The following is a 508,438-nucleotide window of genomic DNA, read 5'->3' as shown; positions in this document are numbered from 1 at the left end:
CCATTTTGACTCATGACAATAATCCCAAAGAGAAAGCAAGAGAACCTCTTGAATATCATTAATGACTGTTTTATATCTGGCCTTATAGACCTTAGATAAGAAAATTACTGAATTCAAATTAATTATCACTTGCATAACTTTGTATTATTGGCTAGTCCTTCTCAAACTGCATGTCATAAACCATGAAAGGAATAGGTGGGCGTTTTACTCAAAAACCTCATGAAAACATCCTCATAAAACTTCATTATAGCTAAAAATTCTTTTTAAAAATAATAAAAACATTTTTCTATTCTATTCCTAAGAAGTTTCAGCTTATTTAAATCTTATTTACATCAACCTTATGTTAAAGTCCAATAAAAGCACAACATCTTACATTCTATGCCAGAATTTATTTTAAGACTATGTTTTGCTCATTTCTATAACTTTGCGTCATCTAAGTACCACCCCAAGTTTCAACACTACCCGCAGTTCTTAAGATTACTCACAGTAGGGTGATGGCGTTTTATTAGCTTTAGGACCACAAAATTGGCATATCAAATTACCCCATCTGTCCAACACTGAAATAATGCCCAATTCTGAGAATTAAATTTAAGCCTTTTTCCTAGGGGCTATTGGATTTTTAAAGTGTTGATTAACTTCATACTTGTGTGTTCTATAAATGGTTAATCCTTATAATCCACATGAAATATTTGTTATGGGCTGAATTTTGTCCCCCCAAAATCCATATGTTGAAGCCCTAACTCCCAATTTGGAGATAGCATATACACATAAAGAAAAGGACCAGGTGAAGACAGGGAGAAGGATGTCATCTGCAACAAATCCTATTGGCACCCTCACCTTGGATTTCCAGCCTCTAGAACTGTGAAAAAATACATTTCTGTGTTTAAGTCACCCAGCCTGTGGTATTTTGTTATGGTGGCCCTAGAAGACCAATACCTAATATTGTATATACAATACATAATATTGTATATTATGTTCCATAAATTTTATATTTATTATTTTTTATTATTTTTATTTTTTAATTTTAATTTTTTAAAAATTTTATATTTATTATAATTACAGAGTAGTAGAGTATAATAAATGTAAGCATAATATAGTGGGTTTTTTTTAAAGATTTTATTTATTTATTTGACAGACAGAGATCACAAGTAGGCAGAGAGGCAGGCAGAGAGGGAAGAAGAAGCAGGCTCCCTTCTGAGCAGAGAGCCTGATGTGGGGCTCGATCCCAGAACTCTGGGATCATGATCTGAGCCAAAGGCAGAGGCTTTAACCCACTGAGCCACCCAGGCATCCCATAATATAGTGTTTTAGATAGGATGTATTATGTGTCATATTCTATTGTTATTTAATGTGTTCTACATCATAATATAAATGTAGAATGCTAAAATAAATGTAAATATCATATAAATATAGGTATAACAAGTATAAATATATGCATATATTTGGTGTTTATTATGCTAAAATAAATATAAGTAATATGAATACACTCTTTCTGGTTGATGTTTGTATTTCTATATCAAAACTAGTGGAATATCTATAGTACAGTTCACAACAGGTGATAGAATCCCCCACAGCTTTACAACCTTATTCTTCACCTTGATGCAAGTGAACTTCTGGAATTCATGAGCTAGAGCAAAGAAATGGATAGCATTCTGTTGCCGGCAGCCCTCAGTGTTAGGTCATGAAGAAGTAATGACTGTCACCCTCATCTTTCTAATACTACAGGGGAGAGTTTCCTCACCAGAATGCCCCTAGGAGGGCAAGTTCTTGTTAGATGAACCACTGTATGAAGTGAGATAAGATGGAGAATGGTTTCCCTCTTCTTTCCCCAGCTTCTCATTCTACTATCTGGTTAGGTTTAACAATCAGACCTATGGATTACATGTCACATTTGGAGAAGGGGCCACCAGTAACTTGACAAGGTAAGCCTATACCTACCCTTGGGCATCTCTCCAACAACACAGACTGCTTCTTTGTTTATTTTATGCCCAGTGGTGGACAGTTTATTTTTTTTTTTATAATTTTATTTTTTATTCCTAGAAATCTCTGAATCAGTCATAATACGATGTTAATTAATTCCAAAACATTTCATAGCCGAGGTCAAAATTTCATCCCATTTATTATTTTAATCTCAAACTATGCCCCCCAAAACACACATTATATTGGATAGACAATTTAGAAATCCATATGATGTGGAAGCCACATTAGAATGTGTGAACCCACTGCTACTTCTAGGAGAAATTAAAGCAAAAAGAAATGCCCTTCGGAATAAGGCCAGAGTTCACAATTTGTTCTGTCTAGTTTCTTATTCCATTCAGTCTATGTAATGGGATGTCACTGCCCTCTGAGCGGAGTAGGGGTCACTTACGTTTGGACTGTCTGGCCCTGAAGGGATGCTGGTACATTCTTTGGCATCCCTCAGATTCAATCCCAGTATCTCATGTGTCCCTTTGAAAAAACAAGCAAGAGAACACATAAGAAGACAGGCAAACCTCATTCCATTGTACTTCACTTTACTTACTGTGCTTCACAGATATTGTATTTTTTTTTTTTAATGGAAGGATCGTGATAACCCTGCATCAAGCAAGTCTATTGGTGCCATTTTCCCAACAGCATAAGCTCACTGTGTGTCTCTGTGTCACATTTTGGTAATTCTTGCAAATTTCAAATTTTTTCATTATTATTGTATTTGCTATGGTGATTCTTCTTTAATTTCCCAGTTAAGGGGCACCTAGGTGGCTCAGTGGGTTAAGCCTCTGCCTTTGGCTCAGGTCGTGATCTCAGGGTCTTGGGATCAAACCCCATGTAGGGCTCTCTGCTCAGCAGGGAGCCTGCTTCCTCCTCTCTCTCCTCCTGCCTCTCTGCCTACTCTGATCTCTCCGTCATATAAATAAATAAAATCTTAAAAAAATAATAATCCATCCTAGCTATAACTCTGTTTAAAAAAAAAAGAAAAAAAATAATTTCCCAGTTAAACCATTCATTCTTTAGTAGCATGCTCTTTGGCCTTCATATATTTCAGTTCATTCCAACTTTCCTCTTCTGTTTGAGTTCATTTCAAAGTACTGTGGTCTGAAAATATGCAGGGAATGATCCCAATCTTTTGGTACTGGTTGAGACCTGATTTGTGACCCTATGTGGTCTATTCTGGAGAATGTTCCATGTGCACTCGAGAAGAATGTGTGTTCTGTAGCTTTGGGATAGAATGCTCTGATTCTATCTGCGAAGTCCATCTGGTCCACTGTGTCATTTAAAACACTTCTCTTCTTTTTGATCTTTTACTTAGATGATCTGTCCATTTTAGTGAGGGTGGTGTTAAAGTTCCTTACTATTATTTTATTAATTTCGGTGTGTTTCTTTGATTTTGTTATTAATTGGCTTATATAACTGGCTGCTCCCATGTTAGGTGTATAAATATTCACAATTGTTAGATCTTGTTGGACAGACCCTTTAAGTACGATATAGCGTCCTTCCTCATCTCTTATTACAGTCTTTGGATTAAAATCTAATTTGTGTGATATCAGAATTGCCACCCAGCTTCCTTTTGATGTCCATTAGCATGGTAAATGGTTTTCCACCCCCTCATTTTCAATCTGGAGGTGTCTTTGGGTCTAAAATGAGTCTCTTGCAGACAGCATATCGATGGGTCTTGTGTTTTTATGCAATCTGATACCTGGTGTCCTTTGATTGGGGCATTTATCCCATTTATACTCAGGGTAACTATTGAAAGTTATGAATTTAGTGTCATTGTATTATCTGTAAGGTGTCTGTTACTGTATATTGTCTCTGCTCCTTTCTGGTCTATGTTACTTTTAGGCTCTCTCTTTGCTTAGAGGACCCCTTTCAGCATTTTTTGTAGGGTGGTTTGGTGATTGCAAATTTTTTTAGTGTCTGTTTTTCCTGGAAGCTTTTTAGCTCTCCTTCTATTTTCAAAGGCAACCTAGTTGGATATAGTATTCTTGGCTGAATATTTTTCTCATTAATGCCCTGAATATATCATGCCAGTCCTTTCTGGCCTGCCAGGTCTCTGTGCATAGGTCTGCTGCCAATCTAATGGTTCTACCATTGTAGGTTACAAACCTCTTATCCTGAACCTCTTTCAGGATTCTCTCTGTCTCTGAGATTTGTAAGTTTTACTATTGGATGTTAGGGTGTTGACTTATTTTTATTGATTTTGAGGGGGGTTCTCTGTGCCTCCTGGATTTTGATGCCTGTTTCCTTTCCCATATTAGGTAAGTTCTCTACTCTAATTTTGAACCAATATACCTTCTCCCTCCCTCCCCCACCCTTTCTTCTTCTGGGATACCAATTATTCTAATACTGTTTCACTTTATGGTATCACTTATCTCTTGAATTCTCCCCTCGTGATCCAGTAGTTGTTTATCTCTCTTTTTCTCCGCTTCTTTATTCTTTATAATCTGGTCTTCGATGTCACTAATTCTCTCTTCTGCCTCATTTATCCTAGAAGTTAGAGTCCTAATTTTTTATTGCACCTCATTAATCTTTATATCACCTCTTTATATTGACTTGGTTAGATTTTTTTTTTTCCAGAAAGGGATTCTCTTGTGTCTTTTATGCTTTTTTTTTTCATCCCAGCTAGTATCTTTATAATTGTTATTCTGAACTCTAGTTCTGACATCTTACTAATGTCCATATTGATTAGGTCCCTGATAGTACTGCCTCTTATTCTATTGAGGTGAGGTTTTCCATTTTGTCATTTTGTTGAGAGAAGAATAGATAAATGAGAGAACAAAATGCTAAAAGGGTAAAAATGACCCAAGAAAAATAACACTAACAAATCAATAAATCAGAAAAGACCTGAAACCAAGGGGAAAAGAAAAAAGAAAAAAAAAAAAAAAAGAAAAGAAAAAGAACATGATCAGGCCAGTGAATAGAACAGAGTCATACACTAGATTTTGGGTGTATTTTGGCCTGTTAGAAGAAATTGCATCCAAAATTTTAAAGAAAGAAAAACATATGTATACAAAAATAAGGTTAGATACAAATGAAGAAATGGAATATGACTATAAAAATAAAAAAATTTTAAAAAGATTTTAAAAGAGGAATTGACAAGAAGTTGGTTGAATATAGAAAGAAGAATATTAAAAAAATAAAAATGAAAGAGAATGTGATCAGATGGGTGAATAGATTAGAGCCATACACTAGATTTTGGGTATATTTTGGTTTGTTAGAAGAAACTGCATACCAAAATATTAAAGAAAGAAAAACTTATGTATATATTCAAAAAATAAGGGTCAGTATAATGAAGGGATAGAATATGACTGTAACAATGAAAATTTAAAAATATTTTTAAAAAAGGAATTGATAAGAAGTTGGTTGCAAAAGGAAAGAAGAATAATTCAAAAAAAAGGAAAAGGAAAAAATAAAGACAATTTAAAAAATTAATGTTGAAAGACTAAAGAATAATGGGGAAAAAAGCCATGAATTTTATGTGCTGTATTCTGCTAACATTGGAGTGTTATAATTCTCATTGATCAGTAAACTTGGTCTTGGCTGGATGTTCTCACTGATCTCCTGGGGGAAAGGCCTGTTGCAGTAATTCTCAAATGTCTTTGCCTGAGGGGGAATTGCACAGCCCCTGCCAGGGGCCAGGCTAAGTAATCTGCTCGAGTTCGCTCTCAGGAACTTTTGTTCCCTGAACGCTTTCCGTAGAGCTCTGGAGGACGGGAATGAAAATGGCGGCCTCCTGGTCTCTGGCCCATAGGAGCCGAGAGCTCAGGGCCGGCCTTCCTCAGTGCACCCTCAGAGAAAAGCAGTCAGTCCCTCCTATCTCCCTGTCCTCCAGCTGCGTTCCCTGCTTACCCGGCCTGCGACTGAGCGTTTCTATCTCTGGTGCAGGGTCCCATTTGGTGTCTCCAAACCCAGCAGATTCCAGTGGCACTTTCCTGCACTGCTCCTCCCAGGGAGGAAAGGAAGTCTTTCCAGATCTGCTGCTTGTTGGGCCCGTGCTCGAAGAGCAGTGGCCCGACTGTGTCTTGGATCCTGGTTTATGGCCACCCTGAGCTGAGAGCCCCTTCCTCGGTTCCATCTCTGCAGCCGGCTTCCCCACTCTGATACCGGGGAGCTCTGCTGCACTCAGGCACCCCCGGTCTTCCTGTGACCCCACGGGACCCAAGACCACACTGTCCTAGTAAGGGCTCCATCCCCGCCTTATCCTCCAGAGCAACATCCCTCACCGGAGCAGACTTCTAAAAGTTCCGCTTTTGTGCTCCTCTGCTGGCTCCTCTCACTTTCCGGTAAGTGGCTAACGGAGGTTCCCTCTCCAGCCGTCCCTGCCGTCTATCTTCCCATACGTGGCCTCAGATTCACTTCTCCGTACCTCCTACCTTCCTGAAAGTGGTCGCTTTTCTGTTCATAGAGTTGGTGCTGTTCCTTTCTTTGTGTTCTAGTTGAGTTTGTAGGTATTCAGAATGGTTTGATAGCTGTCTAGCTGAATTCCTGGGATCAGACGCAATTTAGGTCTCTTACTCCTCCTCCGCCATTTTAGCAATATGGAGTTTTTACATTGAGGTATGTACCTTGTACATTTTTTTTAGTCATAATGTTATTACATACTTAACAGACTATAGTATAATATAAACATAACTTTTATATGCGATGGGGAACCGAAACATTATTTGACTTGCTTTATTGTAGTGGTCTGGAGATACATAGTATGTCCAAGGTACGCCTGTATTACAGTTAGACACATACACACACTATGCTCCACACTCCTTAAATTTTAACCAAGCAAAATGATGTTCTTAAGCCTAAATGTGTGGTATGCATCAGTCAGTATTAGTTTTAGCTGCAGATAAAAGAAAACTCCAAAGTAACAGTAGCTAAAGCAAGAAAGAGGTTATTTCTCTCTCAAATAAAAGATCAAAAAGAAAGAGTCCAGGGGTTTGAGGCCCCTGGGCAGTGCAGTTGGTTACCCATACAACTCTTGGACAGTTTCGGCTCAGGTCATGATCTCAGGGTCCTGAGATGGAGTCGGGCTCTGAGCTCAGCAAGAAGTCTGCTAAAAAGCTCTCTCCCTCTCCCCTCCTCTTCTTCCCTATCTCTCAAATAAATAATACAAGAAAGAAAGGGGGTAGGGAGAGAGAAAGAAGGAAGGGAAGGAAGGAAATGAAGGGAAGGAAGATAAAGGAAGAAAAAGGAAGAAAGAAAGAACCTAGGGTTGCTGAAGTGTCTCTATAGTATCAGTAGAGACATAGACTTCAGCTGTTGCTCCACTGTCTCCCAGTCTTAGGTAGCTACTGGCTAGAAGAAGTGGAAAGGCAGAAGAACAGAAGGGGCCCTTCCCTCTGCTGAGTCAGCTCCCTTTAAGCTATAAATCACACACACTTTTACTAATACTTCATTGGTTAGAACTTAGTTATGTGTTGGGGTGGAAGTGTAGAAAGATAGAAAAGTAAAACTTCATTTCCTATGTTTCACACCCAGCTAAAACTCAGGGATCTCCTTCTAAGGAGAAATAAAATAACAGATGAAGTTAGAGTAGACAATTCAGGTCCTGACACATAGTATAGTCCAGATCCACAGTGTTTCTGATCTTCATGTATTAAGAATAGAAAGATGAAGAAAGAGAATCATGAACAAAAAGAGAGAGAGAAAAAAAACAGTTTGGTTTGACCTCTGCCTGTATGGCAGTAGTTAATTCAAAACCAGATCTTCTGAGTCCCAAATCTTTCAAATTCACCTCAATTACAAGTAATCCTCTATTAAAATGTTAATTCTGTGGCAAAGATTAATAAGACATGAAACAACACATGTTGGAGAGGATGTAGAGAAAGGGAAACCCTCTTACGCTGTTGGTGGGAATGTAAGTTGGTGCAGCCACTTTGGAAAACAGTGTGGAGATTCCTCAAAAAATTAAAAATAGAACTACCCTATGACCCTGCAATTGCACAACTGGGTATTTAGCCCAAAGATACAGACGTAGTGAAAAGAAGGGCCATATGTCCCTCAATGTTCATAGCAGCAATGACCACAATCGCCAAACTGTAGAAAGAGTCAAGATGCCCTTCAGCAGACAAATGGATAAAGAAGATATGGTCCATATATACAATGGAGTATTATGCCTCTATCAGAAAGGATGAATACCTAACTTTTGTATCAACATGCACAGGACTGGAGGAGATTATGCTGAGTGAAATAAGTCAGGCAGAGAAAGTCAATTATCATATGGTTTCACTTATTTGTGGAGCATAAGGAATAACATGGAGGACATTAGAAGAAGGAAAGGAAAAGTGAATTGGGGGAAATCAGAGGGGAAGATGAACTATGAGAGACTGTGGACTCTGAGAAACAAACTGAGGGTTTAGAGGGGAGAGGTGTGGGGGGTTGGGTGAGCCTGGTGGTGGTTATTAAGGAGGGCACGTATTGCGTGAAGCACTGGGTGTGGTGCATAAACAATGAATTGTGGAACACTGAAAAAATAAAATTAAATAAAAAAAAATGATGTTAATTCTGCTGCCACGTTTTCAACATATTTAGGGAATAATACCTAACTTTGTACATAGTTTTATCATGCAGAAATTTCATTTGACTCATTCTTGTTTTTGAAAAATTCAAAAATTTGTAGTGTGGGGACGCCTGGGTGGCTCAGTCGGTTAAGCTGCCGCGTCGGCTCAGGTCATGATCCCGGGGTCCTAGGATTGAGCCCCGCATCGGACTCCTTGCTCGGCAGGGAGCCTGCTTCTCTCTCTGCCTCTGCCTGCTTGTGCTCACTCGCTCTTTCTCGCGCGTGCTCTCTCTCTCTCTGACAAATAAATAAATAATGAATAAAATCTTGAAAAAAAAATTTGTAGTATGATCTGTTCATGTGGTCTATCATGCATCGTTAAAACACTTACGTTTTTCCCCCTTCTGTACATTCTACTGTTTGTACCCAGGACTGAACTGAGAATGGGCTTTAAATCAGAGCAATGCTCCATACCTTGTTTTGAACATATTCCTCCACATTTGTATCAAGGAATTATTTAAGTACAATTCATTTCATTGCTTTCTCCTTTCTCCAAATCTCCTACTGTCAGTACTTCTTCATTTCCTACAAAGTTCCCAAAGCATTTTTCATTCTTTTCTTATTGCCCTGGAAATTCTTGGGTCTTTGAATCTGATCTTCTGGTACAGTTTCTTACTTGCCTCACCCTATAGTCAACCATAGAATCCAACTCAGTAGAATTGAGAGCTGCAGCTGCTGGTGATAGCTCCAAAGCCTATCCTCAGTGATCTAACAAGGACCAATCTGATCTGGCCTCCTCTATGCACTCTTCTGACACTTAACTTTCCAGGTCTAGAGTCACTATTGCTTCTTTGATCGCATCAAAGATATTCCCTTTTAACACCCCTTTGCAGCAGCAAGTGGGGTAAACCTTCAATGGTTCATTTGGTTTTCCCTGTCATTAACTCTTTCTTTTTGACTTCCCCAGTTGAGTTTTTACATTATACATTTTTTACATAGCTGAGTGTTTACATTTTATATTTTACATTTTACATTTACCTGCTTTTAAGGTTGCTCCATTTTCTTTTCTATCAAGAGGAAACCTAACACTTATGGGGAAAGTTTGACATTTCTCTTCTAGCATATTTAGGTTTTCTTGGTGGAGGGCCATAGCAGCAGACCCCTAGTGGAAGACATGAAGTCAAAAATGTCTTCAGAAAGCATCTATTGCTCAAATAAATTTTGTCTACCCTCATCAACTCAAGCTGAATAACTTCGCAAAGGAAATATCTTCCCAACGTTCCAACACATAGCTCAGGATTAAACTCAAACTATTGTGACTGGGCTTGCTTGTGATGTTCCTTATCTTCCCTGTGTTAAGAGTCCTGATGACTCTTACATGTCATTCATGCCCTGCACTTACAATAATTCTGTCACCTTAAAACTCACATGGTCTTAACCATAACACTTTGAAGTGTATTTTTATGCTGGTATTTTCTTAAATATGTCCAAATCTTACATAACCACTTGGTTTTTCAAAGTATGAATAGCAGAATACCACTTGTTCATTGCCAGTAAAAAGAACGCTATTACCTTTTGTACATTAACCTTGTATCTTAAAACCTTGCTATAATTACTTGTTAGTGGCAAGGGTCCTTTTGTCAGTTCTTTCTAATTTTCCATATATATGACCATGGCATTTGCTAACAAGAACAATTTTATTTCTTCCTTATAAATCCATATATATATTGTGTTTCCTTTTCATGTCTATTGCATTAACCAGGAGTTCCAGTACAGTGCTAAAAAAGTTCTAAGAGGGGACATCCTCACCTTGTGCCTGATCTTAATAGAAAAGTTTCAAGTTTATCACCATTAAGCACAATGTTAACTGTAGGATTTTTGTAGGTATTCTTTATCAAGTTGAGAAAGCACCCTTCTAACCCCAGCTTGCTGAAAGTTTTTGTCATGAATGCATGTGGATTTTATGAAACACTTTTCCTGCATTGATTGATATGATCATCATGTGACTTTTCTTTCTTGAACTGTTGACATAATAGATTGCACTAATTGATATTTTTAAAGATTTTATTTATTTTAGAGAAAGAAGTGGGGGAGAGCAAACAGGAAGAGGGGCAGAGGGAGAGGAAGAAAGAGAATCTCAACCAGACTCCGCATGGAGCATGGAGCTCAACTCGGGGCTTGTTCTCATAACCCTGAGATTATGACCTGAGCTGAAATCAAAAGTTGGATGCTTAACCAACTGAGCTACCCAGGGACCCCACATAAATTGATTTTTGAATGTTAAACCAGCCTTGCATACTTGGGATAAATCTCACTTGGTCATGGTGTATAATTCTTTTTATAGATTTTGTTGAATTTTTTTTGCACCTATGTCCATGAGAGAAATTCATCTGTAGTTTCTTTACTTGTAATGTCTTTGTCTGGTTTTGATGTTAGAGTAATGCTAACATAAAATGATAATTATTCTCTCTACTTCTATCCTCTGAAAGCGAATGTAGAGAATTGGTATGATTTCTTTTTAAATGTTTGGTATAATTCACCACTGGACCCATCTGGGCCTGGTGCATTCTATTTTGGATGCTAAGTTATTAATTGTTCATTAAATTTCTCTAATAGATATAAATATTATTTGTTCTTGTGTAAGTTTTGGCAAATTGTGTCTTCTAAGGAATTGGTCCATTTCATCTGAACTATCAAATTTGTGGGCATGGAGTTGTTCATAGTATTCCTTAATTATCTTTTTAATGTCCATAGGATCTGTAATAATGACCCCTCTTTTATTTATTTTTTTAAATTAATATATAATGTATTATTTGTTTCAAGTGTATAGGTCTGTGATTCATCAGTCTTACATAACACTCAGTGCTCAGGGGCGCCTGGGTGCTCAGTGGGGTAAGCCTCTGCCTTCAGCTCAGGTCATGATCTCAGGGTCCTGGGATCACGTCCCACATCGGGATCTCTGCTTGGTGGGGAGCCTGCTTCCTCCTCTCTCTCTCTCTCTGCCTACCTCTCTACCTCTATGTCTGTCAAATAAATAAATAATAAAAAAACAAACAAAACACTCAGCGCTCATTATAACACATACCCTACCCAATGTCTATCACCCAGTTACCCCATCCCCCTGCCCCCCTGATGACCCCTCTTTCATATCTGATGTTAATAATTTGTGTCTTCTCATTCTTCTTGGTTAGCCTGGCCACAGCGTTATTGATTTTACTAATCATTTTTTAAATCACATCTTTCAGTTTTGCTAATTTTTCCTACTGTTTTCCTCTTTTCAATATCATTAATTTCTGCTTCAATTTTTATTATTCCTTTTCTTCTTCTAGTTTTAGGTATAAATTGCTCTCCTTTCTCTGGTTTCCTAAGCTGAATTATTGATTTTAGAATTTTCTCTTTTCTAATATAGAAAACTTTGCTGCTAAGCATTGTTTTTCCTGCATTCCACAAATTTCGATAAGTTGAATTTCCACTTTCCTTTAGTTTAAAATTTTAATATTCTTTTGAGACTTCTTTAGTGACCCATGTATCATATTTGGGACTTTTTCAGATCTAGAATTTTACTGATCTATTTTAATTCCATTGTGACCTAAGACCATACTTTGCATGATTTTTATTCTTTTAAATTTTTTTAAAAGATTTTATTTATTTATTTGACAGATATTTATTTGACAGATATCACAAGTAGGCAGAGAAGCAGGCGGGGCGGGGTGGGGGAAGCAGGCTCCCTGCTGAGCAGAGAGCCCGATGCAGGGCTCCATCCCAGGACCCTGAGATCATGACCTAAGCCCAAGGCAGAAGCTTAACCCACTGAGCCACTCAGGCGCCCCTATTCTTTTAAATTTTTAAAGGTGGCTTTTATGTCCGAGAATGTAGTCTACCTTCGTGAATGCTTCAGGTGGGCTTGAGAAGAATGTGTATTCAGCTAGCTCCTATTATATAAAGTATTCTACAAATGTCAATTAAATCAAGTTGATTGATAATACTGTTCTGGTCAATTATATTCTAATTGATTTTCTGCCTGCTTTATCTATGCATTACCAACAGACAGGTGTTGAGGTTTCCACATGTAATAGTGGATTTAGGTATTTCTCCTAATGGTCCTATCAGTTTTGCCTCATGTATTTTGAAAGCTTGTTGTTAGGTACACGTACATCAAGTGTTAGGTTTTCTTGGAAAATTGATATCTTTATCATTATGTAATATGTGTCTTTATCTCTAATAATTTTCTTTTCTGGATTGTGCTTTTTTCTGCAATTAATATAACCACTCTAGTTTTCTTTTTTATTAATGTTATAGAGTATATCTCTCTCCTTTCCTTTACTTTTAATCTATATCTTTATATTTAAAGTGGCTTATTTGAATTTTTTACCCACTCTGAAATCTTTGTCTTTTAACTGGTGTATTTAGGCTATTCACATTTAAAGTGATTATTGATATAGTTTGATGAATATTTACTTTGTTTATAACTGTTTTCTATTCATGAACTTTTTTATTCCCTTTTCCTCCATTTTTTCCCTGTTTTCTTTCAGAGCATTTTGTGATTCCACTTATCTTTTAGCATATTAATTATGCTTCTTAAAAAAAATAATTTAGTAGGGGTTGCCCTGGAGTTTGCAATATTTATTTTTAACTCATCAAATTTTACCTTCAAACAAAGGAGAGTGAGAAAGAAAGTGGCTTCTATCCTGGTGATGTTCATAAGGAGGGAAATTCCTCCAATATTGGAAAGATGTTCAGAATTGCTGAGTAGCTAGAAGGAATGACAAATATCACTACATATTTTCTTAACTATTTTTTCTCATATTTTCCATGTCTTTGCTTAACGCCTAAAAGGTGAATTTCTTCCTACTTTATCTTTCAGTCATTAGGTTTTTCTACAAATATTTTATTACCCTTCAGTCCTACAGTGGAGTTTTCTTTCCTTCTTCTACTTCTTCCTCTTTTTCTTCCTCTTCTCCTCCTCCTCCTTCTCCTCCTCCTCCTCCTTCTTCTCCTCCTCCTATATCATAGTGCCATGCTTTTAATTTCAAAAAATCCTCTTATTCTGATAACTTCATTTTTGGGGTACAATCACCTTTCAAATCTATTTGCAGATATGAATTATAAATTTTTAGAAGATCATCTTTTTTCTCCATATTTGTGTATTGACTTTCGTATCTCTCTTGCTATTCATTTTCTTCAAAATGACTTATAACTCATTGTTTTGTATTTATATTTCTAAATGTAAATTTCATTTCTAAAATGAAGTATTTAGATCCTTCTAAATGAAGGATTTGGTTAATTTTCAAGCTTTGGCCATTTCAAACTTTCTATCCTGTTGAGAACTGCCTCCCTCCCCTGAAAGAAGAAGTGACTTTAGGTTCCATAAGTGTTATAGGAGAAAGCTTAAGGAATGCTTTTTGCCAGGGGATAAAAGGCAATTTTTCTGAAGGGCCCATAGATAAACAGACAACCTACTGAGCTACCTGAGATGGTGAGATAAAGAAAGGATCACTGTGGTCCAACTCATTTTAACCTAAAGCTACCTGTTCTTGGGGTTTTCTTCATGTTCATTCATGCCCATTTGAAGGTCAGGTTTATTTTTACCTTATTTTAGCCCAGAGGCTCACAGTGGATCTTCATTTCCCCTAAGTCAGAATTTCCACCTTATTTACCTCTTCTAATGGGAGTTAGCCAGTGAGTTAAATATGGTTGAAGTTGGGTTTGTCCCAACCATTGCACAATTCTTTAATGAACTGGCCTGGGGCCAGCTCACATTACCAACCCTGCTGGCTCAGTGCTTTGCATTCCTCTGAGGTTTCTAGCACTCATCCCACTATCTACTGTATATTTTCAAGAAATTCTTTGGATTTTCTGTATGACAATAACACCCTGCTCTGTCTCCCATGCTGTTAGATTTGTTTCTTTTCTTGTATAACTCCTATTTTTTAAGGCGATTTTACTGTCATCTCAGTGTGGTGGTGGCATTTTTTCCCCACTTCACATGGGTAAATATATGAATGGATAAAATCAGAATGAAGAGGTTAGCTGAAACTAACTATGAATTGGTCTGATTGAAAATTCAACCTTTTCGGGACGCCTGGGTGGCTCAGTTGGTTAAGCAGCTGCCTTCGGCCCAGGTCATGATCCCAGTGTCCTGGGATTGAGTCCCACATCGGGCTCCTAGCTTGGCGGGAAGCCTGCTTCTCCCTCTGCCTCTGCCTGCCACTCTGTCTGCCTGTGCTCGCCCGCCCTGTCTCTCTCTCTCTCTCTCTGACAAATAAATAAAATCTTTAAAAAAAAAGAAAATTCAACCTTTTCATGGGTATATTTGGAATTCGTACTTCTGTCAAGGTTCTTGGACATAGGCATCTTTACTATACTACTGTAAAAATGCAAGGTATTAATAGGCATTTGCAAAATTCATTTCAATACTTCAGAGAAGTTTTTTGTAGCTCTTTTCTGAACTACATATATGTCCATTCATGTAAATATATTTTTCATATAACGATGAAAATATTTATTGTTGTTATTCTGGAAGGTGGAATTTTGAGTAATCCTTTTTTTGCTTTTAAATTGTATCTCTCAAATTTTCTACAACAAATGTACATAATTAAAAGGGGACATTTAGAAATAAATATATTTCTTTTGTTTTCCTTCAGTTTGCTAGACAAATGTTATACCATGCCTGTGGCTACATAGAGAAGTATCACATTTTTGAGCAGTAAATTTAAGGTATGGAAAAATCTAAAAGCATAAATTGCCTTATATGTACCAGTTGCATAGAGATTTCCGGGTGTACTATGAAGTTTAAAACTTCATGCATTATTTCTTTTCTGCTTTTTCCTGCCAGCTGCTGACCTTCAAAACAACATATTATTGAGATGACTCATGAGAATCAGTGTGAAATAGAATGTGTTACCGCTAGAAGTTTCTTCCTCCTTAGACTGCTTAGAACTGTTTCAGAGTATTATTGTATAAAAGAAGAAGAAAGTTCTAAATACTGAGATTGGAAATTAGTCCTGTCAGCACACCTAGAAAGAACTATAATTTCGTTAGGAATGTGTAACAAAAGAATCAATGTTAACTATTCATTTAACAATAACATTTATTATGCAGAAGAAATAATACATTACCAGCATTATAACATGAGATCTCATCTAAGGTCTACCATGGCGAATACAGAGCTTTGGTTGGCTCCATTATAATTTAGCTAACAACCCACATCTCTCAGATTTTCCCATAAATTATATGAGATTATATGTACAAAGATTATTTTATTTAAATATTATAACATTAGCATTTCACCTTATTTAATTTTTGGGACTCACCCCATTAAAAACACCTGAGGAGTAAGAGACAGAAGGTGACCTGAAATGTGGAAGTGACATTGGGACGCATTTTCAAGACCTCAGAAAAATAGAGTACAAAGTATTAACATTTTTATTTGCTATGAAAAAAATAGGCGAAATTTGAAAGCGAGGTGAAAAGTTGGGTACAATGTCCATGTCCCTTCACTGTCATACTGAGGTGACAACCACCAAAGAATTATCTAGTGAAAAGGTTCCCAGACTTCAATGTATGTCAAAATCATCTGAAGGAGTTTGTAAAATTATACTTTAGTACATATAAATGAATCAGTTGTGACTGAATTTTGGTGGTCTACTGCACTTTGTTACATAATTTTAATCAAGCATTATACACGGGCCATCAGGGTAACATCTTTTAAATTGAAAATTACACATTTGTGAAAGATTAAATGACTCCAAAATTTGTGTTATTTTGACAGACTTCCTTTTGTTGGCTCAGATTTATGTGCTTTTACATTTTCTTAAAGCTGTATCAAAAAGTTGTGTTTTCTGATGCTTATTATTAATCAAAAATCATTTTTTCTTCATTTTCCTTTAAGCAACTTATTGTAAAGACTCCTTTTTGTGTGAACATGTGGAAAAATACATGGCTTTATGTATGTTCTTTGTAAAAATTTGGTGACAACAATATCCATGTAAGATAAATACATATTTTAGCATAGAGAAATTATAACAGAACATGGAAGCCAGAAGTTTATGTATACTTTCAGGACTTAAGTAAATAATTGGGGGATTCATAGCTTCAGATTCAACTTTAAAATTATCCACCAATTTCTTGTGGGTATGGGGAGACCACTAAACTTTAAATCCCTGCATATCACTATTTGCCAAGTATTGCCATATTTGCAGATTTGTATTACATTTCAGTGAAGTTATAGGCTACATTTATAAATTAGAAAAAAGTAGTATCAAAAATATAAACCTTCAAAACCACCGTGAGATATTATTATTTCACACTTACTGGGATGGCTACTATTAAAAAAAAAAAACAGAAGATAATAAGCGTTGGCAGGAATGTTGGGACCCTTGTGCACTATTGGTGGAAATGCAAAATGTTGCGTTTGCTATAGAAAACAGTATGGAGGTGCCTTGGAATATTAAAAATACAGTTAACATATGACCCAGCAATCCCACTTGGGGCACATATCTAAAAGAACTGAAAGTGGGATCTTGCAGAGGTATTTGTCCACATTCATAGTAGCATTATTCATGATAGCCAAGAGGGGGTAAAAACATGACAGTGGAATGTGTTTCAGCCCTAAAAAGGAAGGAAATCATGTCACATGCTACAACATGGATGAAACTTGAAGAGATTATGCTGAATGAAACTAGCCAGTCACAAAAAGATGAATACTGTATGCTTCCACTCATATGAAATACGTAAAGTAATCAAATTCATAAAACACTAGAATAGTGGTTGCCAAGGGGTAGGGCAGGGAGAAATGGGGAGTTGTTTTGTAATGGGTACAGAATCTGTTTTGTAACATAAAAAAGTTCTGATGATGCGTTGCACGACAGTGTGAATATACTTAACCCTACTGCACTGTACCCTTAAAAAAAGTTAAGATGATACATTTTATGTGTTTTTTACTGCAGTTAAAAATAGAAGAAATGTGAAAAATCTTTCTGGATAGACCTAAATTTTTATGGCTTTATAAGAAGGCAAGTACAGGAGTATAATTTAGGGTCCACAAAAGGATTCTTTTCTCTCTAACCTGTCTTTATGTCATAACTACCATCCTTAGAGCATCATTAGTTGAAGTTACACACATATTCCCTATTGTGAGTAAATATCTAACATAATGACCTATGATGAAGTATTCACGTTTTGAGGACATGTATCCAGATTGTTAAGAGTAAGCTTTGATAGGATAAGGGGAAAAAAAGCAAGCCAGTGTACGGTCCTTGGTGACAGAGTTGGAGCCTGGTGAAGTCTGATTGTTTACCAAAAAATTCACCTATTTAACTCCACCTTGGATCTGCTGAAACTTTTCCCCTTCCTGCTTCCTGTTGCCCTGGGGAAAGTTGCTACTGCCATAGAAAAAGGGATTTTCTGCGTTTAACCCATGCATTCCATTCTAGGGGCGGGCAGAAGAAACAGAGAATCACTTTCCCAGCCTTGCACCTCCAGGCCACTAGCATGCTGTGGTAAGCAATATTTTTCCTGTTTTTGAAGTTAAATCCCTTATCGATTGTTTCTTCTCATTTCCACATTTTCTTTCAGTTTGACTGAGGAACATTATATTATGATCCCTACAAAGGGACCAGAAGTGCTGATCTATTTTAAGGCCCATTCAAACACAGACCACCCACCTCTCAGTCTTGTGCTCTGTAACTTCTGGAAAAAATTCCATTCTTAATTTTGTGATTCTTACGCATATACCATACACCCCCCCCTCAAAAAAAAAAAGTCATTACCATGGAAACTGGGGGAGTAAGTAACTTGGTAACTTTAATAGAAGTGCTCACTTGCTTTTGCTAAAGCTGGAATAACAACTGTGCATTTACCAGGGGAATACAGAACTTTCTATCATAAAGTTGGCTACTTTTCTTTGCCAGGTGCTCCATTACTCTTCAAGAGTATTCCCTATACAGGAGCGGTATTTTCTGTATTAACAATTTAGGGAAATGTTTGTTATTGACATAGCAGTATGGTGGTTAGCGAAAAAAATTATACAATTAAGACAATTTATATTACCTTATGTGTCTATATTTCTCCCTTTTCTTCTATCTGAGGCTTCAAAAGGGCATCCTGGAGGGGTTTGCGGGATTTGGTTTCCTTTATTTTTAATTAGTCATTGAAGTGATTCATTATATGAAATTCAGAGAAAGGGTAAAATATAGAAAAGATGAAAAAAAGCCATCAACTCATAATCCTGGCTCAATTTTGGTTAATTTGATGTATATTCTCCCACTATTTTTTCTTAAATGTTTTTTGTTAACATAGCTGCAATTATTGAAGGTTTCACTGCAGTTGTAAAAGGATGTGCAGGGACACCTCAGTGGTTTAGGCAATTAAGCATCTGCCTCGGGCTCAGGTCAGGATCCCAGGTCCTGTGATACAGCCCCATGTCAGGCTCCCTGTTTAGCGGGGAGTCTCCTTCCCCCTCTGCCTGCCGCTCCCCCTGTTTGTGCTCTTTCTGCCTCTCCCTCTGACAAATAAATAAAAAAAAAAAAAAAAAAGGAATTGCAGATTCCTTGTTTAAGTGGGTGGGGTACATGGATAAAACTGCTTTGTTCAGCGCTCCTTTATCTTTAGTTTTTTAGCAATACGATTTATCCAAGCTGTCATTCAGCATTTCCTATTAATATATCTTACTTTTGTTTTACAATGTTTTTTCCCTGGTTGACATGTAGGGTTTATGTAATTTTGGAAATTTTTACCTGATTAAAACTAACTTATTTGATTGATAAATCTTGCTGTGAGGAAGATACCAAGCAATCTTGTTAGCACCACAGTGTCAGAGTTTGGATTTATCTGGAACATACTCACTGCTGACAGAGTGCCATGGGATGTAAGATGCCAGGAGGGCATAAGTGACAATGGGATGAGACTTCTGTGGAGGCAGTGGGGCAGTGGTTGTTCCTTCCAGCTCTCGTGATAATGCTCTTAACTGCAACTTATGGGGTTGGCTCTGAAAGTGCTAGGCTGAGGATATGTGCAAATGGAAATTTCAGGGAACTGGAACATGCTGTAATCAGGGAAAGGCTTGTGAATTTATTTGAGCTTCCATCCAAGTGTACTCTTATTTTTTTATTTTATTTTATTTTATTAGATTTTATTTATTTATTTGACAGACAGAGATCACAAGTAGGCAGAGAGGCAGGCAGAGAGAGAGAAAGGGGGAAGGAGGCTCCCTGTTGAGCATAGAGCCCGATGCGGGCTCTATCCCAGGACTCTGGGATCATGACGTGAGCCGAAGGCAGAGGCTTTAACCCACTGAGCCACCCAGGTGCCCCCAAATGTACTCTTTATAAGAAGACTAGCGATGTAAGTAGCCATTCTCTCAGGACACTTACTCATAGATAGCATTTACTGAGTGTTTACCATATGTTGGGTACAAGACATTTACTATCTAATGAAATCCTCTCAACAGTCCTATAAATTAAGTCTTGTTATTCTCACTTTAGCAATGAAGAAACTGAGTTACAGAGAAAGCAAATAACTTGCCCAAAGTCAATAGCTACTCAGTAATGAAGTCAGAATGTGAACTTTGACAGTCTAACTTGAGAGCCCATTTTCTTAACAATGTTTTACTTTGCTCCTTCTGGTAGATTCAGATCAATAAAACTTCTCAAGACTCTATGAGTCTTGTTATCACTCTTCCCTGAAAAAGTAACACCAATTACCAAATGCCAAATATAGAGAGCACTTGTCTTTAAGTCTGAAAAAAAAAAAAAAACAACGAACAAACAAACATAAACTCGAACATTTTTGTAAAAATTAAACTCCGTATCTTTTGTCTTTTGAAATGGACAAAAAGGATTACTGGACATCTTCAATGGAAAATTGAATAGTTGTCTAAGCACACCGTTACTGGTATCTGATTCTATAGGTTCTCTGTACTTCTCGTTGCCTTTGAGCTCTTTGATAATTCTTATAAGGTATAGATAACTGATAGCTATGCAAATGATTGCTGACCAAGGTCATGCAGGTGGATTTTATATGGGGTTAATGCAACGGACTTCTCTCTACCTCCCACACATAATTCCCATGGAATAAGCCAGTTTTGCAACTACTTGCAAATTAATTTTAGCATACTTAATCTGTATATATGTGTGATTCTTTACATCTCATTTGAATCAATTGTAACATTGATGACTTCCTCATTAATGAATGAATGAATGAAAATATTTGGCAGGTGTCCAATTTACTCTTGTCTGAGAATCATGATTATGTCCTCTTTGAAAATCTCAAACTTCCTTTTCTTGTTTTATTCCAATCAGTTTCCATACTCTATACATTCTACTCAAATATATTTTAAACCTGTCTTTTCTGTTCCTTTTGCCTGATCTGCACCCTCATAATCTCATCAGTGCACTCTTGCAGCAGTCTAACTGTTACGTAAATGTTTGCTGAATAAATGCATGGACACATAGGTTTGGGATCAGGATTATAATAGTTATTGTCAATGAAGGGAACAGCTGGGTTGGAAATAGCAGGAGATACCAGCACTATAGAAAGGTTGATTTCAAAAATGTTTCTGAAATATGGTTTCATTGATAATTCTTTTTTTGATAAAATGTTTTAGTACAATATGCATAATAATATAATTGCTCTTGCATTTAAAATTGAACTGGCTTTGTAGTGGCTTGATGCCTGGTTTTATTTCTTCCTCCTTCTCTTCCATTTCCTTAAGCATGGCTGGATAACACCAAGTAGTTCATCACCTAGAGCTTATACTGTTGGGATATTTAAATTAACAGTAATCCATTCAGTTGTTTCTTATATCTTGGGCGCAATAACAGGTTGGGTTTGACTGGTGGTAGTAGGAGATGGAGAAGGGGACATCATCAATATGCAAGATGTTCTTTGCTCTTCAGAGTATGAAATAGGTGATGGGGATGAAGGAGTGCCCTTGTGTGTGATGAACGCTGGGTAATGTAAGGAAGTGTTGAATCACTACACTGGGCACCTGAAACTAAAACTACACTGCATGTTAACGAACTGGAATTTAAAGAAAAACTTAAAAAAATGCTTTACATTCCTCTTCCTCAAAGAATACTTCTCAAAAATGTCCTTTGTCCAAAGTTGTTTTGTTGTTGTTATTGTTGTGGATGTGGTTGTTATTTTTAAGTGTTTCCTCTGGCAGGTGCCCACTTCAGTGTCCACTCTTGTATACTCTTGTGGCAACATAAACAGGACAAACCGTAGCCCAGAAATCCCACACACAATCTGAATATACAAATTCAAGAGTGGAAAAAAAAAATGCCCCATGTAAATCCATGAATTTCAGGATGATACCTTGAACTTCTGTTTGGAATCCAGAAGGCACATGCAGGAATCTTGTATGATATAAAATAAAAAGTCATAAAGAGGTGTCCACAAAGAAGTTCTAAAGGTGGAGGGATACCCAACAATGCTAAGATGATACTGAAAGTATTCTCAAACGTACCTGTTTCCTGAAGTTTGACTGCACACATAAAATGATTAAAAATAATACTCTTTTGAAGGCTCAGAAGCCTTCCCAGTACTTGTGTAAGTGTCATAAATAATAGAAGGCTTTAACGTTTTTGAAAGCCTCAGGCATATTAAGTATGCCACTAGCAAAATATTTTAATTTACCAGGACCACAGACTAGAGAAAAAGAAAGAGGGTTTATTCTGTCCCTATTGAAGTTGAAACTACAAAGGTTGTATATGTTTCCATTTTTAGCTGCTAAATTGTTACTATGTAAACATTGTTAAGAATGTCCATTTTTATCTAGCTGCCTTATAAAACAGATAAAATGTCAAAATACTCTTTTAAAACAATTTTAAAAGTCAGTAAAAATTTTAAGTTGAGCAACTTCAATATTTCTAAATGGTAGTTTAACACAGATATGATTCTTATGACTGCCTAATCACAATTAGAATTTATGTAAATATCTACTAAAAATTTTTCCCTTTTTATCAAGTTATTATAAAATTATGTTTTAACTAATGTAGACCTATTAGCTTTCATTAAGAAAATTATCTATAAACTAGTACATAATTACCCAGCCCAACATTTTCTAATCTTTTACATATAAACTCTCTATGCTGTAAAAAATTATTTTGTCCATTTTTGTGTGTACAAAATAAGAGTGAACTTAAGTGAAAATTTTTAAATTAGCATATCAACAAAGAATAAAATCTAATATTTACTTTCAATAATAATTTTAATGTTAAAATATTTAAAATTATAATATCTCATAATTTTTAAAACATATAGGGTAAGTTTAGACACCTTATTCAGTAAGAAAAAAAATGCTTAATTTCCTTTGAATTATGTAAGACAAAACCTACTTTGTCAAGAATAATATTTAAAATGAGGGGCACTTGGGTGACTCAGTGGGTTAAAGCCTCTGCCTTCGGCTCGGGTCATGATACCAGGGTCCTGGGATCGAGCCCACATGGGGCTCTCTGCTCAAGGGGAGCCCACTTCTTCCTCTCTCTCTCTGCCTGCCTCTCTGCCTACTTGTCTGTAAAAGAAATAAATAAAATCTTTTAAAAATAATAATAATATTTAAAATGAAATATGTTTTATTTTGGAACTGAATATAAGTTAAAGATACATATTAATGTGTAACTACATGTTATACATCAAAAAGAGCAAAAACATCTTTCATGGCTTTTCAATTTTAGCATAATCTTCAAAAACTGTGCTGGTTTGTTTAAAAATTTTTTTTCCATTGATGAGGCAAAAACAGTGTTTTCAGGCTTATTTTTGAAATTTTTTCCACCAATAAAATAGTTTCTTTGGGGTATAGTAATTACATCAGAATACATGGATTACAAATTGTTTTCCCATTTCTCATTACATGGATTACAAACTAAGTTTTTGAAGTCTTTCTCTTGAAGAACTATTTAAGAATATATATTCTGGATCTGGTGAAGAATAGTTTTTATATTATAACCATCAAAGAAGCAGGCTGTTCTGCTTCTTGGTATGGCTAAGTGATAAGACTGATTTATCACAGTAATGAACAATATCAAAATTGAGGAGAATAAATTTTTCCATTGCACTGTAATATATAACTCTTTCATAAGAATTTTATCAAAATTTTTCCACAGATAAGATCATATCACAAACAATGAAAGCATTAACAAATCTATTGAAACTGTCAATTTCTTTTATACGATATACAATCTTAGAAAATTTATATGAATAACATTTTATCTGTACAAACTTATCCTTTCATTTGACAATTTTTCCCATAAATTTCTTATATAGTAACAAGCTAATTCAGATATATAGATTATATCAGGGCAACCTAAAGTATTTCTGGCATCTCTCTTTTTATAAGGTAAATGTATAAATCATTGTGATTTTACAGGGACTCTTTGAAAATTTCAAAGATAATTTTAATTTTAATTTAAAAAGACATCTAGTGCTTGTTTCGGCAGCACATATACCAAAATTGGAATGATGTAGAGAAGATAGCATAGCTTCTGCACTAGTATGACATGCAAGTTTGTAAAGCATTCATGTTTTTTCAGCTAATATTCTCATACAAAGAATGAAGTTGAATTCTAATATTATACCATATACAAGAGATTAACTTAATCAAAACTGTTAGAAGAAAAATAAGGAAAAAGCTTCATGACATTGGATTTGGCACAATGGTAGCTTGGATATGACACCAAAAGCTTAGATAACAAAAGAAAAAATAAATTGGACTATATCAAACTTTAAAAACTTTTGTGCAAAAAAACACACGTCAACAAAGTGAAAAGGAAACCCATGAAATGGGAGGAAATATTTGCAGATCATATATCTTAATTAGGGCTTAATACACTGAAATACATAAAGAACTCCTACTATTCAACAACAACCAAAAAAAATCAGATTTAAAAATGGACAACAAAATTGAATTGACAGTTCTCTAAGGAAAATACACCAATGGCCAATAAGCACTGACAAATGTTCAAATCATTAATCATTGAAGAAAAATGTAAATTAAAAGTACAATGAGATATAATTTCCCAACCATTAGGATAGCTGTTTTCAGGAAACAGAAAGTAACAAGTGTGAGCAAGGATTGGAGAAAGTGGAACACCTGATGTTCCTGGTGCAAATATGTAATGGTACAGCCACTACGAAGATTGGTATGGTGGTTCCTTTAAAAAAAAAAGAAAAAGAAAAGAAACAGAATTACCATATAATCCAGCACACCCACTTCTCAATATACACCCCAAGGATTTCAAAGCAAGGTCTTGAAAAGATATCTGTACACTCATATTCATAGCAGCATTGGTGAAAACAATCCACGTGTCCATTGAAGGAGGAGGGGCATAAACAAAACATGGAATACATAAGATGGAATATTATTCAGGGTTAAAAAGCAAGAAAATTCTGACACGTGCTCCATGTGGATGAATGAACCTTGAAGGCATTGTAAGTGAGATAAATGAGTCACAATATGACAACTGTTACGTGATTCTACTTACATGAGCTATTTAGAGCGGTCAAATTCATAAAGACAGAGAACAGCATTGTGGTTGCCAGGAGCTACAAAGGATGGAGATATTGTTTAATGGGTATAAAGTTTCAGATGGCCAAGATAAAAAAGTTCTGGAAATGGATGGTGGCAATGGTTGCACAATGTCAAAGTACTTAGAGTACACTTAAAAATGGTTACGATGGTACCTTTTATGTTATGCATATTTTATCACAATAAAAAAAATGAAAAAGACACCCTAAAATTTTATTTTCCTGAATTTAGGATTTGATCTCAAGGAAGTAAAGTAAAGAATTATATGAAAAGATTTGGTCATTTGATTGAGATAAAAACACAATTACCTGTGAGCAATGACAAGTTATAGACTAACTACACATAAATCTAAGTGACAACAATATACAATAAAAAGAGAAGAAGTTTACAAAATTTTCAGGAACTTTTGCTGTTCTGAAGAGAGGTACTTTTTTTGAAGTTATCCAGAATATAATAAAGGTAGTATAAATTACAGGAAATTATTTTGGTGATATACAGAATTTCTGCTAAATTTTCAGATTATACAGAAGGTAAAAAATAATCTTTTATTAGTCTTGTTAAAAGTGACTAAATATTTCAAGATCAATTTATATTTTCACAGGGAGAAAATAAAATTCTAGTATTACATAAATTTAGTCTTTGGCAGTAAAGGGTATTAACATATATTAATAAATAAACATCAAAATTCAGGAAAATTTGCTAAAATCTTAACATATTTTATCTGTTTTCTTTCAGACTCAGATATTGTAAAGAATGGCAAATAAAATTCACTTTCATCAAACCTTCTATAACTTGCTATACACACTCAAGTTTTATCTTTCACTGTGTTTTTTAATATTCTGGAACAAACTGAACTTTACAACAAATCTATTTTGTTTTTCCTCAGGAAACATGCCAGGCTATCTCTCCTGATTGTCAGGGATTGTATTTCTCTTTTTCATTTTGTAAGATTTCATTTTTTCTTGATTTTCTGAGATTTCTTATATAACCCATAGTATGTCTATTAGGAGAATGTTCCATGTTTATTTGGATGATCATCATTTATCTTTCTTTATCCTGGGTAATATTTCTTTTTTTGAGGTCTACATTATATATTAATATACCACAATAGGGTTTTTTAAATTATTATCTACATAGTAGGCCTTTTAAATAATTTTAACCTATCCACTGCAGGGAGGTAATAAATTACAAAGGAGCATGAGGAAATTTGGGGGTTGATGGAAAAGTTCAGCATCTTTATTGTCAGTGATATCATGAGAGTTGCATATCTGTTAAAGTCATCAAATTGTATACTTGAATCAAGTGCAGTTTTTGGTACAAAAATTATACTCCAACAAGGTTGACTAAAAGCAGAATATACTAACAAAAAATACCTAGGAACTCTTCAAGTATTTGGAAATTACACTTCTAAATAAACCATGGGGCAAAGAGGAAATTACAATAAAAACCTAAAATATTTTGAGCTAAATAATAATGAAAAGACTCCTTATTAAACTATGCAAGATGTGTGGGGCACATGGAGGGCTCAGTCAGTTAAGCATCCCACTCTTGATCTTAGCTCAGGTCTTGATCTCAGGGTTGTAAGTTCAAGCCCTGTGTTGGGTCCATGCTGGGCATGGAGCCTACTTAAAAAAAAGAAGAAGAAGAAGAAGAAAAAAAGAAAATAACAAAATGTGCAAGATACAACTAGAGCAATGTTTAGAGGGACAACTATCATTCTTTTTTTTTTTTTTTGGCAACTATCATTCTTGATGTTTGTGTTGGACATGCAAAAACATTTAACAATATTGATCTAAGTTTCTACCTGAGAAACCTTAAAACAAAAATTAAATCCAAAGTAAATCAAAGAAACAAGAAAGATGAGAGCAGAAATCAATGAAATTGAAAATGACCAAAATAAAGAAAATTTACAAAGCAAAAGTTTGTTCTTTGAAAATATTCATATAGTTAATAAAGTTAATAAAGAGGCTGTTTGTCTTCCTCTGGGATATGAACAAATTTATCAAAGAAAATTAGATATCTCGGTATTCTAGATAATATTATATTTTACTCTAAATATTACCATGCCAACTATGGACATTAGTCTTTGCTAACAGTTTCAGGTAAGATTTTGGAGAATGTGAGGATGTTTACTGTGTGAACAGTGAAGGTAAATATATTCTCAGTCTCCATGCAAAGATATCAAATTATGTTATGTTCACAGTATATGAAGAATTATCCAAAACTTGGAAATAAAACCAAGAGAGTACAGATATATTTTCAATGTCATATTGGATCATTATTTAATTTTAAAATGAGGTTTATTTAATTCTTTAAGAAAATTAAACTGGCACTTTCACCTGTGTTTTATTATTCTTCTTACTGTTTGATTAGAGCTCAGACACTGAAATTCATATTATCTTATAGATTCTGTGTGATAGAAAAGTTAACTTCCAAAATGTGTTGTATTTTTTTTGTTTCTCACTGTGAAGTAACCAGTTTTATATCTAAACCAGCAATTTTATTCTAACATTACTTTACTCAAGTACCTATAAATAGATCATTTCTCAGAATGTTTTTTGAATTAGCTTTAACATTTTAATTGCTAATGTTAGGAGACAATTCTCCAGGGGTCTCTCACAAATCTGTGTGTCTTATGAGTAGAGGTACTAACTGCCTTTGTTCTGAATTATCTTTCCAAGAATGTTTATACAGTAAACAGCCTTGGATGATACATTTATTTGCTTCCAGAACAAATCACAGTTTTGCCTATAGCCTTGGAAGGTAGAGTCTCCCTCCGGAGCTGAGGGTCAGGGACGCTCAGTGTGTATTATCTAAGCTCCGAGTTCCTCTCCTAGAATGCAACCCACTACATGTGCAGGTGTCACCTGTCCTTCTTTGTATTGCCATGTAGAAAATTGTGGTTTGAAGAACTGGCATCAAATATGCTTATGCTTATGCTGCTTGCTATGCTGTAAATAATAAATTTCTCTTTGCCTCTGACCCAGGCCTTTTGCATTCCCTTCTGGCATCCATGAAGCCACTGCAGGCAGGTAATGTTTTTGCTTGCAAATAGGATAAAATCTCAGACCCCTCACAGTTCTTGACAGGTTCTTTATTATTTAAAAAATTGGACAAAAGGGGTGCATGGCTGGCTCAGTGGGTAAAGCATGTGACTCTTGATCTCCGGGTCATGAGTTGGAGCCCCAGGTTGGGTGTAGGGATTTATTTTTTAAAAAAGAAAAAGAAATAAAATAAACAATTAGACAAAACATTTGACTTGTGTTCATTCCATGTGTGTATGAGAACTGTGTTTCAATTATTTGAACATTGTACTTTAACATGTTGCTTGGTTATCCACTGAGATACCCAAGTGGACTTATCTGCTAAATTCAATAGAATCCCATCGTCCAAGAAGTGAACTCAAGGAGTGTTTAGCCAAGGCAGGTTTTTTCCTTGGCTCCTGTAGGGTTTCCCAATTAACTGTGGAAACTTATCTTTGCTGACTCACAGTTTCTACAGCCTTTCTCTTTTCTTTCTTCCTTCCTTTCTTTCTTTCTCCCTCCTGAATTTTTTGTATTTCTGGTGCTTGGTCAAACTTGTTGGTTACTTTCTACAGCCAAGAGCAGGGAGGAGTGGTGTTGTAGGCTGTCTTGACTGTGCAGTCAGTTGAGCACCTTGTGTGTACATGAATTTAATTTGTGTGTAGCCAATAAATGTTTCTTACTTGATTGCAGGAATGACTGCTAGTCTGTTTGTATGGTCTTGCCATTCAGTAATCTTAAAGGGATGATGGAGATCTGTTCTTTGTCAGGTAAGAGACAACTGAGAATCTGGCTTTTCTGTTTGACTATTGTGAACTCATACCAATTAAGAAAATATTTTTCTGTTCATTGGAGAGGAGAATAACCCTTTGATATCTGAACTGTGGAGTTTTTATGTTCTGTGTTTACTTTTACTTGAGGTTGTAGACCTAAGGCTGCAAGCTCTCTCTGTTTTTGTGACTGAGGGAAGTTTTTAGCTTTTGGGGGGTGATTCCAAATATTTTCCTATCTCTAGAGGTATTAGTAAATTAGGTTGTAAAGTCTTATGAAAGGAAAGGGCTCTGTTCTGATTGGTTTATACAAGTTAATAAGTTATAATAATATATTCTATCTAATGGTCCCAGAATTTCTAGAAATAAAGAAACTAAATTTTAATATTTTATAAATGTTAGTCTTTTTAAAAAACCATTTCTAGAGGAATTTAGTTCAGAAGCACTTTTATATAAGAATCCAAATCCACATTATCAAGGTTAAATCTTGGACAAATCAGACTAGATCTATAATTTTGGGTTTCTCTACTTTGGCACTATTGACATTTTGGTCCAGAAAATAACAATTTAAAAGATTAAACTCTTTCAAAAGACATGTCTCATTATATATTCATTTAAACACAGTTTTATTTATTTTTTAACCCTAAAAAATTTGTATAAACAAAGATTATTTATTGGATTCATAGAAATAATTCAGGAAATCTTAAATATTTAAATGATGAAAAATTAAACTCCTCTTCTAAAATATTTTGCTAAAGATTTTTACATGTTAATAAAATTAGTAAGAAGACAATTAGTAAGAAGACAATGTTGACTTTAAACTATAATTACTCTAATTTGTCCAAAGAATTATCTATTTAAGAAGAATATCTTTTCTTAATTTTTCAAATATAAATAAATCTCTGATTAAAATATCAGAAGATTTAAAGACTGGAGTTTTGCCAAAAGTTCCCAGTGTTGAATTTTTCTTTCTGGCTCGGAACTATGTCTATTACTAGAATTCACAGTTAACTTTTTTTCTGAATTTCACTCTTGGCAAGGGAAAACATACAAAAGAAGCACAGAAAATTTAATGCTTTCCCTGCCTTCCCCCCTTTTTTGGAAAGTCTTCACTTTGTATCTGCACCAGATATTCCCAGAATTTATACATAATAACAGAGCATGTGCATGAGCAGATTCATTTCCAAATTTTCAAAGGTTAAAAAAAGAAAAAGGAAAGGGGAAAGAAGCAGGAGGAAGCCAACTTAAAACAGTTATTCTATAAACAGTTATATTATAAATCTCACTGTAAAAGGCTAATTACCTAAACTCTACAAGGAAAGAAAAAGGATTAGATGAAAGAAACCCTATTTTTACACATATACACACCAAAGAAAAAGCATTACTGCTTATGAAGCAATAACTAGGGTCTTTAATGATTCAATCAAACCATATGATTAAAGAGTTGGTACTTACTAGTCACCAAAGTAGGAAAGTCTGAGACGGTGATCTCTTAAAATAAAAAAGTGACCTCTTGTGCAGACAAACAAGTCAGAGAATCTCCTCCACAAGTTTTCTTCCTATTTAATTGTTTTCTTAAATGATTCATCTAGTCCATATCAAAAATATCGCAGAGTGGCCACAGTATTTCTAAATCCTCCTTGGTGAAATTAGGCCAGTTAGAGAAATATGCACCTGAATGAAAGTGTGAAGGCAGCACAGGAATGGCCCAGGGTGTGAAAGAAGGAAGACCCGAGATGCCTACAACACTTGTAAACATCTGACTGATCAGCCACTCTCACAGTTTTGAGACTTCTGGCTCTAGGCAAAAGAAACTAAATTAGTAATTATCAAAGAAACAAAGGCACGACTGAGGAAAGATCTTACTAGGTTTGAATAGGTGGTCCATGCAAAATGGATCCAGTAAGGATGCTGGCTGATGGGCCCTTCTGAACCTGTCGGCCCTCTGGGATAGATTGAGAGACAGACTACTGAAGCTACCACATGCATCATTTCCCCTCCAAACTTTGTCTTATGGACTCACAATAGAAAGTGACAAGGACAAAAAAAAGAACCAAGATACTATGTTATTGATAACAAATGAGTTCTTCTTCCAGATATAAGAGTTTTCAAATCTGACCAGATCACCAAAGGATTCCTGAGAGGAATCCTCATTCCCAGGACACAAAATAAACTGTTTCTCAGAAAGGACTTCCCATAAATCTGTTGGACTTGAGCACCAATGCAGGACCTACCTGACCGCTATAGTGGGAGAGACCCCTGAACAGGAAGTTCAAGCCTCAAGGGTATATGTGGTTTCAGAGCTGAGGGCCTTGGGCCATGTTGGCAAAGGGCTCTCCACCAGATCTTCTCATGGTCTCCAAGAATGTCAATGTCAATTCTCCAAAAGAACATCAGAAAAGCATATTGATCACACAAAGCTTAGTTTATTAGACTTACTGTAATAAGGGTACTTTCAAGGTCTTAGCAGTGTCTCAGAAGGGAGATTTCAAGAAACAGTATTTATAGGGTTTAAGTGGCTGGGTTTATGAGATTTCAAGCAAGTCTTTCATGGCAGGTAACTGATGACTATGATACTTTTGACACAATAATTTCATATTGGTGAACACGGTGAAGTGTTTTAATGAGTAAACTGTTAAAGGAGAAGCAAGGTGTTGGCCCAAGCCAGCTACCTACTATCCTAATAGTAGAGTTATTTATCCCAAAAAGCCAAGTATTTGCCTGGACAAAATTAGTTTGCAGAAATGCCCTGAACAAATAGTAAAATGTACTGATTTATAGTCTTATCTTCCTGGACCAGAGTTCTCTGGAACAAACAGTTGTGTCATGATGGGGCAGGGGGTCGGAGTTCCCCTAACCTTTCTATTCTGTGACCTCTGCTACGGCTTGTCCAGGGATCTACTACAAAGCATCATTGCCTTAAAATGATTTCCCACATAAAAATCAGTTAATATTTTTCAGAGGGATAATTTTCTTCTGTTCCTTAGAACATACACTTTATTTAGAATGGTATATTATCTTTTATGAATCTGGTAATATTTCTGGCAAAGGGGATACTAATTGTTAATCCATTAAAGTTAAATAAGTTTCACCAGGGTTTGGATCTCGGATTCTTTCAGGCTTCCTGAGTATACAGGCCTGTCCTTCCTTAATCAACTCCCATTTAAACTAGCAAAAATTCATCAATCTTCTAAGGCTAGTAACCATTCCTTCAGACTTTAATATCTTGCAGTTATTTACATAAAAATTTAGGTTAAGAAAAATTAGCAGTTTGCTCTTTTGACCTTTTGTAAAACTAACAATTTGGACATTTTCTTTCTAACATGACAGGTAAATAAAAAAAAAAAAAAGATTACAGATGACAAAATCAGTCCAGTTACTTTGTAATAAGAACTATTTCACTGTTTTGGACTAAAGCAAAAATGTCTTTGTCAATTATAATTCAATGGAGCTGTCTGAATTGGAAGCCTAATATACATATTTCATTGCTTACATTTATTAAAACAGAGAAATTAAAACATGATTTGACTTAGTAAATATTAACACATTTCTATAACCCATCCAAAAAGGGCCTTTTAGTTTGATAAGTCAGATTAAGAGGCAAACATAGATAGGCAATACAGATCCATACAGAAAATGATCCTGCCTGTGTGTCAGTAGAAGGATCTTAATAGTCAAGAGTACATCCATGGGGATGCCTGGCATTTAAAGTTTATTTTATAAATATCCTCTAATATTTATGAAAACTATAGTCCCAGAAAATAGAACATGAGAAGAATGCAAAATACAGTCAGGTCAAAGATTTTTTTTTTTTTTAAGATTTTATTTATTTATTTGACAGACAGAGATCACAAGTAGGCAGAGAAGCAGGCAGAGAGAGAGGAGGAAGCAGGCTCCCTGCTGAGCAGAGAGCCCGATGTGGGGCTCGATGTGGGGCTCGATCCCAGGACCCTGAGATCATGACCTGAGCCGAAGACAGAGGCTTTAACCCACTGAGCCACCCAGGCACCCCCCCAGGTCAAAGATTTTTGAAGGTGAACAGGAAGATACTTAAATATCTTAGAAGACAAAGAAGTGAAAATCTGACCGAGATGATGAAGCAAGGGACAACAATCTTACTGAGACTGCGTACTTTGGGAAGACAGGCTCAGGCACGTCCTGAGCCATGTCAGTAAGCTGTTCCTGACAATCAGCACTCACCCACACAATTGTTAACAGAAACCTATGGCTCATTATTTTAAATGGAAAATCTTTAATATATTAACCATCAACTCCATGCCTCCAACCGATTTCTTAAAGTACAGGAAACCAAAGCATATGAGTAACAGACTCTATTATTAGGATACAAAATCATTATAACTAAATGTTGTATCATATGCAGTAATGCCTCAATGCCTCTCTTTACACCATGAACATCCCAAAAGTGACATCTCTTTTTTTGGCTTTATGTTACTTTTGTCAAGGCTTCTACATGGATCCTGTCATTCTGTCAATTGTATTTGGATCTCAACCCAAGGCTTTTTCCTCTCGTCATTTTAATAAAAAATATTGCATTGAGCTTTGGGGACATAAATATACATTTTCTCCCACATAAACACCAGCCTAGAATATTGTTTTGAGAGAGAAAGTTCAGGGTATTAAAATCCAAGAGGCATCCTAGTGGAAAGATCTTAACCGAGGAGAGAATAGGCAGCTTATGTCTATATTAGGAAATCTGTGACTTACTTGTGACTTAATGGACATGAACCCTGTGAAACTCTTCTCCGTCCTTCTTTAAAGATATAGTGGTTATAACTAAGACTAAGTTTGTCACTATTGTCATTAAGAATTATTCTAGAATAACTCTGCCTGAAAAAAGAAGGAAATGCTGACACGCACTACAATATGGATGAACCTTGAGGACATTATGCTAAGTGAAATAAGCCAGCCACACAAAGACAAAGACTCTGTACTATGCTGCCCATATGAGGTATCTAAAGCAGTCAAATGCATTGCAAGAGAAAGTAAAATTGTGGTTGCTAGTGGTTGGAGAAGGGGAGAAATGGGAACTTTTTAAATAGATACAGAGTTTTAACTTTTTCTAAACGAAAAGGTTGTGGAGATTGGTTGCATGACAATGTGAATATGCTTAACACTTCTATAATGTACACTTAGAAATGGTGAAGATGGTAAATTTTATATTATGCATTTTTTACGGCAGTAAAAAGGAACAAAAGAGGGGGAGAAAGAATCATTCCAGAACTTCAGCTTACTCAGAAGGCATCTCCAAAAAAAAGTTTTTCTTTTTTTTTTGTATAACATAAGTATCCCTCTAGAAGCATCTTTTCACCCAGGAAAAATAAGGAGTCTGTATAAAAATCTTAAGAAAATAAAATCCATGGTGTTAATATTTTATATTAAGGAATCCTGCATATTTGCTATGTTTTGTCATAATGTTTGCTTATTAGCCTTGTAATTCCATTTTCTAAACTGTATCTGTGTAGTTGATTTATGTTTGTGATATTAAATTCAATTCTTACTAAATTTATGTACATTCTTGAAAAACTTAAGATAACGTATTTATAAGTTTAGGTTATGAAACCATCAAAGTTAAGTAGTCAGAAAGACTCTTTAAGTTAGACGATTATATTGCTGAAAAGAAAATTGAACATTTTAATGTGAAATGTTAAACATAAAAGGAAATTTAATAAGTCGAGATATTTAAGGGAATTTAATATGGTTGTAAAACCTCCCTTACAAGCAATTGTAAAAATTTGCTAAACTTTTTTTTTTTTTCCTAATTTGCTAAACCTTTAAAAAGAATTCATGGTATAGGGTAAATTAAAAGCTTAGGAAAGAGTCAAGTGAATAAAATAGTCATTTAAAAAGAAACCTAAGGAAACGAGCTTTTCCACACAGAAAAACTGTTCTTGAGGGCATAGAAAACTCACTTTCAAGAAAAGAAAAAAAGAAACAGCTCACGTTCATGCTGATAATAATATTTACAGTAAAGAAGTGAGCTGGGTTGCAGCAAGCTAACAACTGGTCATTAACCACCACTGACAAAGTGTGCACAAGTCAGGTATCCTACAGAATAGAAATAGAACTACATTCAACGATTGCAGAGAACCAGGCTAAAAATGTAGATGTGGAGTATTTGTCTTCCTATTTGAACTATATCGAACCCTTCTTGGTAATTTTTAACCTCAGAGCTTTTACTCAGTTCTTTATTCATTAACTACCTCACCAGCAGGCAATTTGTGAGTTGCAGGGTCAGCCTGAACCTGTGAGGCCAAGACTACCAGGAGCCTTGATAATGAGCGAGCTAATTCTCTCTTCCTCCCCGGGACAGGGTAACTTAGAATTCTGCTCAGGTGCAAAAGCAGTTTGAAACTGACTATGTCTCCGGTTCTCAAAGATTTTCTCACAATCAAAAATAGATTTTCTTTGCTTTTTAAGTAATCTGCAAAGCACCCTGCTCAGTAACATGTACATTTAATAATTTGGGGGGAAGATAATAAGGATGACCTGGTGTGATACCATTTTAATGAGCCAGCTTCTCTCTGAGCTCCGGGCTTTGGTGAATCGGAGGCACATTTTTAAATGACTCAGAATCACTTATTGATCACCCTCTGTGTGTAGATGACTGTGTTCGTATTATTGACAATTTAAAAGAATAACAAAAGGAAAAGCCTTGGACTTCAAAGAGTTTCTAACAGCCATTTTGGAATATGGAACACTTCTGGGCGGGCAAAGCCAAGGCAACATGCTGTAGCCATATGTCAGCTTCAGGGCACTGGGTCACACAGTGGGATAAGAGGAAAGGAAATGAGAACCAGAAATAGCCTATAAAAATGAAAGTGCCTCCAAAGAAATCCCCAGACCAATGGTCCAATGGAACATGTTGAGCAGGAACTAGAGAAATCCATCTGAAATTATACCTCTTACTAAGCACAAGACTTGCTCCAGCTGTAAGTTCAATGAAGATTTTTCAGATTAACAAAATAATAATAATAATAATAAATCACTGGTCTCCTTGAGAGAATGAAAATACAAATGGACAATGTCAGACCATATACCACAATTCAGCTCTGCCCACAACCTTGGCAGCAATCAGCCCCAGATGATCAGGACTTTAACTTTTTCTAAACGAAAAGGTTGTGGAGATTGGTTGCATGACAATGTGAATATGCTTAACACTTCTATAATGTACACTTAGAAATGGTCAGTGACTGCCAGTTCCCTCTAATGATTACCCAGCGTCCAACTCAGGACCAACCAGAGAAAGCCAGATGCATTTCCCAAATCAGTCATGTCAGATGCCCCACTTCTAGCTAGCCCCTCTCACTTTCCCATGCCAACAACCTCTAATCAGAGCTGAGGCCTACCCCATCTACACCCCCACCCATGCCCTATTATTAAGCTTCCTTGCCTTGGAGTCTCTGCCAAAGGCAAGCGATGGTGGCTGACCCCCACCTCCCATCCCCGTCCATAGCAATCTCTGAAGATAGTCTTTCAAAATTCTTATTTGGGTGGTACTCATTTATTTCCACAGTTTTACTGGGAGCCCCACCTAGATATGATCTGCATTGGCTGTTGCCAGGCACCCCAGCCTTGGACCAGTTGCATTACCCATGGACACCCCTGGTGCCCTGCAGCTCTTGGCCTGTGGAGACCAGGCCTAAGTGGTAAGTCAACACCGAGTCTGAACTCTGCTGTCTTTGCATTGAGTCCCCTGGCTATTTATTCTCCATTTGATAGACAGACATTGTTATTGATTCCCATTTGTTTGGTACTCATTGGAATCAGATCACTTTTTTTCATCTGTTTTGCTGTGTTTTGTGCTTCTGCTCTGGGGTATACTGCCTGGAACTGTTTGTTAGAAGAAGAGAAGAAGGAGAATGACCAGTGAAAACAGGCCCAGGCGCTATAAGCCCATGGCTCCCGCTGACCTCACAGAGTCGTGAATTTCCCACTTACTCAACAAGTGTCCATTTGGACAAACTCTGCAGAGCATCACCAAAACCCAGAAACTTCCCCTCTGTCTTGACTTCTGGTCTTGAAAGCCTGCCTTTGATTCAGAGAGAGTGTTTCCTCTGGTTTTATTCTGCGGGGCTGGGCGGGTGTTAGGGGTGCAGATTAGTGGCTCTACCATTGAAGGCCAGGCTTCCGGTTAGAGACCTGAAATCTTGAGTGCAGGAACATCACATCTCTATTGACCACTGCCAGCTCTCATGGAGTCCTCTAAGCCAAAAGCTTCTCCTTTCGGGAACAATGTCTTCCTACGCGTTCTCTCAACGCAATCCTAACATATCTTTCAAAACGGCATAATGGGGCCGCCAATGGCTATGCTGGGGAACCTCTGATGTGAATAATACCATTTGAAAGGCACCTGAGGAAAGAGAGGGAATATGGTTTCTCAGGTCTAATGAGCAGCACATTTTGATTGGTAGGCAGAGACCTAAGTGAAATTCTGAATAAAAAATTTACTGAAAGAGTCTTTGGCCAAAAACAAGGAGCAATTTAACAAATTTAAGCAGGAACAAGTGGGGCTTCTTTCTGTGGTGAATCCTCTCCCTCCGTGTCCTCCAGCTGCCTCCTTATAGCCAGTTCTCCCTTTTCCTCTTATCCTCTGATCTCTCTCCTTCTGCACCTCCCTGGACTTCTTTCTCTTCTTTCCATGGTCCAGATTTCTCTAAACCCAGAGAAGACTGATAGTTATTCATAGATGAATTATTTCAGGTACATATAACCTGGGGTTACCTGGCTTATATGTACACCTACATGTTGATCAGAACCTCAGATATTAAATTCTGGATGGCAAATGTTGGTTGGATCAACTCAGAAAGAAACCTACAAAAATTCCTCTATCGACAGTAAATCTGAGAGTCAGAAAAAGGCTTAAAAATGAGATTAAGTTCTCCTAAAACCATGCCTGAAGTATTTCCAATAAAAATTGCATGGACACCACCATTGCCTGCCCAACCATTCCAGCCAAAGCAGGGAGCTCTGACATGTCCCACAAGACCTCTCTGACCAAGGGCATCCGAGTTAGCCCTGTGATGAGGGTTTGTAGCTTTGTCCCAAACAATGCTCTAGAGAGATGGGCAGGATGCCGAGACTGCCTTGCATTTCAATCCCCACATGAACAGTCCACAGTGATGTTCAACACCCTGGAGCCGGGCCCCTTGGGCCCTGAGGAGCATGGCTCAGGCATCTCCTTCCAGCACGGCAGCACTTCGAAGTGTTCCTTGTCACTGAAGAAAGATTCAAGGCAGTGGACGGTGACTCCAAGTACCACCACTTCTGTTACCAGTTCCTGCCAGTGTGCAGTTGCCTCTTGGAGGTGGTCAGGGACCTACAGCTGGAGGCCACGAAGATCTTCTGAGCCATCTCAGGAGGGTAGGTGGGATGGGGTCTCCAGTGTTGAATGGCAAGTAAAGTTTCAGCCCACATAAAAAAGAAAAAAAGTGTGTGTGTATACACATATATATTATGTGTGTATGCAATGTGTGTATGTGTATGCACATATATATTATGTGTGTGTGCAATATGTGTGTATACATATGTGTGTGTGTGTGTGTGTGTGTGTATACACACACATATATAGCCATAATTGAATTTTGGAAACAGAAAAAAACCTGAAACTATGGGAACAGGTCCTCGATCAAGATTTATAAGATCTAAATTTCCCTCGTGATTTAGTTCTCCTACAATATGTAGATGATGTCATACTTTATCGAGAGAACAAGGAAGCCTGTGGAACAGATCACTTGCTCCCAGCCGTAGCAAAAGAGACATAAAGTTTCAAAAGATGTTAAAATTTTACCAAAATCCCCTCTTTAAAGTATGCTCTAATTAAAAAGGGAAAAACACTCTCTTCTAATAGATTAAAGATAATCCAAACATATCCTACACCCATTGTCAAAAGACCATTGAGGGGATTTCTAAGTTTCACTGGATATTGCAGACATTTGGTGCCAAATCTTCATGAACTGAAGGTCTTTCAGTACATTTGACTATAGAGGTGACTGAGCAAGCCCCAGTTGGTGAAGATCTAGATCTCTTAGCCATCCCTGAATTGGTCAACGTCTCACAAGTGAGAAAATTACAAAGGTTGGCAGGGAGGGGGACTGGGAGTCCAGAAGTCAAACTGATAATGGCCAGACCATAAGTGTAATCCTACTCTGACCCACGACGTCTGCTGCAATCAGCCCAGAACGATCAGAACTTGGTCAGTGACTGCCAGCTTCCCTAATTTTTGTCCTCCGTTCTAAGTCAGGATGAACTAGAGAAAGTTAAGTAATCTCCCCTAAACCAAGCACATGAGATGCCCCATATCTAGTTCGCCCTTTTCCCCACCATTTATACTCTCCTGTCTGCTAAATGCAAGTGACAGAGACTGACTGCCTTGATGTAGCAAAGTGAGTGAAAAACCCTGTCTAGTTGCACTTGGATTGTCTTTGTTCATGCCCCATCCTCTATTCAGAGTTTTCCCGTTTGAAAAATTTGGGTTTCTAGCTGTGAAAAAGTTCACGAGCACCATCAATCATACCTGAGGCCACTCTAAACATTATGCTACTTGATCTCGAACACCAGAGACAACACATAGGAGTAAAAATGCCATTTTGTCTTACTCTAAAATATATACGTCTATACACCTTTACATCTATACGTATATAAAGACTCATAATCATTTATATGTGCCCAAAGCTGTGGGTTTATCCAAAAATCATGGAGATCTCAAACTTGGTGGTTTTTGGAGTCAAGCTAATTTATCCATGCTTGTCTCTCTTTAATAAAACCAGAATACGGTCATCCCACTTTCTGGGATCACCTCTGACAGCTAACCCTATAACCATAGTATGGATCCTGACTAGTAAATTACCAGTGACTTCCCAGTCATTCCCACCAGCTGGTCTATTAAAAGGGTTGCTGGTAAGAAAAGAAGCTTGGGGAACACATTTTCCAGTCACCTGGTATTACAGACATGTCAAAATTACACACAGTTAAACACCAGCCAGCCCTGCAGGAAATTTAACATATCTCCACGTGTGATAGAAAATTATCTGAGAACCAGAAATAAGCATAAGGGAGTAGAGTGTATTCTTTAAGCACAATGCTGGCTTGCAGTTCTGATTAACTTCTGATTGCCTGCAGTATTTTACAACTCTGTAGGGACAGAAATTAACATGCAGACTTTTGTCCAAGGGAGATATAAATAACTTCTACCTTATATCATATATTGTCCTATAAAATATAAACCAGGAATTTAATACTAATATTCTTTCATTAAATTACCTCTAGATTCCTGACTCTTTAAATGCTCTCTGAACTTCTTTCAGCATCTTACTGATTCCCTCATTAACTGATGAGTTGAATAAAATCTCTGACATACATTCATTAGATATTTTCATGAGACATGATTTCACCTTTTTGAAAATTATCCTTGAACCATTAAAAATTTAAGCTCTTAGAGGAAAGTTATATGATTTTTCTTTTTAAATATTATAATATGATAATATATAATAATAGTTATCCTAATATTGAATCAACCTTGCATTCCTGAGATACCATACATATGATATTGTGATACCAAATTTTATTTGCAAATGTTTGTATTTAGAATATTTACATTTATAATTATTAACATAATTTTCAGCAAAAGGGAAAATCATGACACTTGAACAAATATAAAAATATGCACATGTTAAAGAATTTTTTAAATTACTTCCATATGAGAGAACCAAACAGATGGTATAATTAGTTAATCAGTTCACAGAAAAAGTCAAATAATAGGAAAAATTATATGGAGTAAAGGAATGTTGAGAGGAATTGCAAATGGAGGCAGAACTATTTTTTTCAGAGAGGGGAGAAAATCAATTAAGATCACTAGCAAACAAAATACTATTTATACATTTATCAGTTACCTAAACATAGATGCAAAATAGCTCAAAGGCAGTGAACAAAACTAGAATCTAATAACATGGAAGTATATGATATAAATGAAACAGTTTCTATTGAAACAGTCAAATATTTTTGACATAATTGTTGATAAAATGGGTCTGTAATTTCAATTTTTTAAGAGTTTATTTATTTATTTATTTATTTATTTCACAAGTAGGCAGAGAGGCAAGCATAGGCAGAGGGAGAAGCAGGCCCCCTGCTGAGTAGGGAGCCCGATGTAGGGCTCAATCCTAGGACCCTGGAATCGTGACCTGAGCTGAAGGCAGACACTTAAGCAACTGAGCCACCAGGAGCCCCTGTAATTTCAACTTTTTATGTAACTGGCACTGCATTTTGGTATTGTAAAGGGGGAAACTATTTCTTCAAACTTTCTATTAAAGAAGAAATTTAAGACACATGGATGTCAGTGAAAATGGTGAACCATAAACCTCTAGGAGCCTGTATCTCCCAGAGAACAACAAAAGTCTGGCAAGAACTGTCAGAATCAACCTCATAGGAACTCTGGAAGACCATCAAAAGTTTGCAGCAACCAGGAGAAAGGCCACAGATACAGGATGAGAAAATTTTGTGACATTCCCTTAGCCTTGCCCTGCCCCTCCCCCAGCACAAGAGCTGTACAGATGTGAGAACATGGTTCCAGAGCGAGCCAAGCAGATCTTGTTCCTAGGTATTGTATTTTTCTCTTTCGGCCTGTCGGTGGGTTTCCTGAAGGACCCATGTAAGGAGCCTGCCTTTGTTTCTCCTGACTTGGAATCCTGTAGGTGGAGAAGCAGCTACATGGAGAATGTTTCTTTATAAGACAGAAAGTCAAAAGAATGAGCCTCTGTCAACTGGACCAAAAAAGAAAAATTGGGACAAAGGAGGGACACACAGAAAGAAGGAATAACAACTTGGAGAGTGAGAATCTTTGAGGGCTTTGCAAATCTTCTGCCTATAATGAGGAACCTAGAAAACCACACACATGCCTGGGGTGGGATGGCTGCTCAGAAAAGAACGAAAAAGACCATAACCTTTCACCTCTGGCAGATCTTTAAGTTCAATGAAAGCAGGAAGCGAAGGTAAGTGAGTAAATGGACAGGCTAAGCAACAAAGATGTGCCTCCACACCGTGCCACTCTCCAAAGACCTGGAGAGAATTATTTTCTTCTTTGTCTTTCCTCTTTTCTTTCTTTTCTTTTGTTTTTGGGTCCAGAAGTTTGGTGGAAATCCCTGTCAAGCCATTAATGAACAACTAAACTAAAGGAACAGAAACTTCAGAGTCAGACATAACAAAGAGTACAGTCTTTACAAAAATAGTTTAGAAAAATCACGAAAACAAGAACTAGAACCCAATGCAAATGAAAACAGCAAAACTGGAGAGAGGGGAGAATGTAATTTCCAGAGTTACCACATCATAATATTCAAAATGTCCAGTTTTCGATTAAAGAGCATGAGTCATACAAAGAAAGAAAAGACTATGGCTCTTTCCCAGGAAGAAAACCCAAAATGGACAAAAACTGTTCCCAAGGAAGCACAAGCACTGTACTTGAGTTGACAGAGACCTCGACAGATGGTCTTATGTGTGCTCAAAGAGCTAAAGGAAACCATGGACAAAGAAGTAACGGAAACCAGGAAAATGATATTTCAGTAAGTTGAGAATGCCAACAAAGAGACAGAAATTATAAAAAGGGGCCAAGGGGAATATTTGAGGCTGAAAAATACAATAACTGAAATGAAAAATTCACTGGAGGGATCGAATAGCAGATTTGAGTAGAGAAAAGGAAGAAGAAGACAATTTAAAGATAAGTCAAATGAAATTTTGTCATCTGAGGAACAGAAAGAAAAAAAGGATGAAGAACAAGAAACAGAGTCTAAGAATTGCAGGACACCATCAAGCATATCCAGAAAAACATAATGAATATCTCAGAAGACAAGGAGGGGGAAAGACAAGAAAAATACCTGAAAAATACTCAATATTTCAAGAAATAATGGCTGATATTTTCCCAATTTAAGGAAGACCCAAATCTATACATCCAAGAGACTCAAGAAACTCTGCGTAACTTCTTATATTCTTAGTAGTCACTTTTGTTTTCTCTTCTGACTGCCTAGAAATTTTTGCTCATTATCTTATCTTTCTAATATTTGTGTATATATACATGTCTATGTCATCCATGCATTTAGCCAGTTGCACTGACTGGTTAAATGCATGGATTATTGATATAATTATTGATTATTAATTATCTATTATTGATGCATGGATTATTGATTATTAATTATTGAATAATATTTTCTTTCTCCCACTAACTTTTCAATTTTTTTTAAAAGATTTTATTTATTTATTTGACAGAGATCACAAGTAAGCAGAGAGGCAGGCAGAGAGAGAGAGGAGGAAGCAGGCTCCCTGCTGAGCAGAGAGCCTGACGTGGGACTCCATCCTAGGATCCTGAGACCATGACCTGAACTGAAGGCAGAGGCTTTAACCTACTGAGCCACCCAGTCTCCCACTAACTTTTAATGCTATCTCTCTCTCTCCCCTCTCCACAATCTCTCTCTTTCAGATTCAATATATATATAGATGAGTTTGTAGACTCTCTTGATCTCTGTTTATGTCTATACCAGCATCCTACTATTTTAATCAAGCAGCTTCAAGAAAGTTTTCATATCTAGTAGCACAACTTCTCCAACACTACTCTTTTTCACAAACTTCTTGGCAAGTTTCATGTGTTTATTCTTTTACAGTAACTTGAGAATGATTTTATTGAGTGCCAAAGTTAAATATCTTTGGGATTCCAATGGGCATTGCATTCAATGTAGATATTATTCTGGGAAGACTGGACATGAAGTCTTCTCATCCTGGAAAATGTCTTTCTACTTAATCAGATTTACTTATGGTACTTAACATTTTCTCAAAAGTTTTTGTTCACAAAATATTATTTTTCTTGTTTAATATAATCCTACATATCATATAACTTTTCACTATTATGAATACAGGACATTTTTCTATTTTAATTTCTAGATGTGATTTTTAATATAAAAATTCTTGATTTTTGCATATTTATTGTTAGCCATTTATTGAGTTCTTAAACTAGCTATACTAGTTTTCAAAGTTGAGTTTCTTGAATTTTCTAGACACAGATTCATAACTATAAATCATAATCTCTTTTTTCAGTAGTGGTCCTTATGCCTTGTACTTCTTGCATTAGCTAAAATCTTCAGAAAAAAAATTGAATAGTGGTGATGGCAGATACTCCTGTCTTTCTTCTGGTTTCAATGGCAATGCCTTCAGTGTTTTTCTATTTTGCATGATTTGTATTGTTCGTTTCTGAGAAAGCCTGTCTTTCTTGTTTCTTTTGGTTGGAGTTGTAATCAAGAAAGGCTGATGAACTTTACCATATTAAAAAAAATTATCAATTAATATCACTACATGTTTTTGCTTTTTGTATTTATATTATATTGATAGGTCACCTAACTATAATTGTCTTTCTATTGTAAATTCTACTGCTGAGTAAAATCCCTTCTTCTTCCCCTGCTCTGTAGGACCTAGTTCCATCCCCATAGCCTACCTTCTACTTCTGAGATCATTTGCCTTTCTTACATATTGTTATCTTTGCCAGGAATGCTCTCTCCCTAGTTCTTCACTAGTTGAACATAGTCTCATCCTACAGACCTCTGTATCTCCTCAGACTAACTTTCCCTGACCAATCTATCTAAAGATGATTCTACTGGGTTTTGTCCATTTCATTGATTGATTGACTTGCTTTACATCAGTCTTTTTTAGACTGTAATTATCTTGCTATTTCTTTATGGTCTATTTTAGGATCAACAGATTTTTTCCATTAAGGGCTAGGTAGTGGATATTTTAGATTTTGTGATCCTTGTGGCCTCTGTTTCAACTACTCAGTTCTGGCACTGTTGTGTAAAGCAATCAGAGGGAATGCATAAAGAAATAAATGTGGCTATGTTCCAACGAAACTATTTACGAAACAGGCAGAAAGCCAGATTTTGTCCATAGGCTGGAGTTTGCGGACTCTTTTTTGTTACTTTAGTTACTCTTCTTGTTCTTTTTTCAGTTATTAAAATGAATATCAAGAATTTGAAGCATTTATTCAAGTAGAATTTTAGCTATGTTCTTTTAGGTTTTTCTCTATTATGTTTTCCATTAATCTCTTAATGATTTTACACTTCATTGTAAAATTTATATTTCTTTTCGAAATCATATTAGAATGTTTCCAGTCACAAAGCAACTAAGTTTATGTTGTTTCTTTGTTAATGATTTTAGGTTTTTCACAGTGAAAGATCATTACTTTCTTCATTTAAAAATTTTCAAGCTTTTTATCTGCTCAATTTCAGATGATTTCTTACAATTGTTCTATGAATGTGAGGAAATAAGATATATGTATAGTGATACAGATAGCTAGATACAAAATATCATATACATATACATATGTTGGTGATTGTTCTGTTCAAAACCTCTATATACTTAGTTATTTGGTAAATACAGTATTAGTGATATCATATCAATTTCTATTGTATTGTTTATCATAAACATCATTTTTGTTGAATACTTTTCATTTTATTACATCTGATATTAACATCATCAACTAATTTTTAAAATAATTTAATTTAATTTAATTTATTTTAAGTAGGCTCCACACCCAAGGTGGGGCTCAAACTCATCACCCTGAGATCAAGAGTTACATGCTTGGGGTGCCTGGGTGGCTCAGTGGGTTAAGCCTCTGCCTTTGGCTCAGGTCATGATCTCAGGGTACTGGGATAGAGTCCCGCATCGGGCTCTCTGCTCAGCAGGGAGCCTGCTTCCCCCTCCCCTGCCTGCTGCTCTGCTTTCTTGTGATCTCTTTCTCTCTCTCTGTGTCAAATAAATAAATAAAATCTTAAAAAAAAAAAAAAAAAAAAAGAGTTACATGCTGCACTGACTGAGCCAGCCTGGCGCCCCCTATCATCTGATGTTTTAATTCATCTTTGCCTAACATATCTTTCTCCATTTCTTTATTTTCATCATCCATTTGTTTCTTTTTTTTTTTTTTTAAGATTTTATTTATTTATTTGTCAGAGAGAGAGAGAGAGAGAGAGAGAGAGCACAGGCAGACAGAGTGGTAGAGGCAGAAGCAGGCTCCCCGCGGAGCAAGAAGCCCGACGCGGGACTCGATCCCAGGACTCTGGGATCATGACCCCAGCCGAAGGCAGCCGCCCAACCAACTGAGCCATCCATGCGTCCCCCATTTCTTTCTTATAGTCAGTATATAGCTAGATTTTATTTCTTAAACAGTCTAAACATCTTTTTATGGGGGAATTTAATCAAGTCAATTATTCAATCTGATTTTGTTTTATTCAACTTATTTTACATTTACTCCTTAATTATGTTATAGACTTGTTTTCCCTTCCCATGTATTTCTTACACCAAACTTTTTGAAAAGTTATTTTTCCTTAGTAAATTATTCTATCATATAGCTCATTTTAATGTTTTAATCAATCACATTTAAACCTCTAAGTTTCTCTGTTGATCTGCCAGAATGCAATAATGATTATTGTATTGTTCTGCTTCACCTCTCTATTCTATCATTCTCTGCATTGTTTTTGGCTTTTGACTTATTTCTCTAACTTGAATTTCTTTTCCAGTTTTATTGAAAAATAATTGACATACATCACTGTGTAAGTTTAAGGTGTATGCAGCATGATGGTTTGATTCACATTTATTGTGAAATTATTACCACTATAGATTCAACTAACATCCATCTTCTCATATAGACATAATAAAATGAAAAGTTGGGGGGACAGGGTAACTGGGTGATAGACATTAAGGAAGCACGCGATGTAATGAGCAATGGGTATTATTTAAGACTGATGAGGGGCACCTGGGTGGCTCAGTGGATTAAAGCCTCTGCCTTCAGCTCAGGTCATGATCCCAGAGTTCTGGGAGCAGGGAGCCTGCTTCCTCTGATCTCTCTCTGCCTGCTTCTCTGCCTACGTGTGATCTCTGTCTGTCAAATAAGTAAATAAAATCTTTTAAAAAAAAAAGTATTAAAAAAAAAAGACTGATGAATCACTGACCTCTACCTCTGAAACCAATAATACATTATATGTTAATTAATTGAATTTAATGTAAACAATTCTCAAAGTAAAATGAAAAGGAAAAATATTTTCTCCTTGTGATGAGAATTCTTAAGATTTACTCTCTTAAGAACTTTCCTATATATTACACAGCAGTGTTAGCAATAGTCATCATGTTGTACATTCTATCCCTAGTATTTTTTTTTTTTATCTTATCACCAGAAGTTTGTCCCTTTTGACAACCTTCCATTGGTTGTTCAAAAAAATGTTTGATTTCTATGTGTTTGTGAATTTTCCAGTTTTTCTCTTGTTATCAATTTATGGTTTTATGCCATCATGGACAGAGAAGATACTTGATATGATATCAGTCTTCTTGAATTTTCTTAGACTTGTTTTGTGGCCTAACATATGATCCAGCCTAGAAAATCTTTCATGTATGCTTGAGAAGAAGGGGTATACTGCTTTCGTTGGATAGAATGTTCTATATATGTCTTTGCCCATTTGGTCCATAGTGTTATTCAAACCTCCTATTTCCTTATTGATTTTCTATATAGATGATCTAGCCATTGTTGAGGGTGAGGTATTAAAGTCCCTAACTCTTATTGTGTTACTTGTATTGTTTTTTCCTTGTTTTAGCTCTGTTCTTGTTTAGCTCTGTTTTACTTCTGTAAGTTCTTCTTTATATATTTAAGTGCTCCAATATTGGGCACATAAATATTTATAATATATCCTCTTGATGTATTGACCCCTTTATCGTTATATAATTCCTTCTTTTTCTCTCTTTACCATTTCTTTTTAACTTGCAAACTATAGTTGTCAGTGAATTATACTCTATTATTACCATATTACGGAATTTAACTATAACTATATATTTACCATTATTCGTGAAGTTTATGCTACTTTTTTATGCTTTTAAAATGTCAGTTAGTGTTCTTTTACTACAACTCAAAGAACTTCCTTTGGCACTTTTTATAAGGCAGGGTTGGTGGTAATAAACTCCCTTAGCTTTTGTTTGTCGGAGAAAGTCTTTATCCCTACTTCATTTCTGGAGAATGGGTTCTCCAGCTGTAAAAATATTGGTTGACATTATTTTCTTTCAGTATTTTGAATATGTAGTCCCATTTTTTCCTGGACTGAAAGGTTTCTGTTAAGAAATCTGCTGATGGTCTTATGGAGAGTCCCTTGTATGTAACTTTTCTCTTGCTACTATTAAAATTCTTTTTTGTTGTTGTTTGTTTTTAACTTTTGACAATTATAATGTGTCTCAGTGTAGCCCTATTCATGTTCAATATATTTGGGATTCCTTGGGCCTTGTTGATCTGGATGTCCATTTCTCCTCCTAGGTTTGGGAAGTTTTCAGCTGTAATTGCTTTAAATATACTTTCTATTTATTTCTTTCTCTCCTCCACTGGGAATTCCCCTAATGTGCATATTGCTTTTTAACTTGTGTTCCATTATTCCCATAGGCTTATTTCACTCCTTTTCATTATTTATTCGTTTGTTTGTTTTGCTCCTCTGACTGGATAATTTCCAGTGTCTTATCTTCCCAGGTCACTTATGCTTTTTTCTGCATGGTTGAGTCTGCTTTTGAAACTCTATTGAATTCTGCAGTTCAGTGGCATTTTTCAACTCTAGGATTTGTTTGTTTGTGACGGTTGCTCTTTCCTTGTTGAACTTCTCAGTTTGTTCATACATTGTTTTCCTAATTTTGTTTAGCTATTTGTCTGTGGCTTGTGGGGTTTTTTTTTTTTTTTTTTTTTTTTTTTTTTGGTTATTTGTTGGAGTTCTTGTAGTTCATTAAACTTCCATAAGAGGATTATTCTCAATTCTTTGTCTGACAGTTCATAGGTCTTCCTTTCTTTAGGGCCAGTAATTGGTGCTTTATTAGTTTACATTGGTTGTATCTTATTTACTTGATTTTTTTGTGATCATTGATTCCTTATATTTGTCTATGCTCATTTGGAAAATCAGGCTCTTCTTCCAGACTTCACAGATTTGCTTTGACAGAGACAGTTCTTCACCTTTCAGCTCAGTTGGGATTTCTGGGTGTATCTACTGATAATGCCCCTAAGTAGGTGGGCCCTTCTATTATGGTCTGTTTTGGAGTGAGGCAGCTGTTCAAACTCTGAGGATGGGATGCGTGTCTGCCACTGGCTGAGAACAGTTGGACTGGACTTACAGCTTGGTTCTCTACCCAGGTGAGGCTGTATGATGGGCTTCACAATTGCCTTGATTCTCTGGCCAGGCTTACTAAATGGTTGGAATTGGGTACTATATACAATAGTAGAAGAGGTTATGAATTAGCTTCCCTGACTTGGTAAGGACAGGACCCAGAGATTATTGTTTGGGGACCCAAAGAGGCCAAGTGTGCACTGAATTCCCTGGTAAGGAAAGGCCAATAGTTTTGCCCAACAGACCAGGGGGAAGCCACGAGTAGTGCTCTCTGCTGAAGTGCAGCCATACGTAGGACTGTTAAATGGGCTATGTGGCTTTCCCTGTGCTCTGGTTAGGTTCCCTGGTCAGGCTGAAGGCTCTGTTCCGTAATGAGTGAGGCTGTGAATTAGATTCTCCACCTGGGAACAGTGGGAGAAGCAGCTCTAAAACCAATAAAGCTCTTTGTTTGCTGTCTTAACTGGAGCCAATCTGCTGTCCAAGTTCCCTGACCAAACAGGGCCACTGGCTTTGTTCTGCAAACTATTGGCTCTGCCACCCACTTCTTGGCTTGTGTGCCCCTGGGCTGCACAGCTTCCAGGAGTTACTGTCAGCCCTCCTTGTCAGATGGGGCTGCAAGATACTCTGAACAGTGGCTGTGATTCAGCTCCTTGCCTGGGTAAGAGGAAAAGGAGTGGCTCTAGGCTACTCTCAAACTGGCTGTCTGCTTGGGAGGGGCTGGGAGCTATCTTCAGTCTTCAGCAAGGAATTAATGCCAAGCCTTTGCATAGCAGAGGAATATTCCATGCCTGGTACTAGGAGCTTTACTCTGGGACCAATCAGTTCTGCTCACTCACCTATGGGCTTGAGCACCCTTGGGCTGAACAACTTCCAGAGCTGTCCCCAGCCCTTCTGATCAGATGGGGCCAGAAGACACTCTCTACAGAGGGTGGGGCTATGATTTAGTTTCCTACCTGGGTGTGTCCAAACTGGATTTTAGGGCCTGTGAAACTTTTTTGAGGATCTGAATCAGGCAGATCTGCACCTAGCCAAGTTCCCTGGTCAGAGTGTGCTCCTGACTCGGCTCTATGAATACCAAGCTGCTGGCTGAGATTACTGCTTGGGCGCTGCAGGTATGAAATCAGCCAAGATACATGTGCTGGTTGTTGCAAGCCCTTCGCCTCCTTCTTTGTCAGTTAGATTCACTGTGGTTGAACCCTGCTGATTCCCCTGGAATCCTGTGGTGCAAGAGCAGAGTGGGGGCTCCCACAAAATATCCTACCATGCTGGGAGTCTGGTTTATCACCTGGGTTCTCTTTTCCCACTGGAGGAACTGAAGGCTCAGAGGAGATCTCTCCACAGAGTGCAGCTTTGGTTTCAGGGGAAGGGCGATGTGGTCAATGTTGTTCCTTTTCTTATACTTCTAGGGCAGACTGTCTTGGTCTCTGAATCTCTGAGGGTGCTTCAGCCTCACCCCCATACCCTAGGATTCTGTCACTGGTGTCTTATTCTTGAGTAGTTGTTAGTTGTTCTTGTGCAAATTCAGGAGCAACCTATGTCCCTGTCTTGATGTCACTCTCTCTTTTTCTGATAATGGGATTGCTAGTCTTCGACAGAGCGTGTTACAAAGCAGAGCAGTGGAGGCAAAATATCCAGTCTGATAATTCTCAGCGTCTCTTAGATATTCTAAATGACTATAGAAAGAATGAGCTAATGAGGGGGGTGGGTAAGGGAGAAGAATTTCCTCCCTCAGAAAATATCTGCAATGAGAAGATGGTGTCCAGCCAATTTCCGTGTTGTTGACCCTCTTCCTGTCAGAGGACTGAGTCCATTCCCTATTGCATTGTTCCAGGGCAAAAGGTCAAGCATTCATTGGCTATGATTAGACTTGTTTAAGCCTTAACATCTGCTTGTAATTAGTATGAATCCTTCCAAGATTCTGATATATGATAAGTTCTGTTCCTTAGTTTCCAGAGCCAGTGCACATGTTTTTATAATGTGTGTTTTCATAGATATTTCATACAATTTTAGAGCAGTTTTTGGTAATTTTTGAAAAAGTAGCACACAATATTGCCTAACATTTGGGAAATGCAAAAGGGCCCCCCAAAAGAAGATACCCATAATCAATCCATATAATCTCTATTATCAGATTGTTTTTAATGTATTATTCTAATTCTAATTTTATATCTATTTTTTAATGCTAAAGTCAATCTGTTTGCAAATTGCTCTATATTCTTAAATGTATATATCACAAGTATTGCTCATTCCAGTTAATATTCTTCAATAGTATAATTTTTGTTGCTACTTAGTATTTCATCTATAATTTCCAGAGAATTATTTTCAAATTTATCAGTAGAGTTGACTAGTATTTTCTTTTTGCCTTTTAGTATCCCCTGGATTATGTCTATATCTACTTTCTCATTCTTAAACTTGTTTATTTATGTTTACCTTCTATTATTTTTTATTAGAGTATGCAGAAGTTATCATATTTATCTCTCTTTTCTTTAAGCAGCATTTTTAAAAACTTCCTTGGTAAAATTTTAACATATTTAACTAAAATAAAACATTTAACTTCAAACTTGTATAAAAGTTGATGAGTAAGGACAAGAAACTCCCATTTACCCATGACTTAAATTCACCAATTGTTTACATTTTTCCCATTTTCTGTATTATTTTATATAAGTATGTTATATGTAAAATGTATATCAAATGTTTTTCTACTGCTATTCTAAGTTATACTAATTTTTTCTGAAGTATTTTGGGAATAAGTTGAAGAGATGCCTATTTTCTCTAAGTGTTAAAGAATATTAAATGTATGTCTTTCCTAAGAATGAGGATATTTTCTTGTAACCACAGTGTAGTTGTTAAAATGAGGAAGTCAGACATGGATACACTATTGTTGAACCATAGTCTGTATTCATATTTATCTATGCTTCAGTAATGTTCTTTATTGCATTGCTTTGGTTATCATATCTCTTCAGTTTTTCTTTAGTCTGGAAGAGTTCCTCAGTCTTTCTTCATCTTTCTTGACTTGAAAATTTGAAGGGATCTGAGCAGTTATTTTGCAAAATGTCTCTCAATGTGACTTTGTCTGATATTTCCTCGTGATGAGATGTGGGCTATACATTTTGGAGGAAATATCACAGAAGACATATTGTGTTCTTGTCAGAGCATGATAGAAGGAGTGGCATGACGTTAATTTGGATCAGTTGGTTAAGGTGGTGTCTATAGGTTTCTATACTTCAGAGTAATTGTGTATCCCGTTGTCATTAATATGTAACTTATGAAGAGACAATCTGAAGCTATGAAAATATCCTGATCCTTTTCATTCACTGATTTTAACATCTCTTGATGACTTTTAACTCTATCATTCCTTCTGCATTTACAGATTCTACTGTAAGAAAGACTTTGCATGGATTCTTATATTACTAAATTAGTTGAAATCCATTACTATATTTATTTTGATCTATGGTTGTTCCAGAATGACCCAGTGTGAGTCCCTTGAAGTTGTCCTTTTTCTTCTTTATTTTTTAACCTTCAAATTATGTTGTTTTTCATTAGCGCTAACAACTGTTTCCTGTAGTTAAATTTGTTTCTATGAGTACTCAAGAGTATATTGAATTGTTGATGTATAGGAGGTGCCTCATTAAATTTCAACCTTTTACTCAAAGGCCTCCAAACAGAATAATCTGGATGCGTTAAGAAATCTCAGAACATCCTGTTAGGTGTCAAACACACTGACCTTCTCTCTTGTCCTTCTTACCCTTTTAGTTTTTAGCACAGTGGCTTATGGAAAAGCATCTGTTGGTTTTTATCTTTGTGATGACTTTTTTTTTTCATGATGTGGGAGGAGGCCCTCATCAGGTCTATAAATGTTCTAATACTGCCAATGTGTCATGTGTCAGCCATAAACCCATATCAGCCACCAAAATTTTGATTTTTTTAGGGGCTCCTGGGTTCTCAGTGGGTTAAGCCTCTGCCTTTGTCTCAGGTCATCATCTCAGGGTTCTGGGATCGAGCCCCGCATCAGGCTCTCTGCTCGGCAGGAAGCCTGCTTTCCCCTCTCCCTCTGCCTGCCTCTCTACCTGCCTCTCTGTCTGCTTGTGATCTCTGTCTGTCAAATAAATAAATAAAATCTTAAAAAAATTTTTTTTGTTATTTAGAAACCATTTTGCTCTCTCTGTTTGTAAGCTTGTAGATCTTTACATACTCCATGCTTTCATTTTTTAATGTTGATAGGATTATTTTTGAGTTCACCCATGTAAACACACGGATGTATGTACACACAGGTGACACAGTTTCTTCCTAGATTTCTGTGTCAGGTGTACAAGAAGAAATAAAGAAGAGTCCAGACCTGCTTTTATACATTAGTAAAGAGAAAGTCTCTGTCGATTATCATTCTCTTTGTCTGGAATTTTTCTAACCCTCTTTGCATGTATACTGGGATATATTCTGTGGTGTCTGGTTCTTGACTTGGATTTTTTTAATCTGTGACTTAATTGTTCTGAATGAGCCTATTGAGAATGCCAAAGAGCCAGTATTTGTTGAGGATTATGCTTCCTATGGAGTCATTTCCAACCAATGCCCTGCCTATGCTTTTTGCTGCTCAGTAGTGGAGGTCAGGAATTGCAGTCCATGCTTCCGCTGAGGCTCTCCTTCACGCTTCCAACATATTTCCATGTTTCTTTGAACAGTTTCTTACTTCCATTTTCCCAAGGTAACTTGGTTGTTTTTAGTCAAGAATGACATTCAGATACTAAGATCTGCATAGTAGGGCTGATCATTAGTACTGATGCTTATTGCCTATAGTCCCTTTTAGCAGAGAGCTGGGAAATATCTTCATCTATTTATATCTACATCCTATGTCTGTATTTATTTCTAGCTCTATGTTTTAATTTCTATGTCTAAATAACTGGAGTTTCATTTTGAATTCAATACCACAGATCACATAGGGTTCTCCTCTTTCTATATTTTTATCCCCCTGTCACTGTTTCCTGAACAGTGAGAAATCTGGATTCCATTAGCCTCAATACTTTTACCCATTTGCACAAATTTCAGAGTACACAGAAATTAATTTCAGAATTGTTAACTCATACCACTGAGAAAAGTAAGCCTACTAACAGGAACCTTGTTCATAGATCTGTTTTAGATGAATTGCATATATACAGTTAGCTGCACAAAACTAAGTCTACAACTGATGAATTTGTACAAGTACATACATACATAAAATCCACATTCAGAGCTCCTTAGAGAAATGTCTGATTTTAGGGCTGGGACAGGAAATAGACAAGATGAGCCTGGAGCATCTTATAATGCCAAAAGTTTGGAAGTCCTTAGAAAAGGAAAAGAAAAGAAAAGAATCATAAGGGCATATGATATGGACGCATAAGCAAACTGAAAGATTTTCCAGTGATCAAAGCTACAGGTATTTGAAAAAAAATAATATTCATTATAAAATAAAGTATAAAGTAAGAATTCAAGGGGCACCTGGGTGGCTCAGTGGGTTAAGCCTCTGCCTTTGGCTCAGGTCGTGATCTCAGGGTCCTGGGATTGAGCCCCGCATCGGGCTCCCTGCTCAGCGGGGAGTCTGCTTCCCCCCTCTCTCTCTGCCTGCCTCTCTGCCTACTTGTGATCTCTGTCTATCAAATAAATAAATAAAATCTTAAAAAAAAAGAATTCAAGAGTCCATACTGATAGAACTAAACGACTGAATAAATAAATAGAGCTAAAGAGACAAATTTCCTATGCAGAGTTCTAAATAATTTGTATAGATACTCTGCTGTCAAGAAATGGGGCCATCACCCCCACTTTACTGCGGATGTGCGTAGTAACTTGCTCCCAAAAGGTGTAGTATCAAAAGGAGGGGGTAAGGTAACTTTACAGTGGGGAAACCTGGCAAACACTACCTCAGCCCACTGATCAAGTTTAATGTCAACAGCACTAAGTTATACTAATAGTGTGTATGCTTGGTTGAGAGTAATGGAAATGGCACTTTATCTTTGCAGTCTTCCTTCCAAAGATCCATAGCTCCAGTCTAATGATGAGAAAAATACCAGACAAATTCCAATAGAAGAGACTTACAAAATACCTAACCAGAACTCCTCAAAACTGTCCAGGTCCTCAAAAATGAGGGAAGTCTGGACAATTGCCACAGTCAAGAAGAATGTAAGGAGACAAGACTAACTGTAATATGGTGTCCTGGATAAAATCCTAAAGCTGAATTTGGGTTAAAACCAGGAGAATCTAAATAATATATAGACTTTACATAAAAATAATATATCAATATTAGTTTATTGTGACAAATACACTGATGTAAGATGCCAGTAAGGGGAATGGTGTGAGATATAAGGGAACTCTGTGGTAACATCTCAGTTTTTCCGTAAGTCTAAAACTGTTCTGTGAAATGAGGCCCATATTTTTTAAAGTATGTGTTGAAGTATAAAAAGCCCACATGGCTTGGGATTGTATGTATAAACTCTTAGCAGTCTAAAGGTCAATTGTATTGAGTTATGATTTATTATTCTTTCCTTGGTTTGCGATGTTAGCTGCATTCTTTTGATAAAATGATTCGGAGTTATTTACTTTCACTCCCTCAGGTGAAAACTTCCACGTCTGTTCTTCAATATGCTATTCGGTAACCTCTTATTGCAATATTTTTTAATAAAAATTCTTTTCAGAAACAATACATTATGGAGTTGGATTTTCAACTTTATTAAGTGAAGGACATTCATTCTTCCCGTGATAGCTTCAAATAAATCTTGCATTCAAAATGCAGAGCTCACATATATTACTTTTGTGCTCCAAAAAGGAAGATGTGCCTTGTGAGAGAAACAAAATACAGTGCAATATGTGACAGTTGTGGATCTTGAGGGCTGAACGTGACCCTGAAACAAGGACCAAATGCAGCATCCTACAAGCTATTCCAACAATGGCTAAACTGTAGCAGCCGCTCATGAAGTAAAATAAGCAAGACAGAATAAAAGACTCAAAGTACATCACTAACTGGAAACATTTAGAAATGGGAACAACGTTTATGTAATAAAGGTTTTCACTTTTTTCAGAATTTCTCAACATGGCGTAAGGGGCATTTTCACCCATATCTATATAAATGTACAGCCAATCCCGTTCCTCTGTTTGGGGAATATTTATTAAGATCAAAGTCTTATGGACATTGGGGAAGGTATGTGCTATGGTGAGTACAGTCAAATGTGTAAACCTGGTGATTCACAGACCTGTACCCCTCGGGATAAAAATACATTATATGTTTACTTAAAAAAAACCAAAAAAACCAAAAAACAAACAAAAAAGATCAAAGACTTTTCCCTGATATTAAAATTCTGTGCAACCCCAGAAAATTCTGGAAAGAAAATTGGTTTTCTGTTTGGACAGAAATTTGTATTCCGTGTTGCTGTTAAAGGGGGGTAATTTAGTTCAGAATAGGGGGCTTTCACTAAAGCGTGACGCTGTTAGAGCTTCAGAAAGCAGCCTTTAGATATTCGGGGAAGAAACTGCTATCCCTGAAGAAAATTATACCAATTCAAAATAGGACAAAAGCATAACTATATGCCCTTTCAATATCCTATCAGAACATTGTCTAACATGACCACCCGAGGGTTATCTAATTCTCTAGGGGATGTACCTTTGTTTGACTTACTAGTTATGTTTGATTAGGCCCAGGTTCTGTGAATTGTGTGTCAATGATATGGATTTTTTTTTTTTTTCCAGTAGAGGTTCAAATGATTTCTCTTTGGCAGGAAAGAAAACCCAAAAGGTTGTAGGTTTTATTGCCCAGTAGGATACTAATCAGTTCTGTCTCTCACTGAGTATACTGATTTCAGCAAGTCTTTTTTCCTCACTGACTTAATATAAATCAATCTCAATCAAACTCTCTCTTTCTGTATAGATGTACACCTGCACAGATTGATATGCACATATAGATACATAGTATGTATGTATAACATATATTATGGGTATATGTGTATCACAGATATTCTTTGAGTTAGTTATGACCCCATTTCTTTTTTTTTATTAATAACACTCTATTATTTGTCTCAGGCATACAGGTCTGTGATTCATCAGTCTTACACAATTCTATGCCCCCATTTCTTGACACCAGAGTACCTACACAAATTATTTGGAACTCTGCATGGGAAATGTGTCTGTTCAGCTTCTATTTATTTATTCAGTCATTTAGCTTTATTAGTATGGACTCTTGGATACTTATTTTATACTTTGTTTTAAATCCAATATTTTTTTTCCAAAGAGCTGCAGCTTTGACCATGGGAAATCTTTCAGTTTGCTTATATGTCCATTTTATATTCCCCTATGATTCTTTTTTTCCTTTTTTTGCACTTCCAAACTTTTGGCATTATAAGATGCACCAGGCTCATCTTGTCTATTTCCCGCTCCAGCTCTAAAATCAGATATTTCTCTGACTGTGCTATGGGCAACCTTATTAATAAGTCAAATACATGTCTGATGCACATTTATTCAACAGTTGTATGAGAGTCATGCTATAATAAAATGATTCAAAGTTATTTACTTTTGCTTCCCCAGGTGAGACCTTCCACCTCTATTTTTCAAGCCACTAAAACAGGTCACTGAGAAAAAGTTTATGCATAGATTCATTGGTGAGCTACATTACTGCCACCAGAGTTCACCTTTTCCCTGTGGCCCCACATGCCCTCATGTACTTATGATTATGAAGTGGCTCAGGACAGTGTTTGTGAGCTACCATACCTGCTGATGGAATAGAAGGGACTTAACATTTGCAAAGCTGACCAGTTTGACTTTGTGATGGGTGAGCAAGTTGAATGTTCCATAAGCTTTCAGAGCTTTTAAGCAGATAGAGAAAATGCTTTTGTTTAACATTTTGCAATTTTTAAAAAAATATATTTTTATTTACTTATTTGTCAGCTAGAGAGAGAGAGCGCACAAGCAGGAGAGTGGCAGACAAAGCAGGCAGAGGGAAAAGCAGACTCTTGCTGAGCGAGGAGCCCGATGCAGGACTCGATCCCAGGATTCTGGGATCATGGAGGCAGCTGAAGGTAGCTGAAGGCAGACACTTAACACAGGACGCCACCTGGGTGTCCCAACATTCTTCACTTTAAAAGAAATCCACTTCTTAATGAAAATCAATATTTACTTAATTCTCATCAAATATTATCTTTCAGGGGATGAAATAGATTTTTATCTGTCGATTCTATGGGGGGGAAATAAATAACTAATTAACATGATTATTTATCAAGTAGTCAATTTTATAAATTGTCCTTGTGATACAATCGCCACAGGATCAAAGTACATTGAATAACTAAAATACATAAAACAGGAATGGAATAACTACTGTGTTAAATTTTATTATCTAGACAAATTAATGAACAACAAATATTTGGCCTAGGAATAAAATTCCAAAAGATGATGGTCATCCTTGAGATCCTCCTATATGAAGCTTCTGGGATGAAACAAAGAAATGTCATCAAAATATCTGGGCTGGGGTAGCCAGTGTTGATGATGAGAAGGCCTTAATTGTTAGACCTTTACATTACACAGTCAGCATTTTACAAATAAATAGTCATGGAAATACAAATCCTGTCCCAGGGAAAATCTCTTGCTTTCCTTGCTTCTGTAGATTTGTCAGGTTCTTACTGAATCTGTAATTTATGAGTAAGTGACATGGTTAAAATTAGAATTGAAAACTTTAATTCTACATTTAGTGTTTTCTCCAAGAGATGATAGTATCCATATTCTGATTTTGATTATTTTATATCAGCATTTATTAAAACCTCATTTCATCTTTCAGCAGAGGAAATAATATTTTCAAGGTTTAATTCCATAGGAACAGGATATATGCATATATAGTAAATTCTGAAATAGCTATGCCAACAAGAGCATTAGCATGAGAAGTGAAAACATCATACTTGGTGTACCATTTGAAATGGAGATGGGTCCCACCAACAAAGAAGTGAATATGTGTTTCCTTGTTTATTCACATTTGTGTTTCATGACAAACATCAACTTCTAATTGTTCCCACATAGTTTCTGTCAAAAATATTTAGTGCCACCCACAGAGGGGTTTCCCAAAGCACACATATTCAGAAAACTTGGGGGGTTATAATTCTTTCTTTTTTTTTTTAAAGATTTTATTTTTATTTATTTGACAGACAGAGATCACAAGTAGGCAGAAAGGCAGGCAGAGAGAGAGAGGAGGAAGCAGGCTCCCTGCCAAGCAGAGAGCCCGATGTGGGGCTGAGCCTGAGCTGAAGGCAGAGGCTTTAACTCACTGAGCCACCCAGGCACCCCAAGGGGGGTTATAATTCTTTAATGAACTATTATCTTAATTACAGAGACAAATTTCACTTTTGACCAAAGGCAAAAAAAAATCTAGTAAACCTTTGGGTTTTTCAATTACTTTAATAGACACACATAACACTACCATTTAGACAGTCTTCAGATAAAAAGGTGAGGTAAGGGCACCTGGTAGCTCAGTTGGTCAAGCATCTGACTCTTGATTTTGGCTCAGGTCATGATCTCAGGATTGTGAGATCAAGTCCCACATTGGTTTCTGAGCTGGGTGTGGAGCCTGGTTGAGATTCTCCATTGTCCTCTCCCTCTGCCATTCCTTCTCCACTAAAAAAAAAAAAAAAAAAAAGGAAAAGTTATTTATAAAATAAGTCACATGGAAAAGCCAGCCACCCTGGATTGGGGATTAAGAACCTCAGGTTCCAAAAGAGTTCACACTACAAGTGTGATAGGACAAAATTAGGAAACCACCTGGGAGTGTTTTCTTCAAATGGAAAATCAGAGGGCTAGGTTAACTTCTAGAAATGTCTATGTTCCATCCTTTCCATTTCACAATTCATTGACTTCTCTAAATTTGCCCATCATGAAAAATAAATTCCAAATAAAAGGTGTATGTTTATGAAAACATAAACAAGCATCTAAAGTTCAAGTATTTCTACTCGGGGAAAAAGAAAATTGTTGTCATAATTATACCTAGTTTTTCATTACTCAAAAAAGCTAAAATAACCTTATAATACAACTATGAATTTCTGTTACTGGAGAAGTGTTCAATTTATTGTAACATTACCCGTAAGTATATCAAGTAAAACAAAATTGTAAATATCTCTTAAAGTTGGACATTCTGTAATATTTTTTATATACTGACTAAAAGTGTAACTATATTATATGACAAAGATTACAAAATAACTTCTGAAAATAAGCATTTCACAAATTGTCACTATTTATCTGAGAATATATAAATACAAACTAATATGAATCATAACATTCACTTTTGAGTAAGACTGATGAAATCAATAGTAAAATCCATATAGCTGAAATGCCCAACTTTGAAAACTAAATAATATGTTCATCAGTGTGAATTCTGACAGCTTTTCTTTTCCAATCCTCTCATTCTTCTTTCTCTATCAAAAAAATATATCCACTGAAGTATATCTTCAGAATCATTAATAGCCAAGTCATTGTGGTCTGACTAAATAATTTGGCACCCTAGCTGAGCCTACCCCCCAACCTCCCACAAAAAAGGCAAATAATTTCCTGAAGAATTAAAACATGGCTCTTTCTATTAGTGTTGGCATTTCAGTTCTGTTCAAAGACCCTCTCACATTTAGCTGGAGATAGTTTCCATGGTAACTGAAGAATGTGCTCTGATGAGTCTTGAAACAGACAAATAAGAATCTTTGCTTCTTACAAGTGGGCAACAATTTAATGCTTAATGCCATCTAATGCTTAATGGAAGACATTTGAATCTATTTCGGTTTCAGACAAAAGCTGAAAAAAAAGCCAGTTCTGTCAATTACACAAGTCTAAAAGGTAGATATTAGTAAAGTTGAGGTGAATACAAGCTGTTTTATCCTTTTCAAGATATAAGAAGATATAGCAATATATTATTATCTGACATTAAATATTTTACACTACCATGAAGAACTTTAAAAACTAATTTTCTTAATCCAAGTAAATATGTCACTTTCCATTGTCATTGTCAATTTTTTACTTAATTACCTCCTAAGTAATGTACAGTTTATAAACATTGCAAAAATTCAAAATGGTGTTTCATTTTTCATGTGGGACTTGTTTGCTTTTGGTACAGAAAATTGGGGATGGGTTAATGGTAATGTACAAGTCAATATGTGAAGGAAAGAAACATGGTCAAACTATTGAGTTGAAAAATAGGTATAGCTTTTCAAAGTCTAAAAAAATAATCCAGGAACATAAAAAAGAAAATTAGTATTACTCAAGAACAAATCGTGGCCCTACTTGAAAGTATCTCTGCATAAACTTGTGTAACAAAGATAATGAAAACAGATGAATCTACCCTAACCCAAAAAACAAAATCAACAAAAAGATTCTTTTTGTTCTTTAATCTTTTTCTCTTTTTCTTTAATTTAAATTTTAAATTTAAATTTTCTTTAATTTAATTATTTCTCTCTTTTTCTTTAATTCTTTAACTCCCTAGGGAGGAATCTATGTCTTTCTTGATTGTGACGTTGGTTACCAAGGTAATGACTATATCTGAGAGGCCCCTGGCTACAAATCCAATCTCTTGAAGACCTTCAGTAGAATCTAAATCAAACAGACCCTTATAATGGACTAACTTGTATTCCCTAGTGCTCAAACACATGAACCTTAGCAAATGAAACTTATTGCAAAACAAGGCAAAAATCAAGGTCATTGTTGAAGAATTTGCTTTAAAATTGCTTTCACCTCGACTCTCCACAAGTTGGAATATGTCGACCTCGAATCATTTAGAACACTGTGACCCAGGCATTGTAACTGACAGGATAGCCACTAGCCCATATGATGTATTTGTGGTGTTAGGGCTCACAGCAAGTAAAGCACACGCTGGACTGAAGCTACCCTCCACTTCTTCATCCAGACATACCTGTGCAGTATATAAACGGCACAAGGCAGCCCTCGCACTAGGTCTTGAGTATGTAGTGATGAGTAGAACAGGCCAATGAATACCAACAGAAAAGGAAAAAAAAGTGACTGGGATCTGGTTGTTTTATAGGACTATTAGTATTTAAATAAATTTGATCAACATTCCTTAAGAACCTACTATGTGCCAGGAATATTGTGTAAGGGTTATAAGGATGGGATTCAGGAAGTACAAAAGAACTCTCAGGACATAACTACTTCTTCAAGTTCCTATACCAAGAGACTTTTTCAAACCAGTCAGGACATCTGGCAGCCTAAGGCCAAATCATTGCTGGGACTACCCACTCTTTCTGAGTTCCTGCCTGAAAAAGCTTCAGGCTGTCAAAAGAATTTGCTGTTTGTTTTATTCAGTACCTGACAACAGGCCCCTGCCCCCACCTTTTTAGAACATTTCCGAATAAATAAATACATAAATAAATACATCTTATCATTGTAAATCCATCCCTGTCCCTTTGAGATACATACTTCTCTCCCACAATTTAAGAGTGTCTTTCTCAAGAACCTGAAGCCATCCCTTTGAAATATAAATTTAGGGAGGGATAGGACCTCTGTCTCCCAGTCTCTGTGGGAGTATGTAATCCTAACTTCAATAATTGCTAGCTAGGAGACACAGCTGGCCTAACTGCATTTACACTGACCGACCCTCTCACCTACTTTTTGTCATTTTTCACTCCCCCGACACTGCTTGAAGCCTCCCTTTCCCTACTCCCTCTTTCTCCCTTTAAAACATTCAGTCACCTCTGCACCAATTGGAATGGAACTCAGTTCTTTCCCCTACTGTCAGTAGTTCCTGAATAAAATCTGTTTTCTCCACTTTAACTAATGTTTGACTATGTTTACCTTTGATAGATCTAAAGGAAATATTGTAGTGTGAAAAAAAATGTTAAAAAATAACCACCTGAAGATAATATTACATTTTATGTTAACTACCTGGAATTTAAATAAAAACTTAAAAAGACCATAAATACAGAATGAAAATGCTAGGATAGTACATTTAATTAATTAAATTGAGAGTGTGTGATATATGGTCTGCACATCAATACAAGTGATAATATAATAATATGTGAGAAGAAGGGAGACATCTATTGGGCAGAGGAGGAAGACAGTGTGGTTGGAGTGGAAATTTAACTCGGCTTTATGCATTTGTATTTGGACAAGGGAAATAGAATTTAACTTAGTATTGACATAGGTTCATTTTATTCCAGAAGACATAAGCATTGCCATAACCATATTAATAAATTCCAAGATCCGTAAGGGGAGAGTTCTTACCTGATTGTTTTTTCATACCTGTGTCATCAATGTATAACATACAATGATCTCAATAAAAATTCATTGAATTAACAAATGAGGTATTATTTAAATAAAAAGAGACTAAAATATGTGAACTAAAAGACAGCTAATGGAAACAATCAGAAACGAAAGAAGAGACATTAGAACTGATGTCACAGAAATAAAAAGAATCATGAGACCTGCATGAACAATACACTAAGAAATAGGATTACCTAGAAGAAATGGATCAAGTCCTAGAAATACAGAATCTACTAAGAATGAATCACAAAAAATAGAAAGTCTGAACAGACTTATAACTAGTATGGAGATGGAATCAATAATCCAAAACCTCCCAACAAAGAAAAGCCTAGCACCAGATTGCTTCATTGGGAAATTCCACCAAACATTTAAAGAAGACTTAACACAAATCTTTATCAAACTCTTCTAAAAAAATGGAGGGGAACAAGTATCTCCAAATTCATTTTATGAGGCCAGCATTACTTTGAAACCAAAGCCAGACAAAGACACCATGAGAAAAGAATATAGATGCTGAAATCCTCTGGAAAATACTAGCAAACCAAATTCATCAGCACATTAAAAGTATCATATATCTTGATTTATCCCTGGGACACAAGGATGGTTCAATGTAGGAAAATCAATTAATGTTATATATCCCATTAAGAAAATAAAGTGTAAAATCATGATTATCTCAAGAAATAAGGAAAAAGCATTGGCAAAATTCTATACCCTTTCATGAAAAAACTCTCACAAAACTACCAAAGTACCTCAATAATAAAGGCATATATGAAAAGCCCACAGCTGACATAATCAATGCTGAAAACGTTAAAGCTTTTCCCGTCTAAGACTGAGCATGAGGCAAGGATGCACACTCTTGCCATTTCTGTTTAACATAGGGTCAGAAATCTAGTCAGAGAAATAAGCTAAATAAATAAATAAATAAATGGCATTATTGTCAGACAGAAGTAAAATTGTCCCTGTTTTCAGATGACATTATCTTACATATAGAAACTCCTAAAGCCCCCACCCAAAAACTGTTAGAATAAATGGATTCATTAAAGTTGTAGAATTTTAAAAAATCAACATATAAAAATCAGTTGAAATTCTATACACTAACAATGAACTATCTGAAAAGGAAATTAGGAAAACAATATTAAAATAACCAATTTACAATTACCAAAAGAAAATACTTGGGAATAAACCTAACTAAGGAGGTGAAAGACTTGTATATTGAAAACTACAAAGCATTGATGAGATAAATTAAAGAAGACACAAACAAAGGGAAAGACATCTCATGTCATGGGTTGGAAGATTTAATATTGTTAAAATGTCCATATAATCCAAAGCAATCTATAGATTCAATGCAATCCCTATCAAAATCCCAATGGCAGGTTGTTGGTTTTTTTGTTTGTTTGTTTGTTTTAGAGTAAGCTCTACACCCAACATGGGGGCTTGAATTCTTGACCTCAAGATCAAGAGTCACATGCTGTACTAACTGAAGCAGAAAATGGCATTTAAAAAAAATAAAAATAGTAAAAACAATTACATAACTTGGAAACACAAATAGCCAAATCAAATGTAAGAAAGAACAAAGCTATAGGTATCACACTTTCGATTACAAAACTATAGTAATCAAAATAGTATGGTATTGGGGAAAAGATAGGTATATAGGCCAATGGAATATAATAAAGATCCCAGAAATAAATCCATGCATATATGGTTAATTGATTTTCGACAAAGGTGACAAGAATACATAATGGAGAAAAGACAGTGTCTTCAGCGGTCTTAGGGAAATTGAATATCCACATGCAAAAGAATGAATTGGACCCTTAGAGAATTAAAAAAAAAAACACCTCAAAATAGATTAAAGATTTAAATGTAAGGCCTGAAACTGTAAACATCCTAAAATTATAAAAAAAAAAAAATAGGGGAACACTTCATGACATTGGTCTTGGCAATGATTTCATGGATAGACCAAAAGTAAAGGCAACCAAAACTATAATAAACAATAGACTACATCAAATGAAAATGCTTCTGTTCATCAAAGGAAACAATCAACAGAGCAAACAAGCAACTTACAGAATGGAAGAAAATGTTTGCAAACCATATATCTGACAAGGGATTGATTTCCAAAATATATAAAGAATTCCTACAATTCAATAGCAAAAAAAAAAAACAAAACAAAAAAAAAAAACAAAAACAAAAACAAACCAACCTAAAAAACTGATTTCAAAAACGAACAAAGAGCTTGAATAGCTGATTTTCCCAAAGAAAACATACACATGGCCAGCAGGTACATGAAAAAATGCCCAACATCATTGGTTATCAAGGGAATGAAAATCAAAACCACACTGAGGTATCACCTCCCACCTGTCAAAAATACAGAAAGTGTCAGCAAGTAAGTGGAGAAACTGGAAGCCTTTGACACTGTCAGTGGGAATGCACAATGGTGCTGCTGCTATGGAAAACAGTATGGAGATTTATTAAAAAATTAAAAATAGAACTACCATATGATCTATTAATTTCACTTCTGGGTATGATCCAGAAAAAATGATGTCAGGATCTCAAAGAGATATTAGCATTCCCATGTTCATTGACACAGTATCCACGTAACCAAAAATGTAGGAACAACTTAAATGTTCATCAACAGATGAATGGATAAAGAAATGGTGGTATATACATACAGTGGAATACTATTCAGGTTTTAGGGGAAAAAAAAGGAAATTTTGCAATATGCAACAACACGGATGAACCTTGAGGACATTGTGCTAAGTAAAATAAGCAAGTCACAAAAAGATGAACTATATAATTTCACTTACATGAAGTATCTAAAATAGTCAAATTCATAAAATCAAGGAATAGAATGGTAGTTGCCAGGAAGGAAGGGGAAGTGGGGAGTTACTAATCAATGTGCTTAAGTTTCAGTTAAGCAAGATGAATAAGCTGTAGAGACCTGCTTTACAATATTGCACCTAAGGTCAACAATGTGTTGTACACTTCAAAATGAATTTAGAGGGTAGATCTCATGTTAAGTGTTCTTACCACAATAAAACCAAATTCAAAAAAGATCTGAGGGCATATCTTGAGGTGCAGATAAATTCCTTGAATTCAGTTTGATCTTTTTTCAGGTTTGATTTTTAATCTTCATTAATTAACATCATTGTCCTTTAGTCAAAGGCTGTTTGGCTCTACTGCAGAGATAATCCAAGTCTGAGAACTCTGATGCCTTATTCATTAGGAGGATATTTGACTTCAGGCTGTTAGAACACAATGTGTTCCCACCTCCCTGTGAGCTCCAGGAGTTGTGTCCAGTTTGGTTTGGTGGTTCTTCGTCAGAGTCTATACTTTCTTCTTGTGCCTTCACAGATCAGTATCTACTCAAAGACAGGAAGATTCAGGGGTGCCTGGGTGGCTCAGTGGGTTAAGCCTTTGCCTTCAGCTCAGGTCATGATCTCGGGGTCCTGGGTCTCTGGTCTGGGTGGGGGGGGGTCTCTGCTCAGTGGGGAGCCTGCTTCCCCCTCTCTCTCTCTGCCTTCCTCTCTGCCTACTTGTAATCTCTCTCTCTCTCTCTGTCAAATAAATAAATAAATAAATAAAATCTTAAAAAAAAAAAAAGACAGAAAGATTCTTCTGCAGAGCAACAGAACTCTTCCCTAATAGCTCCATCCTCTTCAGTATTATGTCCTGAAAACTGTAGCTCCCTTGACCTCTGCAAACTTTAAACTGTATCCTTGCCTCACCAACAATACTAGGCTATATGCAGCTTTCACCTCAGTGTGCTGCTGAGTGAACACTATCTCCAGCCAGTGAGCTCTAGGGCTTACCTTCTTTGTTTATCTGCTCTCAAGGATATGAAATAAGAATGAGCGCAAACTCCTGGTCATAAAGTAGGTCGGAAAACAATGAAATGACATTTTTTAAAAAGATTTTATTTATTTGACAGAGATCACAAATAGGCAGAGAGGTGGGCAGAGAGAGAGGAAGGGAAGCAGGCTCCCTGCTGAACAGAGAGCCCGATGTGGGGCTCGATCCTAGGACCCTGAGATCATGACCTGAGCTGAAGGCAGAAGCTTAACCCACTGAGCCACCCAGGAGCCCCAAAAGGACATGTTTTAAATATTGAAAGAAAAATGCTGTCAACCTGGAATTTGACACCCAGCAAAATTTTCTTCCAAAATGAAAACAAACCAAAGACTTTATTTTAGACAAACAAAAGTTGAGAGAATTAGTTACCAGAAAACTTGGATTATAAGAAATATTTTTAGAAGTTTGTAGAACAGAAGAAATACAATTCCAGATGGAAACTTGGGTATGCACAAAGAAATGAAGACTGCCAAAAATGGTAAATCCAAGTACATGAAACACAAACATGACAGAACTATAAAGAAAAATAAACAAATCCACAGTAAGAGTTAAGAGATTTTGACATGACTTCCTTAGTAATTGTAGAACAAACTGATAGAACAATTGATAGTAGTTTAAAGAGCAAATAAAGACAAAGCAGTAAAGTATAAAAGATATGCACATGATAAACCTACTTGACCTAATTGATATTTATAGGACACTCCTTGCCATAACCACAGAATACATGTTTCTTTCAAGCATAAATGGAATTCACCAAGATAGAGAATTTACTGTCCACAAAAGAGGTCCCTATAAATGATATATCATGTTCTCTATCTACAACAGATTCAAATTAGAAGTCAATAATGGAAAAATACCTAGAATGTGTTCCAAATACTTCCAAATTTAATAACACAGATCTAAATAAATATGGGCCCCCAAAAAATTGCAATGAAAAATAGAAAATGTGACCTAAAAAAATATGAAAATAAAACATAATGAAATTTATCGGCTGCAACTAAAGCAATTATTTATAGGAAGATTTATTGCTTTAAATCCTTATATTAGAAAAAAAGAACATTCTAAAATCTATTATCAAAGATTCCCCATTATGAAACCTTAAAAAGAAGAGCAATATTAAGCCTAATGTTAGTAAAAATGATCATAATAAGAGCAGAAATCAATAAAACAAAAACCACAAAAAATTGAGAAAATTAATGAAACAAAAACCTGTTCTTTGAAGAGTAAGAACATTGTTAAGGCTATAGCTGAATTGAATAGTAACAAAACAAAAAGATAACTCAGATTACCATATCAGGAATAAAAGAAGAGAAATGGCTAAAGATATAACAGGCATTAAAAAATAAGAGATTCGACCTGGATGGAACTAGAGGGTATCATGCTTAGCAAAGTAAGTCAATCGGAGAAAGACAATTATCATATGATCTCCCTCATATGAGGGAGAGGAGATGCAACATGGGGGGTTAAGGGGGTAGGAGAAGAGTAAATGAAACAAGTTGGGATTGGGAAGGAGACAAACCATAAGTGACTCTTAATCTCACAAAACAAACTGAGGGTTGATGGGGGGAGGGGGGTTGGGAGAGGGGGGGTGGGGTTATGGACATTGGGGAGGGTATGTGCTATGGCGAGTGCTGTAAAATGTGTAAACCTGGCGATTCACAGACCTGTACCCCTGGGGATAAAAATATATGTTTAAAAAAAATAAAATTTATTAAAAAAAAAAAAAGAATGTATGCCTATAGTCTGAATAACCTAGATGAAGTGAACAAGTTCCCTGAAAAGCACAAATTACAAAACAGACTCAAGAAGAAATGGAAAAGCCAAATTAGTTTAAGACTTTTCTAAGAAAAACACAAATTTAAAAAACACACCTGAAGCCAAATAGACAGAAAGTCCTATATTTATTAACGAAATTAAATTTTCTAATCAATATCCTTCCACAAAGAAAGCTTTGCAGTGCAAAAAAGCAAGAAAAGGAAATAAAGGGGGCATAGAGGTCAGTAATGGAGAAGTAAATCTTTCTTTATTCACAGATATCATCTACATAAAACTACCAGAGCTAATAAGTGAAATCAGCAATATAGTACTACCCAAGTTAAGATACAACAACCAGGGGTGCCTGGGTGGCTCAGTGGGTTAAAGCCTCTGCCTTAGGCTCAGGTCATGATCCCAGGGTCCTGGGATGGAGCCCTGCATTGAACTCTCTGCTCTGCAGGGAGCCTGCTTCCTCCCTCTCTCTCTGCCTGCCTCCCTGCCTGCTTGTGATCTCTGTCTGTGAAATAAATAAATAAAATCTTAAAAAAAAAAATCACTTTCTCTTTAAAAAAAAAAAAGATACAACAACTAATCTTACTTCTCTATGCTATAAATAAATAATAAAGTAAATTGTATAAAGTGATACCGTTTTCAATAGCATCCCAAAGCATGAAATACTTAGGAATAAATTTAGCAAAATAACTGAAAGAAGTGTGACTGAAAGTTACCAAACATTGGTGAGAAAAATCCAGAAGACTGAAATAAATAGATGTTTGTTAATGGACTGGAAAACTAAATATTTAGTTTTCCACTAATTGATAGATTTGATGCAATCCCAAAGAGACCACAGAAGACTTCTGTAGAAATTGCTAAGATGATTTTAAAATGTATATGAAAGAGAAAAGACCTAGAAGAGCCAAATTATTCTTCTTAATTATGATGTTGGAGGAAATAAACTGCCTGATATCAAGACATGTTATGAAGCTGTAGTACATAAGTAGATAGATATAGATAGACCAATGGAACTGCAGAGAATCCAAAAATAAACCCATGCATCCATGGTCCTTTGATTATTACAGAGCTGCTGAGATAATTCAGAGGAAAAGAATCATTTTTACAAAAATGGTGCTAGAACAATTAGGTTTCCATTTTTTAAACGAAACAACCCACACTTTATAACATACATGAAAATTGACTTGTAAAAGATCACAGACCTAAACATAAAAATGAAACTATAAAACTTTAGCAGAAAATCTTAGTGATCTTGGGATATGTTTCTTTGACAGAACAAACAAACAAAAAGCATGAGTGAGAAAAGAAAAAATGACAAAATATGCTTCACAAAGTTAAAAAGGTCTTTTGCCAAGAACTGTGAAAGAACTGAGATTTCATCCAACTTGCAAACTAATGAGTTAGCCTCCCTTAGTTCCACGGATGTTGTCACACAAGAATCCTGAGTCAGAGCCTGATGACTCATGCCACAGCGAGTAGTGTCACCATTAGCCTATTTCTACCAATTCTCTTTGTCCCCAGAATCCTGCCAGGGTGCGGCTGATGGGCCCAGATGGATGCCTGAACAGTGAGTTGTACTGTAGAGGAAGTACCCAGAGCTTAAGGAATTCAAATCTTTTATGATGAGCAATAGGCATGACTGCCTTTGCACCTGAAGGAAACATTATCTTTATTACGTTGGACAGTCAGCATCCCTGCCCTCTGCACTGAAGGGAGACACTGTCTCCTTCCTTCAAGGCTGAGTGCTATATAAACACCCATTAAAACACAGTCCAGAGAAAAGTTCTGTTAGCAACTTGCTCACAATAAATGAAGAAACATGAGAAACCTGCAAAGAATTGTCTCCCAAACTTGTTCTGTTCCAAAGATACAGTTAAGTACATGAACAAGAAAGGCACACACAAGAAAAATTTTACAGTGCACACGTGTGACATGTTGTGCGATTCAAGATGTACGGAACTTCCACTAACTGATAAAAATACAAACAACACTACTTTAAAAATAGGCAAAAGATTTAAATAGATATTTCGCACAAGATATCTGAATGGCTACTCGGTATATGGAAAGGTTTTGAACATCTACTTGACAATTTTAAAAATGACGGTACTACCAATACACACAACAACATGGTTGAATTGCAGAAATATTATGTTGAGCAAAAGAAACCAGATACAAAAGAGCAAACTGCATGATTCTAATTTTACTAAATTCTAGAAGAGACAGAATTAATCTATTGTGACAAGAGGGAGATCAACATATGCTTTGGGGTTCAGGGTAGAGTTTGACTTCACAGAGCTAAAAGGATCCTTGTAGAATAATTGAAACATTCTGTATCTTGATTATAGTGGTGGTTACCCAGTTGTATACACGTGTCAAAACTCATTAAGCTGTACACTTAAAATATGTTTCTTTTATTGCATATAAATTATTCCTGCATAGAGTTTATTGAGGATATAGTCCAGTTACACAAAAGATGACTCAAAATAATAAATTCACAGGTAAACATTGTGCATGAAAAATATGGTGTTGGAGTTGCATATAGTGAAACATAGATTTAAGTATAATCATCTAGTATCTATACAAAACAGAATGAAGTTTTTTATAACTAATATTGAAAAGGTATTAGTAGTTACAAGAAAATCCAGTAAGGTAGCTGGACACAAAACTAACATTCAAATCTTTTTTTTTTAAAGACTTTATTTGTTTATTTGACAGACAGAGATCACAAGTAGGCGGAGAGGCTCGCAGAGGAGGAAGCAGGCTCCCCGCTGATCAGAGAGCCCAATGTGGGGCTCCATTCCAGGACTCTGGGATCATGACCTGAGCCGAAGGCAGAGGCTCAATCCACTGAGCCACCCAGGCACCCCTAATATTCAAATCTTAATTGTTGGTGTACCTGGGGGACTCAGTCAGTTAAGCATCTGTCTTCAGCTCAGGTCATGATCTCAGGGTCTTGGAATCAAGTCCAGCATCAGGCTCCCTGCTCAGTGGGGACCCTGCTTCTCCCTCTCCTGTGCCCCCAAATTGTGCTCTCTCTCTCTGTGTCAAATAAGTAAATAAAATCTAAAACAAAACAAAACAAAGCAAAAAACCTTAATTGCTTTGCTATTTACAGTTTAAAATATAATAATGAGGGGTACCTGCATGACTCAGTAGGTTAAGTGTTGGACTCTTGGTCTCAGCTCAGGTCTTGATTTCAGGGTCATGTGTTCAAGCTCTATGTGGAGCTGGGCTCCACACTGGGTGTGAAGCCTACTTAAAATTTAAAAAAAATTTTTTTTAAAGAGAAATACAATGGTGAGTATTTCATTCAAAGTAACAATGTATAAGCAAAAACTTGGGAATATACTTGGAAGGAAATACATAAAGGACATATATGAAGAAAATATTTTGCAATTCCATGACAGAACACAAGATATATTTTAATAACATAAGACTGTTTTGGCTGACCATTGCTGCATTAAAAAAAAAAAACCCACCCCAAAACTAAGTGACTTAAAATATTAACTTAGTAGATTTGCTGGGGTGTAGCTGGCCTGTGAGGAGCTTGGCTGGGCAGCTCTGCTTCTCCCTGGAATTCTGCAGACTAGTTGGGGTCCTTCTTCTTCAGATTGAGGCAACTGGGATAGATCTGCTTGACCCAAGTCTCATCTTCCTCCTGGGACTCTAGTAAACATGGGTAATATTTTCCAAATGCCAGTGGCAGAGGCTCAAAGAGGCAGGCCCATGACTCAAGCGCATTTCAAATTCTGCTTCTGTGATTTCTGCTAATGTATCATTGACCAATGCAAGTCTGCATGTTTAAGGACAAAGTCAATGGACAGGAAAAAATTACTCCTCCTAGGGAGGAGGAGAAGGGACTGCAAAGTCGCACGGAAGGGTTGTGTTGTGGACTGAATGTTTTTGTCCCCATAAAAATTCATACGTTGAAGCCCTAACTCCCAATGTAATAGTATTAAGATGTTGGGCCTTTGGGTAATAATTAGCTTAATAATTAGCACTCACAGTGAGATTTGTGCTTTTGTATGAAGAGGAAGAGACACCAAAGCATCATCTCTCTGCCATGTGGGTATAGTAAAAAGGCAGCTTGCTGCAAGCCAGAAAGGGAAGCTTCAAATAACCAAATCTGTTAGGACCTTCAACTCCAAGCTTCACAACTGTGAGAAATAAATGTCTACTGTTTTTCTTTTTAATTAGTTTCAGAGGTAGAATTTAGTGATTCATCAGTTGCATGTAACACCCAGTGCTCATTACAGCAAGTGCCCTCCTTAATGCCCATCACCCAGTTACGCCATCCCCCACCCATCTTCCCTCCAGCAACACTCAGTTTGTTCTCTATCTTTAAGAGTCTCTTATGGTTTGCCTCCCTCTCTGTTTTTATCTTATTTTTCCTTTCCTTCCCTGATGTCCATCGGTTTCGTTTCTTAAATTCCACATATGAGTGAAAGCATACAGTATTTGTCTTTCTCTGACTGACTTATTTTGCTTAGCATAATATCTTCTAGTTCCATCTATGTCATTGCAAATGGCAAGATTTCATTTTTGATGGCTGCATAATATTCCCACACACGCACACGTGTGTGTGTGTGTGTGTGTGTGTGTGTGTGTGTTTGCGTGCATGCGCATGTGTGCGCTCCACATCTTCTTTTATCCATCCATCCATTGATGGACATCTGGACTCTTTCCATAATTTGGCTATTGTGGACTTTGCTGCTATAAATACTGGGGTGCACATGATTCTTTGGATCACTATGTTTGTAGCTTTTGAATAAATACCTAGCAGTGCAATTGCTGGGTTGTAGGGCAGCTCTATTTTTAACTTTTTGAGAAACCTCCATACTGTCTTCTAGAGTGGCTGCACCAGCTTGCATTCCCACCAACAGTATGAGGGGGTTCCCCTTTCTCTGCATCCTCACCATCATCTGTTGTTTCCTGACTTGTTAATTTTAGCCATTGTGACTGCTGTGAACGGGTAGTATCTCATTGTGGTTTTGAAAATGTCTGCTATTTAAGCCATACAGTCTCTAGTATTTTGTTATATCAGATGGAGCTGACTAAGACAGGTTGTCATTAAAGGGATCGGGGAAGAACAGGGCCAATAATGCAATCTACAAAAAAAAAAGACACAAAAAAACCCCTGGATTTTGGACAGAAAGAGTCTGCAGTTGTGGTGATTATTAAACATTTATACAAATTCCTTGACATAAACTAATTCTTTGACTTCTCCCATGAAGAAGCGTCCATGATCCTTCCATATGAAACTGGGAAAGGCTTTGTTTATTAGTAGAATGTGCCAGGAAAGATGCTACCTGACTTCTGGGGCTTTGTTAGCAAATGTTGTTCAGAAAACAAAACAAAAGACCTCAAGGGGCACATGGGTGATGCAGTGGATTAAGCATCCAACTCTTGTTTTTGGCTTGGGTCATGATCTTAGGGTCACAAGATGGATCCCCATGTCTGGCTCTGCACTCAGCAGGGAGTCTGCTCAAGATTCTCTCTCCCTCTCCCTCTGGCCCTCCACCCCAACTCTCTCTCTCAAATAAATAAATCCTTTTAAAAAATGCCTTCATACTTCAAAATGATGATTATTGTACTAACTGAATTTGTAGATTTGCACAATGTGTTAGGACACGTTTTGGCTGGAATGACTAAAAGGTACCCAATAATTAACACCTACAACGGTGCTTACCTTTACATTTAAAAAAAAAAAAAACATTTTATATAAAACCCATCAACAAATGCAAAAATAGACTTACAACTTTGCTTGTAGCACTCAGCTCTCAAACCACATGAATCACAGTAGTTAAGAATAAAAATAAAACAACTGTATAAAACCCATTTTTCCTGAATATTCTACAGAGCAGTTGGGAGGCCACCGGCCTGGGGCCACACTGTCGGTGTAAGACAAAGCTGGAGGCAGATAAAGTTAAGAAGGCCACGTCCAGGCCAACAGAGTAAGGTACACAGAGCTGAGGTCATGAAACCACCGAGAGAGCTGACGGGAGTCAGTGTGGTACCATATGGAACCAAAGTAGCCCGTCCTCGACTGAAGTCCTCCCAAAGCTCTTCATCTTCACTGCCTTCAGAAAGAGCAATGCTGACTCCTGCAATGCAGCCAGTCTGCTCGCCCTGAGAAGCTGAATTCCCCACGCCACAAGTCAGCTGGCCGGGGCACGTGTGGGGACAAATGAGAGAAAGATGGCTGAATGGTGCCTGGAAGTTGTACAAAATTAGGGCAGCAGCGAGCAGAGCATCCAAACAAAATCGGTAGAACCCAGACACAGAGTTTGAAGTAAAACTGAGTAAGTGAAAGAATGTGAGGGAGATGGGTAGAAGTGGACAACAGCAACTACATTTGCAGGAATTGGAGTAAATGTATTCTCTTATTTTGTTTTGTTTTTAGCAGGACAAAGACACGCTGTCCCTGAGATGAAGATCAGCAATACGTAAGTATTGTTTGTAGAGATGATAGCTTCCCAGGCGAACAGCTCAACCTTTCTATGTCCGCTAGTTCCTCTAAAACAAAATATAAAATCTATCTGCCTCCTATTCTCTCTCGCTCTCTGTTCAAGTGCTTCTTCCAATTGAAAATAACTTCTTCATTCTTGCTACCACTACAAGGTTTTCCTCTACTTCAACACCTGGTCCAAATCTCCTTGACAGAGCTCTGCTCAATTTAGTCAATCGTTGGCCTGCTTTAGCATTTTTCACCAATTAGCACCTTTTTTTGATGTTGCTTTGTAAGTATGCCTGAGGGTTACTAATGTGTGGGTTCTATCATTTTGACTAGACTGTAAACTCTGGAGGTGAGCCTCCACATTTTTTTCCAGCTTTATTGAGGTATAATTGACCTTGTATAAGTTTAAGGTGTACAATGTGATGTACACGGTGACACGATTATATATTACAATATTATTACTACTGTAGCATTAGCTAACACGTCCGTCATGTCACATAATTACAATTTATTTTTGGGAAATATAAAATGGATAGAAACAATTTAAGAGAACATTTAAGGTCAACTCTCTTTGGCAATTTGTAAGTATGCGGCACAGCATCTCCTAACTAGAAGTTTGTACTGTTTGACCAACATCTCCCTAATTCCTCCACCCCTAGCAATCACCATTCTGCTCTCTGTTTCTATGAGTTCAGGTTTTTTAGATTTCACAGATAAGTGGTATCGTACAGTGTTTGTCTTTCAATGGCTGACTTACTTCATTTAGCATAATGCCTTCAGATTTCATCCATGTTATCACAAATGGCAGAAAGAAAGAATTTCTTTCTTTATCATGGCTGTGTGTGTGTGTGTGTGTGTGTGTGTGTGTATTTATAGTGTATATCTGCATCTTCTTACCTACTCATCCATTGACAAACACAGGTTGTTTTCATATCTTGGCTACTGTGAATAACGCTGCAGTAAACATGGGAGTGCAGGTATCTTTTCAATATCCTGTTTTGCTTTTGTTTTTTTAGAAACTTTTTTTTAAGATTTTATTTATTTATTTGACAGACAGAGATCACAAGTAGGCAGAGAAGCAGGCAGAGAAAGAAGAGGAAGCAGGCTCCCTGCTGAGCGGAGAGCCCGATGCGGGGCTCGATCCCAAGACCCTGGGTCCATGACCTGAGCTGAAGGCAGAGGCTTTAACCCACTGAGCCACCCGGGTGCCCCCAATATCCTGTTTTTATTCCTTTGGATATATACCCACAAGTAGGATTCCTGGATCATATGGTAGATCTACTTTTAATTTTTTAAAGGAAACTTTGTACCGTTTTCCATAGTGGCTGTACCAATTTGCATTCTCACCAAAAGTGCCCAAGGGTTCCCTTCTCCCCACATCTTTGTCAACACTTGTTATCTTTTGTCTTTTTGATGATAGCCATTGTATCAAATGTGAGGTGATATCTCATTGTGGTTTTGATTTACATTTATCTGATGATTAATAATGTTTTTATGTACATAAACATCTTTTTATGTACCTGCTGGCCACTTATATGCCTTCTTTGGCAAAAAAAAAAAAAAAAAGGCAAATTGAATTCAATAGCACATTAAAAGGATCATGATCAATGGTGTTTATCCTTGGGATGAAAGAATAGTTCAAAATATGCAAACCAATGAATGCGATACCCCACATTAATTAAATGAAAGATAAAAATCATATGACCATTTCGATAGATGCAGAAAAAGCATTTGACAAAATACAACATCCTTTCATAATAAAACCCTGAACAAATTGGGTATAGAAGGAACAAACTTCAACATAATAAAGGCCATATATGACAAGCCACAACTAATGTCATACACAATGGCAAAGCTTGAAAGGTTTTCCCTGAATATCAGGAATAAGGCAAGGTGCTTGCTCTTACCACTCTTACTCCACAAAGTACTGGAAATCTTAGCTAGATCAACCAGGTAAGATTAAAAAAAAAAAATTAAAATCATCCAAATTGGAATGGAAGAAGTGAATCTGTCTTTATTTGCAGATGATATGATCTTACCATATCGTATCATATCTATCTATCTAGAAAATTCTAAACACTCAACCCAAAAACTGTTAGAACTAATCAACGAATTCAGAAAACTTGCAGGATACAAAATCAACACACATAAGTCAGTTGCATTTCTATACATTAACAACAAAATGCCTCGAAAAGAAATAAAAAAAGTAAATGAAAAAGGACTCAAACAGTTTATTATAAGTATAATCAGGGACTCAGATGGAATAGAGAAGGAGAAGGGAAATGAGACAAAACAATATTGGAAATGATATCCAGGAATTTCCCTAAACTAGTGAAATATATAAACACAGAGATTCAAGAACTTCAAGGAACTCCAAGCAGGATAAATAAAGGAAACCACACATCAGACACATTATAGTGAACTACTAAAAATAAAAATGAAGGAAATCTCATAAAAACAGCCAGAGAAAAAGACCCATTACATTACAGTAATAGAAATAAAGCTGGGGTCCCTGGGAGGTTCAGTCTGTTAGGGCTCTGACTCCATTTTGGCTCAGGTCATGAACTCAGGGTCCTAGGACTGAGCCCCAAGTCAGACGTTGCACTGAATGGGGAGTCTGCTTGAGGATTATCTCCATATCCTTCTGCCCTTTCCCCCAACTCATGCTCTCTCTAAAATAAATAGATCTTTAAAAGAAAGAAAAAGAAAGGAAAGAAGGAAGGAAGGAAGGGAGGGAGGGAGGGAGGAAAGAAAGGAAGGAAGGAAGGAAAAAAGAAAGAAAAAGAAAAAAGGAAGGAAAGAAGCTCACAATTTTTCAAAAGAAACACTGGACGCAGAAGACAACTGCGTCTTATGACAAATGACATCTTAATGCACCGAAAGGAAAAAAAAAAAACACACAAAACTAACAGATGATAATTTTATACTCAGCAAAAACGTCATTTAAAATGAAAGTGAACTGAAAATGCTCATAGGCACACAGAAGCTGAAACAATTGTCAGCACACTCACAGGACAAGAAAGATTGAAAGAAATTATTCAGGCTGAAATAAACGGATACCAGATGGAGGCATGTAACATGGTGGAAAGGAACAAAAAGTATCTGAAAGGTAAACATGTAGGTGAACACAAAAGAATTATTTGTTAAAATCAGGAATAATCGATGTCTTCTAGACTTATACCAAATGTAGAAATGAAATCTACATTAGTAGCAGCAGGAGGTGATAGCAGCACCTGATCCAGCCTGAAGGACCTGACTCTAAGAGGGAAATGGAAGACATCCTTGAGACCTGAATATTTCCCCTTGGCAGGGGACCCGAGGGGCTTGGCATGTGGCATAAAGACAAGAAGTCACCTAAAAGATGCCAGTGTTCTCTCCCTCTGCGTGGCTTGCATTTTCCAAAGTCCCACTTTGCAGGGCAGCATTTCTAGTGAATATGTATAATGGGGAAACCATTCTGGTGTGGGCCCCTTCCCCACACCACCTTGGTTGGTCGTTTTCCACTGATCAGAGCCCAGGCTATGGGATCTCAGAAGAACATAGAAGAAGGGCAAGGAGAACTCCTGTGGGGTTTTGGCATAATTTTGCTGGAATTTGGAAATCTTTTCTGTCTGAACACAAAGCATATTGTAGTTCTAGCTGGACACTCCGGGTAGTGGGTAGGGGTGGGGGGTAAAGGGTAAGGGAAGATGCTATAATGAAACTGGTTAGTCAACGTTGTCTTAATATTGTTGACAATTCTGTAAAGTTTCTTTTTATGAATGTTTCTGTTTAAGCTCTTTCACCTTTGTTTAGAAATCCTTCCCTTTTGGGAGAAAATGTGACACTTGTGGAAAAGCTTAAAGGAAAGCCCCTCTTGCCACCCCCCCCTTTTTTTTTTTTGCCTTTAAGCCTTCTTTAAGTGACACATCTTCTAGGTAATTAAGGTTGTGAATTTTTACTTTCGCTTTGTTGTTAATGAACATTTGTCTTTCAGATGGGATTGTGTGACAATGTTTAAATGGCAAAAACAAAACATGATTTTGTGCAATTAACGAAAAGCTACTGCAAGCAAAATAAAACGTTTCTTGGCAAAACAAAACAAAACAAATTCACAACTCCGAGATCAAGAGTTGTGTGCTCCTACTGGGTATTTACCCCAAAGATACAGATGTAGTGAAAAGAAGGGCCATCTGTACCCCAATGTTTATAGCAGCAATGGCCACGGTCGCCAAACTGTGGAAAGAACCAAGATGCCCTTCGACGGACGAATGAATAAGGAAGATGTGGTCCATATACACTATGGAGTATTATGCCTCCATCAGAAAGGATGAATACCCAACTTTCGTAGCAACATGGATGGGACTGGAAGAGATTATGCTGAGTGAAATAAGTCAAGCAGAGAGAGTCAATTATCATATGGTTTCACTTATTTGCAGAGCATAACAAATAGCATGGAGGACAAGGGGAGATGGGGAGGAGAAGGGATTTGAGGGAAATTGGAAGGGGAGGTGAACCATGAGAGACTATGGACTCTGAAAAACAATCTGAGGGTTTTGAAGAGGCAGGGGGGTGGGAGTTTGGGGGAACCAGGTGGTGGGTCTTAGAGAGGGCACAGATTGCATGGAGCACGGGTGTGGTGCAAAAACAATGAATACTCTTACGCTGAAAAGAAATAAAAAATTAGAAAAAAAAAAAAAAACTCTATAGAGTTGTGTGCTCTACCTACTGAGCCAGCCAGGTGCCCCGTTTTTGTTATTGTTTTTGTTTTTTTTAAGCTGCTTTAATTTATTGAGACGAACACTGTCATAAATGGAGCCTGTTTGCTACAGTGTGCACAGGGCCTCATCCTTCCAGCCCTGGCAGGTTTCGAGTCCGGCCTGGGCTCCCCTCCTCACACCCCATCGCAGCTGCCCTTCCTACATTAACAAGGGAATACTGAGATAGCTTTGCCCACAGGGCATAAAGTGACCCTTCACTGTCTACACCACAGTTAGGAACCTGCTAGTAGAGGACAAATAAAAGGAGATTTTTAAAGTGAGAGTACTGAGGCTGTTTTATAAGAGTACAATAGTTAGGGGAGGCGTCTGGGGGGCTCAGTCAGTTAAGTGTCTGCCTTTGGTTCCGGTCAGGATCCCAGAGTCCCAGGAACGAGCCCAGCATCTGGGTCCCTGCCTTTTCCCTCTATGGCTGCGCTCTCCCTCTCTCTCTCTCAATAAATAAATAAAAAACCTTAAAAAAAAAAAAAGAGTACAATAGTTTGGGGCAGAAATTCATTAACACTATTTAAAGTAGATAGATGGTGCCACAGATGAGATTTATGCACTTAATTTTAGAGATGTTCTGCTTATCTTGAGTTAGAAGACACTGGCACCACATGAGATTTGGAAGTCTTATGTTCTAGACCGAAATGGGATAGGCCGATTTCCTGTCATCCACGCAACTGAATAGTAAAAGCCTTAAGGCTTAAAGAAAAAAAAAAAAAAAAAAGCTTTTCTTGTTCTTTTCCCCTGTAAAACATGAACGGGCAGTACAATACTAGAACTGTACTTTAAAATTGTTTTGTATATACCTGCTCCAAACAGCCACAAATATGGTATTCTTTAAACCTTTGCCTATCCATGCTTGGAACAGAGTCTTCCAAAACTTGGGGTATCAGTGGCTTCACTCCTTGGCCTGGGGTGATGTGACAGTGGCTTCATTTCCTGGCTTGGGCAGCTGTTTATCCCTCAGCTGAGTCCCCTGCTCTCCAGTCACTGCAGGGCCTGCAAATTGTGGTGAACGGCCCTCAGCATTTCGACAATCCGGTCCGTGGTGACTGATGAGGGAATTCAGTTAAATCTTCTCGTTGGTGCCAACACAAAGTCTGTACTCACTGTGTGCCATTTTGGTCAATAAATGTCCTCGAATTCAAGAAGGAAAGGCAGCTCTGCACAAACAAGCCTTTATCTCTATCAGGATATCACGTAACACCAACCCTTTCAGCATTTTCAACTCCATAATATTTCTGTAGGCTGTGGTAAAGTCTTGATTCAACACCCAGTCCAGAATGTTGGCAATGTCTGACCGCAGTCGTGCCCAGTGCAGGTGTAGACAGTCTCCTCTGTCATCTTCACAAGGGTAGGAGTGTAGGAGATTGGAAAATGTAGTTAAACTGTCAAAAGATTTCCTAATTATCCATAAAATGGTAAAATTACTAATACGATATAGTCTGAAATAAGCTCAAGGATAATTCATAAAGGGCAACATAACCACGTAAAGATTAATACAAAGGCTATAGCTAAAAAGTTAGAAGAGAAAAAATAGAACAACTTTTATTTATTTATTTTTATGTTTAAAGATTTTATTTATTTGAGAGAGACAGACAGACAGACAGCATGAGCGAGGGAAGGGGCAGAGGGAGAAACAGACTCTCTGCTGAGCAGGTGTCCTAGGCAGGGCTGGATTCCAGGACCCTGAGATCATGACCTGAACTGAAGGCAGACGCCCAACCAAGCCACCGAGGTGCCCCATAAATAAATCTTTTTTAAAAATCAGAAGATATTGAAAATTTAAAGATTGGATAAAGCTTTAAAAATTCTTGGAAACTCCAGGCAAGGATGACTTCCAATATTTTTCAAACATTTATGGAAGAAATAATTTTATACAAACTCTTTAACACAATAGAGAAAAATGAAAGACTTCCCTATCAATTCCATGAATCTGGCATAACTCTGATACCAAAACTACCAAATTCTTCTAAGGACATTATAAGAAGGCAATATTAGAGGTAATAACTCGAGTGAATATAAATTTTAAAATCCTCAACAAAATATTACCAAGTAAATCTTACCATGAATATACATATGAATGTTATACATAACCATTATATGCACAATATTTTATGTACATACTGCTGTTTTACATTAGAAACTATTTTTGTTTCAGAAATGAAGGATTAGTTTGTTATTTGAAAAGCAAACAATGTTAATTTGCCACATTAGGAAGACAAAATTCAATAGATGGAAAAATAGCATTTTAAAAAAGATTAAAATTCTGTTCATGTTATGAAAATTTATTCTTCTCAGGAAGCTAGGAATAGAACGTCCTTAATCTGAAAAAGAGTATCTGGTAAGATCTATTTCTATCATCATATTTAATGGGCATATATTGAATACTTTCTCTTTTAAAATCCAGAACAAGACTAACTGGATATAAGCAGAATTCTATCAGTATTGTGTTGAAGCTCTTTGTGAATACATCAGGACAAAAAAAAAAAAACAAAAACAAAAACAAAACCAAACAAATCAAAAACCATAAAATAAAAAGAAAAAGGAAAAGGAAAAGATGGAAAAGAAAAGGAAAAAAAAAAGAGACTGAGCCATATAATTCTATACATGAAAAGCCCCCAAATAATCTACAAAGAAACCAGTAGATTAATAAGTGACCTTAGCAAGATTGGTACAGGTTAAATACACAAAAGAATCGATTGAATTTCTACATACCAGCAACAAATTATGGGAAAAAGAAATTTACAGCTATCATTCATATTAGAATTTTAAAAACATTAAATGGGGTGCCTGGGTGGCTCAGTTGGTTAAGCGACTGCCTTCAGCTCAGGTCACGATCCTGGAGTCCCGAGATAGAGTCCCACATCGGGCTCCCAGCTCCATGGGGAGTCTGCTTCTCCCTCTGACCTTCTCCTCACTCATGCTTTCTCTCACTGTCTCTCTCTCAAATAAATAAATTAAATATTTTAAAATAAAAATAAAAACATTAAATGCTCAGATATAATCTTTTGAAGATGTGAAAAGCTTCTTCACTAAAATGTATAAAATACTGATAAGTTTATGGTATCTATATTTATTTGTATAGTCTGAAAGTTAGTGTGAGCCTTCTAGTGCAGAAACAGATTACATCCTGATAGCAATGACCGTATTAATTCTTATCTGCCCGCATTCTTTTCTCTTCTGAGAAGATAGGAAAAGATTCAGATTAGATGTTACCTTACCAGTACTGGGGTTTGTACTATGGGCCAGGAACCATATTAAAGTGAACAGAAGTTTAAATAGGATTAGGAAAGCTGTTTGACTTTCCCTTCTGAGAAAACTCCCTAATGTAAACATTCCTTGAGAAGAGAAAGGGAATGAACCTGAACTCCTACCTTTTATGATGTAAATAAATGTCTTTAGGGGAAGAGAAGAGACCCTTTGAGTTTACCAGCAAGGTTTTAGCTCCATGGCTTCAGGACCCATCCCCTTGAAATATGAAAACTTATAGCTCTGTGAAAGTAAACCTCCTTCGTTCTATTTGGTTATTATTTAACTTCCAAGTCTTGTGTTTTACCCCAGGGTTAGTTTTCTTTCCTTCAGAAAGCCCTACCCATGCAAAAACATTTTAAAAATGTTCTCTATAGCTCCATCAATACTACTCAAGTAAAATTTTAAAATCTTTTTAAAAAATATTTTATTTATTTATTTGACAGAGAGAGAGAGAGGGAGAGAGCATAGGCAGGGGGAGAAGCAAGCAAGAGAGGGAGAAGCAGGGTCCCAGCTGGGGAGGGAGCCCGATGCCAATGTGGGATCATGACCTGAGCTGAAGGCAGATGCCCAACCAACTCAGCCATCCAGGAGCCCCTAAATTTTAAAATATCTTAATAAATGTCCATAGACAATGGATCTTAGTCATTAGCAACATTACCTATATATTCAATACAATTCCAGTTCAAATCTCAGAAGGTTATTTCCAGAGGAAATTGAAAGGTTGATTTAGAAATGTATAGGACATGGGAATACAATGTACAGCATAAAGAATATAATTAACAATATGTAACAACTTTGTATGGTGATGGATGGTGACTAGATTTATCATAGTGATCACTTTGTAATGTATATAAATGTTGACTAACTATGTTGTAGACCTGAATCTAATATAATATTGTATGACAACTACAGCAACAACAAAAATGTGTGGGAAACTGCAAAGATATAGAATACTCCAGAAAACTTTGGAAAAGACAGTGATGTAGGGCATATGGCACTAGATTTTAAGACTTACTATAAAACTATAAAAATTAAGGCACTATGATAATTAGTGCAAGGAACAGACAAAAAACCCAGCATAATAGAAAAGTGTATGGAAATAGACCATACATATATGACCACTTGATTTAAGACAGATTCATTTTATTTACATTTTAGGAGGTGAGGCGTCTGGGTGGCTCAGTGGGTTAAGCCTCTGCCTTTGGCTCAGGTCATGATCTCAGGGTCCTGGGGTCAAGCCCTGCATGGGCTCTCCATGCGGCAGGGAGCCTGCCTCCCCCTCTCCCTCTGCTTGCCTCTCTGCCTACTTGTGATCTCTCTCTGTCAAATAAATGAATAAAATCTTTTAAATAAATAAATAAATAAATTTATTTTAAAAGCTAACAGTTTTTTTAATGGATCGTTTTTAAAAAGATAGTGCTGGAACAACTGGATATCCATATTTATACCAAAAGCCCTAAATTTAAGAGATAAAATTTTAAAACTTCTGGAATATAGCATAGAATATTTTCATGGCATTGGAATGAACAGTATTTCTTAAACAGAACACAAAAGAACAGCAAGCTTATTAATTTAATTAATACATATCATTAAATGACCAATATTGTTAGTCACCAGGGAAATACAAATTAAAACCACAATGACACAGAATTTCACACTCCTGGAATGACTGAAATATAAAACAAACAAATAAAAAGTTGTATAGCAAATGTTGGTAAGTACTGATCAACTGGAACTCTCATACATTTTTAATCGGGGTTGGGGGGAGAAAGACATTAAGCAATTTAGGAAAATTGACCACGTCTAGTAAAGATAAACCTACATCTATCCTACAATGTAGGAACATCCATCAGTTCCAATCCTAGCTGTACATTCACAAAAATTGTCTACATGTCCACCAAAATACACACACAGTATGTTCAAAGCAATTTTATTCATCATAACCTAAAAATAGAAATAATCTAAATGTCTACCAACCAGGGACAGATCTATTGGATAGATACATTTTGGTTAATTCATATAATGGAATACTACACAGTAATATATGATGAACACACTACTGATGAACGCAACTGTTACACAAACATTATGTCAAACAAAAGGTGATGGACACCAAAGGGTGCATACAGACGGGGTGATTCTATTTACATGCAGTCAAAAACCAGACAAAATTGGTAGTGATAGATGTCAGAAGAATGCTTACCTCAGGCTGGGGATATTGGCTGTGAAAGGAAATGAAGGAACTTTATTGGAATGTTCTATATCTTGATTTAGTTGGTAGTGTCACAAGTGTATGTGTATATTAAAAAATCATTTAACTCTTCATTTAAGATTAGTGTGCTTTATGAACATTACTGAGTATATATTACTATGTTACAAGTCAAATGTTAAAAAAATGAGGGGTCTTTTATCTGTTAAGTGTGTGAACTTTCTTCCAAGCATGTTTTCTGTGAGATACAAGAAGATTCTCAGAAGGAAACAGAGTTGTTTCTTATTATTCACAGTAGTTATACTTGATAAACTCCCCATAATATTGCATTAGCAAATACGGAACCATTGCTCCTAGGATAAAGACAAGGTTAGGTTCCTGCTACCAACTGGTCACAGCATTTTTGTCAACAGATGAATCTATAACCTTGTTTATGTACAACTCGTTAAATATATATTGCTAATTTTTTAACATTGAACTCACAGCTGTTAAAAAAATTAATTTGAAGATTAAATTGGCTTTATTTTTTTAAAGTTTTTTTATTTATTCATCTGAGAGAGAGAGCATACGAGGGAGAGCACGAGCTGGTGAGGGCATCAGAGGAAGAGGGAGCAATAGACTCCCCACTGAGCAGGGAGCCCAGCTTAGGGCTTGATCCCAGGCCCCTGGGGTCATGACCTGAGCCAAAGCCAGATGCTTAACCAACTGGGCCACTGAGGAACCCCTGAATTGGGTTTATTAAACACTTCATGAATTAGGCAGCATCCCATCTAGCAAATAGTGGGGAGTTTGGAGGAGTTGTACAAAATGGAAGCCTTTTATGAAAGGAAATTGGGTCAAAAAGTTATTAGCAAAAGTAAAGAAAGAATTGTTCCAGGCAAAATCACCTTCCCTTAAGGGGAAGTTCAGGTGTCTTGTTGGCAGATTACCTGTTCTTCTGGGGGAAGGAGAGGGCCCATGTGACATCCTCCTCCCTGAAATTGAACAGAAGATTCCTGACTCATCAATTAAGACTACATTTCTGAGGGAAGTTACAACTGCAGTTAGGTTACGTATTAAGTCCAGATTTGGTGACCTGGCTTAAGTAACAACATTTTGGGCCTGTGATTTTCTTTTTGACACAGACAACAGCACTATAACTCCTCCTGACACAAAGCTTGTCTAAAACGTATTTGTGCTGCATAAACCGCATCACAGCCTTCTTGTTCTTAGGAATGCTGGACAGCGCTTCAACACTGTGCTTAGGGGCCGTTTCGAACAGCAAGATCACCAACAAAAATCACAAAAGAGGAAAAACCATGGCACTAAACAGACCACAAAAATGACAGTATGGGAGCCGAAATAAGACAGCACTTGCTTGTTCAGTCTCCGCTGGGACCATGCATGTCAGACAGCTCAAATTTTTTTTTTTTAGCATTCTATGCATGTCCACAAATGACCACAAATATGACACAGGTATTGATTTGGGAGGTCACAAATGAATTTTGGTGAGTAGACAAATATGCAAATACAGAATCTGTGAATAATGAATAACAGTTTGAGTACAACTAGATGCTATAAGGCACACAAATCTCTCATCAGTTCTCAGAAATAGTGCCCCTTATAGGGAAGTTGATTTGGAAGACATCTAGGTAGATATGTGAGGAAGTGTGTAGAAATTGATAAAATATCAAGGCAGTAATGACAGTGAGAATTTTAAAGCAAAATTGGAACTTTGGGCAATAGTTACACAGAGCAGTCAGGAAGAACAAGAGGAATCACTAAAAGAAATGTGAAGGAGGTAATGGGCTTGCGTCATCTCCTAGAATAAACTAAAAACCCAAACCCATCTCTTTTGCTCCCTTCTGAGCCTTTTTACTCACATCTCTGCAGGTCCTGATCCATAATGACCTCATGTTTTACTAAGTGTGTAAAAGCTTATTAATCCCACGATGACACACCAGAATAACATTAATATACGTATTACAAAATGGGTATTTAGAATGGACATACCTGCAGATCTCATAGCTTATACCATCAGGATAGCATAGGTTATGCTGCTTTAACAAAAATATCCAAAATCTCTTTGGCTTTACACAATAAAGCTGTTTTTGCCTGTTTTTGTTTTTCTCTCATACAAGAAGTCCTTGCAGGTCACCAGGAGGTCCTGCTTTACTACAACCTCATTCCAAGGAACAGCTACTATCTCAAAAATTGTCTCTGGTGTATAGCAGTGGGAAAGCAAGAGTTTTGGAGAGTTTTTTATTTTTTTAAAGATTTTATTTTTATTTATTGGACAGAGAGAGAGATCACAAGTAGGCAGAGAAGAGGCAGGCAGAGAGAGAGGAGGAAGCAGGCTCCCCGCTGAGCAGAGAGCCCGATGCGGGGCTCGATCCCAGCACCCTGGGATCATGACCTGAGCCGAAGGCAGAGGCTTTACCCACTGAGCCACCCAGGCGCCCCGATGAGAGTTTTGGAGAGTTTTATATCAGCAAGAAACACTTCAGCAGAGAATTAACACATGTAGATTCTACCCATAATCATTGACCAAACATAGTTAAATAACCTCACCTAACCCAAAGAGGCCTTAATATTTTGTTTAGGATATTTGTGACTATGTTCATGAAGAATATCAATCTGTTGCTTCCTTTTCTTGGAATATTTTCATCTGGTTTCCACATAAGGGTACTGTTAACCTTGTAAAATGAGTTGACAAGCGTTTCTTCCTTCTCTACTTTTTGAAAGAGATGTCTAGAATTGGGGTTCTCTCACTCTAAAATGTTTATTGAATTTACCATTGAACTTTGAAAGGGATAAGATCAACCAGATTTTCTAATTTTTCTCAATTCAGATTTGTCATGTTATGTCTTTCAAATTAAATGGAACTTGTCCATTTAATTTGCAGGTATTGGCATAAAACTGTTCATCATATGCCTTTATCACCCTCTATGTCTGCAGGATGTATAGGTAATGCCCCCTTTTTCATTCCTGATAGAGATCATTTTTATCTTCTCTCTCTCTCTCTCTTTTTTAGATCACTGTGAATAGAATTTTATAAATTTTATGGTTCTTTTCAAAAGAGTTTTTGATTTTACTTTATTATTTGTCTATTACTGTAAAATTTAGAATGAGTGTGAGCTAAATGACGTTTAGAGTCACAGTAACCCCTGTCCTGAGTCCAGTGTTTGTGGCTGGGGTTGAACTGCAAAATAAAGGGTTAGTCCAAGAAATAGTTTCCCATAGCTCTGGCACCCACGTGCTAGAACTGCAGTGTAAAATGGAACTGCTGAGAACATCAGCCAAATTAAAAGAATTCCTAAAAGTTTCTCTTGCAAATATCTAAGATGGTTAGTGGCCTGGTAAATGCTGATGTTTATGAGATGTTTGTTCCATAAATCCCCAAATTCTAGGGATGACTTGGTTGTCTAAGAGAAGCTATGGCCTGGAAATGTTGGGTTGCACCAGCAGAGGACAGTCTAGCCTCCAGGGACCCTACATGACTGTTATCAGGGTGACCATGCAGATGGTGGAGATGGGATATAGCCATCACATCACCTCAAAGGGACCTGGGCAGCCTAGGTAATGCAGCTAGTGAAGTGAGACATGCTCTGGAACATGCTGAAGGTTCCTCATTCTGTAATCAGAACATTGCAACAATAGACCATGGTTTTATCTTCTGAATCTTTCTAACTTTTCATAAAACTTTACTCAGATTTTGTGGGCATGTGCTTGCAAGGGACGTCATTGATAACAGAATATTGAAATCAATGCAAATACATCAGCAGAGATTTTTCTAGGATTCTTGGTGGAATTCAAATTGAGTGATTGAATCAAGTACTTGATAATTGTTCCTATTTGTATCTTATCTCCCTAACCAGAGTCCAGAATATTACCCTCATTTGTATCCCCTATGATGTCTCATATCTATATCTCCTGGCTCACCATGCTCTGGGCAAGTGTAATATTAATACATATCAATACTCAGACACACAAGATGTGTCATCCTCCTACCTTCCAGCCAAAATCACAAATTATCTCTTTCATCTCACTATTTTCTCGGATTATTTCCCCTATATGGTGCTATAAGGAAAACCAGAAGAGCATGAGGTTGGATAAAGATGCATGTTATGTGTACGCTTGAGGTTGAAATGTAACGGTATGATAGTAAATGATACTCTTAGTTGCTCCCGAGTCCTCTTTTGTTTCAAGATACCAGTGTCTTTCTCTTAAGCATTAGTGTAGATAATGTGAATGGACTACATGTGTGAACTAAAAGAGGAACTAAGCAAACGCTGCAGAGGAGATATTTAACAAATTCACAAAAATCAACATTGTAATAAAACTGTGCAAATATTTAGCTAAATTGCAAAACTATTATGAGTGTTCCCAGCACGTAATTTGGCATTATAACAAATCAGAACAAAAACCGTGTCTTTGTGAAATAAGCAAACATGAAATGAGTAAAGCTATACAAAGTTGTTTGTTTGCTCTAAAACAATTGTTTATTTGAATGTTTCATAAAGGCTGTTTAATTAAATATGCTTGATATCTTGAGTTCATGTCATCTTCTATTTCTTAGTGCTGTGAATGTTTCGTATTTGAGAACTAAGTTCAGCTTATTCTGAAAATAAATCTTCAAAGATCATTTTGACTGTTTAGGAATGATTAATTTTATTGCCAATACTATCTGGTCAATTACCAGATGTCCTTCTGTCCAGTCACCTCTACCTTCTAAACTATTTTTGAGGGAAAAATGGGGCCGCCACAAATTTCTGGACTGCAGATGAGAAAAACCTTGGTAATTTAATGATTTATCTTGAATGTATAATGCTGTTTAGACTGATACAGGGCTTAGAAGGATGGGGAGAAAAAAAGGTCAAATAGAATGTTGATGTTCTAATAGCAACATGATGATACTGCAAGTAAAGAACTAATTAATTCTGCTTAAAAAAAAAAAGTTTTTCCTTGTCATTACTGTACATAGCCAGAGTAAACCTAGAAATTCTCTTACCCTCACAGTGATCAGTTTTTAATTTGAAACCCTGGTTGTATCTGTCAGTATCTGTCATTCAGAGCCAATTTTTCCCAGCCTTAATTAAAATTCCCACTTTCTTTGTTCTTTCACCTGACTCTTAATTAATATATGCTACATTGCTATAGGTGCTTGTAAGTTTTTTGTTGTTGTTGTCTATGAAATCTAAATTACTCTTCAAACTAGTCACGTAGACATATATAGACTTGTAGCTATATGAAACCTGTAAATCTTACCATTTCTCTCTTCCAGTTCCCTAACAGCCAGTTCTATTTTGTTAGAAAAATCACTCTGTAGAAACCAATTTGGACACACTTGCTTTGTCCACATTAATGTATTACATAGTTCGCTCAGTTCATTTACAACATAAATATTGAGACTCTACCCTGCTTACTCATATCGTACCCTGAAGAATGCAAACAAGGAGTGATATTCTAAAATCTGCACAGAGTGAGAGATTATTCACAAAGTTATCATTCCAGGGGCACCTGGGTGGCTCAGTCAGTTAAGCATCTGCCTTCGGCTCAGGTCATGATCCCTGGGTCCTGAGATCAGAGCCCCACATTAGGCTCCCTGCTGGGTGGGAAGCCTGCTTCTTCCTCTCCTCCCCGCTGTGCTCTCTCTCTCGCTATCCCTGTCTCTCTCAAATAAACAAATAAAATCTTTTTTTTTTTTATAAAAAAAGCAAAGTTATCATTCTATATTAAGTATACAATAAGGGACACGGATAATGCGATAAGACTATTTTATCATGCTTGTTGAATTAGTCAGAAAACACTTGGTTTGAAATTCAGAGTAATAATGTTATTTTTAATTGTAATAATTACAGAATTCAATCAATTTCTGAGTCATTAGCAGGGTATCAAATAATAATTGTTGAAAATCTTAAAAGTGAGTCTCATACAAATATAGAAAAAATACTTGACATAGATATATTAAGTCATTAATGAAGAAGCCAGTCAAGATGGATAAAGCTTGTCCAAAAATAATTTTGAGACACTGGTTACTTACTGGCATTTTGGGAGTGATAGGGGAAGAATGTTAAATACAAACTAGTTAATGTCCTGCAGGACAATTAAACCATAACCTTTGTAGCTACTGTTTCCACCAAATAGAAATCTGTAAGCTAACATGTCATTTATAGTAGCTATGTTCTAATCAAGCAACAAAATAGCAAAGTCAAGCACTGGTACAATTTCTCAGAGAATTAAATAGTCCTTGGGTGGGCCTTTAACATACTGCAAGGTCATACTGTATATGCGCCCTCCCCCCATTTCCAAGTTTTGGGTAAATTCTTTTTAACAGTATTTTGATTGCCATACATAAATCACATAGTTTCTTGGCCTCATTTTTCTTACTAATAAAAGGAATTCAAGATTTGTTTTTCTCACAGCGAGGTTAATAAGCTAATGTGCAAAGGGTCTTGAAAAGACAATGTCCTTCATAGTTGCTAATTATTAGTACCATCCCACTTTTGATATTATTGAAGAAATAGTTACATATTTATGTGGGCTTCTACTTTGTCTTTTTTCTGGCATGGCTTTAGGGTTTAGGAACCTGTCTCTTTCCTATCTGAATTTCAAGTGCTCTTGTACATTCTGACTCACAGCAGACATCAAACAAATATTCACTGAATGAATACCTAGTTTTTGTGAATACTGCTCTTTATTAAAAAGGAATACGTGGTGTTCAAATCCACCTACAATTGAATTTTTTTGTTATGACCATTAATGCTATGGTTTTCCTCCTTAAGTGAGAATCCATGTTCTTTATTCCAACGGAGCTAGGTCTTTGTAAAAACATTAAATTGGCCTTGAGAAGTATTTTTGATTTTGCTGTCACACTTATCTTTGACAGTAGAGTGCGGATGTTGTTCTTTTTTTATTAATAGTTTTTTTATATATTTTATTAGCCAAAAATAAATAAAAGTCCACCCACACTTCTTTTCATTAGCCTTTTATGGCAACACTTTTCATGACTAAGCATCAGATTATTAATCTTTTCTTTTCCTCATCTGTAAAGTTGGATGATCATATTTTATTATTTTTAAGAATATTTTTAGTCTGTAATACCCTAAACATTGAAGCAAATCTTTCTTGTAATTTACTCACTTAAAAAACAACAGCAACAACAGTTTAATGAAACTTTACAGTTATAGACAGTTATAGTAGTTCTTTTTTTTTTTTTAAGATTTTATTTATTTATTTCACAGAGAGAATGAAAGGGCAAAAGCTGGGGGAACAGTAGAGGGAGAGGGTGAGAGAGAGGGAGAAGCAGGTTTCCCCTGACCAGGGAGCCTAATGAGAGGCTCAATCCCAGGACCCTGGGATCATGACCTGAGCCAAAGGGAGGTGCTTAACATCTGAGCCACCCAGGCGCTCCAAGTTGTAGTGGTTCTTAATTCAATACCATAACACCAAGTTTATATGGCATAAATTGTTAGAGATGCATCATATACTGAAAAAAAAAAGTAACAAGTCAGGATTGAGTTTAAATTCTGACTGTGCCCCTTGTCAAGTTTAAAAGATCACACATGATTAATTTTCAGGAGTGTGTATAAACTTCATAAAACTTAAAATCCAACAGGCACCGGGTCTTACAAATCCCAAATGCCGATTATTCCTACAAAAATCTGAACATTCTCCCCACTGGCAAAAATAGAAGTATTGTGCAACAAGAAATACATTTTATGGACACTTGATAGAAGAAGAAAGGCAAAAACATGTCCTAGTTAAAAAAAAATGACACAGAATACAGGTTTGGGATGAACGTCTCGGGGGGGCTTCTATCACAACAGCACAGACTGGGGTGGCTTAAACAACAGACATTTATTTCTTGGAGTTCTGAAGCCTGGGAAGTCTGAGACCAACACGCTTGCAGATTTAGTTCTCCCAGGGTTGCTGATCCTTCACATGGCAGAGAAAGGAAGTTATGGTTTCTATTTTCTTCTTTTAAGGTCATAAATCCCATCTTGGTGACTGTGGCCAACCTCATGACCTCATCTAAACCTCTTTCTAAACCCAATTACATCCCAATGCCTCACTTCCTAATATCATTGCATGGAGTGTGTTTGTGTCTATGTGTGTGTGTGAGGCAGGGAGGTTTCAATATTTGTATTTTGGAGGGACACAAACATTCAGTCCATAACAATGGGTATTCAAACCAAATCCTCTGAACTTGGGGGAAATGTGGGAGAATGAGAGGCATGGGTATTCCTCTATAAGTCTCTCATATGTCTATGAATAAAGAAAGTATTGTGTACTAGCAAGTTTCTCTGACTCCTATCGATGAGAGATTTTGATTAAGTGTTTGGTGTGATTTCTTAGAACATGCATTTTTTTAATCATTCAAATTGATTTTGATTCAGGTAGTGTCTGGACTACACTACTATTAAGCATTGAATTAGATTATCTGTGAGATCATTTAAATATTAAAATGCTGATTATAAAAGCCTAGGAATACATTAGAATTCCATCTAAGAAATCTAAGCTAAAAGAAATAACTAAGATCTTTTTTTGTCCTCTGCTAGGCCCAAGACATTTATTTTGCCTTGGGAAGAAGAGATATTCAATATTAATAGGTCTTCCTCTTCATACTTAGTCCTTTTTCTTCTTTTTCTTATTCATATTTTCTCTGCATCACTAAAAATGCAACTTTGCATAATTCCTGCATAATCAGTATCACTGATAAGTACTCGTGTGCCCCTATACATGACAGTCACTATTTTCCCTTTTATTTTTTAATTCAATTTTACGAAGCAGTCTAGGCCTCAGTGTACATTCTGTAGTTCAGATTATTTCTAGTCAGAGTTATCACTTTGCTTTTTTATAATGCCCATGAGCTGTCAATTCCATTAGTGTTAAAGGGCAGGTGAGGGGGGAGCAATACAGAAAAAGAAGTCACAGCATCTAACTTCTATAAACTTGTACAGTCTGTAAAGTTACTTCCCTCTTCAAAGAAGGACTTTTTTTGTTTGTGTTGTTTTCTACTTATATGGTAATACAATGGGAATATGTGGTAATACGTGCCTACCATTGATAATTTACAAGACATATAAGTTGGACCAATAGAGCAATATGTAATCAGTGATAGTCTTCTTTTTGCTCTAGTTCTTAATAGTACAAGAGATAAGTTTTCTTGGTGTAGTGGCCAGCAACATTGTCAAGAGCTTTTGGCCAATTTCCAGGTCAGGGCCTATTAAATGAAGCTTCTGAGAAGCCAAAGAATTTAAATACCCAGGAGTTAAATTAAGGCATTCTATTCATGCAGGCATCAGCAAAGGTGATAGAACTTTCACAATTCCATTAACAATTCATGAATTCTCAGCAAATGTTGACGAGTTAATTCAATCACCCTGGTTAAAACAAATGGAGCTTAGATTCTGGTTTTTCTTCTTCATCCACAAAACTTTAATTTGCTTTTTTATTTGTAATGGAAGATACTAAGGAGGAAAGAGGGCTCTTGAATTGTTCCAGTCTGGTTCATATTCTAGTCCTACTCCATATTAATAGCTTTCAGAAGATTATGCAAACTCTGAATTTTAGAAGTTTTTTTCCCCTTAACAAATTTGGAAAATACAACCCACCTTGTAGAGGTATTGTAAGAATTAATATAAGCATCAGTGTAATATGCTTAGTAGAGTACCTAGCATACACAGGGCCCTAGTAAATGGTAGTTATTACTTAGCATAAGGCCAAATATTGACGTAGGTGAAGGCTTTCTTCACTTACTCTTTCCTAAACCTTTTTATGGTTTTCATCCAAACTACAGCAGATGACTATTTTTCTGCTCATTCTCTTATTCCCGTGACTTCCACATCTATTCCTGCCTCCAGATGTCTGATGGAGCCCAGTATTTTCCACCCTGGCCTTGCTCTTCCTGTTGGTGTGTTATTTTTTAGAACATCTTGACTCTACTATTATCAAAACATAAATTACCTTTTTTTGGGTTCCGTTGCTTTAGTTCCATATTTTGTGTATTTTATAGGAGGTGCACCAACCAAAACTGATGGAGAATAGTGACAATGACTTACTTTCAGGTGACATGTTGGCATTTTTACCTGTATTTGGGGAAAAGATCCCTTATCTTAGGAGTGAGTCCAGCGTGGAAACTATCATCACCATAACAAGTCCAGTAAATGAGGTCATGGTGGACAGAACCTCACATGTGAACCTTGTCAGGGAGGAAAGTTTTCCTCCACCCTTATAGGTTCAGTACTGGAGGCCTGTGAATTAAACAAACAAAAGACAGATAAACAGGAAAAAAAGACACGCAGTTTTTATTGATATTTATTTGCATGGGAATTCACAGAAAAGAAGTGAAACTCAAAGAAGTGGTTAGACTTGGAGGCTTTTATACCATTTTAATAAAGAAAAGGGGGTTTGGGCTTTGAGGGATGATAAACTATAGGGAAGTGACTAGGAAATGTATTAGGTAACTAATGGATGATAAGAGTTATTTTAGAAACATTCATTTATGCAGACTCATCTAGATGGGTATAAACTCTCCATCTCTGGTAAAAGTAAGTTGTTCTTCCTGGCAGGGGGAAGGCAAGGGGAAGAAACATCTTCACAAAGGAAAATTTATGCCTGCTTTCAAGGAGATAGCAGAGGGCAGAGAACTTTTTCTGCATGTCGATTGTCAATTGCATTTAGCATAATATAATCCTCCTGTCAAAGTGGCACACTGTGAGGTAGCATATCCTGATCTTCAGCCTCACACAACGCCATATAGACAGATGGCTACCCAAGCACTTACTTACTCAGTCAGCTCTATTTTCATTGGTGTGCTTACCATAATCTCACAAAGACTGTCAGTGTCTCCTTAAAAATGCAGACTGCTTTTCATTTTTCCAACCTATCTCTGGAGATTCTGATCTGCATTGTCAACAACCATCCCAGGTGATTGTTAATGCAGTTTAAAATTGGAGAGCTCCACTAGGGTAGCCTTAGATGTACACATATTCTACAATAAGCTGTGATGTTCTTAACAATAACATTTACCAGATTTTCAGTAAGGCCTGAAAAATGAGTCATAAATTATGCCTTGGAAGTAAATGGAATCCTTTTCCCTAATGTAAAAGAGATTGCTAGGCATCCTGCTGATTTACTTTGATCAATCCTGGAAACTGGGGTTATAAATGGAACCAAGCTGAGTTCGATTCTGAGATATATTAGCATCCCCTGCAGAGCTCTTAAAAATCCTGATGCTCAGGCCACACTCCAGAACAATGAAGACCTTTTGGAGTGGGACCCAAACTTTTTTTAAAAGCTTCTCAAATAGGGACACCTGGGTAGCTCAGTAAGTGAAGCGTCTGCCTTCAGCTCAGGTCATGATTCTGGGGTCCTGGGATCAAATTCTGTGTCAGGCTCCCTGCTCAGTGGGAAGACTGCTTCTCCCTCTCCTCCCCACTCGTGCTCTCCGTTGCTATCTCTCAGTCTCTCTCTCTCTCTCTCAAATAAATAAATAAAATCTTTTAAAAAATAAAAACAAAAAACTAAAAGCTCCTCAAGGGATTACAATATGTAGACACGTTTAAGAATCAGTGCACTAGTGTCAGGATTCTCAACGCTGGAGGCAAATTAGAATTACAGGGACAGTTCACAAAGACAGCTACCTGGAGATCATCCCTAGAGACTCCCGCCCAATTGTTCTGAGGTTACCCAGCTCCTACAACAGACGGCCAGGGTTGAGAGCAAAGGCATTAGAACAATAATTCAAAGTGGGAATGAGGAAGGGTAGCGAAGAGGAAAACTTAACTTTCAGATTTGAAACAGAGAAGAAGAGGAAAGGGAAAAGGGGAGGATTACATTTAGAGTGTCAGAGCAGGAAAGAGTCTAGTTTACATCAAATGACCCAGCATAAGCACTGTAATAGAGAAGTAAGCGAACATTTCAAGCACCCCAGTCCTGAATGGGCAGCCCAGGGGTAGACTGTTTCTATCTGAAAGGCTAAGCAATTCTATACTCTAGGCTTGAGAGGCAGCTATTCTAACTACTATAAACACAGATATGTTTTAAAATGTCCTTAGAAGTATTAGAAAATTTTCACTGGTGTCCAAGATATGTGGTTGGCCAAGAAGACTATCTAGGTCCTCCTGTCTCTGTGTGAACAGGGTATTAGAATTTACCAAGATCAGTAGTTTCTTTACCCTTAGTACCCAAAGTGTGGTCTAGACTAGCAGCATCAGCAAAAAGGTTATTTTGTTGTTGTTAGAAATGCAGGATCTCAGGCCGCATTCCAGACCTAACGACACAGATTTAAGTTCTTTTTTTTTTTTTTTTAAGATTTTATTTATTTATTTATTTAACAGACAGAGATCACAAGTAAGCAGAGAGGCAGGCAGAGAGAGAGGAGGAAGCAGGCTCCCTTGTTGAGCAGAGCGCCCGATGTGGGGCTCGATTCCAGGACCCTGGGATCATGACCTGAGCCGAAGGCAGAGGCTTAACCCACTGAGCCACCCAGGTGCCCCTTAATTCTTTATTTAAATTCAATTCAGTTAACATATACTGTATTCTTAGTTTTAGGGGTAGAATTTAGTGATTCATCAGTTGCATGTAATACCCAGTGCTCATTGTATCATGTGTCCTCCTTAATACCCATCACCCAGTTATCTCCATCCCCCCAAAACCTCCCCTCCAGCAACCCTGAGTTTGTTTCTAGAGTTCAGTGTCTCTTATGGTTTGCCTCACTCTCTATTGGAATATTACTCAGCCATCAAAAAGAATGAAATCTTGCCATTTGCAATGGCAAAGACCTAGAGGGTATTATGCTAAGCGAAGTAAGTCAGTCAGAGAAAGACAAACGTCATATGGTTTCACTCATAAGTGAAATTTAAGAAACAAAACGGATGAACATAGTGGAAAGGAAGGAAAAATAAAAATAAAAAAAATAAAATAAGATTTGTATGCACTTTAAAGTTTGAAATGCAAAGTTTGAAATGAATGGCATCCTAGATTTAATATTTTGAACCAGTTCTACATGCAACTATGTAACCTAAAATTTTGTCCTCTGCCTCCTAAATGGTTAGTTGAATTCTGCTGCTATGATGTTGTACACTATCCTCAAATGAAACTTCCATACAAGGGGCTTGTTGGAGTGCCTAAAAGAAAAAAACAGAGAACTGGGACTACTGTGAGCTTACAGAATAGCTTGTGTCTGCTTGCTAGTAAGTGTGTGCATGTGTAGAGGAATTTAGTCTGAGATTTCCTTCCTTGTAATACATCTCACCTAACAGCGAGTTTCTGCTAGCCTTTACCTCTAAATATTGGTGGCCACATATAGTAGCTATTTTAAAAAAGATCCTAATTAATTGTGAAGGATGAAATGAGGTTAAGTGGTCACAAAGCTAGTCCAGTCTCTACATTTGACAGACTAGACCATGGGGGTCCAGAGACTGTAGGGACTTATCCAGGACTATGACTAGAACTCAAAACTTCTGACTCTCAAGTTTAGTCTTTTTTTTTTTTTTTTTTTAACTTCTACTGAAAGAGGACTTTTCTTCCTCCATTTTGACCTCAGACTTTCTAGCTCGGTTCTTCTTTCCAGCTTGTCTCTGCGCTCAGGCGGATTACCCTGAGGGCAAAGCACCCTCCAGAGGAATCAAAACTAGCCCCTCAAGCAATAAGGACTACCTTGAGCCAGCAAACCCCACCCATGATTGACTCCAGGACAATGATGGATCTGACCCTCCACCACTTACCTTCACATCCCCACCCACTTTGCCCCGCATTTTCCTTATAAAAACCTGGAAATATTTTTGGCACTTTGGGCCACTGTGGGCCCCACAGAACTAACTTTCTTTCTTGTTTCAGCACGACTTGTCTCTCTGCCTTTGGATTCTGTCAGCAGTGAGTGGTTGGCTGAACCTGGTCTGTCTGGGACCCCCTGCGCCCCGCCTACTATAGCACCCGATTTCTTCAGGAGAGCATTATGTCCTTTTCCATTTGCCAAGAAGTAGAGGAATGGAAATAAAGCTGAAGGAATGAGCTTCAGGCTCATCAAACTTAAGGAAAGTAACCTCAGTATTACTTGCTCAAGCATCTCTTCTGGGCCAGTCTTATGCACAAGCAGACCAGAGTCCCCTTACAAGAGATGCTTTAAGATAAAGGAAGGGCTTCTTCCTTAAAGCATAGTTATATTAATGTTACATCTCAAGAATCATTTCAATTTACACATGTCACTTTTAAATCTGGAGAAAAAGGTTGTTAGCTAGCTAACACATTACGAATAATTGTTTCTAACTAGGTTAAAAGATAGTTCACAGAAGAAATTAAAATGACTCTCAGTTATAAAAAATGATTCTTATATAGTGTTAAAGATTTTATTTTACTGGTTAATCAATGAGAGAACCAGACAGATGCTAATGCTGGTTCAAAGGAAAAGTCAACAAGCACAAATTTATGTGAAATAAAGGAATTAGATTACAAAGGGAGGCAAAACTGATTTTTCTATAGGAGTTAGAGTGGTCAAACAAATCTGTATTAGACAACAGGGTCTGCATATCCATTCATTATCTGCAATTTAAACAGAGGTAAAAAATTGCTCAAAGACAATGAACGGGGGTATTACTAGACAACTGGAAGGATATGCTATAGACAATGCATACTTTTTTGCTGAAGTACAAAATATTTTTCTACAACTGATTAAACAACTCATTATTCTTTATTTTTCCATAGTTATTACAATGAGTATGTGGCAATTTCCCATAACAATAATCCAGAGTTATGAAACATGATCTCTACCTAACACTATAAAAAGGCAGACTTCAAATGGATGAAAGACATAAATGCGAAAAGCAAAACAATCATGTTAAAAAAGGATAATATAAGGGCACCTGGGTGGCTCAGTCAGTTAAGCATCTGCCTCTTGATCTCAGCTCAGGTCTTGATCTCAGGGTCGTGAGTTCAAGCCCTGCATTGGGCTCCACAGTGGGCATGGAGACTACTGGAAAAAAAAAAAAAGAAAGAAAGAAAGAAAGAAAGAAAGAAAGAAAGAAAGAAAGAAAGAAAGAAAGAAAAAGATAATATAGGAGAATATCATTGTGGTAGAGATATAAAGAAAGATTTCTTAAAGAAAACTCAAATGGCACAGATTCCAGGACAAAAAAAAGAGATGAATATTAGTACATTAAAATTAAGGATCAAAGTCAGAGACATGACATAGTGGGACATGGGATATTTGCAATGTCTAAAACCAGAAAGGGACTAACATGTAATGTAGGAGGAACTCTCGCAAACTGACAAGGGAAAAACATGAATTCCAGTAGAATAACAGATCAGGAATCTTACTTAAGGTTTTCCTTCATTGTAACATACCGCTTGGTCCCAAGTTCCAGCCATGCGCCTTGATGAGAGCTGCTAATAGTCATTAAAATGAACTGAGCAACTGCCACAGGGCCAACGAGGCTTAGTTGGCAACAAGAGCCAAAAGTTGCTGTGATGAAACACCAGGCTGGAAATTTTTGACAATGGAGAAGAGGAAGTCAAGAAATGAAACACTGCATTAAGGGATTCTTGTGGGGAAAGGAAATGTTTGTGGCCAGGAGAAAACAAGGTAACTGGGGCCTTTGGGAGTTGAAGAGCACTAACGGAACCAGCCAGGCGTTCACACAGATGAACTGAAGACACAGTTTGCCATCTGGGCTGGCCTTCTTACTGCTTCTCTCCACTTCTACTCACCAACCTTAAATGTGAAAAGCTAGTGCACTTACAGGCTAAGAAAACCAAGCCCAAATGCGTGCACACACTTACATATACTTATATTTGTGGATTTGATCAGTTGTTATAAGTTTAGTATACTCATTTGTGTTGTACTTTGCTCTATGCAATAAACGTAACTACCCAGGAGACAGAGCTAAATGAAAATTTGCATTTTGATGAGTACCTATTGACCATATATATCTAATAATTGGTGTATTGCAAAGATCAGAGAAAGTGTATTAACCGACTAACTAATGACTTGGCATAATTTATGGATAACAGTTCTTAGTGCTTAGCAAAATGCCTCATATGCGGTAAGTGTTCAGTAAGATGTTGTTTTGTTTTATTAAGCAGGATCATGCCCATTGTGGGGCCCAGCTCGGGGCTCAGATTCACACCCTTGAGATCAAGACCTGAGCTGAGATCAAGAGTCAGACGCCTACCCAACTGAACCATCAGGTGCCCCTGCAGTGAACATTGTTGACTAAAGGGACATAAATATGAGTATTCTATGTCCTGATTAAATATTTTTATTGTCAGTGAATGAGTTAATACCCCAAACAAACTATGCATTATTTCATTATTAAGTTGTTGCCAGAAAGAAGGGATTAAGAGCAACCAGGATTAAATGTAAGTTATCATTTTGGGAGTAGACTTAGGCCAGTATTTGCTAAACTTATATCTTAATGATACAGATCGATCCTATAGAGGAGATTAAATCAATATATGTAGGCATGTATTTTGCTACTACTTCATCTTGGAAGGTTCACTAGAATATTATATTTTAGAAAATCCAATATTTTATGGGTGTTTTATTGAGTTATGTATCATTTCCTGTAAACAGTTCCCAGGCAAAAGTAATTATGGTAATGTACTGCTGCTCTCTAAAGCAGGACACTGAGGTCTTCCTCATCCGTTTACCTAAGTACTAAGAAGATCCAGAATTACTTTTGGAAGAAAACCTTGGCTTTGTCTAAAAATAGATTCTTGGCCCATCTCTGCTGGAAGCACTCAGGTCTTCTATTCAAGTATGTGCCTCCTTGGCGGCCTTCATTTTTATAAGAAGGAATCTTCCTACTTTGCCAATTAGTTGATTGTCAGAGCATATCAGTCGGTTCTTATTTGGCAAAATAGAATATGTTCATTTCAAATTGCTACCAAAGAGTATGTCTTGGACTACTTATTGGCCAATTCTTATAATCCCTATGGGGAAAATAATTATTGGAAGATTGATAGAAGTATTTCAAGTACATTTCTTCATTTGTATTAATTAACCCATTTTATTTTGTGTTTTTGATGTTTTGATGTTTGGGGCCTTGCTGACCCTGGAGGGACTGCTCCTTCAAAGCCACTTCCTAGAGATTATCATCAACAATGTACCTGTGAGAGTACCTTTCACATGCAAACCAACTGGTGGAGCCCATGCCCAAAGACATCTTCTTTATTGGGTTCTCACACCCAGGACACTATTCTCCTGCCCTAATCACCCAAGGGCCAGGTACCAGACAGACAGCCTTTATACCCCAGAGCCTGCTGAGATTATTCAAGCTAGCCAATCCTAAACCTGCTTACCCTACTTCTCTAGCTTCTTCCAACAGAAAACAGAGTAATTGCTCTTACCATGTTTCTTTCTCGTTCCCTCTGCTTCCTGACTGGTGCTTCCCTGTGTGTCCCCGTCCTTGCGTGATGTGCCCCCCTCCTTGCTGTGAGTAACAAGACATCTTGACAGTGGCAATCACCTCCTAATTTGTTCGTTTCACCAAACCTGAATAATAATAAACCTACATTTAAAGAATATATATATTTAGGGGCACCTGGGTGGCTCAGTGGTTCTCTGTCTATCAAATAGATAAATAAAATCTTCAAAAAACATATATGTATGTATTTATTTATTTATGAGAGAGAGTATGCACACACACCCAAGGGTGAGGCATGGGGAGACGGAGAGAGAGAATCTCAGGAAGACTCCCACTGAGCGTGGAGCTGGATACTCAGGGCTCCATGCTCAGGGCTCCATCCCAGGACCCTGAGATCATGATCGGAGAAGAAATCAAGATTTGGAGGTTCAACTGACTGAGATACCCCAAACCTACCTTTTACCTTTGAAGCAGATTGGACATTCAAAATTAACCCAAGTCTCAAATCTAATAATTAGAATCTCTCAGTGACTTGCTTTTATTGAATTACCTTTTTAAGTCACGCCATCCATCTGTGTCTCTGGACTTTAAAAGAAATAATAGTGCCACCCAGGTACCCCTCAAACATACTTTAAATCTCATATTTTACTTTGAGGAAGATACTGCTTAAAATTTACTGAATATAGGGGCGCCTGGGTGGCTCAGTGGGTTAAAGCCTCTGCCTTTGGCTCAGGTCATGATCTCAGGGTCCTGGGATCGAGCCCCACATTGGGTTCTCTGCTCCGTGGGGAGCCTGCTTCCTCCTCTCTGTGCCTGCCTCTCTGCCTACTTGTGATCTTTCTCTGTCAAATAAATAAATAAAATCTTTAAAAAAAATTTACTGAATATACACATACATATGTATATTCATATATATTGTATATATACATATACATTCAGTATATGACTAATATACATATATGTGTGTGTGTATATATATATTACTGAACATATATATCTTTTTAATAGTATATGGGTTTTCTTCAGTGATGAATTGGTACTGGGTTGTACTGGCCTGAGGGCTAACTTATTAAATTTTCAGGAATTCTATGTTGATAGTTTGAATTGGCCATGGTTGGAGTAATGACACCGTGGAAATGGGCAAATACTGCAAATCAGGACCCCCTAATCCCTGTGCGAAGCCAGATGTTAAGCATTATCAGTACACCATTGATAGAATACATTAGTTTTCTCACATTTGTTTTGCAAACTAGCATACACCTAAATATACAGGAAATATCCTTGAATTTCAGTCTAGTTTACAGAAAATATTTTAAAATTCTAATATTTAACACAACTAATTATGAACTTTCAGATCAATAACCAAGCTGCATTATTTTTCTTAGACCTATCAAACGTATTGTTAGTTTGCTTTTTTAAATGGATAAACAAATGCAACTCTGTTCCTTAGGTTAAAGTCAAAGAGTGAGACCAACATGTACGTGGTCAAGGTTAACCAGATACACAGTTTCTACTGTTATCTACTGGTCAGAATGATGAGAGAGAGAGAGAGAATTTCACAATAGGGAAAGGTAACGCTCAATGACATAAGAACTCGGTGAATCTTGGAGACCTCTCTGGCTCAAGTTTAGGGGATCAACTTTATGGCAGAACTACCAGAGAACTGACTGTATCTCATATTTCAGAGAAAAGATAATGCTGAGGGAGAGTGGACCACTGAAATAATTCCTTATGGGACTGGACACAGTGTCTCCACCTAATCCAGTATCCAGAAAAGGAATCAGAATCCAAATGGCATCTGGATTTATGAGGACATAGTTGTTTGACTTTTTGTTCTGCATCAGTACAGAAGAAGTCAGACTTGCAATTACAAATACAAAAGTCAATGTTAAAAGAGCTTAAGCATTTATATATTTTCAAAGTATATGGCATTTAACTTTTATGACCTAGCTAAGTAATAAAGTCCCTGAAAAATAAGGAAACAATTTCCACACCTTCTGAGTCATTTGTGAAGCTAGAAACATGAAACCTGGCAAAGTATACTTGTGTATGAATTACCTTCTCCTGCCAGTGATCTTTGATTTTAATGATTATCCAGGGATGATCTTACGTGTAAAATTGGTTTGCTTTGTTATAGATGTACCTTGCAGCAATGAAACCATACTTCTTTCTATTGTGGTCAAAAACACACATTGATTATCAACTTTTAAAAATTGTACAATGCGGGGCACCTGGGTGGCTCAGTGGGTTACAGCCTCTGCCTTCAGCTCAGGTCATGATCCCAGGGTCCTGGGATGGAGCCCCACATCTGGCTCTCTGCTTGGCAGGGAGCCTGCTTCCTCCTCTCTCTCTGCCTGCCTCCCTGCCTGCTTGTGATCTCTGTCTGTGAAATAAATAAATAAAATCTTTTTTAAAAAAATTGTACAATGCAGTAGTATTTAACTACATTCACATTGTGGTACAACAGAAACCTAGAAGTTTCTCATCTTGCAAAGCCAAAACTCTATATCCATTGAACAATTTCTCTTTTCCCTCTCCCCCATCCCTGTCCCCTAGCTCCTGGCAACCATCATTCTGCTTTGTGTCTAAGAGTTTGACCATTTCAGATACCTCACATAAGTGGAATCATTCAGTATTTATAATTTTGTGATTGGTTCATTTCACTTAGCATAATGTAATCAAGGCTCATCCATTTTATAGCAGATGACAAGATTTTTTTTTTTTTAAGGCTGAACAACATTCCATTGTATGTACATACCATATTTTCTCTATCCATACTTCTGTTGACAGAATTTAGGTTGCTTCCATATCTTGGCTCATATGAATAACACTGCAATGAACATGGGCGTGCACATCTTTCTTCAAGACACTATTTATTTTCAGTTATTTGTGATAAAATCCCAGAAGTGCGATTCCTGGAACATTTGATAATTCTATTCAAAAATTTTTGAGGAACCTCCATACTGTTTTCCATAGTGGCTGTATCAGTTTACATTCCTATCAACAGTCACAAGGGTTTCAATTTCTTCACAGCCTCAATAACAATGAGAGTTTTCTTGTTTTTGTTTTGATAATGGCCATTATTCATTATATTATATTAGTGAAGTGATATCTCACTGGGGTTTTGATTTGCATTCTCCTGGTGAGGAGTGATGTTGAGCATCTTTTAATGTGTTCATCAGCCATTTGTATATATTCTTTGGAGAAATGTCTATTGGAGTCGTTTGCTCTTTTTGAAATTATTTTTTTTTATTGTTGAGTTGTAGGAGTTATTTATTTTTAAAGAATTCTTTATCTGTTCTGGGTATTAACCTCTTATCAGATATATGATTTGCAAGCATGTTTTTCCCATTCTGTAGATTACCTTTTCACTGTTAATTGTTTTCTTTGCTCCACAGAAATTCTCAAGTTAATACAATCGCATTTGCCTTTTTTTTTCTTTTGTTACCTGTGCTTTCAGTACCATGTCGAAGAAATCATAGACAATTCCAATGTCATGAAGATTTCCCCGTATGTTTTCTTCTAGAAGTCTTACAGATTCAGGTCTTTGATCCATTGTGAGTTAATTTTTTTATATGATATTAACATAAGGTGCCACCTTCATTCTTTTGCACCTTTATAATCTATTTTCCCATACCATTAGTTGAAGAGACGTCCTTTCCCCCCTTGTGTAGACTTGGCACCTTCATTGAAGATCATTTGGTCATATGTGTAAGAGTTTATTTCTGGATTCTCTATTCTCTTCCATTGGTCTACAGATCTTTTTGTCAGTATCATACTATTTTGGTTATTGTACCTTCATGATATAGTGTTAAAATCAGAAGGTGTGGGGCACCTGGGTGGTTTAGTGGGTTAAACGGCTGCCTTTGGTTCAGGTCATGATCCCGGGGTACTGGGACGGAGTCCCACATTGGACTCCCCGCATAGCAGAGAGCCTCTTTTCCCTGCTTGTGCTCTGTCTCTCATTCTTGCCCTCTCTCAAATTAATAAGTAAAATCTTTAAAAAAAATCATAATGTGTGAGGCCTCAGCTTTGTTTTTCTTAAGAAGAAATCATACTTTTAACAATGAAAATGAAACAATGAAAATTGACTGTGAGATAATCACACTTTTAACAATGAAAACTTGCTTTGAGAAAATACTTTGTGTCATCCTCTTACACATTTTTATCTAGTGTGGTAGGGACAGCTTCCTATTGTGTAATGAAACTTTGTAGTTTTACCTACTACATTGTAAACAGTGACTGATTTTATTTGTATAGTATTTGTTGTATAAGTTCTAGAATACTGTTAACCACTACTATGACAATAATGACGTGCCATTAAAAATGACAAATGTGTAAATTAGGCACCAAAATGAATGTTATCCTCTTCCTTTCTTTCTTCTTTTCTTCCTTCCTTTCTTCCTCTTTCAACCATATGCTTTTTCAAGTAATGCTAAGAACTATCTTTTGGAGCTCTTCTTTTATTATGAACTAGCTTCCGATCTAGTCAACAACCTACTTAATAAAACTGGATTCACTACTTTCGTTTCTCATATCATATTTAACTGTGAATGACTTTAGAGTGTTTATAAATGTCAAATTCTATTTCAAAGAATGAAGGCATTCATTACTGAGTAGGAATTTGGAAAATTAGGAAATTGCTTTGAGGTAAGAATTGTTTGGATACAAATAAATTTTGGACCTGCTTGTTTAAAAATCACTCATATTACTTGATATATACTTATATACATATATAAAAAGTTTTGAGTAATTGTGACTTCTTAGAAAATAAATAAAATGACAAAATCAAGTGTTTACAGAGGTTATCTACCCATGAGTACCTCACATATTCCTTTCTAATGTTTTGGGTATGTCCAATCAGGCAAAGAATTACTTCTATATATGTATTTATCTTCACTGCATTCCAAAAAGAATTTTAAGCATGGTATAAGCAGCGCCAGCCAAGTCACAGATTCTGTAAATTCCCAAACAGAGTGAAATTATTGGTTGGATGTTTTGATACTTTATCAAAACACATTTTTCATTTTCAATTCTGTTTACTTGTGGTATACAGGTTCTCTCACATAACTGTAAAAATCTGAATTACTCCATTTAGTTCTAGCTAACCAATTCTTAGGCTTTATTGAGAATTAGCCCTGACCTATATGTCTAGTACCTTAAGAGAACCATTCAGTGGTAGACAACAGTGTTAATTAATAAAACTAACCTGATTTGAAAAATGGGAATCATACTAGATGTAAGCAATTAATTGTGGGGCTATGGACTTTATAGTCAAAAATTTTAGTCAAAAATTTTCTTACAGTTTTATTGAAATATAATATACATACCATACTTCTCAACCATTTAAAGTGTACCTATTAGTGTGCTTTAGTATATTCGTAAGGTTGTTCCCTACCTATTAGCCATCACTCACCAGCATTACCCTCCCCAGTCCTAGCTTTAAGCAAGAGCTAATTTCTGTCTTTATAGATTTGCCTATTCTGACATTTTGTGTAAATGGAATCCTGAAATATGTAGCCTTTTGTAATGGACTTCTGTAATGTTTTCAATTTTTATTCATGTTGTAGCATGTATCAGTACTTCCTTTTGTTGCCAAATATATTCCATTGTATAGATATACAGTATTTTATTTAGTTATTCATCCTTTGATGGACATTTGTGTTGCTTTCCCCTTTTGACAATTTGTTAATAATGGTGTTATGAACATTCCTGTGTATAGCCCAAAGACTGCTGATGTAAGTATTTGAAAATAAAGAAGGGGAACCTTAGGGAAGTCTGCCATTGTAAAAAAGAACATATGCTTCAACAGAAAACTATACATTTTTTAGATCACATTCTTTCAGGTATCTGATTCTAGTTTTTCATTGTCATTGAGCTATTTTACAATTCTTTGAAGTGTAGGTTGCCTGATAACAATGCAAAATAATTCCCACCTATAGACCTATAAGTTCTATCACATAGAAGTTCACCTGCCTTCTCTCCATCACTGGGGAACAGGCCATTTTTGCTTTCATGTATACATTAACTTCAATATTTCTGATTTCCAAATGTATGTGTTTTTTTTAAATGATCTCTCTTGAATTGGTTGCAATATCTTGCCAGTTTACTCATTAGTGAATTAAATAAAATCATTAACACATTTTTATTTTTTAATCTCTATGGGAGTCATGATTTTACCTTTTTTGAAAATGATCTTTCAACAACACCCTCAGTGTTTGTCTGCCTCCAAAACTCCTGCATTTTCTAATGGAATTAGAATTTTAGTGGCTCTGAGAAGTATCCACCAGTTGGTTAAAACATTTCTGAAATCTCAACAAAGGTAGCTAACCTATCACTATATTCTCAAATTTAAATACATTCTAAGAGATTAAAGTGTTCTCTGTAGTTTTGAAGTTAGAGGAAAGTTTTGAGCAGAAGGACTCAAGGAGTCTTCTCAATTCTTAGAAATGTGAGTACCACATTTATAAGTTTTTCTATCCTACTTGGATCGATGTAGAGAGCCAATCAGGACAGTAACTACAAAGCAATGGTTGTCATGATTTTCTTAACCAAAAAGCCAAGCATAGACCTCCATAACCGAAAACATAGCAGGGAAGATGGAGTAGCATGGTTTCTGATACCTCCTGCTCCTGGTCCCAGAGGCTCCCCCACATAGATCACAACACTCTACACAGCAGTAACCAAATAGTGACTCAGGAATGAGAAGTGTAGGTATATACTAGATATCACAACTTATTGGATTCTAATATCAGTAACATCATCTAGTTAGTGTTTCCCAAGCATCTGCCCTCAGTCTAGCTGCACAACAGTATCAACTTTAGAACATTCTGGAATTTACTAGATTGCACCCTAGAAATTCTTATTAGGAGAGCTGGCCTACAACCCAGGCATTTAAATCTGATCAAGCTCTCTAGGTGATTCTGATTTCTTTTTTATTTTTTTTTAATTTTTTGAAGATTTTATTTATTTATTTGAGGGAGAGAGAGACAGAGATAGCGACAGAGAGAGAGAGAGCAAGCATGACAAGGGGGGAGGAGAGGGAGAAGCAGGTGCCCACCTAGCAAGAGCTCAAACCCAGGACCCCTACCTGAGTTGAAGGCAGACGCTTTAACTGACTGAGCCACCCAGGCGCCCCTGAGTGATTTTGATTTCCACACAAGGTTTGGAGCCAGCGGATACGATACTACAGACAAAGAGAAATACTTCCTAAATCTTGCAATATAAATTTATGTATTTTCTTATATTGCTCTCCAAGCGTTCTTTACCAGGCCAAGGACAGCTAACGTTCATTGTTCATGCCTCACACTGTGCCAAGGAATTAAATCAGATAAACAAATTTTCTTATGGGCAAGGAATATAGCAGAGTCTTATTTCATAAAGATTCAATAAGCCACATACCTGGTTTCTTTTGAACTTAATTAACATACCAGGCATTTATTTTTTCTTTTAATTTCTAAATCCTACCAAGAACTATTCAAAATCAATTATATATTTGATTTCTACACGGTCAGCCTAAAAGATAATAGTTTCTAAGAAACATTTTGTGTCAGTTCTGAATTGTTTGTTTCTTATATATTTCAGGTTTTACATACCCAAACGCATGGCTAGAATCTTGCAGAGAAGTCTTAATCTTTCACAGTTGGAGAAAATTTTACTTAGAGCAAAATAAAAGCAATCGTCGTATGCATTGACCTTGTGATTCAAAAATTTCAGAGAAGTGATCAGAAGGGTTTCAGTGAGGTGATGATTATGTCCAAATATTTTGGAAACTGTCTATATGCAAATATGTAAGTTTCTGGGTCAGCACTCATCCGAGAGCATCTCAGTGTCGATTTTAGGCTTAGTTTTAGATTTTTGAAGGTGCATTTGCTTTCAGAAAATAAAGCTACAACACATAATAAATGACTATTTATTTATGCATCTAAATGCCTCATTTGGCCTTGGTCCAACTCTCCTCTGTATGAGCACGTGGTAGTCTATCATTTGGTTTTATGTAGCTCTTTGCTTAATCTCTGAGGCTCTCGAGATGAGCTCAATTTATGAATTTGCAAAATATGTATACTTTGCTAAATTATAGCACATTGTACTTAAATACAGGTAATCCCTTATAAGAAAATTATTCAGGTTTCACAAAATCATGTCAGAGTAGCTTGTTAAATTCTAGAGCAAAGCAAAAATTCTTTAAAAATCCACGAAATTCAGTTTCCTTCCCTTTAAAGCTACAATAGGTCAAATTTACATTCTTGGCAAAGATGATATCTTCTTTTTGTTTTGTTGAAACTGTAGTATTTAACTCCCTTCTGAAATTTTAATTAATATCAGCTCAATTTCATCTCACATTAATGTATTTGTTTCTATTCCCAGGATCATAAAATACGAATTTCGTTTCCTTTGAGGACTCAGCTAGGTGTTAGGCAGTTTTCAACTACTCATTATGTTGTTTCTGTAGCCATAAAATAAATAAGAGATTCTTGTTTAGGTTTTTGCCACAATTCAATATAGGAAATAATAGCATATTACCTTTTTTGCATGGACATATACAGCCTTGGTGTCCATGGCTTTCTTTTTTTAAAAGGGAATAAACACTTGGATTGTAAGGCAGAGAATTATTAATGTGGAATTTAACAGCATTTTTCCTCAATTAGAGAAAAATCAGGAGCAGAGTTAAGATACAAGATTTTTTATACTAACTGGTTTCTTTAACTTATACAAATACATTTAAAAAAAAAAAAACTACAGTCTCCTAATTTCAGTTGGACAGGTTTTTTTTTTTTTTTCTTCTACAATACTAAGAAAGCCCAGAAAGTATGTGATCCATCTACACATTTAGAATCTAATCAAAGACACTAGCTGAGTGAAAAAAAATTTGTTGTGGCTTAATCAAGAAACTAACTCTAGGGCCAGCAACACTTCCAAATACAATTACAGTGCTGGGTACTGTCCTAGGACATGAACAAAAGTGTTGGTTGCTCTAGATCTGCCCACTGATTAGGATAAGTATTTGTTCATTATTCATCCAATTCAAAAATTTAATCATGTAGAAACATGTAAGGCATTATGATATATTTTCAAACTTCATTTTAAAATAATTGTATTGACAAAATTCTATGCTGGGCATCAGAGTTATAGCTAAGAGCCTATGGAAAAATGTACTAACAACTCAGAACAAATTTTTTATTATTTCTTTTCTTTTTTTTTTTTTAATTTATTTATTTGAGAGGGAGTGCTAGGTGGAAGGGCAGAGGGAGAGAGAGAGAAATTCTTACGCAGACTCCAAGCTGAATGCAGAGTGTGACTTTGGGCTCAGTCCCATGAGCCCGAGATTCTGAGCTAAAACCGAGAGTCTGGTGACTCAACTGACTGAGATGCTCAGGCACTCCTTATTTCTAAAAGCAGATAATCACATCTACAAGTTAAATACTAGAGTTTTGTTTTTGTTTTCTTTTTAAGTAGGCTCTATGCTCAGCATGGAGCACCACTGGGGGCTTGAACTCCTAACCCTAAGATCAAGACCTGAACTGAGATCAAAAGTCAGATGCTTAACTGAGTCACCTACACACCCCTAATACCAGAGTTTTTAAAATTTTTTTTTTATAACTTGGATTTTTTACCAAACAGGACTATAATGGACCTCCTTAGGGTCTAGTTCTGTTACTAGAACCAGACTGGAAATGGAAATAAAAATCAAAGAAATTTCCCGTTTAATTATAGACAAACAGGGGTGTTTATTTATGAGTTTTAATAATTAATTCACCAAAGCTAATGCCATGGAATAGAGAAGCTACTGACATACTTTTGTTATTCTTTGATTCCTTCCTCCATATTTTCACAACTAAGAGTATTTTGGACAACCATTTCCTCCATCAGTTGTGTGCAAAGAAGAGCTATGCTATCATATAGCTCAAGAAATAGGCTTAGCATTTCTCAGGTAAAAGAATAATGAATATGAATTCCAGTAAAATGTTTTCAACTTGAATCTCAATTTGACACTTGGCTACCTGTTCTTTCCATGAAGGATTACCATGCCTCTCCCATTTTGTTTCTGTCTTGAAATATAACATTATTCTGAAGCAGAGGAGACAACATGTCAATCCCAAAGATGCCAGAGTTCGGGTGCACTTTGTGGGTGGTGAATTGGCCCATAGAATACCACCACCAGAATCCTTCTGCCCGAGGGGCTAATCGGCTGAAAGTAAAATGGGCTTCTGTAGGAACAGATAATACCTCACACTTGTTATTAAACATGCAATTTATACTATTGTAAAACTGAAAACTGAGAAGAATGTTTACGGCAGTGATTGTTTCAAACTTAGAAGCAGTGACAGTAATGAAAACATCATACCAATGTCTACTCCAATAAAATTCTTGGTTTACTGTGTTTTGTATGGGCAACCAAATAAAGTAAAAATAGGGAAAAAAGAGAAGAGGTATCACTTTAGCGTGAACACACTGTAGATCTATTGTGCTTTATTTGTAGAGCTAAGGAATTAACAGCAACTTAAAAAATGACTTTAGGAATCCCAAGAAGTTCCATAGTTTATTATTTTCAAATAAAAGTAAATACTCAAACCCATCACGAGCCTACTTTTAGGTGGAACAGCCAAGATACTGGATGTATTGTAGAATGAGAAATCGATCAAGATGATGGTATAAATTTTCAGTGGCATGCCCAAGGCATGAATGTAGGTAGAAAGCAATGCTGAATCATTATCAATTTATTTGGGCAGAAATGACACCTTCTAGATTAGAAAATCTGTTTATTGATTTAAGCTTAATTTCATAGTTAGTAACACAAAATCAGACTGATCATAGAGATCTCTGATGTATCCTGAATGTAAGCTGAGAACTTACATTCACCGTTTTACAGAAATGTATTTCATCTCTACAATGGAGTGTGTACAGAATATCAAAAACCTAAAACATCGTAAGGCAGACTTCAATTTTTACCCTTAAATAGGATGGTTATTTTAAAAGATGGACCTTTAAGATACCCGAATACCAACATTCACATCTGAAGGGGACAAAGCACTCTGGTATTTGCAAATGTGAAATAAGCAGTTATAAATATGCTTTTGGCAACCAAATTGCTTCATTACTATTAACACATTTTTCTTATTAGTAGTAGGAGTAAAATATCCTTTTATGCTAAACCTATGTGTAAACTTACTTATATAAAGTGCTCTTCCATTATTTTGTGTATTGCATAAAGAGATTATTGTGGAGACCTTTAACTCTGTTCTATTCTTTTCTCTCCATGACCTTCTGTTAATATACAACCAGCCAGGTGCCTTCCTGCATTAAATTATGGCGTGAAAGGCAGATTTCAGGCTTATCTTAGTGAATATTATCTAGTCTTAAATTTGATTCAGGCTTGATTTAGGCTTAATTTTATAACTGTACTCAATATTTCACTTACATTTATGAATAATAATAACTCTTTGACTAGCTACTCAGAATATCCATTATGAGAACTTTAAAAATATATTGAGAAAACCCCTCAAACAACATAGAATACATTTTGTACTTTTTTTTTTTTTTAAAGATTTTATTTGTTTTAGAGAGAGAGCATGAATGTGAGCGGGAGGGACAGAGAGGAAGGAAGAAGAGCCTGAGAAAGAATCTGAAGCCAAATAGGCATTGAGCTTGGAGCCAGAGACGGGGCTTCGACTAAGTGACCTGGAGGTCATGACCTGAGCCGAAATCAAGAGTCTGCTGCTCCACCAACTGAGCCACCCAGGTGTGCTTATATTTTGTACTTTTTATCTACTAATCTTATGGCCCATTTTTACTAATCATGGTATTACTGATTACAAAGGAACTAAGAATAACAGTCCACAATATCCTCCAGGACTTATGAAAGAAATCATATAGGAAAATCATCTGCTCCAATGTATTGTACTTTGTATTCCACTCATGTCAATACTAAACATCACCTGTTATACCCTAACACTGCTCCAACCCCTTTCCAACTGGAACATACAAAACTTAGGACCTTGAATCCTCAATACATTAATGAGCTACTAAACTAAGTTTCAACCCTCATAAAGTCAATATGCCTTTTTTAATTTATAGAAATGCAAATGTCTAAGATAGCACTGTCCAAAAGAAATTTCTGTGATGAAAATGTTCTGTATCTACACTGTTCAATAGGGTAGCCGCTAGCCATTGAGTTCTTCCAATGTGGCTGGTGGGACTAAGGAACTGAATTTTTAATTGTATCTGGTTCTGAGTAATTTAAACAGCCACATGTATTGGTTAGTACTGGTCTAGTAGACTCTTAAAATAGGTAAGTGTTAGAACTGGAAAGTAGATTATGGGCAATCAAGAAATCTTAAAATGATCAGCTTTATGTTTTAAAAACTCTGTCATTCATTCCTTCAGTATGAATTTTTCCAGAAGGTTCACATAAAAAAAAAAAAAAACAACACAAAAGCCAACCAAATTCTTTAGGTTGCTTTTCTGTATGAATCATCTTTTTGCAAAGAGGTGTAAGACTGATTTTATTGCCAACTCTGCCCCCTCTTCTACAGACAGAACTCAGTGATTAGGTTCTTGCATTTATTTAGGTTACTCTCCTAAAAAACATGGTTTCCATACTGCAAATAAATGACAGGAACTTTTCCACTAAATTATCCCAGACAGCACAAATGTTCTTTCCAAAAGTGGAGACTGGAACCACAGCCCCCTCACGTTGCCTGCTACATCTGTTTATGCTTATAGAAGTGACATCCACTTTGTAGACAGAGAATGCCAATTTCTTGGGAAAGCACCCAGAATTTGGTGAGCTTGAAGAAAAAAATTCACTGTTCAAAATACTTAGAATTGAGTAACTACAAAGGCTTTTTGAAATTAAGTGGGGAGAGATTTTGCTTCCAGGGTATCGATTCTGTATACAGACTTGCTGGAGTTCATATCCATCTACAATCATTTAGTAGTTGATAAAGCTCTGGATAAGTTACAAACCTAAACTTCAGTTTTCCCATCTGGGAAACGCAGATAATTATAGTTCCGTTGGGAAAACTTGTTTAAGAATTTGAAATGGGCAAAATATCACTTGGTGTTCTTTCAATGGAAGGCTGGATGTTATCTACAGGAATCTGGTTTTTTGGTTCTACGGCAGTCTGCACCTTTGACCTTCGACAAGGCCATTTTACTATTTTATAAGCTGTAGAAACTAATGGTAATGTAAATGTTCTTATCTATAGAAATGCAAAATTACTTTGTTTTTTAGAGATACCATTACTTCCCTGTAGAACAGGTAATTCGAAACATTTCATTTTGAGGCCTTACAGAGTTTTAACCAGTTTGGCCTTTTTACGGATTGTCCGTTAAGATCTGCTTTTCACATCCTTGTTGGAATGGGTCGTAACATCTTGCGATTCCCTCCCTAATTAATGAGTCAAATGATATTTCTGACACATTTTTATTTTCTATGTCTATGAGAGCTACGGTATTACCTTCTTGAAAAATTATCCTTTAGTCATTTCTACCCTGTGGAATATTTGGGAGGATTGGTTAAAAAATCCACATTGATCCTCATGATCAGTTTCGTATTTTGCTCCGAGGCTGTAACACTTCCGGTCTTGGGGCGGTGGGGGGGGGGAGAAGGGGGAGTAGCGGCAAAAGGGGGAGGTTGGGGGTCTGAAAAACTCTATCCTGATGCGAACGTCAGAAGACCTCTTCATCCTTTTCTTTTTTAACAGTGGAGACTTGAGGTCAAGGTGGGTGTTAGGCGGGGCACAGTGGCCTAGGTGTTGGCCTTCCGCGCCTGGAGAGTGGCCTGGGGTTTTAGATGCCCTGGGGTCATCAAGTCAACTGCAGACTTTGTGGGGGCCCAGCAGCGGGCCGAGCGGTGGCCCAGTTTCCGCCGAACCAACCCCTCTCAGCAAGGCCGAGAGGCCCCAGGAGAGCAGGCCTTGCCCCAGGCCCGGGAGGCCCCTAGCCCGCGGCCGAGGGGGTGGGGCGGCCTCTCCTCGGGCCGGTGCTTTTCGCCCTCGGTTGGCCGCCAGAGGCTCCCTCTCTCTCTCCCTCTCCTGGGATTTTGCTGCCGGGCTCCCTCTCTCTGCGGCCCTAGAGTTAATCCCATCAGCCGAGGTGAGGCACCTGTTACCCTGGGCCTTCCTCACCCCCGCGGCCTCTCCCCCACTACACCTGGGCTCCCGGGCGGCCCAAACGGCCCGGCGCGGGTGACCGCACGTGGGCCAAGCCCCTTCCGCGCCGGGACCCCAGCCCCAGGCCGGCCCGAGTGTGCGAGCGTGTCGCGGCCCGGGCGGCCGCCCGCCCGCAATGGCGTTGGGGAGCGCAGCGCGCCTCCCGGGGCCGCCCGCCGCGGGCTGGGCGCGCGTGGGGGCCGCGGCGCGAGTGGAAGCGGCCGCCGCAGCCGCCCTCCGCGCTGCGCCGTGAGCGGCGGGTGGAGGGGCGCCGAGCCGGCCCGCGCGGATAGAGCCGCGGCCACCGTGGGGCGGGGGGCGCCTCTAAGGAGGGGGGTGGGAGCCGCGGCCGCCCGACCCTCCCCGCCGGCGGCGGCTCCCGCTCGGGTAAGGGGGAGGCTGTGCGCGGGGCGAGGAGTTGGGGAGGGTGGAGATGAAGAGGAAAAAAATCGGGATGTACAAAGGCTGAGTTGCAGGCTGGGGGTGGGGGTGGGTTGTGGTTGGGGAGCGATAGGTTGAGGATCGGAGGCATTATCAGTGGGATCTATTGTTTCCTGGCACATTGGGAGGAAAAACAAAGGGATTTATTATCATTACCCTGTAATTTTTTTTTTCTTTTTCTTTTTTTAATGTGGCTAGGGAGCTCGGCTTTCCCCGTGCCACACTGGGATCCGCCTGGCAGCCGCCGGGAGCCGCAGCCAATGTGTTAGGACTTCAGGTGCTTTTTGGCACAAAGCTAGACTGCGACCTCCTACCATAGCGCTTGGCGTCACCTGCTCTCCCGGCCCTGCCCCGGGGCCGAGGGATTGCGTCCCGAACCAGGCTTGGGAACCGGCTGCCTCTCAAGTTGGTGTTATTTATGTTTGTCTTTTGTGAGGGCAGGTTTTGAGTCCCCCGGCGGCCCCATCTCCCCCGCCCCCGCCCCCTCGGGTTCGAATTGGCCGGGGAGGGAGTGGGGTGTACGTGGGGGGGGGGGAGGGGAGGGTGTGCAGGGCTTAAACAAATGTCAGGGTACAAGGAGATTGTCGATGCTTTACAAAAAAACAGGCACCACACTCTCAAGCCTTTCTTGTTTGTCTGCATGGGCCATGCATGCGTGCTGGGCCAGAAGCCGAGTTTGGAGGCGGTTTAAGTGAAAGTGTGTGCTTCCTCAGCTGATTGTGCGTGAGGGTGATATGGCTCGGCCTAATATTAAAAGACAAAACAAAGCAAAAACAAAATGAAAAATTTTAGAGCTACATTGTCTGCGCCTCAGCGGATCTTGAAGTATTTGATTACTGGCATATTGATATAAAATCCAGCTGTGGGCTAGTGGAGACCAGCAAGCATGCATTGCGTTGCATTCTGAGCTTGTAGTAAGTTAGAGGAGTAAACAAATCAGGACGATGAAAAGAGGGCTCATGTTATATTTGCTTTCTTATCGTCACGTTCTGCATTTATTCCCGTGATATTCTACATCTCACTCTATAATTAATAGTATCCACGCTTAGGAAACTTCCAGATATTAGATGTGAGTGCACTTAGAGTGAAACTTATTTTCATTTAAGAACTTTCTTCTGCTTGTTTTGGTCTGAAAATGTACTAATGTTGCTTGGGGGATGCTGTAAATGAGAATATTAGACCAAAGAGAGTGAACTAAGCTACTGTAAGCATATTTTGGACTTTGGAAACATAGATTCCGAACTTTGAATTGTGCTTATACAGAAAGAATAAATTCTACCTGATGGGGAGCACCCCAAATGAAATTCACTTTTCGAAAGGTTTGGTGATATCTTAAAGATCTGTGAACTGGTTTCTTTGAAGGTCATTCACAAAAGCAACAGAAACTTCGGCTAAAGTTGTCTACTTGTACTCATGTGTAACTTGTATGTGTGTCAGTATATGATTTCTGTAGGGATCTCCAAATTGTGTTTGAAACATTTTTGTTATCTAAGACCAATTAGAGGGATAACTTTTAAATTCTTGGCTTTTAAATTCCCCTATCAATAAATGATTTTTTTCCCCCCTGTTTGACATATGGCTAAGCCACGTTGAAAAGTGTATTGTTAGTTGACTGAACTTAAATTCAAATAAGTAAATGAATTTAGAAATTCATTCTTTTCTGTTACAGATGAACCTCTAGTCTTGCTTTGAAAAAGCCATTTTGTATAACCCCTGACTGAATAATTTTCTAATACACCTGTTGGGAGGATCACTGATACAGTATGGCATTTGAGAGGTACTTTTTTTTGACGAAATACTGGTGATTAGAGAAGAGAGGTGTTTTGTTTTTGTTTTTTGTTTTTTTTCCTGATCATTATGAACATTGGCTTTTCACCCCTGAAGTAAAAATGTTGAAAACCGAGTCTTCAGGTGAACGAACCACTCTCAGAAGTGCCTCTCCTCACAGGAATGCTTATAGAACTGAGTTCCAGGCACTGAAAAGTACCTTTGACAAACCCAAGTCAGATGGAGAGCAAAAAACAAAAGAAGGTGAGGGCTCCCAGCAGAGCAGGGGGAGGAAATATGGCTCCAACGTCAACAGAATTAAAAATCTATTTATGCAGATGGGTATGGAACCCAATGAAAATGCTGCAGTCATTGCCAAAACAAGGGGGAAAGGTGGACCTTCATCTCCACAGAGAAGAATGAGGCCCAAAGAATTTCTGGAAAAAACAGATGGCTCGGTTGTTAAGTTGGAGTCCTCTGTTTCAGAACGAATCAGTAGATTTGACACAATGTACGATGGCCCTTCATATTCTAAGTTCACAGAAACTCGGAAGATGTTTGAGAGAAGTGTGCATGAGTCAGGACAGAACAATCGCTATTCCCCAAAGAAAGAGAAAGCTGGAGGGAGTGAGCCTCAGGATGAGTGGGGTGGCTCGAAGTCCAACAGAGGCAGTACCGATTCCTTGGACAGCCTTAGCTCCCGGACAGAGGCTGTCTCCCCAACTGTGAGTCAACTGAGTGCAGTGTTTGAGAATACCGATTCCCCCACTGCCATTGTTCCTGAGAAGGCTGAGAACAACGAATACTCAGTGACTGGGCATTATCCCCTGAATCTACCATCTGTTACTGTTACAAATCTTGACACTTTTGGCCACCTTAAGGATTCTAATTCTTGGTCTCCTCCAAGCAAACACGGTGATGATGCAGAGGATTCTCAGAAGGGTCATACAGCTCCGGGACCAGAAGTGGCTTTGAAAAGTACCTCTCTAGCCTCCATACCCAGTGAAGAGACACAGCAGAGCGAGGAAGCCGAGGACTCCACATCCAACCAAGAGACTCCTGTCAGGATTGACAGAGACGTTCCTGAAGAACCTTGTGCTGACACTAAGGCAATGCCAGAGTCTGAAATCCCTTCACCACAAAATGAACCTTTAGAAGACGCCGAAGCTAATTTAGTTGGGAGTGAGGCAGCAATGCATCAGAAGAAAGACCTGGCAGGTGGTGATTTTACCTCTGCTGATGCTTCTGGATCCAGGTGTGGAAAGGAAGTACCTGAAGATTCGGTTCATTTTGAGAGTTCCCATGTTTACATGCACAGTGACTATAATGTATACAGGGTCAGATCCAGGTATAATTCAGACTGGGGAGAGACGGGCACTGAGCAGGATGAGCAGGAAGAGAGTGATGAAAACAGTTACTATCAACCTGATATGGAATACTCGGAAATTGTTGGATTGCCAGAAGAAGACGACATCCCAGCAAATAGGAAAATTAAGTTTAGTAGTGCTCCAATTAAGGTAAGTATGTTTTCTCAGTTTGTTTTTGAAATTTCTAAGTTTTTTTTTTTTTTTTTTTTTTTTTTGTATTTGGGCCTAAATGTATGTAGAATAGATTTGACAACTATAAGGAAGTCACGGTTGTTGATATACACATGTTGTCAAGTGATTTTAAAAGTGTGGGAGATGTCCACATATTTCCTAATATACTTTAGGATTGCTTAAACCGGTATTGACTAATAGTAAAGTTGAAGAAGTTTGAGGATTGTGAGATACATTCCAATGGACTGGAGTATGAATAATATGAACCCGGAAAACCAGGAGTGTTAGTTTGAAAATAGAAATACCTCTTTAACTAGTTCTACTAAAAGTACCCATATGTAATAACATTTTCTCAATCTGGACCCTCTAGGATATGAGGCATAATGTACAATGAGAGAGTCATGGTTGACCTTGAAATAATAGTCTTTATTTACTTGCTTAAAAAAATCTGAGTTCTCTCTTAAGTGTAAGTGGATTGTGAGGAATGTTGAAACCTACTATTTTTTTTGTACTGCTACTTAGTAGCGGAAGTTTGATTCATGGAAATATATTAGCGGACTTAAATACTTTAATTGGAAAGCTATGACTGTGATTAGCTTTGAGTTCAGAATTTGTGATGTAGCCCTGAAATGAAATTTTATGAAAGGAAATTAAATTGATTTGTCATTCATGTATATGTTTTTACCTCTTAAAAGCTGGATAAATGCCAATTGAATTCAGATGCTCTATTCTAATGACTTCACTTACTTAACATTTGGTGTAGAAGAAATAGCAGAACGTACATCAGTAGCGGGGGGTGAAGCATTATTAGCCGATAATGGTGGGAGGGGCAGGAGGTGGTGGGTTGAGTATTACAGTCTCCTGGAATGCTTTTTCAAAGTGTACTTGCCCATCAGCCTCCGACCTAAGATTCTAGCATGCCCTCCTAGGGGAATCTGAAGGGTTGTGGTGGTAGAAATGTGTAGTTTGAAACCACTTTCTAGGGACTCCCAGCTTGTCCTGTGTGTATATATAATAGATTTGGAATTTGATGTGGTGTCTTTTAAAGGAATCTGAAATCCACTGTCTATTGTCATTTCCATCTTTTGAAACTTCCATATAAGGCTGTAAGAGAGAGAATTTATAAAGCAAAGAGAAATTTGACTTTGCTCTAATTATGAAATACTAATTTGAAATAAATAATCTATGAAATTATTTATAGGTGTTAGTAGGCAGTTCATTTCATTAGGGTAAGACAAAATTTCTGGGTCAGAATGGGCCATGCCAAGTTACACTGTGTTTAAAATAACTAGAGATGTGAGTGTGGTTTCTGAGTAAGCTAAGTTTCTTTGCTGTGTTTTCCCACTTTCCTTTGTGAGCCTCTCCCCTAAACCTCTGCCCCATACCCCCCAAGTCTTATGCTCTCTCTTTAGAGGTGTCTTACCATCAGGCTTATCCAGGGAATTCCTACATTTCGCCGTGCATGTTCCCTTCCAAGTGCTCTCCTTTGAGCAGCATCTTTCTACCCCTTAGGAAGAAAGCAATAAAATTAAATTGTTTCACACTGAGCAAGGCAGGAGTAACTGAAATGAACTCTTCAAGGAGTTTGTTAAAACCAGTGACTAACCCCCTAATGGGGGATAGCAGCTTACGAAAATTTATCAACTAGAACACTACCCACTCGACCAAATGGGACACCAGCCTTGTATTTGCGTCCTGAGCTGCACAAAACGTAATGTATGGTGATGGGTTTAATGCATTTTAAAGGATTTCTTATTGAAACATGGCTGTTCATAGGTGAACAAACCAGGTTTGGGATATGATATTCTGAAATTCAAGTGATTTTTTCCTACTGTTGCTTATAACAAAAAGCATTTTGCCTTTTAATTTTCATGTAATAAAGAAGTTATGTATTTTATATAACAAGGAATGAAATAGATTACATACATATAAGTTGTAACACATTTTATCAAGAATAAGGTTTGTGAAACAAAGATAATGCACTAGGTTTTAGTGGGCAGTTAGCAGTACTAGTTGGAGTGGATTAAGTTTTCAAACAGAAGATTCATTCTTAGCGCTTTGTAATGAATAAGACAATTACTCTTTCTTGTTGTTCTCACTGTTTAACATGTAAGTGGATTCACTTGGAAATCTTGAGAGTCACTTTTCTGCTGGTACTGGGGATGGTAGTATTTAGATTATTCTACAATTAAGATTTTTGCCTCAGAGCGTGGTAACAATGAAGTTCAACAAGTGTTTATTGAAGGCTTTTCATGTGTCTGTGCTCATGCTGTTAGAAGTAGAAGACACGCAAATCTACAATGTTGCCTCTTTCCTATGTGAGCTGGTGCATCAATTCTTCAATACTTGGTATTTAAAACCCATATAACACAGTCTGAAAACCTGTGCTGAAATGTCTCATGTCCTGTGAGGACTGTAACTGTCCTTGGCTGTGCTAAATGCATGGATTGAACAGGATTTGATAAACCATTTGGAAGGAAATACACTGAGCCATTCCCTATGTATGTTTCATTATTCCTTTTGTAAAGTTTCACTTACAGAATGGGAGATAATGATTTCCAACTTAAACCTTTTCTTTTGAAATTTAAACATACTGCCTCTTTCAGCAACCAAAGGTGACATACTCTTTACAGAAATGATCTTTAGAACTTTTACATTCTTTTCCTGATATTCTCATTTACTCTTCACCAGAGTAAATATTCTCAACACTTTTGGGCTTTTGTTTTACATCTTGTGTATGATCATTATGTGTGTGATCATTTCATCAGTTTTTATTTCAGTTCTCCTATAGATTTTTTTAAATAGATACTTTCCTGAGACATCTTAAATCTGGATCTAGGAAAGCATCAAAATGATAGCTGATCTTTCCTGTGTACCGTATTACTTATACATAATCGGTGACATTTAGAAATGGATTGTTTCTTAATGGATAGGTTGATGTGTTTCACAGTGTTGTGGAAAATTACAGTGGGATTGATTAATAATGGAAAATATAAAATCCAAGTTTGAAATATGGAGTGAGAGAGTGTTATGAACCATGCTAATTTGAGCTGTGGAATTATACCTTCATTCTCAGGAATTTCTCAAAACCAAGAGATTGAATTAATTAGCTTTGCTTTAAATGAACCCAGGAGAGAAGTGGTGACATTTTTCATTATTGTTTTCTGTTAATTCGGAATATGTACTGAGACCTTGCTACGTGTGGGTAACAGTGCAATATACAATAAAATGTAATAAATGTAATAAATACATAAAGTGACTGGAGCCGATCAGGTCAGCAAATGCCAGGAGGTGGGGAGTGGATAGCCCCGTAAGGATGGTTCTCGGGCTATTCTCCTGAACTGTTCCTGGATGCTCTTTCTAAGGTCATTGCAACCCTTTTAAGGCAGTCATAACCCTTTCTCTCTTTCTGGTAGTCTTATGTCCTTTGGATAGTTGTTCTTGAAACTTAGCATCGATGAAAAAGGGTATTTTCCTAATTCCCTTAGCAAGAAGGAGATTGCAGGGTTAATGTTAAGGTATGTTGTGCTCTACCTTTCTGAGTGTTCTCTCCAACTATATGGAGCTTTGCAGAGCTGGGGTTCAGAGGAGAATCACCAGGGACTGCAGTGCTTCTCTAAATCTTACATGAGACTTGTTGAAAGGGGGTCCCTTAGCATTCTCTTTCTTTTGGGGGGCTCTGAGTTGATACACAGGACATATACAAGACCTTTTATTTGGGAGGTGTTCAGAGTATAGTTCTGAGATTCAGATTTCGGTCATTCTGTTTCTTCAGATAGTCTTGATCAGTGCTCTTAAACTTTAATATGCTTATGAAACCCCTGGGGATATTTTAAAGTGCGGATTTCTAATTCAGCAGGTATTTTGGAGGAAATCACCTTGATGCAAAGATTAGCCTGCAAGCGCATCACCAGCTTTCCCACGGGCTATACAATAGACAGGCTCAGCAACCAGATTAAATGTCTGAATCACAGTATTTATCAAATCAGTTTAAAACACACAGCTGGAAGCAAGAGGAAAGCCATAGGGAAAGTTTACACAGGTAAGGAGCAAAGTTTGGAAGAACCACAGAACCTGAGGCCCTGGTACACAGTATTTATATGCCCAGCCCTCTCACTTTCACATCACCCTTCCCACTAAGGGTGTGGTTCTGAGGACCAGAGTTGATTTTTGAGTATGGGCTCCACATACTAATAATCCCCTCAGCTCATGATATCATGGTATTTGCTCTATAGAAGAGAGACGGTACAAGTACGCTTACAGACAGCTGTAGCTTTGCCAGTTTCCCTGGGTTTTATTTGTGTTTCTTGGGTCAAGCACCTGTGGGTCTGAAATAAGACCAGGCTGGGCGGCGTCGGTGGGTGGCTGGTATGGAGATGGCGTATCTGGCAGTCCAGAGATGGCACGAGGATGACTTGGTCTTTCCATCCCTTTTCTTTCTGCAAGTGAGCTTCTTGTTTGTTCCATCATATTTTCTATTTTGGAATGTCTTTTAGCTTACTAAATTACCTATTTTTAACACATCTTAAAAAATTTGCCTTCATTTTTAGAAGCTTATAAGCTCTTATTATCTGTACCTAATTGAGCCTCTGAGTGTGGCCTTTACCTCCTTAAATTATTAGCTTACTTACCATTAGTGACCATCACTTATAAATGTCATCCATCCCATTTGTTTTCTTGACCTATATAACAGAATTTAATATTGTTGAATAATATAGCAAATTCACAAAAAGTAGGTCTCAGGTGAGATTGTGGATTCCTAAAAAGATCTCAAGTGTGTGCTGAGGCTGCTGGTCAACAGATCGCTCTTTGGAGTATGATTGTGAAGTAGTTTTCTGACTTCTGACAAGAGCTGGTCACAAAATGTTGGGGAATCCTTTAACACATTTGCTTTCCGGATTGGTCTGCTATAGCTGGTTTTGTGGAACTGTGTTCTTTGAAGCTGACACAGGTGTAAAGTTGTAAGGTGCATGATGGTTGTGGATACAAGAATGGATTATGATCTCTAAATTCATAAAAAATTTGGGTCATTAAAATGTCACATCATAGACTCCTGTGTTAGACCACACAAGAGTTTTATACAAGAGTGTTAAGTTTTGTTTTTGTTTTTTTTTCTTTTTGGAAGATTTTATTTATTTATTTGAGAGAGAGAACACAAGCAGGGGGAGGGACAGAAGGAGAGGGAGAATCAGAACCCCCGCTGAGCAAGGGGCCTGACACGGGACTCCATCCCAGGACCCTGAGATCATAACCTGAAGGCAGATGCTTAACTGACTGAGCCAGCCAGGTGCCCGACATATTTCTTAATATAAGTTGTGGAAAATATGCTCGAAAAAACATTACTCTAAATGAATTTGAGATATATCTGATGAATTTACTAAATCTAGAGTAAAAATTAAATAGTAGTTTGCAAACTATTAATGTGAGCTTTTTAAGAAAATGTTTTTAATTATAAAAAAAGCAGGAGGAAGCAGTTCTTGATAGACTCAGAAACTCCATTTCTTTCATTTTTTGGAAGCCTAAATTAATAAACTAGAGAGAGTATAGGATTGTTGTCTTATTTAGTTTGTTTTTCTTTGGATATCTTTGATTTTGTAACATTTAAATTGGACTTCCTTTAACATTCTGATGTCTTGGTTTATAACCAGGTAAATATGTCAAATATTTTAATGTACTATACACATTTAATGTACAAATATTTTAATGTACCCCTTTTCTAATATTGAATGTGTAGACTAATACCTCTTTTCTATTTTACTAGACGCTGGTCATTTAGTCTGCAAAAAGGGGTTCTTTTCTACAACAAACTATTACAGATTTTTTTTTTTTTAAAGATTTTATTTATTTATTTGACAGAGATCACAAGTAGGCAGAGAGGCAGGCAGAGAGAGAGGAGGAAGCAGGCTCCCTGCTGAACAGAGAGCCCGATGCGGGTCTCTATCCCAGGACCCTGGGATCATGACCTGAGCTGAAGGCAGAGGCTTTAACCCACTGAGCCACTCAGGCGCCCCCTATTACAGATGTTTGCGGGCATCTATTTGTAGTAGAAAGATTTAGTTTTTTGTTTTTTGTATCAGCCATAATTTTTATGTTCCCCTCTAAACTTCCTCACAAAGGACACTGGTTGTTGGCATTAATGGATTTTAAAGGGAAGAGACTGTATTTAGGGGAAAATAACTTTCTATGTTATCCATGCCTTATTTACCTTATTAACGCAGTTACATGCCCAACAGTAGAAATCTGATTTAAGTCTCATCTGATTCGATTTTTTTTTTTTGGCAACATCTTACTTCTTCACCACTCAAGGACGAAAAAGGTTTCGGAATTTTTCTAGAGAGATACAGTTAGCTATGGGATAATTTCTGCATAAACAAAACAAGCATTGCTATGTTAAACTCTGAATATCATTTCTTGGCTTTTGAGCTGTTATTTAATTTCTTTGCTTTTCTATTTAATATTCTTTTCTTAGTATTCTGTGTTCTTACTTTTTGGACCTATTGCACTTTTGTTCTTTTGCTTCATTATATTCCACAGTTCCCATTTTGAATGGGAACAGATGATTCGTATTTTTTCCTCCTGGTCACTTAAAAATTTTTCCCTGGGTCTCATTTCTTCATTGTGGTTTGTGACATAGGAACTTACAGATGAAAAACCCTTCGCTGTAGTCTAGTGTAATTACCCCCTCACTCCCATTAGCTCTTGAGTAGCTCATTGCTGACAGATGATCATTCGGCTTCTGCCTTAATAATTCCACTTTTGGGGAGTTTATTATTTTGCAAGGTGAAAGGGAAGTTAGAAGGAGGGAAATGCTCTGTGTGTGTGTGTGTGTGTGTATGTGTGTAGTTGTACAGCATTGTGAATGCACTTATTTTTATTTGTTTTTAATTGGCAATTTTTTATTGAGCTAAAATTCATATAGCATAACATTCACCGTGCAGTTTGATGGCCTTCAGTATATCCACAGTGTTGTGCAGCCATCACTGTTATCTAATTCTAGAGCATTTCCATCACCCTAGAAAGAAACCCTGTGCCTGTTAGCAGTCACTCTCAATTCCCCTTCTTCCTGTATCCTCTGGCAAACACTAATCCACTTTCTGTCTCTATGGATTTGCCTCTTCTGGACATTTCATATAAATGGAACCAGGGGCATGCTCTTTGAAAGGAATGTAGGAGACACAACGAATGTGACTTGCGAGATGTTAAAATTTTTTTATGTGTTTTTAAAAAAATATTTTATTTATTTATTTGACACACAGAGAGAGAGATCACAAGTAGGCAGAGAGGCAGGCAGAGAGAGAGGGAGAGGGGGAAGCAGGCTCCCTGCTCAGGAGAAAGCCTGATGCGGGGCTCCATCCCAGGACCCTGAGATCATGACCTGAGCTGAAGGCAGAGGCTTAACCCACTGAGCCACCCAGGCACGCCGTGATATATTAAAATTTAAGTTATCCTGAGGACGTCAGACTGTAGGAGAGTCTAAAGAGCAGGGGGCAAAAGAATTTTCTGGGTGCTGACATGGTCTAAAGAGCAAGTGACAAGGTGTGGGAGCAACAGATGCTGTCTGCCCCTTATGCAGTTTCATGGAGAGGAAAAAAAAATCAAGCTGAGGAGACAGCAGGGTCCAGGAGGGGATGAGGGTATTTGTAAACCGAGGAAGAGCGGTGCCCGTGGCGAAGAGGACGGTTGGAACAGCTCCCTTGTGTGGGACACCGCACTTCCATGCATGTAATCTGAAATTGCTACTGATGGAGCCTAAGTGCTTGCTTCAGCGTGGGCTGTCGTCAAAGGCATGGAGAGCACTAATGCTGATTTCATGTTTGCAGTGGCGTGAGCACAAGGGACCCTTGTCCTTTTCCGATGATCTGATCAGCTTCTTTCCATCCTACTGCTCTGACGTTGTTGCTTTCATTATTCTTTTATGTTCAGCGAGATCGTTCATAGACAAACTTCACTCTTTATCTTTAAAATTCTCCTCATTCTTTCATATTTTAATACAGATTTCATATGCCATACTTGCTGTTATTCGTAATGTAACCATTTATGAGATGAGTAATTTGGGGCAGGCACTCATTTAGTTTATTGCATGTTATTTACTGAAGCATAGTATCTAGATGGCTGTTAAATATTATTAACTGGTAATGAAAGTAACACCAAGAGTGACTTGGTATTCTGTAAACTTGACGGATTGCCTCTTGAGGCCTTGGCTTTCTTATTTGTAATGGAGGCTGTCTTGTAAAAGACCCCTGCTCAGTGTTAACATCTTGTGATTTTCTGATTATCACTTAAAAAGATTTGTACAATAAGTACTGCTATTATACATATTTGTGCTGTTATTTCAAAGGGAAATGGACATCTTTGGTTGCAGTATGGAAATGAATTTAGATTAGTTGCTTGTGAGAATGTTACTTATGCTGTAAATTATAGTTTAAAATGATTAAAATTTTAAATCCAAGGGAGTACATTTTCATAGAGTAGTTTTTCAGAGCAACTCAACTTTTGGACATATGGGTTGAACTATATATTAAACACCCTGCTGAGGAACCTAAGAATAAAGAAATGTTTTGTAATATAGTTGCTGACATATTAATTGCTTCACTCACTTTTGTTCTGGAAATAGCTTCATAGCATGGTTCAAAATGATTGAGATATTGATGTTTTTTTTTTTTTTGCAAAATTCCCAATTTTTCGCTCTAACTTGCTCTCTCCTCACGCATCTATTCTTACAAAAAGGACAATGAATCAGGCCGAGTATAAAGATATCTGGAAATTTTATATTTCAGGAGGAGGAAAGTTTCGTTTTTGCATTACTTAATCTGTTTTCAGAGGGATTGAAGAAAAGCATTTGTAGAGTTAAAACTTTCCCCCATATATTTATGTATCAGGAAAGGTGGTTTTAGATGAAATGGCTCATAGACCTGTTAGTCTCCTCTCTTTTTTTAAAGTCAGATAAGAGTTTTATTTTGGGGAAAGCTGATCCTCCAAGATGTTTTCTATACCAGCCGAAATATACTGGGCTAGATTGGAACATGTAGTGGTTGGCAAGGGTCTAAAAGATAAAGAGTCATGGTTAAGAGGCTCCTTTCCAGGAGTGACCAGGTGAGAGGCTTGCAGAGTAGCTATTTGTGGAATTTTCCTAGTGAGGCTTTTGGACTGGCATAACCCTGAAAAACTGAGTGACTCTGTGCCTTCAGATCTGTCACTGTACAGTGGGGTGGACCCTTCTTTCCTCCACTTAAGAGCTGCCCTCCAAAAGTCACTTTTTACTTTTTACTTGTTCCTCTTTCAAAAGTATGCCAGGATGGAGTTCTGCAGAGGGTACATTCATGCTTGAAAATTTGTCTAATCTTGAATACAAGGATTTTATTTTATTTTATTTTTTAAGAGTTTATTTATTTATTTGAGGGAGAGCATGAGGGGGTGGGAGGATCGGAGGGAGAGGAAAAAGCAGACTCCCAGCTGAGCACAGAGCAGGACATCGAACTTGATCCCAGGACCCTAGCTTCATGACCTGAGCTGAAGGCAGGCGCTTAACTGACTGAGCCTCCCAGGTGCCCCAATACAAGGATTTTAAATTGTACTCAGAATCAGAGGTACCTGTTTGGGGTTTTGAAGAGTTTTCCTTCCACTGTAAGGGACCTCAGTTGGGGAGGGGGGAAGGGCAGGTTTATTGGTTGGTATTTAAGATCAACCTGTGAGTCAGTGCTGTATTGATGGGTTCTTTTACTAACCACTTGTTTCAGATAAAATGGATGTGCAAAGTTGTTTCATAAAGAAAGAAAAAGACATAAATTCACACTTGCTCTTTGAATCAACTGATATATATTACATATACTTTTAAAAGAACCCATTTCTGGGGGGGCGAAATGGCAGAAGTTACTGTAGGGTGTTTGACTATCATCTTGTGCACCTATACATAAGATGTATTTATTTTTAGAAGTTTCTTCTGTAGGTAGAATAATAAAGTGCAATAATTTAAATTGTGCCGGAGTCATTATATAATATACTATGCCCAGAGGGCCCATTTCCTCTTAGAAATTTCAAGATTGGGGGCGCCTGGGTGGCTCAGTGGGTTAAAGCCTCTGCCTTCGGCTCAGGTCATGATCTCAGGGTCCTGGGATCGAGGCCTGCATCGGGCTCTCTGCTCAGCGGGGAGCCTGCTTTCTCCTCTCTCTCTATGCCTGCCTCTCTGCATACTTGTGATCTCTCTCTCTCTGTTTCAAATAAATAAATAAAATCTTTAAAAAAAAAAAAAAGAAATTTCAAGATTGTTCACTAAACTTGAAAACACACACACAAACAAGCCTTACGAAAACAAAAGCTGGATCAGAAATGAAAATCTACAAAATAATAGGGAAAGCAGAATACAAAAATTATGATAACATAGAGCAAGTCTTCATTGACTTTTGATATATGTCCTTAACACTGGATTAGCATTAAAAGGGAATTAACCCTATATACAATTTTTTGTTCAAGATCTGGAATTATCTATGATCATTTAGTATAGATTTCTAAAAATGAAATTATTGGCTAAAATATTTTAAAGCTGTTCACATACATACTGCCTGAATTATTATTTAGAAAGGTTGTATTAGTTTATAATTAGCATTGCATTGGAATGGTTTTCTCACAATTCCTGTACCAATAACTTGGTGTTATTTACATGCTTTACAGTTTTCAGTTTGGTGGGTGAAAAATGTCTCTATAATTTCTATGATTTATGCTGACATTGATGAGCTTAAATGTTTTCATGTGTTTATGGGCCTTTTTTGGATTGGAAGTTCTGAGTGTTGTTTTTATGGTTAATATGTTTTTTTTGGTCAATGACTGTTGGTAAGGAGTACATCAAAGTTGTTATTTGTCTTGGTAGAAAGTTGGTAGAAAGAACTGACATGTCTAATAATAGTCATAATAATTCATAGTAATGTCATAATAATTCATTATGATATATATGCATGTAGAGTAATAGGATAAATCTGTTATAGGTCATGTCTTCTAAAATTTTAAAGATGAAGACTATTGCTATACCCAGTATACTGTAGGGTAAAAAGATTGGTTAAGTACTTAATATGCATTTTTTAATTAACATATAATCTATTATTTATCCCAGGGGTACAGGTCTGTGAATTGTCAGCTTATTATGCATTTTTATCACCATTTTACTTTCAGCGTATTTGTACCTAGAAGGAAGATTGAAAGCACATACGTCAGAATGTTAACTATGGTAATTCCTGGGTGGAGAGAATAATAAAGGTGATGTTTAAAAAAATTATTTATAGTTTTCTAGAGTTACTAAATTTTCTACAGCGAGCAAATGTTACTTCCTTAATTATATGTAAAAAAAGGTGATGGGAACACAATTGGAATGATCAGTGATAACAACTTAAGAAGTTGACAAAAACATTTTTTCATATCGTCCAAGATTAAAATGATTAATTTTTATTGTTATTTTCTTTGGAGGTCATTATGTCACAGAAAAATTTTGGTTGGGGAGTATAAATTTATGGAATACTGAAAAAGTGTTGGTTTAAGAAAATGGGTGTACTTTTGGCAATTGAATTCATTAAGTGCATACTTTTTAATCCTTGATAAAATTGATCCTGCATTTGTGGTTAAGCTTGTGAATATTATGGTGGGGGGGAAGATATTTCAGTGTATTTAAATTATGATGTTAACATTTGCATAGGTGTTAGATACTTTCCTTGAGTTGCTATTGTGTGTGTAAAAGTATGCTTTTAAAAACTGAGCGTATATTTTGGATTTGAAGAAAAAAGTATATTTTAATGAGTAGTCTTACTAAAAATAATAAATATTTGTTTTTAAAAAGCCTAATAATTCTGCCACATGTTTTTCTTTCTGACCTGCTAAATTACTGAGCCTCAACAGCTTTTCTCTTTCAGAAGTTGAGAGAGTAGAGATGTCAAGTTTAGTACTTTGGCTATATGTAATCCTATGAAAACATTTGCATGCTCTCAGTTAAAAACAGGATTTTGAGTTCTAGGACTCCACAGCGTCCTTTTGAATATGTTTCCTGTCACAAAACACCAGCCAATATGTAGTTTCCTGTTGTTCTTCTTAACAAAAGTTTTAGCTGAAAAGAGATTCATTTGATGTATGATTAGGCTATATGGTAGTATATAATATTTTTAGTTAGGGTCAAAGGGTCAGTTCCTCTCATGCATTGGATTGGTAGAATCCAATGGATAGTGTTCCACCTTTGAAAAGCTTTGGTAGATAATGCTGGAACATATAGGTGATATCAAAAATATTTTTGTTGAGTGGCAGAGTTTTCTGAAATTAGAAGTTAGAAGTATTGCTTCTGGCCTAATGGATCAATTGATAACTCAGATCTTAAAATTTTAAGCAATTCTGGCATTTTATAAGCTCTGGTGAAGTCATAATTAAATTACCTTATTGTATACCCTGGTGCTGCATTACCATTTTCCATTAGGTGTACTTAAACCTTACTACATACAATGTGGCTAATAAATTCTGTTTGTGTTTTATTGAATATTGATTTTATAGTAGTAATACTCCTATGATTGATTGTATATAATTTTAAGTATTATATGAAGGAGAAAAGGCAACATTATTATGCATCCGACTAACTTTGAGATGAAACTCGTGTTTTTCCATTGGGAGATTCTGATGCTTGTGGAATTTTTATGTTGCTCGTTCCTTCTCTGAATAATGAGTTCTGTGAGTAGTATTTTTAAGGAACTAGAGAACTCTCAGGAGATTGCCCCATTTGCATATATAGCAAATCAGAAGTTTTAGTTTGAAGTTACTTGGTTTTGGCTGTTTTGTGACATTCTTGCCCTTAATATAGAAAGGAACCATTGACTAAGTAGAGTTGATTCCTCTCACTGGAGGATGGTGGAAATAAATTGTAAATATTAATATGAAATACTTTCTTCTGCAAGTTTTTGTTTAAATTTGTTAGTTAACTAACCTGCAGTGTAATGTTAGTTTCAGGTGTAGAATGTGGTGATTCAACACTTGCATACAACACCCAGAGCTCATCACAAGTTAATGTGAAATACTTTTGAAGGTGTCTTTTTTACCATGTGTTGTATTTAATGTTTAGGTAGTATTATTAGTTAAGGTTCTCCAGAGAAACAGAATCAAGTAATAGAAGTTGTGTTTGTGTGTGTGTGTGTTGGGGGGGTGGTGATGAGGGAGAGACAGAGGAAGAGAGAGAGAGACAGATATACAGACAGGGAGAGATTTATTTAAGGTTTGGCCCACACGATTATGAAGGCTGGTGAGTCTAAGATCTACAGGGTGGGCTGGCAGGATGGACACGCAGGGAAGGGATGGTGTTGTAGTTTCCGTCCAAAATCTGTCAAATTAGAGACTCAGGGAAGGACCCTGGCTGGAGGGTAAGGATTCAAGTCCAAAGACCTGCTGGAGAATCCCTGCTTTGCTCAAGGGAAGTTGGTCTTTTGTTCAATTCAGGGTTCAATTGACGGTTTAAGGCCTACCCATGTTATGGAGGGTAATCTGCTTTACTCCGATTTAAATGTTAATCTCATTCAAAAACACCCTCACAGAAACATCCTGAATAATATTTGGCCAGGTTTCTGGGCATTCTGGCCCAACCAAATTGTCACATAAAATTAACTCTTACAGTTAGGTTTTCTTACTTGGTTCTAACCTCTGAAGCAGTTTCAGGAAAAAAACAAAACAAAACAAAAACCTCAGTTTTTTCCCTCATATCTTAGTGGAGTTGTTCTGCTGTCTGTTTTTCTTAGAAAACTTACAAACAGAGTTCTCCCTCTTGGGGCAGTTTGTAGTAGTCGTAGTTGCAGTAGGAAGATCACATGGTTTGGAATCAGATTGGATCCAGATCCTGCTGACATATGATCTACTTAATAAAGTTTGTTTCCAGTTTGAAAGCAGGGACTTCGTCTTATGGTTGTGTCTCCAGGACTGCTACAATGCCTGGCACATAGTAGGTACACAATCAGTGGTGGTAACCTTTGATGTCCCTTATCCATGTTCCTTCCCCTTCTCCATTCCCTCCCCACATCTGAAGGTCCAAACGGGGATGACGGTGATAATATTTGTAAGTGTATAATGATTGTATAATTTATTTATAAGTGAAATCCTTCAAGTTAGCAGTTAGAAATGAAGGCTGAGTGATCCCATTATAGATTGTAATCTTTTCTGGCCCCTGCTCTGGCTGGCTGAAGCTCTTATGCTCTTTCATTTGGGAAATCTCAATCTATTGCCCTGTAAGATAATGACAGTTTATAACTAACCAGAAACGGTCATTAAAGTATGGTTGCATGAGATATAGCTGTGAGGGTTGAAGGGGGAAAATATTCATTTTGCCTTAAGTTTATTTCTGCTTTGAGTGATCGACCAAGCTTGTAATTAGTTGCAAGAAAATATAAAAATTGAGGTTCCATACGAAAGTTGTAAAGCTACTTAGAAATTGCAGTAATTTGCTACAACTTTGGTAAATTGTATATGTGAATATATCTGTATTCTTACATGAAAATTGAAAATTTAAAGAAGGCAGTTGAATTATTTCTTAACATTTAGTCTCTTCCCCACATTTTATTTCCTGACCTGTTTATTGAAATGTAGTTTCTTTTGTACTTTTCTTTGATTAGAGAGGAAATGCCTTTTTTTTTTTTTTTTTTGGATAATATCTGCCCCCCCCACCCCCTTGATAATTGATTTTAGAAACATCTTTGGTTTTAATTGTAGACCTAAGTTATAATTTTGTAGTTCTTTTGGTAGTCAGTTTTCTCATTCTCTAATCAGGCAGGCTCTTGCTGAGTATGACTTGTTTATCCAGAAAACAGTTTTTCATTTTTCTCCATGACTTGTAAGTAATTAGTAATAAACTTCATGGAACAAATAATCCAAGGTCTTCAAATCATATTTTTTTGTCTGTATGTTTCCTCTATGAATTATATTATCTGGGAGAAGTCTGACAGTTGTTATTAGACTAAAATATGATATGGCTTTGCTTGTTCATGTAAATTCGTTTAGGTACAAAATGTATGTCATTTTCCCAGGCAGAAATAGCTTTTAATGGCACTCTAAGGAAGACAATTGCTAAGCTGTTTTCTGCATTTTTCTTTTTAAATAAAAACACCCTAACTGTTTGGAGGTTTATGTACATATCTGGTGACACACAAAAAAGTGTTCTGTAAAAAAAACAAAACACCTTTTGGTGATAGTGATGTTGGTAAAAACATGTGGTCTTATATTCTGTTTACGTTATTTGAGTGACTTGAGCCAGTATGTCAGGTACTGTTATGTACTGTATGTTATTACTGCTGGTGATAGTTTTGCTTTGAGATTAATATGATTCTAACGCTCTGCAATTATTGCTTGGGCATTAGTCAGGGTTGGTAGATCACTTATGATTCAGGTGTTTATGAATAGCTGCTTATGCTGCAGCCATTTCAACGTATTGTCTTCTAATTGATTGTTAGCAGTCGACCAGCATTATTGAATCCTTAGTATGTGTTGAGCATGGGGCTTGATGTGTGGATATTTTTTGTTTGTTTTTGTTTTGTGTTTTTTTTTTCATTTCATTTTATTTTATTTCTTTTCAGTATTCCAGAGTTCATTTTTTATGCACCATACCCAGTGCTCCCTGTAATACATGCCCTCCTGAATACCCACCAGCAGGCCGATATGTGGTTATTAAGATAAATAAGAGAAGCCCTTGCTTCTCGAGGAGTGTATAGTCTTGACAAGGAGATAGAGAACAAAACACGTATAGGATAGTGGAATAAGTACTGGGATATGGTTATAATCAGAAGGTGACTGTATGTGATTTCTGGGCCAAACTGGATTTTTTTCAGAATAAAACAGGAGTAAGAATTATATATATTTGAGAAACCAGAAAATCTGAGTGTGTGTTTGGGTTTTATTTACTTATTTTTAAAAAAGAGCACAGACCATTGCTTCGTCTTCTTCGTATCCCACAGTGTCTAGGGTGACCATATGATTTATTGTAAAACTGGGATGCTTTCTGACAGTGAAAGGACTATTGTTAACACTTAGTCTCCAACAGTGGGCATAACCTAGGTCTGACCCAGGGTGGCCAGTACACGGCGTCGCCTTCATATAACAGGGTGCTGAGGTCCCTTCTTCATCAGGAGGAGGGGACTCATCAGGGAGGGCTCCTTAGACGAAATGGTACTGAGACTTTCAAGATGATTAAGAGTTAATTAGGTAGAGAAGTGGGACATTCTAAGTCCAGGAAAGGTACGTTTGAGGTAACTGTAGATAAATCAGAATAACTGGAGGAACAGTGGGGGGATGCGTGTGCCTGTGTGCGTGCGTGTGCGTGTGTGTAGTGTCAGAATGTAGGCAGGTAATAGTTCAAGGACAGACTTGTCTACTGTGGGCTTGGAATAGATGCAAACTGGGGAGTCACTGAGGAATTTAAAGGGGTAGTTGACCTCGCCACTTTGCTCTAGTGCCTCCCTCTTATGTTGCTGGTTCTGGAAAGCTGGAGGAGATCCATCAGTCCTCCGTTCTTTCTCTTCCATTGACTCTGTTCTTTCAGTAGACATTTATCTTAGTGCTTAGATTCTGAACCTGTTTTTGCTTGTTTCTTGTCTTTCTAGGTGTGCGTTTAATTGAATATTATGTATATTAATGAAATAGGAGCGTTCAGTGTCTTTTCTATAAAAATGTAAATTGAAATCTTCAGAAAGATCTGATGAGGAGGTCACCTAAAAATCTTGCTGTTGAATTAAATGAGGGTGATAGGGATTCTTACAACTGTTTGACCAAACAGCTAAAATGATCAGCTACTCCAGTTATTTTTCAAGTGTCTTTAAGTTTTTGATCCACTTTAAGAAAGTCAAACTGGCCATCATAGCCAGGCGTAATGCTGATTGTTAACCGGCGGGCATAAACCCAAAGCAAAGGGCCTGGCCTGACACCCAGAGATCAGGGAAGGAATGTACGTTTAGTTGTCTTATGTCAATCAAGACCTGATAAAATATAAATCACTTTTTATGATTCCCCACTTTAACTGCTTTTTTCAATTAGTTGAGAAACTCTTAGTCCAGATTGCTTCTGCTAAGAGAGCATCTTCTTGTAAAGAATGTCTGCTCTAAGCTAGCACTAAGCTAATCGCCTAAATTACATATTGGAACACAATCTTTGTCAAAGAGCCTGCATTCCAGTGGGAGAGACGGATGGGTGAGTCAACAGTTATAATATAGTGAGAGATGCACTGTGTTAGAGGTGTGCACAGGGCACTGAGGGCAGAGAAAGGTTGCCTGGGTTCTGGAGAGAAGTGAGGAGAAACTTCTAGGAGAAGGTGAAGCTCTAGCTAAGTTTCAAAGGTTTAGTAAGTGTCTGTAGAGGAAGGGGTAGGTGTGCAAAGTAGTAGGGAGGCACAGAGGAGAGAAAAACACATCTGTTGCAGATCTTAAAGTAGTTTAAGGTTGTTGATACATGGTAAGGCAAGTTCAGATCAGGAGGATTCTTTGTGCTAGACTTAGGAGTTTACATACTTTTCTTCAAACTTATCAGTCATAGGGGATTTTGAGCATGGAAAAGCATGGTTGGATTCATATATTAGAGAGGCCACTTTGATGGAGGGTGGAAGCCGGATGGAAGGGTCAGGTATGGAGATGGGAACAAGGTGGTTATGTAGGAATCCAAATGAACAGGGATAAGACTGGTGAATATTTATAAGAATGGGGGTCAAGACGGGCAAAGGGCAACCTGGGGCAAGACATAAAGTGGAAGGTGATGAGGGGTGCTGTTTTTTTAATAAAGTTAACTTTTGAGTGCAAAAATCATATGCGACTGTTTCTTATTCATCTCCTGTATTTTTCTTCCGTCTCATAATAGAACCTTGCCTCATGCTTAGTTTATAACCGGTACTCAGTAAATGGGAGGCAGTGACGGAATTAGCTGCATATAAAGAGGGAGTTGATTGTCTTTGATCCAACAGTTGCAAAATTGGATGGATGAACTTGGGGTCCTTTGAGGAGCGCAGTGGTTATGAGAGCTGGATCCAGGTTTCTATGGTATTGGGGTACCATGAGAAGAGGAAAGACCAGGATAAGGGGGTAAGACCTGGTGGAAGTACAGGGAGACAGCATCATGGATCAGGCCCAGATTTTGGAGGAACAAAGATTCAGAAACAATGCTTTGGAGAAAGCTTGAAAGAGAGGTTTAGAAAGATTTTAAGAAGTATAAAGGTTTAACAGCCTTGCTAGTGGGTTGGTAGGTGAAGTAGGGTACTCTGAGTAATTCTGAGGAAAGAGGGTGACATTTATGGATTGAGACTGGGGAAGAACACTTCTGATTAGGAAAGGTCAAAGAGGTACAGAGATGTAAAGACACGGACTCCCATTTATTTCTGATCAAATAAGTTAGTACTACTGGACCTTTTAAAAAACTGTAATAGTAACTCAGAGCCATGTCCAAGGTTGGTGGCAGAATTGGAAGCAGGGTTCGGGGTTGAAGAGAACCAGTGCTAAGCTTAGCTGTCAGTGTCTTGCAGGTTAAGCTCTAGATTCTTACTGCATCCATCCAAAATGGTTGGGTACGCAGATGGTGGTCACCTTCTCTAGAATTACTTTGCCTGGACTGCGAAAAGCTTTTCTTTATTTTCTTCATACATTTTTCTAGCTGTAATTTGCCCCCTGATACCAGATCTGCGATGATCCTTAACAAAGGCTCCAGAGTGACAAACGTGAATATTATTCTAAATCATCACTGGACTGAAATAGTACTTCTTTCAGTCTTAATTTGCATTGCAAAAGTAAGTGCTCCTCAGTAAGATACTGTTTGTTTTCTTTTCTGAAGGCGTGGTAAGCTTCAGATGGTATTCTAGTAACTCCTTATTTGATTTCAAGCAATTGCCTTTGACAGGTCCTTGTAAATTAAAATCTTCTTCCTGTTGGCCTGATGTCATACAGTGAGATATTGTTCCCACGAAGGGATGTCACTTTATAAAAATGCTAAAAGTAGTCATGAAAATGAATAGAGAGAACACACAGTTAATGCAAATAGGACATATACTAAACACACTAATAACGGAATTGTTCCTGTTAGGGATTTTTCCTGCATGAATTAGACTGGCTGTGGGTTCTTAAAATACCACTTCTATGTGTATGAATGTGTGCCTCTAAAAGTATTTAGATGGGAGTGGCTGTTTCCATGGCTATTTCTTCTTCAGTGAATTTTTGCTGCTGAAGATACACTGACCTTCAGGCTTTTGGCATTTATTTTACTTGAGGTAGGTGTTGGGCTGGGCATTAGCCACTTTTAAAGACAAATTCAGTTTTCTTTGTTGTTATTGTTTTAAAGATTTTATTTATTTATTTGAGAGAGAGAGAAAGAGAGAGCATGAAGGGAGGGAGAAGGGCAGAGGGAGAAGCAGACTCCCTGATGAGCAGGGAACCCAGCACGGGGCTGGATCCCGGGATCCCGGGATCATGACCTGAGCCGAAGGCAGGTTCTTAACCGACTGGGCCACCAGGAGTCCCATGATTATTATTTTTAAGTGAGTCTATATATACTGGCTGAAAGACAGTCTGGATTTTTGTATTGTATTTTACTTAATGATTTTGTTAATGGTGTCAAACAAATTGACTTGGTACTGACTCTATACTTGAATTCTGTAAAATGAAGGTGCTGGATTAGGTAACCTTTTTATCTAGAAGTGCTTTGTAGATACAAAATTTCAAGGCTGTGTTATAGAATTCTTGATTTGCTACATGAATAATCAGACACCTTACCTTTGTGAATGTTGTTTTGAGGTGTTAGTTTAGTGTTTGCTAAGTTTATTAGAACTGAGGCAGAGTTTTGGAGAGCTAATTCTGGAAGTTAAATTAAGCTCTGTGTTAAAATTGAGAGAATATATATTCACAGCATTTGACCTTGGAATTATAAGTAGGAGTGGTTGAGGGGAAGGGAAGGGGGGATGGTGGGACTCATCATGACAGTTCATGAATTAAATGAACCACCTACTCTACCAATAATTATGATACATCTTCTTTTTTTTTTTTTTTTTTAATGCTGCTCTTCCTTTACGAAGATGGAGATTCCAGCCCACCTGGGGCATATACTTTTTTTTTTTTCTTTGGTCAGGAAAGGAAATAGAGTTTTGATTCATTAACCTTCTATCCTCTGATCTCCGGTGTGACTGGAATCACATAACTGTGAAACAGATGGTTAAGAGCATGATGTGTATCTGCTGAGAAGCCCTGTGTGATGGAATATGTGACTCTATGATTAGAAGTCAGGAAGAGGGGCGCCTGGGTGGCTCAGTGGGTTAAGCCTCTGCCTTCGGCTCAGGTCATGATCCCGGGGTCCTGGGATCGAGCCCTGCATTGGGCTCTCTGCTCCGCGGGGAGCCTGCTTCCTCCTCTCTCTCTGCCTGCCTCTCTGCCTGCCTCTCTGCCTACTTGTGATCTCTCTCTGTCAAATAAATAAATAAAAATCTTAAAAAAAAAAAGAAGTCAGGAAGAAATGAGCTTTGACTATCAAACACACACACACATACACACAGGCTGTCTTTGGCCATCTATGTATACCCATGTCTCTCTGCACATACAGGTCAGGTGTGTAGCATATAGTGTCCTGCCACTGGGGAGGAAAATGTCAGAACTTTATTGTTAAGAACAGTTACATCATCAAACTACAAAGCTCCAAGAAATTCTCTGGCAACATAGTTTGCCATGATCCAACTGGGAATGTGCAAATTTATAAGGAGATTAACAGAAATTCACTGTGGTTCAGTTTTTAACTGCAGGCTGCTCCTTCTCTGGAAAGTCTAAAATACAACAGGGTGAAGTTAAAATATTCTGAACTATTTGCAGAAATGCCACCGAAGCATGTAAAGCATCAAAGTGCTTCTGAAGGCATCACTGAATTCAGGTAGACAGGCAGAGAGATCAGAATAGAAGGTGAAGTGGGAGTCGTTCCCCTCCCTTCTCCCAGCTGTACTGGAGACAGCTGCAGTGTGGTTGAGCTCTGTGCCTAAATGTGAAATCAGAGTGAGCAGGGCCTCTAACCTGTCAGCTGGGGATGAGCTGGAGAGTGCCATCCTAGGGCAAAGCACTGGGAGATAGGCGATTAGGGTGTTCACAGCCCCCAGCTTAAGTCACCCGAGTAAGTTTCAGTTTAATTAGTTTGTCTCTATTCTGTAACCACCCAGGGATTTCCCCATAACTGAAGGAATTTTCCTAATCACGTGAACACTTAACAGTAATAGAATAACAGGAAATAGTCTTGATTCTAGAGCTAAGAAAACAGCCTCTATAGGTTTGTGAGTATAGGCGTGCTAATCCATTACCAGTGGACCAATAGTCAAAAGGTGTTTGAGTGCCGCCTCATCCTAGATCTCCAGGAAGTTCATTTGTTCTCTATTTCACAAACTTCCCCTTTAAAAGTCCTTTGTTACTCTGCTTCAACTAAATAATCTACATGCCTGTGAGCTCCTTAGGCAGGATGCTCTCTGTCTTTGTAATTTTTGGGTGCCCCCTGTCTATGGCACGCATTGGGTGTTCAGTAATTAATTGTGAATGAATGAAACTTTATAGCCATCTACCCCGATTAGTTCTACAAATGTATGTCCTGATTTCCGGAGCTCTTAGACATTAAAGTAATGAAGCCTGTGAAGTAGAAGTATGTAGTGGTAAGTGGTTTGGTTTAATGCAGAACTATATGCATCTCATGTAAACTGCTTTTTAGGGGAAAAACTGGAGAAATAAAAATTGTTTTTTTTTTCTTTTTTCTGTTTGATTTTTGAGGTGAAGATAGTCAAGATACCTGATGCCCTATTTCCTTAGCCCAGTCATTAGATAGGTGGCACTGTGACAGATCCTGGCCTTTTTTGCAAGAGGTGATATAAGTAAAAATTGGTATAGCCTTTTGGATAGGTTGCCAAGCCATCTCACTTAGTTTAATTTGGAATAACTTTGAGTTATTTGTAGGTTTGCAATATCGTGTAAACTGATTTGTTGAATCTTTGCTTTGGGCATGGTGGTACTTTAGATATCTCTCCATTTGCTCATGGGATTATTTGGTTTTTACCTTGCCATTATTCCAGCAAATTTATGATGGTGCTTATGGAAAGGGAGCAGATATTTGAGGTATTATGTTATTATTTTAAAAGATTATTTATTTATTTGAGAGAGAGAGAGCAAGCGTGTGCGTGCAAGCAGGAGGGGCAGAAGGAGAGGGACAGAGAATCTCAAGCAGAAACCGTGCTAAGCATAGAGCCAGATGTGGGGCTCAATCTCACACTAATGGCCTGAGCTGAAACCAAGAGTTGACGCCTAAGGACTGCGCCATCCAGGCATCCCCAGGGTATTGTTTATTTAAAGGACATGGTTAACTCCTTTTTCTAGTGGAAGAAGGTGCTTTGTGCAATTCAATTCAAACATCTTCTTACTGTAGCCTTTGTCTAAGTCTGGCAGTGTACAAAAGTGATGTTTCAATATCTTATTTATTTGGATTTTACTTTTATTTGAAATGTTTATTGCTTAGATGTTTATATTATTATAGTTATTTGATGTGTAACTTTTAGTTTTTCTTGTTTTATTTCTGTTTTTGATGTTTTCCTCTTATATGGTTTAATTTTTCCCCTGTGAGAAGTAATGAGAACCCTCAAGTCTGCTCTCTTTGTCTTTTTGTAGCTTCTTATGCATAACATCATATGGCTGGAGTTGATATAATCAAATAATTTTTTTTCTTTTAGTTAACAAAACTAAACTGTTATGATGTTTCAGCAACAGAAATTTAAATCTGGTTTTATTTCAGATATGTTTTGGTTATTGTTTCTGTAATGAGGTCCAGACTCCCCAGTTAAGTTGTTATGTACAGTTTTGTTATTAAATTGCCCTTTGGGGCCCCATTTTCACCCATAAGCCTCTTAATAGAATTCCCCCCTTTGCCGTCTATTTAATATTCAAAATTTTGTCCTCACTTCTAAGGTTTTCCCTCTATACTTTCATTAGTTCCCTTTTTTACTAACATTTCCTGCTGTTTTCCATTTCATTTTATTTTGCTTACATAAACACATTTGTTTCTTACTTGAAGCTTTTTTTTTTTTTTTTTTTTTTTTGGTAATGTTGTGGATGGTATTTCCCAAAGGATTCCAAGTGATTTCCAAAAAGGAAACACAATAAAAAACAAATAAAATTAAATAGAAAATCAGGATTAAAATGAAGAGGAGCCCAAATGTGGAGACTGTAAGTCAGCAGACCTGGTTGCTTGCTTTGTGCTTCACATGTGATCTTAAGTATCCCGTAACTCATAGTGAGAAGGAGGTATACTCAGCCCCATGTTTCTAATACTAAGGACAAGCAGCATTTTTTCTTTTTTTTTAACCTCAGAAGCAACAAAGCTTTTGTTTTTTTCCAAAACCAAAAAGTTTTTGCATAGAACATTATCGCATTGATGATAATGATAAAAAGAGCTAACGTTTACCATGGCAGACACTACGTAAAGGTTTTTTTTTTTTTTAATTTTATTTATTTATTTGATAGAGATCAGTAGGCAGAGAGGCAGGCAGAGAGAGATGGAGAAGCAGGCTCCTTGCTTGCGGAGCAGAGAGCCCGATGTAGGGCTTGATCCCAGGACCCTGAGATCATGACCTGAGCCAAAGGCAGAGGCTTTATTTAACCCACTGAGCCACCCAGGTACCCTGTAAGTAAAGGGTTTTATTGGCATTAAATCCGTTAGTCCTTAGGATAGCCAGTCCCTTTACAACAACAGAAACCCAGACACAGAGCACTGTAAGGCAGAGGCCACGCTTTATGGGTGGATTCAGTGTGTGGCCGAAGTGATCTGGCCCCAGAGCCTGTGGTCTTTACTAATGCAATACTTTGTTTTGCTCTTCCTTTTTTTAGGCTGAAATATATGTTGACATATGATACTATATTAATTTCAAGTGTACCACATAGTGATCCGACACTTAAATAGTTTGCAAAATGCTCACCTTGGTAAATGTAGTTACTATGCTAAGTGTCAGGCTTTAGAATAGGCCCTTGGCCATAAGCTGTCCTCTTTCCATGCCCAGCTTGGGGCCTGAATTCACAGCCCTGAGATCAGAGTCACATGCTCTGCTGGCTCAGCCAGTGAAGCATTCCTCATCTGTTGTCCCCCCACCATTTAGAAAATAGTTTTTCTGCTCCTGCTTTTAACTGAATTGAGAACTGCCACTGCACAACTTGATGAAAGTGAAGTCAGATTCTCAATTTACAACATAGGAAACTCCAACATTTTTAGTTTTTCTTTGTTAATGTTGTTTTATTGACTAATCTTTGAAAAATGTCTGTGAAACCGTTCATCCTAACAAGTGGGGAATCAGAGGGATGGACTGTTAAATCCACGAGACTGGGTTCCATTAAGTGATGATACAGGCATGATTTGAGTGTAGAATTCTGTTGAGGCAAAAATTTTATCTTTTTTTTTTTTTTTTTTTTGGCAACATTTTTACCTTTGGCTGAATTTATATTTTCTGTCCAGAATAGAGCCCTGGACCATCGGCCAGTTAATGTGTCTTTCCTGTATCAGACTCACTGACAGCTCTGGAAATATAATTGAGTCACAGCAGCACACCCTTCACTCTTCAGACATCAAACACTTACTTTGAACATATTGTCCTTTGTTTAATCTCCCCTAATATGACCTTTCGGGATCCTAACATGTGGTATAAATTTTGAGAACTTCTCAACCCTAACTGCTGAGAGCTATCCTGAATTCTATCATCCAATTCTTACCCTCTATGTTTATAAATTATTATTATTTTTGTTAAAAAGATCTGGCCTTTGAATTCAGAACAGATTTGGTGCAGAGTTAAGGAAGCTCTTCAGAAAGTGTACGATGAGCATTTCACAGTACCTTTGCATTCTGTTTCGTCTGTTGTCTAAGCCTTTGTCATTGTTTTGCCCTTTTTTGTATATTATACTTTTAAAAAATACATTCATGTTTCGGGCATAATGAATATCGCTTGTGGATTAGCAACAATTCTGGCAGACTTTTATGTAATGAAGTGTGAGCCTAATAGATGCAGTGTCTTGAGCTTTCAGACATGCAGGATGTACTTTGTGTTTTCATACATTGTCTCTGGAGAGGTCATTTTCCCCCTGCCTGAAATTGGTCACCTTTAGTTTTTTTTTCTTTTCTCTCTGCCAAGGAAAGAGGGGATGGTAGGGTTGAGCTACTACTTAAACATTATTCCTTGCCAAAGCCCTTCTTAAAGCACCAATAAGCAAGGGCTTTGTATAGTCTAGAGTCAAATAATAAGAAGTGGTAGCTTATCCCAAAGATGTATTTTACTGGATATTAGTTCTTTAGGGAGCACTTTAGAAACATGGTTCTGTGGTTAATTATGTTTGGGAAACTTTATACTAGAGCATCTTCTATCACAAGACTATTATTAGCCTCTTCGAGGCTCCAAGGAGACCACGCTGTTACATTTTTTGAAAAAATTCTCTTCCCACCTTATTCTTTTTCGTTTAGCATTCCGTGATGTCAATTAGCATTCCATGGCTCATGGAGCTACTTTGGGATAAGTTGTTGTACAGTTTTTAAAGTAGAATATTTCTTTTAAGTTGTGTTTCAGAAGTTCAGTTGCTCTTACTGCCTTCTCCTTCCTCACTGATTATCCCAGAAATCTTGAATTTTATAATAGTGAATGTTAGGTTATGATAAAGTGTTTTCAGTTAATGAAAGTGCTGCTACTTTTACTTGCTTAGTAAAGCTTGTTAATTGAAGTAGTCCATTTTTGCTGTTTCATTCTAGAAACCAGAGATTCTGGATCTAAAATTTTCGTTTAATCTCCTGAGTCAGCCTGGATTATAGCATGCTCTGTTTTCTAGCTCGTGATAACCATATTGCTGTAAAACATAAGAAAATTAAAAACATTGTCTTCCTATTGTTTAAATAATTGATAAGAGTGAAGTAAATATTTCAGGCTATGTTTGCACTTGGAAAAGGAAATTTGAGCAGTAATCTCATCCCCTAGAGATAGACCATTTGGATAATGAAGCCTAAATTAAAGTAGTTTTCTACAATAACTAGGGTTAAGTGTTGCTGTGTGGGCACCAGAGAAGGCGGTTGAGCTTACAGAGGATACTTGTAGACTCTGCTGGCTGTTTTCTTCTATTGGTAATCATTAGCAATGAGTGATCTTTCTATAAAGAGTCTCGATTTCCTTTTCTATAAAAAGAAAGAGTACTATTAGATTATCTTTTTAAGATCTCTTCCAGGTCCTAAATTCAGTTTTCTTTACTGTTGTACATAAACAAAACTTTCATTTCTCCTTTTTTTTTTGGCCTGGAAAGCTTTTAACACCAAATGAGGCTTAGGCCAGTAACATTCTTTGTTTTTTAATACTGGAGGTCTAGAGAAAAGGACTTCTCTGTTTTCATCTGATGCTCTTCTTTCTCATTTTATGCACTGTCTTTATTCTGTGGATTTGAATAGAACTATCTTACTTGTGTGGGACATACTTATGTAGAATTATGAATAGGGAAGCCTGAGCAAAGATCAGGTTGAAAAAATTTTGGAAGTATTTTACCCTGGGATAAAATTACAGTTGTTTAGATTGCTATATTAATAAGCAATCTACGTACAGGGACAATGAAAAACATATATACATACATATTTTTAAAAAAGATTGTTTATTTATTTATTTGACAGAGAAAGAGACAGCGAGAGAGGGAATACAAGCAAGGGGAGTGGGAGTGGGAGAAGCAGGCTTCCTGCTGAGCTGGGAGCCTGAAGTGGGGCTTGATCCCACGACCCCAGGATCATGACCTGAGCTGAAGGCAGACACTTAACGACTGAGCCACCCAGGCGCCCCGATACATACATATTTATTTATTTCAAAGAACAACCTACCTCAAAATAATTAAGAGCTCTAAAATAACTGAGGGGAAAATATTACCAAATGGCAAAACAGTAATTCTGTAATATGTTCAGTTTAATGAATGACCAGCTCATAGTCATTAATTGCTTCCTTGACTTTGAGAAAGTAATTTTCTCTGGTTGTTAGACTTCTCAGTTCATATATGTATTTAGAATTCTTTGAATAAATTTACACATATTAAAGTAAAAATAGGACTGGATTTTTTTGTCTTTGTGCTGATTCTTTCATTTTTCAATTCATAGTATGACAGTTAAAGCCATTGTAAGGTCATTCCATGTGCATCTGCACATAAAGTCTGTCTATCAGCATTTTAAATTCTCCTTAGTATAAATATATTACAATGTATTATTTAATTTTCCTCTATTAATGGGTACTTGGTTATTTCCATTTTTCTTGCTTCCATGAACAGTGTTACAGTTAACATCTTGATATATTTTGTGTACATGTGTGAGTGTTGTGGGATGGATTCCTAGAAGTAGTGCCACCCAGAGTCCTTTCCCATCCCCCAAATTGGGTTACATCTGTCTCTCCTAAGTTCCTGAAGCTTCCTGTACATCCCTCTAACACTCTACAACTGCATTTTATTGTAAGTATGAGGCTGTTCCCTCCACTGGACACTCTCATGGGATGCAAATTGTGACTTATGTATTGTATCCCCAACGCTGAGCGCATAGTAGTGAAAAAGAAATTTGAACCCGCAACTTGAAAATCAGTATCCAGCTACTCTGTTTTAGTCTTGGGCTGTCTCACACAGACTTCTATAACACTAGTACTATTTTCCCGGTGCATTTGGATCATGACAACATAGCTCCTGAAATCCAGAGCCATCAACATATAATGTGGCTCCTCTGTTCTTTGCAACTTAAGTTTCAGGAGCTTGGCATGACCCAGTGACTCAGGTGTGCTTTCTTACAGAATACAATGTTTTACAAGTCTCTTGAGATAATTCTCCTAATTAGAGATGAGGGGATGAGAACTCTTATGTCAGCATTGTGGTAGAATGAAAAGAATCCGGGTTTGGGTGTAAAATGTTTGAAGGCATCTTCTCTGTGGCATACTATAGCCGTTTACTGAGGACAAGTTTATTGATCTCTTTGAGGCCTGGTTTCCTCGTATGTAAAATGCAGATAGTATTATGTATTACGATTAAGTATCGGAGGGACTAAAGATCTTAAATGTGAAATGTCTACCATGAGACTTGGTACATGGTAGGCACCTGGGCAATGTTAATTCCCTTTTCCAGGTACCTTCACAATTTTCCATCCTCGAGGGGAACCGGCCTCATAAGGCCTCCACATTGGTTTTCCAAACCGCTGAGAAACTCTGGTAGAGTAGAAGGTTGTTATAATTGACAGGCATCTTGGAGAGATTTTAGACAATTGTGGTTCAGTTTTTCTCATTTGCACATACCTGCTTCTTCATTCCTCCCAACCCTTTGGGATGTATATGTTGACTGTGACATTGCTCTTGTTACCAGGAGAAAAGTGCTTCTAATTTACCACTGTTAGTGATTTCATGTTTTTTATTGCAAGTTCTTGTCTTTTTTCCTGTTATCCTCCCTAATGTAGTTTATTCAAAAAATATCCTTGATCCTTTTTCAAAGTGAGTTAGGTTATACTTGTCAAAGATCAGAAATGGTCCTGGTTCTCATATTTCTTGATCAAGCCCATTTTTAAATTAATCTGTAAATTTCATCAGACCAGTTTATGAACAAACAGCAAAACTACTTTCAAAAGGATAAACTACCAGAAATAGAATCAGCTGGTTCTTTAAGTAACCTCCTTTTTGGAGGGCACAAAACTGAAATATGCCACGTCAAATGTAGCTTTGGGGATTGACTGAGTTTGGGCAGTATTTTCTTCAATAAGTAGTATGATGCAGATATGCTTCTACTATGTTTTGTAAGGGAGAAATAAATGGTGACTTTTCTCCCCCAAACTGCGAAAGAACTGTATATGAATTTTATGAGCAAATGCTTTATTACTTGTTTGATGACATAGGGATGCTAAATGAGAGGAATTCGGTGATGTGTGATGTAAATGAGTGGCCGCAGAGGCTGTGAGGGTTAGTAGAGAGGACGGCAGATTCGGAGGGAGAAGACCTAGGTTTGGGACCTGCTGGCTGTGTAACAGCACACCTTTCTTCCCAGTTGCAATTTCTTCATCCAGGAAAGGGGATAGTAATACTTTTTCATAATGTTGTTTTGGGAATTAAGTAAATGAATATGTGAAAGCACTTTCTAAAATGTAAAAGTATTGTCTACGTCAATAGACTGAACTGTTAGTGTACAAGTGGCTAGCATAGTACCGGTAGCGAGTGGGTATTTTTTTTTTTTTTAAGATTTTATTTATTTATTTGACAGGGAGAGAGAGAGATCACAAGCAGGCAGAGAGAGAGGGGGAAGCAGGCTCCCTGCTGAGCAGAGAGCCTGATGCGGGGCTCCATCCCAGGACCATGAGACCATGACCTGAAGGCTGAGGCTTAGTCCACTGAGCCACCCAGGTGCCCCAGATAGTGGGTATTAAATAAATACTTGCTGAATAAAGGAATTGGGGAAATTAAGCTGGAACAATTTGTTTCTTTTTTATTTTTAAGGATTTTATTTGTTTATTTGAGAAAGAGAGAGCGGAGTGAGAGCACGAATGGGGGTGAGGGGCAGAGGGAGAGGGAGAATCAGACACCCCACTGAGCAGAGAGCCCAATGCCGGGCTCAATCCCAGGACTCTGAGATCATGGCTTGAGCTGAAGGCAGACGCGTAACTGACTGAGTCACCCATGGCTTCTTAACAGAACATTCAGTTTACTCCTTTTTATTTCCTTCTTTCTTTATGTTCCAAATCAAGAAATACTAATCTTCTGATACATAGATTTCTGGCAGAGATAAGATGTTGATAGTAATAATGGGCTGCTCCATATCCCATTGGGGTACAGAGCACCTTAGTTAAGAAAACAGACTGAATATGCAAATTATTTATATTGCAAAGACAGTTTACATAATAAGTATTTATTGAACATGCACTATGGACTTATTATTTAATCAGTTAGGTAAACCATTATTAGGAGCATGCCATGTGCTCAAACCCAGGGGATTGTACAGTAGTGTTGCGGCTAGCTCACCCAGCCTTACAGCCCATCAAATATGCTCTCTTTGTTTCCTCCCTTGACCTGTCCTGATTGCTGGTTGAAAGCTCTGCAAGCGCAGGGTCGTGTCTTCCTCATTCCTGTACCACCAGCACTTGGGACATAACAACTGATCAATAATTATTGATCAGTTGTTGAATCCTGAATACACGAGGATCTTTTTTTTAAAGATTCTATTAATTTATTTGAGAGAGAGAAAGTGAGAGAGAGAGAGAGCCCGAGAGGTGGAGAGGGTCAGAGGGAGAAGCAGACTCCCTGCTGGGCGGGGAGCCTGAAGTGGGGCTCGATCCTGGGATTCCGGGATCATGACCTGAGCTGAAGGCAGATGCTCAATTGAATGTCTCACTTTAAGGGTCTTGATTAATCTTTTCTCTCCCTTCCCTTCCCTTCCTTTTTCTTCCCTTTCCTTCCTTTTCTTCTCCATGTCCAGCATGGGGCTTGAGCTCACAGCCCTGAGATTAAGAGTCACAAGCTCTACGGACTGAGCCAGCCAGGCGCCCCCATGAAGGTCTTGATTTAGCAGTGTTTATACAGAAAAGAACCTGAGCCATAATAATCATAATGGCTAACCTTAATTAACACACTGTCATTTCCTCTGCTAAGTGGTTTAACACATTATTGCTAAGGCAATAACACATTTAATCCTCTCAATACCTTGAGAGACTGCTGTTACTATTCACATTCTACTAATGAAATACTGGAATCTCAGAGAGACTAGATAATTTGCCTGATATAGCCATCACTCATTTTTTTATTTCTTCTACCTGGGAGGATCCAGTATAGTATAGCCTCTCGTTTTTTTTCTTTTCCTGTTGCTATAGTAGAATTTAGTCTCTTTTATCCAGATGACCAGTGTCCTCCCTGACACTGTTCCCCTTCCCTACTACCTCTCTCCTAGTTCCTCCAAAGAGTCTCCTTCTTGTGACCTGTGAGCTAAAGATGATGCTAATCATAGTTCCAAAGCATGAGATTGGTAGTAATGTATTTGTAATAAGGGAAAAGGAAAGCTTCAAGCTTTAAAGTAAAACGAACCAGTGCGGTTAGCTTCTGGAGTCCTTGAAAATAATTAAAAGTTTATTCTGAATTCCTTCAAATGTCTTCATCTATTTTATTGTCTTCTCTGCTTAAACCTGTTTCTCTTCAAGACCTGAATTCAAGGTCAGAAGATAAAGTATCATACATAAGGTTTTTGATAGGTTCATAGAATTTGAAAACTTGAAACAGACTAATTTTTTTAAAAGATTTTTTATTTATTTATTTGACAGACAGAGATCACAAGTAGGCAGAGAGAGAGGAGGAAGCAGGCCGCCCCCCCCCCCCCCCCCCCGCACTGAGCAGAGAGCCTGATGCGGGGCTCGATTCCAGGACCCTGGGATCATGACCTGAGCCGAAGGCAGAGGCTTAACCCACTGAGCCACCCAGGTGCCCCCAGCCTAATTTTTTAAATTGGGAAAAATCTTTTTAAAAATTAGAAGACTTTTTAAAAAGTTAGGTTACTGAGAGTCTTAGTGTTATCTCTTCCAAAAAAAGTACCTTGCCCAACTCCCACCTTTCTGTAAGCCATAAAAAGTTTTGCATAATGAAGAAACAGACCTCTTCAAGCAGCAATGAAATCAGAGAAGAACTGAAAATTTGGAGATTACATTATGCAGATTATTACTATGATTCTTCATTTTGCCAGAAAGAATGAAAGACAATTAACTTGTACTTGGTTTTGATGCTATGAAAGACCAACGTTTAAGAAAACGGAGAAATAGCAGGGCAGATGGTCACATAAAAGAGACAAAGATAAAATGGAAGTAGAGAGAGGAAGAGGTTAAAAAAAAAGCAGTGCCATGGAGACAAGGTTAGAGAGATCAGATGGGACAATAGAGTTGGTAACAAAGGGACCAAGCAGAGCAAGGTTCTGCCATGAACAGGTAACCACAGTGAGAGAGAGAGCGAGAGCGCGTGCGTGCGTGAGTATGTAGTGTTGTCTCAACCTCAGTGAAGATAAGAACACTATATCTTTACATGTATCTTTAGCCCCAGTGACTGGTATATGTACACTTGTATATGTGACAGTATGACTCAGGGACGATTTGAGCCTCCGCAGTGTGCCCTTTTTAAGAATGCCTGACTGTATTTGTGTATTTCAGAAAGGAGTCTATCTAAAGGTTCCTAAAACACAATTTCATACTTAAATGGTCAAACCTCAGTTCATTGTCAGCTTTTCCCCCCTTTTTCCGCTAGGCTGACCCATTTCCCAAAATTAAAAGTCTCTTGTATTTGGGGGTCTAATAGGCTTCTCTGAGCTGGCAATTGTGGGAACCTAATTTCCATTTAAATCTTGACTTGTGTACGATTAAGTTTTAATTTCTATGCATTTAAAAAAATCTTAGAAAAATAATCTTGGAGGGGCACCTGGGTGGCTCAAACCATTAAGCAACTGCTTTCAGCTCAGATCGTGATCCTGGCTGGTGTCCGAGGATCAAGCCCTGCATGGGGCTCAGCAGGGAGTCTGCTTCTCCCTCTGCCCCTCTCTCTGCTCTAGGCTCTCTCTCATTCTCTCTCTCTCAAATACATAAATAAAATTAAAAAAAAAAAGAAAAAATAAAAATTCGTTTAAAAAATCATTTGGTGATAAGAGTTGGAGTGCAATTTTTATTTTTAAAGTAGTCAAGGAAATGAGAAGAACAATCACTGAAATTTTAGCATGGCAGTATAGCTCATGGATTTGGTTATTTAAATTTTAGTTTTCAAATCCTTGTTGTGACCTTGGGCTGAAGATCCTTGCTTTGATCCAGTTTCCTCATCTGAAAATAGGAATAATTTCTGCCTCATACGATTTTTATAGATTACGTGAAATGCATTTAAATGACCTTACCTTGTTGCATCTGCTACGTTGACTAACTCAATAAATGTTATTTTCCCTGCTTCTGTCTTACCTTCAGATAGAACATTTCTCTGATTCTTCGTCTTTGGGCCAGTCTCTCAGAAGCTGTAAGAGCAGAAAGGGTGGTTTCCCTAGGCTATAGAAATTCCCTTGGGTTTAATTTGAGCTTCAAATGAGTTCTTCTGTATTCTACCACAGGAAACAGCTACTTCCTACACTTGGTGACAGGGTGAGGGGGTGGTGAGGTGGGGGGTTATGGACCCATCTAGGAATAAGTCAACCATCTCAATTAAAAGGCAGTTGTCATAATTGAATAATTTAGAGCAGGTTGGCAAACTCTGACCTCTGAGACAAAGCTAGACCTCTGTTTTTGTAAATAAAGTTTTATGGAACACAGACCCCTCCATTCCTTATCTGTGCTATCAAAGCAGAATGAGTGGTTGCAAAAGAGATTGCATGGCCAGCTGAGTCTGTTAGCTGCCCTTTTCAGAACAAGTGTGCCAACCACTGATTTAGAAGATTGGGAGAGTTTCTTTAGGTGAATATCAACTGAAAAACTTCGGTGTTAAATATTGATGTTTGAACAGCTATGCTGATTTTCTCATTACAAACTCCATCTTACAACTTCTGAGAGTTTGCTGCTCTGAGTCTAGGAGAGCCAAAATGTGATCTGGAATTCACAGACCTCATTAGTTCACTATTCTTGGGTTAGTTAGGTGTTTGGGGCAGAGAGTGTAGTTAGTCTTCATTATTATTATTTCGTGTGTTTTAACCCCCAAATTTCTGGAAAACTGTTTCAAACTTAGTAAAGTGCTGATTACAATAATTTCATGAACATTTCTTTTATATTATCTAGACATCTGTTTTTGGAAGTAAAGCTTTTATCTGCATCTACTTCACCTAAAAATGTATTTGAACCATCACAGCTCAAGGGGGATGGCAGTGGGATGGAGATAATATTTATTATGTTTTAGACAAAGGTAGGCCCTTGTCCATATTGGTATTTTAAGATAAGTCTGTGAGGGGCGCCTGGCTGGCTCAGTCAGTGGAGCATGTGACTCTTGATCTTGGGGTTGTGAGTTGGAGCTCCATGTTGTGTGCATAGATTACTTAAAAATAAAATTTTTTAAAAATATAAAATATAGGTCCGTTTCTGTGCATGGTGGGTGCTGATAGCTTATAAAAGAAGTTAAAAACGTGTTGGGCATTCAGATCTCTGCAGTGGAGTATGATTATGAGAGAATCAAGGAAAGCCCCATTGTGACCTACATTTTATCAAAACTGGAATACTTATTTCTTAAATGTTGTCAACTGGCTCATTTTTTAGTTTGTTCCTTTGTTTGTGAAGTGCTACCTCCTTCTGTTTATGTGAGTGTCCTGCCTGTACTCCAGGTCTGTTTCCAATAATACGTCCTCAGTCCTCGTTGAGGGTGTCTTTCCTTCCCTGCTCTCCCACCCCAACAAATACACCCGGTGTTGATCACCTGCCCCTTTACGCCTCTCGAACAGTTGAATGAAAATTGCCAGATGTTATCACCAGCAGTGCTAAGCATCATGTGATCTGCACATTTATTAAACATGTAATTAGGGAAGTAGTTTGTGACTCTGGTAGAAATGTGCTCCATTAAAAAAAAAAGAGAGAAGATCATTACTACTGTTCCGAGGAGTTGATTCATGATTCTTTAAATCAGCTAGTTTTTACTTAAAAGGGAAGAGGGCTCCTCATTTCCTAAACCTGCGGTTAAAGTTAAGCTTGGGCTAAAACCAGTGTGATGACCATAGTGATCAAAGACGTTTCTTTGATAGATTCGTTCATTTGTAGAAATCCCAATCCCTGTTCCAGAGCTGTTTCTTTTGTATAGTTTGGTTCTCTGATTCTTTTTCTCAAAATAGTAGCTTGCCTGGATTTGGGATTCTGGTTACCTCTGAAAAGGATTTTGAGAACTACTCTAGAATCTTAATTGAATTCCGTTATTTAGGGCATTGGAGGTAATAACTTTTCAGATGTGTATGGATAGTTAGATTTCAAGGATTCAAAAAATTGAAATTCTTAACCAGACTTTGGATTCTAAGTCCAGCTTTTGCACCCAGTTCCACTGGGCTTGAGGGGGATGGTCTATGATGTTTGTATTAGTAAAACTGCTTAAGAGAATACTTTCTGAAAGCACCTGGTAGCCAAGAGGCCGACTTTCGTTTCTGAAGATATCGATTGCCTTGTTTGCCTTTCCTTGCATAAGATACGTACCTTTACTTAACTTTCATAAGCCATACATGCGTATTTAAAAAAAAAAATCAGAGCAGAATGGTAGTAAAAGCATTTAGGGTAGGTCCTTTGGTTCTTTGCAAGCCAGAGTAACCTCTTGTAAGTTACTTAACCTCTTGTGCTTTCCTTTCCTCTTACAAAATGAGCTTGATTATACCTTCTTAAGTGGAGATTGTAGGCTTGTTTTCATGACATATACAAAAGACAGGGATGCTTAAGGTCAAATGAACATAGTGAGGGTTATCTGGATAATTAAGTCTGAGACCTTTCTAGAAACGTTTTACGGGGTGGAGGGATATATTTTAGGAAGGGTGTCTAAATAATTTAAACTGAGTTATTGTACTTGTCTCAGTTCACTGAAAAATTGCCCATCTTTTGTTTTGTTTTGTATGAAATTGGCATAAAACTGCCATTCTAGTCACTTCATATTTATGCCCAGCTCACAAACATCCTCTTGCTGTTCTGTCACAGTGAGAAGACAGTAACATTCCATTCAACTGTATCAGTTGAAGTAGGCTAAAATATTTATGAGCATATGTTTTGAAATTTGGAAACATTGGAGGAAGAAAATCAATAAAGATGTAAATTTGTTTTGTTAAAACAGTTTGAATCTGTTAAATATTTTCTCAGTAATCTGCTTGACATGCACAAACCACTATAAATAGAGATAAAAGAACTTGTTAACAAAGAGGTTTGTGTGAGTATAAAATTTATTTTTTGAATTTTGTTTCATTAGTCTGAATATTAATTTTAATTTTTTTTTTACTACATCAGTGGCTCACATAGCATTAGTTCTGGGAACTTACAGAAATCAGAAAGCTAATATGATGCTAAGAATGTACAGAGATTCTTCTTTTTTTTTAGATTTGTTTATTTGAGAGTGTGCTTGTGAGCTGGGGGAAGGGCAGAGGGAGTGGGAGAAGAAGGAAGCAGACTCCTCACTCAGCAAAGAGCAGGACTTGAGGCTAGATCCAAGGACCCTGAGATCCTGATCTGAGCTGAAATCAAGAGTCTGAAGCTTAACTGACTGAGCCATCCAGGCTTCCCAAGATTCTTAACAAAGCTTAAAATTGCACATAAATAAGATATATTGAGACTCGTCAACCAATTTAACACCTGTACCATAACAAAGGCCCTGAAAACTTTTCCTCTCTTTAACTAGCACTTTGAAGCTTTCTGGGAATACCCTGGGTAACTTACACCTTAATGCTCCTTAGAAGCCTCTGGCCTGAAGGTTGTGGTCCAAATATGGTCATTTTTTTTTTTCTTCCTTCTTTAAGCTGAGATAGGTTAACATTTTCAAAAAGTTCTTAAATACTAAGGGAGGAATGGTAAGGAAATACCTTTTTTTTTTTTTTTTTTTTAAAGAGAAATATATGGCAAGGTTTGCCCAGCTGTTTTCCATTTTTGGCTGGAGTGAGCAGAACCACCTTAAATGATTGAGCCTGTGTGAGCGCTTTGGGGGATTTACTTGGCGCAGAATCTAAGACTAGTGTTTACCTTTGGGAAAGTAGTGTCTGATTCTCCTGAAACCCTCGCCTTTTTGTTTCTGTACCGCCCCCCGGCCCTACCAACTTCCACAATTCACCACTGACACAGGAGGAGGAGCACTGACAGGTAAATTCATGAGGACCCTTTGGTTCAGTGGTTATATTAAGAAGGATAGTACTCAGATTTCAGATTGTTGCTAATATAAATTGTCTCTGTATTTTAATTCATGAATTGAAAGGTAATTTTAATACTGTTCCTGTGACTGGTGACTTTCTGATACTAATTCTAAAATTCTTCTTGTAGACTTTTGGGTTTTCTAAAAAAGATAATCATATAATAGCTTACCAATTATAATTATTACAATTTATTTCCTCTTTTCTAAGACTATAACTTTGTCTTCTTTTTCTTGTCTTATTAGGACCTCCCTTAAAAATACTGAGCAGAGGTGGTGATAGTGGACTTTTTTTGTCTTGTTCTTCACTTTAGTGAGTTCTTTTATTATTACATATGACACTTATTGACATTTTTTGGTAGATATCCTTCATCAGATTAAGAAAGTTCTAATCAGTTATTTATTTGGTGTTCTGTTTTTAAAATTTTGGTTGGATAGTCAATTTCATTGAACTTTTTTTTCGTATCTATTTAGATGATCATAGAGGATATCTCCTTTGGTTATATTGATAGGTGTTTTGATGTTACACTGCTCTTGAATTCCTGGGATAAATCTAACTTTCTTACATTTTGAATTCACTGATTGATTTTATTTACTAACATTTTCTTCAGGAGGCTTGGTCACACACGGGTGGCCTATCACCTTGGTCAGAATTGGCACCCAAAAGGCGCCCAGAAGGTGGGGCCCACATTCTTTAGGGTGATAGTGATTGGATGTCTCCACCTGGTCTGACCTGCCCTTGTGTTTGGGTTCTGTTACCTGGGACTAGTCGACCATATTTTACTAGTTTCCCGGACTTGCTTTTAAGTAAGTCCCCTGCCGGCGGGGTGGGGGGGGAGGCAGGGTCAGTTTAATTTTTACTGCGTAAACAACAAAATAGCTGTTCAACCAAGATGAAATCGCTCTGGCTAAATAGGCCCTTACATTGATCTCTGTCTTTTTTTGTTTTATTAATTTCTGCTATTTGTTTTTTCTTCCATTTCCCTTGTTTTTGTGTGTGTTCTTTTTGTAAATTCTTAATTTGATGCTTAGCTCATTAATTTTCAGTCTTTCTTCCTTTCTAATATGAGATTTTCGGACTGAATTTGACTTTGTGTACCGTGTTAGCTAATCTCACACATTTTTATATTAGTATGTTTTTACTGTTCACTTTTAAGCATTTCCTGATTTCTATAGTGATTACTTCAAACCCGTAAGTTATTTAGATCTATGTTTTAAAATGTTCTAATTCACGTCCCCCCCACTTATGTTTTTGTTATTTATTTTGAACTTAACCTTCTAACTATAGACTGTAGAGAATATGGTATATATGATGTTGATTTTTTTGAAATTAAGACTGGCTTTAAGACTTAGTTTGTGGCCAGTTTTTGTAGCTGTTTTCTGTATGCTTGGAAGGAGTTGGTAGTCCCCAGTTCATGACAACAGTTTTCTGTATATGCACATTAACTCAAGTTTGGTACTTATATTTGCTGAGTGTTTTATTAGGTTTGTATAGTAACAGTGAGAGAGTTGCACTTCTCTCTGACAATTTTTTATTTATGTATTTTGAAGCTGTTAAGTATATATAAGCTTCGAGTTGTTAGGTTTTCCTTTATATTTTCTTTAAATCATTCTTTCCTTATGTATCATTACATGTCATTTCATTATTTCTGCTTGAGGTCTCTTATGTTTGGTACAAATATGGTTATATCAGCCTTTCTTTGTGGTCCTACTATATCATTTAAAAACATATTTTTGCTTGCAAACTTTTTGTGTCCTTATGTTTTAGGCATTTCTTATGAACAACATGCCACTGGATTGTTTTTTAAGAGTGAACTTTTCTTTTAAATAGGGGGTTTGGTCTATTTAGATTTATTATGATTACTAATGTGTTTGTGTTTATTTTGAGCATTTTTTGTGTATACTCTGACTTTTGCTGATTTTCCCCTTCTCGCCTCTCCTTTTTGTGAATTTTTGAGCTTTTCCTTCAGACTGGTTTTGTATTCTCCACTAGTTTGTAAGTTATGCAGTCTATTTTTTATTTCGTTACTCTAGAAATATATGTTTTTCTGTGTATTTGTATATATGTATGTATATGCATATCTTAAAGTCTAATGTTACTCAATGTTTTCACTCCCCTCTGAGCCACAAAAGTAATTTCTATTACTCCGCTTCCTATATTTACGAAATTGTCCATATTTTAGGTCTTTTTAAAAAAACTTACCAAGGTAGGCAATTATTATTAACACTGTCATTGTTTATTTACATATGATTTATGTACCTGTTTTTCATTTTCTTTTTTTACCATTTATGTGTATTCCAGATTTTCCTTTGGGATTAGTTTCCTTTTTCCTGACGTGTATCTCCTTCAATAAAGGATTAGTGGTATTAAGCCCTCTCGTATTTTTGTCTGAAGATATATGCTTACTTTAAGCAGCATTATAAATAGCATACTGTCTGGTTCATACTGTAGTAAAGCAAATTTAGTGTAAGATTTTTACCTCTTAAAATGTATATCAAGGTGCGATGATTTTTGTAATATCTGTTGCTTCATTTTATCCGTAGCCCTGCATTCTTCCTGTGGCATGGAGAATCAAGGATAACCCGGAGGAGATTCAGAATCTTTTTCTATTACAAAATGCCCAAAATAGTCTTCCTATTTCTTTTGATTCCCACTGGATAGTACTTTCTTTTTTGCTCTAATTGCTGTCCTATAAAAATATCTGAACAAGATGTGTGTTAATTTTCTTAGTTCCCCTGTCTGGGTACTGAATTTCCTCATAGAAGAGGAATAGATAATCTCAGTCCATTCTCAGTTGTTGCAAATGTGTTGTTGCTGATGGTTTTAAAAATCAGTGCTTCTTTGAGGGAGAGGTAGTATTGGGTCCCTAATGTTGGGTCCCCCAATAATGGGTCCGTAATTAAAGGAGCGAGACTGATACAAAGCAGAGGTCAAGCAAAGCTTTATTTCGCACCAAGCATCAAGAATCAAACCAATCGGCCAGGGCCACGCCTCTTAGAGCGTGACCCCTCCCTGCCTCACAACTAACTTTTATCTGCATAAACAACAAAATGGCTGTTCAGCCGAAGTGGGGCCGCTTTGGCTAAATAGGCCCTTACAGTAGGACCTAGGATACTTGTGTATCTGTAGTTCTGACATTGTGACAACTTGCATGACTGTCTCCAGAGTCTACCAGTCTCCCATAAGCTTGCCCCACTTTCTGAATCATTCCTGATGTAGGCTTGGGGGCCAGTATTGATTCAGTTGGGGAAGATTAGGTGCTCCATGCTGGTGTTGGAGGATGAGACTTTCCGCCTTGCTTCCTGTGCTTGATTATCTGCCTTCATGGTACCTTGGCAACCTTAGCTGGGGCTTTTGCTATCTGGTGCAAGGATGTTTGCCTACTTGCCAGCCTGTACCTCTCACAGCATTGCTCACGCTGTCCTATTGCCGATGCTGTGTTCTCCAGTTACTTCTGGTCCCTAGCTTGGTTGGATTCCTTCCATTGGTCAATGCTGCTGGATAAACTTCTGAGCCATTCATTTCAGTAGGCATGTCTAATTTTCCAGGACGGCCCATTTTGTTGCTATGTGAACCCCTGTATTAGAGTACCTGTGGGCATTTCAGAAAGAACAGAGTTGGTTTGTAACATGAGCTTTCAAGAGAACTTAGCTGCAGTGACATACCTTCTTATTGGAAATGTATTGAGTGTTGATATTCTTGGGTTACAGTTTATTTCCAAACAAAAATATAACCTCCACCTGGTGCCCTAAGAGTTGAATTTAAAATTTTTCATTTTGTGTGTAAATACTGAATTCTTAATTTCATTCTTCATTTTGCATTTCATATTATTTTGTCATATTTAATTTGACTATACAAATGGGTTCTTTTTATATAGTACTGAAATATTACCTAATTGAGTTCCTTCTTTTTTTTTTTTTTTAAAGATTTTATTTATTTACTTGACAGAGAGAGAAACAGCGAGAGAGGGAACACAAGTGGGGGAGTGGGAGAGCGAGAAGCAGACTCCCCGCTAAGCAGGGAGCCCAATGGAGGGCTCAATCCTAGGACCCTGGGATCATGACCTGAACCCAAGGCAGACGCTTAACAACTGAGCCACCCAGGCACCCCAGAGTTCTTTCATTTTTTTAATTGTTACGAAATGATTAATTTTTAAGTCAGCAGAAGTTACATTGCAGTATGACTGGTTAAAATTTGGTAGGAAATTTTATAAATTGATGCAGCCTTGGTAAAAAAGTGTATTCCAGAGCATGCATTTTTGTCCTTGTGAATTATACCTCTAAGTATAAAGGCAAATGAGAGCAGTAAATGTATTAGTTTTTTTCCTCAAATAATTCTGTCATCATACTATGTTTAATTTTTCTTTCTTCTGAATTTCCATGCCTGATGGTTTATGTTAATTTTTTTGATGAATATTCACTTTTTACCTAAAATATAAAAGTAATGTATATATAGATTGCCAGCCCCCGAAAGCAAATCTTAACCTTTCTTTATTCCACAGTCCCTTGCTCAGTGTGTGTTCTCAGTGTATAGTTGGGCTTTAATCATGTTTTAATAAACATCAATCACATGAGCTAGCATTAAAGTTGAGATCCAGAATTTCATTTGTCAATATTTGCAAAGACGTGGGTAATTAAAAGATAACCACTTTCCTGTAGCTTCTTCTATCCAGATATCAGTATACATGATAAGTGTTTCTTTTCGTAAATCATTAACCATCATATTTAAATATATCTTTCAAAGTATAATTATCATTATAATCTTTATTTCTTTAGCACATATGAGATGTATCCAGTCACAGAGATCTCAAGTTTTGCCTTATTTTGGAACAAGTAGAAAATTTGGTTCCTTATATCCTTTGTTTTAAAACTCTATAGCAGATTTTATCTGCTAATAGTGGACTTATTCTTGGCACTACCTCAGGTGTTTGAAGGGGAAGACAGTTTCTCCCTTAGTCATTCATAGCATAAAGGGGTAGGACAGGCCAGATTCCAGTAGTTACTCGGCCATCAGACCTGACAAGGGTCAGCCCAGGAGTTCCTCATCACTTCAAAATTTTTGTGTTTCTGAGTACAACCCTGTCAATATTACTGATAACATTCTTGGAAGACTCTGAAAGAAGGAAGAGTCTCGTGAAAAAGTGATTCTGCTGGATAGAAAAGGAAAAAAGAATGTTTTGGGGGATTATTGGTGGAAGGAGGAAAGCCAGAATTGTAGAAGTGATTGGGAGGGGGCTGGAACTGTGACTGGCTGGCTGTTGTCAGGTGTGGGTGGGGCAGCGTTTCGAAGGTTAGGGAAAAGAGAATTGATGTGGTTTTTATTCCCCTAATGGGGATGTTTATATAGGCTTTGGGTTTATTATATTATCAGAGGTGGTATGCACCTCATTTTTTAACTTTTTTTTTCCCCAAGAGAAATTTAGTGTATTAATAAAACTGATTTAGTGTATTAATAAAACTGCATTACCTTTAGTTCATTTTCTGTGCATTGTCTCTACCTTTGTAATTATCTGTAACATTTGGGGGCAAACTTACATCTTTTAACAAATAAGGGAATCTGGATTATCACTTTTTTTGTTGCTGTCTAAGAGACCTATAGTGATTAGCTTTGGTGAGGTCAGAAATTGGTACCTGGGTTATCACACTTAGGCAACTTTGCTCAAACTATGCTCACCATACCTTTTTTTTGTAGGAAGGATAGTAATAGTAGGAAGTAAGCCATACTAAGTAAAATAATTTTAATTTTTCTTGATACCTTTGAGTAAATAGTTATGAGAAAGCACCTGTAGATTTGATAGGTCTACTACCATGATTTCTGGGTGGAAACTATAAGTAGCTAATAATCTTTTTTTTTTTTTTTTAAAATTATTTGACAGAGATCACAAGTAAGCAGAGAGGCAGGCAGAGAGAGAGAGAGGGGAAGCAGGCTCGGCGTGAGCAGGGAGCCCAATGGAGGGCTCATCCCAGGACCCTGGGATCATGACCTGAGCCAAACAAAGGCAGAGGCTTTAACCCACTGAGCCACCCAGGTTCCCCACTAATAATCTTTTTTATGTTAAAAAATGGGTGGGCTGAGGTGTTGATATCCTACTAATCATTAGTCAGACATAGGTGTGACTTGTAAGTGTTTACCTAAGGTAAGACATCATGTGTGCTTTGTGCACAAAAAAAGGCTAAAATGAGATTGCTGGTCTCAAACACTTGCCAAGAACAGGATAGAAGTGAGGTACATTTTGTGAATAATGTGTCTACTGTAAGGAGTTTATAAATTTGATAGCTGACACTGCAGCCTCCATGCTTGCACCTGTCTTCTGGTCTTGAACTAGATAGATGTCTCTCTAGCCTGAACCTCCCCTTTCTTCCAGATATTTCTGTGGCCAGTTCCTGGTATCAGGTCACTGTGCTTACAGGTCCTCCTTCTCCCATTTACATTAGCCTCCTAGGCTCTGTTGAGTCACACTTCTTGTTTCCACAATATAACTGATCAATACCTAAGGTTTTCTTCTTTAGTTATTTCTCTCCTATTAGGATTTATTCCCCAGGACACTGTGTCTCTCATTCACCTCTTTATCCCCAGGGTCTAGGTTGGTGCCTGGCACAAGGCAGGTGCTCAAAAATGTTCACTAACTGAATGTATATATTTTCTCATTCAGACCTTTTGTTGTTGGTGGTTATTTGTCATGGCGGTACTGAGGGAGTTATAGGAATAAATGAGAGTTGAACCCTAAAACCTAACAAATGACTGTATCAAATTAGGGCTCTGGAGTTAATACGCAGTGGCTTCATTAAATCATCAGCAAAATTAAGTTAAGCTTTGTGATGGTGTTAGCATTTTTGTTACATTGATTATACATTTATTTCCATTCATAAAAATTAAAACCTGGCTAAAATCCCAGATTATATTGACAAGTTCTTTTTTAAATTGACTTGGTTATTTTAAAAGAAAAGAAACATTTTCTGTATCGCTGCCCAAATTCCATTTAAGGGCTTTTACAACAGCAGTATGACTTACAAATACCAAGGATGAATGTAGTTACATATTTTGCAGATTACAAAGTTGGGAAAATAGTTAATGAACGACTGCTACAAAGTTAATGAAAGTAGTTAATGAACAACCGGTAGAAAGTAGAATAAAGTTTTCATTTATATCCAAACTAAATCGAGTGTTCCTTCATTATCACATTCTAAATTTAGGTATAAATGAAAGAGCACAGAGCATGTCAAGATTAGTAAGTATTTCATTTTACTTTTGGAAAGAGTCATTTACTTATACCTTCAGTATTTAGTAACCACTGATAGTTGAAGGGATTATATGAGGTCATATTCTATAGAAGTAGTAGCCATTTTTTAAAAGCCTGTCATTAAATTTCTGACTTAATATAATGTTTTTAGCACTCCTGAGCATAGTGGTTATGTGCAGAAAAAATTATCCAGGGATTATATTGATGTTAAAAATTAATATTTAAAGTTAAGATTCAAATTCCTAGTTTTACCTTTGGAGTGTAAGTCCAGCTTATATAAATCGTATTATTCTTGTTGTAGGTCCATCAAATTTTAACAATTTTAAAGGTTTTGGGTGATACTTAGTCTCATTTATAAACTTAAACTCCTTAAATCATTTAATACTTTATAAAATTTATTATATTTGACTTAAATATTTTTCTGAGAACCAGCAAAATTCTTCTACATCTCACAGATTAAATTATAAATATGGTGACTCTGAAGTTCCCCAATATGTCAACACTGTGTATACAGAGTTAGTTAGAAATACTTAGACTCATTGGTCTAAATCAGTTACCCATTTTTTTATTTTAATTGGAATTCCAAGGCTGACCTATCACTCTAATAGATCAGATTCTCTTAAAAGTTACAAATCCTTAAAATGTAATTGAACTTATTATTATTATTTTTTAAAATATTTTATTTATTTATTTGACACAGAGAGAGAGATCACAAATAGGCAGAGAGAGAGGGGGAAGCAGGCTCCCTGCTGGGCAGAGAGCCCGATGCAGGACTTGATCCCAGGACCCTGAGACCATGACCTGAGTCAAAGGCAGAGGTTTAACCCACTGAGCCACCCAGGCGCCCCTAACTGAACTTATTATTATAAAAAGTAGTGATAGGACTTTGATTCTCCCAAACATTTTTTACATTTAATTATAAATGTCCTTAGGATTATGTCATCCCAAGTAATTTTCTCAACCTTTGAGAGAGACGGTGTGAGGAATTTGAGCAGGATTCTTATCAGATTCTTGTCAGTTCCTTTTATAGACAGACTAAACTTTATTTATAGGTAATAGGGCCATACTAAGTTAGTCTCTTCTTAACCACGCAGCCCACATCCCTATTCTACTCATGTAGAGAATGTAGTCTGTAATATTTGGTTGGATTTTGTATTTCTTTGGCTCCTAAGATAACTAAATATCTTTTCCCCAAACTTCGAAGACTTTTGAAATTGATGGAATTAACTTTTTTTTTTTTTTTTAAATGTCCTTTATGTCTGGCTGGAGCACAAAAATCTTACTGATATTGAAAATATCTGATAGAATGCTGGCATTCTCTCAAGACTTTGTTCAGTTACAACTTGCAAGGTCATTCTGTAGATATTAAACAAAAACAATCAGTGAACTCTCTTAGTCTCTTGACCCTTCTTCAACAGTTTGTGTATGACCTCTGTACTAGCAGGGGGAGGGGGAGAGAGAAAGTGCTCTCAGAAGGTACCCTGTCACTAATCCTATGATATCTTTATATTATAAATGGGAGCATCTGTTCCTTTTGGTTTAGGTCAAATAAAATGAAAAGAGAATTCTGAAATCCTTTTAGAAAGTAGGGGAAGGTAAAGGAAATAACACTTAAGTCTTACATTTTGTGAGGCATTTTATACTTACTATCCAACTTAAATTTATTTCAGTCTTACCATATACCTGCCAGGGAGGTATTATTGGTTCCTCATAAAATGTCTTTATTTATAGATAAAAAGATATTGGTTCAGTGACAGTAACAGCTTGACAGAAGTCATAAAACTATTAAATGGTGGAGCAGAGTCTGAATCTAGGTCTGTTTTGTGCTCAGATCTCTTTCCCTGCCTTGTCAGAAGATAAATGAAAAAAAAAAAAAAATGGAGGGGCACTTGGGTGGCTCAGTGGGTTAAGCCTCTGCCTTTGGCTCAGATCATGATCTCAGGGTTCTGCGATTGAGGCCCGCTAGGGCTTTCTGCTCAGCAGGAAGCCTGCTTTCCCCCACCCACCCACCTCTCTGCTTGCCTCTCTGCCTACTTGTGATCTGTCAAATAAATAAATAAAATCTTTTTTAAAAAATGGAGATTGTGTTCATATAAACAAATATGTTTCTTCTGGATGATGCTTCCTCGTATTTGCTTGCTTTCCCTGCTAATGTATTTAGTAGAAAAGCAAAGTTGAGTGTGTTTCCTGACTTGCCCATTGGGTTTTGTAGACGCCCTTGTTGGCAGGGAGAGATGCATGTTCTGTAGACTCCAGAGTTTTTCCACTATGCAAATTTGTTTTGATAGGTAAAGGGGAGAGTTGACTAGTGATATGATACAGATCGTCTGGAAGGGAATCCTTTAAATTCACTCTCTTTCCATCTCTGATGGGTATTTTCTTCTCCTTCCTCTGCTTCATCAGAAGGAAACAAAAGTGGGCCAGTAACATGACAGACTTGTACTTGAAGGGGATTAGGATACGCTACCCCACTTTGGTATAAGGTTTATTTTGAGCCCAAAGAAATTCAGTCAGCATGTGCAGGCAGAATTCTCTGTCTTCTCCTTACTTGCCTGAAAGCAGGGCATAAATTTCCTTTGTAAAGGTGTCTGTCCTCCTGGACTCTGGGGAAGAAAGAGAGTGACTCTTTACCTCTGATTTGGCGAGTTGGCACTGAGATGAGCCTACATAAGCGTACTTCATTAAAACAGACCTTCCGGTAGTTTCCACCATATATAGTATATTATTTACTTAGAATTCATTGTCTTGTGAAGTCTCAATCCCCTTTTCTTTGTTAAAATGTTATATAAGCCCTTGAGTCTAACTACTTCTTTGTTTTACTACTTCTCTGTGACCTCCCATGCACCTAAGATATTAATAAAAATTGTATGCCTTGTCTCCTGTTAATCTCTTTTGTTAATTTAATTTACAGGCTAATCATTACTGAGCCCAAGAGAGTAGACGAAAGGTTTTTTGTTTTGTTTTTTTTTCTTCTCAACATCTAAAAGGGAAACTGGAGCCTTATGAGGGAGTTTCTTTTCCATATAACTGGGTTATCTTTTGACTGTATCAAATGTTATGCTTTTCAAAGCAGTATAATGACTAATAATATTAGTATATTATTCTGATTACCCTGTGGTTTGGGTAGGACAGGTTATTCCTATTTTATTAATATGTAAATTAAAAAAATGAATAACCTAACTCATTTACCTCAGGCTAATTCAGAGTAGAAAATCTATAATCTTTTTTTTTAAAGGTTTTATTTATTTATTTGACAGAGAGAGAGGGAACACAAGCAGGGGGAGTGGGAGAGGGAGAGGCAGGCTTCCCGCTGAGCAGGGAGTCCTATGCAGGACTCTGTCCCAGGACCCTTGGGATCATGACCTGAGCCAAAGGCAGACGCTTAACCACTGAGCCATCCAGGCGCCCTGAAAAGCTATAATCTTTTAAACAAAATGGAAGACTATGAGGTTCTTTATAAATATAAAATTAGATTTAGGAATCCCAGCTGGTTATCTGTAGGAAATTGGAGCATCTAAGGAGTTAAGGTTAATTTTAGAAATGACTCGTGCCCCCTTTGCAAAAACTACTTAGAAATATTTGTACCCACTGTGGTAGCAAATAGTGCCAAATTTGGATGTAAATGGCTTTGCAGGCAGCAAATTACTATTTAAAGTTTGAGTTCAAGTATTTGGAAAATGCTTGCCCTAGCCCTTTTATACACTCTAGTTTTACTTGTGATTTGAGCGTATATCCTAGAACAGATTTTTATTGACATAACCAATGTATTTGGGCAGAGCCTGACAATCAGTATGTCAGAGGATGCTCATTTTTCCCTAATTTATGAATTTTGTTGATTATTGCAGAAATGTCTGAATGCTCATTATGTGTCTTATATGTATCTTGTAATAGCTATATCAGATCTACTTTTTGAATCTTCAGGGTTTTTAGGATACAGACTTACTTTAGATTCAAATGAATTTCCTGGGGTTCATTGCAGCTCCGTGAATTCCCTGCTCTTAACTTAAATCTAATCAACTATCAGGAATGTCAGAACTCATTCTCCTAGAATCCTCCCGTTTTTTTGTTTTGTTTTGTTTTGTTTTGTTTTTTTTTACAGTCCACCTGGGTATCCATCCTCTCTAGAGAATGTTTATACCCAGTTCATCTTACATTCGTCTATGCTTAATTTCTGTGCAATTTCTTGTTCCTAAAATGTATAAATCATAAAAATGTGCAACTGCTCGGATATCTGTTATTCATTAATTCCATTAAGTAGATACTGTTAACTCTAGTGGCTTAGCTGTCATTTGATTTTTAAGGACATTATTGATAAAGTAAGATTTTTGATATTATTACATTGGATTGTCAGGTGAAACTAGTGGATTTCAAAAAATTCCACTCACCATTTTTACAAATATTTCAAAAGAGTTTTACCCCTATGATATATGACTCTAAATTTGGATTTCTTTAACCTCTTCCTCATAAGAGAACCTTGCTTTTCTGTTTAAAGAAATATAGAAGTTACTCCTTATAAGGAGAAAATATCTAGAGATCTGTTTATAAGCATGTAATATTCAAGTTAAAAAAAAAACCTCAAGTTGAAAATTCAGATAAAGAGCAAAATTACCTTGCATTAAAAAATACATTGAAATTATGCATATAGACTCTGAAAAATAAACATACCTTCCAATGCAATGAAATCCACCTTAATTTTAGTCTTAATCTTGGGATTCTGAGTGACTACAGTGTCATTGACTTGAGTATAAATATATTCCCACTGGAGTCAAGCTAGCATATTAATTTCTATAACTGTGAGTTTCCATGTAGGCAAAGGACTTGCCATAAAATATCAGAATAATACATAGCACCTCTTTGAGAAAGAAATTTTCTTTCCTGGATTTGCCTCTTCTTCATATATGCTTTCTCATGGAACAGTTTGCTTTTGAATATATGAAGGGGTAGCATTTAACATTCCAAATAGAAATCATTTAAATATAGCAAAAATCTCTATTCAGGATGCTTGAGGAATCAAGCATTCAGGTTTATAGAATCACATAGCCTTTACATGGGCAACCAGTTCTCCAAATAGCATAATAAAATATCTTTAATATAAAAAAGTTTTGAATGTAGTGTTTTTGTGTATGTGGGATGTAAGCATGACATTTTAGGCACTTGAAATGAATTTCCGGTTTACCAATTGAGCAACACTTACCCTGTGTTGGGGAAGCAATGGAATGAATGTTTGTGAGTGAGAATTTCCTAACTCTAATCTGCCAGATAAATCAGTTTGCAACAAAGTTACTATTTATAGTAGTTTCAATGAGATATAATTCATATACCATGAAATTGTTTCTGGTATATTCACAGGAGTGCTTAACCATCACCACAAGCAATTTGAGAAATTTTCGTTGCTCCTAAAAGGAATGCTAGGCCAAGCAACTCCTTTTCTCCTCACCCCATCCCTAGGCACCTTCTAATTTACTTTCTGTGTCTCAGTCTTCCTGTTCTGCACATTTCATATAAACGGAATCATAAGGAATGAAGTCTTTTGTGTCTGGCTTAGTAAAATGTTTTCAGGGTTTATCCACGTTGTAGTATGCATCAATATTTTATTCCTTTCTATGGCCAAATGATATTCCCTGGTATGGATAGACTGTATGTATTTATCCACTCATCAGTTGATGGCCATTTGGGGTTCTTTTGCCTTCTTGGCTATTGTGAATAATGCTGCTGTGAATATTCACATATACATTTTTGCAAGGACATAGGTTTTCATTTCTTTTGGATGTATGCCTGGAAGTGTATAGTGAGTTTTTTATAATGTTAATTTTCCATTGTTAAAAGTAAATCGGTTTCTTTCCTTTTTTTTTTTTTTTAAGATTTTATTTATTTATTTGACAGACAGAGATCACAAGTAGGCAGAGACAGGCAGAGAGAGAGAGGAAGGGAGGCGCGGAGCAGAGATCCTGACGCAGGGCTCGATCCCAGGACCCCAGGATCATGACCTGAGCCGAAGGCAGAGGTTTTAACCCACTGAGCCACCCAGGTGCCCCAAAAGTAAATAGGTTCCTAATGAACTGACATAAGGAAACATCTTCGAGTAGTGGAAATGGGTTTTTTAATCTTGGCTCTAGCATTTAAACCTTTTATATCTCTAATTTCTTATACGGCAAGTGAGAGTTAGACTGGAAGATCTCTGTCCATTTAAATTGTAAGGTGTCGGGGACACCTGGGTGGCTCAGTTGCTTAAGTGTCTGCCTTTGGCTCAGGTCATGATCCCGGAGTCCCAGCATCGAGTCCTGGCATCGAGCCCCACATCAGGCTCCCTGCTCAGTGAACAGTCTGCTTCTCCCTCTCTCCCGCACCCCTCTCTCCCTCTCTTTCTCTAAAGGAAAAAAAAAATCTGTTAAAAAAAAAACCCTGTAAGGTGTGTGTGTGTGTCTGTGTTCTTACTCAGCAAACATTTGCTAAGTGTCTACTACTCTGTGGCAGATTTGTGCCAAGACTTGGGGATAGTGCATCTTCAGAGGAGCTCAGAGGCTAGTAGAAAGGTGGGGAGAAGAGGAAAAAAAGCAAAATTCATTAGTTAACAGATAGAAGCCTGTGCTGTGCCTGCCCAGAGAGTGGTCATCACTGAGTGCTGGTGAACTGGTGAGCAGTGGTACCTTATCCATTGTGGGCCAGGGTGTAGGTGAAGGGGTGTCTGTGAAAACCTCTTGGTGAAAATGATGCTTAAGCAGTCCTCAGGAAGTCAGCCAACTGGATTAATGGGGAAATGATGTTTTATAACAAAAATTGCCTGGTAATCATTTTGTGCTTAAAATTTTGGCTAAATGAATTGTTAAAGTTGACCAAGCAGGAAAAGACTGCAACACTTTTTTTTTTTTCTTTACTACTCATTGCCAGACTTTGTAGTTATTTTTCTCATTGCAGAAAAATGTAGAACAAGCCAATTAAGCTTAAAAATGACTCTTAACTCTTACTTGAACTCTTACTTGAACTATTCTAGTCACTTTAAAAACTATTTGGGATCAGCATGAGAGAATTCAACTTTTTTTCAAGAAGAAATTAAATTTTATTGGTTTAATAATCATTAATTTTTTGGTAGTTGAATATCACCTCACAAGGAAATATCTGGAATGGTCTTGTCTGAGGGTCTCTTGATGAGAAGGGCTCAGAATGGAGTTGTTTGGGCTAGGAATGCGGATCTACATACTGCATAAGCCTGGTGAGCTTCAGCCTGGGCATGGGTGGGATGGTGGTAATGAACTTGAGCCTTGACTGCAGCTCCCAAGAGAGACTGTGGTGCAGTGGCTGGATACCAAGTGTGTGGAGGGCAGCTTCCCTTCAGGAGACCTGCCAGGAGAAGCCCCCTTCCCTTTTTTTTTTTTAAGATTTTATTTATTTATTTGACAGAGAGAGAGAGATCACAAGTTGGCAGAGAGGCAGGCAGAGAGCAGGGGAAGCAGGCTCCCTGCTGAACAGAGAGCCCAATGCGGGACTCGATCCCAGGACCCTGAGATCATGACCTGAGTCAAAGGCAGAGGCTTAACCCACTGAACGACCCAGGCACACCCCCTCCTTTTTTTTTAACTTTAAGGTGTGCAGTGTTTTGATTTGATACGTTTTATATTGCAGTATGATTACCACTGGGGCATTAGCTAACACATTTATCATGTCCTGTAATTGTCATTTCTTTTTTGTTTTTAACATCTTTAAGATCTAGTCTCTTAGCAGCTTCAAGGACTAGAACCCAGTATTGTTAACTGTAATTACAAGGTGTGCATCAGATCTCCAGAACTTATTTGTCTTCTTACGGGAAGTTTATATCCTTGACCAGCATCTCCCTAATTCCTCCACCCCTCTGCACTGTGTTTCCATGAATTTGACTTTTTTTTCTTTTTTTTTTTTTTGCTTCCACATATAAGTGAGATCATATAGTATTTGCCTTTCTCTGTCTGACTTACCTCACTTATTCTGTGTTGTCGCAAGTGGCAGGATTTCCTTCTTTCTCAGGGCTGAATAATATTCTAGTGTGTGTGTGTGTGTGTGTGTGTGTATCACAGTTTTATCCATTCACTCACTGGTGTACCATTAGGTTGTTTTCACATCCTGGCTGTTGTGAATAATGTTGGAGTAAACATGGGAGTGCAGATACCTCTTCCAGATCATGTTTTTATTTCCTATGGATAGATACACAGAAGTGGGACTGCTGGATCATAGGGCTGTTCTGTTTTTAATTTTTCGAGGATCCTCCGTAGTGGTTTGCATATTGGCTGCACTAGTTTCCATTCTCAGCAGTGCACAAGGGTTCCTTCTTTCTGCATCCTTGCCAATACTTGTTATCCCTGGTCTTTTTGATGATAGCCAATCTCACAAGTGTGAGATGATACTTCCTTGCTGTTTCGATTTGCACTTCCCTGACCATTAGTGATGTTGAGCATCTTTTTAGGTACTTGTTGGTCATTTGTATGTCATCTTTGGAGAAATTTCTATTCAAATTTCCTCTGCCCATCTTCAAAATCAGGTTTTTTGTTGTTGTTGTTGTTACTGGGTTCTATGAGTTATTTATATATTTTGGATGTTAACACAAGAATATGGCTTGCAGATGTTTTCTCCCATTCTGTAGGTTGCCTTTTCATGTTGTGGATTGTTTCCTTTACTGTGCAGAAGCTTTTTAGTTTGATGTAGTCCCACTTACTGATTTTTGCTTTTGTTGTGAGCATGCCGTTTTCTACTCATTTTATACAAGCAGGTTAATTGTACGCAACTTTGGAATCGTTCACATAGGGTAATCTTTAGAAATCATGGCGATGTTCCTGTAGGAGTATTTGCAAGCTATTGTGGGCCACTGGAGAAACAAACAAAACAACGGAAAAAGGTGAGCTTAGAGTTCTAACTTGTAGAAGCAATAATCTAGGCGAAGTATAAAAATCTTCTTTAGTGGTATTAAAAAGGAAAATACAATGGAATTTGCTCATAAATTGAAATTTCCGTGTTTTTGAAAATGGTCAGGATAGAAGAATTCTTTCTTCTCCTTTCAGGTTCTTCCTTGTCTTTTCTAACCATCATTTCCTTTAAAACTTGGTTTAAAGTTCTGCCTTGAAGGAAGTCTTCTAATATTAAAAGCTCCTCTTGTGTTATTTTTCCCTTGCATACTGATCTATAATTAATTACCTAGGTTTTAGTCTCATAGTGGATTGATTTAATATAAAAGTACAGATCTATGTCTGCCCAGGCCAGTGAGAGAGGCACACATAGAAGGTGACTGTCGGAGGTGAATACAACACTTCATTTTAATTCATAAATGCAGCTATCTGTATTTTCATACATCCTTGTTTTTGTACATATTGTTTCAAGGTCTTATTATTATAATTAGGCAGTTTGTCTCTTCTGAGTTTTAGTTTCAAATCTGTAAGTGGGTAAGATTCATATTGACCTCAGCTTTCATGATTTATTACACTGATGCAAATCAAACATAGAACAGGGAGAAGGGAAACAACCCTTTGTAGATGAAGCAATGCATTCTTAACTTATCCTGTTAAGACTTTTTTTTTTTTCTACAACTGTGACAGGCTGCTCATTCTCTGGCAATGACCTCTACCTTGGCCCTGACTCAGCTAGTATGATGGCTCTTTGTGCAAATATTTTCTCAACCTTCAATTTGTCACAAGTAGCTGGGCATTATCCCATGAATAATAGATCTATGATTTTTCTAGCATTAGCAGAGTGGCTGGGATACTAACTTGTTCCAGCTGTGTTTCCTGGATTTGGTTTTTCTTCTCAGGAACTGGTGTTACTGCACAGCAAGAAAATGAATGGCCAGTTAAATAGATTGTAGTAGGTGTGTACTGGCCTGGCCCTGAGGAAGATTAATCTGAGGACAGGTTGAGAGCACTTGAAATACTTTAGGCTTTTAATGATCTGAATATTGTATGTTACCATATCATGGTGTCAGGTAGCTACAGTGTTACCAACAGGAAGACCTAATCTTTGATAGAGGGACTTACCAAAAAGTTGTTCCATTCTGAATTTAATACACACTTTGATTCCAAGTTCAATGCTCTTTCCAATCCATTGTAGTACATAAAGACCAATGAAGTAAATAGATTTTTAGTGGCAGAAAAAAATAACTACCTTTTGGATAGGATAATTAAAATGGTAGAAATTGCTACATTTCCTTACTGTTTCAGTTATTTAAAACAATGCTGAGATTTCAATTCCTTCATTTTTTTGTTTTAGGAGATTTTTGTGCCTTTACTTAAATGCTGTGAAAATGAAGAACCACCACAAAACATAGGGAAAAAATATATCTACTGCATCATAAAAATAATGTATGTGTTGTGTATTTTTGTTATTGTTTACCAAAGTTTTTTTTTTTTTAACCTTAGATTATAAATGCCTGTAATTAAAAATACCAAACTATTTTAATCCAGTGATGCTGAGGCTTATACTGTGCATTGAAAGAAGTATAGGATTTTAGATCTGTACATTGGGAGGAGAAGATTTTTCTAGAGGAGATTAACTTGAATAAAGTCATGTTTTGGGGAGAGCTGGAGTTAACTGACTTAGTGTATTTGATGCTAGTTCTCAGATTAGGACGTATGGAAGGGGTAATTAGGACCCATATTGCCTATTGTTGAGTAAGGGAGGGATTTTTTTAAAGTGTTTTGGTAAGAATGTTGTTTAGAGGATGTAGAGTGAATGGAAGGCTAGGAGAAAGTCTGAAAGCAATTGCAATAATGTGATGTGTTGAGAGCCACGAAGAGGGTTGGGTCTTAAGCTTTCCCTTGACAGATACAAAGATAAGAGAGGAGTGGATATTATAGATTTGGGGGAGTTCATTTGTCAGTGGTGGAGTATGTCAGACTAAAATGAGTACAATCATTGAAGTAGAGTTAGCATTTTGAATCAGGGTTTGTGATTGGAGTAGAGGGTTCATGGGAGATAAGAGAGAGATAATTTGCGTTAGGTCAGATTATAAGAGGTCTCAAGAATTAGGAAGATGAGTTTTAATTGTGGTGTGTAAGTCAAGACAAGTTATAGAGCAGGGAAAACAAAAATGGTGTTTGAGAAGTTGTTGACACATTTAGGAAAACCAATTGTGCTTTAGGTTCTTAGAGTTTGGCTGCGATAGGATTTGCGAGAGGAAGGGTGTGTGACATTAGATGAGCTGAATGAGTTAAGGATGAAACTCCTCTAGAGGTTCTCCAGCTTGAATGTGCTTAAGAATCACCTGAGGAGCTAGCTAAAAATTGCCAGATAACACCCTTAGAGGTTCTGATTTTAGAAGGATGGGTAGAGGGCGGAAATCTGCATTTTTAAAGGTACTCTAGGTAATTGTGATGTAAATGGCACACAGAAGTTTCCAGTTAGAGATACCTGGATAATCATAGACTGAAAAACGGAAATTAGGGGCATAATTCTCTGCAGCAGATGGTGAATTTGGTTTTGGACAAAATGAGTGTGATATTTATAAGCTACACTGAGTTTGATGGCAGGACGTCCAAGTGGAAAGAGCTGTCCCGTAAAAATAGGTCCTTGCGTTGGCTAGAGTGTGTTGTCTGGCTGTGAGAATGGATGACGCATCCAGAGGAAGGGTACTGGAGAAAGTAGGACCTTTTCTACTAATTAATTTACCTCAGAAACACCAGGGTGCTGATGGATCTCCTTAGTTAAGTCATTTTAACATAGCTTCATTCTTCTTTTTTCATCTGAAAGGACACTGACATTTCTTGTTTTGTTTTCTTAATTTCTGGGGGAGTATACATAAATGTCTTTGGCAGAGTCCTGCTGGTCTTGACATAGCTAACAGTTATTTTCAACCACTGTAGACAGCTGTTTTAGCTATTCAGTTGGGACACATTAAAATAATTCATAAATAAATAAAGTTCTGTTACTAATTAGAGTACTAATCTGTGATGATATGCCCATGACTTATTTGGCTCTATAACCTCCACCTCCTTACCTATTTCAATGTAGGCATTGATGTTGTTGTGTTAATGGCATCTGAGATATCCCATTTATAAGTAGTTCTTGATCTGTATTTTTCAGGACCCTCAGAAAATTTTCCAGATAATTTTAATTAGTCTCAAAAATGAATTCTAAATTCTTTTAATTTAGAAAGCAAATATTGTGTTGTACTGTTTAAAAGAGTCTGGATATATAAATTGCTCTGGCCTCTAAATCAACCAAGTAGTGACATTGTACTTCAATCCCTAAATTGATATGAATCACTGGGATAAAGGAAGTTTAGTTTAGTCCATTCACAGGAAAAAAAAAAAAAAAAAAAAGCCTGGTAGCTTGAAGCCCTTCTTTTGGCTTTGCTGCAGATTTTATAAAATGTTAAGCAAGCTAATTCACCTCTGGATAAGCTGGAGGTCTTTGAAACAGCGATATCTGAGCGGAAGAGGCCTAATACAAAGTGACTTACTCTTAAACATACTCAGAAATGCCATGGGCCAAATTGAATCCCATGAAACTTAACCTATATGCAGATAGTTTCCAGTATACGAGCCAATTGTATTTCAAAAGTTTATGTGTAAGGCAGCTGTTTGGAACTCAGAACACATTTTTTACCCCTCTTACTGAAACAGTATAAAAAAGTATTGGCTGTGTTCCCAGGCTAGCTCACAAATCTTTTTAACCCCAAATGTACCTTAACTTTTAACGGTACAGTTCAGTTTCATTTTATTAAATATATATGTATATATGTATATAAGCATATATACATATATATGTGTATATTTTTGTGTGTACATATATATATTTGCTTCTGCGGGAAAATATATTCCAAATCAGTGGGAAAGGAATAGGTTATCTTTGCTCAGCTGTGTTAAGAGTTTTCTCAGAAGATGTCACTGGTTAAGCTGGGAAACAGTAGTTTATTAAGCATACACTTGTAGATAGCTATCCTCTCCCATTATGAAGATGCACTTGTCAGTTATTCATTCCCTTGGTGATTACTGTTTCAGAAAGATGGCTTCAGTTTCTCACGCTTCTCTTCCTTTACTTTCTCGCCTTTGTCCTCTTCTCTTCCCAAATGTGGTTCATTATTAAGTGCATGTTCGTAAATCAGGAGTTGCCTGTAGCAGATTTGGCTATAAAGTATCTAGTGCTCCTGTATTTCGTAACCAGAATTAATTAATAGGTTCAGTCACTTTCTGTCTTAAACGAGGCTGGTGAGAACTTACGATAGAAAACTTTTTTTGGAAATTATCTTATTTGGCAAGGATGGAGATGCTTGGTGTTGTCCAAGGCAAAAAACTGATCAATTATCAATGACTTAAAAGTATTTGAAATATTATTGTAGTATTTATTATATTGGATTTTAATGATTTGAATTTTGGTGAATTATTTCAGTTATAATTAACCTGTTTAATTCTTAACCCCTATTTCATTTCGACTGGTCATGGTTGGTGACTATGTATTCATTCAAGGAAAGGGGTTCTATAAAACAGTGATTAAAGCTCATTTACGTTCAGCCTGGAGTGATTTACCTTGATGGAATTGCTGTTGTTTTGAGTGGAATTGAGGATCTGGAACCTCTCATTCATTCATTCAATTATGCAGTCCACATATATTTATTGGGTGTGTGTCAACTTCTTTTCTGGATAACAGGGATACTACAGTGACCGAAACAGATATGGTTCCTTCCCATATGTAGCTTATATTCTTGCTGGGAGTACAGAGAGAAAACGATAACTGGTAAGTAAATAAATAGTTTGTCTGGATATATTGTAAAGGTTGATCCCACTTGGGTAACAGATTGGCTGTGGTGTGTGAGAGTCAAGGGTATCATCAGCAGAGATTTTGGTTTAAGCAACCTGAGGTATGTAATTGCCTTTCCTTACTTTGAGGAAGACAGTGGGGGGCGGGGGTGGGGTGGCTAGGGAGTACTGGTGTGAATCAAGAGTATGGTATTATCTATTAAATTTGAAGTACCTGTTAAACGTTGCAATTGAGATATTCAGTAGGCAGTTCAGGGGAGAAGCCTGGGTTGAAGATAGAAATTTGGCAATTGTCACCCTAAGAGTGGATGTGAAAAAAGAGGTCCAAGCTATGAGTACTGGAGCACTCCAAAATTGAGGAACTGGAATCAGCACAGAGGACAAAGAAGAGCAGCCAGTGAACCTCATTCAGGTAGTACCGAGACAGTCAGTGCCAAGTTAAAAAGTATTTCAAGGAAAAGCGAATGATCAGTTCTGTTAAATGTTGTGTATAGTTCGGTTAATATGAGAACTGACCATTGGTTGAGCAACACTGAGGACACTGGTGACTTCGGACAAGTCCTTTTCATGTGAGATAGAGACAAAAGCCTGAGTGCGTGGGTTTAGGAGAGAATTTAAAGGAGAGAAACGAAAGCCAGGTATCAGACAGTCGATAGTAAATTCCAAAGGGTGCAGTGGCAGTGTTTCAGGAGCTGAGGAAGGGTGCGGGATGAGACAAAATCAGGGAATAGAGGGTACCTTATGGGAATGAGGTACCAGGTGGTGAAGAACAGTTTGGGTTCCTTGGGATTCTTGTAAGGGTGAGTGATGTGAAGTGGAATAAAGGACAGGATGTGTTTAGCCTGATAGTTTTCCAATAGATTGTGATGCAAAGCCAGTGAATGTGGAGGGGTAGGAAAGGGTGGGTGTCTGGCCAAGGTCACCTAGACCTCTGGGTTGCAGCCTTGTTCTTGGCCAATAAAATGGTTTCTCGTAGAACATTTCTTATAGAACTTTGAAAATAAAGTTGCTCTAGTTTAACTGAGATTGAATTGTACCAAAAAGCCAAACTGTGGCTATCTAGTAAATATAGAGGCTTTTTTTTTTTTTTTAAATCAAGTTATATTATAAAATAGATTTTTGTATGGCATGTAACTGGCTGTTGAAAGAAAAGATGCTTAAAAGAATGAATAAATGTTACAGGATCTCCTTCCTGTAAGTTTCTTATGGCATGATTGATAATTTTAGGTATTTATGAATAGTATTTTTCCTATACACTTACTCCTTTTCTCAGAAGTTACTTAAAAAGGCTTTTTTTGCCTCTTTATTCCTCAGTATTTTTTGGCTTTTTTTATGGGGCTACACTCATTTTCATTCAGCGAATTTCTGCTGAGTTCTTCTCTCTGAAATAAACATATTTAAAGTGAAATCATGACCTGATATAAGTTTTCTGAGTACTGTTTTAACTTTTCAGTTGAATTCTAGAATTTTTAATTCAAGACTAATTCATTTTTCAGTGTCCATTTGATTTAGGTGTTTGGAGTGGGGATTCCTCTAACACATCGGAATTTTTAATGATAGAATTTAAATTTACATTGTTTATGCAGCTTTCTGGCAAGTTCTGCAGGAAGAAATGATTTCTTTTACTATTTACTATTAGAAGTGACTTGTTTGAACAAACTCTTACTATTTCTTAAGTCAAATCTGTCATACATTTGTAATTCCAGATCAAGTTTTTTTAGGTTTTCAACCATAAATTTCATTAATTCCTGTTTAGTAATAGCCCGGCATAGTCCATCCTTCTCCACCCACAAGTCTTTGTAGGATGCCGTGGCCATGAATCAGTGCCATCTCATAGGAATTCTGTTGGAGGTCTCTCAGGGGATGTGTGATTTGAGTGTATCACCCTTTTATTTTTACAGAAGATAATAAGCACTGATGTTAAATGCTATTTAGCAAATGGATGCAAAGGGTTGACAGTAATTTTAGGTTACTTAAAGATAATTTGGTCTTAAAAATTTTTTTTTAGAAAACTGCTTTCATTTGACTTGTAGTTACTTGTAATCTGTTATTATCAAGGTCACCTCGTGGAAGATTTCCAAATATTCATTGGACCATGTGTCATTATTACCTCTTAGTTGTCCACAGAGGAGAATGAGATTCTGTGGTGTTGAAGGTGGAAGAGTAAGGATCATTGTTTAGTGTTTGTTATGAATGGTAACTGTGTAACTATCTTCCATATCCAAAGCCAGTTAGTTAATAGTGGAAGCCACATTCTAGCTTGATGTTGTGTAGGCAGAACTCTCAATGTTCTAATAACAGGACGACAATGGTAGTTGTGTATCATTCATACTGGTTGAAATGTAAAAATTATTATCTTCTGGCTTTGAATACCTCTTAGTACATACCTGTGAATACTGAAGTATTAGATCTAAAAATTAATACTTGTGAAGAACCACTGGTGTACTTGCTTAGATCAGTGTTTTTTTTTTTTAATTTGATCACAACTCGTAACTCGTAGTAAGAATTCATTCTGCATTCTAACCTAGTGCATCATCTCACACATTCGTGTGTGTATGTGTATGTTATGTGTAAGTATGCAGGTGTTGTATATACATGTATGTGTTAACAATTAGTTATAATAGGTGATATATATATATATAAGTTTAATGAAATAGTTAATCTTTGCATCATGTAGTACATTAGAATGTTTTCATTCTAATCAATTTTAGAAAAACATACTGTACATGAACTAAACTGATTTCTTAATCCATTACTGGGTCATGACTGCTTATTAGAATACTGGCCTAGCTGATCTCCAGGGTGGCCCACAACTATGGAATGTTTGTTTCTGGTTCCTATGAGAAAGGTGGTAAAAGTACTGAATATTCACTCTGAAGTTTACTAATCCTTAGGAAGTGATCTTCACCATCAGATAATTTAAGAAACAGTTACGACTGGGGGTGCTTGGGTGGCTCACTTGGTTAAGTGGCTGACTCTTGATTTCAGCTTAGGTCATGGTTTCGGGGTTGTGAGATCAAGCCCCGGGTCTGGGAAGTCTGCTTGAGATTTGTTCTTGTCCTTACCCTCTGCCCCTGCTCACTGTCTCCCTGTTTCTCTCTCTCAAGTAAATCTAAAAAAGAAAAAGTCATTTACTCACACAACTAAGCTTTACTGAGTGGCAACTCTGTGTCAGGCTCTGAGCTAACCACCTCATATTCTAAGGTGGAGAAACAGAGGCTAGGGGCACGTGGGTGTCTCAGTTGGTTAAGGGGCTGCCTTTGGCTTGGGTCATGGTCCTGGGGTCCTGGGATCAAGCCCCACATTGGGCTTCCTGCTCACGGGGGAGCCTGCTTCTCCCTCTTCCTCTGCCTGCCGCTCTGTCTACTTGTGCTCTCTGTCAAATAAATAAATAAAATCTTAAAAAAAGAAAGAAAGAAAGAAACAGAGACTCTCTCTGTCTGAGGTTCCAAGGAGCTTCCCATGTAGTGGAAGAGAAAATAAACAAATAAAAATATAGATTGCCATGGAGCTATGGGAGAGAATGATGGAAGATGGTTGCTTGTTCGTAGTTCTAATCACCTTATTTATGTACCGTTGGAAGAAAAAAGATGGTAGCTGGAAGCCTAGGTTTTGACCCCAGGTGTCTGATCCTGTTTGTCAGGTAGGATGCTCTCCTCTCCATATCCCTTCTTAGGCAAGAGATCTAATGCATAACTTTAAAAAAACCTGATTCTTAAATAATTTTCTTTTGGATATTTTCTTGCTTCGTATGACACATAGTTTTCTGTTTAACATTTTCACAAAATATCCTCATTTTGGGTGGTTTCCCATGGTTAACATATTTGTAATCTCTATGTACATATGTGTGTATATATAGTCTAATGTAAACATTTTTCTGCTTTTAATATTTTCACACTAATAACGATTTTCCATAGCAGTCATGAAGAAAGATTGGGGTTGTTACAAACTGTAGTTATTATGGAGGAGGGTTTCTTATGAATGATAGTGTTTCCTTAAACTCATTTCCTTTTATATATGAAATGGAATCACAAAATTTTCATATTTTCCAGTTTAATTTTATGGGCTATGAAGGTATATGAGAATGTTTTGGGAAAAAAATGACATTAAAGATGACTTGGCAGGTGGGAGGAGGGGAAGTGGTAGCCCTTTTCAGGTTTTCAATGGAAGAAGGACCATTGAATTTTTTAAAGCTATGGAGATTGACTTGAGATCAGCCGGTGGAAAATACAAGTGGCAAATTCTGATGGATAGAGAGGAAGCTAATAACCTTTTCTTGGTTGAATAATATTGGAGAAATTAAAAAGGTTCTTTCAAGTTTGTGCCTTATCTTTACCACTACTGTTACCTTCTTCTTAGTGAAGCCTGTAGTGCAATTTAGTGCCATTGCTCAAGTTCTAGAAGGACATGGTCTGTTTTCTCTCCCTTCTCCAATATTTCATACACACCCACCTGATTCTGTGCTCTATTATAATAAAATATTAAAAGTAGTGTCATAGGTGGATTAAAATATTGATACTCAGAGGGGAGATTCATGGACCTGCTTTTGAATAGAATGTATACTTCCAAAAAGCTGATGCTTCTACAACCTAAGTGCCCTCTGATGGATGAATGGATAAAGGAGATGGGGTGCGCGCACATGTGCGTGCGCACACACACAGACAGACAGACAGAAAATGGAATATTAAAAAGAATAAAAATGCCATAAAAAAGAATGATATCTTGTTATTTATGACAGTATTGATGGACCTGGAGGGTATCGTATTAAGTGAAATAAGACAGAGAAAGACAAATACCATATGATTCAATGAATCATATAAGTGAATCATATCATATAAGTGAATCATACAAGTGAATCTTATATGTGGAACCTAAAAAACCTAAAAACCTAAAAAACAAAACAAATGAACACACGCGTATACAAACCAAATGACAGAACAGACTCATAATTACAAACTGGTGGTTCTAGTAGGGAGGGGGCAAGGGGATGGCTGAAATAGGTGAATGAGGTTAAGAGGTACAGACTTCCAGTTATAAAATAAATAAGTCATGGGGATGAAAAGTACAGCATAGGGCACATAGTCAATAATACTGTAATAACATTGTATATTGACAGGTGGCAACTACACTAATGGTGAGTGTTGCATAATGTATAGACTTGTTGAGTCACTATGTTGTACTTCTCAAACTAATGTAATGTTGTGGGTCAACTATACTTTGATTTAAAAAGCTGATGCTTCTAGTTTTAGATAATTCTGGTTTGTCTTTCTAGAAATTGCATTGGTTGTATAAAATATTTAATGCCCTAAAAGTATCAGCTACTTTCCAACCAAGCATAAGATGATCAAGTAGAGTTTGAGTTTTGAGCATTGGGCTTTGGCTTAGAAACTATTTTGTTAACTGGCGATGAGTTGGGCCATCCTTTTAACCATGAACTCTAATAATCTACATGAATAGTCTGGTTCCTTGGTGACCTCAAACTGAGAGGCCAGTGAGATTACTGGGATAAGTACAGTATCTGCAACTGGATAGAAATGGATAAAATGTCAACCAGAAGACAATAGCATGTAGTTGACAAAGTAAGGAGTATTTATCTTTCGAATCTTTTTTTTCTCTTTTAAGCCTAGCTTTGGCTGCGTCTCTGCTGTTTATGTTAAATAAAATAACTCATTTTATTCAGCAGAGCAATAGGATTTCATACTTTGTTTAAAAGAAGAAAAATTGTAAATTCATTGAAACTACAAAACTAATTGAAGAGTTGGAAATAAAATCTTATTAAGAAAATCATAGCTATAGAAAAAGTAATGCTCTTTTTGCATTGAATATGACAGCAGAAGAGATATTTTCTCCAGGAGAAACCAAGATATGTTCATATCCTTTGGGCTAGTAGTTTTCCTTCTTATAGTGTATACAATGTAAATAATCCAAAAGGAGAATATTCTTTTTTTTTATAATATATATTATTTTTTCACAGGGGAAGGGAGGGAAAACTGGGAAGAAATCAGAGAGGGAGACAAACCAAGAGAATATTCTTTATAGCATTATTTATACTGCATTATTTATATGGGTGAACATATATATTTAACCATTACATATATATGTATCCTTATCGTAGAGTGTAATATTTTAGGTATCTTTTCTAAATGCTATATTATATAATCATCAAAAGAGATATGTATGGGATTATCATAGCAACATGGGTCATATAAAAATGTTTGAGAAGATAAATGTATGAACCACTCTTTGTATGAACCATTTTTAAATTCCCAAATAATGCCCTTAACTTTTGAAAACATGTTTAGAATAGCTTTTTTTCCCCTTTGACCTGTTTTGCTACCTTTTTACCAATTGCTCCTTATTATATACCTGTGAGTTGTCATTCAGAGTGCTAGCTTTATTCTTGTAAAGTATTAATTGTTCCTTGAAATATAGCTCTCTTGTATTCTCAACTATTTAATATTTTAGCTTAAAGCTGAGAAAACACATCCTTTCGTGTATAAATTTTTGCTTGTTGGATTTAAAAAAAATAATGAACACAGTAAATAATTCATTTGGGTCAGAAGTTCATTACCCTTGACACTTGTGGGCAAGAAGCCTAGGAATTTGTCATCTGTGTTTCCAGATGGAAAACTCTTACCTTCTGATACTTGGTCTTCATTACATCTAAAATACCAGAAAATTTTGTTAGAAGCAGATGTTGGGGATATGTAGATATGACCCAAATGTGTATATTGCAGCCCTGAAGGAAATAGCTCAGTTAAAACCAACAAACAAAAATCAAGAATATTGGAGTTCCTTTATTATTTGATTACAGGACTTTCATATCTTCTCATATTCTAGTATTTATTTTAGATGTTTGAATTTAACTGCTTAAGAAGAAACTTACCCAGTGTTTAAAAAAATTGCTGGATAAGAGGCCACTTCAGCAGTTTTGTGAAATTTTTTTTAATGTTTCCAAATGGTGTATATTTAAGTAATTAGTGAGTTGGAGAGATGAGCCCATTTTCAGCAGGTCTGATTAGATTAGAAAGCCAGGCTAAATAATTCCTATTGAATATCAAAACAGGATTTGAGTATCTGAATTATGTGGGTAATTATTTGTTACATTTTCTGAACCTTTGTTGAAAGAGTAGAAGAGTGAAATGAGAAACTCCTCTTTTATAAAAAAATGATGGGGAGAGGAAAGAAGTGAACAGACAGAACACAGGATTTTTAGGGCACTGAAAATACTCTGTGTGATATTATGATGAATCTATGAGCTTATGCATTTGTCCAAATCCATAGAACGTACACCAAGAGAAATAAGGTGAACTGTGGATTTGGGGTGATTATGGTGTGTCAATGTAGGTTCATCCTTGGTAACAAATTATTGCTCTGGTGAATGATGTTGATAATGGGGGAAAGCCATGCATTTGTCGGGGCAGGGGGTCTGTGGGAAATCTCAATACTATCCTCTCAATTTTGTTGTAAACCTCAAACTGCTCTTGGAAAAAAGACTTTAAAAAAATGAAAATAAGAAATTGCGAGTCAAAATACATGTTGAGAGGAAAGCATTCTTGAGGTATAAAGTAGAATAGATGTGACTCAAATCCATGTGCTTTTCCTTATCCTAACATCTTGGAGTGATGGACACTGTCTCTCCATCTCCACCCCCTGGGGTGATGGTGGTGTATTACCCTGCAATTCTCGTATTGTGTAACTCCTGAGTTTGTCCGATATTTTCAGTGCTTAGTGTGCAGTGTTTTTAAACTTGCCTTACATCTTTTAGGTTATTTACTTCTTTATCAAACTGATGATTAAATATGGTGATCCTTTTGACTCTACAAGGGAAAAGAATCAAGTTAAACTAAGCCCCAAACAATGGTTTATCTCAGTTTTAAGGAATCTTTTAGTCCAGGGTTTTCAACATTAGCTTACTTTAGAATCATCTAGAATACTTGTTAAAAAAGATAGCTGGCAGGGGTGCCTGGGTGGCTCAGTGGGTTAAGCCTCTGCCTTCAGCTCAGGTCGTGATCTCAGGGTTTTGGGATGGAGCCCCTCATCGGGCTCTCTGCTTAGCGGAGAGCCTGCCTCCCCCTCTCTCTGCCGGGCTCTCTGTGTACTTGTGATCTCTCTCTCTGTCAAATAAATAAATAAAATCTTAAAAAAAAAAAAAAAAGGAAAAGGAATTTACATTTGGGGCGCCTGGGTGGCTCAGTGGGTTAAGCCTCTGCCTTCGGCTCAGGTCATGATCTTAGGGTCCTGGGATCGAGCCCCCCATCGCGTGGGCTCTCTGCTCAGCAGGGAGTCTCCTGCCTCTCTGCCTACTTGTGATCTCTCTCTGTCAATAAAAATCTTTAAAAAATTTAAAAAAAAAAAGATAGCTGGCCCTTATTCCCAGATTTTCTCATTTAGTAGGTGTGAATGTGGCCCAGACTGCACGTTTCTGACAAGTTTTCAGGTGGTGCTGCCTGCTGCTGGTTTGGGTAGCCCTCTGAAAAAGAACACTGGTTCAGCATACATACTATACAACTCATTACTGAAGTTTCAAAAAAAGGTAAAATCATCACTCTCATACGATGTACAACCATGAATTTTATCCGTCTTGAACACATATTAAAACATTATTTAAATCATAGTTAAGAGGGAACCAGACAGATGTTATAGCCAATTTAAAGGAGAAGTCCAAGAAATTAAGATTGCTGTGGTGTAAGGGAATATTGAAGTGAATTTATAAATGGACAGGAAATTGGCCTTTTCTATTTGGAGGAGTCAACTGAACCTCCACTGGACAGAACGTCTGTAGATGAGAATAATTTATATTGCTCTCAGTTACCTATGGCAATCAGTTGTCTACAACTCACTTGTTGTAAAATAGCTCAAGGTCACCAGAAGACTAGAATCAGATAACAAGGCATGGTGTGCACAACCAAGTCCATTTTTCCATTGGAGCACACCATATTTATTCTTTTTTCCCATGCCCAATTTCCTTAGTGTGCTTTACTGTAAATATCCTAAAAAGGAAAGTGCCAAAGTGTTTTCCAAAACACTTGTACTGCTTTCCATGCCCACTAACAGGGTATGAAATACCAGTTCTTTTACTTCTGCAATGACACCTGATGTGCTCAGTCTTCTTAATTTTAGTTATTTCAATAAATGTGTAGTTCAATGTTGTTATGGTTTTAATTTTCATTCCCCGAGTGACTAATGATGTTGTGCACCTTTTATTGTGCCTTTTCCCCCTTGTCAATCATATATCTTATTTTGTGAATGTGAATATTTTCCCAATTCTTACTGTTAAGTTTTAAAAGTTTGTTTTTTGTTTTTTGTTTTTTAATATAGTCTGGATACAAGCCCTTTATCAGATACATGCTTTTGCAAATACTTGCTCCTAATCTGTGGCTTGTATTTTTATTCTCTTACTAGTGTCTTTTGGATAGAAGAAGCTTTTTAATTTTGAGGTCCGGGTAGGCAGCTTTTTCTTTTCTTTTCTTTTTTTTAAATGGTGACAGCAGAGTTTTAAGATTTTATTTATTTATTTGACAGACAGAGATCACAACTAGGCAGAGAGGCAGGCAGAGAGAGAGGGAGAAGCAGGCTCCCTGCTGAGCAGAGAGCCCAGTGCAGGGCTTGATCCAGGGTTTCCGGGATCATGACCTGAGCTGAAGGCAGAGGCTTTAACCCACTGAGCCACCCAGGCGCCCCGCAGCTTTTTCTTTTATGATTCACCTTTCGGTGTCACATTTAAGAAAGCCCAAGGTCACAAAAATACTCCTCCTATGTTTTCTTCTTGATTTTTATAGTTTTTGGTTTTACTTTTAAGTGCATGGTGCATACTGTAATTTTATATATTCTGTGAGATACAGATCCACGTTCTTTTCTTTTCTTATGGTTATCTAGTTGTTCCTCTACCTTTTGTGGAGAAGACTTCCCTTTTGCTACTGAATTGCCTTTGTCAAAAGTCAGTTGTCCATATATAGAGTTCTGTTTCTGGACACTGATTGGTCTTTTATTGAAGCTGATACCACATTGTATTGATTACTGTAGCTTTATAAGAAGTTTTTTAAAAATGTCAGAAAGAATTAGCCTTTCAGCTGCTGCTTTTTCCTTAAGTTTGGCTCTGGTTAGGTACTTTACATTTCCATGTGAATTTTAGAGTTAGCTCGTCAGCTTCTATAAAGAGACTACTTCTGTTTCGTTTGAATTATTTGAATCTGTAGATCAGTTTGAGGGGAATCGAAATCTCATGGTACTGAGTTTTCATGAACAAGGTGTAGTTCTCCAATTATGCGGGTCTTCTTTCATTTCACTGAGCAGTGTTTAGTTGTTTTCAGCGTACATTCTTGCAGATCTTTTGCCGATTTATCCCTAAATGTTTACTATTTGTGCTTAAGTTTTTGACCATTTGGCACAGCTTTAGAGTGATGGTTTCATGTCCGTATCTATCATTTCTAAAATTTGTGTCAGTTCTAGATTGGTTTCAATTGATTGACTTTTCTCAGCCTCATGGTTCAAATTTTCCTGCTTTCACATTTCTTTCTATAATCTTTTATTGGTTAACAGACATTATTGGGTGCTAGATATTTTTGTATTCTTATAGATATTCTTGAACTTTTTTTCTGGGATGTGGTTATTTGACAATAGTCTGATCCTTTTGGATCTCTCTCTTAAATATTTGTTGGGTAGGACAAGAGCAATGAATGTAATGAATCTTAGACTACCTTGCTCATAGCCCTCACTACTGAGCCCATGCCCTTCTCAGTACTCTAGACGATGCCCAATAAATTATGTTTTCCAGTCTGTCTGGAAGAATTGGATATTTTGGGGAAAAAAAGTACCTTGACCTCCAGCTCGTGGTACATACAAATACTAATTTGTGATGGGCCATAGGAGATCATAGAGGAATATTTTCATAGTCTGAAGATAGGAAATGGTTTACTACATAGGACATAAAAATGCTAAGTGTAAAGGGAAAATGGATAAATTGGATATGATAAAAATTAAAATCTCATCAACAGTCTTTGCTTAAAAATGAGTAATAATACTAGAGACTAGGAGATAATGTTTGCCATATGTGTATCTGATAAAAGACTCCTATGTACACTGTTTGAAGAATTCCTACAGCTGCTCTAAGATTTTATCTTTATCACGGGTTTTAGTCTTGTGATGTTGATGTACTGTGGTTTGCTTTTCATTGTGCATATCCTATTTAAGCTTCTTCTGTTTGTGAGTTTATTATTTTTATAAAAATCTGGAAAATCATTGGCCATTATTTCCTCAAATGCTTTTTCTAATCTTTCCCTCCTCTCTTCTTGATTCTGCGTACACATACATCAGACTGTTTAATACCGTTCCACAGGTTGCTTAGGCTCTATTTATTTGTGGTTTTTTTTGTAGTCTTTTTTTTTTCTCTCTTCCATTTTTGTTAATTTCTATTGCTGTTTTAAAATTTACTGTTCTTTTCATTCAGATACTGTGTTTTTCATCTGAGTAAGTTCCATTTTTAAGTCTTCCATTTTCCTTTTTATCATATTTTGTTTTAAATAAATACTGAGCCTTCCATATAAACTGTTTGAAAGCTTCCCTGTTTGATAATTATTTTTTGCATTTTTGGGGTCTGTTCTGTTTTCTCTTTTTCCCACCTGTTTATGGATCACAGTTTTATCATTTCATTCATGGTCACTCCTGACATTTTTTGATTGAATGTTGGGTATTGTGACTATTATGCTGTTAAATGTCTAGGTTTTATTGTGTTCCTTTAAATTTTTTGAAATTTGTTTCAGGTGGCAGCTAAGTTGTGCTTCAGTTTGTATTTTTAAGGCTTTTCCCAAAAATTTTGTTTGCACTGGTCTAGTGACAGCTTTATGTAACCTACTTTGGACCTGCTTGTAAGATGTGTTCCTTTTGGGGTGTGTGGGGTGTTCGGCGAGTCTCTCCACTCATTGTCCATCAGGCCTCGAAGGTCTCCCAGCCCGGTGAGACCACTGGGACTTAACTTCCTTGAGAGCTTCCCAGCCCTTTGCCTGACTTCATGGAGTCTCCCCACTGCATAAGAAGAGCTGAATCAGCAGCCACATGGACTCAAGGAGCCTTTGTGCAGATTTCTGGAGCTTTTTCTCTGCCAAGCTCCCAACTCTCTGGTATTCTGCCTCACACACTCCAGTCCCTTTAGCCTCTCCCAGATCTGATTTCTATCTCCTTTGCTCAGTGAGATGGCTATGATTACTTTCAGGAAGTTCCCTTCCCTGCACTCTGTTATGGAAAATGCCTCCTGGAAGAAGAGTTCCACTTTTCTGTCTGTTTTTCTTCACTCAGGGATCATAGTCCTGGGCTGGCTATTGTCTCAGTGTCTGAAAAAATATCTTTTTCCAGTTTTCTAGTTGTTTATTATAGGAGGGCATGATCATTTATGCTATTCCATTATGGCAGAAGCTGGATAGTTTCTGTTTTTAATAAAAGTATTTATTGCAAAAAAAAAGTATTTATTGCAGTCATGATTCTGAATGAATGTGATCTGAGGTTATTTATTTTTGTTGTCTGAATAATTTTTTTCAGCAGCAGAGCCCCATCCCCCCTTTCTCAAATGAAATTCTACACAGAACTCCAACACAGAAAGTAGTTAAAACTTCATCTGCTCTCATTTAAGTGAGGTTCAGCGCTGGCTTGGTTTTCACCTAACCCTGAAGCAATCTGGTACTCCTAAAAATAAAATTTGAAGACCAGTGAACTATTTACCCCTCTCATTTTACATATGAGGATACTAACTTTCTAGAAGGGTCAACTGTTTTGTCCTAAAGTAATGAATCTTAAACTATCTTGCTTGTATAGGTTCTTCTAGCATTTGAAAGAAGATCAGTTATATCCAAACTTAGTGTCTTATTGTCTTATTCTCCTTAGGTCAGCTTGATTGGAAAAAAAAAAAATCCTTCTGATTTTGAGCTGTTTTGGCATGAGATTCTTGGAGAACTCCATTTTCTATTAACCTTTGTGTAGTCCACTGAGCCCATATGGGCTCTATTGTAACTTCTGGCTGTTTAAACAGTCTCAGAATAGTTTATTTTAAAACCAGTCCAGCATTTTGGTTTATTCTGCTTTCTCAGTACTTGTGTATGTTAGATTTCTGCTTATCCATCTTACAAGAACTCCAGATGAAGATGGCCACGTACAGATGTTTTATTCCACCCTCCTCTTTCAATTATTACGCTTATGTTATTAGATTAATCTCCTGGAAACTACTTGGACTATATGTGAAAGAATGCTGTACTTTGAACTCTAAAGAGTAGATCATTGGTTGTGACCTTGAATTGTTGAGGAAGTTTTCATATTGAAGGAAGCTGAATGTCAACAGCTTGCACTGTATTTCTTGGCAGAAACCTGCTCGGTGTGCACCTGGGGCTGTCTGCAATCAGAATCGGGGAGCTTACGGTTTTAATTATTTCATTCTGAAATCCGTTCTGTGTTTATTCATTGCTTTATTAGTGTGGTCTGTAGTATGGAAATGGGGCAGTCACCACAGATGGATGAGAAGGAGGCAGGTAGAACAGATGTGGCATTTGTCCAGTCCTTCAGTCTGCCGGTTTGGGTTAGACGTTCATATTGAAGAGTTGTGTGGCTGCTCTTATTTTGTTCTGACCGAGAAGGAAAACAAAACAAAACACCAAGTAATTTAGTTATGCCTTATGTCCTTGATTAGTCTTAGAGCGAAGAGTTCTTTTGAGGTATCTGCGTGTCACTATTCAGGACTCAATGAATACTTGTCCAGTGAACACATGAACCAACCCCAATAAAACCAACAAACATCCCTCAAGAAATTGTTGATGATGTAATTGTTGGAGTTGCATTACTTTACAGAACAAGAAGAATGCAATCGCTCTTCGCCAAAACCAGTTGAGTTACCTTATTTTTGTATTAAGGCTAATCCTGCCATGTTGATACAGCTCTTCCACCGGCGATGGGAAACATTTCCCCTTACTAATCTTTGTGTATTCAGTACTCAGCAAAAGGCTTTTGACACCAGAGTTAGTGCTTAAGAAGTGTTTATGGAAGGAGACCAATAAATCTGTTTTATCACATTCCAGTGTGCTCCTGGGCAGGCTTGGCAGGTCTTGAGAAAGCTTTTTTTTTTCACGACTGTAATAATCCCATGTTAATTTTTGCATGTACACTTCACATGCACATACATTTACTCTCTAATTGTAATATGTGTTAGTAGATATTTCCTTTCTAACACTGATTAGAAATTTTGGTTAAAAAATCTTATATTTTTAATGCAGCATTTGTACTGTTCTTATAGCCTGCATAACTTGAATTTATTTAATTGTGTTTTCCTTTTCCCAGGCAAAAACTTTCTACCTATTGTAAATAAAAGTTGTGGCTTTTGGCTAATTACCAACATTTGTAAAAAAGCAACTTAAGAGGGGTTTTCATGCATGTTCTCTTGTTTGCTCCCTCAACTTCTTTTTTAAGGTAAGTAGGCAGGTAAAGCAAGGCAGGTAGGCAGGTAGCTTAATTATCTGTTTCAAAGTTCTACAACTAGTTGAGTTTCAGGGTTAAGACTTTGAGGTCAGTGTTGTTTCTATTGATTGTAAACTACCTCTGAATATTATATTTCAAAAAGTGACCTAATCTATTTGCTTTAACTCTTATTAGGATTGATTTATAATTTTGATTTAAGAATAAGGAAATGACACTGTACTTAATGGAGATAATATAATTTCAAAGGTTGATTCTGTGATATATATATTTTACATATATATCTATATATATTTAAGTATATACATATATATTTACATTCATATATCTTACATCTTATAATTGTAAATCTCTGTTTAGGGCCCTGTGTCTTTACAACCTCAGCTCAATAATTTATTTCTGATATAAGCAGATGGTGAGAAAACAGTGATCCCCAGATCTCTTATTACTGCTGTGTAATTTGATGTTTTACAGATAAGAATTTTGACCGGTGGGAGGCTAGTCTGGAATTCACGCGTCTCAGGGGACCCACATTTTCTAGATTTGGAAGTGTACTTGCACTTGAATTCAGGAAGGCTGTTGTAAACAAGGATTTGGGCTGCATTATAATTAAAATTCAAATCTTTATGTAGCTATTCCTTTGAGCTATTAAAAACTAAAACAAAGTTTTTTTAATCTTATTTTTGAGATAGAAAATTTGAAGCTTTTCAAAATGGTCTTTTCTTCTGTCATACTGATAAACCATCGCAATGATTGGTATGCATTTATAGATGAAGGCAGAAAAATTGAAAGACAGAAGGTATTAAATCTTTGCAGTGAATAAGAACCTTTGCATCATATCATATATTGAAAATAGTAAATTCTGAGATTCTTACAGATCTAATTAATTAAAAAAATCAATTGATCAGTTTGATCCCACAATGAACCCTTGTATCAGGAATAAAATGATGCCTTGAGGGACTTTATTGACATTTAAAATTGGTCAAAACAAATTTTAATTTGACTTATTAGCCTTGTTTATTTATAATTAACTTTCATTTGCCATATTTCCCTTCTTTTTGATTAGTGTTTTCTGCTCATCAGTTTTACTGCTTTCTGAATACTAAAGTCTGTCTACACTGAAAGTTTTCTAACTGTACTGAAGATAAAGAAATTCATTAAAAAGTTTATCAATACCATTAAAATCTGATACTAAGCTCTCGCTTTCCAGGGGCGTATTTGAAAAATAAGCAAACAAAGGAGACTTTAGTATTCGTTTCAGGTGACAATAATTCTGTTATGTCTACTGTAAAAGTTAATCATTGGCAAAATTATTTGAAATATTTTAGTCTTCTTGTGAATGTTACAAGCCATGCTTTTTAGAGAAGAGAAATTTGTAATAAGTGTCTTCTCTGCAGTGGTTGTAAAGTGATCTTATCTATGATGGAAACTGATGTTGATCTTTTTTTTTTTTAAAGATTTGTTTATTTATTTTGGAGAGGGAGAGAGAAAGAATGCATGCGTCCATGTGGGTGATGGGGGCGGAGGGACAAAAAGAGAGGGAGAGAAATCCTCAAGCAAGCAAACTCACCACTGAGCATGGAGCCCAATGCAGGGCTCCATTCCAGGACCCTGAGATCATAACCTGAGCCAAAATCAAGAGTCCGATGCCCTACCTACTGAGCCACCCAGGAGCCCCCTGATGTTGTTTTTTAAGGGGGAGTGGCAGCTAGGTCTTCAAAATAATTTGTGGGATTGAAAATTGACTTTCATTCCCAAAGTTGCTAAACCCCCCCCATGGCTAAGGGAAGGGTCCAATCTGTCTAAAAATATGTGGTTAAAAGTATATGATGTATCTTAAGTATTTGAACAGTACTACAAAAATACAACATTACAAAATAGGATTTCTTTATTTCGGCATATCTCATTGTACATCACAGATAATCACATTTATTACAAATTGAGGGTTTGTGGCAACCCTGTATTGAGCAAGTCTATTGGCACACATTTTCCAGTAGCATTTGTTTAACTTTGTGTCTCTGTTGCATTTTGGTAATTCTTGCAGTATTTCAAACTCTTTTATTGTTACAGCTTTTATGATGATCTCTGATCAGTGATCTCTGATGTTACTGTTGTCATTGTTTTGGGGTGCCACAAACTACATTCATATTAGACAGTGAACTTAACTGATAAATGTGTTCTGACTGCTTTGCCAACTGGCTGTTCTCCCATCTTTCTCCCACTCCTCGGGCCTCCCTGTTCCCTGAGACACAATATTGAAATTAGGCTAATCAGTAACCCTACAATGGCCTCTAAGTGTTCACATGAAAGGAAGAGTCACATGTCTCTCACTTTAAATCTAAAGCTAGAAGTGATTACCCTTAGTGCGGAAGGCATGCCAAAAGCTGAGATAGGCTGTAGGCTGGGCTTCTTGTGCCAAATAGTGAGCCAAGTGGTGAATGCAAAGGAAGAGTTTTGACGGAAATTAAAAGTGCTACTCCAATGAACATGTGAAGGATAAGAAAGCAAAATAGCAGATTTTGCTATTGCTGATATGTTTTAGTGGTCTGGGCAGATCAAACCAGCCATAACTTTCCCTTAAGCCAAACCCTAATCCAGAGCAAGGCCCCCACTCTCTTAATTTTCTGGAGGCTGGGAGAGGTGAGGAAGCTGCAGAAGAAGGTTGGAAGCTAGCAGAGTTTGGTTCCCCAGGAAGGAAGTCCTCTCCGTAACGTGAAAGTACGAGGTGAACGGCAGGGGCTTCTGAAGCTGCAGCAAGGTGAACGGAAGGTCAAGCTCAGAGAGTAAGTGACAGCGACTGCGCTAAACAATAGACTTTCAGCATAGATGAAATGGCCTTGGATTGGAAGAAGATGCCGTCTAGGTCTTTGATAGCTGGGAAGAGGTCAGTGGCTGGCTTCAAAGCTTTGAAGGACAGGCTGACCGTCTTGTTAGGGGCTGACGCAGCTGGTGCCTTAAGTCGAAGCCTGTGCTCATTTACCATTTCATAAATCCCAGGGACCTTAAAAAGTATGCTAGGTCTATGCTGCCTTTGCCTTATAAATGGAACAACAAAGCCTGATGATAGCACCCCTGTTTACAATATCGTTTACTGAATATTTTAATCCCACTGTTGAGACCTACCTCTCAGGAAAAAAAAGATTCCATTTAAAATAGTACTACTGCTCATTGGCCGAGCATCTGGTCACCCAAGAGCCCTGATGGAGATGTACACTGAGATGAATGTTGTGTTCATGCCTCCACTCTGCAGCCCATTGATCAAGGAGTGACTTTGACTTTCCCGTCTTACTTAAACACATTTCATAAGGCTGTAGCTGCCACAGATAGCAATTCCTCTGACGGTTTTGGGCAAAGTAAATTGGAAACCTTCTGGAAAGGATTCACCATTCTAGATGCCACTAAGAACATTTGTGATTCATGCGAAGAGGTCAGAATATCAACATGAAAAGGAATTTGGAAGAAGTTGATTCCAACCCTCATGCATGACTTTGAGGGGTTCAAGACTTCAGTGAAGGAAGTGACTACAGATGTAGTAGAAATAGGAAGAAATCTAGAATTAGAAGTGGAGCCTGAACATGTGACCAAATTGCTCCAATCTCATGATAAAACTGTAGTGGATGAGGAGTTGCTTCTTATGGATGAGCAAAGAAAGTGGTTTCTTGGGGTAGAATCTACTCCTGGTAAAGAGGCTGTGAGGACTGAAAGTCTTACATACGCTTAGTTGATAAAGCATTGGCGGGGATTGAGAGGATTGGCTCCAATTGTGAAAGAAGTTCTGCTGTTAGGCACCTGGGCGGCTCAGTCGGTTAAGCATCTTGACTGACTCTTGGTTTTGGCTCAGGTCATGGTCTAAGGGTTGAGAGATTAAGCACTCCCTCTCCCATGCTCTGCGCTCAGCGGGGAGTCTGCTTGAAATTTTCTTTCTGCCCCTATTCCCTTCCCCTCATTCGCTCATGTGAGCATGCACACACTCTGTCTCTCTCAAATAAAATAAATACATAAATGAAATCTTAGAAAGTTCTCCCATGAATCAGATCCTATTAAGCATCACATGCTACAGAGAATTTTTTTTTTTATAAAAAGAAGAGTAATCAATGTAGAAAACTCCCTTGTCTCCTTTTAAGTAATTGCTACAACCACACTAACCTTCAGCAGCTAGCATCCTGATCAGTTAGTAGCTGTCAACGTTGAAGCAAGACTTAGCAGCAAAAAGTTTATGACTTGTACAATGCTTGTACATTAAAAAAAATGCTGTTGCACACTTTGTAGACTACAGTATAGTGTAAATATAACCTCTCTATGGACTGGCAAACCAAAAAGTTCATTACACTCACTTTGTATACACTATTTGCTTTAGTGTGGTGGTCTGGAACTGAGCCCGCAATATCTCTGAAGTATGCCTACACATTGAAAGTCTTATATGTTGATTTGAATAATATTTCACTTAAGAGGGCTTTCAAAGCAGAAGTCATGAGATCTGGAAATTTATCCAAGTCCTGCAAGTTCTAGGAAGGAAAGGAAGGAAGGAGTTTAGAGGTAGTTGGGGTGGGTATCTGGGTAGAACACCTGAGTATATGAGAGTAAGCTTAGCATTAGGGAATCCGAGAAAGGTGCTAGGTGCCTGAAATCAAAGGGCAGGCTCCTTGGGGATTCCCATCAGGAGAACCCACTGATCCTCATTGAAACAAACACTCAGTGAAAGTTACGAGAGCGGTTTTGACCTGAGGATGGATTTGTGGGCTTTGAACACACAGCTAATAGAAAATATACAAGGTTGAAGGCTGTTACATGACCTAAGATCAGAAGTAGAATGACCTAACAGGAATGAAAAGTGAAAGAGAAAATTATTATCTCCTAGGAAAAATAAAATAGTGGAGTCAGAAAGAAATCAGGGCATATTTTTATCCTGAGCTAGCTAATTGATTGGCATTATGTGTATTTAACTTACCTGTGTAGAGTTACTCTTCTGATGTCTTTACACTGTAATGAAAGTGTTCATCTGAGTTTACTCAGTATTTCCATTCCATTAGTGATAGCTGTAATGACTAGAAAAGAGAGCACCAGTCTCATGACTCCTTTGATAGCCACATTGCAGGGGTTATGTCTATGGGAACCTGATCATGAGGCCTTCTGGTTGGAGAGTAGTAGCCTGTGTGGCTTATAAAAAAGCCCCATCAGATACATGTAATGAATATGGGTTTCAAAAAGCATGTAAGAGTAAATAAGCACAAAATTGCCTTTTAAAGATGTTGAGTTGTTCAAATTTCTCTTTTCTCCTTAGGATTCGTGCATAATTATATTAGTAATGTGTTATTCTTGTTTTTTAGAAACAGTTGTTTTCTTCTGTTTTCACTAGTCAGATTTAAGCCTTCATGAAAAACAAGTAATTATTGTTATGTCTCAATTAATATGAAGAATCGTGCATAAAATGTAAGGCCACAATTGTCTCTAAAATGAACAAGGAAACACAATTTCCTGGTTCTGTTAGCTGTTATAAAACGTGGTTACTCAGCTATTATTCTGTACTTTGGAAAAATAATGCTTCCGTGTTGATTCCAAGTGAAAGCTTTTAGAAATTTAGGTCTCCCACAATACTTTTAAGGATATATTCCTTCAATTTGAAGACTCTGATCAAGAAACAAAAATATAACATTGTTTAGTCCCTCGATACTCAAACAAAAATCTTCTCTTTTGATGAGAAGCCCTGGCTTCAATCTTTATATAGAATTTTATGGAAAAAATTTAAAGTAGGTTGAGTCAACTCTTAGTTCCAAACATAGGGCAAATACCCCCTGATTTGTTTGACCTGTGGCATTGCTTTTCAACCTTGGCTGCTCTTCACAATCACTGGGAGAGTGTCTTCAAATTACCAGTGTGATTTCACCCTCAGAGGTTGTGATTTATTATTGGTCTGGAGTGGGCTTTGAAATGCTTGAGTTCTGTAGGTAATTCTGATGTGTGGTTACAGTTGAGAACCACTGCCTTGGAAGCATTCTGTCGCACTGTTATTCGTCTTTATGTGAAGTCAGAGGGGGACTGAGGAAGGAAAGGAGTGACCTGTAGCATTAGCTTCACATCTCTGCTTATTCTAAGGGATCAGGGTAAGAGAGCATGTGAAGGGCTGGAGTTTGGGTCCTGTGCATCAGGGCGCATAGGCTAGTGTGTAGCGTTGGAAGTAATGTTCTCGAATGTTGTAGTGTAGTGGCATTTCTTGCCAAGAGTGATGGGAATGTGAGATTATTTTTGCTTCTCTCATATTGCTTGACTTTGAGTAAAAAGTTGACCATCTCTTGCTTTTTTAGCATTTTAGGAAAAAAGTTACTGTGCTAAGAGTCAAGAGTATCAACTAATCAGTCAGAAAAACATATGAATGGAATAGAATTGTGTGTATCATTTCAAACCAAAGAAATTTAAAAGCATTCCTTTTTGCTTTTTTGGCTAAGCTCTGGCAGCACAATCACTGTTAATTTTGTAAAGAAATTTATTTTTAAAACAGCATGAGAGCCAAAAAAAAAAAAAAAAGCTACTCTTGTGGGGAGAGGGAGAGAAGACACTCCTGGGGTTCATTGTGTCTCTTAAAATCTATGAGAAGGGTTTAAGAATCCTACTTAGTCATCATCATATTTGTGCTGGACTTTTTGTATGAACTTAATTATACATTTCTAAATTAACTAATCTTATGAATACTTATTTGTTGAATGTGCTCCTTACGTATGGAACTGTTTAAAGATGGAAAAGAAGAATAGGGATCTGTGTTGTTAATAGCAATTCTGGATACTATAATACCTAAATTGATTCCAGAGCAGTACATAGTATAACTGGTGTCATATATGTCTCTAGACACACATACCTATATAACATGATATTGCTGCCCTATAGCCATTGATATGATATCTGCGCACTGCCGTGATGAAGGTAAGGACACGCTAGAAATGATTGTTGCCCATTGATGACAGTCCAGGTCCTATCAGAGATCTGATGGGTGTTTCCCTCTGGAGAAGAAGGAATATATTTTCTGACAGTCAATTAGATAAAGATTTTTGATTATCCTAGAAGAGAGGTGAGGGAAGCAATTCGTATGGAAATGGACACTTTTGTTAGGGGAGTAAGCTAGATTTTTGCATTTTGTTCGTTGGGTGCCAGGCTACTAGACTCTAAACTCCGTCTGGGCAGGATTTTGTCTGTTTTGCTCACTGTCGTTTCCTCAATAAAAGTTCAGTGTTTTCGATTTTGATGAAGTCATTTACCTACTTCTTGACTTTTTCATTCTTCTTACTTGCTATCTGATTTTGTAGTTATATGCTTATAAGCCACTTGCCCTTTCTGCAAAGGGCTACTAATATGGTAACATTTTAACAATTTATTTTACAACTTATTAAGGACATTTAGTACAACTGATGGTTTGTGAATACTTTATGAATTAATTTTATAAAGAATAACAATATAAAACCCTAATGACTTGAATATTAGTGTTTAGCCTTCCTCTTATAGTAGGCTTTTATATAAGAGTTGAAATAAGATTTTAAAACTTCCCAGGGCATGTAATCACAGATATGAACCATATTGAAGGATTTTGTTCAGAATCATACTTGATAATTGACATTTCAATGCACTTAACTGTGTAAAAACTTTATACAGAATGGTTTTTAAATTACCTAGTGAATTTAGACTGAATTTTATTCTCAAAAACTCAAAATTTCACATCATTTTGGGACTGCATATATTGTAAAATGTGATATACACTAGCATCTGGTTGTGGTCAGCATCTACCAGAAAAGTGAATATAGAATTTCTTTAAGATTGCTGGTTCAGAAAAATGTCCTGGCTGTATTTACAGCAGGCAGTATAAATAATTGCTGTAAACGTAATACCACAATATTTGTGAATCTCCCCTCCTGTCCCCATCAACAGATACTAATAGAAAAATTAATTAGCTTTTTTCTATTGTCTGGCATAAATTATTCTCACCTAAAGATATACCAAAAAATGGTGACATACACAATCATACTTTTTAGAGAGGGTCTTTGAAATAAGGTACACTTACTTTTAGCATCTTGATTATAGATGGTAATTTTGTAAAATGCTTGGTGATATTTTTGTGGAGGGATGTTTTCATTAAGCTTTTGGTTCCTTAGTAGTCTTGCAGTCATCTTATTTGTTAATTTTTGCCAAGAGTTCCACTTGAGAGATCTAAACCACTTGCTCCAATTTGAAATTTACATAAGGATGAAAATAAAGTGAGATCTTAAGAACATTCTTATGCTTTTGATTTTTGAAGAGAAAAACCCTAAAGAAGGTGTACAGCCTGTTATAACTGAGACTTAAAAATATTTTTATGACACAAGAAACTCACTTTTAACTCAGTAGATAATGCTTGCTGGTAGTCTTTAGAGAAAAAAATAAAAGTTACTACATTTTAATTTTAAAGAGAATCCTGCCAGAATTCTTAATTCTGACGTGGTCTGCCTGAGGTCAGAGGGCACTAGTTTGCTTCTCAGAACGTCAGTTTGTTCACGACGGTCCCTTTCTCTCATCCCTTGAGAAGTACATTTTCAAGGTCTGATTCGTGTATGTCCGTGTGTGTATGCATGTGTGTGCATGCGTGCGTGTGTTTTGTACATATGATCTACCTTTCTGTCTTTCTGCAGCAACCTTTTTTCTTTGAATGGTCATCCTAAATTTCTAATGCTTCTTTGGAGCATAGTTTTTTGCCCTAGATTGTTAATTATTCTAGGGCAGGATTTTTCAGTCTGTGTACTGTGACATTTAAACCAGATGGTTCTTTGTTGCAGGGGGCTCTCTTGTGCGATGTAGCATGTTCGGTGGTGTTCCTGGTCTCTACCTGTTAGATGCTAGTAGTACTTTATCTCTGCTTTTGTGACAACCAAAAATGTTTCCAGACATTGCCTTATGTCCTCTGAGGGACAAAATTATGGTTGAGAACCACACATGTGTCCCTCCTAATTATATACAAGTTCATTTAAAAAAAAAAACATTTTTACTGAATTGAAATAATAACTTGATTCAAGACCTGATTATACTGGGTTTAAATGGTAAATTTTTTTTTATAGCTTGTGTGACTAACAAGTACATAAGAAGTTAGAGAGGACATATATACCAAATTATTTGATTATAAGAAAAACAGAACACCTTTATATTAAATCACTCATTTAATGAATGATATATGCTATTAAGAACCTTTCCATTGCTAGAGAGCTTATAAAAAAATCTTCATTAAACAAGATGGGATTGGGAGGGAGACAAACCATAAGAGACTCTTAATGTCACAAAACAAACTGAGGGTTGCTGGGGAGTGGGGAGTAGGGAGAGGGTGGCTGGGTTGTGGACATTGGGGAGAGTATGTGCTTTGGTGAGTGCTGTGAAATATGTAAGCCTGATGATTCACAGACCTGTACCCCTGGAGCAAATAATACATTACATGTTAATAAAAATAATTACATAAAAAGACATATTTAGCATTTTTGGTACTATATATATTATTCAGAGGGTACAAAATGTTAATAATTCTAAGAATGTTGATATCAACAAATATTTGCAGATATTAAATTTCATAGCTTCCTCTGAATGCAATCTAATTTCTGAACTTCCCCCATTTTTTCTTTTGAAGTTTGATAATTATCTCTCTTTTTAAATGAAAGGGAATTGTCCTCTTAATTTTACTCTGTCTCTTTTTGGTTTCCCACTGAATCCCACCCATAATGAATTTATAGCAAGAGGAAGGTGAGTCAAATTATGTGATTTAAGTTGAAGTCTGTGGCTTTTAGTGTTGCTACTTAGTTTTGACAGTGTATTTTTTTCAAAGACTTTTTTTATTTTAGAGAGTGAGCAAGCACAAACAGAGGGAGCAACAAGCAGAAGGAGAAATATATGAACGGAGGTTGGGGGTGCAGAGGGAGAGGGAAAAACAGACTCCCCACTGAGCAGGGAGCCTGATGTGGGACTCAGTCCCAGGACCCTGGGATCATGACCAGAGCTGTAGGTAGAGGCTTAACCAACTGAGTCGCCCAAACATCCCAATATTGACAGTGTATTATGAGCAACACAGATCAATGTTTTCTGTAGTTAGTGGGCCTGAGTGGCTTTTTCTTGTCATCTCCTTTGGCTTACCTTAAAATATATAATCAAAGCATGTGGTGTTTTTAAAAATTCTACATGCTGCTATTTTACTTATTTACTTACCTTATTTATTTATTTATTTATTTTAAAGTTTTTTTTTTTTTTTTAATTTGACACAGAGTGACAGTGAGAGAGGGAATAAAATCAGGGGGAATGGGAGTGGGAGAGGGAGAAGCCCACTTCCCGCTGAACAGGGAGCCCGATGTGGGGCTTGATCCCAGCACCCTGGGATCATGACCTGAGCCAAAGGCAGACACTTAACCTACTGAGCCACCCAGTGCCCCTACATGCTGCTCTTTTAAAAAATTATAACTATTTCAACCAGGAAGAAATTCTCCAAATTGCAGAGTGATTGTATATTAAGTATTTCTCATTGATAGAAACTATGAAAAAAAAAAATAAATGTTTTGGATTCATTTCATTCTGAGTTTCTATTTTCTGTTGCTAGAATGGATAACATTTTCAAAACTTGAAGAGGAAACAGGCAGATTCGTTAAGGGAACAATATTCTTGTGTTGATATTCTGCGTTTAGTTGTATGTGTTATTGTCCATAATGATACATGGGTTCCCCTGATGTCAGTGTTGCTGATAGTAAGTGGGTAGAAGTGATAAATTGGATGATCCGCCTGACAGAAATGCAGTCGCTCTTTGAATAGAACCCTCTTTACACTTGGCCTGAATTTCTTCAAGATAACAATACTGCCTTTCAGAATTTAGCCTTTCTTTAAAGACATTTTTCATATCAGCGTATTCCGTCTAAAATACCTCATGCTAAATATTATGTTAAATTTAAAATAAGAGCATTCAAACATTAATATCTGAATTAAGCACATCAGAATTATCTTTATACTTTTAAATGTGGAAATTATAACAGCATTCTTCTATAAGTTTTTTTTTTTTTTTTTTTAGTTTTTTTTTTTTTTAGATTATCTTACAAGTAAAAGCAACTGAAAAATTTTGGTAAGCTTGGTCTTTTTAAGACTGAGTATGACTTTCTTTTTATAGGAGAGTCCTGGCAGATTGTGATCTATTTTGTGAAATACTGATTGTAGGGGGAAATAAAGATGCTATTTATTTTTTTGATTTTCTTTACACTGAGCAATCAAATTAAAATCTATGATACTGTTTCAAAAGTAACCATCCTATGTGTTTTTATCCTTTTATCTTTATTTTCTCTGTGGCTTTTTAAAAATGTTCTCCAATTTCTTAATATTTTTTACTTTATTCAATTGAAATTTAACAGTCACACGTTTACTACTAATCAAGAATTATGAGGACTAGCCTTTAAAAACTACTAGAGGCAACAGCTGTTCAGTTAAAATAATTCACAGCTGGGTGGCTAAATATCCTGAAAGAGAGTGGACCAAAGGAATCAGTGTCAGCTTGGAAAGAGAGCTCTTTCTTTAACTCTGTTCGACTTTTTATTTGAATGACTTAGATGACTCCCGAGTCGTGTAATCTAAGTCAGACTCCAGTCACCACACGGAGCTCAACTTTGCAACTCCATGTGAAGTTGAAAGAAATAGCTAATGTATTGAGTGAGTAAATTAGAATTAAAAATGATCCCAATGGGCTGAAATGCCATCGCAGCAAAGGAAATGAAATTTAATATGGATACATCCATAGCCCGCATTTAAAGGTACACAAAATTGTCACTTAAGTTCAGGAAAACTTAGCAAAATGGTTTTAGTTGACTACCTGTTTTCTAAGAAACAACAATATGATAAAGCTGCTAAAATTGCCTATAGTAGTTTGTTTCAAAATCAGGTTTTCCGGGGCGCGTGGGTGGCTCAGTGGGTTAAAGCCTCTGCCTTCGGCTTGGGTCATGATCCCAGGGTCCTGGGGTCGAGCCCTGCATTGGGCTCTCTGCTCTGCAGGGAGCCTGCTTCCTCCTCTCTCTCTGCTTGCCTCTCTGCCTACCTGTGATCTCTGTGTGTCAAATAAATAAATAAAATCTTTAAAAAAAAAAAACAAACAGGTTTTCCAAGGGGGTCCCTGAACTGTACCATCTACTCTTCAGGAGTCTTTTTTCTATTACGAACTTCATTTCTCTCTCTCTCTCTCTCTTTTTTTTCCCCCCGCAGTTTTTTTTTATATAAACTTTATTTTTTCAGTGTTCCAAGATTCATTGTTTATGCACCACGCCCAGTGCTCCATGCAATATGTGCCCTCCTTAATACCCACCACCAGGCTCACCCAACCCCCCACCCCCTTCCCCTCCAAAACCCTCAGTTTGTTTCTCAGAGTCCACAGTCTCTCATGGTTTGTCTCCCCCTCCAATTACCCCCAACTCACTTCTCTCCATCTCCCAATGTCCTCTGTGTTATTCCTTATGCTCCACAAGTAAGGGAAACCATATGATAATTGACTCTCTCTGCTTGATTTATTTCATTCAGCATAATCTCCTCCAGTCCCGTCCATGTTGATACAAAAGTTGGGTATTTATCCTTTCTGATGGAGGCATGGAATATTATGCCTTCATTAGAATGGACTTTATCTCTTAAGGAATAATAGGACATTGTCCACATGAGTGAACAAGACCACACTTTGAGGAAGAGGGATCGTATTTGGAGGAAAGGCCTGAGACGTCTGGTGAAGGAGAATGCTGGGAAAGTTGATCTGAAAGAAGGATTTCTGGCAGTGGGCATACTCCTTACTGAAGGCCGAACCAGGATCATTGAGCTCGTAGAGCCTTTAGGGAGGCTGGTTAATAATATAACAGTTTTAAAACTTGGAGCCATTCAATAGTGGATTGATTGGGCTGCTTCACGAAGTGACTAGAACTAAAACATTAATTTCCATAATTGTAGACTACAAAGTTAATATAGTAAAATCAGTTGTATTTTTATACTCACAGCAAATGATTGGGAAATGAAATTAGAAACAATACTATTTATGGTAGTGCCAAAAATCATAAAATACTTAGGTGTGAATACAACAGAAGACTGAAACCTCTACAGTGAAAAATAAAAATGTTGTTAAAGGACACTTTGCAAACAAAGAAGCCTAAATGAATGGAGAGATTAAACCATACTTAATATTATGTATCTTCAAAGATTAGAAGACACAATATTCTTAAGATGGAAATCCTTCTCATACTGGTTTATGGATTCAGTGTAATCCCAAGCACAATTCTAGCAGGTTTTTTGGGGGGCTTGCAACAAACTGATTATAAAATTTATATGGAAGCTAAAAAAACATAGAATAGCCAAAGCAGTTTTTAAAAGAACAAAGTTGGAGAACTTACAGTTTTGGTTTTGAAGACTTACTATGTAAAGCTACAGTAATCAATAGTGTTTGGAATGGTGAAGTTATATTGGACAGAAAATTCAGAAATAGACCCACCTGTATATGAACATTTGATTTTTAGTAGAGGTGCCTTTTGTGAGACATTTTCTTATCATTCTCTGAAATTTCTCCATATCTTCTGGGCAAGCGGCACTGACATCTTTGTTCCGGACTATCTTTACAAAAATGTTTGTATAACTAACAGCTTTGGGAGATTGAGACAGTGCCTTTCTCTGGGACAGAGAGTGATTTATTTTCTCCCACAATAATAAACATAATGTCTCCCACTTAGGCAGAAGCTGGGCAGGTTTGCTGGTACCCCCTTTATAAAGGAGTTGTTGGAGTATCCTAAGTTTGTGGTTCCTCTGCTGTGACTAAGACCCACTGTGTGTGCAGCCTTTTTTACCTGAATGTATCCCTACATTTCCCCCTTGGGAGTTGGGGAACAAGAGGAACCAATGTAAACATGAAACTCATGCTGCCTGACATGCCAAGAATTATGAGGTGCTTTATCTCTGACCCAGGAGTTTTGGGTCTCCTGCTAGCGTCACGGAAACTGTGGCAGAGCTGACTTGTAGCTTACAAGTAGGATTGTATCAGACCTTTCATAGTTCTTGACAGTACTGAGAGAATTAAAAGGGGGAAAGGAAAGTTGTTTCAGCAAATGGCACTGGACCAACTGGTTATAAATTTGGAAAAAAATGTGAACATCAACCTTGACCTCATACTAGATGTAAAAGTTGACGTAAAAGATGACTCATGGACCCACATGTACAACATGAAACTAGACTACTGATAAAAGACAGCATAGAACTTAAATCCCGCAGCCTTGGGGTAAGACACAGCAAGCCATATCGTAGAGGAAAATATTGACTAATAGGATTTTATCAAAATAATAAACATTTTCTCTTTAAAAAAACCATTAGGGAACAAGGTCAGGCTGGCAGAAAACATTTACAAAGCATATATCAGACAAAGGGCTTGTATCCAGAATACATAAAATACTCTTTCAATTTGATAATAATGAGACAAAATCCAGTTAAAACACAGTAGACAAATGTTTGGATGCTTCACAAAAGACAAGCAGTGAATGTCCAATAAGTACGTAAAAAGATGACCAGCATAATTTGTCATCAGAGAAATGCAAAGTGAAATCACAGTTTTGTCCTCATCCGTGCCCATTAGAAAGATGAGCATGTGGCGCATCTGGCACTTTCTACATCGCTGAAGGGATGAATTTAATGTAACATGGTGTAACTACACTGGGAGGTAATTTTTAAAGAGTTAAATATGCATGGACTGTTAAAATAAAAACAATAAATATACACGTACCACACACAAACACACACACACACACATTTCCACTGCTAGTTCTTTACACAAGAGGGGTGAAAATAATGTGCCCACACAAAGATTTATTCATGAATGTTTAGAGTGTTTTCATTTGTAATAGTCCAGACTAGGAACAGCCTAAATGTCACCAGTAGGTGACTGGATAAACCAGCCATGTCCTACCCATGCAGTGGGCTACTATTCAGCAGTAAAAAGGACAGGCAGACAGCTGATACATGCGGCAGTATGGATGAGTCTCAAAATAATCACACTTAAAGGAGCCAAATGAAGAATATGTTTTATGCAATTCCATTTATATACAGTTCTGGAAAGCTCAAATGAATCTATAATGACATAAAGCAGATCGGTGTTAGTCTTCCAACAGTGGTAGGGTGAGGGAAAAATTATAAAGGATTGCACAGGAAGTTCTTGGAGCTGGTAGGACTGTTTGTTATCTTGATTGTAGTAGTATTTTCATGGGTGGGTATAGAAGTCAGAACTCATCAAAGTGTACATTTTAAATGTAGGTAAGTAGGTCATTGCATGTCAGTTAAATCTCAATAAAATGGGAAAAGAAGATAATTAAATATTTTATTATTTTTTAGAAATTCAGTTTTCTGAGTTCAGCTTTCTCATACAAAAGAGCAACTTTTTTTTTTTTTGCTTCATTGAATTTTGATTGCCTCATCAATAATTTGCCTATATATTTACTTCTAGGTCCATATAGCCCCATATATTTAGGTTGGAGGATAACATAGAAGTAGTTCAATTTTGGTTGGCCTCACTTACCTCAACTATAAATTTAGGGTTATATCAGATCACCAAGGATTCTTCTGTCTTCGAAAATCTGTAATTGTAATTATAGATCAGTTGGTCTTCTCAGAATCACTTCATAAGGAAGCATTGTAGAGAGATCAGGAATATCTACTGAAATAGATCATGTTAATTCTTTTAGAGAGTATTTTGAATAATATTAGACTAACCTGGTAGTGTAAGGTTGACAACCAGAAAACAACTGCCCAAAGATGAAAACCAAGTCTTTGTCTGGATTAACCAGTATTTAAAATCAGGAGTATAAAATGCCATGTAATAAAAATGAATTTTTTTGTGTGGTTATGTTACAATAAAACTTTATTTACAGAAACAAGTGGTGGGACAGAATTAGTCATGGGCCACAGTTTCCTGACCTCTGGCCTAGAGCTTTGTTGTCTAATGTTAAAGCTTGGCCGCTGCAAGTATGGGTTCCAGCTGGAGGAAGGTAGGGAGAGCGATCCAGGGAGGAGATAAACTCACTCCTTCACAGGTGCTGATCAGAAGTGGGATGTCTCCCATCTCCCAGTCTTTGGGCCAAGGCCTAGTCAAATGGATGACCTTCTTGCAAGGGAGGCTGGCAAATGGCTTCTCGTTTCAACAACTCTATTACTTTAGAAGAGAATGGCTTTTTTTTTTTTTTTTTTTTTTGATAGTGGCTCTGTTAAGAGAAATGTTTCCAAGATCAAAAAAGGCTTCAAAGTTTGGAATTAAAAGTAGGAACATCATTCAGCCGTGATACCCAGAAGTGGCATAGCAAGGTTCTGTGATGGAAAGTACCCTTGGAAGCCACAAAAGCTCTTCCAGTCTCAAACGATTGAAAACTAATGATTGCTAAGCAATTGCATGCCAGTGCTTGGCAAACAACATCTTCCTGGGAGTAGTTTCCTGTCTTTAAGGTGGGGATAAGAGCAAGACCTCATCGTGGGGAGTAAACGACACTGCGTGCAAAACGTGGGACCGGACACACAGGTACTGCTTGGGAAATGTTTGTTACAATTAATACCCTCATCCTCAGCATTGGCATTATCTCCTGTAACTCTGACAGCTCACATGAAAAAGGTTCTATTATTCTCAAGAAAAATGAATTTTTATTATATAAAACTGATTTCGTATTGCTTACTGTATATTTGGAATGATTTAGAAGAACAGTCTCATGCTTTGCTCAGGGAAATTTTAAAACCAACACAACAAATGTTATTAAATATTGTTAATATAATTGCATATGCCCACACGTAGTAATCTAGGTACGTTTTTATTAGAACTCGCGAGATGGGACCAGTGTTAGATAAATGTCTTAGGGATGGGGAAAGAATGTGTGTTCACTTGGCTAAATGGAATGTGGTGCGTGGGTGTAGAGAATCAAGAACAAACATTTTTTTTCATGTTCAGGAAAAAAATGCCTTTTATGAAGTTGGATGTTCTTGAATATGCTTATAAGTCTTATTCTAATACACTCTATATTACGTAAAGAACGTCCTGTGTAATACATACAAATTGCACAGACAGACGTTCTCTGGTGACAGGAATGAAACACCTACAGAACTTGTTTGTAACTGGGCTGGTTGACATAATAGCCCCCTTTGAGTGAAGCCTGAAACAGGAAGATAGCTTCACTTACCCAACGTTGTGGTTTCACTCTTTAGGCCATGCTTGGACAAACAAGGAGGTCAGTGTGAGCAGTCTGCTTTCGGGTTAGTCTCAAAAGAAATTCTTAGAAGTTATTTTTAAAAAGCCAAGGAAAATAGAGCTCCTGTTTTTGGTATATATGTCACAGCTGAGCCTCTCCGTTTGAAGAGCTTCATTTAATATTTTTTGCCTTTTGGAGGGTAAGCTCTAGACTATATTCTAGACACTGTAGCATTGATAAAATGTTACTATACAGAGGCTCTGTGTATCCTTTGCACCCAATACCTTCCTTTCTTACTCTGCTCTGCCACAAATCTTTTTCATAGCTTGAGGAAGTGTTTCATGGATGACCTAGCCAGTTTTTTTAAAAAAGTATAAAAACATCGGTTGAAATTTATTATTATTGTTATTATTATTATTATATTTGTTGTTAGTAAGTCCCACATTAGTGGAACTTTCTAGTATTTTGGAAATGTAAGCAGGGTTCGACTCTATTAGAAGTGAGCTAGATTTTGATTTAGAGAAAAGTATCTGAAAAAAAAACCTAGGAGAATTGTGATTGAGATAATCCATTATTAGGTAATAGCTTATGGTGTTAAAATTCTAAGCAGTTTGATAGAATGCATATTGAAATGATAATTAGGTATTCGATCTTCAGCAGATGATGGGAGCCCAAAAAGCTTATATTTAGTCTTAAGAAATTATTGAAGAAACCATGTGCATATGTGAAGTGAAACAGTTTTTCTTAATAAGTTCAATTAGGAACTATTAGGTATAGCAGATTTATAACACTCTACTGCTGAAATTATTATAATTAATTTTCAAATTGCAGTTTTACCTACCAAGTCGCAGGGAAGAAAATCCCATTTTGAAGTATGTCTTTTCTGTCGTACTCATTAGTTACTTGCTTTTTGGAAAATTACTTAGATGTGTTTGATTTCTTATTTCTTGATGCCTATTTTACTGAACCAGAACTGACATACATTACCATTTTGGTTGGTATTTAGTATATTAAATGGTACATGTGTAGTTTTAAAGTGACGGTTTTAAAGTGACAGTGGGCCTCATCTGAGACCCTTGGCTGGTACCAGCATGGGGCTCCTCCATCCCACCCCAGCAGCCTCTGGGGTAGGGTGGATTTGGTAATGACACTGCTAGAGAGTCTCATAGTCCTATGTCTCTTCTCAGACTCTTCTCTATTTTCTCTCTCCGAACTTGCCCTTTTCTTAGAATGCTAAGCGTCTGGGGAACACCCGAGGCTGCTTTTGCCCTGTACGCCTTACCTGGCCCTGCACCACTGCTCTTTTTCCAGATGTCGGTGTTCCCGATTGGGCCCTCTTGCTTACCCGCCGAGCATTAGGTGAATGTCTCAGAGCACATCTTCTTCATCTGTGAAATAGAGATCATAACATACATCTCAAGATAAATGAGTAGACCCACATGAGGTACAGTTTAGGAGAGGCTTTTAAAATATTATTTATCAGGGTGCCTGGGTGTCTCAGTGGGTTAAAGCCTCTGCCTTCAGCTCAGGTCATGATCCCAGGGTTCTGGGATCGAGCCCCGCATCGGGCTCTCTGCTCAGCGGGGAGCCTGCTTCCTCCTCTCTCTCTGCCTGCTTCTCTGCCTACTTGTGATCTCTGTCTGTCAAATAAATAAATAAAATCTTTAAAAAATATATTATTTATCTTCACAACTGTTAGTAAGTGAAATGGAATTGAGAACCTTTTTGCATTGGGTAGTATTCCAGACAGCCAATAGAATGTGTTTTGTGAAAGCCATTTTTGTAACTTTTTTTTTTTGTATCGATTGAAATTGGGGAATGAGAGTCATGTATATTTTAGGTATCTGATTTCTTAGAGGAAATGCTTTGTGTTCAGTTTAGTAGAGTTTTTTTGTCCAAGTGTTACTTCTGAAACCTCTTGCTACAAAGGAGAGAAATGTAGCACCCCAGAAAAGGACAGAGTGCCTGCTGTCTGCCTACTGACAGCTCCCAGGAATCTACCATGTCAGCCAACAAAGTAGGACAACTGGGTAAGTCCGACTCCCTTAGCCCCTTGCTTTTACTTTGGAATGACAAAAATACTTACTTCCAGTTTACCTAACAGTGACTTTCTAAGTGCCTAACAGCTAGAATGGCCTGGGCCCCGAGGAGTTAGGACTGGAACAGCATTCTGGGGACACCCGGTTCCACTAAGGTTTTGATCTTTAGCTGTGGAATTGTGAGGAGTGTTGGGCAGGGCCAGGCCAGGGTTCTGGCTGCAGGGACCGGGCGACGTGTGGGGAAGTTCGCTCAGGCCCGCTGTCAAAGAGCTGAGGAGGACAGAAACCTGTAAATGTTGTGTGCCAGCCTCAAGTTCACCTGAGTGTGTCCATTGCAACTCGGGTCATTCTATCTGATTTTCAGTTTGGTTCTAACAGAAACTTTTTCTTCCTCCCCCCCACCTTTAATCAGCTGTGGGAGATAGTCGTAGGTATAACTGAATATAACGTTGCCTTTTTAGGAAGGCATACATAAAATGTTAGCTTTCACACTTTAGTTCCTGGGAAAACTATTTAAAGAAACCTTAATTTGAATCCTTTCATGAAGTGATGATTTTTAATTTCTCTTAGTTATAATATTGAATTTGTATTTATTAGGTCTGTTATAAAAGCAGTATTAAGAGAACATAGCACCCCTAGATAGTGTATAGTTGTGGAAGTTGTAGCTTATATATGATCATAGAGTTGGGAAAAGAACCTTAAATGATTTGAACTGGACTGGCCCAACTCATCTGTGGTCAGTCACCCTGCTGGTAAATGCTCAAGCCAGAACCTGAATCCTGTCTCCTTTCACTTCTCCTGTAACCTGTTTGTGTTAAGAAGCAAGAACGCTCTTTACAGTTTGTCTTCTTCAGATCACATTGGCAACAGTTATGCCATCTAAGCTTTGAGGTATGTAGCATGGAAGTTATTGCTTCTCTTTGAAATTTCGGGTAACTGAGGCCCAGAATTTCTTGGTTCCTTTTCTGTCTGATTTCCCTGTTCACACTGGTTGAGTCAAACCTGCAGTTTGTCGGTCTTTCCTCCCCAGCCAGCCAAAGATTTCCGTTGTACGCTCTAGGTTGCTTAAGATCACAGTGGGAGTTAGTAGACCAGGCAGATCTATGGAATGCTTCTCAAATATGCAGGTTGTGAAAGCTTATCATCGGGGAGAAAAAACTCAATGCTTGTAGTTTTACTCAGGCCTAATCCTTTTTTTTTGGTGTTAAATTGAATGCGGAAACTGAGATCCAGGAAAGCAAGCTTACTCAGGAAGATTTACTCATCAAACTGGTAGTAGGATTAGTAGGACTAATTGAATCCTTTCCCCAGTCTATCTGCATCCAAATCTTATCCCTTAAGACCCAGACCACATGATACCTCGTCCATGTAGCCTTCTCTGGAGAAAGTAACAGATGACCCACCATGGTTAGTCTGACTCTAGAAAAAGGAATGGTGGCAACTTGAATCTAGAAGTTACATTTTAAGGAGACTCTGTTTTGGGGAATATAGTCGGATTATCTGGAACATTGTCACCATTTGGTCTGTTCTTGTAGTGCACTTTTTAGTACAACTTGAGAGAATCTGCTTTTATTACAGAATATAATGCATACACAGAAGTGTATAAAACAGTTGTGCAATGTATATAATAATGAATAAGTTATAAAATAAACACCCACATAACCACCTCCCACATGAAGAAGTAAGAATATTGTCATTACCACTGAATCATTCTAACTTTGGGAGGGAGGCAACCACTGCCCCTTGACTTTAATGATAAGCACTTTGTTCTTTTATTTTTAATTTTTAAAAAAATATTTATTTATTTATATTAGAGAGAGAACAAGTAGGGGGAGGGGCAAAGGGAGAGGGAGGTGGAGAAGCGGACTCCCCGCTGAGCATAGAGCCTGAAGTGGGGCTCGATTCCACATCCCTGAGATCATGACCTGAGCTGAAATCAAGAGTCAGATGCTCAATTGACTGAGGCACCCAGGTGCCCCTGTTTCTTTTATTTTTCATTTTTTTTTTTTTTACTTTCTTCCTTTTAAAATAACATTGTTTTTTAACACTTCTATGTATCCCTTGGTTGTACTTTGCCCCTCACTTCTATCTATTTGAAAAGTACATGTCCAAGTCCTTTATTCTTTTTTCATTCTACACATCTCTCTGTCTTGTCTTTGTAGACTTTCTGCATAGAGTTTGACTGGAAACTCTTTGTTGTGTACATGGGTTATAATATGTCGTCCCACTCTATAGCTTCTCATTCCTTATTATGTTTTTCATTGAACATCTGTTTATCTTTTTTAATTTAGTCACATTTATCAATTATTCCCTTTATGGAAATCATGATTTTAGAAAGTTGTTTAATAATTTTTCCTTCCCCCAGGATCATGAAGATATTCTCTTATATTCTAAAAACTAAATACATAGTGTTGTCTTTCACATTAGAGCCTGAAAATTTCATCTGAAGTATATGTTTGTTTTTATTTTTCTAGACAGTGTGAGGGAAGGACCCAATTTAATTGCTTTTCATATGGCGATCCAATTGTTCCCACATTGTTTACTGAAATGACTGTCCCTTCTCTACTTCCATGAAGGGCTACTTTTGTCCTAAGTCAGGTCTTCATATATTGTGTGTCTGTTTCTGTGTTCCCTAGTCTGTTCCAGTTGTTTTCTGTTTCTCTATTGCTGTAGCAATACTATGTTGTCTTAATTGCCATTTATTTGTAATAACTCCTCATATCTAACACAGTTCTCACACACTTTGTTCTTCTTCAGGATTGCCTTGTTTACTCTTGGCCTTTTGCATTTACATGTAAATTTTAGAATTAGCTAGTCAATTTCCACACAGACCTGTTTGTAATTTTAGATTGTGATTACACTAAATCTGTAGAATAACCTGGGGAAAATTTACTCTTTAATCCATATGAATGGTATATCTCTTCATTTATCTAGGGTCTTCTTGCGTGTCTCAGTAAAATTTTATAAAGCTGTCTTTAGACTCTCGTATGTCTTTTGATAGATGTATTACTGCTTAGCAAGATTTCTGGTGTACAAAATTAAAATATAATTAGTCATATGTCTGTATTGCAGCAACAAACAAAATAAAATTTTAAAAGATACAATTTGCCAAAACATCTGTTTTAAATATATTTCAATTTAAGGTTTAAATTTACCATCTTATTTTGTGCTTTTAACTTTAAAAGTTGCTGCTGTTTGATTCTACAGAGACAGTAGTGCCCCACTTACCCACCAGTTGGTCATAAAGTTGTGTCAGTTATTCAGAGTTATGAAATATTCTGGTTTGAGAAGTAACAGATATTTGATTTTGTAGTGTTAAGGGCATTACTATACTCTTTTGCATATACTCATTTAATCCTTTTAACATCTTTATGAGAACAGCATATGGTTTCTGTTTGATAGCAGATGAAACTTAAATGTAGGGATGTTAATTAGTTTGCCTATTATCATAGCACTAGAAAGCTATATCTTGGCCTGAACCAGCTTGTGTCCAACACCAGCATCCATGATGTTGTCACCTTCAAGATTTTGTCACTTAGCACTAACTCCCCAGGGCAGCACAGTGCTTCAGCGATGGTGATTGCTGATGACAATGAAAAACCTGAAGCAGCAAGAGGCCAAGTCATAATTATTTTATTTTGTTTCATGAAGCAAGAAAGAAGATAAAAAATTTTGGAAAGATTTCTATTCAAAACATGAAAATCAAAGTAAGCCCGCTGAGCTTTATGATGCAAATGGATTCAAAGCATTTTTTCCTATTGAAGGGGGGAGATATAATGCATAGAGGTAGTGCTCATTAATGTTATCAGTTTGTGAAAATAGAAAAAATATTTGATTGTTAAGAACCCTACTTTTTACCTAAACTCAGTTTTTTTAAGAATAGGAAAATGTGAAACTTTAGCTTTTATTTATATATCTTTTCTCCTTCTGTCAGTGACTGTCATTTTGCCAAATCCGTGGGAGTTTTATGATCTGTTATCCTCTGAGATCTGTGGATTCATTTAACATTTTGCTGTGATTTTATTGGTTTTGGAATCAAGAACTAAAAACTGAGTATAGTTCACTATTCATATAACAAGATTTAAGGATGCTTAGCTTTTCAAAGTTCCTTTGGTCCCCATTAGATTTATTTCTGTTTGACTAATGAGTAGATGGAGGAAAAAAAAAATCAAACATTGCTTATGGTTTCTGGAGTCTGGATATGTTTTAATAAAAAAAAAATATCAACTCTGGTCAGTGAAAGCTTTCAGAAAATGATTTCATGAAAAACTTGCATGCTTTTGAGTTAAGAGTACTTTTTCCCCAAACCTGAATGTCAGTCATACAACTTTTTTCCTATTCTCTGTTTTCTATTTTTGTCTGTTCCTTAAAAATATTTCTTAGCTACGAGGAGACTTGTCTGAGAGCCGTCTCGTACTTAGGGTGGAGGTCAATAAAACGATAGCTGGAAAAACTTTAGATTGTCTACTATGTAGACTAGGATGGAGAAAAAGAAAAATAAGTAAATGGTGTTATGATTTTCTGTAATATACTCTTAGCTCTTTTAATAGGTGTAAACAGTGTCTTTTACACTGAGGATTGCAACCCACTGGGGGGTCATTGCAATCAGCACTTAATTTAAAGAATAGATTAGAATGTAAATTTAAATTTTAAAGTGAATATAAATTGGAGCCACCTGGGGGGCTTAGTCCATTAAGCCTCTGCGTTCTGCTCAGGTCATGATTCCGGAGTCCTGGGATCGAGTTCCGTGTCCCGCATCGGGCTCCCTGCTCAAGTGGGGAGTCTGCTGCTCCCTCTGCACTTTACCCAGCTCATGCTCTCTCTCTCTCAAATAAATAAATAAATAAATAAATAAAATAAAAAAGAATCCTTTAAAAAATAAAGTGAATATAAATTTAAGGAGATTCTAAATAGGACAGATGAAATAGAAAAATTAGTGTATCACATAATAAAATTATTTGTTCATGAAAATTTAGTATCAATTCCACAGATAATGTCAGTAACGTATGTCAAGATTTAGCCCAGGAAAAAGAATCAAGATGTATTTTAAACAGAAAGATATTTAATGCAAGGGAATTATAAAATTGATTGAAGATATAAAGAATGGGTTCTAGGAATGACTTCCAGACTGTGTAGAATCGATCCACTTAAAAGTTGCGTACACCTGAAGCTATTGTTGGAGCTGCGAGTTTGCGAATATACCCCATTGCTGCAATTAAGTATTCAGGAAGCCAGAATTAATCTGTTGCTGCTGTGGCCACAATTGCCTCTTGATACCCAGAGAATGGGAAAGTGCCATCAGCAGCACTGCTGTAGAAAACCTCACATTTGCTTGTCTGTGTTTGCAATTGAAACAGCCGAAAGGGTGCAGGAAAATGGCCTCTGCTTTACTTCTGCTTTCATCATCTTAGACATGTTGCTTCTATTTGCAGAACTAATTCTCATCCAGAATTCTAAGTCTAAGAGAAATGTCCTTAGCTTATCGTCCTGTCCAACAATCTAGATGGAGGTTAGAAGGGCAGGTAAGAGAATCTGTGCACAACATCCAACTCAGTTCACCCCTTGGACTGCTCAGTGCTCTCACACATGCTCTTCTCATCTTGACAGTACTCATAGCAAAACTGTGCAGCTGTCACTCCTATACAGGGAAGGTCGTCACTTCTCCCCTAAATGGGTTACAGCAGAGTCACTGTACCTAGTGAATGGACTTTCTTTTTTTTTTTTTTTTTTTAAGATTTTATTTATTTGACAGAGAGAGATCACAAGTGGGCAGAGAGGCAAGCAGGGAGAGAGAGAGGTGGAAGCACCTCTCACCTCGATGTGGGACTCGATCCCAGGACCCGGAGATCATGACCTGAGCCGAAGGCAGAGGCTCAACCCACTGAGCCACCCAGGTGCCCCGTGAATGGACTTTCTGATCCAGTAGAGATGCAGGCTGAAGTAGTTGTATATTATCTGGGATTTTCTTTAAAATATTCTGGGGAAAGAAAAATAGGAGGAGAGATGAGGCAAGATTGGCAAACATGGTTATAATTGTTGAGACTGGGTTATGGCTAGTCGATTATTCTTCTCTATTTTTTGTAATCTTTGAAAATTTCCATAGGTAGAAATTAAAAATATATAAATGTAAAATATACATGTTTGTTCATGCTTCTTTAACTTAAAAATTGGCTGTTACGTTTGGGAAGAGGAACAGATGGGAGGCAGTGAAACAACGAAACTGAACCATAGTGATAGAGACCTCTATAGAAGAGAATATTGATTCTCCTCACTTCCTGAAATTTTTTCGTTAGTGATTGTATTCATAAATATAAAGCATTGTCTCTCTTATCTTTTTAAAATGATGCATAGGGTTATGATTTATTTGTTATAATTAACACATTTGTAATGCCCCAAAAGTAATTTCATGTCATTTGATTGCATTAAGATTAGAGAGGTAAATTGTAGACATGATGTATTATGTCTGAAAAGTTTCAAGGCCAGATCTTCTAACCCCAAATACCAGGTTTGCATCCCTGAAGTATACTTAAGTTGTTATCAATCATTAGCTTCTACTCTATACGTGTATTTTCTTCTCTTACCTGTTCTTTAAGTATAGGGATTTGAAAGAATGGTGTGTGTGTGTGCACATACGTCTATGTATGTGTGGTGAGTGTGTGCATATGAGTGTGTGTGTGTGTGTGTATTTTAACACCAGCTTAATATGAAAAGTGGTTGTTGAAACTTCTAATTTCAGCTCTGATAATTAGAGATCTTGGAAGTTTTCACTTCCATCCTTAGAATAAGGCAAAGCTGGACAGATTGAAAAAAAATGAAAATCTCTCATCATAGACCTAAAGTTACAGGTCAGACCATCACCCTGAAATTTGGAAAGATGGGTGCATGCAGATTGTGTCAGCCAACATCTGCTTACCCGTGGCAGAAACTTCTGAAGCAGTAACACTTAAATGGTAATTTTGATAAATTGCTCAAGACTGGGTATGCGTTAATGTTAGAGTTAAGAACTCTTGGGGGTTCCAGTCTCAGAGTGGTCCCCAGCCCTCACATGTTCATGAGCCTTATCAATGGGAACCTCACCAAGTTCTCACAGTGAAGATTTGAAAATTGTGCCAGCATGACTCTGACAGGAGCAGTGGATAAGTAGTCATCATAAAATACACCCAGAGCCGCCTCAAACAAAGGCTACTCTTTAGGGTGAAAGACTTCCTCAGAACCTTGTTCTGGAGCCACAGGAGTCAGATATTGATCTCTAGTCCCCTGTAGACTTACTGCCTTATTGAAGGAATTAAGTGACATGCTGTGTGAAGGTCACAGGCCAGAGGCATCCAAATCTTAGAAGTCTTAATTTTTTTTTTTTTTTGAAGACTGAAATTTAATCAGAAGATTATGGAATGCTGCCTCTCCCCACATTTGCCACTATTCCAACAGGTCTCCTGTATAATAACCGTGAATTACAGCTGAAGGAACGGCAAGGTGCAGATTCCCTCTGAGGAGGAGTATGTAGGGAAGCCCAAAGTCAGGAGCGGGGGATAGAAACATGGATAATAGAGGAATTGTTGTCTCTTGCACCTACAGCTCCAGCAAACATTAAACACCCAGAGTATAGCCAGATGAATATAAATCTTCACACTGAAGCCTTATTTACTTTAGTTCTTTTCCCAATACGATATACCAGCTTTGAAGAAAAAATTATAAGGCATCTCTGAAAAGGTAAAGGAGTCATCAGATATGATGACAGATGTTAGAATTATTGGACAGGTAACTTAAAATAACTGATTAATACAAAAGGGCTCTAATCAGGGAAGTAGACAACATGCAAGAATAGATGACTTAGGGACGCTTGGGTGGCTCAGTCATTAAGTATCTGCCTTCAGCTCAGGTCATGAGCTCAGGGTCCTGGGATTGAGCCCCACATTGGGCTCCCTGTTCAGCAGGATGCCTGCTTCTCTCTTTCCCTCTGCTCCTTCCCCTGGCTTCTCTCTCTCTCTCTCTCTCTCTCTCTCTCGCTAGCTCTAAATAAATAAATAAATCTTAAAAAAAAAAAGAATAGATGGCTTATATAAGAATGAAGGTGGAAACTCAAGGAATCAAAAGAAAACGCTAGAAATCAAAAGCATTAGAGCAGAAATGAAGAATGCTTTGAGTGAGTTCATCAGTAGACTTGACATGGCTGAGGAAAGAATTAGTAAGTTTGAAGATAGGTCAATAGAAGCTTCCAAAATTGAAATGTAAAGAAAAGCAAAAAAAAAAAAAAAAAAAAAATCAAAAACTGTGGGACAATTTTTAAAGGTTTTACATACCTATAATTGGAGGACCAGGTGGAGGATAAAGAGGAAAAAGAGCAAAACAAAAACAAAAAACATTTGAATTGATATGGCCAAGACTTTCCAAAATTAATGACTTTCCAAAGTTAATTAATTAATTAATGAAAACTGCAAACACAGCAAGCTCAGAAAAAAACAGGTAGTGTAAATACCAAAAGCAATGAAACAAATAAGTAAACTAAAAACACAGACCAACAACTCATACTTCCTATTTAAACTGCTGGAAACCAAGACAAAGAAAAAATCTGGAAATAAGATGGGAAAAATACTTTACCTATAGGGGAGCAAGGACAAGAAAGGTGGATGTTAAAACAAGGTTTCAAATATTTAATGATGCACATATTTACACCTTCAATTTAGCAATGACTTTTGAAATGCCTAATAAATGTCATGTTTTATAAAAGGTGATACAGGCAAAATAAGACCTAATAACCTCCTTCTCCCAACTGAGTAGTAAAATCTGGTAGAAAGAAGTAAGAAAAGTATATGTATAATGATAATAGTAATAGTAATAATAATATTCAGATTTTAAAGTTACCACGAGGGAGGTACCAGTCACACAAAATGTCATGGGGGTGCTGAGGGGAGGGAAAGCCCGCACTGGCTCGGTGGGCCAAGGACAGTTTCTTTCCTGTTGCCCACAGGAGCTGACCCAAAACTTGACCTTCATCATTTTCCTCCCATTTCTAAAAATTTTCACCTGCCCCTCACTCAGGCTATGTTTCCTTCTGTTTCACTGAGAAAATAGTGACAACAGTGAACCTTGTTATCTCTACTCCTGTTCTCATGCTGTCCAATTTTCTTATAAGACACTTTTCATTTTCTGTTTTCATTCATGTCTCTGTTTCTGCCTCAGTCCTGGCATATCTGTCACAATTACATTGCTGACCTCTCCTTCTCCCCAGTCCCATCTTTCCAGCATCCTATACATTCTCTGTAAAACAGATTCATCATCTCTCTCCCTTGCTTCGCCTTTTCTGTGCTTCTCACGTCACCTACAGAATAAAGTCTTCCTCTTCGGCCTGTCTTTCAAAGACCCTCGTGTTCTGCCACAAACTTCGGTTTTTGATTTCTGAGAGGAGATATCCCGTAAAATCTTTTCCAAATGTATTTGACAGAAATATCCATTGACTGTCTCCTGGGCCTGTAATGTTTTGCGGAGTACAGTTTGGGAAGTGCTGGGCTTGAATGAAGAATGTGAACTTCTGGGAACGGGAACAGGAGGGAGAAGCATGACTGAAGTCATCTTGGTAGTAATGAGCATGGAGAATAGGCCAGCTGCGTATGAGGTCATGACATACATTAGTACATGATTCTCCAAATGCTGATTTCTTCTCCAAGATTTTTAGGAGTGAGCCTCTGTGTCTGTTTATAATCTGCAAAGACTGTCATGCAGAAAAATAGGAGGAAAAGCCTTTCCGCTCTTAATCTCAGGAGAAAATAGATTTTAACCACGTTTCTGGAAACTTGCATTGGCAGAAGTTAAAGTCTTCCAGAGAGCTCAGTTTTATTTCATTTGTAGTTCTATTTCATCTGAACAATTCAAATGTAGGGTTATTTGGCAAATTTGAGAAGAATAATGTATTTTAGTTTCTTAAGAATTTTTGTGCTGTTTTATAGCCTCCCTGAAATATGTGCATTTATCCAGTTGTCATCCAAACATTTGAATGTATACTTGATAATGTTCCTATCACAAAAGCTGGGGTTCATTGAGTTTTTTTTTTTTTTTTTTAAGATTCACTTTTTGAGAGAGAAATTGGGGTGGGGAGGGGTGTAGAGAGAGAGAGAGAGAGGCAGAGGGAGTTTTAAGCGATTCCATCCTGAGTGTGGAACCCCACACGGGGGGCTCGATCTCCTGACCCTGAGATCACAGCCTGAGCTTAAACAAGGAGTCAGATGTTTAACCGGCTGTCACCCAGGTGCCCCCGTTGAGTGTTTTATTGGCAATTTCTTGTAACTAGGAATCTCCTGCTTCGGTAGAGTGGGAATAATTAACTATCATGTCTTTAAGGAGTACTAAATCATTCTGAAGGAACTTATATAGAAAAATACTAATTATAGCTTGTTACGATTCTTTAAAAATTCATGATTTCTTTAAACTGTTTTTGGTGAGACTTGCAGGACCTAGGCTGGAGAGTCACCTTGAGAGACTGGCCACTCACTGAGTGTTGCAAATGGAAATTATAACTCTTTACATAGGACCTTTCTATAGTTAGAGGGCAAAATGCAAGGCAAGTCATGTGGTACACTCTAGGGGACAGAAGACTCTGTCCAGCCCTCACGTACAGGTGGGGAGAGCATGCTCATATTCCTCTGGGCCTGCCTGGCTGTCAGCAATGATAGGTAGTCAAAGGTAGCCTTCCTGTCCCCACGGACTTCCGGTCTGGTTGGACATGAAGTATGCCTAGCTACACACTTACTCTGGGATTATACCAGTAGTGTTGGCTTTCTCAGAAGATGCAGAATTAGGAGTGGAGAAGGAAGAAAAAGTGCTTAGGGAATATGTGATACAAACACATTATGGCAGTGGAATGGGTCTCTTTCTGAAATTTTGGATTAAAACCCTGAAATTGCTGCTTGTGCTACTACTTTTTGAAACTGATGGGCTTCATTAGAAGAGCAGAGGGCATCAACCCGATACTGAGATGCATTGAAGTTTTAGATCATTAGCAGTGTGTCAGTTTTCTCTGTTGTTGTGTCATATCTCAGCATCTCCGGCTGGACAACGTATCTCTTTTTCACAAGTACACAATAACGGGAACCTCATGATGTGTTGATGTAAAGTAAAACTTCTTACTGATGGTGAATATAGTCAGTAGATTATCTAATGTTATTTTCATGATCAAGAGAAAGAGAAACTATCAGGCCACCAAAATACAATCCTTTTAGCATCATTCACATGTTGAAATAAATTCTAGTTGCAGACGTTTAGCTGATAACTCTCATTTTGGAATTATTATATTTCCAGTACACATAAAAGTATATTTTTGCTGAAAAATGTTCCATTAAGACATATTTTAGGTATCCCATTTGCTATCAGTTTCACTAACTTAGAACCGTATTTTTAAAAATGTTTTCCCTTCCTAAGTAGAGACGTGGAAATCTTGCTACCGTGTAGCCACAGTAACGTGTCTTAAAAATCAGACTGCTAAATTAAGTCTTTTTTTTTCTCTACTTTCTTTAACACTATATTATTGTATTCCTTTGTGGGTATTTCCATCACTTAAGGGAATGAGATTTCAAATTGGAATTCTAGAGAGACTTGAATTCCCCTTGGGTTCTCTTTCGCTGGAGGTTATGTGTATGCTCTGAGGTAATTAATGGCGCCTCATTAGGATAATGCTGGCAGAGTGGTAAGACTTCCTTCTGCCTTGAATAACTGCTGACAAAAAACAGACACCCACCACTAAATAAATAACCTTGCTTGTGCTTCGTATACATGAAAATACTTTAGACAGTAATTCATGAACACAGCACAGATGAATGAAAAACTTAAAGCAAGCTACTCCTCTAATAGTAAACTGTGGAAGCATCTTTTCTAAAAACATGGACTTTATACTTTCTACCTGCCGCAGGCTGCCCCACGCCATTTGTTTTCTACTCCTACTTCCACCTTTTGTCTTAATGATTCTCCCCACTTCTGGCCTTAAATACTTCTAAGTCTGGGGCGCCTGGGTGGCTCAGTGGGTTAAAGCCTCTGCCTTCGGCTCAGGTCATGATCTCAGGGTCCTGGGATCGAGGCCTGCATCGGGCTCTCTGCTCAGTGGGGAGCCTGCTTTCTCCTCTCTCTCTCTGCCTGCCTCTCTGCATACTTGTGATCTCTCTCTCTCTGTTTCAAATAAATGAATAAAATCTTAAAAAAAAAAATACTTCTAAGTCTGTTCCCTAATTTTCTTAGGCTTTGAAGTCAGTCCGAGGTAAGATTTAGTGGATCATTCTCTCTAGCTTGGCCAACATTGAAATCCCACTTATCTCAGAAGAAAAATAACACATTGGAGGCTCTGTGCTTCAAAATTTGACTGCCAAGGAGACGCACCAAAAGAAGCCTTAGGCTAAGGGAGGGGGAGATGAGGCAGTTACTGCTTTTTTAGTTGTTCGTAGTTAATTTCCGGTCACTGACTCCCAGTGGCTGCTCTGAACTATTGGCTCTGTCCTCCTGTCCTGAAAGCCACACTTTATCCATCATTCTCATCTCCTGTGTCCTGCAGAGACTGAGGCCATCTGAAGTGAATTCCTTCACTTGCATCTAAATTACCGCTCTTCATCGGCACTCACGCTCTTTCCCCTTCTGCCTCTTCAGGGGTATGTAAGTCGTTGAAGTTTAGAGAAACAAACATGAGCGTTTAGCCCCTGCAGTACCATTTGAAAGGTCAGTCATATAATGTCCATTTTCTGTTCTCAGTTTGAAAGGTTCTGGTGAGTCTAAAAAGGGAAGATAAATATGAAAATGGCTTGAAGACTATAAAGGGCTGTACAGTACATAATTTATTAGCAATCGTTTCCATTGTTTGAGCTTGATATAGCTTGATCCAGTTTTTGTTAGTGGAAGATTTGGTTGAAAAGGATGCAGCAGAATATGAGTGGATTCGGTAAAGAGCGAGGATGAAAAGAAGAGAAAATGGGTCCTGCGAGTAAAATTGAAAACACTTGGGGCTTTATTTTGTCCTTAGAAAATTGGGCAAGATGACTAAGTCCTTCAAGCATATGAAAGATTATTATATTGACCCATACTACACTTTATCTCTTCAAAAATGAAATGGAGAAAATGGTTTTAAATAGCAGCAACAGAGAAGAGTCTATCATTTCTGAATTAAAGGTTATTAAACACTAAAACAGGCTATTAAAGGAAGCTATAGAATTCTCAGCATTGAGTACCGTTAAGATCAGGGATTACTTCCATTAAATGTTTCAGATATATTTTTCCTAAAAGCAGATGACCTGATGGCCACTTGCATTGCCTATACTCTTTTGGACTCTACTATATTGTAACATTGGAATTTGGAGCATCATAGGGAGCACTTAATTTTCTCTTTTCTATTAAAAACTTTCCTTACTATGCTCATTTTCCAAGAAGATACTTTGCAGAGAGAAAAGATGGAGACCTGCATGGGTGGTAGTTGGACTAAGTCCTGGGGATTCTCTGCCATGGATTCCAGCTGATGAAGACAGCTGCCGCTACTGAGCTACCAGCTTCTCACCTCCTCCTTTCCCCACCAGTTCAAAATTGCTTTTTTGTAAACAATCCATCATCTCTCATTAAATTAGACCAGAAATAAAAGCCTACGCATCCTCAAATAAAGAGCAAACATTCAGATCTTGACCTTGCAATTCCAAAAGTATTTCCGAATGCTTATAACCAAGTGGGTTCGTTATTCTTTCTCAGAGAAACAATGAGCTGCAGCCATCTGTGACCCCCCAAGTCAAGTGCATTGTGCAAGTGCATTGTGATATTCGTAACTGAAAGCTTTTTGTGTGTTTTGGTTTTGGTGCTGTCCTCTCTCCTGGGTTTGTTGATTTCAACAATGGAGGGATTCAGGAAGGCGGAGAGGGGACGGACAGTTAGAGCCCTCCAGGTGCCATGTGACATACACCACTGTTGGCAGTGGCTGACTTATATCCCATATACCCCCGCTGGAGTTCTGGTCGTTCCCAGCCCAAGATTAAAGTTAATATGCCATCTCTTTGCATTATTTTTTAATAGCTCTTTACTTCTATGGTATAAGTGAATAACTTGTATCAGTAGGGACCATGAAGTGAGTTTTTTGTAACAAATGTTTTAAAGCGCGTGTGTGTGTGTGTGTGTGTGTGTATACATACATACATACATACACAACTAGTGTATATATACACTGGTTGTTGTGTATCATGTCAGTTATCCAGTGCCATCAGTATAGTTTCAGTCTTCAGTGATGTGATCTTTGACTAGATTTTTCCAACTCACGGTAAACCTTTCCTTTTCAGCAATTCACTCCTTGAGCCATCATCGCCTCAGTTCTCCAGGATCTTTTTTGTGACTGGTTTGAATGAGCTCATTGTTTATTGGCAGTAAAGAATGTTTCTGATACTGCTTTGTTGTGAATATAGTTGAGTGCTCTAGCCGACTTTCTTGTTGAGCCAAAAGGGTCTATTCTGAGTATACTCTTTCTCAGGTTCTACCTTAGCTGAAACTGAAGGAGATTTTGAAGAATTTCCCCCATCTTACCAGGTTGTTTCAGCTGCTCTCAGTTTTCTTTTTGGCTTTGGAATAACTTTCGCCAATTATGAAGGTTGATTCATTGGGGACATCTTTATCTTTTTCGTATTGTGATATAAAGTGTAGATTTAAAGGGAACATATTGTTGAGGCAGCTAATTCTTTTAGGCCTTGGCAGTTGGAAGTAATCCATATAGAAATCTGTATAGAAGGTATTTGATGGTTAACAAAAAGTAATCTATAGGCTAACTGGATATAACAAAATGTAAGTATAAAAGCATGCTCGTTAATAAATATTTCCTGTTTTTCCATAGATGGAATACAGTTTTATTTGTATGATCAAATTAAAATAGGATTTTAGTTACGTTTTTCCAGATTGAATACTTATTTTAGAAAGGAGCAGCTGTCAACAGAAGTAGAAAGAAGACCTCATTGTCTTTTAATTCCACATCTAATTTTACATAAAACAAAAAGGTATATTAAATGATAGTACACAAAGTCTAACGTAAAACCAGTTCTCTGTACAAATATTGATGTGTGTTTTTCATGGACTAAGATGATAAAAATTCAGGAACATTTCTCTCCTTAAGAGTTAGCATCCAGGGGCACCTAGGTAACTCAGTCCTTATGTGTCTGCCTTCAGCTCAGGTCATGATCCCCAGGGTCCTGGGATCAAGCCCTGCATCCACCTCCCTGCTCAGCAGGAAGCCTGCTTCACCCTCCCCCACTCTCCCAGCTTGTGTTCCCTCTCTCACTGTCTGTCTGTCAAAAACATAAATAAGATCTTAAAAAAATAGCATCCATTAAATCTATTTTATGACTTCTTATATTAGAACTCATTCGTTTGTCATTTTTTTAAAGTGTTCATTCAGAAAACTTACATGACTGGTAGGATTTTAAGATAAATAGGATAGTCTTTTTCTGGGAGCTAACTTGAGAAACTTGGGTGTGAAAAGATAAATAAGTATGTAAGAAGTACAATAATAGAAATATTATTATAGCAGCCTATTTTCCATCATCTTTTGAAGAAAACCTCTGGGATAAGTTTTACCAGTGATTCCAAACTTGTAAATGTGTGTCGGGCAATTTCAAGAGTTCTGCAAACCCAGCATTGACTGTAGGTTTAATTAGTAATATATGACTCACATATGTATTGCTGTTTTCCAAGGCGATGTAGAAACAATCCTGTTCAATGAAGTGTGATTTCATTTATACAGTTACCAAATTCACAGAAGCATTTTGGTCATCACATGCCCTTTCAGCTGCTGCGAAAAGAGCATCCACTATTATATGATGGGTGCATGTCAACAACAACAAAATCACCTGGATTAATGTCCAGAATCTTGCTGTTGGATTCCAGGTTTTAAGAAGAACATGTAACCTCTCACAAGGCTGTCACTTTCAGAAAAAGAAGTTTGAGTCTTTGGTGAAAATGGCTCTTTGGTTTGGTCTCCTTTCTGTTGGTCACATGTTTAACTGAGTGATCTGTCAACTCTGTGCATAATTTTTTTTTTTTAAGATTTTATTTATTTACTTGACAGAGAGAGACACAGTGAGAGAAGGAACTCCATTGAGCATCTCCTAGAAAACTACTTAGAGAGTTTATCCTGCCTGTCCTCACCTCATGGTCAGAATGTAATCTTTCCTAAAACCCCTGTGTATTGACTTCCCTTTCAGAACAAAAGTTTTTCAGGTATTACTATGGTGACCAGCTGCTTTTGACATGGGCCCTTTCTGACTTCTTATTTTCATTAAAGGATTTTCATTTTGTTATCTCGGAGCAGTTGAAGTGTGATTCTAGTCTTTGTCATCTTACTGACTCGAATTCTTTTTGCTTGAAAGAAGTCAAATCCTTTTTGAATGATCAAAAATTAAACATTTGTGACTGACTCAAAGTGATAGTAGTTTACAAAGCTGAAACAAAACTTTTTTTCTAAAAAATGATGCTGTTTAAGGTTTCTGAAAATTCTGCACGAGCCTTCTTCCATAGGTAGCAACATTTCTAAAACTTTGCAGTAAGTTTTAATTTTCTTTGTTTTATGTGCCTGAGTTGGTGTTAGCAGAATTAGCAGTATTCATAAGAAACTTTTTGGGAAATACTTGTCAGAATACATTATTTGGTGGTGATGGGTGGTTATTATTAAGGAATTAATTTTTATTAAATAAATTTAATAAAAGTTTATTAAAGAAGCCTCTTTGCTACACTACTCCTTTAATAAAATACAGTGAGCTTATGTTTCTTTCTTTGCTTAAGACAATGGAGATGGTTTAATGTGTTTGAGTTATTTGATAAATAGCCAAATTAGAGATATTAAAGTGAGTAAATATCTTTTCCTGAAAATCACGGAACTCTGCTGCCTTGCTAGAGCATAGCAGGCCACTGAAGAATGTACCAAGGAATTTGTATTTCAAATATTATATATTTTTTTCTTTCTTGTTCTTTGTTTATTATAATATACTTAAGGCAGTATAATGCCCAGACCGATGTGAAAGTCCTCACTCTTGGACCTTCGCAGAAATGTTTAGACATTTACAGCATTAGTGTAGTTATGTAATACTCATGGGATCTCGCATCCATGTTTCTCCCACCTATATTTTGACAATATTATGTTGTATATAATTTGCTAGGGTGGCTTTTGTCCTTTGATTCTCAAACTGAGGATCTTAGAAGCAGGTGAAGTTCTGGACAAATTTTAGCCTTTATGTCATAGAATCATATAATATTAAGTCATTAAATTAGACTCTTCCCACTGGATATCTCCCCGTGGGTGGCCTGTCAGTGCAACTTCTCTCCAGAGCCTAATTTTCCTTCTGCCTTCCCAATTTTAGTCATTGGCATCAATCAACAGGAACTCAGGGCAACAGTCTTAGGGTATTTTAAATTTTCCTCTTCTCTCGCTTCTGTGTCCAATCAGTTGCCATGTGCCATCAGTTCTAACTCTGCAGTATTTCTTTTTCCTCTGCTCCTTTCTTTTGTCATGGCTCCTGCTCTGTCATGCTCTCATCGTTTCTACTGCAGAAAAGTGCAAAAGCCTGCTTGCCTCTGGTCCCCTCCTCTGTCAAGTCATTATTGACTAAACCCTCAGCGCAATTTCCATGCTTGATAAAACATACTACCTTCCTAGAAGCTATTTCATTGTTTTTTAGTAAGGTTGGTGGGACTCTTCCTCTCTATCCTCATGCTGCCATTAGAATGTTTTTCAGTGTTTGCGTTTCTTTGTGTTGAGATGGATATGAGAATCTTATTGCTGAAAGAAGAATAAACAAGATGATTCACATTTTCACAAATCATATCTGAGGGAAGGTAATAGAAATGGGTCATGGCTGTTATCAAGAGGTCTGGTATGTGTTTGCAGAGGGAATTGGGAGCAGAGTAACTGGAACCTGGACCTCACACGAAGGAAGTATATTTGCATTGTTCTCCCAATACATCTGGCCCCAGGAAACTCTCCTTTGTGTACATGAAAGAAATACTACAGCAAAATTCAATACAATTTTAAATTTCTCAAGACCAAAACCATAAAAATATTAGATAAATATCTAAGATCAAACAATATTGACAACTGCATGGAAAATCTTATTTTACTTGTGACTTTACTTTTAAACTCTGGTGGGAAAGAGAGGGAAGAGCTCTTCCCAGCTTGGATCGCAGAAGCTGAAGAGAAGATGACGGCTCAGTCAGAATCTCTTTGGGAGCCCCTAGCCACATTGTTCTGTGTGGTGGTCTGTAATAAGTGTAGGCCATAGGATCTTTCCTCATTTAGACTTCTGCTGCTTTTGCCAACCTTCAGAAGGGTAGCATGGCGACGTGGAACCATATTGCTTTGGAAAGCCCCGTAACAAAATACCTCATAGCCTGCTCTCTAGAAATACAGAGATTTCAACTCATCTAGGTATTTTGAAGTTAGGAAAGATTTGAAGAGCAATCACAAAACTATGTTTAGCCCCCAAAAATAAATCTGGTAGAGAGAATTTTTAAAACAGCTATAATAAGCGTATATAGAAAGCTTATGTTGGATAACTATGGAACATGGCATTTTGGAATGCATACATTGATCATTTTAGATTAGGTTTTAGATTACAGCTTCCTCCAGTGGTTTCCCATTGTATTTGGAATTAATTCTAAGTCTACCATGCGTTGCCTGGAACCAGGTGACCATGTATCATCAAAATCGGAACTCTTGAGAGTGAAAGGAAGTGCTGTTACTAATTGCACCTGAAGAACCAGGAATACCTAACCCTGTCCTATGCCAGTTAAAACGGTTACCTGAACTCCAAGGTCCTGCTCCCTCGTACCTGGTCCCTGTATGTCCCTCCCACCTCATCTGCCACTTTCCCCCACACTCCACACGGACCTTTTTTTTCCTCATCTCTGTACTTGTCTTGGAGCCTTTATGCTATCTCTTCCTCTTCCCGAAACAATCTGCCCCCAGACTCTCACACGGTTAATTAATCCTGTGTTATTCCTGTCTTGGCACATCAGTGAGGGCTTCCCTGTCTGTCTAAAGTTGCCCTTCTTCCCAGCACACCAGCCTTTGTTTCTCATAGCACTTCACACTACCTGGAATTTTGTGTGTGTATTCATTCACTTACTTGTTTGTTTTTCTCCATAAAATAAACGGTAGGTACTATCTTTGTCTCGTTCATTACCATGCTTCCTGCACTTAGGACATTGCCTGGTATGTGAGGTTCAAATATATTTGTTGATTAAGTAAAAGCAAGTTGATTTATTGTAACTTAACTGATTGACTCCTGACGAATTAAGTATCATGACATTGAAACAAAGTTATTTTGGGGAAAAGCACCTTGGTATAGGAGACAGATGGGACTATTTCCTTGGATTACTTAAGCTTTCACTGACTGTCCTTCCCTTTCTGAACCTCACTTCCCACATCTGTCAAGTGGGATTATAACTACGTTGCCCACCTCACCATAAGTAGTATAAGATAAATGTTTGAGAAAGGACTGTGTAAACTGTTAGAGGGCTTTTATAATTAGAAGGTGTAACCATACATTTTCCACTTCTCTGCCACTTAAAGTATTGCTCTTTTCCAACTTCCCCTTTTCTGTTAAGACCTCCAGGTGAGAAACCTTAGAAATAATTCTTAACTGTACCCACCCTTTTGTTCTTGACATGGATTTAAGTCTCTGAGCTCTGTTAATTCTTCCTTTGAAACATCTCCAATTTCAGTTTTTACTACCACTACTTAACACCCTGTGTTAGTGCCTCATCACTTTTTCCTAGATTACTATGATAACATTCAACGTGTTTGTTTTCTCTTCCCTGTCTGACTTACCAAAGGCAGGTTAATCTTCCTTCCAAACGATGTTTGCTGGTAACCTTCCATGATCTCCATAGCCTATTTGAAAACATCCACATTTCTAAGCCTGACCTTTGGGGTCTTCTAAGGTCATACTCTGCATGCTAATTTCTGGCTCATGTCCGTCTCCTGAGTTTCGTATTAATACTAATTTCACTGTTTTTTTTTGTTTGTTTGTTTGTTTTGTTTTATTTTGTTTTGCCACTAATTTCTCATTCAAACATAAAATACTCTTTCTGTTCAAGCACTTTATCCTCCAGGAAGTCTTTCCTGACAACGCACTTAAAAAACTTCTTGTGCTTTTTTCCTGTGCATCCCTTCTAACTCCCATTTATTGAGTACCTGCCATATGCCAGGAATAATACCCTAAATGTTTTCTTTAGTAATTGCGAAAATCAATACAAAGTAACCTAAGAAAGGTTAATGCAGTTAATGCATTAACTTGTTAATAAAGGTTAATAAAGGTTAATGCAGAAACTTGTGTTGTTATTTAACTGCTGTATAGAAATGTGTTTTCAGCATAAAAAATTCAGAAACAAGACCTGTGTCTCATTCTTTTTCACCTGCACGTACTATTAGCAATATTAAGTTCTTATTTATGCTTTTTAAGATTGCATGTATGTTTCATATTTCCTAACGACTGACTTTTTCTTATCATCAGCACACTCCATACCTATGAATTCCTGTGCTGAAGAACTTCAGTGACCCAAGATGTTCTTATCTAAACAGTTAAATTAGAATGACAGACGTTTAGGGAATTTGCTAATTACCTTGCAGTCATTTGTTAGCTAGGAACAAGTTTATAAGCCTGGGATTTATGTGGTATTCGCCCTTCCCCACAACAAACCAACATACTGGTTTATAGTCATAACAAGATAATTTCAGCATAATACTTTGAGCAGCATGGCAGAGTTGGGTTTTTTGTTTTTTTTTTTCCTTGCTTTTTAATACTGGTGACTTTAGACTCTGGAGTTTCCAGCGATCTGAGGTTAATGAACTGTTGCTTTCTTATTAACCATAGTGAGCTTACGGCTTTACAAAATACCAGGTTTTTCTTGCCTTGTGATTTTTCTCCCCACCCTGGCCCCGTCATATGATTTTGCTGCATTTTTCAGTGCATGAAAACTACATGCATCATATTACCATGTTCCCAGAAGTTGCCTGGCAGTAGCTAAGTTTGGCTGAAGTAATGCTAATGGCATTTACACCTCATGAAACTTACCACTGATCTGGTTTAAACCTGATATTTTAACTCGTGTATTTTTGCAGGTATTTGGTTTAACGACAGCTTTTAAGAAAAACTGAATTTATACACTATTGACTCTTGAGGCCAACATCTAAATGAAATATTTATATTTGGATATATTCAGCCAGGGCAGTTCTAGAAATAATCAGCCGTACCATCACTAACATTTGTGAGATAACCTCAAGTTACATCTAAGCATTGATTAAATTATTAATGTGATTTACGGCTTTTTGAAAAAAAAATGTTGAATTTTGATCTCTCTTTATGACACATATTGTTTGGTGACTTCACTTAAAAAAGAAAAAGAGGAATTTATGACCTCATCAAAAGCCTCATTAAGGAATATGTTTGGTTTTCATGCTGAGGTTGTTTTTTTTTTTTTTTTTTTCTTTTTTCTTTCTTTCTGCTGTTGTTTGTTTCCAAGAAATTCAGTCTCTACACTCACATAATTTGGGGGATTTCAAATACTACGTCATTCAGCCACAGCTGTTTTAGATATGCCACAAATTGCAGTTGTATGAAATTGATTTTGATTTTTTTTGATATGGAGAAAAGCAAAGGATACAGAAAAGCAAACAAAACGGAAAATTTAAGCTGTCTCCATAGTAATAGAATAATTCATGCAGCTAAAATGCTATAGCTTAGTAAGTAACTACCTTACTTTAGTGCAACATCAAATACTGGTGGTTTGTTTCTCGTTTGGTACAGATGTGGACTACTCTACCTCTCTAGGGTGGTTTATAAGAAATTATGGTCATGGTAGGGGTTTAAGTTGGGTTTGCTTTATGAACGGGGGGCATCTTCCCCAATAAGGAACTGGCAGATGAATTTTAGGTACGTTAAAGAAATAAATACAGACAACTCACACAACCTCTGAAACTTGGAAAACCAACACCGTGTTTTATTTTTTCTAATCCTCTCTGAGCTCATTTGTTAATAACTCTCGTCTTTACTCATTTTTCTGCCTTCCACTTACCCAGTTTTCTACTTGGAATGACTTTCTTTGTGACAAAATCCATTTGATTCTTTCTCCCTGTACTTTTTTAGTGTAGCACTGAAGAGAAATTAATTATATTGAACAGTTGTTCTTAAGTTTGCTTCACTTTCCTTCTTCCTGATCTATTCGTTTTTCTTCTCATTTTGAACTTTCATTATGGGTGGTAGATCAGGAATTGGAAAGGCCTTTGTTTTTGAATAATTGGAGTGACCATATTTGCCAGTTAGATACTAGAGCAATGGTTATAAGCCTGAGTGCTAGAAATTTATGGAGAACATTTGGAAACATGTATTTTCAAGTATGTACCCAGAGATTCTGGCTTAGTAAGCTCAAAGTAGTCCTGTAAATAAGTGCTGGAAATAATTGACAACAGTTTTGTTCTTAAGTCACCTTAAATGAAACTCTAAGGATTGGTTTATAAAGATACAAAAAAAAGATTTTCTGTTCTTCTGGAGGTGTAACTCTCCAAAGTCCTGTCTTTAGCTGGACTTTTTAGTTGGCTTATAAGTAAAGAAGAATAGTTTAGGCTAAATTAACATAATTAACTGGACTACTAATGGGTCAATTACTAGATAAATAGTGTTACACTGAGGAAGGTAGAAAATGCAAAGATATTTTTCCTAGAAAAAAGAAAACAATATATATCAGACAATATATATGTTGGGGCTTATGAATGAGACTTCTCAAGGGCTGAGTGTGGACTGAGGAGAGAAGAGGGCCTCTCTCAGAGCCCTCAGGATTCTAGGCTTTAGCCTTTGCTTAGAGAGGAGGGGTCTTTTGAAAGTGAGGTTGTGAAGCAGTTGCTAGAGAATTGGGAAGAAGACAGGGAAGGCCGCATGACAGGGCAAAGGGACAGTCTTGGGAGGGAATAGTCAAGTGTGTTGAAGCTGCAGTAAGAGGTCAAGTAAAATGAGGATTAAAAAATTGGTTTTACCAGAGCGGCGGGCGGTGGGGGGGGTGGGGATGGGGGGGTGTATGGGGGGAGGAATGGAAGGTTCTCGTATCAAAGAGGCATTTTTCAAACTCCAGTTACTCATCTGTCATCTCCATATTTATTTTCTTTCTAATTGCCAACTATTTTTCACTCTTTTTCTTTAATTTTATAGGTGGTATTCCATGGTTAAAAGTAATCAACATTTTATAAAAAGGTGTATTTAGGATTCATTTCACAGTCATCCCAGCTTTCTCCTACCTCTTACTTACCTCACTCCTTACAAACAGTCATTGTGACCAATGTTTCGCTTATCCTTTCATGTTCTTTTTATAAGGTGCCAGAGAAATCTTATCATGGTAACCTTTTTTAAATTTAAGTGTAATTAACATATGGGTTATATTAGTTTCAGGTGTATAGTGTAATGATTCAGCAGTTCTATACATTACTCAGGGCTCATTGTGATAGGTTTAGTCACCGTCTGTAACCAATGTTGTTACCATCTTATTGACTGTATTCCCTGTACTTGTCATCTCTGTGACTTATTTATTTTGTAACTGGAAGTTTGTACCTCTTAATCCCCTTCATCTATTTCACCCTCCTCCCCCGCTCACCTCCCCTCTGGCAACCACTAGGTTGTTCTGTATATTTAAAAGTCTGTATTTTTGTTTGTCCCTTTTTTCTTTCTTTGCTTCTTAAATTCCACATGGATGCCCTAGAGGCTATAATGCTAAGTGAAATTAGACAGAGAAAGACAAATACCATATGATATCACAGTGGCTTTCTTTTTTCAAAGATTTTATTTATTTGAAAGAGAAAGAGAGAGAGAACACACTCTAGTGGAGAGGAGGGGCAGTGGAAGAGAGAGAAGCAGGCTTCCGCTGAACAGGGAGCCCAATGTGGGGCTCGATCGCAGGGCTCTGGGATTGTGACCTGGGCCGAAGGCAGACACTTAACAGAGCCATCCAGGCACCCCTCACTGTAGCTTTTTAATCCTTATGAAAATCCCATTCTCTCTAAAATACCAGAGAATAGTAACGTAGTGTAGTGGGTACTAGGCTCTCAGCCCAGAATTGAGAGGGCCTTGAATCTGCTGTGTGACTATGATTAAACTGCCCAAGCATGTGTCCCCAAATAGACTGTGGCCTGAGCACTAAAGTTCATATTTTATTAATTCATCTTTCTATATATGTTAATCCTGAACATAAACAGTTAGCCATTAATGTGTGGTTGAATTTGTGTACATTAAGTGTGGGTTTTAAGGACAAAAATTTCTATGATGTCTACGATGTCTTAGCCCCCACAAATATTATTTTGTAGCCCCTACAAAATAGTTTTGTAGCTCAAATACTCCAGCACTTGAACTTGAATTTTCTTTGGTTTCCTTCATTCCCAGTGTTCACTGGATCTTCTTGAGATTGTGGAGACCTTGGATCCTGATCTAGACCCCCTTTTAGCCCTTTGGCTCATGTCCTGCAAGAGTGGAAGGGGTTACAGGAACATCAAGGAGTTTCTGAACGTGTGACTGAGATGTTTGCTTCTGATGTTGGAAAGGGTTAAGGTGCAGGAAAAGCTACAGTCTGAGAGAGATCAGCAGACAAGTTGGAAAGGGTCCTGGAAATGGAAAAAACCCTGGATATAGATTGATGGTTCTCTAAAGCCTACTACCATCCCCAGTTCTCCCGTATAGTAGAGGGTGTGAGTCTGGCCAGCCCTGTAAACACCAGCTCTGTAAGTGCTGTGGTGACTTCAGGACTCATTGGGCTAAAGCCCAGCCTGTTACAGATCCAGGCTTACTTGAGAAACTGAAATCCAAGTATCCGAGTTGTTACCACACAATTATATGACAAATAATGTGTCCTGGGTAGGCTGAAGGCCCCACACGAGACACCTCCTACTCCTCAGTGGGAGTTCGAGGCAGCCGTGCAGTTTGGCAAGGAGGGGCAAAGTTGGAGATTTACGTAATTGACCTTGTGGAGCAGAGATTAAGGAACACATTAGACTTGAACTTGGATGCTAACTAATAATGACCAGATATGTAAAAGAAAGATGAAGTGGCCATGGCGCATTATCACCCAGGTCATGGCCCTTTACCACTGTCTAATGAGAAGGTCTTTCCTAAGTAGAACTGTAAACTGAGATAGATCCGTTGTTCCCATAAATTAAATAGTGGAATCACGCATTCTTGGTTTATTATGTACTGCAGTTAAAGAGATAAGGTCAGAAACGCTCAGACTTTCCCCACAAGTTATAATTAGATTTAGATGCTGGCATCACTGGAGTGTGGTTTTGCCCCCTCGGAAAGCTGACACGTTTACCCCACCCAGACTTTATTGGATCAGTTGCCCAGATGGGCTGTAGGGGGTTCATATTCCAATTTAGCTTTGACTTTAACAAACTACACATGTACCATGTGGCAGCACACTCATACATACTGTCTACTCTCCACCTGAGGCCTCTTAGTGAGTATAAATGTCTGCTAGCCCTAGCATATCTCAGACTATTAATGTACAGTGATTGGCGAGCAGGTATTCCTACTTTATGGGAGAGTTGACCCCGGAAGGTTGGGAGCCAATACTAGTGGCTGGGATATGGAGTGGTGATAAGATACATAGATAGAACTTTTACTTCCTGGGGAATACCTGGCTGGCTCAGTCAGTAGAGCATGCAGTTCTTGATCTTGGGGTCATAAGTTCAAGCCCCATGTTGGGTATAGAGCTTACCTTAAAAAAAAAAGAAATTTTACCTCCTGCTTTAAGTATGTTACATATGCTGAGATAAAAATTTATTACAACTGAATCCTGTAATAGCATGGAATTAAAAAAAAAAAGTTACCTTTTAATGGGAGTTCCAGGTCGAGACAACGAAACCACCTGGAGAAACAAAACTCCTGCAATTTTCTGGCCTTCTTTGCCTTCCTGCCCTTGTGCTACGTTTAACACAATGCCACCAGTGGGAAATTCTCTGTGGAAATCTCCAGGATGTTTTAAATACATATGAAACATCTATAAAAATACTTAGTGAATAGGCAAAAATTTGTTAGGTGTTGTACTGATAACTGCAGTTTGGAAAGCTGTCACTTACATGATAAAGTATTTAAAAAATGCAACAGACCTTAAAAAATAGAAGTTGTCATTATTTTTTGAATGGTGTTTAATAAGCGATGGCTTTCTTTATTAATAAGCAACATGATACAGAGCAATGTCACTGTTAACAAAGAGACAATAAAACTTTACTTATTTATTTACTTACTTACTTTTGAAAGATTTTATTTATTTCACAGAGAGTGACACAGCAAGAGTGGGAACACAAGCAGGGGGATAGGGAGAAGCAGGCTCCCTGCTGAGCAGGGAGCCCCACGTGGGGCTCGATCCAGGGACTCTGGGATCATGACCTGAGCTGAAGGCAGATGCTTTATGACTGAGCCACCCAGGTGCCCTGAGACAGTAAAACTTTATTAACATGGAGCAAGGTACCTGAAAATGGCTTGTAATATACCTTAAGATAAAATCAGTGACATACTAGGCTAGTGAATATAGAATTTGATTAGATACCTTCATGAGGAGTGCCTGGTTGGCTCAGTTGTTAAGCATCTGTCTTCAGCTCAGGTCATGATCCTAGGGTCCTGGGATTGAGCCCCACATCTGGCTCCATGCTTAGTGGGGAGCCTGCTTCTCCCTCTTCCTCTACCTGCTACTATGCCTGCTTGTGCTCTCTCTCTCTATTAAATAAAGAAATAAAAATTCTTTAAAAAATACTTTGATAAGCAAACTTGAATTACCATGAAAATATACTATACTAGCGTCCCAGATTCTTTTAATATTTAACCGCCAAGGCAGTTAACCAAAGAGAATTTCATTAGCTTGCATTCTCTGATACTTGTTTTGGTTCTCATTTTCTTTTGAGAAGAAAATTCTCAAGGAAATCAACAGGGGCAGTTATGTATGTCTTGAAGACAGAAGAGATACTCCTTTGCACAGCTGACCAAGGTGCTTGGAGTTAGGCGAATGAATTGGGTGATTTTTTTATGGTGAGTGGAGCATCCTATCTAAGATTTTGTTATTGTACAGATTCAAAAACCTTTTCAAGTCTCTTAAAAGACTCAAATTCTCTTACCCTTTGTTTTTATGAAAAGCACATGACAGTAAACATTTGAGAGGGTGTGAGAAGGAAATTGAGGAACCCAACTTCCCCATCTCCTCTGTGTTGGTGTGAAAGAGACCAGAAATGTCCTTTGCAGGTCCTTCTTGCTCCTCCGATAGAAGCAGTTCAGCTTATAGGTGGGTGAGGTTCCTTTTTTTTTTTTTAACCTACTTTGAGTTATAATTGTTGTAGTATAATTATAAAACTATACATCCCCCTGCATTTTTCATTTCTTTCTTCTTCTTTTTTTTTTTTTTTTTTTTTTTTTTTGCTTCTATTGGAGCTGCTAAATGTCTTAAAGAAAAATATCCACAACAGGCTTTGCTGTCACAGAGCACTTATATCTGTTTCACCATTTATGAAAGGGGGAGTGTTGCTTGGTAGCAGTGGCGGCTGTGGGTGTTCGAAGGCAGATGGGGGACTGCCGGGCTGCAGCTGCAGTCTTGCAAATATTGTTAAAGTAAACTTCCATTGCAAACTGAGTGGTCAAATAGAGAGTGTCGTTATGATGAAGCAGAGTTGAAAGTCTAATGTGAGAAAAAGCAGAACTATTTATCTGAGCCTTGGAAACGTCTCTTCTGAGTAGTGTCAGTGAGGTTTCGTAGTAGAAATCCAGTGGATTGTGACCTTAAAGAGGCCTCTAGGAAGTGATTGGGTTAAGTGTCACTAGTAGAATATTTTGATGAAAGAGAAAGCAGTTCCATTATTTATTCTAAGAAGGTTTCATTTCACAAACTAATTGTATACAACCTTGAAATATATGCTTCACTTACTTAAAGGTGCATTTTACCTGTATTTGCTGATTTTCCACAAAGTCTCATGTATATATAAAGTTTGGTTGATAAAATTGCATATTCAAAGTTACTTGGGCCTGCCATAGACAATACAATCATAGTTTTCATAAAAACTGTAATGGAGGGGCACCTGGGTAGCACAGTTGGTTAAGCATCTGACTCTTGCTTTTGGCTCATGTCATGATCTCAGGGTCCTGAGTTAGAGCCCTGAGTCAGGCTCCATGCTGAGCATGGAGTCTCCTTAAGATTCTCTTTTCCATCTTCTTCCTCTTCCCCTCCTTTCACGTGCATGCACACACTCTCTCTCTCTCAAAAAAACAAAACAAAACACTACAAAGGAGCCAAATGAATAAATAGATGGTTGTTATCAGAAGAGTTGTGGAAACTTCTGGAGAGTTGTCTTCTAGTGTAGTTGAGTTAGATGAATATTTATAATGAAATACATTATTCATCATAATTATATTCTAATTTTTCCTTTTTAATTAGACATAATATTTATTTTGAAATTATATGTGGGGTAATGTTTATCATGTGTGTTCATTTCAAGGAAGTAAAGAGGGCATTACAAAATTTTGTATAAAAAGGAGGACTCTTGCAATCTACTTATCTTGGTAATAGTTAACTTGGACTTCTTTTTTTTTTTTTAAAGATTTTATTTATTTATTAGATGGACAGAGATCACAAGTAGGCAGAGAGGCAGGCAGAGAGAGGCGGGGGGGAAGGAGGCTCCATGTTGAGCAGAGAGCCCGATGCAGGCTCTATCCCAGGACTCTGAGATCAGCTGAGCAGAGAGCCCGATGTGGCCCAGATCCAAGGACCCTGGGATCATGACCTGAGCCAAAGGCAGAGGCTTTACCCCACTGAGTTACCCAGGTGCCCTTTAACTTGGACTTCTTAAATTGTTTAACTTTATACATTCAACAGAGTTTCTTTTATCTTTTAAAGTTAAGTCTGTTATTATTATTTGTAGTACTTATGTTCTGTAAAGTTGCTGTAAACAGTATTAGTTAATACTGAATTTATTGCTCCTAGGGGATATAGTTCCTGAAAGCCTCTGGTCCTAATATTTTCATCGGTGAATCAGTATATAACTTATCTTGTGTGCATTTCTGTTTAAAGACACCTTATTTAATATTGTTGCTCCCTTGATGTTGAATTCACAGCCAATGCTAGGAAGTTTCTTAGAAGTACATTAATGGAGATGAAGAATGCTTTCAATGGGTTAATTTGGAGACCTGACTCAGTGAGAAGAATCAGTGACCCTGACCTTAGATTAGTAGAAATTACCCACACCCAAAAATAAACAGAAAAAGAGAGTGGATAGAGAGCAAAGTTTCAAAGACTTCTTGAATAATACCAATAGTCTAATGTCTGTGTGATGGGACTGTAGAAGAAGAGAGTATAGAGTAAGAAGAAATATTTGAAGAGATAATGGCCAGAATTTTCAAAATTAACAAAATAAATTAAATTATGGTTCTAAGAAGCTCAGACATTCCCAAGTAGGATAAATATTAAGAAAATTCACCTAGGCACATTGTATTCAAATTGTGAAAAAATAAAAGGGTAAATGAAAAAAAAATGAAGGTGGAAAAAACGATAAATGACAGATCTAGCAACAAAGTTAAGAATTTCAGCAGAACTTTCATCAGAAACTGTGCAAAAGTATAAGGTAGAGTGTAAAACTTCTAAAGTACTGGACAGAATACAACCTGTCAATCTAAAATTCTATACTCACTAAAAATAACTTTCAAAAATAAAGGCAAAAAAATCTTTTTAAGAAAAGTAAAAACTGTGAGAATTCATTACCAACAGACCTGTGGTATAATGTGTTAAAAGAAGTCCTTCAAACACAAGGAACATGATACCGGAGAGAAACTTGGACCCACATAGAGAAATGAGCCATTGAGAATATCAGAAACTGAGAGACTCCAGGTACCTCTAGGGACTGGAGTTTTCAGTGCCATCAGATCAGGAGATTTGTTTGAGGGTATGAAAGAGGAATAGATCTTCTCCCTAATAGTACAGCCAGGCACTTACTTTCTACTCTTCCTTTTCACCCCTGGAAGAAAATAAAGAGTCTTACTACCTAAAGAATTTGGGGAAAACCAGATATGTGCATACTGAATAGTAAGATTACAAGTCCTGCTCTCACCCTCATGTTCCTAATGGGAGGAGGATTCTTCTCTGAGAAACTTTCCAATTCAGAGGACAATTCTAGCTGATATTTGGAAACAGGCAATTAGCTGGATTTTCACTTTGTTAACCCACCTTTAGATCACATTTCAATCAGCTTTATGGAAATATACTAAATAATAGCATATTATGAATAGGCTAAATTGTGTCCCTTCCCCCCAAATTCATATGTTGAAGTCCTAACTCCCAGCATTTTAGAATTGGACTCCCTCCCTCTCTCTTTTTTTTTTTTTTTTTTTTTTGTTTTTAGATTTTAATTATTTGAGAGAGAGAGAGAGAGTGCACACGAGCAGGGGGAGGGGGAGAGAGAGAGAGAGGGAAGCAGGCTCCACACTGAGCAGGGAGCCCGATGTGGGATTCAATTCCAGGACCCTGAGATCATGCCCTGAGCCGAAGGCAGATGCTTAACCAGCTGAGCCACCCAGGTGCCCTACAGAATTTGACTCTATATAGAGATGAAGTGTTTTAAGAGGTAATTAAGTTAAAATGAGGCCATTATGTTGATTCCTAATCTAATCTAACTGGTATCCTTATAATAGGAAATTTAGACACACAAGGAGATACCAAGTGTACACATGTGTACACCCGCAGAAACATACACAAACAGAGGAAAGATCTTGTGAGACACAGATAGAAGGTGGCTGTGTATAAGCCAAGGAGAGAGGCCTCAGAAGAAACCAAACCAGCCAGCACTTAAATCTTAAACTTCTAGCACCCAGAACTGTGAGAAAATAAATTTCTCTTGTTTAAGTCACCAGTCTTAAAAATGTACAGCTAAACTGTATCATCCATCAATGATAAATGATCAGACAAACAAATAAACAAATAATGGGAGTAGAAGAGAATGGAGATAATGCAGAAAGGAGAAGGAAATAATCTAAAAATATGATAAGTAATATAAGAGAAGACATTGTATCTATGAACAAGGATAAGGTGTTCTAATAAATACTCAAGAGTACAAGAAGGAGCTTTTAGACAGTAAAAATGATGGAGGATATTTTAAAATTCATTGAGTTTTTCAAGACAGGGTTAAGGAAATCTCCCCTCAAAATGGAGGAAGTAGATTATGGAAGCTAAGAGGGAAAAAAATGGAAGATAATCCGGGAGGTCCAACATCCAACTAACAGGAGTTCAGAAAATTAGTAAACAGTGGTAAGGAAGGAGAAATTAGCAAATAAATAATACAAGGAAATTGTCCTAGATTAAAACATGTGAATGTTGAGACAGAAAGGTTTTTTTAAGTGCACTATAGAAAAAAGTTTCAATAAGGCATATCATTGTGAAATTCCAAAGCATCAGAGATTAAAAAAAGAACTTGGAACATTTGGGGGGGAAGAAAACTACATCAATGGTTTGGAATGGTAGTACCAACTTTCTCAGCTATGACAAAGAAAGGTCAAAACATAATAGAACAGTGTCTTAACAATCGTGAGAGAAAATAATTTCCATCTTCGAATTCTACACCAAAACTGTCAGTCACATGTGTGAATAGATTATAGATATTTTCATATATGCAGTATTTTAAGGATATTTTTCCTCTGCCCTTTCTGAAGAAGGTACTGGAGCTATGTACCACAAAACTAAGAGAATTAATATAGAAGGAGGAATATATGGAATCCAGGAATGGGATTCAGCAGACAGAGGTAAAGAAAATTCCCAGAATGATAGTGAAGGTTAAGAAAGTAGTTGGCTAAATGCCTATAGAGTGTACAGTCACGATTAGGCGTTTTTAGGAGTGTGTCTAAGGAAAACAATTGAGCACGAAACTGGTATATTATTTGATGTCTTGCACTCGAGTAAGGGAAGTTTATATTTCTTTTGGATGTCCAGTGCTAAGATGTTTAAAAATACACAAAAAAAATTATCTAAAAAACAAAAGCAATGATTAACTTTAGAGTTAACACAAAAAAATAAATTGTAATGACATACACAAAGTGACTCAGGCATAAACAGCTTTTAAATAACAACAACAACAATAATAAATACTGAATATTGATTTTGGCCAACATGTGAGGAGTGGTGTGTGTGTGTGTGTAATGCTCGAAAAGTAGGTGGGAAGGGGGCAGGAATCAAGAGTGTGGAGAAGTGGGAAAAGGATTACTATGTTATAAGCCAAATCTAAAAGTAATAGTTGACTTTACAAGAACATATTTTATTATAAGAATAATTACTGTAGAAAATAAATAATATGAGCAAGAAGGAAATAAAAAAAAATTTTAGCTCAATTTAAATGACTGCTCAGTAAGCAGTTATTGTTAGGACAAAGATGTTTGATCTTAATTTTGCCAGCTTACTTTTCTATACATTTTGTTTACAGTGCTTCCTTTGTTTTCTAGTTTTTGTTTTAAGATGCACATTTTTCTTATTTCTTTTTTACACTTTATAGTGATCTTTAAAAATTTAAATTATGTAAATGTAATTATTTTTTAATCAGGTGGAGACTATCTGTTACTGAATGCAAGAGTATTAGTATACTTTGAAAGGGGTTAGAATATGTCCCCCTGAAAATATGTCGCTTTGACATAAGGATTATTTTGAGCTAAAGGCAACTGAGAAATAGCAGATATAGGAGGAGCTCTCTGCCTTCTCCCCTTTCAGCCTAAAAACAGGGTATACATTTTTCTTTGAAAAGTGAAATGAACATCCTTTTGTAAAGGGTGCCCCCTTTCCTGTACCAAGAAGAGGAGAACAATTCTTGTCACAGGAGAGGATTTGAGTTTGGATAGAAAACCTTACTAAATAGACTGTGTCTATCATAAGTTTCCAGTCATCATCACCTGTAGGAGCCCAACCCTCCCTTTCTTATATTTACTCACTTCACAATTTATTGCTTTTTGCTAAAATGGTTTATAAACCCCCAGGTTGAAAATCTTTTTGGGTTTGCACTGCTGTTCTGTGATTTCCCTGTGCATTTAAAGATATCAAATACAAAATTGTGTGCATTTCTCCTGGTAATTTGTAGTCTCCAGCTCAAGAACCTAAGAGAGTAGAGAAAAAAACTTTTCCTCTCCACAACCTCAATTTCTCTTTTCCTTGATTTCCCTCTCATCTTTTAAATTTTTATTTGCTGCATTAAAAGATAATTTTCAGAAAATGGTAAAATCATTTTTTATACAGATTTAAGAATAAACATGTTTTAAAGAATTTAATTTACTCATGTTCGGGAACCAAATAACAATTTCAGAGGAAGTCAAAACAGCACAGATTTATGTGAGGTTAAGAATTATTGAATGACTTGCAAATGGAAGCAAAGCTGGTTTTCTACAGAGGGTAGGAAGTCAATTTAAAAACTATCAGTCAGCTCAGAATTTACATATATATCACTTAACTATAATTTACGAAGAGTTGCAAGATAGCTAAAAGCCAATAACAGAACTAGAACTCATTAACCTAGAAAGTTAATTATGTTATGTAAAATGCATAATTTCCATTGAAACACAAAATTTTTATTTTTATTTTATGTTATTTTATTTTTAAGACATGTTTATGACATTTATATTATTTAATATCAAGAGCTGTTTAGTCTTCATTCTCTATATCAAAGGTTAAGAAAATTCTTCTTCAAAGGGCCAGATAGCAGGTATTTTAGGTTATGTGGGACACATGTATACATACTCTGTATTTTATTATTTTCATTTTCTTCTACAACCCTTTACAAAGTGAAAACCATTATTAGCTTGTGGGTTGTATAGAAGCAGGCTGTGGGTCATATTTTGCTGACCTCTGCTGTGTGCAAATGATTAGAAGTTTGTACCAGTTTTCTCATGCCACCAATTTCTAATTCTTGAGATCTTTGTTTTGATAAATCTCTTGGCAGACTGGCATTCATTATCAAGTATGCATAAGCACAAGCACATTTTTCCTGAGAAAGCTCATTAGTGCAATGTAGTTATTTTCCATTAGTCTCTGCATGTTCCTCAATGCTTTTATGTGGATTAGTGGCACACCAAGGGCAGGGCAGTGGGAGTGATGTGCATTGGGTACAGACTATGCAGAGTTGCTTTGTCTACAGAAAGCTTTAAAATAATAATAAGGTTGAATAAAAGTTGATCTATCCAAGTTCATTTCAAGAGTAAATTCAACTTCTGCTTCCATACTTGATATACTAACAAAGTTTACATTTACCCTCCTTGAAGAAAGGGAAAAATGGACAAATTGTATGAAACAATGGCGGTGAACACCAGTGATCCTTGAGACATGGGAACAAAACAGCCCAACTTCACTCGTGAAGAGTGTCCAGACGACAGTGCAGTTACGTGGAAAGCAGGCAGAGCTTGTCGCTATCCCTGAGGTGAAGTGACAGAGCTGAGGGCCTGGGAAAGCTAAGATAGCTAGAGTTTACAGGGCAGAGTGCTGATGAAGAAATTGCTGCACAGGGAGAGAACTCTAGAGATTTCCAGAGGCTCTGGTACAAGAATTGAGTTGAATACTGATTAGTGCATGCATGTGAGTGAATTACCCAAAGTAGAAGAGGATACAGTGCCCAGAAGTCACCTCTGGTGTTGAATCATGCTTATTCCCAGCAGCTAGATTGGAAAACCTCCAAATTCTGTAGGTATTGGTTAGAGTATCAAAGAAGGGTCCCACCTCCTGAGAGAACAAAAAATTTAAAAAAGGAAAATTAAAGTAAACCTAGACTAAATAGAATGCATTCCTTCTTAACCTTAAAATCAAGACCTAAATGGAATGGTTTCCAAATAACTTAATCATATTCCAGAAAAAAACTCAAGAATATTTGTGGACATACAAAAATATCCAGGACCCAAGAACCTGATTCACAGTAACTGGCATTCAGTTAGAAATTCCAAAGTATACAAAAAGAAGCAGAAAAATAGCATAAGAAAGAGGAAAAACAAACAAAAACCCCTCACTCTGAAATGACACAAATGGTAGAATTAGTGCATAAATATATTAAGATAGTTGTTTGGATCCGTGTTCCCTGTGTTTGAGATGCTACAGAGCAGATTGAAAGGATGAGGTAGAGATATGGAACTGGTAAAAGCAACGTTATGCAGTAAACTTCTAGAGATAAGCAATGTACTGTTTGAGATGGAGAATGTACCAGATGGATTTAGCTGCACATGAGCTAGCTGATGAGTAAAGAGAATGAAATTGAAGACATAGCAATGGAAACTCTCCAAAATGAAACTCACAGAGAAAAGACTGGGGAAAGGAAACCTCTGAACGGTGCATCAGTAAACTGAAAAACAACTTTAGTGGCCAAATATATGTGTAGTGACATCAGTCACTGGCAAACATTGCTCAGAATCAAATTTTTCAGAAACTAGCAAAAGGTAATAAACCAAAGGCTTGCAGCAGTCATAAAAGCATTTAATCAAGGTAAGCAACTGAATCTTAGTAAGAATAGCAAGCTTTGTGGTGTTTAACTTGCACTCTTATCTCCTCCCCTAATCCCCCCCAACCACCCCGCCTTGAATTCCAGGACCCTGGCATCCACTGGAGGGGGGAAAAAGGTGTTGGGAGATCCAACACCATTTCCACGGAATTGTCATTATTTGACCTGTCCAGTGATCCTCTGGAAGACACTGCTCATGAAGATTTTCTTGATTTGTCCTGACTCAGTGCTCTTTGAGTGCAAGCAGTCTCTTTTGTTTTGTTTTGTTTTGTTTTGTTTTGTTTTGTTTTTGTCTAAGCCAGGGGGAGGGGAGGAATATTTGTTACAAACAAATGATTGTTAAACATTCCTGGGCCTGAAGTGGTAGATATCATAGGAACAAATGGTAGGCTAACCAAAAAGGTAACCTGGGGAATAAACTGTTCATAGGGGACTTTGAAGACGCTCTGACATAATCCTGGGAATCTAGAAGCCTGTGCAAAGGTGTAGGGCAGTGAACATGCTCAGGAAGTACCTGTGACAACCCTTTGCTCTTACCTTTGGCTGACCTTGAGGCTCTGTGCAAGCTGGAAGTGAAGGCTAAGGTAGAGTTGTCTGCTGCCTAGTGGGTGTTGAAGGTGTGCTGCAACACACACAGAGCTCTGCTACAGAGACTGGGAGATTTACTGGTTCCAGGTAGTTAAAGAAATCTTGTCTAAATTATTAGCTGTGCATTTTTTGGCACTGACTGTGCTGAGCATCAGAAGCCAAAAGACCAAGAGTGCCAGCTACTCCCTCGGCCGGCTGTGCGGAGCTCTGCCTGGTGCACACAGAGCATGCTTTACCCTAAACTGGTGGTACTGAGGGAAGAGGCTCTGTAAATACTGCATCTGTCCATCAGCCGAACAGGTGAGAAGGCGGAATGAGCTCTAGGGTGAGGACGGTTAGAAACCAGACATTTCATTTAAATTGAACGTCAAAGAGTAGCACGACTGATTCGTGCTAAAAAACAGTTACCTACTTTGGTTATGTCATGACGTGCTTTTTAAAAAAACTTTGTTTATACCCTTTGTTCTTCTGTCTGTGTGCTATTCTTACAGCCAAGTTCCAGGAGGAAAGTGCATGATATTTAGCAACAGGCATGCCTAACTTTATGAACCAAAAGTATTAGTCGACAGTTTGGCATAAATCTAACTTTTATAAGATGAAAAAATAATTAGCTGTCTACTAAGCCAATCGAACAGAGAATTCAGTGTCCACAGAACACAAAGAATATATAGAATTTGAGACACCTTGGTGTCTCAGTTGAGTAAGCTTTGGACTTGATTTCGGCTTGGGTCATGATCTCAGGGTCATGAGATCGAGCCACACGTAGGGCTCTGCGTTCAGTGGGGAGTCTGCTTGAGACTCTTTCTCTCCAACCCCACCCTGACCCTCCCCTTGCTTGCGTGCATTGTCTCTCTGTAAAATAAATAAATAAGTCTTCAAAAAAAAAAAGGAAGAACAAAGAATATATAGCTTTTTAGAATTAGTTCAGAAAAGGTACAATCAATCACAACCACCACCACAGGCAGTAGCAAGAAATGTATGTGTAAGTGGATTCAAAAACGAGGTGGGGAATGAAAAATTATTTGAGGAAATTTTCTAAATTTGCAAATTTGATGAAAATGCTACAATCCCAAGCATTCCAGAGAGCTCAACTGTAAGAAATATGAAGAAAACTACACTAAGGTGATGCATCATAATCAAAATGCTGAAAACCAGTGAGTGATGATAAAAATCTAAAAGCAGCAGGAGCATATTACATATATGAGAACAAGAAGAAAGATGGGAGGGCACATGATATAATGAGCCTGAGATGTTATAGGCAAATGATGAATCACTAAATTCGACCCCGGAAACTAATAATACACTGTATGTTAACTAAATTGAATTTAAGTAAAAAAATTAAATAAAAAAGAAGAAAGATGACAGTAAATTTCTTTATGAGAAACAATAAAGCTAGAAAACAGCAGGGATATTTCAAGTCCTTAAGGAAAAATCTGCACAATTCTGTAGCACATGTATGCCACAGGCATTCCTATAATAAAAGAGAGAGGAAAAACGGGTTATGTTCACCAGTGAGCTGACACTATATTTAAGGTCCGTGTTAAAAGAAAAGCCTAAGCAAAAATTCTTGGTGTTCAAAGTCAGATTGGACAGAGAAATGAGACCGTTGTTGCTAGATATATGAAGCGTGGGTTGAGGGCAGAGAACAATTAAAAGGACAAAGCACTGTTGTGAAACTAGGGAAATAGACTACAAGCACTATGTAATTATTTCCATCAAGTTTTTTCTTTACTGACTTATACTAAAAAGCACTTTGAACATAATAGAAAATATATGCCGTGATACCCCCCCACTCAGTTTTGTAAAATTTTAATGTTTTACCGTATTTACTTTGTATTTTTCCATTAAAAAATAGAATATTACAGACTCAGTCAGTGTCCGCAGTGTCTATCACTATGTAAAATCATTTTGCAGTCCTTTCTAGCGGTCCTCACGTTCTGGATTTGGTGCTTTGAGTTATGAAACATTTTTATTCTTCTAAAATATATAGGTAAATATAATATTTTTATTTGATGTGTTTAGGCTATATGTAAATGGTATCAACTAAAAGCACTCTTTGGTAGCTTTTTTTTCTCAATTTAAAGATGTTGAGATTTGTCTTTGTTGATCCAAGAACCCTAGCCCCCATGTATTCTACTATGTGACTCTTCCAGAGTTTATTTGCTTTCTTGCTGTAGACATTACAATTACTTACAGTTTTATCACTCACACCAACAATGCTGCCATATATACATCCTTGTACGTGTCTGCATATGCACAGGAACAATGTTTCTCCATGCTGGGTTTCTCCATGTGGACTGGCCGAGTTATAGGAAATGTATCCATAACTTTATATCTGAAAGTAGTCTGTTGCCAGGGTACGTTTTCAGAGGGTGATGCTGACTCTTCCATCCTTCAGCAGTTCCTGTTCCTCCTCATTCTCACCAATACGTGGCCTAGCTGATGGATTTAAAAGGGAACTCATTGTTTTAATTTATATTTTTATGACTACAAGTAAAGTAGGATGCCTTCTGTGTTTGTTAGCCATTAGATTTTCTTTTTCTATGAGTTGTGTCTTCATATCTTACCCCATTATTCTACTTGTTTGATTTTCATTTTTATTAACTATTTTGAGTTTTAAAAATATATATTGAATACCGACTTATCGGTATGTTTCCCCAGTTTATAACTTACATTTTTCATTCTGTGTATGATATTTTAAAATACAGAAGTTTTGAGTTTTAGTGTGGTTCTAATTGCTAATATGTTGTATCTTCTTTTTCTATAATTTTTAGAAAACTTCTCATGTCATAAGTATCACTTTTTTTGTATTTTCATCTAAAAATTTAAGAGTTTGCTTTTCAGCTTATGTCTTTAATCCACTTGGAATTTTTGTAATTTATTTTACATACAATATTAGGTAGGGATAGAAATTAATGTATTTTTTTCCTTTCTTTTTCTTCTCTTTTTCATGTCAGTAACCAAATGGTTTCCCCAACTTATTTTCTTCAATCTTTTAAAATTTAGAATAGATAAGGCCCTAGTCTTTTTAGCAACTTACTACTGAAATGATAATATAGCCTGTGTTTGCTGTTTCAAGACTGTGATATATTTTCCTAGTGGTTTGGTTTTTTAAAAAATAAATAAAGCTTAATTTTTCATCCAAAAAGGCTTGGAAGAGATTTAGATTTGCAGGAAACTTGCAGAGATAGTACAGAGAATTTCTATGTGCTTCATACCCTGATCCCAGATTGTTAACATCTTTGTGTGGCTTTAAAAATATACCAGAGGTATAGAAAGGGACCTTGTCTTTCCATAGCAAAAACATTACAGAAATTCACTTTACAGTTCTTGCCTTTTTAAAAGACAGGATACATATTTTAAGGTGGTTGCATCATAAATATGGACACAAATACAAATACATGTTTTCAGGTATAATATTAAATATCTCTTGCACTGTGTGTGAAATGGATTTGCTGTAATGTTCTTCCGACTGCATTCCACAGAACCATCCAGATTGTATTGTACTAACTCAGTGGGAAGTGGAGGGAAAGGAGGGAGTTACGGGAATTTGGACATCTGGGGATCATGGAAGGCTACAGACTGTAACAAAGGTTAGAGATTGCTGGATGTATTCTCTGCTCTCTGCTTTCAGGACAGGCATGGATCTGTTGATGCAGAGCCAGGCTCAGAAAACACTGGTGCTCGGTATTTGTAAACATTCCCTTAAGTGAAAGCCTATAGGGCTTGTTTGTTTGTCCGTTTGGGTATGTACTTTCTAAGCTGAAAGTTTAGAAGAATTGTGGTGTAGCAATTCAATTGTGGTGTAGGCTCCTTGGTTCTAGCAGAAGTCTATCCTGTGTAGTAAGCATGTGTGCCTCCTGCTAGGGAACTTTGGGGCTGTTGGAATCTAAACTGTGATATTTGGCATTTCTTTCTTTTCTGTGTGGTCACTTTGTTTCTAATAATAATCTATATTTTGGCTAAATAAGCTTGAAACCTTATATAAACATATGGCATGTGTGGGATTTTTTAGGGGGGGATTGGAGGTTTTCTTTCTACCATATCATAGTGTGCCTGAAATGATTTCTCCATGAACTACCTTTGAGATAATTTACAGATGTCAGCAATAAAGAGTAAGAATCCAAGAACACTGTTCCTCTACGTTTTAATTACGTGTGTGTGTGTGTGTGTGTGTACTGGTCTCCATCCTGTTTTATCTGAGAAGGGATAACCTAATATTGTTATCATTAATTAGTGAAAAAGGAACTTAACGATAAACCAATAACAATAACAATGACTACAATAATAATATTAAAAAGTAACAGGAGTTAACCTAAAGTGTGTAATCCCATTTAGAACAACAGAGTGTCCCATACTATAATTCAGGAAATACAATCTTGTAAAGATCAGCTGTGGTTTCCTTAATGCCTCTGAATGTCCCTCTTATTTCATTTTCATTCTTGTACATGCATATGAGCAGATTCTACCTTCATTTTCTTACTGTTGGACACTTCCAGATCTGTTTGCAGAGAGGTTGAAGATGCTTATTCTGGGTGTAATTGACAGTATGTGTTAGAATTCCATAGATGGGAGGGATCTGTTGCCTAGAATCTGACATTTCCAAGGGGTTCGAATCCAGGAATATGGAGGAGGTTCCTGATCTTGGCTGTGATTCTCAGTTGAATTCCTTTGGAAATTAGAAAAAGTTAGAGTATTACAGTAGAAAGCTTTCAGGAAACAACTAGGACATGTGGAATCATTTGGTAAAAATGGAAGATATGGGAAGAATACTGGTCAACTTGGGTAAATGGTGGTTTGTTTCAGCCTGTTTTCTTCAGCCAAAAGGATGTTTGAATTATTCTGCCGCATTTACAGCTGTATGGTTTGTTGATATAAGAAGTTGATTGACTATCATCAGGAGCCCTGTGTAGACAGTTCTAAACACTAGAACAGGAAGTTAACGATTTCTCCTAAAGCTTGCCCCTAGTCTTGTTGCACTAGGACAAGCATTTCTTTTGCTCACCCTTAAGCTTTTCTACTGGACTTCACTAGTAAAATGCACATACTAGTATTTGGAGACTCAAGAAGCCTCATATAATACATTTGAACTTTAGTTCAAGAGCCGTGGAAAGAACATCAAGGAAAAGAGTGAACATAACTTATAAAGTAGTTGATACTTTAGACAGAAAGTCAGTGAAATTCATGAAAATGCTATTTCAGTTCAGAAAAAAGAGTTTAGAGTACGGGAGGGTCAGAGGTGTAAAGCTGATGCATTTTAAGGCTGATCAAATCATTGTCATTCTGCTCTGTGAAGCCACCTAGTACCCTTATTGTAGTTGCGCTGAAATATGAATCTGCCTTCAGTAACATTTCCTCATCCCCTAGGACATAGAAGTAAACATAATTCGGATGTGAATGGATAGCACCAGGTGTTTACTTTTGTCTCATTGAGATACTGGTGATGTGTTCTGGATTTCTCTTTCTCTAATCAAATATGCTCTCTTCTTGAAATGTAACATTAATTAGAATTAGAAATTTTAGTCTCCTTATTCTAATTTTATTTCAAACTACAAATAAAATAAAATAAATTTCCTTTATTCATAGTACCATTGAATCCCAAATATGCGCAGTCTCTTTGCTAGAATGTGAGCCATGATACTTGAGGGATTTATAGTTTCATGGGAAAAGTGAAACGTAATGAAATATTTACAGTAAAGGGGTAGATGGTCTCATGTATTTGTCTTTCTCATGGAATCCTACTCTTTACGATGGTTATAAGTGTGCTATTACAGATGTCCAAATAAGTTTAGCCAATTTTGAGCTTTGTGGGCTTTTTTGTTCTTGTTGTCATCATTGTTTTGTAATCCCAGGTCTTATCTGCAGCTTTAATCTGATAATACTCAGTGTGAATATAGTAACTGATTTTTTCCCAGATGTATGAAGCCAGGAAATCCCTTTTTAGGTAGAAGTTGTGAACATTTCCTGCAACTGTGCCAAGGCCACCAGGGTGTAATATAGAGAAGACTATGGAACTTGAGAGGAGGAAGCTTCTACTTCTAACTTCAACTAAGTCAGTCAGGAGCGTTCACAAATAAAGTCATGTCTACATTGAATCTTCAAGTTTGTGTTGTTTGTAAGATGGCTAAGAGGATCATGAAAGAGAATTCTGGTCATTTTAAATAGTTTGAGATCTTGAGATTGTTGGAGATACTGATAAGGAGTATGTCAGGGAGAAGATGAGAAATGAGAATATTAAAAAAATGTTATAAGAGCTGTTATATTGTTGGAACTCTATCTGGTGGCTTATAAGAAGCCATTGGAGGCTTTAAAAATTGAAACAAAAAAATTTTTTTTGGATCTTTAAGCAGAGCAGGGTTCTGATGAAATCCATGTTTTCTTTTCTTTTTTTTTTTTTCTTTTTAAGATTTTATTTACTTAGTTGACAGAGAGAGACACAGTGAGAGAGGGAACACGAGAAGGGGGAGTGGGAGAGGGAGAAGCAGGCTTGTCGCCAACCAGGGAACCCGATGCAGGGCTCGATCCCAGAACCCTGGGGTCATGACCTGAGCTGAAGGCAGATGCCCAACAACTGAGCCACCCAGGTGCCCCGACATCCGTGTTTTCGAAGAGTACTCTAGTGACAATGTAGAGTGATTAGAATGGTACCTGAGTAGTACTGAGAACTGATATTTAATAGTCAATGTAATTGATCAGTGAGAAGGGTATTTGTCTTTGGAAGAGAAGGTAGAAGCTTAGCTATTTAAGAGGGTGGAGTGCCCTAGACCTGGTCCTCTGATTACTACTTTAAAAGAGACTTGAATGGATGGTGGTGCTCTTAGAAGAGCCTCCTTTTTTCCCCCACTAAGAGCATGGCATTCTGTACTATATGCTTCCTAACTTTAATTTCGGAAGTCTCACTGAAGTCTGTAAGTACTCAGAAAACCTTGTTCAATTAGGGAAACTTAAAAGATAAAAGAGGACAAACTATGCCCATGATTGATTAATTGATTGATTGATTTTGGAGGTTTAGAGGATGAACTGCACTCAACCTTTTTTTTTTTTTTTGAGGTTTAGAGTTTGAGGAACCTAATCAATAGTATTCTTCCTTTGTGATAAATTCTGAACGAACTGAGCGATAACCTGATAAAAGTTAGAGCTGTGGAGATCAGAGTATCCCCTATAAAAAACTGGATATGAGGGTGTAGTTTAGGTTTGTAGGACTGGTGGCCTTCCTGAATCCTGAACTCCAGAATTAGACTTACCCACTCAGTCCCACTGGCACCACAAAACAGCGGGTGTCTCCACGCAAGAGAATTTTTAAGGGACAGCACTGAGGCACGGACAAGAGTGTGTGCTCTCTGCAGACAGCCTGGTCCTAAAGAGCAGAGCAGAGTTATACCCGCCTAGTTTCTTACTCTAAAGGACCAGCATACAGGGCTTTGATGTCCATTTCCGTGAAATAAAGCCGGGGGAAGAAAGGTGGTTCCATTTTTCCCAAGTGGTCAGTGGTTCTGTGAAGACTGGAAACCATTAAAGGAACCATATTATGCTCCGCTGAAATAGCAGATTGATTGTAGGTATAGTTTTGGAATTTCAGAGCTGAAAGTGATCTTGAGACATTTACTTCATTTACACTCTCATTTTTATAGATGAGGCAGATGTGGACCTAAAATGGTCGACTTACTTAAGACAACACAAGTGGAAGAGCACATCTTCTGAGTCACCATGTTGACACTATTTGTAAATAGTAATCATAAGGTGTTGCTTTTTAAATAGAAAATTAAGTGAATTTCCTCATTTCCCTTTTTTTGTGCAGTAAAGAAAGATATGGGAATGTTAAAGACGATAAAACAAATTCATAATCCAGCTACTTTATTTTTTTATTTTTAACATTTTTTTTAAAGATTTTATTTATTTATTTGAGAGAGAGAGCAAGCTCGAGCAAGGGCAGAGGCAGAGGGAGAAGCAGACTCCCCACTGAGTAGGGAGCCTGATGTAGGGCTCAATCGCTTGGCAGACTGAGCCACCCAGGCGCCCCAATAATCCAGCTACTTTAAAACAACTATTGTCATTTTCACATACTTTCTCTTCCAAAGCTTTTCAATGCGTGGGACTTAAATGTGAAGCATACCCATGACATCCAAATTGGAATTGTTTTCTGAGGGAGGGCTCACTTTGCTTCATGTGAAAGGACTTACTTTGCTACTTGTCTTTTTTATAGAGAACCATTTGAAGGAATGCAAGGTAATACCAAGAATACGCTGTAACACATCTGGAAATTATTGTTCCAACATCAGCTTTGGTTAACTGTGATCTTGGATGTGCTTGTCTGAAACTAAAATGAGAGCTGAGACCAGATAGGGCAAACGTGTGTCTTTTGTACTTCTCCTCACCGGATCAGTTAGCAGTGAGCGCACTGAAGTCGTGTGGAGGGCGGCTAGGTTCAGCTAGCCGGACTGGCCTGGGGAGTCCACCCCAGGAAGGAGGGGGAGTGGCGTCTTTGTTTGCATGGGGATTTGGGCAGTTGCCAAGATTCTAGCTGGCTGAAAAATTCAGGGACTGAGTACTTTAGAAGCTCATTTTTCTTCTGAATGAAACGAATTTCTAATTTTACTGAGTTTTAAGTAAAGTTGTATTTTTCAGATGGATGAGTATGTGATACCTCTCTATCTAGAGATGTAGCTCAGGGGACCACTTCTTCTGTTTTCATGTGATGACAAAATCATTCCACATAAACTTACACACACACAAAGGCATTGTGAATCAAGCCCAGAAAACTTCAACTGAAGCATAGTATTAGTTTTTTGCTCAGTGTGAGTGTGATTTTCCGCTGAATAAACCCCTCAGCCAGATGTCTGAAAGAAGAGCATGTACACTTGATTTTCTTGAAGCATATTCTCAGAATTAAAACCAGAGTATTCTGGTAATTAAGTTCTTGCGAATAGGGATTTGGATCTAGATCTTTGTTATTTTGTTTGAGGATCAAACAGAGCGGAAGTATTTTAGTATTTAAGGTCAAAACTCAGCCAATTGTTTTTTTGGTAAATGATACAGTAACTATAAAACCATAGTTTCTATACTGTTTGACACATGTATGTTTATTACATAAAAAAAAAGGTGAATGGGATTGTATTTTACATTTCAGATTTATAAAACACAATGTCTTTTTGTTCCTTAGGGTCATCATTGCAAACATCAGTTATCACTATATAAATTAACACTGAAAATGGTATTAAAATATGTTTAAAGTTTATATAAAGCCAGACAAATTTGTTTTTACAACAGTGCATGGAAAGACGTGCTCATTGATTATTCAAGATTTGGTAATGAGTGTTTTTAAAATAACATTTATTATTTCTCATTTATTTATCAAAGCTCTATATTTTTAAAAAGCCAGAAAAATACAAAGAAAATAAAATAATTTATAATCCTAGTTCTCAGAAATTATTATGTCTACGTACATAATGGGGATCACTCCTATTCTATGTGTGTATACACACAGGTGCTTCTATAATCTTCTCACATGCCACACATTTGGACATTTTTTTGTGTAGTTAAATGGCTTTATAGAGCATGATTGTCATGATGCATCTGTGAGAATCAGTGTGTTCCATCTTACGGATATACCGTTATATTCATCCTTCTTTTGGACATTTAGATTGCTTTGAATTTTTTTCCTCTTTAAAATAATACTGTGATGGGGCGCCTGGGTGGCTCAGTGGGTTAAAGCCTCTGCCTTCGGCTCAGGTCATGGTTTCAGGGTCCTGGGATCCAGCCCCACATCGGGCTCTCTGCTCAGCAGGAAGCCTGCTTCTCCCTCTCTCTCTCTGCCTGCCTTTCTGCCTACTTGTGATCTCTGTCTGTCAAATAAATAAATAAAATCTTTAAAAAAATAATAATACTGTGATTAGTGTTTTACATAAATATGTTGGTGCATCTGCAATTTCATTAGATTAAATCCTTGGAATTTATTAGTCATTTGATTGTGAAGTTTTGAAGATCTTGAGCATGCTGCTCTACAGAAGATTATGCTAGTTTCCTTTCTCCACAGTGTATTAACTTGACAGTTTATCTATCCCATTGCCTGGTTTTAATTCCTCATAAATGAAAAATGACTTATGTCATTTGCATTTTTAAAAGATTTTGTTTATTTATTTATTTGACAGAATGTCATTTGCATTTTTTAAAAAAGATTTTGTGTATATTTGACAGAGAGCCCATACAAGCAGAAGGAGCGGCAGGCAGAGGGAGGAGGCAGAAGCAGGCTCCCCACTGAGCAGGGGCACTGGGATCATGACCTGAGCAGAAGGCATAGGCTTATCTGAGGCGCTGGGCATCCCCAACGTTTGCATTTCTTTAGTTGCTATTAAGTTTGAATCCTCCTCCCTACCCCCATTTCTCGGTTCTCTGCTGTTGTGGTGTTCATTCTATATAGGGGTGCTTCTTTTATGCTTTGGTTTTTTAATTTTTATTTTATATATTGATTTATTGATTTATTTTAGGGAGAGAGAGCAAGTTGGGGGAAGGGCATAGGGAAAGGGAGTGAGAGAAGCTGACTCCCCACTGAGCACCTGGCTGGATCTCAGGACCAGGAGATCATGATCTGAGCCAAAATCTAGAATCTGATGCTCAACCCACTGAGCCACCAAGTTGCCCCTCTGCTTTGGTGTTCTTAATAAAGCTTCCTCTACTTAAAGCGCTGCAGCAGGAGGGAAAGAGCATGAAGTTTTAATTCATTCAGACCTGGGCTTGGATTTCAGTTGTCACTTACATATTTTCCATGTGTCTTTGGACAGGCTGTCATTTATGAGCCTGAAGTTCACTGAGCTGCAAAATAGAAACATTATTGGATCTAAATGAGACACTTATCTCAGGAGAGTCACTTAATGGTAGCTACGGTTATCCTCTTTTTTCTCATCTCCTTATTATCACCTACCTGTCATTTTCTCTTGAGGTAATTTTGAACCCAACTGAAGGAAAGGTCCATGAAAGTCTGCTGTTTGTCTATAAACAGGGTGGGCAGGTTTTCCTCATGGTTCACCTAATGGTCACAGTTGGAATCTTCTTTTTTATTCTTATGATAGCTTACTGATATCGCAAGCTTATTGATAGACATTTCTGTTATACATATGGTGAGAGAGCCCACAATGGAACAGTGGTTTTTTGTTTGTTTGTTTCTTCCAAAGTGAAAGGGTGAGGCGCGAGTCTCTAATTCAGCTCATTGTCTCCTACAGCTGAGAAGCTGTATCCCACTCCTGAGTGCTTTGGCTACATCTGGTTGATTCGAAAGAGGCAAACAGCAGTTTGAGTATGTCAGATTTAGGATGTGTGACCTACACATTCCCTTCCCAGTGCCAGTGCGGCAGGTGGAGATGACATGGTACAGATTTCGGCAGCCTTGAGCTCTTACACACTAGACCGTTTATGTTTTCTCGGCTTGGGAGATGACAGGCACCAGCAGTGTGGTTTCTCAGAGATAGCCCATCATGACCAGAGGCAGAACTGTAAAAGGGACTGCTGGATTTTATTCAGCAAATCTGCCACAGTTGTGGGACATTAGGGCCTTCACTGACCCCTTATCATTTAGGGACAGATGCTGCACTCAAGGCTACAGGGGGAGCAAACAACTTTTATATATTTACATATGTAAATCCACAGGCTTTAACCACCTGCCAGCTCCTCATTTCAACCAGAGAACTTAATATTAGCTATTATTATTTCTCTCAAATGAGGCATTTTCCCAGCCAATAAAGCTAATTGCCCTTGACTACCCTATTCCTACCAGTAGACTTTTTATATTAGCATTTTGAAATACATTAAATAAGTATCTGTTCTACCAAATGATGTCTTTCGTCAGTCTCACTAAACTGATCAAAAGGGGAGCATTATAAACCTTTATGCCAGGCGCTAACTGGCCTTTGGAAAAGGAGGATAGTAGTCTTTTCCTGTACTACCTACAAGAAGATATACAATTAATTTCATTCTTCTATAATACTTGATCCCTAACACAAGTAGTCATGAAGACCATGTCATTACATCATGTCTTTTAGACTGTAGCCCTTCAAAGGATCATGCTAGCTGGGTATCATAGCAGGTTTATTTAGCTAACGGATGACCATTAAAGGGCATCCCAAACTACACATATGTGAAGACTGACTTAGTTTGCAGTTGTAATATGGTAAAGCTTTTTATGACTGGGAGATATTTATGATTGGGACTCCCTCTGCCTTTTGAAGGTCACTTTGCTTTTGCTCTAAAGTGGTTCTGATTTAAGATACCATCCACATATAGATCACAGACGTTGTAAAATACGTTGTACTGTTAACCGTAGATGATACCGATTCTGATAAAGGCTTCACAGTCTACCCATGCCTCAAAACTTCATGTGTTAGGTAGATATACATCATGTTAAATAGGCACCATTTTTATTTTGTTAATTATATTGCAGCCAAGCCGGAAATTTAAAAAACAAACAAACCAGAAACAGAAGCAGTGGGCTATAGAAAGATGAATAAGACTATAATACACCCCTAAGGAGTTTATTTGAATAGAAAATATGATCACAGATAAATACAATAAATGACAGAATGGGATAAATTCTAGAGGAGACACCCCAAAAAAGATGAAAGAAAGCTTTACAAACTTACAGGGAAATAGGAACTTAACAATTTTTGCATGCTAGGATGAGTACAAGGAAGTTTTACCCACACGGGTAAAGCCTGAGCCTTGTAGCTGCATTCTGGTCCTGGTGAACTTGGACCAAGGGAATCCAGAACTTGGGAGGCAGAAGAAATGTAAAATCACTCATAAATTCACTATCTTGGGGCACCTGGGTGGCTCAGTCATTAAGTGTCTGCCTTCGGCTCAGGTCATGATCCTGGGGTCCTGGGATGGAGCCCCACATCGGGCTCTCTGCTCAGCGGGGAGCCTGCTTCTCCCTCTCCCACTCTCCCCACTTGTGTTCTCCCTCTCGCTGTGTCTCTCTCTGTCAAATAAATAAGTAAAAATCTTTAAAAAAATAATAAATGCACTGTCTCTTTCTGTTTCCTATCCCAATCTCATCTCCCAGTTCTGGTTCCCAGCCACAGTGATGTGATTAGAATCACACTTGAAGAACTGTATTTAGTTGTGGTTTATCGTGAGTTGTGGGAGAGCAGAATGCAATAAATACATTACAGTGTAATTACATTATTAGTGATCTGAGCAGTCAGGGAATAGGAAGGAATGAAAACAAGGATCCTTTAAAAGATAGACTCTCAAAAAAAAAAAAAAAAAGATAGACTCTCTAGGAGATTTTGACCAATTTCAAGTGTGTATAGGGTCAGGGGAGAGGGAGAAGAAGATATGTTCATGACCAACTGCCTTTTCAAGTCCACCTGACCGAAAGGGTCCAGTTGCCATCAAGTGGGAGAGAGTTTGCAGGAAGCAGAGTATGGGGAGCAGTACAGTTTTCTTTGGGGCACTTTGAATGTGAGGTGCTATGAAGGCTTCGAACTGGTCAGCATCGAAATGGGGGCCATAGCCTAGTCAGGCTGACACATCAAAGACCATCACAGTTGGTGTGAGTAGTCCGGTCTTCAGTGCATCTTCTCTAAGGAGTGAAAACCAGTTTGTGTACATCACCGCCAGGATGCATTAGATCCCATTCCTTTCCTTTGCTGCATTTCAGTGAACTTTTTTGAGATTCCTCACCTACTTGTTTGGCAGACGGTTCAGCCTCATCGATGTCTTTGAAATTTCTTCTGTCACCTAGGTAAACACACAGTTTCTGAGAGTTTTATAAAGACCCTTATGTTAGGAACCAGACTTTTAGTTTAAGTTGGAGACATTTAATCCATACTGTTGTTTCTACTTGTTTCCTGGAACAAATGGCAAAATTCCTTGAAAGGCTCTTCTACTGTCTCCCGGCAAAACTTTGGACCTGGGGTGGGTGGTCTTCCTAAGGTTCCCAAGACGGTGGAGCTTAGTGTTTAGTTCTCATGATACCCCTTGGCCCTTCCTTCAGAGGTACAGTCACCCTTGGGGGCTTCACATGGGGGGCGTAAAGGTCGATACCTTAGGAAAGTCTCCCTTCCCTTCCCAGCCTCAAGAGAAGCTCTCAAACCCCTTTTGGTGTAGCCAGCCTCCTCCTTTGTCCCCCTTAACCTCGCCACCCATGCATATGTTGTTAGCACTCCATTCCATCAGCTCTCCTATTTAGACAATTCAGAATAATCTCCTTCCATGGGACTTCGGAAACACAGTGTTGGCACTGGTAGGGGAAGAGGAAGGAAATACCAACTGCTCAAACAAATGCTAGAACAGATCCGGACTTACTAACTCATCCTGTTGCATCTGTATGAGAGTATTAACTTCTGTGAATGAAAGGTTAGCTATTTATCTTAGGAGATTACCCTCTATCCCTCCGAAAAGGTGCCAATTGGTGCTAATTAGTTCAGTTTTTTCTGTGATAAAGACACCTGCCCAGTGGGAACTGGACCAAGGCCACCAATTTATGTCATGCTGGCTACCAGTTCTCAGTTTATAAAGCATATGTCTCCAATTTAAACCAAATTCTGGCTGAGCTGAAAGAGAACATTGCTAATTTCTCGTGGATATGTTTAGTTGTTTATAATAATTTGGAAAATACTGTGAAAAACATGAGCATCAGTGGAATCACCCAGTTTCCTGTTAAACTGTCTACTGCAAAAACACGCTAATTTGGGCTTCGTTGTCTTAGAATTTGTCCAAATTTAGGATCAGCTCGGTTTATGTTTATGACAGAATTTCTTTGTCATTTTACTTTAATGGCATTAACTGTTTTTGCAAGGAGATATTAAAGCTTTTGAAACTTTTCAAGTACTTAACCAACACATCTTTGCAGATAAATGATACTAATTATAATTCAATTCTCTTTTCTCAAAATGGAGAGATATGGGACCTTCTAATCTTTTTATTTCACTGAGAATCTGTGTATACATAGCCTTAATAAGACTCTACTTATTTTGAAATATTTTATTTAAAGTCTTCATAGATACAGCTTATTTTTCCACAGAGTCAGTCAGAGCTATTCTAAATTTAAAGAGTTAGCTCCTCCAAATTTGGTTGTTGGTTGTCTCTAAACATGAAGTAGTTGGTGCCATTGGTGACACAAAAATATCTATTTGATTTTATCACAGTTTGGGGGCACATTCTGTGACTATGTCTAGGGATATGAACATTTACCACACTGTAAGAGTTGTTAAAAAACCTTTATCAAGATATGATTATCAGATATCAAAAGACTAGTTTTTGGAGCCAGAGAATTTTCTATTTTTTTTTAAATTTACATTAAAAATTTTTTTTATTAACATATAATGTATTATTAGCCCCAGGGGTTCAGGTCTGTGAATCGCCAGGTTTACACACTTCACAGCACTCACCATAGCACATACCCTCCCCAATGTCCATAACCCAGCCACCCTGTCCCTACCCCCCTCTGCCTGGCAACCCTTAGCTTGTTTTGTGAGATTAGGAGTCTCTTATGGTTTGTCTCCCTCCTGATCCCATCTTGTTTCATTTATTCTTTTCCTATCCCCCAAAGCCCCCACTTTGCCTCCCAACTTCCTCATATCAGGGAGATCATATGATAATTGTCTTTCTCTGATTGACTTATTTTGCTCAGCATAATACCCTCTGGTTCTATCCACGTTGTCGCTAATGGCAAGATTTCATTTCTTTTGATGGCTGCATAGTATTCCATTGTGTGTGTATATATATACCACTTTATCCATTCATCTGTTGTTGGACATCTAGGTTCTATCCATAGTTTGGCTATTGTGGACACTGCTGCTATGAACATTCGGGTGCACATGCCCGTTCGGATCACTACGTTTGTATCTTTAGGGTAAATACCCAGTAGTGTGATTGCTGGGTTGTAGGGTAGCTCTATTTTCAACTTTTTGAGGAACCTCCATGCTGTTTTCCAGAGTGGCTGCACCAACTTGCATTCCCATCAACAGTGTAGGAGGGTTCCCCTTTCTCCGCATCCTCGCCAACATCTGTTGTTTCCTGACTTGTTAATTTTAGCCATTCTGACTGGTGTGAGGTGGTGTCTCATTGTGATTTTGATTTGTATTTCCCTGATGCAAAAGTGATATGGAGCACTTTTTCATGTGTCTGTTGACCATCTGGATGTTTCCTTCGCAGAAATGTCTGTTCATGTCCTCTCCCCATTTCTTGATTGGATTATTTGTTCTTTGGGTGTTGAGTTTGATAAATTCTTTATAGATTTTGGATACTAGCTCTTTATTTGGTATGTCATTTGCAAATATCTTCTGCCATTCTGCCCGTTGTCTTTTGGTTTCATTGACTGTTTTCTTTGCTGTGCAAAAGCTTTTGATCTTGATGAAGTCCCAGTAGTTCATTTTTGCCCTTGCTTCCCTTGCCTTTGGTGATGTTTCTAGGAAGAAGTTGCTGCGGCTGAGGTCGAAGAGGTTCCTGCCTGTGTTCTCCTCAAGGATTTTGATGGATTCCTTTCTCACATTGAGGTCTTTCATCCATTTGGATTCTATTTTCGTGTGTGGTAAAGGAAGTTGTCCAGTTTCATTCTTCTGCATGTGGCTGTCTAATTTTCCCAACACCATTTGTTGAAGAGACTGTCTTTTTTCCATTGGACATTCTTTCCTGCTTTGTCAAAGATTAGTTGACCACAGAGTTGAGGGTCTATTTCTGGGCTCTCTGTTTTGTTCGACTGATCTATGTGTCTGTATTTGTGTCAGTACCATACTGTCTTGATGATGACAGCTTTGTAATAGACCTTGAAGTCTGGAATTGTGATGCCACCAGCTTTGGAGAATTTTCTGTTTTAAGGGCTTTTTGATGGTTAATTTTATGGGTCAACTTGGCCGGATCACAGTTCCCAGATATTTGGTCAAACATTTTAGATGTTTCCGTGAGGGTGTTTTTGAATGAGAGTAACTTTTCAGTTGTATGTTGAGTAAAGCAAATTGCCCAACATAACGTGAATGAGCTTCATCTAGCCAGTCAAGGCCTGAATAGTAGTAAGACTGACTTCCCCTAAAGAAGAGGTACTTTCCCTAGCAGGCTGCCTTCAACTTGAACTGCAGCATCAGCTTTTCCCTGGGTCTCCGGCCTACTGGCTTACCCTGAAGATTTTGGACTTGTGAGTCTCTCTGATTGAGTGAGCCAATTTCTTAAAATAAACGTGGTTAAATATAAATACAAATATTATATATATTTGTTATATATTATATAAATATGATGTATATTATACTATATATTATATACACACATGTAGACACAGTGATACACACACGTCGTCTTGGTTCTGTTTGTCTGGAGAACCTGGGTTCTTTGTGTTGCCTTTTGAACTAGCCTGCTCTTTACTGCTCACTCTAGAGTGTGCTTGTTTTTTTCACTTCCTGTTCTTTAGTTTCCCTGAAAACACTAGGCTTACATTCAGCGAAACTAAAGACTTTGTCTTCATTAACTATCCTTGGGTATGACATGCACATGGTTCTCGGAGCTTTGGGTTTCTCAAATAAAAATATAAAAAGTCTGTGCTCTCTTTACTCTTTCCTGCCTTATTTACTTGGTATAAGGGTTAATGATAATTTGTGTTAAGTTTTATCCTGTCTGTAATTTACCTGCCATTACTTCACCATTTATGCATCGCAATATTTATGGGTAGAACTTTGTTTGAGGAGCCTTTAGTTAGCATTCCAGGTGTGTTGGTCAGGAATCTTCATTCTAGGATTAGTTAGTATTTGAAACACCCTAACTAGAAGTCAACACTTCAGAATTAGGTGCTTTCAATCTGCACAAAAGGCTTATTAATATTATTTATTAACGTTAAGGATGTTACAAATTATGGGTGAAATGAATGGTGTTGCACATATATGGACTGGCCTTAGAAATAGTTCATGTTAATGGGCCTTGAATTAGGCAAGGCCAGCAACCTAACTAACAGCTTTCAGAGTAACACCTACTTTTAGCCCTCATTCGGCTCTGTTCCCCAATATGGAAGATTCTGCTGAGTGGACCTGATAGAAGGCTAGACACATCTGCTGTAGAGTGTTGTCATAACTGCTTACGAACCTTCCTGCAGGTTCCTTGTCAGAGATACCCTAGAACAGAAATCTGGGCCTTTGCTGAGTTTACAACATTGAACTGTGGGTCTCTTTTTCTACCTTCCCTCTCTTCTGTGTATCTGTCTGCAACAGAAAAACCTCACCTATGGGGGATCTTTGCAAGACTCGGGGTGTTTGACCCCAAGCTGAAGTTGTCCATTGCTCGAAGGCCATCAGGGTGCTCCTTTCTGGGGATGCTTCATTGCCACGTTTCTCTCCAACACTTTCAATGTACGGATTGTCTTCTCCCTGCTTTGTTTTGGTTTCGGTTTAGAGTCACTTCAGCAGAGGCACTGAAATCACGGGAAGGTGGGTGGGAGTCCTGGTGAGGAAGCTCATGGTAAGTGGGGCCTGTTTGTGAAGCACGCGAGTGCTTGGCCAATGCCCGGGCGCGCACTGTGCCAAGCCATCCTCTGAAACGTGGCGTGCTAGAATCTGGAATGTTTTCCGTCTTTGATGTGTCAGGAAGATGAAGCGGAACCAGACAGCAGGTGGAACCAAGACCTGTGGAACATTGTGGGAGATTCCTTCCAGTCAGTATTTATATAAAATTCTGAATTTATTCGGACCTGCGTTGATAAAAGAAAATGTGTTATAAGGAAGTAAAGGAAATACTTTTTTTTCCCCTTATTGTTCAAAAAGCGTTGCTGTTGTTTTGAAAAAGTGCTGTAGCTCAAACCACCAGAAGCATGCAAAAGAATGACCTTAGTTAAAATCTTAGAGTAAGCTAATTTTAACTCTATTTGTTTTGGATCGCCGTGGGTTACTGGGTCAGAAATGTCACTGCTAACTGTATTTGTAAACTTGTTCCCCTTAAAAGCCTACCTCTGCTGCAAAGTAAGGGAGAAGGTCTTGTTTTGTTTCCTTTGATGAAGGAACAGAATATCATTTGTTGGCTCTGAAAAAAGAAGTCAAGTTTAAACATCCGTTTGTTTGCTTAGTGAAATAACACAGGAACAATGTGAAGGTGACCAAACTAGATAGATTGATTGATTGATTGATTTTGATGGTGTTGAACATTAGGGCCCAGGATACTGTTAGCCTTTAGTGGTTTTTGCATTCCAGTAATATCACAATTGGGTTCTGATTATTATTTGATTAGCTGTCCATATCTCTGGAAAGCATTTATGGTAATATAAATAAAATTGGTAGAACTATTTTAAGAATATTAAAAGAACCAGGGTCACATTGATGAAAGGGAAAGTATTTACCTCTGTTAACATCTCTTTTATCTCTGAGGTTTTTTCCTGGTCAAGGTAAAACAAAGCGAGGCCGGTGATATGCCAGTGTGGGCTGATGGTGCATTGCCCTGGACACAGGCAGGGATTTTGGCAGGCCAGTCTATATTTTAGTGTCAAGATAGTTATGTAGATTTTGGTTTCAGGGACAGTAAGCATCATAGTGGATGACATATTCAATACTTATTTATGAACAGGAGTATGAGAGGAGTGTAGGTAATCTGGGGAAGTAGTCGTATTATCTCATGTATAACCCTGGGAAAGCCTTCTCTCCCCCACATTGAACCGTCATGATTACACGGATGGTCTCATTTCATTTTCTCAATAACTTTGTTGGATCAGTGTAATTATGATAACAGCCATTTTGTGAATAAGGACACTGAGGCGAGAGCTACAGAGCTAGAGAATTTAGGACATCTTTAAATTAGATTAAAATTGGGCTCATACCAGTTGGGAATATATATATGTAGATAAAGATGTGTGTATGGATACTGATGTATAGACATATATGCAGTGTGCTCTTTGGTTTCCATAATATAAACATTTCAGAGCCTTTCATGTCAGCAGGGATAGAACTTTTTAATCATTGCATAAAATTACATATTCATATGTACCATAATTAGTAAGACATTTTCTGTCAGTGGACATTTAGGCAATTTCCAGCTTTGGGCTCTTACAGATAGTGCTATGATGAACTCTCTTGCATGTACATTTTTGTGCACATTTGCAAATATCTCTATAAATACCCAAATGTAGGATTATTAGGTCAAAGGCGCTGACATTTAAAATCTTTTTTTTTTTTAAGATTATTTATTTATTTGACAGAGAGAGACAGTAAGAGAGGGAACACAGCAGATCATGATCTGAGCCAAAGGCAGATGCTTAGTGACTGAGCCACCCAGGTGCCCCTGACATTTAAAATCTTGATAGCTATTCTCAAATTATGCTTTTTCCCCTTGCTTTTCCAAGAGCATTCCTTTCCCTGTATTCTTATGAACACTAGACGTTGCAGTCTTTTTTTTCTCTCTCTCAACTATTCTGTGGGTATTTGAATACCTGGTATTTCTTTGTACTTGAAATTTGCTTCATTTTTAATGAAGCTGAGCATCTTTACATCACTTATTGAACATTAATATTTCTTCATTGAATTCTACTTAATTTCCTTTTCCCTGCTTACACATGCATTTGGTTGAAGTGGTAACGTTCTTTGTATATTATGCATATTCATATTTCTTCTTGGTATTTAACAATTTTTCCTCCTCATATTTGATTTTTCTTGTAATTTAATTATGGCATATTTTGTTGTCTAGAAATTTTTAGCATTGAATTTTAATCACATAGCTTATTCATTTCTTTGAAGATTTCTAGGATCTGTGGCTTTGTAGGAACATCCTATCTAGCGGATTAAACGTTGTGCCATATTTTCTTTAGCACTTTTAAAGTTTATAAGTTTTTTTTATTCTTGACCAATTGAAATTTTACTTTTGCTATTGATATGAAATAGGATTTTTTTTCACAAAGATATCCCATTCTTTCCCTATTTATTAAATAGATCACCCCAACTAATTTGAATAGAAAAGTAGAGGAGTAGAACAGAATAGAACCCCAAAATAGATCTTCCTGAGGGTCCAAACTATATTGCCTTAAAAAATGAAGTTTTATTATATGTTTGATATCTTATAGGGTCTGATTCCATTCTACTCTTTTCAAACAGTTTGTTAGTTTTCCATGAAAAATGTGAGTGGGATTTTAATTTTGACTGCCTTGAATTCATAAATTAAATTGGGGCAAACTAACATTTATAGTAATTTAAGAGCATAGATAACTTTACAATATTAAGAATTTTATCCAGGAAAATAGTGTGTTATTATACATATTTAGGGCTTTTTGTATTTTCAGTTAAATTTTATAGACAAGGATATCCTTACACATTTATAATTAGTGATTCCTGGGTATTTTATGTTTCTGATCTTTTCTGTCATACTTTTAAACTGTTTTGAATTTTCTTAATATTTTTTGGTTACTTTGTAGAACTCTTACTGGTTCTAATAATGTTTATGTTAAATCTTTTGGATTCTTCAAGTAAATGATATAGCTTTCTCTGCACCTAATGAATTCTGGCTCTTCTTTGAAAAAGAAAATTTATTAGATTATTACATGTAATATATATTATATTATTTATAGGTTTTTCCTATGTACCCACATAATTTACCAGACTGTGAGCAACCTGAAGATGAAAAGTATCTTACATTATTTATTTTCTACAGAATGAAATAGTGGTATAGTCCTCTGATTGCTAGGTACCTCAAAAATTGCTTAAAACACCATTTTCCAATATGGAATCATACAGTTAATTGCTTTATTTAGTTGCAGAATAACCCCAAATGAACTTTATAAACTAGACCAGTTGAGGAAGAACACTCTGACAGAGTATTTTGGGATCCTGAAAGAAGTCAGGAAGGTGTTAATTTATTGGAAACAGTTCTCCCGTACTTATATTTTTTACACACACACACACACACACACACACACGAATACACACACATATTTATTGACTTACTCTGTGGTAGCAAAATTGAGGCCTGTTCCAGGGTGGATATCAATTGAATCTTTGTTTTACAGTCAATATATATTCTTGGACTTTCAGCAGATGTAGATAAGCAGCAGACATCAGTGGAGTAATTTCCAATCATATCTGCCTGTAGTTTGCAGGACATGTAAATTCCAGATCCAGCTAAAATTTTTTTGTGTGTCTTTAAAGGTTACTCTCCTAGGCATGTTGCTTTGTAGTCCACTCAGCTGTCTGTGTTTTCTAAAAGAAATGAATATAGGTATGGATTTTTTCTTTTTTTTTGGACCTAGGACCCTATATTTGAAATGTGCATTCTAGGTCTTCTACACTCAGATATAGGAATTCTTGTTTATTCTTTAAGACTCATCTCAAATATTTTGCCCTTCATGAAATTCTCTTTCTCCAGCAAGTGAGAAAGATTACTTGGCATATTCATCTGTTACATCAGGTATCACGTTATATACCGTGTTGTTTACATTGATTTCTGTATCCCTGCTAAGCTGTGAGCTACTTGAAACCATACCTTCTCCAATGTCCACAACTTCCAGTGTCTGACATGGAGAAAGGTACAAACCCTATAATTTAGAAATATGCTTTTGGATGCAGTGATGTTTATTATGGTGGGGAAGTGTGGTAGAGACCAAATGAGTGGCTTGAGGCCATGAAAACATGTTGAAAGTCAGGAAGAAAAACAGTATTCATCCTGGTACAAATATTATAAATGACATGATTTTGATAAATTTATACCACACTACATCTGCGTCTATATATACAGCATATATTCCTGATTTATAGGTTACCATATATAGCATACGAGAGTTGCCAGTTTTCCAATAACATGAATGTAGAACACACCTGGACCAGCAGGACCAGCTTTATCGGCGATAGATTTGGTTTCTTTCATCTCTGACCTTCTGTTCTGCTTTCTTTTTTAATTTATAGCTTCTTATGTATATTAAAGCTTCACCTAGATTTTAAGATTTTGAAGACATTACAGAGTTTTTTCAGGAACAGTTTAGATACTTAATATTTATTTAATTTAATTTAAAAATGTCAGTTTTTATTATTACATGTTCATTGGACTTGGTGAATTGCACATTTCTTTCTTTTAGATATTCCTCAGTGACTTGAGTAAGGGATGGTATACCTATTTCTAGTTACTTTTCAAATAGAACAAACTCAGAAGAAATAAGGACAATCAAATTTTGGTTTTGAAAATGGAGGAAACAATTGACATAATATTTAGGAAAGCTGATGCCATCCTGGTTCTCTGCAGCTCTTGAGCAGTATTTTGATAGTCATTTTGTAGAAAGGCTCACTGAGATCTACATGCAAGTAAAATAAGAGAGGACAAATGAGAGCATCACATGCTCTGTGCAGTATATATGTGCTACCAAAGTGAGCTGCTCAGTACAGTATAGAAGTCAGTTTCAGTGATTCTGTGACTGAAATAGAATTATTGTACCGACACACCACAATGCTGGGGCACGTGTAGGTCATAGCATGAAAGGGACTCAGTGCGGATGTTTGCTTAGGTAGTAGCTTCAAGGTCCTTCTCCATGGTTCCATCAGGAACCAGTAGAGCATTGCAGCTAATATGGTATACTCCGATTCCATAAAAAGCAGTGAATATTGCTATTCAAATAATACATCCTGTGGCTGCTGTTGTCTCTCAGTTCATTAAAAGTGATAGAATGGCATACATTTCAAAATGTAAGTTATTTTTATTCTGATTGAGTTTTCCTTTTCTTAACATCTCCATTGCTTTTAGAGAGAAAACAATTGTTTCAACGAAATTCATGGTACAAAATTTTTAATTTATATAGGTTTAGATACTTAGCAGGTTTTTTTTTTTTTTTTTTTTTTTTTAAATCAAGAAAGCCATCTTTCTGGATTGTCATCTTGTTGACCTCCTCCTACAGGTTTTCAGCACATACTCCAATGAAGACTATGACAGGAGGAACGACGAAGTGGACCCTGTGGCTGCTTCGGCTGAGTATGAGCTCGAAAAACGTGTAGAAAAGCTGGAACTTTTCCCAGTGGAACTAGAGAAAGGTATGTGAGCTCCACAACATTTGTAATCTCACTATATGGCTATTTTAGCAACACAGAAATGACTTTATTTTTCTCACGTGTAGCCTTTTTCCCCCCAAAGGGTTGGATAAAGTGTTAATTCTCACGGAGGATTTAATTTATTAAATTTCAAAAGTAGTTGATATGACCTCTGCATAGATGGTAGACTCAAAGACTTTCTTCCCTTCTGCTTCCAATGGAAAGCCATCAGCTTTAGTTAGCTGGGATGGTGCTGGGAGTAGGGAGGTGTGGGTGGGGCCTGATGTTTGGTTGGTATCTCCGCAAAGGTCCAGGGCTGGTGAGAGCTCAGAAGGAGCAGGTGGAAGGAAGGGGGGCAGGTGGTTGTGTTTGTGTTTGTTTTTTTCATTCTTGGTGGAGAGGGAGTGGTCATGGTTGGTCTCTGAATGTAGTAGGTGGGGGAGTGCAGGGCTTTTGATTATGGATTTTGGAATGGAGAATCCTCTGTGAGGGGAGAGGGCTAAGAGAGCAGGGAGAATGGGAGCAGAGGGGCTGCCTTTTTGTTTCTGCTCTGGGAATCTTGGCCTGCTTGTAGTGGGAAGTGAGGACCCAGGGGCCCAGAGATTGCCATGTTTATCGTCCTGTAAGATGGGCACCAGGGAATGGACTGGGACTCAGTGAACAGGGAGATAATCACATCTCAGAGAGCTTACAAAAAAGCAGAACAAACAGATGAAAACTTGAATGACAAAAAGAAGCAAATGAAAAACCAAGTGAGGATATCAAGTATGGCTTTAGAAAGACATTCTTAAGCCAGTCAACAAACAACAAAAACATTGATTTTAAAATGTAAAATTACAGTAGAGGAACTGAAGAGGAAAAGATGGTATTGTTGAGATTCAAACTGGTGACCTCGAAGGTCAGGCCTAAGAAATGAGCCAAACTAATTCTTAAACAACAGAGCAAACATCCATGAAAAGTCATGACAGAGACCCAACATATAAACTATAGGTGACAGAAGGGGAAAAGTCAGCAGAGTATGAGAGACATATTAGACAAAACATGGAAGAATTTTTCCTGAGCTCAGAAAAGACTTGAGTCTCCTATTTGGAAGGGGTTAGCCAACTGATTGAGAGAGGACTTGAAAAACACCTGTACTTAGGCATAGCCTGGGAGAAGTCCTCATCATCAACATATAATGTAGGAATTTTACAAAATACCGCACTCAAATCAGCGCAAACAAAGAAGCAAAGGTACTTGCCAAAGCCACATTATTAGACTAGCATCAGATTTCTCACTTGTAACACTGGACGTGGGAGGCAGACATACCGTTTCACGCATCGAAGAATCCCGTTATCTGTCCCAGAGAGCTCTTCTCCTGGTGAAAGAAGGAAAGTTGCTGTATCTAAGGATCTAAAGGACACAACACCTGCCTACTTCCCGATTAGCAAGGGGGAAAAGAAACAACAACTTGTTCTAAACAACAAAGGTGAGGGGAAAAGAGTTGAAAACAAATTATTGGGCATAAAATTACTTGGGTTACAAAAATGTAAAGAATACCAGTCATTACACCAGACATGACTGGCTAATTGTTCCCATTAAGAGACACTTTTCATTTGGGGTTACAAAGATGTAAGAATGATACTTACATTTTTCATTTGTTTAAAATGTAAAAACCATTCCTAGCTTATGGTCCATACGAAAACAGCTGTGGGATTTGGCTGTGGGCCACTGTATTGCTTATAATAGCAAAAATGAGTATAATCCAAATATTCATTAATGACAGAAAAGGGTAAAATGAAGGAGGCTCAGTTCTATGCAGTAGTGTGTATGATTCTTACAAACATGAAATTGTGGGGGGGGAGATAAAAAGCAAATCACAGAAGAAGCCATTCAGTATAATTCCATTTATTTAAATTTCAAAGCCAGTGAAAATTAAATGGCGTAACGTTTAGAGATACACAAATAAATGGTTTTAATAAGTGGTTTTAAAAATGGTGGGAATGATTGATACAATATTTAGGACAGTGGTTACCAAGGGAAGAGTTATGATACCAGGGAGGGGTACAGAATGGGCTTTTCAGGTGTTGGTAGTATTCTGTAACTTGGTCAGTTTTATTTTTCTTCTTTAAACACAATGTTTTGTAAGTAAATGTTTTCATAGACTCTTTTGTGTTTTTCACAAAATCAAAGTTGAAGCTAGGAAAATTAAGCTAGAAAATAACTAAATTATTTTCAGTCTTTCGAGAAGCCTCCATCCTGTTTCCCCAAAATGGCTGTACCAGTTTGTGTTCCCAGCAACAGTGCACGAGGGTTCCCCTTATTCTGCATCCTTGCCAGCACTTGTTACCTCTCATTTTTTTGATGATAGCCATTCTAACATCCTAACTCTAATAAGGTGATTTCTCACTGTAGTTGTGATTTGCATTTCCCCGATGATTAGTGATGTCGAATACCTTTTCATGTAACCGGTGGCATTGTATGTCTTCTATGGAAAAATGTCTGTTCGCTTCCTCTGCCTATTTTTAATAGGTGTTTGGTTTTTGCTGTTGAGTTGCATGAGTTCTTTATATATTTTGGATACTCACCCCTTACCAAGTATTTTCTCTCATTCTGGACGCTGTCTTTTCATTCTGCTAATAGTTTCCTTTGCTGTGAGGAAGTTTTTTTAGTTTGATGTAGTCCCACTTGTTTATTTTTGCTTTTGGTGTCAAATCCAAAAAGTCATTACCAAGACTGATGTCAAGGGACTTACCTGCTATTTTCTTCTAGGAAGAATGTCAACTTTCAATCCTTTTGAGTTGGTTTTTATTTATGGTAAGATAGGGGTCCAGTTTCATTATTTTATATGTGTCCATTTTTCCCAGCACCATTTATTTGAAGTGGCCATCCTTTCCCTGTGGTATGTTCTTGGCTTCTTTGTCATAAATTAATTGACCCAATATGCATAGGTTTATTTTAGAGCTCCCTTTTGTGTTCCACTGATCTTTGTGTCTGTTTTTATGGCAGTACTGTACTGTTTTGATTGCTGTTGCTTTGTAACATGGTCTAAAACCAGGAAGTGTTATGCTTCTAGCTTTGTTCTTTATTAAGTTTGCTTTAGCCATTTGGAATTTTTTTTGTAGTGCCATAATTTTAGAATTGTTTGTTCTATTTCTGTGAAAAAAAGTCATTGAAATTTTGATAGAGATTGAATTGAATTTGTAGGTTTCTTTGGGTAGTATGGATATTTTATTAATATTAATTCTTTGAATCCTTGAGTATGGACAATCTTTCCACTTATTTGTGTCTTCAGTTTCATTCATCAGTGTCTTACAGCTTTCAGAATTTCTGATCTTTCACCTCCCTGGTTAAGTTAATTCCTAGGTATTTTATTCTTGTTAATGTTGATGTAATTGTGAATGGAATTCTTTTCTCTGCTTTTTAAAAAGATTTATTTATTTATTTTTAGAGAGAAAGAGGGAGCACATGTGCTGGGGGGAGGGGCAGAGGAAAAGGAGGAGAGAGAATCTTAAACAGGCTTCACACCCAACATGGAGCCTAATTCAGGGCTCAATCTTTGGACCCTGAGATTATGACCTGAGTTAAAATCAAGAGTTGGATGCTGAACCAGCTGAGCCACCCAGGTGCCCCAGAAATTATTTTCTTAATTGCCCTTTCTGATAGTTTGTCAGTGTGTGAAGATCTAAATATGATGCAGACTATATATTATAATGCCAAACAGAGAATTTTACTTTTATATTAAGGAAGCATTTAAAAAAGTAAATTAATGAAGTAATTAATAAATTAATTACTTTTAAATTAAGGAAACATTTTAAAAAGTAAATAAGTTATTTCAGTTAAAACCAGGGGTCTGATGTGAAATGCTCTTTAAATGAAATAGTGTAAATGGTAGAAAACAAAAGATGAAAAGTAACTTTTTGCTGATTTTTATTATATAATATGTATAATAATTACATATATGAAAACTATAATGAGAAGCTGAACTAATTCTAATTTTAAAATATTAGAATTGATAAGATTATATGTAAGAGGAGGTCAGGTGCCACATACATATAAGAAAATTTATCATTTTTTCTCTATATTTACTCAAGCACATAAATATGGAAATGGGAATGTTTCATTTACAATAGCACAAAAGAACAAAATGCTTATTAATCATGAAGATAAAAAATATTTATCTGTTGAAAATCCATCTTTTTGACTGATAGAAGATGTAAACAAATAGAAGGATGTACCATATTCTTGGATGAAAAGACTCAGTATGGAAAAGTTCCTCCTATTCTTCCTCTCTGATGCCTATAAATTAATACATAAATTTAATGCAGTTCGAATAGAACTGCCATCAGTGTTGATTGGGAGAGCGGATTGCATAATGTAATACTAAATTATATATGGAAAAATAAAGACCTAAGGGAAGTCTGAAAAAGAATGTGAAAGGTCTTAATTTCTTAAGTATCTGAATATAATGTAAAGCCTTTATAGTCAGAACAAATCGTATTCACAGAGCAAGTGATCAGTGGAACAAGGTAGAAAATCCAGAGAAAGATGTTAGTATGCATGAGAATTTACTACATGACATGTATGGTATTCTAATTTAGGAGCAGTAGGGTGCTTTACAAATTGTTCTGGCATAACTGAGCACCACTGTGGAAGAATATAAAGGTGGACACCTTCATTTGTGTTATATCATGTGAAAAAACAACTCCTCATGGATTGGATAGTTAAATATTAAAAATAAAGTAATAAAGGTATTTGACAAAAAATTTATAAGACCACATATCCTGTAGGCATGTTGGAGGAGGGGCTCGACCAAAGTGGGAAAGCAGAAGTTAGAAAAGGAAAGAGGGACCAGTCAATCAATCCAAAATTTTAAGCTTTTAAAGGCAATATTGTCAAACAAAGGCAATAGATAAATGATAAATTTGAGGGGGGCATCTTCGTTATAAATGACATGGAGTTAATATGTATAATATGCTAAGAACCTTCAAAAAGAAAAAAAAGACAGGGAAAACTCATTAGAAAAACATGGCAGTTTACTGAAGAGGACATCTAATGGTCCACGCTCCTACGAATACAGTCTCAGATCTCACGAGCAATAAGGGGAATGCTAAGCCAACATGAGCTTCTTTCCTAAGAGAAAAAATAAGCTCTGAGCTCTAGAGTGTGGTGACAGCATCTTTCCTAGTAACTCAGCGTCACAGTCTTTTCTGCCGTTTCCTGGCTGCTGTGCCTACTTAGTGCTTGGCCTGTCCCTAGGAGGGGATAGACAGAGGAAGACCGGGTGGCTCCTGGTTCCTGGCAGTCACAAGAATCCATGGCCTTCCACGATAGGGCTCTGGACTTCACCCGTGCCTGACACATCTCACAGAAAGCTAGCAGAGATGAAATGAGGCATCTGGTCTCTGTGTTGATTGTGTTCTTCCTTTAATTGTCTCTCCGTTATACATCTTATCTTTCAGGCAGTCAGCACTGGAATTGAGGATGGCTCAAGCTACTATCACTTTGCCAACAATTGGGTTTTCAGCTCTGCAAATCTGAGTAATTTTCCAGTGAGAGCAATAGAGTTGCTAAGGCAGGAAGAAAGATAATTTTACTAAAGCCTGAGTCCAGGCAGGGAAATGCACTTAAAAAATGAAGACATAATTTTCATGCAGGCTATTTATAAGAAGGAACTACTTAATGACATGATGGTACAGAGAATCCACATTTGAAAGGAGTTCTTTGAATGTACTGAGCATGAGAAAGTTTCACTTATAGCCCAACATTGGCTTGACATGGGGTAATTCATAATGAAGAGAAGCTCCTGTAAATACAATGAATGTGAACAAGAATTCAGCTAAATGCTTAATATATACCAGATTTCATGTGGGAGAGAAGCCTCATGGCATTATTTAGTGTGGACGAGTCTGCAGTGATCATCCCTTAAACGACCAAGAGCAAACACTCTGGGAGAAACACTTACATGTATGTAAACACTGGGAAGGCTTTGGGTCATCATTCATCCTTTCACCAACACGAATAGATTTCCACACCAGGAAACTCTAGGAATATGATGAATGTGGGCAAGAGTTCAGCTGTATAGCTAACCTATACAAATAGGACAATTCCTGTGGGAGTGAGGAAACTTATACATGGGACCAGTGAGGAAGAGCCTTTAGCACAGATCTAATTTTTCTTTTCCCCAGAAAACTTGTACTGGAGAGAAATCCTAAATGTTGGAAATTTTTTAACCAGAGAAAGCCTCTGGACGAACTTGAGTATCTATACCAGAGAAACAATGAGAATGAAATGAATGTGGGAAATCACATGTGTGCATACATTCTAAATACAAGGAATGAAAGAACTTCTCCGGCGATGACTTGTACACTAGTCACCATTAAACTTCTCATGCTGGAGGGGCACCCCTGCCTAAAATCAACGCGGAAGTACGTTCATCTGGGGATCACATTGATCAGGTCCTCCAGGGAGAACACTCTACGGAGCTCTCTTTAGCACACAACTGAGTAAACAAATCACACTTTTCCCAAACGATATGTAGAATACAGATGTAGGATTATAAATTGGACTTAGAAACACTTAAAGCAGAAGTTGGTGACAAGTAGTAATGATCAATGAGATCAGCCCTGTTCAAGAGATTACTGATTAAGAATGCTTAGTGTATTAAATGTTATTGCTAAGAAGTCTTAAAAGCTTCAAGCATTCTGCTGACTGGATGAGCCAGTTTTCCTTTGACAACCCTTTGTTGTTGATTAGAGAGTGTCTGTTTTTTTATGCAGCCTATACAATATGGTTCCAAAGATTTTGAGGCTATCAGCCAATAACTTTCAGTGCTGACCAAAAAATGTAGAATGTGAAATCTTTTATTATTATCTTTTATCTTTTATTTCCTTGATGTTAAGATACATATGTTCATGGAAATAATGGATAAACACATTATTGTAAAGGAATTTAAAAACGTTTTTGTCAGTGTTGTTCACCAGAAGAGGAACATGGAAACTAAAATGAATGCCTGTCAGTAGAGAAGTGGTTGTGTAAGTTATGATACCATCTAACCATGAAATATTACGCAATCATTAGAAGTGATTTAAGGCTATGTAAGTTGATATCCATGAAGTATCATTGAATTAGCTGCAGAGAGAACTAGCTTTAACACGATCTTATTTGTGTAAAGCAAATAGGAAGGAAAAATGAGCCATTGTTTATACACACATATACATATATGTATATACATTTATATATATATGCATATATACATATATATTATAGCTGTTGATATTTTAAATGCTTGGATAGTAGGAAAGTACTGAAAGACACATGCTACCTTATTAAAGATGAATGGGGACATGAACCAAAAAACCAAAGACCATGTAAATGAAGGGGAAATTTTAGATATATTATGATCACATTCATTTAAAATAATATATATATGTTTGGTATGTATGCTTTTGTGTTTGAAATGTATTATTTAGAGAGGGTGTGTTTTAAGGCAGATTGATTACTCCATGATCAAATTACTGCTTTTTCTTGGGATCGCAAATGAATAGCCAACTGCAGTAATAAAATGAGATTAAACTCACAAGCTTTTTGGGGGGCTCCTGTTTAACATCTTTGCGCCCCAGCAGCATAGAAAAAAATATTCTGCCAAGACAAATGTGTCATGAATGTGTCATATAGTCCAAGAAGAACAAAACTAAAAGCAAAAAAAAAAACCAGGTCTCACCACCTAATTGTGGGCTAGTGTAAAACTTAGGTTGTTGCATTGTTTTTCCCTTTTTCATAGATGAGGATGGACTTGGTATAAGCATTATTGGAATGGGTGTTGGAGCAGATGCCGGACTTGAAAAGCTGGGAATATTTGTCAAGACAGTAACAGAAGGTGGTGCTGCTCAGAGGGATGGCAGGTAAGCTAACTTGTTAATAACTAAAATCTTCTAGGAACTTTACTGGGAATTTCTTTCAGTGGTAGCTTTCTTCTTTTGATTTTTTTAGGACAGAATTATAGAGTGTGTCTCAGAAATGGAAAAGGTTAAAACACTTGAATTACTTTCTGATGCCAGTAGAATGCCTGCTTTCTTTAATGTATGTTAGGTAAATGGGTGGTTGGGTCTTCTGTCTCCATCTGTCTCGCTTTTGTACCTATCCCATCATCCCTCTGTCTAGTGGGAAATGGGCAGAAACGTGGGTGTATATTGTTTGGGAATATGTCCTGTGGAGATCAGCATATAGTTTTCACTTCAGAAGTATTGAGACAAGTGGTAATATTTCTGACACTTTTGAGAATGACAGAGGTAGAGGGGATAATAGGAATCTTAACCCTGCAATGATGATAATTCTGGAAATCACATTTTTCAAAATGTATTCTGTCTGAAAACACAAGTTCTTGAGTGCTAACTAAACCTGTGGAATTAAATGTTCTGGAGAGGACTCCAACAGTCTTTACTTAAGTGTCCGCCTTGGGTAATCTGGGTGGACACCAGCATGTTGGCTGATTATTGTTTTAAGTCTTAGCTTTCATCATCTCAGCCTGCAAGTATCTCTAAAGATTCTGATGAATCCCCACTCAGCATTCCTGCTGCATCGGTTGGGGCTGAAGCAGGGGTTGGCAATAGAACTAAAAGTAGGTCCAGCACTATGAGGGCCAAATTCAAAGAAAGGTCATCTTATTTTTTTTTTAAGAGCACAGAGTAACTGGCTTTGATTTTTTTTCAAGTTTTAAGTGTATCTCACTTAACTGTATTATCAAGAAATGATAAAGCATGTTGAAAATCATTTGTAAATCTCCTGTGGGACACATAGTATCATTATTTCTTTTATAATCCTAAGTATACATATTGATATACACAGATACTGTCCAAGGGGAATTAAATTGATTTATTTAAAAAGAAAGCCACACCAGTATCATCTCGTTCCATGAGGTTTGGGTCCACATCTGTCAGTAGCCTTATTTGTATAGCCTTCACTTGAACAGAGAAGGTCTGACATGAATCTTTTGAGTGAATGTTCAGTTGAGTGAATGTGTATCACACTTAAAACAAAGTAGGATATTAATATTTTGTGCTACAAAATAACTTGTTAACAGTCTTCCCCATTTTTCAGGTGGTTAAGGAAATAACCTCTTTACCCTTTCAATGAATTATACAATGGTAGTAGCATAAATTTCCCATTATTGATATAGAAACTTTCTTCCAAGTGAGCTAAAATTTGTTTGTAAAATCTGTGTCATTTCTCTTTAAGTTTCACGAAAAATTTAAAAACTATTCCACAATGATAGGAAATACTTCTTCTTGTTAGTATTCAAATAATATGAAATTATTATGAACCATCTCTCTTAAGTTACATGGGCCACAAAACCAAACCAAAATAGAAATTAATTAAAAAATAAAAAGGTAGAAATTTTTGCATTCAGCACTTAGCCAGTTCCCATTATTCTAAACTCAGACCGTCTTGTTTTCCCACCACTCACTTTTAAAATTAAGTTTGTTTTTCGTTAACCTGTTTTCTTACTTGTCGTCCTACATAGGTTCAGTATTTCCACTGGCAGGAGAACGTGGCTCTGTCAGTCCCAGTGTGCATTTCCTCAGTCCTTTGAAATGGATGTTTACCTAGGATAGTAATCCTGCTGTTGTTACAATAGATGCTTAATAAATGCCTCAGTGAATATACTAAGGAAGGCAATTTGATGAAATGAGCAGAATCCTTGGGAACATGTGACCAGGAGTCTCATTCTGTTCCCTCTACTTAACCAGATATAGGATATTGAACAAATCAGCTTAATTTTCATGTTATCTACATTGTAGGGTTGCTGTAAGCATTCAGTATGCCTATGTAAATTAAAACCTTCCACAGTGCTGTCTGTGTATGAAACTGTTCTTGAATGAAGTAGGAATAAGCTTGAAATTTATTTAAAAATAGTTATTATGAGAAGTGTTATGAAAAACTATATATATATAGTTATATATAAAAGATATATAAAATATGTATAGAATCATAAAATTTTAAAAGTACAGTGGAACTTTAGAGATCTTTAAATTCATACCTTTTGTTTTATATGTGTTTACAAATTGAGGATATATATGTGTATATATGGTCTTATTATTAGACCTGTGGAAGTGTTCACATCTTTAAAATTATATTATTATTCCCACCATTACTGTTGTGCTCATTTGCACAATATTTAAATGCTTGTTGTTTAAAATTTATTAGTGTAAAATAATTACAAAAAGAACAGTTGATTGCTTCCTTAAGTTAATTTTTTTTTTGAAAGCTACGTCTACTTGATGGGTATAGAAAAATATCCTTTAAGGATTTATGAAGCACTATGATCAGTGTGAGACCATTCTTCTGTGGATATGTTTTCTATTTTTCATCCCTACCCCAACTTCTCTTTCTCTTTCTCTCAAAAAATGTAGAATTACTATATACCAAAATATTGAATGGCTCTAGTCCATGTGGGCTTTTTAAAAAAAATTTCAGCTAATATGGAATATTTCATTTTTCTACAGAGAATTTATAAGACTTGTGTGTGTGTGTGTATATATATATATTAAACTACAATTAAAAATAATAAAGTTATCATGTGCCCTCAGGAAACTTACTCTTCAGACCTCAGTTATGGACAAAATGAAAGTTCTGGATTAGGTGTTCTTTATAATTTAAAAGGATTAAAGTTTTTTTTTTTTTTTTTTGAACCCTTCTCGCTTACTTTAGATATTCTTTTTTTTCTTTTCTTTCTTTCTTTCTTTTTTTTTTTTTTTAGAGACAGAGAGAGAGTGTGTGTGCACTAATAGGGGAGGGGCCAAGGGAGAGAGAAGTAAGCAGACTCTGGGAGGCTTGCGGAGCTGGACGTGGACGAGCCTGACAGCGGGCTCCATTCCCGTGACCCTGAGGTCATGACATGAGCCGAAATCAAGAGTCTGTCCTTAACTGGCAGAGCCACCCAGGCACTCTTTGCTTTAGTTTCTTAGATCTATTTAAGAAAATCATTTCAATTTAATCTCCTATTCAGTCACCTTACCTTCAAGATATATTAAATAAACAGACTTATAGACTAACCCAAAGCATTCTTTCCTCCCTTCTCCCCATTCAGTGCCCCCGCACAAGAAACCTTTTTTGATTGCTTTAACTCCTTCTAAGCATCTCATAAACTCACCATATTTTGAGCACTTATGAAAATTTGCCATGAGCATTTGTCTCTAGTGCATCCAGGGTGTAGTTAAAAAGTTTTCAATCTTCCTTACTTTTTGATAGTGTGTTCTACATTCGAAATTTTCTTTTGTCAAGCTTTTCCTATCTGTCTGTACCTTGTCATATGATGCCTGAAATATAGGGGTGCTCAGTAAGTACTTGTTGATGAGTGAATCTGAATACTTGCACGTTAACCACTTTCAGAACGTTTACTTAGGCCTAACGTTTTCCTGCCCAACGCCACTCTCCCTCCCTTCTTTTTCTTTTCTCTCCCTCTTTCTCCTTTTTGTGCTACCCTGCCTCTTACAGAGTAACTTGCAATTTAGCTAAGTGACATCAGTCGGTAGCCATTTCCACCATCTGTTTTAGTTTTACATTTTTATTTTTATTTTTTATTTTTTTTTAAAGATTTATTTATTTATTTATTTGACACACCGAGAGAGATCACAAGTAGGCAGAGAGGCAGGCAGAGAGAGAGAGGGGGAAGCAAGCTCCCCGCTGAGCAGAGAGCCCGATGCGGGCCTCGATCCCACGACCCTGAGATCATGACCTGAGCTGAAGGCAGAGGCTCAACCCACTGAGCCACCCAGGCGCCCAGTTTTACATTTTTAGTAAAAGAATAAGTACAAGTGTCATTAAATAAGATTAATTTTAGTAAAATAAATATTAATCTTAGTAAGTGCATTTTATTAAATAATTATTTTATTATATTAAAATTAATATTTAGTAAAAATAATGTTAATGATAAAACCATTAGCTTTGCTGCCATCCATTTTACGATTGGTATACAGGACATGAATTATTTCTCCAGTTCTCTTTCATGAATCTGTAAAGCAAAATCAACTTTAAGATACCACAGTTGAAAATGCTTGTAGTGGAGTAAGTCCTGACAAACAATGGGAATGACACTGTGCTAAAGGCAAATTAAAAATGCATTTGGGATCTGCTTTGTTTCTGGCTCCTAGGTTTGTTTCTCAGGCAAATGTTTGCATGTCATCGTTTGAGAACACTGTGCTGGTCAGGAGTTTTTGAAAAAGTTATCAAATGTGAAAGGAGGGTGTAATGTAGTTTACCTTCATTCAGGCCTCTCAGGGTTTTCAGATGATTTTAATTGTTCTTGACCAGCTTTGGGTAACAACAACACATAAAAAGATGAAGAGTTTTACTCTTAACTTCCCTTGCAGCAGATGCCTCCTGGGGCAGGACCCATCTGTGTCCCCGGGGTGCCCCTCAGGCCCGGGACAACCTGAATGAAACTGCTGTTTTAATTGCGTCCATCTGTCATAATCCCGTAGTCAAGGGTTTCCTCTTAGTGCACACACCCCGTGTCACTCTCCTCATCAAATATTTTGCTTATTCACCCCTTAGAGAGCTGGGATATTACTGCTTTGATATGGACATATTTTCATATACGTTTAAAACTTCACTATGTGGCATTTTAGGGAAAATTGTGTTGACCAGAGCTTGGTTAGTGTTGCTCCAGCTGGTCTCCCTTTCCTTCATGCTTTGTTTACATAAGCCCTGTGAGGTGGAATTTGTGTTGTTGTTTCCCCTTCCCAGATACATCATGTCAGTAGGTAACGATCCAGGAACATTAAACAAACCCGGGAAACGTCCAGCCTATGTATTTTTGTAAGCTTACCCCCGTTGGGCTGGGTTTTAGATTCCGAGCTGAGGGAGATCACAAATAGAGTGGAGGGTGAGGAGTTGTGCACTGTTGTTTACTAGCACACGAAAACTATGACCAGCCAGGGACATTCCCGTCCACTCCATTCCAGTAGGCAGTGTTTCCAGGGAAAAACAGGTTATTTCCTGTGTCTTTCTGTAAAACATTTGGAAAGTCCAGGTTGTCTGTAGTCTTTGTGCTCTGGGATGGTCTGCTTCAGAGAGCTGTCCATTTAATTTTTACCACCAGGACTCATACCTGGTATGTTTTGTGCTTCTAATTATGAACCAAGATTTGAGAGATTATTATCAGTGTTACTGTAGGAAAACCTTTTTCTCTACTGTTGCAACCATTTTTGTATTAAATACCTTGCTGGTTTACGGTCTAGTGGGTTGTAGGGTCAGTGTATGATGGCAGTAATAACCCGTAGTGCTACCCTTTTTAACCAGTGTTATGCCTCTTTTTAACCAGTGTTACTCTTCTCATCCCCTGTCTAGTCCTCTTTACCTCTCTTCCCTCTTCTGCTCATTTTTAGTTTCTTGAGTTTGTCTCTGCCTTAATCACCACACAGTCTTTCTCTATGAAGTGGTAAATTAAAATGCCTCTCAAAATATCAAACTCACTAGAACTTCCCTCTCTCCCTCTCTCTTTTAAATTAAAGGTGGTTTTATTTCCTTGGTGTTTTTTAATTGTGTATCAGATTTTCATTTTTTTCCTTTAATGAATGTAACACTTTTGAAATGAAGACTTTTTAAAATAAATATTCCTTTAATGAAAATAATAATCAAATAGCACTGAGCTCTCTTCATCCTCTTAATGCTGTCTGTATTGAGGCAGGCAGGAAGAATTATGTAGGATCAGGAACCTGCATTTTAATCATGGGCCACCTCTTCCTCACACTGGTGTGACTGCAAAGAGCAAATCTGTGCCAAATATCTATTGTCCCTGTCCCTGTTGCACCAAGTGCTTTGTATAGAGCTTGGGTCACTTCTGTCTTCTCAGGGACCATTTCCAGTGCTCTTCATTGCTTTGTGAGTTGCATATTTCCATCTCGTATTATTTTCTTTTCCTGAGGGACTGGCTTTAACGTCTTACCACCAGGTCTGATGGCGGTGAATTCTTTCAATTTTTATTTCTGAAATCATCCTTTTGTTTCACCTTTGCTTTTTTTAAGATAAATCTTCTTTGTATATAGAATTTTAGGGGTTGACAATTTTTTGTTTTTTGTTTTTTTGTTTTTACCTTTTGGTACTTTTTCCAGACTTTTTTTTTTCCTGCATGAACAAAAGTACGTGTACACAGATGAATTAAGAAAATTAGCAAGTGCTATACATACTGTTTTATTTTCTGCTTATTTAAGTGAGTTGTGTATAAGAAGCATTGCAAAATTACCTGTTGACAAGTAGAAGCTCAAAGCTATGTGTACTAATTCCCCCATCCTTTATATTTTTTTGAGACCATGCCTTTTTGGCTTTGGGTTATAGACTATAGATCCTTGAGTCCAGAACCCTTAGTTATTTTATTGTTATGCACATGTCTATCTTTAATAAAGAATAAGAGCTGTAATGCTTTAGTCTAAAGGAAAACTTTTTAGACTGTCACTATGAAATGCTATCCTCAAGTGTCAAATTAACATTTGCTAATTTTAGAAAACATTTTAAAGTTTTAATGTAATGCATGTTCATTGTTGAAAATTTAGAAAACAGAGAAAAATGTAAAGAAGTCAATAAAAATTGCATGTAATCCCAACATCTAGAGTTGATCTATGCTAAAACTTCCTTGCAGATTTTTTTCTGTGCATATTATGCCTTTGTTTACTTACTTAATGAAATTAAGGATCAGTTGAATATATAGCTTTGTGGGTTTTTATGCTTTTTATTCATCAAGATAGTATCTGTTGAGTGCTTACGAATGATATGTCAGGCTGTCTTCCATGCTTTTTATATTTTGTTATTATTTTTATTTATTTATTAGTTATTGCTAATAGCTATGATTAAATATGTATATTATTATTTCTGTTGTATATATAAGGAAATTTTGGCTTTTCTTTTATGGACACAGCAAGAAAGTGGCAGAGCCTGGCTATAAATCTAGCGTATCAGACTTTAGAGCCTATACTTCACTAATACATTCTGTTGTATCACATCATTAAACACTTTTCTGCAACAGACTTTAAGGGGTACGTTATGCTATTGTATTATATAGAGAAGTCATTTGCTTATTGTTAGGCTAGTATGTTGTTTCAAGATGTTGATCAGATTAGCATTTTTATATAAAAACCATTGTGACTATCTCTGATTATTTCTTTGAAATTACTTCCTTGGAGCGGAATTGCTGTGTCAAGGTGCATTACATTTAAATGCTTTAGAAACACATTGCTAAGCTGCCCTTCAACAAGGTTGATCAGTTTATACCGCCGTAGCAGCGTCAACAGCCCTGTCCTGCACTGCACCCTCAGCAAGACTAAATGTCGTGTTATAAAATCTTTAATAAATTGATGTGAGATACTGCTTTTAAATTTTAATTTCTTATTTATGAGCCTCTTTGGATATTTACCTGTATTTCTTTTTTTTCCCTGTAAATTATTTTCCATTTGTTTGTTTCCTTACATTTCTTACAACTGTGCTTTCGTCTGTTCTTTCAGTGCTGATCTTCGCGAAGAAGGCAGGTGGTGCATACCAACTGCCTTCACTTCTCGACTACATGGAGTTTTCTCTCCTGCTCCCCCAGTTTGATAACAAAAACAATCAAGTACAAAAAACAGAATTAAAGTGCAATTCTAACCTTAAACACAGTAAAAATTTGTATTAAGTTTATACCCTTAATTTTCTGTCAGATTTATTGCTTTGAAAATTATTTACCTAATTTTTGAGACATCCAGAAACTTTTTCTTAGATCTGATCTTCTTAAACTTTTCAGTGTCATAGTATAATCACTTATCTCTAACTAGGTCTGTGCTTCCATCCTCGGTTTTGTTTTTGTTGTTGTTTTGTTGGGGGTATGTGTTTGCATGCACGTGTGTGTGTGTGTGTGTGTGAGAGAGAGAGAGAGAGAGAGAGAGAGAAACAAGGATGAGAGTGGGAGAGAGAGAGACAGCTATATAGATCCTTTGCCTCTTTTCACTCTGTATTAGAAGAATGTTTCTCTCTCAAATTAGCTTCCTAAACTCATTTTTATATTCAGTCAGTGAACTCATTTTTTAAATGACTCTGTAGAAATTACTCCCAAATTCGTACCCCAGCCTTTGCGCCTGTAGAACCTATTCACTTATATCATCTTACTTTCATCTCAAATTCAACATAAATTGAATTCCTTTTTTCATTTTTTTCCTTCCTTCCCCTTGATCTGAAAACCTGTTTTTTTTTTTTCTGTATTGACCCTATTTTTCATTACTTTAGATGTAAAACTTTCTAGTCATCCTTTCCTCTCTCATTTACTTTACCTATGTAATATCTTACTATATTAGATATTTCTTTCTTTGGAATGTTCCTCAGATTCTTCTTTTCTGTTCATTCTTTGAGCCGTATCACTGGACCAAGTCTTTCTCTTACTGTGCCGATGTTTGTGTGGGGCTTCTTTCAGATGATCTTTCCAGTTTATCCTTACCTTGTTCCAAGATTGTTCTTCTACAGTTATCACTTCGTTTGTATAGTCTTGGTGAATAATAGTGTGTAGTTGTGCTCCTTTTTTTTTTTTTCCCCCAGTCAGAGCACAATGTCTTACTGACTTTGAATACCTATTATTTAAGTGCCCATTCAGTTGTCCGCTTCAGTCCAGGAGAGTACATTGTCTGGTTTCCTTCCCCAGCCTCCCTCCACATCTTAGTTGAAATAATAATTACTATAACTACAATGTATTAAGACCATATTATACATTAATTACTGGGTAAACCCCTTTACATAGATTTTTGCTAATATTACAACCAGCACGGTAGTTATATTAGACCTTCTTTATCTAAACTAAGAATTAATTTTTTCAGGACTTTATAGGTGAACAAACTTAAGGTTTCATAGAAAATGGGATTAAGGAATGCCTAGATGGCTCAGTTGGTGAAGCATCTGACTCTTGATTTTGACTCAGGTTCTGATCTCAGGGTTGTGGGGTCTAGTCCCCCTTAAGGCTCCCTGGCTCAGTGGGGAGTGGGCTTGGCCCTCTCCCTCCCTCTCTGTTCCTTTCCCCCACTTGCGTGTGCACTCTCAAATTAATTAATAAATCTTAGAAAATAAAGAAAATGGGATTAAGAAAACTGTGGTCTGAGGTAAGTGAATGAAAGCATCTAAATAAACATTTGCCAAAATAAGGCAATCAAAATGTGTTCTAAAAGACTATCAATTACACATCTTAAAGTTTACTATAGTAGATACAGTACCGTTCATTTACATTTAGCATTTAGCATATTATGTACTTTTCACTAGAATACCTTTTGCTGACTCCTAGCAAACTCCTAAGCATTAGGAAAATGCTTGTGAATTTGTTTTATCCTCTTGGTGGTGATATGCATTTAAATGGCATTTCTTATTCCCCAACACTTTTTCCAAGTGTTCATTGCTTTTCCAGTTTTCATAGATCTGACTTGGTTTTACCACCAGGGCCTGAGACCCTGTAGCTCAACTCCTCTGTCTCCTTTATTTCTCCTTCACTTTCAGTGTGCTCGCAGGGTGGGTGGGTGGGTCTGGATTTTCTCTAAGGCAGATTTCCTTCTCTCTTCCCAGGGCTACTTTGTAGAAATATGCATCTCAGTCTACCATCTGCTTTCTAGCTCTTTTCTTTTTCTATCTTTCAGTCATTGCTTTTTCATAATTTTCATAATTTCTCTATGTCACACAGACTTAAAAGTATTCCTGAAACAACTAATTTCCTTTGATTCATTGATTGTTTAGAAGTGTGTTGTTTAATTTCACATATCTTTTAATTTTCTGGTTTTCTTTTTGTCACTGATTTATATTTTCATTTTATGTGATCAGAAAAGATACTTTGTATGATTTCAATCTTTTAAAATTTATCCAATTTAAAGTCTTAATCCAAAAAAAAAACCAAAACAAAACAACAACAACAAAACCAAACAACATACGGATGGGAAAGAGCATTGGGGACTTTCAGTAGATCATCAATAAGTGGAAGCTTCGGGATTGAAATTTAGCTTTAGGCAACTCTGGGACCCAAATCCTTTTCTTACTACCATACTTCTTTCATACTCTCTACCTTACCTAAAATAGTATTTTTCTCAACATTGTGTTACCTTTTACTTCAAGGTTAAACTTAGTGTCCAGTTCATCACTGAAACCATTCAACTGTCCCTGGTGGAGACCAGCCGAACGCTTGGCCTCTGTACACTTGAATGTAATGGGCTATAGCACATGCATTTAGGTTTATTTGTTTGTCATCATGTCATGTGTATTGAGTGAATATCCATAGGTTTATGGTTAACTCATTAAGAGCAGGGACCACAGTTGTATTTCTGGTGACTTCTAGAGCAGCATGCTGGTACGAGACTTTCAATAAGCCCTAGAACCCATGTATGAATGGCTTGATGCCACTTCTAAGATTCAGTCTTTTGGGGGCAAATATCCCGTGACTTTTTTTTTTTTTTTATTTATTTTTATTTTTTTTATTTTTTTGTCAAATGATTATCTTTTATATAATGTTAACAATACAAATTACATTATGTCAGACCTTACATCAGCTATTCAAAGCTCATTTTTTTAAATTTTATTTTTTATAAACATATAATATATTTTTTCCCCCAGGGGTACAGGTCTGTGAATCGCCAGGTTTACACACTTCACAGCACTCACCATAGCACATACCCTCCCCAATGTCCATAAGCCCACCCCCCCCCAACCGCCCTCCCCCCTGCAACCCTCAGTTTGTTTTGTGAGATTAAGAGTCACTTATGGTTTATCTCCCAATCCCATCTTGCTTCATTTACTCTTCTCCTACCCCCTTAACCCACCATGTTGCATCTCCTCTCCCTCATATCAGGGAGATCATATGATAGTTGTCGTTCTCCGATTGACTTATTTCGCTAAGCATGATACCCTCTAGTTCCATCCACGTCATCGCAAATGGCAAGATTTCATTTCTTTTGATGGCTGCATAGTATTCCATTGTGTATATATACCACATCTTCTTTATCCATTCGTCTGTTGATGGACATCTAGGTTCTTTCCATAGTTTGGCTATTGTAGACATTGCTGCTATAAACATTCGGGTGCACGTGCCCCTTCGGATCACTACGTTTGTATCTTTAGGGTAAATACCCAGCAGTGCAATTGCTGAGTCATAGGGTAGCTCTATTTTCAACATTTTGAGGAACCTCCATGCTGTTTTCCAGAGTGGTTGCACCAGCTTGCATTCCCACCAACAGTGTAGGAGGGTTCCCCTTTCTCCGCATCCTCGCCAGCATCTGTCATTTCCTGACTTGTTAATTTTAGCCATTCTGAGTGGTGTGAGGTGGTATCTCATTGTGGTTTTGATTTGTATTTCCCTGATGCTGAGTGATATGGAGCACTTTTTCATGTGTCTGTTGGCCATCTGGATGTCTTCTTTGCAGAAATGTCTGTTCATGTCTTCTGCCCATTTCTTTTTTTTTTTTTTAAGATTTTATTTATTTGACAGAGATCACAAGTAGGCAGAGAGGCAGGCCGAGAGAGAGAGGAGGAAGCAGGCTTCCCGCTGAGCAGAGAGCCTGATGCGGGGCTCGATCCCAGGACCTTGAGATCATGACCTGAGCCGAAGGCAGAGGGTTTAACTCACTGAGCCACCCAGGCGCTCCCTCTTCTGCCCATTTCTTGATTGGATTATTTGTTCTTTGGGTGTTGAGTTTGCTAAGTTCTTTATAGATTCTGGACACTAGCCCTTTATCTGATATGTCGTTTGCAAATATCTTCTCCCATTCTGTCAGTTGTCTTTTGGTTTTGTTAACTGTTTCCTTTGCTGTGCAAAAGCTTTTGATCTTGATAAAATCCCAATAGTTCATTTTTACCCTTGCTTCCCTTGCCTTTCGCGATGTTCCTAGGAAGATGTTGCTGCGACTGAGGTCGAAGAGGTTGCTGCCTGTGTTCTCCTCAAGGATTTTGATGGATTCCTTTCTCACATTGAGGTCCTTCATCCATTTTGAGTCTGTTTTCGTGTGTGGTGTAAGGAAATGATCCAATTTCATTTTTCTGCATGTGGCTGTCCAATTTTCCCAACACCATTTATTGAAGAGGCTGTCTTTTTTCCATTGGACATTCTTTCCTGCTTTGTCGAAGATTAGTTGACCATAGAGTTGAGGGTCTATTTCTGGGGTCTCTATTCTGTTCCATTAATCTATGTGTCTGTTTTTGTGCCAGTACCATGCTGTCTTGATGATGACAGCTTTGTAATAGAGCTTGAAGTCCGGAATTGTGATGTCACCAACTCTGGCTTTCTTTTTCAATATTCCTTTGGCTATTCGCGGACTTTTCTGGTTCCATACAAATTTTAGGATTATTTGTTCCATTTCTTTGAAAAAAATGGATGGTACTTTGATAGGAATTGCATTAAATGTGTAGATTGCTTTAGGTAGCATAGACATTTTCACAATATTTATTCTTCCAATCCAGGAGCATGGAACATTTTTCCATTTCTTTGTGTCTTCCTCAATTTCTTTCATGAGTACTTTATAGTTTTCTGTGTATAGATTCTTAGTCTCTTTGGTTAGGTTTATTCTTAGGTATCTCATAGTTTTGGGTGCAGTTGTAAATGGGATGGACTCCTTAATTTCTCTTTCTTCTGTCTTGTTGTTGGTGTAGAGAAATGCGACTGATTTCTGTGCATTGATTTTATATCCCGACACTTTACTGAATTTCTGTACAAGTTCTAGCAGTTTTGGAGTGGAATCTTTTGGGTTTTCCACATATAGTATCATATCATCTGCGAAGAGTGATAGTTTGACTTCTTCTTTGCCGATTTGGATGCCTTTAATTTCTTTTTGTTGTCTGATAGCTGAGGCTAGGACTTCTAGTACTATGTTGAATAGCAGTGGTGATAATGGACATCCCTGCCGTGTTCCTGACCTTAGAGGAAAAGCTTTCAGTTTTTCTCCATTGAGAATGATATTTGCGATGGGTTTTTCATAGATGGCTTTGATAATATTGAGGTATGTGCCCTCTATCCCTACACTTTGAAGAGTTTTAATCAGGAAGGGATGCTGTACTTTGTCAAATGCTTTTTCAGCATCTATGGAGAGTATCATATGGTTCTTGTTCTTTCTTTTATTAATGTGTTGTATCACATTGATTGATTTGCGGATGTTGAACCAACCTTGCAGCCCTGGAATAAATCCCACTTGGTCGTGGTGAATAATCCTTTTAATGTACTGTTGAATCCTATTGGCTAGTATTTTGGTGAGAATTTTTGCATCTGTGTTCATCAAGGATATTGGTCTGTAGTTCTCTTTTTTGATGGGATCCTTGTCTGGTTTTGGGATCAAGGTGATGCTGGCCTCATAAAATGAGTTTGGAAGTTTTCCTTCCATTTCTATTTTTTGGAACAGTTTCAGGAGAATAGGAATTAGTTCTTCTTTAAATGTTTGGTAGAATTCCCCTGGGAAGCCATCTGGCCCTGAGCTTTTGTTTGTTTGGAGATTTTTGATGACTGTTTCAATCTCCTTACTGGTTATGGGTCTGTTCAGGTTTTCTATTTCTTCCTGGTTCAGTTGTGGTAGTTTATATGTCTCTAGGAATGCATCCATTTCTTCCAGATTGTCAAATTTGTTGGCATAGAGTTGCTCATAATATGTTCTTATGATTGTCTGTATTTCTTTGGTGTTAGTTGTGATCTCTCCTCTTTCATTCATGATTTTATTTATTTGGGTCTTTTCTCTTTTCTTTTTGATAAGTCTGGCCAGGGGTTTATCAATCTTATTAATTCTTTCAAAGAACCAGCTCCTAGTTTCGTTGATTTGTTCTTTTGTTTTTTTGGTTTCTATTTCATTGATTTCTGCTCTGATCTTTATGATTTCTCTTCTCCTGCTGTGTTTAGGGTTTCTTTCTTGTTCTTTCTCCAGCTCCTTTAGGTGTAGGGTTAGGTTGTGTATCTGAGACCTTTCTTGTTTCTTGAGAAAGGCTTGTACCGCTATATATTTTCCTCTCAGGACTGCCTTTGTTGTGTCCCACAGATTTTGAACCGTTGTATTTTCATTATCATTTGTTTCCATGAATTTTTTCAATTCTTCTTTAATTTCCATCTGGTCCAGTGTGTCATTGAAGGCCTTTATTTCCTTGTTGATCTTTTGCTTGGATGATCTGTCCATTTCAGTGAGGGGAGTGTTAAAGTCCCCTACTATTATTGTATTATTGTCGATGTGTTTCTTTGATTTTGTTATTAATTGGTTTATATAGTTGGCTGCTCCCACGTTAGGGGCATAGATATTTACAATTGTTAGATCTTCTTGTTGGACAGATCCTTTGAGTATGATATAGTGTCCTTCTTCATCTCTTATTATAGTCTTTGGTTTAAAATCTAATTGATCTGATATAAGGATTGCCACTCCTGCTTTCTTCTGGTGTCCATTAGCATGGTAAATTCTTTTCCACCCCCTCACTTTAAATCTGGAGGTGTCTTCGGGTTTAAAATGAGTTTCTTATAGGCAACATATAGATGGGTTTTGTTTTTTTATCCATTCTGATACCCTATGTCTTTTGATTGGGGGATTTAGCCCATTAACATTCAGGGTAACTATTGAGAGATGTGAATTTAGTGCCATTGTATTGCCTGTAAGGTGACTATTACTGTATATTGTCTCTGTTCCTTTCTGATCTACTACTTTTAGGCTCTCTCTTTGCTTAGAGGACCCCTTTCAATATTTCCTGTAGAGCTGGCTTGGTGTTTGCAAATTCTTTCAGTTTTTGTTTTTCCTGGAAGGTTTTAATCTCTCCTTCTATTTTCAATGATAACCTAGCTGGATATAGTATTCTTGGCTGCATCTTTTTCTCCTTTATTGCTCTGAATATATCATGCCAGCTCTTTCTGACCTGTCAGGTCTCTGTGGATAAGTCTGCTGCCAATCTAATATTTTTACCATTGTATGTTACAGACTTCTTTTCCAGGGCTGCTTTCAGGATTTTCTCTTTGTCACTAAGACTTGTAAATTTGACTATTAGGTGACGGGGTGTGGACCTATTCTTATTGATTTTGAGGGGGATTCTCTGAACCTCCTGGATTTTGATGCTTGTTCCCTTTGCCATATTGGGGAAATTCTCTCCAATAATTCTCTCCAATATACCTTCTGCTGCCCTCTCTCTTTCTTCTTCTTCTGGAATCTCAATTATTCTAATGTTGTTTCGTCTTAGGTGTCACTTATCTCTCAAATTCTGCCCTCGTGGTCCAGTAGCTGTTTGTCCCTCTTTTGCTCAGCTTCTTTATTCTCTGTCATTTGGTCTTCTATATCGCTAATTCTCTCTTCTGCCTCATTTATCCTAGCAGTGAGAGCCTCCATTTTTGATTGCACCTCATTAACAGCTTTTTTGATTTCAACTTGATTAGATTTTAGTTCTTTTATTTCTCCAGAAAGGGCTTTTATATCTCCCGAGAGGGTTTCTCTAATATCTTCCATGCCTTTTACGAGCCCGGCTAGAACCTTGAGAATCGTCATTCTGAACTCTAGATCTGACATAGTACCAATGTCTGTATTGATTAGGTCCCTAGCCTTTGGTACTGCCTCTTGTTCTTTTTTTTGTGGTGAATTTTTCCGCCTTGTCATTTTGTCCAGATAAGAGTATATGAAAGAACAAGTAAAATACTAAAAGGGTGGCAACAACCCCAGGAAAATATGCTTTAGCCAAGTCAGAAGAGATCCCAAATCGTGAAGGGTGGGGAAGGGGATAAAAAGAGGTTCAGAAAGGAAAAAAAAAAAAAGAAACAAATAAAAAAAGAAAACCAATAATGAAAAAATATAAATAGGAAAAAAAAAATATATATATATATTATATAAACTAGTTAAAAAATGTTAAAAAAGAAAAGGGTAAAAGTTAAAAAAATTTAGCAGAAGAAGAGAAAAAAATTGAAAAAAGAAAAAAACAATTAACTGCAAGGCTAAAGAATCATGGGGAGAAAGCCATGAGTTCCGTGCTTTGCTTTCTCCTCCTCTGGAATTCCGCTGCTCTCCTTGGTATTGAAACTGCACTCCTCGTAAGTGAACTTGGTCCTGGCTGGGTTTCTTGTTGATCTTCTGGGGGAGGGGCCTGTTGTAGTGATTCTCAAGTGTCTTTGCCCCAGGCGGAGTTGCACCGCCCTTACCAGGGGCCGGGCTGAATAATCCGCTCGGGTTTACTTTCTGGAGCTTTTGTTCCCTGAGCGCTTTCCGTAGAGTTCCGGAGGACGGGAATGAAGATGGCGGCCGCCCAGTCTCCGGCCCGGAGGAGCCGAGAGCCCGGGGCCCCACTCCTCAGTGCGCCCTCAGAGAACAGCGCCCAATTACTCCCGTCACCCTGGCCTCCGGCCGCGCTCCGAGCTGACCGAGGGTTCAAGGTAACCCCAAGCTGAGAGTCACTCCTCGGCTCTGTCTCTGTAGCCGGCTTCCCCGTTCTAATACCTGCAAGCTCTGCGACACTCAGACACCCCCGATCCTTCTGTGAACCTGCGGGGCCTGAGGCCACACTGACCCTGCGTGGGCTTCACCCCGGTTAAGCCTCTGGAGCGATGTCCCTCAGCGGAACAGACTTTTAAAAGTCCTGATTTTGTGCTCCCTTGCTCTGCCGCTTGCCAGGAGCCGGCCCCTCCCCCCGCGGTCTATCTTCCCGTCGCTTTGGATTCACTTCTCCGCCAGTCCTGCCTTTCAGAAAGTGGTTGATTTTCTGTTTCTAGAATTGCTGTTCTTCTTCTCTTCGATCTCCCGTTGGATTTGTAGGTGTTTGCGATCTTTAGATAAGCTATCTAGCTGATCTCCCACTACCTGAAGTAGTCTCAGCCGCTACTTCTCTGTCGTCTTGATTCCTCCCCCCCTCGTGACTTTTGTTTTTAATGTGTGTTCTGTTACTCTTCCTATAGATAATTTCCAATAATCTCTAGTCTTTGTGAGGGTCACTTTTCCATTTCTTTTTGTTTATTTTGATAGCATTGTATATGATAGCTGATGACTTTCTTGGCTTATTTGCAAAAACACCATGACTTCATTGTGAATCCATCTATTTTCAGTTTTTTCTTTGCTCTGGTTCCACTTGACCCTCACCTCACAGAGTCAGTAGCCCTCCCCTGTTAATGTGAACTTATTTTGTTCATACCTTTCTTAGCACACTTACTTAAATATTTCACACTCTCCATCTCTCCAGTTCCTGCAACATACACATATATCTCTGTACTTCTGCAAATATTTATGTGTGTGTGGGTGTGTATGTGTGATATTCTGAAACAGGAATCATACTTCATTCAAATTTATATACCAGTTACTCTCACTCTTCTTGGAGTACAGTCAGGATCGACTCACTCTTGCTAAATTACTGACTGAATGAATCAATCAAATCAATGAAGCAAGGCTATTATTTTCTCTACTTATATTTTTCTAGCACTTTTGCTGTCTTCCTTCTGATTAGAGTACTTAGAAATGTCCCTCTAATTGTATTTGTTGCATTGCATTCTATCTAAATTATCCTGTACAAGGATGTATATTTTCAGAAATTTCTTTGATCTTGCTTGTACTTCCTTTATTCTTGTCCATTAATACAATCATCATCCTCATTTTCTTCCAACTGTAATTACTCTGTCTATTGACAATGTAAAAAACCTATATTTTGCTTTGACTTTTATTTCCTCCCCAGTAAATGCTAGCCCTGTACATATTGGCTTACATAGAAAACCCGTTTTAGAAGTTTTCTGTCCTGTACTTAGTAGTTCTCGCACCCATCCTTGACTTTTATCTTTTTAAAAAATGTCTACCTTCTCAAATGCTCTTGCCCGATTAGAACACCTTACCACCTTTTCATTCCATAAAAGCATAACGATGACATTCCTTTTGAGAGTTTGAGCCTTTCAGCTTTACTTCCCACCCCCTCCCCAAAGGCCAGCTGTGTTCATTTTTCAAATTCTATAATTCAACTTTAACTTGGCGTTTCAAAATACAAACTATATTTTAAAGAGTTGAAAGAGAAAGAATTTCTACTGGTAAATCAGGCACTTGAACTGCCATGGATGTTTCTTGGAGAAATGCCATGGGTTTTCAACGGTCATTGGTCATTCAGAAGCATTGAGAAACTATTGCTGTCCAAGCATGTGTTGAGCGTATACTGCCTGATAGCATTCCACTAGATTTTAAAGGTTAGGAAGAAATAAAGTAATAATTTTGGCCATGAAAGTAGTTTAGAATCAACTTAAAACTCAATGTCCCCACTCCAAACACAACCCTGCACAACAAAATTACTTTTGTAAAGCAATGCAAGGAAATGTTACATTATATTACACAAATTATGTGTACACAGACACAAAGATAGAAAGTTTTTAAAAAATGCTACTAAAATTAAGTAAGATTTAATCAAGACAGATGTTTTCTAGACAGTCTCTGAGAAAAAAATACTAAATGACAACTGGCCAAGAGAAGATGTTGTCACAGAAAAGAGACTGGTAAAAATAGAATGATGGAAAGGAAGGCAATAATTAGGATATTTGCCTCTTTTGAGTCTTACCAACATCAGTGTATAAAAAAAATGTTATCCTAAAAGTGGACATTTAACTTTTGTCCTATCCAGAGAATAAACGACACATAAAAGGAACTCTTTCTTTTCTCATTCTCCAAAATGGTTTAATAACAGGAACAGTGTATAATTATTGCTCTGGGCTCAGATGTCAGACCCATGAGGTTGGCAATCTATTTGCTCAGGGAGACCTTATACCTCAAGAAATAATAAACATTTATCTGGTAACATGTAACATTAGGTGAAGGTATAAAACATATGGTATAGAAGATGTTCAAAGGATAGAAGAGATCACTGGGCTTGGGTAAATAGATAAATACTCAAAGAGAAGTTAACATTTGAGCTGGGCTTTTAGGAGAAAGCTTTTGAGAAGACAAAGGGATGTATGGGCACATGTTTCATAGAGGATACAAAGGCAGGAAAGTGAACAGTCTTTTCAGGATATGGCTTGCCTTACAGTTCTTAGTTATGTGAGGGAGTTGTTGGACAAAAATGAAAATGTAGTTGAGTTGATACTAGCTGATGGTAATAGGATATACGCTAGGTAAATAAATGGATACATAGCAATGTTTATAACAGGTGTTGTCAATATTGTTAAGATGTCACATGTCCTTGTATTCATCTGTAGATTCAAAGAAATATCAGTTAAAATCCCAGTGGGCATTTTTTTTTTTTAAAGAAATTGGTTAGCTGGTTCTAAAATGCATATGGAAATGCGAGGGACCTAGAATAAAAATTCTGAAAAAGAATAAAGTTAGAGGACTGATCTTATCTGATTTTATAAGACTTACTATGAAGCCTCAGTAACCAAGACTATGTGATATTGGTATAAAATAAAAAATGTGGAATAGAAAGTAAGCAATAGATTGAGACATATGTAGTCGTTGACTTTCAATAAAAGTGCCAGGATAACTCAGTGCTAAAATGTATAGTCTTTTCAACAACTAGCAGAAAAAGAATCAGCTATCCATATGGGGAGAAAAAATACCTGAGCACAAATGTTATCACACCATAATTAATTAGCTTTGATTAATTAATCAAAATCAATCATAGATCTAGATGTTAGAGTTCAAACTATGAAACCTCTAAAAGAACGCATAGTTGAAAATCTTTGTATTGTCACAGTAAATAAAGGTTTCTGAGACAGCTCACAAAAAGCTCGGACCATCAAAGAAAAAACTGGCAAATTGAATTTCATTAAAAATCACAACTTTTTTTTACTTTGAGAGACACAGTTACAGGTAAGGAGAAAATATTTGCAAAACACACATACAGAATATGAAGAACATTTACAAGGAAATAACAGCAACCTGATTTTTAAAATTACGGACCAAAGATTTGACAGCCATTTCACAGAGAAGAATATATGTATGGCCAATAGCATATGAAAAAATGTTCAAAATCCCTAGTCATCAGTGAGTGCAAATTAAAACAGCATTGAAATACCATTCCCTTTGGATCAGGTCATGATCTCAGGGTCCTGGGATCAAGTACCAAGTTGGGCTCCCAGCTCCGCAGGGGTCTGCTTCTCCCTCTACCCCTACTCATGCTTGTTCTCTCAATCTCTCTCAATCTCTCTCTCTCAAATAAGTAAATAAAATCTTAAAAAAAAAAAAAAAAAAAAAAAGGAAAGAAAGAAAGAAAAAAGTGGTCCTGGACCTCCTCTATGGGAGAACAGAGTTGTGTCCCTCAACCACATAGATCAAATGGGAAGAAGGGAAACATATGCTGTGTACTAGATTTATTAATTCACTATAATATTTGATCTACTTATTAATATTTAAGGAGCCCACCCTCTAGCCCAATTACCAACCAAAGGTTCTTAAACTTCAGCACTATTTCTATTTCTTAGAGGTACAGTACTCTAGTCTTGTGCATGGTGAAGGGTGGCGGCAGATGGGGACGAATGATAATAAGATTAAATATCAAGAAGGATAATGTGGGATAAAAATGTCAGAATTAGATTAAGACCCAGTGCTGAAGAAACTTGATAGCTACACTAAGTGATTTAGAAATATATTTTATGGGAATGACAAAGCTGGTGGTGTTTTGGATAAAGTTGTTCTTTAAGATGTATTTTTAACATTTTATTGATATAATTCACATACCATACAGTTCATTTATTTAATTATAGAATTCATTGGTTTCCAGAATATTCAAAACGTGTCACCAATTAATTTTAGCACACTTTGATCACTCCTGAAAGAAACTCCATATCCATTTACAATCATTTTCCTTTTCTCCCAACTCCTCCCTCTTCTCCCGGCTTTAGGCACTAATCTTCTTTCTGTCTGTAGAGATTTGCCTTTTCTGGACATTTCATATAAATGGAATCATGCAATATATATTGGTCTTTTGTGACTGACTTTTTTTTCACTAGCATAACGCTTTCAAGGTTTATCCATGTTGTAGCAGGTATCACATTTCCTTCCTTTTTATTTCCAAATAATATTCTATTGAACAAATATACCTCATTTTGTTTATTCTGACATCAGTTGATGGATATTTGGGTTTCTGCTTTTTCACCATTATCAATAATGCTGCTTATGTACAAATTTTTGTGTGGACATGTCCTTATTTTTCTTGGTATATACCTAACAGTGCAGTTTCTGGGTCACATGGTAACTTTATGTTTAACCTTTTGAGGAACTGCTGGATGGTTTTCCAAAGTAGCTGCACCATGTTACATTGCCTCTGGTAATGTATGAAAGTTACAATTTCTCCACGTCCTCATGAACACTTGTTATTATCTGTCTTTTGATCATAATCATCTCCGAGTGGGTGTGAAGGGGCATCTTATTTTAGTTTTGATTTGCATTTCCCTGATAGCTGTTGATGTCAAGGATCTTTTCCATGTGCTTCTTGGCCATTTGGGTATCTTCTTTGGTGAAATGCCTGTTCAGATCCTTTGCCCACTTTTTTTCTCTTAAGGTATAATTGACATGTAACATTATATTAGTTTCAGGTGTACAACATGATGACTTGTATACATTGTGAAATGATAACCATGGTAAATCTAATTAACATTCATCACTAGACATAGTTATAATTTTTTTCCTTTTTTTTCTTGTGATGAGGACTTTCAAGACATACTCTCATAGCAGCTTTCAAATATGCAATACTTAACTTACACTTAATATTATTAACCGTAGTCACCATGCTGTAGATTACATTCCCATGACTGATTTATTTTGTAGCTGGAGGTTTGTACCTGCTGACCCCCATTCAGTCATTCTGTCCACACCCCACCTCCCTACCCTATGGCAACCACCAGTCTGTTCTCTGTATCTGTGAGTCTTGTATTTGGTTTATTTGTTTGTTTTGGTTTTTAGATTCTACGTATAAGTGAGATCCTACATTATCTTTCTTTGACTTGGTTTTTAAAGTGGATTGTCTTTTTGTGACTGGGTTGTAACTATCTTTATAATGCTGTAGACACAAGTCCCATATCAGATATATGATATATAAATGTTTTCTCCCAATCTGAGTTATTGCATGTTAAAACAATGATGAGATACCATTACACCTATTAGAATGGCCAAAATCCAAAACACTGACAACACCAAATGCTGATGAGGGTATGAAGTAAAAGGGGTTCTCATTCATCATTTTGTGTTGTTAACATTTCATGCTTTTTTTTTTTTTAAAGATTTTATTTATTTATTTGACAGAAGTAGGCAGAGAGGCAGGCAGAGAGAGAGAGAGGAGAAAGCAGGCTCCCACTGAGCAGAGAGCCCGATGCGGGGCTTGATCCCAGGATCCTGGGATCATGTCCCGAGCCGAAGGCAGAGGCTTTAACCCACTGAGCCACCCAGGTGCCCCACATTTCAAGCTTTTTACAAATCGCAAATGGCTTCTTAACTGTCTTCCTGATTTTAATTTTTCCCTTCTTTAGTCTCTTCTCATCCTCAACCCTAATGGAGGAACATAATAGCAGTTTTCAAATATATGAAGGACCATCATGGAAATAGGAATTGACTCACTCTGCGTAACTCTAGTAGTAGAAGAACTATTCTCTTTTCTTCTAAATCATATTATGGATAATATAATTCAGTCCGTCCTTCAAGACTGAATGCATTTTATAAAAATCCAGCTCATTTTATATCTTCTTTTTGGACTCAGATGGTATAGACCAAGGCAAATAAAAATAAATAAAAATCACTTCTTCAAACCTTCGTCAACTTGCTTTTCACTCCAGTTTTGATTTTCATTATGTTCTCTCATATCCTAAAACAGGCTGATACTGTAGATCTAACTTGTTATCCCCCCCCAAAAAAAATTTCATCCCATTACCTCACCCACACAATTATATTTTTTTCTGTCACTGTTGCTGCTAGCATCATCTCAATTATTCATATTACACTTAACTTACAGCTTACTTAACCAACTTCTAGTTAACAACCTTTACAGGTGGATGGGGACTTGCTAATGATTGTCCATCATGCACAGGCAGTACCAGACTAGCAGTTATCATTTTCTGCAGCCACACACACCAGTTTTACATCTTCTTAACATGTGGAGATAAACACATTCCTAAACATGATGCAAAGCTAGAGTAACTTTGTAACATTTTATTATTTATTTATTTTTTGTAACTTTGTAACATTTTAATGTAAGCAGAGTTGTATATATTAAAAGCTATGCTTTTATGGCCAAGGCGTTGGAGATAACTAAAAATCTGGGAAATCGTGTTTTAAGCTGACACTCTATAAAACATAATTATCATTAATATAAAAGTTTGTCAGAATTATGATTCGGTTTAGTTAAACACAATCTAATTTTCCTACATGTCTTAAGCTTTATATAGGAGTACTGTTAATCTTATCAGTATCCATATCAGAATATTAGGAAGTTCAGATTAATTAATCTCTTCATTTGGAAAATACAAACCCATACCTTTACAAAATCATGGAGAAAACATAGGTATATATCTTAAACCAAAATTATTAAATTAGTCTTACTTGTCTGAAGATTCACTTTTACTATGTGAACTGGGCTTTCTATTAAAATATTGCTGAGCTTCTAGCAGAATCTTTAAGAAAGATTTTTTTCTTAAATATCTAGCATGTTTGAACTTTTCATTAGATACTAGAATATAAGATTTATGAGAGTGCTTGCTATTCTCTGTGAACCAGGTTATCACTCCTTTAACTTCCAAGACTTTATAATTTAATTTATGAATACCCTTCTGTGTTAGGAACATATTTCATGCATACACAGTGAGAGACAACGGCTTTTCTCAGTTACAGCAACACAGAGAATTTGTCACTTCAGTTCTGCAACCTCAGAAACAGCGTTAAGTAATCAAAGAAATACAAAAACTCACCATTCAAGATTTCAAAGGGCTATTTTCCTTTCTAGTGTTCAGGAAATTTTTTTATGAAATAGTTGAAGCCCGCAAACAGACAAAAAAAAAAAAAATTAAAGGTTAGTAACTCAAATTTTTTTTTAATCACCTCTCCCATGAGAGATAATAGATTCCTATAACCCCAATAGCTGTCTCGGGCGGTCAGAATATAAAATTTCACTCCTATTCATTGCTGCTACCAGTGGGGGATTATTCTTCATTGTTGTTGTTTAGAGCAAACTCGATCCAGAACCAAAATGGCCAAAGCCAGAAAAAAGTTCAATACTATACTACATTAGGAAAAAAACGTGTTAACAAAGATAGTGCTCCGTTGCTGCTTTAGAATCCCTCTGGGCCCCAAGCAATTATGCGGGGGCTTAACCAGCCCACAGCATGTATTTCTGTGGGAACAGTTGCCCTGGCTTTGTGAATCCACTCTCGAATCTTGGGTAGAAGCTCCGAAGCCATCGTAGGCTAATATTCAGAGAGTTAAAAAAATGACTTTTATACATATAAAATGAACACAGATTAGACTTTACTTAACTCACTAATTAATGAGAGAACCAATGAGATGCGGTAAATGTGATTCAGAGGACATTTAGGAAGTATGTAGTTAAAGGCAAGTTAATAAAGTAGTATTAGAATAACATTACTAAGTTAGATATAAACTAGTTAATATTCTACAGGGAAATAAATCATGGCCTATGGGATTATCTTTTCTAACAGAAGGAAACTACCTGAATTTATTCCAGACAGAAAAATCTGCAAATTAATATGCAACTTAAGTATATCCAGGATTTTAATCAATTGTAAACAGTGGATCAATGAAAATAGGTTCCCCCAAATTATCCTTGGGTGGACCTGCTAAATATGCACCTTAATCATATTGAAAAGACAGGTTACTCTTCTTTTTATTCTTATTTTCAAGCTTTAAATAACTCTTCTTAACAGATAGCAAAAACATATGGTACACCCAGCACTTGTCCAGAGTTATTATAGTGGCACAAGGTTTATTGATGGGAAGCATCAATATGATAAAGATGTCAGTGTTCTCCAAACTAATCTAAAAATCAGTATGATTTTATTAAGACCTCAACGAGTGTTTTTAGAGAACTCGGCAAGTAAGTCTAAAACTAATTATGCAGAGAAAAAGCTCAAGAATAGAGCAGAAAAATTTGAGGACAATGAACAAGGTGGAGGGAATTATCCTATGAAATGTCAAAACTAATTAGGAAGCGATAGAGTGTGCAGAGATACACAAGTAGAAACTAATAGAAAACCCAAAACATGTTGATGCACATTTTAAACCGAGACAGATGAAGCTACAAATCAGTGGAGGAAAAATGAACTCTTAGTAAAAATGTTGTTAAGGTATTTATTTATAACACTTGGAAAACATAAAAATAGATTGCTAACACATATTATAATAAAAAATAAGTTCCAGGTAGTTAACAACCTAAATGCAAAATGGCAAAATGTTAAAACTTTTTTTCTAATAAATATTATTTTATTTTCAGTGTTCCAGAATTCACTGTTTATGCTCCACACCCAGTGCTCCATGCAATACGTGTCCTCCATAATACCCACCACCAGGCTCACCAAACACCCCACCCTCCGCCCCTCCAAAACCCTCAGTTCAGTCTCTCATGGTTTGTCTCCCCCTCAAATTACCCCCAGTTCACTTCTCCTCTCCGTCTCCCAATGTCCTCCGTGTTATTCCTCATGCTCCACAAGTAAGTGAAACCATATGATAATTGACTCTCTCTGCTTGACTTATTTCACTCAGCATAATCTCCTCCAGTCCTGTCCATGTTGATACAAAAGTTGGGTATTCATCCTTTCTGATGGAGGCATAATACTCCATTGTATATATGGACCATATCTTCTTTATCCATTTGTCCATTGAAGGGCATCTTGGTTCTTTCCACAGTTGGGCGGCTGTGGCCATTGCTGCTATGAACATTGGGGTACAGATGGCCTTTCTTTTCACTACATCTGTACCTTTGGGGTAAATACCCAGTAGTGCAAATGCAGGGTCATACGGTAGCTCTATTTTTAATTTCTTAAGGAATCTCCACTCTGTTTTCCAAAGTGGCTGCACCAACTTGCATTCCCACCAACAGTGTAAGAGGGTTCCCCTTTCTCCACATCCTCTCCAACACTTGTTGTTTACTGTCTTGTTAATTTTGGCCATTCTAACTGGTGTAAGGTGGTATCTCAATGTGGTTTTGATTTGAATCTCCCTGATGGCTAATGATGATGAACATTTTTTTCATGTGTCTGTTAATCATCTGTATGTCCTCTTTGGAGAAGTGTCTGTTCATGTCTTCTGCCCATTTTTTTGACGTGATTATCTGTTTTGTGGGGGTTGAGTTTGAGGAGTTCTTTATAGATCTTGGATATCAGCCCGTTGTCTGTGTTTTCATTTGCGAATATCTTCTCCCATTCCGTGGGTTGCCTCCTTGTTTTGTTGACCCTTTCCTTTGCTGTGCAGAAGCTTTTGATCTTGGTGAAGTCCCAAAAGTTCATTTCCGCTTTTGTTTCCTTTGCCTTTGGAGACATGTCTTGAAAGAAGTTGTTGTGGCCGATGTCAAAGAGGTTACTGCCTATGTTCTCCTCTAGGATTTTGATAGATTCCTGCCTCACGTTAGGTCTCTTATCCATTTCGAGTTTATCTTGGTGTATGGTGTAAGAGAATGGTCGAGTTTCACTCTTCTATACATAGCTGCCAATTTTCCCCACACCATTTACTAAAGAGACTGTCTTTTTTCCACTGTATATTTTTTCCTGTTTTGTCAAAGATTCTTTGACTGTTGAGGGTCCTTATCTGGGCTTGCTACATTGTTCCATTGGTCTATGTGTCTGTTTTTGTGCCAGTACCATGCTGTCTTGGTGATCACAGCTTTGTAGTGAAGCTTGAATCAGGCAACGTGATGCCCCCAGTTTTTTCTTTTTCAGCATTTCCTTAGCAGTTCGAGGGCTCTTCTGATTCCATACAAATTTTAGGATTGTTTGTTCCAGCTCTTTGAAAAATGCCAGTGGCATTTTGATTGGGGTGGCATTGAAAGTATAGATGGCTCTAGGTAGTATAGACATTTTAACAATATTTATTCTTCTGACCCATGAGCATGGAATGCTCTTCCATCTTTTTGTGTCTTCTTCAATTTCTTTCATGAGTGTTCTGTAGTTCTTCAAGTACAGATCCTTTACTCTTTGGTTAGGTTTATTCCCAGGTATCTTATGGTACTTGGTGCTATAGTAAATGGAATCAATACTCTAATTTCCCTTTCTATATTTTCATTGTTAGTGTATAAGAAAGCAACTGATTTCTGTACATTGATTTTGTATCCTGCCACATTACTGAATTATTGTATGAGTTCTAGAAGTTTGGGGGTGGAGTTTTTTGGGTTTCCATATAAAGTATCATGTCATTTGGGAAGAGAGGGAAATTGACTTCTTCTTTGCCAATTTGAATACCTTTTATTTCTTTTTGTTGTCTGATTGCTGTTGCTAGGAGTTCCAGTACTATGTTGAATAAAAGTGGTGAGAATGGACATCCTTGTCATGTTCCTGATCGCAAAGGGAAGGCTTGTCAGCTTTTCCCCATTGAGGATGATATTCACTTGGGTTTTTCATAGATAGATTTTATGACGTTGAGGAATGTTCCTTCTATCCCTATACTTTGAATCGTTTTAATCAGGAATGGATGCTATATCTTGTCAAATGCTTTTTCTGCATCAATTGAGAGGACTATGTGGTTCTTCTCTCTTCTTTTATTGACTTATTCCATCACATTGGTTGATTTGCGAATGTTGAACCACCCTTGCATCCAATGGATAAATCCCACCTGGTCATAGTGGATAATCTTTTTAACGTACTGTTGGATCCTGTAAGTAGGATCTTGTTGAGAATCTTGGCATCCATATTCATCAGGGATATTGGTCTGAAATTCTCTTTTTTGGTGGGTCTTTGCCTAGTTTGGGGATCAGGGTGATGCTGGCTTCATAAAAAGAGTCTGGAAGTTTTCCTTCTGTTTCTATTTTTTGAAACAGCTTCAAGAGAATAGATATTATTTCTTCTTTGAATGTTTGGTAGACTTCTCCAGGGAATCTGTCAGGTCCTGGGCTCTTGTTTTTTGGGAGGTTTTTAGCTCACTGCTTCAATCACGTTACTAGATATTGGTCTACTCAGGTTGCCAATTTCTTCCTGATTCAGTTTTGGAAGTTCATAGTTTTCTAAGAATGCATCCATTTCATTTAGGTTGCTTAACTTATTGGCGTATAACTGTTAATAATAATTTCTGGTGATTGTTTCAATTTTTTTGGCATTAGTCATAATCTCTCCCTTTTCATTTATAATTTTATTAATTTGGATCCTCTCTCTTTTCTTTTGGATTAGTTTGCCCAGTGGTTTATCTATCTTATTGATTCTTTCAAAAAAAACGGCTTCTACTTTTGTTGATGTGTTCTACTTTATCTCTAATTTCTATCTCATTGATCTCTGCTCTAGTCTTGATTATTTCCCTTCTTGTGTGTGAGGTTGGCTTAATTTGTTGTTGATTCTCCAGTTCTTTAAGGTATAAAGAGAGCTGGTATATTCTGGATTTTTCCAGAAAAATGGGAGTCTTGGATGGCTATGTATTTCCCCCTAGGACCACCTTTACCATATCCCATAGGTTTTGGACCAAAGTGTCTTCATTCTCATTGGTTTCCATGAATTGTTTAATTTCTTCTTTGGTTTCCTGGTTGATCCAAACATTCTTATGCAAGGTGGTCTTTAGCTTCCAAGTGTTTGAATTCCTTCCAAGCTTTTTCTTGTGGTTGAGTTCCAGTTTCAAAGCATTGTGGTCTGAGAATATGCAGGGAATAATCTCAGTCTTTTGGTATTGGTTGAGCCCTGATTTGTGACCCAGGATGTAGTCTATTCTGGAGAAAGTTCCATGTGCACTTGAGAAGAGTGAGTATTCTGTTGTTTTAGGGTGGAATGTTCTGTATATATCTATGAGGTCCATCTGGTCCAATGAGTAGAGAGCCCAGATAAGGACCCTCAACAGTCAAAGAATCTTTGACAAAACAGGAAAAAATATACAGTGGAAAAAAGACAGTCTCTTTAGTAAATGGTGTGGGGAAAATTGGCAGCTATGTATAGAAGAGTGAAACTCGACCATTCTCTTACACCATACACCAAGATAAACTCGAAATGGATAAGAGACCTAACGTGAGGCAGGAATCTATCAAAATCCTAGAGGAGAACATAGGCAGTAACCTCTTTGACATCGGCCACAACAACTTCTTTCAAGACATGTCTCCAAAGGCAAAGGAAACAAAAGCGGAAATGAACTTTTGGGACTTCACCAAGATCAAAAGCTTCTGCACAGCAAAGGAAAGGGTCAACAAAACAAGGAGGCAACCCACGGAATGGGAGAAGATATTCGCAAATGAAAACACAGACAACGGGCTGATATCCAAGATCTATAAAGAACTCCTCAAACTCAACCCCCACAAAACAGATAATCACGTCAAAAAAATGGGCAGAAGACATGAACAGACACTTCTCCAAAGAGGACATACAGATGATTAACAGACACATGAAAAAAATGTTCATCATCATTAGCCATCAGGGAGATTCAAATCAAAACCACATTGAGATACCACCTTACACCAGTTAGAATGGCCAAAATTAACAAGACAGTAAACAACAAGTGTTGGAGAGGATGTGGAGAAAGGGGAACCCTCTTACACTGTTGGTGGGAATGCAAGTTGGTGCAGCCACTTTGGAAAACAGAGTGGAGATTCCTTAAGAAATTAAAAATAGAGCTACCGTATGACCCTGCATTTGCACTACTGGGTATTTACCCCAAAGGTACAGATGTAGTGAAAAGAAAGGCCATCTGTACCCCAATGTTCATAGCAGCAATGGCCACAGCCGCCCAACTGTGGAAAGAACCAAGATGCCCTTCAATGGACAAATGGATAAAGAAGATATGGTCCATATATACAATGGAGTATTATGCCTCCATCAGAAAGGATGAATACCCAACTTTTGTATCAACATGGACAGGACTGGAGGAGATTATGCTGAGTGAAATAAGTCAAGCAGAGAGAGTCAATTATCATATGGTTTCACTTACTTGTGGAGCATGAGGAATAACACGGAGGACATTGGGAGACGGAGAGGAGAAGTGAACTGGGGGTAATTTGAGGGGGAGACAAACCATGAGAGACTGAACTGAGGGTTTTGGAGGGGCGGAGGGTGGGGTGTTTGGTGAGCCTGGTGGTGGGTATTATGGAGGACACGTATTGCATGGAGCACTGGGTGTGGAGCATAAACAGTGAATTCTGGAACACTGAAAATAAAATAAAATATTTAAAAAATGGTATGTATAAAACATGTGTATAAAGAACACTAAACAGTAAAGAACAATAAACAAGATAGAACATTAAAGAACACTAGTACTATATATGCTCTTAAACATAAACATATACATTTATATACATGTGTGCGCACATAAACACATACATACAGTTATGAGCATTATCTGTGTTAAGCGTACAACTTGAATAGGACGGATTACCTGCAATTCCTGATGTTTTTTTCCTGAAGAGGAGAGGTGGGAAGAAGGACTAGGGAGGAAGCCCACAGCATATTTCAGCTGGATCTTATAGGTTTTATGTAATTCATTAAGGACAAGAAAGGATGTAAGTATGTCATACGTTAGCAGTTGTCAATTTGTTGTGATAGGAATACAAATGTTGGGTAACCTGAATCTCTCCATTTAGTATTGCTTTTCGAAACAATCTGTTTTTCAAAACAGTCTTTTAAAAACATTAAGTATTTGACTAAGATTGGGAGCTGGTGGATAAAAGACAAATTTCAGGTCAGTAAGAGTATCATAAAAATCAAGTATTTTGTCAATCATGTATTGAAAATGGTAATGTACTATCAGAAAAGTTAATTGTGGTTAATTTTTCTCCTCTTTCCAAAGAATACAAGTCAATGACCAGATTGTGGAAGTGGATGGAATCAGCTTGGTGGGTGTCACACAGAATTTTGCTGCAACTGTTCTCAGAAACACCAAGGGCAATGTCAGGTAAATATGTGTCTTCAGATATATATAATTTTATTATTTAACATTTTGTTATATTTTAGTTTTCTAGATTATACCTATCATTTTATGTAATTACAATGAAGATTTTATCTAAATACTTAACAATTGCCTTAATTTTTAATGTTTCCTTCTTTATTGTAATCGGTTTATGCAAATGTAACATAAGACCAAAAATTATGGTATTTTAGGACGACACAAAGATATGAAATGTACGATGTGACTCAATATGGTTAATCACTGAACTATGTTAGTATGCCTAACTGCATAAAATTTCTACTTAAGTCCTCAACAAACATGAATTTAGACTCTAAATCCTTTTAATAAAACTAGTAATACAGTAAATAGAAATTGAAATGGTTATACATATATCTAGTGCTACATGTTTTTAGATAAACTGGCTAAATTATTTGAGGTTTATACATGCATTTAAAAAAATCTCTGTATAGACTTTATAGGACTAATCTTCAGTAAATTGTAACTCTGCCAACTTAATAGGACAGAGGGTACGTTCTTTTTAACCTTGAAATATATATCTGTCCTGGGGGTTCTGAAAATTGTAGCTAAGAAAACAGATAAGAAAATAGTCCTGAGCCAACTAAGATCAAGGTTTGAAATCCATTTTATTTGGTCATAGGGTATTTATTTTTAAATATTATGTTGCTTATGTCTTTATATTTTCCCATCAATCCTACAAAGGAACACATAGGTGACATTAGTATGGGCAGTTATCAAAATGTTTTAGTGTTATCATCAGAGTGTCACGGCCAAATATCATTGAATCACTATTACTGTAAAGAGGGTAACGTGGAGATTTTATTGCAGCGGGTTTTATGTTGCACAAACATGGGTTTAAGTTTTAAAATTTAGATATTTTTTAGTTGGAAAATACCCTTTCATGCTGAAGGAAGTGTTTAAGGAATACAGCATCAGTGACTTTTATGGGTGCTATGTTGATGCTTCAAGACTACCCATAATCCTGAAAAAAGTGTGTGAAATAATTGGAAAGAGCACAGGAAGAACCGTCTGATGGCTCTCTTAGAGCTGCGTGGGTGGGCTCACTCAGGAAACGGGACTGTCTTTCTGCAGATTACTGTCCTTTCTTGAGACAGCACTTTCCTCTGTCAGTAGAGAACTTTGGTTGTAAAGCTGCCCATTAAGATTTGAAATGAATTTTAAAGTGAAATAAATAAGATACACATTCAGGTTGTAAGAATATTTTTCTTTTTTCTTTCTTTTTTTATAAGAACATTTTTCAGTTGCAAGGAAGTTTTTAGTTCCATGAAATCATAGCCATCCTTTTTTATTTCAATCCTCCTACAAATTACAAATGGCATCTCAGCTATCTTCGGATTTTAGTCTCTCCCTTTTTCAGTCTGTTCTTTGTATACTTCCTCCGAGTGGAGGAAAATAATAGCAGTTTTCAAATCTAGGAAGGGCTATTTTGGCAAAAGGAATGAACTCATTCTGTGTAACTCAAGTCCTGGAAGATCTGGGACCTTTGGGTAGAAGCGATAATTCCACATCCGTCACGTGCCTCTCCTCTTCAGACACCTTCAGTGGCCCCCCATTCTGTACAGCATCGAAGCTCTATATCCTGGTATTAAAATCCTTCGTCACCCAGTCTTATCACGTACCTCTCCCTGTATTCATGCTTTGGTACAGTCACACTGGGGTAGCCATATTCCTTCAAATGTGACTTGAGTTATTGTTTTATTATTGTGCCTTTCTCTCTGTCATTTCTTCTGTTTAAGATACTGTCTTCTGTTTAGAACCTACTTATCTTGAGGAACATATTTCAACTCCTTTACCCTCCAAGAAATCCTCCTTGACCTCCATATCCCCTAGTGGTCTCTCTTCCTGGTAGCATTCATCATTCATACTACTTTTTTAACCTTGAGGTTATAGAATATTACTTTCATCTTTTAAAGGCATACATTTATTTCCTCATTCACTTTGCACAAATCTTGATATTAAATGGGACCTTTACCCCTCCTTATACCCCAAATTGTTTAGCCCAGGGTCTTAGTTAATGGAATATAAGGAGTAAGTCTTTTCTCAATTTTAACTTATCAAAAGTAATATTGAAGTTCTGTGAATATAATTTAGGTGGTAATGATTATAAATGATAACTTAGCTATCACATTTAGTGGTTACTGAAATTTATTTTCAAAAAGGGATATCTGAAAAATTAGTAAATTTAGTTTGATATTTTTCCTAACTACTAAGCACATATCTGGGAGGAATGTGTGGAAGCCATGGCTCTAAAGATACAAGTGGGAGAAAGATAGGAAGCTAGAAGTGGTGAGAAAAATGAAACTGAGATTTGGTTGGTGATTATTTCTGAAGTATTAGAGGTCAAGATTTTTACTTATTTCATGGAAATGTATATGAAATTGGTACCAGGATTTGGATATGCATCAAAATCACACAGTGAATTTTGTGACTTCGTCTGCCCTTACAGAGAATCGTTTCCCATCTGACCTCAGTCTGCTTTATTTTATTAAACTTTAAATTATAATACCTGAGTTTATGAACTAATACTACTAACAAAAGACTCCATTACTATGATATTTTTTAACACACTGGAGAAATTACAGGTATTTTAATGTGATAATTTTTAAGGCTTATATGTTTTTCAACTCTGCATCATTTTTATGAGTTAAGAAGTAGTTCGGCTCAAACCAGGTGAGGGGTCCTGGGGGACTGGAAGTCTAGGCCTGACTCAAAGTATCAGTAAACAATGACTATTTCCTTCATTTTACTGATGTCATTTAAAAACTAAGCATTGAGGATAACTACTATGCTAATATCATGTAATCATTTAACATAATTGATTAGGAAAAGACTCCTTAAATAGTTCATAGTCAGAAATAATGCAGCACAGCAACAGCAGGGGAAAGGGTGGGCATGGTGAACTCAAGACACAGTCTTCTTTATCATCCCTCTTCTGGGCCTCGCAGGACTTGCTGGTCTCCAGATGCAAAACCACCACGGGCATGTGTATGGAGCATCTTGGTACCAAGAAGTCCAAAATCTGTGTGTGGTAGGGATTTCTCATTGAAATCATTGAAAACCCCTGGACTCCACAAAATCTAGGTAGAAGAAATAAATCCAGTGATTATTACCAAACAACTTTGACAGGTTAGTCTGTCTTGCCTTGAAACAGCTCATGGACCCCTATTTGCAAAACACCTTTTTTCCCTGGTTAGTATATCTCGCAGCTTTGACCAAGGTTCAGTACCATGCTCTAGGCAATTCTGCATACTTTGTCAGTCCATTCGCTTTCTGGATTAACTCGTGCTCTCTAATATGTAGTGCATAACACATTTACGGCTCTCCTTTTGACTTTAGATTCATACTACTTAGTATGTTTCTATTGTATGTTTCTTCTTTTAAAAATTTTTATTGGGGGGCGCCTGGGTGGCTCAGTGGATTAAGCCTCTGCCTTCAGCTCAGGTCATGATCTCAGGGTCCTGGGATCAAGTCCCGCATCGGGCTCTCTGCTCAGTGGGGAGCCTGCTTCCTCCTCTCTCTCTCTCTGCCTGCCACTCTGCCTACTTATGATCTCTCTCTGTCAAATAAATAAATTCTTAAAAAAAAATTTTTTTTGGAGTGTATTTATTGTATATTTCAATATTTCCTGGTGAAAACCTAAAAAGAAAATGTTGTAAATTACTTGAAAACCTGTAATCTTGGGGCACCTAGGTGGCGCAGTGGGTTAAGCCTCTGCCTTCGGCTTGGGTCATGGTCTCAGGGTCCGAGAATCGAGCCCTGCATTGGGCTCTCTGCTCAGCGGGGAGCCTGCTTCCCCCTCTCTCTCTACCTCTTCTGCCTACTTGTGATCTCTCTCTGTCAAATAAATAAATAAAATCTTAAAAAAAAAAAGAAAACCTGTAATCTTTTTGATGCTTATTAGAAGGTAACTTGCCAAATGTAATATAGTTAAAGTTAGAAAAATGTTCTATTCTTATTGTCAGATCCTACAATATATAAAGCATAATTTAAATAGTTTAGATTCAGTTCATTTGAATCCACAGGTTTAGCTACTTAAAATCCATTTTTAATCAGAACATACTAAATGATGCTTTTCTTGGAGATCCTTAGAAGATCCTGATGTCTGTTGGTCCATGTAAAGTAATGGGAAAATACTTTTAAACATGAAATTATAAAGTTATTAGAAAAATAAAAATAATTAGTTCAAAATGATAAAAATACTGATCATATACCTCTGAAAAGAAAGCAGGAATCTCTAGATATTAAGGGACTAATTAAAATTTACACAAACTACCTTCCAATTAATTTTGGGTATGTAATTTAGCTTTCTATGATGTTGTTTTGTCAGAGATGTCCCAAATGTAGACATTTGACTCAGTCTCTCATGTTTTATCTCTGTGGACAAGGGAAAAATGTGTTTTAATTATAAGATAGCCACAGGATAGGTACAATCATGGAGATAATTCTGTTACAAATTATAAATATTATTTAATGTATTCACTGATATTTCTTTATGCACTTAGCACTAGGAATAATTGTCTTTCTCTAGTAACTACCTTTTCTCCCATGAAGCCAGAACTCATAGGTTCAGATTCTGACTTGTGAAATGGAAGCTGTGTTTATGGAAGTGTTAAAATCTCCCTGTGCTGTAGTTTATTCACGTATAAACCGGGCATCATAATAGTACCTCACGTACATTTGAGATGAGTATTAGATGAGTGAAAACATGTAATGAATGCCTAGAAAAAGTTGAAATTCAGTGAAACTTTAGTGATTATTATTTTCTTCTGAAAACTCTGATTCCTTCTTAGGTGTTCATGTAGATTGTTAGAAAACTGAGTCAATTTTATAGCCATTTCTAACAAAGGCACAGGATCTGATAGTCTGCAGAGGAAACCGTTGTTACAGGTTTCTCTTTTTAGCTCTTTTGGAAGCACCAGTATAAGTCTTTTCTTTATTCTTTGATTTTTCAGTTTTAGGTAAAAATTTAATGATTGCTTATTATAAAACTTTCACCTATCGGTTTTATTGTTCAGTTAAAAACTTTTACAAGAGTTTATGACATGTACTTTTTATTAAATGGCTACAGTTGTCTTATGCTGTTTTTCTATAAGTTCATTCAAAAATTAAAACCAATAAATCATATTTATAATGTTATGGTTATGAAAGTATTAGTCTAGAATCAAGTATGACTGATAGGAAATAAAATGTAATTTTATGTCATTCAATCTGTGTCACTTTTCAAGGCATAAAGGTTCTAATGGAACCTGACTTAATTTATTTCTAGCCTTCTTGATTTCCTCTGGGTCATACATAGCTGCCAGGGAGCTTACATGTCTAAAAATGTATCATTTGGCCCTGAAATATAAGTAGGTATAGTATTTGAATTCAAAATCCTTCTCTTTCAGTATTATGAAGGTATTTTCCATTGTCTTTTAATATCTACAATTGGTAAAGAGAGTGTTAGTATTAATCTGATTTGTAGCCCTTTATGGTTTTCTGCTTTGGATTTTGTTGCCCTCTTTGGTTTTTGAAATTTTTATCAGGCTATAAGTAGATCTGTATTTGTTTGTTTGTTTGTTTGTTTTGCTTGGAACTCAATCTGAAGTTGAATTTGGGAAATTTTCTATTACTGTTTTCTTTCTCTATTATTCATTGTGTTGATCTTCTTTTCTCAAACCAGTATTAAATGGGGAATTAGATACCTCGGCCATATCCTCTGGCATGTTCTTTTCTCTCAGGATCTCCATCTGTTTACATTTTTTAAAATGTATTCTTGAGTTTTCTCAATTTAATCTTCCAGATTACCAATTTATTTTAAAGCTATGGCTTTTTTTCTTTTTCTTTTTCTTTTTTCTTCTAGCTTTTCTGGCCCATTCTCAATTTCCTTTTGTTACTTAAATCTCCATCCTCTCTCGTCTAAGCTTGAGAGTTATTCAGCTTCCTACTTGAGATCTTCATGTGGCATTCAAAGTCAATTAAATTTCATTTGGCACATCAAATGTAATATGTTCAAATTATTATCTTTTATTTGTACCATTCTCTATCTTGCACCCTTGTCCAAAAAAAAAAAAAAAAATCATATGATCTTTACTCTTATCAAGTCTCAGTTCAAAGATCACTCTTTCGATGAATGAATTCTTCTTATAGTATGGTACTTAATGTTGTCCGAACACCAAGTCAGTTTCTGTCACTTTACCATGTTTTCCATACAGCATCCTCCAAGCAAATGATCCTCTGATGATCCTCTCTTCTGGGCATTGCTTCTCTTGTTCAGTTTTCCACCACATTTACTCCTGACTAGTCTTGTTGATTAGAGTATGAAGGAAATAGTGAGGTGTGATTTTTGAGGCTAGGCTGTAAAAGGCATGTGGCTTCTACCTTGGTCTTCTGGATCATCAGCTCTGGAGAAATGCAGCTGCCACGTTGAGAAGACATTCAGACAGCTTTCTGGAGAGGCTTACACAAGGAAGAAGTTAGGCCTGCCAATAGCCAGTGCCAACTAACCAGCTCTGTGAGGGCGGCACCTTGGTGCAAGATCTTCCAGCCTCAGTAAGACCTTGAGATACTTGCAGCCCTGTCAACATTTGATTTAACTTAGTGAGAAGCACCAAGCCAGAACTGCGTCAAGCATCTCCTGAATTCTTGACTCAGAGAAGATATGGAAGATAAAATGTCTATAAATTTTGGGATAATTTATTATATAAGTTAGAATAAAAGAGAGGACATCATTATAGACCTAACAGTAAAAGGATCGGCCAATATTATCAAGAACTTTATGCTAATAAATGCAACTTAGAATAAATGATAAATTTCTTAGAAAACAATACTATGATGGAGTACCAAGGCTCATTCAAGAAAAAGTTGAGAGTGTGTGTGTGTGTGTGTAAATGTACACATGAAAATGAATTTAGAGTTTAAGTTTTCCAGCAAAGAAAATTCCAGTATCAATTTGTTTGGTTGGTGAATCTTACCACACATTAGAGGGAGAAATAACATGACTTCTATATAAACTTTTCCAGAACATAAAAGAGAGGACACATCTCAGCTACATTTATGAGACCAGCATTACCATCATATTAAAGTCAGAAATAGACATTAAAACAAAAGTTATTACATACCAGTATTGCTCATGAATGTAGATATAGAAGTCCTTAGCAAAATTTAACAGATTGAAGTCAGGAATATATGAAAAGGATAATACATTATGGCTAAATGACATTTATTTTTGGAATGCATGTTTGATTTAATGTTTGAAATTCAACCTGTGGAATTTTCTATACTGATAGAAGCATGGAGAAAAATCATAGGTTCATATGCTCATCTCAGAAGTTGGAGACCAGAAAAAACTCAGGAAACTTGAAATATAAGAGAATTTCCTCAATGTGATAGATAACATATAAATGAAATCTACAGCTAATACTATACTTAATGATGAGAGACCAAATGCTTTCTGTCTAGTATAAGAACAATGTCAGTGTGTCCACTTTCACCACTTTCTTCAGCCGTGTCCTGGGGCTCATAACTAGGTCAATGAGGCAAAAATAAGAAATGAAAAGCACAAAAGACTGAAAAGGAAGAAGTAAAACAATTTATTCACAGATGAGATGGTCATCTATGTTAGAAAGACCTAAAGAATCTACCAAAGATGCTACTAGAACTACTAGTAAGTGAGTCAAACAGGGTTACAGGGCATAGGTTGATGTACAGAAATCAGTTCTATTCGGTATACTTGCAACAAGAAGGAATTGAAAATTCAGATAAAAAATATTTATGTTAGCATTGAAAACATGAAATACTTAAGGATAACGTTACAAAGATATGTTGACAATTTCAGCAAAATATTTCTGAGAGAATATAAGGACTACCTAAATGATGAACCAATAGACCATGTTCATGGGTCAGAATACTCAATGTTGTTAAAATTTCAATTTCCTCTAAATCTGCAGACTAAGGACAATCTTAGTGAAAATCTCAGCAAGATTTTTTGTAGAAATTAATATTTTCTAAAAAGAACAAATTTGGAGAACTTTCACTGCTGCAAAGCTACACTAATCACAACAGTCTGGTTTAGGCATATGGATAGAAATCCAGTTTAATGAAACAGAAAAGAGAGTTCTAATATCAACCTGCACAGACATGAACAACTGATTTTTGACAAATGCACCAGAATAATTCAGTGGGGGAAATTATAGTCTTTTCAACACATGGTGCTGGGACCATTGAATAACTCATTAAAAAAAAAAAAAAAAGAATGAGAACACTTGACCTTTGTCCCACAGTATATACAAAAATTAATTCAAGATTGATTATAGATCTAAGTACAACTGAAACCAAAAATTTCTGGAAAAAAGGCAAAAATCTTTATGACCTTGGGTTAATCAGATCTTTTAAGACACAAAAACAAGAAATATAAGAAAAAGACATGATAAATTAAACTGCATCAAAATTTAAAACATTTGTTTAAAAAAATCCTTAAGAAAATGGAAAAGCGGGCTAAAGACCGAGTATTTGCAAAAACAATTATCTGATAGAGGACTGTTATTTAGAAGATATGAAGAACTCTTATAATTCAATAAGAAGATGTATAATCCTATTAAAAATGTGCAAATCAATTAAAGAGACACTTTACCGAGGAGAATACACAGTTAAGCACATGAAATACTGCTCAACATCATTAATCACTGAGGAAATGCAAATTAAATCCACAATGAGGTACTACTGCACACCCCCTAGTATGGCCGAAATTTAAAAGACTGATAATACTAGGCATTGACAAGGATGTGGAGCAAATTTAACATTCATTTGTTGCCAGCAGGAATGCAAACTAGCACAGCCATTTTGCAGAATAGTTTGGCAAATTCTTATAAAGTTAAGCATGTATTTGCCATATCAGCCAGCAATTCTATTCTTAGCTGTGTGTTCAAGAGCAATAAAAACATAAATCTACCCAAAGACTCATACTTACATGTTCATAGGAGCTTTGTTCATAAAGCTAGAAACAACTCAAATGCCCTTTAACTGATAAAGGATATACAAATTGTGTTAGAGCCTGTGTAATGAAATATTTCTCCGCAATGCTAAGAAACAAATTACCAACATATGCAACACAGTATTTGACTGTCAGCACTATTATATTGACTTAAGAAGGCAGACAGAAAAGGCTTTATACTCTACTTTAAACCGCAAGCATTTAAGAGGCATTTTTGAGGCAGTGAAAATGTGCTATATTGTGGCTATTGTATTTGTGACTCAGCTGTCTGTATATGTATTAGACAACTTTAATTTGGCGAATTTTATTGTATATTAATTCGATCTCAATAAAACTGATTTTTAAAAAAATGTATGTTAATAGTTATGATTAACTTAGAAAGCACCATGCTAACTAATTTTATTGATGGGAATGGGGATTTCTACTTAAGAAAGGCAGATGTATTCAAACTGAAATTCCTCAGTAATATGTATATGTTATTATGCTATATACTTCTTTTTAAAAAATATTTTCCATTATTAATTTTCTACCAAAAAAAATAGTATCTATATTAAATTCTTGTCTGGACCCTTTTCTTTCTTTAGACATGGATTTGCAACATAACTTTTAAGAACTCATGTGTTTTGGGGTGTTACAGCTTTAAATGGGACCTTTCTGATCTTGTTTACCACTATGTAAATGACATAGTGTACCTATTGTTGTAAAATGTATTGCCCCAATCTTAGTGACTTGAAACAACAAACTTTTTATCTCACAGTTTATAGGATCACTTTCCAGCTTTTTCATGAGACCCTCTCTACAGGGATGGCTAACAACATGGAAACTGGATTTCCCAGAGGAAGTAATCCAAGAGAGTATCCAAGATGGAACCTACCATCTTTTCATAACTTAATATCCAAAGTGACATTCCATCAGTTTTGTATTTTATTAGATAAAAGAGTTTAACAGGTCCCTCTTATGCTCCATGAACATCAGGAGCCAGAGATCACTTAGGTGCATTTTAGAGGCTGCATATTACATAATGATCAATAACTGATTGATGGATAGACAGGCAGTCTGATCAATGTTGAACCACAGTATAGTTTGTTTAATGACTACCCTCTCTTAAGAAGAACCCTGAAAAATTTTGAGACTATTTGGAAAAGACTGACCAGGATGGGGAGAGATCAAAACATTTTTTCTTTGTATACATATAAAAATTAAAGACTCTGCCAACTTTTACCTAAAATAGAAAATTTTAAGAAGACATAGTAATGATTGTGAAGTATTTGAAAGAGTGAACTGTGGGAAAAGACTTAGGTATTCTTTTTAACTCCAGATAGCTGTCCTAGTACGAGAGGAAGCAATTATAGGAAAATGATGTTACAGGAGAGCAATTGTGCTTCAGTATGAGAAATTTCTAATAAATTGTATATTTGCTCTTCAGTGCCATTTACATTAAACTTTGAATGCTTTCTGGCAAGTATCACACTTTTATCCTTAGCATATGTGTTTAGTGAGTTTTTGACATTGAGCCATATGACACTTCTGGAGATGAGGATTTTATAGGAATTCTAGCTATACATAATAAAAAATAAATTAATCTGAAGGTCTTAAATATTTCCCTATCCTTTTTGGAAGAGGTTATACTACTCAAAAGAAAATATAAATAAATGCATGTTGAATTTTTAAAATAAATATGCACTTGTTTATTTTGGATTCACACGTGGATATGTAATTTGTCTTTTTTTTTTTTAAGATTATTTATTTATTTGACAGAGAGCGAGAGAGAGAGAGAGAGAGAGAGAGATCACAAGTAGGCAGAGAGGCAGGCAGAGGGGAAGGGCGAAGCAGGCTCCCTCCTGAGCAGAAAGCCTGATGCAGGGCTCCATCCCAGCACCCTGAGATCAGGACCTGAGCCGAAGGCAGAGGCTTAACCCACTGAGCTACCGAGGCACCCCTGGATATATAATTTTTAAATATGAAAGTTTTTTTCTAAATTTTTTTTACCTAAAATCATTGGTTTTCCATTTGAAGATTTCCATTTGAAGTACATTAAATCTTGAAATGTTTTTGCTTCATTCACATCATTTTAATAAGAGGTTTTGTTGCCCTTACAGCACAAGGAGAAATTGAGAGTTTCACTTTTTATCAGAGTCTTGATTTTGTGGTTGTGCATAATGGAGTGTCATTTGTAATGAAGGGCAGTCAGGGCACCACCATGTTCATGGGAATTCTCAGTCCTTACAGATTTTGTGTTTACATTACTCCCTTGTGGTTAGACAAGAGGAATGGGACCATGAGTATTACAACTTTTAAATTATTTAAATTATTTTAAATTATAACTACTTGTGATAGAAGATTAGATAAAAGATTAAAAACAGTGGAAATTTCAAAAAAATGTTTTAAAGGGGACTTGGGCTTAATGAGACATTTTCTGGGGCCAATATATACAGATTAGCATTCAAAAATTTTTCCTTTAAATATTTGTATGCATAACTATTTAAGCCTGAAGTTAACTTTCAAATCAAGAAATTTCTGTTCTTGAGAAGGTATAGCATTTTTAGAAAATATTTAAGTTTATACCTATTATATAGCATATAATCCTTGAAGTGGCATGAGTTAGGCAATTTTTTTAAAGAATTTTTTCAAACAATTTTTAAAGAATTCCAACTATTTTTGTTCTATATTAAAATATAGTTGTAGAACAAAGTTCTTATGATTAAGATTAGGTTATATATAAAATTCATTTCAAAGAAGTAATGCTTATAGTTAGGTTTAAACATTTCAGATCTAGATATTTAAGGTCTAGCTTTTAAAAGCAAACAGGTTGATGGGGGCAGGTGGGCAGGTGATGGACGAGATGGGTTATAGGTATTAAGAAGGGCACTTGTTATGATGAGCCCTGGGTGTTACATGTACGTGATGAATCACCAAATTTTAGTCCTGAAACCAGTATTACACTATATGTTAACTACCTAGAATTTAAGCAAAATTTTGAAACCAAAAAAATAAAAGCAAACATTTTCCTAGATGAATTTAAAATTTTTAAGTGGTATAGAGTATGCTATATTAATCTAAATCCCAATATAGAAAGGAAAAATATGTAAGGATACCCAAATACAAGAAGACGCAAAAGCTTTGCAGTGTAGGACTTCAACCTCAAGATACTAATAGCAAATCTCAGTGAAAGCAGCTAAATATGATTTAACACCACTTGCTCAAGTACAATTAAGTCAAATATTTTAAAAGCTATGAAGTTCAGAGTAAGGCCATAAAATGTCATCAAACGTAGAAAAAACTGAGACACTTCCTACAAAAATATTTAAAAGTACCATGGGATCTTATGATCCAAGACTCCACTATAATGAGAGTAGGTGATGTGTATCCATTTTTCTTTTAATTTTTTAGGTATATCTTACAGGTTTTTGGTGTGCGGACAATAAGTATTTGTTACAGAATAAAATAATTGATTTTGTAAGAGCTAATAAGTATATTCTACTGTAGCTTTTCCTTTTTTAGACTTAAGTCTACATTAAAAATTCTTTAGTATAAAAAATTTGAGGTTTTGACATCATTTAAGCACCATTTTTGACTAGTATATCACTTTTATTATCATAAATATCTGCAAAACAAGGGACTCATAGCTCATCAATTTTCAACATAACCTCTCACATCATTTACACTGAACATGTAGGATCTTTATGACTTCAGTTCAGCAAATTGTAAATGCAATTTTATAGTTGTTTAGTTTTTGTTTGACAGTGCACCAGAGAATTCAATAAACTAATCCAATAAATCCTGTATAATTTCATCATCTAAACTGTAAAAGACAGTGCATGGACACTGCTTGGTCTGATAATAGATGAAAGGAAAAGGGGAAACTGATTTATCTGTCTTTCTCTATTGTATCTCAGCCTGAGGGAGTGAGGGGGCAGTTCTTATTGAAATAACTCACATCAAAAAAAGATAATTGTTTGAAACACTAGAAACAAGTCATGCTGAACACATAAACCCTCATTTTGTATTTTAGGTCTAGCCTTTATTTGTCCATTATAACCTTAGAAAATACTGAATTTTTAATCCAAATGTCTATTACAGTTTGGCTCTTGTTATCTCAACCTTTATAAGTAAAAAATGAAAAGATCAATCTATTCCTTGTGGAAGAAAAGTAAATGCATTTAGAAAGTAACAGGAAAACATATTGTTTTCTTAAAGGATCTTAAAGGCTGATTTGACTATGTGTGTGTCGTTTCAGTCGGAGATAATGTCTAAAATATAATTCATAATTGTGCATAAATATTAGTTAATTTGGTCACATGTGTTTAGAGGAACTGATAGTTGTTGACTTTTTTAATTGTTATAGCTTTGAAGACTTTAAAAATTCAATTTAAAGGGATCACATGACCTCTACTTTTATTTTTTGATGGTATCTAAAATTAAGGTTCTCAGAACTTCAGTGCAAGTATTTTACCTTTGTATTGTGGTTGACTCTCAAAAATGTACTCTGTTTTCAAAACTAGTATGATTCGAATAAGAGGTAATTGGCACCAGTGTACACAGATAGTACTTAAAAATGCATTCACCCCATCTAGCTATTAATACATTATCCAGGTAAAAACAACAGCAAACATTTGTTAAATACTCTCTAGGCAGTAGGTCCTTTGTTAAGCTTTTAAAATGTATTATGTAATATTTACTTAAGTTATTATATTCATTTTATGACAATCTGGAAACTAAGGATTAGAAATGTTAATACATTCAAGGTCACAGAGCCAGTGAGTCATGTTTCTGGTTTAGTGAATTTGTCCTATCATAGCCTTTTTCCCCTTTTGCAGCCACTTTTAACCCCACTTTTAAATTTTACTATCACAGCATAATTATAGTGTGAATGCACAATTGAAATAATAATAACCTAATTTTAAGTTTTGCATTTTCTTCTCAATTGCCTATGTGATAGATTGTATACACATTGTTACAGGAGTCCATTTATAAACACAGCTTAAAAATGGACCAGACACTTAAGAACATATAGAAAGGTAATTTGAATGTTAAGCCATTTTCCAAATGGGAGACTTTATCACTTTCATCGTCCCAGTAATAGTGCCTCATGTCCTTTCATGTCTGTACCACATTTTATTCTTTTATCCCTCCTTTAGACACCTGAAGTAGATACCAATTTTCACATGAGGAAAGTAAGGCATGGAGAATAGTTTAGTTCCACCTCTGGGTGCTTTCCCTCTGAACCATACTTCTCAGGATGCCATTCTCCTCAGGCACATGCGAACTATAAATGACAGCAGAGTACAAGGCTTTAGAGATGTGTGTGACTAGGTGCTGTCACGCTACCCTAAACAGCAGCCTGAATGAAGACGTGTGCTTTAACATAATGCTTTAAAAAGAATATCTCATGAGACGGATTCTCTATTTGATATACAGTTAGAAATCACCTTTATTTCACAAGACTGTAAAGTGATTTTGAATACAAAATGACTATTGGGCAAATAGTGAATAACGTCAAGTTGTAGGGACCAACTCAGAAAGTCACACTACAATTTGAGCAACTATGCCTTCATGGTTTAAAATACGGATTTCTTATGCAATGTGGGACAATACTTATTTCCTCTGGAATTTCAGTTGTACGTGTATTTGTTCCTTTCAGTTTTAGCATCACAAATCATTCTGGCTTGGAATTAGAGATCATGTTTTGAGGGCAGGAAGAGACATGCACGTTGTATTGGAGTTTTGATGTATTATATAATTATATAATTTATTATTATATGATATGCTCTCATCCTATAATTTGGGCTTTAAAAATAATCTTCTGCTCTAAAATTTCTCACAAGGTCTTTCTTAAAACTCCCTCATTCACCTCTAGAGTCATCAGCAGTGGTTCTAACTTGTTGGCAAGTGAACCAAGTCTTATCTTTTTCTCTCCCTGAATTATGTTCAGAGTAATTTTAAACACTTGCCTTGCAGAGGAAATAAACTTCTCTATTCTTAGGGAAAACTGTTCAACTAAAAGATCTGACAATGTAATTCTCAAATGAGTTTAAAGAATTTATGACTCAAATGAATCTAAATTCTAATTTACCTTTTACTTTGAGCTTGGCTGCTGTTTTCAGTTAGTAGCATTTTGTACATTAATTGCTTCCTTCAAATTTCTGTCAGCTTTATAATAGGTTAAGTGATACTTCTTTAAACCCCACTCTGTTATGCATTTGAAGACACATAAAAGATCCATCTAAGTTTTCCTAAATCTCTCATTCTAGGATATGAGTTTCTTAATTGCTTTATATTTATATCCCTAGACATCATTTCTGACTTTTAGACTATTAACCAAAAATATAATGAATTCAAGACAGTCCTTACATGTCTAGATTAGTTGGGCATGGTAAAGGCTTTATGTACCTTCCATCACAGAGACCGAGTATCTCCGAATGAAATAGAAAAATAAACAGGTAAGAAAAGAAGAAATAAAAATGTCTTCATTGTGGATATGATCTTATTTGGAAAAGTCTAAGGAATCTGTGAAAGTCTACTATGATTAATAAGTGAGTTTAGCAGGGTCACAAAATATAAGCCCAATATTCAAAAGTAAATTATATTTGTATATTCAAGAAACAAACCATTAGAAACAAATTTAAAAATCAGCACCATGTCCAGTAACTTGAAAAAACATGAAATAGAGATAAATTTAACAAACTGTATGTCTGAATGTTGTAGTGTATTGCTGAAAGTAAAAAAAAAAAAAAATCTAAATAAATGCAGAAATGCACCATGTTCATGGATTTCCATGAACTATTTCCACAAATAGATCTAGAGAGTCAAAGCAATCCCAAATCAAACATCAAATGGGCCTTTAAAAGAAATAGATGAGCTGATTGTAAAATTTATGTGAAAATGTAGGTAAATTGGAATAGTCAAAATAGTTTTGGAAAGGATATACAGAGTTCGAAAATTCACACCACCTAGTTTCAAGAGTGATTACATAGTAATCAAGGCAGTGTGGTATTCACACAAGGATAAGTACATCAGTGGAAGAGATTGGAAAAGTCCCAAAATTCAGCCCACAAGTATCTAGTCAACTGATTTTCAACAAATATGCTAAAGTAAATTCAATGGCACTAATGAATAGTCTTTTCAATAAATGGTGTGGAAACAACTAGTTATCCATGTGGAAAATGATGAAGCTCCACCCTTACCAAATATTGTGCATGAAAATTAATTTGAAAGATACAGATCTAATACAAATTCAAAACATTAACACTTCAGTAGGACAATAGGAGAAATCTTAAAAATCTTACATGAGGCAAAGATTTCTTAGATAGGAAAAAAAAGACACAAATCTTTTAAAAAGTTATCAATTGAACTTCCTTGGAGTTCAATTTATAAGACACAATTAAGAAAATTCAGAGGTTGGGGTGCGTGGCAGGATCCCAGGGTCCTGGGTTGAGCCCTGCATAGGGCTCCTTGCTCCCTGCTCAGAGAGCCTGCTTCTCCCTCTGCCTGCCACTCTCCCTACTTTTGGTCTCTCTTTCTCTTTGACAAAATAAAATAAAATAAAATATTTTTTAAAAATTTTAAGGGGCCCCTGGGTGGCTCCGTGGGTTAAGCCTCTGCCTTCAACTCAGGTCATGATCTCAGGGTCCTGGGATAGAGCCCCGCCTCGGGCTCTCTGCTCAGCAGGGAGCCTGCTTCCTCCCCCCTACCCCCCCGCCTGCTGCTCTGCCTACTTGTGATCTCTCTCTCTGTGTCAAATAAATAAAATCTTTAAAAAAAAATTTTTTAAAGGAAAAAAGAGAAAAGAGGTTAAATCACAGACTGGGAGGGGATAATAAATCAGATACACAGGCATTATTTGTATGTAGGTATGTATCTATGTGTGTTTATTACATACAGTATACATAGATAAAGATATGCATCCAGAATGTATAAAGAACTATTACAGCACAATAATAAAAAGCTGGATAACCCAGATTTTTTTTTAAATTGGCAAAAGATTTGAAAAAATATTTCACTGACAAAGATATAAGAATGCTCAGTAAGTGCATGAAAAGATACTTAAATGTCATTGATCATCAAAGCATTGGAATTAAAACCATTATAAAGGTACTATTAGATATTCAGAGGAATAGCTAGAATTCTAAAAGACAGTACCAAGTGTTGGTTAGGATGTAAAGCAACTGTAACTTTCCTGCATTACTAGCAGGACTATAAAATGGTATGACCACTTTGAAAAATAATTTGGCAATTTCTTTAAAATTTGAAGATACTGTAGACTGTCAATTCCACTATTAGTTATTTGTGTAAGAGAAATGAAATTTATGCCCCCCCCAACAACTTGCACACAAATGTAACTTTGCTCATAATAACCAAAATCCAGCCTAAATATCCACCAATAGAAGAATAGATAAGCAAATGTAGTACATCTGGTACAATGAAATACTATTCAGTAATAAAACAGAATGAATTACTGATACTTGCATCAGCATGGATAAGTCTCCAAAACATGGTGAGCCAAAGAAGTCAGACACTCTATGATTCTGAAACTCTAGAAAAAACAAATCTAATATGGGCCCAAGGTGAGGATGATTTCCTAGAAAGGGAAATGGTATATTTTAGGTTGATGGAAATGTGTATTTTTACTGATGTGGTGATTACAGGTTATGCGTGTGGAACTTATCAAACTGTGCATTTAACACTGATCATAATAATTTATTATGTGTAAATTATACCTGAATAAGGATGAAAATTATATAATTTATAAACTCTACTTATACTTGATTCCCAAGGGAAAATAACTCAAATGGTTAATGAGCACCCAAAAGCGTAACTTCAAAGTCCTGTTTGGAACTATATAAAAATACTGCTATAAAGACAATTAATTTCTAGCATCTAAGCATAAAAATTTTGACTTGTAGTGCATTTCTACAGAGAATGGTGGTGTATTTCATTTAAACTTATGATCCAATACAGCAACATACTATAATCCAAGAACAACATCAGTTAGCTGTAGAAACATGATTAAACAAAGAGTCACAACCAAAATAATGAAATTAAATGATATGTAGAAACTAAATCATGTGTACTACTCATATATTTTTAGAAAAATAGAACCATATATTAGTATGAAAGATGTTAAGAGAATAGTAATTTGTTAAGCAAGACATAGTATTGATGAAGTTGTATCCTAAGTGATTGCAGCTTGCAACAGTGAATAACTTCCTTGCTTTTATTTTATACTTTTTCTTACAGTAATTGATTTGAACAGATATTTCCCTTTGTCCCTTTATTTCTTGAAACCACACCTTTCTTCATAGTATCTCTTTCTCCCAAACTATGACCTCTTTTTATTTTAGTTTTTCTTTTCTTTTTTTTTTAGGGTGTTTTTTGTTTTTGTTTTTGTTTAGTTTTTCTTCTAAACAAAAACCAAAACCTGTATTTGTTTCCCCTTCTTATTTCCAGAGTTATAGTAACTTAGCAGAAGTTAATGCCTCTTTATTTACTCACCTAAGGCATTCTATACCTCAGAATGTTTTTGAAGCAGTTTTCGCATTGTAAAAAGATCAGTATTAGGGAAATGATTCTCAAGTACAGCTGTACAAGAAATTAAGAGTTTGCTTCCACTTTGTAGAGTATCAAAAATTTGTGAAGTACTGTAGAATGGATTACATCTCTTTTGTCTTCTCCCAAAGTAATTTTTTTTTCCTTTTTAGAGAGAGCAGCATGCAAGTGGGGGAGTTGGGGGTGGCAGAAGGAAAAGAAGAGAGAATCTTGAGCTGGTTCCACACCCAGCACCCACTGGAGGCAGGGCTAGTCTCAAGACCCTGAGATCATGACCTGAGTCAGGTGACAGGAGTCAGAAAATCAGGAGTCAGATGCTTAACGGACTGAGCCACCCAGACACACCATTTTTTAGTTGTCCCTTACTTTTCCCCTTTCTTTTCCTTTAGGGTACGTCTGCAGTCCCCTGTTCAGTTGACAGCTAACCTCCTCTTCCATGCAGGCATACCATTTATAGTATATATGTGATACTCTCTTCTTGAGGCTTGACGGACCTTGATGAGCTATCAAGCTCAGTTACTTTTTTTTTTTTTAAGCTGGAGAATCCAACCATATTGGTCTCTTTTCACCTTCCTACAGATTTGTTATTGGGCGAGAAAAGCCAGGACAAGTGAGTGAGGTTGCCCAGTTGATAAGCCAGACGCTGGAACAAGAAAGGCGCCAGAGAGAGCTGTTGGAGCAGCACTACGCCCAGTACGACGCTGACGACGATGAGGTAGGTGGCGCTCACAAGGTCCTTCCTGCCTTTCTCCCCACTATGTTCCTCCTTTACAAAACTCTCTTTACCACGTAAAAGTAGGATTGGTTCTTTGCAGTTTCTCAGGGAGAATGTGTCTACATTCAAACTCACAGAAAAGAAATATTACATCTGTTATTAACTTATGAATAAAGTAATGGTATCCTGTTTACAGCATGAAGGCTTTGAGATCAAATAAGTCATGTTTTACTACACTATTAAAAGAAATTCACTGAAACAAAAAAAAAAGAGTAAAAACACTAACACATGAATAGTAACTGTCTTTATTGTTGGAATTTGGTGATTTTCTCTCTCTGCTTTGTATTTTTTCCATTTCTCCCCCAATTTTCTACAGTAAGTTTGTAACACTTTTTGGAAAAAAAAAAAACCAAAACAACAACAAACACAAAACATTTTGATCAAAAAACACACATGTACGTACACAAACACACACAGAAAAGTGCTAAAAACTGCTGGGTGTTTTCAGGTTTCTTTTTTCCAGGAAGAGAAAATCCTTTGGATCTGCTCGCTGTGATTTGTGCTAACATAACGCAGAACAAAGCATTTCCACCGCACATATCCCATAGAGCAGATACATATTGGAATAATTTTGCGTCCTGCTTTCTGTAGAAGATCAAGTAAATGAATAGAAGCTAACCCCCAAGTGAAAATGGCTCTCCGGAATCCTTGTGTGTTGTAATGTAATACAGATGCTGGTCTATTTCTAATGTAAATGCCAAATGTGCATTGATATAATGGGACAACATGCTTTATTATAAACATGTTTAAACATGTATGTGTTTCATATTTGCATGTCAAAAGACCCATCAATAATTTAATCTGAGTATTTCATACTCCATAAACATAGTAAATATTCAGGTAAAACATATTATTTATACCACCTGATATAAGGACAGTGCAACTTTATATGTTCAACCTCTACTCATCTGAATATATTCTTTTTCCAGAGCCATTTGTTGGTCTCTAGCCAGGACATAGTGAAGATTAATAAATAGACATTGAAATATTTTCATGTGTTTTTAGTCTGGAATGTTTTAACCCAAGTATATCTTAACTTTTTATGTGTTAGTAGTTCAGTGTAATTTATTCTCCATTCATTATAGTAGACAACTAAAAATGGTCTATCAGCTAAGTTTTGATTGGAGAATAAACATTACAAGGTCTTCACATGATTAAATTCGTCTCAGAATTCTGTTTAGTTGATTTAAGTTTTTACTTGCAGAGTCCATCTGAAATGGCAAGTATTTTTTTTACTATACTGAGATATAATGTACAAAAATGTTGCCTTGGTTTAGAAATTAAAAGCAATTTCCTCCAATATTTAAATTTTCATCTTAGCCTTCAGTTTCTCTGTGCTAGTGTTTTGTATTTTATCAGAGACACTGATTTGCTTGGGTGGCCAGCCTATTTTTAGGATTATAGAATCATTCTCTGCAGGTTTGGTTTTTACCTGCTGGCTCTGCTAGAAAGAATTTGGGTGTGAGATTCGGGGGAGTTTGGGTGACATCAAGTGGAAGAAGGTGAGGGGGCCAGGCTTTGCAGTCTGTGGGCCTCCGTGTCTTTGGCTTTGAGATTGGGCTAAATTTCTGCACTCTTTCTAGCTTTTAATGTTCTGTGAGTGTGTGAACTAAAACATCAAGTCTCAAAAGGCAAGAGGGAAAATAAGATAGTTCTTTAAAGCTCTTCCGGTGAAAATTTTAGATCGCCTACTCCGTACTCCATGCTGCTTCCAGTTATGTTGAGGAATTGATCACATTCAGTCACAGAGGTTTCAACTCAAGCCCCTAAAGGTTTTTGTTTGTTTGATGTAATGTTTTCTCTAATTTAGTAATTTGAGTCAATGCAAAATGAATATTTGTTACTCAACTTTTATACTTAGGAGCACATCATATGCAGTTTTGTTTGTTTGTTTGCCTGGTTTTTATGAGGAAAGCAAAGTTGGTTGTCACCTGAGCAGGTATTTTCAGGACTAAGAAAGGTAAATAAATATCCAGTGCCTGGCACTTGGCAAGATGCATTTCCCTACATGATTTCATGTAGTCTTTACAGCACACAGAAGAGATGTTTTTTTCTAGAAATGAAGCAAATGAGGCGTTTTCTAGTCATGTAGCTATAGTTGGCAGATTTTTTTTTAAGATTTTATTTATTTATTTGACAGACAGAGATCACAAGTAGGCAGAGAGGCAGGCAGAGAGAAGAATTTGACAGACAGAGATCATAAGTAGGCAGAGATGCAGGCAGAGAGAAGAGAAGCAGGCTCCCCGTGGAGCAGAGAGCCCAATGCGGGGCTTGATCCCAGGACCCTGGGATCACGACCAGAGCTGAAGGCAGAGGCTTTAACCCACTGAGCCACCCAAGTGCCCCCAGTTGGCAGATTTTTGATGGGAATAGGGTCTTCCTGTCTCCAAAGTCGGGACTCTACAACATATTGCTGTTTTTGAATGGGGTAGACTAAGGGGTCTGTCTTTGTTCGGGCACCTACAGAATAACTAGGTGACAAGAGATGTTGGAAAGAGGATTCCTGTGTTGGGTGATAGAGTTTCATATAATACTTAGGTTCTGTGATTCTTTATTCTGTATTTCTAATAATAGGGGAATTAAATACTTGGAGAATTATTTTATTCTCGGCAAATAATCTGTAAGTATCCTATGAAGATAGGGTTTAAGGGGAAGAATAATTGAGTGTATGATTTTTTTTTTTAAATTTGAGTTTAGCTTTAGGTTAAACTTTTTCTTCTATTTTCCGTTGTGGAAATAGAAATCATATGTTTGCTACTATGTTATTCCAAGTAACCTTCACTTTACTGAAAAGGTCAAGGAGACTTTCTCTATGTTTCTCTCTCATGCTCCCCTCTGACTTGTATTTCTCTCCCTTTCTTGTGTGTTGCCAAAACATGCTCAATTAAAACCAACTGTTAATATTCTGTGCATAGGAGAGATGAAAGCTGTACAAATAATGAAAATTCACTCTTGTATAAACACTTTATTTAAATTCACTTTTTACTAATACTACCAGATATTGTTAAATCAATTTGAGTTCTCTGTCCCTATTTTTTATCTATTCTCTTTCTCTCTGTTAATGAAAAGTAAAATGTCCAAGAGACATAATAGAGGTGAGAAGAACCAATAACCATTGGTTATGCAATGGGTAAATGATCCTGAGTTAATTTTATATGTAATTGAACAATGTATTGATTTACGTGTATTTGTTAATCCTGAATTGTGTAATCAATCACTTGGCTTCTCACTTTTCTTATCATCTATGGAATCATCTTGTGATTTCAAAGTTAGAATCATTTTTATTTCACAGTATCCCCTGTGACATTCCCTGGGCCAACTAGGAAAAAACCTCTCATTAAATGCAGAACAACTGAGTTCATCCAACTAATTTCCAGAGCCAGCGCTTAGATCAGCATAGTCTACTGAGGGATAGATAGCTTCTGGTTTTGGTCAAATCATCCAAGGTTGATTCTAACTTGGAACGTCCCATTGATAGAAGGGAGCTGCTTGCTCGAACTGCCTATAGGGAAAACATTGCAATGTGAGAAATATGTCCAAAAATTGTGAAAGTACAGTAGTTCTCTATCAAAACCATATTCAGGAATAAGAATACCTTATCATGCATTGTGTGTGCTTACATGTAGCCGTTCTGATGATTTAGGACATTGTAAGTTGTACTCCAAGAGAATTTACAATATATAGATAATCCCCAAACTCTATTTAAATTTCTACACTTTCTGGTTTTTTTTACCCCCAAATATTTAAACTAGAGGAGTTTACAGTAACCAAATTAGTTTTAATTTACATTCCTGTTTCTGTTTACTCTCCATTAAATATTATGACTTTAAAAAAAAAAAAAGTTAAAAGGGCTTTGCCCAAAGGCTGAAGAATAAGGGGAAGGATCCTGTCAGGAAGAGAAAGATTAAATCTGAGCAATTGAAACATTTAAGATGTAGATCAGAATGTATCTGTAATTAGCAATTGCATTTCTGGATAATAGAATTATTGTTCATTTCTTTTTTTCTTTCTTTCTCTTTTTAAACAATCTGGAAGGTAACGATGGAGGATTTCAATAAGCCCCTCACACAGTCAACACTATCCCACGAAATTCTGGGGGTATGGTAAATTTTTCAACTAGATTTTAATTTTCAATAACAAATTTAATCTCCTGTCATACTCCACAATTACCAATGTTTAGCCTTTTAGTGATGGGATGTTGTAATTCTGGTATATGTTTTGTGTAGTATGGGTCATGTATGTAAGTTGTGGGTTTATGTTTCTATCAAAGATCATTATGCAGCGTGAAATACAGTCTGCTCACACTAGAAATGAAGTATGAGCTGGTGCTGTAGCACGTTTTTGAATTAGAAAATGCATATAGCCGTTCACATTAAAATAAACTATTTTATATGCACTTTGAAATTATAGGATTATTTTGGTTTGCTTCTTTAAATATGCTTTTAAAATATGGTAATTATTACATTTTAAAGTCTTAGATTATAGATGGTATTTCAAAGTCTCTTCGGGCAGTAGTTTATAACAAGGTTAATCATCACTCTAGAAACTGAGGCCCCTTCTCTTAAAATATAATTTAAGCTCACTTTCATAATTTTTTTCATTACTGCAAATTAATATCATTAAAACTGTATCATGAGAACATTAGCTTTTAGAATCGTTTAAGATATTAAATACAATTTAGAGCAGCTACCTACATGGATATGCATTTTTATTGCTTGTGTTAACATGTAATGATTAGAGTCAGAAGTACAATGGAGCTGTGGTTTGCATAAGTGTTAAATGGTTCATAAGAATATAATTTTTAGGTGAAAAGCATTAAAGGGATAACATTGAATTTGACTCATGCTGTTTGCTGTTCCTTGTTGGAAGCAGCTTGTGTTGTGTGAACAAGAGATTGCAATTATTATGGATGGCCTTTTAATAACGTGAATTGACTTTATACTGTTCATAATGTTGAGAAACTAAGAGTGGGAGGCATTCTCCCAGTTCTCAAACGTGTGTGTTCTAGCTGGCACTGGAACATCAGTGTATTTTCTACCCTTTATCCTTGGGCTGCTCTCTTTAATGGGGAAAAACCTTCTTTAATTTGTGTTGTCAACCATTTTAGAGCACTGTGGCTGAATTGCAAGGAGTGTCTGGCAACAGCAATAACAATAACAACTATTTCCTTAAGGTTTGTTTGTTTTTTGTTTTTTGTTTTTTTGGTGGAAAATAATACTTATATGCACCTTTCTGCTTCATGTGTGAAATTAAATATTCCATGTTTCTTATTAACTGGCACTGTGCTCAAAGAACTTCTCTAGAGCTGTGTGTTCTGTGTGTTGAATAATAGTTGGAAAAATTATCATTTGAAAATAGTATTTAATTCTGAGATATGGATGCAGGTCCTGCAAGTTGTGATCACTTCCTAATGTTTAACCCTGGATGTTGTTAACCCTTAACACTTTAAATATTTTGTGATTCATATTAAAGGGGAAGAAAAAGATACCCAATAATAAGGCTGTACGTGTATACAATACAGTGTATATCTTGTTTTTAAACCCAGTGAGTTTTTTTTAGAAAAGAATCTGTTAATACAAAGTTCTTCATTTTTCAAAAAACTAAGCACACATATATTTAAATTATAATGCTACTTATTTATGTGATTTATATGGTAGACATAGCGAAAGGTCTAAAAAAAACTATAACACTTCAAATAATAGAATAATTCTCACTATCTTTAACTGTCAGTAACAGAAATAGAGGAGCTTAAAAATGGAAATCAAGCTTAAAATGGAGATTCAATTATGGTGATGGGAGGAGCCTGAAGAATAGGAGAAATATAAAACCTTTTTAAACAACTTTATAGACTCCAATTTGACTGGATCTTTAAAATCATTAAATTTAATTACATCCTTTAGTTTATGATCCCAAAATCTATAGTACTGGTCATTGTCATTGAAACCCAGAATCAAGATGTTTGGAAAACATTTAGTTGAAGACTGTGTATTCATGCTTGATCTAGGCATTGTACATGTACACAGACATACACACTAGTCTAGGCATTGTACATGTACACAGACATACACACAGACACATGCACGCACGCACTATCACCTTGTGGTAGACATCATCCCATACTTGAAGAACCCTCTTTAGAAATATTCTTTGTATGTGAAAACAACATTATTTATGATATTGAGCACAGACAGGAAGATGGATAGTGTCAAGGGAAGATAGAGATTAGAATAGAAACCAAGGAGGGCACCTACTGCATGGAGCACTGGTTGTGGTGCATAAACAATGAATCTTGGAACATTGAAAAAATAAAATAAAAATTTTTAAAAAAAGGAAAAAAAGACACCTTTGCCTAGATAATGTCATATTTTTGTAGCTCATTTTTTTAATATTGTTTATCGTAATGCAAGTGATTTGAATATGTTTTCATGTTATTTTCTTTCCAACTACCACATTGTGATGATATTATTCATGAGTGAGATATAAAATACTAAATAAAATCCCATCAAAGTCTGCTATGCCGTTAAATTCCTCTGAGGGTATGGACTTTGTACATCCTAGAAATCATGCTAGAACAATTTTATATTACAGTGATTGATCATGGAGTTTGAAGTGTTTGAGAGATGTCACAGAAATAAACACAAATGTCAGCATTTTTCCAACTTTAAGAACATTTATAACTTGAATATAATTTTTTACCAAAAAGTTATAAAATGCAGAAAGGCACTGTGGGAGATGGATCTTATCAACCTTACTTTCCAGTGGGCCGGAAGGATTCTGTGGTGTCCCCATGCCTTTGCTCCTTTGGTCTTCTCTTCCTGGAGTACCATTCCCTAAACCCATTCTTGGTCGACCTTGTGTGCCTTCAAATCCTGTTCACTTTTTGGGTTCAATTTAGTTTTCACATGTCTTTTCTACAAAGCCTTCTTGGACTTTCTCAGCTGAGCTGGGGACTCTTTTCTGTATGAGTCAACAACAGTACTGTGTGTGTCTCTCTCTATCATCATTTACCCATAAATATCCCCCACTAGCTTGTAATCTCTTCAATGACAGGTTTCAATAGCTAGTTGATTTTTAATACACACCACCATGAGCACAGCACTGGGCAGACAAGAGGAAACCAAGAAATTGAATTGAATTGAAGCACTCAAAGGTTGCTAAGATGAAAACTGGAGAGTAGAGTTAAATGAGAATAAAATTTAGTTAGAAACATAATCTGAGATAGTGAGGGAAGAGTGACACAGAGTACATGGGTAAAAGAAATGTCAGACCTGGCAAGACTAGAGATGGGAGATAGGGATTGAGGAATAATCTGAACTTGTCCTTTGGCACTTTAGGATTTCACTCCTTTCTTTGGATTTTTGCTTCCGTATCTTAATTGTTTTTGAGAAAATGTGAATTTGCAAGAAGACCCTATCTCTATCACACTGCGCCAAAATTGTTGGCATGTAAAACCAGAAAAAAATGAAAATACATATTTCATTCCTTGAAAACCTTTGGATCTTTGAAATAGTAATTTGGTGACTCACATTGGCACGACCTCTTTTTAGCCATAACTGAATAAACATACAATAGAAACAGTGTTGTTGAAATGGTCTAAGTACCGTCAAGATCAATATTACATAGAGAGCCATCTTCTGCCCAGTAGTCATCATAGAAATACATTTTCATGAGCAATAAGGACTAAATGGTGACCTGACCAAAGACCCCAGTGTTCTAAAGCAGCCTTATTATGGAGGCTTAGCAGGTTTGATAAGGATTCCATTTATTTTAAACTGATATTGATGCTAGTAAGGGTAGTGGTAAAAACTCGTAATGGATTTCTGGAATTCCAGTCCTTAAAGGGGCCTTAAAAAAATCATTTTATTGACATAAAATTGGCATGGAGTAAAATGTGTAGATCTTAAGTGGATAACTTCATTGTTTTATCATTATATAATCCATGTTTCAGACATTAAAGTTAACATTAATGAGGGATAACATATATAATAAAATGCACCAATTTCAAATGTATTCATGTGGGTCGACGGTTTCATGAATACTTTCATGAACAGTCAAGATACTGAACATTTTCATTACCTAACATAGTTTCCTTACAGAACTTTGCAGTTAACTCTCAGCCCAAATCAAACTATTGAATCTATTTTCTGACACTGTAGATTAATTTTGTCAATTCTAGAATGTCATTTGAATGGAACCGTAAAGTACACACTTCTTATTGTCTGCCTTCTTTCACTTTCATAATGTTACATTTATCCTAAGTATCCTGTATATTATGATGAGACTGTAATTCCTATTTCTTTGAGTTGCAGTAGACAAAGCCAGGGCCCAGCCAAAGTGGGATGTCTAGTTGGAGAACTCCGTCATAAAGCTGGAGTCTCATGGGCTACACTACTCTGGAAGATGAAAATAAATCTAATCTTCCAGGCCAAGGACTGCATGAGAAATTGCCAATATCAAACCTTTCGCTGGGTGGAAGGGAAGAAAAATTTTTGTCTTAGACATTCTGATCACAGCAGCCTGAACTTATGCTACCTTTCAGGAGAAACAAAAAAAAAGCATGTTCTTTCTTGAGCCATTCTTTTTTTTTTTTTTTTTTTTTAAGATTTATTTATTTGAGAGAGAAAGTAGGAGGAAGGACAGTAAGAGAGGGAGGAGAGAGAAACAACCAAGGGCTGGATGCTTAACTGACTACACCACCCAGTGCCCAAAGCCATTCATCTTCGATCAAAGCTTAAAAGTCAAAGTTTCAACAATTTCAAAGTACAAAACTCACAGGGAAGAACAAAAGGAGAGGGCCGAGAGAAAGTGAGAAGGCAGGGGAGAAAAAAGGAAGAAAGGAAAGTAAGAGAAGTTCCCAGTTATTTTATCAATAATACCGAACTGGAACAAATACCTCCAGTTGTATATAACTTATTCCAGAAGACAAAAATGAAAGTAGTGCAACTCTGATACCAGGAATGCAGTAAAATCTTGAGAATGTGAGATGTATTAGGTTATGAGGTATAATCTTGGTCCAAAACCAAATATTGATGACAAGATTTAATAGGTCCATCCTATTCATAAAAACAATGCCCCCCCCAAAACTAAATAAATAAAATATTGGCAAATCTTATCCAAGAGAATATAAAAGAGGTATTATGGTGAAATTGAGTTTAGCCAATAATGCAAGTATTAATATTTGAAAATCAGTCACTACTTGAATTTGACATCATACTGGAAGGCAAGAAGATGAAGTAAAATAAGTTGGAAAGGAAGAAATAAAATTGTTATTATTGCAGATGATATGGTTATCTGTTTGGAAAACCTCAGATATGCTTATGATCAATTATTAGAAATATTATAAAATTTTAGCAAATCTAAACACATAATTAATACAAAATATAGCATCTATTTCAATGTGCCTACAGAGAGAAAATATAACTATTTTCTAATTATTTCTATGTAATTATTAATTACTTTAGTAAAAAGGCAAAACCTTGTCTAACAAAACCTAGGCAAGACCCTTATGGAAAAAAAGAAATTTTACTGAAATATATGAAAGAAAACTTATATGGAAGGGTAAGAAACCATTTTCATGGATCAGAAGACTCAATAGTTTAATTTGAGTCAATTCTAAGTGTATTTATACATTCAATGCTATTCCAGTAAAAATAATTCTAAAGAATTTAAAAATGGAAGTTGGTAAGCTATCGCTACAATCTGTAGGAAAGAACAGTGCACCAGAAATAACCATGACATATAGCATGCCTTAGAAAAGAGATATTTATTATTAAACTGTAGAAATTTAGTCTCTGGAGCAAAAGAAGGAACAAGTTGGCCAAGGAGCCCAGAAACACCCCTCACATATATGAAAATTGGATTAGTGACAGATAACACTCTAGGTGAGTTGAGAAACGTTAGGCTTTTCAGTGAAGGAGACATGGTGAAATTGCAACCTCCATTTCAGTCTGTACCCAAAAGTTCACTCCAGGTGGACTGACTACTCAGATGCAAAATATAAAACTGTAACATTTAGAAGACATCATAGAAGAATATCTTTTTGACCTCAGTGTAAGAAGTGGTTTTGCTAATGTGAAACAGCTAAGAAAGCAAAACCATAAAAGAAAGGATTGAGAAAATTGGCTAACTAAAATTTAGAACTTCTGTGCGTCTGAAGAATACTTACATGAATGCAAAAAGGCAAACCAGAAGCTGGAAGAAAGTATTTGAAAAATAAATAACTGAGAGAGAATTATATAAAAAGTACTTCTAGGCACCAACAAGAAAAGACTATAAAAAGGGCCATTGGCTTTAACACTCATGTCATAGAAGAAGAACCTTAATGGCCAATGAACATATGAAAAGATGCCCAAACATATTAGCAATCAGGATGTGAACATTAAAAACCACAATGAAATACTATCTGGTATTTACTGAATTGATTTAAATTGGATATTTTAAGTTTTGGTGAGGATGTAGAATGAAAGGAACTATTATTCTTTGTTATAGGATATATTAATTGGTCCATCCACTTTGAAAAACAATTTGACATTATCTAGTAAAGTTGTCTCAACAGTTATATTCTTTACCAAACAATTAGTAAAACTCTTATATACAAGAGCTGTAAGACATGTAGTATTTTTCTTCTAAAAGAAAAAAAATTGTACACAACTGATACCGCTATCAACAAAAGACTGGGTAAATACATATTAGTATATTCATACAGGGGAATAATATGCAGAGTTCTTTCAACAATCCACCACAACTGGTGGAATCTAGGAATATACCATTTAAAATAAAAATGACACAGGAGCATACCAACAATATGATTCCACCGATAATGCGGTTTAAACCTGTTAAAAATAAACAATACATTGTTTTGCTCTACATAAACATGGTGAAACTAAAGGAAAACCAAGAATGATAAAATTCAGCAGAATTACTCAAAAGGGCATGCAACTGAAATAGAATGAAGAAAGCACACACAGAAAAATATTAGAATGTAGTGATACTGCTCCTTTTCTTGAACTAAGTTGTTCATTGGTAGTGGTGATATCATTATTTATATACTGTCTATGTGTTTTACAAATACGCTTCCTGCCAATTCAGTATTTAATGAAAAAATTAAAATCTGCCATGTACAATTCTTATATTTAGCAATTACCTAGATATGAAATGACTATTACCTAGTTCCTGATCTCTAAGACTTAAAAATGTCTTTAAGACTCTGCGTCTCAAACTTGCCTCAATGTGACAATCTCATGGTACTTCTTTAAAATTACAGATTTCTCCGCTCAGCCTCAGACCTACTGAAACAGAGTATGCATTGTGTCAGGCCTAGGACCTGGGGAGTTTGTGGGAAGGGGTTAGGTGCGATCAGATCTGGAGTAGTCCAGCCGGGAAAACTGACCTTTGAGTCCTGCTTGGTATTGCAGAGGTTTTGTAAGAAAGAATTGCAGCCCCGACCCATCAGATAGCCATGAGGAAAGGAATAGAATTATCCGCTCTCAAAGGAAGTTGTAAAATTGAGATCATATTTACCACTAATTCATAGATAATCCATAGAAATACCATCAACGATGTTTGTGTTCGTTTTACCTTTTCATTTACCAGAAATTCTATAACTGTGACTTCTGGTTCTCTCTGATCATCTGTTAGCATTTTTGCAATCATGTGAGTCAATTTGTATAGGTACACACCGTATTTTCCAAGACTCAGTTAGTTGTAGAATTACAGAATTATTGAAATAATAATAACATGTGCCACTTTGGTCCCTGTAGTTGTTCTCTTCTGCAGATTAAAAATTCAGGGAAATACAAATCTCTTAGTCTCTTCCCACAGTTCTGTTGGCATCAGAATAAATGCTTCATTGTTTCCTTGGTAAGTAAAACGAAACTCAAGGAAGCCTGCCAATTTGAAATTGCAGTGTGACATTTGAATTACAGAGGTCTACTTTGCTCTGTTGACTGTTTAGTTCTGGATCTCAGTGGGAAAAATAAGGATCTTTAGTTCCCTCCTCATATAGAATACATTTATCAGGGACTTAAAGACAGTGGCATTTATGTCTTAGTGAGTAGGTAGCATTTGTTAAGAGGAATTGAATTAGGAATTTTGAGTCATGGAAAAATATAGTTTATACTCGCAAGAGGCTTGCTATTTTGTTTTGGAAACAATAAATACATATGGTAAAGAGCTTAAAGCACTTTGAAGGCAACCTGCCAAAAAGTCAAATAACCATAGTGTAAAAAGAGTCATCAGAACTAAGGACATATAAAATAAAAGTACAAATTTAGATTTGTGGTTTTGATATTTATTTGCAAGAAGTTTTTGTTTTTGTTTGTTTTCTGTAACCTAGAATCAGGTCAATATTGCATATATTCAAGAAAGAGACCAGTTTACCTGCAGGCAGAGTATGTGGAAAGGAATATTAGTGGGACAGTCTTTGAAAAGGTAATTTGAAAAATAATATAGGGATGTTAAAAATCAGCTGAACTTTGTAGACCTTTTTCCCCATTAATAATAGCTGAGAAACAGTTCTCCACGAGGCTTTCATATTTCTGAGGCACAGACTGCCCTTTGTTCTGAACTATCAAATGTTTGTGTCATGCACAGTCTTGGAAGCTAGAGATAGTCTTTCCTTTTGGATCAAGGTTGATGACATCGCCTGTTATAAAAGACTCAAGTTCCCTGAGCTCTGGCGTCTTCTCCAGACAGGCCTGCTTGTACAGGTATGATATGGCCCTCTTCTCACCACTCTCTGGAAACTGGAGTTTGAGGAATCACCACAAAGATATGTTAGTCTCTATCAACTAGTCCAAAGACCCATTCTGGGTTAGAGGAATGTTCTGACCTTGTTCAGACTAGAGTCATAGAGAAACACACTGATAACCTAGCTCTTGGGAGGGAAGGGATTTGCAGCTGCCACAGTCAGAAGCCTGGGAAAGCCTCAGAGGAAAGCCTTAGTGAGTTCACTGTGGAGATAGTGGAGCAAGGCATATAATGCCAGTTTAAGAAGACGTACCAGCAGCTGGACTGCCTTTGACTCAACCCCTCCTGCACTTCATCATGTCAGCTGTAGTCAGTGAGACACTAAGAGGTCTCAAAGTTCTTTGTGTTGTGTCTTGACTGCTACAAAGGCTTATTGGGTCAGTCAGGGAGAATTCTTTGAGATAGACAATCTCTTTTGGGAAATTATTGATGAATATTTGGGTCCCAACTGACCTACAGTGCTGACGAAAGTAACCTGCTGGAGAATAAGAAAGTGTCCCTCGATGGTCTCGCAAATTCTTACTGTTAGCCTTACCACCTTGGAAGATTTCCCTGTCCCTTATGTTCTAACCAAACTTAGGATTGGACTCCAGGCTGAGATGGCCTCCAGCACAGTTCCTGCTGTGGGAGTTAAGGCGGGGCTGCTGGGCCAAAGACTCTCCAAAGCCAACTTGGTTGTGTCAGTAATGATGACACCTTATATAGTGCTTCAGGTGGGAGATGCTGGAAGTTTGGTTAAAACACAAATAACCACTGCACTACTCAAAACAAAATAAATGTACCTATTAGTGGTTCAGAGCCACCCTCTGCTTCTATGCCCCTTGATGCCTCCTCTATCTACCCTGAACTCTGCTGCTTGTAAGGAGGAAGGTGACTAGGGGTCAGGATGAGATCTCCTTTGTCCTCAAAGAGTCCAGATGCTATATAAACCCCTTAAATATGCTGGGGAACTTTGGGAGGAGAGGCACCCAAATTCATGGTTGTGTGGATACTGGCTCACAGATCACCATCTTACCTGGTCCCATAGTGAGGAAGCATGCCCAAATTCAACTGATGTGGTTTGGGCAGTGTTCACAGTGGGAAGGGAAGCAAAATGGTCTTTTGGACGAAACCCTTTGGGCAGATGTAATACTGTTGTGACTTCCACTGCTCTATGTGTAATGGAATCGATGTGTTATACACCTGCCCTTCTCTGTCCCATTAGTGCCAGTGGAGATCCTCACATTTAGGGATTGCCAATGTAGAACAGTAATAGTAGGACAAGAGAGAAAACAGGTGTGCTGTTTTCTTCTAGGTGGGCCAGCAGGAACAATATAGAATCCCAGAAAAAGGAGAAACCACAGCTTATTTAAACACATCATGGTTGATCTCAGTTACTACAAGCTGAACTCATTCTGTTGCTTGGACTTCATTTAATAATAGTCTTAATGATATGAAATAGACTGGATTTGGTGCTAGCCACTGTGGTCATACTGATCAGTGTAGCTGAGGAAAAATCCTAATAATGGAAAAATTCACCAGAAGCCAAAATGATGTAGAAACAAGGGTAGCTATCAATTGGGAGATGATTCCTGTATGGGTCTCTGACTTCTCTGTGTGTCTGGTAAGCAGAGACACTCATGGCCTTTCTTTCAGATTACCTTTTCAATGATGTGTGTAGGGTGAACAGTGTTGGAAAATAGAGTGTCTCTCTTTAGGGCAGATGACAGACTTGCTTACTGCACATTATTAAAAAAATATATATGAGTTCCCTCAGTTCAGAATACTTTTTTTGGAGGGGTGTGGTTTATAGTTCATGTTTTTCAATCAATGCAATTATAATTAGACACAACTATTTTAAGAGACTTTCTTCAAAGAAAGAAAGAAAATAAAACTATCTTTTAAAAAATATTTGATATTTGAGTACTCACCAATAAATTCAGTATAGTAGAACAGCTGGAAAGGGAAAGGATTTATACAGTTTGAGGTGGATAAGATTCAGATATTCCTAGAAAGTAAAATTTAAGAAATTGTGGTTGAAAATTACCTCAATAATTGAGTATTATAGATTATAGTACAATGTAACTGCTATTCTTCAGATCTCTTTCTTTTTCTTTTCATTTAAGCATAGTCAACACACTGTGTTGACTTAGTTTCAGGTGTACAGCATAGTGATTTGATGATTTAATACATACTGCTGTGCTCACCACAAGTGTCGCCACCATCTACCACCAGACCAATGCTATTACAGTACCACTGACTCAATTCCTTATGCTGTTCCTTTTATTCCCATGATTTATTCATTCTGTAACTAGAAGCCTGTATTTCCTACTCCTGTTTACCGATCTTGCCCATCTCTCTACCTCCCTCCCCTCGCGCAGTCATCAGTTTATTATTTGTATTTACAGGTCTGTTTCTGCTTGTTGTTTGTTCATTAGTTTTATTTCTTGGATTTCACATATAAGTGACATCATATGGTATTTGTCTTTCTCTGACTGATTTCACTTGGCATAATACTCTCTAGGTCCCTTCATTTTCTCACAGATGGCAAGATTTCATTCTTTTTAATGAATGGGTAATATTCCATTGTGCATATATCCCTTTGAATTCATGTTTTCTTATTCTTCAGGTAAATACCTAGTAATAGAATTTCTATTTTTAATTTTTTGAGGCATCTCCATATCTAAGTTCTGCTTCACTTTTAGACCGTGTTCTCCTGGCACTACCCTGCCTTTGAACTTTGTTTGGAAACTATTTCTTATTTTTAGAATCAAGATGTTCAAAACCATCAAGTCTTGGTTCCCTTCTGTTTAATGGTCCTCTCAATTTCTCTCTTTGGTCACATTTTACCATAATAAGCAGCATGAAGAAATCCAGCAGCACCTTCAACACTTGTTTGGAAATCTACTTAGTGAGATCACTCCATTCACTAGGGAGCTTTCCAGCTTTCTCCTTACAGAAGGTGATAATGTTGCTAAGCTTCCTGCCACTGTGCAAGAACTACCTGCCCCCCGCCCCAGATTTCCACTTACAGGGTGTTCAAGGCAATTCAGGCGTGCTCTAACATACTCTTCAGAATCCTCCCAGCCTTCCTTCACTGCCTATTTCCAAAGCCACTTCCTCGTTTTTCTGGGTTTGCTATGGCAATACCGCCTTTCTATTATGGTATAGCAAATTACCACCACAACTTAACAACTTAAAATGAGAAATATTCCTACATTATAGTATCTGTGGGTCCATTTAACTGGATGCCTCTGACTCAAGATCTGTTCCATGGCTGTGAATAAGGTGTCAGCCAGAGCTGCAGTCATCTGAACGCTCTACGTGGGGAAGATCTGCTTCCAGGCTCACTTGCAGCTGTTGGCAGGACAGAAAGGAAGATCCACTCCCAAACTCCCTCATGTGACTTTTGGGATGCCTCAGGTCCTTGCTGGCTGTTGGCCAGAAACATCAGTTCCTCATGATGTAGGTGTCTCCACAAGGCCACGCACAATCTGGCAGATTGTTTCTCAAGGGCAAGAGGACAAAAGAGATGCAAGGCATAGTCTTCTAAACTAATTTCAGAAGGGACATCCCATCACTTTTGTTGTATTCTGGCAGTTAGAAGTGAGTCATTAGGTCCAGCCCACATTCAATGGGGAATGGATTAAAGAAGAGCATGATTAGCCAGAAAGAAGGATCATTAAGGGTTATTTTAGAGCCTGCCTACTGTGGTGGAAAATGGAGTTCCTGCTTTTCAGGACTATGCTTTCTAAAAGGAAGGGGTAGGGGGAAAAAACCCAAAGAAGGTATTAAAATACTGTAAAATCAAATGCCAACTTATAAACTGTCTACCGCAATTGCTAGAAACTTTTAAGAAGGGAAAAGATGAGTTTGAATTGTTACAAAAAAAATTTATAGGCAAATCTTCAATCTATCTAATCATATTTTAGGAGAGATAATTTGCCAGAGGTATTATCAATTATCTGAGGAGCTGAGTGCTTGACAAAAGGAACATGGAGGGCCATATCCGTAACCTAAATATAGACAATAGATGCTTCTTGCTTTAGTAGCGAGATCGTAGAATGAAGTGAAAAATCAGAAAACATGCTGAGCAAAAAGATTGGCAAGAAAATTTTGAATGGCTTGAGAAATGAGAGGAGAAAGGAGTATCTGTCTTGGCCCAGGCATCATGGTGGATGTTTTACATACTTTATCTCTTTGAATCCTCTCAATGCACTATGAGATTAGTATCTTTGGGGTGATTTTATAGAAGAGAAGAGCACGGAAGATGCATGCTAAATGACTTGCCGGCGGCTCTCATGCAACTGTGAAATTGTTTTTTCTCTTTTGGGGCCCTGGTCTCTCCACCCCAAAAACCCATGCTTTGTTGTTGTTGTTGTCCGCATTGTTCTGGTGAAACCAGGGGTAGTGAAAATTATCACAGTCTTAAAGTCTCTGGCCTTTTAGCATATTCTAAGCACCATCATTAATACTTTGAAGATACTACTACCGGAAATTCTTCCAACAACCTTATGAAGAAGATGCTGTTATTCCCATTATAAAGATGAGCAAAGAGACTGAGTGGCCTAACATTACAAAACTAGGACACAGAGAAGTCAACTGACAGAAGATGGAAAGAGAAATGGCTTTGCAGGGAAGGGGATGCTTTTGCTGAAAGCCATCTGGATGGCTGGCACAGATTTAGGAATTTTAAACATTAAAGTGTTAGTTTGAGGTCTTTCTCCTCCAGAGAAAAAGCAACTCTCTTCTATTCTCCAACAGAACAGAGTCTGAAAATATATATAACCAAATTCAAATCCAGTAAACAAATTCCAACAAAAACTGCATAATCAAGGCTATTTTTTTGATTAGCACCATTTAGTTTCCCGGAATTTACCAGAGCAAACATTGCTACAGCAAAAATTACTGCTAATGGTTGAACCTAACAACAAGAGAAAATCCCCAAAAGGGTCATTTAGGCCCCAGCTGCAGCTGTGCCTCACTATATTTCTTACTTGAAAGCTGAGAATTAACAGGAAAATCAGGGCTCTGCTGTGCTGTGCAGATGTGGCTGAAACTGCATTAATTTATTCAGCAAACATTTGTTTAGTGCCTACTATATGCCAAGCAGTGTGCTAGCCACACTGGGATTTCAGGAATAAATCATACCTAGTGCTTACAAGGAGCTTATAGTTGAAAGTGGTTGATAGAGGGCAGATGTAAAAGCAGCCAAGTTTTAGGAGTGGCATGAAGAGATTGTAGAAGCATAAAGGAGTGGATTAGAAGAATCTTCAGGCTGTGGCTTCATGGGATGAGCTGAGTAGATGGATCTTTATCTTGGATGCCTGGGACAGGAGGGGCAGGGCCAGTAAGTGGAGACAACAGAGGCCCGGAAGTTATCTTGGTTCTGGGTAGAAGCTGATGCCTCCTACCAAAACTGGGAATATAAGAAGAGGAATGGATTTAGGGAAAAGAAAAATTTTACTTCAGAAATGACCGATTTGCTCATAAAAGGTTCATGTGGCAGGGTCTTCCAGGACGTTACATTTATGAGACCAAAACTTTGCGAATGTCTGGTTACAAGACTCCGATTTCAAGAAGCTGTAGCTTATGTTGCTGTGTTGTAGGATTAGCAACACGACCAGTGGCAGCAGCAATGGCTTGTCTGGGGCGCCTACCATGTGCCATTCCTTGGTGCCTAGAGACACCCCTAACTTAATCTCATGACAACCTTGTAATATATCCTAAGGGAGTATTTTTGTTCTCAGTTTATAGACGAGGACTTTGAAACTTAGATCTGAAAGCCAACTTTGCTCACATCTTAGAGCTAGGTTTTGAATCCAGGGCTACGTGACTTCAAAATCAAGATTGTTTAGTTGGCCTCCACTTAAGCAGCTCACCAGTATAACAGATAATGTCCCTTCCTTCTCTAAAGCCTAAACTGAGATCTGCAGCTTTCCTGAGTGCTCAAATCTCAAGAATGTCTCATGCGTTTGTTCCCACCAGTCAAAAGTTAAGAGATTTACTAAGAGGCAGAACCTGTCAGCTGTACTTATTATTCTTGTAATTACGTGTTTTATTAAAATACTAAGTGCTCCAATGTCATATGAGTATAAAGGAAGTTGTGTCCATGAAAATGAGATGAAATGTTCTGGGAAGAGTCAATATAGATTGGTAGCTCAGGAAAATTAGGTATGAGAAGGAAACATAAAAGAGACAGACCATACACATCTAGAGGAATTTTGCATTCATTTTCCTTGCAAGTATCTTTTCCATCCATTTTAACACCCGGCAGTAATTCTATAGGTTGTATGCTGTGATTCTGGTTTATATAAGAAAGAGGGCATGAAACGTAAGTCAGCAGGCCGGTAAGCCAAACCTTTTGAAGGAGACTTCTGTGTACTTGCCCAGGGTGAGCCCGTTATGAGAGAAAAGAAGAGGAAGTCTCTAGAGACAGGTGGAAGTCTTCAGAGTGAATTGAATGAAAACGCTTGAAGATACGGAAGGTGAATTTCAGCACAACAGGATTACTCACCAACATTTTTGGCTAGGGAAATATGAAAGGAATGTATTCCCATCTTTTATCTTCTAAAACTTTACTTTCTGTAGACTACATGCAGCGTAGTATAGAAGAAAGGACATGGGCTTTGGAATATGTTACCTTCGACAACATAACTATTTGCCTGACATTGGGTAGAGTCCCTTGAGTCTCAGTTTCCTCTAATTACAATGGCATAGTAATACCTACATCATACAGTCTTTGCAGAATGTAACGTTGGGCACATAGTAAGTTACAAAGGAATCGCTATTCATTTTTTTGCACCCTTGGGAAAGCAATAAAAAGGTGTAAGATATTAATCAAGAAGGTAGATGAGTTGTGAACAAGGAACCCTTACTATCTCTGTCAATTCTTATAATAAGAACTATTCTCCCTTCCTTTAAAATGGATTTTCAGGTTGGGACAAAATTCAAGAGTCTCTGTTTACTTGAAAGATACTGAATCTGGCCAGAAATAAAAGAGAAGAAGATGGATACCAGTGGAAACACTTTGTTGTGGCATTTTTTTTTTTTTGATGCAATATTTTCCATCTTCCTCTGTAAACATCAGATTCAGTCCAATCTAATGTTGAGGTCTATGAAATTCTACTACCCTATCACTCCATGTAATTTACTTTCAGATTAACCATAAAAATGATGTCCATTTTCATTAAAGATAGAACAATCAAAAGAACACATTATTCTTAATCTACTAAATGTAACTTTTTAACTTCTAGATGTTTATGAGGTCCTATAGTAAATGCTTCCTTTATTATAAAGGCTATTTATGTTAGGAGTGGTAAATGATCAGCAAGAGAGATTTTTTAAGTTTTTTTTTTTAAGTTTTTATTTAAATTCCAGTTAGTTAACATATAGTATCATATTAATTTGGGTGTACAATAGAGTGACTCAACACTTCCATACAACACCCAGTGCTCATCACACCAAGTACAATTCTTAGTCTCCATCCCCTGTTTACCCCATTCCCTAACCAACTCCCCACTGGTAACCAGTGCTTTGTTCTCTATTAAATAAAGTTAAGAGTCAATTTCTTGGTTTGCCTCTCTCTCTCTCTCTTTCTTTTTTTTTCCCCTTGCTCATTTGTTCTGTTTTTTAAATTCCACTGGGCATGATGGTTTTTATTTTATTTTTCTTAGATGTTTATTTATTTATTAGAGAGAAAGAGAGTGCGCAGGAGGGGGAGAAACGGGTGGGGAGGGAGAGAAAATCTCATGTAGACTCCTTGCTGAGTGCAGAGCCCCATGCAGGACTCAGTCCCAGAACCCTGGAACGGACATTGAGATCACAACCTGAGCTGAAACCAAGGCTCAAACACTTAACCAAATACACCACTCAGACGACCTGGCATGGTAGTTTTTAAACACCCTATCCAGAACCTCTAATAAGTAATAAGTAGAATCCAGACACTAAAAGACGTTATCTTGACCTTAGTATGCTTCTAAAAACTAATTAGAAAGAGAAGGCATCATTAGGTAGGAAGATGAAATGAAAGATAAGAAAGAATTTCACAGAATTGCAGATAATTTGGATATTGAGGATAGGGATTGATAAAGTAAAAAAATGAATCAAGAGGAAGACTTCTTAATAACTTACATTTATGAACGTAATTTTGAAGACTAAAATGGATGACAAAGCCAGAACTATACTTAGAGATAAGAATTGCATATATTGTACATATTTGTATATGCCCTAATCCTGTTACTCACTGTAAGAAGTGTTAAAAAATAAAAGTGACAGAATACTGTCTTCCTAACAAATGCCTTTACAGTTCATTTTTTAAAAAAACATATGTCATTGAAAACCTCCCTAGGAGGTTATAGATATTACCAAGTAGCAAGTGTAATAGGCATTCTTGGATATATCCTTTTAAAAATATTTGTTGAGATCCTATATGTCAGGCCCCATTCTGGGCACATGTTTATATTCCTTCCCTTACACATAGTGAAGAATTATTTTCAAACCGGCAAAGGGAAATCAAATTTTATGTTTAAAATGTGCCACAGTGTCATCAGACTTTAAATTTAGCTTCAGATTTTATGGAGTCATTCAGAAAATTCATCAAATTGATGATGTGGAAGTGAATTTAATCTACCTGGTTTAGACCTTTATAATAAAGGTATGGCTTTGCTGCTGGTTGTAATTCGGATTAAAAACAAGCACCCAGTCTAATATCTCTAAACCAGAAGTTTTAGCAAGGTATCGAGATTGTGTCCTTACCAACCTTACTACATTTCTATTAATTAATGGCCCTGGGACTTGCAAAGTACCTATTGGTTCTAAACATACATATAAATAGGAGATGAGTTAATTTACAGAATATCACAAAAAGTAATACCAAATCTGGAATTAGGGTTCTTCTAAGATTTATAGGATCTAATCATCCCAATAAGTAGGAGCTGCCTAGAATCAGCGGCCCCTACCACTCAGCTACCTTCTCCTGTCAGTGCCAGAGGCACTTGGAATGGAGTTTCGAGTCTGCATGTTTTCTGACTGGTTTCTGAGGGGTTCTTTCACCCCCGAGATACACTGAGCTTGCTGCTAAGCACAAATGCCACTAAAGTCAAGGTCTTCATGATACTAGCCTTCACATGAGGAAGTAGTGTCTGAAAGATGCCGAGGCAGTTCCTTCATCCGGGTCAACGACCCTCAGATTCCTTACTGGAAGTTGTGCCTACTTCTGGGCTCCATCCTTTTAAACAAGTGTAGAGAATTTGGAGAGAAGTCTGAGCAGAGGCACAAGGATGATGACAGAGAATGAGACCTAGGAGGAAACCAGAATTATTTTACTTGAAAAGGAGCAATCAGAATGGCAATTTAATAATGGTCTTTCAGACATTAGGAATTATGACATTGAGGTTAACGACCAGATTTTCTTCATGTGCAAAGCAGTGAAAGAAATAGAATTTCAGCTCTAGCAAGAAGAATATAGTATAGAACCAAAAGAAACAAAAAAACAAACCAGCAATCAGATGCTGAGCCTATTTAATCAAAGGAATAGATCAGTCCACACACGTTATGAAAGTGTTTTTAAAGGCAATATGATTTCCTGTCTGTTTTATATATTATCCATAATACCACCTGACACAACAGGGACACATTAAATGAACTTTGTTTTTTGACCATGTGAATCCATGATTTGTCTTTAAATTATGTCATAAGGTGTAGATTTCCAACAGTTATTTTAAATTAGAGCCTCATAGCTTGGTGCTGCCAGGACAGGACTACTTTCTAATATGGTTAAGGAAGTTAGTGGTATGGAGGAACATTGATTCCAGGGGCCACAAACTCATGGAGCTGCAGGGGCATGTAGGTACCATGAAGAAGTGAAGCTAACAGCGTACAACAGTGTGGAGTTAGGAAAGTTCTGGTGTATTTGAAGGTGTGTGACCCATCCCAAAGGGGCAACCACTGCTGACTAGCCCGTTGTTTTCACGTCACAACATACCCATAATACCAGATCTTTAGCTTTCGGAAGAAAAACTGGGGATCTGGAATCTCATGTGAATTTTTTATTTAACATCAACAAAATACTAGGATTTATCAGAATGCTGTGCAGGCAAAGCAGTACACCTCTGCGGGCTGTAAGTTAGCAGTCTCTGGTTGTCCTTTAGGTCACTGGATAACCAACACATTAGTTAGCAAAGAAAACAGAGCTGATTGAACTCTGAAGCTTAGGAGAATCCATCTGCTAAACCTTCATAAGGCTTGAATTAAGGTCCCTTCCAGCTCTGCGAATCTTTTGATCTCCCCTTCCTTCTTCCCTGCTCTCAATATTGGGTGACTTATTCACACAGTGGTGGGGATTTACAGGAATTACTTATTTCCCCTAGCAGTATAATTTTATTTTGCAAAACCATCACATACTTAGATGGAAGACAACTTTTGTTGCTATACTAAAGATGCTGCTGATGCTATTAGATTTTTAGGAAGGCACTCACATATGGCACAGACATGTCACTTTGGATCTTTGAACTAACATTTGTTTATAACATTGGCTGCATGAAGCATGCTTGACTTAAAAGCCTACTTACACTTCACCATTTGGTGACATATTTTATTTCTCTTTCATAAAATATTTTCAAATAACCTACTTCTCCCTGGGCTAAGGACAGCTGGATCTCTGAAATCCCCTTCCTTTCAGACAGGAGAATATGCCACAGATGAAGAGGAGGATGAAGTAGGACCTGTTCTTCCTGGCGGTGACATGGCCATTGAAGTCTTTGAGCTGCCTGAAAATGAGGATATGTTTTCCCCATCAGACCTGGACACAAGCAAGCTCAGTCACAAGTTCAAAGAGGTAAGTTGCTGATCTGCAAAATATTTTTCTATACCTTTCCATTTCATCATTACATCTATATTTTGGTTTGAAAAATGTATTGAGAAGAATCAGCTTTCAAAAGAAAGCCTTTGGATAACAGATTGTGTTGAATTTCATTGAATTTCAAGGTAAAATTTAAGTAGATCTCATTCCATAACCATTAATTTTTAAATGCTTGTTATTTGTGTAGTGATAGCTTATGACTGGTCTGTTCTTCCATATTTTCAAGCAGTAGCTTAAATGTGCAGTTTCCGTGGTAAGTTCAGGTTTTATTTTTTCAGTATTACAGAATTTGGGGGACCTGACGATAATCTTTCCTCTAAAGCAGTAATTTCTTAGAAAGGTTTTTTTTTTTCTTTTCCTAAAATAGACAAGATCCCAAAAGGAATCAAATGACATACCTAAGTAGTTTAATTGAAGAAATTAAAGTTTAATGAATGAAATTTGAGCAGAGTCACTAGAACTCCCCCAGGGATAGTGAGGTGCACAGGGACTGGTAACAGCAGGAAGTTGTTCCAACTTCCAACTGAAAGAAGGCCTTGATGGGTAAAGAGGAACAGAGATTCGTCCCTCTCCTCTCCCACTCCTCCCAAACAAGGGCATCTTTATAAGATCTAGCCACTGCTAAAAACGACATTTGGAGACAAGGGTGATAGACACTCAGCCCCTTCTCTCCTCCTCTGAATGCTTCCTATCGATCAGCCAAACCCAGGAGGAGTGTGAAGAGGTCAGTCTCCCAAGGCAGCAACTATCAGAAAAGGGCCAAGTAAGGATCCCCAAAGGGCAGATAGGTGCAGATAACACATACATTCGTCTTCTAGATTAACTGCTCAGAACTCCAGCATGTAAAACAGAAAAACTGATGAATGGGTCCCCAAACAGTTTACTCTTCCTTGTTTTAGGAAACATCCTCATTGTCAAGGCAAGTGTGTCATTATTTAGCGCACCCCCCACCCCGGCCCCACAATAACCCCGAGGCACTAAAGCTCTGTGGTTTCGAGCCTGTTAGGGACTTGACCATTTGGAAGAAAAAGTTCTCCTATATGTGAAAAATGAGGTTGATCCTTGTGAATGTGTAATTTCTAACTTTATTTCTGATTTCTAATTTATTTTCATTTATAATTTCTAATTTTGATGTACCGTAAATAGTTCAGTTTTATATGCTCTGATCTTATACCTACCATACCTTAATATTGACGTGCCTTGACTTGCCTTTTTAATTCCTTATGATAAATTTATACTTGTAAGACTAGTATCAAAGTGAATGTACTTTTAAGTGTAAATTTTTATTTAAAAAAAACAGGTTTATTATAGAATTTTGGAAAATGCACATTTGTATAAATGCCAAAAATCTCATTCAGGAGCCTAATTTTGTGGTATTTGGGATTATACAATACATGCTGGGTTAAATTTCTACTCTTGATACCTGTATAAATGAATTAATAGGATTTTCTCATGTCATCAAATGTTCTTCTGCAAATGATGTTTATTTACTATAGAGATCTCTTATCATTGATCTACTTAATTTTTTGTCTTAGAACATTTCCATTGTTTCCAGGTCTTAAAAAATTATTATTCTTAAGTTACAGTTACACTGTAACTGATATGTGTATACTTATCCTTGGGATAATTTCTCACCGTGGAATTGTTAGATCAAAGAATATGAGTATTTGGGGGACTTGTGATACTTAATGCCAAGTTGCCACCAGAATGGCTTTTCTTGGTGATAGAGAAATTTATTTATGCCACTCAATGTTCCGAGTGCCCATTTCTCTCCCACCTGTTATTAATTGTCGGGTTGAACCATTTCCATTTGTATAGTTCACAGAATTCTTGAGGCAAAATACATGGGTTTTCCAGATGATTTATGACTATTCCTAGTTCTGAATCAGATACAAACACTTGGAGACAAAGGAAGCACAAGTTCTATAATGATCGCAAAACTCAGAATTCACTTACAGTAGGAGTGGCAGTGCTTATCTTAGGGCTAGTTCTTGCAAAGGTTTTCTGCATTAACTGGTATCTTCAAACCAAAGAGCGGTGCCAAAAAAGAAAATTCTACTGGAAGTGAGTGAGTGCAAGGAAGAGGCAATCTAGGGACCTTTTTCTCTGCAGCTCTGATTTGGCCCATGAATACAGATTATCTAGAAGAATAGATGGACGACTTGTTCTTTAAAAAAGTCTTCCTCAAATGTTGTAACTCTCAGTCCAGCTTTGAGGCCGTGAGGTCAAAGCAGTATATCCGGGCAACAGCCTGTATTACAGCCAGATGGATATGGCCCTACCTTTTGACAGATAATTGAGCTGGAAGTGGAGCCCACATTCTTTTATGGAAGCTAAAGAGGATAAAAAGCAGAAACAGTATATGGTTATATCCTCCATTTTCTGAATTGAGCTAAGGACTCTGCACTCTGTAAATACTGTTTGAGGTGTACACACTGTGTAGACAATTGTGGGGTCTAGACCTAGAGGTTGGCAAACTGTGACCTGTTGGCCAAATCTAGCCCAATGCCTTTGGTTGTAATAAAGGTGTATTCGACATCGCCACAGACATCTGCTTGTTTATTGTTTGTGGCTGCTTTCATGCTCCAGTAATAGCCAAGTCAAGTAGTTGCATGAAGACCATGTGACCTGCAAATCCTAAATTATTTGCTATCTGGCTTTTTACAGAAAATGATGGCTGACTTTGCTGTAGGCCCCTGCACGATCTGGACCCATTGTATATCTAACAGAGCTGATTTATTTTTAGCTTGAGTAACCAAATCTGTAATTTTCTTTTAACTTTGGTTTTTAAGAGTTGGAGGTTCGTCCTCACCTCAATATCAAGCAAATACCACATTATTTCACTTCTAATTCTTGTCATCTCTTTTGTTATATATTTAACATATTTACATATTTATTTCTTCAGGAGATTGTCACTGAGGATTTGTATCTTGTATACTTCCACTATCAGTTTTAACTTTCTTTCTATGGTTAGCATAAATGCCCCAATACTTACAGCACTAAATATTTTTCACAAGATGATGCACAAAATGTGGGGTGGAGATGGAGAGTCACGTGTGTCAGACTCTGTACAGTGTCTCCTATTAGTGAGTGTTCTCTTAATTGCATTATGTCAAACCAGTACATGTTGCGCTCTTTGAGAAAAGTACATTGGACGAGATTATCTCAGTCAGCCCTCCTTTTGGCCTATTACCTATCTTCCTACCAGGCTCTCAGGTCCTCTGTTTTGGCTCACACTTGTATCTTGTTTTCTCATAGTTCTTGACATATGGTCAGTGGTTAAATATTTGGCGAACGAATATCATAAAGCATACTGGAAATTGTTGTATAATTCAAGACAGCTGCCTAATTTAATTTCTCCAAGGAGTTGACAAGATAGCACTTTTATTAAATGCTCATTTCTGTATTTCCCTCTGCTTGGAAGGCCAGCATTATTATCTACAGAACTGGTGCCTTTCCACTCTGGACTGCTTTTAGCCTTTATATTCTGTTCTGTTTTCTCGTTCTTTGATGCAATGCTGTTAGAATATACATGAAACATTGACAGAATAAATCAGATTCATTTAACTCTTCAAAAATTCCTATAGTGTTCAACCTATTCAAGAAAACATTTGAATCACTTTATTCATTCCCTTGGAAAAACTTCTTTGCATTTTTATTGTAATTACATTAAACTACTAAATTAACTTGCAGAGAGCTGGCATTTTTATCACAGTGACTCTTTTAATCCAAGTTTATGGAATGTATCTGTTTAATTCAAGTCTTTTTTTCTATTAGTTACACAAGCATCCCTCCTATAAGTAACAGAACATCTCACTAGAGTGGATTAATCAAAAGCTGCCACAAAGGTTGTATTAACTTCACTATAAGTTAAGAAGTTTTCTCTATTTTTCTATTTTCAGAAATGACTTTAAGAGAGACTTAATGACTTGCATAAAATAGAAATTTCTGTTCCCTAGAAGTTTATTATTACTCAGCTGTAAAACCATCTGTGCCTTTGTGGAGGAAGATTTTAAAAACCTTTTATAAAGCTATTACTCTCTCCAAGTGTTCAGGTTTTTCTTGGGCCAGTTTTGGTGTTTTGCATTTCTCAAGAAAGTTATATGTTTCCTCTAAGCATTCATATTTTCTATCATTTTTATAATATGCTTTTAAAATACTGAAATCTTTGCTATCTATAATTAGTTATTCTTGTTTCATTCTTTATTTGAATATTTTTTCTTAGTTATTTTTCCACAATTTTTGTCTGTCAACCTTTACATTCCTAATTTTTTAATTAAAAAATATTTAATATTTCCTACCAATATCTTAATTTTTTCCTCCTTTCTTGTTTCAGTATTGATTAATTGCAGTTAGTACATTTATTTTTTATAATTCCTGCATTCTGATAAATATATTGAAAACTATGCTTTTTCTAAATATTGATTTTTAACTACATGTTAACAATTTTTTACATTTAGAATGCCATTGTCCTTTAAATATAATTTCTCTTGGGATTTCCTCTTTTTTTTTTTTTAAGATTTGATTTATTTATTTGAGAGAGAGACAACGAGAGAGAATGAGCAGGGGTGAGGGGCAGAGAGAGAGAGAGAGAGTAGCAGAATCCCTGCTGAGCAGGGAGCCTGACCCTGGGCTCAGTCCCAGGACTCCGAGATCATGACCTGAGCCAAAGGCAGACGCTAAACTGACTGAGGCACCCAGGTGCTCCAAGATTTTCTCTTTAATACAAGAATGTTTTAGTGATATATTTTACTTTCCAGATATATGTAGCTTATTTTGTTATCCTTTTGTTACCAGATTTCAATTTTATCACATTCTGGTCAGAAAATATATTCCATGTGATAGCTTTTTAGAATTTTTAAGACTTCTTTTGTAACTTAATTAATAAATAATTTTGTTTGACTAGTCCTCATGCATGCAGAATTTTTGCATACATTTTGTGCTTAGGTATGAAATTTATATGCTTTTCATTTATGTAAATATGATTAATAATAGAATTATATATTTCTTCTCTGTAGCGTGTAGATTTTTGTCTGTTTGATCTATTAATTCTGAAAAGCCTATGTTAAAATCAAAAACTACAGTTATTTTTTTCCTTCCTATAATTCTATCAGTTGTGGTTTCATATATTTTAAATCTTTGATATCAGCTGCATATATGTTCAGGATTATTATGACTTTGTGATTTATTTAACAACTAGCTGTCTTGTCCCTTATGATGCATTTTACCCCAAATTTTATTTTCTCTAATAATAAAACTTCATCACTGCCTTTCTCTTGCATCATGTTTGCTTCACAACATCTATTTTTTTCCATCTTTGTTTTCCGTAATAGCCTTTTGTTCAAATGTATTTCCTTTCGCCAACCTATTCTTAAATCTTACTCCTAACTACTCGGCGAGTCTTTGTCAGTTAATTCATGAGCTTAACCCATTTACATTTACTTTAATCACTTTAATATTAGAACTTAGAATTGCTTCCTTATTTTGTATTTACAGTTTTCGTGCTTTCTTCTTGTTTCTTTTTTATCTTTTACCAATTTGCCATTAGATACACCAAATTCTCATCTGCTGCTTAAAAGTTATACATTTTCATTCTTTTCTTCTAGAGATTACATGTGAGTAATTTTGACTCAGTCTTAGGTTATTTTCTCCTAGGAACATAGAATGCAGATCAATAGCTGTATCTACCATTTAACAAAATAATAACCATCGCATAGTCTCGTCTCCCTTTCCCCTCCTCTTCAATTTTTTTTTTTTTTAATTTCAAGGGTTTGGGTTAGATATCTAGTTCCAACTCCCCTATGCTTCTCCTGACTCTAATGGGATTTCAGTGCTGTCCTGATGTTAATTCACAAACCTCATTTTGGTGCTCCTACTTTACCACATGGCACTAAAGTTTAAAGGTAGTGGCCAGGATGTCTAAACTTAAGGTGAATGGAATAGATTGTCCCTGATTTACCTCCAGATGCAGGTTTACCTAGTCACATGTATAAGATGAAAGATTAATTAGATTGCGGTCTCCCATTCCTGGTTATAGACACTTGCCTGCTTCATATACTCATTTTTCCCAAACATATCTGGAAATACCTATGTTCTGTCTCTTTTTTTTTTTTTTTTTTTTTTTTTTGCATCTCCAAAGTTGCATTCAGGAAAGGCAGTAAATAATTTTTATTAGTATGTGTTGTTGTACTGCACTGGCTGTTTGCCCCTGGTCAATTCAGTCATTTTATCTTTTTTTTTTACTCATTCCGTCATTCCATTATCCTTTAAAATGTTTGATTTCTCTTTTCTAACTTACGGCAATAAATGCTTAGTTTACTGTAATACTTTATTGTTTAAACGTGAAAGCACTTAAAACTATGAATCTCTGTTTAGCTAAGTCTTTGGCAACATCTTTGAGTTTCAGTGTTCATTCGGTCATCATTTTACAAATAGTCTTTATTTTTCATTTTTAAATGTTTTTATTTTCTCTTTGACTTGAATAATTGAGGAAACAGTTTTTAATTTGTAACTTATTATTAATCTAATGTTTTGTTACATTGTGGTCAGATAATATTGTCTATAAGTTTTTTTTTTAAGTGGTTCTTTTATCATAGATTAATATGGGTATTTGTGATAAAAGTGATATCATGTGCTTTCCACTTTCTGTATCCTTATCATTTTTTTCCTATTTAACCTACTACACTGAGACCCATATAGTAAAATTACACCTCATTATATTTTGGGCCTAGTAGCTTTGATCATCTATTTTAATGTTACATTGAAACCATATAAAATAAAAACTTAAAGATTTCTTAATCTTAAAATATTCTTTGTTTGATGGTAATAATGTGACTGCTACTTTTGTTTGTAGTTGCTGGATAAACACACTTTTGTAAACTTGTGTATGTATCTGCTTTTATAATGTAAATTTAAGTGAAGTACTTTGTTTTATTGTAAATTTTGAAAATATCCAAAACTTTAGCAACTTAAGTTTATTGTTATAGTTATTCAGAGTTTAATATATCTCACCTCATTTTATGCTTTATGATTCCTTTATGTTGATTGATTTTTGGTCAGGATTATCTACGTTTTTAAAAAACTATTCTCTATTTCTATAATTTTCAAAATTAAGAACAAAATGATACCATGTGGAGTTCTAAAACAGTACCATTTGAATCTTTTTGATACAGTCTTGGTTTCTAAGACAAGATTGTTGTTAAATATTTAATTGTCACATTTTCAAATTAGCTTTATAATACTATTTGCAATAAATTGTTAGACTCTGGCTTACTCAGTTTCACCTGGTATTTTCTCTACACCAGAATTTCTCATTTCACGGAGTATATCCTTGAGTAATGTATTATGTACTTATGGAGGTTACAGCTTTCATGGGCTTCCTATACTGAGAATGGGAAAATCTAATTTTCATGACATAGGAATGATAATTAGTTGGGTTTATTATTTTGATTCATTGTTTTTTTTTTTTTTTCCTGACACTGTTGTAGGGTAGGCTTCTCTGTTGAGCTAGGTGCGTACTGTAAAAACTAAAGCGTAATGCCAACCTGGCATTTGGATACTTGTATTATTTTAGTCTTGTATTTTACATTTTTATCAAAATTTCTTCAAGTAGGCTTCCTTTCATTGAGGTTTTTTTTTTCTTTCAATTTGCTTTCCTTGTTTTATGTTTGTGTTTTGGTTTGGTTTTACTTAATATTTTCTTCAGTTTCTGTTACTTTTATCTCTGTTGTTTCTTTTCTAGAAACACTTTGTCTTCTGTATTAATTATTTTGCTCATATTTTCTTTTCTATTTTTCTATCTGAGGTTGTTTTCAAATGTGTCCTCTCATATCAATGATTCAGTTTTCTGTAGCATTAAGTATGCTTTTAACTTCAAGTTCATTTATGCTTTTTAGCACCTCTAACATCACTTAATTCCCTTTTTTTAGTTTCCTCACTCTCTATCCATTCTTTGTGCTCCTTCACTTTCTATCTCGGTAGTCCAGAGAATTACCTTAAAATATTTTTATTTATGGGCTACCTCATTTTCTCAGTTTACTTGAGTTTTCAAGTTGATATTCTCTTTACCGTCCCTTGAAATATTTAGTAATAGGCTCAGTTTTGCCTTTTTCTCCTGTCTTTATCTGGAAGTGAGACAAAAACTTGTTTGTATAGTCAGCTGTCATCCACTTCTTAAATTATGTATCCCATATCTAGACTCCCATCAGGAGGACATATCTGTGTGCCTCGTTTCCTGTCTGGTTGCTATTTTCTGGCAGTCTATCATCTAGTGCAGTTCTCTGTGCTTCGGTGAAATACTTCCAAATCTTCCACTCAGTTCTCTAAATTAAAGGGGGGGTGGGGAGATGATCTCCTGCTCTCAAAACCCTTACTAGGACCACCCCTGTCTTTACTGCTCCACTTTGGGGTCTGGAACTCAAAGAATGCGGTGTGCCACTGTTCAGCCACCTCCCTGCACTATTTTACTCTTCTGGTAGTTGCTTTCTGAATGAATGTGGAATCCTGAGAGAGTTGGAGAACCTGGTCTGAGGACAGTCCCTGGGAAAGACAGTAAGGGTTGCCCAGCTTTCTCACTGGATAGACGGGATCTTCAGCAGTCATTGAGGATGGACAGACCATCTCTCTGTCCTTGGAGTGAAGCTTGGATGCTTTTCTTAATTCAACTTTGTGACTCTTTCATATTCTAGTTACAGTTTAGCGTCCATTTGAACTTGTGAGTTTTCTTTCTCCCCCCCCCCCTTTTTTTTAATGTGATTTCACTGGAAATTTAGTGGGGAAAAGGAAGAGGCTGAATCAGAAACTGCTGGTCAGGAGATATTTAAACCAGTTGTCTAGTGTTTCCCATCACACTCCTCCTCAGTAGTCATGAGGATCTTGAGGGGAAAAATGGAGTCTAAAAACTGTGCTATTTTACTTTGCTTAAGTCATAGAAAATGTATGAAAAATAATCTAGAGAAAGTTATAAATGCCTTAGATGATAATATAAAGTTATCTTTATGGAAATTTCCATTAACATGTAGAGAAGCTATAAAATAGTTTATCTAAAATAGTGTACTTAGCAGCAAACAGATACTTCTTTAAAAAAGAAACTGTAATTACATGCTTTCACCCTACATCCATTTTCATCTACCTCATTAATAACTAGTTTATGAATACCTACTTGGAGAGTGGCCTTGTTGGAGTAGCTCACCCAAGCCTATATATGCTGCAATTAGTGGTACCATTCAGATTAGATTATTATACTATTCAGTCACCCAACTTCAGCTAATTTTGCATAAACTGTTCCCTGAGAAAAACACTCAATCATGTAAAGATTGGTACTATATGTAAAGCTTTGAGCAGAAATTATAAAGGAATATGATGTAGCTTCATTTTTAACAGCACCTGGGTATTGGCAAAAACAGTCGTGATTCCTTCTTTTATGGAGCCTACCCTGTCATAGGTAAGACAAAGTTCAATCAAATAATCACACTGATAATTATAAAAAGTTTGATTCCAGGACTGAAACCACTTTATAAAGTTCTATGCAAATATCGTGTATTATTTCGCCCTTGTAAAGTAGAACAGAGAATGTTGCTCTTACCCGATTGTGAGCTCTCTGGGACTAGAGAGCTCTTTGCTGCAAAGACAGTGTTTTGCACTTTCTAAAGAAAAATGTTTCCCATTCTTGCACAGGATAGGTAAAGAAAGCGTAGAAGTTCAGTCTCTCCATTTCTGTTTCTGCGTAAGGATGTTTCTATTTCTAGCGCAGTTAAATTTAGATTATATTGATTCAGGGATAGGGTACATGTTCCATATTCATCTTTATTTTGAAAGAAATAAACAAAATGGACACAGCAGGCACACCTGCAGAGTGTTACGTAAGAGCTGCTGTTCTCTGTAGGAGGTATGTGTTTATTTGTGCGGTTTGTGCTGTAACCCCAGGTAGACATCTTTGGCATTCACGTTAAAAGATGACAGAAGAGATGAGATTGGTCTTTTAAGTTAAAACACTGACCTGCAATCCTTAACCTTTTCTTTTTATTTATATCCTGTCTTCCCAAGTATTCTCTCCAAATCTGGATTTTCTGAAGCTCCCAAATTCTAACAGGTGCTTCAGGCTTGGCTTCTACTAACCAATCCTATTGACTCCCTGCCCCTGCCATCAGCCTGACCAGTCTCAGATGGTGATGTGCAAACCCTTGATCTGTCCTTTGGAAAGGTTACTAGACACATGGAGAGAGAACTGCTCTAGAATAAGAAAACACAGCTTTTCACCAACTGTGCTTCTCTTGTCAAGTCACTTCACCTCTCTGAAAAGCAATTTTCTCTTCCTTTCTCTGTGAAATGGAGGTATCTCGGTCTCACCCTGCCCATTTGCCAAAGTGGGAGATAAGACAAAGAGGCCAAAGCCTAAGGGTCATCTGACCCAGCTATGGGAATAGAAGATTAATCAGGCTATATTGGAGGAGGTTCTCTACCATGTTTCTCTGGGGGTGATCTAAGAACTTCTCTCAGAAGGTGGTCTTTATTATAATCTCCTAAAGTAAATGTTTGGAAAGTAGGTTCTGTGTCATGTGATGAGCACAGCTCACGGTGTCATTAGGTCAGTGCTAGTTGGATAACGAGGGAGGGAAAAAACTGTATTGCACAGCTGATTAGGTGCAGGGTGAAGAGGTTAAGAGAGGAAAGGGAGTCAGACCTGAGATATTTTCCACTCCAGCATCTGCTTCCCATGGGAACTTGAAGAAGCCATGTAACTTGTCTGGGCCTATGTCCCCATCTGAACAACGAGGTGGACCCTACCTGTCCACCTTCCCTCACAGGCTCATTTGCAATGATAAAGGAGATGATAAAAAAGATAAAGCGTCTTACACAGGTAAGACATTTAGTGGAAGGAACTGTGAACTGAAGTGTTCAAAACCCAGCTCAGACACTCATTAGCTCTGCAGCACGCATTACTAAAGCAATTTCCCGCTACGTAACATGAAGGTTCGATTAGTTTTGATATTTTTCTTACTAATAGAAATGGGTTTGTAGAAGTTCTCTTAAAGTGCATACAGCCTTAAAACAATTACACGTCCTGTCATTTTAGGCCTTGGGAAGTCTAAGAAAACATAGCACTAAAACTTTTGTCCATTTCCTGAGTAATGTCTGAATTTACAGGCTTCAGTCTATTTTCCTGGATCCACAGCATTTAGAGGTACTTAGTAGCACTCCAGGCTTTTATCATTGCTCTCCCTTCACCACTAATGTGTGCCGCTGTCTTCTGTCACCCATTTTGGTGGGATGGGAGGGTGGGATGCCTGGAGGTCAACCCGGCTGCTTCAGTTTTCCCTGGGTTTGCCTGCACGTAGTCAGTGGATTAATCCCTATATGCATTCATAGGATTAAACGTGCTCACCCGAGACAAGGATTTCTAGGCTCTGCAACCATGACAACCATCTCCAGGCTCTTCATTTAGTAAATGTCACACCTGTAGTATTTGCAAGGGCCTTGGAGTTCTTCCCATCTAGCCCTCTCAGTTTTCCTATGGGAAGCCAGGGCCCAGAGAAGCAGCTTTCTGTCGGTCACAGTGATCTGAACAAGGAAAATCCAAAGTCCCAACAACCTGCATGCCACATACTTGGTTACCCTACTGTTGAACGAAGTCAGCCCCTGAGAAAATCAAATCTGGCACTTCCCCACAGTTGCAGCGTTCTTCGTAAAATCTGCCCTTTTGATTTTGTGCTACTCTTCAAATAGAAGCAGAGGTGTTTGTTTTATTGCAGGTGTGACATTTTACAGCATTTAGCACTTTTGACTAAGAAGTGCGGTTGTGGTAATTACATTTGAGTTCTTTGGATCATTCTCGTCTTAGCCTGGGCTAACTTTAAACGTCTTATTCTGTGCTAGCCATTGTGCTAGCCGCTTTATGTGGGTTATCTCATTCAGGCTTCCAGTAAAGAAGGTCATGACCTATGAGGAATTGCACTGTACAGGTGAGCAAAGTGAAGGTAAGAGAGGTGACGGGACTGTCCAACGTCATGGAGTTCATGTACGGTAGGCCCGAGATGAATTCAGTCTAGCTTCACACTTGGCCATGGTAGAAAGATCAAGGAGTCACTCTTCTGGTCAGTAACAATTCCATCTAGACACATGCATTTGCTGGCATTTGCTGGATGCACATAGCGGCTCTTCAGTAAATGCCTATTGAATCAATCCTTATTTTCAAAGGGAAATGGAACCGGATCTGGAACCAGAAGCTCTAGGCTCTAGTCGTGGTTCTAACAGCAATTCACTGTAACAACTAAGTCTGGTCAGTTTTCATCCATGTGCCCTGGTTTTCCACATCTTCGAGGGAGTCCAGAAATGTCAGGATTGGTGGTTCTGCAAGTAGTGTGCTCTCTTTAGGGCTCAGAGCTGGAGTAAACATACCCTGGTCATTTGAGCACGTCAGGCCGGCTTGCCTGAGAGATTCATCCGGACTAGGGCTTTGTCGGTAAGACCTCATGAGTGAGGTGGAAGGCAGCTGCCATGAATTTGGTGAGGCACTTGCCACTTTGTTGCTCTGAGCAGCTCCTTAAATTAGGCAGGTAAAGCGTGGTACCACTAAGGCTATGGGTTTCTCTCCTGGGAGCGCCAGGACTGCCTCTCTGGGGCCTCCTAAAAGAATGCCAGCTGCACAGAGAATCCTTCCTCTCTAGAAACCGTTGGAGCTCAGGAGCCCCTAGGAACCCATGAGGGTGAAAGGAGCAAGAGCTGCACTGACCAGACTGCGGGAGTGAGCCGATCAGGAAGTGGTAAAGTAAGAGAAATGGTGTGAGTGGGGCGGAATCAGATTTTAAAGTTTCAACCCCCCACCCTCCAACCCACCCCAGGACCAAGAGCAGTAGCTGAGCCATAGCCATGTAGACCACAGGACCTTAAACATAACAGGAGACTGGAGAGCGTGGGGGAAGGAGCATTCCTCTCCATCCTTCCCCCATGCCCTTGTCAGCAGGCTGAAAACCAGGGTCTGGTAAGAAAACTTGGATTTATTTGAACATAGCAATATCAGACATTTGCAGCCCTTCTGGTACAATTCTAAATCCGAAATGCTCTGAAAACTGATTGTTTAATATAATTTTGTGGCAAAGTCATTTGGTGGTAAACCTGACCAAAACAGACAGGATGCTATGTATAGCCTCTATTATCTACCTCACTTAGTGGGAAATACGTATGTTGGGTGGCAAAAAATGCTCCTGTATTTGATCACAGAGTGCCTCCATGGGCAGGCTGTGGGAAATAGGCAATTTATGGAAAATGCCTCTCCCTGCCTGAAATTGGAAAGATTCTGAATTTCAAAAACATCTGGCCCCAAGGATTTTGGAGAAGAGACTTTCAACCCGTAAATTGTTTTCTGTAAATCTTGGTGCATTTCTTTATCCCTTAAGGAAAGGAATGTTCCGTTTGTTCTTCTCATCCTTACAGAGAAAACTGGGGGGGGGAGGGGAGAAGCAAAACAAATGTAACCGGTGGCTCACGGGCTAATAAGCTGCAGCCAAAGCTTTTGGGGGGTCTAGGTCCTCCATCGGAGTCGATTTTTGGGGGGGGGGACAGAAGTCTGCATCTGTACCTTTCCTGCAATTAAAAAAAAAAAAAAATCACCGATGTCGTTGTGGAACTGCAGCATCCTGGTCTTCGTCTGGCAGCGGCCGGAGCCGCATAGGAGCTGCTCGGCCTTCGGTGCGTGGGACTCGCAGAACCATGGCGCCATCTTTCTTCCAGATTGGGAATCTCATCCTCGCCCTGCGCGGGCCCACTTGCTTGCGGGAACCGTGCCGTCCACCAGGCTCTGGGCTCTGAAACCATTCCCTGGCACCCAAATCCCAGAGGAAGAGCTGCAGAGAGGGCTAGAAAATGTGTTGTCTTTTTTTTAGTCCCCGAGCAATTAAATTCGCAGCCTAATCCGTTAGGGAGTGTGGGCCACAGACCCCACGATTCATTAGTGTGCACCTAGTGAGTCATTTTACACACTAGACATTTTAATTTACAGCCTGCTGCATTGCAGCACTTTTCTGGGCCTTCTCTGCCATGGGATAAGGTATTCTTCTAGCCGCCAGGGCTTCCAAAATATAGATACACTTTCTTAGTTCAGATTTTTTTTCTTTCTTTTCAATTTCCAGTTGCAAATCAAACACGCAGTTACAGAAGCAGAGATTCAAAAGTTGAAGACCAAGGTAAGCACCGTTAAGTGGTGTTTGAATTGTGCTTTTTACACTTCGGATGCTGTGAATAAATTCAGCCCAAGGACTAAAGGATTTGTTCCTGTGCATTTGCAAGAGTACAAATGTGAGAGGCTTTTCCACTGTTAGATACATAGACAGACCTGCCAGTGAGACACATCCCACAGGGGGTAAACACCACCATACTCCCTCAGCCAAGATAGTACCGGGTTTTAAAAATGCATATTTACATATTTGCCCATATGTGGACACTTCCCTCTGAGATTTCCTCAAAAAATTAAATATTGCTAATGGTTCTAGCATCCGAATTATGTTTTGACCACTAAGTATGCTGTTCTTATTATACAAGTTATTACCCTGTATCTCTTTCTCTTTATTTAAATAGGTTTATTCATTTACTTATTTTTAACTTACTCGTCAGAAACAATGTATTTCAATGTAGCACATTAATACTTTTTCATAGAAAAAAATTCCAATTTCTAATAATTAAATATGAAATTTAATATAATGTGTGAATAATTGATTTTAAATGCCAGATGCTACTGGAAATTTTTAGACAAGTTTAGTTTGCAGCATTTAAATTTGTGGTGGGAAAAACAGGTCTTGATAAAAGGGAGTATGTATTTTTAGTTTATATATGAAATAATACAAGATTCAAAAGGGCCCACTTAGTTGGTAAATTATAAGGTGCTTGTAAATTCCTCAAATTGTGTCTAGGTTTATTAAATATGTAATTTCAAGGATTTAAAAATATTTTTGAATTACCTTAAAAATAACATTCTTTATTGTTTTTATGGTCTTTTAAAAACTAAGACATAATTTCTCCCCCCACCACTAATGATCTGTTTTCCTGTTCACACTGAACAATTATTTTGGTTTTTCCATGTGTTTTAAATGGAGATGAATTAGCAGGGCTATTTTGGTTAAATGGTATTCTCAGCTAATAACTCTGTAGCTCTTTAGTCAAAACATGTCTATACATCATTCATGGTGTCAGCCAAGCTCTGTGAATAATCATTTTTAAATTAATAGCGGTTGGTAAATAAACAACTTGAATACAAAACATTGCTTAATAAAAGATGCAGGAAAAACCTATCTCATTTTAAATTGCTGTTGTTTCTTAGCACAGAATGGAAGAATAGATTTTTTTTTTTTTAATTGTTGGTTATAACCAGGGAAAATAATTCCCCTGTGGATTATAAGTGCTTTAACAAAATTTATGTGTTAGACCAGAAACATTTAATTTAGAAATCCTATAAATTAGTATTTTGTATTTCTCTCTTTATTATACTGGCATGTAATATCTATAATAGCTTACTTTATTGTGACTCTTTATATCCATGTTGATAATAGAATTCCTAATTTTGAAATGTTTTTGATTTTTTTTACTTTGTAATCTGTTTTGTCAATGTATTTAGTTTAAAATATGCATTAAAAGATACATATATATATTTATTTGCTGAATGTGGTATGGTCTGGGGATGTCTTCGGTTTTGAAAATTGTTAGTTTATAATGACTCTGCATCCTTTTGAACTTGAAAGGAAGCATGTGGACTAGATGAAGCACTAGTTTAAAGATCCATTATTGTGAATAAATGACATTTGACCCCTCACCTAAAGGATCAGCCTTGAATTCCTGTAAAAATAATGGGGTCGGACTAGTATACTATCTATTCCCAAGAGTCTCTGCAAGCAGAAACACAAGAAGTTGCCCTTTTTGGTCCATCAGAGGGATTTAAAATAAGTCAGCAATAATTTATATTTTTTACTTGCACTATCTTTCACACTTTCATGCAAATTGAAGTTTATCAGGCTCTGGAAATTCAGAACACTGCCAGCAAAATAATGAGCTACAGACTGTGTTCATGTCAGTTGAAATAAAGGATATAATCATATTATTAAAAGGGATAAAAACCAAAGTAAAAATAACTAACATTTATCAGATTATGCCCAAGGAGCTGTTCCAGGCATGCCATTGTGTTACCTCACATTCTGTCTCATAGATAATGTACCTGAGTCTTAGAGAGCTTCCGTTACTTACTTGCCCAAGGTTTAAAAGCCAATAATGGTAGAGCTGGACTTCAACTCTAAACTGAATGACTCCAGAGACCTTTTCTTAACTAGCAGACCAAACTGTGCTTCAGCCCCTCTCTCCTTCCCAGTGTGCCTCTCCCCCTTCACTTTTCAGTTAGTCTTTTACATCTAATTGTGTGTAGGAAAAACAGCTGAAAGAAGGTACATTGAAGTTCATTGGCTAGATTCCAGTCAAACTCTCAAACAGTATGTACTGCTCATAGAATTTCAAACCACATGGGGCAATGGGAAGATCATGGGAGGTGAAATCAAATCCCGGTTTTATTATCTATCATATGTGTGACCTTGGTTGGACAAAATATTTCCCTCTTCAAGGCTTCCATTTCGTAATCTCTGAAATGCTGAAAATAAGGCTTGCTCTTCTCATCTCAAGGTTCTAAATGATTGAGTATATGTGGCAGTGGAACTTAATTTAAAACATGCTTTAAAAACATGACGGATTTTGCTATAGAATACCCAGATTATCCTTGCCTCGACATTTGCTTTATCCAGCTGCAAGCAGCAGAAAATGAGAAAGTGAGGTGGGAACTAGAAAAAACCCAACTCCAGCAGAATATAGAAGAGAATAAAGAGAGAATGCTGAAGTTGGAGAGCTACTGGATTGAGGCTCAGACCTTATGCCACACAGTGAATGAGCACCTCAAGGAGACTCAAAGCCAGTATCAGGCCTTGGAGAAGAAATACAACAAGGCAAAGAAATTGATCAAGGATTTTCAACAAAAGTAAGCAGCATCTAATGACTAAAGAATTGTGTGCATCTAAAGAGGGCTTACATCCAGTAATCTTATAACATCTAACAGAATAGAAAAGATTATCTCGGTGATCCTTTAAGCAGAGTTATAAAGCATTTAGACGTTCACTTTGGAAATCCCTTCTATCATTTTTTTCATGCGAGATTATATTTTGTTTATTTCAGAGTTTTTTGGCTCTCAGTTACCCCCCCCCTCCCCGGTTTCTCTTTGATAGTTTGTCACTCCTGATAACTATGAGAATGTTTGAATCTCTGTCCTTTTGGCAACAGCTCTGAGGAGAAAGCAAGCAGCCCAGTTGAAGTCACTCAGAGTGACTGACCATGCAAAGCAGTAACTGAGGTCTTGAGGAGGTTGTTTCTGTCTCTGTTCTTAGCATCAGGGACTGCAGAACTTTCCCACCTCAGATAGTGTAAACCTTGACTAGCGAGACCCCTTGCCCTGCCATTTTCTTTTGCTCACAAGGAGAATCCCGAGGGGCTCAGTTCACTGCAGTGAGAGTCTAGCCGCAAACTTGGCTTTTGAATCTCATCAGCTCTTTCCACATGAATGCTGCTTTGCTTCCCTCTGTTGGATTTTGGTGTAATTTCAGGGAACTGGTTACTTAAAGATTTTTTTCATCAGGAACTTCAGGTGCCTCTGGACAGCCAGAGCAATACAGTCATGCCCGACCACTTCTGGTCTTCATGCCAAGCCTTAGAAGCTAAGCGTATGTGTAAGATTCCCGATGTCTCTGTTATTTCCTATCTCCGAGACCCTGTTTTTCACATTTAAAGGAGACTGCTATAAAATGTTGATTACGGAAAAGGGGAAATTACTCTTTGTGGTCTGAATCCAGTACATCACTATTTTAACTCTTACTGCCAAAAATGTCATCCGTAATTGTGTTCATGTGATAAATTTATAGTAAGTGTTGCCGGATCAGCAAGTTGCATTCTAGGCTCCCAAGAGGGAGAGATTTTCTCCTCCCCATATTAACTTCTGGTGTGCAAGTGATGGCTCCCCCTCAATGTTTCTGACCTGCCCAGTCCTTCGCCACTGTCATTCGTAGAAAGCAAATTGTAATTATCTTCTGTAAACTCTTACCATCCAGTCCTATTGGTTTACGGAGTACATGGCTCTGTAAATACAGAATTGCAACTATCCTACATAGAATCAACTGCACTAAGTTACCCAACGTAGGTCATTAGTTCAGTAGCTTCTCTCTAAATCTGTGTGGGTGCTCAAGAATCAGGAGTTAACAAACGAAAATCACAGAAGCAGAATCAAAGCATTCTTATTTCATTTAGGAGCCATTAACATGTTTAATTTGCTTTCATTCCTAGATGCCTTTTTTCGAACTGTGATTGAGTGTTGTTTATTTATTTATTTATTTATTTATTTTTAAAGATTTTATTTATTTATTTGTCAGAGAGAGAGAGAGAGAGAGCACAGGCAGACAGAGTGGCAGAGGGAGAAGCAGGCTCCCTGCGGAGAAAGGAACCCGATGTGGGACTTGATCCCAGGACGCCGGGATCATGACCTGAGCCGAAGGCAGCCGCTTAACCAACTGAGCCACCCAGGCGTCCCGAGTGTTGTTTATTTAAATAGCAGCCCACTCGTTTGTCCCACTGTGCAGTTTATTGCTTCAGATAAGAACTTCCACGTGTTTTCTCATTTATTGAGTATTTGATGCCATCAGATCTTTTATTTTCTTCTTAAGAGAACTTGATTTCATCAAGAGACAGGAAGCAGAAAGAAAGAAAATAGAAGATTTGGAAAAAGCTCATCTTGTGGAAGTTCAAGGTCTGCAAGTACGGGTGAGTTATGTGCTCAAAACCACTAAGTCATAGGATGGTTTGGCTGAGTACTTACAGAGGAGTGCTGGCTTCGAGGTTTACGGATGGATTTTCTTTTCCCCTTAGATTAGAGATTTGGAAGCTGAGGTGTTCCGACTACTGAAGCAAAATGGGACTCAAGTTAACAACAACAACAACATCTTCGAGAGAAGAACATCTCTTGGTGACGTCTCTAAAGGAGATACCATGGAGAATTTGGATGTCAAGCAGACATCTTGTCAAGATGGCCTAAGTCAAGGTTTGTTTAAACTAACCACAAAAATTATTTCCAGTGACTATAAAATTGAGCCTTACATTCTTCGTTTTCTTACCCGGAGATTTCAAAGTTGAGACAGCCTTCCTGCCATGAGAAAGAAGAAAAGGTTTATCGAAATAAGAACCTATCATTTAGCTCTTGTTTTATCAAAAACCAATGCCTTGATGAAAGGAAATAACAAAATTGCAACTTAAGCCAATTATTTTTTTAAGTCATGATAATATTGATAGACTTAATGAACTACCTTAATAAGAATAAGTAAATAGGGACGCCTGGGTGGCTCAGTTGGTTAGGCAGCTGCCTTCGGCTCGGGTCATGATCCCAGTGTCCTGGGATTGAGTCCCACATCGGGCTCCTTGCTTGGCGGGGAGCCTGCTTCTCCCTCTGCCTCTGCCTGCCACTCTGTCTGCCTGTGCTCATGCTCTCTCTCTCTCTCTCTAACAAGTAAATAAATAAAATCTTTAAAAAAAAAAAAAAGAATAAGTAAATAAACTACCCTAACATGATAGTTCATCTACGATGAGCTACTACTTATGTATTAATAAGTAAATCTTATAATTCTTAAGTCATTAGAACGAAAATCTTTTTCCTAGTATCAGAAGGCTGACTACCTACTTCTAGCACTTGGAATTCATTGACTTACGAAGTTCTGTATACTTTTATGATTTTCTTTTGGTGTCCTCGCTATACTTCTCAGTCTTGCCTGTCAAAGAGCAAATAAGATTCAAAACACTGGAAACATTTGTTCTTGCAAATGTTTGTCTTGTTTTATGTACCAGCCATAAAACGGTCACTTGTTTTCCTACGCAAACACACATCCATACAGAGGTTGTGTGTATATGAATGTGAATGAATGCTTTAAAATCTATAGTGCACTTATAAATTAGAAAATGTGTAAGAATTTATAAAGATAAATACACAAGAGGATATAAAACCTTTGGTTTCATCTTTTAAATATTTACCTAATAGTCCTCGGAAAAAGTGAAAGTAAAAGAATGTAGTGAATCAGTGCTGTCATGATAGGACAGACAACTCCCAGGCAGTGTTCTGACATGCAGGAAAACTATTCACTAATGAGCTGTATAATTCTCTGATGTTCTTTCTCACATACTAAAATGTCTCCAGTGAGACTTCTTTTGATACGGAAGTGTTTATATCATATCATTAACTTTTAGAATTTCATTCTTAGCCATTAAAAATGAAAAGTATTGGCAATCTTCATTTAAAATTAAAGTGAGATCTAGAACTTTGAGACCATTTACTACATTTGTATCCTTTTGCTGGGCTTTCCCTTAATAAATACAATGGGTACATCTTGACTCCTGGGTGGCTTAAAGAGGAATGTTTAGCAAGGGCGCTACCACTAACTGAAGAGCTGCGTGTCTTCAGGAAGGTCATTTAGCATCTCTGGATTGGGTTTACTATGCATAATATAAAAATAGTCACACTTGTTTTTTCTCCATACCAACATATGTTTTGAAGTTATATGTTTTTGTCACTGAGGTGAATCAATCTTTTATAGGATTATAATTGTTATATCAGGAACTTTAGAAGATTGATTTCTAAAGAAAAATCATTAAAAAAATCTGTTTTTTTCACCTTTTGGAATATTTTAATTCCATTAAATTAATTGTAGTTTATAACAAATATGTGTTTCTGCAGTGACATGCACCAGGTGTGATCTGTAAACCAGTGGCTTTCCAATGTTCAGTTCATTTCTGTTCATTTGTTTCCATTCAGAAATCTGTATCTTGTCAAACATATAATTAATGGTATTTATTAAATTATGTGACTACAGAAGATCAACAAACTCTACTATTAACATGCTGATTTGGATCAAAACCTTATATTTCTTCTGAACCCTTTTCCTATTCTACACCCTCCATTTTGCCACATAATTATCAGTTTCCCTAGCAACACTGTCGGTTCACAGTGAGATGCGAAGACTACTAATTCTTACTGAAACCAATCCATGCTTGTGCAGTGGAGGTAGAATCAGTCATCTTAGACATTAGTAGCATACATATCAAGCGCTTGCTCTTCCAGTTTTGCTGCCGAGGACAGTCAGTGATAAATCTCCTTGAATTTCAGTTGCTTGACCACATAAACTAAAATGGCTTGGTCAGTAGATAGATAGGAATGCTCTGGAAAGCACTTTTCTAAATTGATCCTTTGCTTCTGTTGCTAGGGAACGCTCAAGTCCTAGAGGTTTAGAAAAGGAAGTAAAACTGAGGACCAAACAAAGGTATTCGGCACTTAAAGATCCCCTCCCCTCTCCTCCCCTCTGACATACCTTTTGGCAGCAGGATGGGTACAGCAGTTGCCATCAGCCCTACTAGTTTCCACCCCTCAGATGCAGTGCCTTTTCTCCCCACTGCCTGTGGACTGTCCAGTTTTGACTTGCCTTCTGAACACTGGAGTGCTTTTTTGATAAGATGAGTGGTTTAGCAGATCTTTAGGTCTTGAGGCTCAGTGAAGCAAAAGGATTATCAATTAAAGTCATTGAAAAACTATGTTAGAATGCAATACTGAAAGAAAGAGAACGGAAGGAGAGAACGTAGGGGGCAGAATGGGAGGAGGAGGAAAGGAAGAGCCCACATGCAGTCGTTTCTTCACAAGGAATCATGTTCTTCTACGAATGAGTTTCCCAGATGAGGAAGGATTAATTATGTGACTCTAGGTATTGAATTTATGCTAAGTTTTCAGAGTGATAAAATCATTTTTCAAACCATGCAGAAATTTACCATAGTTACAGTTCTATTTGAACACTATTTGTGTGGTTCTCTCTATAAACCAAACCTACTTAAGTAGCTCATTAAAATTGTGATAGATTATACAAAGCCATTAATATGCTCTAATACATCTTTTATCATAATACATAGAGCAAATATAACATTTTTTTTAACCAGGAGCCATGAAAGACCCTTATTAAGGATTATTACCTAATTATTAAGAGTTATTAATTAACACTTATTATTCATTAACTAGAACACATTGTTTTACCTGTGTTCCAGGATGTGAAAAGTAATTATTTTGCCCTCCTGTCATTTTTTTTGTTGTCATTTCTTAGTGCCTGAGTAGTGCTACTCTATGTATGTCCTCTATCCAGGAGCCCTAAGTGAGTAGAAGTGTCTGTGACTGCCCAGGGATTTGAGTCATGATTAGAGTAAGAGCAGAGAACCGGTTAGAGAGATCTTGGAAGAAAAGGGTTGTAGTCTTGGTTTGATTAGATTCCCTGGAAAACTCCGCTGAACAACATGAACTTCCCGCACTTCAGATATTCTGGGATCCTTAAGATGATACTGTTTTTGGCTTCAAATATTGTAAAGCCTCTTGTGAAAGGTTCTGCATATTTCATAGAGATAATGAAAGAAAAACTAGGACTAATTGGTAGAAGTTACGTATGAAGGGGGATTATCACTCTCCTGCCTCGAGAGGTTAGAAGTAAGTACGATGCCTTTAGGAAAGTGTTTTGAATACTGGAAGTCTGGTGCCTCACTCACTTGTAAGAGGAAGGATGGCTCTTAGACAGAAAGAACAGTGTTTGTCCCTGCCAGTTGTACAACAAGGCCTATCATTTGTAGGATAAAGGGCAAGGAAGGTGAATGGTTTGGTCAAAGACAAATACATAGATGAGTTAAACATTTTAAGAGATGAAAGGGAGGGGCACCTGGGTGGCTCAGTCATTGAGCATCTGCCTTCAGCTCAGGGTCGTGATCCCAGGGTCCTGGGATCCAACCCCATGTCAGGCTCCCTGCTCCGTGGGAAGCCTGCTTCTCCCTCTCCCACTCCCCCTGCTTGTGTTTCCTCTCTCGCTGTGTCTCTCTCTGTCAAATGAATAAATAAAATCTTTAAAAAAGAAAAAAAAAAGAGATGAGAGGGAGTTGAAGAAGAGGAAAAACATGAATAAAATTAGAATAATTTTTTTTTTCTGATTCATAGATCTTATGTTAAAGAATGAGACCTTATGTTAAAGGTCTGCTTCAGGATATTCTTGGAGTAAAAGTAGGCTTTGAGTTCCTGAGAAGTCATAGCTATTTCCGTAAGCACTGGGACCTGTTAGTAGTTCTCAGGCATAACAGGAATTGGGTCACTTGTGGGTTTGTGAAGGTAGTTCAAGTATCCCTGTGAGGTTTGGATATTACTACCAAATCCTTCTTTCTCATACCCATCTACTCACCTAGTGGGCCACTAGTTAGAAAACACTGAATGTTATCTTCCCTAAAGTGTGGACATGGAAGGATTATATAAAGCCTTTTATTCTTATTTCCTTTAGTTAGTTACTGTTCCTTTGCTCTAACAAGAACTGAGCCAGAAGAAAAAGACTGATGGTTCAAGATGGCAGATTGTAGGAAAGACTAGACGTTCAGCATAGAATGTACATAGAATTAAATAAATAAATAAATAAATAATGCATAATTTGGAGCAAACAGTGATATTAATATTGATAACATCCTTAGAATAAATCCACTGATGATTGTTATTAGGACATTTTCACACAGTGACCCTCAGTGTAGACTAATGGCATCACAAAAATATGTAATACAGTGTTCAGTAAAACCGAATTAAATTATTGGAGACAGTATGGATAAGACATGATGTACTCAGCTATCTGTTGATCTAGTTTGGTGCTCAGGTGCTCTTTCATGTGAAGCGGGTTAAATTTCTTAACCATGTTCAAAGAGAGATGTGTTTCAAGTATGTCTCACCCTGTAACTATGGAGTTACCTGTTACTTCTTTTGGTTTTGTCAGTTTTTGCTTTATGGGTCTGAGGTGATGTTAATAGGCACATACAGTTTAGAATTGCCATATTTTCTTGGTAGGTTGACCTTTGATCATCAGAGAATGTCTCTACTTTTAGTAATTCACCTTAATATCTGCCTTGTCTGGTATTTGAAGAGCTATATCAGCTTTCTTTTGGTTAGTGTTTGTATGGTATATCATTTTTTTTTTACTGTAAACTTTGTGTCTTTTGTACCAGTATATAGATGTTTATTTTTTATTACAATCTCTCAATCTTTTTAAGTTTTCCCAATTCTTTATTTTTAAGATGCATTTAGAAAGTTCTTTAATTTATTTACTGATATGTTGAGTTTAAAGCTAAGCTCTTACTATTTGTTTCTAATCTAAAAACAAAAATCTCTGTTCTTTTTATCTGCTTTCTTACTTTCTTTTGGATTAATCAAGTGGGGATTTTTGTTCTAAGTTACTTTTCCTGTATTAAGTTCTATTCTTTTTATTGGATACCTACAGATACAATTTAGAATATTTGCAGAAAAGAATGGACTGAATGAATATTCATTAATGTGCTTCCCATTCAACTGGTTCTTCTTCTTTTTGAATCTTCGGACAACTTTATTGGCATGATTAAAAACATTTTTCTTAGATGATGACAGAATATATAAACATCAAAAAATATTGGTGGCTCTACCTTACAACCACTATTTTAAATTTGAATATTTGATACTTGCCAGTGTATTGCCAGTTCCTTATTTTATTAAAAAAAATCCATTTATTGGTTCCACGTGAAATCATAACAATTATTTTTAGGGGAAAATGAGTCCCTATTGCAATTGGATATAAAAAATTTTTTTGAAGATTTATTTATTTATTTGAGAGAGAGAGAGAGCACGAGCAGAGGGACAGGTAGAGTGAGAGAGAGAATCCCAAGCCCGATGTCGGGCTTGATCTCACAACCAAGAGGTGACGACCTGAGCTGAAATCAAGAGTAGGATGCTTAACCAACTAACCACCTAGGCACCCCTAAAAAAAAAATCTTTCATAATACCTGAAACTAATATATCACTCTATGTTAATTATACTAGTATTGAAGAAAATTCTTCTGTAATTGGAGTGTGAACTGTGTCACACTCCAATATAGATAATAGAGATAATAAAGATAATAAAGATAATAGGTATTAATAGAGATAATAAAGATAATAGATAATAAAGATAATAGATAATAAAGATAATAAAGATCCTCAAAAAGTTGGAGTTTGGGCTTTTAAAAATTCTTTTTATACACTACAGGTCTTGTAGTCCCTAACTGAGCTTTTAATAAATATTGAGTGGCAATTTGTTAGAGGTTATACACGTTGGCAAATGCCTCAAATACAGTTTTCTGTGTAACTAGTGGAGTACAGATCTGTATATTTAACAAACAGTTAAGTTGCAGATGAAGTTAATATATTTGTGTAAGATTTAAGCTAACACAGTCGTGTTCTGGAATAAAGAAAGTTCCTCTTCTACTCTGAGGTGAGCAGAATGAACATCCGTTAGCTGGCCAGGATTCTCTTCCTTAAAAATAAATAAACAAACTGAACAAAACAGAAAACCTGCTTCTTCACAGAGGTAAATACTGAATCCAGAAATGCACTTTATATACATTTACATATATAATGTATATACTATCATAACCAACTTGTGTCTATACAAGGAATCCAAAGTTGGTTTGACATTCAGAAACTCATATAATTCATACATTAACTAGAGAAGTAAACTATATAATCATCTCATTAGATGAAGACATTTAATGAAGACTTGTTCATAATAAAAAGTTTATTAAATTAGAAATACAAAAGTTTATTAAACTAGAACTTTCTTTTGCTTTTAACTAGAACTTTCTTAACTTGATATGTGAAGCAAACAGAAGTCTGAGAAACAAACTGAGGGTTTTGGAGGGGAGGGAGGTGGGGGGTTGGGCGAGCCTGGTGCTGGGTATTATGGAGGGCACGTATTGCATGGAGCACTGGGTGTGGTGCATAAACAATGAATTTTGAAACACTGAAAATAAAATAAAATAAAATGAAAAAAATCATATGAAGGGTAAAAGTTAAAATCAAGAATTTCCTTTAAAAGTAAAAATATTGTTAACATTTCACCACTTAATGTGCTATAACCACTGCTATCCAGTGTTTTCCTTGAGGTCCTAGCAAGTACCAGACAAACAAAAGAAATTTAAAAAAAGGGGGAATAAAAAGAAAGAAGCCAATGTGTTATTGTCACTGATAATAAAAGTGAATACATAAAAAAAAACCTTCAAGAATACAGATTATTAGAATTAATAAGAGTTTGGCAGGATGGATGTCTCTAAGAATTATTAGACATCAGTTAATTCTAGCAAAGAGAAAATGTAATTTTTCTACAAGGAATTTATAATAACAACAAAAAATATAAGGTAGCCAGTATGAATTTAGCAGAAGTAGCTCAAGAGCCACGGTAAGACATTCAAGAAGACCTAAAAAATTGGTATAGGTAGGAAGCCTCAGTATTACAAAAATGCCATAAAGCCAAATTAACCTATGTATTCCATACAGTTCTGATGAGAATTTGAACAGGGCTTTTGTTTTTGTTTTTGTTTTTCTTAAAGAACTTAACAAGTTATTTCATTATATAGAAGAAGAGTTTGGCCCAAAATAACCAGGACATACTTGAGCTAGGACAAAGTGAACGAGCCTTGGCTTAAGATAGTGTGGGTTAGTCTCAGCAACTGACAAGTAAGTAGACCAGTGCAACAGAGTGAAATCCAGAAACAGACTGAACCATTCATGCAAATTCGAGACTGATACAGAACTGACAATGCAGATTAGTGGGAAGAGGATGGAATAACAAATGATGCTGGGAAAACTGACCATATGGAAAAAAAAGAAATTGGATTTGACTTTGTATCACTCATAAAATAGATTCCAAATGGATCAGAGCCTTAAATATGAAAGGCAGTGTTCCTAAATCTTTGAAGAAGATGTAGGAGAATATTGATGTGATTTAAGACACAAAAATTCCAAATCATAAGAAAAGTTTGTTAAATTTGACCACAGTTACTATTAAGAAAACCTGATCATTGAAAGATACTGTACTTTCTTTCTAGAGAACAGGGAAAGACATGCCAAAAATTTGAGAGAAGGTATTTGCGGCCCATTTAAGAATAAAGATTGTTATTCAGAATATGCTAAGAATGCAACTAACTTAGAAAAATGGACAAACACATAAGCAATCAGTTCACAAAAAAGAAAAACCTTGAGTTTGGTAAACGTAAGTAAACATTCAACCTCATTAGTAAAAATAAAGTGATTTGCAGGTATAAAGTTTCACAGTAATATGTGAGAGCCAGCATGAAGGAAAAGTCATACAGCTATTTTGCTAAAACAATTTGGTATTATCCAGTAAAATGGAAGGTATGCAAATTCTGTGGCCCACCCAGTTTGCTACTACATGTTTATATGCTTTCGGAAGTTCTTGCAAATGTGTACCAAAAGACATATTCAAACATGCGTAACAATATTGTTCATAAGAATTGGCAGAAAAAAGTGAATTAATCCTAGTCATACCTTTCCACATAATGTTGAGCAAACAAAAATGACAATTTGCAGAATATTGAATACTGTTCATTACCATGTATATAAACTTAAAAAGCAAGCAAAATTAATGTATTTTGTTTAGAGATACTTTTGTGAATAGGTAGGAGAAAAGATAGGGGCTACAACTAGAAATGAGGCACAGAGAGGGCTTCACAAGTACCAATTTTATTTTGGGGGCTTGGTGGTAGGAACATGGGTGTCTTTTTCCTTCTTTTTCTATGTGACTTACGTATATAATTTTTTATAAATTAAATATATTAAAGTAGGAATGGTTAAGTAGCTTAGTTGAAAGTTAAGAATGAGGGGAACCACAAAAAAATTTGGGGAGCTTATAATACTTAATATTTAGTAAGGGGAGGAAAGTCAACACCACGAGACATTTACATCAATAAGGAGATTCCTTAGGTCACTGGACTCCTCCAAGAAATCATTTTCTGCTGAGGCTGTAATCATGTGTTGTCTTTGTCTCCTTTGCCTTTCCCTGGGCCCTCAATGTTAGTGGCTCTTTCCCAATACCTGTGGATGTGAAGCTGGGCTAGACCCCTACCACCATGTCCGATTTATTTCCTGACGGAGTCTGAGGGTACATTAAGCATTCACTTTTAGCGTTGGAACCCAGAATTGTAAAATAAGGTTAAAGGCATGATTAAAGCCAGAATTCATTAAATGGAAAGTCATTAAAAGGAAAGTGAATGCTTGCACTACATTATCAAGAGTGTCTTATACAAGAGCATTAGATACAGAGCAATGAGGTAATTATTCCATGCTGTCACATTGTTTAGTTCTAAATTGGGGCAGGAGAGAATTCTGGAGTGGATTCAAGCTTGTATTTATCATGCATACAGATATAATTTCTTGGTAAACTTTCATCATTTTCATTTTTCCTGAACAAATTATTTGCAGTAACTTTTAATCCCCAATAAATAATTTTGACCATGAAATATTATTGAATTGCACTAATTAAAGGGTGAACATTCCCGGTAAATCACTATGGAAAATTTTAATGAACAAGCCAAATGAATGAGAAATCAATACTTATTGATTGTTTTCTGGCATATCATTAGAGCCAAAATCTGTTCTCTTACTCAGAAAAGCAAAGCACCTAAATTGCCTGTCTAGTTTTGTGCAAGTTTTGCATCTGTCTTTGTGTAAGTCATTAAGACTTTTGTTGCCAAATCAAGGAGGCATTCAGAAGGAGGTATTCAGTTGCAAAATGACAACTCTCCTTGGTTCCTATTTCTCACTGCCTTTTTTGTAGGTTCACAGAAGTCACCAGACCTTACAGTCCTACTGCGTATGCATTAGTATTAGAAGATGTATAAAGTTGTTTTCATAGAAAACAAGCTATTATTTCTGAATGAGCTTAAGCTTAGTAGTTCTCTGTGTACTTTAGGAAAACCGGACTGCTTTATATTTTATTTGGGCTTTTAAATTTTGTTTGCTTGGAATCCAGCTATAAGGTAGATTATGATCTGGAAGTAAAGACAATTTTATTTTTTTTAGAGATTTTATTTGAGAGAGGAATGAGAATGTGAGAGCAGAGGGATGGGGCAGAGGGGGACGGAAAGGGAGACAGAATCCCAAGCAGACTCCGCAGGGCCTGATGCCCGGCTGGATCCCAAGACACTGAGATCATGACCTGAGCCAAAACCAGGAGCCAGAGGCTCAACTGAATGAGCCACCCAAGCACTGTGGAAGTAAAGACAATTTTAATCTGAAATGTTTGATATAGTTCCTTTTCGAGGAAATTTTCCAAGATAGCTGTATTCTGAAGTGTTTCTTACATTTTATAGATAATCCTTGGGTTCACCATGAAATTCTAATTATACAGATTGGGAGATGCTGCATAGTTCTGTTAATTGACTAAAAAGAACAGGCTGGGAAATCAGGATGGGAGGCTACAAAAGAAGAATGTTGCACAAGTGGTTTCTAAGTGTAGTGCATGTTGGCAGGCTCCTGTAAATTTTTCAGGGTGGATCACAGATTTCACTGTGCACGCCATCTACCAGCCAAGAGGAAAAATACGATCAATCGTGGTGTCACAGCCTCTTTAAAATTAAAACCAAGCAATAAACAGCTGCTTCTGCAACTAGGACCAGAAAATTATCTTGTGTGTATGGCTCTGAATAATATTCTAACCATATTGTTTCAGTAGTTATGAGATCCTTGAGGTTTTTTCTATGAATGCAGGACACTAATAGCAAGTTATGACTGAATCCCACTGGACATGAAATAACGTTCTACTTCAGTACTTCACACTAATTATGTCTGAGAACCTACAGGAAATGCCATGTGTTGGGAAACTTAAGAAACATAGAACTTAGAACTTAGGTACATGGAAAACTCTGTTGTCTGTGAGTTTTGTGATGACAATAAAGGCCTTAAGACTACCCAAAAAGTATTTGGATATTTGTTTGGTTTCACAATTAATGTTTTATTAATTCAAGCTACATTATCAAAGACCTAGTTTTAAAATTTATTTGCAAGTCATTGTTAAGGGATCTCAGAATGATATTTAGTTCCTATTTACAAACTTAGCTAATTAGCACCTACAAACATTTTAAATTGCTTTTGTAAATTTGTTATGTTTGACTTCCTTTTTAAATATCACTTTTAGTGACTGTCAGTCTTTGCAAATACTTAAGAAATTCTCGTGCATCTGTTATGTTATACTTACAAGTAGTGTAGCCTTTGAGCTTTCTTTTTTTTTTCCTCTTTGTTTTTTTTTTCTCTTTGTTTTTTTTTTTTTGTTTTTTCTTTTTGATTTTTTTTATTTATTTATTTGTCAGAGAGAGAGAGCAAGAGTGAGCACAGGCAGATAGAATGGCAGACAGAGGCAGAGGGAGAAGCAGGCTCCCCGCTGAGCAAGGAGCCCGATGTGGGACTCGATCCCAGGACGCTGGGATCATGACCTGAGCCAAAGGCAGCCGCTTAACCAGCTGAGCCACCCAGGCGTCCTGCCTTTGAGCTTTCTTAACCCTTCTAATGCTGTATGTACGTAATTAAGTCTTTCCATAGTTAAAAGATACTTTCCCATTAAGGAAGCCAACAACTGTATTTCAAGTGACTGAGGTTATTTCCTATCAAAGGCATAAGCTCTGACTTCTTCTTATAGTAATCAAAGAAACTGTTATATCATGATAAATCATTTGGGGGAGGGTTGCATACTTAACATACTAATGTTAAGTGGGATTACTAATATCCAGAGATTTTCGTAGGCAGCCCTGAATGACAACAACACAGAAGCTTGTTTACTGTTGTCTTGTCAGGGACGTTATAATATCAAGAAGAAGACATTTACACAATTGTTTACTGCTGTCAGGGATGCTGTAATATCAAGAAGAGGACATTTACACATCCCACCTTCCTAGACCCAGCTTATGTATGTGACCTCATGGTCCTACTTGCAGAAGTCTGCAGTTCCCAACCAGTTTGCCCATTTGATTAGATTTTATAATTCTCTGAATTTAAGGACTTTTCTATCAGATTCTAAAGATGTTTGACAGTAAAGGAAACCTAAGATACTGAATGCCTTTCCCTGCTGTCTAACCGTGAATTATCCTTTCACGTTCTCGGAATCAATAACTCTTACAAGTGTTGCAAATGATACGGATGGAATTTAGGAACCCTCACATAGTTTTTTTTTCTGCTTTGCAGCCCTTATCTCCAGGGGCAGGTCTGGTGGCATTACTAAAGAGTCAGGGGCAACAGAGTCTGACCTCTCTGCCCTCTTGAGAACAGGAGGTGGGTTGACCGTAAGCTGAAGATGGCTACATTCGGCATCAGATGGCACGTGGAGAGGCATTACACACCAAAACAGACAACCAAATTATGTTTCAAAGGCCACACAGATAGTTTTGAGGTTGCATTTATTGACAAAGTGGTAAAAAAAAAAAAAAAAAAGTGGGGGGAATTCTTCAATATTTTTCAAACATTAACCAATGAAATGGATAGTTCATACAACAGTAATCTCAGACCTACTGAAGAGATTAGGGAGCAGCAACCATCTTCTGCTTCTTCTGAAACAGTAAGGAATCAGCTTCCTAAAATTTCAGAAACACTACTTGGGGTATAAAATGTGTGCACTCTTAGACAACCATAAGGAAAGCAACTAAATGAATAGAGTTCAGGGTGAGAGTTGCCTGCGGGTGTGTTCTTAAGTAAAGTGCTGTCATGAGAGGAGATGAAGTTGTGTAACTTGCTCTCAAATTACCGCATCCGATTCAATACATCTTTGCCGGGCTATGCTGAAACGAAGTATTGACTGGAAGCTAAGCCATAGGGCCCTGATCAAGCCAGATCATCTGGTCGTCAGGAGAGCAGCAAAGCAGGCCCACAGGCTCCACAGACGTAACTGGAAGAGCAGCCCTTTCACCTGGGGCAGGCTGATAGTCACGTGGATTTTGACAAAGTTTCCCAGACTAATAACAAGATCTGGGCATTCCGAGTCCTAAAACACCAGAGCTCTCGGATTAGAGTGGAATTAAGATGTCTGTAAAAGAAAATGTACTGAATGTGTGGGTTGTTTTTCTTAGTTTTGTTTTGTTTTTACTAATTTTACATATGTAAGTAATATATAAACACACAAAAAATACATATAATACAAAAAAATTAACATTACAAATAGGTTTAAAGTACCTGGTATGTGCTATCGTGAGTGCTGTGAAGTGTGTAAACCTGGCGATTCACAGACCTGTACCCCTGGGGAAAAAAATATATGTTTATAAAAAATAAAATTTAAAAAATAAATAAATAAATAAAGTACCTGTTGGCCAAGATCTCCGAATCTGATACCTTCTTTGGAGGTCCCCACCATCGTCAGAACGATGTTAAATCACATGCATCTATTTATCCTCAATTATAAATTATAAAATTATAAAAATATTTAAAATGAAGGTACATGTGGTTCTGCAGCTTGCTTTTGTCATGTGAGACTATCTTGCTAACCTTTCCACGTCAGTAAGTGCACGCATTGAGTGCTTCCGTAACCGTCGCTCTTCCAAGCATTGCATATCTATGAATGCATTTGGTCCTCGCAGCTATGTTACCACTCTCAGTGCTATGTTACCATCGTGCCCATTTTGCAGCTGCGGATGCTAAGGGACAGAGAGGTTAGAGAAATTGCTCAATTTAGTGACTGGAGCCTCCGATCTGGATTCTGTTTGAGGGAGACTTAACTGCAGATCACTGTCATGGTAACTGTTTTTCACCACCTCTCTGAGATACATAAACCTACCTCTGAATGCAGGGCATAGCAACCCCCAAACCCGCAGGCCCATCTTGTGCGAAGGTGCAGTGGCTGTGAGTGATCGGCGGCTACTGTTCAAATTTTAAATTGCCACCAAGTGGCTCATGCTCAGCACCGTAGTTGATAACAGCATAAGCGAGATCATAGAGGCAGGACTGTTTTTGAGGAGAATAATGCCCTTAAGAATGCAGAGCAGCCCCCATGTCATGCTGCCCCATTCCCCCCTTCCCTGGCCATCTCTGTCTGATCTGCGGGCAGCGTTCCATTTACGTCAAAAATAACGTCAACCTAGTGAAAAAACGGAATGACTCACAGCCTTACTGGAGGGAACTTGTTGCTGTGTGATAGGATATATAACATCCTAATTTCACAGAACATTTTTCATAACAGCTGCTAAAATCATAATCGAATCCATTAAATTTTTTTCAAGGATGCAATTCGAAACAATATTGAAGCTGATCTTAAAAGGCAGGTATATTGAGGTCAAGTCCCACCCACGCAGCACCGCTCTGTCATGAGTCACTTCATATCTTTGCTGTTTGTCTGTCTGTATTTGTTAACCCACTCGAGTCTGCCCATCTTTTGTATTTCTAGCTGCATTTGAGTCAGAGTTAGGCTCCCGCCCCCCACCCTGCCGCCCAGAGACTGGAGGGTCTGAAAAAAGGAATAGAGAAGGAAAGGAGAAATGAAAAGGAAATTTCCCTCTGATTCTTATGGACAACAGAACACAAGAGCTGGAGAGAAGGGGTAGAGGAAGAACCCAGGTCTTGGCTTTATAAAAACAGTGTTAGGTTATTGATTAAGGTCTCTGTTGAGAGTGAATGACAGTGAGAGAACATGGCCACCTAAGCCCTTTCATTCAGTAGTGTATGACTTAGCTATGTGGAGCCGGTTGGATTTCTTCTGCCACAATGTCATCCTCAAAACTGACAGCTAATTTTTTTAAAAAAGATTTTATTTATTTATTTGACAGAGAGAGAGAAAGCGACAGAGGGAACACAAGCGGGGGGAGCAGCAGAGGGAGAGGAAGAAGCAGGCTTCCCACAGAGCAGGGAGCCCAATGCAGGGCTCTATCCTAGGACCAAGCCGAAGGCAGATGCTTAAAGACTGAGCCACTCAGGTGCCCTGCCAGCTAAGTTTTTGATGTAAGAATTTTACTCCTTGGATAAATATAAAACCAAATAAAATCCCTCAGATTTCTTTCTAAGATACTATATACTTCTGGAGATTTGCAAGGTTAGAACCTGACCTGTATTTTTGTTTGGAACATAAAGTAAGACTAAAACAAAGACTCTATGATGGCACAAGGTTACTTGTAAAGTTTACTTTCAGAGTTGAGAATGACCTTCCAGGAGGCTGATAAGCACTTTTTTTTTTTTTAAGATTTTATTTGTTTATTTGAGAGAGAGAGAGAGCAAGCAGGGGGAGGACCAGGAGATTGAAAAGCAGACTCTGTGCTGATTACAGAGCCTGGCACAGGGCTGGATCCCAGGACCCTGAGATCATGACCTGAGGTGAAATCAAGAGTCTGATGATTAAATGACTGAGCCACCCAGGCGCCCCAAGAGAACAGGCTTCTGAGCACTGAGCTCTATCCTGTCTCATCCACAGATTAGCTGTGTGATGCAGTTAGTAAACAAGTTAGTAATCTTCTTTGAGCCTTGTTTTTCCTAACTGGAAAGGAAAGCGGAGATAGAATCCCTGAGGTTCTTTTGAGCTACAATATTCTGATTCTTGAACAACATGATAGAAAAAGATAGCTTCTGGTTACCCAACCACGTAAGTCCTATACACAGTTTCCTTCTCTAGCTCACACCTCCTCTAACACTCCTGAGGGCGATGTAGCTTGCTAGCTCCAGACTTCCTGCTGTTGAAGTGAAAGTTCTCCACTCCACTCCATTTTTCTGGCTCTTTACTTAAAAAACATTCATTCTTGGGATGGAATATATAAATTGCTGAATGGTAATTCATGAAGCACTGCTAAAAGCCTCATGTTCTGGTCCTCAAAATTCCTCGATTGGATGCAGTGTGTTGTTGGCCACTTGGACAGTGGACTTAAGGCGCTGCTTTTCCAGCTGACTTCATCTTTGATAGATGTAATTCCGTATGCCTACCTAGTGCTAGCTGATAATAAAGTAGGTCTTCTAGACTGCTGTTTGGAAGTTGTTGGATATGAGTACCAGGCAAATTCATGAATAATAACAGAGCCGGAAGTCCCAGAATAATTCTCTGCCCTTGAAACCCTGCTAATAAGTAGCTCTCATGTTCCCTTACTTTATTTCTTCAGCGCCTAGTGGTGGAGTAGCTTCTGCAATTCTGGATGTTGGGTGCTACATTGGGTCCTCAGGGGCCAGGATTCTGTTGCAAAAGAAGCCATGTTAACAAAAGGAGAACAAGCTTCCTCCTTTAGTCTTCTTGTCACCCAGTAACCAACACTGTTACAAAGCAACCGATTAAGAAATCCGAGAATTTGGGCACCTGGGTGGCTCAGTTGGTTAAGCAACTGCCTTCGGCTCAGGTCATGATCCTGGAGTCCCAGGATCAAGTCCCACATCAGGCCCTCTGCTCATCAGGGAGCTGGCTTCTCCCTCTGCCCCTTGCCCCTTTCATGCTCTCTCTCTCAAATAAATAAAATCTTTAAAAAAAAAAAAAAAAAAGAAATCCGAGAATTAATTTTTTCTATAGTTTTCAACATGTCTTCCTTTTTATGCTTTCTTAACACATATGTGGAAGATAAGTAAGTATATTCTATATGTAGCCAATTGGAGAAATGTATTTCCTAGATTAGTCACATTATATGTGATTTTGCAATAAAAACATTTGAACTGTAATGGCGGGAAAATTCTTTTTCTAGTAGCTTGTTCAACCCTAGCTCAATTTGGAGGGCACAGACTAGTAGCCTGGGAGTCAAAAAAACAAGAAAAGTCATGGCAGCTCATCAACCAGCCATGCAGATGAGGGCGAGTTACTCAAGTTCTCTCAACTTCTGGAGAGGATAAAACATAACTTGGTGGCTCTGTCGCATGGGGTTGTGAGGAATACATGAGACGGTTGTGTGACTGCTTTGTGTTACAGAAGATACAGTCCACATACAAGATAGATAAACTGTGAAACGGGCTTGTATGACAGCCTGTCTAATTATATTATTGCTTTATATATTATATTATTGCTTTCATCTATGTGGTGTTCCCACATTTTATATGTAAACAAGAGCTTGTAAGGTTGATTATCTCCCAATTATCACAACTAATGAACTCTTAATCGGCAGCTGCAGGTTTAGATTTTATTGAAAGGAAGAAATTAAAGTGATCAAGGAGATTATTTTTCCTCCATTGACATGTAAACAATGAAGAGATGACTAATTAGAAAATATTTAGCTGTCCTTTATAAATACCTGAATAGTCTGACTTTTTTGAATATTCGCAATTTTCTTTCAAATACAGGAAATGAAGAGTCAGAACCTTTCGTAAATATTGTCACCCAGTGGATGTATCTCCTAGGGAATATATGTTTATATAATTTTTTAGAACCATATGCCACATGCAAAGTTCCATAGGTAAGAGAAGCACAACCTGAGATGCTTCCTTGTTCTGCTTTTATAATATATTTAGAGCACACCTTCGTAATAACACTGTGAAAGGGTATTTTCTCCAGTAATGCTACTGTAAGAAATTGTTTTGTTCCATTAATATCAGTACACATTAATTTTCTGCAACTCAGTTATAAGCTTTATTTTTAATAATTTAAATCCAGAAGCACTTAATTAATTCTGTGAACATTATGACTTCATTTAGTGACTGCCACTCTAAAAAGATAAAGCAGGATTGATGACCAAACTACATTTTTTTAAGGAGCAGGATTCCAGATAAATTCAACCAAAGGAGAACTTTTCCTCAGCCAACGCCTACATAAATCAATGGGTAACCTTTCCTTCTCCCTTTGGAATGGTGACTTGGAGTCCTGACTTGGACTCAGGGCCACAAAATTAAAGGTAGTGAGAGGCAGACCACAGAGGACCACGCTGGCTCTTTGAATGTAACATTTTTTTGTTGCCTTGGTCACCTTTGGTGTTGGTTTCTTCCATTAGGCTTTGTACACTTCTCCTAAATCTCACAGACTTGTTTGTTACCCATGGGATATCAGACAGGCTGGCATGGTTGTCACCGATTTTTTTCCCGGTGTTAATGATAACCTTGAGATTTTTGTTATCAGGGCCTGTGGTCTCTTTGACGATCCTCTCCAAAGGTTCCCTCACCGGTTATTTTGCTTTATTCTCTCCTTAGACTTGAATGAGGCAGTCCCAGAGACAGAGCGCCTGGATTCAAAAGCACTGAAAACCCGAGCCCAGCTCTCTGTGAAGAACAGACGCCAGAGGCCCTCTAGGACAAGACTCTATGATAGTGTCAGTTCAACAGATGGGGAAGACAGTCTGGAGCGGAAGGTGAGCTGACTGATTTCTGACTTGCAGTGTCGAGCTGTCTCCTTGTTCCTACAGCTTTTTGAAGATGATTTTTCTGCAGCCAGATTCTATGCCCTAAGATGGAAACAGCTGGAGTAGTTCACTGTTTTGTCTCCTAAATTCTTGCTCAACTCGATAAATTGTAATTCAGCTTATTTCTGTACTCATTCAATGAACTAACCCAAGACATTATCCCTATTGTCATATTTCATGATGGTGTTTTTATATTCAGTTGTTGGTTTTACCTAGTGGGAAATAAGGAATGTACAAGTAATTGTTTCTATATGCCTTAGGTGTCTGTTTTAGCTACAATGGTAATATGCTGAATTGTTGTAAACTATGCAGTCTCCTCTGTAAACCCACAAAAAAATTGGTTTTCAAGGGAAAATTTTTTACTAAAAAAGTTTGGTCTGATTTCAAAGTAAGTATTCCTGGAGCTGATGCTCAGCGGCATAACCTCCTTTATAATCTCTTATACCAACAGCCGTCAAACAGTTTCTATAACCACACGCACATTTCCAAATCACTTCTGCCCAAGGGTTTGAGAACTTCTCCAGAATCAGATTCTGGTGCTCCATCCCTCACTCCAGTGGCTGGCAGTGTGCCCTTCTCATCTGACCACATAGCTGAATTTCCAGAGGGACCACTGAGCCCGGAAAAGGAGCCTTCCTCCCTTATTTGGGGAGACACTTCACTCTCCTCTCCTTCAAAATCTGACCATGATATGGAAGAATCTCCATGCCACCATCAAGCCACCACCAAGAAAACACCACAAGAAAAAGGTACTGTTGATTTTTGTTGTTGTTTTGATTTTGTTTTGTCTATCTTCACTAACTCCTTGATTTGTACAATATAAGAACAGCTTTTTTTGGTCATAGTCGTAAATCCTTTGTCTTCTCACACCTAATAATTAATATTGCTTTCTTTTTATGTTGTGGGATAAGAGCCCATGACTCTCCCATTTTATTTATTTATTTATTTGTTTGTTTAGTTTGTTTATTTATTTATCTTTTCCTACCAGGTTAGTATTTTTACTTCTTTCGCTGTCCACAAGTTTACTATTATTGAAGGAAGTTCTTCAGGAGGCCTCCTAGAGATTTTGTAGAGTAGCAGCCCAGAGTTTCAATGAACACTTAACATACTCACTTTGGGGGAAAAGAAGTGTATATAATATATATGTAAAAATATATATGTATATAATATCTATAAAAATACATTACATATACACATATACATATTTATACACATATGTGGGGGGTGTGTGTGTGTGTGTGTGTGTGAAGATGAAAGCAATATAAGTTTTAAACCATTAATTGGTTTTTATTTAGAAGAAATTTTCACAGTAAGGATGTATTACAGAAATTGTGACAGGAAAGCTATGATAAAGATAATACAGAGATTAATCACTTAAATTTTAAAATAAGCCCCTAGAATTAATACCAAAATTTCATAGTCATATCAATAGACTTTCATCATTTTAATTTACGGAAGAAACAAATTCTCATTCAACAAGTTAAATGATACAGAGATGTATAAAAATTAGGTTCATTCTTTTCCTACCATGTCTGAAGTGTCTCTTTATAGTAACCAAGTAAAGTTGGTTATATTATTGGTCCCATCTGAAATACAAGTAAGTATATATTACGTGTATTTGCATGCATGCCCATGTGCGTGCGTGTATGTGTGTGTGTGTGTGTGTGTGTGTAGATGTAAAGTAGAAAGTACTTTTTAGTATGCTTGTGTTTTGTTTTGTCTCTTTTTTTTTTTTTTACAAAAATGAATCATACAAGTCATTTGACTCTGCAGTTTTGTTTTGTACATAATAATATTTTATGGACATCCCTCTAAGGCATTATACCCAAATTAAATGATACGAGACTCTTATATAGTGAGCTTATAATGTAACTGAGACAACTATTCTGATATTGGTGGACATTTAGGCTATATTCTAGATTTCTTTTTGTATATTGCTTGTTTGCTTACCACTTTGAAAGAAGTTACAACAAGCATTTGTATATTTTTAAAATTTTTATTTATTTATTTGACAGAGAGAGAGAGACAGTGATAGAGGGAACACAAGCAGGGGGAGTGGGAGAATGAGAAGCAGGCTTTCTGCCAAGCAGGGAGCCCAGTGCAGGGCTGGATCCCAGGGCTCTGGGATCATGACCTAAGCCAAAGGCAGACACTTTAAGGACTAAGCCACCCAGGTGCCTCAGCATTTGTATATTCTCGTATACTGGACACTTTTACTTCTTTAGAATACATTTTCAAAAGTCGAATTGGTAGAGTATATTGTGCTGAAGAGAAAAATGTATAGCTTTAAATTCCTTTATTATTAAAAATAAAGACTGAAAAAAAAATATCAAGCTAATAGGAACAGAACAACTAAAAGGTAGGGGAAAAAGTAGAAAATAGGAGGCAGGTAAGAGATATAAGCTGAATTTAATTTTTAATGAAATGAAAAACCCATTCTTTTTTTTAATTTTAATTTTTTTATTAATATAATGTATTACTAGTCCCAGGGATACAGGTCTGTGAATCGTCAGGTTTACACACTTCACAGCACTCACCATATCACATACCCTCCCCAATGTCCATAACCCCACCACTCTCTCCTGAACCCCCTTACCCCAGCAACCCCCAGTTTGTTTTGTGAGATTAAGAGTCTCTTATGGTTTCTCTCCCTCCCGATCCCATCTTGAAAAACCCATTCTTAATTCCTGTCTCCCCCCAAAAATATTGTAACAGTGTGCAAATTATTCTAGCTAAAAGTGAAGAGCCGCTTGGAAGGACACAGTAAGGAAAAAAATAGAGAAACAAACAAAAAAATGTGGCATTGGAAATAAAGGAGATATGGAGATTAAAAGAATTTTTTTTTTTATAGATAGTATGTGAACTCAATAGATTTAAAAACCTAAAGGAAATGGAGTTCTCTACAAAATTAGTCTATTCAAATTGTCTAAGAGGAAAACTTGGATAAATCAATAATCACAGAAACACGAAATAGGTTTTTATAAACACTTCCATTTAGAAAGTTACTAGAGCCAGGTGGTTTTATAACTGAATTCTGCCTAACCTATTAAAAAAAAAACAAAAACAGATAGGCTCTATTTTATGCTAGTTATCCCAGGTAGGTGTTTATCATTTATTCAAGTAGCTGGAGTCCTAAAAACTAGTAAAGCCAGTGTGGAAAAAGGAAATCTTATGCATGTAGATTCATTTTAACTATGATGCTAATCAATTGAATCCAGGAGTGCAAGTTAATTATATTCCATAATCAGGTAGTAGTATTGATTCTGAATATGTAAGAATAGTTTGACATTAGAAAATCTAACAATATAAATCATCATATCAACAAAGGAAAGGAAAAGTGTTAGAATATTAATGGAAGTCGAGAGGCATTTGGTATAATTCTTCAGACATTTTCAGTAAAAACTTGTTAAAGTAAAAGTGGAATTAGAAAAAATTTTCTGAATATGATTGGTTACTTACCAGCAATCAACTACTAAATAGTGAATCTTAAACCATTTGCACAAGAATTAGGAATAAGACATGAATGCCAACTTCCACCACGATTTTCAAGTCTGTTTTTGAGACTTTTCTAATTGCAGGAAGATAAAAGAACATCAAATAATAAGTATAAATTTGAAATAGTAAAGACAAAAGTATCTTTATTTAAGGATTATATGAATATTCATCTAGAAGATTAAGTGGCCAGATATAAAATACATATATGAAATTAATATCTTCATGAGTGTAACGGTGAAGTGTCTACAACTTACTTTGAAATGCATTTGAAAATTAATGGATTAATGGATCACTAGAGGGACGGCTATATGATAAAGCAAATGTAGTAAAATGGAAATTGTAGTGGATATACATTTGTTCACTATAAATTTTTTTTATCTTTTAAAAAAAACTGAGTGGTAGAAAGGAATGTCATTTTTGTCTATACTGATCTAAAGATTTGCTACAACAGATATTTTTGTGGAACTTGATAAGCTGATCCTAAATTTATAAGAAAGGAAAAATGGCTGGGAATACCAGAGACTCGTGTGTGTGTGTCTGTGTGTGTCTGTGTGTGTGTACCTTATTTTATGACAGCTGGTGGGTGGATCCGTGGAGAGAAAATGGAGGTTTTTTACAAATCGCTCTGGGACAACTGGTTATTCGTATTTTTAAAAATTACATTAGATACCCCCCATACCTTGCAAAACAACCTATTCAAGTTGGATTTAAGACTTAACTGGAAAGTAGCTGGGAAATACAAACTATTTAACTTTTAAAAGACTGTATAGAATATTTTTGTGACTTTGGGTAGACAAGGATTTCTTAAACAAGACACAAAGAAAAAAAAAGAAAGAAAAGATTAATAACATCAGATGATATTAAAATTAGGAACTTCATTTCTCAAACACACAACAAAGAATCCCACAAAAGTGGAGAAGATATTTACTGTCTGTGTAACTAACACAAAGTTAGCATCTAGATTATGTAAATAACTTGTATAAATTACCTGGAAAAGACAAATGATACAGGAGATAATATATAATGTCCTGAACAGGCACTTCATAGAAAATGAAAACCAAAAGGCCAAAATATTTATGAAAGATGTTCAACTGCATTAGTAATCAGGAAAGTATGAGACAAACCAGATAAGATACCATTTTATACCTACCACATTGCCATAAATATTAAAGTCTGATGTTACCAAATGCTGGAAACTATGTGAAACAATCAGAGACAGAAGAGTTTTCATCATGCAGGTGGAAGTGTAAATTGGGGCAAGCTCTTTGGAAACAATTTGGCATTGACCTAGTAAGGGTGAAAGTGTGCATGCCCTTGACCCAACCAGGTCCTACACTTGCCTACTGAGAATCATGTACAGGAGTATTCATAGCAGCCCTACTGTGTGATCAAAAGCAACAACAAACAACTGGGAAAACCTAAAAACTGATAACTCCTGGAATAATCACAAGTAAAATAGTTAAATGAATTGTAGTATATTCATAGGATGAATCACACTGAAACATAACAACAGGCATGTATCTCTGGAACGAGACATTGAGAGAATAAACCAAATTGCAGAAGAATCACTGTGGTTCTATTTAGATAGTGCTAAAAAGTGAGTTACTTAGAGATACAAACAAAATGCTGAGGTTGTAAGTGGGAACGACAAAAGTCAGTTACTTGGTGGGGACTGTCCAGGAACTAGAATGTGGAAGGACATACTAGGGACTTTGCAGGTAGAAACTGTGGTGAGGGTTGCGAGGAATAAATGAAATGGGTGTTGGCTTTATTGTTTTTTTTTCATACTCTACAATCATCTAATAAATACTATTGGTTACAGTAGTCAATAAGCATAATAAAGGACCCCATATAGAAAATTAATTGATGGACTTTAATATACAGGTAGCTTCAAGGAATTTTTAAAAAGTCAAAAATTGGCAAAAGAAATAAACTGTTGGTTCACTGAAGAGAAAATTTGCATTGCTTATAGGAAAAGATGATCAGCCTCACTAATGATCAGAGAAATGATCACTTAAATTAGATACCACTGGATTGCCAAAGTTTTAAAGAATTCATGAGCTGGGGACACCTGGGTGGCTCTGTTGGTGAGGCATCTGCCTTCAACTCAATTCATGATCTCGGGGTCCTGGGATCGAACCCCACATCAGGCTCCCTGCTCGGTGGGGAGACTGCTTCTCCCTCTGCCTGCTGCTCCCCTTGTTTGTATTCTCTCTCTGTCAAATAAATAAATCTGAAAAAAATAATAATTCCAACAACTAGTGCCAGCAGTGATGTGAGATACACTCATACCTTGCAGGTGTGACTGTACATGACTGTATTTTTGAAAAGTGCATACCCATCTGTCTCTACCCAATCAAAAATTATAATTTTTCTAAAAATACATCATGAACATAGAAATACATTTGATTTGGGGGACTCAACCTGTTTTTAACTCTTAGGACGCACCATAGCTTTATTCTTGATCTTTTCCCTTTGGTTTCCTTTCCTAAGCCTATTCATTGCTGGAATTACCTTCCACAGACTGGTCCTAAGCACAGCTCTTCTAGGAGTTTTGGGATAAAAATTACGTACTTAGAAAGTAAAAATAAATAAATACTAGTAGAAGCAAAAGAAGATATGTCGAGCCTGCTAATTCATCAAAGGTAGTTCCTCAAGTTGGTGGAGGACTTGCATGGTTGATATTTACCTATTTTCAAAAGAATTAAAGATTTCAAAAACTCTCATTTATTCACTCAAACTATGGATTCAAATAGCACTTTTATAGTGCTGTTTTGTGGCAAGCCCTCTATCATCTCTTTGGAAAACTACATATAGACCTTAATTGGTCCATAAGAAGACCAAACAACAGACACACGTATTTTGGAGATAGAGGTTAATACTCTGTGGTCTGCTGTTTGAGTTTATCAGGCATAACTAGCTATTTGAGAGAAGTTACATTATAGTCAAGGAGAGTGGATCACTCACACATGAGATACGGCCCCCCAATATTTTTAAGTGGCAGAATATTATCTAGATTAGGTCTCTCTTTTACTTCTAATTTTTTTTAATGCTTCTTTAAAGTCAGCAGATGTTTCCTCCCCGATGGGAGAAGTAGTACATGGATTTGCATTGTGCTCTGCAGTCTACAAACAGCAATGTAGGAGTCAAATGTGAGAATTCCACCCTTTCCCCAATGCCTCCCTTATTTGCAACTCTTCCTTTTTTGGAATTAAGCTCTCAGTGGAAGTAAGCAGGAACCAAGATAGAAGATGGGTAGCTTCTTCTCCAGAAACTAAGTACTTGGGCTTTCCCCCTCTTCAGTCTTCCTGGGCTGATTGTCTTTCTGGGGAACAGAGAAGAAGCAGTGCATTGAGCTTTGATAAAATATGAATTTTATCAATAGTCAGTTACTAGTACAGTAGCCACTGGTACATACTATGGTCAGATAAAAGAATGCCTCACATTCTTTTCTTTCCCAGTAAAAAGTTTCCAGCCTTGAAGAGTTTTCATTGCCTTCCCTGTTCATTGACATTAATCCATTCATTTATGTATTTATTAAACAAATAGTTATTGAGCAGTTACTTTGAGTCAGGCGTTGTACTAAGGGTTAAATGTATGAGGACTGACAAGATTCCATCTTTACCCTCAAGGAGTTTGCTGACTAGAGTCTGTCTGCCTCTTCTCTCTCTCTCTCTCTCTCTCTTTTTCTCATTGCCAGTTTCTTTTGTAACATCTTGTCTCTGATACCCCACCATCAGTGACTGGGAAGGCCCTATTCTCTCTTGCTTCCGGTCTCAGGCTCTGTAACACCTGGAAAGACATCAAAGAGACCTTTAGTTAACGGACTGTCAGTCAGCAGCCCATTACCAATTGGTACCTCAAAAGTCAAAGGTCTAACCCTCAGTTTTCGAAGTCCAGAAACTCAGTAATACAATTCAGATGTAATCAAGTCCAAAGTGGCTGATTCTTGCTGTTCTAACTTAGAAAACACTGATTTCTAGGCCAAAATACTGATTTTTCTGATTTAGTTTGGGAGGTACAGCTGACATAATAGCCAGCATCCTTCATATGTTCTCTTCTCTCTCCCATGGGTTGGTAGGTTTGTAAATCAGAAAGCTGCTCAACAGGCATCAAATGGGAGTTAAATTACCTGGATGTGTGTAGGGAATATGCTCGTTCGACTGGGCTGACTGATGAATGGCCCATTGCATGGCAGCACCCCTGCTATTTGGGCACTTTTGTGTCCCTCCAGGACTCTCCCTCCCTACTTCCCAAGATGCAGACCCCAGGATTGTTAAAATGTTATGACATTGCAGGGGATGATACAGTGTGTATTAACAGAGTCAGATCTACCTTCTCTGTCCTCAAAATCCAATTGGAGGAATAACATCCTATAAAATTCTTGAGTCCCTGGCTGTGTGAGATTCATCTATTCAGAGCTGGACTCAGCAGAGGTCAGGTATGGTTAACCTTATTTCCCTCCATATGTTGGTGTGTTTGTTCACATGTGAGGTTCTTAGAACTCATTGGCTCATCTTTAGAGGAGCTAGAGTGGACTAGGTCAGCAAGACTTCATGTTTACATTCTTGCCTAACACTTCACTCCAGGGAAATTCTGTTCTTCTTCAAACCCAGGTTAAATCTCATCTCCTTTAGTGGACTCTTAGTACACTCTCCCCATTCCCAAGCAGAGGGAATTATTCTCTTTTCTCTGATCCCACAGACATTTTCACACTGTTGCTTCTCATTCATTCATCTTTTCATCTCCATATTCTTGGTCCCCAGCAAAGAGTATGGCATGTAATTGATGCTTCATAATTTTCTTTGATAACCAATACAGGAGGTCTCTCCAGATAGCCAATGCAGGTCATCAAACCAAATCTGGCTGCCATAGGTTATTATAAGTAAAGTCTTATTGGAACACAGCCACACTCATTTATCTATATCCTGTCTATACTCATGCCACAATAAGCAGAGCTGCAGAGATATGACCAACCGTATAGCCTCAAATCTCAAATATTTGTTATCTGGCTTTACAGAAAAGCTTGCTGGCCCCTGGTCTAGGCATTCATTTCCTTCTACTCATCATTGCTGGGTAAACTCTGAACATGTCTTAGTTCCTGGTTGCCATTTATCTAGATTTTTTAAAAATAATATGCCATTATTTTTGGTTGGTTAAGTTACTACAAGGTAATAATTAATTTACGGCTGTACTTGCCTGCAGTTTCAAGGCTAACGATGTGCTGGTATTACAGAACAACTAATTGAAGTTGGCTGTTTTCAAAATTGTGTCAATACCACATTTACAAATCATCATTTTGTTGTCATATTTGAGGAACCTCAGTGGAAGTGGGGTAGAAAGAGCCCCATGGTAGCTGGGTAAATGATAAACATCTAACCCCGTTTCAGTTGAAGCAGGAGGAAGTGTAAGATTATTTCCAGAGGTTTGTAAGAAAAAGTTATATGACCGTAGAAAGCATGACAATATTTTTCTCATGCTTATTCTTTGAGTAACCTAATAATAACGCTTTGGTTTCTAGACTTCCATAGCAGTGGACCTTTGTTCAGACAAGGTTAAGAAGAGTAAATTAAGTACTATCAGCTTTCTACTTATGATTTCTAGAGATTCTAAGTTTATATGTGGCTATTAGCACATTGGCTGACACAAAACATGCCTTCAAAAGTATTCGCTGAATTAATGTCCTGGCAAATAGAACCGGCTTTGCAAAATCTTTACAGGATTATTTTATTATTGACATATTGCATTAGGTCCTTATACATTTGAAATAGTAAATTTTATCATTGCTCAGAGGAGGGGCGAGGTTACATCCAGCTGTGATTGGTAAATTAAGACTTGACAATTTGAGGGACCATCGAAGGACTTGGGGGGAGAAGGATGGCCAAGGAAGGCAGATAAGGCATGGAGGTGGCATTAGCAGAGACAGGCACACATGTCTCCCTGCCCAGCCTGCCTGAAATGAAGCAGTTGTTTTATGCAGGTTAAATTGTTGCAATTAAAATTGAATAGGAAGGTGAAGTCATTAGCTCTAGAATTTAAGTGCCTTGAATACCTCACCATATTACTAGGCAAACACAGATGTTTGAACGGAGGAATAAAAAGGAAAAAAAAAACCAAACATGAGGTGTGGGGAAGGTGAATCAGGAGACACGGGGAGGGATGACCTGGAAGGAGGAGCAGTAGACATTGAGGGAAAGAGCGATGCAAGAGCCCGTGAAACGTAAGCTGCCTAGATGCAGGGGAAGGAGGTGAGGAACTCCGACCTTGACGACAGGGCCTCTGACCTCAGGAAATGTGGCCCTGTCATTAGTAGACACTGGGAAGTCAGAGATAAAGGGCAAAGACAACTCATTTTTTAAAGGCATTTTTTGCATTTTTTAAAAAAAGATTTTATTTATTTATTTGACGGAGAGAGAGAGAGAGCACAAGCAGGAGGGGAACAGCTGAGGGAAAGGGAGAAGCAGGCCCTGCACTGAGTGGAGCCCAACCAGGACCCTGGGATCGTGACCTGAGCCAAAGGCAGATGCTTAACCGACTGAGCCACCCAGGCGCCCCTTAACTCATGTTTTTAATGAAGAAGGTTGTGAGCTCAGGAGACAGGCTGGGCTAGGGCCAGACCTGGCAGTCCCCAGAGGATAGGAAGAAGTCAAGAGTCTGGGGCCCAGGAGAGGAAGGATAGTTCAATACAAGAAAAGGCCATCACACTTAGTCATGGGGAGACCGTTTACTGCTTTGAAACTGAAGGCCAGATTGCCAAAGCCTGGAGCCGCAGCGCCTGAACTGGGGGTTCAGACTTCCGATTGCTCTTGAGGGTAGTGTTGGAGAGATTTCAGAAAGCCTATTGGAAATTTTGCGTAAAGCTAAATAAATAAACAAAAACAAGTCACTCTTTTTTTTTTTCCACTTTTCCTGAAATCATACCAATCCAGTGTCGGTTTTTGTGCGGACTGGACATTCTAATGTGCACTGTGGGTAGATTTGATTGATTTAAAATAGAGAAGTGCATTATTCCTTAATCTTGCCTCTTCAGCCTTTTGAAAGCATTCATTTAAGTGTTCCTTGGAACACACTTTGGCAAATGTGTGAGATAATGATGTGAGGTTGCCTAGCAGCAGGCTCTGTAATGGGCAGAATCAGGGTTTTAGTCCCAAGATGTCCAAATAACTGCAACACTAAGAGGTTACAGAGCGTTTCCATGTCCATTGTCTCATCTGGTCCTCTCACCACTCGTTAAAACATCGCCCTGCTGCCTCCAATTCAGAAAATAATTAGGCAGTCTACTTTTAAACTTCGCACAGTCCTAGCCATTAGGAGTTGCTTTGGGATTGCTCTGGAGGAATCCAGCACTTTTTTTTTCCCTTCAGCTTCTATGAAGGAAATTGAAATCCTGCCTTTTTTTTTTTTTTTTTAATGTCCATTAGCAAAATCACCTCAGAAGGCGTTTGGGCCGTGTCTGTAGATTTTCTTTATGTATATGCGTCACATCTGTGGCCATTTAATTCAGACACCCAACATAATGATGCAAATTTCCGTAATTAATATCTGAGGCTAGAAGTGGATTTTGACGTGGACATATTTCTGACGCTGGTGTTCCATTATGTACATTCCAAGGGATTGATTGTTGTAATCCAAGTATCGTTAACTGAAAATATGGAGGGCTCATTGCTAAAAATCCTTAGTTTGTAAGCCTCCCGTTCTGCTTCTTCAGAGCTTTGAACATAAACTCCTGAATAAGAACGGCGTGCATAATTCATGTTGTGTGTGTGTGTGTGTTTAGAAATTTATCCTGAAATACAATTAGGAGCAAAATTAATTAGCAAGGTTAATTAAACACTTCTGTAGGAACACTGTTCTGTCTACATTCCATGCCAGAAAGTTGCTGGAATATTTTAATAATTTTACAAAGATAGAGACAGACACCAACAGACAGTTAGGAAGGAGTAGTTTCACACACAAATATGCATTAAATTTAACACATCCTTTGTTAATCATCTCAGATCACTGCATATGCTGAACAACATCCTTTGCTAAATAGTTCCAGGTAGAGCTGTAGGAATTATCTCCTGTGTCCAAGGAGGAATAAGTGCCACCTGTGGAATCCAGCTCCTACATTTGACATTGAACTCCATTCTCAAAGCCTCTCCTCTGATTGCTTTTCTGGCATCGTGTGGAGTGTTCCCATCCCCCAGCAGCTGCTGCCCTTGAGAGCCAGCATAACTCAAAGAGGCAAAGATCATTCAGCTCCAAACACCGAGGAAATTTTGGCATCTTCCACATGGCAGGAGGCCAGCCAAGTTGTGGTCCAACCCAACCTCTGAGAGAAGGCTTTCAAAGATAGAAATGTTTTATAGCTGAGCCCCAGCTTAAGAAGTCTCCCCATGCTCTACCTGTCCCAGGGCTGGCCACAGGCCATTAGCTAAGGGAGAGACCAGAAGAGAAAGCTTTGACTCTTACTTCCTCCCCTAAATCTCCCAGACTCTGAGGGGTCTCTTTCTGTATTGGACTTGGGAGTTAAGTAAGAAGTGGGCTGGGTTCCTGTCAGAAGGCACCAAAACCCAAAGGCAGGACAGGTGTGGAGGACAGAGTCTGGCATTTGAAGCAAAGAGTTGGAGCCAGAGAAGGAACAAAAGGAAAGTCATGTCAGTCCCTGCCTTGAATGTAAAGAATTATTTGATAGTGTTTATTCTTGCTTATTTTGCTCATTCCAGTATATTTGAAGATAAAACTCTTTTTGATGAGTATTGGGCCTCTGTCCAGCAGGACCTTTCCTGGCTTAACTGAACGTTCCTCAGCATAGCTGTGTTTCCTGTAGCTTAAGAAAGAGATATATTGGGGCACCTGGGTGGCTCAGTGGGTTAAAGCCTCTGCCTTCAGCTCAGGTCATGATCCCAGGGTCCTGGGATTGAGCCCCGCATCAGGCTCTCGCTCAGCAGGGAGCCTGCTTCCGCTCTCTGCCTGCCTCGCTGCCTACTTGTGATCTCTGTCTGTCCAACGGATAAATAAAATCTTAAAAAAAAAAAAAGGCATATATTATTTTCTTTTATACTTTGGAATTGGGGCAAAGTCCTTAGATTCAGAAATGCACTGACTTTTGACTGATGGCCTCAGAAAGAATAATAAATTGGTCTTTTTTACCTGTGTGTACATCCTAGATGGTGCCAAAGGTCCCAAATCACTAAGGGCATCCAGTTCATTGGTGGTGCAAGGAGGAAAATTTAAGCGCAAGTTTGTGGATCTGGGGTAAGCATTTTGTGATGTAAACATCAAGCAAACAAACAAAAAGCTAAAAGAGGAAATGTGTTTCTCCTTTCTGACTGTGTACTGTCCTTTTAGGGCACCTTTGCGAAGGAGTTCCAACAAGGGAAAGAAATGGAAAGAGAAGGAGAAAGAAGCCACTAGGTTCTCTCCAGGTAGCAGGTACGGGTGGGTGATCTCAACTTTCTGGCCCCCCTCCTCGGTTAACCAAAATCAGCCGTCTGTGTCTATGAGCTGAAGTGATGCACCTAGAGGTGAGAGGAAAGAGAAATTGCACAGTCAATGTATATTAGTCCTACCCCAGTTGTAACCTGCACTGGCGTTGGGTATATCCATTGGCTTAATTGCAGAATTATGGTCACGTGATCGATCAAAAAACGTGTATCTACATGTGGCATAAATAGATCTATGTGATATGTCAGTTATATTTCAGGGTCTTTGCCTGGCTACCCACAATACTAATGTCCTCTTTTTTGTGAAGTCTGAAAGGGTAATTTTACATTGAAGGACCTTGTTGGTTTTTAGGACTGTTCTGTCCACATGTAGAAAGGACCATCATCTCTTGCTGGACTCAGCTGTTTGATCGATTTTCTTCAGGCCCTACCAACTATTCTCACTTTTCAAGAAAGACTTCCCTATAAAAAAGGGAGCTTTGTACTGCCTGTTGTCAAGTCTTCCCAACTGTATTCAGAGATTCCGTAATTTTAAGTTTAGATTTGTATCGTGAGGCAATAAAGCACGGAGCTTGACAGCCTGTGTTTGGATCAGAGCTCTCCCAGTTATTAACTCTCCCATCTCGGACAAGTTCTTTAACCGGTTTGCTGCCATTACCTTGTGTGAAGTAAGGATAAGTAACAGGATCTACCTAGTAACTTTAGTGTGAGGATTAAGTACGTTTTCCTGCAAAGCATGTCAAATGGCACCTAGCATGTAGGAGGTATTTAAAAATAATAATGAAGATACGGTTTGCTGTCATTATTACTTGCAAGTTACAGAGCAGATTTATAGATACCATTTTAGTCCAAGCTTGTAGGAAGGTCAGGAGGGCCAAGAGTAACACCGTACGTTATGAAGAACCTCAGCTTCATAGAATGTAATTGATTTGCCCACGATTACGCTGCAGGCAGTTGACATGACGGGGCTTGTGCCTCCTGTCCGGGTATCTTTCCAACACAACACCTCCCCTCCACTTGTTTATGCCTCAAATGATGCAGAAATCTCTTTACAAAATTTGGGAATCATTTCAACAGCAGTAGACTAAGGAAGAAACAGAATGCTAACAACGAAAGATCGTCAGATCAATTGGGAACCACGGATCCATTTTATAGGTTGTCCACTGCTGTTTCTTTTTCTCCTTTTTCTTTTTTCTGGCATACCACTTGGTGAGAAATTGTACCTTCTTCCTGGGATTATAGGAGAGTGGAGTCAGGGATGAGAAGAGAGAATTCCCAAATTAATTGTGTAAGTCTGTTATGGTGGTGTTTAATCCTGTATGACAGAGAAAGGGTAAAAAGCTCTGTTTATATTGAGGGCACCAGTCTTGGGAGAAATAAGTCCATGATCCGACTCAAAAGCAATTTAACTTTGTGTGGTTTTGAAGTGAGAAATAGAAAACAGTCTGCTGTGTGCCTTAAAATTAAGAATAGGAAATGATCAAGGATACTCAGGATAAAATACAATAAAAAGTAGAACTGTGTCAGGGAGAGAGAGATGCCCGGATACACAACTGGGAGAGGGGCTAGGACAGTTCTGTAGTAAACACTGCCTTCCTTTCGGTCCCTGCACTTCTGAGGCAGTCACTTCCTTGATCCTTGAGGCTCCGTGAGGAAAGGGATGGGAGCGAAGCATCCAGCCCTGTGGAGAAGGCTTGACTGGATTTCATCATAGTAGCCAGAGGGTATCACCTACCTCTACAAATTCCAGGTCAAAAGCAAGCAAATCTTGATTCTTTTGGTGAGTGCACACCTTACTGGAGACCAACCCCAGGGAGTCACTACCACGAATTCCTGCTTTGGAACCAGCAGCCAGACGGCTCCATATTTTTAAAATCCTAACCCTGGAGTCTTTCTGCTTCACTGGTCACAACTATTTATACATGTGCCAGTGCTACAAAATAGTTGTCAACTGGAATCATAATTTTATAATTGTCTGTAATTACAGTAGAATTTTGACAGGCCTGACAGGAATTCATGTAATTGAAATAATAGAAGAACAAGGGGAAAAGAGGGAGGACTTTTTCTGTTTCACAAAATGATTTTTTGAGCTATCACAGTAGTTGGTTAACACTAATCAAATCTAATGACAGTCTCTGTTCTTCTGTATAGATTGACAATGGGCCCAGAACCTTTTCAAACAGAAGTCAGAAAACAGAGTTACTACCCAGTAGTGACACAGGGCCCCCCGAAGGTGGGTGCGCGCCAAGCACCGTCAGTGTCAGGGTCCCGCTTGCAGTTGTGGAAGACTGGGTATGAACTCATCACCTCTGTGAGGCTTTCTCAGAGAAAAGAGGGAATGATTCCCTGATTGAGTTAGTAATCTTATCTCTTGGCTTTTCATTATTAGGCTGTAAAAATCAGAGGAGGTCATTCAATCAGTTAGAGTCTGAGGCTGCGGGACTTGAGAGGCAAGAGGAGAGGCTTGCCAAATTCAGTCTTGCTTTTAGTTTTTTCCTTCCTCAAGAGTTAAGAGTTTATTGTATTCCTTGTGGAGACCTAATGACTCAAATGCATGACAGGAAACATGAAACAAATAGATGAGGTTCAATAATTATAATAATAAATAAAACCCTACAAAAAATATGGCTCGGTTCTAGCCTTTTCAGATATGTGCTCAGTGAACGCTCTGATTTAAACAGGCAGGATAGCAGGTCACAAAAGCAGGAAAGAGTTAGTGAGTTAGTTGTCAGAGCTTGTTGACAACAAAGAGTAAAATACAATATCCTCATTTTAGAGCAAGTTGCCTCTGATGCCAGTGGAGTACCTACTTTGGAGCTCTGCGGGAGAAGCTCCTGGTTGAGTGGCTGAATGGAAAAGTGTGTGAACAGTTATGTGTGTCTCGGAACAAGGCTAGACGGTGGCGTGTGGGAAGAAGACAGGAAGGGCGATGGCACTCCTTTCTGGAGGTGAATATGCATTCCCCTTAAAAGTGTGAACTGTGGGGGAAAAACACTGTGCCAGAATCCAAGTATTCATCCTGACTTTGCCATAGGTAAGGCTCTGAATTTCTTGGACCTTGATTTCCCACCAAAAAGTAATTAGATGGATTAACACTACCTGTTCTCTAACTCCCCGTCTCTGTCTCTGTTATCCAATATGGTAGCCGTATGAGATGTAGCCATTCATTGAGCACTAGAAATGTGGCTAGTCTATATTGAGATGTGTTGTAGGAGAAAATGCATGCAGGATTTCAAAGACTTAGTATGAAAAAAAGAATATGAAATAGCTTATTAAAAATGTTATAATACTGATTACATGCTGAAATAATAATACCTTGAATATTTTGCGTTAAATAAAATACAAATTAATTTTACCTCTTCTTTTATGTGGTTACCAGAAAATTATAATTTATATATATATATAATTAATAAGATTTTATTTATTTATTTGACAGATCGTAAGTAGGCAGAGAGGCAGGCAGAGAGAGAGAGAGAGGGAAGCAGGCTCCCTGCTGAGCAGAGAACCCGATGTGGGGCTTGATCCCAGGATCCTTTTTCCTTCTACCCTCTTGGGTTTTCCAGCTGGAGTCCTGTAAATTAGGTTGGCAGATAACAGATTAACAAGGGAAAAGCATACGAATTGATTTTTATTTGACGTAAGTTTTGTGTGATGCAGGAGCCTTTATCAGGAAGTGAAGACCAAAGAAGTAGTTAAACCTGAGCACTTTAAAGCTAGGTTTGTTGAAGAGTGGAAAGTCTTGGAAAAAATGTTGAGAGGACAAAAGGGTATGAACTAAGAGTAGTAAACAGTGGAAACTTAGCAAGGCCTGTTCGTTCCCAAAACCACTGTTCCTTCAGATTCCTCTTGTGTCCTTCCATCTACAGAGATAAGGATGTTCCTTTCCTCCAGGTGTAGGGAAGGCACCTCTCTCAGAAGATCTTATGATCTGCTTGGGGGGCAGTGGGGGAAGTCAGAGAACCCTTCGTATACCTGCCATTTCTCAAATTCCTTAAAATGTTTGCTTAAAATATGTGCTAGGCCAAGTTGCCTTATTCTTTGGTAACATGTCCAGAACCCTGTCAGAAATTAAGGTTAAACACTACAGGGACTTGCAGCCATCTCAGATGGGCTGTTGGTTATTAATGGGAGCTTTGGACCATAACTGAAGGTAGAAGCAGAGTATGTCAGTGGTGGTTGGCCTGCACTGCAGATGGACACCTGCTTGTCCTAGCTGTGATCTGTCAGGCTCTCCAAGTGCCCTTAGAAGGGTCTGGCTTTACAACCACTGTCTCCTTAGTGGATGTGAGAACCTTACAGAATTACTTCATCTGAGGTGAATAAATGGAAGTCTGCAGCCCTTCCTCTGATTGCACCTAACCTCCCTTAACTAACCTCCTTAACTACCTGCTTAAATTCTATATTCTGCTTATACTTTTTCTGTTCTGGCAGTTCCTGAACTCCTAATTATATCTTGATGACATTCAGTTCTGTTCGGAATACCTCACACACCTTGTATTTGAAGTTAAGACAAATAAAAAAAATTACTATGGAATGTTTACCTGAGCAACTTAATTTTGGGGTTGACCCCAGAACGAACTGGTGTCAGGATGTATGTAATTGGGTTAACTGCTCTGTGGAGTTGTTAATTATAAACCATTTGAATGCCAGGAAACGGTGATCATCCCCACCTCATCTCACCCACCCACCCCCAACAATTTAATATGACAGAGACTTAATTTGAAGCCATTCTTTTTCCTGGTTCCTAACAATGAAACAATCAGGGTTACATCAGTGATTTGTAATTCCATTTTCACCAAAAACAATAGTGAGACATTAGTGTACAAGTTAAAAAAAAAAAAAAAAGATAAATTACAGAACACATACCTATTTTGATCCTCCTGAAATTATTTTCAGATCCATTTCTACCAGTCTTGATTTTTAAGGGCATTATTAAAGATCTCTATGGAACTTACGCACCCCAGACCATAACCTGCTCTCAGAGTCAAAAACTGCAATAGAGAGAAGGAGGGAAGGGAGGGAAGGGAAAGGGAAGGGAGGGAAACAGTAAGGAGAGAGGGAAGAATTTTACGTTATTCTTTTTTTTTTTTTTAAAGATTTTATTTATTTATTTGACAGACACAGATCACAAGTGGGAAGAGAGGCAGGCAGAGAGAGAGAGAGAGAGAGGTGGAAGCAGGCTCCCCGCTGAGCAGAGAGCCCGATACGGGGCTCGATCCCAGGACCCTGAGATCATGACCTGAGCCGAAGGCAGAGGCTTTAACCCAGCGAGCCACCCAGGTGCCCCAAATTTTACATTATTCTTAACAGATTCCTCCATCGAATGGAAGAGACTATGAGTGGTCAGTAATGGCATGACTGCTTCCAAGCTCTCTGTGCTCCTTTTGTAGGCCCAAGAGTTCAAGTTGTCTGAAAGGAAATTGGTATTTATTTTAGAAAGCATGTCTGGTAAGCTGATGGATCTGTAATTATGAAGTAATGGAGAGTTTGCTTCTTTTAATGAATATACGCTAGGTCGAAGCAAATGGAAGCACACTGACCATTCAGGATAGTAGGAGACAGTTACTTCAGTTCATGGGGTTTTAGAGTCAAGGCTAAGATACTGCCTCAGCAGGGGCACAGCCAGACCTCCTGGAGACCTGGAAAATTCTCTTCCAAGGATTCCAGGACCTAGTGGTTTGCGGTTGTGAGGACACTGGTTATTTCCTTAGAAGTGGGCTTTCTTTGCTTTCTACGTGATAATTCCTCCAGTCCTTCCATCATCTTGTATAGAAAGCTGGAGAAGAAAGCCTCCGAATGTCCCCCAAAGCTGAGCCTCCGTGATGTCATTCGTCATACTCACACTGTGGCCTCTGGTCCTGTGTTCAGTGCTGGATGTACAAGTCCTCATGGAATTATTAGTCTTGAATATTCTCCTGGCAGGAGGCTCTTACAAAAGAGTTTAATTATATGTGATCTTGAGCTTCTGTTTGAAATGTTCCATGGTCAGAATTTGAACCCAAAGTCCTTTTCAAGTTAGGCATTAGGATGACAATAGGTGGGCAACAATATTCTTATTTCCCGTCTAATTAAAAAAAAGATAGGGATGGTGGTGATTGTCCCAAAAGTGTTGTTACAAAGTTCACTTGGGAGCAGGACAAGAGAGTCATGCTGTCATTAATTATGGCCCGTTTACCAAGTTTAAAACAATATCCATATATTTAAGCACTATTGTACCTTTTTGAATCGTGGATGGAACTCTTAAAAAAAACTCCCATGCTCCTTTGAGTAACTGATTCAGAAATGTATAACCAAAGGGGGAAATAATCCTTAGGTCCAGTTTATCTCAAGCATGCCCAGTTAGAAGACTGTGGGACTGCAGAAAAAATATTTTTATGGATCTGCACAGTTAGAGCTTTCTGAGTATTTTTACTGGACTGGGGAACCTGAGCTTAAAAGTCAAGCCTTAGAAGCTAAAGTATGACTGGAAAGATAGCAAGAACTGCGGAGATTAACCTCCCATGAGGTGTGTGGTTTCATATTCAAGGAGTGGGCTGGGGCGAGGGGATGAGATCCAGCTTCATAGAGACATTCCCAGACTTGTTAGGCTGGACATGCTGGTCTTATCTCCCCCTAAGACATGTGTTACTTTCTGAAGGGTAAGAACCGAAGATCCTTCCTTAGTTGAGTTTGTTTACATGAAGGAGATAAGATGTCTCTCCCTTTCCCAGAAGGGAGGTGGGGACAGCACTACTGTCCCCATCCTATCTTATCCTCCAGATGGGTATTTTTTAAGATTCCTCACCAACAATGTAGACCAAGTATAGGATGACAGCTGGCTTTCATTCTGTCACTCTGGAGAGAAGAAAGTAGGGCATGGGGACCCAGCCCAGTAATTTTCTGTAAATAGTCACCTCTTCTCCAGTAACCTCATATTTGCATTCAGGAAAATAGAAATAAATGTCGATACTAAAAACTTCAAGAGTCAACTCAGACATTTGTTAACATACAGATTCCAGGCAAACTCCTCCCTTCCTGTCTCCCAGAGTCTAATTCAGTAAGTCTAGGTGCCCAAGAATCTGTATTTGAGCAGCTGCCCCAGGTGATTCCTGTCAGGCTTGTTTGGGAAACACCACACTGGTCTACGACCCAGGAATAGAAACCGCTTCTTCCAGAAGACCAGTCTGCCTCTGCTGCCATGGTTTCTTAAGTTCGGTTATTGTACCCAATCCCTACCCCTTCTTTTAACAGCAAGTAAGTAGACTTTGGGATACAGAATTTTTTTGGTTTAAACTTTAGGATGAGACTGAAGGTTGACACATCTCTCATTGGGCTTTCTCCATTATCCTTACAGTCCCCTTTATTTTATTTTTTTAAAGGAATTCGCCATTATAATCATCAGATATTCTGGACTCTTTAAGTGAGCAATCATGATAGTCACCCATCTTATGATCTCAGTGTTCTACCAAAACCTCACTGGCATCTCCGTTCTCTTTAGTCACTATTTTTATAATCTCTTTGCCTTTGTAAATTAACAAGATGTTTTCACATTTATTGTTCCCTTTGAGTCTCACAATAACTTTGGAAAGAACAGGAACTATTGGGAGCTGCACTGTTTATGTAAATTTGAAATATATTTTGAAATATTTGAACTAAAAAATATTTCAGAGTACTTGGAGTGAGATGTGAGAAGACCAAAGTCCTGTATGCACATGGGTCATGTGCGGTCTGGCTGTGGTGTGGAGGCACTTTTCACTGAAAGGGAATCTCTGTTGTCGTGACATCAACACCCAACAAATAATAGGCATGTGTCAAACTCATTTGGACAGATTGAGGGTTGACCTCTCCCCAGATGCACAGAAACTACCACCCATTCCTGCCTCGGCTCTTGCTGATTCCTTTTCTCTAACCAGAAGAAAAATACAAACACACAAGTATACACAGTCATAAAAATATCTGTTTTCAAACTGTGTTTCTCAAATACCTTTGAATCCTTTAAATGTTAAACAATAACCTTAGGCCTTTATACTTTCGCAGTTTCCCGGGTACTTTCACAACGTATTACCTCGTTTGATTCCTAACATAGGAGCTACATAAAATATCCACCTTTTACAGAGGAGAAATAGAGGCTGAGAGAAGGCTCAAAGCCCCGTACTCGAGAGATAACAGATCCTGGACCTCCAAATAGAGTGTTAAGACTTGTGGTCTGGTTTCCTCCTAAGGGGTGTGAGGGCTGTCGGCTGTGACATCTTTCACTCTGTCGATGCCTGGGTCGATTTGGCTAATGTGGCTGGCTAGCACTCCAATTGTGATGAAAAACCAATAAGGCGTGTGTTCTGCTTAAACTTTCATAAGCCCTAAAATTTCCAAATTATTTAAATACATCTTCTAAAGTCCCAGACTCTTGGAAGCATGAGTTCAGAGAAGGCAAGGAAAGAATGCTGGCTGAGAGCTAATGTCACTGGCGGTGAGGCACTGCTCGGTCACCCAAATAAGGGAAATGACGTGATGGTTAACCTAATAGCAGTTCCAGAAAGACGGTGCCCTGTGACTTCAGTTCAGCCACATCCACTTAATAGAAACACTTCATAAGAATTCACTGTGGCAGTAGAGATACGAAAATGTTGGCCATTATTCTAGAATCCATTTTGATGCAAAAAAGATAGCTACTAAGATTAATGTCCTCGTCAAAATTGCAAAATTGTTCCTCTCCCGTGTAGAACAATTTGTCAAACTGCTACTTTGAACTTTATTCAGAGTACCTTCAGGATTCTGTTCAACGAGTGTCACACCTGCCCTTCCTTTGTCTGACATGCGCATTTTTTCCCCATAACACAGGATCTTCAGAAGCAGGCTGGAACACTGGAAACCCAAGCCGTCCCCCGCGCCTCAGGCCTCCACCCGCTCGCCGTGCATCCCTTTCTCGTGGTTTAATGAGAGCCGAAAAGGATCCTATTCCTTCAGGGACCTGCCTTCACCTACAAGTCCCCTTCAGCCTTCTCCTGAAACTCTAATTTCAGATAAAAAGGGGTCCAAGGTAGAAAACACATGGATTTAAAAAGCAAACAAGAAAACCCCAAATCCTTGCTCCTCTCCAGTCTTTGGAAAGGATTCTCAACTTGTGTGTTTGCTCTGGACCTGAGAAACCAATGTGATAACACTCCAGTAAACCGTGCATGGTATTTCTTGTGTGGGGGAAAAGGAAAGCCTCATTTAACCATCACCTTCCTTAATGCTGTTCCATTCTAGATTGTACGTTAATCTTTGATTTGCCTGTCTTTTCACATATTGCTATTAAATCTCAGTTTGACAGTTAAGCCATGCTGGGAAAGATGCATTTGAATCATGGAACAGTATGATGGATCTGTTTACCAAGCGTTCCACTTTAAATTACATTACAAGACTATTTTTACTGTGCTCTTCGAGATTTACTGGAAAACAAATAAATTTGGGACTGAATATGTGTTCAATATATCTAAGTGAAACTCTTCAAAACAAACCAGTGCTGACATAGCACCCTTACTTATCTCTTCTTTTTAAATCAAACTTACACCTTGAAAAACTTATAATCTCATCACCAAAGTTCTCTAACTTGAGCAGAAATAGAAAATATAATTGCATGGGTGTTGTTTGTTTTTAAACGCATGATGGTTATTTCCAGCATGACGCTGCAAACCTTATCTAACATTTTATTGGAACACATACAGTGGCTAACTTTCACATGTTGTTTGGTCTCCTTTTATCTGTGTTCGCTTTTCTTTCTCAAGCAGAAATGTGTGATTAATGTGACTTGAATTTAACTCTTTTCTTGAGGTCGGCAGCTCACAAGGTCTTGACAGGGCTGTGGGTTGTGTGTCTGTTGACATATCAAATAGTAATGTGTTGTGTTCAATGCTCTCCTGCTTACATGTTCTCCTAGCCTAGCTCCGTGAGCTCGGATTTAGTCTCCATGTCGGAAGTTTGAGCAAAACTTGGGGTTTGTTTGGAACTGAATTCTGCAGCCTCTGGCACGGTAGATATTTTTGACAACCGACAGAACCCAGTGGCCAGGGAGCCTAATGGAAAACTAACGGGCCAGTTCCTAAGGAAGCAGAATATGGAACAAGATGGTGTTGGCCAAGGGCTTAGAGTTCCTCGGAAGCCAGTCATTCTAGAATTACTAGCAAAAGAAGTTTGGCACTACTAGACCACTTGGATCTTGAAACATTTGCGGTATTGGAGCTGAGAAATCTAAACGTAGTTTGCATAATTCCACCATTAGCTTGTCCTGGAGGAACTCCAGATTTGGTTTAAAAAATATTTTCACAAGTGCAGCCATGTGGTCATTCTGAATTTACTTGACTTCAGTAGCCACTGAACATTTTGATGAAGTTCTGGGGAAGTTCTTTTCTTTTCTTTTTTTTTTTTTTTAACCCCCCCCACCAACTCCACTGGCCCCAGGTGATTATTGGGAGAGTGTATCTGTTCTGCAGCCTCTTCAGAGCTCTGCAGGTGCTGTGGGGGAGTCGTATTTTAGCATGTAACGACCAGTGTATTGTCAGACTCTGACCTCCCCCAGAACTCATCATCCTGAAGGTTATATCCAGGGGACGATCTGCCTTTCCTCACAGTATTTATCACGGCAAGCGATCCTTCCCAGGGGGTGCTCGAGCTACCTTTCTAATATGGATGGCCATCTGTTCCTAATAACTCAGGCTCTCCACACCATCTTGTATTTTTACTTGTACTGTTACTCATCGTGAGTGGGGTCAAAAAAGATAGGCTTATTAATGTTACTCCTCTGAGCAGTTGCAGAGGATAATGAAGGCTGTATCCTTGAAGAGGGATTGAAGAATGATTGCTCCAAAACACCAAAACTGGGAGAAAGCGCCCAGAATTCCCCATCAGTTGCAAAAGGCACGGTACCCTCCACCACCGCCGCTTGAAGGTCATCACCAAACCAAATGTGAATTTCTCCGAAGATGACTTAAAGAGAACCTTTGTAGGACTTGCAGATACACCTACTACTGGTTCTCTCACTGTGCCCACTTAACACTGAGCTTCATTTACTTTCACAGAATTTTACCTTCAACGATGACTTCAGTCCCAGCAGTACCAGTTCGGCAGACCTCAGTGGCCTGGGAGCGGAACCCAAAACACCTGGGCTCTCTCAGTCCTTAGCGCTGTCGTCAGATGAGGTACGCTCGCGGCGCTAACGCAGACCCACCTTCTCAGATCATCCATTGTACCCTTCACCGATCCCCGAGAAAACGTAGATTTTGCGTGTAAATCATGGGGACCATGTTTTCTTGTTTGATGTGAAATCTTCATGATTTCTCTCTCTCTCAACATGAAGGCAAAGTATTATTTCTGAGTCTACTGAAAGCTCTCCAGGGACCTCCTCTGCATTACTCTGACTTCATTGAGAGGACTTTGAGCAAGGGGGTGGGCGTGGGAGGCTTGGCACCAGAGAGCAAGAATAGGGAGTGGCTCAGACCATCCATTCCCTCTCTCCCTCACCCCCCAACCATCACCCTTACCCCCTACCCCTACCCCCACCATCACACCTACCCCAAGTTGAGTGTCACCCCTGATTGACACTGCAGTGGAGAGGGGAGAAAAACTGATTTAGAAGCCAGGGTCAAGTTAGCATTGCCAAGAATTGCCAGAAGATCAGTGTGTTTCTAGAGAAATAGGAAATTACATGACTGATGGACTTAGTGTCCCAAGAGATGAGAAGAGGACAGAAATGCCACTATGAAGGGTAGGGGGCGGGAGGAGGAGAGGCCGTGTAAATAAAGATGCCATTGTTTCACATATTTGCTCAAAGTTACTTCTTTCTAACATGATTTTTGCTTTATAAAACTTTTTGTCTCCTAAATTTTTCTGCCCATCCTCTTGAGGCCTGGTGTGATTTTAATTTTAAATCTTTGTACTGTGTATGTTGTGTCTCCTAGTTCTATAACACTTTTCTTTTTGATTCCTTTGTTGCTCCCTCACTCAGAGCCTGGATATGATAGATGACGAGGTGAGCTATCAGTGGGCTGCGTGTGGTGGCTTCTGTGGTATTGTTTGAACCTCCTCTTCTCTCTCCGCAAAATGATTTGAAACCTAAACAGTACAAGAACACTTGTGTCTGCCCCGGAGGGTTTCCGTGTGTGAAATCATTTTGCTCTCTGCCCTCGTCTGTCTCTAAGTTGAAGCGATGTTTCTGAGGCAAGAGGATCACCAGGTCCTACCTGCGGAGTCCCTCGGTCGATCCCCCCCATCACCACTACCTTGACACGGTCCATTCTGTTCCACCCCCTCTGCCTTCATCTCGGCTTACCCCATCCCCTCGTCAGTTTTCCCCGAGGTGACTCCTGTCTCTCCTCCCAGACCTGTCATTGCCTTCATCGCCTCTCAGCTTAGAGGTTCTAGGAACCAAGCTGCCCTCTGTGCTGTCCAAAGTGGTGCTGTGCCCTGGGCGGAGGCAGACATTTGGAATGAACCACAGACCATTGAGCTCTCCCGTTCCCCTGCTCCGGGCTGAGCCTCACCTGACTCATTTATTAAAAGTCATTATGGACATTACCTGCCCCACCTTCCTCACGGGTTTGCTTGCTGCTCGAATGAAACCCTGGCTGTGAAATTTCCTCTCACAATGCTTGAGGACTTAAGGCTTTCCTCTTCTGAGGGGAAGATACCTCAAGATTTATACATGTATTTTTATAGACCTCTAATGTCTTCTCCGAGGCTACATGCAGAGTGATGCATTGCATATAGAGATGAATCAAATACTTGTTTTCCGCATCTCATACTCTTTCCAAAGTGTTCTAATATAAAGGCTTGCAACATTGGAGTGTATTTTCCGGTAGTAAACATCCTACGTTAATAATGCTGCTTTATCTGGGGGAATTTTTAAATTTCCAAATACCTAAAAATATATATAGGTGATAACTATGCATGTGTGGTACACACACAACTACAACCATTAACTTATTATTCATTTGATGGCATAAAGATAAATGTGGCTCTAGTAGGCAAGAAATTCCTTTTGATAGCATAATAGGCCTTGGTGAGCCGTAGCTTTTTGGTCCTTTAACAACCCTGCATAACATTCCTACCTCAGATCCTTGATGATGGACAGTCTCCCAAACACAGTCAGTGTCAGAGTCGGGCGGTCCATGAATGGAGCGTGCAGCAGGTTTCCCACTGGCTAATGAGCCTAAACCTGGAGCAGTATGTATCTGAATTCAGTGCCCAAAACGTCACTGGCGAGCAACTCCTGCAGTTGGATGGAAATAAACTTAAGGTAAAGAATTCTATCTCTGTGTGAGGTTACCAGGTGTCAGTTGTGTTGCTCGTGGCACCTGAAATGTTTCCATGAGACAAGAGTGTCCTGCCTATCTGAGAGGGAATTCTCATCATTGGTCGGCAGAAAGGACATTGCATCATTTCTGAGCAGTAAACGAAGTTTCGGAAAGTCTGTCGAGATTCCGAATCAAACAGAATGCTGCTGAGTAGGAGAGCGAGGGCCTCACTCCATTGCTTCTACCCAGACATGTGGTCCACGAAAGAAGTCTGTTGACTTCCTGTGTGGTAGGAGTTGTAATAATGGCCAATGTGGACTCTCTCATCACATGAGAGTGAAGACCTAGATCCATGAATCTTTCCTTCTTTATTCATTTCTTCTCCACCCCTGCTCCTTCCTGCACACCTCTCCAAAAGTGGGACGATAGTCTCCTTAGAACTTTCTTCCCCAAGTACGTGCAGGCCATGTCTCTCCTGCTCCATCCCACTCTCATTTCACCTGTCCAGTCCATCCCTTTCAGAGACTGTGGGGAGTGGGTGGGGACCCACCCCTGTGGAAAAAGGACAAAAAGAGCTTACATTGGGCTCCCCACCCCCAACCTCAGCCCCCTGTTGGGCTGAAGGGCAGATGAGTATCTCCTGACAGTCTTAAAAAGGTTAAAGATCAATCAATGGTCTGTGATTATGAAGGCCCCATTGACAAGGCTGTCCCTGTTGGGGAGATGGATGCATCCCGCTGTTGATTCTGAAGGTCAGGAAACATTTAGAGTATGCGACCAACTCCCCTTATTCTGAATTCTAAGCTCACTAAGCAACCTCCTCATTAACAGGAATCCTTTATAGGTCTGCCTACAGGGAGAGAATGGCTAGTCATGCTGACATGAACATTCTGGCCCCAAAGACATTTTTGGTCCTCATTGTAAGTGACTGCATTGGCAAAAAGGAAGCCACTTCAGTTCTCCCTACCCTTCTTGGGGCCCTCTATGGCAGCAGGTGCCACTCCTAGCTTTTAAAAATATTGACAAGTTTAGCGATACTCTTGCCTGTAAATGTCTATGGCCCAAAGGTTGGAGAAACAGAATTGTGCCCCCCCCCGCCTTTTAAAATTCCTTCACCCATTAGTTACCAGTTTGGCAAGCATGTATTTAATAGGATTTAAGGTGTGCTGTGCTGCACTTCAAAGGGCAAATAAAGCTTAGCCCCTAAGTGTGGAGATTTTTGGCAAATGTAAGCAGCTTTTTCTAGGTTTTTACCTCTTTGATTATGTTTAAATCAGTTTTTGAGTCTGAACACATTGTGATATCAGCCTCCTCCTAGGCAGAGAGGTCACTGGCTTTCAAGTTCAGTTTGTTTATGTATTTCCTTCCTAGGCTCTGGGAATGACGTCATCCCAGGACCGAGCCGTGATCAAAAAAAAACTCAAGGAAATGAAGGTATCTCTCGAGAAGGCTCGGAAGGCTCAAGAGAAGATGGAAAAACAAAGAGAAAAGCTGAGGAGGAAGGAGCAAGAGCAGATGCAGAGGAAGTCTAAAAAGACAGAAAAGATGACCGCTGTGTCAGAGGGTGCTGGCGAGCAGTAACGCACACCCCCTCCCAGACAGCTCTCCCCTCTTCCCGCCCTGCTCTCCTCCCGGGGACGAAGGAACTGATGGCAGGGGTAATGTGCTCTAAGCCAAGTGGGGAACCGCGTGTGGCATACCTGCATTTTCTGCAATAATAGAATACACTTTTAATTTTCGCCTCCTGAAATAATCCCAAGCCACCTTTGTTTATTACCAAACCAAGGGTCTCGTTTGTGAAAGATGCAAAATAGCTGTGTTTCTCTCTTCTCTTGCTTACCACCCTCTTGTGTTGCATTGGGTGGGTGGTGTCCCTGGGGGAATCGGTGTCACCCTGCCGAGGAAAAGCATGGTGTGTCTCGGAGCACCATGACTTTTCAGTCTGGGAATCCTGAAACTGAGCAGTGGCTTGTATCTGCATGGCCAAGAGCCTCACTCTACTGTGAGATCAGGGCTCCAGAATCTGCTCCAGTGTGTGGACAGTGTTTGTGTCTGGACAGTGAGACAACCCCACTGTAGAAACACAGGTGCCAGGCCACATAATTATATCCGGTGGCAAAAAGCAAGCAAGCTCTTCTGTTTGCTGGGCATCCGAAAGAGAGAAAAGAATTCATGATTTGTTAACCCCAGAAGGAAGCAGAAGCCTTCAGAATGTGGATGTGGGTATTACCTCAGGGTTCTGAGGGTAACATTTGTCCTCCAGATCGAGCCGAACAAAGGAAAAAATCAGAGGTTAACACAGCCCCAGGATGTTGGGATCCATTGTTTACTTTGCTCCTGCTGTGTGTTCAGTAGTTCAGCGACACAGACACACATAATGTAGTTCCTTTATTTCCCAACAAGTTGAACAGGAAATTGATTTTTAAGGAAACCAACATTTTCAGGTTTCCTCTCCTCGGGAACATTCTGGCTAGTCTTCAGCCTGACTGTGACACAATCAGGAACTTGTCACATATTTTCTACTTAAGATTTCCCAAGTGGGCTCAGTTAGTGTTTTAACAAATGTACTTTTAAGAAAAATAGAAATACCAGTTAGAGAAAATTTAGATGTGAGTAACACTCAACCAGAGAAGCAATTTTATTGAGCACACAGAATGTTCCCATAAAGGAGAGCTGACAGATTTTATAGATGTTTTGAATGGTTTTTCTGAGCCGTTCTCTTTCATTCTTTAGAGATTTCCATGTTACAGGTAAAGTTTGTTTAAGAGAGTTCACAGGAGACAGTCTACCAGCGGAGACAGTTATGCTGATTTTAAAGCCAGTATATGAAGGATTTCAGCATTTCATCCAACTAATTCAAGCAGAAGAGACTAGGGCAGAAGGAGGAGAAAATAAACTCATCTTGAGACACTTCCAATGATCAGTTATTGTTTGTTGTTGTTGTTTTGCTTTTTATGCTCGTGTTTCCGGTTCTGCGTTGGCTGTAAAAATGAGGTCATCCATTTTCCAAGGGAAGGGACGAGTTGCAGATTGAGAGTTGAGGCCAGACAAATCTTCAGCTAGTATTTTACTTCCTTTTACTACATGGTAGGGGGGGTCTTTGTCTGTACCATACACTGGACAGGTCGTATACACAGAGCTTGGGGAAGGCCTTTGAAGGTTCCAGGTAACAGATAATGTAAAGGGGGCCCTGCCCATCTAGCACCAACTTGTATTTTGGACATTGTGACTTTTTAAAAAATTTATATATATATATATATATATATATATATATATATATATATTTTTTTTTTTTTTTTGGCTTGCTGAATATCTGAAATCTGGAATTGGCTACACTAGAAACTTATAATCCTGTTTCTCCTTAAGGCCTGTTTCCTTTTTGGTAACAGAGTATTGTTTGTTCTACTTTGATCCTATTGTCCCTAGTATAGATCATTCATTCAATGCTCAGAAACATTGACATAAAGTAACATTGTGTTTTACAATGATCGGAGTCGCTATGTATGTCTTTCTATCTTCATTTGCTGTATGATAATGAAACTGCCATACTGGATAATCTATCAATATTTGAGATGTGTGGTGCTTTGCTATTTATTACTATCCTGAGAAACAAGGAATCACTATTCATGAACTACAAAATTCAGCAGATCTTTTCTAATACTAAAAGACTAAATTAGTCAAAATCTGGTAATACTAGTGCTTGCTATTGTAAATTTTTTGCCATTTTTGCTTATCTTCGGGGGAAAAAAAGTGATCTGGATCACACTGGAAGTCTTTCTCTGTATTCATTTTAGGAATGGAAATAGAGGATGATTATCTTAAGTGATGTTTACACTCTGGTAATATTTGAAAATGGCTGTACATACTGGAAATGTCTATAAGTCTCAGTCTCTGCACATAATTTATGATCTCTAGTATATCGCATTTCTTTAAACGTTTTATAAGTATTGTTCTTGAACTTTATTTGTACGCTTCCAATGTTTAGACCAATGACCAACTGAAAATATTATAAATCAAATCCTTCTTCCTCAAATCACATAGTTTGTATTATAAGTATTTTGATTTTTAAGTTAAGTTACAGTCATTTTAGGTCCTTATGAGTTATTTTAATATTACTACTTAAAACTGCTGAAATTGTAAAAGGCACTTGATTTCACTGTCCAGCCAAGGATGACCTGTAACTGATTGATCAAAGAGTATGAAAACAAAGTGCAGGACCTCAGAACTTACGAAGATTTTGTTTTCATATTATTTCTTTTCTTGACTCTAGTGCATGATGCCTAATTGAGGTTCCAGTGTCTTCAACAACTCCTACTCTAATGCTAGTGGTTTTCGATGTCCCTACAGTTTAACATAGACTTGTTGCTTCATGAACTGTAAGAACTTTGCAGTTTTTTTATTTATCAGAAAATGAATGGAAAGGGAATACCTGGTTGCTATGAACGATATTCCTTCAGTGACAGCTCAGTATGACTCTAACAATAGCCAAACTGTTTTGGGATATAGGTAATGCTTTGGGGGGTAGGGAGTGTGTGGTGAGGTCAAACTGTAGACAGGGAGCGTGAATGTCCGGGACAGAGTTTTCCATTACAGGACTTTAGTTTTTATAACAGATTACTTGATTTAAGACCACCTCCCTTAAAGTGACTCACAATCTATGTAATAGTTTTTTTCTTCTTCTTCTTCTTTTTTTTTTTTTTTTTTTTTTTTTTTTGCCTGAATCTGAAGTGTACTTCAGAGTGCTTCATTAGGGCAGGAACCTAATTTTGTCCATTTGGGCACATTGATGAAGTCCACCATTAACTTCATGACAGTAAAACTCATTCTACGTTATCCTCCTTTAGTTGAGGTTTCCAGCCCTCCACATCACGGAAGTATTTTTAACCCACAGTGGTTCGTGATGGCAGAGTGCTAGTGCTCATTCCAAATTTAGCTTTCAAGGGGCATGACATGGGACCACCTCCTCTGGGCTTCTTTGTTGTTGTTGCCAACAAAGTGCCAAGAGGACAGAGGAGGAACCCAATTAACCCTTGCTGCTGCCTTTCATCCTATGTCATCCCTGGCCCGAAATCATAAGCTGCCCCCAGGCCTGAGCTACAAAAACAGTCACAGGTTGTTGGATCTAGGACCTTAATTAACCTTTATGGTTTTTTTTGCTGAGGACAAAGAATTCTGTCTAGGTTGTTGGTGTAATAGGATTAACATGTGCTTTAAAATTATATTTTAAAAGGTAAATAAAAAATTGCATTTACATGGATGATCTAACTCATTTATGTTAAAGATTATATAGACGGAGCTTCAAGAGCAGAAACCCAATGTTTGAAGAGTCTAAAGGGAGAGGTCCCAACGATTCTAAAAGAACTGTTTATACTTTGGGGGTGTTGTAGCTCCTCATTACATTGACATATTTAAGAATTACCAAATTCAATTTGAACCACTACATTTTCTGTCCCAGTAGAACCCTGGTGAGGGGCATTTCAGTCTGGTGGAGAGTGGTCACTACAGTTCCCATCACCTACTTAGTGCTATGTCCTCAGTGCTTTCTGAAGGAAAGGTAAAATGAAAAAGAAAAGCCCAGGGTTTTTAAAAACAGCTTTTCAAATTTATCTTTAATCAAGGACCTACCCTTCTACTATTCTGAAGCTAAGCATTGAAGGATGAGGTCCAGGAATAAAATGTGCATATTTTCCACTAGAATTGTTTTCCTTCTGATAATGGGGTTGGGGAGTCAATTTTCAAAAGAAAGCCATGGTATAAGAAATATGAATGTGTTTCCGTGGCTCATTCCTGAATAACAGCCTGGGTATGTAGGCAGATTTTTGTTTTTATATTTGTCTTAGGTATTTAAAGTCTCAGGAAATTTAGTCTTGGTCCAAACCACTGGGGGGGGAATCCTACTAGACAGTACACCAGTAGTATTTGAACAATTTAGAGTAGCAGTGCAGACTTGATCCCACCAGGAAGCCAGAGGGCAAAGAGAAAGCTTACAGAATCTACTTTCCAAAATAAAAGGTTCAAGTTCTACTTAGGGCAAACAGAGGGTCTTCAGTGCTTCTGTGCGAGCGTCTGTGTGGCTGTGTCGAGGGAATGGTTCTGACTTGAAGCTCACGTACGTACGCGGTGTGGACCAATCACAGCATGTGACCTGCTTCTGGACCTACGGACAGGGGAAGGACGGAAACGGGATGATTTCCAGTCCTTGGCCCTACCCCAACCCCAAAACTGCTAGAGATTCGAGAACGAATAGGACGTAATGCCTAAGAGAACCAGAGGCAACTTCTCGATAACGTGCATGCTGCGTGTGTAGATGTACAGAACTACATATGTGTGAATATATTCCCACCTTACACGCACACACACTCCGCAATGACACTGCATAAAAAATACATATATTGTATATGGAACTTGGGCATGTCGGTTAGACCCCAAGCAGTAATCATAGCCTTATTGCCACTTTGTGTGTGTGTGTGTGTACATTGAATGACTCATAAGATTTTCAGAGATTTTTTTAATATAAGTATTTCTACTAAATGCACTTATCCTTCTACATGTTTATATATTTTGGTAAAATTGATTTATTAGATACTTGGTATTTTAGTAAGATAAAGTTTCTTCAAATGTTTGGTTAATGCTTTGATGTCAAGATTGCACATTGCTGAGTCGAACCTCAGAAATTTATGCAGCTTTGGGCATTTTCAACTGCGGACCGCAGTTTCCTTGGCTAAAAATTGCACGTGTGTTCTTGTGCATTCACTCGTGCTCCCCAGTGACCTACTTGGTAGCTGTGATGCTTCAGTCACTACCTGCTGGCTCTCTGGTGGCCCTGTTGCCATCACGTGATCATTTATTTACTTCTTCTGTGGAGTGACGGCATGGTTAGGTCAGTGCCAAACAACGATGCGAGCGGCTGTGAGCTTGAGTATGTTGTTGGAAGGTGTCCACTTCTCTTGCTTTCAGCTGTTGTATCCACACACCCAGGTTTTCTTTAAAGGATTTAAATCTTTCACCCGTGAAAGAACAATTGGCCACGAAGAGTTAAATTAACTTGAAAAGTGGGAACTAATAGGCACTCCAGCTAGATCACACCTCCCAACAACATCAGATTTAGTTAGTGTTTTGTGAAACCCCTCAAATTATCTATCTTTATCTATATATGTTTTCCTTAATATAATTTATGGTCGCCCCTACTGCTTTTGTATTTTTTAATGGTGGTGTGATTAAACCACAAGCACGCCTGCTACGTATCACTTAACAAACCTGGCCAGCTGGAAAAAGAAACAAGAGAGAATGAATTATGTTCCATCGTAAGAAGTTGATTTATTTTAACTTTTCTTTATGTATCACTAAAGGAAAAGAGTTGTTTGAAAAACTTTTTAAGTCCAATAAGTATGGATAGCATGTTATCTGAAACTTTTAATTTGTACATTTCGGTGTCTGATCATTTGCATGGAAGAGACAATAGTGCCACGTCTGAATTGTTCTCTTGTGCTTGGTTAATATGTACTTCTCTAGATTGTTCTGTTTCAAGCGACATTTCTTACTCTTTGGTTTTCAGAGGAATTTGAAGCAAGCTATCACAATGATCCTCTGTTTTCTGACCAATCTAAAAATACCTGTGATTAAATTTAATTTGTCAGTGTAAATAAATTTCTTGCCAATGAGTATTATTGTTGTTAGACAACGAATGCAATAAAAAGAGAAATACAGACATCTGTCGGAGTAGGCTGGTTTTTGGTTTGGGTTTTTCTCCCCTCTTCCATTTTCACCTTCAACTAAAACAAGCCCTGACTGGGTAAACCTCTATTAACTGTCAAAATGCATCTATCAAGCAAGAGCAGAGTGCACGTTTTCCAGGGAAGTGAAACTAAAAAATGAGTTTTAGCCCCAGCAAAGTGTAAATTGGCAGCTAGCATTAATATGAAAGCACAGTTAGGGAACTGGGTATAAAGTAGAAGGTGTTCCACTAGAAGCTTCCTCATCCGCCTTCCGGTTCCCACGGCATGTTTCCAGTACCTGTCAGCCCGGCCAGGCTCTGTGACAAACACAGTCAACAGCGGGCCTCACACAGCACAGGGCAAGCTCAGGGCAGGCCGGCCCATGGGACAGGGTTCTTGGTGGCAATTTTATTTCCAAAACTTTAAATGTTCTGAAGACTCGAATACAGCAAATGAAGGATATCAGTTTCTCTCCCTCTCTCTCTCTGTCTCTGTCTCTCTCACACACACATGAGCCATAATTGATCTGTGACTAAACCTTCACCAAAAAATAAATGAAATAAGCTGGTTTTTCTCTTCCTCGGAGTGTGTTATGAAACCCCTTGCTGAGGGGAAGCGTGTATCCCTTTTTGACTGGCTGTAAGCATATGCTATGTCAAACTGAATAGCTTGCCTGCTTTTTCTGTTGGGTGGGTTGGGGGCAGAATTTGCTTACTCTGTCAAGAACAAGAGGGAACAGAATATAGTTGTTTCATTGATGAGATCAAGCAACTCTTTTTAAAGGAAATATGGGGGCTTTTTCAACATAAGCCCAACAGCCATCGATAGTTTCAAGACAATATTTGAGAAAATCCAACTTCAAGAGCTGTGAACAGCGTCACTGAGTAATTGAGCGCTCCTAGGGCATATGATATGCTCCCTGAAATGATGACTAAAACAACTCTAATCTGATATGAGGAAAGTGTTTTTTGATCCAAACAAAATGTTCCCATTTATTACTTTAAGTTAGTAGCCTTAAGATGTTGACAGTTCTCAATTTATCAGCAGACCGTTTTCCCCAAAATGCCAGACCTGACGTCATCATGGCAAGTGCCTTGGAAGATCTTTGTTTCTAATGTGACTGCCTTAGCATCCCAAAGAACTCATCTGGCCTGGAAGCCATACTTTCAAAAGAGACAGACAAAAACAAGTAACCTTTTCATACCAGCTTTAATAAGAAAGTGACAAAAGTAATCTCTTCTTCCTAATCACATCCCTCAGAAGATAGGCCAAGATTGTTGACTTTTTAATTTTTTTGTTTGCCTTTCTACTGTTTTCTTGTGAGCCTTCCCTGCAAGTTACAATAAGAAAACAAACAAAACAAAAAACCTGGTTGAGGGGGTGGGCAGTGGGTGTCATACGTGGCTCAGTCAGCTAAGCTTCTGACTCTTGATCTCAGGCTGGATCTCAGTCTCAGGGTCATGAGTTCAAGCCCCATGTTGGGCTCCACACTAGGTAGGGAGCTTACTTAAAAATACCAACAACAGCAACAACAAAAACCAGCCCCACCACCACTTGTAACAACAGTACTGTCTTCGGGGGCATTTAGCTTTACCTGAATGGGTTATGGGCTTCAGTCCATCTTCAATCACTGAAGCTAACACACTTTTCTTTTTTTCTTTTTTTAATTTTTAAGATTTTATTTATTTATTTGACAGAGATCACAGGTAGACAGAGTGGCAGGCAGAGTGACAGGCGGGGGGGGGGGCAGGCTCCCTGCTGAGCAGAGAGCCCGATGCTGGGGGGGTGGCGATCCCAGGATGCTGGGATCATGACCTGAGCCAAAGGCAGAGGCTTAACCCACTAAGCCACCCAGGTGCCCCAACAAACTTCTTTTCAATGGGGCAAAGCCACTAACATGTACAGTTCATGCTGAGATCACAGACACTCCCAAGAATGTTAAGATTTTCCTACATGTCATCGCTACCAGAGAGCTGAGTGAGAGTAAAAGGAGAAATGGGGGTCATTTAGGTTTCCATTTACTGAAAAAGTCCTACACCGAAAGGGAAATGGGAATCAGATTGTGCCAGTATGTCCCATGGCTTTGCTAAGGAGGGATGCCTGGAGCCGAGGGAAACTTCGTAGGTCACCTCTAGTTTCCCAGCAGGTGACCCAGAGCCCCTGAGGACTGCCGTCTGGGACGACTCATTAGATCACTAGGCTCCTCTGTCTCCTGAACAAGATTCAGCAAGGCAGCAGCAAGTGTCATGGGCTCCCCAGGCCACACCCATTTTAGGGAAAGGACATTTGGATCACACGCAGTTAAATGGTTTAAGGCCTGACAACTGATGCGGCAACTGTAGCCATTTTATTGATAGGATTTTTATTGGTAAATGGAGTTTTTGAGTATTTCTAGACTGATTTGTTACTGTACTTTAAAAAGCCTTATGCACTGATTCTGTTTCCAGGTAAACAGCACTGTCATCCTTCCCGATGTGCAAATGGAGAGTCAGTGTTCACGGTTCAGACAAGATCACCGTGGCCCTGGAGATGCAACAAGCCGCTGAAATGGTGGGCTCACGGTGTGCATGACACGGGGGCAGATCGACCTGCTAGAGCTCGCAGTAGAGAGCTCTGTGGAACACGGTGCCAACCAGCAGCTTCCCTTTGTACACAGAGGCCACCGTACTTCCTTGCAACATTGTACCATTTTCAGCATAAACCTGTGTAACTTTGGGCTCTTCTGTTAAAATGTCCTGGATTCGGATCACCTATCAAAAAAGGAGCATTAGCTTACTATTTTTTTCTTTTTCTTTTTTTTTTTTTTGAAGATTTTTATTTATTTATTTGACAGAGAGATCGTAAGTAGGCAGAGAGGCAGGCAGAGTGAGAGGGGGAAGCACGAGTCTGACCCAGGGCTGGATCCCAGGACCCTGAGATCATGACCTGAGCTGAAGGCAGAGGCTTTAACCCACTGAGACACCCAGGCTCCCCTTAAGTTTCTTTTCAACTCTTAACTTCTTAACATTTTTAAGCCTTTAGGATAAAATACAGTTTCTGGAAGAAAGGATGCTTACATACAAAAACACCAAATATGGCAGACTAGGAGGGCCAGTGCCTATATATAAAGGGTTAATGGGAGCATTTAAAAGGACCTTTTTAAAACAGCCAGCCCCAGTCGCAGCACATGAGCGACTCAGTCCTTTAAGCTTCACACTCTTGGTTTTTGGCTCAGGTCCTGATTTCATGGAACCCAGTGTGGGGGCAATGTGCTCAGTGGGGAGTCTGCTGGAAGATTCTTTCTTCCTGCCCCTCCCCGCCCACTAGTGCGTGCACTCTCCTCTCTCTAAAATAAATAAATCTTTAAAAAAAAAAAAAAAAAAAAGTAAAACAGCCAGCCCAAAAGACAGACATAGTAGTTACTTAACTGGGAAATAGGTGATGGGGCACCTTGACTTAAGTAAGCCTCTTTCTAATAAAAGTCAGGCACTCTTCCGTGGGACAGTGCATTAGGTAATGGATTGTTACTGCTTTTTGCTATTCCTTACCAAATCCATCATTAGAAAGGAAGCACTTTTTCCAGAACAGCAAACCAAGTCCATGCTATAGCAAATGACCTAAGTTCACCAGATGAGCTAACAAGCAAGAACAAATTAGAATCTAACATTCTGCTCTGTTCCTCACAGTGAACATTCCACAGCATACACTTCCCCAATTCTGTTAAACATACCACACAGCCATCCTAATAGCTAAGAACCAGGAAAAGGCACAAAGGATTGCCATTAAATATAATCACGATTGTCCTGTAAGCCTGGAGAGAAAAGGTATGAAGGGCCATAAAGTAATTGGAAATCCACATTTAGTTTGGGGGTTATTTAATCTAAGAGACATGGGCTTTATTTATTTATTTTTTTTTTCAGATTTCATTTTTTTTTTTTAAAGATTATATTTATTTATTTGACAGAGAGAGTTCACAAGTAGGCACAGAGGCAGGCAGAGAGAGCCGGGGAAGCAGGCTCCCCGCTGAGCAGAGAGCCTGATGCGGGGCTCGATCCCAGGACCCTGGGACCATGACCTGAGCCAAAGGCAGAGGCTTAAACCACTAAGCCACCCAGGCGCCCCGAGACATGGGCTTTAAAAAGAAAAAGTTTTTTTCAGTGGGTGGAAATGAGGCTTCTTAGATTCTTCAAACTAAACTTTAAAAAGAAGACATAGCCGTAAACGATGTCAAAAACGGTATCGGTTATTTAACATAAATAACATGTATAACACGTACTGAAAAACTCAAAACAGAAAACCCCAGATGAGTCACAGAAATGTTCAAATTCCTATGGCAAAGCGCGTCTCAAAATTCTTGTTTGCACAGCCAAAATAGTCCGCTGAGTTAAGACCATGAAGATGAATGGGGTCTTTGGGTGCTATAACTAAGATAGAAGGAAAGGTCTTTTAAACCAAAATAATTCCAGCAAGTTCCAGATCTTCCCATTCTGCAGGGAAGGTTTGGAGAGGACGGCCATATGGACATCAGGCCTGGAGCATTGTGTGAACTTGCGCATATACTGACACAAGGGAAGAGGGGATTAAAAGGAAAGGCAAGCTACAAACAAATGATTAGACCTGCAGTCCATTCTGTTTTTTAAACTATTTTGAATTCCCAAGTTAAAAAACTCATCACTGAAGTAAAGATAGGGACTCCAGTCTTGCGCTGGCTCCCCTCACCCAGCCCTCCACTCTGCCGAGACTCTCACGAAAGCCTACTATGATGAAGTTTCCTTTGCCCCCCAGCTCTGGCTCAGGGTCAGCCCAGGAGCAGCAGCAGCAGGGGAGTGGGATAACTGAATGGGAGGTAGAGTGTTTGTTCCAGGCTTCCTCCCTGCAGGGTCCCCACTGGTTGTCTATGTCCCCCAACCAGAGGCCAGGTTCCCCTCAGGGGACCCTCTCCACACTCAGCTCTGCTCTCATTCGACTTTCTGGTAACCATTTCCTGCCTCCTGCACTAGCTCTGGGGTAATGCATTATCTTCCTTTCATTTCCCTACGTGTGCCCACACCTTTGTATACAAGACCCTTATTAAATCTCCTCAAATTACCCAATTTAAATGTACCATCTGTTTCCTGCCTAGATTATGACTAAAATTCCTCCCAAAGTCAAACTCCTTTTTATCTCTCATCATTTGGATCATCTATCCTCGTCTCTCCTTATATTTGCACACGTAATTGAGATTTATGTTTCCAACCGAGAAACAGCGGGGAATAAGGTCACCAATCTGATTCATTTTTCAAACTAACCTCTGATGCGGGAGGATTCTCCGGATCATAGAAGAAGATCTTCATGCCATTGGGATGGCATCCAACCCAAAGGTCCCCTGTCACAGGATCCACGGATATGTTATCCACGAGTGTGTTAAGGTCCAGGGACTTCCAGGTTAAAACAGGGAGAGAAGGAAGGACAGAAAGTGGAAACAATTGAGAGGTGACGGAACAATCTCTCAGGGGAAGCTATCATCTTGTTCTCCTCGGTCTCCACACTGCTGGTTCCAGAACACAATTCTACCGCATTTCAATATCGCTCAGAGAGTTCCTCTGGCTTTCCATCTATATTAGCATTTCATCAGTTTCCAGGACAGAGGAGGGAAGGGGAAAATGCAGAAATGGCAAGCAAGACTGTTAGAAGTCAGAGGAAATCATCTGGACTAACATCTGTGCATAAACCTAAGAAAAAGTTTTAAGTGCTGCATAAAAGAGTTCCTTCTACAAAAACATGTGCAAATGATATTTTTATAAGCATTCAGAAAACAACCAGGAAATATGGATTCATTTTGGATGAGCCCATTGATGAAATGTAGGCTCTTCTTTAATGGCTAAATCATAGGCTGTGCAGTCAGAGAAGAAATGATCACCCAGGGTCTAATTTTTGCCATGGAGTAGGGGAAAAGTTTCTTCTTTGGTTTTCTGATGTTATTCAACTCCCTGTTCTTCTGCTGTTTATTTTCTAAATATAAGTCGCAAGCATGTGATGACTGCACAGATTGCTATCGAGGCTTTGTACCAGGATCATAAATAATACCAATGATTCTTAATTCCACCATTCATCATCTTGGCTGCCTTCTACTGGGGAGAAATCACATCTATTTGTTTACCTCCAGCTCTCCGTTGGAGAAGTAATATCTACCGTGTACCTCAAACAGAGGCCAGGACACCTCAGTGCCCAGAGACCATGTAATAGCTGCTGGTGACTCATTGCAGAGGCCAGAGTGTGGGCGGGTAGCTGCGGCAAACCAGTGCCGCCCTGCCCTGGGCTTCCTGCTCTAAATGAGACCTCTCCCCCCAAGTCCATGATGGGGCTGCAGGGGCCAAGCCTCCCAGCAGAGCCTCCTCCAGAGCCATCATCCATTCTTTCCCTGGAGACAGGCCAGGTCAGCCAAAGGAGGCAGCCAAACAGACATCCTCTGGCCAGAATCAGCCCCAGGCCTTCTCTGCCCCCGCAAACGCCCATCCATCACAGTGTCAGACAATCTACGCAGATCCCGCCATTTTCTTTAGACGAGGAAAATGTGTGTCTCAGGGCTCTGTGCTGTTTGCTAGCTTTGGGAGGGGTAGCTGTTGATTTCTGAACTGCATGGCAGTTGAAAGCCTCCAGAGATGTGAGCTGGGGTGAGAGAATAGAAGGACACCCAAGCCCGGGGTCCCTGTTCATTTGACACACGATTACTGAGTTCCCACTATGTGCTCTGGAAGCAGCTCAGCTCCCGGAGAGCGGGTACTGGTAAGTGGCAGGTCTGTCTCCTGCCCAGGAGGAGCTGACAGTCCCGCAGGGAGCCCCTTTTGGGCCCAGCAACTAACTCCTGTCTTGCAAATCTCTAATTCCCAGCAAAACTCACTCACTACAATGCACGCAATGGACACATTTCAAGCTTCCACAAAGCCAAGTGGAAGATGGTACATTTCTTGATAAAGGACACTGAATAAATGATTGTCATTGCAAAAAACTGTGTCCTCTGTTAACAAGTATCCCAATTTTTAGAGAACGGGAAAGCACTGAAGTGGGACTAATTCACTGGCTGTGTCCTGGAATTTTTTTTCTCGTTTTATGGAGGAGGGGATTATTTTATTGTGGTGAAATACACATAACATGAAATGTGTCATTTTAACCACTTTAAAGGTAAAATTCAGTGGCATTTGTACACTCACATGGTTTTGTAAGCATTACCCCCCTACCATTTCCAGAAACTTTCATCATCCCAAACAGAAACTCTGTACCCAATATCTCCCCATTCCTACCTCCGTGAGCCCCTGGTGACCCCTATTCCAATTTTTGTCTATGAATTTGCTTATTCTAGGACCTCATATAAGTGGAATCACACAATATTTGTCCTTTCATGTCTGGCTTACTTCACTTAGCATGAGATCCTCAAAGTTCCATCCATGTGGGGGCATGTATTAGGACTGCATTCCTTTTTAAGGCTGAATAATATTCCATTGTATGTGCATACCACATTTTGACAGGACATAAACCCACCCACATCTCATCTCAAATTCTAAGATCAGTCTCAGTTCATTTATCAAATTTCCTGATGCTCCAAGTATTAATGAATTAACTCGTCTTGATTAACCCGTTCCTTCAAAAGAAAAAAAAGACATTACAGTCACAGGGGTAGACTCAACTGAATTGTTACGTCAGCAGATGGGGCCTTACCTGTTGCCAAAAGTGGAAGCCAAATGTCAAATAAGTCCTTGGCAGGATCAGCGTCTTTACCCTTCTGTGTTGAATATATATTGGATGGGGCTCCAGTCTTATAAAATTAACTTTCAATTTACAAAAGTAACTATTGTTACAACCACCATTCATTTTCATTCCGTCAGCCAGTAGGAGTGTGTGAAATTCCATTTTACTTCCACTAATACCAAATTGGCCACACCGATGATTTTTAATGTCAAACATGATGCCACGTTGGATGCTGCTTTGAGCTCATTTTCCCGCAGTGAAGCCTGTCACGACGGCACATCGCATGTCCTGATGGGAACAGCCCCACAGGGCCTGGTGACGGCGCCTCGGGCTGGAGGTGGCTGCGGCAAGAGAGCCAGGTCCTGTTTGTAAGGGACAGGGGACTACCTTCACCCAGATCCATTTTCCTGCTACTTCCTCTTTCCTCTCCTTTGTGTTTTTACTTCTTCTGACCCAAACCTTCAGATCAGATCATAATCGATGGAGGTGGACGTTAAACACCTGAAGCGTACCCAGCCCCATCGTATTAACTGAACAAGTCTTTGTTGAGTGCCTACTACCTGTTGGGAACACTTTCAGGAACAAAGAGAAAACACCCTGTCCTTCTGGTACTTAAACCCTAGTGGAAGGGACGGATGATAGGATAAATAAAATATATAGCATTTCACTTACAAATGTAAGTAAAATATGTAATATTAGTAATGAATGTTGAAGGGAATTTAAAGCCATCAGAAGAAAAGGTGTGTGTGTGTGTGTGTGTGTGTGTGTGTGTGTGTTGGAGGAGGTCATCAAGAGGACGTGACCACCAGTTGATCCTCAAGCTGGACCCAAGCATTTGGAGGTTCCTTGACCCCTCCCCTGTCTTTGGGATATACATTCTGCCCACTGTTTCCACAGTGGGAGCTGTTCCAAGGACATAGCCTTGAGAGAGTAACATGTTATTGAGACCATCTGGACAGTGTGTGTGGCTGAATCCAGTTAAGACCTCTACGTAAAATTTTAAGATTCTGGTAGGAGGGTGTGGAGATCTACTTGTCCCACAGCTGCCCAAGACAAGCCTCATATGTTATTTCTCTTATTTATTAAACCTGCCACCCAGCAATCGGAATGGTCTGCCTTCTTTTTTGATCTCTCCTTGCCCTCCCCGTGTATGGGGACAAGAGACCAGTTTCAGATTGCACCCAGGAAGCTCCCCATACTGCAAGCTAATAATCGGTGAGCCAGCCAGGAGGATACCAAAGAAATGGGCTCTAGGAAGGAGGTATCCTTGGAGGAAACGCCGAGTTGGCCATTAGCCTATGTGTGGGGAAGGGTGACCCCATGGCCAATCCCTAAGGACTACCATGAGCTCACCGATCCCTGCCAGTGCCCACTGATCACATCCAGTGGAATGAGATCTCACCATTTGTAAAAACATGGCTTAACTTAGAGGAAATCATGCTAAGTGAAATAAGTCAGACAGAGAAAGTCAAATACCATATGATTTCACTGATCTGTGAAATCTAAAAAAACTGAACAGATGAACAAAGAAACAAAGGAAACTGTACAGAGAATAAACTGGGGGTTGCCAGAGGCGAAGGCTGTGGGGGGATAGCAAAATAGCTGAAGGAGACGAAGAGGTATAAACTGCAGGTTAAAATAACTAAGTGACAGATGAAAATATAGTCAATAATGCTGTAATACCATTGTATGGTGACAGTGGTGACAGACGGTGATGACACTTGTGATGAGTATGGAGTTGTGTAAGAGTTCTCCAATCACTATGTTGTACACCTGAAGTTAATGTGTCCACTATTGAACAAATACATTAAATTAAAAAAAAAAAAAAGAAAGTGAGAAGCAGTTAGAGAAGGATATGTGGGTGCTCGCTACTCTGTAGCTTTGGGGCTGGCCGACAAAGGGAGAGAACAAATCATCAGCTGAAGACCTTGCATGCCATTTTGCAAAGCCCCAGCTGCTGAGAATTAAGGTCCGAATGCTGTGACAAGGTCTGACTGGGAAGCTAAGAGGTGGAACGCCTGGGAAAATGGGGAGAGCGAAGAAGTTGCTGTGAAGGGAACAAAACGCCCCATGCTGTCCAACCCCGGGGACAAAGGAAAGCAAAAGCACTACGATGACCCCAGCCAGCAGGGCAGCCTCCAATGGAGGAAACGTTCATGAAGAGAGAATGTACTTCCGCTGAGTTTATTGATACAGCTGCCACGTTCCAGCAAAAGGCCAGAGCAAGTATTCCAGTGTGGTTAGTACATTTATGGGATGTGGGGGAGATGGCATTTCTCTGGGCAGGAAGCAGAGAAAATAAGTGACATCACCACACACTCGGCCCCCCGCCGCACCTGCATAACACTCAGAGGTTCAAAGTACCACTCTCTTCTAGACTGGATTATCCTAGCCTGCAGGGAGGTTTGGCCCAATGAGGGCCCCTCCCTGAGCATGTGGAGCCCTGAAAATCTAGAGAGGAGGTCCAACAACCCATTGGGAGCTGGGAATGAGACAGGCAATCTCTGCCCCTGGCTGTGAAGGTCCTCATCAGGCCATGTTCTCAGCAAGAATGAAACATTCTGTACCCCAGTCCACCACCGACACCTGTTATGGTACCCCCATGTCCATGCAGCGGCCAGCGGTGGGACAAGATATCTATAGTGCAGGGCGCCTGGGTGGCTCAGTGGGTTAAAGCTTCTGCCTTCGGCTCGGGTCATGATCTCAGGGTCCTGGGATCGAGCCCCGCATCAGGCTCTCTGCTCAGCAGAGAGTCTGCTTCCCTCTCTCTCTCTCTCTCTCTGCCTACTTGTGATCTCTGTCTGTCAAATAAATAAATAAAATCTTAAAAAAAAAAAAAAGATATCTATAGTGCTGGGCAATCTGTTGTCAATTTAGGGAAAACTGACAAATCCTGGGACTGGTACAGGATGTGGGAAACACCTGAGACAGAGAGCTCCCCCATAAAACCTAACGGCTTTCCCAGTCAGCTGTAAAGGTCCAGTAAAAATAACCCAGAAACAAATGTGGTTTAACCTCCTTGCTGCAGGGACCTCCCCAGAACAGAGAAACTGACAACCCAACACTGTGTTCACTGGCTGGCGGAAAGCCACAAAACTTGAACAACAATTCAGACCTGTTCCTTCTGCCCCTTACTGTCCCTGAAACCCTACCTGCTCCAGCAGGAGCCTCAGGAAAACAGTGCTATTTGGGGTGGGTGCCTCCCTAACCCAGGTATAGAGACAGGCCAGGACTGCCTCCAGGTGCGGGCAGGTGGAGATGATCAGAGGCGTCAAGTTGAACTCGCTGTTTGCTGGTCCTCTAGGAGCTCTGGTGGATGCTGGATCCAAATGCACTCTGACCCATGATGACCCTCAGTTTTCAGCACCATCAGTGATTACAGAGAGTAAATGGTTACGGTTAAGAAGGCTTTGACCGATTTAGTGTTCCTCCCTATTATCCCAGGAATATGAGGTTCTTCTCAGTGCAATACCAGAGAATCTACGGGGCATTGACGTCCTACAAGATGGAACTGCAAACCTCTCTCAGGGAGTTCTGACCCCGGATTCCGGTAATCAGACCAGTGCTGAGGGGAAACACGCACCACGAACCAGTACACCTGCAGCCCCTTCAGAAAATGGTAACTGTTAAACAACATAAATTGCTTGGGGGCATAAAGAGATAGGAGACAGTATCCAAGAACACGCCGCAGGACATTCTGCAGGCTTTCCTGGAACAGTAGATGATCCCACAGAAAACTCAAGGCCCAGGAACAGCCACAGGCGTTTGCGAGTCATGTGGTTGGGCAAGACACAAGTTCCAGAATCTGTGATTGATAAGGCATAAGCTTAACAAGCCCCAAGGACTTGAAAGCGGTGCAAACCTTTGTAGGGATTTGGGGGTTTTGGAGGACTTTCATTCCCCATCTGGCATGGTGTCTCTGTCTCTGATACAGACTGATAAAGAAAGGACATGTGTGGGACTGGGGACCAGGGCGGCAGGTCCCCTTGGAGAAAGCAAGCATACTAGTGAAGGAGATTACAGCCCTAGGCATCTTACAAGCAGGGCTGCTTTTTGAGTTTGATGTGTCTGCGACTCCAGAAGGGTTGGGCACTGTGTGGGGATAACAGGAGGACAGAGTACCCCTAGCTTTTGGTCCCAGAGGGGATAGAAACTCCATACACCCCCTAGAGCAAGAGGTCTTAGCCATATATGCAGCACTGCTCCGGAGTGAGGGGTGAGGGTGCTCTCAGGAAGGAAGAGGGCATCAAAGTAAGAACTTCCTTTCCTATCAAGGGGTGGGTTGGGACTACATTCCATCCACGCATCTCTGCCATGGTTCAAACCCTGACGTTGACTACCTTCCGATCCGCGGCGCGGGAGCACCCTGCCCACCTGCCCACTCTCTCCAGAAACACAGGCACTACTAGGCTTGGTAGAGAAGGAGACGCATTGCCCTCTCCCCCTCTTTCCATGGCAGTCCTTGCAGCTTGTAGAGAGGGAGTGGGGGATGGATCTAGTCCCGGGAATCCATCCCTTCCTCCCCCAAACCGGAGTTGCTCTTCGGCCCAACACTGACACCATCTGGATGGAAGCAGGAAGAATCCGCAGCGGCCCCTGGGCTGAACTCCGGCGGTTTGGCTGGTGGTCACTCCTGATCCCTGACCCTTAACCCTTTGCATTGATCTTTGGACTGTTGTAAAGGGATTAATCCTACAGCTGGAACAGTGGCAAGCCAGGGGGTGGATGATGGGAATAAGCTCTGGCAGAGTCAGGATATGTGGAAAACATTTGACCTGCAGGGACTTGAGGAGGTCCCCACTGTCTTCCACATCCCAGCTCAGGCAGGGCTGACACCCCCTGGCAATCAGGAAGCCATGTCCTAGCTTGGATACAAGCTCTGGCAACATACCCTTTAGGAGATACAGAGAAAAGATGCATAAAAAGAGTAGCCACCCCAGGGCCCCAGTGGGAGGGCATATTTCCAAGGAGGCTCTAGTGTCCTCAAAACAGAGTGACTTGGTCTACACAGCAGTAGCATGCCCAACGTGTTTTAAACAACGCCCAAGGCAACAGCCAAGACAACTACCAAAGAGGTCCAAGGCCATCGCCCGAGACTGGCAAAGCCCTGGCCAAACTCATCCAGTAAGCCTTAAGTGAGAGCCAGCAGAGCCTGTCCTTACCGAACACTGAAATATCTCTAATAACAAAAGCTGTCCTCCAAAACCGGATGGCCTCGAACACTACTTACCACTCTTTGCCATTATCCAAACAGAATTCTGTGCGTTCACACCTGGTGAGTGTGCCAGAGTGTTGTCTCTATTAAATCACATGAGGACACAAGTGAACGCCTGGAGCGATCTGACCTCAGCTTGGGGGACTTAATAAATCAGTGGTTCGGGTCATGGGGCTCTTGGATGAAAAAAAAATTGTCATTGATTTGGGGAATCACTGCAGTAATTTGTGTGTTCCCTTGCACAAACGCACTAACTTCACTGCCTCCGTGCCAGTGGACGCCCCCGCCCCCATTGCTGACTGCTCAGGACATGTTGCACAAGATCTGGGTGTATGAGATCGTAAGAGCTATCACGAGGGATGGCATGTTGGAGGAGGTCCTTGGGAGGACATGACCTCTGGCTGAACCTCCAGCTGAACCTGGACAACTGAAGGTGCCCCGTCCCCTTCCCTGTCCTTGGAATGCGCATTCTGCCCACTGTTCACACAGCGGAAGCCATTCCAGGGACATGGCCATGACGGAGTAGGGTGTTGCTGGGCCCCTCTGGACAGTATATGTGACCGAACCCCCATTAAGTGCTCTATATAAACTTTTAAGATTCCAGTGGGCAGGTGCGGAGAGCTAGTCCTCTTGCAGCGCCCAAGACAAGCCAAGCAGCTGAGGGCCCTTGTTTATTAAACCTGCCACCGAGCAATGAGGAGTGGCCTCCCTCCTTCTCGGCCTCTCCTTGCCCTCCGTGTGTGGAGGCAGGGGAAGAGGGCGGCTCGGACTGGACCAGGAAGCCCCTGTGGTTGCAGACTCGCAGTGTGTGTGTAGATAGGCGAGCAGAGTCGCAAGTTGAGTTGAGGTAGCCAGGAAAGGCCTCGCTGAGGTGACATTCTAGCGGAAACTGGAAGGATATGAAGAAGAGAGCCACAGAGAACCGGAGGAAGATGATCGCAGCAGAGGGAACGAGTGCCCCACCTGAGGCGGGTCCCCACCTGGTGAGCTCAGAGCAGGGACACCAAGCAGGGGGAAGTGCCAGAGACAAAGGGGGCGAAGTGAGGGGTGGCAGGGGTGTGTAGTGGCCGCTGGGAGTCCTTGATACTTTACTGGGTTTTTTATTATGTTTACACGATTTTTAACTATCGTGGAGAGCGCTGTCATCTGAACTACCAGTTGAGGTGATTTCTTGGCTGTATCATCAACGGAGGAAAACATGAAAGGGTGAGAGAAAGGGGAAGGAGGGGGGAGGGAAAAGCGGGAGGAAGGGAGAAAAAGAGGAAGGGACAGGAAACTAAGCAATGGGAATTCATTAGGGCAGAAAGAATCAAAGTTTCATAGGTGAGATACTGGGCTTGCTCCTTCCCACTCTGCCGCTGAACAAAAGTGAACAACAAACACACACGATGCTGTTGACTCTTAGTAAAGAAGTGAAAAATTGGTTCTCACCCGCTCCAATTAGACAATCCTTTTTTGCTCACTTTTAATTTCACAAATCAATTAGAATCTAATTATCACTCTGCAAACTTATAGTGTTAATACATCTTACCTTCAATGGAGTTAAAGTCCAATTAGCGTGTTTTTCATACACATGAATCTTATGAGCCAGCAATTCAGATATATAGACATACCTTCAAAGAAGAAAGAGCTACATCAAAGCACTTGAAGTAATACGGCTCAGAAGGTTACGGTGAAGCTGGGAGAACTCTTCCTAGGAGAGAACTTTGCTTAGAGACAGGAAAATGCAAACCCCCTCAAAGCACACCGAATTGTAAAAAAAAAAATAAATGAAACAGAAACCCAACTCAATGAGTTTACAATGTGCAAAGGAGTTTTAAGTTCTGAAAAGTTACTTCCTAAGGTAGGAACCTAGTTGTCACTGATCAGGAGGGAAGAAACGTAGCCTAGTACCAGCTCTAAATATCTGGGTGAAAATGTTATTACATCACTTCTCTTCGCTGGTCAACATGGCGACAATCCCCAGGTTCTGCCTCTCAGAGGACAGTGAGTTCTCTTGGGCAGGCTGCAGGAAAGCCCTTTGACAACCAGGCCCTTGTTTTAGGCCAGAGAAAGTATGAGAGGAGACAAGATGCTTGGCGGAGAGAAATCTTCCCCCCTTCTTACCCTGAGCCCGGTTCTGACCCTGGGCATTTAGTATTTTGAAGGCAGGGCATCCCAGAACAAAGAGAGAAATGACGATGTATTATCTGCTACTTTGTAAGACCAGGCAATGCTATAAATAACTGAAAGCTGTCCACATTGTTTCCTCTAATCATGTTACCAACTCCTGAAATCCTTGATGACAGAAGATGAGGAAAGGGTATGTAGGACTGGATACATGGCTTTTGTAGACAGACTAATGTTACCCAAAGTGTGGTCCCCAGACCAGGGTTTCTCTGTGAATCATTTGTTTCAGGGTCATCATCAAATAATAATGTAAATCAACTACACATGAGGAACACTGCCTCGATAAACTGACTCTTCGCCTACAGTAACACTTTTTTGATGGAGAAAGAAGTGTCTTGATTTAGTGCAGGCTCTTTATCTTGTCAAAAACAGCACAGCTGAGATATATAACTACATGTGATTCATCTTATTACGCCCTCAAAATGCTTCCCTCAAAGCAAAGTTGTTTAGTAATACTGAATGTTTATCCCAGTTCCCCTTCTTAATACATACATTCCTCCCTGCAAACTTAGAAGAATATGCCTACACAAAATAGAAAATTTTGACTTGGTACATTTTATCCCCTGAAAAATTAAGATATTTTAATATTCTTCCTAATTTTCTCTTACCAGGATGACATGTTAGAGCATATCATGTTGTTTAGAAAATGAGTCCGTTCTAAAGAGAGCTAACGAGAATCTGGAGAAATGCGTGACGTAAACAGTTCACATACTTGCCGTCAGGTGAAATGTTGATTCCGTTAGCAAGATCAAATCCATCTGCCATCACTCGAACTTCATTTGGGCTATAGTAAACAACATAAGACCATGCTAAACCCAAGTAGAGCTCCCAGGATCTCAAGTAGGGGTCGACAAAGTAGTGGTCATTTGTGGCATAAAAGTGCTCAGGTCCCACAGCAACAATATCATTCAAACTGCAAATTGAAACACACATATAGGGTATATCCAGGTGAAGGTACTGTACATTACAGGAGTAGGCATTGATTAGCATTCAGTAATGGCTGTTCCTAAAATCAAGACACAGGATGAAGCTTTCACTCCAGTCATTATGGCACAGAATTAATATGACATCAATCCCACCTGTATGATCCTCAAAGACAATAATTACTCTAAAAAAAAAAAAAACCCTAAAAGGTTACTATAGCAATGTAACATAAAAATCCTATTAACTGTGTCTGAAAAATAGTGTTATGGATTATGTGTGTGCGTGTGTGTAGATATACTAAAATCAGCAGACATTAAATTAGGCCAGGAATCATTATCAGGGCAAAATGCATTTATGTTCATACAAAAGTCACTCTCATATAGAATAGTCTGGGCTATCATCAGGCGGAGGGAGGGAAAACCACTGACAAGCATTTTAGTAAAAGCTCTACCACAATTAGCTGTGCAATTTAGGTAAAATTAATCATTTTGCATGTCAGGGCCTCAGTCTCCTTATCTGTAAAAGGAGGATGAGCTGGACGGCTCTATCTCTCCATCTTAAAAGGTCACTTCTGGCCTTAAAGTTTCATGATTCTGAACTGAGGAAAATGTCCGCGAGCAAGAATGCTCAGAAACAGGATGCTATGGCATATTTTCTTTCTGATTTTGATTCTCTCTGTTACTGAAAATCTAAGATATATGAGTCTATTTTTCTGCTTTAATAGGTACAACAGTGAACACATAAGTGAGTCATTCTCTGCTGATTGAGGTGACAGAAGTTCCCCAAGGCTATTATCTGGGAGAGAATTATCTCCGCTCCATTGCAGAGGGCGTAATGGCTAGCACAGAGGCTCTGACGCAGCTCTGGGCTCCTGGGCCAGTTAGATAAGCACCCGGAGTCTCAGTTTTCTCATCTGTAAGGAGAGGTTAAACAATTTTCCCAAAGTCATGCAGCTCATTAATATAAGACTAAAGGTCAGAATCTTAATCTGTGGAGTCTCACTGGAAATCGCAATAAGGCAATGCCTGTTGTGGGCTTTGTAGAAAGCCTGCCACTCGCTGAACCACTCCGTCAACGATGACCACTCACTATCACGACATGAGAAGAAAGGTCTAGGAATTTAGGATTAGTGTGTATAGGATCCAGGCATAAATCTCTCTCTTTCCTTTTTTTTTCCCCTCTCTCTGTTTTTCCCCCCTCTCTTTTTTAAAAGTAAATTTCCAAAGTGAGCATACTTTACAAATCATGTGCCCGTTTTTCATAAAAAAGAACAGAGAAGAATATTGCAGAGTAATAGCTTTGAGATCTTATAGACTCCATGTGAATGCGGACATTGCTTGTTATTGTCTATGGGGCCACAGCCTGTCACTGAAACCTACATTGCAGTTTCCTCTCTGAACCTTGTGAGGTTAGGGTAGACGAAGTGAAAGAAGGAATATCAAGACCTTGGCACTGTGCCTGGCCTATAGGAGATGATCAGTTATGACCTTTGTGTTATCATTAATGACATACTTCAATTGTGATAGATTAGTAACAGGAATATTAATGCTGTAAGCAACAGCATAAACAGTCATTAAATACAAAGCAGAAAATACACATGGCTAGTCCTTCAGTTAGTTGGGAGAGCAGAATTTTAGTTAACTGTGGCACTGCGGTTTTTTCATTTGGTTCTATGTTGCCAAAGACACGTATTTTTGCGCTTGGCCCAGGAAAAAAACACTCTAACCCTGGGAATCTGGACAAATCTGAGACTTCCAAGACTAACTGTGAAATAAACAAAGTAAGCTCTCACTATTTCAGACTGGCTCAGAGCCGCAGCTTCAGCCTCAAGTCTGCAGGGTTCGAATTCCAACTCTGCTGTTTTGCTGATGGTATTATCTGGGGCAAGTTAAATACTCCAAAATGCCATAACAATAATAACACCTAATTAAGAAGGTATTTGTAGAAAGATAATAAAGTAATCGGTTTGAATTGGTTATTATAGCCCTAACTTATAGTTAAAACTCATTGTTACTATCACAATTATTGCAATTATTATTAGCCCAGCTTCTCTATTCTATATACTTTTCCTTAATTTAGATCTCGGTATGTGGCACATTCACCAGACATTCGGTATCCTTATTCTCTTTCCAAAATACATTTTTTGAAAGAATGTATAAATAAACTGTTTCACCAAAAGTTGTTCTCTGAATTTGCACTCATCTTAGGGACACAGAAAAAGACTTGGGCCATGTGGCTCCTACACAGCTACTAAATTAGCTGATTGACCTTCATCCAGTAACTCAGTGTCTCTCCAGTTGCAGTTTCCTTGTCTTCAGAACCACCAGGTAAGAAAAGAGAGGAGGGGGATCCTGGAAACACAGCATGCCAGGCCCTCCGCTAGGTCTCCACATGTAAATAACACACCTTTTAAGAAAAATCTAGATTTACTGATACTGAGGTAGTCGAGTGCTGTCTGCTAATCATTCAAATAAAGGCTGGAATTCTAGACAATCTTAAGATTCGAGGATAAAGACTGTTTGGAAAGACTGTGTCAGACTTTTGTTCCAAATCCATCACAAGCCTCACAAACCAAATCTTAAGGCAAGTGAGGAAGTTGATTTGGGCTTGGGTTGACTGGGATCAGGGATACCCTGGGTTTTTTTTCTTTTTCCTTATGTTACATTGGCAAGAAACCTAAGATTGGAGCTGAGTGTGAACCACAGATCTGTTACTCCATAAATCAGGTGCCCAAAGAGCAGGAGGGGTAGGACGGGGAGGTCTTAGAGATACCAGATTGCAGATCTCCCTTGGGTATATGGTTCTAATTCATAGAAATATCAAAGATTCAATTTTTTTAATACAAGAAGAAACAAATGAATAAAGAAGAAAGCTCATGATGTAGGAATTGTCTGTGAAATTGGTGTGGGTTTGAAATACAAAGTCTGGTTTTGCAGAAGAACAGAGTTACATCTTAATAACGGCTTGAAAGGCCATTCTGAGCCTGGGAGCCATAATTCAGCACCCAGGCAGCCTGGGAAGTTGAGAGAGGAAGAGAATGGGTCTTCTCTCAGAGGTCTGAATCCTCAAAAGTATCTGCAGAAGAACATTTGGAAGTGTTCGTGATGATTAGAAAGGAGAGCCAACCAGCCATTATCTGTCCCTCCCATTCTGGCTGGAAGGAGAAACCAAAGGTGAGTTAGCCACCACTGGTGTTAAAGGGAAATAGAAATACGGTATATCTCAATACTTAGGCAGAAGTTTGTGTTTGATGGTTTTCAGATGCAAAAGTGATTTTTCTTCTTCTTGAAATTTAAACAACTCAACTGTGGACTTAAAATCTGGATGGTTCACCACAAGCAGGTACACAGTATTATCTGAGAAGAGATTAAAAACAAAAATCGAAACATTAACTGAGCTCTCAGCTGTCAGCCCTGTCTCCAAAGAGCAATTTCAACCCACCTCCAACTAGTACTTAGGGTGTCAGGAATATTTTCATGTCCTTGTAGAGAGAAGCACTTGTGATCGCTCCAAAGAAAACAATGGCTAAAGGAAGGACTAGTGACAGTCTCTAAACACCTCCAAATGCCACAGGGGAGAGAAAGATTCTCAATTTAAGAATGAGCTTGATGCTAAAACTCCAAAGAGCTTGTTAAGCTTTCTATTGCAAATGGTCTCAGCAAGACACACAGTTGAGATAAAAGAGATAGCCTGTGTGGAGAACACCCGACAGGAGAAGGTGTGTGCTGATGTATAACTCACACAGTGTAAAATGATAAATTCCATAAAAAGAACACCTGAGAGATGCTATCAAAGTGGAAGCAGCTTCCATGAATCAGTCCAGCTTTAAGACATAAAAGAGATCAATCTAAGTGGTCAAGATGGTGTGATTAGAGTTGGCAAGTGAAGTTAGATTATTACAGTCTTTGCCTTAAGAAGCAGCAAGTCTTTGGAAACCTTTGATGTGACCGAATTGGTGTTGAAAGAAAAACAGTGCAAAGTTTAGTAGGTTGAGCGGAAGAGATTTAAACGGAGAAGGCAACCAGGAGGCTCCTGGTAGTTAGGCCATTGGACAAACAAGTGTTTATTTTAATTGGTATTAAGTGCTACAAAGGGAAAATAAGACTAGATAAAAGAATGGAGAGTAATGCGGTGTTTTCTTCATGACCATCAGGGAAGTTCTGAAGTGATGTTAAAGCAGAAACCTAAATGATATAGGAGACCAAATCCTGTAAGTATCTGGAGAAAGAGCATTCCCAGGTGAGGGAAGAGAATGTGCAAAGGGCCTGAGGCAGGACCTTATCTCTTAATAGTGAGGTTGTGGATGGAGTAGATGGAGTGAAAGAAAAGAGTGGGAAGCCTGCAGCCATAAAGGTAGGTAGCCAAGGCCAGTCTTGTTAGGGCTCAGGGTAAAGACCCAGGGCTTACTTACTGGGGACTTGGAGCCAAGGGGTAACATGACCTTACACTAACAGCAGTAATCCAGGTGTAGGGGGAGAAGAGACAGGGCCAGAAGGATGGCGTTGACAAGAAGTGGCGGGAAAGGATATGAGGACATCTGACAGGAAGTATCAAAAGTCCCTAAGGATGGCTGAGGAATGGGGAAATCAGAAATCAAACACTGGAGTGAGCACTGAAACCCAGCTTCGTATTTTGTGTGGCAGGTTTTACCTCTAGGCATTTATCCTAAGGAAATGCTCACAGAAGATATATATACAGGAATGGTTATTTCGGCACTGTTCACAATGAACATAAAGGCAGAAACAGGCTGACTATCCATCAACAGAAGAACTGTATTGCTGCCCTCCCAGGCATCTGAATCCTAAACCGCCATTGCAGGGGAGCTCTAAATGCACGTCATAGACAGGAGTCCATAATGCAATACCAAATGCGGAAGCACTTTATGGAAGGGTTTGGGTAATACGACTCCCTTTTATTTTTAAAAGCGTACACATACCCAACAGTATATTTCTTTGCACTTAATGTTTGCAAAATAAAATACAATGTTGCTATGTGGGTGGAGAGATCACTGAAAGGGGACTATATATGTATACAGAGAAGAGACATCATATGGGGTAGAAAGGTAAAAAAGGAAAGATAAAAGGAAGGAAAATCAGCTTTCAACCTGTTGAGTTTAAAGCAGCTATAGGAGAGGAACTCAAATAGAATAATCTACTAAGTTTGAGGGAATGGAACTGAAGAGCTGATAAAAAAAAAAAAAAAGAAAGAAAGAAAAGAAAAAAGAAGACCCGATTAATGGAATTCTCCCCGAAAGCAGGAAGAGTTAGCAGGTGTGACTTGGTTGAACTGTCTGAACTAGAGCAAATGAAGAGGAGATAAAAGATCAGTGTTTTGGGGAATGTTCAAAAAATTTGAAATGCGTGACAAAACAATGAATGGGGGCAGGGGAGACCGCGGTAGGATCAGAACTAAGCTCGATAAGTATATTGGGGTATTGGGGAGAAGCACTTGAAGGAGAAAGTGGTCAACAGCATAAATGAGGTGGAGGAAGGAGGGGAGGGAGGAAGGGAAGATAGGCGACCTGGGAGAGAGAAGGCTTGTCAGTAATGACGTTGCTGGCAACTTTCAAGGCAGCAGTTTTAGTCGCCCACAATGGGGAAAGTGTGGAAGAAAGATGGAAGGAAGGACTGTCAGCTGAGGAGATGGAGGCCATGACGATAGAGGGGTTTCTCAACCCTAGCTTTACATTTTATCACCTGGAGAACTTTTAACAAGTCCTACCACCCAGGCCTGCCTCAGACTGACTGAGTCATAATATTTGGTGCCGGGATCTGGTCATTAGGCTCTTTAAAACTCCCCGCTGGGGCTCCTGGGTGGCTCAGTGCGTTAAAGCCTCTGCCTTTGGCTCAGGTCATGGTCCCAGTGTCCTGCTCAGCAGGGAGCCTGCCTCCCCCGCCCCAACCCCTGCCTGCCACTCTGCCTACCTGTGATCTCTGTCAAATAAACAAGTAAAATCTTAAAAAAAAAAAAAAAAATCTTATGCACAGCAAAGGGAACCATCAACAAAATGAAAAACAACGTACCGAATGGAAAGGGATATTTGCAAATCATGTATCTGATAAGGAACCAATATCCAAAATACATGAACAATTGATTTAACTCAAGAGCAAAAGCAAACAAATAAATACTCTGATTTTAAAATGGGCAGAAGAGGTATGTATGGATGGCTGTTAAGTGACCAACTTTTGACTTCGGCTAAGGTCACTACCTCAGGGTCCTAGACTAGAGCCCTGTGTTGAGCTCCGTGCTCAGCAAGGAGGCTGATTGAGGATTTTTCTCTCCCTCCCTCTGCCCCTACCCCCACTCATGTTCAATCTCTCTCTCAAAGAAATAAATAAATATATTTTTATAAAATTTTATTTATTTCTTTGAGAGAGAGGGAGAGAGAGAGAGCACAAGCAGGGGGAGGGGCAGAGGAAGAAGGAGAAGCAGGCTCCCCACTGAGCGGGAAGCCCCATGCAGAGCTCCATCCCAGGACCCTGGGATCATGACCTGAGCTGAAGACAGCTGCTTAACCAAATGAGCTACCCAGATACACTGATAAGTAAATCTTAAAAAAAAAATAAAATAAAACAGGCAGAAAATCTGAAAAAGATATTTTTCCAAAGAAGACAGGGACAGTCAACAGCAACAAGAAAAGATGCTCAACATCATTAATGATCCAGGGAATGCAAATCAAAACCGTAACGAGATACCATCTCACACTTGTTAGAATGGCTATTATCAAAAAGACCAAAATAACAAGTGTTGGTGAGGATGTGGTGGAAAAGGAACCCTTGTGCACTCTTGTTGGGAATGCAAACTGGTACAGCCACTCTGGAAAACACTGTGGAGTTTTCTCGAAGAATTTAAAAAGAGAACTACCATACAACCCAAGAATTCCATTCTGGGTATTGATCTAAAGAAAACCAAAACACTACCTTGAAAACATATATGCTCCCCCATGTCCACGGCAGCATTATTTACAGTAGTCACGACATGGAAACAATATCAGTGTCCATCAATGATGAACACACACACACACACACAAATATTATTCAGCCATAAAAAAGGAACAAAAAAATCCTGCCATTTTTGACAACATGGATGGACCTTAAGGGCACCATGCTAAACTAAAGCATGTGATCTCTTTTATATGTAGAATTAAAACCTAAAAGCGCAATGCAAAGTTCATTGATTGGGGGTTGCCAGAAGTAGGGAGAGAAGGACAGGAGAAACAAGGGGTCAAAAGGTAAAAAGAAAATAAATGCACTTGATATCAGGTCCTGCAAGGGTTTCTGTATGCAGCGGGGGTTGAGGACTCACATGGAGACCCAGGAAACGGCTGCATATATAGAAAGGAGGAAATGGAAAGACAGCATGAGGGATGGGGGCGATATGTTGATAGCTTTGGAATGTGGAGAAGTAGTTTGAAGACAAAACAAAGGTACCAGTGGGCAGAAAAATCTGGAAGGTGACAGAGCTGAGAGAAAACTGACCACAGTGACTTTCTGTCAGTGGATCTCTGGGTTGCTGATGACTTCCATTAGAAAAATCTATCCCTGTAAATTTCTGGATGTGAAAAATTGTTCAAAATGGAAAACCTCTAGTGATCAGGGTTAAATATTATTGCTATTGTCATTAAAGGGATAATGTGAATGCCGGCATTTTAAAAAATAAATGCATTGCAAATCTTAAGTATTTTAATGTTCTCAAGCATCAGAGTGGTTAAAATATTATATTTCATTAACATAGGGGATACGTTTAACAGAAGAGTAACTTTAATCATGATTATACTGTAGTTGAATGAGAGGAAATATTCACTCTTTAACATTTTTTAAATTTTGGTTTTGTTTGTCATGAGCATTAAATAGCGTTACCTTCATCTGTGAATGTGCTAATCCCATGAGGGTTAAATGAAGACTGATCAAAGTTACTTCCAATGACCCTCAGTTCTAACACTGTTGGATCTTCTTCATTCAGGTCCATCAGAAGAATTTTGCCAGGTTGATCAGATGCAAAGCTCTTTATTCCAGGATATTTTAATCCCTTATAAAACATGAAAGAGGAAAAAAAAAAAAAACCAGGCACATTACAAGTACTCCAAAAGCTAATCGAGGTGGTAGATGGCATACGGGTTCATACTGTCTGTTTCGAGTCACAGGGCCACACAGGAAGCCTCTTGGTTGACTTGTGCAATAGGCCCATGAGGACTTCTGGAATTCAGTGGCTCCATCAGGCCACCCCACACAACACATTGGCTTGGACCCTTTCCATGGCAGCAAAGCCATGTGTGTCCCATACCACAGCTCCCAAATCATGAGAAAGATAAAAAATGGAGAAGTAGACTGAATGGGAAATTGCTAATGGGCTTCAATCATACAAGCAAGGAATACTAGGAGAACATGGGCTTTTAGAATGTCTCCTGGCAGGTTCCTTGGAAGCATCTCAGGGACAGAGTTTTAGGGGAAGTCTAGAGAACCCAGAAACAACTTATTTCTTAGTTTTCAATTAGAACAACACAGCTGGTTTTTTTTGTTTGTTTGTTTTTGGTTTGTTTTTTTTTTTTTTTTTTTGGATGCTGGGGTCCCATATAGATTTTGCTTAGAATATGTTATTCTGGTGCTTTTAAAAGGGAGGATTGCAAGACTCTGCCGGAGAGGATGACTTGTCCTCCACCTTCATGGGAGAAAACTGGACTAAATAAATTACAATAGGCAGTAAAGGGTGTTGGCTTCTTTTGTTTTGAACTATGTCACTACCACAGTGGTCTGTATGCAGAAGAGTTTCAACAAACACGATGGCTTTACTCTTCAAAGTGTGGAAATTGTGGGATGGCCTATCAACAATTTTAGATTAAAGGGCTCATTTTGAAAAGTGTAAAAGAAAAAAGCAAAATTGAAATGACATGTGAAGGGGTATATAAAAAAAAATACACCTAATTCAGTAAATATTTGACTCTGCCACTTAAATCCTTCAAGTGATAGACCACTGATGGAAAGCCATTCTTGAATTCATTGGACTCATAATTTGCTACAATGGAAGATGAAGTAATATTTGAGTTCAGTGTACACACAGGAGTACAAATACGCATAGAAGGCATATGGCAATAATTTTAACACCAGTGTAGGACGTATATACACTTTGCTTTTTGAGCCATATGGCTACTTATTTTATTTGAAGGTGAGTGTTGGTAAATAGCAAGCTTAAACAAGACTTAAGCTGTTGGATCTAGAAAATGGTGTAGAGCACTGTAAAAGAAGAAAAATACTCACAGAACTAATGAAAGCCAGTCCATTAGGAAGTATCTCCAAGTCTTCAGAGCCAGTTTCTGCCAGAAAAGAGAATAGTGAGTACAGATTGTTACAGACGATTACAGGGAGCTAGCGATCCTTTTCTTTATCGATCTTAACTGGAAAATGGGGCTACATATTTAGTTCTTATCTGATAGGTTCAGAATAATTAACTCTTACATTTACTTATTCAAATTGACTAGTATGATTCTATAAAAATTAGAAGACATTGATATAATTAAGTATAATTAAAATTTACACTTAATATGTATTTTTTAAATTCATGGACTAGAACTTTTTCCTCAGAGTCTGAAATGTCTTACATAAAGTTCATGGAAATTCACAAAATTTATAAAAGGGACAATAATTTGAAAACAGCTTGCTGTTTTGTTAAAGACACAGTGTAAACTACCAATACCTATTAATACCTAATTCCAAATCCAATAAATTCTTTGAGAACCATATATTGGAAACATAGGCAGATTCCAAATGCTTCAGGTAAAACGGGGATACATTTCATATGCAAGATACACATCTACTATTAATTATAACCATCAGTAAAGTATCACCAAGTTAATTATACTTTACATGTACATTTTAAAAATCTCAATCAACCTAGAGACAAATGAGATTTTTGATTTTATATTGATACTCGTAGTGGAGATGTTTGTTTTTCAAATATCAAGTGATATCTAATATCAATATCAAGTATCAAGTGATATCTAATATCATTTATTTTCTAGAGAAAGATTGCACTGTAAGACAGCTGGCTAACCTTATTGATGTGACTGAGTAAGTCATATGGTCTAGCCTTTCCAACCTTAGTCAACAGAGATAAATAATTCTACACAGAGCAAAACAAAACATAACAAAAGTGTGGATCTGAAACAAGTTGTCCTCAAATAACAAAGGTGGTTGGTGGAAACCAGATGGGGACTTGAGCCTTGTGACACTCCCTGTTGGATGCCTACCAGCTGCTATTCCCCTAGCCTTTTATCTTTGCTGACAGGGCTTGCCTTCCACAACGGAAGCCCAATAGTTACTTTCCCAGCTTCCTTTGCAGCTAGGGCACCGGCCTGTTGTCCATCTCTGACTAATGAGATCTGAGGGGAAATCTACTGAGAACTTCTGGGAAAGAATATTCCTCCCCAATATTTAAAAGAGAGATGGATGAGGGAAAGCCTTTGGTAACTGCCAAGGTGTGTAAGAGCTTTTTAAAATTTGTCCCTTTACTCACTGCTTTTTCTCCTTCCCCTGTCCCTCCCCTGGGATGTCCTCAGGTTATATTACTGTAAAATCAAACACTGTTCCCACTACTGTTTTTGCTAAACTGGCCAAAGAAAAGCAAACTATGAAAAATCGTCAATACTTTGGCCATATGTTGGTGAAGTCAAAAGTTGAGTACATTGGTATTTATAATTAACTACTAACTTAATCATTCTTTCCTGGTTTGTGGTTCTTTTTTTTGGAACAAAATTAAATAAGTGTATTAATCAAATCAGTAGCAAGATAAAATACTGCAAGTTTCAATGAGATACTTCTTCCCCTTTCATACTTACCTATTCCTTTAACTAAATTACAGTTAGGAAGTTCAACCGGTGTTATTTCTCGAAAGGCATTAAGTCGTGTTCTGGGGGAGGAAAAAAAAAGGAATAAAACACACATAAAACTATTCAGAAATTACAATTAAGTTGCAAAAGTGAGCCCCCAATAAAGTTCTCCTCAGTAACTCGGACTTTGCCCGAGTTGCAAGCCCGGGGTTAGCTGTCCCTGGAGTCCGAGTGATTCTACCAGACGAGGCCAGAGGAAGACCCGTGGGGCTTCATGGGTACATTCAGTGTTTATTTAGCCGAGGTGAACTGATCCACAGAGGAAACACATCGTGTCCTCTCCAGAGCTCTGCGCACTTTGGCAGGAATAGGGACTATTTCATCAGCTGCGTAAGGAGTCCTATGTGGAAATTTGGGTTAAACAGCAACATGGTTCCAATTTACTCCATGGATGTTTTAGGGCTGCTGACAGATGGGCCTCCTACCCATCTGCCCAATCTGGCTCCAAAGCTGGACTGGGCATCTGCTTTGGGGTGTGTCCCTTGAAAAACACAGGTGTGCTTAAAGGATTTATAACTTCAGAAAATCATACCCAAGGCCAGCATATAAAAAGACATTTCTCACACACACACACACATACACACACACATTAAACTTATTAAATCTGAGTGCATAAACATCCCCGGGAGCATCTGAGCATAGGACAAAGGCAAAAAGGACAGATGTGGGAAAGATGCATCCGCTGGTTCCCTGAGCAGAGCAAGGCTGCGGCTGAGGCATTTAAAAGAACTTGCCCACAACATCAGCATGGCTAAGATTTTTAAGCAATCAACAATTGTTTTTTTGTTTGTTTGTTTGTTTTGAGAACTAATGATACAGTATGGTCTTAGTGAGTAGCAACAATTATCCAAGAATGCCCAGAAATCTTATTTGGCTAAAGATAGGCTGAGAAAGTCCTCACTTGTCTTACTAATAATTTAGTCTCACATAGGAAGAGGTTGGGCTAGGGGACACTCGATAAAATTCTTGAGATGGTATAAAATGATAGGAATTTAGGGTGCCCCACCTTTTATCCAGAAAAAAATGCAACATGTTCTTATGGCCATGGCACTGGCCATCAATTCCACCTTTGGAGAGGGTCTGACCCAAGAGGCTAGGAGAGGGGTCTAGCCATCAGCTTTGTTCATCATTGTTAACAGGATAAACCAGAGTTTATCCTGAAGCACAACCAGAGTGGAGAGCCACGAGGCCAGGTGCTAGAGCTCCAGACATGAACGATTAGCTGAAGAAGGCCTGGCCTGTGAGCAGAGGGTGGTTCCCTGACTGGTGAACTTGAATTTACAAAGGAGACTTCAAGGGAAAGTTGGGATCTGTCCCCATGACCTGAGAAGCTACCAAGTATTTCAAACAATGGGAATCTGATATTATAATCACAAAAGTTCACAATAAAGAAATAAAAGGGAAAATGATGACGCATTAGGAAAAACATTTTGAGTGGTCAACACACACACACGCGCGCGCGCGCTCCCTAAAACAGGTTCACAAAAGACTACATATCCTAATACATATAATACATTCTTAACTTTTCTATGCAATTCTATTTCATTCATTTTAAAATGCTGGCCACAATCTACTAAATTTGATTTGTGAACCACCATTTTGAAAAACATTGGTCTAGGGAAACCTCAGTGAATACCTGTAAAGTGCCCCCAAGGGATTCAAAGGACAGCACAGAAGATGTTAAAGTTGCAGGTCCCATAGGAAAGATTCAATAATGTGAAATCACTGACTGGGCCAGGACTTGGGAGAAATACCAAGGATAGGCAAATTAGCTTTTCTCAGAGCCAGAGGCACAGGGGAAGTACTGGCCCATAGCCTGGTCACGAAACCCATCAAGTCTGATGGATCACAGAAGACAGAGAGAAGCAGAGCCCACCACCCCTATCCCGATTCAGACTTCTCTCTCATGGAAGACAACTCTGACCAGGAAAAGGGAGAATAATCACAGTCAACGGAGCCCGGGGTAGCTGGGGAGGCATGAAATCAGCACTCAGTTGCTTCGAGTTCAAATTTGTGGCCCCCAAACAAGTCATGTCTTAACAGAATAATCAGCACTACTGTAGCCCAGGTACTGTATCACTCTTATTTAATCTTCAAACCCCTCCCTGAGGTATTATTTCCCCGATTTTATGGATGACTAAGTTTAAGGGGCTTTGCGAATCCACGAGCTTACGAAGTGACTGAGTTGGGATTGGAACCCAAGCGTGAAGGTAGAGCTCACGTGCGGTCCTCTGCTCCAAACGCACGGGGAACGCTTCTTAAAACCAGGGGGAGCATCAGAAGACAATTCTGCCCGCGTTAGTATAATCCAGCTCATATTTTTCTATCTTAATCCCAATTATTTCCTGATAATTGGCTTGATCAAGGGCTTGATTAAATCCAAATGTTCCATATCTAAGGGATAAAATTCAATGTCTGCGATGTGTTCTGATTCACAGGCCTCTAAGTCTGGCCAGAAATTGCACAGTCCCTGCTGGGAATTATTTTTCACAAATACCTGCTTGCTTCTCACAGAAGAAAGTGAGGATCTTTAGTTTAGAGGATCTTTTGCATGAGGAAATCCACTCTGGAACTTTCCTTGGGGCCATATTCAGTCTCCTCCGTCTACTTTCTGCCACTCTACACTCCTCATTCCTCCAATATTCCTTACTGGGTTCTACTGGGTGCCAAGCGCTATGCTAAGGGCTCTCATACAAACTTTCCCAATGAATCTCCTCATCCCGTTTGAGGCAACGATTACTATTTTCCCTGATTGGTAGGTAAGAAAACTGAGGCATGGAAAAGCTACGTAATTTGCTTGTTGTTGCTCATTTCAAAAGATAGAGCTGGGATTTGAAATGAGGTGTTGTGATATGGGGCCCTTTTCTATACATCACTTTTATACCTCCTTTCCCTGGTTCCTGCTTCTCCCTCCGCCTAGAAAGCCCATACCTCCTAACCCCAGGGGAAAGACTCCTTCTCATGCCTTTCTGTAGCTCTTCCTGGTCTTCTGTGATAGGACTAATAACTCTTTTATCCTCATGAACCTCCTCATACACATCTATCAAGTCTCTGACCCTACTGTTTTGCAGTTACTGGTTTTTGGTCTTGAGGTTCATAGTAAATTCTGAAATCTGTGAGTGAATACTGCATTCTACTCATCCCCGTGACCCAGCAAGGACCCAGCAGCGGCAGAGAGAAGGTCACCTGTAGATATCTGCCGAACTGTTTTGTAGAATTGTGAGGCTGGTGCATCAGATGGAGAAAGTGGTGTCAGTTGTATTGATAGGGAAGGCTGGAGAGTTATTCATTCATCCTTAGCCTAGGGTCACATGAGGTATTATCCTAATATATATTCAAATATCACTCATTAGGGGGATCACTCACAGGTGGATTTTTGCAATAGCAGAGGCCAAAAATAAAGCTAACATTTACAGAGTCCCTTTCATGCGCCAGATTTTATATATTTATCCTACTACGATCTGTACTATCATCCCATAAGTTTTAGGTGGAGAGACAGGCTCAGCCTGGTAAAGTGACATGGAAGTTGCAGAAGTGGCATTCAGCCCAGGTCTGCTGGAATCCACCAGTGCTCTCTTCCCACCGTGGTGCGGAATGTGGAGTGGGTGTGGCATGACAGAAATGCTAACAATAGCTTTGCAGTCTCCTTCTAATGAAGGGGAACAGTGGTCTCACACATTACGAGCAGCAACTTAGGAATGGAGGAGTTGCCCTAGAGATGAGGGGCTGCAACATTCCGCACCCCCAGGGTGCTGCTTAGAGCCTAGTCCAAGGCATTCCTTGGTTGACCACGCCCTGCCAGGTCACAACAGCCGACTGCAGAGCTGGCCAGGGGAGATTACTGATCCAGGGGATGTCTCTCAGTTCCTTCCTCGGGGCTCTTACCACCTCGAAGGCATCAGGGAACCCCTTCAAGACAACTTTTAAATCCTTCCACGAGTTCCCTCCAGCCCCAGACCGGTAGAATCTCATGTGAACCTTCCCCCTCATGTCTACTGGATCTCTGAAGAACAAAATTGTCTCCACCATGAGGGTTTGCATGCAGGTCTCAGGACATAATCTCTTCCTTGGGTAGATTCATGATCTTCTCTGGGAGTCAAGGGCCTTACCTCTAAATGGTAACAGAGATAATTTACAGATCCTCCAGGATCTCTTGATCTGGCTCTAATGTGGGCGATGTGGGATTTGAGTGTTCTTTAAAGAAGTGCATACAAATCCCTCAGGGTAGCTCGTTAAATAGTGCTAATTCAGATTCAGTAGTGCGGGGTGAGGCCCAGGATTGTGCCACGAGATAGAGCTCCCAGCCAGTGCTCGTGCATCTGGTCCACAGCTCCTCTGAGGACTGAGGGTTACGGCCTTTCAAATAGTGGGTGCAATTTCCCCTCCTTCTCCTATCTGGGTTTCTTCTGTCCTCCATCTCCATAATCATCATCCTCTTGGCCCTGCATTGCTCCCATTCCCCGGGTTCTTCTAGATCCCCCTTCCATTCTAAAACCAGAATGTTTTTTGTAGCTGAAGGATTTTTCAAAAGCTTTCATTATGCCAGAGTGCACTGCCAATCTCTAGGAAAAGGCTACAATAGACAACATTTCCCAAATTGATATGTCCAAGGGACGTGCTTTTTGTTTTTTGTTTCTGGTTTTTGTTGTTTTGTTTTTTGTTTTTGTTTTTGTGGAGCAAGTCTTGTGGCTCATATTCTAAGGAACAAATGTGGGGAAATACTAAGGTTCAATCACATAAGCTAAGACAACATGTTGAGAGAGAAACTTTTCAGGGTTGGAGTAGTAAAGCTATGCTTATACAAAAAAACATATGCAAAATGCCTACAGTCTCCATTCTCAGAGTAAATTAAAGAAGATAAACCAAAAAGACAGACCCTTACTCCTTCTGGGTAGATCGGCAATCCTTCAGAAGACAACTTGGTGTGGAACTTTTGGAAAAGTGGGAACAGAATAAACCCAGGTACAGAGGCAGAATTGAAAGGATAAAGCCCAGAAGAGGGGTTAGATCTTTATATCTCATATATTTTCATCCCAGGATAATACCACAACCCACACATATGCTGGGGGAAGATATATATACATATACCCATATGTATATATGTATTAATATGTATAATATATATGTATTAAATAAAATAGATATAATAATATATAGTTTCTCCTGTAGCATCAAATAGAACTATGTTTAATGAAAATCCTCAAACTGTAATTTTTACATGATTTGAAACCCAAATCACTGTTACTTTTCTCTAATAGTTTGTGATTATAAAAATAATCAACAATTAGAAGAAAAAAAACTAATAGTTTGTAAAAAAAAATATTCTGAAAGAAAAGCTTAGGGTCATAAAATTTTTTTAAAAGGTTAAAATGTTCAATTTGGTTTTTAGTAATGTTTTACTTCAAAGTAAATAACAAGATATTGACTAAAACCTTAGGAATTAAAATGTTCTCTAGACTTCGAACCCCTGCGAAGTTACAGAGAAACTACTGAAATATTCTTAAAAACCAACCCACCCCCACCCCTTTTACAGTACCTAAGGGTTTATAAGTACTTTAAGGAAAGCAGAGCACTAACGTTCATTGAATAGTTACTGTGTCCCAGGCAGGATGAATATGTCTTATTGGTTCAGGCTTATTGAAGCAGAAAGTGTTCAAGATGGAAAGTGATTTGCCCAAGATCCCATAATGTAAGGGGCAGAGGAGAATCCAGGACATCAAATGCCAGTGCCAGGGTTCTTTGCTCCCCCCGCCCTACCCCTACCCAGCTGGAACACCTAAGATTTAGCGGCAGGACCTCCCAGCATATGTTTGCTCCCACCTGCTCTGCTCGCCATGCGTTTTCCATCTCCCTGTGGCCTCAAATTGAGAATCCCCAGTCTGGGAAAGATTTATGGCCATGACCGGGCAGCTCCTTCTGTAACGGACACAATTTTCAGGGGAGATCCCCCTGGAGATCCCTGACACCATTTTCAGGGGAGATCCCTGATCCATTGTGTATGCCAATGACTTGGCCATCACACCTGTGTGTTTCTCCTCCCTCCATCTATCAGACAGTGAACAAGGGCATGTTTTCAACCTGCAGGCTGTGCATCTAAAACTTACCTGGGTGGACTTTCAGTTAAAAGACTACACCCCAATATCAGGGGCGGTTCTGGGGTTGGCGGGGTGGTAAGGACCTGGGCTGCAGCCCTCACCACAACCCAACTTACTGATAAGAAGCCCGGTGGTCCCTGAAGAGTGCCAGTCCCAGTCCGAGGAGGGTGAGCAACATTAGCTTCGCCATGGCTCAGACAGGAACAGAGGACTGGGCTGATAACCCAGACCGCGGGAGACTGGCCTGCGTGCAGCCTGAGCCCAACTGGGGCTACTCATGCTCAGCCTCCCTGCCCCTCCCCTCCTGTTCTACAGCACCCAGGGCACTGGCTTGGGATCAGCGCCAGAGACCAGGAGTTGTTGCGTGCTCTCCTGGGAGATTTTAAAGAGAGGAGATCGACAGCAGCTGCTCAGACCTGGCAAGAGGCGGAGAGCATGCCCGTTGGTGGAAATGAAGAGCTGTGGGAAAAGAGAGCCGGGCTTTGATGAACACTGACTTTGTGCCAACAAGGTTCTAATCCCTATGGCTCTGAGGGGTTCAGTAATGTGATCACCATGACTCAGCCAGAAAAGGCACAAAAGGAAGAATGGGCTGTGATTAGAACCCGTAAGGTCTAAGTTCATTTTCACCGGGCTGCCACTGTGTGTCACCTTCAAACACCTGGATTTCAAGCATCTCCATCTCCAAGCAACGCTCCTGAGCTCGAAGCTCAGCAAGGACATCACTGTGACGTTCATTCATTCTGGGCACTCACGGACACTTATTGAGTACCTATTGTGTGCTAGAGATCAGTAAAACACATCACTACTGCTGTGGGTGATGCAGGTATGCATTAAGGATATGCACATATTCTAAGGAAAAGAATAAACCACAGAAGAAATGTAAGGAGGAGGACTGAGGTGCCATTTAAAGAACGGGAATCAGGAGAAGTCTCACTGTTAAGGGGACACCTGAGCAAAGCCAGAAAGGAGATGCCTCTGTATACCTATGTCTCCCTTCTCTCCTGTTACCATGAAGGAAGTGTTTCCTGCTTCACTAAAGGCCAGTCACCCCCTTTCTTTCCTTTTCAAGGATTTTGGCCCCCACTGCAACTTCTGTCTCCTGCAACACCAATCTAGTCCTCTTTTCTGGAATAATGCAATCAGATACCAACATTCTTTAGGGTCACAGTTCTGGGGAAAATGCTTTTTGACTCCACATTTTAACTCTTCCCTCTTCCTCTGCTCTTCTCTATTTTTCCAAAACCTCTGAAAGATTTGCCAACAGTCGCTGCTTGCATTTTATCACCTCTTATAACAGATGAATGATGGCCACAAATTCTTTGATACTTCTATTGAGGAGTGGGCACAGGACCTTGCCCTCAAGTGGGTGCTGACCCTGTGAATGCCTTAATTCATAAAATTTAGTAGTGCTTTTCAAGTTTGCAGGCACAGCCTTAGAGGCCAACAGCTTCCACCTCCTGTCACTTGGAACACTTGCCCTTAAACCTTGAACTTATGCATAATAAATCTGATCACCCTATTGGAGTGCTCAAGGAAAGGTTCTGAACCCGTGGAGAGGGAAAGTGACCAGACCTCTAGCCATCTCCTCCAAGGCAGAAGACTAGACTCCAGACAAGTCAAACCACCAACTGAATACCATTGAGTCACCCTAGCTGACACCATGTGGAGCAGAAGAGTCAACCTACTGAGCCCTGCCCAAATTCCTTACTCATTGTTTATGAGCATCAGAAAATGATCCTTTGATTCAGCAACTAACTTTAGAGAATATCTCCATTCTCTACTTAACCCATTCTAGTATAGCTTGTGTTCCTTTGACTCAACTGTAGAACTTACTCTTATTAAACCACCCATAATATCCATGTTATCAAATCTGGTGGTTACTTTTCCACTGTGACCATATTCAACTTGTAACCACATTGACCACAGATTACAACTCCCTTTTCAAATACTTACCTGTTTTGGATTCTGTGATCCCATCCTCTTCCAATTTTTTCCTTACCTTCTTCATATTTGCAGCGTCCTCATGTCACTGACCTCTAAATTATGAAACCATAGGACTTGCTCTAAAATATTATCTCTATACATTTTCTCTTGATGTGATTCTGTCAATTCCAGTGGATTTAGATACGATTGTTATGCTGGTGTTTCCAAAATATACCCATCTACCTCAAGCCTATTACTGTGGCTCTAATAAATCATCCTCGATCTTTTTAGTCAAAGTAGCACACCCCACCTCCAGCAATCTTTTGATGTTATCCCATTTCTTTCATTACTCATTGCTTTTGAAATCATTTTGTTAATTTCCTTATACATTTGTGGTCTATTGCTGTCCCATGGATGGAAACTCCTTGAGTTTGGGGGTTTTGTCTTATTTCCTGTGATGACCTCAAAGCATGGAATGGAGCCTTGCAAAGAATGGTTGCTTATTAAACATTAATGACTAGTTGGTTGGTGAGCACTCACTTTGTGCTCCCTGACTAATGCCTGGTTTATACCCTCACTAGAATGTCTAGTAGTCTCCTTAAAATGTGTCCAGAGCAGAACTTTTGATTCCCCACCCCAGTATGCTATGTCCTCCAATCTCTCCACACTTCAGTAAATGGCACATCTATCCTCCAGGCGCTCAAATCCAAAACCTAAACAGTTACATTCACCCATCCCTTTCTCTAATAACTCCTTGCACCAAATATATTAATCAGTGCCCTAGGCCTTCCTTCTGTATTGATTATCTATTGCTTCAGAACAAATATGTCAAAATCTAGCAGTTAAAAACAACGAACATTTATTATCTCATAACTTCTGGGGGTCAGTGACCTAGGTGTGGCACAACTGGGTATCTCTGGCTAAAGGTCTTTCATTAATTGACAGCTGAGCTGCCAGCCAGAGTTGTTGTGATGGTTAATTTTAATGTGTTAACCTGACTGGGCTAAGGGATGCCCAGAAGCTGGTAAATTATTTCTGGGTGTGTCTGTGAGAGTGTTTCTGGAAGAGATTAGCATTTGAATAAAAAAACTGAGTAAAGACCATCAATCATCATTAAGGTGCATGGACATCATCTAATCCTTTGGGGGTCTGGATAGAACAAAAAGGTGGAGGAAGGACAAATTCTCTCTCTTTACTTGAGCTGGGACATCCATCTTTTTCTGTCCTTGGATATCAAATCTTCCAGTTCTTGGACCTTCAGAATCTGGAAATTAGGTCAGTGACCCCCTTATTTCTCAGGCCTACAGACTGGGTTGAATTATACCACTGGATTTCCTGGCTTTCCAGCTTACAGATAGAATATTGTGGCATAATCAAGTAGGCCAATTCCCATAGTAAATTTCCTCTTTATCTATCTCTCTGTCTGTCTATCTATCTATCTATCTATCTATCTATCTATCATCTATACTATTGATTCTGTTTTTCTGGAGAACCCTGGCTGATATAGATCTACCCTCATCTGAAGGTGCACTTGGGGGTTGGTGGAAGAGGTAAAATCAGCTTCCAAGATGACTCATATAGTTGATGGTAGTCTTTGGTCTCTTGCCTCATGAGACTTTCCACAGAGCTGTAGCATAATAAAGTAGCTGACATCCCACAAGGTGAGCAAACTAACAGGGCAAGACAGCATGCCCCCACAATGGAAGCCACAGTCTTTCCACAAAAGTGACACCTCTTTACTTCTCTCATATTCTCTTTGCTAGAGGCAAACAACTCCAGTCCACATTCAAGGGGAGAAGAATTAAGCTCCACCTCTTGAGGGAAGGTATATCAAAGAATGTGTGACATATCTTTAAAACCCACAACTTGCAAATAAATATCGAATCAGCCCACTTCTTTCCACTTCCACCGCTGTCACTCTGATCCAGGCTCCTGTTGTCTCTAGGCTCAAACAAAACAAAACAACCCCAGAAAACCTCTTCACTCTTCTCTCCCTAACCCCCAATCCATTTTCCTCAGTGCAGCTAGAGTAAGCTTTAAAGTGTACTTCAGATCATATCATTTCCCCATTTCTCATTTTACTTTCTTATCATGGCCTAAAAGGTCATACAAGGTCTGGCCTGTGCCTGTCATCTGACCTAATTTCTTATCATTCCCTTGGCATAATGTTCCAGCAACATTAGCCTTCCTATCCTTCTGTAAACCTGTCAGGCTTATTACACCTCATCATTTTTGCCTTTGTTATCCTTTGGCTAGAATGCTTTCCCCATCCTTACCTGCTTCCTGACTGCTCCTTGAATTTTTCTTTTCCGTCATTCAGATCTTGTCTGAGAGGCCGTTATCAGCGTTACTATCTATAATGCCCTTTGCATTCTCTGCCCACCATAAGTCACTAAGACATCCGTCACTGGTTAATGCCAGTGCGGAGTTACTGATTGTTAGAATAGTGACATATCTCTGTTCTGGTTGGTGAATACTTCAGGCCCCCCCGTAAGAAGTCCTCCGCAACATGGACCATTCCCCTTCTGCTAGAACCCTCCCTCCACCTCCACACACACATATAATTTGTCATGATCCAGCAACTAAGGGTTATTGCCTACCAAGACAGGGTTTCCAGGAGTCTTTTCCCACACGGTGCCCCAGTCAGCCGTGACTGAGAGTGTGCTGTAGAGGTTTTTAAGGACTCCATCATCCCTGCCTTTGCATCACTCTTCACCCTATGGAACCAAATTGTTTATCTTTTTGTTTACTTGTGAGCAGCCTCACCGGCATGTGAACTTGAGGAGGGCACAGACCTTGACTAATTTGTCATCTGCCTTCTTTTCAACTCCTAGAACAGTTTCTGGCACAGTAGGTGCTCAAAACTTTGGAGAAGGAATTAAAGAATGAATAAATAAATGGCAGGGGATGGGGCATAAAGGAGGCAGGAGGAGCAGGGACTGGAGGCTGAGTTGGGGAGTAGACAAGAGATACCATGCCCCCCTCCTTTGACCCAGTTGATTTATTAACTTACTAATTTATTTATTGAATAAATTAGGCAATATATGAATATCCTTTCCAACTTGTTCTACCCCGTGAGAACTTAGAGCCATCACTCTTAACTCTTTCTGAAGGGACTCAACTAACTTTGAGACTCTGCCGAATGCAGTAAACCTCTCCCTTGCGTTGATGTATATACAAAACACTCATGCCAGCTTTCAGTCATCTCATAGGTCCATCCCTGAAGCCCTTAGTGACCAAGGTGAGATATTAAGAATCCTTGTCTGAAAGAAAAGTGAAAACTCTTCGAATAATTAATGATCTTCATTCAGTTACTTTGAAAGTTCTACGGTCTGTGGAAATGCTGCTCTGGGCTTTTGCACCTACCATTTTGTTTGAAACATTTTTTTCCCATAACATCTCTATTCCCCATTTGTGATATAACCAAATCCTACTTGATCTTTCAGGCACAAGTTTGGAATTTACTTTGGCTAGTCTTTCTTGATCCCTAATTCTTAAATACCCTTTTCATACATCCTTTGCACTGTGTGTCTTTATTATTCTTCCTGCTCTGTATTATTAATACCTTATTACTTTTCTGTTTTTCTCATTAGACTATAAGCTCATATAATACTGCCTTGTTTATTGTTATAGCCCCAAAGCCTGGGGTAGCAGCAAGCACAGGTGAGGTGCCCAATATATACTGAATTAACAAATGAATGAATGTTTGAAAAGTATTACAGGAGCCTCTGGAATACTTTAATATTTTACTAACTTCATTTTACTTTACTTTAATATTTTATTAACTTTAAAATGTCATCAGTGTTAAATAATTATTTTCTTTTAATTATTTTATTACTTCAATTACTCTATTATTTTATGTACCATTGGAAAGAAAAAAAAACTGTCAATTAGTTTACAATGCAATTAGTGTATAATCGTTAATTTTAACAAATTGTAAAATGAAGATAGCTCTAAGGAACCATCAGTTATACACTAATTTTCTATTTTGAAGATGTTGAAATGTATAAAAATTGGGTCCATGAAATATGAAAATTTCAAACTTATGGAAGGTTATGAGAGCTTTTAAAATTAGAATTCCTTTTTATTACCAACAATTTATAACCCAACATTAAAAAAAAAAAACTGTAAAAAACTCAGTCAAAAATTCACCTTCACTTTTATAATTCCTTTCCTTTCTTACCTTAGTCCTCATGTACTAAGTATTTATTGGCACATGTTAAAGTATTACTTCCGAAATATATTTGGTAAAAAACACACATACTAATTCTTTTATTTTCCCACAAAAACCAGAATTCATGGAATAGTCAGTAATATCTGTCACTGCATTGGCAGAGAACCAGAGCCAAATTTACCAAGTTTTTTTATTTTTTTATTTTTTAACAACAACAAAAAAATGATTTATTTGTAACACAGCCCAGTCTCCACCACTTAATTTTGTGCAAGTACAAAAGGATTGATTTGGTGGGTGTGCTTGGTATTCTTCCGTAGAGGCTGCTGAACCTTGTTGGCACTAACTACAATGAACTCGAGAGTTTGGAAGTGTGAAATTCTCATCTCCTTAGAACTCCAGTAACACCATGTTGCCTGCAGCAGCTTCCATTAAATATAGATAAAAACATGAAACCAAAAGCCCTGGACTTTGAATACTAGATCCACCACCACTCTCTGCAATTCTCTAGTAGCAGAAATCACATATGTAAAATGAAGAGCATTCCCATGGGTGTGTTGGAGGAAGTAAATGAGAAAGTATCTGCAAAACCTCTATGTAGATATAAAGCAACTGCAGTGCCAACAATGAAGCTCTATCAAGTGGGAAAAGGAACACTTTAAAAAAGTGCTCTTGGATGTGTGTCAAGATGGCAGAGGAGTAGCAGACTGAAATGACATCAGATCCCAGGTGTTCAGCTACATAGGTATCAAACCATTCTGAACACCTACAAACCCAACAGGAGATCAAAGAGAAATAGACCAGCAATTCTAGAAACAGAAAATCAACCATTTTCTGAAAGGAAGGACATGCAGAGAAGTGAATCTAAAGTGATGGGAAGATAGACCATGGGGGGAAGGGCCGGCTCCCAGCAAGCTGCAGAGCAGTGGAGCAGAAAATCAAAAAGTTTAGAAGTCTGCTCCACTGGGGAACATCGCTCCAGAGGCTAAGTGGGGATGGAGCCCTCATGGGGACAGTGTAGTCTCAGGACCCAGGAGGTCACTGAAAGATTGGGGGTGTCTGAGTGTGGCAGAGCTGCCAGGTATCAGAGCAGGGAAGCCAACTGCAGAGATGGAGCCGAGCAGTGAGCTCTCAGCTCGGACTTACCTTAAACTGTGATCCAAGGCACAGTCAGGCCCCTGTTCTTCGAGCAGGGACCCCATAAGTGGCAGATGTGGAGAGGCTCACCTTCCTGCTCTGGGAGAAGCAGCAAGGCAGGAATCTGCTGTGTTTAGAGACTCAAAATGGGGCTGTGTGCCAAAGATAGAAACACTCGGTCAGAGAAGCTGAAAGACAAGCAACTATTGCACCACGAGGGGAGAATTTGAGAGATAAGTGATACTATAAGACAAAACAATATTAGAATAGTTGGGATTCCAGAAGAAGAAGAAAGAGAGAGAAGGGCAGAAGGTATATTGGAGTGAATTATAGTAGAAAATTTCCCTAACATGGCAAAAGGAACAAACATCAAAATCCAGGAAGCACAGAGAACCTCCCTCAAAATCAATAAGAATAGGTCCACACCCTGTCATCTAATAATAAAACTTATAAGTCTTAGTGACAAAGAGAAAATCCTGAAAGCAGCTTGAGACAAGAAGTCTGTAATATACAATGGAAGAAATATTAGATTGACAGCAGACTTATCCACAGAGACCTGGCAGGCCAGAAAGAACTGGCATGATATATTCAGAGCACTAAATGAGAAAAATATGCAGCCAAGAATACTATATCCAGCTAGGCTATCATTGAAAATAGAAGGAGAGAGAAAAATCTTCCAGGTAAACAAAAATTAAAAGAATTTGCAAACACCAAATCAGCCCTACAGTAAATATCGAAAGGGGTCCTCTAAGCAAAGAGAGAGCCTAAAAGTAGTAGACCAGAAAGGAAAAGAGACAATATACAGTTAAGAGTCACTTTACAGGCAATACAATGGCACTAAATTCATATCTTTCAGTAGTTACTCAATAGTTACATATCTTTCAATAGTTATCAATAGTAAATGGGTTAAATGTCCCAGTCAAAAGACACAGGGTATCAGAATGGATTAAAAAAAAAAACAACCCATCAATATACTGTCTACAAGAAACTCATTTTAGACCCAAAGACACCTCTAGATTCAAAGTGAGGGGGTGGAAAACAATTTACCATGCTAATGGACATCAAAAGGAAGCTGGGGTGGCAATCCTTATACCAGATAAATTATGGTGGTATGGTTATGATATGGTTATGATATATTATGATATGGTGAGTGCTGTGAAGTGTGTAAGCCTGATGATTCACAAACCTGTACCCCTGGGGCAAATAATACAGTATATGTTAATAAAAATAATTTTTTAAAAAAGTCCTCTCACCTGCATAATCTCACAATATTCTGGTTAATGGGATATGACCGACATTACTAAGTGCACAGTATGCACAGTCATCTAGTTAGGAAGTATAGGATTCCCAGATGAGGATGTCTAGCTTTGGTGATCCTACATTTGTGTGCACCTAAGCACAGAGTGTCCAAGTGTAGAAGGCAAAATCAGCAGAACTATATGACGTTGCTGCAGTTATCTAAGCACACATCTCAAAAATGGAAAAACCTGAAGAAAACAGAAAGATGGAAATAGTAGAGATAAGACCAGAAATCAATGAGATTTAAAAAAAAAAACACCCAGATTTTAAGAAAGACTTGTCCACTGTATGGAATATTATTCAGTCATGAAAAATAAGGAAGTCCGGATACATGCTGCAATATGGATGCATCTAGAAAATACGCCAAGTGAAAGAAGCCTGACACAAAAGGCCACCTAGTGTGTGAGTCCATTTATATGAAGCATCCAGAAGAGGGAAACACACAGACAAAGCAGATTGGTAGTTAACACGGGCTGAGGGGAAAGGGTAAGGGGGAGTAACAGCTTAATGGGCACAGGTTTCCTTTTGGGGGGTGAAAATATTTGAGCAGTTGATAGTGGTGATAGTTTCATAATATTGTGAACATATTAAATACCACTGAACTGTATGCTTTAAAATGGTTAAAATGGTGAATTTTATGTTATGTCAATTTTACAACAAAAAATTAAATAGAGGGGTTCCTGGGTAACTCAGTTAGTTAAGCATCTGCCATTGGCTCAGGTCATGATCCCAGGGTCTTGGGATTGAGCTCTGCATTGGGGGAGGGGGGTCCCTGTTCAGCAGGGAACCTGTTTCTCCCTCTCCCTCTACTGCTCCTCCTGCTTGTGCTCTCTCCTTGTCTTTGTCAAATAAATAAATAAAATCTTTTTAAAAATTAAATAGAGGAGATAAATCATTCAAAACTAGTTTACTGAAAATACCAATAAAATGTATAAACATCTAGTAAGACCCACAGGGAGAGAGGGATTAAAAATTCTAAGTATGGGGAATGAAGAACAGAATACTACCGCAAGTCCTAAAGCTATTTGAAAAATGAAAAGCATATTTTGAACTACTTTATTCCACTATATCTACAAATTAAAATGAAAAGAATGAATTCTTAAATTTACCAAAAATACACAAGAAACAGAAAATCTCAATATTTTTATATTTATTCAAGAAATTGAATCCGTAATTTAAAGCCTTCAGCCTTGAATAGCTTCATGAATGAAAAACTTCTAAACATTTAAGGAAGAAAAAAATACCAATTTTTACATAAATTCTTCCACAGAATTAAAAAAACCCTTTCTCAACTCTTTCATCAAGGCAACATAACCTTGATATTAGAAACTGATGATGTATTACAAGAAAGGAAAATTAAAATTACAGCCAATATTTACCATGAATATGAACATTAGTACCATAAACAAAGGATTAACCAATTGAATCCACAATATATAAGCAGGTAATATATTGTGACCAAATGAAGAATATACTCAGTATCCAAGTTTGGCAGAGAGCTTTAAATGCATCATATACTTTATAGACTAAAAAAGAAAAATAAATTGATTATCTTAATAAATGCAGAGAAATATTAAAGGGTCCTAATAAATTAAAAATGGAATGAAAATGTTCTAATCAGACAAAGAACAGTAACTAAAAGGGAAAAGCTATAGCAAACATCATATTTGTTGAGAAATTGAAAGCTTTCCCTGGTGATTAAGAAAGAGACAAGGATACTTGCTATTATCACCTATATGCAACATTAAACTAGAAGAAACAGATACATACAAACATAAATAAATAAATCCAAGATTGGAAAAGAAAATCAGGAGCATACTTTATTCATTATTAGAAGACTTAAATTTAAATTCATTCTTATTCATTATTAGAAGACTTAAATTTTAATGATGTTCATGGTCCCCATTCAATGCTGGCATTCAGTGCAATCCCCATCAAAATTGTAGTGAAGTTTTGTCGTAATTGACAAGCTGATTCTAAACTTAAACAGAAGTACGAGTAAAGAAGAGCTTTAGAAATTTTGAGGAAGAACAACTTTGGGGGATTTTACTACCTTAAATTAAGACTTACTCTAAGTCTGCTATAATTAAAACAGTGTGATGTTGGTTCAATGATTGTCAATCTCGTGAAGCAGAATAAAGAGTCCAGATAATCCCCCATGAGGATGGTCACCTTACTTATGACAAAGTGCCACTACAATCTGTGGGGAAAGGATTTCTTTTCAATAAATAATGTTGTACCAATTGGATATACATGTGGCTACAAATGAATCCTGATTTCTACTCATAGCATACCCTAAAATATATGCCAAATAGGGGAGAAATTTAAATGGGGAAAGTTAGACAATAAATCTTTTATAAGATAAGAATGAAGCATATTTTGTAATCTACTTAAATAGGAAACTTCTTAAATGGGAAACATAAAGCAATATCCATAAAAGAAAATATTGATATCTAAGTTATCTAAGATTTCATTAAAATTGTAAATTTTCTGTCCAACAAAGACATGATTGAGAAAGTGAAAAGACTCACCAAAAAGTGGAAGAATATATTTTCAATACAGGTATCCACAAAGAACCCACAACTACAAATTAATAAGAAAAACAATGTCAACCAGATTTTAAATGGCCCAAATTTGAACATTCCCTATACAAAAGAAGACTCCAAATGGCCAATAAGCCCAAGAAAAATGTGTTTGATTTCATTATCCACCTAAAGACTGCATGTAAACATCACAATGAGATATGCCTACACACCTATTAGAATGGTTAATTTTTTTTTATAAATAAGGAAAATGACACTAGTAAGATTTGGGAAGGAAGAGGAACAACTATAGCTCTAACATTGTGAGTGGGAGGGTGTTTTGGTGCAGACACTTTGGAAAACTGCTTGTCAGTATCTACTAAACTGCACATACTGTGCACCCCATTACCCAGCGATTTCAGTTCTGCATATATACCCAATAGGAGTGTTTACGTAAAAGTATATCTGTGCATTAAATGAACAAGAAAATTCAGTGCAGCTTGTATCATCATATTTAAGAAATCTGTATACAACATAAATGTCTAGCAACGGTGGCATGGATGAATAACTTATGGTATATTCATCCAATGAAATACTGGCTTATTTATCACTCATGCACATGTCCCTTGCAGGTTGGTGGCAGTTCTGCATCATCACCAATTCAGGATCCAGTCTGGCAGTGCAGACTGTATCTAGAGCACTACCAAATTGGGGGCAAAGAGAGAAGAGATACAGTGAAACACATACCAGCTTTTAAAATTTCTACCAGGGAGTGACCTATATTCCTTCTATCACCATTTCATTGGACACAAGAGGTCATATGTCCACTCTCGAGCACAAGAGCTCAGAGATTATCATCAGCCTGCTGAGGGTCATACACCAAGAAGAGAACCAGAGTAGCTGAGCAACAGTTATCCAGTCTACCATAGAGGTTGAGAAGGTGAGTATCTGTCTTCTCTCTTGGGCAAAAGGGAATGATGTGGAGTGTCCATGTCTGGTTCCTTAAAAGTAGAGATTGGGAGAAGATTTCAGAATCACATGACTTGATGAGAGACTGTGTGTCAGGGAAAATCCTGAAAAGGAGTGAGGGCAATAAGAAAAAGATAGGGAAAGAACCAAAATATTTAAATCTGTTAAGGTAGCACACATCTGACTTTATTTTTTCCATTTATTATGTGTGTTGTCTTTCTGTGCGTGTGTGTGTGTGCGTGTGTGTGTGTGTGTGTGTGACTTTTAGCATTTATGATTGCTTTGAATGCTAGTGGGATTCTCTAGAATCCATTCATGCACAATTCATTTTCCCAAGATCTTGAGTTTACATTCTATGCAGACAATCTTCATATTCATTGCAGAAGCCACTATTTTTTCTGTAGTAGAAATTACTAACATTTTGCATTAATACTCCACTTGTGCTTTCTTTAGGTTTTACTTCCTTAGGTTTTACTTCTTAATACAATCAATGATATTCTAGAGGTTTCTGTGATTCACAGGGTTCCTGTGGTGGGCAAAGCCTAGAGCTCTAAGAGCACAATTTTTATGGTTAAGTGTTCATTTCACTATTTCCCAAAGTCATCCCCGATGGTCTGAGCTTTTTCTACTTCTGTTCTAGAGAGTATCAGATTAATTGTCTTAAAGGTTTCCCATTACATTCTGTGCTCCAACTTAAGCACATTCCTCTTGGTTTTCCTCAATTGGATTACTTGCTCTCAAATATGCTAATTATGGTATTTTGCATCTCCAGTAAATTGCTTTCCCAAACAACCTCATTGTGTGGGAAAAATGAGTTTTGGCAAAAGGTACATGATTTGTTTTCTTGCTATTGACAAATTCCTCCCATATTGTGACAAACAATATGAACAAGTACATCAATAATAGCGAGTGTGCATTCTGGTCATACTCATGGTGGGGACATTAAATCAGCACCTTCCATTTTTCAGCATCCTTTGGGTGCCATGTTTTAGAGCCCTTGCACATATTAGAACTGTGCAGGGAGATTTTATAAAATACCAGCACCTGAACCTCAGTTGTGGGGGCAGGGGAGGAGGTGGTCAGTCTCTTGTCTTCTAGTGTGCCTTTCTGTATGGCAGAAGAAGAAACTAAAACCTATTATTTTCCCAACAATCTTGAAGCCACAACACAGGATATAATTCTGTGTCTATAGATCAGAATGGCTTAAGTGAGATTAAAATTTGAAACCGATTGAGGAAAGAGTCTGTATTGCAAGCATCCGGTTTGCTGGTGTGGATCTTGGCTACAGATGTGGTTCTGAACCCTAGAGTGCTTGTGATTCCTGGGTCTCACCTGTTGTGGCTCCAACCATCTACGCTCTCACCAAAGTTGAGTGAAGTCCCCTAGATCCCCTGTATCCTTGCCACACTGTCAACACTTGGCAATATGAGCCTTTTAATTTTTCACAATCTACTAGGTACAAAGCAATTTAGAGTGCTGTTATTTTTTTTAATATTTTATTTATTTACTTGAGAGAGAAAGAGTGAGAGAGCACGAGCAGGGGGAAGGTCAGAGGGAGAAGCAGATCCCCACTGAGCAGGGAGCCCGATATGGGGCTCAGTCCGGGAACTCCAGGATCATGACCTGAGATAAAGGCAGCCATTTAACTGACTGAGCCACCCAGGCACCCCTAGCATGCTGTTTTAAATGACACTTCTCCAAGTACTAAAGACTCTGAGCATCTCTTCATGTGTTTCACTTTTTCCCCTTTCTTCTGTAAATTGCTTCTTCATACCATTTGCCTCTGATTCTTTGGGGTTACTATCTCCGCTTTTTTACTTCTAGAGTTCCTAATATATTGTACTTCATAATACCTTGTCAGTTTGACATTGCAAATATTTCTCATTCTGATATTTGTCCATTATCTTTGTCAATGGTGCCCTTCCCTGAATGGAAATTCATCATTTTGATGACTCAAGTTCAACGAATTTTTTTGTCGCAGGGTTTATATTTTTGAAAAACTTTTTTGGAAGTCCTTCCCTACCCTTGGGTCATAAAGATACTCTCCTACGTTATCTTCTAGTAACTCCAAAGATTATAGACCCTTGTTTGGTAGTTACCCAGTGATAAGACATAGTTTTATTTCCTTCCATAGAGCGAGTCCATTCTCCCAATGTCATCTCCTAAGCAAACATCCCTTGACTATTTATCTGATATTAATTCCCCAAAGAGAAATATCGCTGAGATCTCTATTCTCTTCCATTGATCTCCCTGTTTGTTTATTTTTCCTTTCACAAATACCAAACCATTTTTATTGTTAGGCCTACTTCTGCCCTTCATTTTTATTTTTTGAAGTCAGCTTAGGTCTTCCATATGCATGAAAAATCTATGGTGAGATATATTATATGTGCCTGAGATCTATGATATATAACAATTATATCATAAATACATATTTATAAATATACATATTTATAAATAAGTACTATAAATATATTTATAATATATAATTATATTTTATATATAATATATATGTATATATTTATGATATATATATTTATACAGAGTTATGGACTGATTATTAAAGAAATAATCAATTTATTTATTATTTAAAGAAATAATAAATCAAGAAATGTAATATTGTCAGTACCCCAGAAGTTTCACCATGTGTCATTCCCTGACCACAATCCCCACCTTCCCTAGAGGCAGCCACTATCCTAACCTCTGTGATAACTATCACCTCTGTGTTCTAACTTAATCACTTATGTATGTGTCCTCAAACAACATTGTTTAATTTTTCTTCTTTTGGAATTTTCCACAGATAAAAGCATACTACATGTATTCATTTTGTTGTTGTTGTTGTTAGCTCAACATTTGTGTTATTTGTGGAATTCATCCATGTCCTTCCATATGGCTCTAATTGTGGTATACATGGCTAGATAGTATTTCACTGTCTGGATTTACCATGATTTATTTATCCATTTCAACTTTATCAACGCTTGGTTGTCTCTAGTTTTAAGTTTCTGTTAATGTGATGATTTTTTTATTACTAACTAATTTCTAGAATGAGTATAGAATTATGATTTCCAAAATTTCTTTGAGTTCGCTTAAGGTACTATGGTAAAGGGCACTAGCTACCTACCCAAACCCCTCCTTTCTGGGCAGAAAGCTACCCAGAGAAACTAAATTTTCCAGTCTGGCTTTCAGTTAGCTATAGCCGTATGACTGTGCCCTTATTCACAGAAGGTCAGTGGAAGCAGCTGGTGCCAATTCCGGGTTGGGCCTGCAGACACTTGGTGCATCTCCTTATACTCTCTCCCATTTCCATGTGATGGAATCTAGTATGATGACTGACCATGAAGGGGACAATGCTCTACAGAACAAAAATGCCAGCTGTGAGAAAACTGCTAGGCCCCTGAAGTACCACAAGGATTTGAATTTTCACACTGATCTGTCTCAGGCACACTTATCTGCAACTTTTTTACGTGAAAGAGATTAGAAATGTATTTTTTAAATTAGCAAGCTCTTATATAACCTTGGCATGTAACAAGAACTGGTAAGTTTTACATAGATTACCTCTTTTAATCCTCTTACCAACTCTAGGTGGTAGTTACTATTGTCACCTCAATTTAATCTATTTATTTATTTATTTATTTGAGAGAGAGAGCGAGAGCGAGAGAGAGAGCAGGGGGAGGGGCTCTGGGAGAGGAAGAGAATCTCAAGCAGACTCCATGCCAAGCACAGAGCTCAACACAGGGCTCAATCCCACGACCCTGCGATCATGACTGAACTGAAACCAAGAGTCAGATGCCCAACCAAGCAGGCCACCTAGGCACCCCATTACCTCAGTTTTAAAGATAACAAAACTGAGATTCAGACAAGGCCAGAGTTGCACAGTTAGTAAGTAACTGAACTGGGATTCAAATCCAGAGAATTGGATTCCCCAATCTGTGCTCTCACCCACTATGCTGGACTACCTGTTAGCAATGTCTATGTTCTTTAAGCCACTATATTTGGGGTCACTTTGTTACAATAGCTTAGCATGACCTTAGAAATATAGAAATTTGAACCTAAAAATGGGTTTCTAAGAATAATCTTAAATATGTGGTTAGACTAGAGTTGAGGAAACAGATACCACAGGCTGCAAAATTGGAAACCCTTGTAATGTCATCACAAAAATGTATAATAAAACTGTTTCCCGCAGTCATCTGAAAGGCTGGCCACTTACCCAGAGAGTCACAAGACTGTTAATGCGTGTTGGTTGTTCTTTGATGTTTGTAATAGAGGACAGTAAGGAAACGATGTGCTCAGGTAGAAACTAGTGGACCTAAAGCAGAAGACTACTGAGAAGTTCTAGAAATTTGGTTCTGTGCCCCAGCAACAGGAGGTAGGATTGCTATGACTCGTAGCTTTTCCCAAATGCCTCCCAATTAGGAAAACTAAAGGATCTAGCACTGTGCAAGTTTGTAGTGATGGTATGGCCTCATTTTACCTGTTAGTCAGATAGCCTCAAAGGAGACAGCACTTCAATGAGAGCAATGGATAGACATGGAAACAAGGAAGTAAAGTGGGCTTGAAAGCATTGTTCCAAAAAGAAATCTGAGCGTGTTGTTGTTGGCACATGGCACTGAATGAAAACAGACACAGACGCCTATCGGGTTTCTCAGATACTTCTATTTCCACAGCAACCAGAAGCCTGCCCTGAAAATGTCCTCAGACTCCAAACTGATACCTCTAGGAAGGGGGCTACTAAAATTTCAGTCTTCCCAGGATCCGCTTCAGACACGGCCTTAAAGCGTGAAGCACTAGGAAACATTCTCGAGAGGAAAAATTCGGACTCACAGAGAACATGAGAAAGGACATGACTGCCAAGACAAGGAATCTTCTCAACTCCTCTCTGGTGTAATAATCTCTTTGTTCCAGAGCCGAGTGTGTTCCGTTCCTCCTTTCTTCTACTAGGAGTGTTTTAGTTCATACGCAATCATCGTAATTGGATGTGTGTATGGGGCAATAGTTTTATTTTCTAGGCTGCCACACGCAGCCATATATGGACGTGATGCAGAGGTCAGAACATCACCCAGAGGTCCTGTGCTTTGAGCTGGATACAGAAATTGGGTAGAAATTTAGTTTATGTTCCTTGGCAAGGGAGAAGGGTGCAGAGGGATATTTAGTGGCTGAGGGGCAGACTGTGACACAGATTAGTAATTGCTCACTAAAATTCATTCTTTCTTTCTCCTGAAACATATGCCTCTCCAGTCATATACCATCAGTCAATTTTCCTTATAGTGAGTCAGGTGTGGCCATGTGATTGGTTCTTACCAATTAGTAAGGGAGAAGAAGTAATGACTACCATTTCTAGTCCTGGGTCTTAAGACACTGGGTATTTCTCCTTGACATCCTCTCTCCTCTTTCTCCTTCCTGTTTGATGGACACAGACGTAGCTGTGACCTAGCTTTCACCATGAAGATAACTACAATCCCCTGGACGATGGTGCACTAACATGTTGCTCAAGGTTGACTCTCTATGCAACTCCCTACTGCTCTGCATCCTGGAAGCTTTATGGGCTCCATTAATAGCTCCCTTGTCTTCTGGCTTCTAGCTGGGAGGGTGAAGGGGAGTTAAGTTAAGATATTTATTTCCTTTGCTTTCTCTCTGTTGAGTTGTCACAGGGTGGCTCCCTCCTTCTACCAATGACCACAGCATCTTTTGCAATGGTCTCTACTTTATCTATTCTCTTCTGATTTTAGTAGCTGCTTCCATAACTTGTTCCTTCAAACCTACAGTTAGAAAGAGTTCTTTGCCTCCCCCGCTTCCACCCCCCATCTCTCCCTCTCCATTGCTAGCACTGAGGTGTTATATTGTACCTTGTTAGTTTCCCTTAATCTTCCTACTCTTGTGTCAAGAGTCCCCTTAAAGAGCTTCCTTCAATAGCCTTGTTTGAGTGTGCCTTCTCTTTCCTGTAAAATCCTGACCAGCAATGTCTCTGAATGGCCCCATCAAGGGAAGTTGTCCCATCAGTCACTCTCCTGAACTGGAAAATGAAAGACAAAGACACATTTTTTTAAAAAGACATTGTATTTTTGCTCTGTATAATAGTTTAGTCTTACCCTAGTTAATAGAGTATTATATTCTTTTTAGAAGTTTGTCCTTTTCATAAAATTTTCAAATTTGTTGGTGTAAAGTAGTTCATCAACTCCTCTTTTTATCTCTCTAATGTCTATAGAATCTGCATGTCTTATTTTTCATTTTTGACACTGGATAATTGAACCATTCTTTTTCTTGATAAGTCTTACCAAATGTGTATTAGTCTTTATTAATCTTTTTAAAGAATGAACTTTTTGGCTTTTGTTGAATCTCTACATTATACATGGTTTCCTGTTTTATTAGTTGACTAATTATTATAACAAAGTATTTCCCGAGCTTGGCATTTTAAAACAGTCAGAAATTTATATCATGATGCACAATTTTCATGAGCAAGGTCAAAACTGTAATGTTTTTATATAACCTAGCCTTGACAGTCACATATCATCATTTCTAGAATATCTTGGGGGCCATCTTGGCTCTGGCTACCATATAGGTTTTTTATCTTATTGTCACTACTTTCCTTCCAGAGCTGAACTACCCCTAATCACCACCTATATCCCCAGGCACGTCTCTGACAATAAACAGAGAGACCAGGGAAGGGATCACAATGAGTCATCAAAATACAGCATTTATTAGGAGGGGAAATCCCCCTGCTTCCCACACCAAGAGAATCACCTCAAGATTGGGAGCACCTACATGAAGGAGAACCCCAGAGCCTTGTGACTTTCTTAAGCCCTCTTTGTGAAAGGACACACTGGTCTTTCAATAATCAGATCCCCCAAATGTCTGTAGGAGTTTTATCATCCAGCCTTTCCTCAATTGGCCTGGCGAGAAGACAGGGCAGGGCCAATTCTCAGGAACCCACCGGCATAGCAATGCCCTTAGTCATCCCGTCTCTGGCTTTCCATGTTGCCTGTAGTCTGATAAACTTTGTACAATCTATTAGGTATAAAGATTAGGAACAGAGAATAAGACTTTATTTTTAATTGACTCTATCTTAGTTATTGCTCATAGTTATTATTTTTTTTTCTGTGTCTCTCTGATTATTAGGCTTTTGAAACTTAAAATCCAAGAACTAACTAAAACATTCTGCTGGGTCATTCCTCCCCTGAATCAATCGGAACTACAGTCTTACTGTCTAAATCAAAAAGGGCTGCACGGGCTACATAGTAGAATTTTAGCCCGATATGACACTTGTTAGCAAAACTTAGATCTAATTGAGCAAAAATCTTTAGGAAATAAAGAAGCCTCCTCAATTCTCCATTCCCAGAAGAGAGGGGGAAAAAATCAACTAACTACTCCCCAGCAGAAGTCGCAAAAGGAGAAGAGGGTGGGGTGCATGGGCAGACTGACTCCCATTAGCTATTTGCTAAAGGCTGTCCTGGTTTTTGAACAGAAAAAGAACATTTTTATTCATTCTCATCAAACTAAGGTTGAGTTGGTCCTTAAGACAGGACTTTTTTTTTTTTTTTTAAGATTCTATTTATTTCTTTGACAGAGAGAGATCACAAGTTGGCAGAGAGGCAGGCAGAGAAGAGCAGGGGAAGCAGGCTCCCCGCTGAGCAGAGAACCCAATGTGGGGCTCGATCCCAGGACCCTGAGATCATGACCTGAGCTGAAGGCAGAAGCTTAACCCACTGAGCCACCCAGGCACCCCCATATTATTTATTTGTGATTCCTCAGGTTGAAGTCTGTGGGATGTTTGCTTAATAGGGTATATATTGAATTAACCAGAGGGCAAGTTTAAAGCAGTTGAAGGTCACAGCTCTAAGGCCCCATTCCATGGTTCAAGAGTAAGCTGATTAGAGTACTTTGGACCTGAATAGCCCTACACAAAAAGGTGTGTTAAAAAGGAACAGATTTGCCCTGTTCCACCCTAAGGTACCCAGGGAGGCGGGGTCTCTGTCAGATTTTCCAGAACCCGGTTTCTGGTGTCTGTACCAGAAAGGCTACAAGAGGGCTCTGGCAGTTTCCTGGCGCCAGTCCTTGCTTTTATCCATGGCCTAGGTGCCTGACTGGCAGTTTGAACCTAGCACAAACATAAGAAAAGACGGGGATCTGTCAGTATTTGAGCATCAGCTTTGCTCCAGATCCGGACCACAGGAGGCTGAAAACGTCAGGTGTAGGAGGTAGTTTTGTTTCCCGGTTAGCAAGGGGCCCTGGGTCAGCTGGAATGCTCACTCACCAGAGCATGCACATCTTACTGTAGAAAGAATATTGGGGATACTGGACAAAAAGCATTGACTTTTTGAGAAGTCTGGCTTCTTATTGGACTGTCACTCACTTGACTTAGGACGTGGTGGGCATTATGTAATCACTAGGCTTCTTTGCATAAGAAAAGCTGGGCACACTGTTATTGGTTTTGTCATTTCTGTACAGTTTCATTTATCATATGAGTGAGGGTTTTGTTTTTGTTTTTAGATTTTATTTATTTGAGAGAGAGAGAGCACAAGCTGGGGAAGAGGTAGAGAGAGAGGGGAAGCAGACTCCTGGCTGAACAGGGAACTCTATGTGGGGCTCGATCCCAGGATTCTGGGATCATGACCCAGGCCAAAGGCAGACACTAAACTGACTGAGCCACCCAGGTGCCCGTAATTTTTTTAAATTTTTACTAAACATGAAGATTGACAACAGAGACAATAAAATCGAGTAAACCTTTACTAAGAGAGTTATTTAAAAGGGAGCCAGGAGGACACCGAGGAGGTGGGGCTTATGCACTTGTTCTGGATCAAACCCTCAGAATTTTCGCTAAGCTCAGCTCAAGTCCCGGGCATCTACTAGGTGTTAAGATGGACATGAATGGACTTTCTGCCTCGCCCTAGCAACCAGCCACACACAGCTTAGTGTCACTGTAAGTATACCAACACCAAGCACCTTTTCTTCAAACAACTTAGGTAAATCTCTTCTTTCCTCTTTAAAAACTCTAACCTCTTTGTCTCTCTGCAGCACGCTTTCAATTCAAGTCGAATCTGTGTCTCCCATGTTTGTAATCCCTAAGACCCCAAATAAACACATTTATCTTGCTGCTTGTCATTTTGTGTTTCCTTGGTTGACAAGACTTTTGGGGATGTCTGAAGTTTAGAGCAAACAGTACAGAGCTTTGTGGAATATCGTGCCTATGAGAAGTTTCCCGTGGTTCACAGAAGCCACGGAGCTTGCCTGAAGCACAGAGCCATTATTGGCATACTCGGTGCTGATTTTAGGCTTCTCAGATAAAACATTCTGGATGCGAAGTACCTGTCAAGAAAAAGATTATTTGTCAGTATGCTACATGAGCAAACAGCTGCTAGTGACATTTTCCTTCTCCAATACTCCAGGACTAATATATTTCCCAGAAATCGATACACTGAAATTTGTGTACAATTATTTTTTGGGGAGTATTCTGATGAAAGTATTAATGTTCTAATTATGTCTGTACAGTCAAGTGGACTGGTTATCTGACATTCACCAAATTCCCAGCAATTTCGATAGTTCGGGCATCTCCTATGGAAGAAGGAGGTGAGGGGGCGCCTGGGTGGCTCAGTGGGTTAAAGCCTCTGCCTTTGGCTCAGGTCATGATCTCAGGGTCTTGGGATCAAACCCCACGTCGGGCTCTCTGCTCAGCGGGGAGGCTGCTTCCCCCCCTCTCTCTGCCTGCCTCTCTGCCTGCTTGTAATCTCTGTCAAATAAATAAATTTAAAGGAAAAAAAAAAAAGAAGAAGAAGGAGGTGAGAACCAGTGGGCGCTCTTACCTAATTCTTGAGTGAATAGTGTTCATCTGGGGGAAGGGTCTTGCCTTTGACTAGGCCTACTGTGTGGGGAGGGAAACACAGGACAGAGAGGATGAAGGGACATTCTGTTAGCAAGCCAACCTAATCTCGTAACCAGTAGGGTGGTACTTGTCCCAGCTGGAACCCCACTCGTATCCATGACGTGGCTCAGAAGCACAAAGAATGCACACTTTGGAAGTCAATCTGACACATCCCACCTAGTACTGTTATTGATTCTCAAGATCAACACACTTAAGTTTGTTCATCAGTAAACATATAAGAGCTCAGTTTTCTGAATAGCCTGGAGGAAGTTCACTGAAACAGCACATGATAGGAATTAAAGAAAACCAATTAGAAATTCAAGAGTCATGAGTATGTATCGACACTTATTAGGAACAGAGTTGAGTTGAGTTTTGTTTTTTCATCCTAAGGAAGATCCTGTAACTTCATCTCGGGTTTGTTACATGAAAATACTCAAACTTGGAACTCATGTAGATAAAAAAGTGAATCCTCAACCACAAGGGAAAGGTGTCATTGATTGTGAAGGAAGAAGCCTTATCTACAATAAACGTTATGATGAACTTGAAAACAGAGACATGAGAAAGATCCTGAACAATTTTCCAGACATGTTCTAGATCATATTTTCATTCTCTTACAGCAGACATTATTGGGCGTTTGTAAAAAGTAATATGGCTCACTTTTGGGGGGCGTGTGTCTGAAGCCCAGGTAGATTGCTAGCCTGGGGTAACAGTTCTTTAGGCTCTAGATTCAGACTGAACTTTTGTTTCTCTTCATATTTTTGGGTGTTTCTGCTTGCTTGTTTGTCTGTTTTTAAGAAGCTGTGATTAATATGTTAATAAACTAGAGAAACAGATTTTTCTTCTTTTTAACTGAGGAAGAGCAATATTGGAAGCAGAAATCGGGGTATGTTACCAGGACCAGTTACCAGGCTGGGATTTGAATCTCAATTTCCCAACTCTCCAAACCTAGATTCAAACATTATATCTTTCTCCAAACCTTACCTTCTCAATGAGGCCTACGCTGATTCCTGTATTTAATAATAGGACTGCCCATCCCCCTTTTCACAGAAATCCTGATCCCCTCTACCCTGTTATACTTCTTTTCCCATAGAACTTACCACCTTCAAGTTTGCTATATAATTCACTTACTTCTTACGCTTATTGTGTTCATTGTCAATTCCCCCTCCAGAACAGCGGAAATCTTTGTGTATTTTGTTTTCTGACATATTCCAGGCCTTGAAAAGAAGTTTGGCCCACTATAAGCACTCAATAAATTTTTGTGAATTAATCTCTCGGAATTTGTGTGCCAAGAATTTATATCTATATTGAATTTACTAGAGATTTGTTATTCTTAAACTCAAAGCTATAGAAAATTCTCCTCCTGTTTTTAATGCCATATAAAATTCAATGGTATACGCTATTGTTTTAGAAGATTTTTTTTTCTTTTTCCTTTTTACATAGGTTCCATGCCCATCCTGGGGCCCAACATAGGGTTTGAACTCACAACCCTGATAGAGACCCGAGCTGAGATGGAGAGTCAGATGCTTAACCAACTGAGCCACCCAGGCACAGCTGTTTTAGAAGAGATTTAAATAACACAAATAGCATCTTTAAAATGAGACATTCTTCAACACAATCATATACATTCGAACCTGCTGGCAAAACTACCTTTGTTTTGAGACTACAGTCATTGAAATCCTTTCTTTTGAGCTTCATAGTAGTGTGAAAGCAGATGGTCCCACATAGGACTTTCCCTTTGCCTAACTTCAGGCCCTTCTCAGAGCATACATCCTGATTGGAAATATGATATGGCAAGCTAGGTCAGTGTGAATAATGAAGCTCCTACTTATCTATTCTTCCCAATAACAAGCACAGCCCTAGCAAGGTTGGGACGTGTTGTCTAGCACTGGTGTTAAATTGGCATCAGGAGACCTGAAAAGGTTAATGGGCTGTAACTCTCCATCCTGCTAAAATCTCTGCTTTTTCCATATGCAGAACTTGTTCAGTTCTGGAACACCGCATGTGACCCACTAAATTCTCCCAAGTCACCTCAACAAATTGTTCTTGCAGCTTTGCCTGTGAGCTCAGAGTGATAGAGGCACTTACTTCGGACCCTGGAGGGTCCTCAGGGTTATAGGCCAGCAGCTTCATGCCGTTAGGATGGCATCCGGCCCAAATATCTCCCGTGTCTGGATCCACCGTCAAATTATCCACTAAGGTGCCCAGATGTATCACCTTCCAACAAATAGGAAATACAAAGACGTTTCAACTTTCTTCTCGAGACCCTACCTCCCTCCCACCAGCTTCTGGCTCCTGAAATGGGTCTTTTTAAGGGCCTTACTATTGAATTTTAGAAGTTCAAGCACAATCACCGATATTCTTCTAAAATGGTCATGTTTCCTGCATTCAAGGAGCACATTCCTAGGTCAGGCGTAGGAACCGATCTAAGATGCCACATGGTGGGGGGACAAGGCAAGACAGGAGAGTTTTACCTTCACTGGAGTTAAATCCCAGTTCTCATGTTTTTTCAGGACATGAATGTTCTGAGCAGTTACATCAGCTGTGTAGATAAACCTTTGAAGAAAATAGCATTTAGATGTAAGCAAGGAGTAATCAGAGATGACATTAATTTTTACTTTGGAGGAGAGGTCTAACAATTCACAAGGGTTCCAAGTGCCCCTGCAATGTCTTTCTAAAGCACGGTACAAGAAGATAACAGAAACTTATTTTTAGTATTCTTCAAGAGCTTGAAGTAAGCATTAAATATGAGATGTGACTATAAAGAAATGACCTTGGTGTTTCTAGGTGACATATAAGCTCAGTCTCATTACTTTGGAGCCACAATGTATTCCTTAAATTGTGTGGAGTTAAGCAGACCTCTTTATTATAAGTCAAAAGAGTCTATACTTCCACAAGAAACTAGTGCTTACAAAGAAGTATCAGATGACCATGAAAGTCAATCATAATCATTTTTTAAAAAGAGGTGGAACTTAGAGATGTTTTCTACAGGGATCATCTCTATTATCTCAAATGCACATAGTAATATTCATGGGGTACATTTCTTTTTCAAAAAACCTTCTAATCTAAAACACTTTAAAAGAGCTTCTCATAGAATTTCATGCTGCATAAAATCGTATTTAGAAAAGTCTGCTGTTGTATATCAGTAAATATGAAAATCACAATGCCCAATCTAAGTCAGGTCTCCTTCTCTTAAAATAACTTTTGGGTAACTCAACTTAGTGTAAGTAGTTAAAACACCTTTCAGCCTCATAAAGGCAGAGATATTGGGCATTTCTCCTTTTCAGTGTGTTGGGTAACTGTTTCTAGAGTCACATGATAAATTGGACCAAGGACCTCACATCCTTGAATCCACATCCTTCATTTCATTGTGGGGTGGGGGGGGGCAACATGCAAGAAGGCAAATGGCATGTTTATGATCACACATAGAGTGTGAACCCTGGCCACACCCGACCTGTCCACCTATCCAGTGACTACTTAAGCTTAAGGAGGTAACCACCTCCCAAAGGAAGGAATCCACTAAAATGTCAAGAGCAAAGTATTGGAAAATTATAAAAGCTTACTTTTTGTCTAGTGAGACTGTGATCCCATTGGCAGAACTGAATCCTTTGGCTACCACTTTGACCTCTCTTGGACTGTAGAAAACAACATGACTCCAATGAAGATCCAAGATAATCTCCAACAGCACCAAGAAGAAGTTGGTAAAATAGTGGTCTCTTGTAGCATAAAACTGTTCTGGTCCAAGAACCACAATGTCATTCAGGCTACAGTGAAAAAAAGAAAGAGTGAGAGAGCAAAACCCATGGTGTATTTAAATATCTAGACTGTTGTCAAAAACACTGAATCTCAAAGACCCTTATGTTCATCAGTTTGAAAAAGCATACACGAAGCAGTAAGAATGAAGAAATTCTGCAAAAAGGACATGATTTTTCATTGCACCTGACGGGTTTTCTTTTAGCCATTTATTATTTTCTCAATCTTCCCTTCCACAGAAGTCAGCAAAAACACATAAATACACACAAAAAACCCTCAACTCCAAATCGTTGACTTGCAAATGTCAATCGTGGTTATGTGCGATGGTCACAGTGCAACAATGGTTATTATCGGTGGTCACCAATAGTTCTGGTTCACTCTCTTCTAGGATTAGACTTCTCCATGCCCTGGATGTTTGGCCCAGCCATACGACTTGCTTTTGGCCAGTGAGATGAAGTGATGTGTGTGTCTTCCGAAAGGAAGACGGGCCAGCATGAGATCCACCATGCGTCCCTTACTCTTCGGCAGTAACCAGCAAATTTTCTGATGACTGAAAGTGTGGCCCGTGGTGAGGGCCCTATAGGAGGACAATATAAAGTTGAATCCTTGAATCACTTACATTGGACATATAGCATGAGTAAGAAAATAAAACAGAATTTATGGTTTTGAGCCACTAAAACCTTACAGTTTTTCTTTTCTGTTATTATAACATAACCCAGTCCATCCCGACTTTTATAATTGGGATTGTGAGTGCTATTCTTTCTTGCTTATAGTCTTCGGTATTATGAAAATTTTTAAATGAAACAAGTCATACTCCTATAAGAGGAAAGAGCAATAAAGTCATTTACATTTTGGAAAAGGAAAAAAAGAGATGGTGACTTGAAAAAAATGTAAAAAAGAAAAAAGTAAAAAAAAAGAGAGAAAAAGTGTAAAAAATGTAAAAAAGTGTAAAAAATGAACTACTTTTAGATTGAATTTAGAAAAATGTTGAATGAATCAGGAAATACTTTGAGGTTTTGATTTACAATGACTTTTCCAAGGTCATTAGGCCACTCATCTTTTGGGTCTCAGCTTAAGCATTCATTCTTCCAAAAAGTATTGGCAGACACCACAGGTTAAGTTCGATCCCAGAGCACCTTGTTCTACTGCTTGAAATGCTTGGTTAAGATTGAGTACCAAGGCACCTCTCAAAAGTACTCTTTAGGTCCTCCAAACTTCACCCACTCTGTTCCAGATGGCACTCCTCTAACCAGCTCTGCCTGGTTCTGACAGACCCTTACCTCATTTTTATTACTGGCCTCAGGCTCCTACTTCCAGGCTTCTGTGTTGAGGCCAAAGCACGGGATAATCACCAGACTTGACTTGCACATGCACAATCAGGAATTTTCAGGAGTTAATACACTTTGGGGGCAAATTTCGGCTCTCAGGAGATGGGACTGGTGAATAAACTCTTCTCCCTTTCTTATGGCAGCCAGATTGTCCAAAAATGAGGCTCACGTTGCCTACAGGAGGACAACCCTATGATTGCAAGCAGCTGCACTGGGCAGTGGCTGGCTTCATTAACACTCACCATAGCCTCTCCTCTGCATGAGCTTCCTAGCGCTGCCATGACAGAGTGCCACAAACTGGGGAGTGGCAGACGATAGACATTTGCTGTCTCGCAGGAGGTGAGACCTCTGAAGTGAAGGTGCCTACAGAGCCATGCTCCTTCTGAGGGTTCCATGGGAGAATCCGTCCTTGCCTCCTCTAGCTGCTAGTCACTCTGGACATTCTTTACCTTGTAGATGCTTCACTCCAGTCTCACTCTCCATCTCCACAGGCATTCTCCCTGTCTGTCTTTCTTCTTATTAGGACATAAGTCATATTGGATTAAGGATCCACCCCCACTTTTAATATAACTTCATTTAACTAAGTATATCTGCAGTAATCCGATTTCTAAACAAGGTTATATTCTGAGATGTTGCAGTGGAGGGATGGCTGGTTAGAATTTCAGCGTATCTTTTTGAGAGGACATAGTTCAATCCATCACACCCGCCTCTCCCTGCCTCAGGCTGATCCCTCGCTTCTGGGTCCTGGGATGGTAACTCTCCAATAAAGTAGTTGCCTATTGGGCGCCTGGGTGGTGGCTCAGTGGGTTAAAGCCTCTGCCTTCAGCTCAGGTCATGATCCCAGAGTCCTGGGATCAGTCCTGGGATCGGTCCTGGGATCGAGCCCCGCATCAGGCTCTCTGCTCCGCAGGGAGCCTGCTTCCTCCTCTCTCTCTGCCTGGCTCTCTGCCTACTTGTGATCTCTGTCTGTCAAATAAATAAAGAAAAATTTAAAAAAATAATAAAGTAGTTGCCTATTAAGTTTTCCCTTATGCTATGTTTTCACTGAAAGGAATTCGTTCAGTGAGGTCATAGGTCACCATCACCAGTTGGGTAAATCAAGCCAGTGACAGAACCCCCATTTCGCTAAGGATACTGAAGCATAGGTTGAGAGATTTGCCCACAGTTTCTCAGTCACCCCGTGGCGGTCCTGGTCCCTGCTGTGCCTCAGAACCCAGTGCAACCCATCATGGGAAGAGTTCAGTGACCCCCACTTCTTTTCTTCTGCCCTCTGCTTTTGTCATCCCTAGTTCTACAGGGAGAAATTCATACATGATTTTGAGAAAGACAGTGAAGGAAAGACAGTGAACTTCCTTCCTTTTCTTTTCCTGATCCTGTATCGCTGCAAAGATTAACCTCTACTGTCTTTCAGCATTGAGTCCATTTTATAAAAGACAAGTTCCTCCTTGTTTGTTAAGCCTTAGAACAAGCAAACTACACACTAAAAGACTAAACTATTTTTCTCAACACAGTAAAAAGGATGTTGATCACTATGATCGAGAGCTCAGCTTTTGATTCAGACCAACTGAGGCTTACACCCTGGTTCTGCCACTTACAAATTATGTAATTTGGGTAACTTAACCCAGAATTTCTTAGGTCCCAATTTACTCATGCCTATTACTAAAAGCTGTTGGGAGAATTAAATGAACTATTTTGACACAGGGCCTGGCACACAGTCAATGTTTAGTAAATGTGAATTTTTATATGAGCCGATAGCCTTTTTTCAAATCCTGTCCTAAAGCTTTTATCAAACAAAGGAATGGCCCATCTGGAGGCTGGTTGTAACACCCAGCCGGTAAGGCTCTCAGAACACAACCTACTGGGACAACTAGAAAAAGGTGTAGGTGTTTGAAGAGAGCCCAATAGTGAGTATTGCATTGTTGTGGTACAAAGGATGGAATTAGAACTGGGAATCTAATTGAGCACCTTTATAGGATTAAAATGCTTTCAGAGAGTTGGAGAATATAAAGATATTCAATACAGAATACAGCAATTTCTAGTGAGGTGCTGGGCAGTGTCACCATGGGAACCTCTTGAAAGCTTTAGGAAAAAAAATGCTGCAAAACAAAAGTTTAAGCCTGCTGAACCAAAGAAAACAAAGCACACAGCAGAGATGCAAAATAAATAGAAGTGCAAAATACTTTAATTCCATACCTCTTGAGAAGTTCATGTTTTATAGTTTTCAAGTGTACAAGAGAATGTTCCTCAAATTTAAATTTCTCCACTGTGGACTTCATGTGGGGATGATTCACAACATAAAGATACACAGTTTGGTCTAAGGTGGAAAAAAGGCATAATTTACAAGTATTATTATATTCCTAGACTTGGTGTACAACTTGGTCATGTTCAAGCACTTTTCTTATATATCTTGCATTTGATCCCCCAATACACCTGCTAGGATCCCCGTTTTTTAAAAAAGATTTTATTTATTTATTTGAGAGAGAGAGAGACAGAGACAGAGTGAGAGAGCATGAGAGGGTCAGAGGGAGAAACAGACCCCCCATGGAGCTGGGATCCTGATGTGGGACTCGATCCCAGGACTCCAGCATCATGACCTGAGCCGAAGGCAGTTGCTTAACCAACTGAGCCACGCAGGCACCCTAGGATCCCCATCTTATTGAGACAATTGAGGCTCAGAAGGTGAGTCACTCCTCGGCAATTTCACCACCACCAAGTGGCAGAACCAAGCCCAGATGTTTCTCAGTGGTCTCCTGATCCTCACCTACATACCCTCTCCAACAGGAAGGTACAGAACTACAATGGTACATGGACACATGTGGTTTCCCAAGGTGGCCCTTCAACAAAAAAAGTGGGTGCATGCAAGCAAGCGGGTGCTGAGAATTCCTTTCTTTGAGAAATGCCAACATTACAACACACATTCAAGAAAGGTCAGGGCTATGTAAATATCTTAAAAGAAGGAACATGTCCCAGCTAGAGAAGAAAGTTCTGACACAAGTCCACCATCTAAGGCTGCAACAACAATATTTAATGATCCCAATGGACACAGAAGTAAGTATGAAGCCAAGAGAAAGAAGACTAGTCAATTCTGGGTACTGCCAACCTCGAGAATGTTCCCCTCTGTTCATATTAAAATGTGAACTGCTGGGGACAGCATGGAGAGTAGTAATACATTTTCTCAAAATACTGTTTTCTGACTTGATAGAAGCTCTAGCTCAGAAGAGCTCTGGAGTTTGAAAGAGCCTGGCCCCATCCTCCCACTGCAGGGCCTGGTCTGTCGGTATTCATGTTCCCTATTCCATTCTTGATGAGTTCCCGATCACGTAGACCAAGCACCAGCCCTGAGATGCAGGGGTTATACTCAGAGCCCCTGAAACACACAGGTACCTTAACCCTACTTGCAGAAAGGCACTCCCTCACAGGTGACTCTTTTAGTCTGACCCAGCTCAGTTCCAGGGCCTGAGGCTTGGCAAGCAAAGCCTGAGTTGGATTTCAGCCCCCATGTGGCCCTTCAGCCAGACACTGTTGCCAGACACAGTGTCTGGCATTATTATACACAGCATTATAAGTGCGGCGCCGGTTTTACCCCTTCTTTAGGCTTCTACCAGACCCTTCCTTCCATATAACAGATGCTCAGTAAGAAAATTTTTGTTTTTTGTCTTCTCATTCCATTTCAATTTATGGGTAATGTTTTGCCCTTATTAAATGCATAATTAAGGGAAGTGACTCGTAACTAAAATAAAATTGCAACCATAATATATTCAGCGTCTGAAAGTCTGATTAAATGCTTGAGGGTTAATCTGTAAACTGGCTCCATCTCAAAAAACAAAAACAAAATGAAAGAAAAAAACAAGCACCTACTCCCCATGCCTCAATAATAATAATAATAATAATAATTCACCCTAACATTATCCCATGCAGTAAAATAGCTCCAGGTTAATCTGGTCACTCATTATACTTTCTCCAATGAAGGTGTTGGGGGGGTGGTCAGACAAAAAAATGGTGACTCAAATAATTTAAACAGAGCTTGGAGCCCTAATTGCACCCAAGTAAGGGGTATAGGATTAGAAAGAAGACCACTGGGTTCTACTTCTGGAATTGCCTTTTATTAATGACAGATGTGAAGTCACATGTCGCTGCATTTCTTCAAACTCCATTTCTCCATCTATAAAACTGAGTGTTAATATCTGCCCTGTCTCATGGGGCTCACTAATTTATTCATTCAACACACGTTTATAGAGCACCTACTATGCAACAGACACCGTTCTAGACTATGGGAATCCAGCAATAAACAAGCCACACATGATTTTATGGTGATAATATTCCAGAGAAGAGAACACAGAGGAAATAGTAAATACAAGAATACTGGAGAGAGGAGATGTCTTCTTCATAGAGTGGCACCCACTTAAAGAGTGACAAGCTTGGATCTAAAGATGTGAAGGAGCTCACTACAGGGCAACAGTAGGAGAAGGAAAGAAGGTTGGTATCATTTAATATTAATAAAAAACTTTAATTGTCATTTTGATGAGTGCTTAAAGAAGGACTATACTGAGAAGAAATAAAATAAGGTTCACACCTGGAAACAAGATAGTGGAAAGGCTCCCAGAGAAGGTGACATTTAAGCTGAAGCCTGAATGATGAGGAAGAATAAGTCAGAAGTGGTGGAAAGACATTCCATTCAGCGGGAACTGCAAATGCAAAGGGCCTGAGGCATGGAGCATTTTTTTTTTTTTAGATTTTATTTATTTATTTGACAGACAGAGATCACAAGTAGGCAGAGAGGCAGACAGAGAGGGAGGAAGGGAAGCAGGCTCCCTGCCGAGCAGAGAGCCGGATGCGGGGTTCGATCCAGGACCCTGGGATCATGATCTGAGCTGAAGGCAGAGGCTTTAACCCACTGAGCCACCTAGGCGCCCCGGCATAGAGCATTGTATAGGTCTAAAGGAAATCTAGTGTGGCTGGTCCAGGGAATTCAGGGGAAGGTGGTATCTGGTGAGGTTGGAGAAAACACCCACATGCCAGAATACACACAGGTAGTTCCTACCCACTCTGGAGAACTGAGATTTTTCTCTGGAGTAATGGAAACAATATGGCGAATTTTAAGAAGGGAGGGACATGATGAGATTTGCATAAAAAATAACTCTTGCTTATGAAAATGGATGGAGGTGGTATATACAAGGGAAGTTCTAGTCAGGGCACCATTATAGAATCCAGGGAAGACATGCTGGGGGCTTGGGATGGGATGGAGGCATCGAGGACAGAGAGAGGTGGACAGCTTGGAGACATATTTGAAGGGTAAATTGGACAGAACTTTGGAACTAGGTGATTGAATGGGGCAGGAAGAGGAGAAGTATCAAGGTTGGGCCCAGTGTTTTATTTTGAGGAATAAGTAAATTATATATGAAAATTTTAAAAGGAACCCACTTATTAAAAATCAACAAGCCGGGGCACCTGGGTGGCTCAGTGGGTTAAAGCCTCTGCCTTCGGCGTAGGTCATGATCTCAGGATCCTGGGATGGAGCCCCGTATCGGGCTCTCTGCTCGGCAGGGAGCCTGCTTCCCTCTCTCTCTTCCTGTCTCTCTGCCTACTTGTGATCTCTGTCTGTCAAATAAATAAATAAAATCTAAAAAAACAAAAACAAAAACAACAAGTCTATTGGTGCAGACCAAAGGAATTAAACAAAGATCTGTTGGATGAGTAGATTAATAATTATTAATCATTCATTTTTTTTATTCAATAAAATCACTTCAACAAATGTATTCTTAACAATACATTGTAACTCTCGTATGTATTTGAAAGAATTAACACACAATTTCTTTAAAAATTCCAAACTGCCACACTTCCATTTGGCCTTCCCTTCACATAGCTACCATGAGTAAGGTCTCACTGTTTTTATTTTCCATGTGCCCTATAGACTCACAAATATCTAAAAATTAAATTAGTCAGGAATGATGAACTGTGAACAAGTAACAAATCACACCAGAAACTGTTGTGTTAAAGTAAGTACAATGTATTAATAACCTAGATTTTTTGCAATAGTTTTTGTGTGATATAATCCATTGTTGTTAAGCTCAAGCTTTTAAAATGTACAATTTAGTGGCTTTTGGTATATTCACAGAGTTATACAACCATAGCCACTCTCTAGCTCCAGACCATTTTTATCACCCAAAAAAGAAAGCCCAAACCCATTAGATATCATTCCCCATCTCCCCCAGCCCCTGCAAACAGCTAAGCTACTTCCTGTTTCTATGAATTTGCCAATTCTGCACACTTGATATAAATGTAATCATACACTATGTGGCCTTTAGTGATTGAATTCTTTCACTTAGGATAATGTTTACAGAGTTAATCCATGTTGTAGTATATGTCAGAACATTATTACTTTTTATTGCCAAATAATGTCCCATTGTATATACATTCATCACTTGGTGAGAATTTGGGTTATTTTCGCCTTCGGGGTATTAGGAATAATGCTGCCATGAACGTTTGTGTATAAGTTTTTGTGTGGACCTATGTTTTCAGTTCTCTTGGGGACATACCAAGGGGTGGAGTTCTGGGATCGTATGGTAACTCTGTGTTCATTTTGAAGAATGGCCAAAATGCTTTCAAAATTGGCCACACCAACAAAGTGTGAGCGTTCCAATTTCCCCATATTCTTGCCAACATTTGTCATTGTCTGCTTTTTTTTATTATTATTATTATAACCATCCTAGTGGGAATGGAGTGCCATCTCATTATGGTTTTGATTTGCATTTCCCTAATGACCAAGGATATTAAATATCTTTTCATGTGTTTATTGACCATTTGCATATCTGTTTGGAGATGTCTACTAACATCCTTTGTCCATTTTTTAATTAGGCTGTCTTTTTGTTGTTGAGTTGTAAGAATGATTTATATATCCTGGATACAAGCCTCTTATCAGATATATGATTTGCAAATATTTTCTTCCATTCTTTGGGTTATTTCTTCACTTTCTTCATGGTGTCTTTTGAAGCAGAAAGTTTTTAATTTCGATGAAGTCTAGTTTATCTCGTTTTCTTTCATGTAATGTTTTCTAATGTCACACATAATTATTTTCAAAGGACTTTGAGTTTATATGTTAGATTTCTGAGAACCATCTCCAAACTGGTTTTGAAGGCCAAATGGAAAGAGGAGATAAGAGGAAGAAGGAATGACTACCTTCTACTTTCCCTTCTTTAATGTGGGGTTTACAAATGTTTGGTACACATTTTATTATCTTACAAATATACCTTCTTCTGGTAAAGTAGAATTTTCCTTCCTTTCACATACACATTGAGTCACGGAGGTTGAGTGTCTTTTATTTCCCTCATTTACCCCTTATTTTTAAACATTCAGGCTTTACCTTCGTCGATGAAAGTACTGATTCCATGTGGGTTAAATGATGCTTTGTCAAAATCACCACTGATGTTTAGTGCCTGGACTCTTGGGTTTTGCTCATTCAGATCCATCAAGAAAATTTGTCCTGGCTCATCAGGTGCAAAGCTTGGCATGCCTGGATATTTTAATCCCTGTAAAAAATATAAAATAAGTAGCGCATATATCTGCTTCACAATATTTCATATGGGAGCTCAAATCTCAAAGCCTAACAAAAATATTCAAAACTCTGCATTTCTTTTAGATTTCTGGGATTTTTCACGCTGTCAGCTGATGCCATTATCTGATCTGAGGGATTACCAATGACACTTGGGCCATTGGGAATGGGAATGGGAATGTGGGAAGAACCCATATTCAATTACTCATATAGAGAGAAGGGATGAAGCCAAAAAGTGTAATGCAAGACACTAGGCTGGGTTACTTTGTGTGAGTCCCTCGGCCTGCCTATGCCTCTGGTTCCTCATTTATAAAATGAGAAAAAGTGTAGGATTGCCAAGCCCCGAGAGTCTGTTCTTTATAGTCCTGATAGTCAGCAACTAACCCTCCTTAAAGCAGAGAGAAGGGGTACATGCTTTCATTGTATTGCTCCCACCCTTGTATCCATTGGATTAGATAGTCACAAAGAGTGGAAGCAGCCAAGAATTCACATAAGGAAACGAGTAACATAAAGCTATTTCTTTCTTTTATTTTTTAAGATTTTATTTATTTATTTGATGGAGAGAGAGAGATCACAAGTAGGCAGAGAGGCAGGCAGTGTGGGGGGCTCCCTGCCGAGCAGAGAGCCCGGTGCGGGGCTCAATTCCAGGACCCTGGGATCATGACCTGAGCCGAAGGCAGACACTTAACGACTGAGCCACCCAGGCGCCCCTAAGGTTGACTATTTCTGACCTATGTTGTCCCTATAGTTATGTCTGAAAATTTGGACATGAATCCTTTTCTTCAAATATTGCAAAAAGGTTATGTCAGTAACTTGGACAGTAGCTCTTTCTCCTGGAAGGACCAATTATGTGGTCTTTTAACCAATAATAGGCAATGGGCCTTTGCTGCATCCCAGGTCATTGTGTGGAAACTGGGAGTTGGTTTGTGCTACACCAATGACAAAACCTCTTCCTCCCTGACACCCTCCCCCATCACTCTGATATATATTAACATCAACAATGTTATATCTTTTCTTGTACCCTCATTTCCATTTATAGTCAATTTAAATGATGTCCTTCTTACTCTATCGTCTGTCTTCCTTTCCCCTCCCTTTTTTATAAACACTCATACACATCTCCGCACACTTACTTACAATAATAGCCCTTCCATTGCCCTTCACCCCACCCCTGGGGGAGTCAATCTTCAGTTGCAAACAACCTCACACACATCTTTGAGGATTTTTTTTTTTTTTAAAGAACAGTTCTTCTTTCCCTAAATATTACCAGAAACCTGGCTTTCCCCCAGACAACAATGACATTGCAGAAACCCATCCAAGGACACACTATTTTGGCTTCATTTTTTTCTTAGGTCAGCCTCACCTGGAGGAGAGATTCCTACCAACTCCCCTTTCCCTGGTCTAGCTCGTAGATAGGGCCAGTCTGAAATCAGGTAGAAAACTTCCTCTGCAAAGTTATCATCCCAACTTCAATCAGACCTTCAATACCATTTGTCAATCTTTTTGTTCATTCCAATAGTAATCTATTGCACTTCCCCAGGTATCCACCTTGATTTATTTTATTATCTTCCAGAGCACCCACCTTCTTCCTCTTTATTCTCAATGGATGACCTTATCTCCTATTTCTCCAAAGATAAAACCATGCCACTCAACACGAATTTCCTCTGATTCCCTCCTTTCTATCTTGGTAATTCTTCAATTTCATCAATTTTCTTCCTTTCTTCCTCTTCTCTTAAGGATAGAGTTTCCCTCTTCTGTTCTTAAGTTAATTACTTTCCCCACCTGTTTACGTGGTTGCCTGTTCTCGGGGACCTGTCTTTAGAACTTAAAGTCTCTCTCCTGCTTTATCCCCCATTTCTCACCAGTGCCCCCTTCTTTTGCCTGAAGAATTGCTCATTTCTCCTTCCTTGAGACAAATCTTCTAATTTTACTACTCCTTCAAACGCACATTTACTTGCCTTCAGCTCTCACTGTCTGCTTTCTTAGAAACATCACCTGGTCTTGTCGCCTGCCTTGAACGGCTCCAAATCTCACCAATTTGTAGAAGCACCTCTATCAAGGTCATATCAGTGCTCTCCAGAATATCTCATTTGATAAACCCTCCCCCTTTCCTTATCTGTGTCTCCATGGAATCTGACACTCTGATGTACCCCTTTATTCCTTGTCAAGAAGTCAAAAGCAGACTTTCCAGATAGAAGTCCTTCTTTTCTTTCTGCCCCTTCCTCCTTCTATCCTCATCAATCCCTCTTTTCTTCTTGCTCTGTACTCTTCCCTTGCAGATCTTATTCATAAGGCTTCAGATATTTCTTCTATACCAATTATCTTCAGGTCTGCCCATTTACCTGGAACCTATCTCTGGAGCTCTAGCCTGCATTTCCAACTTCCTCCTCACAGCAGTTCCAAATCAAATTGACAGAACCAAAATCAGCATTCTCTCCCTGAATCCTGCCTCTCATTTGTGTCTATTATTCTCAGTTAAAGGCATCACTGTTCTCCCCAGCGCTCTCAGGCCATGAAATTCAGTCTTTGAGTCTACCCTTTCCTCAGAGTCAGGCTGTCACCAAGCCCAGCAACTTAGGTCATGGTGATAATGGACAAAAAATATCAGAGACATCCAACTCTTCTCTTTCAACCAAGGAAAATTAAGCCCAGAGAAGTGAATTGCCCAAGTCACTCACATCGTTAATTGAACACTCTGCCACATCATAAAGAAAGGTTTGACAGTGGAAAACGCTACTCAGGAAGACAGCTCAAGGAAGACCACCTTAGCAAGTATTTTGGTAGTCTGGGTGCGAACAAAGGCACACCCAGCTAGTTCAAAGACTGCGTGTTCTCAAAACAGAAATGATTTATTAGGTAAATAAGGGTAAGACATTGCAAACAGACTTGACCTACTTTAAGTGTCATAATGAATGAAACAGTTCCAAGTAATGGCTTCACAGGCACCCGGTTTTCTGTGTAAGGCAGTTGGGTAGGAATTTGTAGCAAGTGAGTGCAAGCAATTCTTTGGATATCATTTGCCACTGAAAAAGGTGAAAATCCCCTAGAAGGGCAGCATCTCATTTTCCCCCATAGGTGACTTGTGTGTGTGAGTCGGTGCTGAACTTCTCTACTGCCCTCATTCACCAGCGCACACATTCAGTAGTAAAGAGTCAAGCACCCTGCGCCTGTCAGATAGCACGTCCGGTGCTGAGCATGGCCACGGACGCTCCACAAAGCTCTGGCCACAAGGAGCTTGAAACCTGGGGAGGCAGCGCTAAGCGAGCATGTCTGATATGATGTGGTAGGGAAGAGCCTAGGCCCAGAGAACATGAGGGACCACAGCAGAAGCATATCGCCCAGAAGGAGCGCTGGGGGAAGACTTGCCTGTGGAACTCAAGTGTGGCCACAGAAAGCCTGACAGAGAATGAGGGACTGGCTCATGTGTGAAGAAGGCAAGCAAAGAGAAGCAAAGAGAAGCGTGCCAAGTCCCACAGTGAGGAAGCAAATAGCCCGCTAGGTACCTCTCTATAGACTGACTTTCTCACGAAAGCAGCAGCTTGCAAACATGTTCTGTGAGGCAAGGAAGGGAGAGAGGAAAAACCAAGAACAAGGACTTGAATCCACTGCAGTGCAAAGAGATTGAAAATAAGCAAAAAACGTCTTCCTTAGCCTAGGAGTCTTTTGTTAGTTTGCAAAGAGGGGCTCTATGATTGAAAGCCCCCTGTTAATGTTTCTCCGTTAAAATCTCTAGTTTCTGCGCGGCAACCGTTCATACTTCTAGATACGGTGAAAATAGAAAAGAAGCACACAGCTGAACCTACAAATATTTCCTCCTAAAAGCAGAAAAATCTCCCAGCTACAGAATAGTCATTTTTAAAAGTCTATGTGGCATAACACTGAACATCTAAATTGACAATAGAAAATTTAAGACTACAAAGGAAAAGCTTTTCTAGACAGCTTTTGCTTTAGTTTTGGTTTTGCAGGAAAACTAAGGAAATAAAATCCCTCCCACCTCCCCTCACCCCACCCCAACACATCTCAGCACCAACAGCAATTTAAAATCCAAAGGAAACCTTACTATACTGTGCGTACTTGAGAATTTATAGACACTCAGGCCTTTAAGTGTTATTATATGCGTCCCCTTTTAGCCAAAAAGATATAGATTTTCAAATTCATGTTATTTGGTAGTGTTCTATTTGTTAAAATGGAATATTTAGGACACGCAATCCCAGGAATCTGAGTTCACACTGAAAATGGAGTCATTTTGCTTGTTCAGAATCTTGGCCGCATTCCAACCTTCAACTGTTCAATAAGTACATGGCAATTTCCATTATCTTCACACCGTATATGTTTCAACTTATTGTATTTAATTTATTTATATTTATTTGTCAGTCCTTCATATAGCTTCCTGACCATCCCAAACCCGTGAAGGTGGTATTGGAAGTAAAATGCAGACCCTTCTCTACTAGTCTTTGAAAGTTGGAAGGAATGGCAGGGAACCCAAGATGGCAAATGAGCAGGCTTTCGAACTGAGTAACAGGGTCAACATATGATTCACAAATATTGCCCGAATCCCAAACACAGTCAGGCATTGAGATAATAGCAGTTAGTGAGGACATGACAACCGGAAACTCAGGTCCAGCAAAATAGGGCAATGATGGGGACGGACACCAACAGGACAAACCTGAAGACTCATCTAGGAATCAAATGGAAAGGAATCGACATTTACTGAGACCCTACTGAATTTGTAACCCCATAGGGAGCTACCCACATGGGGGGCAAGCAAACCTGGCATTCCTGTGGTAATCCGATTAGCCCTCTGGAATCCTGTTTTGGCTTTTTTAGTTGACTGCTTTAACCACAGTTGGGATGACCGTGGAGGAGTCCATCAGGCAGCCCTAGTCTGCAACGTTAATGTATCTATTTGGCTGTTGAGCTGAGTGTCTGAGGGGCGTGGAAAATACTCACACTGGAGATAAAAGCCAGCCCACTAGGAAGCATATCAATGTCTTCAGAGCCATTTTCTGCAAAAGAAGTGGAGGATCAGGAAGATGCATGAACGAAGGCTTAAAAAGTAAACCTCCCAGACGAAACTTTAGACTTCTTTTGGAAAATACATTAATTTTTTCAACTACTTACTTGGGAAACTACATTAACTTCCAGGAATCCCATAGGCATGCTACTCTACTGTAAAACCGGGGTCAGATTCCCTAAATATTAAATTCTTTCTTTAGAATTCAATTTTCAGGAGAAAAAAGCAAATAACGATAAAATAAAGTCATAGCCTAGATTTATTCTTCAAATAACAACTTCTAGGGTACACCCTGGGAGATTCAACTTTATTCCCCATAGAAGACTGCCATGCAGATGGGTTTATAACATTTGGAAAGTCATCTTTGTGAGGGTGTCTTAAAGTCCTCTCAGCCAAACATTTCTCTCTTCCAACTTGTTGAGGTCTAAAAATATACCATTATTCGATCATATTGGGAAATTCTGGTAATTGTTATCCATTATAAAAGCAATAGGTCTTAGGAAAGACTACCAAATATAGGTAAATTTGAACAATTTAGTCAGCTCTCTTTCTCACTAAGAGATGGTCCTAAACATTTTTCTCTGGAAAGAAATGGATAAGAAGTAAGTTATGGCCACAAACAGGATGCAAAGGGGACTCACAAGGCTCCTAATAGAGAGACAGACCCACAGAGGATGGGGTCCCAAACAGGCCGGACTGAGGGTAAAGGTAGTGGTTATCTAGTGTGGCAAACTGTATTTTACAAATATGGGAGAACCAACATGGATCATAGCCACATGCCCTTCTTAAAATGTGATGGTCATGTTCTTCCATCAGGAGGCAGGGTCTCTCCCCTTGAGTCTGGGTGGATTAATGGAAACTGCTTTGACAAACTAAATGAGGTACAAGTAATGCCATATGACATACAAGGTAAAGCCATAACCACAGTTGCTGCTGGCTCACTCTCAATCTCTTTCTCTTTCTCTCTCTCTCACTCTCTTCTCCCTTCCCTTCCACCTTTCCCTTCTCTTCCCTTCTTTTCTCTGTCTCTGTCTCTCTCTCTGCCTCTGTCAGCTTGGGCCTTGGGAACCCTACACTTAAATGTAGGAAGCCTGGGTACTTTGAAGCTATAGAGGAGTGACTATACAGGGACTACAGAAGGTAGAGAAGACACTGGAGGTGTCACAGGTCACTTCATTTCTCAATCGTTGAGTCACCCTAGCTGATGCAAATGGGAACAGCAATGAGCCCACTGAATGAACCACTGAGCCATGTTAAAATTGCAACTTCATGAGCAAAATAAACATCGTTTAAGTCAGTCACTCAGATTTAAGGTGGTTTGTTACACAGCTATGGTGACTGGTACATGTGGGGAAAAGGTTGCTTGGGGTAATGCGTGACTAGTGTGTCAAAAGGCAGTTGAGCAAAGAGAGAGAGGGAGGAAAAGAAAAGCCAAATAAAATGCAAATTTGAATCAACAGAGTAATGAGCAATGGGCACTGAAAGTTAGAGAACAGAGGGAGATTTAATTATATATTCACTTACTGAAACTAATCCCCAACTAGTAACTTGAAAATTAATCAGAGCGTTCCATTTTCTAAACATTTCAGGTAATCAGGATTTATCTATCTATGGTGTCTTAAGGGCTTGAAAGACTTAGTGCTCTTTCCATCTGGAGTAAAACAGACATGGGGAGAACCCAGCAAATTGAATAAAGCAATTTAAAAAATCACATTGAATATGGGTTGGTTAATTTTTGAGCCAACTTTTTTTGCTTCTTCTTACTTTTTTTCTCTTGAACACTGCTTTTCGGTTGCTTTTTGCTGTATTTTCCTGCCCCATTTTATTCTGGACATGGTTATTCTCGAGGCCCTGTCTTTGGCTGTTTCTTATACCAGAGCATCCCTTCTACCTATGCAATCTACCCCAGTCCCCTGGCTTCACTTCTACCCATATGCTGTTGACTCTCTCATCTCCAAATCAAGCCCAAATCGTTCTGCCAATTTCCAGACCTTTTTATTCACCTGTACAGTGGGCATTCCTACCTAGCTGTTTCATTTCTCATATTTAACATGTCCTGAACTGATCTGGACGTTTCCCCCTTGAATCTGCTCCATTTCTTATATTTTGATTTCAGTGGATGGCACTTCCATCCCCCAAGTACCCACCCCTGAAGTACCTGAAGTGATCTTCAATGCTTGCTTTTTCCTTACTCCCCGAATCCAACGGATCACTGTCATTCGAGCTCTAGAACTGCCCCTTGGATTTGCACAGTAGCTTCCTAACAGGTCAGTTCTGTTCCCCTGCTACCACTTTCTGCACCTGCTGAGAGTCAGCATTCTAAATTGCAGAGTTGATCTTGTCATTCTCCTGCTTAAAACCCTGCAGAGGTGTCCCAGAGTTAGCCATGGAAATCTGAAACTTCTTGGTCTGGATTCTCAATTCTCCACATGCCGGCTCCCGTCTTGGTCTGTTGGACCCCACCCTCTGACACCTGTGCCACAGTTCTTGCCTTTCTAGTTGCTGAAATGTGTCAGCCTCGTTCACCTGCCTGAGCATGTGCCGCTCCCTCTTCTTGACAACCCACGCCTCTCCCACGCCACTTTTGCCTCCCCTTGCCTGAGTACCACAGGCTCTAGAGAAGAGCTTGGGGGCCACCTCCTCAGCCTTTGTGGCCTCTCCCAGTTCCCTTTAGTTCTCACAGCCATGTTACATACATATAGGGTCACTTGAGACCACCTCCGCCAAGATATTTCATTCACACCTGGGTGGCACCCTTCTGCTGACATGTTGATTTCCTACCAAACAGTCAGCCTCTTGGGAACAAGGACCAGTTTTCATTCAGCACTCCAGCTTTGCACCCAACGTCATTCCTGCCTTTTCACTACAAAAACTCTTGGTAAAAGCTGGTCGACTGACTAAATAAGATAAACCATGTTAGTTTCTTGATTTCTGTCTTATCTTTGAGTTAAACAAGTGGGTATTAATTTCTGAGCATAAGGTGTCCTGAGTTGTGTGCTCTTTAGTCTGGTCCTTTTATCTTCTAAACACCATTTAACACATGCTCTGACAGCATTAAACCACCTCAGTAATTCAGCTACAACAGGAGTGGGTGTGTTCTTGGGGTGTTGGATTTGTCTTTGTTTACTGACTTAATCCAGAGCACAGAGATGCAAGTACTTTCCATTCAGATGTGGAAAAGAGTCACCGGCTGATTGCACGGTATTCCCACCCCTCTTTCCCCACCTCCCCCACCTGCGCTGCACCTGGCATGATAACACAGTGCATCTTGGCAACAGTGGCACCTGCGGGAGTAAGAGCTCCAGGACACCCTCCCCTGGATGCTCCCCGTATACTTGTTAGCCTGTGCACAGCTATCATTAAAACCCCACCCAAGGGGCACCTGGGTGGCTCAGTGGTTTAAAGCCTCTGCCTTCGGCTCAGGTCATGATCCCAGGGTCCTGGGATCGAGCCCCACATTAGGCTCTCTGCTCAGCGGGGAGCCTGCTTCCCCCCATCTCTCTCTCTCTCTCTGCCTACTTGTGATCTCTGTCAAATAAATAAATAAAATCCTTAAAAAAAAAACCAAACCATCCAACCCGAATGTTTATAGGAGCAATGTCCACAATAGTCAAACTATGGAAAGAACCTAGATGTCCATCAACAGATGAATGGATAAAGAAGATGTGGTGTATATATATAGATATATATGCACAATGGAATACCATGCAGCCATCAAAAGAAATGAAATCTTGCCATTTGCAACGACTTGGATGGAACTAGAGGGTATTATGCTTAGTGAAATAAGTCAATCGGAAAAAGACAACTCTCATATGATCTCCCTGATATGAGGAAGTGGAGATGCAACATGGGTGGTTTGGGGGGTAGGAAAAGAATAAATGAAACAAGATGGGATAGGGAGGGAGACAAACCACAAGAGACTCTTAATGTCACAAAACAAACTGAGGGTGGCCCGGGGGGAGGGGGCTAGGAGGAGGGTGGTGGGGTTATGGGCATTGGGGAGGGTATGTGCTATGGTGAGTGCTGTGAAGTATGTAAACCTGGCGATTCACAGACCAGTACGTCTGGGGCTAATAATACATTATATGTTTATTAAAAAATAAAAAAATTATAATTAAAAAGAAAACCCACCCATAAGTCTAAAACCAGTCTCATGAATAGATGTCTACTACTTTTTAAACTGTCAACCGTCTATGCAGCATAATTTTGTCTCCTTGACTATTGATCATCTTCTACAGGCACCCTGAGAATATGTCACACTGAAACATTAGGATCAATTAATATTATCACGATTTCCCGTCTTGGAAAGAAGATACTGATAGCCAACTAAGAAAACAAACATGACCTACAATGGAGTAGAAACAGATCTTGGAGATAGGGGAAGATACTGGAGAGGAAAAGGGATGGAGGGGAAGATAGGAAGATACCAAAGACAATGGCTGTTTACTTCCTAATCCTGCCAAGGGCAGAGCCCCAGTCAAACTATTCGAATTTCATGTGCAGCTTTGAATAGATGCCAAGGGCAGCCAACTAACTTCCTGGTTAAAACAATCCTTGACCCGCAAAGCCTTGGAAAAAGAGAAACTCAATACAAAAAGATCTATGAGATATCATCTCTGGAGGTTAGAATTATTTCGCTTTTCAAATTTTCTTCCCAGAAAGAATAATGGGAAGGAAAACAAAAAGGGGAAAGAATTTCTTCCATCAATAAAATTAACCACAGAAGCCCAGATTTTTTTTTTAAGATTTTATTTATTTATTTGACAAACCGAGATCACAAGTAGGCAGAGGCAGGCAGAGAGAGAGGAGGAAGCAGGTTCCCTGCTGAGCAGAGAGCCCGATGTGGGACTCGATTCCAGGACCCTGGGATCATGACCTGAGCTGAAGGCAGAGGCTTTAACCCACTGAGCCACCCAGGTGCCTCCAGAAGCCCAGATATTGAAGAAAACACAAATCAGAATTCTTCTTCAGCTCTGTTAACTGCCTACCAAGCCCTGCCTAAAATCCTTATTGGTTTTCCATTGCTTCATAGAGCTTTTCACTCATCAAATAGTTGGGTCTCGTCAAGTGTTCTCAGCAGTGATTTTTATTTAAATATCCAGCCTGCTTTGTTTTGGCCAGCTCTGCTTATTAATATTTCACCATTTTGCATCTCAGACTTTCGGTTTTCTGCTGTTGTTGTACTTTCCTGACGCTTCCATAACAAAATGTGTTGTCAGTAGATAAGAGAGGCAGAGTCACACGACAAAGAGTCCAAGGTATAGGAGAGAACCATCCAGGCTCATAATCTGGGCCCGTCACCCTCTGGTTCTGGGCCACTAGGCAAGTCACTTCATTCTGCTGTGTCTCTGTTTCCTAATCATCAAGGACAGCAAGCAGCACCCACCTTACAGATCGATTGTCAGGATGATGTCAATGTTTGTAAAGAACTCAGCAGGTTTATAGACAAAGGCAATGGCATTACTTTTAGAGATGTATCAATTTGCCCTATTAATCATGATCCCAGGGTCCTGGGATAGAGCCCTGCATTGGGCTTTCTGCTCAGCAGGGAGCCTGCTTCCCTCTCTCTCTGCCTACTTGTGATTTCTATCTGATGAATAAATAAAATCTTTAAAAAAAATATTTCCCTATTAACAAACGTTTAGTTCTCCAGATATAAGACGGAGATATGCTGATAGACACAAGAGGTAATGCTGTTTTCTTTTGCTCTCAGCCCGTTCCCAACCATTTTAGCCATTCTTTTCAAAATATTTAGATAATCAAAACTTTGATCTGTCTTACAACATTAGCCCCAGTTTTAGCTTCTCAACTCTATTGGAATTTTACAATCCACGAGTCAGACGAGGCTTTAGCAATAATCTAGTCTAATTTCCCTACTACATTATTTGGCAAGCTCCTAGCTTTTGAGAGAGATATGTAGTAAATATGAATATTACTCCACAAAACAGTAAACACATGAGCAAATGTTACATGTCCTTTTTTTTTTTTTAATCAAATGAAATCTCACCCTGTACCCATATTCCTCTAAACTGAAGAGAAATTCAATCTCAGTCACTACTGGGTCTTCTGCCAGGGTTGTGTAAATATCATAGGTGGCAAGTTTTTAAAAAGCAGAATATTTGGGGAAGTCCATCTGGACTTTATTCTATACTAGTCACCACCGAATTACTCACTGCCAAGCCAGTGTGTTCCCTTTAACGTACACAGTTCTGCCACTTCCAGGCCCTGGATAGACACACAATCTGTGCTGGGGCTGGGACACACATAACAAAGGATCCGGCATCCCCAAAGACACCTTGCAGCCATTCTTTCTGGGGTCCTGTCCACCCCCAGAATGCTGCCAGGCATGGGGAAAGGATCACTGTTACTCAAAATACCTACATATCCTTATGCTTTATTCATCGGCACCTTCTGAAAAAGTTCAGGTTTTTGAGAACAAAAAAGTCAGGAAGCAGCCTGTCCTCAGTTCCTTCTGTTTCTAGTCAGCCCCACAAACCTCCATGTGCTAGGAAGCCATTGGCCAAGGCTACTTTTTCTCTTCTTTCTTTCTTTCTTTCTTTCTTTCTTTCTTTCTTTCTTTCTTTCTTTCTTTCTTTCTTTTTCTTTCTTTCTTTCTTTCTTTTTCTTTCTTTCTTTCTTCTTCTTCTTCTTCTTTTTTTTTTTAGACACCAAGAGAGGAAAACAAAGATAGAAAACCAAAATAAAAAAGACTCTTATTCTATCCCTGTCTCTCTCTCCCTTTCTCTCCATGTATACATATATGTATATGTAGTCAAAATATATCATATATAAAGAAATATATGTACCAGGAAAAAGAAAACACAAACTCATATCACAATAAACCATACTGTCATCCTGTCACATAATGATAAATAAGTCACAGTCCTTGACCCTAGGGAGTTTACAGTCTGGTAGTGTGAGAGAGAGAGAGAGAGAACACTGCTAGCCATAAAATAAAGTGTGTGGTAGGTGTCGTAAGTGAATCAGAGTTTCAGAGCACTGGGGAGTTCAGAGGCAGGAGAGAACTTTGCAGCCTGATCTCAGCAAGCAAAGAGGAAGGAATCAGTGCAGGGGATTTCATGAGCAACCACAGGAAAGTGAAAAAGCACATTCTCCAGACAGTGAGCAGAATTTGCCTGGAGCTGTTTGTCTGGTAGCAGTGCCGTGGAGACAGGGGGCTTGGAACCCAGAGAAGCAAATGCAGCAGTAACAGTAATGGGGTGAGCTCAGCCCTGTGTGGGGCCACAGAAGATGTTGATACCAACAAGTCTCAAGAGACAATGAGGGACGGGGAAAACCATACGGCTCCTACATGTGGAACGGAGGCCCTTTGAGAATGGGCTTACCATACATAGGGGAAGTCTAGAAGAGCCAGTTGTGGGTGACGGGATGAGGGAGGAAAGGACAGAAATGGCAAGTAGTTTAGACCGGAAAAGGAGGCCTGCAGTTTGAGAGGTTAGGGAGGCACCTATGGAGTTTTGATTTTTTTTTTTTTTTTTTTTTAAGAAATCTGAGTAGGCTGTGAGGCTCCTCAGGGTAAAGGCTAGGTCATATTTCTTTTGGTACTTGCAGATAAATTTAGAAGGAAACTGATATTTGAAGCCCGGAATACCATGAAGGAGAAGGAAGAAGACAGAAAAGAAATAAGGTGGGCCCCAGAAGGAGACAGAGGGGAGTGAAGTAGCACAGAAGGGGCATTCAGTAAGGGACAAGATGTCCTTCAAATGATGGAGAGACATCAGTAAAAAAAAAGAAGACTGGGGAGAAAGCCACAGATTTTGACACTCCGGAGGGCCCCTGGATACCTAGGATGAGAGAGCTTCAGAAAGTGCAGCAGATGCCCCTGGCAGGAGGCTCTAAGGAGTAGCAGGCAATTTTTTTAGTGGGCAGCCTCAGTCGGGTGGGTAGTGACCAAGAAATGGCACTGTCACATACGTACCAAGTCCCTCAATAAGGTGGCAGCTCCGGGGCTCTACCGACCTCACTTCTCGAGATGCATTAGTTCTTTGTCTATAGAAGATAAAAACACGGGAGGTCAGAGCACGATATCCAAAATCGATGTCTAAATATTGTCTTTAATCACCTTCTTTTTTTTTTTTTTAAAGATTTTATTTATTTATTTGACAGATAGAGATCACAAGTAGGCAGAGAAGCAGGCAGAGAGAGGAAGGGAAGCAGGATCCCTGCTGAGCAGAAAGCCTGATGTGGGGCTCGATCCCAAGACCCTGAGATCATGACCTGAGCCAATGGCAGAAGCTTTAACCCACTGAGCCACCCAGGCACCCCTTTAATCACCTTCGTGTTCATTAACTGTGTTTCTCATCATGTATGGATGCTATAGCACATAAGTAGGTACCTCCTTTTATTTACATCTATTTACATAATGTGGACTATAGCAGCTGATCTCACCCAGTTGAAAGCCTAAAATGCCATTATACATGGACAACACTTTTTGGCCTGATAAATGATACTCTAGAATAATATAAGTAACTGGACAGTATTATTACTTTAAATGTACAGAGTAGTATTATTTAATTTGTGAAGTATTATCTATTAAAAATCTTCACTTTGGCTCCCTTTTACTCCTGATAACCTTGTCTTTTGACCCCTCCCCACTGAAATGCTTTCCCTAAATTCAAGTGTCTCCTAATAGCTAAACCCTGTAGCTTTTGCTTTAACTTCATTATTTAAAAAAGTTTTTATACTGACTTATTTTGCAAGTGCATAAAAGTCATCAGACTGACCACAATGTAAACAACCGGCCAAATTATTTTTCAATATAGTGTTCCTGTTTTCACAGCGAACCATTCTTCTAAATACCAGGGATAATTTTAAATTTTTATTAGACTGTATTCGGGAAGATTCTAATTTAGACCTATCTTACTGTCACTTCTGTAACAATACACCTTCGATTTACCTTGTAATTATTATTTTTTATGATTCTCTCACTTGGGTGCACTGGGAACAAATGTAACAATAAACACTCTCAAGTTGAATTAGAAAATATTCACAAAAGCCATCAAGCTTCTCAGTAGATTCTAATGTGAACTTCTGAGATCAGCTTTTGCTTGGAGAAATAAATAAAAGCAACTTAAAGACAAGTGAAGGCAAACAGAAGCTTTACATCCACTCAGAAATGCATGCTATACCTAACATTTCTTTCTAGCCCAGTATATTAGCTTCTCTTGAGATACTTCTGCCCATCACCACTAGATCTTCCACTTCAAAAGGTCCTAATTTTAACCTGCATAACGTCGGTGGTCACCACCTGCAAGTTTCAGCTCATATCCCGTCTGTCTGGCTAGCTCTTTTAATCTAGGATGAGCTCTGTTTCCCAGTACGTATCAGTGTTTCACTGGCCTTGGGCAATGTCTGAGTGGGCTGTAAACATCCAGTTGGCAGCCTGGTCCCCTCCAGGCCCAGCGCTTCCAATGGAGTTCATTTTTTTTTTTTTTTTTCCCCAAGAGCAGAATGCCAAGGGCAACCTGGAAAAGGGAGATGGGGGTGGGAGGCATGACTTTCAGAAAATAAATGGGGGCATTTCTGCTCTACCATCTGAAGAAAGGCAAACAGCTCCCTTTTCCACATCAGCGTTTCTCAAGGGATAGCTTGCTGGGTGGAACTGAGGAGTGAGGTTCTAAAAAATGCCCTTTCCTACCCTTCAGGAAGGTGGCAAGGGGCAGCCCTTGAAACTTAGAAGAGGAGAGAAAGAACTAAGGACGCCCCCATCAAGATGCCAACTCACCTAATCGCCACTAACCTCTCCCCGATTAGGGCGAGGCCGGCCCCAAGCAAGGTCAGCACCAGCAGCTTCCCCATGGTCTCTGGTGCCCGGGTGCCCTGTGGCGAAGTGCGGGTGCCTAGCACTCCCGAGGGCGTGGCGGGCAGGCTCCCGGCTCCGCCCCCTGGATGGCGTCCGCCCCGCCCGCCCCTCCCGAGCCGGTGCGCTGCCAGGGAGCTGAGGCTGAGGCCCAGGTCGCCCGCCCCGCCCCCCCGCCCAGAGTTCAAGGCCATTTCCACGCACCCGGTGCAAGGAACCCTTTACTCGCGGGACTCCTGTTCAAGGCTCCCCGTACGGAGAGAGAGAGCCCGCGGGACCGCCGCTTTGGCAAGAACACACCCATCCGTCGGTGGGAGGATAGAGGAAGTTTGTTGCTAAAAGCTGCGAAATTCAACCTCAGCTCCTCGAATGAACAGAACGGGAAACCCAAGGGTCAAGAGATGGCGGGGAGCTGAGTTCAGAGCCGAAAACTTCGCGTTTCTGGAAGGCAAGATGAAAGAGGAGCCCCAACATTGATGCCGAGACAGTGGGCGGAGCAATACTGAAAGATAACCGCAGCAAAGAGATTTAACTCACCCTTCTCCAAGATTTGGGGCGCGGGGCCTTATTTCCTGGCCTTTCGGCCCTGTCTCAGAATACTGAATATGGTGCGTTCCCAGTTCCGTTTGTTGACTGGGTGGATTTGGAGTGTCCGTGTCCGTCCCCATCATTGATGGGATAAAGAACATAAGGGGGAGTGAAGGAAAAGAAGTAGATAGGTAAGAAGAAGATGAGCGAAGTGGGGAGTTAGCCTTTCAAAAGACTCCTTGATTCTTCTTTCTTCTGGGTCTTCAGTTCCTACCAGCAAAGAATGAATTTTCCCCTCTCATCGTGAGGATTAAGTTGGAAGGAAAAGGGCTGGCTGGAGGTGGGGGAGACTTTAGGAGTTAGGACACAGCAACATAGCATCTTCAAGCGTGATGTTTTTATTTACCAAGAGAAAGAAATAATGGTTCTT

The 508,438-nt window shown here is 38.1% G+C and overlaps 3 protein-coding genes and 1 non-coding gene across 16 annotated transcripts; 2 read left to right on the top strand and 2 right to left on the bottom strand.

The window, feature by feature from the left end:
* The first annotated feature begins 23,891 nt into the window (after positions 1-23,891).
* On the top strand, positions 23,892-23,997 carry LOC116879128. The gene has a single exon (XR_004384972.1). It is a non-coding gene; the product is annotated as a U6 spliceosomal RNA (small nuclear RNA).
* A 92,492-nt stretch (positions 23,998-116,489) lies between these two features.
* Positions 116,490-420,361, top strand: PPP1R9A (protein phosphatase 1 regulatory subunit 9A). 12 transcript variants are annotated; one of them, XM_032874796.1, is made up of 22 exons: positions 116,872-116,915; positions 117,611-117,817; positions 119,082-120,696; positions 272,091-272,223; positions 279,983-280,103; positions 311,034-311,138; positions 330,268-330,403; positions 335,571-335,636; positions 353,871-354,026; positions 368,177-368,230; positions 370,823-371,052; positions 372,782-372,878; positions 372,984-373,155; positions 391,063-391,220; positions 391,723-392,020; positions 403,919-404,006; positions 404,100-404,183; positions 413,012-413,210; positions 415,231-415,350; positions 416,157-416,180; positions 417,264-417,446; positions 418,816-420,361. In XM_032874796.1, the coding sequence occupies exons 3-22, from the start codon at positions 119,302-119,304 to the stop codon at positions 419,023-419,025; spliced, it is 4,029 nt and encodes a 1,342-aa protein (XP_032730687.1). In that variant the 5' UTR covers positions 116,872-116,915; positions 117,611-117,817; positions 119,082-119,301; the 3' UTR covers positions 419,026-420,361. The 12 variants fall into 12 exon arrangements, with proteins under 12 accessions (XP_032730713.1, XP_032730704.1, XP_032730687.1 ...); XM_032874840.1 differs by lacking the exon at positions 116,872-116,915 and adding an exon at positions 117,245-117,358 and having other exon boundaries at positions 391,777-392,020; XM_032874789.1 differs by lacking the exon at positions 116,872-116,915 and adding an exon at positions 117,245-117,358.
* Positions 420,362-427,484: 7,123 nt separating this feature from the next.
* Positions 427,485-458,389, bottom strand: PON1 (paraoxonase 1). 2 transcript variants are annotated; one of them, XM_032874765.1, is made up of 9 exons: positions 458,265-458,389; positions 452,003-452,073; positions 450,426-450,481; positions 449,031-449,199; positions 444,401-444,527; positions 440,960-441,160; positions 439,610-439,691; positions 430,427-430,555; positions 427,485-427,909 (listed from the first exon to the last, which is right to left on the bottom strand). In XM_032874765.1, exons 1-9 carry the CDS (start codon positions 458,336-458,338, stop codon positions 427,751-427,753), a joined length of 1,068 nt encoding a protein of 355 aa, XP_032730656.1. In that variant the 5' UTR covers positions 458,339-458,389; the 3' UTR covers positions 427,485-427,750. The 2 variants fall into 2 exon arrangements, with proteins under 2 accessions (XP_032730656.1, XP_032730667.1); XM_032874776.1 differs by lacking the exon at positions 427,485-427,909 and adding an exon at positions 430,204-430,320.
* Positions 458,390-478,872: 20,483 nt separating this feature from the next.
* Positions 478,873-507,542, bottom strand: PON3 (paraoxonase 3). Its single transcript, XM_032874752.1, has 9 exons — positions 507,406-507,542; positions 505,600-505,670; positions 497,597-497,652; positions 492,461-492,626; positions 487,294-487,414; positions 483,583-483,783; positions 482,494-482,575; positions 482,108-482,236; positions 478,873-479,469 (listed from the first exon to the last, which is right to left on the bottom strand). The coding sequence occupies exons 1-9, from the start codon at positions 507,477-507,479 to the stop codon at positions 479,311-479,313; spliced, it is 1,059 nt and encodes a 352-aa protein (XP_032730643.1). The 5' UTR covers positions 507,480-507,542; the 3' UTR covers positions 478,873-479,310.
* Positions 507,543-508,438: the final 896 nt, after the last annotated feature.

This window comes from Lontra canadensis, unplaced genomic scaffold, assembly GCF_010015895.1.
Source record: "Lontra canadensis isolate GAN:19392208 unplaced genomic scaffold, GSC_riverotter_1.0 scaffold2, whole genome shotgun sequence".
NCBI classification, from domain to species: domain Eukaryota; kingdom Metazoa; phylum Chordata; class Mammalia; order Carnivora; family Mustelidae; genus Lontra; species Lontra canadensis.
Note: the sequence above shows the minus strand (reverse complement) of the source record. Positions and strands in the feature narration are given on the sequence as shown.

What these genes read in the sequence shown, in the direction of transcription:
- PPP1R9A (XM_032874822.1), top strand. Translation starts at nt 119,302, where the DNA reads ATGTTGAAAACCGAGTCTTCAGGTGAACGAACCACTCTCAGAAGTGCC. An exon ending in AACACCAAGGGCAATGTCAG is followed by an intron (nt 311,139 to 330,267) that starts GTAAATATGTGT and finishes ACCTTCCTACAG; the next exon opens with ATTTGTTATTGGGCGAGAAA. An exon ending in CGCAAGTTTGTGGATCTGGG is followed by an intron (nt 404,007 to 404,099) that starts GTAAGCATTTTG and finishes CTGTCCTTTTAG; the next exon opens with GGCACCTTTGCGAAGGAGTT.
- PON1 (XM_032874765.1), bottom strand. Translation starts at nt 458,338, where the DNA reads ATGGCGAAGCTAATGTTGCTCACCCTCCTCGGACTGGGACTGGCACTC. An exon ending in AACATTTCACCTGACGGCAA is followed by an intron (nt 439,692 to 440,959) that starts GTATGTGAACTG and finishes TCTTCTTTGAAG; the next exon opens with GTATGTCTATATATCTGAAT. An exon ending in GGACTTTAACTCCATTGAAG is followed by an intron (nt 430,556 to 439,609) that starts GTAAGATGTATT and finishes TTAACCTGGAAG; the next exon opens with TCCCTGGACCTTAACACACT.
- PON3 (XM_032874752.1), bottom strand. Translation starts at nt 507,479, where the DNA reads ATGGGGAAGCTGCTGGTGCTGACCTTGCTTGGGGCCGGCCTCGCCCTA. An exon ending in GGCTGGCTTTTATCTCCAGT is followed by an intron (nt 492,627 to 497,596) that starts GTGAGTATTTTC and finishes TATTTTTTACAG; the next exon opens with GGATTAAAATATCCAGGCAT. An exon ending in GGGATTTAACTCCAGTGAAG is followed by an intron (nt 482,237 to 482,493) that starts GTAAAACTCTCC and finishes ATTTGTTGGAAG; the next exon opens with GTGATACATCTGGGCACCTT.